This window comes from Podarcis filfolensis (assembly GCF_964270895.1).
Source record: "Podarcis filfolensis genome assembly, chromosome: 2".
Classification (NCBI taxonomy): Eukaryota; Metazoa; Chordata; class Lepidosauria; order Squamata; family Lacertidae; genus Podarcis; species Podarcis filfolensis.
In genome coordinates this window covers 107,565,339-108,100,737 of record NC_139605.1, presented here as the reverse complement: position 1 = coordinate 108,100,737, position 535,399 = coordinate 107,565,339, and the positions used below count along the sequence as shown (strand labels likewise).

Sequence of the window (535,399 nt, the reverse complement as noted above, 5' to 3'; positions counted from 1 at the left end):
GCACAACATGCGCTGCAATATTGAGCATTTCCTGAAGCACTGATACAATGCTTGAATTAAGCTCACAGGCTCTCGCTTCCACTGATCTCAGCGCTCCTGCTTGAATAGCCTGCCGGTGTAGTCCCGTAGTTTTCAAACTTTCTCTACTCTAGGAACAATGTTCTACATTGCCCTGTTTGCTAAAGAAGCCCTGAGCATCCACACTGGGGTCCTTTGCAGACTGCTTAATAATAATAATAATAATAATAATAATAATAATAATAATAATTTTTTTAATTCACACCCTGCCCATCTGACTGGGTTGCCCCAGACACTCTGGGCAGCTTTCAACATATATAAGAAACATAATAAAACATTGAAAAACTTGTCTATGCAGGGCTGCCTTCAGATGCCTTCTAAAGATTGTATAGTTACTTATCTCCTTGGCTCATGGGTCATATAACTCTATGCCCTTCAACTTTTCTGTGAAGAAAATAGGGACGTCCTAAGAAAAAGCAGGACTTTCCAGGGTCAAATCATGGAACAGTTGTTTCTTTCGGTGCTTTGATTTTCCTTCAGGGCAGTAAAATGTGGTCTGGAAGTTAAAAGGACTAATAACTTCTGTTTGGTGAAGAAATATCCCTTTCAATTACAATATTAGTTTCAATTGTGGATGCTTTCTGTTTCTTTGTTTCAAGAAAAGTTGCTCAAAATGACCGCCAGTGTTTGTCCTTTTTCAAGCCTCCTTTTTTCAGCCTTAATGAATTCTGAGTTATTTTCTTTTCTCAAAGGAGTAAATAACTGAAAGTTCTGGAAAGGATTTGAATCAAAGAACTTAATGCTACTGGTTGTGATCTGTTGTTGTTGTAGTAGTAGTCAGGGATTCTAAAGTTCTAAACCAGAAACCTTTACAGCCTAGGGCTGGGATTATAGCTTTGGGAGCTACCTGGGTGAGTGATCTGAACCTACAGTGCATTTCTAACTATGTCTCCTCAGTCCTATTGAATTCACTGGGTTTTACTCTTGGGTAAGTGGGATTAGAATTGCAGCCTTAGATCTCAGATCACTTTTCAAGTACAGATGGGAATAGGACCACCCACAGCTTCTCCTGAAGAGCAGGAAAAAGGATGGACTGCAGGAACAAACCCAGAAAGGCACACCCACCCTACACAAAAAAATGAACCGTGGAGCCGATACGGGATATAATGGCAAAAGCAATGATGCTGAATTATCACAACATCATTAGGAAAAGCAAGCACCTGCAATATTAAAGGAGCACAAAACGCAATAGCGAAAAACACTGAAAATGCAAATGCCTTCAAACACCTGCAGCCGGCACCTAACTAACTGGAGCTAAGTCTACAATCCACAAGGTGGTTAAAGAGAAATTGTTCCAAAATACACCACAGCAGACAAGACATCTCTTAATACTCTGAGTAACTCTCGTCCTGAATAAATACATCCATGGGCCTGTATGCAGAGCCGTCTTTCCCACTGGGCTTAGTGGTGTGTTACGCCAGGGCACCAGCCTCTCAGGGGCACCCCAGTGAGTGGGGGAGCTGCGTGGCTTTGCTGGTGGCCTCCCCTTTCCCTGCGCGCCCACCAGCTGCACCCCATCAACCATATGGCTGGCTGGTGCAGCTTGCCTCCCAAGCCTCTGCGGGAGGAGAAACTCTGGGAAAGGAGGGTGCGCCGTAGGGATCTTTGCACCACGGCGCTGGATATGCTTAAGACAGCCTTACCTGTACGATTTGTGCTTCAGAGCCAATGGCAGCTTTTGGAAAACTGGGATGGCAAATGTGGTATGGGGAGAAAAGGTTAGAAATGCCTCCTTTCCTATTGCCCCAGCTCTGATTAACTCTGAAGCTCCAGCAAACCAAACCAAACCAAGGGTCTTCTATATCATGCCCTTTCTGCCTTTCATAAACTGTGTGAGCTTTCCAGAAGTGTTGGAGGAGAATGAGGATCCCTTCTGTGACTTCACTCACTATTTAGGAGTCGAATTAGGTTGGAACTGATCACTGCAATGTAGTAGTTGCATCTTCAGAGAAATGTGGACCACATGCCCATGGGTTGAGAATCACTTGTGGTCTTAGTTGCTGTAGAATAACCAGCCTTGTATTACTGCTTAACTCTGTTTAATGCACGAAGGGGTTAATACCCTAGAGTAAGCTGTCCCACCTGGCTTCTCTTGCCTTGGGAAGAAGTAATCAAGTCTATTGTTCTCCACCAATCTACTTGAGAAGCTCAGCTGTGTAAAGAGGCCTTCATTGATGGTTCCAGTTCAGCTGCATGACTTTCAGAAGCCTCTCTTTTGTGTTCCTAACCTATACCAATAATTTAGGAACTTTCACCACTTTGTAACTGAACTGCCTGTGCAACTTTTCTGAAGAATGTGAGTCTCACCTTTGAAGAGTTTGTAAGTAACCCATTTTTTAAAAACTTGCCAAACTTGTGGTCTTTTTCCTAAGCTGGGGGAAAAGGGAAATGTTGGAGGTGGGGACTTTTAAGGGGACATTTTACAACTCACTTGGTGGGGACATACTTTAAAGGTCCAATAGCACATATTGCCATGCTTTGCTGCATATTTTGTGACTTTAAATCTCTGCTGGGGTTCTCACCAAAGAGTACTTGCCCCCAAACTTGGATCTTAGCATCCAGAAATTCTCCACATATTGCACCAATAGTTACCAGCAATATTAAAGAGTGAGCACATACAACTCAGTGAAGAAAAGGTATTGCAAAACAAATTGAGCTCTTTATATATAGGTATGCATATTTTTTAAAAGAGCTGAACCGCTCTGTGAACTGCCCTGAGACCTCCAGGTATAGGGCAGTATATAAATTTAATAAATAGTAAAACCTGACTGCCATCATTTATTGATGCTGAAAGGCTCAAGATGGGAAACCAGAAATCCCCCCTGCGTAGCCAGTATTTAAGCAAACGGCACTAAACCATCACTACTGCTACACCAGCTAAGCCATTTCTCTGGCTCTGGATTGTTATATGGTATAAACCTGCCCTTGTAAGAAACTTTTGTTGCTCTGCTTGGTGATCCTATTAATCCTTGAATCGTTTTATCGGCCTCAGAGCCCTGAATAGAACAGTAAGAGGGAAATGGGGAAGAAGTCTCTGTTCTATGCAACTGGCGTAAATACATTGATTTAAATAAAAATAAAAGTATTGTTTAAAACAATGTACTCTGTGGGAACATGACTTTAGCAATATTGCTGAGGCATTGGGCTTTATGCAGGTACTCCTTACATCAGCACCACACCAGAGCTGGGCCGCCCCCTATTGGCTGGGGGTGATGGGAAATGTAGTCCAAAACATCTGGAGGGCCTCAGGCTAGGGTAGGCATAGGCTGTGATGCGGGTGGCACTGTGGTCTAAACCACTGAGCCTCTTGGGCTTGCCGATCAGAAGGTTGGTGGTTCGAATCCCCGTGATGGAGTGAGCTCCTGTTGCTCTGTCCTGGCTTCTGCCAACCTAGCAGGTCGAAAGCACACCAGTGCAAGTAGATAAATAGGTACCGCTGCGGCAGGAAGGTAAACAGCATTTCTGTGCGCTCTGGTTTCTGTCACGGTGTCCTGTTGCACCAGAAGCGATTTAGTCCTGCTGGCCACATGACCCAGAAAGCTGTCTGTGGACAAACGCTGGCTCCCTCGGCCTGAAAGCGAGATGAGCGCCGTATTCCATAGTTGCCGTTGACTGGACTTAACCATCCAGGGGTCCTTTACCTAGGCATAGGCTGCTTTAATATTTCTTCTAGTTAAGGTCAGTTGCAGATGGCATGATGGGGCAGATAAACAGCAGTGTCTGAGAGGACCTCTCCAGGGTACCTCTGCAAACTTTCCGTCTGGCATTGTCATGTGGAAAGCAGCAGCAAGCGACTGAGACACACATTTCAGGGCTGTGAAGAGATAAAATCTCTATAATTAAGCGTGGGAGAACTTTTATTTTTCTCCCCAGGAGCCAAAACACATACTACACCTCAGAGGTACTGCTTCTGGAATGATAAATGGTGGTTAGGATTCTTCACAAATATTGGTTGGCTTAGTAAGTGTATGTCTCTGTGTGTACCAGCGCTCTCTTCCCACCTTGTATCAACGCTTGAGTGGGAGCTATCATTGGTGTATTGATTTCTACACTCCTGTAAGCTGCTTTCACATTTAGCCTGCACTGAAGCATGTTGTTTGGATTCAAGCACGGCTTCTATCGGCACAAACAGCAGCTGATAGGACTTAGGTCTCTCTGTAGATCCCCGTATAAGTGCCACTTAAGCTGTTGGCATAGCCTCACCCTCCAAGTGTCTCTATCTTCCAGGGACAGTCCCAGATTTATAGAAGCTGTCCCAGTTTCTGATTTGATCCCAGAGTGTCCTGCTTTTCCTTAAAGGTAAAGGGACCCCTGAGCATTAGGTCCAGTCGTGACTGACTCTGGGGTTGCGGCGCTCATCTCGCTTTATTGACCGAGGGAGCCGGCGTACAGCTTCTGGGTCATGTGGCCAGCATGACTAAGCTGCTTCTGGCGAACCATCTACTTGCACTTTGACGTGCTTTCGAACTGCTAGGTTGGCAGGAGCAGGGACCGAGCAATGGGAGCTCACCCCGTAGCGGGGATTCGAACCACCGACCTTCTGATCAGCAAGTCCTAGGCTCTGTGGTTTAACCCACGGCGCCACCCGCATCCCAACCCACACGTTAGGACGTGCCTATTTTCACCAGAAGGTATGGGGTTACGCAACTCCCAAGCCAAGGTCTTTCAGGACCCGTGTCGCACGGTCCCAGTGGCTGCTCCCGGTCACCAGTCTGGCAGCCGTATTCTGGATTAGTTGTAGTTTAATCAGGCTGACTCACAGGAAAGCCGACATGTTAAATCACAATAAAATGGGAAGAGGGGAAAACAATGATATCGATAAGAGTTTAAAATGATGGGAACGTAAACTGCAGCAGCATTAAAATTCATTAAAATGTTTTCACCCTCCTTTTCTGCCTCAGCTCAAATGGCTAACGCCTCGTTGTTTTCTGTGACAAAGCTCTCGGGTTTGATCTCGTTGACTCGCTCATGATGTCTTGCTTGCGGCGTGACCACAGCTTGATTTCAAATGACACCCCAGATGGCCGGGAAGCACTGGTACCTGTGAATCGTGGCTGTAACAGACTGCATTTGTCATGTTCAAGCTGTGAGCCTGGGATGTTTCTCAACACAGGCTGACCTCAGTGAACGGGGGACGGGGGGAGCCGCTCTTGACACATTCCCCATATGTCAGGCATGACTGGTTTTTATTTTAAAATATCTATCTATATCATGGCCAGTAGAGGGGTGTTTGTGATATTTAGGACCAGCTTGAGTAGGAGTTTGTGATATTCTCTTGTGGGTGTCAATAATCAAATATTGGAATTGGAGTCCTCAAGAGATGGAGCCGGTTTGTTTTCCTTTTGCAAACTCGGGAACCATGCTCAGTCTTACAGGGCCCTTCAAAGTCAAAGAGGAAGAACACTGCTTGTGCATTCTTCTTGAAGTCAGCAGTGGTTTTCAGGTCCTCTACCGTCCAGATTGAGATTGCATTGATCCTATCTTGCTGACATCCTTACACAGAAGCCATGGGATCTTTGCACACTGCAAAGGATTTGGGGAAGTCTTTGACAGTGCATTCATAGTTGGTCCTGGGCAACAACCAGGCTCATGGGACTTATGTATTTCTGAGAGGCCACCTTAAAATGTTCCCCAAATTCTGCTGAACGTGTACATTGTAAGGAAAGGCGAGTAATGCAGCCGTTGTTCATTATCAGTCTTAATACTGAGAAAGCTCTGATAAGTTTTCAAAGAATGTCAGGGTTCCTAGGAACATGGTTTGAAAATGAGCGTACCTTTGCCTCGCCTACCTTGCGTTGAGAAGAAAATCTAGTGAGGGACCATGGAATGCCTTTGTTGGCTCACTCTTTTTTGAAGCCACCTTATGCCTGCTCTGATGCCATGAATAATACGTGCACAGGTTATGTTGACAGTTCCCTCCATTTTTCCTTACGCTGTCATCCATCTGAACTGTTAGCAAAATTATTCCCCCGCCCCCAAGGGGGACGTTTAAATATCCCAAAGAGCAACCAAATGTTTCTCTCCTTTAGAGGCTGATAAATATTTATCTTCTTGCCGAAGGGCTGAATTACTTTGCCTTTCATTAAATAGGAAGTGCGTGGAGAGGATGCTTTGTAGATCTATGTTCAGGGTGATGAAGGTTGAAAGAGATGTATCCTGCAAATGCAAAACCATCTTGCTGAGGGTGTAATATTCCACTGCTTCATTTCTCCCCCTTAGGAAACTGGTGGAGGTGGTTGTTGCTGGAGATAAATGATACATGGCATAGAGAAAGCGAATAAGGAAGAGGTTTTCTTGCTTCTCTCATCATCATGTAGAACCATGACACTGAACGGTGGGAGATTCAAGATGGACAAAAGGAAGTACAGTGGTACCTCTGGTTGCAGACAGGATATGTTCCGGAGCTCTGGTCGGATCCCGAGGTTTTCACAACCAGAGGTGCCTGTTCTGCGCATGTGCATGGCACAGTAGAGTGCTTCTGAGCATGTGCACAGTGCGGTAGAGCGCGCCTGTGCATGTGTGTGCGGCAAAACCCGGAAAAATACTTCTGGGTTTGCCACGTGCTTAACCCGAAGGATACATATCCAGAGGTTTTCAAACATCTCCTTTGATGAACATTTTGGTTTTTGAACTGAGGTACCACTGTACTTCTTTGCATTGTTGTTGTTGTTTAGTCGTTTAGTCGTGTCCGACTCTACGTGACCCCATGGACCAGAGCATGCCAGGCACTCCTGTCTTCCACTGCCTCCCGCAGTTTGGTCAAACTCATGCTGGTAGCTTCGAGAACACTGTCCAACCATCTCGTCCTCTGTCGTCCCCTTCTCCTTGTGTCCTCCATCTTTCCCAACATCAGGGTCTTTTCCAGGGAGTCTTCTCTTCTCATGAGGTGGCCAAAGTATTGGAGCCTCAGCTTCACGATCTGTCCTTCTTTGCATAGCACTTACTCAAACCCTCCACCATTCATTTGGGTCCCCCCCCCTTTGTGTTCTCTTTTACAATAATGCATACATTATGCAGAGGGTGCCAACACCTTCAGGCCCATGGGCACATGTGGAATTTAGAGAATGCTCTGGGCACCACTTTTGTCTGGTTGCTTTTTCCCTCACCAGGTCTCCCTCTTCTAACAGACTGAAAGAGACATACTTCCCTCCCCCAATGGGTCTGAGTAAAAGTTGGACTCAAGAGAATTAAAATGGACCATCTTGAATTCGGTTTTTCATGGCCCCACCCCACCCTCAAAAACGCCATCAAACGGAAGCTTAAAGTGGTAGACTGCACAGGGAAAAAAATAACATCGCCACAAAGGCATTGATCTGAGGCATAAATTCTCACTGATCTTTGTGAGTTTTATATAAGATGAAAACAAAACCACCAACAAATCAAAGAGTGTACGCAGAGGTGGCTTATGCTTTGATGGTGATTTCTGAGGAGGTCCCTTGGAAAAATTATCAGGATTTGTGCCATAGCCTCTTCCTCTATCACCTCTAGATGCTTTTCAAGACTTGCATCAGCAGCTCAGGACCAGATCTCAACCTTGGAAATCATATAGAGCTGAAATCGAGGATGCCAATAGGATTTCTTGGGTCTGGTACACGGTATGTGGACTGGCCCCTGTCCCCTCCCATTTATTGACAAGAACCACAGCTTATGTACACATATTAACTTAGCTACCTCACAGGGCTGTTGCAGTTATAAAAGGGGGGTGGAGAGTAATATACACAACACTGGGCTCCTGAGAGGAAAAGCAAGATACAGAGATATGTTGCTCACGTAAAGAAAATTGAACATGCACAAAGGCACAAAAGCAGCCCCTTTCCCTTTAACTTTAACGTCTTGGAGTCCCAGTATTTACAGCAAAATACCAAACCCCACAAAAGAGCAGAAGTTTGCCAACCCTAATAAATAAAAGCAAGCAAAAAACACTTCACCACTTGGGTGTTTGAATTACCAGCTCTTAATCGAACTCACCTCGCAGGGCTGGTGTGAAGATTAAAAAAACGGGGAGGGGAAGGAAGCGTCAGTTATGTCAAGGGCATTACATCTGAGTAAAATATACCAAATCCATCCAATTGTATTTTGTAGTGTAAACTTAGCAAGCACACTCGGAGAGTGAATGAAATAATGTTGACACAGAGGAAAGTGCTTAAATAGACATACCCCAGTATCCTCCTCCTGTCCAATTTCAGACTAGCAGCAGCAACAAGGAGCTTCTGTTTTTTTCCTGGTGCTATAGGAAGTCCTCCTGTAGGGTCCCAGCCTAATAAAACTCTAGAATGTTTGAATCTAATTAGTGCATGAAGGGGTTAAAACCATAGAGTAACGTGTCCTGCCAGGCTTAGCCTATGTAATCACTTCCCAACTTGGGGGGAAATGGATCACCAAGCCTTTTTTTCTCCCTCTCCCTGTACGTAAGGAGCTCTGAGCATGGCTTTAACCAGCCTGTTTTGGTTCAGAATATAATGGAGTCTGAAACTAGTCGCCCGCCATAGAAACTTTTGCCTTTCATATCTAAGCAACATTTTGACTCCATTTTTCTGACCGCAGTATGGAAAAGCACAGGAATCTGATCTTTGGAGAGTTTTGTAAGTAAACCATTTTTTGACTTCCAAAACCCGTGGTCTATCTATGCTATAGCTTGGAAGGCGCTTTTAGAAAGGGGTATTTTGGGACTCACTAGGAGGGCACATTTTAAAGGTTTCACAGCCTGCATTTCCACATGTTGCTTTGCTGCGTGTTTTGTGATGTCAAATTTCCGCTGGCGTTCTGTCGCCAAATGATGCCTACCTCAAACTTGGGTCTTGGCTTCCAGAATTCAACACCCCGCTTCTCAGTCCCAAATCCGGGTGGTCGGTATTCCTTCCTCTGATTGCTGAGCAACCACGACTGACTGAAATTAGCAATGTTTCTGCCTTCTGAAGCCTTGGACAGCTGCCTTTATGTTCGATTTTCTAACTTTATTTGTAGTTACCTGTTTGACATACTATTTTAAAAAAATGAAAGCTAAGGGGGTCCTGCTGGTTTAGGGCCCTGTGCACGTGTGACCCCTTGAACCACCTGCCAGTCACCCTTGCGAAATGGCAAAGTGAGAAACAGTATCGTGCCTGGATAGCTCAGCTGGTTAGAGCGTGGTGCTAATTGTTAGTTTCTGTTTTGCCACTGAGCAGCTGCTTTTGGAGTCACAGGACTCTGTTTACATTCCAGGGATTCCAGGCTATTGGAAGTCTCACGGAGACGGGAGACAGGATGTGACGTTAGTGGTTTCCTGTTTCCTTTGTTCCTTTGTTTCAGTTACTCTCTGCTTTCATAGAGAGAGGATGCGTTTTTTGTCTGCGTAGTAAGAAATAAAGCATAGAATGTAGCCCAAACCTCTCGTCTCTTTCCTGTGCTGGAAACTCTGCTGAATGGAACGTGCCTTGGAGCCTTATCAAAGGCTCAGGTCATTAAACACGTTATTCCGAAGGACTCAGGGGAAGAAAATGAGCTTTATCAGCTTGGCCGAGTGGAGATTCCAACACTAATAATGCCAAGGTTACAGGTTCAATTCTCATATGGGACAGCTGCATATTCCTGCATTGCAGCAGACTGGTCTTGATGATCCTTGAGCTCCCTTTCCAGTTGTACAATTGTATGATTCTTTGTTTGCTTTTCAAGCAGGAAATAGATCATCTTCTTCTTTGACGATCACTCGTAGCCAAGTAAGATTGACTTCCATAAACACGGTCTTAACAGTGAGTCCATAAGTGACTGTGGAGGCCAATTCTGGATCCACACATCCTTCCACAGTGGGGACATAGGTTTCCAGGTGGGAGTTGATCACGGTGAGGGTTTGCCAAGTGTGCCTTCCTCTTAGCACGTTTCTCCCTTTCATAACCGACTGCCCTCACCACTCCTGACGAAAGGAGAATGCAGGGCTCAGAGACTTTGTGGGACGTCCTCAAGGGCTTTGCTGTGCACATGGGTGCCACTCTGGGGATCCCAGCATTTGGGCCCCGCTTTTCCTAAACCACAAGTATCTTAAATGGCAACTTTTCTTAGCAGTATACTGCTTTATGGGGTTCGCTTTCCGCTTGTACCTTTGCAGTGTGCTTTATTTCCCCAGAGCAGGCAGCAGTTGCAGAGCATATCATTTCAAGTGATTTCTTTATGGGGTACATTTTGCCCTCTCACATGCTGAAACAGACATGTCACTCTGCGGATGTATTTACTGAACCCCTTCAGAAACCGGCAAATGCTTGGCTGCGTTCTGGCGGCGCTACTAATTTGTGTTTATATGTTTTACTGCATTCCAACCCAGTGGTACCTCACACATAATTTTCATGTATCATGCAGCTGAAGAGACTTATTGTACTAATAAAAATATGCCAAAGTTACGGTATGTGTCACATTCTTTTCCCACTAGAGCTTCCTCCTTCAGATTGCAAGAATAAATACCCAGCGCTCATACCTTATTTATAACCTGCGTGTAGCTTCGGGTTCTTAATAATTAATTTTCACTAATGTAAACACCTTTTGAATTTATTTTGGAGACATGATGTATCCACTCCCTCTTCTATCAGTGTTGTATGTATTAATAAGGGGGGGGGGGAGAGATTTAGAATACACAACATGTCCAGGTCTACTGTCCACATTCATAGTTTGGTAATGAATGGAAGGTGGAACGACTTTCCAGCCTTGCGAGGATCTTCACAATTCCTTCACAATGGCTTTCTAATTAGTCCCCAAAAGATCAGGTTTGGAGGCAGGGTGGTTGTTGCAACAGAATGAGGAGGAGATAGTTTGTATCCCCTACCTGCCCACAGATTGTCCCCTACCTGCCCACAGATTGACCCTAACCTTTGAAGGTGACCCAGAAACTACAACTAATCCAGAATGTGGCAGCTAGACTGGTGACTGGGAGCGGCCGAAGAGACCACATAACACCTACACTGGCTTCCAGTACGTTTCCAAGCACAATTCAAAGTGTTGGTACTGACCTTTAAAGCCTTAAATGGCCTTGGTCCAGTATACCTGAAGGAGCGTCTCCACCCCCATCGTTCTGCCTGGACACTGAGGTCCAGTGCCGAGGGCCTTCTGGTGGCTCCCTCACTGCGAGAAGCCAAGTTACAGGGAACCAGGCAGAGGGCCTTCTCGGTAGTGGCACCCATCCTGTGGAACCAGGGAAAAACAACTACCAGACTTTTAGAAGACATCTGAAGGCAGCCCTGTTTAGGGAAGTTTTTAATGTTTAATAGATTATTGTATTTTAATATACTGTTGGAAGCCGCCCAGAGTGGCTGGGGAAACCCAGCCAGATGAGCGGGGTATAAATAATAAATTATTATAATAAAATTATTATCATCATAGCCAGTCTGGAAGGACAAAACATGTATTTTTTGAAGCAAAACATGAATCAAAGTTGCTGAAACCCCTTCACTTTAAACCGTAATGTGAAAAGGAAGCTAGTTCTTTAGTTGCTAGAAACCTTTATGGAGTGAAGGAGTTAAAATGAATGATGAGTGTTTTCTTTAGCAGGTGCAGGCATGGGTTGAATCCTGTCATTCCTCTGTGCACCAGATGACTTGAAATTTCTGCATGTGAGCAAAATAAATCTCCAGACCCAGAAAAGGGGACCTGGTTCTGACTGTTGTTGACTTAATTAAGCTACCAGTGTCTTTCTCTTCTTTTGGCTAAGTAGGAGGTTGAGTCCCGGTTGAAGAACCAAAGTTGCCATCATTCATTTCCAAATGGAAGCTTTGTTTGGACCGCACTGACTTATCTGTGAAGGCAAATAGTGTGTCCATCCAAATTCATCTGAGCATTATGTTTCCACTTCACTCATTCAGTATTATGTTGTTGGTTGTTGTTGGTTGCTGTGTGTGTGGTTCTCTCCCTCCCCCAAACATCTTGCATTGGGGAGGATGCCATCATCATAAAACATCACCATAGATGCAAAGCCAACACAAAACAAAACAGAAAGCATTGCTATAAATCAGTTACAACCTAAAGAGAACATGGTACTAAATGTGAGCTCAGCTGGTGGGTCTCACTCTTAGCTTCCAGCGGGCCTTTACTTTCACCAGAACTGAAATACTGGTACTTTTTTACTGGCACTGCAAGTAGACGTTACATTTGTTCTTGGCCAATTTCTTGGGCCGAGGCACATAAGTGGCAGGCATGGGGTTGCCAACATTCAGATTTACATTCAGGATAATACATCAACCAAGTCCAATCTAGATGCATGGGTGATTCTCAAAAACATGATTTCAGAAACAGCAAACTGCTTGATGTACCCAGAAAAAAATGGGGACAAGTACCTGTGATCTATATAAAGGTTTGTGGGGGCCTGTTATAGGGGCATGTCCATGCTCAAACTCGGACCCTCAAAGTATTCCTGTTTTTCATGAACTGTCCTGGATTTACAGAAGCCGTCCTGGTTTCTGATTTGATCCCAGAATGTCCCGCTTTTCCTTAGGATGTCCCTATTTTTATTGGAGAAATGTTGGAGGGTATGCATCATCACGGGGCATGGGTGGTGTTGTGGTTTAAACCACTGTGCCACTTGGACTTGCCGATTGGAAGGTCAGCTGTTTGAATCCCTGCAACGGGGTGAGCTCCCGTTGCTCGGTCCCTGCTCCTGCCAACCTAGCAGTTCGAAAGCACGCCAAAGTGCAAGTAGATAAATAGGTACCACTCTGGCGGCAAGGTAAATGGTATTTCCGTGCGCTGCTCTGGTTCGCCAGAAGCGGCTTAGTCATGCTGGCCACATGACCCGGAAAAACTGTCTGTGGAAGCGGACAAACACCGGCTCCCTCGGCCTGTAAAGAGAGGTGAGTGCCGCAACCCCAGAGTCGTTTGCGACTGGACTCAAATGCCAGGGGTCCTTTTACCTTTACCTTTTATGCATCATCACAATACAATTTGTCTGAGCTCCATACCTTTGTACATGAAAATCTTTTCCTCTAATCCCAAATCATTCTTTCTCAGTTGCTTTGTGGTTACACAGGTATCGTAGTAAACAGTGAAACTTGCTCAAATGGACTCTCTTCTTTCCTGCTTTTTCTTCTTGACTTCATTTTTCAGTTTCTAAAAATACATATAGAAAACAAGCTCCGCATATCCTCACCGCCCAAGAAGCATTCCAAACATATGTAATGTAAATAATGCAATCCAATATTAAGTGAGTTTGTAAATAGTTTAGAATCGATCACTTCAGTTAGGTATCTTCTACTCTCTGTCTTAATAGCCTGTCCCAGAATGAGCCGTGGGTGGTGAGGGGACAATCTTGTCCTTTCCAGTTCATCAAATAAACACGTACCATAAAGTTTCAAAATTGTCTTTGTTCTTTGTGTTCCTGAGCACTCAAAGTTGCTATGTTAGTTCTTCATAAGGACTATATTCCATAGGGTATCCTGTCATGACTGTACAGTTAAATTAGTAGCTGTTTTCCAGTGTTTTTATTTCATTTTTAGCTTCAGAAATGAAATAGATTATTAGTGACCTCTATCCACCCAGCTCAGTGTTGTCCATGTTGATTGGCAATGGCCTTCCATATTTTCAGACATGGTCTTTCCAACCAAAACCTGGAGATCTGGGGGTTGACCCTGAGACCTTCTGTATGCAAAGCAGTTGCTCTGTAGATGGGCAGATTCTCCTCATTTTGCCCTACACTGCTGCCGCTTCTAGTCTTGTCAGGATCCAGAATCATACATTTGTACATGCCCTATGCACGCCTAGGCCCCTTCCCAGAAGTTGCAGGACAACTTCCAGAACTTAACCAACTCTCCCATGTTCAAAAAGCAGTTTAGAGATCAGGTGAAACTTACCAAGCACACATTAACTTTGGCCTTGTAGGTCACGATCGGTTTGCAATGCGGCATTTTGAGCTGAGCAACCTGTTCTGTTGGGATGTCAAGGAAGAATGCTCTAGGATTACTTTCATGTGCATGTTTCATGGTTCTTCAGAAATGTGTATAAGGTCCACAGAGTTTGCTGCTTTTAGTGGCTGACCTCTAGTGACCATTTAGAATTATATGGTGATATCCTCTTTTTAACTGTACAGTGGTACCTTGGGTTACAGACGCTTCAGGTTACAGACTCCGCTAACCCAGAAGTAGTACCTTGGGTTAAGAACTTTGCTTCAGGATGAGAATGGAAATTGTGCAGCGGCGACGCAGCGGCAGCAGCAGGAGGGCCCATTAGCTAAAGTGGTGCGTCAGGTTAAGAACAGTTTCAGGTTAAGAACGGACCTCCGGAACGAATTAAGTTCTTAACCCAAGGTACCACTGTATAATATGACACATTGCAGTGGAATTTTGTGCCCTGACTGATATAAGCTGGCAGTCCTCCTACTCCTTAACACTGATGCATCCCCAGGTATTATTACTATTGCTTCTGGCTAGTCTCCTCGCTCCTCCTCCCTATTTCTTAGAGGACTTCGGAAAGGTCTTTCCCTCCATAACAAATCACAGGTTCATCTTCCGAATTTGGCAGTGGGGAGGGCAAAACACAGAGAGACAGAGTTAGTTCCTATTGCAGGGAGACAGCTCCTTTGGCTCTGCAAAGGTGTAGATAGCAAATTTCCTGGGGAAATTGAGGACATGAACTTTTGCCAAAGCGAATATTTCCAGAATCATGGGGAGAATAGAGATAAAGTGGAGGAAGCAGAGAAAAAGATTGAAGGTCAGACCCATCAAGCTTTCAGAGCATGTTGAGGGAAGAGAGATTAGCAACAGCAATATTGAACTTTTCTGGAGACACAAGATTTAGAAGCTTTAATTGAAACATCGGCCTTTGCCTCGACACTCGGAGCATTGAAATCCTTCTTGTTGAAATGTGTGACAACAATGAGAGGAATGATTCAGGGCACAGCAAGTACGGAGGAGACTCTGATCTTCTTTCTTTCTTAACCTGTCTCTCTTTCAGCTACATTTTCCTTTCCTAGGCTGCAATATACCTATTTAATGGAACTAATTCCATGAGACTTACTTCTAAGTAGGGATGGGCAGATCTGGCCAGTTCAGTTTCACTTTCTCATTTTTCCAACCTCTAAAGTTCAGTTCTACACAGTTCAACATCATAAAATGTCCTCATGAAAATTCAGCGGCTTGTTACTGCAGATTTCTCCTAACACACCTAGTTTGTATGCAAGTTTGTCAAATATACATACTTTTGCAAAACAATTTCCCTATCTATAGTATCTACCTTTCAACCCAAGGGGGGGGGGGTCACAACAATTTAAAGTACAATATTAGAAACAGTTCAACCCCAATTACAATCACAATAATAGTTTGGGCCCTAAAAAGAGAAATCTCAGGCAACAACGGTCAGGGCAAAGAGGTGCACCTTCAGCATATGACAAAAGCTTCTGTGCAGAGCCGGCCCAGCCATGAGACAAATGAGGCTGCTGCTTCAGGTGGTAGAAGTTCCTCATACGGCATGCCTGTGAGTGCCCTGCCTTCTCTGTGAACAGCAGTGCTGCAACAATTGGTGCCTATTTTGGGCAAGATCATGGTCATTTGGGGCAAGAAATTGCTTAAGATCTTGTGTAGCGTGCAAGATCTCACACGATTTGGGGTGAGATCTCGCCCCAAATCAGTGCAATCTTGCCCAAGATCGACACCAGTGGCAGTTGAGGCAGGGGTCTCTCCCAGATGCTGGGGATTGAAGGTGGGACCATCTGCATGCAGTACAGAGGTTCTGCCATTGATCTATGAACCTTCCCCTTGGAGATGAGCGTAATCTCTTCCAATCCAAGTTGGGGCTTTGTGTGCGTAAATTCTTTGGTTCAATGCTCAGCATTCCCAGGTAGGGTTGGGAGAGATCGCTACCCGAAATCCTGCATCACTGATGGACAGAAAGAATCTCCCACACTAGTTGTGTGGGTTGGACTCTTAAAGCAATCAAGGGTGTAATCCTATACAGTCATACCTCGGATTGAAGTAGCTTCAGGATAAGTATTTTTGAGTTGCGCACTGCGGCGACCTGGAAGTAACAGAGTGTGTTACTTCCGGGTTTCGCTGCTCGCACATGCGCAGATGGTCAAAATGACATCACACGCGTGTGCAGAACTGGCAAATTGCGACCAGCGCATGCGCAGACGCAGGTTGCGTTCGCTTCTGAATGCGGACGGGGCTCCGGAACGGATCAGGGTTGGCATCCAGAGGTACCACTGTACCTGTTTACTGAGTTAAATCCCTAGTGGACTTTCTGAAGAGCAGGGGCATACGGAGGGGAGTGCGGAGTGTGTGGGCCGCCCCGGGTGTCACCCTGATGGGGGGTGTCAAAATGGTGGGCGGCACTCGTCCCCAAGGGGCCTGCAGCGCACACGAGCCATGAGCCATGCGTCTTGGCGCCCGCAGGCTCCGTGCAGTCTGCCCGCTGCCTCCCCCCCCAACTGTAGGGCGGCTGAGGCCCCGCTGTGCACCCTTCCCTATGGGTGCTGCACATCCCGTGGTATCCATAGGGATTGGGCGCGCAGCACCTACAGGGACGGCATGGGATGGCACGGGGCGTGCAGTGTCCATAGGGATGGGACATGTCATAGCGCCCATAGGGATGCCCCGGGATGCCCCACGCCCCATTCCATCCCTGTGGGCGCCATGCATCCTGCCCATGGGCATGCTGCCCCAGGTGCCTGAGGGCCTTCCTCCGCCGCTGATGAAGGGGCATACATGGGAAAGCACTGCACTACTTTGTTACTTTGAATGGGATGGAGGGAAGAGATACCTTGCCAAGCACATCTTATCCAAAGGGGGAAAAAATCCTTCAACTCCAAGAGAGATTTAATTTGTTAGAAATAAAGAGGGCAAAGAGTTAAATATTTCACCAAAGCTTTAGACATCAAATGCTTTTTTTAAAAAAATGCTTGGAGCTGTTGAGTATGCAGTGGTGCATAAATCACAAAATATATAAATGCTGTAAAATAGTTTTAGTGGGTGGGTGGGTTTCTTTGGTGCCGGGGTTGGGCCAGGGGTTTGGAAGAAAGGTATGATCTGTAAAATGCCAAAGACAAGCATTGAAGTGAGGAGGAATAATGCCCTGCCCAATACCTAAATTAGCCTTTCTGCATTTTTTTAAAAAAGCAGAACTACAGCAGTCATTGAGTGGGCAATCTATGCAAGAGGCCTGTGGGCTTCATGTGAGAAAGTTGACTTACTGCCTTTCGGGTGATTGATTAATAGTTCAATCCTCTAGACGTCTATTCAGAAGAAACCCCCATTGATTTCAGTGTAGCTTACTCCCAGGTAAGCAGCATAGGATTCCAGCCTCGGAGTCCGAACCAATCCTTCAGTCTCTTTTCTTCCTCAGAAAAGAGGCTTCTGTTTTTGTCTCTCATTTTCAGGGCACTCTAGGATTTATTATTATCAATTTGGGTGTGGAGTTGAGCTTACCTTATAATTGTGAGGTGGCCAAGGGTGGTGGTTGTGTTTTTCTTTCTCTTTCTCTTAAGCCTTTCCCCAGGACTTGGCAGCCTCCCTGGCTGCCCACACTTTCTGATCAGAAAAAGACCTAGTAGGTGGGTTGCTGTGACTTACCGGCTGGAAGAGGGTTGAGGCAGCAGGGAGGTTGCCACACTGAAAACCTTCTAAAACAAATAGACAAAGGAGAATGTAGATTTCCACAAAATGTCCATATGCTAATTTGTATGTGCAGAGGCAAATGTAGATATATAATAAAATGAAAAATAAAATGAAAATCCACTTAAGACCGGGGGGGGGGAGGGGCGCTTTCTCAGTGATGGTATCTCCACCATGTGAAATGATCTCTTCCTGGATACTTGACAGGCACAGTACTGATGTTTCAATCACTAGCTATACTGATATTTTGCTTGCTAAAACTTTTGTGAGCCTTTTGTATGGTACGCCAGTTTTTATTGTTCCTTAGATGTGCATGTGTTTTAGTGCATTGCCTGAAGTTTTTATGTTGTACACTGAATTGCTAACTTCTCATCTTTTTTGCCAAATCATATTTATTAGTTTTCAAAAAAATTAATAAATCAGTGCCAAATCATATCAATTTAATACAAGTTTTTCAGAAAAGTTGACTTCCTACTCTTGGTTCCAGATGTGTCCCTACTTTCCCCTGTTGCTGCTTGATATCATATTTATTTCTAATTCACATTTCATTCCTTATATTCAATTTACAATACTTTTTTTTCACCTTCCCATTATCTATCAGCTGTTGATTTATCAATTCCTCTTTGTATATTTACATAAATGATGACATATTCCCTTGCTTCTGGGGTGTCATATATGTGGCTGTGAAGCCCCTTTAACAGCCCCCCAAATGCAACAGACTGGCTTACTGCTTACTTCCTGTGAAGCAGGAAGCTGGTCCATTAGGCACTGCCCCATGAAACACGGTCTTGGTTCCTTCAAGCCCACTTGCCTCCATTATTTCCATCCATTCCAGGACAGTGGTGGCTTGGGCTCTTTGCTTCCTCTTCCTTAGCCTGTTTTTCCTTTGTCGAACTCAGCAGCGAAAGAGAACGGGGGCAAAATGAGAACGAATTGGCTCTGGCTCCATTGACTTTCCTCCCTTCCGCCTTACCATTCCCAATGGGCACCAGCCACCACCAAATGGAAATAGTACACAATAACATCTTAAAAATATGCACCCTCCCTGCTCTGAAGACCATTAAGGCCAGAGTCTAAAATTGCCTAAACTACACCCTTAGGAATATGAAGCAGAGATGAAGATATGTGTCATTATGAGAGTCGCTTGGACCCTTCAGGACCAAGAGATTTGCATACTCTGTAGCTTGATACTTCAACTCCATTTACAAAGCACAGGGCATCACTTAAACTGCTGCAAGGGAAGCTACTGTGTTTGCATTGCTGGGGTGAAAATGGACCCTTAGGACCGGGCTGCCAGAGAATGAGCAGTTATGGCATTCTTGGCGAACTCCAAAGACCATTGACTTTGCTTTGTGATTTCAGGCCGGTCACTTCATCTTCCAAATAGGTCCTTGCTATTTCACCTGCATCGCCTCCGTCCTAGAAATAATTGGAGTTAACCAACTGCAGTCCTCCCACTATATTCTCCAGGGGAGAATTTTAGTTATAATAAAGGAAGAGAAAAAAAGGCTTTCATGGCTCAGGAATGCTAATAGGGGGAAGAAATACATACACATGAAATGTGAGGTCCACAAGGGAGAGAAGAGTCCACTTCAGTATTTTTCCCTTCTCTGCCTCTGTTCAAGAAATATGCCTGCCTATCTTGCTCTCTTGACCATATACTTATTATGAGTGCATATTCATAGCTGCAGGTACAAGAGTTTTTCATGATACTTTATATTAGGCATAGATTGATAGCCCCAGAAATCTCTCAAGTACTTTGCAAACCTTAAAATTAATGCTAGAATATCTTTAAATATTTATGCCTGTCTTGTACCTGAAAGTACAATATGGCAAAGACGGTGAAGATTTAATGGACTGAGTTTGTACTTTTATATACATACATATATATATAAAGACAGCCAGGAGTACAAAACGAATTTGAGTCTCTAACAGTTCCTACATTTCTAATTACATGTATATTTGTTCCACCCCAGAATACACCTTTTGCGTGCCTCAAAAGGAGTAAAGGACTGAAACTAACAGGAATCATTTTAAGTTCCATCTAAACCTCTGTTATGCTTTTCCTCTTTCTCTCAAGGTATTTTTCTTGATAATGAGCAGCTGCATCACATTGAATGTTGGAAGAAAATGGCTTTGGCTGATCAAATGATTCATGAAAGGATGGGCACTAAGTCTACTGGGCTTTGCGAAGTGATTAACAGTTTTCTTTGAGAGCTAACCGCTTCACAATACAAACGGATTGTTTGCAGATTCAACTCTGCCAGCGAAGTTGAAAGCTTTCTGCAGCTTCATAGGAAATTTTTTTCCACAGTGATTAGATTCTGAAGCTGTAGTTTGTTAGGGTAGTGTCCATCAAATATTTCCGGAAGCCCACTGCAAACTGTTCTAGGTCTCGGAAATGTTTGTAGCTAAAACATTACCAATGTGCAGCAAGTTATGAATATGCAAGCAGCTCAAACAAAGGGCACCTGTATCTTTTTTTATATATAATAAAAAAACCCTTCAGTTTATCAGCAAAACCAGGTAGGCAAGTAGGTCCACTATGACAAATTCACAAGCTTGACAAAGTGTTACCTCTGTTTAAGACTACTGACCAACGTTTATAAAGCAGTAAGCAAATTTCTGAAGAAGCAGAACTGTCTGAATGAATGTATGTATGTTGGGGTTTTTGATTGTCTTTGGTCACCTATAAATTTTGTTCGTTCTGTGTGTGCCACACGAGCTTCAGCAAGCTGTTACACTCACCCACAAGAAACAGTTGCTGATTTAAGTGGAGTTGCTTTAGTAGCACACACAATATTTACACATTGTATACAGGTCAGGGGTCAGGAAACTTTTTCAGTGGGGGCCAGTCCACTGTCCCTCAGACCTTGTGGGGGGCCAGACTATAGTTTGGGGGGAAAAATATGAACGAATTCCTATGCCCCACAAATAACCCAGAGGTGCGTTTTAAATAAAAGCACACATTCTACTCATGTAAAAACACGCTGATTCCCGGACCGTCCGCGAGCCGGATTTAGAAGGCAATTGGGCAGATCTGGCCCACGGGCCTTAGTCTGCCTGCCCATGGGTTATTTGAAGGCTTTTCTTCGTTTGGTACCACAGGGGTTTCTGTACTGCAAAGTCCTTGCCGAACAGGGTCCATACACAAGTTCTAAGTCAATTTGCACTGAGTCCTGCGAAAGCTGAGAGTTCTCTGAGACTTGAAGTCTGGCCATTCTCCAATTCCACAGTGACCCACTCCTTCCTGATATTTACTGGAGGCAAATATCCAGAGTCCCACTGAAAGATGCATTGATTGATTCATTGCATTTTTTTTAATCTTGCCTTTATTTACAGCACGTAGGTGGGATTGATGGGAATTGTAGTCCAAAACATCTGAAGGAGGCCAAGTTACCTTTTGCTTCCATTTTCTTTCCATTGAAAAAAAACGGGAAGAATGTTTCTCACGTTTGCTTCATGTTTTGAACGGCTGGGGTGCATATTTGGCCTATCAGTTGTGGAGACCATTTAGAGCATTTCAGAATTTGTTTTCTTTCGTTTGTTATTAAAAGAGTGGATTCTTTTGGCAAGAGTAGCAACAGTGAACCCGGCAGAGGGCCTTCTCAGTAGTGGCACCTGCCCTGTGGAACGCCCTCCCATCAGATGTCAAGGAAATAAACAGCTATCTGACTTTTAGAAGACATCTGAATGAAGGCAGCTCTGCTTAGGGAAGTTTTTAATGTTTGAAGTTTTATCGTATTTCTAATAATAGTAATATAATAATTTATTATTTATACCCCGCCCATCTGGCTGGGTTTCTCCAGCCACTCTGGGCGGCTTCCAACTGAATATTAAAAACAATACAGCGTCAGACGTTAAAAACTTCCCTAAACGGGGCCACCTTCAGTTGTCTTTTAACAGTAAAATAGTTGTTTATTGCCTTGACATCTGCTGGGAGGGCATTCCACAGGGCAGGCGCCACTACCAAGAAGGCCCTCTGCCTGGTTCCATGTCACCTCACGTCTCGCAGTGAGGGAACCACCAGGAGGCCCTCAGAACTGGACCTCAGTGTCTGGGCTGGATGATGGGGGTGGAGACGCTCCTTCAGGTATACAGGACCAAGGCCATTTAGGGCTTTAAAGGTCAGCACCAACACTTTGAATTGTGCTCGGAAACATACTAATATTCTGTTGGAAGCTACCCAGAGTGGCTGGAAACCCAGACAGATGAGCGAGGAATAAGTAAATAGTAAGAAGAAGAAGAAGAACAACAAGAATAATTTTATTTACTGATAAGGACTGTGCAAAAGATGATCATATATAGAGAAAGAGCTTTACTAGCCTTGTCTCTCTACAGCAGGTAATGAACGGCTTTATAACTTTATATCTGTTCTGTCTAGCCCCTACATTTGAAGAATAAGTGATAGAAAATGGAAGGGGTTGTTTTTTTTGGCAAGTTGCTGCCAAACCCTCATGACCACACAACAAAACTGTTTGCACTGGCAATCCCAAAGCTAAACAATGAGACTTCTGGCTCTTTTACAACTTTTAATTAAGCCTTTTACGACCAACTTGGTTTGAAAATGCATCACCAGCATTCAAAAAAGTGATATATGGAGCCGCCCACATCCGGACCCAAAGGTCGAGTATTAGCCGAGTAACAATGGGCCGTAAAAGCATCTCCTTTGCAGACAACCGCTGCTAATTATGCCATTACATGAATGTAAACGCATTCTCAGCAATGAATCAGTGTGCACCTTAATGGATAAATCATCTTTCTCATTATTTGCAAAGCTGTGGGAGAGAAAATAAATGCATGCAAGGCCACTTCCTGACATTCTTGTCAATATGCATGTTTGGAAGTGACAGCATGAAAAATTGCAGCCGCGACCTAAAAAATGAAAATCCTCCGGGCTCAGAGAAAACACAAACGAAAAGACTGGTAGCATCTGCATACAATGGCTGTGATATATGAATTCCTCTGGTGGTTGTGGGAAGAGCTGTGGCTGCCACACACATTTTCCCCTTCAACCATCACCAGTCAGAGTAATTAGCGCATAATGAAAAGTATTAGAATAAATTTGGGAGGGGGTGGAGAGAGGGAAGTGTTAGCTGTCCGCCTCCCGAACACCAGTTTCTTTGCAAGCAAATCATTGGTTACATGAGTATAAGTGATGAGATGGGTTGGAGAGAAATCTGTAGTCAATTTGAGAAGGAAATCTGCATAACACTGTAAAGTGCAATATAATAATTTAATAAGGCTATTACCAGCGCGCTCTCTCTCTCTCTCTCTCTCTCTCTCTCTCTCTCTCTCTGTGTGTGTGTGTGTGTTTTGTTTCAACCACTATATGCAAAGTTATGGAGGAGAATTTTATGAGCCTGCATGTTAATTGGGAAGTGAATTTGAATAAGAAATAAGCCTCTTCTTAGAGATATGCACAAATGCTATGCCCAGCTTACAAAATGAACTTTAATTAAACGTGGTTGCTTGGGGTAGCATCTTATATAAATCCCCGATCATAAAGATATTCTGGTGTTTTTATTAATTTTATGCTTTGCTGATTGCTCTCTGTGGCCACGTCCCAAGGTACAAGGGAATGATTCTCTGTTACCTTTTCATTGTTAATTGTATATTGATCTTCAGATTAATTTTGTTGTTGTTAGCTGCCTTGGCCATGGTTCAGGCATAACGGTGTGTAAATATTTAGAATTGGAAACATTAAGATGATTTCACTTTCCTCTTTACCTATAGTGGCACTTGTGTCACATGGGGCGGTACCTATAAAAAGATGTTATTAAGATTAGACTGCTTAGTTTTCAATAGTATATAAAGTTGTTGTACATTACCTGCTGACTTAACACTTACTTTGCTCACAGCTGTGAGGCTATTTTCCAGTCCAGGTATCTCTAAAGAGCAGGCAAAGGCCTTTATCTCCTGATCTTAGCACTAAATTGCTTTGACTTAATTCAGTGGTGCAAGTTTGATACTGACACCAAATCACCTTCAGTAACAGCCTTTGTCCACCAGGGTGCGGGATAAGATCCAAGAGAGTTTTCACATTTACAACATACCCTCCAACATTTCTCTGAAGAAAATAGGGATGTCCAGGGCTATTTTTCTAGAAAAAGAGGTGCTGGAACTCACCATGGATGCCTCTCTTGTTCTCTTAGAATGGCAATAGCACACACCTGAGAGGTGCCAGAATGGACTTCCAGCTGAAAAAAAGCCCTGGGGGTGTGTGTCCTATTCCATACCCTCCAACATTTCTCTCATGAAAATAGGGACATCCTAAGCAGGGCCATCTTTACCCAGGGGTGCAAGGGGTGCAGGGCACCCGGGCGCTGAATTCTGGGGAGTGCCAGGCGCCTGCTGCTGAAGCCACCTAAGCTCTTAACGATCTACCTGTTATGAAATTATTTTGATCAAGCTAGAAAAAGAAAATACATATATACCTAGATACAGTCATACCTCATGTTACGTTTGCTTCATGTAACGTTCTTTCAGGTTACATCCCGTGGCGACCCGGAAGTACCGGAAAGGGTTACTTCCGGGTTTCACTGCTTGTGCATGCGCAGAAGCGCAAAATGATGTCACACACATGCGCAGAAGCGGCGAATCACAACCTGCGTGCCACTGTGGGTTGTGCCCTTTTCATGTTGCGAACGGGTCTTCGGAATGGATCCCATTTGCAACCAGAGGTACCACTGTAATACCAAAATGTATACCTACTGTTTCACTAAAGGACTTTCAAGTTTGTGCACTCAGTTACCAAAGCCGTGCCGCACTAGCGTTGTCATTCACAACGGCGGCGCTTGACTCAACGACGGTGCTTGTCATTCTCAACGGTGCTATGCACGCGAAATTAACTCTTACATCAAAATATTATGTTACATATTGTATTGAGCTGCGCTGTTATGCAGCAGCGGGGTCAGTGGCATCTTTGACACGACTGATGTTTTTCCTAAGTAGGTGCCTAAACAATACTTGTAAGTTTAAGTGAGGTGGTGTTCTATACTTAAGTATAACTGTGTTGTAAATAAATGAGCAAATAAAAAAGTTTGTTTCTTTTTCCTACCTTCTTTCATAAACAAGAGATAAGGCATAAGTGTGGTGTCTGACATAAGCATAATAAAAGTTAATTTGGGGCCTAAACTAAATTTGGGGGCGCTGGGCGGATCTTTGCACCCCAGTGGCGCATATGCTAAAGACTGCGCTGATCCTAAGGAAAAGTGGGACATTCCAAGATCAAATCAGAAACTAGTATAGCTTCTATAAATCTGGGACTGTCCCTGGAGAATAGGGACACTTGGAGGATCTGTTACAACCTGCACATGTGCAAATAATTTACAGTGGTACCTCGGGTTACAGACGCTTCAGGTTACAGACTCCACTAACCCAGAAATAGTTCCTCGGGTTAAGAACTTTGCTGCAGGATGAGAACAGAAATCATGCAGCAGTGGCGGGAGGCCCCATTAGCTAAAGTGTTACCTCAGGTTAAGAACAGTTTCAGGTTAAGAATGGACCTCCAGAATGAATTAAGTTCTTAACCTGAGGTACCACTGTAATGTAATGCAGCACGGGGGAGGCTCTGGTCTGTGGGGCCAATAAGGCCCAGCAGGGCCCCCAATTTGGCTTGTGAGACCTGCTTTCCAAAACCATATGTGCCTGCCCTATATATGATGACCTGTGGGGGGGAAGCAAAACTGTGTCTGCCTTAAACTGTGCTCCCAATTGTTCCTTAGAAAACGAGGGTTGCTGTAGGCAAGGCCCACTGGGATTGGTTGCTCTATGACAGGAGTGGGGAACCTTTGGCCCTGCAGTTGCTGCTGAACCTACAACTCCCATCAGCCCTAGCAAGCATGGCCAATGGTCAGGAATGATAGGAGTTGTAGTTCAACAACATCGAGAGGACCAAAGGTTCCCAACACCTGCACTATTAAGTTCTCGATCACTCACAAGCCTAACCCACTTCCCCACTCCAGATTACTGTGTTGAGTATATTTTAAAACTCGTCTTGTTTACCTGAACCTCATTTTTTCATCTTCCTTTTGGTCCTCATTGGAAGTAACACTAAACCATGGTTAAGGGTTACAATAATGAACTTCAGGGAGCCTTGAGTTTGTGTGTCCCCGCACCTCATCCTCTTGCACAGCCATGAGGAGGAGTTTGGAAGCGCCAGCTTTCATTTTAAATTGAGGAGCTTGTTGTGTCGTCCGGTTGCAGACCAATGTGTTTTGTTGGAACAAGTCGCCTTCAGACTTCATAGTTCAGATCAACCATAGTTTAGGGTTGAGACGATATGCTAAACCATGGTCAATGGGCAACAGAAGTTGAAAATTCCCATCTCCTCCTTGTGACCATACTGGAGGAGGAAACAGAAGGGGAGAAAGCAGTAGCAGTTGGGTGGGGTGGCGCAGATAGAGTTGGATTGCTCATGAGCCTTCTGAACCTGAGCACCATATCCCGAGAGGGTGAGAGGTAGGGCTGAGGAATAGAGAGCCAGGTGGGTTGACTCCACTGTCACACCCACACTATGGCTCACTCTCCATTCCTTGCCCCTCTCCTCATTAGGAACCAGCAGCAATGCTCAGTGTTCGGAAGGCAGGTGAGGAACCGGCAACAATGCTCAGGGTAGAGAAGGCAGGTGAGTAACTACATCCTACCTGCATTGCACCACCCTGGGGCTTATAAAGGCTCATTCTCATAATGCTAACCATGGTTGCATAGGAATGCAGCACATGTGCTAGAAAGGTAGAAACCAGGAGATGATAACCCAAGATCACTCTTGATTCTACTGTATTTTATATGTCCCCCCACAATTTTAACCATGGGACTCAATGATTAATAAGGATGAACAGAAAGAACAGAACACAGTCAAGGCTCTTACCTATCTGACTTTGCATATCAGTTGTACCAGAGCCGTATATGTCAGTGTATTTTATAATCTCGTAGCAAAGTAATAATGATAACTAATAATAATATTTTTTATTATTTGTACCCTGCCCATCTGACAGGGTACTCCAGCCACCCTGGGTGGCTTCCAGCATATAAAAACATAATAAAACATTAAACATTAAGTAATTAGCAAATAATGTACAACCTTGCCATCCATTAGGTTTCCTCTTAAGTTTTGTTTTTTCTTTCTCTACGACTTTGTGTTGCAAATCATTCTTCACAAAACAGAGTTTTCACTGCTGATTTTCATTAAAAGCTTGCATTTCCCCTCAGCGTTAATGGATGTATTCTCTCGGTTATTTAGTTGTGCAGTTGCTATTGTCTTTTAATATTATCTTTTGGCCTTCACCTTTTTGAGCATTTTCCTATACGGTTGCCTGTTTTCTACATTCTATAGCTTTTAATGACAGTTTTTATATCTCTTTGAAACAGATCACCAGCCAACTATTACAACGCCCCCCCCCCACCTTTTTTTTAATTGCCTAAAGAATCCTGGTGGCAAAGACTGAAACATTAACATTAAAAAATGCCCCCTGAATCTCCATTGAGCAGGCCAATGATGACATTGAAGTTTTTGTGTTGATGTAAGTACCAATTTGGGGCACAACCAACAAGGCTCCTATAGATAATCTCAGTGATTGAGCTAGGTTATAAGGGTTCAGGTTGTCCATAAAAGCTGCCCAGGACCTAAGTTGTTCAGTTTGTAAAATTAATACAAGAATCTTGAACCTTGTGCACAGGCTCATTTCAAATGAAAAGGATGCTGGTGAGCACTGTCTAGATTAGTAGGTGCACCTGCTAAGATCTTCCTTAATTCCATGTGCATGTTATTTTCCCATGTTATTTCTGTGATAGTCCCCTAGACTGAAAACAGGTTCTGGGGAGCTGATTTAGACACGATCTCTTTCCAAACCAGAGGAGAAGACTATTCTGTCCTCCAGATTATTGTTGTTATTGGAGTTCCATCAGCTCCAGCCAGTTTGGCCAACAGTTGCACATTGAGGACACAATCAAAGCTACCTTATTGATCTGATGATAGGTGGTTTTGGCATGTCCAGGAGCTTCCATATTTCCATATCTCTGCAGGGTGGGATCCCTGTGTCACAAAAAATTAGCTGCAAGGAAAAGGTTATGGAGCTAGTCCTTCTGATAAAGGGGGAGAGAGAGCTTTTCCACACAGATGGACCAGAACACGCCAGGCACTCTTGTCTTCCACTGCCTCCCGCAGTTTGGTCAAATTCATGTTAGTAGCTTCGAGAAAACTGTCCAACCATCTTGTCCTCTGTCATCCCCTTCTCCTTGTGCCCTTAATCTTTCTCAACATCAGGGTCTTTTCCAGGACGTCTTCTCTTCTCATGAGATGGCCAGAGTATTGGAGCCTCAACTTCAGGATCTGTCCTTCCAGTGAGCACTCAGGGCTGATTTCCTTCAGAATGGATAGATTTGATCTTCTTGCAGTCCATGAGACTCTCAAGACTCTCCTCCAGCACCATAATTCAAAAGCATCAATTCTTCGGCGATCAGCCTTCTTTTTGGTCCAGCTCTCACTTCCACACCTCAATCTTACTATAGCTTGTAGTGTTTACTGTGTTTTATAATATTGTGACTCTGGAGCGGGTGGCGCGGTGGTCTAAACCACTGAGCCTCTTGGGCTTGCTGATTGGAAGGTCGGCGGTTCGAATCTGCTCAACGGTGGTGTGCTTCCGTTGTTCTGTGCCAGCCCGTGCCAACCTAGCAGTTCGAAAGCACACCAGTGCAACTAGATAAATAGGTAAGGTAAGGTAAACGGCATTTCCATGTGCTCTGGTTTCTGTCACAGTGTCCCGTTGCACCAGAAGTGTTTTAGTCATGCTGGCCCAGAAAGTTGTCTGTGGACAAACGCTGACTCCCTCGTCCTGAAAGCGAGATGAGCGCCACAACCCCATAGTTGCTTTTGACTGGACTTAACCGTCCAGGGGTCCCTTACCTTTATAATATTGTGAGTTACCTGGGTGAGCCATGCCACAAAGCATGCTGTATAACAGATATTATTAATAAATAAATAAATAAGAAAGAAAGAAAGAAAGAAAGAAAGAAAGATGATTATATAGCACTTTTTCCTCAGGTTTTGTTTCTAGAAGAACCAATGTGAGAAACTTCTACTCTACTATAGGAAGTTATTTTTATTTCTTGCTTTCAATTCTTTCTTAAGACCAGTGCTATTTTTCTAGAAACTCACCATGCCAGAACTCACCAGGAACACCTCCTTTGTTCTCTTATAATGGCAATGGCACCCACATGAGAGGTGCTGGAACTGAGTTCTAGTAAGTTCCAGCTGAAAAAAAGCCCTGCTTAAGACTTCTTTTAAATATGCAGTGATGAATATCGATTTCTAAGCCCCCAAGCGCAAACCATATGCGTGTGTGTGTTAGGTGTGTGCATGGAGGGGGTGGAAGGAGAAAGGGAGAATTTTTGTCTTCAGAAGATTGAAAGGGTGAGGCTGAGGGCAACTGAATAAGCCTGTGGAGTCATTGCTTTGCGGTTATATATCAGTGGACAACACAGACAGCTAAAGTATACTTGTAAATAAAGCTAATTGATATTGCTGTTGAGTTCCTTAAAGGAACAGTTTTATGTACTTTGACGCCGTTCATAAAGTCTCGCTGAGCTATCCTGACCTCACTTACTACTAACTTATGTGTTTCCAGAGAAATCCATCTCTGCAAATGCACGGTTTCTGCAGTGGCGGTGCTATATCTGCTTCATTTTCAACCTCTCATTTTGCTCTTTGGCACAGGCTGAATTCCATTTGACACGGCAGAAGAATTCCTTTCCCCTTCCTGGCAGGTCCACAGTTGTGTGGCGGCGCATTCTGCATCTTCCTGCAACCAATGATAAAAACACATATTTTGAGTGTACTGGATCGGGATTATATTAGATAGGTTTGAGGAGTTTTCTGTAAGGAAAGGTTTTATGTTTTGGCTGTGGTGGTGCTTACGGAAGAGCTGGAAAAGGTAGATAAAAAGGGAACCCAAATCATGGTGTGTGTGTGTGTGTGTGTGTGTGTGTGTGTGTGGAACAGAGGGTGTATTTGGCTTAGAGAAAGTGAGTAAGGTGGAGTAGTTATATAAAAGTATGTGACTGCTTTGAAAAAGGCATTTAAAAAAACAAAACCTATATTTTTATTAATTTTCCAATATTCACTCAATATTAATAATATTAATAATAAATTTTATTTATACCCCACCCTCCCCAGCCAAGGCCGGGCTCAGGGTGGCTAGCAAGCAATAATAAAAACAAGTTGAATGAATACAACTTAAAAATAAGATTAAAATACAACATTAAAACATTAAAATTACACTTTTGCCAATTATACAGAATGAAAAAGGCAGATTTTACATTTGAGTTCATTGGGATAGATTGCTCTTCTACAATCAGTTGTGTGGCTGGAGGAGGGGCCGCCCCGTCCCATTTGACCACCTGAGGCAAAAATGGCATGTGCTTTCTCCTGCGTCCCAGGTGGGCCTCCCCCTGCTCTCACTGAAACTTAGTAAGGGGGGGGGGGTCATTCCATAGTGCCCTATGCCAGAAGCCCCCTCTTGTCAAACTCACCAAGAGACATGCACAAAACCCACCAAGTGTCCCTATTCTCCAGGGATAGTCCTGTATTCACAGAAGCTGTCCCGGTTTCTGATTTGATCCAGGAATGCTCCGCTTTTCCTTAGGATGTCCTCATTTTCATCAGAGAAATGTTGGAGGGGGTGGAGTTATGGGACCCCCAAGCCAAAGAGATAAGTAACTATGCAACCTTTAGAACACATCTGGAGGCAGCCCTATATAGGAAAGGTTTTTTTTTAAAAAAAGTTTAATGTTTTATTATGTTTTTATATGTTTTTTTCCCAAAATTTTTTTATTCATTTTATAACACATAAAAAACACAGACAGAAAAGACAAACAATAAGAACAAATTCTTGTCCTATCATTATTTTCTAAACATTGTTAAGTTGACTTCCCCAAGTCCCACCTATCTGATTTTCATTTTACTTCATCTTTAGCAGTTTACATATATCATAATTTCTAACCATCTTTTTTATCATACTTAAAATAACTTTTATCACTTACAAATAATACTATTTTAAAATACCCTATCTTCTACTTCTGACCCTACAGCCTATATCCACTTCCAAAGCTATTCTAAGGTTTAAATATTAACGTATTTTTTCAAATATTCCTTAAACTTCTTCCAGTCTTCTTCCACCGTCTCTTCTCTCTGGTCTCGGAGTCTCCCGGTCAGTTCGGCAAGTTCCATATAGTCCATAATCTTCATCTGCCATTCTCTGATAGTTGGTAAATCTTGTTTCTTCCAATTCTTCGCTAACAATATTCTGGCAGCTGTTGTGGTATACAGAAAAAAAGTAAGATCCTTTTTGGGGATTTCACCCCCCACTATACCAAGTAAAAAGGCTTCTAGTTTTTTAGTAAATGTGTTTTTCAACACTTTTTTTCAATTCATTATAAATCCTTTCCCAGAAGTATTTTACCTTGGGGCACGTCCACCACATGTGGTAAAAGGTTCCTTCTTTTTCTCCACATTTCCAGCATTTATTATGTTTTTATATGTGTTGGCAGCTGCCCAGAGGGGCTGGGGCAACTCGGTCAGATGGGCGAGATATAAATAATATCATCATCATCGTGGCGTTTGCCCATTCGTTTGAAAATGTCTGTACAGGGGGAGAGAAAGAGTTAATAGGTAGAGCAATAGAAAAGCCAGAGGTGGAGCCTACCTGTTTATAAAAGGGCTTAGCCCGAGGTTTAGTTGGTTAGTTGGTTGGGAAAAGGCAGTTGGGAAAGCAGTTGGCAGACAGTTGGAATTAGAGAGACAGTTAGTGCAGTTGGTTCTTGTGTGAGGGGAGGTAGAAGAGTTAGAGACAGAATAAAGTAAGACTAGGAGGGTAAAGGGGAACAGCGTTTCGAATGCATTTAAAGTTTATTTGTGTTTGCAATAAACTACAGTCTTGATTGTTAACTTAAGAACCTGACTGAGACTAAGTGATTTACCGGGGAGGACCTGGTTGGTGGCAGTGGATTAGTGGTGTACGGGTCAATAGTCCGTGAGACGACTGGGAGCTCCGTACGAACGCCACAATCATCATCATCATCATGATTGAATAGGCTGTCCCTATTTTCATCATAAAAACGTTGGAGGGTATACATGTGTGCAGGGCCTTGGTGTCCCTGTTGTGGTGGAGACAAGTGACAACGCCACACACTGGAATGCTTCCCTCTTGCAGCAAGAGAGGGGTGTTCTGGTGGCGCCGGAAGCAGTGTAATGGGCGGTGCGCTGCCTCTTGCGCTTCATCGCACCTAACGATGGACTTGTAATACAATGAGCCGTTGTGGCCTCCTCTCCTCAGACAGGATATTGTGGAGCTGTAAAAGCTTCAGGAGGGCAACCAGAACAATCTTAGGGGAGAGACACCCCTGAGAGCAAATGCTATGGTGTTTGGGTCCTTTTAAGCTTTGAAAAAATGGGGTGAATAAGGGCAGCGCCATGACATCGGTGCGCAAAATTATGAATTAGGTGAGGCAAGTGAAAGAGAAACACCTCTCAAGAAGCTGGAGGTCATTTCAGTGAAGTTGGATGGCGGGAGATGGAGGTGAGACTAATGGAAGAACATCTCTCCAAAGCATAGTTCAACTATGGAGTAGTAGCAGTAGCAGTAGTAGTAGTAGTAGTAATAATAATAATAATAATAATAATAATAATAATAATAATAATAATTTTGTTTGTTTGCTTGTTCATGCATGCAGGCATGGATACATACATACATACGTACATACATACTCTGGGCAGCTCCCAACAGAATATTAAAACACGATAAAACATCAAACATTGAAGACTTTCCTAAACAGGGCTGCCTTCAAATGTCTTCTAAAAGTCAGATAGTTGTTTATTTCCTTGACATCTGACGGGAGGGCATTCCATAGGGTGGGCGCCTACCGAGAAGGCCCTCTGTCTGACTCCCTATAACCTCACTACTCACAGGGATGGAACTGCCAGAAGGCCCTCGGAGCTGGACCTCAGCGTCCGGGCTGAAAGATGGGGGTGGAGACGCTCAGGGCTGTCTTAAGCATATGCAGTGCTGGGGTGCAAAGATCCTCCCCCCCCCCGCAGGTTGCCAGTCCCAGGAGTGCAGGAGGGCAGAGCCAGCCAGCCGCATCCGCGTCTTGCTGACTGGGTCCCCCCCCCCGAACTCGTGGCACAGAGCTGCCCGCAGCAGAAGAGCCTGCTGAGGCACTCCAACCAATGGGTGGGCTCTTCCTCGGACTCAACTCTTGGGTCCTGGACTCTTAGCCTGGCACCCCTGAGAGCCCTGCACCTGGGTGCCCTGCACCCCTAGCACCTATGGGTAAGACGGCCCTGGAGATGCTCCTTCAGCTATAATTTGTCACCACAAATTGTAGTGACGTCTGTTAACTTGGTTGGCTTTGGAGGGAAATTTTACAAGTTTATGGAGGCTACTAGTCCTGATGGCTGTATTTTACAATCAGTTTCAGAGGCAGCATTTTACAGTGGACAGTGGAGGAAAACACCTTGGACGTGTAGTGGCGACTAGGAAGTGTGCTGTTGAATTCCCAGAATAAATAGCCTGTTCCTGTTCCAAATAGTGTTGAGATTTTTAAACTCAAATAACTTTCAGCATTTGAAGCAGAGTTTTTTTTTAAAGATAAAAATAAATAAATAAATAATGCAATCTTTTCACGTTTAATAGAACACTAAAAAAAAGTGTTCCCTTTTATTCAAAGATGTCATAGATAGTCTGCTTCCTATTAGAGCATTATAAAAGTGCTGACACTGTAGCACATTATTTTTGTGGTAAGCTTGCAGACCAAATTCAATTAAAAGGTAAATTGTGAAACTGTAACGCCTTAAAATGTCAATTTTTTAAGCTTCAGAGGAGGTTCCTTTGCTCGGAGAGCTCTGGGTTTGTTTGTTTTATTGAATATGACCCAAGCTCATTTAATGCATTTTTCTTGGTGGAATGCTTGTGTTTTTGCACTACATGAGTTTTATTAAGATGATCTCCACGAGACAGATTCATTCAACACTAAATTTAATCTCTCACGTTCCCTTTTGTTTTTGCAAACAGCTAATGCACAGGCAACTAGCAGCGTCATAAATACATTTCTAGCTATAGTGAAATTAATGCAGATAAATTAAGAATGGAAGCAAAACAACAATACCCCATCTCCGTTATTTGTGAAATTGTGCGCATGAAGGGTGGAATTCAACACTGTAGGCTTCCATTTGTCCCACCTGTACAATTACCTGTACAAGTACTCTAGCTTGCAGATCTCCCACCTCCGTGTGCTGTTCTGGGGGGTTCTCCTGACCCCCTATGGAGCCGATTTTGGGGTGTGTGCAAAGGGAGGAGGGGGTGGGAAGTCACAAGTGGAAATCCTTGAGCAGGGCTTCTGCTGATGGGGGTGGTTAGGTGATTCTCGCCCAGTAAGACCAGGACATCTTCTGTAAATCCATGACTGGAAAACAGGGGCACTTGGGTGGTCTGGGGCTGCTATTCACAGGAGCTGGCAAATTGTATACCCAAACAGCAATATGTGGGCACCTACTCTTACCTCATTTTGACTTGTATGCTGGTTGTTGTTTTTGTTTTGTTTTGTTTTGTTTATTGGCCTTCTCTGAAGACCATCAGTTTGGTTCTTTTGTAGTTCAGTGCTTGACTTGTTCTCTTGATAGTATGATTCCAGATTGGCCAGACACCTTCTGAGCCTTACTTGGATACAGAATATATGAAGGCTGCCAAACATGGTGCTCTCCAATGTTGTACACTAAATTTAATCTTAATAACCTTGGGTTACAGACGCCTCAGGTTGCATTTTTTTGGTTTATGGACGTGCCAAAACCTGGAAGTACCAGAAGGGGTTACTTTTGGGTTTTGGCGGTTGCGTATGCGCAGAAGCACTAAATCACACTTTGCACATGCGTAGAAGTGCCGAATTGTGAGTTTGCATACGCAACGCTGTGGGTTGCGAACATTGTGGGTTGCAAACGTGCTTCCCGCATGGATCACGTTCGCAACCAATCGTCCACTGTACTGTACTTCTGTTTCCAGCAGTCCGAGTGAAAATGGCTAATGGCTGGGTATGGGAGTTGTAATGTAACAACACCTGGAGGGCTTTGGTTTCCTCTGGCCTTTTGTTTACCTGTGTTCTTAGCTTTTTATTGTTGTTTTTTATTGATGTGAATGTATGTTGCTTTGAGTTTCTTGGTAAGGAAAGTGACCATCTCTATCTCTGTCTTTGTCTTAACTCTGGATAACACTTAATACATCTTCTGGTAAATTAAATGCACTACAGCCCATGACAGGCAATGATAATTTTCGGGGGGGCCACTAGGTGGCGCATCGGAAGATGGCTGACAATAACATCTCTCCGACCCACACGAGGTAATTTGGAGGCTATGATGGGGGTAATTAGCCTCCTTAACCCCCCCAGGATTATGGGGGGGACGGCCCTTGCCTGCTGTGCCCTATTTGAACAAGATATGATGTGGAAACACCAAGATAAGACTGGATAGAATTATGAACTTTGTCTGGACTGATTGGGACTGATTTGGACACTAACGCAGTAATAAGAAGATGATTTGAATCCCCCTTTGGATCTTGAAGTATGGGTTCCCCCAACAAAATTTAAAAATTTGGCTTTGTAATTTGGAATTTATGTGATGTGATTTAATTTGATGTGATTGGCCAGTTAATAAAAATTATTAAAAAAAAAAAAGACAGGCAATGATAATTTTCTAGTCCTTAAGGTGCTACAAGGGACGCAGGTGGCACTGTGGGTTAAACCACAGAGCCTAGGACTTGCCGATCAGAAGGTCGACGGTTCGAATCCCTGTGACGGGGTGAGCTCCCGTTGCTCGGTCCCTGCTCCTGCCAACCTAGCAGTTCGAAAGGACGTCAAAGTGCAAGTAGATAAATAGGTACCGCTCCGGTGGGAAGGTAAACGGTGTTTCCGTGCGTTGCTCTGGTTCACCAGAAGCGGCTTAGTCATGCTGGCCACATGACCTGGAAGCTGTACGCCAGCTCCCTCGGCCAATAAAGCGAGATGAGCGCCGCATCCCCAGAGTCGGTCACGACTGGACTTAATGGTCAGGGGTCCTTAAGGTACAAGAACCCTCTGTTGTTTTCCCAGCGTAGCGTGGGTTGCTGGCTCCCGGAGTGGGGCAAGTGTGGCGCCCCCTGTTGGACTAGGCAGCTGGAGTGGTGGTGAACGGAGCCTACTTCCAACAGGCTCCTCACCCGCTTCCTCCATCCACCTACCAATTGTGGAGGCACCTGATTGTGCCCAGGGCCACCCCCCCATGCTACGCCTCTGTTACAGACTAGTACGGTGGGCTACTGTTCTAAAATTTCTTTCATTCTGATAATTTTGGCCTTTCAGCCTTTAAACTATCTCCTTCTTTTTCTGTTCAATTACCCACATTTCTGCTCAGCAGTTCTGTTTTAGTGCTGTATACGTCTTCCATTTAAAGCATATCCACAATGTTTCAAAGTTGGTTTGCGCCAAACCCAAGTTGGTTGTACATCAACTTTAGAACAATGTGCAAAATCCATTGTGGGATCCATAAAGCAGCCCATGGCAATTACCGCTACTTGTGCAATCACCCGGCTGCAATGCACATAGCGTTTGCAATGGCTCTGGCCCTTAGATCTCATGAACTGCACAGTTTCTGGCTAATGAAAAACTCTGTAAGTTTTCTCTGCTCCAACTGAAAAGGAGGGCAAAGAAGTTCTACCCCGGGCTAAAGAATGCTTTTAACACTTAAAATTCCCCATAGGCAGGAAATCAGTAGAACACATTATGTATTCCAGAGGCACAATTTGTAAATTCATAGTAATTGTTTCAGCAATCTTGTCCATCTGGCATTCTTGGCTAATATCCCAGAATGGACTCTGCCTTCCTTATTCAGCTGGGACCATAGAGTTGATTGTTTGCTCTTCAACAATCAGCAGGAGCATCAGATATGTGACATGAAGTAAATGAAACCGCTCAGATACGTGCTGGCCATTCTGGGTGCAAACGGCCATGGAATGAAATGTAGCAAAACAGAGGCGGGTTAAGGACTTCAAAAATTGTAGCGTGGTGATTGCAGAGGAGCTGGGGCCGAGGGGTCTTCAGTGCCTCCAATAAAACATTTGAGGGGGCTGCACCCCCAAAGTTAATGCACATTGCTATTCAAATGGTGCGTATGTACCGCGTCATGTGATCGATTATGCTGGGCGGGGCTTACCTGGGCCCCCCAGTATTTTATTTGAGTTGGCACCCCTGGGTTATTGCATACCCTCCAACACTGCTCCGACGATAATAAATCTGGGACTGTCCCTGGAAAATAGGGACACGATGGATGGGCATGGACTTGTCTGTGGCCACAACAAGGTCTCCAGGATAGAAGTCCATTACAGTGGTACATCTGGTTACGTACTTAATTCGTTCCAGAAGTCCGTTCTTAACCTGAAACTGTTCTTAACCTGAAGCACCACTGTAGCTAATGGGGCCTCCTGCTGCTGCCACACCACCACTGCGCAATTTCTGTTCTCATCCTGAAGCAAAGTTCTTAACCTGAGGTACTATTTCTGGGTTAGCGGAGTCTGTAACCTGAAGCGTATGTAACCTGAAGCGTATGTAACCTGAAGCGTATGTAACCTGAGGTACCACTGTACTTGCAGATGCCATAGGATTGCACTGTTACATCTGAGTAGACATGTGTATGATTGTGCTGTAAGTCCATCAATAGGATGGACAGCCTCTGATAGAGTAATTTTAGATCTCATCATAATATGCATATCAGTCTCGTTTCTTTATCTGCTCTGTGTTGTTATAGAAAAGTAATGAAACCAATTTAAAACATGATAAGGATCTGAAACCCCACAAAGCTTCTTTATGCTGGCCAAGCTTACTTCTGACTTACCCAGAGGATAAAATAAGATAAACAGCATGCATTTGCAGGGCTTCTGGATTATGCTTGCACAAAACATTGCATTTAGTGTAGCAGCTCCACGATTCCCGAGCAGTAAAATCATTCTAGGTCAGGCCAAGTCAGACACAGTTGGCTAGCCGTGGATGCTGTCCTAGCAATGAGGCTGGATCAACCTCCTGCCTTTGCTGCTGGCTTTGAACTGCAAAAACAAGGGGGTATCAAGTCACCATGCGTAACTGTGCCCCCCGTATTGGGTCAGATGTGCCGGTCTGTTCCAGATTTGCCCAGTGTACTGAAACTCAGCTTTTGCCAGGTTTCATTCTTGTGACACGCGGGGAATAGGAACAGCAGCGCATCCATCCATCTTGGCTTGATTCGATGTCGTGTTTCTGCAAACGCTGCGGAGACTCTTGTCTGCGAGAGACTTGGCTTTCGTTTAGAGCGGCAGCCTAAGGCAGTAGATAGGAGGCTTCTGTGAAATGAAGTGCACACACGGCGATAATACTCTTGTTTCTAGCTCCTGCTGGTAGAGTGCCACTTATTGATAACAACAACAACAACAACCCCAAAATCTGTGTGGAATTTGGACTAGACATTGTTAGCCTCAAAGCACACAGAAAAACAGCCTCCTGGACCCCAGTCAGCATTGCCTGATTTCCTTTATACCTTGTTACCCTAACCCAGTGAAATATACTCAGAGTCGCAAAGTGATTTCATGCTCTTTATTCAGCTCATAGTGGTGAGGAGGAATGAATGAAAGTCCCCTCAAGGTATCTGCTTTATATACATTATTTACACAATGGGCTGCACATGATTGGCTAATTCCGGAATTCTACTGTAAGCCAATCAGGTTGTGGATTCACTTCTATCTGGAGCATGATTGGGTGGTTCCTGCCAACCAATCATATTGCTGCATTGTTCTAGGACCAATCTGACTGCTGCATTCTGAATCCTATTGTTCTAGGACCAATCAGACTGCTGCAGTTCGGATCCTATTCAACTCAGTACATAACACCCCTCCCCTCTAAGTTCCAGTCCTGCCCGGGAGGTCGCATTCATAGTCCTCGAGGTACGCCGGTGGCCTACGTGTGCGTTGCGGCCTGGGGTGTTCCCTGGTCCGGGGTTCAGGTTCTGGCTCATGTTCCAAGGATGCTGGCTGTGATGGGCCTGTCTGGTCTGGTGCAACCGGCTCGCTCAGTCGTGGTTCTGGTTCCGGTGTCCTTTTGGCTTCGCGGGTCCTCTCTGTATTTACTGATTCTGCCTCTCCTGCTGGCCCCTCCTGCTCTATGGGCCTCACTGCCCCACTGTTCCCTTGGGACTCCTCTGACCTTTCCTCCTCCTGGTTTTCTCCCGGGAATCGTCGCCGTATCTGGTCGCAGTGGCGGCGCCAGCATTGCCCCCCATCCGTTAGCACCTCGTACGACACGGGACCAGTGACCCTGGTGACTGTGGCGGGTACCCATGCTGGGCCTGCCCCAAAATTCTTTGCGTACACTGGGTCCTGGGCCTCGAAGGTCCGGGGGTTCCTGCCTTCCCCCACCACTACCTCATCCTGAGCTCTATCGGGGTGAAGGCGGTCCAATCTGATTGCAAGGCGCCGACCCATTAGTAGTTCAGCGGGGCTCCGGCCAGTCGTTGAGCTGGGGGTGCTGTGTTGTGCTAGGAGGAATGTGGCAAGGCGGTACTCCCAATCCCCTTGCGTCATGCGGCGAAGGGTGTCCTTGGTGGTCCGCACCATGCGTTCTGCTTGGCCATTGGTGGCAGGGTGGAATGGCGCCGAACGGATGTGGCGGATGGTGTTCTGCGCTGTGAAGGTTTGGAATTCTCCTGACGTAAATGCAGTCCCGTTGTCTGAGACGAGAGTGTCAGGGAGCCCGTGGGTTGCAAACAGCCTGCGTAGTACCCGGATGGCTGCGGACGTAGAAGTGGACGGTACCAGTGCGACTTCCAGCCATTTGGTGTAGGAGTCCACCACTATGAAGAATGTTTTCCCCTGAAAGGGGCCAGCGAAGTCCACATGCAGGCGTGACCATGGTGCTCGGGCGGACTCCCAGGACTGGACTGGGGCCCTTGGGGGATCTGGGCGGGATTCTTGGCAGGCCTGGCAGTGTTTGACCCAGGCCTCTATCTCTCCGTCGATCCCCGGCCACCACACATAACTCCTGGCAAGGGCCTTCATTCTTACTACCCCTGGGTGTGTCTCGTGTAGGGCTGTGAGGACCCTTTTGCGGAGGGGCTGGGGAACAACGACCCTGCTTCCCCATAACAGGCACCCCTTGTGGGCTGACAGTTCATGTTTGCGGGTTGTGTAGCCGGCGAATTCTGGCCCGGGGCTGCTGCTGGGCCATCCCCTCCACACCCAGTCCAGGACGCGGGAGATGACCCTATCTTTCTTGGAATGGTGTGCAACTTCTTGTGCCTGAATGGGGCGGTCGGGAAGCAGCTCCAGGCTCATAACCTCTTGTGCAGGTGCTGGGTCGGGGCCTGTTTCCGGTAGTGGTAGCCTGCTGAGGGCGTCCGCATGGCCCATCGCCTTCCCAGGGCGGTGAATCAGTGCATACTGGTAGCTGGCAAGGAAAATTGACCACCTGAGGACACGAGGAGACAGTACTTGGGGGGTCTGCTTTTCGGAGGCAAACAAGCCAAGCAAGGGCTTGTGGTCAGTCACCACGGTGAAGGGCCGCCCGTACAAGAAGTCATGGAATTTTTTTACTCCCTTCACGATTGCCAGACCCTCCTTGTCGATTTGCGAGTAGTTCCGCTCGGTTGCGTTGAGTGTCTGGGAAAAGTATGCCACCGGTACCTCTCTTCCATCCGGGAGTTGGTGTCCCAGGACAGCGCCAATGCCATAGGGTGAGGCGTCGCATGCTAGCACCACCGGCAGCCTCTCGTCGAAGTGTGCCAAGACCGAGTTTGAGACAAGCAAGTCCTTGACTGCCTGGAATGCGGCCTCCTGGCGCTGGCCCCACACCCAAGGGGCCCGCTTGTCCAGGAGTCTGTGTAGGGGCTCCGCTACCGCTGCCTTGTGGGGAAGGAAGGAATGGTAAAAGTTCAATAGTCCCAAGAAGGCCTGAAGTTCAGTCTTGTTCTTGGGCGCTGGGGCATCACAAATGGCCCGTACCTTGTCCCCAGTCGGGTGGACCCCTTCTGCGTCCACCATAAATCCCAGAAAGTCCACCTGAGGCACTCCTAGTAGACATTTTTCCCGCTTCACCTTGAGACCCGCCGTCTGGAAACGGTGCAGAACGGTGCGGAGGCGGTCCTCAAACTCCTCTGGTGTGGGCCCGGCAATCAACACATCATCGAAGAAGGGGGTGACGCCAGGAATCCCTTTAAGGAGAGAGTCCATTAGATTCTGGAATATGCCTGGTGCCACGCTGACACCGAATTGCAGCCGCTTTACTCTGAACGCTCCTCTGTGCGTCACAATCGTCTGTGCCTCTGCTGTGGCCTCATCTACTGGCAGTTGTTGATATGCTTGGGCCAAGTCCAGCTTGCCAAAAATTTTCGACCCAGCCAGGGTGGCAAGGACATGGCTGACCACTGGCACTGGGTATGCATGGGCCGTGAGGGCCTTGTTTATGGTACATTTGTAGTCTGCGCAGATGCGGACCGAACCATTCGGCTTGACGGGTGTGACGATTGGGGTTTCCCAGGGGGCATTAGGCACCGGCTCCAGCACGCCTTGCTCCACGAGTCGGTCCAATTCCTCGTCTATACGGGGTTTCAGGGCGAACGGGACCCGGCGGGCCTTGAGCCTGACTGGTCGTACTGCGGGGTCAAGCTGTAGAGCAATGGGGGGGCCCGTATACTGTCCCAATTTCCCATCAAAAACCCCCGGAAATTCCTTGCATATGGCGTCCACGTCCACTTGTAAGCTCGTGTGGTTCACCCCGGTGACGGCTAGCCCCAGTGGTCCAAACCATGCCAATCCCAGTAAGCTAATGTAGGGGCCCTTGACCACAAGCAAGTCCAGTTGCCGCGTCCGCCCTCGGTATTGCACCCTGAAGGTCCCCACCCCCATTGTGGGGACCTTACGTTTCTGGAAGTCCCGGAGGGTGAATGGGGCCGGCCTGAGTTTGGGACCCCCAGTAGGACACAGTTTCCTTAAGGTCCTTGCCGAGATTATGGATAGAGTTGAACCCGTGTCCAGCTCCATGCGGCATGGGGCCCCCTCTATCTGTACCTCTACATAAATTTTCTCTACGTTGGGGTGGGGCAACTGGTATACCTGGAAGTCCGTGAGCTCCGTCGAGTTGCCTTGGTGTGTTGGGCCCCGGGACCTGGGGCTCTTGGATTGGTCATCTGATGCCTGGCATCGGGTGGGCCGAGCTCGACACACCCGGGCGATGTGTCCCAATTTTCTGCACTGCCTGCACTCTGCGTTGCGGAAACGGCAGGTCCTCCTCTCGTGACTGTCTCCACAGCTTGCGCAGTTCCCTGCTTCTCGTCGAGGCAGCTGTGGTATGTGGGCTGCTTGAGTGCGCTGCTGTACTCGGTGCACCTCCTCCCTGTTGGATCCTGAGTCGTCGGTGAGGTCTTCGTGGTGGACCCTCGGTTGGGACAGCTGGCTCGGCCGTGCCTCTTGCGTCGACCTCTCGGCAGCTTCCGTTGCCAGGGCCTCCTCCAGAGCGACCTGGAACGTTAGGTCCTTCTTAGCGTAGAGGCGTCGTTGCAGCTTCTCATCCTTCAGGCCACCGACGAGGCGGTCACGAAGCATGTTCTCCAGCTCTGAGAAGTTGCAGAACCGGGCAGCTTGGCGGAGAGAGGTCACAAACCCAGTTATGGTTTCCCCAGGGGCTTGCCGCTTTGCATAGAAGGCATTTCGACGAGCCACCACAGAGGGCTGTGGCGAAAAGTGCCCCTTCAGCTGTTCCATTATTGTTTTGTATGGAACAGTAGCGACGTCTTCGGGTGCAAGGAGAGCCCGGGCGATTTCAAACGTCTCCTCTCCGCAGACGCTGAAGAATATCGCCCTCTTCTTGGCGTCTTCTTCATCGGTGACCCCTTTGGCTTCTAGGAGGAAGGTGAAACGGGAGGCATACGCTTCCCAGTCTCCAGATGCTGGGTTGAACGGCGAGAAGCTGCTGTCGGTTGCCATTCTGAGTTCCTTGTGTCCCGGAGCTGAAGCCTGGATACACGGTGCGAGGCAGCGGTGCTGTGTGTGGCAGTCAGCTCAGCGGGATCCCACCTTCGTCGCCAGTGAAATATACTCAGAGTCGCAAAGTGATTTCATGCTCTTTATTCAGCTCATAGTGGTGAGGAGGAATGAATGAAAGTCCCCTCAAGGTATCTGCTTTATATACATTATTTACACAATGGGCTGCACATGATTGGCTAATTCCGGAATTCTACTGTAAGCCAATCAGGTTGTGGATTCACTTCTATCTGGAGCATGATTGGGTGGTTCCTGCCAACCAATCATATTGCTGCATTGTTCTAGGACCAATCTGACTGCTGCATTCTGAATCCTATTGTTCTAGGACCAATCAGACTGCTGCAGTTCGGATCCTATTCAACTCAGTACATAACACCCAGGCTTTCGGGACAGGTTAAACACAGAGCTGTGGCAAGGGCTCTCTGCTTTCCCTATTTTCTTTGAAATTAGGATACCCAACACAGCCAGACAGTTATAAACATTTGCCTTCTTCCTGAACCCTTTCATTTTCTGACTGTTGCTTCTCTGCACCCGTTCTGTTTCGTTGCCTTCTTTTAATCTTCATTCAATATTGTTTAGTTGGCTGGCCCATACAGTTTCATTTCCTGGGAGATGGAAGTCCTCTTTGCAAGACCCTCCAAGTGCCCCGATTCTCCAGGGACAGTCCCCGATTTACAGAAGCCATCCCGGTTTCTAATTAGATCCCGGAACATCCTTCTTTTCCTTAAGATGTCCCTATTTTCTTTGGAGAAATGTTGGAGGGTTTGGAGTTATGCAACCTCCGAGCCAAAGATATAAGAAAATATGCAACTGTTAGAAGACACTGGAAGGGAGCCCTGTACTTTATGAACTTAATCTGTTCCGGAAGGCTGTTCTTAAACCAAAGCCATTCTTGAACCAAGGCACACTTTCCCTAATGGAGCCTCCCGCCGCCAGTGCCCTTCCACCATTCGGATTCTGTTCTTAGACCGAGGTAAAGTTCACAAACTGGGACACTATTTCTGGTTTTGCAGAGTTTGTAAACCGAATAGTTCTTAAACCGGACTGTTCTTAAACCGAGGTACCACTGTATAGGGCTCTATAATGTTTAATGTTTTAGCATGTTTTTATATATGTTGGAAGCCACCCAGAGTGGCTGGGGCAACCCAGTCAGATTGGTGGTGTAATAATAATAATAATAATAATAATAATAATAATAATAATAATAAGACATTCCTAATCTCATCAGAAAAATGTTGCAGGGCATATTATGTACTTATAGGCAGGATCTCTCAAAAAGGACCTCAAACACTCCTTTTTTTGTGGCCTTCTGAAGCCAATCTACATGATTTCATAATCGGGCAGCCATTTGTGGGACAAAATAGAAGAGATGCATTTCGGAAATAATTTGAATATTGTACTTTGCACAAGAATAGCCACTACTTTGTAGCTCTCCTTTGCACATCACATGATGGGAGAATGAAAATAGAAGAAAACAGGCTGTCTCATTTGAACATTTCCTCCAGTGCAGACAGGAAAATGGCATTTGGATGAAATGTTGTCTACCAAATTTCATTTCTGTAGCTTTATCATAGAGCACAGGCACACAGCATAAATGTTTAATGATTGGGGCCCTCAGCCTGGGAAAACTTTGGCATCCAATATCTGAAAATGTCTCTGATTAGTCATTACTGTCACATTTCAAATTATGCCTGAAAGGAGGCAGAAAGTGGAAATCAACCTTGCTTGTTGCTGTATTATTGCCATCATTAAATACGAAATACTCAGGATATTTTTTCGAGTGGTACAGAGAGGAAGGAAAGAGTCTGAGGCTAACACTCAGCACCCTCCCTTCAGTCTTGCAAATATTTTGTAAACATTTGTCTTTACTCATGCCTTGTCTTTTTTTGGATTATGCTTTCGGATGGTCTATTTCCTAACACACCGTTCCTCTGCTAATGATGGAATATTTTGAGCTAATGATGACAAGGTAATATTAGAAAGCCTTGCTTGCCAACCAGTCTGGGAGCCAGCAGACTTTCAGTTATAATTCAGCTGCCTTGGTGTCTGGATTGTAGACAAATGAGCTGCCTTGTGCAGCTGCAAGACGAGAACTGAAGTCGTAGGGGAGTGAAATCCAAGATCTGGAGAAGCCGGAAGACAAGAGTAATGATGGGCTAACCTGCCTAGCTTCCATTAGTGCTGGGACCAGCAATTATAAGAAAAAGTGAAGAATGTTCAGGAAAAACTTATTTATGTTCACGAAGAAAAAACCCCAAATCCTGGAGTTCTAAATTCACTTGTCACTTTTGCTCCCAAACCCCTGCAATTCCCTCCTTCGTGAGTTTTCCTTGCTAAGTGATGATGGGAGCACTCTCTCTCTCTCTCTCTCTCTCTCTCTCTCTCTCTCTCTCCTTAGTTGCTGTGGCCATAGTTGAGCTCTGTGTGTCTTCTCTCTCATTCTCTTTCCTCTTTCTCATTCTGCTTCTGTTCCCACCCCTCTACCTGAAAAGGGGCAACAACAGTACTCAGGGTGCCAGAATCCATGGGAAATGTAATTTTCCCTAGCACCCGGGATCTATATGAACATATCCCAGGGCGCCCTGTGTCTGGGATGCTTCTGTGGCAGTGTTCCAGGAGCGAGGAACTGGAGTTGGGAGGAATAAGAAGAGGAGTGTGGAGAGATACCTCCGTCCCTCTCTGTTAGTACTACAGAAGCTACTGTAGCTGCAGATAGGAAAATGAAGCGGTGAATTGGGGGACAGAATTCTTCTCAGGCTCAGATTAAAATCTGTGCCGAAAAATAACTCAGACGTTGTAAAGTTCACCTTATATTGAAGGCAAACTTTACAGATCACCAACACTAACATCCCAAGTGAATGAATTCATCCGGATGTGACTTCTCCAGGCAAGATGCAGTGCACAGTCAAACATAGCATTGACCAGACATGATCTAAGGCAGCAACTGATTTATGTGCATCCGATTGATGCATGACTGTGCAAGTGTGCCTTGTGGCAACCAGGAAGTGGCTGGAAAAGGGGGAAGAATGGAGGGGCATAACGGGGGCAGGGTCGTAATGGGGTGTATGCGTGCTCCGATGCAGTGTATGATGACCTGAAACGCAACTGCTGTGCAAATCAGGTGTTGTCTGTGTTAAGAATTAGGAGTCTTTCTACTCCTGCCTTTATTGCACTGTCTGGAAATCAGTTCTCTAACAAGGGACTAGGAACCTTGCATTTGCAAACCAGGAATAGATGATGCCAAGTACTGATAGAGCTAACGATGGGAATATTAGACTTGTCAGAGTTTCATCTTCTTGCTGGGTAGAATGGGTCTTGCAATCATCTACCAATCTGTAAAGGTTTCTAAACTATGTGAAGTCGTATGATTGGGGCTCAGAAGAAGACTCCACCTGTTGATGCTTTCCCCCCCGATGACTCTCACAACATCTTGCCTTGAGCTGGGAAAGATGGGATTTTATGAGGATCTTATGTGCGGTTTTCTTTGTGGTGCTCTCTCATCCCCATTGGTTTACTGAGAGGTTGAAAGGGAAGAACCCAAGACTATGAAGTGCATCTGAAAAAGCACTCTTTGCTGCACAAACCAACAATGTTGCTTTAGTAACCTGCTTTTCCTGCATGGCTATTTGCCACGACACACCTTGGCCCCTTTTAAAGTTCTTTGCAGCAAATGGAAACCAGGGCAATCTATTATATCAGCTTGCAAGCAAAGGGGTAAGGTACCCAGCCACCTGATTAGAGATTTATCCCAGGGTCTCCATATGGTATTTAATATGAAATAAGAGCACACTGTGGAGAAAGGGTCCAGACCTTTACTTGTTATGGTTTCCTCTTTGCAAGGAATATCCAGTAATGTGACCCCACATTTGTATTCTGAAGAGGTGCAGCGCATTCCGCAACCCCATAAATGTTTTACCATCTCATTGTACTGCATGGACTGACCAGGGCATGTGTGGCTTGTAGGGTTTAGATCAATGATCCTATTGCTGGGTGTGGGTGGGGAGCAACTCACTGAAACATTGTCGAGCCTTAACAAAAAAATACCTTGGGAGAGTGATTTGATGCCTTCCATGTGCAACTTTGATAATGGCAGTAGTTCTTACCACAAGAAAGATCCTCTCCTCTCTCTTGATCTACTGTATTTTCCCCATGTACAAGACAATGTTTTTCCACCCCAATTTTTTAGTCAAAAATCGGGGGTTGTCTTGGGTGAGCTGATGGCTCCTGGCAGCTCCTGAGTCACCGAGTGTGATTCAGACATGGAGATCACGGCAATTTGGAGTGCTGCTAGCAATAGCATTGTGCATGTGTGGCGAGCACCGATTAGAGTACAGTCCCAGTGACAGCTCCATGTTATGACCTATTCCCAGTCCATGGGGCCCATCTTGAAACTGAAACTATTAGCATTAAGAAAAACAATGGAGGAGGTTCTTGTTAATGCCACCATCTCCCATGGGAATGGCAACAGAAGTCCCTGTCACTCATTCTCCGTCCCCAGCTGCAATTGCCATCATGTGTGAGAGAGGAAGGTAAGATGCACCCCTTGACCCTCCCACTTCCTGTACACCCCCTCCCTGCAGCCCTCCCTCACATGCTGGGGGCCCAGAGTCTACCAAGGGCAGTGGCGGATAGCGTGCTGGGGCTGTGCCATCCATTCACCTGATCTCGCTCCAGATGAATCGGGTGAAAGGCTTTGTGTAGTGGTGAGGTTAAGGTAAAGGGACCCCTGACCATTAGGTCCAGTCGTGACCGACTCTGGGGTTGCGGCGCTCATCTCGCTTTATTGGCCGAGGGAGCCGGCGTACAGCTTCTGGGTCATGTGGCCAGCATGACTAAGCCACTTCTGGTGAACCAGAGCAGCGCACGGAAACACCATTTACCTTCCCGCCGGAGCGGTACCTATTTATCAACATGCACTTTGATGTGCTTTCGAACTGCTAGGTTGGCAAGAGCTGGGACAGAGCAACGGGAGCTCACCCCGTTGCAGGGATTCGAACTGCCGACCTTCTGATCAGCAAACCCTAGGCTCTGTGCACAGTGCAAATGTGCTAGCTGAGCCAATGTGGCACTCCTGCTTCATCACCCCACCCCCATCCTAGTGTGCAGCAGCTATTCAGCTGGAGGGGAGCAAGGCTGCAGGAGACTGAGTAGGTCTCATTGAGATAAAAAAAAAATTAAATCCCAGGAAAAGCAAAGTTCTTAATTGTTATTGAGTAGAGCAAGGGAGGAGGCTGTGGGGTTTGGCTTACTTTGTAGAACACTTTGCAATTGTCTTTCCTGCTTCTGGTATCTAAATCTTATTCCTTGTGAATCGCATGGCAGAATTAAATGCACACCACTATATTTTAATATATCCCACAGTGCTTTAGCTTAGACAAACTAGCAGTATATTTATAATATATATGTTTAGGGTTTTGTTGCGATTTTTTAAAACGTAAGACAGCATTTCTTTAAAAAATATATATGAGGACAGAGTAAACCAAAGCAAGTGTAGTAAATTAATTTGTTAAACACATTTATTGAATTGTTAACAGTAACCAAACACAACGTATGACCTTTGTAAAACAAGGAACAGAAAAAAATGGATTAATCCCAGTCTTGGCAGTTCCTACTACAGATATGTGATGAGGGGAAAATATTTCAATTTCCTTTATATTTCTTCAGTGATCTATTTACAATACTTATCCCGGTATCTGTCCATTATTAAATAAACAGAAGGATCATGACCCAGAAACAAGTTTCCCTTAACAATCTTCTAGTTCTGCTTTGCCAGTAACCAGTAATGAGAGTGATATTATGAGAGCTTCCCAAGGATTACTTGGCACACAGAACACAAACCCACTTGGATGCCGTAGTGAACCACCATGTATGGTATTTTTTTTCTTTTTAATGGGGGGGGGGTGATGGGAGGGGGAAGAAGGGAGGAGGGGAACAGAGGAGAAATTTCATATGTACAAAGTCTGAAAAGTCTTTGCTTGGTGAGCTACAGTAGTTTCAGGAAAACAGTATCAAAATTGTAATCATGTTATCGGTAAGATCATTGTCTTTTTGCTTTTGTTAGGACCGATCATCTATGAACAAATTTCATCTAGCTGAATTCCCAACTTGGCATCCGTTTATTTTTTCTGTTTTCGTTGCAGCACGTGTGTGCGCGCACGCCATCTATGAAGTACAAAGACTGAATGAGGCTGGGGCATTCTGTATTACGTCAATTCACAGTAGTAGCATTCAACTGAGGTTAGGAGTTCTTCCTGCTTCTGTCGGAATCACTTGAGGAGCCATTCGTTTACTGGAAAAGGAACACAACAAGAACAACATCATGCAGGTTTTCCACAGTGGTACCCACTTTTTTAAGGGTAGGGGAAGCTCCCACTTGACTAAAGAAGATCACAGAAGTGCCCTGGGAATACAGATCTTAGGTGAGTCATTGAGAAAAGAACAAAACTCACCTTGCTCCTGGGAGAAAGAGGTAGCCTGCTTGCCCATGGGAAGGCAGCTAAAGCAGGCAACGTCTTTAAATTGCTTTGCTGGAGGGGCCTGTGGTTCCTGCAACTCGGTAAAAGCAGTTTAACGAAACCATCTCCCTGCGCCGTACCTATGTGGTATAAGGGCCAGAGAGCAATGGCGGCTTCACTCAGTGATCAGTTGCAAGTGAAACTGCCACCTGCGGACCAGTGGCAGAGGGAGTCTGGAGTGGTGGCAGTGGTTTCACTCATGATATACCACTGGGTGAAGCTGCCATCACACTTTGGCCCTCATACCGGTCCTGGGTGATGTATTGATACATCGGCCAGGCCTATTGTTGAGGCTGCTCAGCTGAGGCACGGCTTTCGCATGCATCAACTGAGGAGCCTCAGCAAAGCCCCATTGTGCCTTCGGCTCTAGAGGAGGGGTCTCACCCCCCCCTGCTTCTGAGGGCCCAGGTGAGAAGTGTTGGAATGCCATTCTGATGACTGCTCCCAAGGAAGCATGTATTGGACAGCAGTCTCTTTGTAATGGGTGTTGGAGGGGCCATGGCCTTGTGCATAGAATTTTGAGGGGCACAAAGCATCCCACAATGAGAGGAACACCGGGCTGGGGGTCCCCTCTTCATACCCACCAGGGGCCATCAGCTGCTCGGGCTCCCCCTTCACAGACCCCAGCCTTGCAAGGCTGCTTTGGGGGTGGGATGGCGGCAGCAGCCATGCACTCGTAGATCCCAGCCACGTGTGAGGCTGGAATCAAGTGGTGCATGGCTACTGGGTCCTCACACTGCCCTTCCCGAGCGGCCTTGCAAGGCTCAGATCCAGGGAAGGAGGCATGAACAGCATGCAACAACTGTGGTACAGTGGTACCTCGGGTTAAGAACTTAATTCATTCTGGAGGGCCGTTCTTAACCTGAAACTGTTCTTAACCTGAGGTACCACTGTAGCTAATGGGGCCACGTGGTTTCTGTTCTCATCCTGAAGCAAAGTTCTTAACCCGAGGTACTATTTCTGGGTTAGCGGAGTCTGTAACCTGAAGCGTATGTAACCCGAGGTACCACTGTATTTGGTGATGGTATCGCTCCAGCAGTTGCAGTGAGCCCTCTTTGTCCTCTGCTGGGCACCCCCTCGTGGCATGGAGAAACACTCTGCTGATTAAGAGCACCTTCGTCCATTGCAAAGATCAGGTGCTCCTACTGCCTCCCCTCCCCACTATTTGTAGGGCTGCCACATTTCGAAGGGCAAAAAAGAAGACAACAGAGGGGTAGCACCGGGGCTGGCTCAGCTGGGAATCAGGAGCCCTCCCACTCCCCAGCTGAGCTGTGCAAAGGGCCCCCCGACTGCTCGCCTGCTACCAAACAAAAAAAAAACTGGACCTTTTCCCAAGTTTAAAAATCCCAAGATTTTAACCCCCACCAATAGAGGATGTATGGCAACCATTTGTCACTTTGCCAAAGAGTTAAAGCTCCCCCTCCCTGCAGGCTCAATGCACCTTTGCCCTTCCAGCCCCACTGATGGCAACTGGTGAAAGAAAAAATGAGTCACCAAACTATGTGATGAAGTTTGGCCCGTTGTGTGCTCACGTGAGATTGGTACACAGGAGCCAACTCATGACAAGTAAAAAACGAAGGTAAAACTTTAGCCTTAGAGTAACACATTGAAGGGAGACAGGGCTTCAGAAAAAGGGATAACGTGTTGTTCACAGTCTGGAAATATGAAGCTGTCTCCCACTGCACTGCTCCATCTAGCTATATTCTTTGACAGTGACCTTCCAGGATCTCAAACCCATTTCTATGTCCTACTTGAAGATGCCAGGGAGTGAATCTCAGGTTCTAATTGTGAAGTGACTGCATGATGTGTATATGGGTATAACTGCTACTGTTTAGATCAGACATGAGAACCATAAGTTGTTGGACTACAGGTCCCATCATCCTTGACCATCCACTGTACTCCAATGACATCTAGAAGGCCACAGTACCCCCCTAGCCTGGTCTAAATGAATGGGCAGGATCCATATTCACTATTGGTGTGTCAAAACATATACTGTGATTTCTGAGGTATCACTATAGTGAGGTATTTCCTAGTTGCTGACTGGACTGACACACAGAAGCTCTTCCACGGAAACAACTATTATTTCTCCTACCCTTATCAAATCATTTGAAATTAGGGACATAAAGAGAGGGTTGCCTGTGGAAGTGGCTAATTCTGGACATCTGGAGGCAATGGCATACTTTTCTCTGCTACCTTGCTGTTTCTCCAACCTTTCAGGCCTCTGATATTTGCTGTTTACAGCAGAGGCTTGGCATTTCACTCCAATTTGGAGAATTTCCCACAGTGCGTATTGTGGAGATTCCTCCAGAATAAGTAATTTCCCCTGTGCAGACATTCAGTCGTTCAAGCCCCTTTTGTTTCCAGCTGAAACTCCTTCAGCCCACCACAAGCATCAGACTCCAGCCAGTACTGTCTGGAGTCATTTTACTTTCCTAACATATGCTCGATTTTGCTTAATGTTCAGGAGCTTGCTTGAAACGTTGAGGGTGTTTTGGAGAGCGATTGTTGATCAGTGGCAGAGCCACGAACAGCCCATGTGAAGGGGCGTCGGGGACTGGCTGGCTGAAGAAGAGTAGTGGGAGCCTGCCTCTCCAAGAAGGCTCTGAAGATGACACCTTAGGGCCCGGAGCCTGATTGTGGGACAGTGAGGAACAGAAGGGTTGAACTGGGAGCTGATAGAAGCAGGAGACTTGAGTGATAGAGGGTCAGGAAAAGGTGAGATCCCGAGTGAGATGCTAGAGAAAGGGGCATGCGTAGAGCTTAGTTTCAGCAACACTTTCATTAAGATGAACCAAGGACACTGCTGTATTGTTGCTTTTCTGCTAATAAAAAGCTGATTGCATTCCATGCCTTCTGTGTGTGTGCTTGCCCTGTGGATGACCTAGCTCCTTGACAAGGGGCCATGCAACTGACCACCCACCAGCAGAGCTGATGCTGCTTACTGGGAGGAAGAGGGGTGAGGTGGGAAGGGAGGCTGTCTGTGTGCAGATGCAGAGCTAGGAGCACCAGATTGACTCTGCTGGTGCACATGCACAGTGCTGACCTCTCCACCTTTCTCCCTTCCGGTCAACAGTGGCTACTCTGCTGATGGGAGAGCAGTGCACAGCTATTGCCTTTCTTGCCAGCCGCTACTAGTCTGGCCAGTGTCTTTGCATGTGAAAAGCCCCAGATTCAACCCCAGCATCTCCAAATAAAAGTGGAAAATACCTTTTTTCTCTGTCTGAGAGCTGCTGCTGGTTAAGAGTGTTAAAAATCCCTGCGTTACACTGACAAATCATCTCACCTGGTTAAGGCAAGATCCTGCGCTCCAAAGCCTGGTTGCTGACAAGGGATGCTACAGAATTACGACACTAAGCATTTAAGAAATGAAAATAATATTTGGAGCATACCTCTATACTGTAGTTTCTGTGCTCTATTGTTTGGGCAATCTTTTCCCTGTAAACTAAAGTTGATGTTCGTTCGGATACATCGATTGTTGAGAGGCTGGACTGGTCTGAAGTTGTCGCTCATACTCAGAAAAATCTGTGAAGGCTGATTCTGGCTTAGCAGTCGTAATGAATGCATCTGCACAAACATAAATGGACCCACTTAACACAACAAAATTTACATCCGTTAATATTCAGGAGGAAAAATACGAGCAAACTATATAACCCAGGACAGACAATTAGTGATAAGTACCCAGAAAATTTACTGTCTGTGCTCTGTTCTCCTGTCTTCTGTTTTTTTTATTTCTGTTGATTATCTGGTAGTGTAATGCAATTGCAAATGAAAGCCTACCCAATGTATACAGTTGTACCTTGGATCTCAAATGCCTTGGCTCATGAACAAATGGCTCCTGAATGATCGAAACCTTGAAGTGAGTGTTCCAGTTTCCAAATGATTTTCGGAAGCCAAACTTCTGGCACGGCTTTCGATTGGCTGTAGGACGCTCCACCTTGGTTTTCGAATGGTTCCGGGAGTTGAACAGACTCCGGAATGCATTCTGTTTGAGAACCAAGGTACGACTGTATAGGCAAATTCAGTTTATTTTGCCTTTAACGGAAAGCTTCCCATTATGGCTAGGAAATAATGCTGTAATGCCTCTTAAGGGACCCTCTGTGTAAGCTCCTTTCCCCCCTGAGGAGTTACTGCCCCCTCCCATATTTCTTTTCTGTCTTTCACTGTGAAAAATTGTCATTGCAAAGAAACAATGACAAGAAAGCAATAGTTTAATCCCTCACCCCTAGCAGGTGGGGGTGGGGCAGCTGACTTAAGGGCAAAAGCATCATTAATCATTATGCAGGAAGAAATAAAATGGTCTGAGCCTACAGTGAGGAAATTTCAATTCAGGAGAGGGGAACCCCTGGCCAAAGGTTGGACCCAGCCTGCAGTCAGATGTAACCTGCCTCCCTGTGCCCCCTTCCACTCATCAGTGGTACAGTGGAGAGCTGCACTTTCCCTCTTGCTCAGCTGGAACAGCTCAGCATCTTTTGTTAACCATTGCAACGGAGGGGGAATTGCCATTTGGCAATCTGTTTTTCCAGGTGCGCATTTGTAACTCCTTCCTTTGCAAGGAAATTATGTGAATAATTTCACATAATAAGGTTGCTGGAAACCTGCCCCTTTGAATGAGCCTAATCACCTGCAAGCTAAGGGGCGGGGCCATGGTGGTGGATTGACTGGAGACTTCAGCTGTTAGTCTTCACTCAAGTCCACCCATTTCCTACCTGAAGGAGCGTCTCAACCCCCATCGCTCAGCCTGGACCCTGAGGTCAAGCGCCGAGGGTCTTCTGGCGGTTCCCTCACTGTGAGAAGTGAGGTTACATGGAACCAGGCAGAGGGCCTTCTTGGTAGTGGCGCCGGCCCTGTGGAACACCCTCCCATCAGATGTCAAGGAAATAAACAACTATCTGACTTTTAGAAGACATCTGAAGGCAGCCCTGCTTAGGGAAGTTTTTAATGTTTGATGTTTTATTGTGTTTTTAATACCCAGCCAGATGGGTGGGGTATAAATATATTTATCATCATCATCATCATCAAAATGGGCCACTTGCTCCCACTTAGGTCCTGTCTGTAGGTGAGTGTCCAGGTTATACGTGGCTATGAAAATACTTGGTCACCGTATTTGGGGCCAGAGAGGAATTGTTCTGCAGACAAACTGACCCTGTCTGGAGGTTTTGTCTTACTCATGGCAACCGGCACAACTTGATAAAAGAGCATTTATTCTATCTTTCACATGCACACACACACCCCGAGAACAAAAGAGGCTCCAAAAGCACATCTAAGTGACACATGTGAAGCTGATTCAAGTCCTGCTTGCCTGATGAGACCTTTAGGCAGGAGCCACCGCTAAAAGGTTGCAGTAGGACGTGACAGCCACATCTTACTAGATTATAGTTTTTAAGACATGGGACTGTCTTGTAAGATTGGTGCCATGAATATCAGAGACTGGCGACTGTGCAGTTCTGTTTCCCAGTAAAAAAAGTATGCATTTAAGCAAAACTGCAGAAGCCAGTTCAGATTACTCATGCTCATCTTGGAAAATAGATATGAAGCCTGAGTATTTCTGGGAGTCCCCAAACCAGATAAGACATTTTTTCCCCAAGCTCAGGTCATTTATACAGTGCAAAGAGATCCTGGAGACAGCTGCCCCGGACATCATGGTGATTAAGTCTCTGGCAGTGACTGCTCAGCTCCCTTTTCCTGACACTGAGAATCTGGTTGTTTTCAAGGCCCTCTGGCAGTGCTTGGCTCACCTGCCTGCCTGCCACAGAGAAGCTGAGCAGTGATTGGCTGAGCTGCTCTGATGATAAGGCAGGCCAAGTAGAAAAGCTTAGTGAAGTATGGGAGAAGGAAGCAGGGCTCTATCAATGCAAGTCTGGAGGAGAGGGGTGCTTTGGGTGAATGCAGGGAAGAAGGAAAGGGGGCAGAAATCTGAGAGGGAGAGGAAAACTAAGTGAGTGAATGGGCAGAGAGGCGAGATGTATATAGGGCAGGTTGATTCAGCATCCAAGGAAGCTGTCTACTAGCTCCATCTGGTACGCTGGCTGAGACCCTGCCTGCCTGTGGACTGTCTCACCAGAGTGGTATATGCTCTGGTTCTCTCCCACTTGGACTACTGCAATACACTCTGTGTGGGGCTACCATAGAAGGTGGCTCGGAAACTTCAACTAATTCACAATGCGACAGCTAGAATCGTGACTGGGAGCAGCTGCCAGGACCATCTAACACCGGTTCTAAAGGATCTACACTGGCTCCGAGCACAATTCAAAGTGTTGGTGTTAAACTTTAAAGCCCGAAATGGCCTTGGCTCTGTATACCTCAAGGAGCGCCTCCACCTCCACCATCCAGCCCGGACAGCAAGGTCCATCTCTGAGAGCCTTCTGGCGATTCCCTCACTGCGAGATGTGCAGCTACAGGGAACCAGGTGGAGGGTCTTCTAGGCAATGAAGCCCTCCGTGTGGAACACCCTCCCACCAGATGTCAAACAGATAGAGAACTATTTGACTTTTAGAAGACATCTGAAGGCAGCCCTGTTCAGAGAAGTTTTTAATGGCTGATGTTTTATTGCATTACGTTTCATTTGCTAGAGAGGCAAGGAAGACTGGACTTCACTTTTTTGAACTAACCTACCACATATTTCCCCACACGCTTCGGTTTATTCTCATATTCCTTTACAAAGATATACCTGAAATTCGTTATTCTAACCTGGCCTTGTCAATAGAGATAGCAGTGCATACCTGCATCCTTGTAATGTAGACAGGCTTGTTCATTAGTATCCAACTTGCTGTTTCATAGCAGGGTGGAATTGTCATCGACCCATCATATGTAATGAAACTAGAGGTTTCGGGGTAAAGTTGTTCGATATTAAGTCCCTGCAGTAAGTATGCATCATCTGTGGGATAAATTGGGGCATCGTTATTAACAGGACACAGCTTTCACATTCACATGACGTCTTGAAAGACCTACATTGGCTCTCAGTACGTTTCCAAGCACAATTCAAAGTGTTCGTGTTGACCTTTAAAGCCTTAAATGGCCTCGGCCCAGTATACCTGAAGGAGCGTCTCCACCCCCATCGTTCTGCCCGGACGCTGAGGTCCAGTGCCGAGGGCCTTCTTGCGGTTCCCTCATTGCGAGAAGCAAAGCTACAGGGAAGCAGGCAGAGGGCCTTCTCGGTAGTGGCACCTGCCCTGTGGAACGCCCTCCCAGCAGATGTCAAAGCGATAAACAATGACCTGACATTCAGTAGACATCTTAAGGCAGCCCTGTTCAGGGAAGTTTTTAATGTGTGACATTTTAGTGTATTTTTGGTCTCTGTGGAAGCCGCCAAGAGTGGCTGGGGAAACCCAGCCAGATGGGCGGGGTACAAATAATAAATTATTATTATTATTATTTGCTACGAGTGTTATGGCAAAGGAACCTAACGCAACAGGCGCAGGGAACCTGTGGCCCTCCAGATGTGGTGATGGAAGTTGCATATTACAGCAACATCTGGGTGTGTGCACGAAAGGGTCCCTACCGCTGTAACACAAGGAACTTGAGGCACTTCTAGTCCAACTGCCCTAAACTTAATATTGATTTCTTAACTGCCCTACATGATCAGGAAGAACAACCCAGACAAAACTGCAGTAAACAGTAAGGGAGATTCAGAAGCCTAAATAGGAAAACATTGTCTGCTGTGTGGAGTCCCCAATCGACACATGCACCTGCGTTTTATTACTTTGATGGTTCAGGCACCGGCTCTGCTTTTTAATATACAGTTATAAAGATATTTCTTTTCCAGACAGTGGATGGTTTTGTCATGGGTTTTGGCTAGTACAATAGAGCTTATTTTGATTTGGACTGCCCTACACTGCAAGGTCAGGTTACAACAACGCAAAATTAATTATTAGCAATAGTTGAAAAACAAGCTACAGTTACAGAAATAGGATGTGGCCTATTGCAAATACAATGTGGGTTTGGGGATAATCTACACAACCTGGCTCTTCTGAGTGGAAAACCAAGATGCCAATAAATAATGTCCTTCATAGCAGCCCCCCTTGCTTCAACCACAACATTTCATTGTCCTGATATTTAACAGCACAATACCTCCCCCCCCAAAAAAATTCCCCCTGTCAAATAACAAGCAAAGATATTCTAAATACGTGGCGTTTCACAACTTTGGTGTCAGAAGTGCAAGTTCTCATTCTTAGCCTGCTTCACAAGGCTGTTGAGAAGCTAATGGGTGGAAGGGGAAGACAATAAACACACCCTGAGTTCCTGGGAGGAAAACCAAGATGCAAATATCCAACAACCAGCGGCAAACACGGGGCAGTTCCACAACTCTCAGCAAAACACCCACACAAAATAGTTTGCCAACCTTGATAAACAAAAAAAGCATCCTTGCGTCTATAGGAATTTCGGCTCGCTGCAGCTGCAGGGTGTTTGCAGATTTATTTTGTGTTTTATGTTTTGTTTTGTGGATGCTCCACATCAGTAAGTACCAGCCTGGTGATGGCAAGCAGTCCAGCAGTAACTGGGTGGGGGCTCTGGGTTTCTGCCCCATTACAGCAGCTGCTACTGATTCCAGTGGCGGATTTTGAGGTCCACTGGCTTCATCTCTACATCATCTCTCTCTTTTTTAAGAAATATATTTTTATTGGTTTTAACATGTAAATTATAAGAACATGCCACACTATTTATTACAAATACAATCTTATTGGACTTCCGTCAGCGCCTCTGATGATCTTCCGTCTTAACCACTTCTAATGCATTTCTTTACTTTATATTGTCTTTACCTCCCTTAACATACCATCACCCCTTTTCCATTTTTACAATACTTCAAATTATACTCCTCACAGAACTTCTTGCAAACCTACAAACGTCGTCTGTTCATCACAAATACTTCATCTCTACATCATCTCAGTGCAGCAGCATTAGAAGGTCAGCTGACGTTATTGCTCTCCCCGCCCCCCTGCAGATGAGGGATGGCGAGGCTGCAAGGCAGTCGCCTGTCTAAGCCAACCTACTGAGGTGCTGGCAGAGGTGAGATTTGAACTGGGAACTTCTTAGCTGAAAGCTCCATCTCTGAGTACTGCAGAACAGCCATGCAACTTCAAGCACGAGCAACTCTTCCTCATTACTGTGGCTTCCATAGCTTTGAGTGCACACAGGGGGGCACCCAGCACTTGAGCCAGAACGCGACTTTAAATTTAGTAAAACTGCATTTTATCGAGCAGCATGCACAATGAAAATGCTGACCTCTTCCCCCCCCCTTTTGGTTCGGGAGAGGAGAGAGAGGGAGAGAGAGAGAGAGAAGGGGTTTGATTAACAATTATTATTTTTTTCTGTTCAACATATCCTGGAAAGGCCAAGAGTGTTTAGATTTAATTACCCTTGCACTGCAGAAAAAGATTGTTCTACCTTGTTAAGGTTAACGTATGATAATAAAGCTGCTCAGCGAAGCCTAATGCCCTTTAGTGTGCGCAGTGGGAGTGTGGAAGGCACTGAGAGCTCACTCCAAATGCTCGAGCCAATGAGGAAATATGCTTTTAAGCAAACGGCTGGGCTTCCCACTTTGCTGCTTCTTCATCGCATCCTTCCTTCTTTGCTAATTAATGAGCCGTCCCTTTGTAGAAGATTTCAGAGCATGCATGCTATGTGCTCAGCTTATAATTAGAAAGAGTCCGAGCCTTTAAAAGCCTCCTGAGCAGATTGGCACCTGTCATGCTGTCTGTGCTTGTACAGCAAAGTGGTTAATAAACAACTGCGGCATTTATTTATTTTTGTCTCCCTCACAGCAACCTTGCCAGGCTGGTCTTCTAATTTTGCAAATGGGGGTCTGAGGTTAAGAGAGTTTTGTCCACGGAATTAGTGGCAGAGATCAGACCTGAGTTGGTCTACTGGACAGAGCCGTCTTTCCCATAGGGCTTAGAGGTTCGTTGCGCCAGGGCGCCAGCCTCTTAGGGGCGCCCCAGCAAGTGGGGGAGCTGCACGGCTTTGCCAGCAGCCTCCCCTTTCCCTGCAAGCCCACCAGCTGCGCCCTGTCATCCATATGGCTGGCATGTGTGCAGCTTGCTTCCCAAGCCTCCGCTGGAGGAGAGCGATCCCTGCAGAGGTTTGGATGGAACTATATGGCTGGTGGGCATGCAGTTTCCTTCCCAAGCCTCTGCAGGGATTGCAGTGGTATGGGGGAGAGTTGTGGCCCCCCATGGCTGGCAGTGTGCAGCTTCACCCCCCCCCCCATCCATGGTAATTTTGGGGCACTGGGCAGATATTTGCACCCTGGCGCCGCATCTGCTAAAGACGGCCCTGGATACAAATGAAGCTCTCCTGGAACACATTGGCATTTGTGCTCCACCAGCCATAGACTGCCAAAAAGCATATTTCAGGTTTTGCAGAATACCCGCCGGGCTTTTTGTTTCATTGACAGAAGCCAGAGGTCATGGAAAGAGCTGCATTAGGCGTATGTTTCTCTCTGAACAGCGCTCCTTCCATTTCAAAAGCATTTGCCCATGTGGCCAAAGGCACTTGGGATGTGAAGTACAGATGGTTCTTTGGTGATGGTAGAGGAAGCCTCTCTCTCTCTCTCTCTCTCTCTCTCTCTCTCTCTGTCTTACTTTTTTTAAAAAAATTAAAAAGTCCATTTCCCATTTAGGGGAAAAAAGCACACAGTATTCAGTGAAGTAGAAAGAAAGTACACAGCGGCTGTAGAATTAGAAAGAGAATTATGCAAAGGAAGTTCACACAATGACTCAGAGAGTTTATCCCCAATTTGAACCCAAACAAAAAATCCCAACAGTGTATGATACTGGAGTACCACCTTTTCGTAGTACAAAATAGGGCACTTCAGACAAATGTGTTGTCCCTGCAGCATAAGTGCGACCTTGAGATGGGGTATGAAAGCCACAATATGCAATGAACGTGCAATCAACGGATCACGTAAAAAGCCCAAGGTCTCAAAATCTGCTGCTAGTTCTTTTGTTGAGCATTAATAGGATTCCACTTCCGCAATGACGCTTAAGACTAGTCTAACAAACAAACAAAAAGGTGTGTTTTGAACAGGAGTACGTGTGGGTCGTCCCCTGCCCCCTGCTTTTGGAAACTAACAGTGGAAACTTTTTGGGATATTAATGTTCGAGCCAGGGCCAGACCACGACATTTTGGCTCCTGAGCCGAACCACAAAATGGAGCCCTTATCAGGAACAAGGGGAGGGAGAGGTATAGATCTACATTGGGGAAAAGGGTGAGAGGAGACCTCCTATTTGCCAAGAGGTGACTGCAGAGAGGGCATGGGGGCGGCTGCTGAGGAGATGGCAGGTCCAGCCTCCAAGGAGCAGTGGCAGTAAGCAGCGGGCAATGCATTCCCTGCTGCCCCTGCAAATCCTGCCACCTGAGCCAGTTGCCTCACCTTGCCTCATGTGTGGGCTGGCCCTGGTTTGAGCAAATGCCATAGCAGTCAACCGTCTCTTATTTGGCGGGAAACTCCTTTATCCTAGCGCCGTTTCCCGCTGCTGTTCCGGATTTATGATTTCCCTTAAATTTCCTCTCCCTCCCTCCCTGCCAGCCAGGGAGGAAGGAGGCTCCAATTGTTGCTTGGCTGTGTCGCTCACCCAATAAGGAGTCTAAGAACGACAGGGGTGTGTGTGGAGCTTGCATGCCTTGTGCCCGGCCGCGTTGCCTGGGGACTCGCCTTTGCTCAGCGCTTCCCAGCGGAGAGGTGACGGTGGTTTTCCTTGCTGCATCTTCTTTGCCTGGTTGCTGTGCTGTGGGAACCACCGCTTGAGGCTTCATTTGGCTGCTGGCTGGGCTTTCTCCCTTTGGCTTGGAGGGGCTCAGTAGTTGAACATACCTGTGCTCGGAATCGGATGGATACGTCATTGACGGCCCACTCATTGGGCCGTCATTGATGGGGAAAAGGTCTGTTTGGAGTGGGGGCACATGGTGGGGGGAAAGGGAAGCCAATCTTGTGGGAGGGGGGACTTTTGGATTTGTTTTGGAGGCTCCTTTGATTGACTGTTATGAGAGAAAGGAAAGGAGCTGGTTGACTAAAATGGTGGGTGGCGATCTCGTGGCAAGGGGGGGGGGAGGCTGTGTGTTTCTGGTTAGTTAATGCAAGTTGATCCATTATTTTGGCTGCTGATCCCTTATTTTCGAGGCTGCTGGTCCCTTATTTTCAAATCTGTAAGTTGACAGCTATGGCAAATGCAGATTAAAACCACTGGCCAAGACCTCTCCATGCACAGCACATATAGCCATGTTGGGCAAGCAACACTTAATCAGCACTTCCTGAATTTATCTAACATTCCTATATCCAAGGGCATTGCGACATAGTGAAAGAGCAAGGGCACAGGCCTTTGATACAGATTTGCATATGCTAATATGCAATTAAGATGATGGAGGGCTAGAATCTCGCCAGCAGAGCATCCAGGTGAAAACAAAGCATGAAACGAAGAAGGAAAGGGGTATATGATCCGGGGTGCAGCTCAAGAAAGAGACCTGGAATCTGGGCTCCCCTGGGTCCCCCTTTAACAGCACTCATGCCTGCATCCTCCTAAAAATGTATGGCATTTATGATTCCAGTACAACAACGCGGCAGTAGGAAAAAACACATATAGATTCCTGTAACTTTCAAAAATGTAAAGCAGAGCAAGGTGAAGACAAGAGAGAAAGTGGTGAAACTTGTAACGAGCGATACAGTTGTCCCCCCTCTTAACCGTAGTGAGGTCTGAGCTTTTTCCCAGCTCAGGTGGCTTCAACCTTGGCTGTCAAACTGATGTCAGACGGCTCCTTCATTGGAGCAATGCTTGCACCTTCTCCGCCCTCTCCGCCAGCCTGTAATATTCTGCAGAGTTTGTGGTCATGCTTCACTTTTATATGCGCCACCATTGTAGCCAATTTCATGGGCTTCTGAGAGGGAGGAGCCAGAAGATACGCTTTGGATTGGACGCACCAGGCACCGTGTGTTGGCTGTTGCTCGCGGCGACTTCATGAAGCCCCAAGTACGTGCAAAGTGTGAATTGTTCTCGTCTCAGAGGAAACGGCTCACTCTAGGAAAGACTAGATGAGCTTGCCCAGGCTTTGAGACATAGCTGTCAACCGTCCCTTATTTGGCGGAAAACTCCCTTATCCCAGCACCGTGTCCCGCTGCTGTCTCTTATTGATGATGTCCCTTAAATTTCCCAGGTTTCAAAGGAAGCAGCTCTTCTCCCTCCCTCCCTGCTGGCCAGGGAGGAGGGAGGCTCCAACTGTATTGCTTGGCTGCCCGGCCTGCCCCCCTCCGGCCTCCTCTCCAAGGGCTAACCATAGAGGGGGAAAGTGGAGGAAGGACCGCAAGCGCTTCTCCCATAGATTTGTAGTGGTAGACTAGCATAGATGGTCTGATCTGTGGGTTTACTTTGGGTGCTATTCCCCCCCCTTCCTCCCACCCTGCCTGATGGAACTGAGAGCTGCAGGTGGAGCACGAGAGAAAAGATACAGAACTGCAGCAGCATCTTCGTAGCTTGGACTTCGTTTTGCGCGAAAAGTGGTTGCTGTTTGTAGTTATTTAATTGCAGTGTTTCATTAGCTGGTATCTTGAGCAGCAACCTCTGGAAACAAAGGGCTGAAAACCAGCGCTGCTCTCCAAAATTATCTGGTCCCTTTTAACTTCGTATTTCAGTTGGTTGACTAAAATCCCTTATTTTGGCTGCTGATCCCTTATTTTTGAGGCTGCTGGTCCCTTATTTTCAAATCTGTAAGTTGACAGCTATGCTTTGAGATCTTCTGGGAAGGCCTTTTCTCGGTCCTGCCACATTCGCAGACGTGTTCGATGAGGACACAGGAGATAGAGGAACTTCTAAGCGGCTGCTCCCAGTTTCTGGAACTCCCTTCCACGACCCCCTCTTTCCTTTACTTTCACCAGCAGGCAAAGACTTGTTGTTGTGTTCAGACAGGTGTTTTGGCCACAAGCTGATGTCACACACATGACCCTCTGGGGTGGAGGGCAAGAGTCTTGGCCCCCAGGAGCCGGCATCGATTATTGCCACCGCGACTGCAGCCTACCTTCTCAGGTGCAATAATGTCTAAGGCAGCTCCCTTCAGCAGATGCCCCCATTGTGCAGGGTGAATAAAAATCAATGATTTTTTTTAAAAATAAAAAGTAGGATTTTTTAAAATTTAAATTGGATTTTTTTTATTTAAATTGGATTTTTAAAATAAAATGCTTTTGGAGGAAAAATCTTTCGAAAGATAGTTTCCTGTTTAAGTTACATTATAGTCCAAAGGCTATTGATCCGGAAATAAGGATTTGTTTTAAGTTTTTCATGTGTGCTAAAACTCAGTCTAAAGTGGGTTTTTTTTAAAAAAAAAAATCATTTAACCACATCAGTTAACAAACATGGATACATATGCTATAACGTTATTGTTTTAGTTAAATAAATTGTTTAAATTGTTATTAAGGAAATGATTATTTTTCTCCTTCCACTAAAGTACAGCAGAAAAGTTGTCCAAATATAAAGAGTTAACTTATTAAACCTCACGATAATTTCATAGTTATCTGTCAATGCATTTCTAATAGTATAACCAAATCAGTAATTTTTGATATAACTGTAAAAACTACTCTGAAAATTTATTATTCCAAAAATGAAACCTTGATCTGGTTGTAAATATTAAGATTACACCAGCAAGAATGAGTCTTTCTGTAAAAAAAATATGATTTAAATCAAGTCTTACTGACTAGTGATTTAAATCGTGATTTACCGTATTTTTCGCTCTATAAGACGCACCAGACCACAAGATGCACCTAGTTTTTGGAGGAGGAAAACAAGAAAAAAAATATTCTGAATCCCAGAAGCCAGAACAGCAAGAGGGATCATTGCGCTGTGAAAGCAGCAATCCCTCTTGCTGTTCTGGCTTCTGGGATAGCTGCGCAGCCTGCATTCGCTCCATAAGATGCACACACATTTCCCCTTACTTTTTAGGAGGGAAAAAGTGAGTCTTATAGAGCAAAAAATACGGTAAATTGATTTGATTTAAATCAAATCCACCCTGGTTTTGTGATCCCAAGGGAAGAGGAAGCCCTGACTCCAACTCTTGTTTCCTACTTACTGCAGCTGCTATTTCCATGAACCTCATCACTCTGCTTCCGTGACCCACATTATTACCCTGACTCAAGCGAAGGGCTCGGGACGTGAGGCTGCTTTCGTCTTGCAAGTTTAGCTTCCCAAAGATGGAACTCGTGAGGAGGCATCCGTGCCCACGCATGCATGATGCGCCTGAACTGCGGTGGTGGAATGAGTGGGGAAGACAAGGCAAGGCATCCCTGCCAGATGCGAGATATTTGGCAAGGCTTCGGGGGACCCGCAGTTATTGTGGGTGCCTCCTTTGCTCCCCTCCATCTCTTCTCCCACTTCATGGGCTTCATTTCATTTTATTCACATGCTCTGTCTTCATTGCAGAGAACCCCCAGCAAGGCGGTTTCCCCCCCATGCCAGCTGAAAAGCACAAAGTCACTCCAGTAGCGTTACTGGACTGGAAGACGGTCACAATATACCGTATTTTTTGCTCTATAAGACTCACTTTTTCCCTCCCAAAAAAGTAAGGGGAAATGTGTGTGCGTCTTACGGAGCGAATGCAGGCTGCGCAGCTATCCCAGAAGCCAGAACAGCAAGAGGGAATGCTGCTTTCACTGTGCAGCGATCCCTCTTGCTGTTCTGGCTTCTGAGATTCAGAATATTTTTTTTCTTGTTTTCCTCCTCCAAAAACTAGGTGCGTCTTGTGGTCTGGTGCGTCTTATAGAGCGAAAAATACGGTAACAGCCAGAGATGACCTCAGCCCTATTTGCAATGAAGATTGGAAAGGAAACCATCCTTTTGCGAGAATTACGTGCGGCTCAGGGTGATTTTGGTTTGTTTGTTTTTCAAGCCAGTGACTGGTTTCTGACTCACCCTGGTCTCTCTCTCTCTCTCTCTCTCTCTCTCTCTCTCTCTCTCTCTCTCTCTCTCTCTCTCCCTCACCTATTCATTATTTATAAAGCACGGAGTGTGATGCACAGCATCAAAGAGTTCAGTCGAAATGAGGCATTTCAAATTCTAAAGGCCAAGTTCTCCTAGTTATCACCCTATTATTTTTTCAGCGAGACTGCTTGGGTGAAAAAAGGAGGTAGTTTCTGCTGGAGGGGGGGATGAAAAGCCAGGGACACTGAAACACACACACACAGTTTTATTGTGACAACTTTGGTCCATCTGCTCTGCCATATGCCCATGTTTTATTATAAATAAACACCTGTAAACAACGCGGTAGAGTCATTAAACGAAAGGCGCAGCCTCAAAATGAGAGGGAATGAAACCTCTGTTAAATTTTAATACTAGAGATGTTGCCCCTAAAACGCATCAATCTGCCTTGTGCAGAGTCTGTCCATCTAGCCTAGCGTTGTTCGTGCCCAATGGCAGCAGCTGAGAAACATCTTTCACAAGGGGGTCTTAGCCTGAGACGCTTTTAAAGTGAATTAAACCTGCACGTAAGACATCTGATGACCTCTTCTCCACTGCAATGAAAACATGTTCTCGATTTTGTTCTTCGTCTCCAGTTTTTGGTCTTAGAAGCCACGAAACACAGAATCACTGAATTGTAGAGTTGGAAGGGACCTCTATGGTCAACTATTCCAGCCCCCTGCAATGCAGGAATACAGTGGTACCTGGGGTTACATATGCTTCAGGTTACAGACTCCGCTAACCCAGAAATAGTACCTCGGGTTAAGAACTTTGCTTCAGGATGAGAACAGAAATCGCGCAGCGGCGGCACAGCGGCAGCAGGAGGCCCCATTAGCTAAAGTGGTGCTTCAGGTTAAGAACAGTTTCAGGTTAAGAACGGACCTCCGGAACGAATTAAGTACTTAACCCGAGGTACCACTGTAGTTTGTCCAATGTGGGGCTCGAACCCATGAACCTGAGATTAATACCCTCATGCTTTACCAACTGAGAGGTATATAAATTTAATACTACTGCTGCCAATAAAAAGTACTAGTGAGAAAAGAGTCTTTACATTCGAAACATCCTAGCTTTGGAATGTTCTCCCCAGAGAGGTTTGTCCAGTGCTAACTTTCATGTCATTTTGGTGCCTTTATATTTAATCTATTAATCTATTCTTGCTTTAAAATAATTTTACCTGGCCTATGGTTTTAATGCTATATTTTTTGTATATAATTTACATTTTTTGTTAAAAGCTGCATTTAGAAATTTTACGGTTACAGGAGGGCATATAAATATTTAAAGCAAACAGATTTGTTGCATGATGGTGGTCTTGTTCAGTTGTCTACTAAAGAGATTTACACTCGGGTCTTGAAAGAAACATTACAGTGGTACCTTGGTTCCCGAATGGCTTGGCTCCTGAACAAACCGGCTCTCAAACACCACAACCCTGGAAGTGAGTGTTCCAGTTTGCAACCTTTTTTGGAAGCCAAACATCCAACACAGCTTCCGACTGGGTGCAGGAAGCTCCTGCAGCCAATCAGAAGCCGCACCTTGGTTTTTGAATGGTTCCGGGTGTCAAACGGACTCCCGGAACGGATTAAGTTCGACAACCAGACTGCAGCAAATTGCACAGGAAGTCCAAGTACCATGTTACTTTTGCCTTAGTTTGCTGGCTGAAACCAGTTATCCAAGTTTTGAACATTTGACAGAATGCCCAACATAGATTAGTGCTATGCCACTTGCCACACAGAAAAGAGTGGCCAACTAACAGATGGCCACATGATAACTGGTCAAAAACCATCGGTATAATCTTCCATCACAATATAATTGTACTGTTAGCTTTGCCATGTCGATAATGAATGGACTTGGCACAAAAATCTTAATTGGTCAAGGAATTGCAGGAGTTCTGCGAGCTCTTATGCCATTCTTGATGTTGCATGCACCCAATAAAGACAACAAGCATAATTCAAGCCTAAATCATCCACTATTTATTTCCTGGCACTCTCTCGAACCACCGTCAGATCAATTTACTTCCTGTAGCGTAATAGGTAGTCAGTACTTTTTGGTCTGCCAATAACTCCACAGGTATTTAAGTGCAAAATAACCGTGCTTTGTATCTTTTAATCCAGAAATCAATGGTGTGGCTTCCAAGGGTTGTTGCAATGCAGGTGTTAAACCAAGTTTTAAAACTGATGGAATTCTGGGTTCTGTCTTTCAAAAACAGGAGCCCCAAAATTAGAATGCCCGTAAAAGGTGCAGAAATGTAGAATTTCGAGACAGATGATGAGCACAAGGGAGTAAGAAGTTCTTCTGATCTGGAAGAATCCGCGACCAGAAAGAAAAGGAACATCAAGAAGAGTGGAAGAAATTTAAAGACTATTTGAATAAATATCATAATATTAAAAATTAGAAATTACTTGAAAGTACTAAATAGGCCTAGGATGAAAGTAAGAATTAGTGAAATAATTGAGATTTAGAACTTTAAGAAAAGTTAAGAAATTTGATTCTAATTGGAATATTGTGTTTTAATAATGATATTAGAAAACTGCTACATTTAAATACAAGGAAATTCAGATGGGAGGGCTCAGAGGAAGAGAAAACCATGTTTATGACGTTAGAAGTTTAAGTTGCCAATTAATTTGTATTGTCTGGGTGTTTGTTGATACTTATTTTTTTTCTTATTTTCTTTTTTGTTTATATTGGTGATTTTCTTTCTTTTTTGTTGTAATATGTGTTATATTTGTAAGAAACTTAATAAAAACTATTTTAAAAAAAAGAAAAGAAAAAAAAAGTTCTTCTGATCTGAGAGAGGACCAAGCTCTCTGAGGCTGCCCTTGGATTGCCTTAGAGTATTCTCCTTGAGCAGGCAGGAGACAGAGCATCTGGGTAAAAATCCAAGGCAATCCATGATCGCCAAATCCCACCATCCTGTCACCTCCCACCCAAACAGATCCTCCCCTTTCCCTTAGCGGCAGTAGCAGCAGCGAAGACGCCCTCATTTCTGTTGCTTCATTCATGACGGATAATAGTGTGGCAGGGTGTGGGGGGTTAGGAGAACTATAGTTCTTTCTGGGGCTGTTCACCTCTCATTTTAAGATTAGCTTTATGAGGCCCCAAGTCCTTTTTTGAGTTTGGTAGGACATTTCCGGCCTGCACTTGAAACAGGCAGAGGAGACAAAATGTGATGAAGCTCACGGCGAAGAGGACTCCTCTCAAGGGCACCCAACCTGCTTTGAAACATAAGCTTGATGTAGGAGGGCTATGTAGGCACAAGGAGAAGATGTCCTATCACAAGGACTACATCTGCCAAGGGTGGGAAGCCGAGATGGAGACCAAATGTGCCCATCTTCTTGGGAGATCCATGTGCAAAGGAAGGAGGAAATTGTTCATCACTGTGTGGGTCAGTTTCATAGATCGAGCTGCAATTGTGCAGTATGTGTCATGTTGAGTTTAAATTCAGCGGCACTGGCTTTTGAAAGCCCCCAAATGGTCTTGGTGGGATCAGGGCAGGGGCTGTGAAATATACTCAGAGTCGCAAAGTGATTTCATGCTCTTTATTCAGCTCATAGTGGTGAGGAGGAATGAATGAATGAATGTCCCCTCAAAGTATCTGCTTTATATACATTATTTACACAATGGGCTGCACATGATTGGCTAATTCCGGAATTCTACTGTAAGCCAATCAAGTTGTGGATTCACTTCTATCTGGAGCATGATTGGGTGGTTCCTGCCAACCAATCATACTGCTGCATTGTTCTAGGACCAATCAGACTGCTGCATTCTGAATCCTATTGTTCTAGGACCAATCAGACTGCTGCCTTTTGGATCCTATTGTTCTAGGACCAATCAGACTGCTGCAGTTTGGATCCTATTCAACTCAGTACATAACAGGCTGGGAACCTTTTTACACCAATGGGCCACATTTCATTGTTAGTCACCTTCTGAGAACCATGTGTCAGTCTTGGGTGGGGCCCCGAGGGAAAGAGTGAATAGCGCAGTAAAAAAAAAAAAAAAAAGTAAAGGTAAAGGACCACTGGATGGTTAAGTCAAAGGCGACCATGGGGTTGCAGCGCTCATATCGCTTTCAGGCTGAGGGAGCCAGTGTTTGTCCACAGACAGCTTTCCGAGCCACGCAGCCAGCATGACTAAACCACTTCTGGTGCAATGGAACACTGTGACGGAAACCAGAGCGCACGGAAACGGCGTTTACCTTCCCGCCACAGCAGTACCTATTTATCTACTTGCATTGGCATGCTTTCGAACCGCTAGGTTGGCAGGATCTGGGATAGAGCTCATCCCGTCGTGGGGATTTGAACCGTCAACCTTCTGACTGGCAAGAGCAAGAGGCTCAGTGGTTTAGACCACAATGCCACCTGCATCAGTGGTAACTCAGTGGTACATTCCAGCTACACAAAAGTCTGAGAAGCTTATACCTGCAGCAACAAAACAAAACATCACTCCAGCAAAAATCCAGGCAGTTAGAGCTGACCAGCTAATGAAACAACTTGGGGGGGGGATCTCCTATGAGCAGGAATCTGAGTGAAAGGAGGGTCATTCCTCTACACAGAGCAGCTGGGTAGAGGAATGCTAGAGAACTGGACCTAGTAGATTGATAATGCTAGCAACATATGCTGGATGCACAGCTTCCGAATGTGCTTTGGCCAGCCCTCTTTACTGCAAGCATACATCATCTGCTCATAATCTTCAAAAGTAATTTGGTACCCTGTCTTCTAGAAGCCTTGTATATCTCCTGTTGGTCTCTGAGCTGGGTACATACTGGAAGTATGCGTTCTTTGCCCAACTCTATTCTCCTTTAGGACAATTTGTGAACTTCTCACTTAAGAGCTGTATCCAATGAAGCCATCCCATTCACAAGGATTTCTGCTTGCTCAATGGAACTTCTCCTCTGTCCACTCCCCCCAGCACATCCACCAATTCTGTTTCCTCCAATTCTCCAAAGCAGAATTATTATTATTTGGATAGCACATCAAGGAGGAGAAAAGGGAGGGGAAGTTCCATTGTGTAAAAATGTAAGATTCTATGATATATGTAGGAAAGAACCTAAGACATGAAATGTGTGATGAAGAAGCCCTCAAACACTAGTTTTAGATGTTAGTTCCTGTAAGAACAAATGTGTTTCTTCTGGAAGTGCAGCAAAGAGAGTTTAAACCCAGAACCTTGAGTCCCCCAGTTACTGGCTTTTAAAAAGCTGAAATATTAGAGCAATGATTCTTTAGAACTATCAATATCATTCTTATCACACTTACAGTCATTTCCATGAATTCCCATAACACTGCATGGAAGAGGGGTGGTTGCTAGTAATCATTAGGAAATAAATGAAGCACTCATCTAAAAACCCACTCTGAAAATCCAAGGGGCACTTGGCTCTTAGGATGTTCCTGACCCATCTTCTGTAGAGTATCTTTTGTGATGCTTTGAAAACCACAGCTTCAATTATTGCATTAACTTTTCCTCATCTTGAACCTAATTCCGCACTCTTTAGCCTAACCAAAATTAAGTGAATGACACTTCTTATTTTCTTCAAGCTGAAACTGAACACTGACTGCACAAAAGAAGCTCCTAAGCATGGGTTTTTAAAGAAGCCAGCTGTTTAAAAGCAGCACGGAATTCCTTCTAATATATGAAACAAAATTACATCTCCCCGCCCCGTGCAATGACACTATAATCCATCATCCAAGACATCTGTGAAATTACGTTCAATAACTTGGGGTTTTTTTGCATTTCTTTTTTGTCCTGAAAATGCTTCTAATCAATACTTGTTACTGCAGGAAGTAATTCTTATGTACTGTCTTTGACAACTCTATTCTAACAGCATTCTAATGCTGATGTTCTAATGCTATTAACTGGGCCGCATGCTACCCATCACAGCTCTTGACGCATAATTTTTGCAAATAGGTTTATGGGCTCTCTTCTTGCCTTACTTTCCATGCAGGCTCTCCTCCTTACTACCTAGTTTCATCTAAGCGTAGCTTATCACAATGTCCAAATTTATTTTATTTTATTTATATCTCATGCTTCATCAGTTTTAATGATCCCAGGGTGCTTAGCAATCAGGCATTCACCCAACGTGGCATGTGCCCTGATTGGTTGTGTAGTGCTGAGGGAGTTTTCCTCTGTATGTTTGGATGAATGTCTACTTGTTATGTAGAAAGCCTGACCTAAGAAAGACCACTCTACTTGTTTCTCCTCAAATTATATACCGTTTTTGTTCAATTTGCTCAGTAGAGTGTTATCAAGAGTTTTCTCTCTGGACTCAATTTCCATTATTTTATTGACTTTGCTAACAGTTTTTAGGTGGTGTTGAAATATAATTAGGTCCAGATTTAATTAACCCAGTTGATATTTAAGTTCACAGAAACTTTAATATGATAAAGACATGTTTTTGAGAAAGCTTGAAGCAACCACAAATAACTAGAAGTTATATCTCAAGTTAACACCAGCTAAGCAGATTGCTCATATCTTGTGTGGTAACTCCTTTATTTTTTTTAAACACCCCATGATTACCTTTGACATATTTTTTATTGTGTGCCTTCCGTTACGTTTTGATTCTGGTTTGAATTTTTGTTACCCACTTTAAAGGGCTTAGGCTGAAAAGGACGCTTATAAATGTTGAAATAAAAATTCCTTCCTTGCAGGGGGTTGGACTAGATGACCCTCGGGATCCCTTCCAACTCTACAATTCAACAATTCTATGAAATATAAATTAAATAAATGCTTCGTTGAACTCCGTTCTCTCCCACATCTGGAAATACCTGTACTTATCTTGAAAACGGTCTCCAACCAAATGCCCCTGAGGAAAACTTGAATAAGCTCACAGCCAATTTGGGAAGTACCAAATCTTGGATTAGGTATTCTTCACAGTGTGATTCCCCCAGAACCCTTAATAAATGTTTATTTCAGAAAGAAACTTACTTTTATACGTTATTCTGGTGATGGTGTCTCTGTTAAGCATACGGTTTAGAAATGGATTTGATGATTCAGACACCTGTGAGAGAGATAATCTGTCGTCAAAAACCGGTCACCAAAAACACCTCATTATGGAAAAGTGCATCTGTTTGGATGGTGGGTATTGGTGGAATAAAGCTGCAACTTGGGAACTGGCAGAAAGTTAACTTCTGAGGAGAAGCGCTCAACTCTGCACCCAACATAATTCTAAAGAAATTCTGTATCACCCTGTGAATAAGGCAGAAGAACAGAAGCCTTTCTTCTGCGGAGGAAGGAGACGTTCAAGAAATTGGCAGGATGGGTTTTGACTAAAAGCAAACATACTCAAACCCTTTAATATATGTGCCTTCCTCATTTCTGGCCTTTGAGGTTGTGTGAGACACTGTGACACGAAACATGCTTTCTTCTTTGCCAGATCTATGAATCTGCTTCTCTTTTGTTTCTTCCACTCCTTTTATTCTCCTCAGGCCTCTGCCTCTATTTATTTTGATGCTTGGTTAAATTTTCATGTTGTGGTCATGATTCAAGGCCACACGGTTGTTGAGCGGAGCCTGACTGCAAATTTTATATAGGAGTTAATCAGCACTTGACATTTTGACTTGGGTTTGGATGACACGGGAAAGCAATACGCGGTATCTTCTAGGAATTGTTCAGTACAAAAATCACATTCTCCACTAAGGAAGTCTTCAAAATTCATGAAGCAGCTATTCACACTGCCAACCGCCACCTCCCTCCAGCAGTGCGATTCTCTCTCTTTTCTAGAAACATATTGTTGGTACTGGCAGAAGGATAGGACTGGAACTGAGCAACCAAGAGACCTATTTTATTGGTCAGTCTTCTGTTGTTATGGAAGAAGCTCCAGTTGTGCCATACAGAGCTTTTCTACATAAATATATATTATATATATTTAAAAACAACCTCTCCAAAAGTTAAGAAACAATTTGCCAAGGGCAAACAGATCAAAGCATCACTTGGTCCTGCGGGATGATTTAATGTGATGAGAGAAAAAGGGATTCTACAGAAGAAGAAAAAATATTTGTGGAAAAATCATGCCTAATCATTGGCAGCCTGCAATGTGAGGGCTGAACAATCTGTTTGGCAGCACAATCAGATCTGCAAACCGGAGTGGCTGCGAACCAGCTGAAAAAGCAGTAGGGAGGAGGATTTGCTTAACCCTCCTCCGCCCACTGCTTTTCCTGCTAAACCCCTCTCCAAGTCACTGTTTCCCTTGCCATAGCAAACACAAATCTTAGAACCCATATTCGGGAGAGGAGATGGCTGGAGGGAGGGCAATTCAGGGGGAAGCAGTAGGCGAGGAAGGGTTAAACGCCTCCCCAACCCCCCTCCAGCTGTTTGGACGTGATTCAGAGTCCTACACTTGGTTCTTCTTGCCAAATATCCATGCTCAAATAATGTAACAAGAAGCACCTAGCCAGGTTCATTGGGAGTAGGTACGTTGGCCCTCAATGGTTAGTGGTCATACATTGCCATACATTCTGGTAAATCACTTCAGATACAGTGGCTGAATTTACTTCCAGAACTCTGTCCAGCAGGGAATTACAGCGAAGGTGGCACAGCAGCAAAGAATATTGCATTTAAAGTGGAAAATACTGTTGAATCATTGTATGGGCAGAGATATAAAGATCCTCTGATTTTATTTTTAAAGTGCAGCCTGCAATTGCCCCTTATGATGATTTCCACAATTTTCTTGCCTGTTACTCATCTGTTTGACATCATTCTCCTCCACCTGTTGGACTTATATGCAAAGGATTTAAAATCAGAATGTATATGTTCAGACGAATATATACATAACATATTCAAATATATGTTCAGACGAATATATACATAACATATTCAAATATATATTCATCCACTTTACTACAGAATATCTTTTTAAAGTTGCAAAACTGGGGACTGGGCAGTGGGTTGGTGATATCATGAGTGCTAACCAATAGGTACCTCTGGCTTCTTTTTTTAAAAAAATCAGAATGAAAACAAACAGGACGAGTTTCTCAGAGCTGACCCCAGAACACAAACATGTAGACATACAAATAAATGCTCTTCGAATATTATATCTGCCTTTACCCCAAGTTTCTGTACCCTGCCAAGTGAAGCATTGATTATTTACTGGGGCTTTAAGAACTCGAAGTAGTAATTCTGAATTTAATATGAAATCCCTTTTAGCATATACTGACATCCGGTGTGCATCAAACCAATATGGCCACAGAAACATCCACTCTAATACCTTATGTTAAAAAATGGGAGGGAAAGAGGATCAGATAAGCACAGAGGCAGTAACAGTGCAACCCTATCAATATCTATCTAGAAGTTCTTTTGAGTTCAATGGGGTACAGGACTGCAGCCTGAAAGAGGGCCATAGTGGATGTTCTAAAAGCATATTTGGAATTAAAACATCTCCATATGCTTTTGAAAAAATGGAAATGGTCTGTTGCAATTGAATTTCACACCGAGTACTGAGCCACAGTGATCATTTTTCATCCTAAGGTATGGTGCACAAAGCTACTGAAGTAATCTACCAGCTATTAAAGCAATCCACCAGCAATCTACTTAGGCTGCAACCCTGTAAACACCCGGGCCTTACTTTTGTGTTGATATGTATTGGGAATGCACTGGAAGAAGGTTTAAATACGAGCAGCCACCAATACTCCTAATTTCTTACAACCGTCTGAAAGGAATGTAACTCAACACAGATGAAATGGTAAGATACTTACTTTCATAAATATAGAAACTACCACCAAGCCATTGGGACTTTTTGCAGCTTCTGTAACATTTGTATACAACTCATGGTTATAGTGGATTAGTTGAACCTAAGGATAGAGGGGAAAGCAAATAATAAATACTGGAGAATCAAACCCGCTGCTGTCTTTCAAAACGACAAATATCCTTTTTAGAAATTCAGATTTGTTTGCAATGCGATCTCCTAACAAGCTTGTAAATTCATAATAGCACTCCCCCCCCCTTTCTCCTTTTATCCTGGAGATTTTGCAGCCCGCATAATTTTAATAATTGCAGTGACCATCTGGCTTGTACTGGCGCTGCACCAGTTGTTCCTCCTCTCTATTGTCAATAAGTGAATTTAACACATTAAGATGCAAAATGCACCACAGAGGTCGGCACTGTTCTGCGGCTTGCCGTAGCAATTTGCCGCCGTAGCCCAGGAGTGTGTCTGTTTTTCTGCATCCCAGTCTGCAAAGGATGGAGGGCTGGAGATGGGCCCTTGGCACAAGCATGAGAGGTAGAAGCTGGTGATTAAGGTTTGCAATAGCAACGCAGGATGAACAACTGAAAACAATGCTCAGAACTTGACCCAGACTTCAAAACTGTGCATAACAACCAGAGCTGTGCCACTTGTCACATGCCATGTGGAATACAACCCACCAATTGTCTCGCAGGAACTATGCTCTTTACATGGTTGCTGCCTGAGTCCACACACAATCCACATCCCCCCCCCCGACCCACCCAAAAACAAATACTCAGGGGACAGCTACCCTACAGGCCCCAATATACAGTGGTACCTCGGGTTACATATGCTTCAGGTTACATACGCTTCAGGCTACAGACTCCACTAACCCAGAAATACTACCTCGGGTTAAGAACTTTGCTTCAGGATGAGAACAGAAATCGTGCTCCAGCGGCACGGCAGCAGTAGGAGGCCCCATTAGCTAAAGTGGTGCTTTGGGTTAAGAACAGTTTCAGGTTAAGAACGGACCTCCGGAACGAATTAAGTACTTAACCTGAGGTACCACTGTATATTGAAACATGCAAAAGATCTCTTTGGTTCTCTGGGACGCAAATTATGCAGCAGTGATGTAAACCATGCAATTATTTTTGAATACAGAGATTCTCCACCATCCTCACCTTGGGGCAGTGACTGCCCATTAAACTAGGCTATGTGAAGATATATTGCATATGATAAACAGTACACTTTGGAGTAGGTTGCTGTATTTCGAAAAGTGAAGATCCAGGCAGAAAAGTTACTGAGCTTTTTTTGTTCGTTTTCTGCCAATTTCCAGACCCTGCTTGAGGCTGCAGTATTCTGGATATGTCTGGGAAATTTTGGACATATGGCAACCCAGCTTTAAAATACCTATAGGTTGCTAAAAGTGTGCAGGATTGTGGCAGAGAGACCTGAATCACTGGAATCCTTTAACTAGAAGTTCCTAGCCATCTACCTTTCAAATTGGTATTCTTCCTGTGCATATCTCCTGCCTTCTGCTTTCCCACCAAGATCTTTCATTTAAAACAAACCACTCTTCATTTTGTAAACCAAATTCTTCATTGCAAAGCCTTTTGGGGGAAAGGGGGTTGCCTTGCTTTCAACACAATAAAATCCATCGTGGTGAGTAACTGCTATCAGCACTACCAAGAAGCAAAGCCAGAACATACGAAGCACACGCTGTCAACCATTTGAGTGGGATTAAATATGTAGATTGTTAAATGGTAATTGCCTACAACTTGTGGGCACTACAGCAATGGATTCATCACAAAACATTGAGAAAAATTGAAGCTCTGGACGGAACAAAGAGGCAAACATATTTGTTAGGTTTCGAGCAAATGGGGCGAGAAAACAGACCAGGCGTTTTGAGAGGAGGCCTTGTTGACTGGCATTGTTATATCTTCATATATGGAGAAATAGACTGGAGCAGAACCCCCAACATTAAGATTATATACTTAATCTTATAAATCAGGACACAAATGACGCGACTTATCAATGTGGTTGTGGTCAGTGAAGTGGGGAGGCAGGTTGACGTTGCTCACCAGCCTTCTGGACACAGAGCATTGCTGCCAATTCCTGAGAAAGGCAAGATGAACGGAGTGGGGTGCAGTCCGGGCATGGCGGCACGAGCATCAGATGGGCTCTGCTGCCAGGTCTGCACCACCCCTTCCACTCCCCCTCTCCGGAAACAGCAGCGGCGAGTGGTGTCCACAAGGCAGGGGAGCAATGCTGCTCTGCCTGTGCCGCCCCCACCAACTGTTGTCGCTGGCATCCATCTGGCTTGAGGGACAATGGAGTGCACCTCCAGGGGTGAAGTCAAACTGCTGCATCAGCAGCACCCAAGTGACCTCCCTGGGATGCAAGCCTGGGCAGTGTGTATAATATAATAATAATAATAATAATAATAATAATAATAATAATAATAATAATTTATTTGTACCCCACCCATCTGGCTAGGTTTCCCCAGCCACTCTGGGCAGCTTCCAACAAAGATTAAAAATACATTAAAATGTCACACATTAAAAACTTCACTGAACAGGGCTGCCTTCAGATGTCTTCTAAATGTCAGGTAGCTATTTTTGACATCTGATGGGAGGACATTCCACAGGGCGGGCGCCACTACCGAAAAGGCCTTCTGCCTGGTTCCCTGTAGCTTAGCTTGTCGCAGTGAGGGAACCGCTAGAAGGCCCTCAGAGCTGGACCTCAGCATCCGGGCAGAACGATTGGGGTGGAGACGTTCCTTCAGGTATACTGGGCTGATGCCCTGTGTATGGAGGTCCTGGGTTGCCCAGATGATAAGACCCTCCCCACTTGGCCTCGCTGATGTGGTCCCAAAGGAAAACAGAGCAATACGTTTGGCACCAGCTTGGCTGCAGGAGTTGATGGCAGGAGGAGCGCAAGACGCCATCCAACCGTCTTAGCACTTCCACTCTGGAATTGTGTAGGGGCCCTTTATCTTTGGTTGTCTTGGGAAATCTGCAGCCCACCTTGTCATTCAAGGGCTTTCATTTATGCGTTTTTGGGACAGCTGAAATAACACTTTTGGTTCCAACTGGTCCAAGTTCACAAGCAAGAACCCCAAGCTTGAGGAGGCATCATTTGCAGCGTGCAATAAAACAGTGACAACGGCATGCAGTCCTGAAAGGCATCCGTCACTGTCTCTCGCAGTTCTGAGAGTCGATCCCAGCATCTCTGCCACACTGAACTCCTCTTGGACCATGTGTCCGCGTAGCAAAATCACCCCCTGGATCATGTGACTGGGTGGCGAACTGCTTTGTATCTGCTGCTTTTGGCTAGAGAAGTCTGACTGTGGCTTGAGTAGTGAAGAGAGCTATGTAGAACTTCAATTTAATTGCTAGAGACAGAAAAAGAATGTCTAAAGCAGGCAGATTTTAATAGGAAGGTCAACATGGTTGGTGCACTGTATTAATTTATCTTAGTTTATAACCCATCAGACGAGAAAAAGAATGCTTGACCTTTTTTTTAGCGTTTGACACAGTAGGTTATTTTTTCAAGCAAGCAAACAAACTAAACCGGACAGAAGTAAAAATGTCAAAGGCAATGAAGTCATCTACAGAGTTTTGACAGCCAGCAGAGCTGGAGGAAACATTAGTACAATCCTATTGTGGTCTGTCTTCTAAAGGGCCTTGTAAAGAATTAATGAGATTTCCCACTAAATGGTGACAAGAGGGCAGAGGCTCATTAGCCACGAGTTTATGATTTTATTGTACTTTTTTATTATTATAACATCTTAAGACTTCGGGATTGTGCCCCTGTTGGCATTTTTTTTGGACTCGGTAGCAAAGGGTTTCATCTTTATTTCCTAGCACTCACTCCAGAAGCCAAGGGCAGCCAAGGAGTTCAGGAAGAAAGAGGTGATGACCTTTGGCTTGCTGGATTTTCCCCTCTGCTAACTCTCAGAGATGGAGTTATCCATGTTGCTTCAAGGAAAGGAGCTGCGATTATAAGGCATAATGAGCCCAAAAGGGTTGTGGACAGAGTTCAGCTCCTGATTCTGTAATTGCAAGGTCGTCTGTGTAACAAACAAATGCTGGATGTGCACTCCTGAAAGAAGAGTTTGTGTGATCAACAGAATAAATTAATAATAATAATAATAATAATAATAATAATAATATTTATACCCTGCCCATCTGGCTGGGATTCCCCACGGCTACATTGAAGTCTAACAATGCTCATGAGAGCGGTTTTCACTGAGATGCTACTACAGTGGTACCGCGGGTTAAGAACTTAATTCGTTCTGGAGGTCTGTTCTTAACCTGAAACTGTTCTTAACCTGAGGTACCACTTTAGGTAATGGGGCCTCCCTCTGCTGCCGCACAATTTCTGTTCTCATCCTGAAGCAAAGTTCTTAACCCGAGGAACTATTTCTGGGTTAGCGGAGTCTGTAACCTGAAGCGTCTGTAACCCAAGGTACCACTGTACAGCTAATGGGACTGGGGCACACATTATGAGGGAAGCACGAGTTCCCAGCCCTGTGGTTTACAGCTCCCAAGAAGAGTATGAAGTAGTGGCCTCATGGGAGTCATGAGAACTTGACAGAGAGACATGAAGGACTATATTTGTCCCCTGTGCCTGAGGTTGCCCACCCCTGGTCTAAAGTCTGTACCACCTTTTACTGTTTGATTCAGTGACGATATTGTGCAGCATTTTCTGTGGTTGCTCTGAATCCATTTATTGGGAATCCAGTGTTCTAGGCCCAGCAAATTTGGATATGTGAATAGTTCCCAGGAACTGGGACATTTATATACAATGCAATTTATACAAAATGCTCTACCAATCTTTCAGCCCTTTCAACACCCCTGGGTTTTTCCATGGTCCCCCCATTCCCTCCTCTGAAAAGAGTACAACATAAGAATGCATGTTTGGGGCACAATATAACTGCATGTGAATGTCCAAGAAATTTAGTATGACCCACATGTCCTCTAGCCCTTCCTAGCTTGGAAAAGTTAATATAGTGAATGTAGTATTATGCAATCATATTAATGGAGGTATTTATGAGTAGGCAGTAAGTAATTATCCCCACTCCAGAGATGTTCCAAATAATTTATGTGATCAAGGTTTAACTAAATTGTGATCCACTTTGGCTCCCCAGATTGTAGGCTCCCGACTCTCCTACCCTTCTGTGTACTTAACTTCTTGTTGATTTTTGGCTGAATTAATTAAATACATCAGCCATTTTAATAATAAAATTGACTTAAAATCTCATGGCAAGTAGATTTAAACACCATTTATAATGAAAGGCCAACTACTTTAAATCAACTTAGCAGATGGGGATTGTAACAACTCCTATTTCATTACAGCTGGAGTAATTCATGGCATTAAAATGGATGTTAGTAAAATAAATGGGCCACAAGAGATGGGAGAGAGAGAGAGAGAGAGGAAAGGAAAAATCAGGATGCTGTGGTAATGGGGAAGTATAGGAACAAAGAGAATCATCTGTCTTTGATCTTATTCCTTCCTACTACCTTGGGTCAGAGAGGAAGAGAAAGGCTATTGAAAGAAGACAGACCAGGAACAAGAAGAAATGAAGGTTGTGGGAAGAAGAATCACTCAAAACGAAAGGGTGTGCGTTTTAGTATGTGAGAATGAAGGAATAGGGAGGGGCTGGACTATGTGGTAGGTTGCCTACAGCAGAGGAGGAAATTGTCCATAGAAAGACTCTCCTCCCTGAAAGAGAGGGGAGTGGTTGTGGGCGGGAGCCCGAGCACCGCCCAGCAGGGGGCGTTGCCCCCTGCCTCCAGCTCACCTGGCTGGCGCTCACGCCCCCCCGATGGCCACCCAACCAGGTGCCATGGAGGGGGCGTGTTCAGCAGCCTTGTTGCTGCAGTGTCAGCCTCTCCCTGGCCTCATTCCTCATCTCATCGTCGTGGTAGGTTGCCTACAGCAGAGGAGGAAATTGTCCATAGAACTAGGAGTTTTGGTGCACAGATGATCAATCTGTGTGATGTAATCCATTGGTACAGTCAAATGCAACATTCCTTATTTCCCTAGAGTGGGCACAGGAAGGGGGTCATCCAGTCAGTGTAACTTCCTATTCCACTGGTCTGGAGCTTCTCCCCCTGCATGTGACCTGGGAGATGGGCATGGCTTGGCTGACTCCATAAAAGAGCCGAGTCATGCAGCCATTTTCTCACTTGCAGTCTTGTTGTTTTTCCCCTGCAGCCATTTTGTGTTATCTTAATGTAATTTTGCTGTCTGCTGTCTCTCAGCCAGCAGCACATGGGTTCAGTCTCCATATGAGATGAACTCACAGTTTCTTTATAACAATAATAACATTTTTTTATTTATACCCCACCCTCCCCAGCCAAGATGGCTAACACCAGGTATAAAAACAATTAACTAAAATACAACTTAAAAACAAGATTAAAATACAACATTAAAATGCAGCCTCATTTCAGTAGAAACTCAAATCAAAAACTTTTTGGGGGATGAAAACGTCAAATCTTCACCAAGGCCAACTATCCAGACTGGTCCTACGTGGGCCAGAAAAAAGCCAGGGAAGTCCCCAAACAGGAGTTCCATCACAGAAGGAGAAAGGAAAAAGGAAAGAGGGGGAGGGGATCAAGTTGATTCCAAGCCAAAGGCCAGGCGGAACAACTCTGTCTTACAGGTCCTATGGAAAGAAATCAGATCCTGATTTATGTAATCGCTAAGTAAAGCCTGCCTTTCAGGGATCATATCGTGAACTGAAATGTGAGTAAACTTTTCGTTACTTTACTCAGAAAGACTCTTTATTCTTTTAAGAGGGATCAAAGGGGACACCAGGAAATAATCTTAAGTAAGAGATTCAAAGAAATCTGCAAACTAGCTTCCAGGGAATCTGCTCTGCTGCATCACTTACTAGTGTGAGTGAAGGAAGCATAAAACTTATTCAATATATCCTTGCCTACAATCCTTAACATTCCCACACAAGCTACTGGGAAATTATCTAGGACCAGTTGGTATGTGTGGCAAGCCAACCATTTGGACCCTGAGTTTTTGTTCCATCTCGACATAAACCCAATATATTTCATGCAGTGGGCATTTCACCAGATGAAGGTGGAGAAACAAGTCTAAGAGCTCTGAAACGGCAAACCTTTGAGTTCTCAGCCTAAAATGACTTTTAAGACCCCCAAGGCCTCATAGCAAGAAGGGCCTGTGGTAACTTAAGTGGAATGCATGCTCAGTGCAGGGCAATTCCCTTCTGGAACATCCTGACCACCCTTGGCTGGTCAGTCTTGACTACTGGGTCTCAAACGGACTTAATGAGCTGACGAATGGCGATTCACTGAAATTCAAGAATGGCAGAGCTGCTTCATAAGATCATCCCTGCTGGATCAAGCCAATGACCCATCTCATCCAGCAACCTGTTCTCACAGGGGTCAAGCAGTTGCCTACAGAAAACCCTCAGGCAGCACCTGACCACAACACCACTCTCCCCATCTGTGCTTTCCAGCAACTGGTATTTAAGTGCATTGCTGCCTCTGACCGTGGAGGCAAAGTATAGCCATTGTGTGGCAAGTAGCCAAAGTTGCAAGCCCACAAACTCTAGCGGGTGCAGAATGCTGCAGTGAGGCTCCTCACGGGGTCCCTGCCATGGGAGCATATTCACCCAGTGCTTTACCAGTTGCACTGGCTCCCGGTGGAGTATAGGCTCATGGTTCAAGGTGCTGGTTTTGACCTTCAAAGCCCTTTGTGGCTTAAGGCCCTCATATCTACGGGACCGCCTATCCTTGTATGCCCCGCAGAGGACCTTAAAGTCCATGAACAACCATAGTTTAGAGGTCCCAGGCCCTAAGGAAGTCAGACTATCCTCTACCAGGGCCAGGGCCTTTTCAGTGATGGCTCCGACCTGGTGGAATGCTCTGTCCCATGAGACTAGGGCCCTACAGGATTTAACCTCCTTCCGTCGGGCCTGTAAGACAGAGCTATTCCGCCTGGCCTTTAATCTGAATTCAGCCTGATCTTTTATTTCCCTTCCCTCCCCCGCCCCTTTTATGAAGATCACCTGCTCTGAGACACCACAGCTAATTCTCCCCTGGCCTCCTTGCTGGCCCAAGTAGAACCAATTAAGCCAGCTAGCCCTGGGGATTATCTAATGCTAATTTCCCCTAAATTGATTTTTGAATTTTATTGTTATTCATGTTTTTATACTGTATTTTATGCTGCTTTTATAATTTCAGTGTTTTAAATTTGTTGTTAGCTGCCCTGAGCCCGGTTTTTGAATTGGGAAGGGCGGGGTATAAATAAAAAATTATTATTTTATTATTATTGATAACACTTCACTTCACTGCAAAGTAAAGATAATAAGAAGGTACACAAAAAGAAGGGACATTTTATCATATGTTGTGGAAATGTAAGGTAGTAAAAGAATTTTGGGAAATGATATATGAGCTGAAAAAAATGTTTAAAACAACTTTTTCTAAAAATAACCTGAAGCCTAGGTGCCGAAAATATTATTTATGTATGCAACCACGGCTGCGCGGATGTTATTGGCTCAGAGGTGGAAAGAAGATAAAGTCCCTACCAGAGAAAAATGGCAGATGAAGTTGATGGATTATGCCAAAATGGCAAAAATGACCAGAAGAATCAGAAATCAGGGAGACCAAAATTTTAATAAGGAATGGGGAAAATTTATAATTTACCTTAAAAAAAACATTGCAAACAGTTAAAATCGTTAGTAGAATTGGAATTTGCACTTGTATTTTAATGGTGAATTTTGGACACAATGGAGAGGTAAAAGATTTGGATTATCATAAAAGATGCAGGACGAAATGATTAACAATAGGACCCACAAAGAGAAGGAGGGAAGTACATGGGAATTTATGGAATTCTCTTTTTGTTTTGTTTGACAATTGTTTGTAAATTTGAAAATTAAATTAAAAAATAAAATAAAATAAAAGCTGCTCTGCCACCTTCTGGAGAAACAGTAGAGATATTAATGGACTAGTGAAACTTGTGTTAACTACAGATTGGCTTTTAAGTCTTTAATTTTTTTATTCAGTCTGCCATACTGTAATGGTTATAGGGGTTGCTCGTGCGTAAGTTGCCGCCACTCCTGGCTAGGTTCCCTGGTTAAACCTTTTCTGTCTGGACAGCCCTTCACTTCGTGGCTGTTTCAGTCGCTAGCAGAATCCGTCAGTGGGCGTTTCTTGAACCTCTTCCAGCATAGAAGTTCTTTGATGCCAAGTCTCCGCCTACTCTCCCTGCGCGGAAGTCTGGGTGTGGGCAGCGGAGGACCCGTGCTCTCCCCGCTGGTCTCCGGCGAGGAGTCCTGGAGCCCCCTCGCCGATTCCCCCATCTGCCCCCCTTTATCCCTGGTGTTACGCTGATTTCCTTCCCCAGCCGATGAGCTGCCTCTCTCCCTGCTAGGCCCTTCTCCAGCATTGCTTGGGAGCCTTGCCTCCGCCTCTGGCTCCGAGGGCAGTTCCCTGACACATACATTTTAGCATCGCTCCCTTGCCACTGTGTTTTACCGTCAGGTTCTTGATTTTAAGCACAAAGGCAGAGCATGTGATGGTGAGTAATTTCTCCTACTCATGGGGCACCCTTTCTGTATCTCCTCCTTTTATCTAATTGACATGTAAATTCAGGCCAGGGATACTGCAGCCAGAGTCCTCTGTGGGCCATGAGGAATCTGACATGTGGTCCTAGGAACCTGTCAGACAAGAGACAGTAAGAAATGACCCTTGTTAGTACCTCAGGTGTTTCGGCCTTTGAGTTGTGGATACAGGCGAACTAATGCCAGTGTACTTGAAGAAGCAAAGATCACCAGTGTCAAAGCAATGATTCTTCAACATCAACTTCATTGGACTGGTCATGTTGTATGGATGCCTGATCATCGTCTTCCAAAGCAACTACTCTATTCCAAACTTAAAAATGGAAAGCGTAATGCTGGTGGTCAACGAAAGAGGTTTAAAGACTCCCAAGGAAAATCTAAAAAAAGGTAGTATAAACACCGACAACTGGGAAACACTGGCCTGTGAGTGTTCCAATTGGAGAACAGTCTTTACCAAAGGTGTCACGGGCTTTGAAGACGCTCAAACTCAGGACAAAAGGGAGAAACGTGCTAAGAGAAAGGCACATTTGGCAAATCCACACCGTGATCAACTCCTGCCCAGAATCCTATGTCCCCACTGTGGAAGGACATGTGGATCCAGAATTGGCCTCCACAGTCACTTACGGACTCAATGTTAAGACCGTGTTCATGGAAGACAATCTTACTCGGCTTTGAGTGATCACCAAAGAAGACTGGCTCGAACTCTTCCCACCCCAGTTGGGAGAAAATCCATTTGTATGTGCCCTTGATGGCTGTTCTGTTTCAAAGTATTTTTATAGTGTGTGTGTGTGTGGGGGGGGAATACAGCTCCATGATTGGTTCCTCAGCTTAGCACAAAAAAACAAACAAACCAGCCTTTGTTGGGCAATCAGAAAGCGATTTCTGTGTTTTCCTTCTTTTCGTAAAACAGGTATTAGCATTTGAAATAAATATCTTTAAAAGATCCTGCAAGGCTGCTTTGCTTTGTAGAGTCACCTCAAGAGCTCTGTCTAAATGGCTTGAGACCCAACGCTTGGTTTATCATCAATCTTCCCTGCTGTTCCTAACACAGCTATGATCAGTGGAGACACTCAGCCTGACAAATGCTTGATTTAAAAGAGAAGACGCTGGTGGCAAAGTGTGCTCTGCCTCGAGGTCGCTTGTTTGTCTCAATATAGTTTGTATTAACAGTAAGTGCCTTGACAGGTATGTCTATTATTGGGAGAATGCCTCTGGTTATTAAATTGATGCATTTTAAACTACGTACGGTAGAGTCTGAATCATGCATTTAAACCTGGGTCTCTGCATGTTAACTGCGGGGTGAAGTCTGGGCATTCAAAAATCTTGCACAGGAGTTTGAGGCCTCTGTGCCCCACTCCCTCCCTCTTTTTATTATTATTTATTAAATTTGTATAGCACCCTATACTCGCAGGTCTCAGGGCAGTTACAACATAAAATCACAAAATACATAATAAAAACAAAAAAACAACAACCCCCCTCTCGTTCACCTCTGCGTATTAACTTCTCCTTGTCTCTCTCTGGCTACAAATGGATACACAGTGGTACCTAGGGTTAAGTACTTAATTCATTCCGGAGGTCCATTTTTAACTTGAAACTGTTCTTAACCTGAAGCACCACTTTAGCTAATGGGGCCTGCCGCTGCCGCGCACGATTTCTGTTCTCATCCTGAAGCAAAGTTCTTAACCTGAAGCACTATTTCTGGGTTAGCAGAGTCTGTAACCTGAGGCGTATGTAACCTGAAGCGTATGTAACCCGAGGTACCACTGTACTTCTATAAATTGGTTGCCAACATAAGTGCAAGAGACTATCTAGGTTGCTTTGTCTGATCACACTGTTCTTCAAGACCTAATGCTGGTTATGGGGTCTCCAGAGCTGGAGGTGGCATTATGTCCCCCGATCCTGAGGGTGAGGTCTCAGGGGCTGAATCTACACATACATATTTTAAAAATGCTGTGAAAATGCTTTTTTTAAAAAAAGTTTTGAAATATATATGGAATTTGCCATTAGCTCACTAGCACCATCTTGTGTCACATTGATATAATGCACTTAAAACGTTCTATTTGCAGCTGTGTAGCTGAGCCCAGGCATTCCATCTGGTTGTCCCTTTATTCCCCATGTCTTGCTCATGCTGTGGTCCATGATTTCTCAGGAGGAGTCCTTGTCTACTTCCATCTCTGAAAGCCATGACAGGTCTTGACAGTTTATTGGGGGTATCCAGACCATAAGGAAGTCTCTGAACCATGACAACGGTTGAGACACAATTCTGGCCAGCTGTTTAAATTGCTGAATGAACATTTTATACATTTGTGCCAGTGCATTTAGGAGTATGGAGTGGAGGTGAGAAAAATCACATGGACACTAGTCTGAAATGTGAACCTCATCTCAGAACTTGCACCTTATCCCTTACCTAGCTTGGAGGTTTCTGAGGCGTACAGAACTGAGAACCTGAAAATATGGATACCTGCTGGATAAATAAGTTCCTTCCAGTATGGAATATCTTAGGGAGCGGGAACTAGTCATTTTTACTTAGTAAACTCTGAAACACCATATGCATTAATGGTATATTACTATTATAACTAAAAGGGACGCGGGTGGCGCTGTAGGTTAAACCACAGAGCCTAGGACTTGCCGATCAGAAGGTCGGCGGTTCGAATCCCCGCGACGGGGTGAGCTCCCATTGCTCGGTCCCAGCTCTTGCCAACCTAGCAGTTTGAAAGCACGACAAAGTGCAAGTAGATAAATAGGTACCGCTCTGGCGGGAAGGTAAACGGCGTTTCTGTGCACTGCTCTGGTTCGCCAGAAGCGGCTTAGTCATGCTGGCCACATGACCCGGAAGCTGTACGCCGGCTCCCTCAGCCAATAAAGCGAGATGAGCAACCCCAGAGTTGGTCACGACTGGACCTAATGGTCAAGGGTCCCTTTACCTTTACTATTATAACTACAACCACTGTTAGGGCACCAATCATTTTAGCAAGTCCTTGCGAATATTAGTTTGAACTTCATTTGTATAACAACTACTGCACATTTTCAATGGAGAATTAGAAAGAGCAGATTATAGCTATAGAGAGTTTCAAACCCCCCCCCCCCATAATTTAGCGCCAAGAACATTGTTTACAGTGAAGACTGCAGAGAAAAATCCCCTTTCAGTTCTGGTTTTGAGCTTCCAAGCCCTTGTTATAAGCTATTGATTTTCTTCGGAAGATTCCCTTTGTAAGATTAATTTGCCACAGAACAACTGAGCCTTCTTTGCTTCCCTTGAGGAAGAAAGCCTCTTTTTTGTTCTTTCTTTCAGGGAGAGGGTTAGAATTAAGATTAATTACTCTTATTTTAGCTGACAATCCCCCCCTCCCCCAAATCAGAATGCATCCTGGTTCCATCTCCAAAGACTGCATGTTTGAGACACAGCAGTTTTGAGCAATCCAAATATAGAGGAGTCTTACTAAGAGTAATCTATATTATGGTTTTTCCTATTTCTAAAGCAAGAATTCAGCAGGTCAGTAAGGGGAAACTCTCATTCTGTAGCAAAGCAGCATAGTTCTGGCTAGCAACAGAAACAAAATTTGGAAAATGACAGTGGAAAATGGTGCCTAACGGAAGGTGGAAACTGATAGAGGCTTTAAAAAAAGGGGGGGGTGAAGATGAATACATGATGTCTCTGACGTCCCTATTCATTTCCTTTGCCTCTGGCCAAACAGCTTTGTAGATGTTTGAACAGCTACAAAAAGCCATGATTGGAGATGATATTATGATGAGTCCAGGGCTCCCCCCCCCAGCTGGAACTCACTGGAACTCAGTTCTGGCACCTCTCAGGTTGATGCCATTGCAAGAGAACATGGCGAGTTCCAGCCCCTCTTTTTCTAGAAAAATGCCACTGAATGAATCTAAACACAAAGGGCGATTTTGCTTCCATCTGAAATAACTACATTATCCGTCTCTCACTCTACCAACAAACCAGCTGAACTGAGAGTGATTCGCATAATGGACTGGGACCTGGAAGACCATGGTTCAAAATCCCACTTGGCAATGAAGCTGATTGGTGACCTCAGACTGGCCATTATCCCTCAGCCTAACCTACCTCACAGGGTGGTTGTAGAAACAAACTACAGAGTGAGAAAGAATATAGGCCATCTTGTGTTTCTTGAAGAAAAGGTGGGATATAAATGTATACCTGAAGGAGCATCTCTACCCCCATTGTTCAGCCCGGACACTGAGATCCAGCGCCAAGGGCCTTCTGGCGGTTCCCTCATTAGGAGAAGAGAGGTTACAGGGAACCAAACAGAGGGCCTTCTCGGTAGTGGCACCTGTCCTGTGGAACGCCCTCCCTTCAGATGTGAAGGAAATAAGCAGCTATCTTATCTTTAAAAGACATCTGAAGGCAGCCCTGTTTAGGGAAGTTTTTAATATTTGATGCTGTATTGTTTTTAACACTTGATTGGGAGCCGCCCAGAGTGGCTGGAGAAACTCAGCCAGATGGGTGGGGTATAAATAATAAAATATTGTTGTTATTATTATTATTATTATTATTATTATTATTATTATTATTAGGCCCTTTCTGTTGTAGTCTTGTCTACTGAGCAACAATGTGCAAAGCTCAGAGGAGTGGGAGGCCGGCCAACCAGAAGAGTCTTTGAGGTGTACTTGCCTCGAGGCAGAATCAGGTCCAGTCCTAGGGTTGGGCAAACAGCAATCCACATGGTCAGTCTGTCCAGGGGTCAGGGAATCCAGTGATCATGGGGTCAAGTGTCACGACGAGCCGGAAACAGCGAGGTAGGATCAGGAACTACAAGCATTCTTACCAGTATCTGACTGCTGCTGGAAGCTCTGCTTAAGAAGGCTGAAGCCAGCTGGTTCTCATCAATGCCTCCTCCTCTGTATCATTGAAGGCTGATCAGCTGCAGGTGGAGTCACTTCACCTTCTCCCCCTTCAGGCTGCTGTTCAGCAGGTGAAGCTGACTCCTGGCCCATGACAAAATTTGCCCCTTGCAAATTATCTTCTATCCCAAATTGGTGTTATAAGCAAACCACAGGGCTGGGAACTCATGCTTGCCTCATAACAGAATAAAGTTCCATTGCTGTCAGACAGAGAGCATAGCTATTGCAAAGCACACAAGGGGTCCTGGTTCAATTCCTAGTTTCTCCAGCCAGAAGGACCAGGTGGCAGGGATAGGCTTCAGACCCCAGAAAGCTGCTGTCCAGAAGGTTATATGTAGGCAGAGTCTCCGTCTGCTTGCTTGCAGCTCGGATGGGGGAGATACATAAGCCTCTCTGTTGTGGCAACTGCCTCATTGGGAACTCTCTCATTGCATACCTAGGGGGTAGCTGAGAGACGTAGGACTGATGGACATGTCATCTCCTAACTTGTAAGTGTACTTTTGACAATGAAGAGTAAATTCCTCACTCTGGACATTCTTGCCTGACAGCGATGTGACCAAACAGATGGCCAAATAGTTTGATAAGGCAAAAGACAGCTTTCACTGCTGTATTTCCCATTGGAAATGAACAGCTAAACAAAAGTTTTTCACTGAAAACTGATCATTTCTCTCAGACAGAAAGAAACAAAACCATTGTTTGAAATCTCTCCTTCCCATGCTATTTGGAAAAGTTTACCGATCCTTTCAAAAACTGAAAGAAATACTGTCATTTAATGAGAAGGCTCACCACACAACTGTTTCACAAACATTTTAATTATTATTATTATTATTATTATTATTATTATTATTACTATTACTATTATTATTACTATTATTTTATTGTTGTTGTTTTGTTGTTGTTGTTATTGTTATTATTATTTATTATTATTTTAAAAAGAAATGTGTAATAGGTTGCATTAGGACTTCTTTTTTTAAAGTTCTTCAAGGCTGTTTGCTTTCCCCCTTGAGTGCTGGAGCACACGTGAACCATGTTTTGTTTTGAAGCAATGACATTCTTGCTGCAGCAAGAATTATAATGCAATTCCCAGGAGATGTAAACAGATGAGCCAAGCCAGTGGGAAAAACACAAAACAAAGAGTTTGATTTAGTTGGAAATCCCTCCCTCCCTTCTAAATACAGCGGTTAGTTAATTCTGGTTCAGATATTAATAATTTCTTTACATGATGCATCCTGACTGTGCCCCTATTTTACACCGCCCCCAGTGTCAGTGGGATCCCTCATCAGGACCCAAAGCATTTCATGGATGGAAAGAACCTTTCTGCTGCTAAAAGCCTGGATCCAGCCCAACTTGTTGAAATTGCAAGAGCAAGAATACGATGCTTTTTTTTTTTTAATCATCTTGGAAGTTCAGAGCTGAGATTTGAATCGGGCATTTGTGTGATGCACAAACGTAAGCTATAGGACTTTAGAGGTGTTCAGGTACTAAAGAAACTACCAGCTGGTTGTTGTTTCTCAGTGTTTTAATTTAGTAAACCACTCTGCAACCAAGTGTGGTGAAGGCCAGCACACACCTATCACGGCATTCTGCAGAAGGGGGCAACCTGAAGGCACCATCCTATCATGTTTTCTGTGTCAGTTTGCATTTCTCAGTGCAGAAAGCATTGATCTGATGTGTAGAAATCCTTCCTATTCTAATTATTTCAAAACAAAATTTTTTTTTCCTTCCAGTAGCACCTTAAAGACCAACTAAGTTAGTTCTTGGTATGAGCTTTCGTGTGCATGCACACTTCTTCGTGTATCTGAAGAAGTGTGCATGCACACGAAAGCTCATACCAAGAACTAACTTAGTTGGTCTTTAAGGTGCTACTGGAAGGAAATTTTTTTTTTTTTGTTTTGACTATGGCAGACCAACACGGCTACCTATCTGTAATTATTTCAAGATGGTTCTGGAAGTTTCTGTGTGTGAAAGAAACAAGCAGAAGGTTCATGATGTTTGGGTTATTCAGAGAAGCTGAGCACAGCTGGCTTAAACTGGTTCTGTTATCTCTTCTGTCAAGGTCATGGTGACTATAAAAGTAAGGCCAGAAGGAGCCTGGGTTTCACTTTTCTCTTTCTATCTCTTTTCCTTCTGGTGTGGTGTTCTGTATATCGTGTTAAGGTTTAGTCTTATTATAAGTTATTGTAAGTTTAATTTAAGTCTGCTGCAACTGGATTTCCTGTGGACAGTGCATAGCTGTCAACTTTTTCCTTTTTTAAAGGGAAATTCCCTTATTCCGAATAGGATTCCTCGCAAGAAAAGGGAAAAGTTGACAGCTATGGGACAGTGCCAATCCTGAATGTATTGGATTTGTGACCATTATGCTCATTTGCCTTCAGTAGCAGTAAAACTCTGCTGGATGAAGTATCAATTGCCTCTGGTCTATTTTTTTTGGGGGGGGGGAATCCTGCAACATGTTTAAGTTTTTACTCTGCTAACTATACACTTGAATCTGCTCTGGATCAATATTGAGTAGAATTCCATGACAGTCTGCTCCACATGATGTTGGAATTGAACCTTTGGTGTGGCAGCACCTTCCTTTTGGAACTTCCTCCTACTTGCTTTGTTGTTGTTGTTGTTGTTTAGTCATTTAGTCGTGTCCGACTCTTCGTGACCCCATGGACCAGAGCACGCCACGCCAGAGCACTTCCGTTTTCCACTGCCTCCCGCAGTTTGGTCAAACTCATGCTGGTAGCTTCGAGAACCCTGTCCAACCATCTCGTCCTCTGTCGTCCCCTTCTCCTTGTGCCCTCCATCTTTCCCAACATCAGGGACTTTTCCAGGGAGTCTTCTCTTCTCGTGAGGTGGCCAAAGTATTGGAGCCTCAGCTTCAGGATCTGTCCTTCCAGTGAGCACTCAGGGCTGATTTCCTTAAGAATGGAGAGGTTTGATCTTCTTGCAGTCCATGGGACTCTCAAGAGTCTCCTCCAGCACCATAATTCAAAAGCATCAATTCTTTGACGATCAGCCTTCTTTATGGTCCATCTCTCACTTCCATACATCACTACTGGGAAAACCATAGCTTTTGGTCAAAACTCTCCACTATGACCTGTCCATCTTGGGTGCCCTGCATGGCATAGTTCATAACTTCTCTGAGTTATTCAAACCCCTTCGCCATGGCAAGGCAGTGATCCATGAAGGGGCCTACTTGCTTTATATACCTTTTATTATGTTGTAGGTTGCTTTGGGACACCAAGCTGTAAGCTATTCATAAGTGAAACTAATGCTAACAACAAGAACAATACAGATTGAATGGCAAAAAGCGACACAGATCTCTCTCCACACACTCACATTACAAAGGAGGGTTTAAAAAGTAAATAAAAAATGCGATGGGCAAGGGGGCTTGGCCAGCACTGTGAGAGATGTCTGAAAGTGCTGGGTTCTACTTGTACTTTATTGGCGACAAGTACACTGCACATAATTGGAGCACAGATAGGAAGCCCAAGCAGGTATAAAGCTTATTATCATATTAAAGCCCACTAGGCAGCTTCTGTTTTCTCCATCTGTTCATCAACTACCTCTGCCAAACAGCAGATAAAATGGAGGAGGAGAAACCAGTTGGATCACCGTAACCCCTGTTGCGCACATTGGATGCTAAAGCACATTATCTGTTCTGTAGCTTTTCGGAGATGTGATGGTCACCATTTTGACAGGGATCCTGGCCTTGGTCAGGGTGGGATTAAGTGAATCAGTTCATGGGCTCACAGAGAAACTCCCCCCCCCCCGAATAAGAGAGGAGTTAAAGCTTGCTACAACTCCCCTCCCCAACTGAAAGACTTCTAATGTATGCTCCCCAGTTATATAACTCTTTGTCTCACTACAACTCATTAGTGAGAAGGAAATAAAAAGGCTTTCCTAAATGCCCAGTGGAGTATACTAGAGAAGCATGAAAGCTCAGCTGGTTTGATGGAAGGATTTGGGAGCGATGCACTTGCTTGGAGGAAGGTTGAAAGTAAATCTGGGTCTCTAAAGCTTCAAATGTTTCTATAGGAATTGGCTTCTGGTTATACCGTTAGACTGTTGAACACCCATGGAAAAAAGGGGACTGTTATGTACTGTGAAGTTGTCACCCTGGGCCAGCAGGGGAATACTGTAGATAGTTTTCACTCAGATCCACATATGCAAATAGGGGATTGAAAGTGACGTTCAGTGATTGGATAGTTACAGAAAGTGTTACAGTTGCGTTGTAGTGGAGCTCCATATAAGCAGACTGGCTGAACCCTTCAGTTCAGTTCTGTTCTGGCCTGTGAATAAACAAGAGCTGTTGAAGAATCGCTGTGTCATCTGATATGTTCACCCACAACTTAACAGGGACCTTGTAGGAGAGGGGTGTGCAACCTTCCAAAGCCCAAGGGCCGCATTCCCTTTTCAGAAACCTTCCAAGGGCCATATGGAAGTGGTGGACAGGCCAAAAGTGGGTGGAGCAAAACATGTAAATGTTACTTTTGTACTGTAGCCAAGTTTGCATACACACTTGCACACCCTTCTCCATTCTTCATCCAGGCAAGTAATCAACATTCTCAGAGTTCAAGGACATATTATAGCTAGGGGGAAAATGTCCAAGGAAGGTGCGAAGCAGGACCAGTGAGAGGCATGGCCTGAGGAGAGAGAGATGGGTTGGCTTAGAAATCCTAGTAGGCCTCTGTGGGGATGGAGGAAGGCATTTGAGAATGCCCCCTCGGGACATGACCAAGAGAGCGAGGAAGATCCATATTCCAAAATCTGGTGTGCGTGCGCATGCATGTGTATGTCAATATCATATCATATCATTCATATATATATATGAAATATTTAATGTGATTTGATTGGATTGTTAAAATGGAAAATTTAATTAAAAAAATTATATATATATATATATATATATATATATATATATATATATATAATTTTATAATATATATATATAATTTTATTATATATATATATATATATATATATATATATATATGTAATTTTTTAATTAAATTTTCCATTTTAACAATCCAATCAAATCACATTAAATATTTCAAATTATACAAATACATATCATATAGTCCGAATATTCTGCCAAATTATAAATTTTTATTGGGACTTCCCATGCTTCCAGTTCGGGGGGGGGGGGGAGCTCTGATCATCTTATATCATCTTATATCTCTACTGCCTTGAGTTTCCAATAGTTCTTTTAAATCTTCCTGTTGTTAACCTTCCTTCTTTCATGGCATCTGAGTGAGTCAATATCTTAACTGTGTGCTTCTCTAAGATCTTACTTGTGTTTCTCCCACTCTCCCCAACTCAGCAATGCCAAATCTATCTATCTATCATCTATCATCTATCTGACTGTCTATCTATCTATCTATCTATATCTATCTAATCTATCATCTATCATCTATCATCTATCATCTATCATCTATCATCTATCATCTATCATCTATCATCTATCTATCTATCATCTATCTATCTATCTATCTATCTATCTATCTATCTATATCTATCATCTATCTATCTATATCTATATCTATATCTATATCTATATCTATATCTATATCTATATCTATATCTATATCTATCTATCATCTATCTATCTATCTATCTATCTATCTATCTATCTATCTATCTATCATCTATGTATCTATCTATCATCTCTACCCAAATTCTGATGGCATAATTTATTTCAGCCAGAAGCCAATGCAAGACTTAAGTGCATTTAAGCCCCTTAATTCCACAGGGTGTCAGATTGCAAAACTCTGCCTTGGATGGAGAAAGAAGAGATAAGAAAAGATTTTCAGCAATGTAGAAACGGGAGCCACGTAAAGCCAAGTAGCAGGTGCTTAAGAGTCCGAACTGATTTATTTTCCCACTCGAAGTACCTTCTTACAAAGTTTGTTTGACTTTTGTCATGCAGTTTTGATGGCACACACCTCATGCAGCCACAGGAGTGAGAGGGTTTCTGCAGGCCACTGAAGGGGATGAAAGCGAGGCCACGAAGTTCTGTGAGGCGTCTGACTTTCACCAAGATGAATAACGATAATGAGGTATTAAAACAATTGGAAATGAAAGACATGGGGTGATATTAGCATAGAGTCTATGGCTGTGGGCTCGAGCAAAGGCATGTTTGAAGAAGCACAGCATGGTTAAAAATAGCCAACAGCAATCTGGAATAAATGTTTTATTAAAGTGTTGAAATTCCTCGAGGATATTATTATTCAATTTCTGACAACACAAAGGAAGCACATTTCACCTCATGCTTTCCCCCCTCCCTTTAAGCAGGAGACTTACAGATTAAGATGACCAATAATAACGGTGAGCTGTTTGTGCCAATGGGGCCAAAAGCAACAGGAAGTTGTAGGCAGTAAATCCAAATGTGAGCAGTAATTATAATAATATTGATAAAAAAGCAGCGGAATTTCCAGGTGCAGCTGCCTCTTGTTGTTCTATGTGCATGCCCCAAATATAAAAGAATGATTTTCAGATTGGCAAGATGACAGTAATCTTGGCGAGTTCAATAAATAATGAATGTTGTCGTCAACATTCATTTTGACTTCTGAATTGTTTAAAGCCCAGGGAAATGGAATTGCATACATTATATAAATGTTGACAAAGGCTGGAATGGATATTTGAGCAGTGAAACAAATGGGAAATCAGAGCATAAGAAGAGCATTGCTTTTTGGAGCCAAAGGCCTATCTATCTCAGCATTTTGTTTCACCATGGCCTACCAGATGCCTGTGGGCAGCCCAGAAGCAGGACCTGAGAACAACAGCACTCTCCTCTCCTGCAGTTCACAGCAACTGGTGTTCAAATGCCTACTGTCTTCCAACAGTGGAGGTAGAACATAACCATGGGGGCTGGGAGCCATTGGAAGCCTCCATGAATCTGTTCAATCCTCCTTCAAAGCCATCCAAGTTGGTGGAAAACGAGCGAGGTCCCAACCAAAGAAGAATGGCAACTTAAATTGATGGAATATGCGCAGCTTGCAGACTTAACAAATAGAATAAGAGAACAAGAAGAATGCACATTTAAAGAAGCCTGGAAAATGTTTACTGAATATATGAAAATTGCATTTACAGTGGTACCTTGGGTTACAGATGCTTCAGGTTACAGACTCCGCTAACCCAGAAATAGCACATCGGGTTAAGAACTTGGCTTCAGGATGAGAACAGAAATTGTGCAGCGGCGGCATGGCGGCAGCAGTGGAAGGCCCCATTAGCTAAAGTGGTGCTTCAGGTTAAGAACAGTTAAGAACATCGGTAGAATGTGTGCTTTTATTTAAAATGCATCTCTGGGTTATTTGTGGGGCATAGGAATTTGTTCATTTCCCCCCCTCCAAAATATAGTCCGGCCCCCCACAAGGTCTGAGGGACAGTGGACCGGCCCCCTGCTGAAAAAGTTTGCTGACCCCTGGTTTTGGGCATAGTTAGGGAGAAGCTTGTGCACAGACTGATGGCCGCAGGGCCGTGCAAACTGAGGCTACCTGAGGGAGTCCCTTCACCGTTTCTTAAGGGCTTCCAAGTGGCAGGTTGAGGTACTTGCTTGGTCTGTATATATTGCTTGCTGTTTAGAATAAAATCTTTAATCTTCTCACTCACTTGTGTTTTGTATTACTTCTGAATCTCATTTTAAAAGAACCACCTTGCATTTGTCAAGACACCCTCCCTCTGCAACGACTCGGTCAGGTGGAGCTTAGGTGAGCGGTGAAGCTCCACCATGCTGCTGCCTAACCAGTGGATGAAGCCAAAGTCCCTGGCTTATCACCTCTTGCTCTGTTCAAAACATAGCCCCTGCAAAGTCAGGCAACCAGATTTTGTGGCGACAAGGTAACAAGGAAGGCTGGACTCTAGCTGCCACCCCCAATAAACACGTAAAGGTAAAGGTAAAGGTAAAGGGACCCCTGACCATTAGGTCCAGTCATGACCGACTCTGGGGTTGCGGCGCTCACCTCGCTTTACTGGCCAAGGGAGCCAGCGTACAGCTTCCGGGTCATGTGGCCAGCATGACTATGCCGCTTCTGGCAAACCAGAGCAGCACACGGAAATGCCGTTTACCTTTCCGCCGGAGTGGTTCCTATTTATCTACTTGCACTTTGATGTGCTTTCGAACTGCTAGGTTGGCAGGAGCAGGGACTGAGCAACGGGAGCTCACCCCGTCGCGGGGAATCGAACCACTGACCTTCTGATCAGCAAGTCCTAGGCTCTGTGGTTTAACCCATATCCCTTGAATAAACACGTATCCAGCACTTAATTAACTAAGGGTCAAACCTTGCACCCCACAAGCTCTGAATGCAGAAGAAATTCAGGTGGCTCCACACAGCAGGAATTCGGATGACAACTGCACATCAGTGTTGCAAACTGCTGCTCCGTAAATGCTAGGCTACAGAGAAGGAGAGGTGAGAGGTTTTTTTGTGTGTCTCCATTTGTGCAAGGGCAATGGGTGAAAGGGAGACCGTAGCAGGATTAAAGTGACCCAGAGTGAAGCTGTAAGCCTCCTAGACATTAGTGGATGGGTAAAAGGCTTAGCAATCCAATTAAAGAAGCACTGGAGCCAGCAACAGAGAGTCACTTTCCCTTGGAAAATGCAGTCACCAATTGATTCCGAAGCTGTTCGCTCAAAGGAAATGTTGCATCTTTCACAATGGGGGTTATCAGAAAGCCTTGGGAGCCGTAGATTTTCTCTTAATGGGGCTCAATGCAGGATGCCCCAAGACAGCCAAACTCCCAAGGAATTCACTTAGCGAGTTGGGCACTTAGCCAACGCAGCAAGCAAATGTTAACAGCCACCCCATTTCAAGTCCTCCTCCCCTCCGGGTAGCAAAAAGCCCAGTCTCTGTTAAGGTCATTCACACCAATCCTTATCTTTGCTGGCAAGGACCCCAGCCTTCATCATTCATTGATCTTCAAAGTTCACTTAGATGGCATCAGACCCACAAGGTGTTCATTGTACAGTCATACCTTGGTTTTTGAACAGCTTAGTTCTTGAATGTTTTGGCTCCCTGACGCCGCAAACCCGGAAGTGACTGTGAACTATTTTTAGAAGCCGAAGGTCTGATGGGGCTTCCGTGGCTTCCAGTTGGCTGCAGGAGCTTCCAGCAGCCAATCAGAAGCCACACTTTGGTTTCCAAACATTATGGAAGTCGAATGGATTTCTGGAATGGATTCCGCTCGACTTCCGAGGTACGACTGTATTCCTCAATAGTACCCTGTACTTTCAAGCACCATAGAGTGGGAGGTTTTGCAGCTAGAAGGGACCACATCCAGCAGAGAACTTAGGTATGCCAAGATCCTGATAGTGATTCTATAGCAAAACAAAATGCATGTTTACTTACAACACCCAGTTCCTCCCCTGCTCCTAAACTCGCTGCAAGCGTATTTGAAAACTTGACATTGTAAGCCTATGTACATATTACAATGGTACCTCGGGTTAAGTACTTAAATCGTTCCGGAGGTCCGTTCTTAACCTGAAACGGTTCTTAACCTGAAGCACCACTTTAGCTAATGGGGCCTCCCGCTGCTGCTGTGCCGCCGGAGCACGATTTCTGTTCTCATCCTGAAGCAAAGTTCTTAACCCGAGGTACTATTTCTGGGTTAGCACAGTTTGTAACCTGAAGCATATGTAACCTGAAGCATATGTAACCTGAGGTACCACTGTACTTTGAAGTAAGTAATGAGTTCACTGGAGCTTAGTATACCAAGGCTGTAATACTGCAAATGGGACATGAAGGCCAACAACATTAACCCCAATGTGTGGGAAACCCTAGCAGATGACCGCAGTACTTGGAGACAGACAGTCAGGTTGTGTATCCATAGCAGGGATCAGGGGAGGAATGAGGAGGAGGAACACTGAGAGAAGAAATGTCCATTTTTGCCGTTACAGATGCACAAAGGCATCTTCATTTGCCGCGCCCGCAATAAAACATGTCTGTCCTGTATTGGTCTCTACAGCCACAGCAGGCGCTGTAACTCACCAACTGTTTGACTTTATCCCTGAAGGCACACACTTCCATTGTCTCTTGAGACAGACGGATTATAACAACTACATGCAGCCACACAATGCAAATGCGTAGTTTGACCCAACAGATGGAAGCCAATGGGATTTATAAACTTGTAATGGGCATGAATTAAAGGGCACTTTGTGATAATGTTATAAAAAGAACACGCTTTAGTTCCAAAATTAAGGAATATGCTTTATTCCTTGTTCCGTTGGTAATACTCAGAGGGGGCGGGGAATCCTTCCATTACTGCTGCAGGATCCACTGCCTGGAATCAATCGACATCTCCGGAAAGTCAAAACACTGTCAAGTTAATTAAATGGTTCGATACATTTGCAACTGTAGCTGAAACAAAAATTACCAAATATTTAAGGGATGCTTAGAGCCGTTTAAAAGGTAATTACTGTAGCAGCATTCCACGAACCTTAGAGATGTATTGTAAATTATTCTAAATGCTTCAGTGAAGTTAATATTAACACTTAGAGCAGATACATTAAACATTTTATTTATTTATTTATATATTTATAAATAAGTCATATTTGACTCAGCAAATATACTGAGGCAAATATTCAGAGATTTATTGATGTTGAGATTTGAAGTTTTAGTTACTTACTTCTTTTCTGGACTTGGAAATAAAATTCACAGGGGCTCATAATAACGCTTGTCTCAAATACAAGGCAAACATTATGACGCTGCCACCCTACTTTTTACATAGTCCCCCTTTTCTCCTTTCTGCCAAGCTGACATCCACTGTTGTCCCAGCTGCAGGGCTTTTCTAAAGCAAAATTTAGGACCACTCAGTGTAGGTGTTTATAATTTGAATGTAAAGCAGCAGACCCAATAAGTGTCCCTATTTTCCAGGGATACTCACAGATTTACAGAAGCCATCCTGGTTTCTGATTTGATCCTGGAATGTCCCATTTTCCCTTGGTGTCACCACAAGTTGGGTTCTGAGGTCTCACACGGCCTCAGATAGCATCTCCAAGGTCTCACAAGGCCTCAGATGTGATTTCCAGTGCTTCCTGAGACACAGGAAGCACTTTTGCTCCCCATAGTTGGCACCCCTGAACTTTCACATGACTGAAATTTGTGAGCTTCCCATTTACCCCGTGTAACTGCCTATTTTGGGATGGACTGCATAATCTGGAAGATTTGCCTGATTTGCTGTTAAGGCATCTCAATGGTGATCCAGAGAAAATACCACAGAAGACAGAATTGGGATTCATGACCATAATGGATTGAGGAACTGGGCCAAAGCTAACAAAATGAATTTCAGCAGGGCCAAATGTACGGTTCTACTTCAGTTTAGATTCCTGCATTGCAGGGGGTTGTAACAGATGCCCCTTGAATTCCCTTCCAATTCTACAGTTCTGTGAGTCTACACCTAGGCAAGAAGCAGCAGCTGTACATATATAAGATGGGGGACGCCCTGATTGCCAGTAGTACATGTGAAAAGGATCGAGGGGTCTCAGCAGACCACAAGTTTAACATGAGTCAGCAGTGTGATATAGCAGCAGAAAAATAGCTAATGCTATTCTAAGCTGCATCAACAGAAGTACAGTTTCCAGATCAAGGGAAGTGATAGTCCCACTTTCTTCTGCCTTGGTCAGACCACACCTGGAGTCCTGTGTACAGTTCTGGGTGCTGCAATTTAAGAAGGATATTGACAAGCTGGAATGTGTGCAGAGGAGGGTGACCAAGATGATCACGAGTCTGGAAACCAAGCTTTATGAGGAACACTTGAAGGAGCTGGGTATGTTTAGCCTGGACAAGAAGAAGAAGAGTTTGGATTTGATATCCCGCTTTATCACTACCCGAAGGAGTCTCAAAGCAGCTAACATTCTCCTTCCCCTTCCTCCTCCACAACAAACATGCTGTGAGGTGAGTGGGGCTGAGAGACTTCAAAGAAGTGTGACTAGCCCAAGGTCACCCAGCAGCTGCATGTGGAGGAGAGGAGACGCAAACCTGGTTCACCAGATTACAAGTCCACCGCTCTTAACCACTACACCATGCTGGCTGAGAGGACTGAGAGGAGCTATGATAGCCATCCTCAAATATCACAAGGGCTGTCACATGGAAGATGGAGCAAATTTGTTTCATCTTGCTCTGGAGGGTAGGACTCAAGCCAATGGCCTCCAGTTACAAGAAAGGAAAATCGGACTAAGAACTTTCCGACTCCCTCAGAAAATGGTGGACTTGCCTTGGTGGTTTTGAGGCTGGATGGCACCTGCCATGGAGGTTTTAGCTGAGATTCCTGCATTGCAGGGGTTTGGATGATAACCCTTTGAAAATGCACGCGGGGACAATCTCTGGGTAATTTGGAAGAGGGAATGCTAAGTGTTTCATTCATTAAGAGACATGCGCTAATTTCCACAAAGTTGAGCCTCTTTTATTAATTCAGGTAATTCCGTGCTGACAAGGAACGAATGCCCACAGGCAGTTTATAAACAATCAAAGTCGGCTCTGAGGGATGATGACACAGCCAAGCCTGGTTGATTTTATGGCCCTTGCGCCAACCTCCCTATTTTCTTCAGAGATTCCGTGAGGAGCCATGTTGAAGCAACAGCTCTTTATATGGGCCAAGGCAGTAAGCGGCCTTAGCCACCTGCAGTGAAAAGTTTTATTTGTGCATTGTAAACTCATTATAATTTAAGAAGATAGCCCTCGTTTATCTAGCCGCTGAGTGACTTAATAATCTTTCTGACATTGTGCTTGGATGAATTAAGTCATTAAAAGCAGCTGCGGTATTGTAACTTAGCCAAAGTAAACTCCAATTGCCTTTGGTGCAAACCTTCTGGTATCGCTTGCTTTTTACAGTTGACCTTTATCTATGCTTCCTTAAGGATCAGTTTATTATGAGAGCATCTCAGGGCTCTGTTGTAGTGGCTTTGCTCAGTTCAGCTGAACAGAATGCTTACATACTCTAAATTGCCACTTCTCCCAGATGGAAAGCAAAATGTGCGAAAGCCTCCAAGTGAACAGGATGAGGCTCCTAATGGTCATTTGCACCATCTTGTCTCTCTTTTGCTCTTCTGGCAAGCAATAGAATGGGAAGGAGCCCCAGAGAACGTCTTTGCTGAGCTCATTAAGGAAAGAGATTGTTGATGGTTTCTTCAAAACTTGTTGCAATCCTAGCACACTTTTGCGTGGTTTAGCACACTCATTTCAGTATTGTCTCTGGCCTAGCTCTCATGGTCTTGATAAATGTGTGTTTCAGCAGTACCACATCAGGCTGTTGTGATGGAATGACCATGAGTATGATGGAGTCTTCAGACATTAAAAAAGAAATCCTACATATAGAAATCCAGCATGTCATGGGATAAAGCTAAGCTAGATTTTGTCTCTCTCTGCCAACTTGTTTTCTACATGAAAGAGAAGTGTAGGGAAGTTTTTAATGTTTGATGTTTTATCATGTTTTTAACATTCTGTTGGGAACTTCCCAGTGTGGCTGGAAAAACCCAGCCAGATGGGAAATGTATAAATAAATTATTATTATTATTATTATTATTATTATTATTATTATTATTATTATTATTATCATCATCATCATCATCATCAAGTGGTGTAACTCAGACACAGGTTGATCACCTTAGTGAGAACTAGGCAAAGGTGTTCATTTTTGGGGGGTAACAATGTACTACAAATGAGTAAAATGTAACAGTGCAATGCTAATATTTATGGAAGATAATAATTGTATTTTGTTCAAATAAAAACTACTTTTCCCCAAAAGGGAAAACAAGAACAAGCCTCTCTTCATGGTTTTCTTTAGTCGTTTGTCCTGTCATTTTCCATCTAAATAGATGCATATCAGACTGTGCTAAGGCTGTTTTTCAGTGATTGGAATTTTATCTAAAACTAGACTGGAGATTTGACATCAACTGTTTTCATATTGATAACCCAAATTGTTGAACTTCGCTGTTTGCTGACATTCAGAAAAAATACAAGTATGTATTAGTATCAAGTATATATATTAGTATATTATTATATGTTAGTACAGTATATATTAGTTGAGATAGATTTTCTGCACCCTTTTTTTACTTTTGGGGAGGGGCTGATTTTGAATGAATTATCTCAATCCTTTTTATGGTTTTTAATGTAGTATTTCATAGCAATTGGTGTGCATTAATGCTCACTGCTTTGCTGAAAGGTAAGAGTACGGGATGATAAAAATTGATGGAACATCAGGCGATAAATAGGGGAAAAGATGAGTTCGGAACAAAATTTGGATTTCTTACAGAATTGAAACCTATTTCCTTGGTGTTTAAGGTGATCCTAATGCAATTTTTCACAAGGGACAGCTGCTCTGACTGCAATAATTTTGAAAGAAAAACAAATCTACCTATTAAGTGTTTGCCTATGCTAAATGTTCTTAATTCATAACCCAATTTAATTCTCACAGAGCTTGCCTGGACAGAAATGAATTGCTTTTTAAAACATTAACTTTTTTATATTGCAAAAAGTTATCAAAAATTGGCTATAGAAATAAAAATGTTTTGAAACCAAAGCTTTATTGGTGTGTGTGTGTGTGTGTGTGTGTGTGTGTGTGTGTGTGTGTGTACTATTCACCAGTGAGCTTAATTAAAGAGAAAATAGAGATCTGGACATATCTGGAATAGTGAACAAATGTTACTCCAATGCTTTCTGCCTGGCCCCTTAGGATATTAGCACTGCCTCTGAATGTATTTGCCTGCCTGCAATGTGCTGTTGAGCCCTGATAAGGCATCTTCCTTGTCTGAATAGAGCCTAGAGAGGGTTGTGTGAATGCGGAAAAAGCTAACTTACTGTACAAAGCTGAAATTCACGTTTATTGCTCCATTCACCTGTGCAGCTGGCTTGGCCTGCCATTGGCACGCTACCCCCAGAAAGCTGTCCCCAGAAAGCTGTCCACGTTATTCTTTGAAGGAGAACTACTTGAAAATGATTTACAGATAGTATTTAACTTTGAGTAGGCTTGCTAAGATGCGTAAGACTGAATCTGATAAGTGCTGGAGAGGCAAAGAGGTGGAGGGAATGTTCTTTCATGTGTGGTGGACTTGTAAAAGAATAAAAGGGTATTGGGAAATGATCCATAATGAATTGAAAAAAATGTTTAAAAGTACCCCCCCCCCCAACAGAGTCCTTTCCGTTGGGGATAATTCAGACTGAAATTCCCAACTGTCAAAAAATGTTATTTATGTATGCTACCATTGCGGCCTGTGTTTTTTTGCCCCCAAATGGAAAACGAGTGAGGTCCCAACCAAAGACGAATGGCAACTTAAGTTGACAGAATATGTGCAGCTTGAAGACTTAACACAGAATAAGAGAACAAGAAGAACATACATTTAGAGAAGACTGGAAAACATTTATTGAATATATGGGAAATAATTGGCAAAATTAAGATAAATTCAACAGTGTAAATAAGCTTTGATGGATGCAATAATGGACAACTGAATGGTATAGTTTTTTGTAAAATATGCTACGTAATTTATGATACGAAAGGTGAACCATGGAAAGAGAAGACTGAAAATCATTGATATTTTAAGGATGTAAAAATGAGTATTTTAAATTGTAAAACAGAAAATTTTAAAAAAATTATATGCGAAAGAAAAAAGAAAAAAGGAAGTCCAAAATGGAATGCTGCCCCCAGGCTGAAGAGGGTTCCCCAGCCAGGACATCCATACATCCTCCAAATAGTAAAGAACACTGCGTTCCTTAGACTGTTTGGACACAGAGGAATGGTGGAAGGAACCATCTGGGGAACCCCCAAGGGAAGAAGGCTCAAAGCCAGGGGATTGGTGGTGGGATGGCGATGAGTGGTTAGAGGGAAAAGACTGAGAGGAGGTGTCAGAAGCTGAAGAGGTAACAGGGCTTAGTGAGCGGGGGAAGTCTGTGGCAGAGAGATGTGCTAAATCAAAGGCAGAGGCAGGAGAGGTGGGGGTAGATATGGGCCACAGATTAGCCACCCCAGATTTAATGAGACATACACAGTGATGCTTTGATGCATCAGTGACATTGCCTGACTCTCAAAAATGAGTCACAATACGACAACACCTCAGCCCTAAATATCTGCACCCACATTTATTCTGAAATAACTTGCCCCTAAGAGTCATCCCTACCCTCTCTCCTTGCCTGCTAGGTTTGAGTGTTCAAGGTGTTTCTTAAAATGAGGGGGCATTCTGATCCTTGATTTTCTACCTGCAATCTGAAGCATTAACAGTCGAGCAACAAATTCTTCTTTTCTTCTTCTCTGGCAATCACTCGTAGCCGAGTAAGATTGCCTTCCATGAACATGGTTTTAACAGTGACTGTGGAGGCCAATTCTGGATCCACATGTCCTTCCACAGTGAGGACATAGGTTTCCGGGTGGGAGTTGATCATGGTGAGGGTTTTTGCCAAGCGTGCCTTCGTCTTAGCACGTTTCTCCTCTTAGCAACAAACACAGCAGATGAGTTTGCTGTTCATGCAGTCTGCAACTCTCTGGGTTTCTGCCCTGTAGTATTTGTTTGTTACACTTGTATCCTGACCTTCTTCCAAGGTGCTGAAGGGAGCTCTACTCTTGCCTAATGGTTTTATCTTCACAACAACCCTGTTCAGGCAAAGAGAGATGGTGGCTGAGTTTCATGCCTGAATCAGGAAACGAACCTGGATTCTCCTGGTCCTAGTCTGGGATTCTAACCATTCTACTACACTCCATCCCAGGAGTGCAGAACCCTTTCTGGCCTGAGGGCCACATTTCTTTCTGGGGGCCACATGCCAATGGAAGGCAGAGCTAGAGGCAAAAGTGGGCAGAGCAACACATGCAAATTTCGGCTTTGTATAGCAGGCTGGTTTCTGCACATATTCTCACAGCATTTTCTATCCAGGCAAGCAAGGGACATTATCAGAGTTCAATGACATATTTCAGCCAGGTGGTGCAAAGCTGAGGCAGGTTAAGGGTTTGGCTTGGGAGTGGGTGTGGCCTGAGGAGAGTTCAAAGGTCAAATGGAAAGGGTTGGAGGCCCACATTTGGCCCCTGCACTAACTTCTCCAGCTTACCAGGTATCTTGGGATCCTATCTTTTTGACCTTCCTAGTCCTCAAAAGCGATCACAAACCTAGACAGCATCTTAAAAAGCAGAGACATCACCTTGCCAACAAAGGTCCGTATAGTAGTGATGTATCCCAGTAGTGATGTATCCAAGTGAGAGCTGGACCATAAAGAAGGCCGATCGCCGAAGAATTGATGCTTTTGAATTATGCTGCTGGAGAAGACTCTTGAGAGTCCCATGGACTGCAAGAAGATCAAACCTCTCCATTCTGAAGGAAATCAGCCCTGAGTGCTCACTGGAAGGACAGATCCTGAAGCTGAAGCTCCAATACTTTGGCCACCTCATGAGAAGATAAGACTCCCTGGAAAAGACCCTGATGTTGGGAAGGCACAAGGAGAAGGGGACAAGAGAGGACGAGATGGTTGGACAGTGTTCTTGAAGCTACCAACATGAGTTTGATCAAACTGCGGGAGGCAGTGGAAGACAGGAGTGCCTGGCGTGCTCTGGTCCATGGGGTCACAAAGAGTCAGACACAACCAAACGACTAAAGAACAACAAAGTCCTCATACGGATTCCCTAGTTATGGCACAGAATTTGGATCTGATCGGCACATAGTTTTGAACACAGACAGTCTGATAGTGAGGCCAATCAGATTCAATCAAAGTTCACCATCTTGTACCTGATCCTGCCACGGTTTCTTGTTATCAATGCCTGGCTCGATAACCCTGTGGTGCGTTGCCGGCACAGCAAATATTAGAACAGGCCTTGGAGGACCAATGTTAAAATAAAAATTGAAAAGTTGTAATGGTGAATTCATTAAGTTACCCCTGAATTATTGTAAAACTGAAAGCTTCTGCCTCTGGGAGTAACATCCTCTTTAATTAAAGACACGTCATCCCTTAAGCAAGTAATAGCAATCCTTTAGCAACTGAAAACAATTCAGGGAAAATGCATATTTTATAAGCGACACTGGAAGTTTAGAGTTTTCAGTATCTTAATGGCCCAAAGGGAGAAAATCGGGAAACTTCTTTCTGAACGGGTGGGGGGGTGTGGGAACAGGAGGAGAGAAATATCCCTTTCTGTTTTGTGCTGGCAAAGTTTAAAATTCTGATCCCTAAAGGGAACTAGAATCTGTTATGTGACAGACTGTTCTTGCATCCCTCGAATAAACAGAACAGTTGGTAGCTGAACAAATAAATAAGGGGAACAAAACAGGAAATTACCCAATTGGACTAATTTAATCAACACTTAAAGCAACAATACATTGAGTAGTTATAGTTCTTTCCTTAGGGGCAAACTCTGGATGATACATGCAGATGCATGTAAGAAAATTGACCATCACTTTTGTTTTTTAAGTCAACCCTTAACCCTTTCCACACCAGTTGCATTTCTGCTCTAAATCTCTTCGCCCGTCCAGCTGTCCGTCCCCCCGCCACCTCCTGGGGGTTTCACTTGGTGAGGAAATAATTAAGAACCCCATCCCTTCTCTTTTCTCTATTCAAAAAGAGGCAATTCATTAAAACAAAACAAAAATGCACATGTGACCTGCATTTGGCTCTTTTAAATGCCATTCTAATAGCAACTTATAAAATGTTATGGGCAGAGGTGTAGTTATTTGATGAAATGCTGGAAATCTGACTACTGCCTCTCACTTTATTTTCTTAATTGAACAAGGCTCCCCCCCCCCCAATTTGTCATTTATTTTTCTACTGGAGATGCTGCCGAAGTCTAGGCTTGCAATATGAACTCCCAACAGATCATAGTGCTGGCCTAATGCCCTTGAGTTCTTTTGTGGTTCAGAGTTTAATCTGAGCTGGAGAAGAACTCCTCCCTTCCAACCCTGCCCTCACTTACCTCACTGTGGTGATGGCTCCAGCAGATGAGGTGAAGTGGGAGGTCTTAGTCCAGGGGTCAGCAAACTTTTTCAGGAGGCGGCCGGTCCACTGCCTCTCAGACCTTGCGGGGGGCCAGACCCACCCTCTCCCGAAAGCACCCCCTTCCTGAAAGGACCCCCCCTCCGCCACTCATGCCGCTGCCGCTGCTGCCGCTGCCTCGCCTTCGGCAATGTCGGTGTCATCCTCTGGCCTGGGTGATGGAGGCAGCCTCCATGTCAATGCCGCTTCCTCCTGCTCAGCTCTTCCCACTCGGCCACTTCCTCCCACTTGGCCACCTCTTGGTGCCACCCCTTCCTTCCCGCTGAGGCGGCTGAGCAGGACGAAGCGGATGAGCAGGAAGAGCTCAGCAGGAGGAAGCAGCGGTGGTGGTGTGGAGGCCGCATCAGCGTCACCGTCCACCCAGAGGCGTCCACGGCTTCTGCTTGGCTGCAGGAGATTCCTGCAGCCAATTAGAAGCAGTGTCACATCAGGGAAGTCAGTCCCCGTGTGGCAAGGTCTCCACACCGTGCCGGTTTAGTGTGGGGACTGACTGAGCAGGCAGCAGGGTCCGCAAGGTTCGTGGGCCGGATTGGCGAGCCTGGCGGGCCACATCCGGCCCTCGGGCCTTAGTTTGCCGATCCCTGTCTTGGTCCCTTCCTTCCAGCCTTCCTGGCATATGAAGCATTGCTAGAATGCCTGCATGAAGCCCTGAGAAATGTGGTTTTCCTAAGGCTTTCTGCACATGTTGCTTCACACATTAGGGAAAAGGGGACAAGCAGTGACAGCAAGTGCAAGAGATCAAGGTCTCCTTCACCACTGGAATACCCACAAGCGAAGCATTAGGAGGAAGGAGTGAGAAGACAATATGAAGCTGCAGCCACAGGAAATTGCTCCCATGGGGGCTCATTTAAAGTGAATTTGTAACACTCTGAGGAAAGGGGTCCCTCTATCCACTTTTTAAACTAACTGCTGGGCCCAGTCCTAATTGGGCCTGATGGAGCTTACTCATCTCTTATTTACCCTGTGTATTCTACAACCAGGAGATAAAGAAGCATGGTAATAGCAAATGCTTTGGTGGTAGCCTTCAGTACTGCGTAGAATTCTTTCACACAGAAGCCTCATCCAAGTGACAATCCTGGCCTACATAAGGCAAACTAATCTCACGGCAGGTATCCGTTACTGTAAATTTGCAAAAGGGACATGAATTGCCCCTTGTTCCCTTCATTGCAACTTAAACCAGGAAAGGATTACTAAGATAATGTGTCTGAAACTTTTGGCTAACTTAGGGAAATTCCATCTAAGTATTATGTTCTGCCTTCTTAGAATCTGAATTTCATGGTGTCATGTGGAACTTCCTAGTTCCCTCAGGTTTGGGCTCGAGGGTGGTTAGGCATTGGGTAAGCCTATGTTTAAAGGAGGGTAGGTTGTAGCCTCTGCCTGCCCCTCCTCAAAAAGGGAATCCTGTTAAAGGGATCCAGGGGTGTGGATCCTGTCTGATGCCTGGACATGGGCTAGGGCCATGCCATGACCCCAACGGGGACTCCTTGGGTGCCCCTATTTGATGTAAGTCATAGGGCACCCCTATTGGTGGTTTGCGCTTAGTTGGACTCCCCGCAGATGAGCGGGAGTCGAGATATAGCCTGGTTTCACCCAGCGCCTAAGCCAAACCAATAAAGTTGTGGCCTATTTTATCCCATAAACCTAAATAGGTTTATAAACCTAAATAGGGAGCCAGTGTGGTGTAGTGGTTAAGAGCAGTGGACTCGTACTCTGGTGAACTGGGTTTGATTCCCCGCTCTTCCACATGCAGCTGCTGGGTCACCTTGGGCCAGTCACACTTCTCTGAAGTCTCTCAGCCTCACTCACCTCACAGAGTGGTTGTTGTGGGGGAGGAGGGGAAAGGAGATTGTTGGCCGCTTTGAGACTCCTTAGGGTAGTGGGATATCAAATTCAAACTCTTCTCTTCCAAATATTTGTTTCTGTGTGTTTATTATCAAAGGGAACTGCAGGCCCAGGGCCTTGGCACACCATGTATCTAAAGCTTTTGGCTAACTTAGGGACATCTAAATGCCAAGTATTGTTTTCTGCCTTCTTAGAATCTGAATTTCATGGCGTCATGTGGCACTTCCTGGTCCCCTCATGACACTTGCAATGTCAAGACAGGGGCTCAGAGAAGTTTACTGCTGGTACATCACAGTGAGAAGTGACAGATAAATGTGCTGAGAATGAAAGGCAACTGACCCCACAGGTCACCTATATACAATTCTGGATCTTCTCCAGTCTGAACAATTTATTGTGAGGACTTGTTCTGGAACCACTCTGCTGAACTATACAATGCAATGCCGCACACTCCCTGATCTGGCTTTCCAACACTGTGCCACTGCCTGTTACTGAATGACACAGGGGAAAGACAGTGGAGAGTTTGGTGTGCTGCAGGTGCAATGGCGGAACCAATCTGAAACACCTCAAACTGCACCTGTACCCTGCTAATTACACTGGTATGTTGGGTTACAAACACTTCGGGTTACAGACTCCACTAACCCGGAAGTAGTACCTCGGGTTAAGAACTTTGCCCCAGGATGAGAACAGAAATCACGTGGTGGTGGTGGTGTGGCGGCAACAGCGGGAGGCCCCATTAGCTAAAGTGGTACCTCAGGTTAAGAATGGTTTCAGGTTAAGAACGGACCTCCAGAACGAATTAAGTTCGTAACCAGAGGTACCACTGTATTATTATTATTATATATTATTATTATTATTATTATTATTATTATTATTATTATTATTATTATTATTTTGCCCAATATACATTCTCTTCACAAAGCAATTTCCCCTAACACATTTTTGTATATTATTTCTTAATATATGCACACTTTAACCCAACACATGCATTTGTGTACACATCACTTGGCTGGAGAACTGCATTAAAAAATTAGAGGAAAGTGTGAATTCTGAAGAAGGGCCACGTTTCGGTTTACTTATTATTTCAGAACGTGCAAATTAGGTAGATGCATGTTTAAACATCTTCCTTCATCCCTAGCAGGCTTCGGGATAAATATCTGGCAGGCTAGTGCTCTACTAGATGTTAACAACAGGATGCTCATGCTTGGGAATATTTCCTGAAGCTTGGAAAACCTAATCACGGAAGACATTTGTAGGAAGAATCAAGTGAAACTTGCCTTTTCATTTTGCTACAACTGAAAGTCTGAGCCTTTCCCAGTTTCATCCGCTTTCCCATAAAATGCATGCTTAGCCCCACAATATGAAACATAAATCTTTCCCCGAAAGGCACTCGCTTCGAATTTTTTACTTGCTATTTCAAGTGAGTAGAAATAAGGATGTCTGTGTCATGAATCCTGAATGTACGTGGCACAGAATTGATTCGTGTCCACAGGAGCTTGGATATCCTATAACTCTATTTGCATAATGAAATCTACGTAGGGAATCCAATGTTTTTTATTCTCAACTAGCACTGTGACAGGAGCAATATTACAGGGAAGAGCCTGGGCTCCACGATGACACTCATCACATAACTGTAAAACCAGTGCTAATAAAGAAGATGTACAACTGCAGTCTAAAGGAAAAGGGGAAGGCAGATGAGAACTCAGTCAGTGAGGTGGTGGAGAACTACTTTTGTGCCTGAAGGGGTTCAGGAAACCCTCGATGCCACATGACGGACCCAATGACTTGAATGGGGCCAATTTCTGAAAAGGTAACAGTAAAGGGACCCCTGACCATTAGGTCCAGTCGTGACTGACTCTGGGGTTGCGGTGCTCATCTCGCTTTATTGGCCGAGGGAGCCGGCGTACAGCTTCTGGGTCATGTGGCCAGCATGACTAAGCCACTTCTGGCGAACCAGAGCAGCACTTGGAAACGCCGTTTACCTTCCCGCCAGAGCGGTACCTATTTATCTACTTGCACTGTGACATGCTTTTGAACTACTAAGTTGGCAGGAGCAGGGACTGAGCAATGGGAGCTCACCCCGTTGCGGGGATTCGAACTGCCGACCTTCTGATCAGCAAGTCGTAGGCTCTGTGGTTTAACCCACAGCGCCACCCACGTCCCTTTTAATTTCTGAAAAGGGCACGCCAAAATGTGAGCCCTGCTGCCTCAGATGATCAAAACCCATGTGAGGACCAATCCTCAAAATACCTTGCAAATGCAAGCATACCTCTCTCCATGGGATGCGGGTGGCACTGTGGTTTAAACCACTGAGCCTCTTGGGCTTGCTGATCAGAAGGTCGGAGGTTCGAATCCCCATGACAGAGTGAGCTCCCATTGCTCTGTCCCAGCTCCTGCCAACCTAGCAGTTCGAAAGCATGCCAGCGGAAGTAGATAAATAGGTACCACTGCGGCAGGAAGGTAAATGCTCTGTCCAGGGGTACTTTACCTTTTTTTAAAAAAACTTTTTCTTCTCTCCACTGTTGGTTATCCTGCCCCCACCACCCAACTTTAAAGGGCGAGGGGAAAAAAAAAGAAAAAGCTTACTACAGTGGTACCTCAGGTTAAGAACTTAATTCGTTCTGGAGGTCTGTTCTTAACCTGAAACTGTTCTTAACCTGAAGCACCACTTTGGCTAATGGGGCCTCCTGCTGCCGCCGTGCCGCTGGAGCACGATTTCTGTTCTCACCCTGAAGCAAAGTTCTTAACCCGAGGTAATATTTCTGGGTCAGCGGAGTCTGTAACCTGAAGCATCTGTAACCTGAAGCGTATGTAACCCGAGGTACCACTGTATTGTGAAAGAAGGGAAAGGAGTGGGAAGGAGTCCAGTGGGCAAATGGGGTGATGACAAGGAACCCTAACCACACTGCGGATTACACCATTCAAAATGAGAGTTCTGAGCGTCCTTCAGACCAAAACAGCCCCCTCCCCATGTGCCAATCCCTTTGCTGGTGGCAAATTGGGAGGCAGTTGTTTCAGGGGCTCTGATTCAACACCCTCCCCCATTTTGCAGGGGAGGGGCTTGGGTGCAAGTTTCTAAACAAGGATTATATCAGTAGGTCATGGAGATGTGTAAATAGAGGCGCCTTTGTCTTTTAAGCTGATATTACGAAACTCAGTCCTACAGCTCCGTCTAACAAGAGAAGTACGAAGAGCAACAGTTACAGTGTCCAACAGTCTGCTCTAACCAGTGATATTTTGGTTGGCATTTTGAAACTGCTATCACTTTCCATTCTCCTAGACTTTGGGCTGGTTCATTAACTGCGGTTTGTTCCACCCATTTTTAACCTTCTAAAACTGACGGGTCGTTGTTCTGTCCCTGCACACTTTACATATATATTCGCACTTGCCATAACTGACAATAACTCTTAATGGAAGATAAAAATCAAGTAAATTGAGTTCAACACAGTAATTAGTTCATATTTGCATCTGCAGCCTTTTTTTAATTACCTGTCAACAGATTAACAATTAAAGTTGTATAATATGGAGATTGGCTTTGTTTTAGACAAAGGAGTTTATAGAGATGTCAAGGCAAAGATTCTGCAGAAACTAGTCTGCTGTTGCTTGCACACGCTTCTTCTTCTTCTTCTTCTTCTTCTTCTTCTTCTTCTTCTTCTTCTTCTTCTTCTTCTTCCTCCTCCTCCTCCTCCTCCTCCTCCTCTTCTTCTAAACCTATGTTGCTCCCTACACTGGAAACAGCTGCCCCATCCCATTTCCCCCCCTCCTCTCTTTCAAATTTCATGAGTGGAGTATTTGCAGGAAGAAGCTTCCATTCTTTACCTATTCCCACAGGGATCCAGCTTTCCCTAAGCTTATACACATTCTGCATTTGTCCATTGCTGACTCCAGCTTGTTAATTTGGGCAGATTCAGAGCTGAATGCTCTCTAAAGTCAAGTCCTTCTAAGATGAATGTATACAAAATGGATTCAGGTTTTTCATTTATATAAAAGATTCCCGTAATTGACGACTGCTTTATGAACTGAGATATCCTCTACACAAGTAATTTTCTCAAGCAATCAAATACTTCAGATATCTTTTCCCAAGATCATATTCATTCACCTTTTCTCTCTTTGAATTTTTTCATCTTGTAGATTCAAAAGATGGGTGCACAGGAAGCAGTTTGTTAGCACTGCAATAGAGATGAATGCTCTTATCGCACAGATACATATTCCATTTGGTCACCCAACTACTCTGCTTAAGCAAGGATACTTTTAGGGGCAAAAGAAGAGGCTGATTGACAGGTAAACTAGCATGATTTCAAATGTTCAATTAAGGTTAACTCAGTTCACTGTGCTTATTAATTAATTCACTTGCTAATTTATATAAATGTCTTCAAATGTAGCTATCTACTACATTTATTGTGCAACCCCAGGAGTGTCCATTCAGAAGTAAGTCCCACAGAGCACCATGGGGCTTATTCCATGTGAGTGTGTACAGCATTGCAGTCTTAAATGCATTGTACATGAACAGATGTATGTTGTTGTTGTTTGTTGTTGTTTAGTTGTTTAGTCGTGTCCGACTCTTTGTGACCCCATGGACCAGAGCACGCCAGGCACTACTGTCTTCCACTGCCTCCCGCAGTTTGGTTAAACTCATGTTGGTAGCTTCGAGAACACTGTCCAACCATCTCGTCCTCTGTCGTCCCCTTCATTTTCTGCCCTCCATCTTTCGCAACATCAGGGTCTCTTCTCATGAGGTGGCCAAAGTATTGGAGCCTCAGCTTCAGGATCTGTCCTTCCAGTGAGCACTCAGGGCTGATTTCCTTAAGAATGGATAGGTTTGATCTTCTTGCAGTCCATGGGACTCTCAAGAGTCTCCTCCAGCACCATAATTCAAAAGCATCAATTCTTCGGCGATCAGCCTTCTTTATGGTCCAGCTCTCACTTCCATGCATCACTGCTGGGAAAACCATAGCTTTAACTGTACGGACCTTTGTTGGCAAGGTGATGTCTCTGCTTTTTAAGATGCTGTCTAGGTTTGTCATTGCTTTTCTCCCAAGAAGCAGGCGACTTTTAATTTCGTGGCTGCTGTCACCATCTGCAGTGATCATGGAGCCCAAGAAAGTAAAATCTCTCACTGCCTCCATTTCTTCCCCTTCTATTTGCCAGGAGATGATGGGCCCAGTGGCCATGATCACAGATGTATGTAAATGGATGCTAATTTAAGCTCGCCTATTGCCTGATGCTGAAGTTACAGTCAACATGAAAGCCATGGATGGGAATCAGCTAGCCAAGAAATGGATTTCCTGCACTTCACAATCAATCTATGCTGATGGAGCACAAGAACTTCCACGGTCCACCTTGGTTAGCATGTTGGCTAGGACTCTTAGACTTTGGGTCAGTCCTGATCCTGTGTCAAGGAGCTGTCAAGGAGCCAGGTCATCCACAGGCACACACACAGAAGGCATGGAATACAATTAGTTTTGTTTTGTTTTTTAGCAGAAATAAAAAACACAGCAATGTCCCCTGGTTAGTCTTAACTCAACGGAGGCATTGCTGAAACTAAGCTCTAGGCATGCCCTCTGGACCTGTCTGGTGCACTGCTCAGCAACGTGCAGGGCCCTTCTGGAGCAAGGGGTTAGAGGGGAAGGAGAGTCAGCAGGACTGAGACTGTCTGCATGCATGCTGTGACTCACAGCTTCTAATCCTGTCCTGGATGACCCTCCTTCTCCTGACCCCCCTTGATCATTCAAGTCTCCTGCTTCTTTTGGCTCCCAGCTCTTCCCTTCTGCTGATTACTCCTCAGTGTCCCATCACCAGGCTCCGGGCCCTAAGACGTCATCTTCAGAGCCCTCCCTGGGGGCCTCTTGGGCTGGTGGCTCCCAGTTCTCCTCCTTATCCAACCAGGCCCTGATATCCTCTCCAATGGTTGTGTGTGCATCTTAAACACATGGTGAACATCCTGCCCTGCTACTGCAGAGTTTGAAGACCAGATGCCAGGATGAATGAGAAGGTAGGATAGGGATGCCGGCAAAATGGTTTGGTTGGCCATTGCTTGTATCTGTTATTTGATGCATTTGAGCCATACATTTAATACATACAGCACCATCTTGGAAGCACCACTGCAACCACCAAAGCAGTAGATATAAGAGACAGATTTAAAGGTTAACACATTTTGGACAGCTTTACTGTCCCATAAAGTCATCTTTTTTTTTTTTTTTTTGGCCATCCTTCATTTGCTTCCTAAAATATCACAGCTACCTCTTGATTTGCATTTTATCTCTCTAGCTATTTAATACATTGCCATGTTGACTTACATTGCTGAATTTGAACATTCATTTTTAGTCCACAGAGGTTTTGCTATACTGCCCTTACATTAGGCATATGTTCCCTCTTCTGGCTCTTTCCTCCAAGGCTCAATTTTCTATGTTAATAAGCTTATCTCTGAGCTCAAATACTTAAGACTGACCTGTGTCATTTCCCATTGAAAAGCTCCAGAATGTAATGCAGATAGCCTGTGGCAAATTGCAGTTCTGAAATTCAGCAGGAAGAATGCTGAAATCCATTCAACGCCCCCCTTCCAAATGCAAGGCATCAATTGTAGGATGGGAAAAACAAACTCCAAGAGTTTATGATATAGTTTCCCTCTTGGTTACGGTACTTAGTGTTAACTACAGTGTTGAATTCTGGGTAACTAGAAGCCTATCTCTTAAGCACTTAAAAACAAGCAGGAATTTACCCACACTTAAGAGGGCATTAATTGGGATTTTTTCCCCAGACCAATGTTGTGGTTGAATTAATTTTGACCCCCCCCCTCACCTCCCTGAGAGGATTACTTCTTTTATTCATACTCAGCAATATATTCCTGGCAAAGTACACCAGGCTTTTAACCCAGGAGCGGGTGGTATTTGAATATGCAACACAGACTTAAAGCACGTGAGTCCCCATCTCTCCTTTAAAAAGATGAATGCTAAATTCAGCGAATATGTTCACTGAGTTGTATCCATCAAACACATCCTGTCAAACACATCCTCCCTCTCCCCCTCCATTTGTTCTAGCCCTCCCTCCACCGAGCAGATCAGGGCATGGGGGCGTGTTGGGTGCATGGGGAGAGCAACCCCATTGTGCAACCACAAGTCCTTGCACTAATGGTAGGGATTTGGGGGGTTCAACCATAGCGTGTGAAATCAGCACACGGGTGTCAGAAGTTCGAGTTGTACGTAATTTCATGAAAATACTGTTTCTTGACTTTGTCAGGCAGTCACCTACTTTTGGAAAACAAAGACAATGATTGCCATCCATTTTAATAACACAATTTGACAAGGCTGCAATTAATCTACTGCTCTTTACATATCTGTTGTTCTGCGATGCCAATGAAAACGGCAGGCGTTAATTGACTTATCACTACTTGGTGATAGATGGCATAGGCTGCAGAGCGGCTATTCATCTTCAGCAGAATAAACTCCTGCATTGCTAGAACCTTTTGGTGCATCAGAAAGAATAACAACAGGATATTGAAAGAGCCTTTTGTACATATTTGTAAGAGGATGTACGTCTCTTATTACCATATTTGTTTGTGCTCTCAGGCACATCCTATTGGGAACGGCTCATGATCATATACTGGGGTCCAGCAGACCTTAAACCAGGAACCGACCGCTTTATATTTTTTTGCTGAGGAACATCCTGCTCAACAAAGCATTCCCTGACCACTGATATCGGCTGAGGTATTTTGCTGGTCACTGTGGGGGTTCAGGAAACTGGAATACTGCATTTTTTAATATTGTTTTATGATGTTTATGATCAATTGCATTACCCTGAACCCTTCTTTTAAATTCTTCTAGATCATGGTATATGAATGAATGAGTGAATGAACAAACACATTCCCGGTTTCTCCTGATGCATGAAACCAACATCCTAAAAGCATTAGAAACAGGCTGGGGTCTCTCATCTAAACAATACATTTGACCTCACCCACTGATTTCTCCTAGCCCCTGATGACCCATGGCTGGCTGTAAAATCTCATAAAGATCTCCACCTTCCTGCTTATTGGAACCATCTTGATTGTCTCAGCAGACTTCCCCCTCCAAGGTCATCTGACTCACTGCTTCTTCTCTAGACTCAATCCACTAAAGTCCATATTGAGTCTGGGACTTGACCACTGCCCTGAACTGCCCCATGTAGCAATCACACAGAGTCCCCGGACGTTTCACCGTCTATTGATCCCTGTGCCACCACTTTATTTCTCTCTGCCACCACCCAGGCCCTACCTGGTACAATACTGAGTCCAGTCAGGGTTAAATTGGAACATAAAATTCTGTTTATTTATTGCAGATTAACAAGCATGTCGTTTCATAAATGGTATCAGTCAATTACAATCATGGGGTGCCTATCCAGTCCTATAACTTCCGTTACCTGCTCTCACTCTCTAAACCAGCTCTCAGATATTTACTTGTCTTCCTAGCCCCTAACTGTTCCTGATGCAGCTTATTTCACGACACTAACTCAACCTACCCACTGACTTTATCCCAATTCACTCCCACTCCAACCAACCACCCAACTCCCAAAGAACTCCCCCTTCGCCCCTCCCAGAGCTGGTTTTATAGTCCCTCTGACTCCACCTCTGGGTAACCTGTTTAACTATTTCACCTCCAGCACTCTCATATGTTAACGTCACACCCCACTAAGCAGCAATGCTGCTGTTGTTGGGAGGGCAGCACCACAACACCACATCCCTCTGTTGACTATGCCTGATGCACCCTCCTCCAATCCCTCTGAGTACAAATCTTCCAGCATTATGATAGGCCTGTTTACTTAATGGCTGGCTGGACTTCTGTTCTAGCATGACCTTCCATCTGATGGTTTGCTGGGTCCCATACTAAATATGGGCAGATGCCAGCCTCCTCTCCTGATGCTCTTTGGGTGGACTGGATTCCTGACAAGACTGCCCAGAGCTCTGGTGCAGACTGAAAGCTTCACTGAAACAAGTAAGATAAGCATACAAATCCCACTCATTTCTCTGAGGCAAGAGATTATCTTGATTGATTTCATTACGGGTCCTTCTTTGCTTGTGAAGAACAAACAAACAAAAACCACCCTGAGAGTCTATAGATAGACCTATTAAAATGCATAGAAACTATTGTGTTTCCTGCTGTAAAATGGCAAGACCTCTGAAATTAGAAAGGCACTTGACTCTACAGCAATGACTCTTTGCCTTCCACCCCAGTGTCCTGTCTTTAGTCTTCCACATCAACATGTCTGCTCAGGAATGCTCTGCTGTGTCCTGCAGAGGAATCTTGGGTATATTCAAGGGCACAGCTGAAGCCTATTGGGTGCATTCTCAACTAACACTGGGTGATGGGGAGAACCAGTAGCTGTAGATTGCAGAGAGTTAGGGCAGAGGAAGGGGGATTGGTGGAGGCAGTCCACCCTGGGTGTCATCACTGAGGGGGGTGACATTCAACTCACTGCCTATCCGAGCCATCGGGGGAAGGGGCGGAGCTGCGCCGCTTTGCCAGCGGCCTTCCCCCTTTGTTTTGACAGCTCAGGGAAGGCTTGGGAGTCGTGGGCAGGTGGCTTGCTATTGTCCCCCATTCCCAGGCTGCTTCCTGGGGAGGGGGGAAGAAGAAGAAGAAGAATAGTTTGGATTTGATATCCCGCTTTATCACTACCCGAAGGAGTCTCAAAGCGGCTAACATTCTCCTTTCCCTTCCTCCCCCACAACAAACACTCTGTGAGGTGAGTGGGGCTGAGAGATTTCAGAGAAGTGTGACTAGCCCAAGGTCACCCAGCAGCTGCATGTGGAAGAGCGGGGAAGCGAACCTGGTTCACCAGATTACGAGTCCACCACTCTTAACCACTATACCACACTGGAAGCCTCCCTCGAGCTGTCAAAAGGAAGAGGGAAGGGAGGAAGGCTGCTGGCAAAGCAGCATGGCTCCCTCCTCCCCGCCCAGGAAGCAGCCTGCCATGGGTGGCTCGCTCCACCCCCAATGGGTGGCTTGCTCTACCCCCATGGGCAGCTTGCCCCTGAGACGCTCGCCCCGCCCCATGGCCCATGCCCCCGGGTGCACAGCATATGCACCGCTCCGGGTGCCAGAGCAGGTAGCTCTGCTTCTGCAGAGAGATATTGGTTGTGGTTGGCAAGCTGTCTTGCTGGGGAGTTGGCCCACCACACACCCATTGCTGATCTTCTCTTTGAGGAACCCCTGATAAGCTTCCAGGGAACACAGTTTGAAAGCAACAGGCCCACCTCTGTACACCCTTTAACTATTTCTTTCCATGGTTTTGAGTTGCAATAAGCACATCCTTGTCACCAGGGGCAAAGCGACTGATCCCAGAAAGAAAACCAAGCAAGCTGCATGAAAAATAGAACAATAAGCAAGTGTAGCTAAATGTGCATAGTGTATTCTAGTTACAGAATTTCTATGTTTCCATTACATAACTGATGGTTTCTGTATTTCGCAAAGTGCAGAAATCCTGCACAGAAGTGCAAAGTTCAGAAATTCTGATTCCAGAAAGAAAACCAAGCAAACTGCATGAAAAATAGAACAATAAGCAAGCTTAGTTAAATGTGCATAGTGTATTCTAGTTGCAGAATTTCTGTGTTCCCATTACATAACTGATGGTTTCTGTATTTCGCAAAGTGCAGAAATCCTGTGCTGAGGATAGAAACATGAGCAAGTCAGCTCCCCAGGGATCTTTAAAAATAAATAAAATAAAATTCTCTGCAGAGCTTAAAGCATATTGACATACCTCTCCAGAGAAAGCTTGTCCATTCAGAAGGTGTTCTGATCCCTGACTGTCTTCGCTTCCAAAGTGTAACCGGATCTCTTCCAATCGGTGGCTGTATGTCATGGGTCCTCCAGAGATGTTGACCAAATGTTCTTTGTCCAGTCGCAGAGAAACATGCCTTCCTGTGTTATACATTGTCCCACTGACCTAAACAAAATGGAAGTGGGGAAGAAAAAGCATGAACTTTGCAAGTCTTGGCTTGCTTCGAGGTTGAAATTTATTTAGTTTTGGTTTTTGTTTGTTTTTACTTTTAACTATCTCCTGTTGATCTAAATTTTTTTTAAAAAAGGCTGCGAGGAAATTCACAAACCCATAAGGGCTTCATTTCCCTGCTTTGAGCATTACATTATATATTGAATTATTTTAGTAAGTATACATATTTCATGCAAAATATGTAAGATATATACACACACTTTAGCCGGAAGTGTGTGAGGAACACAATAACTGCGATTAGTGTGCTTCTAAATAAGTAGGAGTTTGAAAGTATCCTTTATACGAGACTTGAATAATGACTTCATTACTGGATTTTGGGCCCGAGAAAAGGGAATATTTCATTGGAAGGATTAATTATTTACATTGCATTTAAACATATCAAAGATTCAACTCATTTATTCTCACTGAAAAATTTATAAAAAAACAATTGGCTAAAAGCAGAGTAGACTAGCTTTGCAAATATACAGATTCAAAAACATGTGGTAACCTTACATCCTCCTTGCCATCGCTGAGGGCAACACTTCTGTCCCTAGAAGTCAGTTGCTAGTGGGCGGGCAAAGTCACTACACTAACTTCCTGGAAGTACACTAGCTTTCCAGGAGTGGGAGGGAGATCACTATGGTGAAAACGCATTGTTTCAGCGGGTGCATTTTCTGCCTTGTCCCTTTTTACCCTCCCAGTAAGCAAGAGTGACCCATCTGACCGGAAGCTACTGTAGTAGCTGGGCTCCTTCTGGCAAGCCACACCTATCTGTTCCACAACAGTTGCTACAACATGGGTGGTTCACATCTCTTCCTCCGACTCATCTAATTCAGAGACAAATCTAACTATTACAATCCTCATCTTGGTTGGAAGTTCTGCATTTAAAGGAAATAGTCAGCAATGTCTAGGCAACACTATGACCATGTACATATGCAATAGACAATTTTTTTATAGAATCCCTTCAAACCATAACAAGTCCAAAATGAAATCTTTAGTCTCAAAGTCTCTGAAAATCTTTAAATGACTACATGAGCACTGTTCCACAGCACTTGATATTTTCATTTACATATATTCATTCGAAATAAGATGGGTTTATGAAGCAATTCTATATCTTCCCACCACACTGACAAAGAATTCTATGAAACAGTAGTCAGTATCCGGAATCACTGTTCAGTGTTGGACAGTATTGGTTGAATACACAAAGCTTCACATCTTGTCTTTCATCATACAAAGTCTGGTACCTCGCTTCATTTAAAGATTTTCAGAGACTTGAGACTAAAGATTTCATTTTGGACACTGAGGTCCAGCCAAGGGCCTTCTGGCGGTTCCCTCACTGCGAGAAGCCAAGTTACAGGGAACCAGGCAGAGGGCCTTCTCGGTAGTGGCTCCTGCCCTGTGGAACGCCCTCCCACTAGATGTCAAAGAGAACAACAACTACCAGACTTTTAGAAGACATCTGAAGGCAGCCCTGTTTAGGGAAGCTTTTAATGTTTAACAGACCACTGTATTTTAATACTTTGTTGGAAGCCACCCAGAGTGGCTGGGGAAACCCAGTCAGATGGATGGTGTATATTATTATTATTATTATTATTATTATTATTATTATTATTATTATTTTCCTTTATGGAAAAATAAAATTTTGCAGAAGACCTTTTATGACCCATCCTGTCCCTGATGATTTCCCAGTCAATAAAACCAGGGTGTTGCCTGTATGTTTGTTTGCTGACAATCAGACCAAAGACTCTGAGACTGAAAGGAAAAAATGAAAAAAATGAAATTGCATCTAAAAAAAATGAAATTGCATCTAAAGAGTATAATAAAAACAGTGCTCCTGTATAGCACCCATTCATGCCACTAAGACGCATGCTGGAGACTTTTCTTCCTAGTGGATTGTACAATTCCTTCTTGCTCGAGTTCAAGGTAATAATCATTTTTCTTCTCAGCAGTTGTTAGGAAAATAAAAATAATAAATCACCAGGCTGGATACAAACCGTACATTTAAATTATGCTAATTTGTATTAAATAGCGGGAACTATAGCATAGTATGCTTTGTTGAGCTTTAATTTGAAAGGAGTGTCTTGACAATTACATATGATACTCTATAGTTAGTACATCACGCACCATAATCATTAACCGTGCCGCTGTGTCATTTTACCCGTAATAGCAATTACTGTGCTCAAAGGTCTTGTTCTGTTGTTGCTCATTCCCTTGTAAGAAAAAAAAGTTGCATTATAGAGATGCTGTGATAGAAGTTAAGGTTGGCCATCCAGAGTTCTGCATCATCATATCGACACAGGTACTTCACATCCTGTTTCTAATTTCAAAGGAAGAGTGTGAAAAGTTTCTATTTGTCACATAAAGTCATTTATTAATGCTTGGAGTTGGGGAGCCCCACAAGTCGCGGAGCTTTGTGCTTGCCCTCTAGTTTATTACCTTGATATTTGTATGTGTAGTAAACAAATATCAGATTTGCTTTAATATTTCAATGAGGGCTTGCTTCACTGAATCCGAGCTCTAAAACGCTGAGCAACTGAGCACCCCTCATTGGTTGAAAAGGCAGTTTGCTATTTTGAAACGGCACATTGCTAAATGTTTAATTCACTTTTGAATGCTCTTGAAATATATTCAAAAACCCATTACTTACTCTGCTGGGTGCAAAACTTAAATTAGGCTACCCTTGCTTTCTTTTTAAAAAAATGGTTCAATCGGAGTACTAACGCAAACCTAATATCTCTCTGTGGATTATAAGGGAGAGCTTGCAACATACACAAAAGAGTACCCTAAGTGTAGCTCTCTTGACCAGCTACACTCTGGGGCAATTTAGGAAGTATTCCTAAGACATCCAGGCAGCGATCTGCATCAGTACTCTTTTCCACTTGCCCCATGGAAACTTGCTTTTGCCTGATCAGTCTGCTTGGCTTGCTAGCCTGTTCTAGAGAGCTACAACTCTGTTCGAGTGACTGCTGATCTCAGTTTGCTTCGCTAGAGTCCCTGGAACATCATACTGCAAGGACTGACAGGTGTGTTCCATAAGTTTCAGTTTACATGGGTTTTCTCTGGACTTTGTTCCTGGGACAAAGTTCTCAGCACCAGCTGTAGGTTCTGGAGGGCCCTTGAGCAAGATGACCTCAGTGGGTTCCACTCCCTGAACTGCCCTTCCTGATGCAGGAGGTATGGAAAGATAGACCTGGGTGTGTCATCCACATGCTGAAGACACCTCACCCCAAAACTCCTGATCACATCTCCCAGTGGCTTCATACAGATGTTAAGCAGCACTGATGGGAGGCAGGAAAGAATGGACTTGTGCAAAATTTAACAGGTTAATTCTCATGGTGCCAGGAAATAGCTGTCCCTATCTGCTACTATCTGAAAGTAGGAATGGAACCATCATGAGACAGTGGTGCCACCCTACGTCTTGGAGTCAGCCCAGGAGACTACTGTGTCAGTGGCATCAAAAGCAATAGAAGTCAAGGAGAATGAGCAGAGTTGGCCTCCTGCTATCTCTTTAACAACAAATGTCATCAATCATGGCAACCAAGGCAGTTTTTGTACCATGAAAGCACAGTGAGATCAGTCCAAATGCTCAGTTTCCTCCAAGCATGCTTAAAAATGGACTGCAACTGCAAGGATAGAGCAGCATTCTCCAACTTGGTGCCCCCCAGATGTTTTCGATTATAGCTCCCATCAGCTTCAGCCAACATGGGCAATAGTCAGGGATGATGGAAAATTTAGCCCACCATCTTCTACTAAGTTGGAAAAAGCTAGTGTACCAGCTTCCATTGTGGTCCAGCCTTGACCAATTTGCTCCCCTTCTTTTGATTGCCAAGGCAGCTGCCACTAACTTGCAGGCTTCAAACAGTACATATGCAGTTGAACTGGAGGGTGAGCCTGGCAATAGCCTCAAAATTATAAGTACCCATGGAAAGTACATATATAAAGTACCATTAACATAGCATTTTCATTGGCCATGGTAAGCCTTCATAAGGTTGACTTAGGCTGCAAAATATATTATGTAACACAATGAAGCAGACACTGATATTACATTGAGGTCTATTTTAGCGTAGGATGATTTCTGGGCAAAGGCCTAGAGTAGCCTTTCCCAGCCTTGGATCCCCAGATGTTGTTGTCCCGTTGTCCCTGACCATTGGCCTTGCTGGCTAGGGATGATGGGAGTTGGAGTCCAGTAATATCTGGGACCATCACCTCCTGGCAAATAGAAGGGGAAGAAATGGAGGCAGTGAGAGATTTTACTTTCTTGGGCTCCATGATCACTGTAGGTGGTGACAGCAGCCATGAAATTAAAAGACACCTGCTTCTTGGGAGAAAAGCAATGACAAACCTAGACAGCATCTTAAAAAGCAGAGACATCACCTTGCTGACAAAGGTCCATATAGTAAAAGCTATGGTTTTCCCAGTAGTGATGTATGGAAGTGAAAGCTGGACCATAAAGAAGGCTGATCGCCGAAGAATTGATGCTTTTGAATTATGGTGCTGCAGGAGACTCTTGAGAGTCCCATGGACTGCAAGAAGATCAAACCTCTCCATTCTTAAGGAAATCAGCTCTGAGTGCTCACTGGAAAGACAGATCGTGAAGCTGAGGCTCCAATACTTTGGCCACCTCATGAGAAGAGAAGACTCCCTAGAAAAGACCCTGATGTTGAGAAATATGGAGGGCACAAGGAGAAGGGGACGACAGAGGACGAGATGGTTGGATAGTGTTCTTGAAGCTACCAGCATGAGTTTGAGCAAACTGCGGGAGGCAGTGGAAGACAGAAGTGCCTGGCGTGCTCTGGTCCATGGGGTCACGAAGAGTCGGACACGACTAAACAACAACAACAATATCTGGGAACTCAAGGTTGCAAAAAGCTGGCCAACAGTAAATCATGTGGGGTTTTAAATCATACAGGGAGTGTCCACAAGTAGAGAAGTTTGCTCTTCTACTCATGGAGGACTGTAAAGACAGGAGAAGTGATGTGCTGGACTTGGCCTACCAGTGTCACCCTGAAATGAACACCTGAATAGAACTTCTAAATATTCTTAAAACATTGGCTCCCAAGCTATATTTTTTAGGTCTTGAGCCTCCAATCACCAGCCATATATGGAAAGCCACCTGATACAACCGTCTGTTTGGATTCTTGTTGAGTTTTATTCAGCATTCCGTGTTGCTCGAATGTGTCTCTAACACAAATGTCAAGGTCTACCATTGCTGTGCATACAATAGAGTTCTTCATTCACAATAACATCCTTTGTCTACAGATAAAAATTGTGCAGGGAACAAACTAGGGTACAAAATAAATCTGCGTCCTTTAGAAGGCTAAGCTCTTTCTGCATTTCAAGACACAGAACATGGCTCTCAAGGCAGTGGCGTGACAAAAGGGAACAAATGCAGGACAAATGTAGGTTGTGCAATCTGCATGGCATGGATTATGCTTTTGGCTCAGGATAAAAAAGGTACTTGCTTTTTTGTGTGTGCCCAACTTGGTGCATTTCCAGTTTCAGCCAACCAGAGAGCACAGGGAGCTGCCAAATGGATGCACCCCAATTTTCATTATGAAGAACCTTTCTCTTCCCCTCCAATGTACACCTGTGTTCTTTCAGAAGATGACACACATACCATCATTGATGTACTGCCACTGTCTCTTATGCAATGGCCAATGCAGTTGGTTGAGTGACTGTTAAGATCACCCTGTGGCATGGGCATGTTGTGTAGCGCTGACTAAAGTTGTTGCCTTTTCATCTGACTGGAGTAAAAAAGGTAAAGGATCCCTGGATGGTTAAGTCTAGTCAAAGGCGACTATGGGCCAAGGGAGCCAGTGTTTGTCTGCAGACAGCTTTCTGGGTCATGTGGTCAGCATGACTAAACTGCTTCTGGTGCAACGGGAAACTGTGACGGAAACCAGACCACACAGAAACGCCGTTTACCTTCCTGCCGCAGTGGTACCTATTTATCTATTTGCATTGGTGTGCTTTCGAACTGCTAGGTTGGCAGGAGCTGGGACAGAGCAATGGGAGCTCACCCCATTGTGCAGATTTGAACTGCCAACCTTCTTATCAGCAAGCCCAGTAGGCTCAGTGGTTTAGACCATAGTGCCACCCATGCCCCATCTGGAGTAGTACGGTATCAGCAGAAGTATAGGTAATCCAGTACACTTATGCTGCTGCTGAGCCACACAATGCTCCCATTGTGACTCTCTTATGCTCTGTTTCTTATTAAAACAAAACAAGAGAGTGGCATTGCCAAACTGGAAAGGTGGAAAAACGCTCAACATCTGAAATCACTTGATGTGCAGAACTGCTTATTCAAGTTGGCACCTGTCGTGACCATGTATGCAGTGCTGAGCTTGTTTTTATTGACATGGCACGAAGTAGCCAAGTTAATCATGACCCAAGCTATGAAATGTTGGATTTCGAATGTAAGTTTAGAGAGGATTTGGAGAACCTAGATCCTCAAATGGCTCTGTCAGCCTTGGTGAAATAATCTGAGGACTAGGCAAAAGTGATAAATATATGTATTACTCTTCATTGGTTAATGTCATAAGCGATTATAATTTTGGAGAGAAAAACCTGAGAAGAGAAAGGCAAGGCCTGAAACGACTGGAGAAAAGTGCACAACATTTTATTTATTTTTTAAAAAAGGATTCCAGGCAAGCAATCTTCCTGCTAATAAAAACTGCATCCTGAAAGCATCTGGTTGGGAACAGAGCAATAGTGTCCACCAGTGCTTTATTTCTACTCTCAGTTTGACTCAAGAAAATCACCATTTTATAGTTCAAAACACGAAAAATAAATACAGTAAATGGACAAAAGTACATGCATTACACTGGGAAAGGAAATAAAACCGCTATCGGAGGTGGTAACAACGAAACTGACCAATCACCGTGCTGGATTCCAACTCCTACTTCACACATTAAATGTTCGCTTCCACCTGAGAATCAGGAAACACCATGACGGGAAATGAGGCCGCCATTAGGGGTGGCAACGGAACTGAGGATTCACCGTGCTAGAGAAGAAACTAATTTTTTAAAATTGCTGGTTTCTTCTCCCGTTAGATTCACAAAATGTTTAGGCATATGCATCCCCCTGCATTCCCCCCCCCCCCAGAAAAAAACACTGTTATCCACACTGGAGCACATGGGGCATGCCTGTTCACTCAGAATGATGCAGTGAGTTCATCAGGCATACATCTGATGTATGTGGAATGTGTTGTGGTGAACAGATGTGGACCTGCAACCTCTCATGTACAGCATTTTCAGTTCTCCGACAGTTATAATTCCTTAGGAAACTGCTCATTTAAGAACACAACACAACACAACACAACGTAACATAAAAACATAAGAGGAGTCTGTTGGATCAGGCAATCTAGACCAGCATCTTGTGCCCACGATGACCAAGCCTGTGGGAGCCCCAAAGAAGGATTACAACAGCACAACAAAATGTTACTAAAGCTCCTTCAGGATCAGTATGTTTTGCTTCTTGGGACAAAGAACTATGTTAACCCATCTTTGAGGAGTTTCCCACTTCTTAAAACACTGCAACCGCATAGAATTTCTCATGCTACCTATATTTATGTAATTCCTCTCTATTTACCACATGCACAGAGTGAGTGCATGTCGTTCATACAACAGTCCTGTCCAGTGAAATGCTATCTGAGAAATGTTCTTGTTTGTAAAAAAAGAAAGAAAGGAAGGAAGGAAGGAAGGAAGGAAGGAAGGAAGGAAGGAAGAAAGAAAGAAAGAAAGAAAGAAAGAAAGAAAGAAAGAAAGAAAGAAAGAAAAGGGGGGTGGAGAGCGAGCTACTGAATGCCATTAACTGCTGCTCTTTGGTTCCTATTAAAAGTCAGACTGTAGATTAAAGGAGGAATTATGCAACAGCAACCATTAGCAAAAATGAGGTATCGTTTTTCACTATTTGGATTTCATACCTGATTTAGTTCAGCGCTACACTGTGTAAATGGATATAGGGATGTTCTTCTGGTGCCAGCCCCAGAGTCTGGGAGCTCTCTTTAGGTTTGCCGGTAATGAACCTCGTAGACAGAAGGAGGATGTTCGGAATTCTTGTTATCCTCTTAGACTTGCCCCTCTAAATATGGAATGGGTTTCCCATAAAAGCTGGGGCACTTTTTTTTGTTAACAATATTGCTTCAGTAGTATGAAACACAAATGACAAAGCCATAGGAAACCACCCTGTGATACTTGGATGAAGGGCAGTATAGAAATATAATAAATAATGATAATAGTAATAGTAGTAGTAGTAGTAATAATAATAATAATAATAATAATAATAATAATAATAATAATAATTGTCCACTGATTAAGCAGTGAGGAAAGTCCAGTACTAAGGGCTGGAACAAATTATCTCCTAAGATCAAGCAAATCCATTGTTTCCACTGTCAACTTGTTCGAGACTCTTACTCAAGACTTGTAAATCCAGCATTTTACTCAACTCTTGTTCTTTCCTCATACTGTTTTTAGTGTATAATGGTTCAGTTTATTTTTCATGCTGCTTTTGCATTTTTTCCAGAGGCCATTCTGTCATTTCTATTTTCACATGTGATTCCCCACCCCCCAAATTAGAAAAAAAGGTCTGCTCATATACAAACTGCCTTGCTGTCCTATGAGACGGACTGAGAGGGCAGAAAACAGAGGATCTGAGCAATAAGGAACCCCAACCGCAAGCACAAATGTTCCAAATGGGACCACAAAAGCTCTTGGGAATGATGGGACATGATGACAATTGCTTCACAGTGGAAGCCATCTTTCTCCCCCTACATTGCAAAGGCAAAAATGAGGGTCACTTTTGGTCTGGGAGTCAGATCTTTCTCTGTCCCCACCCCTGTAGGCCAACTGTGACAGATGAACATTGCAATCCACCATTATGATGTCGGATGATTTTCCTGGAAAAGACGTTAAGCTAACCCACCCATAAGTCCCGCAATTCCCTTTGCATCACTTCCTTAAAACTGCTTCTTCCAGTCCACAGGGACAAATATTGATCTTAGGGATAAGTTATGCGGGTGGCGTGAGGGTTAAACCACAGAGCCTAGGACTTGCCGATCAGAAGGTCAGTGGTTCGTAGACAAGAAAATTGGCTTCCAGGTGGAAAAATCAAAATTGGAAACAGAACTGTTAGATCCCAAAACTAAGATACTATCAAGAATGTATAACTTGCTGTTGAAATGGAATACTCAGGATGAAACGGTGAAATCTGCTATGATAAAATGGGCACAAGATGTAGGACATAATATTATGTTGGCTGACTGGGAACAGTTATGGACCACAGGTATGAAATTTACGGCATGCAATGCCTTAAGAGAGAATATTATGAAAATGATATACAGGTGGTACATGACACCAGTCAAGCTTGCAAAAATATACCATTTGCCCGATAACAAATGTTGGAAATGTAAAGAAAATGAAGGTACATTCTTTCACCTTTGGTGGACGTGCCCAAAGATTAAGGCTTTCTGGGAGATGATATATAATGAAATGAAAAAGGTATTTAAATATACCTTCTTGAAGAAACCAGAGGCCTTTCTCCTGGGCATGGTCGGCCAATTGGTGTTAAAGAAGGATAGAACTTTTTTTATGTATGCAACAACAGCAGCAAGAATACTCATCGCAAAGTATTGGAAGACACAAGATTTACCCACCCTGGAAGAATGGCAGATGAAGGTTATGGACTATATGGAACTGGCAGAAATGACTGGCAGAATCCGAGACCAGGGAAAAGAGTTGGTGGAAGAAGATTGGAAGAAATTTAAAGACTACTTAGACAAATACTGCAAAATTAAGGAATGTTAGATTGATGTCGGAGTGAAATTAAGTGGTTTTGGCAGCAATGTTATAAAGGAGTATGTAAAAATGGATTGTTATTAGGTGAGAATGTAAAGTTATAACACATTAAGGTAAAGGGTTAAGATAAAAACAAGGAGGGAAAGGGTTTGCTGAACTAACTAATTGAACTGGAATACAAAAAAGGGAGGTGTGAGGAGGTCAGGGAAACAAGCAAATGAAATATATGACATGAAAAGATTGATTTGTTTTTAACTGTTTTTTATTTATTTTTCTGTACTTTGTATTTCTCTGTATTTTTGTATTTTTTCCTTTTTTCCTTTTTTTTCCTTTTCCATTTTGTAACTTTTTCTTTGTAACCTTTTTTGAAACTTTAATAAATATCTTTAAAAAAAAACACAGAAGGTCAGTGGTTCGAATCCCCGCGACGGGGTGAGCTTCTGTTGTTTGGTCCCTGCTCCTGCCAACCTAGCAGTTCGAAAGCACGTCAAAGTGCAAGTAGATAAATACTGGTAGGTACCGCTCCAGCGGGAAGGTAAACAGTGTTTCCATGTGCTGCTCTGGTTTGCCAGAAGCGGTTTAGTCATGCTGGCCACATGACCCGGAAGCTGTACGCTGGCTCCCTCGGCCAATAAAGCGAGATGAGCACCGCAACCCCAGAGTCGGTCATGACTGGACCTAATGGTCAGGGGTCCCTTTACCTTTACTATGCATTCTTGTTAGAATATCGGAAAGGTCCCATTTGACTTCTTTAAGAACTCCCAGGTGGATCTGTTTATTTTAGATATGTGAACTCCATCTCTTGTCATCACTGCTTGCCCTAGTTCCTCAGACTCCTTTCCTGAGATAGTTAGTTCAGGTACTGACATTTTCCCAACAAATACATTTAGAATATTGCCAAATAACAGTCTGGTTGCCCAGAATCTGCTTCATGGTTACATATGGGCACAGAGCTCATACACTACAGCGCGTCAAGATTTCTTTAAAAATTACAAATAGGATCTTGCCAACGGCACCTAAATGCCAACACAACAGCCTGTAAAACTGTTTTTCAGGTATGTTCCCTGCAGTGTTTCATCACACCCAGCAGAGAGCACTGTGAGCCCATTGCATACTAGTTATTAAATGCATACTATGTTTACTTCCCTGTGCTGAGAAGGAAAGAAAGAAACATAATCTTTTTGGGTAAGTGATACCACTATAATCTGTGACTTACAGTTGCAAAGGCACTGGTATCAGCCATCTGAAACAATTGTGAATATGGTCCCCAGACTCCAGTATACTTCCAGCCTACAGCTTTGAGTTTTCAGGGTGCAGTCTCAGCAGATTGCTTGAAGGTCATGAGATAAATTATATTTCTAGTAGATATGCTTTCCTGGCAAAAATCCAATGATTTGCCCCGAGTTTCACAGAAAAAAAAGAGGACTTAAAGCTAAGCAACGGAGTTATCGATAATGTGTCACTTACTGAGTGAGAGACGCCATGTAAGTGCTTAGCTTTGAAGAACAACAGAGAATGGATCCAATGTTTGATTGGGGTGGGGGGGGAGTTTGCGTGAAAACGATCAAATATGAAAGATGAATGGAATGATTTAAATAATGTTTTCATCTCATGGAGAATGAAGGATTTGAAAGGGGAACCATGCTAATTAGTCGAAAGAAAGCTCCACCTAAGGTGCCCTAGTTTCATAAACATCATGGATTTTAAAAGGAGGGGAGGGGAAAATTCAGATTGAAATGGGCGGGGGAGGTTTCAGTTAAAGTCCTATTTGTTGCTGTTCATCATTACCTCTGCAATAAGAGTTTGGGTGTTTACTTTGCTAAATTGCTCATCTCCGAGATACCTGGAGAAAACCACAGAAACGATGAAGTCCAATTTTAGTGGCTAATGAGCACAATATGTCAATTCCCTGTGATCAAGACAATGGGCTTCAATAATGGATGTGCCATTCTGTATGGAAGAGAGGAAGCGAGAAAGAGAATTCTAATACAAGCACCACAGGGTCATGCCAGTCATAAGATAATTATGTACCATGAGCAATTAAAGGCATGGAACGTGTCCTGATGCAGTGTAACACCCCATGGGGTTTATATGCCACATGCTGTCTTTCAGGGACAATAAAGTTCCTTATTATGGTCACATTACCATATTAATTCAGCAGTCTGGGCATGTTAGTTACTATGAAGACTACTGCAGATCTAGTGGAGCTTAAAGTGTTTAGTGCTAACGGCTGGACGATAGAATGGCCCCTTATTTTCTCCAGCCAGATGACATTAAGATTTTACACTACAAGCGGCTATGGTTCCATGAACAGGTGATTTATAATAGTTTTTTCCCCTGGATACAGTCCTGAGATTTCACAACTGCAACAAACATGGAGTAACAAAGAAGATGGGGCATTCTGACCATTGTTGAGGCATCACAAAGCTAGTACATGATGCTTTGCAACTGCTGCAAGAATATCCCTCTGGGATTCTTGGCAGATGTGCTGATGCAAATGTTAGAATCTGGGTCCTCTTGTATTTCCAGCTCTTATTCCCATGTTACGTCCTGTTCTTGCAAACCTTTCCTGAATACTAAATACAGATGAATAGCATCGTATTTAGAGATTGCGGGGTTTGCCAGCAAAATACACACAAGTAGCATTCTGGTCCATACCAGCTCTTAGAATCCACAACCTCAAGCCAATGCTATTGATTCTCAGGTCTCACGTAAATGCGGAAAACTGTGCCTTTAAAAAATGAACATATAACAAAAGCATTTTGGTTACAATACCACAATATCTAAAAGCATTTTATTTTTGATAAACACAAGGGCAGCACTCGAGTCTTGGACAGATTTTGCCTATAAAATATGGACAGACTTCTCAAGATGAATCAGGTGTGAGTTCATTTTGAGGAGCACGGACTTTCAGACAAAAAAATATATCAGCCTGGAATCTGCTTGCCAGCTTTGAATTTGGCACGCTATTTAACAACCTGGTCCTTCACTACTTCAGCAGAGCAAAACAAGAACACAAGGACTTTCTGTGGCTGGGGAATTGTAAGTACTTAGTCACAGTGGGTCAAGAGAAGTGTGACCAAAACTCCATTTGTGCAATGGGGTTTTTCTTAATGTAACCTCCTGCCCCCACCGCCCAGCTGTCTCTGATGGTCAAGGTACAAGGCATGGGGAAATATGGTGGGATGCAAGCATGGGGGCTGCCTCAAAATACCATGAGAATTGAAGAGAAGAGCTGGTCTGGTCTTGTCGCAGATGAGGCAGAAATTGGCAGGTGGTGAGGCTGCAGGCAAATTAAGTGCCAACTCCACTAGTGTATTTCTCTCCCCTGCCAGATTGACATAATGGGAGGGCTTTGCATCCACCTTCTTTTCATGTCTCCTTTCTCCTTCTCTACTACTGGAGGAGGAAGGGAAGCTGTGCAGATTTCCACAGTTGGATTCAAAAGTTGACCTCAATAAAATTCATTTTGCCTTGAGGCAGACTCTTTGTGGAATGCAAGGATGGCAAGGGGTGAGAGGCTGCAGTAAAAATGTGCTCATTTCAGGACCTACCCCTATTAACAGCCAGTGTGGCATAATGGTTAGAGTGTTGGACTAGGACCTGGGAGAACAGGGTTTGAATCCCCACTCAGCCATGAGGCTCACTGGGTAACCTTGGGCCAGTCACTGTCTCTTAGCCTAAATTACCTTACCTTGTGAGGATGAATGGGGGGGGGGAGAACCATGTACACCACCTTGAGGTCCTCAGAAGATAAAGGTAGCATATAAATAATAATAATAATAATAATAATAATAATAATAATAATAATAATAATGGTGTGCTTGTGGGTGTGGGTGTGCAGACTGAGCTTAATAATTCCGGCCCTTACGGAACAGCATCTCTTCCCATATCTGTCTAATCAATGAAAGTCAAGCTCAACTACCCTCCCAGTTTTTGCAGTGAGACTATGAGAGGAATGTCGACATTTCTAACTTTAAAGAATGAAAGTATTTTTTCTCCCCATTCTGAAACTACCAGAGCCAGCAGAAACAGAACCTTGGAGAGCTCCCTCATGCTTTGCTTGCTGCAAGTCAAGCTTTAAACTGTTGTAAAACACTACTTTGAAAAGATGCAAATCAATTTTCTAAAAGGTTTTCTTCCCTTCTTAAATAATAAAAAAATCAATTGCAAATAATATAATGTGGTCTGATCTTATGCACAATCCCTCGGAGAGAGGGATGCCTAACAAGAGTACACATTTGACCGATACGGAAAATATGTCTGTGTCCTTCCTTTTTCACTTCTTGCTCCCTCTTCTCCTTTACATCTGCACCATGAATTCAGTCCCTTTCTGCTGCTGTTGCCAAAAAAATAATTAAAAGGTGCTGCATTGCCTTGGACACAAATGTCTCACCTGAACATTTTGCCCAGAAGAGAGTAGAAGGCATTTTATAGGCAAGTACAAGGTCTTCTGGGACGCGGGTGGCGCTGTGGGTTAAACCACAGAGCCTAGGACTTACCGATCAGAAGGTTGGCAGTTCGAATCCCTGCGACGGGGTGAGCTCCCGTTGCTCGGTCCCTGCTCCTGCCAACCTAGCAGTTTGAAAGCACATCAAAGTGCAAGTAGATAAATAGATACCGCTCCGGCGGGAAGGTAAACGGTGTTTCCGTGCGCTGCTCTGGTTCACCAGAAGCGGCTTAGTCATGCTGGCCACATGACCCGGAAGCTAAGTGCCGCAACCCCAGAGTCGTCCATGACTGGACATGATTCTCAGGGGTCCCTTTACCTTTACCTGACAAGGTCTTCTGAGCCTAGTCAAAGGCTGGTTAAAACTGATCTCATGCACTGTTCTGCCAAAATGCAGTAAGTTTGCCTCAACCTCGAGGCAAGAAGTTTTCTGAGAGATTTACTAAGTGAAATAGTTGATTTATTATGCTATATGTCTTAAGGCCTCTTTGAAACTCACTGGGACTATTTTCAATACTGATGGAACAACCGACAAGTTTTATTTTGTTAAATTTGTTTCTTGATTTCTCAAAAATTAATAAAAACATTTATCTATCTATCTATCAATCATCTATCTATCTATCTCTATATCTATCTATCTATCATCTATCTATCTCTATCTCTATCTCTATCTCTATCTCTATCTCTATCTCTATCTCTCTATCTATCTCTCTCTCTCTATCTATCTATCTATCTATCTATCTATCTATCTATCTAACCTGGGAATAAGGGGCTGGTTTGCAGAAGCAGCTGACTACCAGTAGCAGCTGGTGCTCATTGGGACTGGTGAGGTGGAAGCCAGGAGGACCAACAGTAGATGGCGCTACAGCTAATTATAGTTTTGTCCTCCTCCTCCTCCCTGCTGAGTTGTACAAGCACAAGACTGGGACTAAGGCGGAGGGAGCTGACAGACAGAGCCACCCTGTCGATCACTTGTAGCCACAAACAATACCAGGTCAGCTGCCAAAGAGATATGCCTCTGTTGAGTTTATTAAAAGGCTTGTTTCTTTGGCAGTGGGTACTGTGAATGGTAACATCTAGCACACTTCCCATTGTGTGCAGAGGTCCCTGCCACATGAACAACTCCTTTCCTTGGATCCTGGCCACAATCTCTAGGACTCTTTACTTCTGCCGAAATGGTGTCATTAGCAAGGACAGAACTCTGTGTAGCAGAAAAAATAATATTTCAGAACATGGCACTGTATTCCCCTGATTCCCCCAGAAACAAATATCAACAGCTACGAAAAACAATGGATTACACAGTGGTATAAATTAACTGCATGAAGTCAGCTGCTTGCTGCAGCAGTTTGTGCCCTACTTTCCAAGACTTTCATAGCAAGCAATTCTGTATCGTCTCTGCTTATTAAAAACAGAGTGGCAAGATCAATACAGCAATATTTTGTAGAAGAAAATTGAATTTATTAAACTGGTTTGGCATTTTAAAGACGATTAAATCCTTTGTTTATTGGAAATCAGAGGGACTGCAGGAATATTTGGCATGGAAAAGAAAGAACATAGACTATAATAAACTCCTAAGACTTTTAAGTAAAATTATCAAATTGATTTTCCACCTTCTGAAATTACAAAAATTGAAAACATATAGCAGATCTTTATTATTGAACTATTTTATGAAAGACTTGATATTGAGGCGCCGTTCTGCAAATGGCAGTCCGGGGCAAGTTTAGGTTTGAACCACTGGAGAAATCAGTCTGAACATAGGAAGGAATGAGGAGGATGAACTCGGGCCAAGATGAGCAAAGATGAGATGCAAGGAAAAAGCAGGAAAAAGCAGACTCAGTATGTTTTATTATGGGGATGTAGGAATGAGAGTCACTCTTCACTAGCCCTTAACACAGCCTTGCTGACCTGGTGCCTTCTAGAATCATTGGCCTACAACTTCCATCATTCCTGACCAGTGGCGTAGCGTGGGGGTGCAGGGGGGGCCGGCTGCACCGGGCGCAACATCGGGGGGGGGGCGCACTCGCACTCGCAGCTCTCTGCCCCTACCTGGCTCATGGGTTAGGGGGCGCAAATTACTTGCCTTGCCCCGGGTGCTGACAACCCACGCTACGCCACTGTTCCTGACCACCAGCTATGTTGGCTGGGACTAATGGATGTTGTAGCCCAAAACACAGAGGGCACACAAAAGCATTTTCCACATCATTCGGGACCTGCTATGGCATGTTAAACTACAAAAAAATGTACAAAATTATTTTTGTGATGTAGCCTTGAGAAAAACCAATGTCTGTCATCTTCCGTTCCCAGAATAAAAATGTAAATAAGTTCACACGGTTGTTTAGGAACAAACAAATTAAGGGGCTTTTAAAGTACGTTGCACACTGAAAGAGCTATATTCATGATGATGATTTCTCTTTCTCTCTCTCTCTCCAAATATAGAAGAGATTTATGTGTTTTTGTTATAAATGCTAAAGCATCTTCATACACCATCTGCTGTAGATGTGACTCGAAAGGAAACAGAGAGCTTGAAAGTCACACTTCAGATCACTGTGTGCCTAATTAAAGAGGGAGGAATTCGTTTTAATTTTTTGCAATGATAAACATGTGTGTGCTTTCCAAACAGTCAACAAAGCTGTGGACAATAACATACATGATCATATACAAATAACAGCATTCACATAGAAGACTGGTGATTTGCCTGTCTCTCATCATGGCCATTAAAGGGGAAGAAGAGATGTTCTAGGAAATGGGGTTGAAACCTAAAATGAGATTGGAGAGTCATAGCTCAGTAGCAGAGCATGTGCTTTGCATGCAGAAGGTCTAAAGGAGGAATGCTTCTGGAACTTAAATCCATCCAAGTTTCTCATCCGATTCTGAAGCTCCCAGTGACCTAGCCATGGACACAGAACAGAATCAGTATGTGAGTTATCCTTCATTCTTTCAGCTAGGATTCCTGGACTTTGTAAAGACAGCTGTGCATGGACTTTCCACATCTTTGACTTGGCTACGTGATTCATGAATAGCTGTCAACTTTCCCCTTTTCTTGCGAGGAATCCTATTCGGAATAAGGGAATTTCCCTTAAAAAAAGGGAAACGTTAACAGCTATGGATTCATGTAAGCCATGCACCTCAACAATCATGCACGCTTCTTTAAAATAAAAAAGCAGTCGTCGTCCCATCCCTCCCCAGCATGTGATTGTGCACACGGTCACATCAATATCCCTCTAGGCTAACGGAAAATGCAAATGTGCATGAGTGCAGAAGTCAAATTTAAAGCTCCTATGCCATCTCGAAATGTCAAACACAGACTTTTGTGATATTTTCATGCACACCAATAAGAAATGGTAAAGGAGCTTTCAGTAACTGGGGCATTTGATCAGAAACTGTACAAGTTTATGCAAACGACTGAAGGACAAACAGGGACGAGCAACTTGGGCTTCACTCATCTATGCAAGACATGGAGCAAGGCAGGAGGACGGTGGATCGAACGGGGCGGCAGCCCCTAGCAAAAATGTAAGAATGTCATTATACTGCAGTTGAAAGGATCAGCACAGGGCAGCTTAGACCTTCCCCTTTCCAGGCAACTTGCCCTCTCGCTTGCCTCCATCCACCTGCGGTTCCTGCCTCCTTGTCCATCGGCTCCCTCTCCTGCCTCCCCACCAGCGTCAGCCACCCGCCTGCCTGCCTCTGTCCCCATCTCCTTCCTCATCACGACACCTCCTGTTCGCAGCTTCCAATGTCCGAGGCTAAAAGGATCACGGTGGGGCAGGCTTTCCTGAGCTCCCTCTGTGGTCACTGCCCTAGAAAGGAGGGTGGGGAGAAAAAGCTTCACCCCCTACTGCTGTCACAGGTGTAAAAGAAAGAGTAGTTTGGGTGAGGGGTGAGGGATGGGAAATTTGGGTGAGTTGTAAGGGAAGAGGGGTTGGGAAGGTTCAGGGAATGTGTTGGTTTGGGGGAAGGGGCTTGTCTAGGTAGAGGGGGCAGAGAAGGGATTTGGGGCAATAGTCAGAAGTTGGGTAAGTGCAGTTGGCTAGCAAATCAAGAAGCAGAGGCAGCCCCTATTATATTTATATTTGTCTTAGGAATCTTTTTTTTACATCATTGTTACAGTACAGTGGTACCTCGGGTTAAGAACTTAATTCATTCTGGAGGTCTGTTCCTAACCTGAAACTGTTCTTGACCTGAAGCACCACTTTAGCTAATGGGGCCTCCTGCTGCCGCTGTGCCGCCACAGCATGATTTCTGTTCTCATCCTGAAGCAAAGTTCTTAACCTGAGGTACTATTTCAGGGTTAGCGGAGTCTGTAACCTGAAGCGTATGTAACCTGAAGCATATGTAACCAGAGGTACCACTGTACTGTGTCTTTCTCAATTCTTGTTTAGATAGTCTAACCTATTAGTTAACTCAACAAATCCTTTCCATCTTTTGACATATTCTGTTATTCAATTTACCTTGATTTATTTAACCTTGTCTTACCATAAAAAGAAAACCTTAATGTTCAAAATTTAAAACATATTTATACATAACTCCTTATATCCTTTCTACTAAAGCCAGATAATTCCATTCCAACATTTTCCCTAATATTTCATTAGTTTTACACTAATTCCAAAAATAAAAAGAAAATTTTCCTTTTATAGGCTTTTTTTTTTAAAAAAAAATTTTTTATCCAACGTCCCTTCTTCCTGGTCTCGGGTTATGTCAGTCCTTACTGTCTGAAATATATATATTTCAAACTCACTAAAATACTGCTGCTGCTACTTTCTGCCAGATTTTTCGTTTAAAAATAAACATAACGCCAAACAATGTTATCAAATGCTGCAGAATGAATTCTGTCCATCGCAAAGGCTGCAGGCAAATAAAAATATTTCTACGTGCGCTTTACCGACACAGTTGATTAAATAAGTAAATAAATAAATAAGCCATATGTATTTATTTATTTTTTAAAAAATAAATCACAGATGAAATAAAAACAACCACACACAGAATTGAATGGCCCACATCGAAATTTACATCCCTCCCCTCTCAAATTTCTTTTTTTTGGGGGGGGGGGGCATGTTTGCGATTAACATGTAGGTTTGACATTTCATCTTGCACTCTGCCTAAAATACTTCAGCATGAGCCCGGGATAAACAGCTGACCCACTGACACATTGCTTCAAACAAATCACAAATCTAAGAACGCAGCACACACACCGCCTACAAAAACATGTGCGCAAGGAATATATAAGGCCAGATCTTCCTGTGAGAACAGAGATTAAGGCTGGGGAAGGATTAGAAATTAATTAAGAAGCTCCGTCATGTTTCTCAATATCCTCTTTGATCTGCTACAAGACTCTCCCCAGGGGCTTTGCTGCTGCTGTGTCAGGGACCTTTTGAGCTGCAAGTCCAGGCAGGCTTATTGGTCTTTGCGCTTCTCCCCATCGCTCGTCCCAAACTTTGAGCCAGGATAAAAAACAACAACGACAGGCAGCTCCTGGGAAGGAGGAATGAAGTGGGTGACTGGAAGCACAGACTGACCTACTGTCCAGGTCTCTCTTAGATCAGTGGTTTTCAAGCTGTATTCCCCATGGCTTCCCGCAGATGCTTATCAGGCGTTCCTCAAGGAGAAGATCAGTTGTGGCACACAACTTAAAAGAGAGCCTGCACACAATTGCCAATCTCTCCCAGCAACCCACAACTGGAGTGTTGAGTGTGTTTGGGTTTTCACTGTCAGTTCATGCAAGGGCAAGGGCAAGGGCAAGGGCAAGGGCAAGGGCAAAGGCAAAAGCAAAGGCATAATGCTTTAATTCAGGCATCTCCAACTTCCAAGAGACTGTGATCTACTCCCACTATAAAAAAACTGGCAGTGATCTACCCATTGGATTGACCAAAGTGGTTGAGCTTTTTTGGGGGGGTGGGGGGAGATCGATCAAGGTCATGCGATCGACAAGGATCGACCAGAAACGTCCCGCGATTAACTGGTAGATCGCGATCGACCTGTTGGACATGCCTAATGGGTCCAAGAACCCTCCCACCACCTTCCCAAAGCCCGCCTGGTTTTGGGAAGGAGACAGGAGGATTTCAGCATCCTGTAAGAGCCCTGGCACCCTCTTCCCAAAGCCCAGGATGTTGCTGCCCAACTTAGAAAGGGAGGCGCGATGCTGAAGAGGGTGATGTCTCGCATGCAACATCGGCCCCAATCGCCCTTGCAAACTGGTGCCTCTGGCCCTAACTGTTCCCCTACAAAAAATAAATAAATCACCGTATACCACTGGGCAATGGGTATAATAATAATAATAATAATTTATTATTTATACCCCGCCCATCTGGCTGGGTTTCCCCAGCCACTCTGGGCGGCTTCCAACTGAATATTAAAAATAGTACAGCATCAGACATTAAAAACTTCCCTAAAGAGGGCTGCCTTCAGTTGTCTTTTAAAAGTAAAATAGTTGTTTATTGCTTTGACATCTGCTGGAAGGGCGTTCCACAGGGCAGGCGCCACTACCGAGAAGGCCCTCTGCCTGGTTCCCTGTAACCTTACTTCTCGCAATGAGGGAACCGCCAGAAGGCCCTCGGTGCTGGATCTCAGTGTCCGGGCTGAACGATGGGGGTGGAGACGCTCCTTCAGGTATACAGGACCGAGGCCGTTTAGGGCTTTAAAGGTCAGCACCAACACTTTGAATTGTGCTCGGAAACGTACTGGGAGCCAACATGCATGGTGAGGGTCCCCCAGGAACTGAGTATGCACCCCAGAACCCACCCCAGAGTCCTTTGCAATTAAATGGGCATCTATGGCAATTGTTCACAAATTTATTGGCCAGATAAACTGATTGCGGGAAGCATTTTCCTGGAAACGCCCATGCCAACTATTACAATGGCACGAGAGGCACTTCTGTGTGCTGAGAGCTACGCTGGCAATTTTGTAATGACTCAGATGTGCCTTCGCACACTGATGATACTGCCATTGGAGATAGTACTGCCATTCATTGACTCACTGTGGTTGTTCTTTACAGATACATGAAGAACTGTATCCAGTGCTGCCAATTCTGCTCTCGCAACAGATTTCCACTGTTGAAATGGAACTGTTGTACCCTCCAACATTTCCCTGATAACAATAGGGAAGCCTAGTGCTATTTTTCTAGAAAAAGAGATGCTAGAACTCCCCACAAACACCTCCCTCGTTCTCTTAGAACCCACCTGAGAGGGGCCAGAATTGAATTACGGTGAGTTCCGGCTGAAAAAAAGCCCTGAGGACCCTCCAACATTTATCCAATGAAAACAGGGATGTCCTAAGGAAAAGCGGGCCATTCCAGGGTCAATCAAAACTGGGATGGCTTCTGTAAATTAAGGACAGTCCCTGGGAAATAGAGACACTTTGAGGGGCTGCCCTCTGGAGAAGGTTTTTGTTTTTGGGAGGGGGAAGGGGGTACAACTAGAGGAAGTCCTGTTGCACTTGAGGAATGACAGCATTCCATATAACCCTTCATGTCTTGGTAAGAAGGGGCCAACTCACTTCGCTACCCAACTTTAAGCCTCCCACGAAACCTTGCTTTGCTCACACAAGTCCTCTGAAACTAAATGAGTGGAATCCTGAGTGTACTGCTGCTGCCATTCTGGTATTTTATTTTTAATTGCTTTCCCCAAACTCTTCTTTCGTAAAACGCCAGTAGGCTCTATTCGTAAACCTTCTTCTAATGGGTGACCTAGGGTGGGGGTGGTGAGAAGGGTAGCTGGGTTACGTGTCCTCCTCTATTGCTATTTGATTGTGCCTGGTTTGAAAAAAGCCGATAAAAATCTTAATAAGAAATAAAACAAAGGTGGCCAATCAATGTTTGCTGAATCAATAGACTATTTTCTGAAGCTGATTTCACAGCTATCATTCTACTTTATTATATGTACTAGCAGGGCTAGAGTATTTGACCCAGATCTTTCAAGGGATGGGATGAAAATAACTTCCCTCCCTGGAGTGGGGAGCACAGAAGAATTGTCATGTGTGCATGAGCTGACTAGATCAGATGGCGGAGGGCCTCTTCTTTCTAAACAAAAAAAGTGATGTCACCACTTCAGACAGTAGCTTTACTGCCCCCAACAGGCTGGTGGTGTTCCTTAAACTAGTGATGCTTCATGGGAATAATGCAGGTATTCCCCTGCCCCATTTTCTCAGGGGCAGAATGGTCTCCTGAAAAGGTGGAGGGAGATAATTGGTCCAACCATAATTACCATAATCCTGCTTTGTGCAAGGTGTGTCTGGCATTTGCAGGATAACCTGCGAACAAAGAGAATTCATGCTGCCTCACTGTGAAAGGATATTTACAAACAAGGCCCTCAGGTGCTTTGCAGGGAAAAATAAATGCGGTTTAGCCTCTTCACAGGCTTACAGCTGTGAGAAGACTTTGAGAATGCCGAGGGTACAGCAACGCAGTGGTGGTAAACAGCAAGAAATCAGCAATACAGATGCTTTGAGAGAAAGTCAAAGCAAAGAATTACATAAACATAAGACCCATCTCTACTGGCTTCCAATGCAAACAAGGATGGTTTGCGTTCCAGGTGGACATGTAAGAATTTCTGGAAGCCCAATAGCTCTACTGCAGGTGTAGGGAACTACAGTCATACCTCATGTTGCGTCTGCTTGAGGTTACGTCTTTTCAAGTTGCATCCTGCAGCAACCTGGAAGTACCGGAATGGTTACTTCCGGGTTTCACCGCTCGCATATGCGTAGAAGCGCTAAATTGCGCCGCGCACAGACGTGGTGCTTCTGGATGCAAACACTTCGAGTTGCAGACTTGCCTCTGGGACAGATTATGTCCGCAACTCGTGGTTCCACTGTACAACTCCCATCAGCCTCAGCAATATAGTCAGTGGTCTGGAATGATGGGAGTGGTAGTTCAGCAACAGGGCCAAAGATTCCCCAAACCTGCTTTATTGGGAAGAACTATAGGACGCGGGTGGCGCTGTGGGTTAAACCACAGAGCCTAGAACTTGCCGATCAGAAGGTCGGCGGTTCGAATCCCCACAACGGGGTGAGCTCCCGTTGCTTGGTCCCTGCTCCTGCCAACCTAGCAGTTCGAAAGCACGTCAAAGTGCAAGTAGATAAATAGGTACCGCTCCGGCGGGAAGGTAAACGGCGTTTCCGTGCGCTGCTCTGGTTCGCCAGAAGCAGCTTAGTCATGCTGGCCACATGACCTGGAAGCTGTACGCCGGCTCCCTCGGCCAATAAAGTGAGATGAGCGCCGCAACCCCAGAGTTGGTCACGACTGGACCGAATGGTCAGGGGTCCCTTTACCTTTTTACAGGAACTTAGTAGTGCTGCAATGCTTTGTGAATTTTACAATATGACTTTTCTTGTGGTTGTGCTGCTTATAGCCTTTTTTAAAAGTTGTTTTGTTAACAGTGTTTTGTAGAAGGTGTTTGCTTTCCTGGTGATTTGTGAATTATTTTATATGATTTATGTTGTGGTTGTGATGTTCTGCTATTTATGGTATGTAAGCCGCTTTGTGACTCAAGAGAGTGAAAAGCAGAATAACAACAACAACATCAACAACAACCATTTAGTGTGTTGAAGAGCAAAATTAAGGGTTCATACAGTGGCGAAGGAAAGTATGGCACAAGGAAAAGGGGAGAAACTCCCTCGAATGAACAACAACAAAAGGAGAGCAGGCTCCTGTGCTCAGTGATGGAAAACTATTGTAGCTCAATAAAGCTACAATAAAGACTTTCCCAGCAGTAAGCATTGGAATTGCTCTCTTTTTGTTTTCTTCTGATAAAGGATGGATAAGGCTACCCTCAGTGGGTAAAATCTAGCAGCATTCCTTATGGTTTGAGACATGATCCACTCCCATTTCCATGCTGGAGAAAAAATGTTTAGCGACATAAAGGGACATGTTATATAATAACGAAGTATCTCAGAAAATAATATGGATTAAGAATGGCATAAGAAGAGCGTAGATAAGCGGTTTCACGGTGTTATTTGCTTAAAGGTAAATGCTTGGCATAGACGACCCAACATGGGGTCATTCACCAGAGAAGGATGGCTGCTTCTACAAAACATGTTTGAGAATATCCATTGGATTTTACGCTTCTCTGAAAAGTGCAACACAGTTTTCATAGCAGAATGCATGGAAGGATGCATATTTTGGGATTTAACACATTTAGAAACGTGTGTTTTGATTGAAATTGCACTCAGAGTTTAAATTTAAAGCAATCTTTTGTGCGAATTATAATAATAATAATAATAATAATAATAATAATAATAATAATAATAATAATGCAGAAGTCCCATGGACCATCTGCTTTGGATGCAGAAAGTTCCAAGTTCAATCCCTGGTATCTCCAGTTACAGCGGGGAGAAACTCCACAGCACAGCAACCCGGCAAAGGGGATGCAGCAAGGAAAACCACCGTCACCTCTCCGCTGGGAAGCACTGAGCAAAGGCGAGTCCCCAGGCAACACGGCCGATTTGATCGGCACAAGGCATGGAAGCTTCATCCCCTAGTCGTTCTTAGACTCCTTATTGGGTGAGCAACACAGCCAAGCAACACAGTTGGAGCCTCCCTCCTCCCTGGCCAGCAGGGAGGGAGGGAGAGGAGCTGCTTCCTTTGAAACCTGGGAAATTTAAGGGACATCATCAATAAGGGACAGCAGTGGGAAACGGCGCTGGGCTAAGGGAGCTTCCCGCCAAATAAGGGACGGTTGACAGCTATGTGTTCGCTATTCAGTCTGTTGGAGCAAATAGTTCCTTGCTCTAGCTCGAGAACTAGTTAGGTTTGTGAAATTGCTTCCAACAACGGGGGTTGGTGGGTGTTGAGTAGCACGCCACTGAGGTACACACAACTAAACTCATGGTATATTTAAGCTCACCTGTGAAAATCTCCAACTGTGCTCCCCACTCCCTGTACAACTCACCTTCTGTTTTATTGACGTCTGCAGTTCATGTTTCTTGAACTAAACCAGTTTCCAGTAATTGCCTCATAAACATAAGGTGAAAAATTACACATCTGGAAAAAGGCTCATTATATAGTCATTTGTCAAGTAACTTCTGCCAAATGGAGCAAACACTGAAGAGATTTGTGCCATTTATTTGTACACAGGCTGGAAGCGAGGGAAATGGGAATCTTAATTCACCAGCTGGGAGTGGCAGAACGTATGCCAACAGAGCACCTCTGGTGCTTGTCTGTTACAACAATACTGGTTGCATAAGAATAATGTAAGACAAGACTGTAAGATATTTAAGACATGTAAGGAAATGACCAAGTAACAACAAAGTTTGGTGTGGTTTAAGCTGAAGTGCACAAGTGCCTTAAGGACACTGGCCTACAGGAAGCTGCAGTAGGCTACTAATTGGGTTTCCTGACACATTTCAAAATGGAAGCGTTATCCTAAATAGCTATCTATGGAATTCACTTTCACTCAAATTGGTAGCGACCAACTTGGATGGCTTTAAGAAGCGATGAGACAAACTCACGGAGAGCAAGGCTATCAATGGTCACGAGCCACAATGTCTATGTTCTACCTCCATGGTCTGCCAAGGATTAGATGAGGAAGAGTGGTGGAGACTGCCTGGCCAAGAGGCCTCCTGGGAAAATGCAGGAGAGGACAATTTGGACCTGGGTTCGTGGTGGTGGGAGACAGGATACACCCCAGAGAGCTGGGAATTACTGGAAGCTGGGAATCTGGAGGGTGAGGAACAAGGGCAAAGAAGCAGAAGCCATAGCCCTGGGCAAGGGCAGGAGTCAGACTTAATAGAGGCAACACCAGCACCAGCTGACAGAGTGTCTGTTGAAAGTCTGCCAGCTCCACTTCCCACCCCTAAAACAAGATGATTGCTCCATGTAACAGAACAGAAAGCCAGGCAGAAACAGAGAGCGTCCCTTGGGACTCGCCTCAGGCAGAAGGAGGGATCTGAGACATAGAAAATAGACTCGATGGGAGGAGCAAGACACTCTGGGAAAGAGTTCATGATGAGGGAGTATACTTCATGAATCTTGCTGTCAGCTGTTGACCTCAGATCCTGCATGTGGGCTTCTCCTAAGCATTTGCATGGAGTAATAATAATAATAATAATAATAATAATAATAATAATAATATAATATCTTTATTGTCATTGCCCCCTCTCAGGGACAACGAAATTACTTGACTGCTCCATAAAAACACTAATTAAAACAATACAGTATAGTACAGCAAGGAAGATTAGATGACTTTCAAAGTCCAGGCTTCCCATTCAGGGCTGAGATCGCTCTGGAGAAGAAGCTGTTCTTAAGACGGCTCGTTCTTGTCTTCATCGTCCTGTATCTCCGTCCCGATGGCAGGAGCTCGAAGAGACAGTGGCCAGGATGCGATGGATCTTTTACTATGTCCAGTGCCTTCCTATGGCACCTTGTGGCATAAATCTGCTCTAAGGTGGAAAGTGGGCAGCCAACAATGCTCTCTGCTGCCTTAACAACTCTGCACAACCCCATCCTGTCCTGGGTAGTACAGCTTCCGTACCACACACATAAGCCATAAGTGAGCACGCTCTCAATGGGACAGTGATAGAAGGCAAGCAGCAGTTTCTGCGGAAGATGGTTTTTCCTTAGAATTCTCAAAAAGTACAGTCTCTGCTGCGCCTTCTTCACAAGCCCCCTTGTGTTGACACTCCAGGACAGATCCTCTTGTAATTCAATGCCCAAAAATCTGAACGGGACATGTACTCATCTGAATTCAATGCCCAAAAATCCATCAGTAAACTTCTTAAGTTCCCATGAGAGTCTTCTCTCATGTGCACCCAGATCCTTAGAAGAAGATCACTACCTGATGTCCAGCAGATGGCAATCCCTTTTGTTGGAAGCCGTCAAAGGCTTTAAAAACTCCTAGGTCTGGCCCATAAAACTCAGGAGCCGGGAGGATAAGAGTCCATTGATTTATTACTTTCCAAGCAATAGGTTACAGTGGGATAGCTCCGCAGAAGCCTGCAACCGCGACTTCGCAGCCTGGGAGAGTGGTGATATTTATAAGTTTTTACACAAAGCATTTGAATTTTCTCCAATCATATGCATAGAAACATTTCCCCATTACCTCATCCTGGTTGTAGGGTACATTTCATGTCAGTTGCGCAAGCTTAGCATAAGCACCAGCTGTTTTGCTGTCGTCTATATGGTCTCCATGGGACGCGGGTGGCGCTGTGGGTTAAACCGCAGAGCCTAGGACTTGCCGATCGGAAGGTTGGCGGTTCGAATCCCCGCGACGGGGTGAGTTCCCGTTGCTCAGTCCCTGCTCCTGCCCACCTAGCAGTTCGAAAGCACGTCAAAGTGCAAGTAGATAAATAGGTACTGCTCCGGTGGGAAGGTAAACGGCCTTTACGTGCGCTGCTCTGGTTCGCCAGAAGTGGCTTAGTCATGCTGGCCACATGACCCGGAAGCTGTACGCTGGCTCCCTCGGCCAATAAAGCGAGATGAGTGCCGCAACCCCAGAGTCGGCCATGACTGGACCTAATGGTCAGGGGTCCCTTTACCTTTACCTGCATGGCCTCCATACAGAAATATTGTGTTACATTTTTATAGCAAAATCTATTGAACTTTGTTGAACCTACGTGTATAGCTGCGTATGTTCTGCGATAAAACACATTAGCTCTTCTCTTCCCATTGGAAAGGGTGTTTGCATAACAAAAGCTTTCTCGGCAGTTTCAAAGCTTTTCTTAAAGGGATAGGTTATCAATCCCACAGTTTCACATACTCCACAACTGTTATCCTGTCCCCGTCCCCCGCCAGAGCACAGTAGCTCCCCACTTCTTAAGGACATGTAGGTTTGGTGTTGGACAAGTCTAAATCTCACTCACCTTGCATTCCCCATGATTTTACTGATTACAGGGTTGTTTTAAAAACCTGCAAAACATTGTCTAAATTTGGGCAAATCTTCTTTCCTCTCCTACAAATCAGGGTGGATAAAAAAATCAACGATTTAAAAAAATAATAATTAAAAAATGGATTTTTTTATTTTAATCAGATTTTTAAAATTTACATCGGATTTTTAAAATAAAATGCTTTTGTAGGGAAAATATTTCTAAAGATAGTTTTCTGTTTAAGTTACATTATAGTCCAAAGGCTATTCATCAGGAAATAAGGATTTGTTTTAAGTTTTCCATGTGTGCTAAAACTCAGACTAAGTTTTTTTTTAAAAAAACTGTTTAACCACATCAGGTAACAAACATGGATACATATGTCATAATGTTACTATTTTAGTTAAATAAATTGTTTAAATTGTTATTAAGGAAATGATTATTTTTCTCCTTCCAATAAAGTACAGCAGAAAAGTTGTCCAAATATAAAGTTAACTTATTAAACCTCACAATAATTTCATAATTATCTGTCAATGTATTTCTAATAGTATAACCAAATCAGTAATTTTTGATATAACTGTAAAAACTACTCTGAAATTTTACTATTCCAAAAACGAAGCCTTCATCTGGTTGTAAATATTAAGATTATACCAGGAAGAATGAGTCTTTCTGTAAAAAATGATTTAAGTCTTACTGACTAGTGATTTAAATCATGTTTTAAATCGATTTGATTTAAATCATGTTTTAAATCGATTTGATTTAAATCAAATCCACCCTGCTACAAATGAGTAGTCTTTTTAAATTTTTAATAAGCAATCTTTACTGAAATCTTCAGCAGGAAGATGACCGTTGAAGTAGCAAAACAATAATTCAACACTTACTGAAAAGTTTTAATAGCTAAAGTTGTGTGTGTGTGCATGGGCGCCACACTCTGTGCCCCAGAGTTCCTTGGAAGTGAAGTGACTGATCCCATCACAAGTCAGAAATCCCAGCAAAATGTGCACACACGGTGTGCGATTAAAGGATTATTCCCAAAAGAGTGAGCTCTGTAGTTCTGTATGGTGTTTGCATACCAGCAGCAAGCTAATTAATGTGTAGTTCATCCTTTGGCAACCATTGCTGGGCTCTGAAACTGAGCGAGATTAGCTGGCATCCAGCCATTTCAATCACTGCTGCTAAAACAGGCTCTAAAAATGTAGAGGGGGAGGGGGAGAGGCAGAACACAACCCTTGGAACTGGTCGTTGTCTAGAAATGGCTTTAACAAAGGCCTGGGTCGGATGGTTCAGCAAGCTACATGTACTCAGGCTGTGCTGGGCTTCTAGCAGTCTCACGTCCTGCCAACTGCATCAACCGGCACCTCCACATGAGACCAATTGGCATGGCCACTGTGGTTTAGATTATTGTGGTAGTCCTTCTGATGTAATGAACATCGCCACACATATTAAACAACAAAGTATCTAGTGATACCAGGAGGACTGTCGGCTTGTCTTCAGGGGGGCTGCAAGAGGCCTTGCTGTTTCTGCTGCAACAGATTAATAATGTGGCTGTCATTCGCATCACTGCCAGCACCACGGACAGTTCCTTGCTTCTCTGCCTGTTGAGAAACAACTTTTTCTTCTTGTAGGCATTGGCCATAAGGCACTGACCACAGCTGCACTGCACAGAATGCATATATTCAAGCATAAACACAACCACACGCCATAAACATTAGCTATTTGTGATTAAAAAATCTGCCTTACACAAATAGTTGGAAATAAATCTTTTTACTTCTCAGGCTGGCAACACCAAGTATTATTTAGGAACTCCTCCAGACGACGTCAAGATAGAACTAACGGGATAACCAGCCCACTTCGAACTCCCAACTGCCAATTGCTGACGGCCACCTCCTGTCCCGAACCCCATCTATTCTTTGTGAAATGCATTCCCAATGAAATTACACTGCAAAGGCCAACAATAAAGCTCAAAGGAACAAGGTCACAGGACACCTTGTTAATTCAGAAAGCTGTAAGCCACCCAGAGTGGGTGGGGTATATTATCATCATCATCATCATCATCATCATCATCATCATCATCACACCTCTCTCTCTCTCTCTCACTCTCACACACACTTTTAAAAATAATGTATATTATAACGGGGGGGGGGGGCAACCAGGGATGGTGGCAGCACCTGCCCAGCGGACTCCCAAGGAGAGAGGAGATGAGAGGAGGCTGAGGGAACACTCCACAAGGGAGGGTGTTTGAAAAAGAGTGAGAGACTGTCAGCTCTGAAAGCAAGGGATGACATAACTGGACTCCCAAGCCCCACAGGGGTGCCGCAGAAAGAATGTAGTTGGTCAAGGGAGCCGTGGACTCTAAAAGGTTGAAAACCTCTGCCATAGACCCATCATGAGGTTGGGGGGAAAGAGAGGGGAGAGAGATGTGCAGAATGATCTTTCATTCTCAGCTTGCTGCAGAGGCTGCACCTCCATAGGCACATAACTCCATATGTGGTGGGGTGGGAATGCTCCAGTGCTCTATCCTTTTGGATATCAGTGCTGCAGGAAATCTCCAAAATAACAAAACAGGTAATAGAAGCAACTCCAGAACTAGCCCTATTAAATATCTGCCAGAGTTGAAGTAAGATTCAGCTGCCAGTACAGCCAGCTTCTGCATGTGGAAAAGTAGAGGCATCATCTTGTCATTTGCTTCAGGCAGCAAAGCATAGTGACCCTGCTCAGTGCTTGGAGGGTAGATCACCCGAGAACCTGTATACATGCAGCTTTCAATTTCATGAAAGGATGTTGGGCTACAAATGTAATAAATAAGTGCACCTCCAACAACAACAACAACAACAACAACATCACTAAATGAAATGGTGTGGCTTTGTTTTCGACAAAGTGGATTTCCCCTGACATATTTAATGGGTGCTTCTGCACACACTCTCCATGACAGATTAGCATTATTATCGTAAGGTAACACAATTCTAGCTATATTCTAGTTATTTTGTTTATTATCCTTCACAAAATAGTCCATGGTCACTGAAACACCACTGCTTGCTGCCACTTTACCTATATCAATATACTGATTCCTTCTACCTGCTATTTCTGGGCCTTATTTTGGTCTTCTCTTCCCAGCCCTTCTCCTTTAGCAACCTTCTTGCACCTGGTTTCCTCCTACAGCATATGCTTGCTTTGTCTCTTTGCCCCTTTGTTCTGCTTCCCTTTCTGTTAGAAATTCAAGAGTCACTTGCGGTGCTGAACAAATCAAAGGGATCCCTGTGATAAGTGCAAAGGTATCTATCCTTTTGCCTGCCTTTACAGCCTAGGGATATTTTAGACAGCAGCTCAGGGAATACATGACATGACTTGGTCATAGCTGAAATAACCTTGAAACGTCAGAGCAGTCTCTTTCTCTTAAGGCAACCTTCCTTTCTCTTTACAGAGATCATTCATTTCAGGTCAGATTAACATCGTGGCAATCCCTGCTCAAGATATCCTACTTTTCCTTTTCTCAAATGGGTAGGTTCTTTGCGTGAAAATCTTTAAGGCTGGGAGGTGAACCAGTGTACTGATTCTACTGTTCGCTGATCTTGGGAAAGTATCAAAAAAGGCTTTGCACCATTCCCCACACTTATCCTCGTGAATACAAACTGCAAGCTTGAGGATTAGAGGAAATCAGCCAAGGCGGCACTGGGAGATTTCTGGGGGACTGTTGAGCAAACCGCAGGTTAGTTCTGTATCTCTTCTGTAAAGGTAAAGGGACCCCTGACCATTAGGTCCAGTCGCGGTCAACTCTGGGGTTGCAGCACTCATCTCGCTTTATTGGCTGAGGGAGCCGGTGTACAGCTTCCAGGTCAAAATAAAATTTTATTATTTGGGCACAGCCTGACCCCCTCCTTTGGTAATCCTCACAGAACTCTAGCCCAATGGTTGCCATTAATTTGAGTTGAACTGATTTTATAATGAATTGATTTTAGAATGTTGTATTATTTTACTGTTGTTAGCCGCTCTGAGCCCGGCTTCGGCTGGGGAGGGCAGGATATAAATAAAATTTTATTATTATTTATTATATTATCATGTGGCCAGCATGACTAAGCCGCTTCTGGTGAACCAGAGCAGCGCACGGAAACGCCGTTTACCTTCCCGCCGCAACAGTACCTATTTATCTACTTGCACTTTGACGTGCTTTCAAACTGCTAGGTTGGCAGGAGCAGGGACCGAGCAACAGGAGCTCACCCCATCGTGGGGATTCGAACCGCCGACCTTCTGATCGGCAAGTCCTAGGCTCTGTGGTTCAACCCACAGTGCCACCCGTGTCTCTTCTGCTGTTGTTGTTTAGTCGTTTAGTCATGTCCAACTCTTCATTACCCAATGGACCAGAGCACGCCAGGCACTCCTGTTTTCCACTGCCTCCCGCAGTTTAGTCAAACTCATGCTGGTAGCTTCGAGAACACTGTCCAACCATCTCATCCTCTGTCGTCCCCTTCTCCTTGTGCCCTCAATCTTTCCCAACATCAGGGTCTGTCTCTTCTGTAGAGGGCACCAATTCCTGAAGTTCCAGTTATAGCAATTAGGAGGGGGGGGGCAGCTGCTATCTGATTGTCCTTTAGGACTTTCATATTTAATATTCTGCTACAGTCTTCACCAACCTGGTGCTCTACTCCTGACAGTGCTGGCTGTTATAGCAATGGGAGTTATAGACCAAAACATCTGGAGAGTAATCAGTCTGGTGAATTCTGCCCTACGCTGCAGGTCCCATGGAGATGTCTTGGGCTGGTTGGAGGGGGAAGGAAGACTGAGACAAGAGTGGAGAATTGGGTCCTGGGGAGGGGCCCAGTAGCCTGGCAGTGTTGCTCCAGATGTAGGTGAGGAGATGAGTGGGTTGTCAGGGAAGAGGCCCTCCTCAGTGGCATTGGATGCCCTGACCACAACAGAAGAGTGGCCTGAAGACTCCAGGACTGCTTGCTGTGAATCAAGTACTCCTTGTCCCTGGTAGGTGCCTGAGATTAGACAGGACAGTGAGCTGGTCATGTCAACTCTGCCTCTGTGTTAGGGACTGGACTGAAGAGGAGGGCTGGGAATCACCCCCTCTTTCTCCTCTGCTTCCCATGGAGGAGGAGGGGGAGTGGGGGGATTGCCTCCCCTTCTCCAGTAGTTTCAAAGGAAGAGGGAGACAGGATTGAATTGCAAGTTATGAGGCGATAGGAGAACGAGGGGAAGAATTGCCAGCAGAGACATCCTTGGAAAGCATAGAAGCACCACCATCCCTACGTACTCACCACTCACTTAGAATTCAAGAAAAAAGGGCTCAAAGACATTTGACTCCTGAGGCCACCTGGAGGGCCACAGACTGTTGCTGGGGAAAGAAGGCGAGGAGCTTAGAGTGAGCAATGTCACTATGGAGTTAAGGACTGGATTCTTTGTCTTGTGTTGGTGCTGACCTTTAAAGCCCTAAACAGCCTCGGTCCTGTATACCTGAAGGAGTGTCTCTACCCCATTGTGCAGTCCGGACACTGAGATCCAGTCCCGAGGGCCTTCTGGCGGTTCCCTCATTGCGAGAAGTGAGGTTACAGGGAACCAGACAGAGGGCCTTCTCGGTAGTGGCACCCGCCCTGTGGAACGCCCTCCCATCAGATGTGAAGGAAATAAGCAGCTATCTTATCTTTAAAAGACATCTGAAGGCAGCCCTGTTTAGGGAAGTTTTTAATATTTAATGCTGTATTGTGTTTTTAATATTCAATTGGGAGCCGCCCAGAGTGGCTGGGGAAACTCAGTCAGATGGGTGGGGTATAAATAATAATAATAATAAATTATTATTATTATTATTATTATTATTATTATTATTATTATTATTACACCACAAGAACTGAATAAAACCATAAATACAAACTTTCTTGCTTCTTCCTTGATGCTACCGGGGGTGGAGAGAATCCCCAAGCCTGACACTACATTATTCCTGTACTTAAACGTTTTACCTTAAAACTATCGTATTTACACGTTGTGTTTAAATCTACTATCAGCTTCAAACTGTTATTCTTAGCAGAATATATACGTTTTTCTGTTCAACTCTTGAGTAGGAATTATTCCTTATATTGAAACTTGTGGCCTGAGTTCTTGGTTTATCCTTTTTAGTGTAGCCAGACCTAGCAGACGAAGCCTGCTCAGAGCACTGCCTGATTATTTACCTAATCCCATTGCTTGGAAAGACAACAACACAACCATTATTATTATTATTTTCTGGATATATTATTGATTGATTGATTGATTGATTGATTGATTGATTGATTATTACAAAGTGTAAACTCAAAGTGACTTACAACATAATATTATATTATAATATATTAAACAAATATTAAAATCAATCTAAAGCTAAAACAAAATAAAAGCTAAAAGCACTTATGCACATTTAAAGCAGTCTAACAAATCCTACCTGCTAAGAGAGGCCACAATGTCCAGAACTCTCCAAGTTAAAGGCTAAAAAGAAATGTTTTTGCCTGGTGCCTAAAAGTTGCCAGTGATGACATCACACATCCCTCCCTGGGGACAGGATTCCATAAATGGGGAGCCACCACTAAAATGACCCGTTCTTGTGCTGGCACCTTCTGGACCTCCCTTGGTGTCAGACAGCACACAGAGAACCTCAGTTGATGAGCACAGGGTCTGCGTTGGCTCATGTGCCTAGGAATGCTCCACTCTTCAAAAGGGGAGCTCAGGGTGTGTGTCAAGTGTTGGACAATGTCTTAGCTTATGCCTAGTCATGTATACAGTGGTACCTTGGGTTACAGACGCTTCAGGTTACAGACACTTCAGGTTGCAGACTCCACTAACCCAGAAATAGTACTTCGGGTTAAGAACTTTGCTTCAGAATGATAACAGAAATCATGCTCCGGCGGCACGGTGGCAGCGGGAGGCCCCATTAGCTAAAGTGGTGCTTCAGGTTAAGAACAGTTTCAGGTTAACAATGGACCTCTGGAACGAATTAAGTTCTTAACCCGAGGTACCACTGTACTAGGAGCTGCATTGTGACTTCTGAACAACGTAGCCTGAAACCTGATCTATGGTGGGAGCACTGTAGTGAATTCTGGAATAAAGCATTTAATAAGAATCTAACCAAGAGTCCACATACTGAGCCACAGGTCAGAGCTGGGACAACATATTCCCACTGCTCAGTTTCTGCAGTGCCACATGCTGCCTTCCTCTCGCAACTGTTTTGGGACAGTTTCCATGTGCCCCGAGCAGACTTTTCAATTGCAGGTTTGGCTGCAGTTCTCACAGGGCTGCGTCAGCCTTCCTGATTTATTTATTATATATCTCCAAAAACACGTCTCTGCTGCCTTTTGGCTCCAGAGAATTATTGATATTCGCTCTGGGGTGTTTGGTGGGAAGTGATTCATAAATGAATTGAATAAATAAATAGAAAAAAGATTCCCCCGAAGCGGTTTGCAACAATAAAACTTCAAAAAAAAAAGCATTCAAGCCGCAATAAAACAGATAAAAGGAAAGTATAATGAGATCAAATCAAAGCACATGAAAAGCCTGACATAAAAGAAAAATGTCTTAACTACTTGCCTAAAGGACAATAGAGAAGGGACCTGTCTAATCTTCCCTTGGGAAGAAATGCCACCATTTGGGTTCTGTGACTGCAAAGATCTTATTCTACATCCCTACCCATTGCTCCTGCCACGGTAGAACTCAGGATCGTATCCAACACTGCTGTTCCCGTCACAAAACAGTCATCTGCTTGTGCAATGGAGCTTCCCTCTCTACTTTCCTACAGCTCCTTGCACACCCTCAAAATCTGCTCAAGAGGGTTGGGGGACCCTCTGGAAGCATATTTGGTGAGGTGCATAAGGAGAGGAGAGGAAGCTGAAGTCCCACTGCATGAATACAACGTCGCTCACACAGCACTGGATATGAGCCACCCGACAGAGCCTCCAGAAATTATCTCTTTTTTTTTTTTATAATATATTTATTGAAGTTTTCAAATAAAGCATATATTAGATAAGCACAACTTATCATTGTCCATTTAACATCTCTCAATTGTTACATGGGACTCCCCCACACCTCCCGCATACACTTACATCATTATTAAATTAATTTCAAACAAATTATCATTTAACTCATCTTAATTAATAATCTTAATTTGGTTTGACATATAATTCAGCCTTAAATCTAATTTAATGGTAGACAATTGTCTGCACTGGCATCCAATTCAACACTCAGCCAAATTACAATATTTTTGTAAATAAATCTTAAATTTCCTCCAGTCTTCTTCCATCCTTTCTTCTCCCTGGTCTCGAATTCTGCCGGTCATCTCGGCTAATTGCATGTAGTCCATCAGTTGCATCTGCCATTCTTCCACAGTGGGTAGCTCCTGAGTTTTCCAATTCTTGGCAATTAATATTCTTGCTGCTGTTGTTGCGTACAAAAAGAATGTTCTGTCCTTTTTTAACACACTCTGGCCGACAATACCCAGGAGAAAGGCCTCTGGTTTCTTAGTAAAGGTGTATTTAAACACCTTTTTTAATTCATTATATATCTTCTCCCAAAAGGCCTTCACTCTAGGGCAGGTCCACCAGAGGTGAAAAAATGTTCCTTCATTTTCCTTACATTTCCAACATTTGCTATCAGACGAATGGTATATTTTAGCCAGTTTAACAGGGGTCATGTACCATCTATACATCATTTTCATCACATTTTCCTTCAACGCATTACATGCAGTGAAGTTCAGCCCAGAGGTCCACAACCTTTCCCAATCTTCAAACATAATATTATACCCAATATCCTGCGCCCATTTTATCATTGTTGATTTTACCATTTCGTCATGTGTGTTCCATTTCAGCAGCAAGTTATACATTCTTGAAAGTACCTTAGTCTTAGGTTCTAACAGTTCAGTTTCTAATTTTGACTTTTCCACTTGGAATCCTAACTTTTTGTCATTTTTAAACACTTCTTTAATCTGAGCATAGTGTAACCAGTCTCGCACTTTGTCTCTCATCTTTTCTAAACTCTGCAATTTCCAGTTGTCACCATCCTTTTCTATTATCTCCCAATATTTTGGCCAGTTGGCCTCCATATTGGCTCTTTTCCGAGCCTTAGCCTCCAGGGGTGACAGCCACCTCGGAGTTTTATTCTCCAGTAAGTCTTTATATTTTGTCCAGACATTAAAAACTGATTTTCTGACAATATGGTTCTTGAAGGCCTTATTTATCTTAGCTTTATCATACCATAAATATGCATGCCATCCAAACGCATTATTAAAACCTTCCAAATCCAAGACATCCGTATCTTCAAGAAGTAACCAATCTTTTAACCAGCAGAAAGCTGCAGCTTCATAATACAACTTTAAATCTGGCAGGGCAAAGCCCCCTCTTTCTTTCGCATCTGTTAATATTTTAAATTTGATTCTGGGCTTTTTGCCCTGCCAGACAAATTTAGAAATATCTTTCTGCCACTTCCGGAAACACTCTGTCTTGTCTACAATCTGCAGTGTCTGAAACAAAAATAACATTTTTGGCAATACATTCATCTTGATGGCAGCTATTCGGCCTAACAAAGAAAGTTTTAGTCTTGACCAACTATCCAAGTCTCTCTTAATCTCTGACCAACATTTTTCATAATTATCTTTAAATAAACTCAGATTTTTTGCTGTTATGTTTACCCCTAGGTATTTAACTTTTTTAACCACATTTAGTTCTGTCTCTTTCTGAAGCTGTTCCAACTCAATATCTGTCACGTTTTTCCCCAAAACTTTAGTTTTTTGCTTATTTAACTTAAATCCTGCCACTCGACCAAAGTTTTGAATCAGTTGTAGTACTCTTTTCAAACTAGACTCCGGCTCCTGTAATGTCAGAACTAGGTCATCTGCAAAAGCTTTAAGTTTATATTGTTTCGCTCCGACCTGAATCCCTTCCACCAACCGGTCCCCCCTAATCATATTCAGGAGCACTTCCAGAACCGAAATAAACAGTAATGGGGAAATCGGGCAGCCTTGTCGTGTACCTTTTTCAATTTTAAACTCTTCTGTAACCACATTGTTAACTATCAGTTTAGCCTTTTGTTCTGAATATATTGCCTCAATCCCGTTCTCAAACCCCCGTCCCACTCCCATTTCTTTTAAATTCCCCTTCATAAATTTCCAAGATATGTTGTCAAAGGCTTTCTCCGCGTCTATAAAAATTAAAACTGCTTTAGTGTTTATGTTTGTTTGTAAAAGTTCCAATATGTCTATGATGTTCCTTGTGTTAGTAAACATATGTCTGCCCGGGAGAAAGCCTGCCTGGTCTTTATGGATTATCTCACTTAAAACTTTCTTAAATCTTTGTGCCAAAACATCTGCAAATATTTTGTAATCCACATTTAAAAGGGAGATGGGACGGTAATTCTTGAGTTGTGTCTTTTCAGTTTCTGACTTTGGAATCAATGTGATAAATGCTTCTTTCCACGATTCAGGCGCCTTCTTCCCCTCCATTATTTCATTACTGACCTCCAACAAAGGTTGTATCAAATAATCCTTCAATGTCTTATAGTAGTTAGAGGTCAGTCCATCTGGCCCTGGTGATTTGCCCTGTTTCAGACTCAGGATGGCCTGTTCAATCTCTTGTCGTGTTATTTTGCCATTTAAAATTGTTCTATTTTCTTCTGACAGCTTTGCTAATCCATTTCTCTCCAAAAATTGTGTAATCTCTATTTCATCTTGTGGCCCTTGAGTATATAACTTTTTAAAATACCTCTGGAAGCACTTTCTAATCTCTCCCGGGTTCTGAATGTTCCTTCCTTCAACCTCTAAGTTTGTTACTGTATTTAATCTTTGTCTCCTTTTCAACTGCCAAGCTAGCAGTTTCCCACATTTATTTGCCGATTCAAAAGTTTTTTGTTTCATTGTTTTAATCTTCCATTCTATTTCCTGATTTATCAGCTTGGAATATTGCGCCTGATAAAGTTTAATTTCTCTCAGAATCGGTTGGGACTTCGGGTTAGATCTTAACTTCTTCTCCAACTCTTTGATACTTTCCAGAATTTTATCTTTCTTTTCATTTTGCAGTCTTTTCTTTAAGGAATTCTGTTGAATCAAGAACCCTCTCATCACAGCTTTACTTGCATCCCAGATAGTTCTTTTTTCCACCGTAGTGTTCAAATTAATCTCAAAATAATCCTTTAAGGTTTTTTGGGCCTTCTTTACAATTCTTTGGTCTCTAAACAGGCCATCATTCATCTTCCATCTAAAGGAGCCGATTGGGATCAATGTCATATCCATTCTCAAGGCGTTATGGTCGGAGCATGTTTTGGGGCAGATTTCCACCTTCCTCACCTTAGGTGCCAGACTTCTAGTTATCCATATTTGGTCGATTCGTGTCCAAGTCAGTTGAGCTTCAGAAAAGAATGTTCCTTCTCTTCCCAGGGGGTTTCTAACTCTCCAGATGTCAACCCAGTCCATATTGTCAGTCATTTCAAAAAAGGTCTTAGGTAGTCTTCCCTCTTTAGTAATGTTCTGGTTCTGTGACTTATCCATATTTGTTGATACGACCCCGTTCATGTCCCCCATCATGATGACGTTGTTGTAATCCAGATAATCCAGCATGGTCTCGTGCAACTTCTTATAAAAATCCGATTTTCCTTCATTTGGAGCATAAATTCCTAATATCAAAATTTTTTCTCCTTGATACTGTACTTCTATTGCGAGGATTCTTCCACTTTCATCTTTAAAGAGAAATTTTGGTGAAAGGCTCTCTTTTGCATAGATCACTACACCTCTCTTTTTAACTGTATCCGATGATATAAATTCTTGACCAAGCCTTTTATTTATTAACACCTTTCTATGGAGCCTAATCACATGTGTTTCTTGTAAGCATATAATGTCCAATTGTTCCTTTTTTAAAATATGAAAAATTTTAGACCTTTTTTCGGGACTGTTACAGCCATTTATGTTCCAGCTCAAAAGCTGCAGAGACATCCTGGATAGGTCTGGTTATTCTTTCTGGGGTGGTACCTTGTTCTCCGGTCCTTGAGGATCCGAGGGGGCGGGCTCCCCTGGAAGTTCTGGCGCTGGCAATCCAAGTCCTTTGTGGAGGTCTTCTCCGTGTGCTCCCAAAAACTTGTCTCTATCTTCCACTGTTTTGATTTTGATCTTTCTCCCTCTGTAGGTAAAGGATAATCCTTGTGGAAACTCCCACCTGAAGATAATTGCGTTGCTTCTCAACAGTCTTGCCAATTCCGTGTAGTTAGATCTAAGGTCCAGCAACTGCTTAGGAATGTCCTTGTAGATTTCAGTTCTCTTGCCCAAAATATCTAGTGACTTTTCGTAGTGCAGGCCCAAAATCTTGTCCCTTTCCTCCTTTGATCTCAGTGTTATCAAACAATCTCTGGGCTTCTCTGTCCTTCTGACTCTGCCAAGCCTGAAAGCAGATACAATTTTAAAGTCTTTTTCCTCTAACTTCCAAAACTTGGCAAATTCCTTAGTTAGAAATTCAATAAAATTATCTTCTTCCACCTCTGGTATTGACCGTATCCTCAAGTTGGTCTCCCTGTTTCGCAGTTCTGTCATCAAAAAGTAAATCTGATGTTCTCCAACTTGTTTGCTGAGTGGTCTTACTTCTTTCTCAAGTTCTTCCAATCTTTGACTAGTATCTTCAGCCAGTTTACGATTATCACCTACAGCCTCCTTTAATTCTCCAATAGACTGGGCATTCTGTGCAACTTGTCCAGTCAGCTTATTCAAGCTTTCTGTGTTCTGTTCAATTTTAGCTGTATGCAAATCAGCCTTCTTGTCCAGAGCCTCCAGTTTCTCCAAAATTTTCTCCAAGACAGAGCTACTTGTCCCTGAAGCCATATCTCCCAGGTGCAGCTCCTCTGTCTCACCCTCCCCTGCCTGTATTAGGGAGGCCGCCTCTATGTCTGGAGGCAAAGTGGAGGGCAAGGCCGGCACAGAAGATCTACGCTGTGAGGCTGCAGATAAAGTTAGAGTTGTTTGTTTAGTCCTTCCTCTTCTCCTTGCGCCACTCATTCCAAAGTTATCTGTAATCCAAGGTCAATCCAAGTTGTTCCCATGAGAAAGCAGAGTCCCAGATACAATAGTCAAACAGAGGCCGGGAAAGGGAAAGTAAAACAAAGTCACTGCTGTAAGTCCAAAATCCTCTAGAGGGAGCTTAATACGTCTTCAGGGAAAAGATCAAATCCAAGTTAAACTTATAAATTTAAATCCATGTCCATCGCCTCCACAATGTATTATTTTTAGCAGAGTAAAACTTAAAGCAAAACAGTGTTTCTTACAGTGCCTTGACTGCAACAGTTTCAAAGTATCCAATTCCAACTCAGAATGTTTCAAAACCTGAATTCAATGTATCCAAAGTTGCAAACTGGTGCTCATCCAGGCAGCTCCAGCACCAGAGATTCTTATTTATTTTATAATCCACTGGTGCCACAGAAGAAGGATATCAATGCACCCCGAATATGACCAGCAAAAGTCAATAGCTCAAAGTCTTTCACTCAGAAAACTGCTTTAACAGGGTGCCAGCATTTAGTTAACGCATAACTTTTTGTCTCCACTCCTCCTGCTCTTTGCTTAAAGTTCAGTATAGCGGGAGATGGGCTTCCTGCTTATCCTCACTCCGTTTTCAGCCAGATTTCAACTTTTTAAAAAAGTTTTAAAAGTTTCATAAAGTTCTCAAAAAGTTTCAGAAAGTTGACAAAAGTTTCAGAAAGTTTTCAATGTCCAAATTTACTCACGGGTTGTAGTTTCCAAAGTTCAGAAAAGTTGCAGGAAGAAAGGACAGCGCTGACCGGCAACAGCAACGCGGCTTCACTTCGCTGTTTGCGCAACGACCCACAGCGCCGCTACCCCCTCCGCGATCCGGAGCCCCTTACGGGGTCCCTTCAGCGTTTTGGGGGCTGCTTCTGGCGCCCGCCGGGTCCCGAGACCACAGGCTTCTGCCACCTGTGGTTTTCCTGAATGGGTCTCCGCTTCGCCGTAGCGGACGACCCGTTTACAGCGGAGCTCCCTTCTCCTTACTCGGAGAAGGCAGCCATTACCGGTCGAGCCTCCAGAAATTATCTCAGCCGATGTCAGGGACTGGACTGAGAAGGAAGGGTGGAGGCCACCCCCCTTCTCCTGAACCTTCCCAAGAAGAGGAGGACAGTACAGTATAGATTTAGAACAGTGGTTTGCAGAAGGGCATAGTTCAGAGGCTGCAGAAGGGAGAAGCTGGGAAATATTGGGAGAGGAACAGCAGGAAGAATAAGAAGCACCAGGGGAGAGACAGATGACAGACTGTGTGTCTTTGGAAAGCATTCCTGACCCCCCCTCCCAGGACCAGGCAAGCATTGAGGGTATTAGAACAGCGAGCTCAGAAGCAGAAAGCTCAGATTAGCTGAAACAGGAGAGACGTCTAATAGGAGAGACGTAGTGGGATGGGACTTGACTTGGAGCAATGCCATTATACTGGTACCTCGGGTTAAGAACTTAATTCGTTCGGGAGGTCCATTCTTAACCTGAAACTGTTCTTAACCTGAGGTACCACTTTAGCTAATGGGGCCTCCCGCTGCTGCCGCACGATTTCTGTTCTCATGCTGAAGCAAAGTTCTTAACCCGAGGTACTATTACTGGGTTAGCAGAATCTGTAACCTGAAGCGTCTGTAACCCAAGGTACCACTGTAGTTGCTCTCTGTGAATTATTGAATAAATTGCTTGGTAAGAACTTTGATGGTTTTCTGATTCTTGACTGCCACTGTGAGAGGGATCAGATTCCCCAAAGCCTGACAGCCGATGTGGAGGTTCATGCACCCTTCAAAAAACCCCAAGTTGCAGGAATGTGTTTGTAGGGGGGGTAGCGGGCAAAAGTTACTCTATGCCCACAGAAAGGCACCCTGCTTTTGCACAGAGACATTCCTACTCAACCAGCTGGAATGGGTGCAGGAGAACAGTCGTTCACGTGAGTGATTATAGTGGGTGTTATCCAGCCAACTTGTTCCATCAGTGCAAGGATTTCTGCTTGTGCAGTGAAACTTCCTCACTCTCTTCTTGTGCAACCCCTCCCCCCGCCCCCCGTTCTGGGTTTATGAGTTAGCTGGATACCACCCTACATTTCCCTTTATTGCCACTACAATGTTTCAGAAGGACAAAGTTTCGTGCAATAAAACTATTTAAACATTGCTATTATTGTTTGCTCCCCCCCAACAAACTCCAAAGTGTGGGGGTCTGTTGGTGAAACGATGTTATACAAATGATAATTAAAGTGGGAATTGTGCATCGGTTACACACTCCCTAGGCAACAAATTACTGTAGCGTGCAACAAATCCCACTAAGCAGAAATGTTCAGGTGCCAGAAGGGGAGGGGGGGGGAACAGCAGCAGCATATGTCTACAGAACTAACTAAATTAGAGGAATATAATTTTCTTAAATAAAGAGGAAACACGGAATTAATGGAAGCAATAGTTTGACAATTTTGGCTGCAGTTATTAGTGATGCGCAAGATTGTTATTATAAAGCAAACTGCTAATTACGATCTGATTCAGAACAAATCGACTGATAGCTGTTAATTATGCCTGAGTGTATAGGAGTAAAAGAAAGGAAAGAGAATTATTACTGCTTACAAATATGCAAGTGCTTGTGCATTTCTGCTGGATACATCACAGTGAGATGCAATGGGGGAACAAGTAGGAATGAGGTGTGTCCGCACTCTGAAATTGTGTTGCATGTAGAACCAAGACCAGTGCTATTTTTTCTAGAAAAGGAGGTGCTGGAACTCACTGCTCTCTTGTTCCCTTGTAATGGCAATGGCGCCCAGCTGAGAGGTGCCAGAACTGAGTTCCAGTGATTTCTAGCTGAAAAAAAGCCCTGACTAAGATTCTCAGCAAAGCGTTCTGATTTTGTCTGGGAACTATTTTAATGCTAACATGTTTACAATTTCAATTCTACTTCGAATTCTAACGTGGCTGTTTTGGGGGGAGAGGGGGCAAAGGAAAGTCAACTTTAAGTTTCAAGTAGGACACAGCTAAGTTACAGCTTGTGGTTGGTCTGGAGAGAGCTAAACCATGAGCCCAGATTTTGGAGATGCTAAGCCAAACCATGACTTAGCTTGAGCACAGCACAGAGACAGAACCATCAGGAGGAGCAAAGGGGCTGCCACCTCGTCCCTGGAAGCCTGCAGTCTTGCACTAAGCCATTGTTTGGCTTAGAATGATGTGTGAAGCAGGGAGATGTGGGTGCCTTTCAGCATTCCAAGTCTTTGATGATGTGTATCCTTTTCCCATGGAACAACTGATTGGTTCAAAATTGGGAAAGGAGTACGACAAGGTTGTATATTGTCTCCCTGCTTATTTAACTTATATGCAGAATTCATCATGCGAAAGGCTGGGCTGGATGAATCCCTAGCCAGAATTAAGATTGCCAGAAGAAATATCAACAAACTCAGATATGCAGATGACACAACATTGATGGCAGAAAGTGAGGGTGAAAGAGGAGAGCGCAAAATATGGTCTGAAGCTCAACATCAAAAAAACAAAGATCATGGCCACTGGTCCCATCACCTCCTGACAAATAGAAGGGGAAGAAATGGAGGCAGTGAGAGATTTTACTTTCTTGGTCTCCATGATCACTGCAGATGGTGACAGCAGCCACAAAATTAAAATTGCCTGCTTCTTGGGAGAAAAGCAATGACAAACCTAGACAGCATCTTAAAAAGCAGAGACATCACCTTGCCAACAAAGGTCCGTACAGTTAAAGCTATGGTTTTCCCAGTCGTGATGTATGGAAGTGAGAGCTGGACCATAAAGAAGGCTGATCGCCAAAGAATTGATGCTTTTGAATTATGGTGCTGGAGGAGACTCTTGAGAGTCCCATGGACTGCAAGAAGATCAAACCTATCCATTCTTAAGGAAATCAGCCCTGAGTGCTCACTGGAAGGACATATCCTGAAGTTGAGGCTCCAATACTTTGGCCACCTCATGAGAAGAGAAGACTCCCTGGAAAAGGAGTCAATGTTGGGAAAGGGAGTCAATGTTGGGAAAGGGAGTCAATGTTGGGAAAGATTGAGGGCACAAGGAGAAGGGGACGACAGAGGACGAGATGGTTGGATAGTGTTCTTGAAGCTACCAGCATGAGTTTGACCAAACTGCGGGAGGCAGTGGAAGACAGGAGTGCCTGGCATGCTCTGCTCCATGGGGACACGAAGAGTCGGACACGACTAAATGACTAAACAACAACAACAACATCCTTTTCCCATGCATGTTGCTGATTACTGGGAATGCCTTGTTGTGTGCCGGCTTCTATGTTATCAAGCACACAGCCAGACAGAGTTGGGAGAAAACAGCAGCATAAGGCAGTAGCTCAGAAGGTCACATGAAAGGCAAGGCCCTGGCCTGTCCCAATTGTGCTCAGAAAGAATACATTATAATTCCTTTCTTGATGATGTGTGTGTGTGTCCGCACACATACATTCCCTGTTCTCTATTAGGCTTTCACTGTATTGGGCGAACTGATTAACAGATTGATTTTATTAACGAGGCTGAAATATATGTTGTGAGATGTGCAGACACGGACATTTCCATTCAGCACTTTCATTAAATGGATGGCAATGCACATGCAAGCTCATTAAGATGCAAGTACAATGAGCAATTACAGCATCGTCAGCACAATCAGTCAGACATCAGGCGACCCGGATCTGTAATGTAGCATTACTGTGTTTACAGCAGAAAGAATAGGACAGCTTGTACTCTTTTTTAAGAAAGTGTGAGCACACACACCAGGTTTAACAAGGTCCTGCCTTTAATGTTAAAATGCAGACAAAGGTTGCATTCACCTGGCAGTTTATTCCATTTCTTCAGCCTTTCCTAAATTGTTAATTTCCATGTTATATTTGAGCTTTCACATGACATCAAAGCTAATTCTAGAAAACTAATGGAATATAGCATATGTTTCTGTGTTATTTGATCCCTTATGCCAGGAAATCACCAGAGTAAAGGGACAAAATTTGGGGCAGTATACTGGCATACAGCTTCCCCCTGATGTTTTCATGGCAGAGTGATGTTGCAACAGAAGCACACCTGTGTGGAAAGGGTGGGAGGGGGCAGTGAGGTTGCTCAAAGATGTTGGTTGTTGTGTCACACCATGCCCAGTTGGTACGAATAAAATTTAGTGTGAAATGCCGGTATGTACACAGCAGGTACTACAGTGTGAAAGGAACATCAGAAAATGGGACAGAAATGTTAGCTCTATAATCAGGAAAACTAACCTATCCATTCTGAAGGAAATCAGCCCTGAGTGCTCACTGGAAGGACAGATCCTGAAGCTGAGGCTCCAATACTCTGGCCACCTCATGAGAAGAGAAGACTCTCTGGAAAAGACTCCGATGCTGGGAAAGATTGAGGGCACTAGGAGAAGGGGATGACAGAGGACGAGATGGCTGGACAGTGTTCTCGAAGCTACCAGCATGAGTCTGAGCAAACTGCAGGAGGCAGTGGAAGACAGGAGTGCCTGGCGTGCTCTGGTCCATGGGGTCACAAAGAGTCGGACACGACTACATGACTGAACAACAACAAACACAATATTCCATGCATCATCTTCATCATTATTAAATGTCTATATCACCCTTCATCAGAAGATCACAGAACGGTTTACAATATGAAGGCACCCCAAAGTCTGTAATAAAATATAGTTCCAACAAACTGATAGAGGATTCAGAACATAACACATTGGTCCGAACAATTGTCAAATGCTTGCCTAATCACATTCACACATCTCCCCCAAATTTGGAAAGATGAATGGGGCCGAGGACTACATTAAAAAAGCTAAAACTCTGGTAAAACCAGACACTGACTTAAATGGCATCTAAATTTTGCAGCTTTCAATTTACTTGCTCAGAGTCTGAGACATGCCTCAAATGTTCAGCACTGTGTAGTCACACCCCCAAGTGGCTTGCAGTTTGGAAATGTGAGTTATATTTGTGGCACCAACTATGCTGCACACTAAATTCAGGACTGAGAGCTGACCTAGCTTTCATAGAATCATTGAGTTGGAAGAGACCACAAGGGCCATCGAGTCCAACCCCCTGCCAAGCAGGAAACACCATCAGAGCACTCCTGACATATGGTTGTCAAGCCTCTGCTTAAAGACCTCCAAAGAAGGAGACTCCACCACACTCCTTGGCAGCAAATTCCACTGTCGAACAGCTCTTACTGTCAGGAAGTTCTTCCTAATGTTTAGGTGGAATCTTCTTTCTTGTAGTTTGGATCCATTGCTCCGTGTCCGCTTCTCTGGAGCAGCAGAAAACAACCTTTCTCCCTCCTCTATGTGACATCCTTTTATATATTTGAACATGGCTATCATATCATCCCTTAACCTCCTCTTCTCCAGGCTAAACATGCCCAGCTCCCTTAGCCGTTCCTCATAAGGCATCGTTTCCAGGCCTTTGACCATTTTGGTTGCCCTCCTCTGGACACGTTCCAGTTTGTCAGTGTCCTTCTTGAACTGTGGTGCCCAGAACTGGACACAGTACTCCAGGTGAGTTCTGACCTTTAGTCAGGCCAATTCAGACATTGCTTTAAATGCAGGAATAACAGAAGTGAAAAATTAGTTGTGCTTCTGAATCTGCATTTGAAGCATTGCATGATAATAATAATAATAATAATAATAATAATAATAATAATAATAATAATGTTATTTATATCCTGCCCTCCCCAGCCAAAGCTGGGCTCAGAGCAGCTAACAACAGTAGAAATAGCACAGTTTACATAAAATCACAGTCAATTAATTGAAATACATTCTAAAATCAATTCAGAATCAAATTAATGGCAACCATTGGGCTAGAGTTCTATGAGGATTACAGAAGGAGAGAGGGGGGGTCAGACTGTGCCTTGGCCAAAGGCCTGGTGGAACAGCTCTGTCTTGAAGGCCCTGCAGAAAGATGTCAAGTCCCGCAGGGCCCAAGCCTCTTGTGACAGAGCGTTCCACCAGATTGGGGCCACAGCCAAAAAAGCCCTGGCTCTGATTGAGGCCAGCCTAACCTCCCCATGGCCCGAAATCTCCAATATGTTTTTATTTGAAGACCGTAAGGTCCTCCGTGGGACATACCAGGAGCAGAGACTCTCACTGCGAGATGGATGAAATGGAAGATACAAGAACACACCAGAGCTCAAAAATACCATGTTGCTCAAGGAAAGCTCAGCTGGGAAAGAAAACCTTTTATACTCTTTGCTCCCTAGAAGAATTGAATGGTCAGCCTGGGTGGGTGTTAATCTGTCTGGTAGGCTCTGCGCTGAGAGTGGCCACCATTTAGATGGCACTCTAGCCATCCTTTGAGGTTTATAGGGTCTGGTCAACCAGTGACACCATCAGTACGGCAGTAGCTATTCTTAACTACTCTGGATGTCAATCAGAGCTAAAGTGAATTAAGGACTGGAAAGATAGTTATAAATATAGTTTAAATGAATTAACTCTGGAGCAAAACCAGAGCAAAACCATCCTTAATATGTGCACACACAGCTCAGTCGAAAGGGTGAGCTGCTCCTTTCATTGAATGTCAAAGCTTAAGACTTTTAGATTAAAATACTTCCATGATAAATAGAATGATACTGAAAAAAGAAGTCAGATATATGATGTTGCTACATTATTGTTTAGAAACACATGCTATCTGTGAAAGACAACCCCCCCTCCAAGGCATTGCCCATCATCATAATAAAATCTTGAGATATTTTCAGTTTCCTGACAGTCCCATCCCTCACCTTCCCTTGTCAAGAGGTGATACAAAGCATTTATCTTCCTGCTGTGCAACCATCTGCTTGAAAAATACACAAATATTCTGCGCTGATAGACTTTTCAGCCATTACGAAAGTGGATGAAACATGGAATGTTGCTTTATATCGACAAGGTGGGTGCAACGTTCGCCAGCATGGGCACTATTATGACAATAGGGGACTGCAACAAAATATTATGGTGTGGGGTGCTCCTGTCCAGTGTTCTAAATAGCCAGAAATTTCTGGTTCTGTTTCATTCCCTCCGTGCCAATCCTTCAGACACACAGAAGTCTGTGGCTACTGAGCTACTCAGATCACATTGACTTGATGGAGGTGGTTCTCCTTTTATTCCCATCTACAAACCTTGAGGCTTCCCCAAGCCTACTGGTACCTCCCCATCTTCTGCACGGGTGGCACAATTTTGGCTACACATGGATTTAAGCTCAACAAATGAGTTCGACGTTAGTAGGTAGCATTCTTTATTACTGGCCATGTTCAGCACATTAGAAAAGCAACATTCACCATCTAGGCCAGCTCAGGAACTATGGATGTCTTAAAATTTACATTGGTGTGTTGCCATTTTTCCGTCTTACTGTTTGTTGTTTGTTTGCTAGCTTTGTATAAGGTATGACGCAATACCCTGCTACTGTATCTTTGGGGTGCTGGCAATGGTCATTATGCTGTAACTGGGGGAAAAACTGACAAAAGAAAAGCAACAACAACAACAACAACAACAACAACAACAACAATAATAATAATTTATTTGTACCCCGCCCATCTGGCAACAAATACAGGGATTCTTCATACATAACCTTCTGTTAGCGTTAGTAATTTTTATGGTAATAAAGCAGAACTTTATTATTTCAACCATCTTTATAAGGAGGGGTCAACCGCTGTGGGCAGGAATGCCCAAGTGCAGCCGCTGAGTTTATTCTCAGCACCAATGAGCTGATGGGTGCTGAAAGAAAGCCCGTTTGCAGTCATGGTATGGATTCAAGCCACACACACAAATGGGTATTTCCCCTCTGAATGGCTGCTTCGAAGTGCAGCTTAAGTTCAAACCGTGCATCCGCAGGCCGTTTACCCTCTGCAAACTGGGAGAGGAAAAATGTCTGGTTGCAAGCGTAGCTTGGATCCCTACCATGCCTGCAAACAGACTTAAGGGGCTCCCACTCAGTGCTCACCAGCTGATTGCCAGTGAGAGCAAACACCTTTGAAGTAGGTGATTGGCACTCACAGTGCACCTTCAAAGGGACTTGTTCTCCTTTGATCAGTTAATCAGTGCTGCAAGACCCTTTGAGGTCACCACTTGATGTCTTGTGTTTGGCTGGTTGGCAGTGGCACCCACTAATAATAATAATAATAATAATAATAATAATAATAATAATAATAATTTATTTATACCCCGCCCATCTGGCTGTGTTTCCGCAGCTACTCTGGGTGGCTCCCAACAGAATAATAAAAACACAATAAAACATCAACCATTAAAAACTTCCCTAAACAGGGTTGCCTTCAGATGTCTTCTAAAAGTCAGATAGTTGTTTATTTCCTTGACATCTGATGGGATGGCGTTCCACAGGGTGTGCACCATGACCGAGAAGGCCCTCTGCCTGGTTCCTGTAATCTCACTTCTTGCAGTGAGGGAACTGCCAGAAGGCCCTCAGAGCCGGACCTAAGTGTCCAGGCTGAATGATGGGGGTGGAGACGCTCCTTCAGGTATACTGGGCCGAGGCTGTTTAGGGCATTAAAGGTCAGCACCAACACTTTGAATTGTGACTGGAAACGTACTGGGAGTCAATGTGTAGGTCTTTCAAGACCAGTGTTATATGGTCTTGGCGACCACTCTCAGTCACCAGTCTAGCTGCCGCATTCTGGATTAATTGTAGTTTCCGGGTCACTTTCGCAGGTAGCCCCACGTAGAGCGCATTGCAGCAGTCCAAGAGGGAGATAACCAGAGCATGCACCACTCTTGCGAGACAGTCTGTGGGCAGGTAGGTTCTCAGCCTGCGTACCAGATGGAGCTGGTAGACAGCTGCCCTGGGCATAGAATTGACCTGCGCCTCCATGGACAGCTGTGAGTCCAAAATGACTCACCTACCAGAGTTGGGGTTCAAGGTGGGGGATATAAGGATCTGGCCTTCCAGTTGGATTCACTTCTGCAACCTTGCACTAAGCCAAGAGTGTTGCCTTACCCAAGACGTGGGTTCGCTCTCTTGAACAAACCACACACCATAAACCATGAATAAACTCGTGGTTAGTCTGGAGAGAGCTGAACTGTGAGCCTACTCAGTGCAGCACAGTGGCAGAATGACCAGTGAGCATCAAAGAGGCCCCGATCCAGGCAACCATAAAAGCCAGACAAGATTTCTGTGGAAAACTGGACTCCAATTCCGGATGGACTAAAAACAGATTCGTACAATGGATGCTGTAACCTTCTTGCTCTTGGGTTGGAGAATTGCTTAGGAGTTTTTGTTGGGAGAGGGGTTGTTGCTGTTACTGAAACTATTTTTTGTAACCATCCCTGGATGGCTAAGTCCAGTCAAAGGCAAATATGGGGTTGCAGCACTCATCTCACTTCAGGCTGAGGGAGCCGGCATTTGTCCACAGACAGCTTTCTGGGTCATGTGGCCAGCATGACTAAACTGCTTCTGGTGCAATGGAACTCCGTGATGGAAACCAGAGCACATGGAAATGCCGTTTACCTTCCCGCCGCAGTGGTACCTATTTATCTGCTTGCACTGTTGTGCTTTCAAACTGCTAGGTTGGCAGAAGCTGGGACAGAGAATGGGAGCTCACTCTGTCATGGGGATTTGAACCGCCGACCTTCTGATCAGCAAGCCCAAGAGGCTCAGTGGTTTAGACCACAGTGCCACCCGTATGAATATATGTATGTGGGTGTGCTGCTAATGCAGGTGTTGAGTAAGTCAGCAGTCTGGATGGGAGACCACTGAGAAGTCCATTTGAAGGTAGAACATGTATTAACAGAGCACTCTTAAAGCTGATCAAAGTCCAGCTGTGAGGCCATTGGAAATGGTGTCAAGTGCCACTCTGCGGGTGACTACCACTGGCAGACTGGCAGTTAGGCCCTTGGAGGAGTCCACCATATGCTCCAGCAGTTTCACTGATGGTGGTGGGGCCTAGTATGTTTTTGTGTGTGGGCATGTTGGGAGATAGACAGAGGTGACCTTGGATACAAAGCCACTCTTCTTTAATGTCACATCCACAGATCAGGTCTGAAACTACATCAGCTGGTAAAGCTGATTTTCCTTCCAATGTGGACAAAAAGAGGGGATTGTTATTATTTTTTAAGAGAGCAAGTAGCAAAGCTTCCTGTAGCTCCTGTCTTAGCTGAAGTGAACTAGCAGGGCTTGGATGTGGTGAAGCGACTGCTGCAGAATGGACCTACCAGCTCCATAGGATTGCAACCTGGGAATGTCCCAGCGTAGAAATAATACTGAACTAAACAGACTAATCGTCTGGCTTGCCACAAAGCAGCTTGCTGTATTTCCTGATACATTTACTGTGGGAGATACGCAGTCAAATCTAACTGCATATTCTTGCTAGTTAGCATGTGAAGGGGTTAAGACCATAGAGCTGTATTGCTGATAGGTCAACTCAAACCATGCAAATGTAACTGGTAGAGAAGGTTTTGTGTGATGTCATTTCCCCTCCTCTCCTGGGAAGGAAGTATTTCCTGATCCTTCTCTTTTCCTCTTCCTCTTCAACCAGTCAAGGAAGCAGATGCCTGCCTGCTTGCTCCAGCATCAGACACATACCTGAAACTGTTTTCGCTGTAAATGAAAGTATCTTACCTACATTACTTTTTGCTGCTGTCACTGTGAAGCATGAATAAGAACTGTGAGTAAACTATGTTTTAAAATTACTTTTCAGTCTGTAGCCTGTTTCTTTGATAAACAGGGAAACAAAAGAGATCAGTCTAATGGCTAATTCCTACACTTTCATTTAAATTGCTTAAGATGGGATTTAAACTCTGCTGAGAGGGCTTTTTTTGTGGGAGCGTCTGCAAAAGCCCTGCACTTTGAAAAAGGCTTGCAACCACATTTTTTTTTCTTTGCATCAACCCACACACATTGGCCTGTAGAGGGACAGAATCTAGTTAATCTATTCCTCACCTACCTAATAAAGCCCATCATTTACTACCCAATGAGACGATATGAAATCTGTGGACTTGAGGGTTTGGCATGGGTATAAGCAGCCTGATATTTATTTTTCTCTGCAACCACAATTGCCCAGTTAATCATGTTCTGAGCCACAGGAGCAACTCCTACAAGCAATCTTCAAAACTCCGGTTTCAATGTGCTCTTCTCACTCTCTCTCTCTATGTATATGGATGCAGGGGGCAGTTCTGGCAGCTGTAAAATCTGTCAGATCGCTCTGGCTTTGTTCCTCCCACGTAGAGGGCCATTGATTTTGTACCTAACTATGCTGCTGATGGCAGGCAACACATGGTGCACAAGGTCATCCATGTAGGACGTGTTTGGGAGCTCACTTCTCTGTTTGTCTCGCAGCTTTGTTTCAGCAAACTGTCACTACTCCGTGAAGAGCGGAGAAAACATCTGCTAGCTTTAGCACCACTGGGGAAGGCCTTTCCACCCGCAACAGCTGCCTGCGCTGTCTGAGTGGGGATGTTAAGAGAGCTCACACAGCAGTTGGCGCAAGAGGAGATTCCAGGAGCACCAAAACAAGGCTTCCATTGGCTGCTGGTGAGGGTTGATGCAGCCTTTCTTGCAGAAAAGAGAGCTGCTGAGGAGGGAACGGGCAGAGCTGAATTTTGCATGAGCCTGTCAACAGAGCACGTGGAGCAACACGGTTTCTCAGCACACCTTGGAGGCTAAGGCAGGGCACTCATCACATCTGGATTTATTGCAAAGAAGCCCTTTTTCTCGTATTGGGTTTTTCTTACAGCATTCAAAAGCACTTTGTACGAAACTCAGAGCGGCGTATGACTTGGCAGCAATGTGTGAACTCATAACACTGATTTAAGTGGCATTTGCTTTGTGGATATGACAGCTCCCAAATCTCATATGCACATTGATTTTTTTATAAAAGGCATCATATCAAGCTCACTAGCTGAAGGAGGCTCTTGTCTATGAAAGTTAATTACACGATGCAGGCTGCCATGAGATATTTCAATTGTTATAGTTCTGCCAAGAGACAAACCAGACAGAGGGTCTTCTCGGTAGTGGCGCCCGCCCTGTGGAATGCCATCCCATCAGATGCGAAGGAAATAAGGAGCTATCTTATCTTTAAAAGACATCTGAAGGCAGCCCCGTTTAGGGAAGTTTTTAATATTTAATGCTGTATTGTTTTTAACACTCGATTGGGAGCCACCCAGAGTGGCTGGGGAAACTCAGCCAGATGGGCGGGGTATAAATAATAAATTATTATTATTATTATTATTCCCGAGGAGTGGATGGAGGGGGAAGCTTCTTTGAGGATGATAAGGAGCCATGCCTCCCTGTAAGGTGCTCATTTCAGAGATCTTCCTATTTCACTGTTTTCTATCCCATCTTGTCAGCGTCCCAGTTCCCTCTTAGGATTGCCAGCCTCCCCTGGCAGAGTTTGTGTTCCTTTCACAACCGACCAACGCAGGAAATTCAGTAGGTGGTGATTTGTTATTTCTTAAAATGCATATCCTGTTTCTCTTCAAAGAATCCAGAGCTGCTTTCAACAAACCAAAAAACTCAGAAACAGTATAGCAGCAACAAATGCTTTTTAAAAAATTGACAAAAAAGAGCTGCACCCTCAAACACAGCAGAAGGAAAAAGGAGGGCCTGTGGGTTTGAACCAGAGTTCCTGTGAGCAGAAGCCTGTTCAGAGGACATTCCTGATGGAGGAATTGTGGAGTTGCTTGTGCTTTGGAGGGTGGAGAGACCCTATGGAAAAATATGGCTGGCTGGCACAACTGGGTTGATTACTCTATAGTGTCCTCCAAAACCACCCTGAAGAACCACGTAATAAAAGTACAAGGTAAAGGTAAAGGACCCCTGGATGGTTAAGTCCAATCAGACTTGGTTGCAGTGCTCATCTTGCCTTCAGGCCTAGGGAGCCGGTGTTTGTCCACAAACAGCTTTCCATGTCATGTGACCAGCATGACTAAACCGCTTCTGGCGCAACGGGACACCATGACGGAAGCCAGAGCGCGTGGAAACACTGTTTACCTTCCCGCATGCTTTCGAACTGCTACGTTGACAGGAGCTGGGACAGAGCAACGGGAGCTCACCCCGTCGCGGGGATTCGAACTGCCGACCTTCTTGGGCAAGCCCAAGAGGCTCAGTGGTTTAGACCACAGCACCACCCACATCCCTTACCACATCTTAAGCAGGTGATGAAACAAATAAAAAAATGGCTTGCAGGAAATAGTTTCAATGGAAAATTATAGTGGAATTAATTAGAATTGACAAAAAAGAAAGAAAATCAGGCATGTGTGTGGAGCAGTAGGGGGAAACCCTTGTTCTACAAGCGAAGTCCTTGTGCAGGGCTTCTATTGATGGGACTCAGAATGTGAATCCTGCGCTATATCTGGATGCCATTACAGGCATAGGAGAAGGGTCAGGGGGAATTGGGGTGGGTGAGCAGCAATCCTCCTTTAAAATGTGTGCAAAATTGGTAGCAATATTAAGAATGAGATTGTCTGCTAACCTAATGTTAAGATTTCAACAAAGCTGATCTAGGAATGAGTTGACTCTCAGATGCTTAAGGTAAAGGTAAAGGGACCCCTGACCGTTAGGTCCAGTCGCGGTCGACTCTGGGGTTGTGGTGCTCATCTTGCTTTATTGGCTGAGGGAGCCGGCATACAGCTTCCGGGTCATGTGGCCAGAATGACTAAGCTGCTTCTGGTGAACCAGAGCAGCGGCACAGAAACACCTTTTACCTTCCCGCCGGAGCGGTACTATTTATCTACTTGCACTTGGACGTGCCTTTGAACTGCTAGGTTGGCAGGAGCTGGGACCAAGTAACGGAAGCTTACCCCTTCGTGGGGATTCAAACTGCCAGATGCTTCCTAGTTCCTAATTTCTTTCTTTCTTTTTTTTTAACAAAGGAATACCAATATGTTTTCATTCAGATGAGTAACGACGAAAGTCCCAGAGAACCCTATGCAAATCAATATGCCAAACTACTGTAAATTAGCAAGCAGAGAGCATTTCATTGACAGTGAACGCTATCTGTCAATCTAAAGTGGCCTTTATAACCAGGAGGGACGGCACGGTTCTTTGCTAGTCAACCAAAATACAGTGACAGTGGGAAGCCTGATCTGAAGCAAGCACCCTCTGCGGTGAGGCCAGATCACTTATTTTCTCTCTCTCCGATGGGTATCATTAGCCCTCTCTCTGGGGAGAAACGCTGCACATCCAAGCTCTGCTTCTTCCCTACCAAACTTTCCTTTCATAGCCCTTTTGCATGTGTAGAGTGCTTTAACCTTTTTAAAACTAAAAATGAATAGAAATACATGTGCGTGCAACTTATAGGCCAGCTTCCAACATCATGACACTCTCTAAGTCCAAGCTGCCTTAGAGTTGCTACTCGTGTGAAGAGGGGAAGGGGCTATGAAGCTGTGCTTTCAGGTTTTCCCCTGTCCTCTTGCTGAGGTGTTGGCTGCTCATGAGTTCAGCTGTAAGTTCGGCAGTGGGAAGCAGAGGAGGCTGCTCGCTTAAGGCAAATGGGGCACAGCCCCAGCACCCTCAAGTCTGCTCTTGGACAGCCCCCCAGCTGGCTGCCTTCTTGTTACAGCCATTGCTGTCTGTCAGCTTGCTCTTCCATAAGTAAGTCTCAGTGTTAGCTAGGAGGAGGGTGGGGAGAAAACCAAAATGTCAGGGACGGGACTGAAGAGGAGGAGGAATGATGGAGGTCGCACCCTCCCTTTCTCCTGTAGCTCTCAGAGAAGAAGAAGGCCGTCTCAAATTACAGCAGGGCTTTGAGGAAGATAACAGCTCAGAGACAGGTGAACAGCAGAGTTATGAGGTGGAGGCAGAGCAGCTATCTGACATGTCACTGGAATCCCCTTCTCCCAAAATGTGGCATTTGTTACGTGTGCAAGAATAAAGAGCACAGAGGCAGTAGACCACAGAGAGACGCCATAGAGGGAGAGGGAAGGAGCTCAGTGCGAGCAACGTCATCATTGAGGAATGACTGGATTCTTTCACTGTGATGACTGAAATAAATCATAAGAACTTTCTTGTTTCTTCCCTGCTTCTTGGTGCCATCGGGGGAGGGAGAGCATTCCTCATGCTGGCACAGAATAAGTTGGTTTTGCTGGCAGCACTGGATCTAATGAATTATTTGGCAGCATGTAGAACTGATCTGGGATTGCTCAGCTGGTAGAGCACGCGACTCTTAATCTCAGGGTAGTGGGTTTGAGCCCCACATTGGGCAAAAGATTCCTGCATTGCAGGGAGTTGGACTAGATGACCCTAGTGACCCCTTCCAACTCTACAATTCTATGATTCTAACTAGCCACCCCACAGATATAATGATTTGGGTCCTAAGGAACATGGACAGAGTTCCTCTTGTGCAACAGAACTTTCCCATTTTCTTCTCCCCATTGTTGTTCCTTGCAACTTCTGAAAATCTGGTGGTTGGAGACTCATTGGAATGGCGTGGAATGGGATGACTGCAGTTGGGTGTGGGTGTGTGGGAGAAATCAGTAACTGCTCCCATGTGAGTAGACATGCCTTCACCTTCGGCAAAAAGCTGCTTGGATCTGAGCCATGAGTACTGCATAGAAATCACTCAATGTGATCACAGCAACACAGTTCCCACCCACCCAGTTCCTAGCCCTATCTAAATGACATTGCTTTTGATGAAAAAATGTCAAATGAGAAGTGGCTCTCTCTTCTGACCCCTCGACTCTGCCAATCTGAATCGGCCTTCATCGTGAAGCTGTAGTTAAAACAGCCTCAAAACACAACATTTGTGTAAGGCGGCGGGGGTGGGGGGGGGAGATAAAACGTTGTAAGGTTTTATATAGTGGGGATGAGCCAGCTCTGTTTATAGGGGCTATTCAACAAATTTTAACATACCCTTATATGTTGTATGTGAAGAGCCATGAAACACAAGCATGCATTATACCCTAAAGCTCTCTGGATAGTGTACTGATGGCTATCTGCCCAGTTCCTACGATTAAAAAATGGCATGGCAGTAAATCACAGAGAGTTTAAATCTCTTGGATTATCATTATTAAATGTGGTTTTAATACTTTCTGTTCAGTACAGCACTGGCCTCCCTCTATGCAGAAATATCTAATCACAAACCATTTAAAACTCTACGAGAGAACCTCGTTGCTAAATTAAATGTTTGTCAGCTGCAGAGAGAACAGCAGTTCCAGGTTTCGCCCCACTAGGCTGGAGCTTGGCCACAACGTAATCATCCGAAACGATTTCCGAGAACCGTGTATCCATCAGATTGTCACTGATGATAACAACGGTCTTACCCTTAATGCGATGACACACCTGGGAGCAAAATTACTGACCTGAGCAGTGCTATAGAGGGGTGGTGAACTATGGTGTTGCTGACCCTGTTAGAGGCACACGGGGATGATCTGGGATTAATACGTTGGGAGTGCCTGTAGTTTGGAAGTAATGCACATGCTTTGCATGCAAAAAGTTTCACGTTTAATTCTTGGTGTCTCCAGGTATTGTTGGGAGAGATTCCTATCTGAAACCCCGGAGAGCTGATGATAGTTTGTGTAGGAACTGAATTAGACCCACCAATGGTCTGACTTGGTCAAATGCAGTTTGACTCTTAACCATCGTACTTAGTATACAAATACAGTGGTACCTCGGGTTAAGTACTTAATTCGTTCCGGAGGTCCGTTCTTAACCTGAAACTGTTCTTAACCTGAAGCACCACTTTAGCTAATGGGGCCTCCTGCTGCCGCCGCACTGCCAGAGCATGATTTCTGTTCTCATCCTGAAGCAAAGTTCTTAACCTGAAGCACTATTTCTGGGTTAGCGGAGTCTGTAACCTGAAGCGTATGTAACCTGAAGCGCATGTAACCCAAGGTACCACTGTACAAATACTGTATTCCCAGACTGAACCTCTTCATATAGATTTGGCCATCAAATTACCTGCTTCCTATCATAGGTGCCAACTCCCTGGGGCCATGGGTGATCAAACACCCACAAAATTCCCCATGAAGGGGGCGGGCACCCACAAATTTCAGTGCCAGGTCCATGCATGCTGCATGGCACCCACAGCCCTGGACACTCATGGTTGCAAGGCCAAGCTGGCACTCCTGCTTCCTAAGTTAACTTCTGCCCATTGACAATGCCATTCATACCATTTATGGGGGAGGGACAAATTTGCCACACTCCTCCTACCCTGTAAGAAGAAGTGGAATCTCCCTACTGTAGGCTGTTCTGAATTATCATTTCTAGGGCTACAAAATAGTGTCCCGCCTAACTGTTTAAAAAGCCAAATGGTGGTGGTTTGGCCGTCCTCTTCGCTTGTGACTTACAAATGGATATAGAGGATCTGACATTAACAAATAATGGTTATATCCAGGCGGTATTAGTACACCACCCCAAAATGAATTCATTTATTTGTCTAAATGTATAAAGTTAAAGGAGTTTTCTTGGCAGGGATACTGGAGTGGCTTGCCAGTTCCTGCTCCAGGTGGATCATGTTTGGTCAAAACTCTCCACTATGACCTGTCCATCTTGGATGCCCTGCTCGGCATAGTTCATAGCTTCTCTGAGTTATTCAAGCCCCTTTGCCACGGCAAGGCAGTGATGTTGGGAAAGATGGACAGCACAAGGAGAAGGGGACGACAGAGGACGAGATGGTTGGATAGTGTTCTTGAAGCTACCAGCATGAGTTTGACCAAACTGCGGGAAGCAGTGGAAGACAGGAGTGCCTGGCGTGCTCTGGCCCATGGGGTCATGAAGAGTTGGACACGACTAAATGACTAAACAACAACAACATAAAGGTAAAGGTAAAGATACCCCTGACCGTTAGGTCCAGTTGCGGGGTTGCAGCGCTCATCTTCCTCTATAGGCCAAGGGAGCCGGCGTTTGTCCGCAGACAGCTTCCGGGTCACGTGGCCAGCATGACTATGCCACTTCTGGCGGACCATGGAAACGCCATTTACCTTTCCACCGAAGCGGTACCTATTTATCTACTTGCACTTTGACATGCCTTCAAACTGCTAGGTGGGCAGGAGCTGGGACCGAGCAATAGGAGGTCACCCCATTGCAGGGATTCGAACCACTGACCATCTGACTGGCAAGCCCTAGGCTCTGTGGTTTAGACCGCAGCGCCACCCGCATCCCTCCTAAACATACAAACCACGGGGACTTCCGGGTTGGCGCCATCGCCGAATGGCGGACTCCCTCCGAGCTCCGGAGGGAGTCTGCTCGGCAGGGGCTGGGTTCTACCGCACCGGCGATGCGGGGACCCTTAGAAACCACGGCCACGGAGGCCGTGGACATGGAGACTCGGCTTGCACCGTTAGCGCCCTCCCGACTCGTGAAGGAGCCTTTTTAAAGGCTACGGATCGGGTGCCGGGGAGAAGCGTGGTGCCTTGAGTTCTCTGCTTCCCCTGCTGAGCGAAGCCGCATGCCATTCGGCGGAGAGCGCTGACTTCTTCCATTGAAAATTCGGACTTTTCAACAACAACCCGTGAGTAAATTTGGAAATCGGGTTCAAAAGGAGGAAAAAAAAAAAAATTTTTTTTTTCGAATTGGATACGAGCGGGGGGGATCCAAAAAGGAAGTCAGTCCCCTCCCTATTGTAAACTTTCCAAAACAAGGACGGGGAAACCAAGACCCAAAAAGGCCTGCATTGCTGATAAAAATCCAAAATTTCACGATGGGGAACTACAAGAACTGTGCTGGAGGAGGAACTGGAGAAGGGAAACGCAACCCCCCCCCCTGGGAACCGGGGTGACTGAAGAGAGAGCCTGGTGAAAGGAGTCGGAGATCTTGACAGCTGTCAAAATAGCTGTCAAAGTCGAAAAGCGGAGTGGATTTTATTATGAGAACTTGGCTGGTTAAATTTGATACAATTTGCTACAACTTGTTAAAATTTGGATACAAAATGGCGAATATGGATAACAAATTGACTTTTGGATTAGAGGAAACAAAGATACAACAATCCCCCTTGAGGAGTTTCGGGACATTACAAGGATTGGGAAAGTGGAAAAACACCAATGGAACTTTACAGGACTGGTTATCTTCTGGGAAAGCTGCAAAACGGAAATAACATCTCGTCTTCAGGGTGTTTTCTTTTTTGTTTTTTTAAAGGAGACAATAGATTTTTCTATTGAAGAAAGGAAGGGACTGAACGTAAGGTTTTGCCCCTGAATAACAACCATCCCTGCAGACTTACCAAACTTTCGAACTACAACGTTTTAGCAGCGGAACAAAGGGAAATCAGACTACAACCTGGAAAGAACAATGGAGGGAGTTTTATTACAGTTTTATTAAAGACTGAAGTTAAAGTTTTGAAAAATAATGATAATAATAATAATTTTGATTTTCAAAAAAATTTATTTTTAATTTTAAAAAAAGAAAAAGCCAGCAAGGAGCTGGGGAAAAGTTGTGATTTATGGTCTTAAGAATTCCAGGCAGACACCAGGGGTTGATGGTCAGGGGGAAATTAAACCGGGGACAGGGGGGGGAGAACTAAAACTCCAAAGGCTTGCCAACTTGGTTATTTTTTGCTGAATTGGTCTATTATTCATTATATTTTTTTATTCTCTACCTTTTCTGTTTCTATTATCTGGGGTGCTTCTTTTATTAAAAAATGGAAATTGTGGAATGACATGGGGTGGGTCTTGGGGAAAGAACACTGGGTTTTTTTGTTTTTTTTTTTTTCTTTTTTTTACTGTAAAACAAATTAAGTTTCAATTTGAATGGGGAACTTGTTTGGCCAACAATATGAAAGGGGAATATGGTAGGGGTGGGGGAAGGGGGGAGTCCCGTAAAGTGATATTTTTTGTATTTTTGAAAAATTTTAATAAATATTATTTAAAAAAAAAAAAAATAAACATACAAACCACGATGCAAAACAAGCTCGGTAGTATCTAGAACAAGTGCTGCAATGTACTGAAGAAACATTCCTAATGACAGAGATTCTACTATGTGGGGATTTCAATGCGAAAACTAGGGGGGGGGGGAATGACGAAATAAGCAAATCTACTGCCCTGGATGAGGACAACATCAACACTGCAGATAGAGCCTCACAAGATAAGACTATTAATAAATATGGGTTAAAACTATATTCCCTTGTATATAAGCACTGCTTGCAATGTCTAAATGGTAGGCCCATCAATAAGACAATAAGTCACTACACATATATCCCAGCATGGGGTCAGTGTAGTGGATTACATTTTTGTGTCACATGCTATTTATTAAAAAAAAAAAAATGGAAGGCAGAGCAGATAGTGATGATCTTTCACTGGTGGCCCAGGTAGGCCACCCAAAGAACAACAAAGACCTCATTACCACACAATCAGTGCAGGGAGAGCACATTAGGGATAGGCACATAAGATGGACATATCAGACAGATATTGTCAAACTTAACAGGACAATCCACCTTCCTGGAACATACTCATTACAAGTGATGGGCAGAGAGAGTTTCACGCATCCACAGTGAACACTCTTCCCTGTTAATGCAACCATTGGAAGAGGTCCACCAGTCCCTAGGTGGAACATAGCTACTTTATGCATCTGAAACACAAGCAGGACCAGTCGAAGCACCTGGGCGTCTGCCAATCAAGCCTGGCTGTCATCAACGGAATTGAGCTGCATGACATCTAAGTGCTCTGGATGAATGGGTTTGCGGAGCTGGCTTCCATATTCAATACATGGCAACTCCCTCGCAGCATTGGAAAACAAGAGACTGTGGTGTGGATATGTTTATATCTCCCATGTGTGGCATCTATCTTATGGCAGCAGGCCAGATTACACTTTTAGCTGTTTGGGAATTCACCTGAAGTACAGAGCAGCTTCCGTCCAAAGCACAGCTTTTATCTTTAGATTTTATGTCGGCAATATTTCGTTCCGAGAGGTAGGCTTGCAAAATAAATAAATAATGCTGACAACCTTTCCATGAGAGGAAAGCAGGGCTATTCAGAGTGGAGAGCAGCGCATTTTCCAGCTGAATTTCTTTCCCTCCCATCTAACCTATAGTTTTCTACGGGCATGAAGTTACAGAAAATATGTGTGCACGCTTTCAGGGATATGATGTTCTTTCTATACCGGCTCTAATTCCAATAGAGATTCAACACACACCCACAAGCTGGTTTGAGCATACAGTACAGTCGTACCTTGCTTCTTGAACGACTTCATAGAATCATAGAATCATAGAGTTGGAAGAGACCACAAGGGCCATTGAGTCCAACCCCCTGCCAAGCAGCAAACACCATCAGAGCACTCCTGACATATGGTTGTCAAGCCTCTGCTTAAAGACCTCCAAAGAAGGAGACTCCACCACACTCCTTGGCAGCAAATTCCACTGTCGAACAGCTCTTACTGTCAGGAAGTTCTTCCTAATGTTTAGGTGGAATCTTCTTTCTTGTCGTTTGGATCCATTGCTCCGTGTCCACTTCTCTGGAGCAGCAGAAAACAACCTTTCTCCCTCCTCTATGTGACATCCTTTTATATATTTGAACATGGCTATCATATCACCCCTTAACTTAGCTAGCCGAACAAATCGGCTCCCAAACACTGCAAACCCGGAAGTGAGTGTTCTGGTTTGCAAATGTTTTTCGGAAGTCGAAAGTCCGATGCGGCTTCCACTTGAGTGAAGGAAGCTCCTGCAGCCAATCGGAAGCCATGCCTTGGTTTTGGAACTGTTTCGGGAGTCGAATAGACTCCCGGAATGGATTACGTTTGAGAACCAAGGTACCACTGTAGTCAAATTATTCACAAAATAAAACACAAAACAAAACCCTGATCTCCTCAGAGCAGTTTTGTGGAATGCCTTCAGTACCTTTCCTGCAGCAGTGACTTGCTCAGATTCGATCACACTAGTCTACACACTCATTTCAGATACACGAGCACTCATACAAGTTGTTTCTCTAGTGTGGACTCTCTAGAAATCAACTTGAATGCTCCCCTGAGTAATCATGCCTCCATTGCAAGTGGTGATGCAGGTTGTCATATACGGACAGAAAGTATCAGTATTTGAGCAGTAGCAGCAGCAGCGTCCATGAAATGAGGACATCCTGAGAGCATTCAAGTTTCTCCCTAGAGAGTCCATTTGGTGGGTACTGTCTTCCCGAATGCTCTGTAGTTGTTGGCTTTCATATGTTGACAGAAATAATGCAAGATGGAAGAACTCATGGTGTTAACCTGATTGTTCCCTGGAAATTGTGGTATTCTACCATGGATGAAATAGACAAAAAGGGATGGGGGGGTGGGAATCAGGCCGTTTTTTTTGTTTTTGTTTTTTTTTTGCAATCCAAGTTAAAATGATACTGGGGGGAAAGGGTAAAATTTTTGGGATGTGTTTTAAATTCTACACTACAAAGAGAACCTTTCTCTTTCCAAAATTTGGAGTAGGAAAACAGATGTTTCTCTCACACCCCATGCCCTGTCAATTTTTGTAACTGCTGTAGAACTTAAATCCTTGAGGAACTAACAGAACAGTCAAAACAAAATAAAAGAATTCCTTCCAGTAGCACCTTAGAGACACGAAATGCATGCACACGAAAGCTCATACCAATAACAAACTTAGTTGGTCTCTAAGGTGCTACTGGAAAGAAGTCTTTTATTTTGTTTCAACTACGGCAGACCAACAAGACCAACACGGCTACCCACCTGTAACAGAACAGTGTCACTCAAATGCATTCAGTAATGTTAATGGAACACTTTTAGTGTTAAGGAAGTCCTTAGTTTGCAGGAAGACCTATGCAGGTTTTATTACCAGCTTCGTCTTTCACCTGTATTTTGACAAAATCTGAATACTATTGAAAAATGCCACCCCAAAGCAAATTGTACTGCTTTACAGCACAAATCTGTAGTGCCTTGTGGTATTCCCAATCATTAACAATATATATATATTTCAACTATTTGCCTGATTTAAGAAAGCTTTGTTGATTAATAGTAAGTTTTAATCACTTCATCAAATCTGCATAAATCTGCATATGAATAAAACAAAGGGTCTGAAAGGGAACATATGTTAATTACTTTTATATAATGCATGGGTATACTTGCAACAAACATAATCTTAGAAAATAGAAAGGGGGAAAAACACTTTTCTAAAATGGAGCCTGCTGTTTTAGATGTACTTTTACTAAAGAAAGAAACTCTTAAAAATGTGTTGCTCGGTTAATTTGCAGGGTTTTTTTAGTCAACCACAAGCCTTTTAATGAATTTAGCAATTTAATTCATTAAATACTGCAGCCATTATTTCTTTGCACAACTATCATAGTTACAAGATTTGGGGCTTTTTCAGTTTTGAGTAAGAGACGATGTGAAATAAATGTATAGAATTATGTGTGGTGTGAAGGAAGTCAATAAAGGGAAGGTATTCTCCCTCCCTCACAATAATATAACTCGGGGGCATCCAATGAAATGGAACGTTGACAGATTCAGGAGCTTGTTCACCCAGACCATTGCTAAGATACTGAATTTGCTCTCACAAATAGGTACCGCTGTGGAGGGAAGGTAAGCAGCGTTTCTGCGCGGTGCTCTGGTTTCGGTGTTCCGTTGCACCAGAAGTGGCTTAGTCATGCTGGCCACATGACCTGGAAAAACTGTCTGTGGACAAACGTCGGCTCCCTCGGCCAGTAAAGCGAGATGAGCACCGCAACCCCAGAGTCGTTCGCGACTGGACTTAACTGTCAGGGGTCCTTTACCTTTTATTTTTTAAAAAATGTGGTATGTACTGTGTTTTACATACAGTGAAGATCAACCTTCTATAAATATATTCATTCATTTAAAAATCAGTAAATTTTATTTCAGTTGGCTAGGGGAGGCAAAAAATCCCACACACAACGAAAGCGAAGTGTACAACCACAGCTCCTGCAGATTTCTGACTGATTCTTTATGATAAATATCTCCCGACTATTATCATTACAGCATTGTCAATGCTACATCTATTTTAACAGTTTATAAAATATTACACTTTCTTGACATTAATTTATCATGATTATTTTGGTAATGATTTTAAATGCTTATTGATGCGCTGGATTGCAGAAAGTGTAGTATAATTTAATTTTCGCCGCCATGCATGTAGAAATTACTGTAGGCATTCTAATGATGAAAGAGGAGCTATGCTAATACAACAGAAAAAAGGATGCAAAAAATGATTTATGCTACTTTCTTCTTCTATTTGCAGTTCATTAAGTCACTGTCTTCTTGTAATGACCAAGTGAAAATTAAAGTACTTCAGAGGAGAACTTTAGGTTCAGCATCATTAGAAGAAGAGAAATGTGTTCTTTGATGAACTTGACTGGAGAAATCTATAGAGCACAATTTAATCAGACGACACATTGATCTCTGATGCTGGAAGGCAGGCTTAAGATTGAACAAATCTTTTAAATGCATATTTCTGCCTTTTAAAAGTAGCATATGATCCATGAGTGATTTATTTTTAATATGCTTCAGTTTCATAAGGTACAAGCAGTACACACGGCTTCACTTTGTACACCACATAAATGGAAGAAAAATATTTCAGCCTGGGGAATCATAATTCACTGCCTTTGTGCGGTTCTGCTTTTTTAAAGACAGGCACTCCAATCCAAAGAATTCAATCTGGGCTGTGGAAATAGGTTTTTCACACATGCCACTAAAAGATTCTTTGAGCCTCTCTGGCACTATTTGGAGGCATGCGTTGATGCTCTGGGTGTTGTACAAAGGAACGAAGGGAGCCATCATGAATGTATGTTTTAGTTCAATGGTTATCCTATAAGGGATATACGCCGATTGGTCAGTTGAGCCCATCCACTTTGTGGAGAGGTCTGGGACATTCTATTCAGCATTATTACAGTGGTACCTTGGTTCTCAAACACCTTGGTACTCAAATAACTTGGAACCCAAATACTGCAAACCCAGAAGCAAGTTTTATCGGAAGCTGAACGTGCTCCATTTTGAGTGTTATGCTTCATTTTGAGTGTACGCTGAGGTCTGTCTGTTTTTGCTGTTTATTTTGCGCTTTTGTGGCTGTTTTGTTTTGTTTTGTTTTTGTGACTGTGTGGAACCCAGTTCAGCTACTGCTTGTTTGATTGTGTGACTGCAGTACATTGTTTATTAATTCCATTTTATGGATCAATCTTCTCGTTAGATAGTAAAATTCATGTTAAATTGCTGTTTTAGGGGTTGCTTTTAAAAGTCTGGAACGGATTAATCCATTTTGCATTACTTTCTATGGGAACGCGTGCCTTGGTTTTGGAACGGACTTCCGGAACGGATTAAGTTTGAGAACCAAGGTACCACTGTACTCAGTGCGCACAGGGCACTGAGAGGGAAATGGAAATGGAAAATGGTCTGTCTTTCAGGAAAGTGTGTTTCCCATTGCAGGTTCTCTAATTGATGATCTCCTGGTAACCTTCTGGGGAATCCCAAAGTTGTTAGGATCAGAACACTATTCTGGCCAACACAGAATAATTTCTGCTTCAATTATGTACTAATTTAAGCATCCCTTGCGGAATTTAGTGAGATTGCTACATGGCACTTAATCCCAGCAAACTAGGTTGCTCAGTCAGGAAGGTCTCATAGGGCTTTTTAATTATTGGCCCTTTGTGAGAATCCAGAGAAAAGGTGCTTCTCATGGGGCAGCTACCACAAATGTCTTCCCCCCACCCCTGGGGGCTGTAAAGTTTAATCGCTTTCAATGGCAGATGAATCAACTAAAGTGCTCATTGATTAGGCCAACTTCAATCAGTAAGGGCAAATTTTTAATCGCCGAGACAGAGAATTAAGGAGACGCTCATTCATATTTAAAGCTATTATGCAGGAATGAAAGACAATGTTACAGGCAGCCATTCTGAGCAGTGGCTCATAAATTGCACGTTAAGGCACTGACTCTGAGGTTTTGGTACTTTGCTAATTAATTTCATTTAATTAATTGGTCAATCACTTAAAGAAAGTTGTGAGCAGGGCAAGAGAGGGCACAAAGATGCATTCATTGACAAATGCAATAACAGTATACTTGTGATTGGTTTAAAAAAACTATCTGAACGTTTTTCTCGTCATCAAGCTTATGTTGAAAGTTGTTGGGTCTAATTTTGACTCTGCTTCAGTCTAGGATGGTTTAAAACAGAAAACTGAAGGCTTGGGGTGACAATAGTGCCACACGTCGATAACCCAGGTAAAATTTTACATTAACTTCACGTGCAAATAAGAATAACACATGTCAAGACGGCAGTGCACAGAACTTTTCCTTCATTTGCACAAAGAATGGGTCAATGGAAAAGAAAATCAAGGTCTTCCATACTACATAGGTATATCTCAGACAAACACACAAAATATATTTGCTATGTAAATTGCTTATAAAGTCAACAAACAGCAGGTACTGACAAAAAGGTTTTGCTAATGACAACACAGGCTTGAGAAAATGGTGACCTACTCATTTCCATTGCACCCGGCTTGCTTTCAGCATCACCTGATTTCATTTGTCACCACACAGCCAAATTTGATTACCTACAGAGTTTGATTAAAACATCATGTCCACTACATGATTTCTTACTGGCTGGGGGTGGGGGTGGTCATGTGATTAACCCAGGAAGGAGTGAGGGGCAACAGCAGCCATTGGGGTGGGGTGGGATGAGAAATAGCGCCAAAGCAGATAGAGGAAATAATTGCACCTAACAGGCTAACATATTCACACAATCAAAAAAGCTTTAAGGAAGTGTTTCCGTTTCACCAAAACAGTTATTTTTGACCCAGAAATTAAAAGTGGCAATCATTTGGTGCAGGTTCATCTGAAAGGGACTTTCCTCTACTCCTGAGTTGACTTCTTTTGGAGCCAGTGGACACACTGGGAATTTTGAGAAAGTGCTGGGCTTCCATGGGGGCATGTAAACGGCCTTGGCCCAGTATACCTGAAGGAGCGTCTCCACCCTCATCATTCAGCCTGGACACTGAGGTCCAGTGCTGAGGGCCTTCTGGCAGTTCCCTCACCACAAGAAGTGAGGTTACAGGGAACCAGGCAGAGGGCCGTCTCGGTATTGGCGTCCACCCTGTGGAACGCCCTTCCATCAGATGTCAAGGAAATAAACAACTATCTGACTTTTAGAAGACATCTGAAGGCAGTCCTGTTCAAGGAAGCTTTTTATGTCTGATGTTTTATTGCATCATCATCATCATCATCATCATCATTATTATTATTATTATTATTTCTGTTAGGAGCCGCCCAGAGTGGCTGGGGAAACCCAGCCAAATGGGGTAAAAATAAATAAATAAATAAATAAATAAATAAATAAATAAATAAATAAATAGATAGGAGGGGCCAATTTCAGGCACTGTGGATTTTTGAGGGGATGTCTTCCAATATCTTTTGTAGATCATAAGAAATATTGGCAGGCACAGTGACGTCCAGGGGTACCACTCCTGCATTACATGACAGCTTGTGAGGATGGCCTTCTGTGTAGGCTTGGATAGTCCCTTGCACCCAATGATACACTAATGCAATGCTTCTCAAACTTGGGTCTCCAGCTGTTATTGGACTACAACTCCCATAATCCCTGGCTAGCAGGACCAGTGATCAGGGATGATGGGAGTTGTAGTCCAACAGCAACTGGAGACCCAAGTTTGAGAAACACTGCATTAATGGGATGGTGGCTTTGGGGGATATGCAGGTATACAACAACCCAACGCAAAGGTTGTTTTTAAGTGTCTAGGCCAGGTTCATATGAAAAATTTCAACTCCCACAGCAGAAAGATGAGGGAGAGGGAGCATTTGCTCTACTCAATGGAAGAGAACAGTACAAATCCAAATGTTAAATACCAGGGACAGAGAATTCATGCAACAAAAGCCAGCTCGAACCATTTTTGCTACACTTTAATGCCAATATGCTCATAATCAGCTGAAAAGGTTTCATATCTAGATAATACCAAATCTTTATTTGTCAGGAGCTAGACTGCTCCAGCTAAAGCAAATGTAAGCCTGGGTTTATGTTTTATGCCTTATTTTGTATTGCAAATAAAAACCACAGATAAAGGGCCCTGAAACTATATTGACAGAGAATGTGTCAGCAGTCTTCTACACTAGCTAGCATTTTTTACTGTGTTTTTTAAAAAGGGGGATATTGGAAAAGGGTTAGAAAGTGTAGGATTTACAATCAACCACATGTTTCTTTGAGGTAAGCAGAATACAGTACGTTTCATATTATCCAAACATCTGTTATTCAGCACTCATAATTGTCCAAACCACATGTTGATTCCGGTTCTAATTTTATCTGACTCACAGGGAGCAGAACGAGCTGTTGGGTGGAAAATGCCATATTCCCAACCCCATGTGTTGCTTCTGAAATTAAAAGCAATGGGGATATTTAAAAGAAGCAGTGTCAAGAGTGCATAACTCTTTCTCATCCACTGTTTTTCCATGGCAACCTCTCATCCTGGCCACCTCACTCTGAGAACAGGTACCCTGGCATTAGCAGCCAGTGCAGTGGCGTAATAATAATAATAATAACAACAATAATAATAATAATGTATTATTTGTACCCCACCCATCTGGCTGGGTTTCCCCAGCCACTCGGGGCGGCTTCCAACAAAGATTAAGAATATATTAAAATGTCACACATTAAAAACTTCCCTGAACAGGGCTGCCTTCAGATGTCTTCTAAATGTCAGATAGTTGTTTATTTCCTTGACATCTGATGGGAGGGCATTCCACAGGGTGGGCGCCACTACTGAGAAGGCCCTCTGCCTCGTTCCCTGTAGCTTTGCTTCTTGCAGTGAGGGAACCACCAGAAGGTCCTTGGTGCTGGACCTCAGCATCCGGGCTGAACGATGGGGGTGGAGACGCTCCTTCAGGTATACTGGACCAAAGCCGTTTAGGGCCATTTAGAGCTTTAAAGGTCAGCACCAACACTTTTAATTGTGCTCAGAAATATACTGGGAGCCAATGTAGGTCTTTCAAGACCGGCGTTATGTGGTCTCGGCGGCTGCCCCCAGTCATCAGTCTAGCTGCCGCATTCTGGATTAGTTGTAGTTTCCAGGTCACCTTCAATGGTAGCCCCACTCAGAGCGCATTGCAGTAGTCTAAGCGGGAGATAACTAGAGCATGCGCCACTCTGGTGAGACAGTCCGTGGGCAGGTAGGGTCTCAGCCTGCGTACCAGGTGGAGCTGGTAGATAGCTGCCCTGGATACAGAATTGACCTGCGCCTCCATGGACAGCTGTGAGTCCAAAATGACTCCCAGGCTGCGCACCTGGTCCTTCAGGGGCACAGTTACCCCATTCAGGACCAGGGAGTCCTCCACACCAGCCCGCCCCTGTCCCCCAAGAACAGTACTTCTGTCTTGTCAGGATTCAACCTCAATCCATTAGCTTCCATCCATCCTCCAACCGCCTCCAGGCACTCAAAATGCTATGAAGCCATCACCCCACCACTGGTTTTGATGCTGCTTACATGGCCACAGTGGCCAAGTCTCAGGAGTAGGAAAATATGGCTTTGCAGCACCTTCCACTTGCTTCGTTTTCCTCCTCTCGTCATATTTTGCTCCTCAGAAATTCAGATAAAACAGAGGAGTTGAATGTTGCCTTGAGAGATGGCATTGAAGCATCGCAGCTGTGATTACAAAGACCAAATAATGAGCAAGTGTGTTTGTGTGAGAGAGTAATTTATGTGACTATTTAGAATAATAAAACAGGTAGCACCCCCCCCCATCATTCAGCCGACACATTGAGGTCCAGCTCCAAAGGCCTTCTGGCGGTTCCCTCGCTGCGAGGTTAAAGGGAACCAGGCAGAGGGCCTTCTCAGTGGTGGTGCCCACCCTGTGGAACACCCTCCTATCAGATATCAAGGAAATAAACAACTATCTGACTTTTAGAAGACATCTGAAGGGAAGTTTTTAATGTTCGACGTTTTATTGTACTTTTAATTCTGCTGGGAGCCGCCCAGAGTGGCTGGGGAAACCCAGCCAGATGGGCGGGGTATAACAAACAAACAAACAAGCAAACAATATGTAGCATGTAGATTGTAGGCACCTCACCTTACCTGATTGCAACGAGAAGCTAAGCCATGGTTTGGCTTAGTGTTATATCCAAACTTGGGATCATGGTTTGTCTCCAATAACAATAACAAACCTGGGTTACAGCTCGTGGTTTGCTTGGAGTGAGACAAGCCATAAACCCAGGATTAATAATAATCCTAAAACAAATCATTGCTCAGGTTTTGGTAGCACTGCAGCACCAGGAGTGGGGGAGGAATAAAGCAGCCATGACTTTTCTACTGTGTACCAGTATGCTAGCTTGTTCATGCTAAGCCATAGTTTGCCTCAATGTCGTATTTAAACGAGAACAATGAGTCACGAGCCTCGATGAGGTAAATTAAGGATGTCCCTCTTCGTACATAGCCCTGCCTTAAATGTCCTGAAGCTATGATTAATACATTCAACGCAGTACATTGTTGTCAAACAACCGCAGATACTTTTAATTGAATTTTTCAATAGCCGTTTGAAGTTCTACGCAGTTTGGAAATTTCTGCCTTGCATCTTTTATGCCTTACCAGATTGCATCTGCTCCCCCTTCCCTAGAGAGGCTGATCTCTACAAGCAAGTACTGAGACGTAACTAAGCTCCACACCCTTTGTCACAGACTTCCCTGCTTTGTGAGCCGGAGGAAGAAGGAGGGGGAGGGGGAAAGTACCAAACACAACCCATCAATTTTTCATAAGCAAACTCCGTCTTTGATTATAAATCTCTTGTCAAAATGAATTCTTGACATGAATCCCTGCCAGGATATTAAGAGGACATGTGAAATGACAATCTTAAGACTCAATTCAGTAACAGCGGTTTATTCGAAGAATGACGGCTTCTCTCCCATCTTCACAATCCCTTTGGCTGATTTGTTTTTTTATACTCAGGAGGAAGAATGTATAATGTGTAAGTAAACAATACAAAAAGCAAAACTAGAGGCTTGAGATGAAATCCAGCTCAATTAAAATCAACGGGAATTTTGTCACCGACACGATGCAGATCACACCCAGCCAGGTGCATATGGAGACAGTGGCGGAGGGAGGGGTGTGTGGTTGGGGTGGCTTGCGCCGGGTGTCATCCCTGGGGGGGGTGATATTTGGCATGCTACCTCAGGCTCCCTCCTTTGGGAGTCACGGGCAGGCGATGCGCCTTTGCCCCACACTCCTGGCTGGAGGAGGTAGGCAGGCAGGCCGGGGAGAGGATGAGGGGAGAGGACGATGGCTCAGGGTACGCTTGGAGTTGCAGGTGGGCAGTGTGCCGAATGTAAGCCATCAGTGGCTCGCTCCTGCCCCATGGGCGGCTCGCTCCACCCCTGGCTGCAAGGCATGCGCCACTCTGTGCACCCGAGCAGCTATCCCACACTGAGGAGGGCACCCTCCGTCCCCCGTCCCCTCTCGGGAGCACGCCCGTCCTGGACAGCCCTCGCATATGCTCCGCCACTGTATGGAGAGCAGCATGCCCCTCTTAAGTTTTAACTTCTGCTATTTCTCTCATTCAGGCAGTGAGAGATTTTACTTTCTTGGGCTCCATGATCACGGCAGATGGTGACAGCAGCCATGAAATTAAAAGACGCCTGCTTCTTGGGAGAAAAGCAATGACAAACCTAGACAGCATCTTAAAAAGCAGAGACATCACCTTGCTGACGAAGGTCCATTTGGTTAAAGCTATGGTTTTCCCAGTAGTGATGTATGGAAATGAGAGCTGGACCATAAAGAAGGCTGATCGCCAAAGAATTGATGCTTTTGAACTATGGTGCTGGAGGAGACTCTTGAGAGTCCCATGGACTGCAAGAAGATCAAACCTATCCATTCTTAAGGAAATCAGCCCTGAGTGCTCACTGGAAGGACAGATTGTGAAGCTGAGGCTCTAATACTTTGGCCACCTCATGAGAAGAGAAGACTCCCTGGAAAAGACCCTTATGTTGAGAAAGATTGAGGGCACCAGGAGAAGGGGAAACAGAAGACGAGATGGTTGGATAGTGTTCTCGAAGCTACCAGCATGAGTTTGACCAAACTGCCGGAGGCAGTGGAAGACAGAAGTGCCTGGCGTGCTCTGGTCTATGGGGTCACGAAGAGTCGGACACGACTAAACAACAACAACAACAACATTTCTCCTGCATTCAGGAGCAGAGGGTGAGCCTGTGCTGTTGGCCTGGCCTCCTGGCTTTGTTGCTGCTTACCAGAATGGTGTGCAACGGGGTGGTGGTGAGGTCAGTGCAGTTGCAACGGCTCAGACAATCTGGCACTCCAGAAGAAACAACATAATTTAATGGTTCTTCCCAGCTCCTTAATGCCAGCGTTCAGGGAATAACTTGCAAGCTCTCGCTCTACCGTTCAAAAATGTTCTGCCTGGAAACTCAAGGGCACCTTTTGCTTAGGATTTCTACAGGTGAGATTTCTTGGAGCAAATATTATGGCTAATGGGCAACCCTGGAGAATACAGGAAATTGAGTGCTTTTAGACCCCCTTCTGTACAGGACCAGGATGCAATATATTTAGAACTTTCAGTACTGGAAGAGGCAAATCCTGAGATATGATCTGCTGCTGACCACTTACCAACACATGCTGAATAGGGCTGGTGACTGATTCAAGGAAACTTGAGTTGTGTTTGAAGTAGTGCTAAGGAGATGGATTCAAGTTAGAAGAAAGGAGATTCCAACTAAACATCAGGAAAAACTTTCTGACAGGAACAGCTGTTTGATGGTGGAACGGGGGATCCCTTGAGAGGTTGTGGACTCTCCTTCCTTGGAGGTTTTTAAGCAGAGATTTGATGCCCATCTGTCATAGATGCATGAGATGATTCCTACATTGCAGGGGGTTGGGCTAGATGACCCTTGCGGTCCCTTCCAACTCTACAATTCTCTTATTCTCCTTTCTTCCCCACTAAATATTTTCTGCCATTTCCCTAACCCTCCAATCAGATTTGGGGATGGCATGCAGGGAGGAGACAGGGGAAGTCCTGTTGTCCAAGCGGCACTCATTCTGCTTGTGCAATTTGTAGCTGAACAAATTTCAACCGGTTAAATCTGCATAGATTTACATATGGAAAACAACAGTTCTGAAAAAAAAAGTTTTTAGATGATACATGCATGAACCACAGCAAGCACTGTTGCAGAAGAGTTTCCTACTATGAATTAAAGCAGAAATATCTCTTCTGCAATGGTGTTCATCACTGGGAGAGCTTTTAAAAAGTGTTTATAGAATTAAAAACAGCTGACAATTCTTTTCAATTATCGGCTTAATGAATCTGTTCTTCACCCAAGTGATATGTACCAAAATGCATGAAATGGGGTAAAGTGCACATTAAAGAAACTGTGTATTAATGAAAATAACATAGGAAAATGCATTATATGTGTTAGGAGAAAATGTGTACAAACATGTCTGTAACAGATGAAATGTGCACAAAAATGCTGGTGAATTTTCACGACTTTTTAAAAAATGAAGAAAATGAAAATAAATCATATTTTGATGCGGAAACACAGAGGACTGAAGACAGGGAAAATGAGAAAATGAAACTGGTGCATTTGCTCAATTTTAGGTGAGACCCATGTTGAAACAGAAAGACTGAAATCCTATACACACTTGTTTAGGGGAGTAAGGCCCACTGAAATAAATGGGGCCTCACCTCTTGAGTAGATATACTCAGTGGGGAGTGTCTGGCACTGCCTTGGAATTCGAAGAAAATATGTGTGTGTGTGTGTGTGTGTGTGTAGTGTATAGTGTAACTATTGAGTTTGGATCCATTACACCAAAAATCAGGTGAAGTCATGCTGAAGTTACATTTTGCTCTGCCATCTTGTTTTGAAACAAGATGGCAGCTGAACATCAACAAAGATGGGCCACCCCACCTCAGGAAACATTTGTGTCACCTTTGGCAACAATATCTGAAGAGGTGGCCAAACCAAAAAAATGGGCAAAGGAACACCAAAGTCATGTTTTGGCCAACCATCTTGAATCACAATGAAGCTTGGCACACAAATGTTGGCATAGACCCCCCCCTTCAGGAAACTTCATGCTGAGAGGCAGCTGAACCCAATAGACAGCAAACAAATTGACAGACAGGCAAACCACCTTCCAAAATATTTAGTAGATTGTTCCGTTAATCTGGCTGACAGAAAGTTCAGTCATTTCCTTGACACATGTCTGTGGCAGGTATATTTCTTTCATGTCAAAGAATTAATAAAGCCTGCCTTTAACAGTAATGCTGCTAAATTGGTTATTTTTCAAAAGGAAGAGGAAAACGCAGCCGACGTGTTTTGTTCCGTGGGGGGATATAAAGTTGTTCTGAGTTGTGGAATAAGGCACATATTTTATGTGCTAGGGAGCAGCGATATCCTAGAATAATGATACTCCTGCGAAAGAAGAGATAGCAAAAGGCATGCAGTGGACTGTGAAGCAATTCAGAGCTTTTAAAGTGCAGAGTGAAAAATCGCCAGCACATGCTGTGTCAGACATCTTTAAATAGCAAGCCTTTGGGCCAAGATCAAATATTTCATTTGATACATCCTCTGCTGGGTGGAATGCATCTCATACTTGCAAAGGGAGGGGCCCAGCCATTCTCTCGGTTGCCTTCCATCTTTGACTTCAAGGCACCATTATCCTATTTCATTGCTCAGGAAAGTGATGATGAAACACTGCAGCCAACTCATTGTCCCTCCCTCCCCCTCTCTTCCTTTAGTTCAGGGGTGGACTCTTTTTGGAGATAAGAGAAATCACCTTGCTCTGTCCGCAGATTCAACACACGTCCTGGTGCGATCAATCAGATGTAGCTAACAAAAAAAAAAAAAATTATTCCCTGTTGCATAATAAGAGAGAAGCCCATTTTCATAGGTTTTATATGTTAGGTAATCAGCTTCACAGATGATCAAAGATTAACTTTTAAATGGATGCTGCTAAGGAAGATTCTCAGTCTTAAATCAGCTTTCCTGCATTAAACCTTCCTCTTTAATCCTCAGCTCCAAGTAATTTTATAAATAGATAAAATTGGAAAATCTCTTAAACCACACAAGTATAATATAATCAGATGGAACCTGCCACAATCCCTGCTTTTGCTTGGGGGATTCCCTTGGGGAAAAAACAAACAAATGATTGGGAGTCTTCTTTGTGTTTGATTGTTCTTCAAGGCATGACATGAAATGAATGTTAAAGAAGAAACGCCAGTTGTTGGCTGAACAAATAATTAATAACTGATAGCAAGACACAGAAGCCCCCCCCCCAACTCCCAGTTACGTAATGCCATTGTAGTTGTTCTTTTCAGGATTTAAAAATAGATGCATAGTAATGGAAGCAGCTATCTAGCATGTAGACACAGCTCTGAAAAGCACCATGCCCTGTGCAACATTTCAGCTAAATTGACCATATGTTGCGGCAGTCAGCCCTCCGCTGCACTGAACTGCATTACCCCCATGCCTGGCAGATTGGGATTATATATTCAAATGACAGAATAATGTAACACAGATGTTAAATACATGATATGATCGAACAGCAAGAACTGATGCTCGCTTGGAAAAAACTAAAGTTTAAGCAGAACCAGCACAAGTGCTCCTTGTTCTCTGCATTTGGTTATATCTATACCTATAGATAAACAGGGAAGAAATGGAGGCAGTGAGAGATTTTACTTTCTTGGGCTCCATGATCACTGCAGATGGTGACAGCAGCCACGAAATAAAAAGATGCCTGCTTCTTGGGAGAAAAGCGATGACAAACCTAGACAGCATCTTAAAAAGCAGAGACATCACCTTGCCAGCAAAGGTCCGTATAGTTAAAGCTATGGTTTTCCCAGTAGTGATGTATGGAAGTGAAAGCTGGACCATAAAGAAGGCTGATCACTGGGACTTCCAGGTTAGCGCCATCGGCAATGGCGGAATTCCTCTGACTCAGAGGAACCCGCTCCGTGAAAATCGGGTCTTGCCGCCGCGGCGAAGGCGGAGACCCCTTAAAAATCCCAGGTGGAGGAAGCCTGGGAACGTGGGATTCGGCTGACACCAGGAGCGCCTCCCCTACTCGCAGGGAAACCCCTTTTTCGGGGATCCGAAGCGACGTGGGGTGAGCAGCGCGGTGTCTTGAATCAACCGCTATTCTTACGGAGTGAAGCCGCACAGCCGTTGCCGGAGAGCGCTGACTTTTTCCTGTGGACAATTGGACTCTAAACAAGTACCCGTGAGTAGAACGGAAAATTGGATTAAGAAACACTTTAATTTGGCATTGAAGCGGGAAGGTCTGAACAGGAAATCCGCCTTCCGCTTTTTGTATATAGACTGAAGCAAAAATTGTGCAAGCCAAAGTCTGGAGAGTTGTATATAAAGACCTAAATTTCCTTCATTTTTAACCATCAAAACCCCTCTTGGAAGCAGGGGAAAAGAGGGGGAATTTTGATTGTCTAAGCCTGCGGAGAGAGAGTAAAGAAAGATAAATTTCCACCGTCTCAAACCTGGGAACGGGGTGTCAGAGACAGAAACTTTTGGGGAAGCCCATCAACTGTGAATGGAATGTTTTTTGACAGATAGTTAAAGAAGAGAAACAAATTGATTCCAAAGTTACCTTTTGCACTTAAAAGAAACAAAATTTGAAAAATGAAAGTAACTTTCTTTTGCTGGACTTGCCTTCAAAAGATGGATACAAATGGAAATTGTTCCCTCTAGAGGGAGCTTGTTAAATTGTTGCTGGAGTTGATCTGGGGATTTCACAGCTGTGGAGATTAGGATCGTGAGACCAGACTCTGACCTTGAACAAAAATGGATATAGAAAAAGTTTTGGTGCTTGCTTTTTGCAAGACAAACGCTTTGCTGGAGCAGATGCATGAGAAGATGAATCCGATGACTGTTGCAGTTCAAAATTTTGGACAAACAGTGAATACTTATATAGAAACCACTCAGGACCCAACCCAGGAACCTGTTTTGACAGGGCAAGTGCAAATGCAGAAGACAATGGAGGAGGTTGCTGCTGAACCTCAAGCAACACAAATGGATAGAACCGAGGCACTGCAGGAGCATAAACCGCTGTTTTTGAAGATTGAATCTGGAGTGGGCCGGGGGGGTCTGGAGTTGTGGGGTTCCTTAATTTTGGAGGGACTTTGAAACATGCATTTAAATATTTTCTGGACTACCCGGTTGACTGTGGGGAATGGGACTGTGGGGAATGGGCTGATCTGTTGAGGGGAGATGGAGATATTTTTGGGTTGGAGTTTCCCCAAGACCTACTCCTCAATGAGAAAGGAAAGAAATTAAGAAAGAGACCAACAAAAGACAAGGCAAAGTGCTGGTATAAACAAGAAGAAGAACTGCAGAAGGGACATGGAAAAGACTTAAGAGCCCCGGACATAAGACTACCAGGTTGATGGACTAGATGGAAAGGACAGTAAGGCCTGACATAACCCGAGACCAGGAAGAAGGGATGTTGGTTGAAGATTGGAAGAAAGTTTTAAAAATTTATTTTGGGAATTAGGAAAAATGGTGGAATGAAATTATTTGGCTTTAGTAGAAATGATATTAGGAGATATGTATAAATAAGTATTAAGTTCTAGGATTTAAGGTATTTTATGGTAAGATAAGGTTAAAATAAATTAAGGTAAATTGAATGACAGAATATTCTGAAAGATGAAAAGGATTTGCTGAGTTAATTGATAGGTTAGACTGTTAAGACAAATTATCCAATAAAAATTGAGAAAGATGGAAAGAATTTGCTGAAACAAATAATTAAATTAGAATACAAAAAGGGAGGTGTGAGGAGGTCGATGAAACAAGTAAATGAAAGACAAAGAGATGGAATATTGGATGTGTGTTTTATTTTTATTTTTTTTTATTGTTATTGCTGTATTTTTCTTTCTATTTTTTCTATTTTTTCTTTTTTCTATCTATTTTTTATATATTGTAATGTATATGTTGTTATTTTTTTTGCTGTTTGCTTTCTGTTTCTTTTTTTTTGTAATCTCTAAATCCTTAATAAATATCATTAAAAATAAATAAATAAAGAAGGCTGATCACCGAAGAATTGATGCTTTTGAGTTATGGTGCTGGAGGAGACTCTTGAGAGTCCCATGGACTGCAAGAAGATCAAACCTATCCATTAAGGAAATCAGCCCTGAGTGCTCACTGGAAGGACAGATCCTGAAGCTGAGGCTCCAATACTTTGGCCACCTCATGAGAAGAGAAGATTCACTGGAAAAGACCCTGATATTGGGAAAGATGGAGGGCACAAGGAGAAGGGGACGACAGAGGACGAGATGGTTGGACAGTGTTCTTGAAGCTACCAGCATGAGTTTGACCAAACTGTGGGAGGCAGTGGAAGACAGGAGTGCCTGGCGTGCTCTGGTCCATGGGGTCACGAAGAGTTGGACACGACTAAACAACTAAACAACAACAAATAGATAAACAGGAAAAATGACAGGAAATTATTGTCTTTGATAAGGCCATATTCCCCATTTTAGATACCATTTTCTTCTGGATAATGTGATATGTTGCCCATCCTTTCCATTTTCTTAACAGTGTCAATGCTTCGTCTCAAGTGTTAGAGCTTCTGCTTTTTTCCTTTCATGGAATTACAGATTTTGATGTTGGAGATTTCCCCCAGATAACCCTTTTCTTCTTCTTCAAATTCCAGGTTTGATTACAGCAAACAGAATGCAATATTTCAGGAACTGGCCTCTCCCTACCATAATCTTACTCCAGTGCCATGCAATCTGTAGCTTCTTTTCAAGAGCTTATTGCCTTCCCCATGACACAATCCTATTTACTGCGATGGCCCAATCTTCTTTCTCTCACTTATTGTGTGACGATAAATGACAGAGGTTGCAACCCTCTGCCATTGCACCTCTTTAGTTCTGCCTTGGGTAGCATGCCACTTCCTCTAAACTTGTTAAGTTAGTGCAAATTTCTCCTTTGTTTAATGAAAAAAATCTATATTGAAATTCATTAATGTCATTACAGATTTAACTTCACACATACACTATCTATCTATCTATCTATCTATCATCTATCTATCTATATTCTTAAATTAGTTTAACTTAGAATGTTAATTTGACCTCTAATTCCACTTAGATATCAGCTAAGCTAAAATCATATAATGGTACATAAAACAAAACAAAACAAAACAACAACAACAAACTAAAGTAAAATAAATATAGACTTCCCATCATTTCCTGATATGGTTGACATTTGTGACTTTGAATGTACTTATAATTATTACCTTACATTTAATATACTTTCTAATACTTTCTTACAACCTAGCATACCAATTTTCCTTTATTTCTTAATATTTAGTTAGTGCAAGTTTCTCAGTTCAACTCAAATAATCTTTCTGAGATCAACTACCAAAAAAACTCAGTTGATTGTAAATTTGAAGGTGACCATTTAGATTTTCCAAGTGTGTGGCAGTCATCCAAAACAGCTGCCCTGTGTCTCCTCCTCCTTTCTCCCTAGCACCATGTAGTGTGATATCAGTGAATTGCTCCACCCCCTCTAATTTATTGGCCATTGCTTGTAGGAGTTTGATGATGTCACATCACATCACAACTTGTACAGCGGCACCTTGGTTCTCAAACTTAATTCGTTCCGGAAGTCTGTTCCAAAACCAAAGCGTTCCAAAACCAAGCTGCACTTTCCCATAGAAAGCAATGCATAATGGATTAATCCGTTGCAGACTTTTAAAAACCACCCCTAAAACAGCAGTTTAACATGAATTTTACTATCTACCGAGACCATTGATCCACAAAATGAAAGCAATAAACAATGTACTGCAGTCACACAATCAATCAATTAGTGGCTGAACTGGGTTCTACACAGTCACAAAAAAGAGCCTCAAAAACAAAAATGCAAAAGAAGTAGCAAAAACAGACAGACCTCAGTGTAACACTCAAATCGGAAGTGTGGCACTCAAACTGGAAGCATAACACTCAAAACGGAGCATGTTCGGCTTCTGAAAAAAGTTCACAAACCGAAACACTTAACTTCCGGGTTTGCAGTGTTTGGGTTCCAAGTTGTTTGAGTACCAAGGCGCTTGAGAACCAAGGTACCACTGTACTACTAAAGAAGGAGGTGATGTGAGGTCCCCTCTGTCTCTCTCTCCTTGGCAAGAATCGCGTGTCTCTTGTGAGATCTCCTTTCAGCCCAAGGATCAACTATAGCATATAACAGAATTGTAAACTTTTGTTGTTGCTGCTGCTGTTAAATTCTTGTGTGACTTAGCTTCTCAATTTATAAAGCATCAGGGAGAAATATCGCATAATTTATTTGGAAGTAATTCATTTATATTTACCCTCCACTAACAGCACAATTATTGATTTTGTTCTCAAGTGAAAACAAAGCTAAGGGCTGCTGAAAGCTGTGCTGCAGCTTATATTAAAGATCCTGGAAAGGTATTTAATTTATGTCAACTTACCCTTGTGCATATTGGAGCAAAAAGAGGCAGTTCAGAGAGTGTACAACAGTGCGTCAGGGCCTTGCTGAATACATAGCTGCATTTTCTACACATTCTTTACATACTCTTCAGGCTCACATCCTGCTTTTTCTACCTACAGACACCAGAAATGATGCAAACAGCTATGGAGAGCATTCTGTTCACTTCAGATTAACTTTGGATCCTATGTTGATTGCAAGCAATTAGTACAGCACTCTCAGGTGACACCAGTATCTTTGCCACAACTTCCTTAACAAAAAAATTATTTATACTTTTCAGATTTATACATTTCACTGATTTTACAATCATTTTGACATTTCAAAACTTGACTTCCTTCCCCCTCTTTCTGCGTTTCCTTAAATTTATTTTTGATATCTTCTGCATATCCAAATTAACTTAATTTGCTCATTTATTCATTTTCTTTAAATATACACTTATGAAACTGCAGGTTATTACAATAATCCCATCAATGGTCTTATCTGTTTGCAATTTATCTGTAAGTATTCAATAAACCTGTTGTCTTTGTCCATGGAGTTTTCTTGGCAGGGATACTGGAGTGGCTTGCTGGTTCCTGCTCCAGGTGGATCAAGTTTAGTCAAAACTCTCCACTATGAGCTGTCCGTCTTGGGTGGCCCTGCACGGCATAGCTCATAGTTTCTCTGAGTTCAAGCCCCTTCGCCATGACAAGGCAGTGATCCATGAAATGCAAGAAGATCAAACCTATCCAATCTTAAGGAAATCAGCCCTGAGTACTCACTGGAAGGACAGATCCTGAAGCTGATGCTCCAATACTTTGGCCAGCTCATTAGAAGAGAAGACTCCCTGGAACAGACCCTGATGTTGGGAAAGATTGAGGGCACAAGGAGAAGGGGACAACAGAGGATGAGATGGTTGGACAGTGTTCTCGAAGCTACCAGCATGAGTTTGACCAAGCTGCGGGAGGCAGTGGAAGACAGGAGTGCCTGGCGTGCTCTGGTCCATGGGGTCACAAAGAGTCGGACATGACTAAATGCCTAAACAACAACAAAATTGAGTATTTGAAATTGTAAAACAGAAAATGAGTCCCCATGGACTGCAAGAAGATCAAACCTATTCATTCTGAAGGAAATAAGCCCTGAACGTTCATTGGAAGGACAGATCCTGAAGCTGAGGCTCCAATACTTTGTCCACCTCATGAGAAGAGAAGACTCCCCATAAAAGAATGTTGGGAAAGATTGAGGGCACAAGGAGAAGGAGACAACAGAGGATGAGATGGTTGGATAGTGTTCTTGAAGCTACCAACATGAGTTTGAACAAACTGCAGGAAGCAGTGGAAGACAGGAGTGCCTGGTGCATGGGGTCACGAAGAGTTGGACAAGGCTAAACGACTAAACAAATTCAATAAACCATTTCCATTCTTCTACAAAATTCTCATCATCTTGATTTCTTATTCTTCTGGTAAGTTTTGCCATTTCTGCATATTCCATAAGTTTTTGTATCCATTCTTCCTTTTCTGGGACTCTTTCTTTCCTTTTTTGGACAAGCAACATTCTTGTCACATCTTTGCCACAATATCACTCGGCACAGAGCGCAACCCAGGTTAAGGTACAGAGGCCATGTAGGTTCCAAAGTGACATGAATGCGCTTCTGACATATTTCCTGCGCATGCACCATGAACCCCCAACCCTGCCTAAGATTGTAATGGCCAATGGTAAGTATGGCTGAATCTGATCAGAGTTAGATTGCCTCACTCCCAGGGCTTCTTCACCCTGAACGAGGAATTCTGTCAGAAATCCCAAGGCATTGAAAAATGAGAATCCTGTGAAAGAAGGTTCTTTCATATGTGGTTGACCTGAAAAAGTGTAAAAAGGTATTGGGAAATAATTTATAATGAATTGAAAAAAATGTTTAAAAGTACCTTTCCCAAAAAAAACCCAGAGTCCTTTTTATTGGGGATAATTCAGATGGAAATTTTCAGGTACCAATAAAGGTTGTTTATGTATGCCACAACTGCGACCCGTGTTTTGTTAGCCCCAAAATGGAAAACAAGCGAGGTCCCAACCAAAGAAGAATGGCAATTTAAACTGATGGAACATGCACAGCTTGCGAATCTAACTTATACAATAAGACAACAAGAAGAACATACATTTAAAGAATATTGGAAAATGTTTATTGACTACATGGGGGGAAACTGTGCACACTTGAAAACGCTGGCAGCGTTAAGATAAATTCAACAGTGTAAATAAGTTTCGATGGAAGTAATAATGGAATACTGAATGGTTTAGTTTATATAAAATATGCAGGGATTTATGCTATGCAAAATGAATCATGGAAAGAGAAGGGAAGTCATTGATATTTTAAGGTTGTCTGAATGAATATTCTAAATTGTAAAACAGAATATATGTGTGTGTGTGTGTGTGTGTGTGTGTGTGTATGAAAAGAAAAATGAGAATCCTGTAGAAATCCAGAAGCATGATGCACAACAAGTACTGCTGTCTAGCTAGTTTGAGATGAATAAAATTATACATAAATGTAAAATAGATAGTAAATACAAAGACAAAACCTCCCTTATGCAGCACACTACTAACTACTTCAAAGTCACCCTCAGTTTGAACAATGAATTAGTCCAGAATTTGAATGAAAAGAAATAATTTTCTACTGCTCTTCAATGGAACTTTAATTCTTCTGAAAGTGTTTTAATGAGCTTCATAAACAACCTTCTTGGCAGAAAGTTATGTGGTTTGTTTTTTTTTTAAAAAAAGCCCAATCTTCATAAAAATAATTAACTCTATGCAAATAATGTATCAAATGCACGTACAAACTATACTTCAAAAGTTCTTTTCTGTTACTATGGAAACTTCTGAAGTCATTAGTTTTACAACTGTGCAGCAGTTCCTTTGTCCACTCAAGACTAACAGATAGCTGGGCTTGGTATCTTGTACAGAAGGCTCATAGGAACTCCAGGAAAGCCTCCATTTGCTCAGGCACTTTAAAGTTTTAGCACCTAGTTTAATCTGTTGTTGTCTAACTGCCTTTATTGCTCTCATTTATGATGACGCTGTTTTATTATTAATTGTCTTATATTTTGATTTGGCTGTTTCTTATCTACGCTCTTATGCCACCCTGATATCTTTGATGATGGATGGTTTACTATTAATTTATGAAAGCCATCTTTAATAAACCAAGTATCTTGATGTATGGTTTTTGTAGGAAGCCGTAAGGTTTTTCTTTTCTTTTCCTGCATATGTTACCTGTGTAATGTTGCTCTCCCGGAACTGTTTTGTAATCCTTGAGAAATGAGGCCTCAACACAACCAATAACCAATCACGACCCTTTAGGAATTTCTGTCCCTTCTAAGAAGTCCTCAAATTCCACTAAAAGGGGGAAAGAAAAATATTTTCTAGACTAGGGAAAGGATAGCGCTGAAGAGAGGCTTTCTGCGGAAATGCCCTATCTAACCTCTCTCTCTTTCCCTTCACAACAAGAGCAATGACATCATCTGACAGAGCAGTATTTGCCTGTGATGCAAACTTGGAGGATAGGTCTGGTCTTGCACACGTCCCCTTTGTTAGGCAAGCTAGGCTCCAACAGTGACTGGTAGGCTTGGACGATATAGCGATATATAGTCCAAAACCGGTTTGAAGTTCATATTGTGATATCGTTTTCATAATTTCTGACCTGGCAATATGTGTTGAATCATGGTCCGTGTGTGTGTTAGGCATAAATCACAATGTGGGGAAAACCGTGAAGCCAACCAATGAATCTCTCGATTCCTGCAGCCTCTGTTAATTCTTTGTTAAAAAATAATAATAATTTTTATTAGTTTTACATAAGGTTGTACACAATGAACATAACCATTCCAAAAATAAAAAAGAGTTTCTTTCGAACCTTCAGACCTCCTTTGCTCCCTCCATGGGTTCCATTTATAAATATTATTCCTGCATCTTTTACTGCAGGGATGTCCAACCGGTAGATCCCAGCTGATCGTGTGATCCTGTGGGACTGCACCCCCCCCCCAAAAAGCTCTGTCTTCCCAAAAGAAGCTCAACAACTTTGGTCAATCCAATGGGTGGATCACTGCCAGTGTTTTTATAGTGTGGGAGTAGATAACAGTTTGTTGGAAGTTGGACATTCCTGTACTGTAATCCATTATATAATAACGGTAACCAAAGTTCATGTTACTTACAAGTGTTGTTGTATGACAACAACTACAACAGCCTCTGCTAATTCAGCCAGCTCAGCTCTCCCTGCTTCATGCAGTGGCCAGTGAATCCCTAGAGCAGAGGCCGGCAAAAATCTTGATGCAGGGAAAACCGTGAAGCCAGCCAACGCCTCTACATAGCTCCATCCTTATTTCAGACATTGTGATATATCGGTATATCACAATGTTTAGCTGGTGATATATCATTATGTTGGAAACCAGATATCGCCCAGCCCTACTGACTGACTGTGAACTTCCTGGCTGAGCAGGGATGTCAAATAAGGCCTCCCTAGCCAAAGTCTAACATGTTAATCACTACACAACGCTCTCAAAGTTCATTATTCAGAAACTGCGAGGGATAGCTATATAACAGGGGGAGTGGGCTCCTGTGCTTCAGATTTCACCACTGGACCAGATTGAGGAGCAATGTGGACTGAGTTTCCTTTTACACTTTGATGGCTATTGAATAATTGGTGTCTATTGAACACAAGGGATTGTAGAACAGGTAAAATAAAAGACATGATGAAGCCATGAAGTCTGTCCTACCCAGTGATGAGGAACAAGATGCTCTGAGAGGAGGAAATATATATCCACAGAATAGAAAAAAAATGGAGAAAAGATTTGGGACAGTAAGGGCTGAGTATAAAGTTTGTGAAAGGAGAGAAAAGTGGTTGGTTCAGACACAGCTGAGTAGCAGTGATATGCTTAATTCCTGCTGCCTTCTATTGTTTAGTTGATTAATATCATGCCTATACCTCAAGCCTCCTTCAATAATAGTTGGTATTATTAGCTAGATGTAAAGGTGCCCCATGTGATGGCTTGGAGACCACAGTGGTTCTTATTTCTTGTCGTAAGCAACTGAGATGTGAAAAAGCAGCAAGAATATCAAGCCACATAGCGGAAAAAGAACTGACCCTCAAATTAAGATTGATTTTTTTCACCTCCACATTTATAGTTTTGTTTTGAATTCTTTCAAGAAGAACAATTTCTAATTATTAAGGTGAGAGTCGGGGAGGGGGAAGGAACAAAAGAAAAGCTCAGCGGAGAGAAGATCATAACAGCACGAATGTCTGATTTCAGTATATAGATGACTTTCACGTGCTTAAGAAGAAAATAGCTATCTGCAATGAGGTTGCATTGCACAATCTATAATAAGGGGCCTCTCTTTAATTAAATTTAACTTGGGATTACTGGGTTGTAGTCAATATTGTACTGCAGGCTTTTGCTTGAGCAATGGAACTTCCACCTCCTCTCCCTAGAGCAGGCAAAGGCAAACTCGGCCCTCCAGATGTTTTGGGACTACAACTCCCATCATCCCTAGCTAACAGGACCAGTGGTCAGGGAATTGAAGTTCCCAAACACCTGGAGCACCAGGTTTCCCTATGCCTGCCCTAGAGTATCTCTCACCAGGTATAACCTCAGAATCTGTTCCAGTGGGTTGGAGAGATGGCTTCAGCTGATTTTCAGGGTGTGCAGGGAGAGAAAATTAAAGTTGCTTGAGTGGAACTCAGCACATGCAGTGCTGGATGCAACCCAGGGGCTGTTTTGTTTTTCCCCCAGCCCAAATTCCATTCCGGCACCTCTCAGGTGGTCACCATTGCCATTCTAAGAGAACGAGGGAGGTGTTCCTGGTGAGTTCTAGCACCTCTTTTTCTAGAAAAACAGCAGTGATGCAACCCATTATTCCAGATACAAGCATATGCATTAAGGTGAACTGGGAAAAGGGCAGACATAGGGAATGGCCCACATTCCACTAACTGCAAAGGGAGTCAGAAACAACCCTCCAATGATTATAGGCTTGGAGGATGGTGGTGGGCTTTTTCAACATTGTGGAGGACATTCCTGGCTGAAATATGAGGGGCCCCATTGGTATTCTAATGGCTTTTGAAGAAAAGCCTCTTTAGACTAGATGTTCTCATCTCCTGTCTGGTTTTTATCACAGTTTTAATGTTTCAAAATGGCTGTGCTGCTTTAATGGTCCTGTTTTATTATATACTCTGTGGATATTTATTGTGATGTTTATGCAGAATTGCTTATTGTGTATTTTAATGTGTTTGCTTGTTCTTTGCTGCTGGTTTTATACGTGTGAAACACGTGGAAGTCAGCCTGGCACTTAAGTGATATATAAATTAATGTAACAACAGGAGTAATAGAAGTAGAAGTAGCAGAATACTGTCTCTGGGTATTTCTTGCTTTTAGGCCTAGCATACAGAATTGCTCCATCTATGTGTGGAAGTGGGACGTGGGTGGTGTTGTAGGTTAAACCACAGAGCCTAGGACTTGCCGATCAGAAGGTTGGCGGTTCGAATCCCTGTGACGGGGTGAGCTCCCGTTGCTCGGTCCCTGCTTCTGCCAACCTAGCGGTTCGAAAGCACGTCAAAGTGCAAGTAGATAAATAGGTACCGCTCTGGTGGGAAGGTAAACGGCGTTTCCGTGCACTGCTCTGGTTTGCCAGAAGTGGCTTAGTCATGCTGGCCACATGACCTGGAAGCTGTACGCCAGCTCCCTCAGCCAATAAAGCGAGATGAGCGCTGCAACCCCAGAGTCGGTCACGACTGGACCTCATGGTCATTGGTCCATTTACTTTTTACCTGTGTGTGGAAGTAGGATTCTAAGCACAGCTCGCTCTGCTGAATGCAAACCTGTGTGAAGTAACAGACCCTCCAAGCGCTCCTACTTTCCAGGAATAGTCCCCAATTGACAGAAGCTGTCCCAGTTTCTGATCCGATCCTGGAATGTCCCATTTGTCCTTATGATGTCCTGTTTTCATCAGATAAATGTATGGTATGTGACCCCTCAGCCAAGGAGATAAATAACTGTACAGCTGAAAACCACCCAGTATAGGGAAGGTTTTTTAAAAATGTTTAATGCTTTGTTATGTTTTTATATTTGTTGGAAGCAGCCCAGCATGGTTGGGGCAACCCAGTCAGATGGGTGGGGTAATGGTAATAATAATAATAAGAAGAAGAAGAAGAATTGGATGTTCTTATTTTCATTGGAGAAATGTTGGAGGGTATGGAATAAACATCACTATATCCAAAGTGACAGAGTGGCCTTGGTTGCTGACTTTCAGGTACGCATAGGTATGCAGACAAAGGAAGTGTTCTGTTAAGTACCAAGGTCACAAACCACATAGGGCTTGATAAATCAAAAATACCAGAAACAAATCGGAAGCCAGTGCCGGTGATAAAAGACTGACATCATGTGTTCATAGTAACAGGGTTAACAAGAGTTAAGAATAGGATGGAAACAAGAGTCTTAGAAGCAGCAGAAATACAGATGAGGCTCAAATGCTGTCTGGGACCAAGTAGTTTGTAAATCAAAGCTATTTACCGTATTTGTCCGTGTATAAGACCAGTCCCCCCCCAAAAAATAATGTCAAAAATTTAGGGGCGTCTTATACAAGGATACATCTCCCCTCCATTTTCTTAAATTAGAGTCTCCCAAAATAGGGGCGTCTTATACATGGGGCATCTTATAGACGCAAAAATACGGTATTTGTTTATTTTTACTTCAACATTCCTCTAATGTTTCATCCAAGCAGGAACTTCCAAATTTGCCTAAAAAACATCTTTAGGCAAAATTTGGTGGCAATTCTAGTTTTGTGTGTGTATTTTCTGATAGTCCTCTAAAATAGTGTAAGACTGTGTTGCTCAGCCTCGAGGTGTGTTAAACTGCAGTGTAAATTATTTTTCTTGTAGTTTGCTGCTGCTTCTTTTTAACTCACTACTGTCACAGTGTAACAGACAAATAATAATATTGAACAACATGAGGGTTCATGAGTGGAAACAGAACCAAAGCAAGCCAGAAAGACTGGAAGATACCCGCTCATATACTGAATAGGGGTGGAGGGAAACTGCTGTGAATTTTTTTGCAATAATCTTTGGAACTGCACATCCATTGCCATGCAAATGGAAGACAAGGGCAAACGTGCACAAACGACTTTTTAAAAATCTAGGATAAAGTGCTGCTGCTTGCTTTTTTATGTTAGGCCCATGAATTTCAGTATGTCTGCTCTGAATAAAACTTAAAGCTGACTACCACCCGAGCTAAATATAACACAACAATCATAAATGGAGTTTACAGGCTTCAGATGTAAGAAGCCATGAATTTAATTTAATTTACTGACCCCCATCAGTCACTTGGTGCGGCCAGTTAGTAAAATCCGGCCCTGTGATATTATACAGTCATACCTTGGTTCTCAAACAGAAAACCAAGGTGCGGTTTCTGATTGGCTGCAGGAGCAACCTGCAGCCAATCAAAAGCCACGGAAGCTGTGCTGGACATTCGGCTTCTGAAAATGGCTCAGATACTGGAACACTCATTTCCGGGTTTCGTTCGCTCGGGTGCTGATTTTTTCGGGAGTCAAGGCGTTTGAGATCCAAGGTACGACTGTATGTTATATAGCCCATGCTTTCAAAAACTTCATTTTAAACTGACAAACTGCAAATTTGTAAGTTGCACATAGGTAAAGGTAAAGGGACCCCTGACTATTAGGTCCAGTTGTGGCCGACTCTGGGGTTGTGGCGCTCATCTCGCTTTATTGGCCGAGGGAGCCGGCGTACAGCTTCCGAATCATGTGGCCAGCATGACTAAGCCGCTTCTTGCGAAACCAGAGCAGCCCATGGAAACGCCATTTACCTTCCTGCCAGAGTGGTACCTATTTATCTACTTGAACTTTGACGTTGCTTTCGAACTGCTAGGTTGGCAGGAGCAGGGACCGAGCAACAGGAGCTCACCCCGTCGCGGGGATTTGAACCGCCGACCTTCTGATCGACAAGTCCTAGGCTCTGTGGTTTAACCTACAGCGCCACAGTTGTGCATACTGGTACACAAAAATGAGAATCCCGTTTCGTTCAAAAAATACCCAATGCCTACGCTGACCTTAGTGCAGCAAACTCTTCTGTGCGGTTCTCATAAAGTGAAACCCTAGGAAAATCAACACCTTCTATGGGAGATCTAGCTAATAATTTAAAGTTGTAAATTGATACATTTTGAAAATAACACCGTTTTTTATTTATAGCTTTAAAAGCACTATCTTGCTTTAATCGTTACAGCAATTATGTTGTAGGTCAGTATTATAACCCCCACAAATTACAAGAGAGTGCCCTTTCTAAGGCAATATTCAAACCATGGATTTGCTGATTTATATGTCACTCCACTTCACCAACTCTCTACAACACCTCCGCTTTGGTGAAAGAGGAACCTGTTGAATTTCTGCCTGTCTAGATGTTCTTAAAGACACACACACAGTTTCAGAAATGGTGATGGCAGCCCTGTGCTAATTATGCTTTACTTGCAAGTACCCTTCAAAGACAGGACGCGGGTGACGCTGTGGGTTAAACCACAGAGCCTAGGACTTGCTGATCAGAAGGTCGGCGGTTCAAATCCCCTCGACGGGGTGAGCTCCCGTTGCTCGGTCCCTGCTCCTGCCAACCTAGCAGTTCGAAAGCACGTCAAAGTACAAGTAGATAAATAGGTACTGCTCCAGTGGGAAGGTAAACAGCGTTTCCGTGCGCTGCTCTGGTTCGCCAGAAGCGGCTTAGTCATGCTGGCCACATGACCCGGAAGTTGTACGCCGGCTCCCTCGGCCAATAAAGCGAGATGAGTGCCGTGACCCCAGAGTCGGCCACGACCGGACCTAATGGTCAGGGGTCTCTTTACCCTTTATCTTTATCCTTAAAAGACAAAGGCTCTTTCCCCTGAGTCCTCCTCTTCTAATTGGGTGGCACTGGCAATGTTTCCAAGGATGCCATGGGAATATCTGCTGTTTTCATGCCATTGTTTTTTCTTTTTGCATTTTCTGACTCACCATCAATCCTGAGCTGAGCATGCATAGGATTTAGGGGCAGTCTTGCTTGCATAGTGACAGTGTACAGTGGTACCCTGGTTTACAACCATAATCCGTTCCAGAGGTCTGTTTGTAAACCAAAACAGGTTGCAACCCAAGGCACGCTTTCACCAATGGGGCCTCCCCCCAAAAATTGTTCATAATGCAAAAAAAGAAGGTTGTAATCCAAAACAAGGCTGCAAATCGGGACACACACTTCGAAGTTTGATGTGTTTGTAATCCAAAACGTATGCAAACCAAGATGTATGCAAACCAAGGTACCACTGTATCTCCCCATACCCCACAACTGGAGTAAAGGATTGCTCGGCCCAGCCTTCATCTGCACTGAAAAGTGGCACAGAGTCACACCAGTGTGGTGTAGTGGTTAAGAGCGGTAGACTCGTAATCTGGTGAACCGGGTTCGTGTCTCCGCTCCTCCACATGCAGCTGCTGGGTGACCTTGGGCCAGTCACACTTCTCTGAAGTCTCTCAGCCCCACTCACCTCACAGAGTGTTTGTTGTGGGGGAGGAAGGGAAAGGAGAATGTTAGCCGCTTTCAGACTCATTCGGGTAGTGATAAAGCGGGATATCAAATTCAAATCCAAACTGATACTTCACATGTGTTGATGACTATGTGCAATCTAACTCTGAGACTAAACAGCAACATAATCCCAAGGCTCAAGGTCACTCTAGACACGACCTTCTTGTTTTTTAGTGGCCCCCCAATAAACAATCAAAATTATGATCGCATTTCCTGGCAGGCTTGGAAAAACCTATTAATTCTAGTGCTGAATCCCAGCCACAGCAGTCACTGCCAACAATTTGCTTCTTTTTTTGGCTGTGTGTGTGTTTCGTGCCCAGAATGCCACGCCGTATTCCCTTTGTTCCCTGCCGCACACGAGCCTAATGTAATTTGATAATTGCGACACGGTAGGACATTGCGGAGACATGGGTTTGATTAAAAAATTAATTTCAATACACAAGGATGCTGCCTCCCTTGGAATGGTTATGAAAGGCTAATCAAGGAGAAGCGAACCAGAAGACTGGCATTTCCTGGTATGTGGTTACACCTTCCACTCTCTCCTCCCAGTATCGCAGATCGATAGCATGATGGAGCGAAGAAACTTTGACAGGAGAGGCACGCACAGCCCATCGGAAACCGAAAGTAAGTTTAGCCGCCTCGCAAACAGAACCCCCGTTGTTAATTCTGTCGCAAGCCACAAAGACTGATGGGCTGGAAAGATCTTTTAAATGTAATAATATGTATCTGGATGAAGCCTGTGCCGTAAACAATAACAACACGCACACTGATGTGATGAAACGGAACAGGTGTAAGATGCAGAAGGCAGGGTAAGATATTTTGTGTTTTGGATGTGTTTCTATCCTGCCCCCCCCCCAAAAAAATCTCAAAAGCTAGCTCTCATCTGTTGCACTCACTCTCTTTTAGTCAACATTAATCTGCACAGATGGTAAAACATCCTAATCTCTGCTACCAGCTGCAGAGGGGGAATTTTTTTAATGAAATGGGAATCTGAAGGTTTATATAGAAAGCACTAGAATCTCTATTAATTCACCCCTCCTCCTGATGCCCAAATTACGTTATTTGGCAGGTACCGTGGTGTGTGGACAATTAGTAGCGTCTACAAAACCCAGCGTCAGTTACCATATGGCTTTGCTGCCATTAAACTTTGGCCTTGGTCACAAGGAGAATTCAAAGGTCCAAGCTGCCCGATAAAAATACATCCCACCGTGATTGTGAACAGTTTCAGCCACCCATAAATAATCCCTTACGTCCAAGTAGTCTGATCCTGTGGTTAGGCTTTGTGGCACGTTAGAGCAATGACCACTGGGCAGAATGTAAAAATAAATAAATCTTTCTTCAGCATGAGCCTGAACTGAAACCAGGTTTCCTCTGGTCTCCATCCAGGGTTTTTTTTTCTTCCAGCAGGAACTCACTGGAACTCAGTTCTGGCATGTCTCAGGTGGGCGCCATTGCCATTACAGTAGTAAGGTAAAGGTAAAGAGACCCCTGACCATTAGGTCCAGTAGTGACCAACTCTGGGGTTGCAGCGCTCATCTCACTTTATTGGCCGAGGGAGCCTGCGTTCAGCTTCCGGGTCATGTGGCCAGCATGACCAAGCTGCTTCTGGCGAACCAGAGCAGCGCACGGAAACACCATTTACCTTCCCGCTGGAGCGGTACCTATTTATCTACTTGCACTTGATGTGCTTTCGAACTGCTAGGTTGGCAGGAGCAGGGACCGAGCAACGGGAGCTCACCCCATTACAGGAATTTGAACCGCCAACCTTCTGATCAGCAAGTCCTAGGCTCTGTGGTTTAACCCACAGCACCACCCGCGTCCCTCCACAGTGCCACCCGCGTCCCTATTTCAGTGGTACCTCAGGTTAAGTACTTAATTCGTTCCAGAGGTCCGTACTTAACCTGAAACTGTTCTTAACCTGAAGCACCACTTTAGCTAATGGGGCCTCCTGCTGCTGCCGCGCCGCCGGAGCACGATTTCTGTTCTCATCCTGAAGCAAAGTTCTTAACCTTAAGCACTATTTCTGGGTTAGCAGAGTCTGTAACCTGAAGCGTATGTAACCTGAAGCGTAAGTAACCTGAGGTACCACTGTATAAGAGAACAAGGGAGGTTCATGGTGAGTTCTGGCACCTCTTTTCTGGGAAAATAGCACTGTCTCTAACCAAAGGTTCTGGATCCCAAATCAGCAATGATAAGCAAGAGTGCATTAGAATTAGGGACATGGAGAAATTTGATTCAGTTTGCATTTAACTGACATTTTCCAGAACAATATGCAAACAGAAACACAGCCATCCTTTGAAATTCACACCGCACTTCTCCCAATTTTGCAATGTAGTTCTCCAGTATAAAAATGCATATAATAGGGTAAAAAAGAACATACCTGTGAAGGTAACATACAGAAATGCACTGCATTAGGAAAAAGAGCTTCGTAAAAATGTGTGTTTTAGGCAAAACTGCATAGAAAAATGTGTGTACTGGGATAAATTTGCATTAAAATGCGAATGAATTTTCACGAGGACCGTTCTTTTTTTAAAAAATATATAAATCACAATTTCTTTTTTATCACAAATTGAACTGGAAATACAGATAACTGAATTTAAGATGGGAAAACTAGAAAACTGAACCTGGCAGATTCACCCATTCTTATTTGGAACATATGGAGAATGTTTTCCCCTCACTAATGAAAGCTGGTTAATGCATCAGCTGGACTCAACAGTCTTACCACAACAGAGAATGGAGCCACCAGCAGGCTAGGTTCATTGTGTGAATTGGGCCCTCCATGTAGGACATCAATATGGAGTCACCCTAATTCCCATAATCCTGATGGAAAAATAAAATAAAATAAATCACCACTATCATGGGGAAGGAGGTAAAAGGTAAAGGTAAAGGACCCCTGACAGTTAAGTGGAGTCGCGAACAAGTCTGGGGTTGCGGTGCTCATCTCGCTTTACTGGCCGAGGGAGCCGACATTTGTCCACAGTTAGTTTTTCCAGGTCACGTGGCCAGCATGACTAAGCCGCTTCTGGCGAAACCAGAGAAGCGCACAGAAATGCAGTTTACCTTCCCGCCGGAGTGGTACCTATTTATCTACTTGCACTTTGATGTGCTTTCTAACTGCTAGGTTGGCAGGAGCTGGGACCGAGCAACGGGAGATTCGAACCTCCGACCTTCCAATTGGCAAGCCCTAGGCTCCGTGGTTTAGATGCATATAAATCTATATAATCTATCTATCTATCTGTCATATCTCTCTCTCTCTCTCTCTCTCTCTCTCTCTCTCTCTCTCTCTCTCTCTCTCTCTCTCTATCATCCACCTACGTACCCACCCACCCTATGAAACAGTTTCACATTACTGGCACCTCCATGTAAAACTTTCTCAAGCCTGCTGGTGGCCCTATAGTTTTTGAAGAGACCCTAAGGGGGGGGGGTTGTCTTATTCATGAACCATCCTTGAGTAACCACAGACATCTGGGATTAGAACATGAGGCTTTCAGGTCAGTGTGACAACACTCCTTGTTTAGAAATTAACCGCTTCTGCTACCTTTTAAAAGCCAAGGAACCCTGCTTTCCAGGAGCCTATGAAAAAGCAACCTGTTTGCCAACTGCACTAAGAAGCTGATGCCTCAACCTCTTTCAGCAAAGTGTTTTTTCAAAACTATTACAGCCACCGTGCGGGATAACGCAGAAAAACAGCTCCAAATGGATGCTATTGTCCTCCAACAAGAGAAAAGTGAGGCAGGAGATCCTCAGACATTGGGATGGTTACACCACAAGTACTCTTACTACCAATATTGCAGTTGTAAAGTTAACACACTTTCTTTCCTTTTACTATGACTGGATCACTCTTGGGATTGTCAATGGATGGATTTGCCTAGAACAGAAGAGAAGGGCTGGCACAGTTTTACATGTTGTATATACTTGCTATGAAATATTTTGAGCTGGATTCCTTGGCTGGTCTGGGAATTTGTTCTCCTGTGTTTATGGCATAACATATGTTCCACGTTCTGTAATGATAGTGAGCCATTATGCAAAGGCTGGCGACTGTTTCCATGACTGAAGAAATGATGGCTGAACTCCAGAAGGTGCTCAGAAAAAGGGGACTTCCTTTACATTTCGCACTGCCCCATTAGGCATAATGCATTTTAGCCGTGTTGCCATTATTTCCCTTCTGGCTGATCATCAGTATCCTTTTGCACTGCTCCACCACTAACAACTGATTTCGGCGCCTAATCGGCTAGTGGTTGGGTGCATAATGGCACAGCTATTCACAACCATCCATTAAGACTAAGCTGCAAGAAGCTCAGCAACAATTTTGCATGAACGGGGATAGGACTGCTTGGCACCATTGCTGTGGCACTTCGCAATCACATCACCCTGTTTTTCGGATATATAAAAGCTCCAGCTGTTGCTAGGCCAATGAAGTTCTTGTATAATAATAATAATAATAATAATAATAATATTTTTTTTTTATACCCCGCCCATCTGGCTGAGTTTCCCCAGCCACTCTGGGCAGCTCCCAATCGAGTGTTAAAAACACTACATCATTAAATATTAAAAACTTCCCTTGTGGACATCTAAGGGCCAACCCAAACCACTGGAACAGCATGACGGTATGTGTACAACACTTCTTGGATTGCATCACTTCAGACAGCAGGTGAGGCATCATCTTTCTGGACTCCCGGAGGTGCAGCAATAAGACTGTTAGCACATTCACAAAACTAAGCAGGGTCTAGTTTCAAATTGGATGGGGGAACCACAGGTTGAGATTTCCTACATTGATGCTATGATTCCATGAGCAGGAAGAAAAGAAATAGACCACCACCACCAGCAGCAGTCTTAAAGCAGCCCAGTCCGGTTGTTCCATGTACATTTTCTACACATTTTATTTGGCACTAAGGAACTTGTGGTTGGTGGCGTTTGAATTCTTCCCTTGCTTTCCCCCCTCCTATCCTTTGCTATGCTCTTTACTTGACCCACTGGGTGATTGTCCCCGTGATGATAATATTAGGATGTAGGTGTAGCTGATTAAAGCTGTTAACTTTCAAATTTATTTATGAATTCATTTATACCTACATTGGCTCTCCTGAATAAGTATTAATGGGGAGCTGTTTATTAGCATAGCTGATTGCTGGAACATTTACCTAATGATTAAAGAGAGTTCTGAAAAATTATGTTTCCACTGTGTTGCCTTGTGACAGCAAGCACAGTTTCCCTACCAAATTGCTCACCAGTACAAAGCGGCGGCGGTGGCGGGGAGAGACAGAATAATACAAGAACCTCATTTTCATTTAAATTCGGGGAAAACAAATCTAAGGTAAGCCAACGGGGATAGCCTACAAGAGTAAAATAAAGCAGTAATTACAGTTTTAATATCACTCCCGCTCATTATAATCAACGGGAACTTTGCCATTTCCTGTCAGGTACAGAATCAGCAAAGACCCACAGGAGTGATTTTCTGTGGCAAGTGAGCTACTGACTCAAGTACTCTAGCCATTAAAAACCCAACATCTGAAGAAGAGAGAACACACACACAATAACTTTTAAAACCTTTTAACACTCCATAAGGAGCAAGAGGCAACTTTAATCAGATAAATTCTACCGCAAAACAAATGTAAAAATATCGTTTGTGTTTAAAAGGTGCTTTGTTATGTGTATGCAAACTACTTTGTATGTAATAGCTCAATAAACAATCTTGAAGGGTACGGTTGTCCCCTCCTATTGCTACGGATGAAAGACAGTTTTCCAAAGACCAGCTAGTGGCCAAGGTGACATTTGAACTATAGTGCAGCACAATTCTTTGCCTCCCAAATTCAGTGGGGTTTATTCCCAAATAAATGTGCACAGTTTACAATGCACACCCAGGATTACAATACACACCCTGACCAGTAATAATCATTGCAACAGATTTATAGTACTTTGCCCCTCCTATTAGTTAACATTAAACTTATGAGAGGTTCATTTTATTCAAGCGTTCCTCTCTCTAGTGGATTATGGGAACCACCCAGTGGCATAACATTTATCCTGCCACAACCATTTAGTTTTAATAATATGGCAGCATCAGGCAGACCTAGATGATTCGCTAGACTCTATAACCTTTCCCAAAAGGAATTATAGATCACATTAATCTTGCTCACGCACGCACACAAACACACACATACAAACCATTGCAAGAAACCCTCCACATATTCAATGAATACTGACTGGCCACACCCCAATACGAAAGGTACAGTGGTACCTCGGGTTAAGTACATAATTCGTTCCGGAGGTCTGTTCTTAACCTGAAACTGTTCTTAACCTGAAGCACCACTTTAGCTAATGGGGCCTCCTGCTGCTGCCGCGCCGCCGGAGCACGATTTCTGTTCTCATCCTGAAGCAAAGTTCTTAACCTGAAGCACTATTTCTGGGTTAGCGGAGTCTGTAACCTGAAGCGTATGTAACCCGAGGTACCACTGTATTGCTAACTGACACAGTTCTGCTTCCTGCCACAAGTCTGATAAAAGTACGAAAGGTTTCTGACAGTTTCCCCTCCCTTGCTCTAGTTGCGCAGGAATGAAATCTATCTTCCTATAGCAAAATTCATTGTTGTCCACTCAGCTGAGGAACCCCTCTGTCTGTTTGACCAAAAGTGTCTTGGCACAACTCTGTGCAGGTTCTGTGCAGACAGTAAGTTCAAGAAACAGAACCACAAGGAGCTAAAGAGGGAGAACAAACCGCCCGAAAGGCTACCGGAATAAATGGTGCATCAGCAAATCTGTCAGGAGTGGTAATATCCTTTGAACGGCATCAACAATTAAAGACACCTTCTCGGTGCATGCCGTACTCCCAGAGCAGCCGTTAGTGGTGCCAAGAATAGCAACAAAGACAAGCACCTCAGCAGTGTCACAGCTATTTAACATCAACTAAAAAAAAAAAACAAAGCCAAGCCAAAATCACTTCACCGTCTTGTTGGGTTCTCTACAAGTGTCAATCAAAGCCGGGGAAAAGAAGGGAGGGAAATGCACCCAAAGGCACATAATGCCAGCATTGCGTACTAAAGTGTTGGCAATATATGGTCTACACACTTTTCAAGGCTGCAATTCCTCCCTTCAAATTTCCAACGGGAGGGGTAGCAAAAGGTGGGATGAGCACGAGGGCCTCACTGACACTGGGGGAGGTCAATGCAGGTGCCATTATTCTGGGATAGCTGGGTAGGTGGAGCATGACATCATCACAAAGCCGTGGGCTCAAGCCCCACATTAGGCAAAACATTCCTGCATTGCAAGCAGTTGGACTAATTTACCCCTGTGGTCCCTTCCAACGCTACAGTTCTATGATTCTAACCTGCAGGCCCCATTTTTTGTGATACTAGCCCTACATACAGGAGGAGACGACAACACTCCTACAACTATGAAACACTGGTGCTTTAGTGCTGTGACCAGTGCTATTTTTCAAGAAAAAGAGGGGCCGGAATTCCCTATGAATGCCTCCCTTGTTCTCTTAATAACGGCAATGGCGCCCACCTGAGAGGTGCCAGAACTGAGCTCTGGCGAGTTCCAGCTGGAAAAAAGCTCTGGCTGTGACCAACTTTATTCTGTTGTGCATGCAGAACATCACAAGCTGTGCATACCTGGCAAAGTTTCTATACAGGAAACAGAGAGATGAACTATGACCTCCAGTGATCATGGAACCTCTGTATACTCTATCCCTTCCCTGCATGCAACTATTAGGAGAAACTTTATGTTTAGAAGGAATTATATTTTTTACCCATTTTTGGGGGGAATATTCAGTCATACCTCATGTTACGTTTGCTTCAGGTTGCGCGTTTTCAGGTTGCGTCCCACGGCGACCCGGAAGTACCAGAAAGGGTTACTTCCGGGTTTCACTGCTCACACATGTGTAGACGCGCAAAATGACGTCACGCGCATGCGCAGAAGCGGCAACTTATGACCCGCGTGTGCACAGACGCGGGTTGCATTCCTTTCAGGTTGTGAACGGGGCTCTGGAACGGATCCCATTTGCAACCAGAGGTACCACTGAGTGTCACTGCTTGTAGTTGAGAAATGCAATAAGCTATGATTGGGGGGAAATGCCTGAGACCTATATCCTGGCAACATCCAGCATGTATCCTGTTAACTATTTTCATGGGGTGAGCCAGATAACAGGATTCACAACTGCACATTTTTTTTGGGGGGGGGTTTAGAGGTGCAGAAGAACCCAACAGTAGAAAATAGCCAAAATAAAAGCACTTTTAAGTTCTGTTGATTCCAGGTGTTTGCGTGTGTCGTGAATTTAGGACGGTTGTATAAATGATGACAGCCCCTACATAAGAGGTTTGGATGCATATGCCGAAGTGTAAGTTCTGTGTTATTGTGTACGCTGTTGCATTTATGGAGCATACATATGAACATCCAGATTAGCAAATTCATCTCTATTTCAATTTTCGTAGACGGCCAATTAAAAATGGAAGCATCAGAAAAGTAACATCTGAAGCAGCTCTTATCCTCTCCAAAAGCAGATGGTCATACAAGATGGATAGTTCTTCTCTTACGGTAACAGCTACCCATACTGATAGCTATCTATCTGTGGGGAGGAATCAAATAAGAAACACCATGGCGAGTCAAAGCTTCTCTTTGGCACTCACAACAACTTCAGACCCTCCAAGTGTCCCTCTTTTCCATGGACAGTCCTGGATTTACAGAAGCCGTCCTGGTTTCTGATCCAATCCCGGAATGTCCTGCTTTTCTTCGGACATTCCCTATTTAGGGAAGCTTTTAATGTTTGATGCATTACTGTATTTTAATATTTTGTTGGAAGCCGCCCAGAGTGGCTGGGGTATATTATTATTATTATTATTATTATTATTATTATTATTATTATTTTCATCAGCTCCAACACCTCCAGATTATTCGTCTTACATTCTGATTCTCCTTCAAGCCCCAGTATCCTCCTTTAGACAGACCCTTTGAAGTGGAATAGAAAAGGAGATGCTATAAGGAATAGCACACTCTTCATAGGAGAAGAACTGCAAGCGTGAGACAAAGGAAATAACGGCTGAAACAACAGCTGCAAGGAGCCTCTGCATCAATTTGAACAAGGGATTCCTATCCCTTTCATCCAGAGCAATTACACTGGAAAGTTTCTTTGATATATGAGACACCCGCTCCATTAAAAACAACAAAAAACAACAACACTTGATTCCATGAAGTCTGTGGGCCGGACTACACATTATATCAAATGTGTAGTATGAAGCACTGGCCTTCAAAACTGAGAGTGAGTAGGGGTTATCATTAGGACTGCAGCAAGTGAGGAAGGATGGCAAAATTTCTTTTTTCTCTAAGGGTAATTGTCAGGCTTCAGGGAATCGGCTTCCTCCCCTCTTTGGCAGTAGATAAGCAGAACAAAGGAAAAGCAGTCTTACCAGTTAGAAACTTTAATGATCACAGTGAGAGAACAAAGAATCCATTTCTAGGAATGAAGGTGCTCCCAATTAAGGGTTCCACCCACTTCATCCCTAGTCACCTATGTCACTAGGTAACCTGATCTCACAACCACTGTGCTTTGTCTGCTGCCACCATATCTGCTCTTCTTGACCTTAGGCTGAGCAGATGAACACTTTCAAGCGACAGTGAGTCTGTTAACACACTCTCTCCTAGTTCTCCTCCTCCTAGCTGTTCTCCATCCAGGACTTCCCAGCTTCTGCCTTCTGAACTATGTTCCTCTGCAAACCACTGTCCCAAATCTATACTGTCCTCTTGCTCCTGGGAAGATTCAGGGGGAGGGGGAGGCTCCCACCATTCCTCCTCAGTGCAGCTCTCCTCAGCACAGTCCCTGACAGGAATTGCCACATTGGGGAATGGTTTTTTGGGGGGGTCACATCTGGAGACAGAAAGGTTAAACCTCCCAACCCTGTGTATTGTGGTCCTGATGAAAACCTCTCTTCCCCTGTCCTCAGCATTGACGTTAAAAGATCAGGGGCCAGTGTTTTGCTCCATGTTCTCCACACCAACAGTACTGATCAAAGTAAACGGATTATCAATTTTCCTTACCTCCTTCAAGGACAAAGGTAGGAAAGGGCGGCCTCTCATTGAAGGTGTGGGATGGAGCATGGCTATTGTATCTGTATTTATTTAAAAAGCAATAAAGATTTGTTTAAAAGAAAAGGAAAAAAATCAGCAGGTGCTCACTGCAAATTTGACATTACCTGTTGTTTTGGCCAAACAACTGCGTCCCTTTCTGGGCAACCTTCTGTGGGTCATGCGCCAGTGGTGAGCAGCATCAGAGGAAACAGTTTGTGAGGCAATGAATGTGAATGTTACCTTAAATGCTAGGTTAATTTCTACGTAAGCTTGCACACCCCTCTCTATTTTTGTTCTGTGAACAGCTCTGAGACCTTTGGGTATAGGGTGGTATGTAAATTCTAATAATAATAATAATAATAATAATAATAATAATATCCTCTATGCAGGCAAGCGAGAGGCACTATCAGAATTCAAGGACACATTCTAGCTAGGCCAGAAGTCTCAAGAAGGGTATGAAGAACATGACCTGAGGAGAATTCTGAGGGCCTGATAGAGGCCTGCATTTGGCCCCCAGGCCTGAGGTTCTTCCCACTTCTGTTGAGAATATCGTAAAGCTTTTTGAAAGTCCAACTGCACAATGTCAACTGGATCATCCCATTGAATCTGACAGGAATGGATTATATAGGTGGAGAAGGTAGGGATAGCAGGATGAGTGGGACCTGAATAGGAATGGGGGGAGAAATTACAATTCAGTTCACATTTATTTTGCACTTTCCAGAACAATATGCAAACCGAAATACAGACATTTTCACAATTTACGCTTCTCTGAATTTCGCAGCGGCCATGCAATGTGTGCAAAAATGTATATTATAAGGTAAAGTGTGCATACAAATGCATATATTTGGGGGAAATGACATACGGAAAAGGCAGTACATTGTGGAAAATCTGCTTTGAAAAAGTGTGCCTGTCATGGCCATAGCTGTCAACCTTCCCCTTTTTTTGCGGGAAATTCCCTTATTCCAGCGCCGTTTCCCACTGCTATCCCAGATTGTTAGATATCCCGTAGGCTGTCCCCGGGACAGGTGAGGCTGCTGATCCCTTATTTTCGAGGCTGCTGATCCCTTATTTTCAAATCTGAAAGTTGACAGCTATGGTCAAGGCACCCCAGGGCACATACCATGATGAAGAAGTGAGCCAATGCAGTCTCTCTCTCTGCCACCTGGTAAAAGTATTATTTACTCCTGGCTGTTTTCCATCAGCCTAAAACTTCTTCTGTGTGTCCTTCACAGCCCTCAAGGTAGTATAGAACTTGGCACTTTAGACCTGGGGTGGTACGTTAAAGGAGACCACAAAAGTTTTATAAAACAAGATTAAAAGTTTACTAAAAGGATGAAGAAAAAGCTCTTAGGGGAAAACAACAGCAGCATCGGAATGGTTACATGCACATAAAGCATTCTTCCCAACTGGAGCAAAAACACAGCCAAATAAATGTAGGTTAAATGCAATCCAGTTTCCCCTAGCTAGACACAGTCCCGAGAGCTAAGACACATGCCTGATTTGCCATATCTTGCACCCTTCAGCTGGCATGTGTTCCTTTATCTGTATCCTGAGACCCGCCTTGATCTGTTCATCCTTTTACCTGGTTCCCCAATTTACCCTCTGGCTGCATGACTCCCAAACACAGGGAAGCTAAATAGTCTCCCCCACCCCCTTCTCTCAAAAGCAAACACAGCCTATGTGCAATCGGCATCTTTCTCAACGATTTAACCAGCTTCCAAGTTGATCTCCGGACCCAGCAAGTTTTAATAAGTTAACCCCATAGCATCCAAACTAGACCTAAATATATATATTTTTTTAAAGATATTTATTGGAGTTTTACAAAGACATGAATTTAAAAGATCATATAAAAAGAAAGAAATACAATAAAAGAAACATAGAAAAATACATAAAATAGGAAAAGGAAAATAAAAACAAATCCATTTTTGTAACCCTAACTCGTTATCTTATTTCCTTGGCCTCCTCACACCTCCCCTTTTTGTATTCCCATTTAAATAATCAAATCAGCAAATCCTTACCCTCTTTCGTTTATCTTAACTCTATATCTTAACATATTATAACTCTATATTTTCATCCATTTATCAATTCATTTTTGCATATTCTTATTAACTTTGTTGCTAATGCCACTTATTTTCAATCCAACATCATTTTAACATTCATTAATTTTACAGTGTTTCTGAAGATAGTCTTTAAATTTCTTCCAGTCTTCTTCCACCAACTCTTCTCCCAGGTCACGGATTCTGCCAGTCATTTCCGCCAATTCCGTATAATCCATCACCTTCATCTGCCACTCTTCCAGGGTGGGTAGCTCTTGTGTCTTCCAATACTTTGCAATAAGTATTCTTGCTGCTGTTGTTGCATACATAAAGAAAGTTCTATCCTTCTTTGGCGAAACTAGACCTAAATATAACCCATTTCCTGCACAGCACTTATTCGGCAAAACTCCACACACAAATGTGTGTGCTCAGATAAATTCACACTGATGCGCTGATGGATCATGGCAGCTTTTAAAAAAAGATATTTGCAAACTGATGTGGAAATGCAGAGAATTGACCTTAAGACGGGAAAGAGGAGGAATGGAAATGGACAGATTTGCCCATCGCTAGACTTGAAGGACCTTCACGTTTTTGGAGACACCAGCCACTCTGCCTCCTTTATTTAAGCTTAATCTTGTGATTTGGCAAGCAAGACTTCTTGGATAATGCTGAGATGTATTTAACAGTAAACAGCTTTTGTGTTTCTCAGCTTTGCTTCGCTGGCTTTAATCACTGGCAAAAGCTCTTTATTGCCATGTATACTCCCCCACTATGAACAATCTCCCTTAAGCACACCAGCCTTATGCCATGTACAGGAAAGCAGAACACTCCAAACAGCGTGCAAGACACAGTCATATTGCCAGCACCCGTGCAACAAAGGCCATTCTTCCAGTGCAGACCACAACATTCAATACCCTTTTCTCATGGAACTAGAAGCACAAGCAATCCTAATGCAACGGGGTGCCATTCCAGAGACGGAGCTTTTGCATTCTCCAGCCCATTAAAACAAACAACATCCACTCACAAACGTGCACTGCCAAGCTCTATCGATGCAGAATCAAGAGAGGAACGGCATCTTTGAATAATAAAGGAATCTGAAAGAAGCGGGGGAGATTATCAGACAAGCAGAATCTTTTTGCAAATTTTAGCTATGCATGTAGTTGAAAACAGCCAGAGAGAAATTGTGACAACCTGTCTTCTGATGCTGGTGGGTTGCCAGGAACACGTCAGCAAGAGCGTTCCTGGATTTGCAAATGATTCCTTTTTGGTTTCGGGCAATTACTCCAGATGTTGCGTTTTAACCTCCAGTGCCGAAGACTGGAATCCCATGTAAACTTCCATGGGAACAAGCGCCACTGAACTTGGTGGGATTTGTGTCCCAGAAGTAGCAAATGCAACAGCTGGGATGGCCTACGGAGCAAGTGGACCATTTGTTCCACCTTGGCCCCATTCTGCACTTGCTGCCATGCTGTTCCCTTTGCTGTGCCCAGGACTTTGCTGTTGACATCACTAGCCAGAGGCTGCCTCCAGGCTGGCTGACAACATGAGCCAACCGAGCCCTAATTCTGAGAGTAGGCTTTTATCTGCCAGTCTCAACACAAGTGCCTCAGCAGCAGTGACACCAAAGAAAGGGGGGTGATGTAAGGGCATGGGTCCCCCTTCTAACATTGTTGCTGGGGTTGAATATTTATGGTGTAGTGTTCTGGTGACAATTACTGGAGGTGAGCTTCAGTGGGTCTCTTCTTCCACTGGTTTTGAAGGGGCTTTGTCTTATGCCTGGAAGGAGGATATGGGACTCAATTGCGGGGGCCCCAAACCATGTAGTCACTGGTAGTGAGAGGATGGTAGGCCAGGTAAGGGGATCAAGGAACAAACAGTGGTCTGATCTTCATCTCACCAAGAAGTCTGGTGGCTGTCCTATTAGTCAGTCCTCAAGTCTCTTGGTTGTTGTTTATGAATGCTTCATTGGTATACAATGAGATCCACTTTAACCAAAATTAAATAGTGGATGTGGGCTGACCGAGACCTAGGTGGGTGAGTAAGGCTGAGCTAGTCTCTTCCTGCTCAATCCACCTGGCTATTTGGTTCAGAACCAAGAGACTTGAGAGCCAGGCTTTTTGAGGGTTTTGCTGAGATCTATGGGAGTACCATCTCTCTCCCTTTCCAGGCTCCCTGTCTGTTGATAATCCAGAATGTCTACATCTAGTTCAGGGCCAACAGGAAAGATGGGGGATTCTGCTGGTGTACCAACCCCACCCTCCCGCTGCTCAGCTTTTTCCCTATGTGAGCTGATGGAGGTGTTCTCAAACATAGTGTTGAAGAGCTCCCAGCTACTAGCTGTTTTTCTTTGGGGGTGTCAACATTCACATCAAGGCTGCCTTGCCTGGGGTAGCCTCCATGACTTCATGGGTACCATGAAAACCATGAGCTTGTCCCAAAATGACTTCAAACCAGAGTACAGCAGTGCATATTCTGGATGTGGTTTTCTCAGCAAACAGAGGACAACCTGAAAGACTTTGCACTGCTTCCTTTGTTATGGTGAGATCATTTCCTGGATGAGCGGTGTCCAACCTGCTCTTAATGGGTTCAGTCTGAAGGAGAAGGTTTGTATCTTGTATGTTTTAAATACCTTTAAGTTGCCTTGAGACTGATTATCATTTGAATGGTAATAATAATGATGGTGCTAATAGGCAAAAAATATATGGGACCAGGCTGTGAAAGCTTCTAGATACCTTACAGATTTTTTGCTATCTCTAAGCCCGACAGGAATAATCCCTTTTGTCGATACTATCCATGTAACATACAGAGAAACCTTCTTGGTGGCAACTCTTCAACTGTGGGAATCAGACTATACATTACTCTTACAGCATGAGAAACAGTCTGGCTCTAGCTTTGAAGGTTCCCTCTTGAGACACAGAAAACTAAAGGAGGTTGACACACCGATAGGTAAAGGGGAACTGCCAGCTAAAGCTCTATCCTTCAGTTGTTTATCTCCTGTTATCACTATTCGTGGCAGCTAATCTTCTCTCCTCCCTCCCTCCTAACAGTAAGGGAAGATTAGACAAATGGTGGAAAGAGGGCTGGAGATAAATTGTGAAAGGGAAGAACGCAGGGCTCTTTTTTTCCCACTGACACCACTTAAAAGTTCTGAACTGGCAGAGCTGTAGTGCTTTTCACGTGGCAAACATAAAGCTTAACCTGTTGAGTGAATATGTGCTGATCAGGTGGGAAATAATAATAATAATAATTTCCCCAGCCACTCTGGGTGGCTTCCAACAAAAGATTAAAAATACATTAAAAACTGCAAACGTAATGGCAACCCATGGAGTGGGTTCACACAAAATCCACACTGATGCAGAAAAGCAGCTCCCACAATGCCATGTCTGTACGAAGTGAGCCTATGACGTTGTTTAAGACTGCCTGCTCCTCTAAGTATAAAGCATTGTAGCAAAATGCACTGGAGCAAAGTGTTTTCAATGTGAGGGGTAATACTACTACTACTACTACTACACTGGCTCCTAGATGGGGAGGGCTGTCACTAAATATTAGACCCAAAAGTAACATATGGGGCACTCCTGATAAGGGTCCAATTGCAAATGAATGGACCTGATATCTGAGAGCTGTTTTTCAGAAAGAGGGAAAAAACTTAGGGAGGAAATAATTTGGAGGAGTGGCATGGAAAGGGGTGTGCCAAACCTTTCCTTACATCATCAGTCATCATCATCATCATCACCACCATCATCATCACCATCACCATCTTTTATTATTTATACCCCACCTATCTGGCTGGGTTTCCCCAGCCACATGCCATTTAACCACTCCAGATCATTCATCCCCAAGTAGCTTCCCTCTGCAACTTTCCAAATGCTTGTTGTGTTTTTAGGGGGATGTGGGTGGTGCTGTGGTCTAAGCCACTTGAGCCTCTTGGGCTTGCCGATCAGAAGGTCAGCAATTCGAATCCCGGTGACGGGGTGAGCTCCCGTTGCTCTGTCCCAGCTCCTGCCAACCTAGCAGTTCGAAAGCACGCCAGTGCAAGTAGATATATAGGTACCACTGTGGTGGGAAGGTAAAGGGCGTTTCTGTGCACTCTGGCTTCCGTCATGGTGTCCCATTGTGCCAGAAGCAGTTTAGCTGTGCTGGCCACATGACTCGGAAAGCTGTCTGTGGACAAATGCCGGCTTCCTTGGCCTGAAAGCGATATGAGTGCCACAACCTCATTTCACTGGAATTAACCATCCAGGGGTCTTTTACCTTTGAGTTTTTAGGACATGTATTTCTGGGTAATGGGGCTTAGAAAGCTGAGATTTCCATAGGATATTATTGTGCACTAGTTCTTCATTCCCACCCCCACCCCTTAATCGAGCTCTGAGATGTTCCAGCAGCAGCATTACCTAGGCTTGATTTACTTTGGGTGAGAAAGCATTGGAAGCTTAAAGTATCTGTAGCATTTCAGGAAGCTCCACAGCTCAATGGCATAAGGTCTCAAGTTCAATCCCATGCATCTCCAGCTAGGAGACACTCTGTGTCTGAAACTCTGGGGACCTGCTGTGAATCAGTATAGACAATGCTGAGCTGGATGCACCGGAGTTCTGATTTGGTATAAGGCAGCTTTCTAGGCATAGCTGTCAACTTACAGATTTGAAAATAAGGGACCAGCAGCCTAGAAAATAAGGGATCAGCAGCCAAGGGATTTTAGTCAACCAGCAGCCAAATGAAGCCTCAAGCGGTGGTTCCCACAGCGCAGCAACCCGGCAAAGGGGATGCAGCAAGGAAAACCACCGTCACCTCTCCGCTGGGAAGCGCTGAGCAAAGGTGAGTCCCCAGGCAACGCGGCTGATTTGATCGGCACAAAGCATGCAAGCTTCACCCCGCAGTCGTTCTTAGACTTCTTATTGGGTGAGCAACGCAGCCAAGCAACACTGTTGGAGCTTCCCTCCTCCCTGGCCGGCAGGGAGGGAGGGAGAGGAGCTGCTTCCTTTGAAACCCGAGAAATTTAAGGGACATCATCAATAAGGGAAAGCAGCGGGACACGGTGCTGGGATAAGGGACTTTCCCGCCAAATAAGGGACGGTTGACAACTATGTTTCTAAGTTCCTATGTTTTTGCTTCATTTGCAAATATAGTAGTAAGAGGCAAAGAGAACATACCCTATGAGGACAGCTGGTTTGCTAGCCCACATCAGATCCCAAGAGAAATGCCATAGAGGCCCATAAACTTTAGCCAACTCTCAGCATTCTCTCTCTGTCAATTTGCTGTTCCTGCACACCCATACGGACTACATTTACCCAGTTTCCTCATCAAGCGCTGATGGGTATCTTATTCAAAAACTCAAGGTTTCCCGCTATCAGCCTACCACTCTGGGCTCTTAAGCAGCAACATGTCTAGCAAAGAAATGATCAGATATTAGCTGGAACAGTGTGCACTTAAAATTCAATTCAGCAGCTTTTTGAAAAAAAAAATGTCTAGACTTATTTATTGGATTATTCAAAAGGTAAGCAGGGAAGCAGAATGGAATCCCCTGATGTAATGTATTGTGCATCATTGTTAGCATCTTCGATTTGAGCTCTTAATGGCATAATCTCGAGCCAGAGGATATAGGCATCCTGCTGCAAATCGGAAATAGAAGCCTATAGCCTTCCAGAAATAAGGGGGTGGAGATTCCAAAAGCTTTTTCATTAACAGCTTCAAAGATCTGGGACAAGTACAGATGTAAATTGACCCCAAGCATTTCACTATTTGCGTGTCGAGGTCCCCAAGCCACCCCCAAATAAAACACAATTGAGACATAATTTTTGCTTAAGGTTTTTGGCAGAATTTTGGCCACAACTTTATTAAAATACAAGCAATGTGAGTGGTTGCTTAGGCATTGGTTGCGACTATCTGACCCCGCACGGGGACAGACTGACATTCGCATGCCCGCGAAGTCAGAAGGGGAAAACATTTTGGCGAGAGATGGAGCTGGGTACCATGCCCTCGCCTCTCCCCAAATGCTCACAGGGGCTCTTGTGTGGCCCTAGCCCCTTGACAGGGGTTTGGACAAAAGCATGGCGAGCACCCGGATTCCTTTAATGGAATACCCTTGCAGCAGCAGCATTTGGAGGGGCAGGCACAGCCAATCCATACCCCTCCACCAACCAAATCATAAAACCAATGCCTAACTGCAACCTTACAAGTTGTGATGATTTGCTACACAGTAGGCAAAACCCAAATGGCACTAGACCATCAGCCATATGGACAAAATTCCTACCGGGCCCCTGCCCCAAAAGCAGACGACCCCATGACAGGCATAGCAAGGTCAAGCGAACGACCCTGAATATAGGGAGGGAGGGCGGGTGATCCGATACACGCAGTGAAAAGAGGAAGCTTAACGCTGTGCGCAGGACATATATAGGCTATGGCTGTCAATCCCAAAATGACAACATATAAATCTCCCCAGCAACAGGTAGAACCCAATTGTAATGGTGGCCAACATTCTTTCCCGCCCAGCAACAGTGGGGTGTCATGTTAGCCCCCACCGCAACACATGCTCTTCAAGAAGGAGAACACGCTTTACCTGAGTTTAGACAACAGACCAGGGCTGTTTTGCTGTTTAAGGCAAAACACAAAATGGCAACCCCTGGCTCCAGCTCCTCCTCTGCCACTGAAGTCCCCTCCCTGTGTCCCCAATTGTCCCCCAGCCTGCTGTCTGAGCTGGCTGCCCCACCGAGCCCTGTAACAGACATTTTAACTGCAATGGGGAAGGGGAACTAGGCAATTTTCAAATAGGACTTGTCAATGGGACTAAGGTAGTTCCTCAAAAGTGGGACACGGGTGGCGCTGTGGGTTAAACCACAGAGCCTAGGACTTGCCGATCAGAAGGTCGGCGGTTTGAATCCCCGTGATGGGGTGAGCTCCCTTTGACGAAAACACGTCAAAGTGCAAGTAGATAAATAGGTACCGCTCTGGTGGGAAGGTAAACGGCGTTTCCATGTGCTGCTCTGGTTCGCCAGAAGTGGCTTAGTCATGCTGGTCACATGACCTGGAAGCTGTACGCCGGCTCCCTCGGCCAATAAAGCGAGATGAGCGCTGCAACCCCAGAGTCGGTCACGACTGGACCTAATGGTCAGGGGTCCCTTTACCTTTTTAGTTCCTAAAAACATGCCACTTTATCAGCCCAAATAATCTTTTATGAGGCTGTGGTTCAGGTGCAAAGTATGTTTCTATTTTTTCTTTCATTTTTTAAAGTCAGGGCATTTATTATTATTATTACTACAGGCAGGGATAAATTGTGACTTTTTAAAACATTAAGCTAGAGACTGAGAAAGGATCCTGGCCTTTTTTTAAAAAAAGCTTATAAAATAATCTATAACCTTCCTCTGATACCTTGTAAGGGGAATAATTTAAAAGAGCTAGGGAATAAGATTTGAGGAATCTCCACTGCAGGAGGAGTGTATAACTTCCAACTTTAAGAATAATCATTAAAACATTATGTGTAAGTGGCATCTGATACCTACGAAACCTTATTATGTTTCACACTGTTGCATGAAGTGTGGTCAGCAGCGGAAGTTTTCATTTTTTTGCCATTGAGTGTGACGTGCACATGTTCTGGAATTAAGTTATACAAATGAGACCAAAGAACTGCGTGCTTTCAATTGCCTGTGGGTCCATTGTTAATACTTCTTGGATATTATAAATAAGATGTTAGAAAATGAAAGGCGGAAATGGTTTCTAATCTAATTATCGCTGCAAAGACTAAAATAACTAAGATACAGAAAACCCAGAATATGGTGTCTTTAGAGGACTGGACTTTAAGAGTTGGGAATCAGTTAATTAAACTACAAACCCAGGATGAAGCTGGGAAGATTTACAATATGTTTCAATACAGATGGAACAACTTTATACAGTTTCTACATTCCTCCGGCTGCCTTGAATACTATGTGATTTATATGAAATGAACTTTAGTTGTACACAATGTCACTTTACTGGTACTGTATGTTTCACCGTTTCAACAATAAAGGTCATGATCCAGCAAATGGAAATCACTTCTAAGATCTGTTGTTTTAGTGGGAGAAATAAGAATATCCTTAACTGTCTCCCATGGGAATCAAGGGTTATGCAACCTACTCAGGTTTGGCTGGATCATTACCAAAGTGTATCATTAAACAAATAACAATTGCAGCATTATCTCAAACATGACAAGTGAAAGGTCAGATTTGTAGCAAAATAAAAACAGACTAATTTACCTTTGATTGTTAGCTGTTCTTGCTTTTTTTGTTGCCTTACAATTAACACTGTTAAAGTCAGATTTGTTACTTTGTCTCACTAGCAAATGAATTGGATTTACCACTTAACCAAGCATGAAATGATCTTTTCAATACTAATTCAATAAGCGCTGAATAAGCTGGAAGCAATTACGCCACACATAGGAAGGACGGGCTTTCAAACGATTTTATGTTTTCAGTCACTAAATACGGCATAATTGCCCAAGCGTAGCGTGCAAAGACAAGAGAGTTGATGGCTAAGTCATCTGCAGCCGACCACCAGAAAATTGGGAGTCATAAAACTTATTGATTAAGGGTAAAATTAATACTCTCAGAAGTTAATGAAATGGATATGCATCTTGGAATGCTCAACTACTAAATACAATAACTTATGCCACTCCCTTCATACCCTTGTTAGAATGACAAAACATGATTGAAAGGTCATTAAAACCCCATGAGTCTCTTGTATAGAGAAGTATGTTTGTTCAAGGAGAAACAATGTCCTTCAGAGAATCTTGCACAATTGCATGATTGGAGTGGGACACAATGGCTTAATTGGCTTGAAGTGGTGTAGCGTGTGGTTGCCACAGGGGCAGTTGCCCCGGGCGCAAAATTGTTAGGGGGAGCAAACTTTCAGCACCCAGAGCTGCTCCATGCAAACCAGGAAGACAACAGAACGACTCTTCTTATCTCTGTGGCTGTGGTCTCCTGGGTGACACAAACACTGTTAGGCAGTTGAATGTGCATGTGTACTCTGTCCATTTCCATTCCTCCCACTCACCCCTCTGCACAGCCCTGGACACTGGCAACCCACGCTACACCACTGCTGGCTTGCCTCTCTGCACTTGCACTAGCAGAGAGGAGCATGGAAGCAACCACTCTATTCTGAACTTTAAAATGGAAAGCGTAATGCTGGTGGTCAACAGAAGAGGTCTAAAGACTCTCTCAAGGCAAATCTAAAAAAAATGTAGTATAAACACCAACAACTGGGAAACACTGGCCTGCGAGCGCTCCAGTTGCAGAACAGCCTTTACCAAAGTGTCATGGAATTTGAAGATGCTCGAACTCAGGACGAAAGGGAGAAACATGCCGAAAGAAAGGCACACTTGGCAAACCCTCACCGTGATCAACTCCCATCTGGCAACCTATGTTCCCACTGTGGAAGGACGTGTGGATCCAGAATTGGCTTCCACTATCACTTACGAACTCACGGTTAAGACCGTGTTCATGGAAGGCAATCTTACTAGGCTATGAGTGATCGCCAGAGGAGGAGGAGGTTCAGATCTTGGTATCTTTCAATGATGGTTGGCCACAATGCTGAATGTTATTGACATATTATTTGCATGCACAAGCATTTCTCTCTTAAGATCATCACCTATCTCCCCACCTTCTCTTTGAAGAACATAAAAGAGCCTGCTGGATCAAGCCAGGGGCCCATTTAGTCCACCATCCTGTTCTCAAAGTGGGAATCTCTCAGGTAGGACCATAGCCCAAGAGCGGTCTCCCTTCCTGTGGTACCCAGCAACTTGTTTTTCAAAAGCACTGCTGCCTCCAACCTGCCCCACCACTGGCAGTTCACACTGCTTCTGCACTGGGAGGGTAGAAAGAGAAGCATGGAAGCCCAGTGATCTGGCAGTGAGCTTCAGCTCCAGCAGGAAAAGGAAGAGGGTGGGATCAGGAAGGAGAGGAAGGGGACAAAAGGAGAGGGCCCAGGCTGGCATTTCCCTAGTTTAGCACCACATGCAAACTCAGCCACAATACACAAACATATAAACAGATTCCTTCTTTCTATAGCACCTACATGTGATGCCAAATATTCTCTGACAAGTGGCAGGAAGGACATCAATTATACCTCATGAAGCTAAGTGGCTCTTTTTGTCTAATGAAGGACCCATGTACTGTAAACATTTTCCCCATTATCAAGCCCTTGAGCGTAATTGAAAAAGAATCAGACAGAACAAGCAACTGATTTTTGCTGATGCCAAAAAGACAAAGGCATGGACTTCTAATGAGATCCCCCCTGCCTGCCACATCCCCCTGGGGCAGGACAGAATTGCAATGGGCGAGATTTGCAGAAGAGTGGGCTGTTTCATTTCTCTCATTTAAATAATGTGATAGTATACCTCCATGCAACCTTTTTTTATTGTGTTTTTCTATTGCATCTTTAGCATGCCTTAGATCAATGCCGCTAATGTCAATGCAGCTAACAAGTAAAATCAAATATAAGAGTCCACCTAAATGAATAATAAAATGTATTAAAAATTAAAATATCATTGCCAGTCCCATAAGAGCCAGTGCACTGCAATGGATATATGGCTGTGTTTAGAACAGAGAGAAGTGGTTTCAAAACAATGAAGGTCATTTGGTCACCTTGGGCCAGTCACTATCTCCCAGATGAATCTACCTTTGACAATGCTCTAGGACTCTGTCCCTCAATGTTGAACTCTGTCCCTCAGCTAGTCACAGACGCCATGAAAAAAATCCCAAACAAGGTAACGTGAAATTCAGTGAGAAAACTATCTCAACACCACAAAATGGTACACTGAGAGATAAGAGCATCAAGTAGTAAACCGTTGGTTAACCAGACATCTGACTAGTAACTCTTAAGACAAACGACAGAATTGACCCAGGGGCTTTACAACAGGTATTGATTTTCCGACAATGTTATCTGTGATCCTGGATAAAGTTTCATCTTAGCTTCTGGACAGACCGCTTTACTTTTGTCATCTTAGGAGTCGGAAACCATTATGCCTACAGATTTTGCAGTGTGAAATATTGTTTGTTTCTCTCCCCACCCCCCTCTGCCCTGGTATGTAAACTGATATTAAAGACTAGTCTATTTGTCATTCTGACAGCTCCTGGCTGCTAGAAGAGATTTCGTTATGAAATTTCTGGTCTCCTCCGAGGCTGTTAAACTTCAGAGGTCTTTATCCTTGATTTGTATTTCAGGCATTTTTCAATATTCTCCACTACATGGAACTGGCTCCTACTCACCCAACTGCTCTATTCCTATTCCATATTTACAGCTCAAATATGCACAGGGAAGGCAAAGAAAGTGGCATGCCACAGGAACTCATGAGGAGAAAGAATTAGAACTGGGAAAGGTTCAAAAATAAGCAGAACAGCAAGTATTAGACATCACCCCAGAATTGGCCCTACTAAACATCTTCCAAGACAACAATGCCCATTTACACCACAAAGAACTCATAACCCACCTACTTTCAGCAGCCAGAAACACCATAACCAGACACTGGAGAGACCTGTCAGGAGTAAGCATGGACCAATGGTACCAAATAGTATGGGAAACAGACCTGCTAGAAAAAATTAACCAATAAACTGAAACTGACATGGGGACAAACAGAAGAAGACGCCTTTACCCCGGTATGGCTCCCCTTTATCACATACACAACCCAACAAGACAACGACAATAATCCAGCAACTGCATACAAATCAATATGGCTAACCTGATCCAAAACACCCACCCACCCCACTCACACAAGAAAACAAAGATCACCACAGCCAATCACAAACAAACAACCACACCCTAGGCCAACCCTAACCTCTTTCACCACCAAAGGAACACAAGTGAACAGCACAAGCAACGCTGACACCAAACCCTACAACACCAAACCCTACATACATTAAGCATAACAGAAACATCGCCACCCGACCCCACCCTCACCCATCTTCCCTCCCTCCACCCCCTTTTTTTTTCCTTCTCCCCCTAATGTCTCAACAAATGAAACGGATTTGTAAAAATGTTGCATGGAAAAAATATGAGAGACATTACACTTACTTCTGTAAAACAAGAAAATCTTTAATTTAAAAAAATAGAAGCAAAAAAAAAAAAAAGCAGAACATCTGTGGTTGCATGCTGCAGTCCCACATGAAGAGGACTTTCTGACCATCTCTGGACATTCTGTTTGTTGTTGTTGTTGTTATCTGTGAAGGCTTCTCTGTTAGGGCAAATGGGGCACTTTCCCACCAACCTCATCCAGCCCCCACCTTCCTGCCTTCTTACAATCAGCCTGTTCCTCTTCCTTAAATCCCAGTGTTGCCCATTGTAGAACTCAGCAAGAAGCAGTAAGATGGGTAATGGGTGGGTGGAATAGAATGAGTTGGCCCTGCCTTACATTAGCTTGGGTTTCACATACTGGTGGTCTACTTAACCTTCTGCCCAGCCGGTTGTTAAGTGCCAGTTTTGCTGCAGAAAGAAATATTGCCATGGTAACTTGAGATATGGATGAAGGCCTCCTGACTGACTGGAAGCAAGCTTTGAGGGTCTTGCTTCAAATCAGAGACCATCAAGTTAAAACTGCAACGACAGATTGTTGTTCAAGACCCTGGTTAATAAGCCAACATTAAGCCATAGAGACTTTCTGGCCAACTGAATTCTTTATGGACAAAGATATGTAGGGAAGATTGTTATAACGAAGCCACGTGATAGGCAGGAGGACTGACAAGTTTCTTTTTAACCCTATCTTTATCAGAAGCTTCTTTTCCCCAAAAGTAACAGGGGAGCTGGGAAGTCTTCCACACAAAAATTCAGCACTGTGTATAGTATTAAGTATTAATTAGACACTGGAAGGAATCAAATGTTAATTTCACAGAACCACAGCTTTCCAGCGGAATAGAACATTTTAAATTGGATACTATTCCACAGCTTCCCAAAAGCACACACACATCTTGGCGTCCCTTCCAAAGTTTATGTTCTGTGACAGCTTTGGCTTCGTTTCATGTAGCGTTGCTGGCAGAACATGATGCTTTTACATAGCCAACACCACACAATACAGACATCAATATGCACTATGGGTAAGCAGTGTTAACGTTCAGCTAGGTTATCTTGTGGGTATACATAAGATGTAGCTATGCCCAAGCTACGTCAAATCTTGGATTGCTAGCTCACTCGACACGGGGCTAAGTCTGACGATGATCTGCAAGCTTCAGCTAATGCAGAATCCAACAGCTCAACTCTAGCTCATTTGCCCTGGTTTCCTGTGAGCTTCAGTAATCAAATTATTGTAATTATTATGAGGAGAGGTTGAAGGAGCTAGGTATGTTGAGCTTGGAAAAGGGGAGATTGAAAGGAAGTATGACAACCGTCTTCAAAAATCTCAAGGGCTGTCACATGGGAGCAAGCTTGTTTTCTCCTGCTCTGGAGGACCTGAACCAATGGCTTCAAATTTCAAGAAAGGAGATTCTGATTAAACATCAGGGAGGACTTTCTGACAGTAAGAGCTGTTCAACAGTGCAATGGTTTCCCTCGGGAGATTGCGGACTCTCCATCAGAGGTTTTAAGCAGAGGTTGGATGGCTGTCTATCATGGGTGCTTTAGTTGAGATTCCTGCATTGCAGGGGGTTGACCTAGATGACTCCATCATTCTATGACTCTATGACTGTCCTAGAGTCTGTGCTGATGTGCTCTCCTGAAGCTATGCTTTGATATAACCTGGTGAAGTAACCAAGATGAATTAAACTGATTTAAAAAGAGAACTTGATTTAAGAAAGATTTAGACTATTGGAATGGCATGCTGAAGATGAAGAGGTAAAATCGGTAATGAGACACTGGGCTAAAGACGTTGGTTATAATATATGGTTAGACGAATGGGAGAGGTTATGGAAGGAAGGTATCAATTTTACTGCATGCAGTCTGCTTAAAGAAAATGTCATGAAAATGATGTATAGGCAGTATTTAACACCATTTAAACTGGCCAAAATGTATAGAAGAAAAAATGACTGTTGGAAATGTAAGGAAAAGGAGTGTACTTTTTGCCACATGTGGTGGATATGTAAAGAGGTAAAAGCTTTCTGGGAGATGATATATAACGAGTTAAAGAAAATGTTTAGAAACACTTTTGTTAAAAAAACCAGAAGCTTTTCTTACTGGATATACTGTAGTGGGGAAAGAGATACTGAGACAAGATAAAAAATTGTTCTTATATGCAACGTCTGCAGCAAGAATTTTATTAGCTCAGAAATGGAAACAGCATGAAGTACCAACAAAAGAAGACTGGCAGATGAAAAGGATGGACTTTGCAGAACTGGCGAAACTGACAGGGAGAATCTGGAACCAGCGAGATCAAGTACTGTCTTCCCAAAAGACTGGAAAAAATTATATTATATTTGAAAGACAACTGTAAGCAATTAACACCATTAGCAGCGTTATCTGAAGATTTGTAAGATGAATTAGTTACCTATTCTGTTTGAGTAATTTAATATTTTAAGTAATGATACAACAAGAATAGGAAAGGAAGTGAAATGCAAAAATGGAAAATTTAATTTTGTAAACCATAAGGCGGGAAGGAGGGAAGTTGTTTAGGCTCGGTTTAGCCAAGAGATTTAATAAGAGGATATGATGTTACGTATTGTGATTATATGTAAAATGAATAAAAATCATTTAAAAAGAAGATTTAGACCACACGATGAAAAAGATCTGTCTGTTGTTTATATCTGTCCTCATTGTAAACCATTACAAACAAGAGGGGTTTTACAAAATCTACAGTATCGCTGTTTGTTAAACAAAGTGACAAAGAAAACAAAGCAGCAAAACAGACAGTGATACACATACAGGGATGAATAAATGATAGGCACTCATGCACTTGACACACCATGGGCAAATTTCAGATTGCAAAGGATGCCGTCTAGATTATGCACCCATCCCACTGGAAGCAAAGGGGCCTGAGTGCTTTTCTGTACGCTCCTCCCATTGATATCAATAGAATTTAAGCAGGCGTGACTTTCTCTGGATTATGTCAAAGATAGGAGGAAGCCTTATTAGGGAACATCTGTTCTCTCCCTGCAGTTATTCACATCTTGTTAGGCCTACCAAGAAGCTACCATGGTTTGACAGGAAAATCCTCTAACATCACACTGCTATGCAGGACCTGCTCAGAATGTTTACTCCAAAGTTAGACCCATTGCACTAAGTGATGCTTATGTCCAAATAGGATTGCAGCACAATATTATTTAAGCATCGATTGAAAGTCACTTGAGTGATAAGCAATCATTATTGCACATACCACTTTGGTGTTCCCCAAAGACTGGATTAGGAGTATAAGACTTAAGTTTTAAAAAGTACTGTATTTTTCCGTGTATAAGACTATATTCCCCCCCCCCCATATTTTTAAAGTTTAAAATTGGGGGTTGTCTTATACATGGAATGTTGCCATTATTTATTTCTTAATTTTGGGCTCAAAAAAGAGGGGCCATCTTATACATGGGGGCATCTTATACATGGAAAAATGTGGTAATTATTAAAACATGGTCACTTCCTGTGTCTGTAGATGGAATATTTGGAGAAAGAGGAGTCACAGTACTGTATAGAATTGTACTGACCTGTTGGGTGCCGAGTTATAGTTATTAGTGATGTTCTAGCTCAGGGTTTCCTAAACTTGGATCTCCAGGTGTTTTTGCACTACAACTCCCATCATCCCTAGCAGGCAGGACCAATGGTCAAGGATGATAAGAATTGTAGTCCAAAACCAGCTATAGATCAAAGTTTGGTTTGGGAAATGCTGTTTTAGCTGAAGGTATAGAAGAAGAAGAAGAAGAAGAAGAAGAAGAAGAAGAAGAAGAAGAAGAAGAAGAGTAGTAGTAGGAGTTTGGATTTGATATCCCGCTTTATCACTACCCAAAAGAGTCTCAAAGCAACTAACAATCTCCTTTCCCTTCCTCCCCCACAACAAACACTCTGTGAGGTGGGGCTGAGAGACTTCAGAGAAGTGTGACTAGCCCAAGGTTACCCAGCAGCTGCATGTGGAGGAGCAGGGAATTGAACCCGGTTCCCCAGATTACGAGACTACCACTCTTAACCACTACACCGTACTGGCTCTCAACCAGCTTTCCCCAGCCTCTAACCAACTGAGCTGGTACCTTCCAGATGTTCTGGATTACAACTGCCATCATTCCTAGCTGGGGTTGATGGGAACGGTAGTCCAAAACATCTGGAAGGCATCAGGTTGGAGAAGACAGACTTAAAAATAATAATTTAAACAAAACTTCATTTTCCAATAGACATGCTATTAGCAAAAGGTTGATTGCCTGGAGCCCCTATGAATAATAGTTAAGTTACAGCATGAATTCATTATTTGCATCTTTATTTGTTAAACTTTCAGATGTTTGTATCAAACTTAATAACTTTCCAAACACCATACATCAAAGCTTCAGATTATTAAGCCCTCTGAAAATCAATCACAAATCAGTTTTCAGATGACACTGATGTCTTATTGCTATTCATTCCTCCTGGACCATTTCTAGCAGTTCATTTTATATTCCCGCAGTGTTGAAATATGGCTCGTGCCAGTATCTGTCCTTTTAGTAATCACCAAAGCATAGCTTGGCAGTTGTCATAAATTACACTCTCGAAGAAAAAAAAAATGCCAGTAATACTCTGAATTGATTGAACAGCATGGAATCAAAACTAGCTGTCAGAGAATCCATTTGACCGATCTCTCCCTCTATCCTTATCCCTTCTTTTAAGTCAGAAGACTTCTAGTATTGCAATTATTTTGTGCCAACATATGCTGGATGAACCAATTATTTATAAAAGCATTATTTTAAATGACTCTGCAATTGCAATTTTTTGAATGTGCTCTTTCAAAAGAAAGCTATAAAGGATACAATTGAATAATTTTCATTTACCCACACAGCATTACGGAGTTTAAATAATAGCCTGTGGCCAGTGCAAACTGATTTATTCAGCCTCAAAACATCCACATCAGGTGGAATGGCTCTTTGTGATGGCAGAAAAAGAAGACACCATTTCAATCAAACTGCAGGTGCCTTCCAAACATACGTGAAGCCAAAGGCTGGATTATTCATTATGCTAAGAAAGGCTCACAGCAATGGCTGGGAGCTTAGGCCCATTTGGCTCCTTGGGCCTCATTAAAATAGTCTCTACTCAAGACTGTTCTCTTGTCCCACGAATGGGAAGCAGTGGTCATTTTCCCAGCTGGAGGGGAAAATAATGGTATGGTTAGTAGAATGGGCAGCAGAACTAGTAAAGGCTGTTCTGTAGAGCAGAAGGTTTCGGAAACAGGGCAGACTGTGGCAAGAAGAGTGAGAATAAAAGCAACAAGCAGGTGCAGCCAAGCCCACTCTCATATAAGGACACTAGCGAATGAGACAGCAATCCTTGAGGGACAGAAACATGGGGTCCAAAGGTGAAGATGGGGACCTAAAGCGCTAGTGGGTGACGTTGGCATGGGCATCCTAGAATAAGCTCAGACTCCTCTGCTGTAAACTCATGGCCATGAAATGCCCAAGTTCCACGACAGACAGGCTGATGGATAAATAATTCCCTGAACAGGGATGAGGAAATGTGACTGGACTGCACCATCATTGCTTATTGGCTGTGATAACTGGGGCTATTAAGAGAAAGTACTCCTTATATTAAGTACTCCTTATAATAGGGATGGGGGTGGCGCTGTGGGTTAAACCACAGATCCTAGGACTTGCTGATCAGAAGGTCAGCGGTTCGAATCCCCGCAACGGGGTGAGCTCCCGTTGCTTGGTCCCTGCTCCTGCCAACCTAGCAGTTCAAAAGCATGTCAAAGTGCAAGTAGATAAATAGGTACTGCTCCAGCGGGAAGGTAAACGGCGTTTCCGTGCGCTGCTCTGGTTTGCCAGAAGCGGCTTAGTCATGCTGGCCACATTACCCAGAAGCTGTACGCCGGCTCCCTTGGCCAGTAAAGCGAGATGAGTGCCGCAAGCCCAGAGTCGGCCACCACTGGACCTGATGGTCAGGGGTCCCTTTACCTTTACCCTTTACTCCTTATAATGAAATGGGGGGTAATGTTTAAAATAACTTTTGTAAAAGAACCAGAAGCCTTTTCTATTAGGAATTATAGGTACTGACATTCCAAAGGAACGGAAAAGACTTTTTATGTATGCAACAACAGCAGCAAGGATGCTACTAGCCCAGGGATGGAAAGAAGAAAAAGTCCCTACCAGAGAGGAATGGCAAACTAAGCTGTTAAACTATGCTGAAATGGCAAAACTGACTGGAAAATCTAAAACATTAAATGCGTTAATTGACTTTTATTCCCATTGCCACACTGTGCTATCACTTCCACTGGAAGTGTACCGGTGCAGTTCCAACTCCAGGAAAACTTATAGTTTAAATATTATGTGATATAAGGCATTTTGAAAAAGTGGATAATGCTAAATTACCCAGAAATATGACTTCGGGAATCAGTTAGGAACATTGATCCATCTAGTTCGATATTATCTGTGCTGACTAGCCAAGGCTCTCCAGGGTTTCAGGAAGTCTTTCTCAATTATACCTGGAGTTGTCGGGGTCTGAATTGGAGATATTTTGCATGCAATGTGCTCAGACCAATGATCTGACTTGCTATACAGCATGTTTCTAAGCCTAATGCACAATTAGAGCATATAATAAACACACCTAATGCTATAGTAAAGTAGAGACACCACCTTGCCAACAAAGGTCCATATAGTAAAAGCTATGGTTTTCCCAGTAATGACGTATGGAAGTGAGAGCTGGACCATAAAGAAGGCTGATCGCTGAAGAATTGATGCCTTTGAATTATGGTGCTGGAGGAGACTCTTGTGAATCCCATGGACTGCAAGAAGATCAAACCTATCCATTCTGAAGGAAATCAGCCCTGAGTGATCATTGGAAGGACAGATTCTGAAGCTGAGGCTTCAATACTTGGCCACCTCATGAGAAGAGAAGACTCCCTGAAAAAGACCCTGATGTTGGGAAAGATGGAGGACACAAGGAGAAGGGGACGACAGAGGACGAGATGGTTGGATAGTGTTCTGGAAGCTACCAGCATGAGTTTGACCAAACTGCGGGAGGCAGTGGAAGACAGAAGTGCCTGCCGTGCTCTGGTCCAGGGGGTCACGAAGAGTCGGACACAACTAAACAACTAAACAACAACAAACAACAATGCTATAGATACTGTCCCTGAGCAATGACCCAGCAATATGAGCAATAGGATTCATATTGCAAAGGGCATATCTAGTAATCCAGGTGTAGGCTTTGTGTCTTCTATAGGACACCAGGTTGACAACTTTTCCTTAATGCAATTTTCACTCCCTATGAGCAAATTGGCAGCAATTTTAGTGTTTTTAAAAGAAAGTGCTATCTCAGGCACTTAAGTCATTTTGGGCATAAGGAGCTGTGGTGTTCGTTGTCTGATTGACATGGGCCTGTACTCGCCTCTTAATAAATTCTTTTGTTTTGCTCCAGTGGTGCTTGTGTGTTGTGAGCATCAAGGGAAAAATGCAAAAAGCAGGATTATTTTTCTTTTGCTTGTTTGTGAAGAACAAGAGGATGCACTGCGTAAATTAATGAGAGCCTGAATTTTCGATTAGAAGGGAGAGTTTATCTGCAAATGGGCTTCTTGTTGATTTCTTTTTAAACACATATAATCAAAAGACAAAGGCAGCCTTATTATGAGAAAATTGCAGCATGTGGGGTTTCTTCCGATACTTGCATTCCTTCTGGGGCAATTCATCTGCATGTAAACTCATTAAGTATCTCAAGCTGATATTTCAGGTCTTGGAATCCAATTAGGTGTTCTAGTGACACACTGTCTCGAGGAGCTGAAGAGGCTCTTTGTAATAAAAAGGAAGCTATAGAGTAAATAATGGAGGGATGATTCCATGACATCATCTGAAATGCTTGCAGGTTGATGGCACAAGGGGGAAAATCCCAAACGCTGCACCTGTTTTCTCATTCCCCACTCCCTATTGTTGTGTATTGAAGCATTCCACCAGCTCAGAGACTGGGGATCTTGCCCAGGGACACCGTGGTGCCTGTGGGCACTGGGTGGTGATCCCTACTATAAGTTAGATCAGTGGTTTTCAACTAGTGCACCACGGCAGCCTGTGGCACCTTGAATGACAATCAAGTAAGCTGCAGGCAGCACTAGCTGCCCTCCCTCCCTCCCTCCCTCCCTCCCTCCCTCCCTCCTTCCTTCCTTCCTTCCTTCCTTCCTTCCTTCCTTCCCTCCCTCCCCTCTTGCCCTCTTGCATCTCGGCCTATTGGAGGCTCGCAAGCCTATTTGTTGCAGCGGCCCTGGCTACAAGCTCCCCAGGTGAACGGTGCCTCTGCGGTTGGCCTGGGGCATAAGAGCCAACTCCTTGGTGCCAAGGGGTCTTTGCCCCCCAATAAAGTATTTGAGGGGGGCACCCCCAAGTTGATAGGCATTGCCATTCCAATGATGTGTGTGCACCTCATCATGCGATCAATTATGTGGGTGGGGCTTACCTGCTCCCCCTATTTTATTCAGGTTGGCACCCCTGGCCAGGGGGCTCTGATTGCCAGGAGCTAAGGTGGCCTCAGAGAAAGCAAGCAAGCAAGCAAGCGGTTGAGGGAGCCCAGCCCTTGCTGTTGGGAACAGGCAGACAAGTGGGAGGCCGGGCAGTGAGATGTCTTGTGCTCACTGCATACAAGGCCTGCCTGGGAGCTGAGTGCCTGGCACCAAAGGGGAGTTTCTCTACCATGCAGGCCCAGCAGCAACCTCTGCTGCTGCCTCCTGAGGCGAGTAAGCTGACGGCCTCACGTCCAGCCCACTTTGTCCAGTTTCTGTTGGGCCACTAAGACCGGAGGCATCATCTTCCTAGGCCCCCGTGGGACAGCATGACGAGGCAACTCTCTTTGGGGCAGAGGGTGGCGGCTCAGAGACTAGCAGATGCTGCAGCGTCCACCTCGATGAGAGGGGAGAAGAGGCTGGGGGATCCCTCCACAAGGGAGGTTATCCAAAAATGGGGTGAGGAGATGCTGGCTTGGGCAGGCAAGGAGCAACATAACTGGGCTCCTGAGACACTGTAGCCTTTCAGACCTTTCCCATTGGTTGGGTGCGTGTTGCTCCCGGGAGGGAGGGAGGAGTCAATAGACACCGAGGGTTGGTTCAGAGAAAGAGTTTATTTCTGCTTTCCGGATAGCAGAAAGGCACTGTGTGATCAGTCACAGCAAGCACACTTAAAGAGCAGTTACATACAGCTTATATCCCCTTCAGGTCCCCTTTCCCCCTCCCCAGGAATCCAGCCTCATGAGTTTGTACACGTAAGTTTACATCCTTGAGCATGAACAGAAATTCCTGTTTCTGTACTCTTATCTTGGGGTAAAAAGGTCACCCAACTATAGGAGTACTCCTGGCACCATCCCCGGGCTCGGGGGCTGACAGGCCTGTCTTGCAAGGTCTGTGCGTCAGCGTAGTCAGGATAGTTACAACTGATAAGATAAGACCCAGATCCGCCATCCCGTCTCCACTTGGAACTGACAAGGCCATCCATTAAGCCTTCATGGACTGATAAAGGAGAAGGCTTTGTTTATACAGCTGGGTTTGTGTTATACAGCTCAAGCTAATGGATTTTAGCCAATGGATCCTTGAAGAAAGAATTTGGGAATTTTGGGGCCTGGTTCGGGTGACTGCACAGTCAGGTTTGGGTAACCTGTTCCTTCAACACAAAGCACATTTCCCATAGGGGAGCTGCAGAAACAATGAAGTTGGTCAAGAGAGCCATGGACTCAAAAATGTTGAAAACCTCCAGGCTATAGCTTTTGCTAAGACACTGCATTAAGCCTCTCTTGATGTTAAACAGAAAAGCCATTTCTTCTAATCAGCAAGTTGTAAATGGGCACATGATCCATTCACCTGGAGGTATGAAATGGGGTAGTTGATGATGCAGAATAAAGCAGAGGTGTGTCCTACCCATAGAGTTCGGACAACGCTTAAAGAGGCACATCAGCTTGGCCATTGACTTTCCTACAATATGCAAAAGACGTGCTCGACTTGCTTCTAAGAGTGCAAGAAGTGACCTTCCAAGCGACCTTAGCTACCTCATCTTAAGCATGCAGCAGCAGCAAAGTGAAAACCCCTTCCACAACATGAGGAATTCAAGTCTCCTTTGGGTGCCCCATTATAGGACGCAACAAAGCCAATGCTTAAAAACTGATCCACGCAGAGACATTCATTGCTCTGGGTCTAACCACTCAATGACTTGCCACCAAACGGAATACATGAAGTGCTTTAATTGAAAAGCATGGGGCAAAAGGTGTTGTCAGGCGATGTGAGAGTGACTCACGGTGCTGTTTGTTGGATCTGTGGTGATCGTTGCACACGTAGAAGTTATTACCGGTACTTGATGATACAGCAATGATGTGTTGAACGCGCATGTAAAAGCTTCCCTTAAGTCAGTGATGGCCAAACTTGGCCCTCCAGCTGTTCTGGGACTACAATTCCCACCATCCCTGACCACTGGTCCTGTTAGCTAGGGATGGTGGGAGTTGTAGTCCCAAAACAGCTGGAGGGCTAAGTTTGGCCATCACTGACTTAAGTTGTTCTTAAATGGGATCAACTGAATTTTCGAAGCAGAAATGGGGAACTTCCCTCAGTCCTCCCAAACATACTGGTGTGTTTTTGCTTTTTTAAGGCTATCCATAGGCACAATGAGATACTAGCTAATCAGGGATCATATAACGAACAAAATCAGGCCACACCACTATAAAGGCAGTCAGACTGGCTGCACACTTGTGGGGGAGAGGGAATGTTGCCTGTTGCCAAGTGAATGCAGGGGTTCCTTCCCCTCTGAGAGTAAGCAATGAAACCAACATAGTATGATTCAGAGAGGGAGAGGATGCACCCCCAAGGTAACTGAGCACATACCAACTATCTTTCTGCAATTGCTGCAAAGCCCACCCTTTTAGCTCAGCAAATGAAAAGAGAGAGCATCACCTGGTGGCCTAGGCAATACGGGAAGTGCTTCCTCTCATGCCACACACACACACACACACACACACACACACACACACACACACACAATGTCTATTGCACTTTGCTCTTCTTTGCTGTCCCTGTGTGCAACCATCACTGGTAGTGGAGCTCCTTTGGCCACAAAGAGGCAACAAACTCCGCGAGGGGACTTCACTTCAGAGCTATCCCCAATTCATTAAAGATTTTAGAGCGTGGAGAAAAATGCAAGGGTCAGAATTCTCTGCTAGTAGCCTACACTGTTAAAACTTTATGAAGCATACCAACAAGACCAGGCACCTCTGAGTACAACACTTAAACAACATTAATAAGACTAAAGTTAGAACTCATCTTATGCAGAAGTCTCCAAATATTAAGAACAATTTTCCTGTATTAAGAATAGTACACAAGGCACATTAAAGCACGTCATCAGAAAGATATATGCAGCACAACATAAGTGTGCATCGTTTTGAAAATGGGAAGGATAAAATGTACAGTAGCTACAAGAGTGTTTTTCCAGGCTTGCCATTGCTCTGCTACTTCCCTCTGGGAAAACCCAATATTAACCGCTGAATCAGCGCAAATGTCAACCGGGTTTTCTCTGGAATGACGTTTGCTCCAATTTATCACTAAAGAGCAGGATTTCTTGGGGAAAGCAGCGGGGCAAAGGCAAACTGCTTGGTCCCATGCTTTCTAGGTATGGGACAAGCACAGGTCTGGCTGAGCCCCGAGTTCGAGATCCCATCTGATGCTGAAAGCATTGTCATACATATGGAAAGATGCCAATGTGAAACAGCTGTTGCAATTTTTTTCAAGCGCGGAAGCCATGGCTAGAATCTTACCTTTCTGCCCCCTGTGTTTATGCGAAGAGGGGTGAGGAAGGGGTCGAATATCATATGGCTGGTTTCTATGTTGACCGGTGATTGCCTTTTCCCAACAGAACAAAGATTCCAGGCGGAATTCACCAGGCCCCAAAATGAAGGAACTGTAACGAAAGAAAAGGGAAGGAAGTTTAAAGAAATGGTTCTGGGAACAGGGCAGAGGAAGTCAATGCAAGCACTACTGATATTGTGCATCCCATACGAACAATCACTGTGAAAAGTTAAAATAAGGAAGGACCAAAAATTAATACAGTGGTACCTCGGGTTACAGATGCTTCAGGTTACAGATGCTTCAGGTTACAGACTCTGCTAACCCAGAAATAGTACCTCAGGTTAAGAACTTTGCTTCAGGATGAGAACAGAAATTGTGTGGTGGTGGCGCAGCAGCAGCGGGAGGCCCCATTACCTAAAGTGGTGCTTCAAGTTAAGCATACTTTCAGGTTAAGAACGGACCTCCAGAACGAATTAAGTTCTTAACCCGAGGTACCACTGTAGAATCTTTTAAAGAAGCCCAGAGGTGCAATCTGAATCTCCAATCCTCCACACTAGAGGGTGCTTGGATAGGGTGGGCCTCTGCCACTCTCCACTGTCAGCGGAAAAGTCCGGCCTGTGAGGAGCCCACCAATGTACCCAAGCAAATGGTGGGCAGGCAGAAGTTATCACTGGTGCCATCATCACAGGGGGTAGCTTGAACTAGATGTTTCAGGGGAAGGGATAGGGGTTGTTCAGCACAGAATCTGCTAGAGCGGCAATGGCTACAATGCTCCATCAAATCCCTCTGCCGCCAGCCAAGGGTTTGGCTGGCTCCCAATACTCAAGATCCTTCATTGTTTTTCTCGAGTGGTGGTTGTTTCTCTCGCTTTCCTTTCCCAGGGTGCCTGTAACTACTACAGACACTGTGGTTATTTGCACTTTAGAAAGCAGGGAACTGCAGAGACCTCTTAGATAATCCCATGCGATTTTGCAGAATGTATCCCCCCCCCCCTAAAGAAAAAGAAACCAGTCCTTTTTGAAGGCAGCTCTGTTTAGGGAAGTTTTTAATGTTTGATCTTTTATTGTGTTTTTAATATCCTATTGGAACCTGCCCAGAGTGGCTGGGGAGACCCGGCCTGATGGGCAGGGTATAAATATATTATTATTATTATTATTATTATTATTATTATTATTATTATTATTATTCCGGTGCAGACAGTACAGAAGGCACACCCTGAAATAATAAAAAAATACTTAATGCTGTTTTGTTAGCTACTAAGTAACAGGTTGCCTTGTACACTTTGCACACCAGCCAGTGAAACAGCCATTACATGAAGCCTGGATAGCTTAGCTGGTTAGAGTGCGGTGCTAATAACACCAAGGTCGCAGGTTCGATCCCCATATGGGACAAGCTGCATATTCCTGCATTGCAGGGGGTTGGACTAGATGATCCTAAGGGTCCCTTCCAACCCTACAATTCTATGATTCTGTGTTCAGAAAGAGGTCTCCTAATGACTGTGGCTGTAGCAATCAGCCCTGACAGGTAACATGCGCACGTATTCATCATTGTCAATGTTGCCATGATGTCACTGAGGGGGCTGGAAGGGTGCTGGTCGCTATTATTTATTTCATAGATTTCTCTCTCTTTTCCAACTATAGTCCTCGTAGGGCAGGCTTCCTCAGCCTCGGCCCTCCCAATGTGTTGAGACTACAACTCCCAGCATCCCTGACCACTGGTCCTGCTAGCTAGGGATCATGGGAGTTGTAGGCCAAAAATATCTGGAGGGCCGAGGCTGAGGAAGCCTGTAATAGGGGCTCACATTGATAAGCATTCAATGATACACCTTTAAAAACACAAAAATGGGGGAAAGCTGGGGCAGGGAGATCAGTAGGACTTGTGTAAGAACTTGCAGTTGATGCTTACTTCTACTGGACAATTGGTCTTACAAGGTCCTTGTAGGAGAGGGAACTATGTGGCTGAAATATTCATTTATTAGATTTGACAGCTGCCATGACAGTCACCCTGGAGCTCTGTATAAGGTGGTTCCTGGTTTACCGGACCTATTATGCCCAGTCTCTGCAATAACCTCTTGAGGCTGCCGTGCTGATTATTTGTATCTCCTCCTCAACTGTCATCTATGTGATCAGTGCCTGTGGTTGTAGAAGGGGCCTGAAGCTAACATTTCAGCTACAGAAGGCTACTTTCAAGCCAGAGCTTTGGCATAGTAGGCACAAACAACTTAGGACACGTTATGTCAAGCTAACCTTTGACACAGTCAAACGATAAATCCAACAGGGGGATTTTCAAAGGACAAGGGGCGGGAGGAAGGGTATTCTGCTGAGCCTTCAGTTTGCTGTGTGCATCTCCCCCACAGATAAATTCATCTGCTCCGTTCTTCCACTTGCACTCATAATGCCTGAGAATTTAATTTCCAGCTTCACTTCCTTTCCCTTGTGTTGCTGCGCTGAGCCTTCTGTCTCTCTCTCTTCCCTCCCGATGACAGAAGCAGCAGGTGAGCAGAGGGATTGTCGCGGTGTTTGCTGAAGCAGCAGAGATCCAACAAAGGTGGCTGTGTCACTAGCGCTGAACATCAGTCTGTGGCTTAAAGGATATCATTGATCTCATGGAAAAAGCTGGAGGTGTTAAAAATGACCGCGCAGATTTGCCACTCCCATGTCCTCAGACACGCTTCAAAGTGTTCATAAACTAATCCGAAAACATGTCTGATTATCATAGCTCAGGTCCAGTCCCCATCATCTTCAGTTAAAACGATTTCAAGCTGGCTTCTTAGATTTATGGGTTACCATAGTTTTCTAATTATGTGTTGGAAGCTGCCCTAATTTTCCAAATGGAGGCAGAATATGCATTTTTAGACAAAGAGGTGGGTTGCTCTACCAGGTGCTTTATTTATATTCACACACTTAAACTTTTGCAATCCTAAGCAGGTAAGCAAAACAGGAGGTTGAATGGTGGCTGGGGATAGAGAAATCTGTCAGAGTTTCTATTTTTTCCAAGCTCAAGTTGAGTTCTCCACATTTCCACATCGGGTTTGCAACTTATTTTTTTATTTTTTTTAAGAAGTCTGCATAAAAAATGCATTTTAGTGTGAAGTTCTCCTAATACAGTATAGGCATTTTTGCATAGTGATTTCCCCCAATATAATGCATTCTCAGTAACATGCACATTTCCCCCCCCCCACACTTTAGGCCAGCATATGCATTTTTTGGTACACTTTGCTTGGTTGGAAAACGGCCCTGCAATATTTGGGGAGTTTGGCAGGTGTGGTGGCAGCCCCAATCTGAGCTTTGCCCCTCCCACACTACCCATTACTGGTTGGATTCCCCCCCCCCCTTCCTCCCTGAGCAGGAAGTAGAGTGGGCAAGAAACTGGAAGATTGCTTATTTAGTTTATCATGCTAATGTTCAACACAGGAAATGGTAGCCCAGCAAATAATGTGACTGGATAGCAGATCATACATTATTACAATGGTGCCTTGGTTCTCAAATGCCTTGGTACTCAAAGAACTTGGAACCCAAACACTGCAAACCCGGAAGTAAGTGTTCCAGTTTGCGAACTTTTTCAGAAGCCGAATGTCCTCCATTTTGAGTGATACGCTTCTGATTTGATTGCCAAACTTCCGTTTTGAGTGTTATGCTGAGGTCTGTTTTTGCTATTTATGTTGTGTTTTTGTTTTCGCGGCTCTTTTTGTTTTGTTTTTGTGATTGTGTGGAACCCAGTTCAGCTACTGCTCAGTGGTCTTGTCAGATAGTAAAAGTCATGTCAGATTGCAGTTCTGGAGGTTGTTTTTAAAAGTCTGAAATGGATTAATCCATTTTGTATTACTTTCTATGGGAAAGCGTGCCTTGGTTTTGGAACACTGGTTTTGGAACAGACTTCTGGAACGGATTAAGTTTGAGAACCAAGGCACCATGGTAAAGGCAAAAGGTAAAGGACCCCTGGACGGTTATGTCCAGTCAAAGGTGATTATGGGGTGCGATGCTCATCTCGCTTTCAGGCCAAGGGAGCTGGCGTTTGTCCACAGACAGTTTTCGGGTCACGTGGTCAGCATGACTGAACTGCTTTTGGCACAACAGAACACCGTGATGTAAGACAGAGCACACGGAAACACCGTTTATCTTCCTGTCGCATTGGTACCTATTTATCTACTTGTACTGGCGTGCTTTCGAACTGCTAGGTTGGCAGGAGATGGGACAGAGCAACAGGAGCTCACCCCAGCGCGGGGATTCGAACCGCCAACCTTCTGATCGGCAAGCCCAAGAGGCTCAGTGGTTTAGACCACAGCGCCACAGATACAGACAAGTTTTCTTCCACATGAATGTGAATCTCCCACACAAAATACCAGCTGCATGCCATCAGGCTAGATATTACTTATTCTACATGGCTTAAATCCCAGGCCCACTCAATGCTTCTCATGCACTAACAAGCCTATTCAGTCTAGACAGGGGCCCTCTGTAGACTATGAGTGGTTGGGATGCATGATGGATGCTTAGTATGATCTAGGCAGTCCGATTAAAAGCAATGTGACTTACGTTAGATGCAATGAACTTGTTTCATCAGCTCCAATGGGCTGTGAAGTTCTTGTTTACTCATTAATAACTCTTACTGATATCGTTGGGTTTTCCTCCCAAGTAGCTGTTCAGAGACTTGCAGCTGAGGCCACAACTAGCCTTCAGCTGCATTTCAGTCAGCAAATTCTACCCAACGCTTTCAACACGCAGGTGACAGAGACAGGACCTTTCCCACTATATAGCACTAATGCAAAACACATTAGCCTGAACAGCTGGCAAATGGGATGTGTAACATCAAAGAGGTGAGTGAAGCATTCACATTTGAAAGGCCTTCACTGTTTCCATCTCTCTACAAACACCGGAGAAATGCGTATGGTAGTAAGATTAAAGAACAGGAAATTTGACATTTTGTACAGTCCCCCCGCCAACAGAAGATATTCAGTTCTGATCACTATTAATACAAGAAAGAGGTGAAGGAGGAAAAGAAAACCTTTCAAGAATGCTGGGATTGGCACGGAATAATCAAACCACACACCTCAGCTCATTACAAACTTGCACCAATCATGTGGTGGTTCTTCACTGGGCATTCAAACTGTAATCCTCCAGACCTCCTGGATAAAATTCAGAATGGGTCTTGATAACATCAGAGGGAGTATGGCAAAGATCAAGTCATCTCCGACCCTGCACTTAGCAGAGGACAGTACAGTGTAGAAAGTTCACTCATGCCCTAAAGAGCCAGGCCTCACAGAAACTGTTGTGCAAGTCTCATTATGCCTTAGTATCTTGGGTGCATCATGAACTTTGAGCAGCGTATATGGCCTCCAAACAACAGACCCTCACCACTCCCCTACTCCCGCCCCGATCAGCTGGAGGTAGTGGCAATGGCGGGAGCATCCTTTTTCCATGTCTAAGGTCTCAGGCTCTACAGAATTCGAGACCTGGGAGAAGAGTTGATGGAAGAGGACTGGAAAAAGTTCAAGGATTATCTACAGAAATATAGTAAATTGTTTGAATGTTAAAATGATGTGGGATCTAAAGGTAACACGGCATTTGGGATATGGTTAAAAGAGGTATGAAAAAAAGGATTTAAAAAAGAGGGGAAATTAGAGATATAACAAGTGGGAGTACACAATTATAAATGAGATGTGAAAGAGGGTTAGAATTTGCTGAATTTGACGGAATAAAGAGGAACACAAAAAAGGGAGATGTGAGGAGGTCAGGAAAGAGGGTTATAGAACCTTGAAATTTAAAAGTGGATTCTTTTTCTTTTTCTTTTTTATTAAGTGTGTATTTTTTGTTTTTTGTGTTGATTTGTCTGATTTTTATGTGTTGTAAAATTCTAATAAACATTTATTAAAAAAATAATAATAATAAGGTCTCAGGCTCTACAGTTGCTATGGCAAAATGTATGGTACGTCTAAAGGACCTGGGCATTACAGCAGCTATATTCTCTATGTTCTTGAAGAAGCGCACAGTGTTTTTTTTCTAAAAAAATGTTTAGGGCTATTGTCATCTTGAGTCAAGAAAACCACCATTTTATAGTTCAAATCGGGAAAAATAAATACAGTAAATGGACAAAAGTACAAAGATTCACAAAATGTTTAGGGGTATGCGTACCCCTACGTACCCCCAGAAGAAAGCAACAACTGAAAAATTCTGAGTTTAGCCACCTCTGGTAATCCATTTTCTCTCTGTCGATTTATAAAGGCAAATTATTGCTTTAAGACTTTATATTCCCCCCCCCCTGCTCTTAAATACAACGAGGGGGTGTTTTGTTTGAAGTGCCATCTTCTGCCGTTATTCCTATGTTTTTAAAACATATTTATTTTCTTTCTATATTTCCCTCCTGTTCCAAATGGCAAGCAGACAATCTGAAAGCAGAGTTCCACATTTACAAAATAAACTTTTACCAGAACCCATTTTGTTGTCCTTCCTCATTATTGCATTCTGAGGAATTAATGATTTCTTAGAAAGATCGGAACAGCATATATCCAATTTGGATTTAGCACACACGCACACACACACACACACACACACACACACACACTCATTTACCAATAACAGACAGGAGTGGGGGCATTGCAAGCCAATTAAACAATGAATGCCATTAAAGAAAACAATTTGTTCACAGTGCATAACAATGTGAAAGAAAAGAAGAAAACTTTAGTTAAACCAAGAAGGTTTATCCCTTTTTCCTCTAAGAAATTAAAAGCTGAAATCTTATACACGTACGAGCTTGGGTGTGACTGAATGCAGTGGGGCTCACTTCTGAGTAGGAAGGTATAGAATTGTGCTATAATAGTATTTTAGGAATATTTTAAGCCTATTCATCATTTTACTTACGTGTGTATAGTACAAGAAGCATTTAACTACTCTGTAGAGAATAGTATACATATAACTTTCAGATATGTATTTGAATCTTAAAAGAAATAATAATAAAAAATAGGCAGGGATGTCAGCAGTATTTCCTGGAACCATATGCAAATTGTATCCTTTTTGAGGGTGGGGTGGAAGGCTCAGCAATAAATCGGGTACCACACGAAAGTAATAAAACTGCCTGGCAGACAGAATGTCAACTGGTGAAGCTTTCCCATATCTGTATTTCCATAGTAGGAAAGGCTTGGCCTATTGACTTCTCCTGCACGTTCCCGCCCTGGCAGGCCTGATGCCAGGCAGTGCCATCACTGAGCACCTTCTGGGATCCACACTGGTGATTCAAACAGCCTCCTGGTCCTGCTATCTTCTTGTAAAGGTAAAGGTAAAGGGACCCCTGGCCATTAGGTTCAGTCACGGATGACTCTGGGGTTGCGGCGCTCATCTCACTTTACTGGCCGAGGGAGCCGGCGTACAGCTTCCGGGTCATGTGGCCAGCATGACTAAGCCGCTTCTGGCGAAACCAGAGCAGCGCACGGAAACGCCGTTTACATTCCTGCCGGAGTGGTACCTATTTACCTACTTGCACTCGATGTGCTTTTGAACTGCTAGGTTGGCAGGAGTAGGGACCGAGCAATGGGAGCTCACCCCATCGTGGGGATTCGAACTGCTGACCTTCTGATCGGCAAGCCCTAGGCTCAGTGGTTTAGACCACAGCGCCACCCGGGTCCCTAGTTGCTGCTTATTCATGGCCCCTCTCCAAGTGTGCAAACATGACTATGGCAGGAGATAGTTGTGTTGACTGATCTCAGAGGAAGAGAGGGAGTACACAGGCAGAGATGAGTCCATTTATGCAAGGAAGAGCTTCCTGAGACAATTATGACTCAGAGCCCCCTCAAAATGTAGAGTTGGCACCGCTTCCCATCCCTGTCATTCATCTTCCCCTCTGGCTTGCTGCCTGGCATATCTGGGCCCTGATCGGTTGCCCACAGTTGCTGGCTAGAGCAGAACTGGCACAAGAACAGCCGTGCAGCCGGAAGGAAATCTGAATGCTACAGGGAGACCACAAAACCTGCTGGCTGCTGATCACGGCTGGCGAGCCTTCTTTTAAAACATTCAAAAACAAAATGAGGGGGGCAGGCAACCTGACCCCGACCACCTCACCTGCAAGTAAGGTAAGCCCAACCTCACCACCTTGAAACCCTCGAGAAATTTCTACTGGCCTATCTTCAGCATGTTTTCTTTTAACGAAAAGAAACAATTGGTAAAATTGAGCATCCAGTGAAATTTTGGCCCGGTATATTGTCTCCCTGCTTATCTAACTTATATGCAGAACTCATCATGAGAAAGGCTGGGCTGGATGAATCCCTAGCTGGAATTAAGATTGCCAGAAGAAATATCAACAAACTCAGATATGCAGATGACACAACATTGATGGCAGAAAGCGAGGGTGAAAGAGGAGAGCGCAAAATATGGTCTGAAGCTTAACATCAAAAAAACAAAGATCATGGCCACTGGTCCCATCACCTCCTGGCAAATAGAAGGGGAAGAAATGGAGGCAGTGAGAGATTTTACTTTCTTGGTCTCCATGATCACTGCAGATGGTGACAGCAGCTACAAAATTAAAATTGCCTGCTTCTTGGGAGAAAAGCAATGACAAACCTAGACAGCATCTTAAAAAGCAGAGACATCACCTTGCCAACAAAGGTCCATATAGTTAAAGCTATGGTTTTCCCAGTAGTGATGTATGGAAGTGAGAGCTGGACCATAAAGAAGGCTGATCGCCGAATATTTGATGCATTTGAATTATGGTGCTGGAGGAGACTCTTGAGAGTCCCATGAACTGCAAGAAGATCAAACCTATCCATTCTGAAGGAAATCAGCCCTGAGTGCTCACTGGAAGGACAGAGGCTCCAATACTTTGGCCACCTCATGAGAAGAAAAGACTCCCTGGAAAAGACCCTGATGTTGGGAAAGATGGAGGGCACAAGGAGAAGGGGATGACAGAGGACGAGATGGTTGGACAGTGTTCTTGAAGCTACCAGCATGAGTTTGACCAAACTGCGGGAGGCAGTGGAAGACAGGAGTGCGTGGCGTGCTCTGGTCCATGGGGTCATGAAGAGTCGGACACGACTAAACAAGTAAACAACAACAACATTGCTTCAGAATAGCCCACAGAAAGATACATGGGCAAATGCATCCAATCTCTTGTTTAAAGAGATGGTTTAATATATTTGTTTGCTTATTATTAGCTACCACAATAGACTGCTGGTATGATATTGAGGGGGGTGGGATCGGGGTGCCATCTAGTTCTCAGGATTGTGGGTGCCCACCGCCACAATGCAGATGTGCAACGTCACACCCACACACCTGTACATAGTGTGTTGATATCACATGCACTAGGTGCAGGTGTGTGTGTGATGGCCTGGGACTCGGGCTCAGACTCGGAACCAGAGCAGTCTCAGTCTGCACCGGATCCTTTGCCTCAGGCATCATCTGAACCAAGTCTGGGGCCTGATCCTGAAGAGTTCCAGTCTGCACAGGTTCCCCTGCAACAAACACCAGCTGTGCCGAGTCAGGGGCCTGAGCCTGCCCTGGCTCTAGATGCAGGGATTACCTCGTTGCGTTCAGCTGGGCCATCACTCACAGCTGCTCCACTACCGGTTGGGTCAGGGGAGGCTGAGGCGGCCCCTGGGTCTAGTAACCCACCGACTTCTTCCGAGCTGCAGAGACTAAGGTCTGAGAGAAGGAGAGACCTGAGTACTCGCAGGAGGAGTGCTTGCCTTCGGGCGAAACAGGGTGGTGAGTCGCTGGGGGATCAGGACCGGCTGCTACCTCGACAAAGACAAAAGGCTGTCGGACCCCGCCCCAGGTTGCTGGAGCAACATTGCTGTATGCTAGATCCTGCCTGAGATCCTCTATCTGTCCTTGCCTGGTTTCCTGCCTTGTGTTCTGCCTTGACCCTGTTGGACTGACTCCTAGTGGAACCTTCAGATTCTGGACTGGTCCTGGACCGTGTTTCACGGGTTACCCCCAGGCCCAGCATAGTGTGCTTGTGATGTCACACGTCTGTGTTGTGGTGGCCGGCGGTGGAGACTCCTCTTCCTCCTAGCTAGAGCCAGAGAGGCACCCTTTTCTGTGGGGATGGTCTCGCACCAGGAGGCAGAGAGACTGCCTCCGCATCCAAGCCACAATCCCGGAAAAGAATGGCTCGCTGGCTGGCTATGGAGGATGAAGCTTTTTTCATTGACTTTGTGGGTGCCTGGCTCCCACAATTTTATTATTGATGGTGCCCAAGCACCTACGGCCTCCTGGAATTGGCTCCTAAAGGTAAAGGGACCCCTGACCATTAGGTCCATTCGTGACCGACTCTGGGGTTGCGGCGCTCATCTCGCTTTATTGGCCGAGGGAGCCGGCGTACAGCTTCCGGGTCATGTGGCCAGCATGACTAAGCTGCTTCTGGCGAACCAAAGCAGTGCACGGAAACACTGTTTACCTTCCCGCCAGAGCGGTACCTATTTATCTACTTGCACTTTGACATGCTTTCGAACTGCTAGGTGGGCAGGAGCAGGGACCGAGCAACGGAAGCTCACCCTGTTGTGGGGATTCGAACCACCGACCTTCTGATCGGCAAGTCCTAGGCTCTGTGGTTTAACCCACGGCGCCACCCGCATCCCACCGATGGGGGGAGGGGGATATAAATAATATTGATAAGGAACATAGAACTAAAAGGGACTGGGCTAATAGAAATCCTCCTCCTCCTCCTCCTCCTTTTAAAAGAATCCTTTATGAAGAGTTTCACCATGAGTAAACAAACCTCTCTATCTCACTTCAAAATCTCTCTGGTGGTCAGATGAGATCTGCAATACATTCTCCTTCATTCCACACGATGTTATTATGGTATTTATCCTCTTTTTTTTTAAGAAGAAGAAGACAGTTTTTCGCCGTGTCTACTGATAATAGCAGAAGAAGCAATATTGCAGTATGGCAGATGTAGATTTAAGTACTTAGAGGGGAGGGGGACTTCTTAAATATGAGAGCTGCTCAACAATGGAATTGCCAGGGGAAGCTGCTGAATATTTTCTTGGAGATTTTGAAGAAAAGGTTAAGATCGCGATAACCCCGCCTTATGATGGGGATTTAAGTCTGTGCGGTCTGCTGGGCTTGATTTGATTTTATGATTCATGGGAAGGCACAATGAATGCAAAGGAAACTAGTAACATTTTGCTGTGATAAGCCCATGGGTCTCAGCTGTAAACGCAACACAATGTTCAGCTTGCTGGAAAGAAACTTTAGCATGCTACCCTAATACACAAGCTCCGCCAGTTGAGGGGCTATCAGTGTTTCCCAAACACGGGTCTGCTGCATAACCATAGTTGGTTGCACAGTCCTGACTGGTGGGTTTTGGTTGTGCTTCTATGGATACTGGACACATGCATGCCATTTCTCCTTTGAGTTTTCCTGATCACACTGAGAAGGTATAGGATACAATGGCCATTTTGCCAGTCTACTAGCAGTGCATCAAACTTCTCATTTTTTAATTCCTGTGATGCTGGCTCATATCCACCCCAGATCAGGAGTGTTCCTTGCCCTGTGGCCAGTTGCACAGCTGAACGCCATTCTGTCATGTCTTTTGGTGTCCAAGATTTATGCCTCTCAAGCATTTATGGCATTACATTTAGCTTTTATGTAGAAGTCGAGAAGGTCATGTGGTTATCTGGAGGCATTAGCATCATGGTTTCCTTCAAGCAGAGTAGGTGGAAGTAATGAATGGACTGCTTTTAATGATGTACACTGAGCTCTTTTCTCTCTCTGTGGTTTCAATTCCCAATTTCAATAAACTAGCTTGAGATTTTATCTTTGGCACCGGTAATTATATAAGCCAAGAATAATTGCTGGGTAAATACAACCTGATTGGCTTTTATTTTACGACTGGGCTTCATTTCAAGCTTAAATTATGAAAATAATGAACTCAATGAATAAACTGAAGTTGAGATCTTATCAACTCTTACCTCCAACTTTAGAACTTGGACTGATTTTTAGAACTAATTTACATAATCCTTTTAGCCTGGAAAAAATGTGGGGCATTTTGAACTACCATGCATTTTGTGGCAGAGTACAGGCTACTTGGTCCCTGTGCCACCATGACAGTTTGAAAGCCATGGGATCCTGGGACTGGATTATTCAGTGCTTTTTTTCTTAAAAAAAAATGTTTAGGGGTACTCTCATTTTTCTACTCATATTGAAATACAGTCATACCTCATGTTACGTTTGCTTCAGGTTGCGTGTTTTTGTCTTGCGTCCCGCGGCAACCCGGAAGTACTGGAATGGGTTACTTCCAGGTTTCGCTGCTTGCGCATGCGTGCCAAATTGCGCCGTGCGCCTGCGCAGATGTGGCGCTTCGAGTTGCGGGCTTTTCACGTTACAAGCGGGCCTCCAGAATGGATCCCGTCCGTAACACGAGATACCACTGTACTGCCCCTCAATGAGGCCAAACTTAGACTCACAAAATGTTTAGGGGTATGCGTGCCCCTGCGTCCCCCCAGAAAAAAAGCACTGGGATTATTGCAGGTGGCCAAAGGGTATACTGCACCCAATCCATTTGTGACCATATGATACAAGAGGCCCCTGGCCCAATAAACTGATCTAGTTCCTCAAAAGCAGTTTTGCTCAGGTGCTGCCTATGCTGTTCACAGGCTACCTTTCTATGCTAGAGTATGTCTCTCCCCCACATAGCACCTGCCCTTCAACTAGGTGAATCGCATGCTGCTGGGGAGTCTGTGAATCCATAAATCTTAGAGGCAGGGCCAATTGTGCAAGGATTTCCCCACCCAACTCATCACCCTACCAGGAAGAAGGGTAGCAAATAGATAGATATGGCTCACTCCAGTGGCCATACCCAAACTGTGCATTAGCATGGGGCCATACCACACACACGTGTGTGTGTGTGTGTGCATGCATGTGAGGGAAGGAGGGGAATGAAAGAATGAAAGAATGGGAGTAGTAAAATATTGTGTATTCACAATAAGTGCCTTGTTGAATAAGAACAGATGCCCATCTATTCAAGCATCCTGCTCTTATAACGGCCAATCAGTTGCCAAAGCTGATCCAGTTCCGGGTGGGAAGGTGTTATCGTCAGGCCACATGGCCTCCACACACAGCAGGGGCTGGGGAAGCCCTGCGTCATGGCCCCTGGCCAGCCAATCCAGTCAGCTGGGATCGTGGCCTATCCCTTTAAAACAGCCGCACAGCCAAGGGGATTTCCCTTGTTCTGGCTTCCATGGAAAGTTGCCAATAGGAAATCTGCAAACAAGACCTGAGCGCAAGAGCACTCTCCTCATTTGTGATACCCAGCAATTGATATCCATAGGCATAATTCCTCCGGGAGTGGAAATAGAACATACCCATCTTAAGTAGCACTCAGTGATAGCCTTATCTTCTTCCATAAGTTATGAATTTCTCTAATTCTTTAGAGCCAAGTTAGTGGCCATCGCTACATCTTGTGTGTGTAGATTCCATAATTCAACTATGCACTGTGTGAAGTCATAACTTCTTTTGCCTGCCCAGAATCTTCCATTATTCAGCTTCAATGGATGGCCCCAGGTACCAGCATTATGAGACGCAAAGAAAACAAAAACTCTACATCTCCTGTCACCACACCATGCATAGACATCCTACCCTAAACAAACCTTGCCATCAAACACCAGTGCTCCTACATGCTGAGCAATGAGTAGCTTAGTGAGATGGATGCTAGAGTAGGATTACCAGACGTCCCTGTTTCCCGGAGACAGTCCCCGGATTTGCAAATCTGTCCCTGGACAAATTCGATCCCCGGAATGTCCTCAGATTTCATTAAATGTCCCCGGGAAATGTGACACCCTGCTCTCCAGGAGTAATATGCAGCTAGAGGGGTAGGAAGATAGTTTTTGCGCATGTAGAGGCATAGTTGGGTGAGGGGATCGAAGAGTGTGAAAGAACGGCTTTGCACCTTGCCCGGCAGAGAAACTGTGTGCCTTGTGCCCCTCCTGGGCAACGGAACACTGCCTGCCTATGACTGCTGAGCCTCCCTCAATCTCCTCCCCCCTTCCCCCTTCATTTTGAGAGATTGCAGGTTGTCCAGGAGGGGTGCAAGGTGCACGGTTTCTCTGCTCGGCAAGGCACAGAGGGGTGAGATGACTTTGATCCCCTCGGCCAACTGGAGCAGTGGCAGAGCTGGCGCACAGCTGGGCAGCTGAGCGTGAGAGAGAGCTTGAACAAGAACGTGTCCCCGATGGCTGGGAACTGCAAACTGGAGTCAAACTGGAGTAGGGAAGCCTTATGTTCTATGAAGTTGAGGCTGCTTGAGTTGAGGTACCTCCATTGCAGGGGGTTGGCCTAGATGCTCTTCAGAGTTCCTTTCCAAATCTGTGATTCTGTGATCATCCCACAGTTGTATTCTCAAACTCTGCTTCCAACCCCACCCCCCAGGTTTCTCTTCTCCTCCTCAAGACAGCAAAACAGCTGATGTATAGAAGTAATTAGGGATAATAAAGCATGTATTTTTTTAAAAAAAGTGTTCCCAGGTTCATTGAAAAAAATCTGGTAACCATATGCTAGAGCCCTCAAAAGTTGACCCAACCATTCAGCCTGATGACTCTATCCACTTCTACCCAACCACTAGACAGAGAACAGACTGAGAGATGCCAAGGGCAGCAAACTTTCAGGGGCTTCTAAAATACCTCCAAAGAGATGCATTTACACCTCTCACCTGTACTATATACAGTGTTTTAATTCCTGAAATAGTATTTATTATATTTGGAATTTCAGGTTGCTTGTAGGCAACCTGAAAAGATGTAGTGATATGTAGACTAGAATACACAAAAGGGTATATTATTAATGAAGGAATACAATGGAAAAGTACAAGATAGCCTCATAGCTGGTCTGGGATGCTAAACCCAGTTGAGACATTTGACAAGAAGCATTTTTTAAAAAAAAAAACCAACCACAAATACTAACCAACTGCTGCAACAACAGAAAAAAATGCAATAAATACAAATGAAAGAAAAATAATGTTTGAAGAAGAAATCTACTCATAATCTCTGCTAAAATCCTGAGTGGGTAAGGATCTTGTTTTTTGTTACACGCTCTTTGGTTTTTAAACAGCTACAGACAAAAAAGATAGACAAAGGTCTATCTAGTCTAGCATCCCTGGTGAGATTCCCCTAGCCATTTTCCAGCAGTCTATCGTCATACTCTCTTCTTCATCGCTGGCATCTGATATCAGAGGTATGAAACCTTTGCACCCAAGGGGGTTCCATTTAGACAGCTTTAAAAATGCTTTTATAGTCCCACACGCATCCACACATCAATCACTTACCTCTCATATACCATACTGAGGTTTCAGTCATGTATATATAATATGCTATGACAACCCACTTGCCTGAAGTCCATATACAACTCTTACATACTGATTCAGCAAGGAAACGTGTGCACAGGAGATTCCCACATAGACATCCCTAGCTGGATGGGGACTTGGATATGTGAACCCCCTGCCTATGCTGTGTGTTTGTAGTCCTGTTGTTGTTTAGTCATTTAGTCATATCCGACTCTTTGTGACCCCATGGACCAGAGCACGCCAGGCTCTCCTGTCTTCCACTGCCTCCCGCAGTTTGGTCAAACTCATGTTGGTAGCTTCGAGAACACTATCCAACCATCTCGTCCTCTGTCATCCCCTTCTCCTTGTGCCCTCAATCTTTCTCAACTTCAGGGTCTTTTCCAGGGAGTCTTCTCTTCTCATGAAGTGGCCAAAGTATTGGAGCCTCAGCTTCAGGATCTGTCCTTCCAGTGAGCACTCAGGGCTGATTTCCTTCAGAATGGATAGGTTTGATCTTCTTGCAGTCCATGGGACTTTCAAGAGTCTCCTCCAGCACCATAACTCAAAAGCATCAATTCTTCGGTGATCAGCCTTCTTTATGGTCCAGTTCTCACTTCCATACATCACTACTGGGAAAATCATAGCTTTAACTATATGGACCTTTGTTGGCAAGGTGATGTCCCTGCTTTTTAAGATGCTGTCTAGGTTTGTCATCACTCTTCTCCCAAGAAGCAGGTGTCTTTTAATTTTGTGACTGCTGTCACCATCTGCAGTGATTATTGAACCCAAGAAAGTAAAATCTCTCACTGCCTCCATTTCTTCTCCTTCTATTTGTCCTAGTTAGCTACTTTGAATATGACCCCAAAGCATCTCAGGATGAGGAGGACAGAGGGTGGGGGTATGTGGCTTTTCCCTGTTTTCCTCTTCTCAGCAAACTGCCGCCAAAACATCCAAACAGGTCACACATGCGTTGGATTAGGGCCTTACCCTATTATTTTTCTATGCCATCTGCTTCTGGTAACCCCTCTGCTCTCTGTCTTTTGTAGTTCTGAACTAGGTAATAGTTAATGTAATAACTGTCACATCAACAGCTGCAGATCAGCCTCCATCATGTTCCTGCACTAAAATTATTTTGCATGCCGCTGAGCTTGAACTGTAATTAATTGCTGCCAAATAGAGACTATTTGCACCTCCTCCATAGTGATTTTTTGGGGGTTATTTACTACTTTTCTATTTACTTGCAAGTGTTAGGAAGAAAGCAGGTAAGAAAGTAATATTAGCAAAGCAAATCAGTCAAATGATGGTAGCCTCAGGACAAGACATTCTTCAGTTATAAGCTGGGTAATTACAGCTATCCATTTAATTACAAGTATCCAAATACTGGGGCAGTGATATGCAAGAGGAAAGAAATTTTCTGCTCATGGATCTCCTTGGTTGCCAGTTCCTGCACTTCATGTACTTACCAGCCTGATCTCTGACATGTCAGTTCATGACAGCAGGATTGTTCCCAGCACACAAACAGCTGTAGTTGTTTAGTGGTTAGAGTACTGGACTAGCACTCAGCTATACAACTGCAAATATAACATTTTAAATGTGTTTTAAGTGCAACATACAATGTGACACTAGATGGCAATGGTGAGCTCTATGGAAAATTCAATGTATTTTTTTTAAAAAGAAAGCATTTTCAGAGAGGTTTTTATGTGTGTCTAGATTCCATCTGGGACTGGTAAGATTCCAGATCCCACTTCACATTCCTGCTTAGCCCTGAAGCTTACTGAGTGACCTTGGGTGATTTACACTCTTTCAGCCTTTACTACCTCACTGGGTTGTTGTGAAGAAAAAGGGGATAGGGGAAACCAGTTATCTCATCTTTGGTAGGATAGGAATTCAATAATATTAATAATCTGCCACTGCTGTTGAGGCAGATGATGTTTATGAGATGACAATAATGAGTTTGTGACGCAGAAGGAGCATATTCAATTTTAAGTGGCACCTCAGTCAACCTAGAGACTGATGGAGAATGTGAACAGGTATTTTTTTAACCTTGCCATTTCTTAAGTTGGCTGCTACGAATTCTCAAGTTGTGCGAAAGTGGAGTTTATGCAGATGTGTAGATAACTCCAGGCAAAGAGGAGATTTCTGAGTCAGCCCCTCATGCTGGCATCAAGCAAGGCAGAGAACGAGTGAAGAAGCAGATGGCTCTGCAATTAATTTTCTCCTCAGTTGTACTTTAAATTTTTCAAAGTGAAAACCGGCCATTTTTGTACATTCTCGACTGAGTGGAGAATAAGCTTCCTGGGACGTTGTTGGCCACTGTGTCAAGCATATGGATTTTCCTACAACCTTATGGTTTCAGCGACTTCATTCTCTTCATTTTTCTCACTGGAAGGCTTCCACAGCAAATGCTTTGTTTGTGAACGGATGAAAAAAGGCCCCTTCCTACCTTCTAAGATGCTGTAACCCAACTGCATGGATGTTTTCTCAGAAGCCAAGAGAGTGAGCTCAGTGGTGTTTACTCTCAAGTAAGCTGCCTTTAATATCCTAGATTTTATGGACATGGCAACAGATGGGAATATTTCATCAGGAGCTCATAGGTTATTAGGAAAACAGCAGAGAGCAAAAGTATACTTTATCTTAATAGAATTGCCTCTCGATATTTGTGGTGACGCTCTTACTGCAGTATGGCCTAGTGTTATCTCCCATCACAAAAGATCAACAGGAAAGAGGTTACAACAGCCAATATTGATTTTTTGGCTTGTATATTTGCTTGGTTTTGGTGTTTTTTTTTTAAACAGGCTGAATCTCGGTCTTTGTGTAGAGAGTGCAACATTGATATAGCAGCCTAGCATGTTTTAGATTTCCGTTCCCAACTTTGTCCAATATTAGATTTATTAAAACACAAACACAACAACAGCCAATCTCTCATCATGTCACAAACTTCTGTATCTTTTAAGCTCCCTTTTACCATCTCTTTGAATACAGGTAACTAGCCTCTTATAAGAGGGTTTGATACCTGTATCTATTTTAGAGATTATTGCAATCGGTTGGTTTTACTGATTTTACATCCTATACCCAGAGTGGAGCAGGTGGTTCTGTGGTCTAAACCACTGAGCCTCTTGGGCTTGCCGATCAGAAGGTTGGCGGTTCAAATCCCTGCAACGGGGTGAACTCCCATTGCTCTGTCCCAGCTCCTGCCAACCTAGCAGTTTGAAAGCACACCAGCATAAGTAGATAAATAGACATCGTTGCAGCAGGAAGGTAAACAGCGTTTCCGTGCGCTCTGGTTTCCGTCATGGTGTCCCATTGTGGCAGAAGTGGTATAGTCATACTGGCCACATGACCCAGAAAGCTGTCTGTGGACAAACACCGGCTCCCTTGGCCTGAAGCGAGATGAGCACTACAACCCCATAGTCACCTTTGACTGGACTTAACCGTCCAGGGGTCCTTTACCTTTACCTTTTTTTACTCTATACCCAGGGCCGGTGCAAGTCATTTTGGCACCTGAAGCAAACCACAAAATGATGCTCTCCCCCACAAAGGAAGAAGGGGTGAGTGAAGATCTACACTGAGAATAAGGTGAGAAATAACTACACTGGAAACAAGGTGGGGGGGGGGGACACATATCAACCTTACCTAACATAGTTACACAAGATGGTTCTGCATTGTGCATCCTCTGTATGTCTGCACTATTTATTGTGCTTGACATCAATATCTTTACTGCAAGGCTACCTGCTGCTGCTTCTTTAGCTACTATTATTCTTCCCCTCTATGGCTATTTCCCTTACACATTCTTTCTTTCTTTTTTCCCCCCTTCCAGAATATGAGGAAGCAGCCCTGTGTGGCAAACACGATTTTTATAGAAAATACAATTGCCAATTTTCTGGAAGCAATTTTAGCTGCAGCTGCATAATTGTGTTGTGTTTGGTAATAATAGCCGCAGTAATTATAACCTTCATTACTATGCATTGCTGCATCACTTTTTTGCCGACCAAAGTGGTAAAGATGGCTGTCGGCTTAGTATATGCAGTGTCTAGATGTTTCATTACATTTGAGATATGCTGATAAAATGGACAGCCTCATAAATCGTAACTGCACTTAATTACAGTTGTTTCAAAGTGGCGTACAAGTAACTCAACACAATAAAGAGAGAGAGAAATAAGATGAAACGATAAAATCAGAATGAACCTTGTTTTATTCACACAACAATCCTGTAACTTAGGTCAGTGTTCCCGTTTTACAGGTAAGAAAACAGAGGTTCTGATAAAAAAAATCAAATCAAATCTATTCCCTCCCTGCAACACATTTGCATTTCTAAGAGCAGCTTACATCAACAATTACAGTGTAAAAAATAGCATTATGTCTCCTACAATATAAGGTTTCCTAGGGCTGGTGGAGGTCTTACACATCCGTACTGTGTGAAATGTCCCCCTCTAGAGGCAATGTTCAATGCTGGAACATGGTTATTAAAAGGAGGAATGCACAAGTGTTTTTCAGCCTTGAAGCTATTAAGATTTCAGTGATGAAATTAAGCAGCCTTCTCTAAACAATGGAGCTGTAGATCAGCAGCTGAAAAGGGTACACAAAGATAGATGGGGTTTTTATTTTGAATAAATATGGTTTATGGCTCCATACATTAAGAGCCTAGAGCAAGGATTGTGCTGCTAGCATCTTACAAGAAAAAGCACACTCCTGACTTTGTGGTTTCTCAATTTGCCAGCCTCAGGGAACCCTTTGCACACCAACTTGTTTGCCAATGAACAAGAATTCTGGACCTGCAACAGCCTAATGTTGCCCACTGCCAGATTTATTGGCATTTAGTGGCCCAAGCAAACGGGCTCTGTCTGTCCTATACATTCAAAGCAGCATTATATAATTTTAAACCGTTGCAGCTTTCTCCAAAGAATCCTGGGAACTGTAGTTAGTTAAGGGTGCTGAGAGTTGTTCGGTAAAGGGACCCCTGACCGTTAGGTCCAGTTGAGGACGACTGGGGTTGCGGCGCTCATCTCGCTTTATTGGCCGAGGGAGCGGATGTACAGCTTCCGGGTCATGTGGCCAGCATGACTAAGCCGCTTCTGGTGAACCAGAGCAGTGCACAGAAATGCCATTTACTTTCCCGCCAGTGTGGTACCTATTTATCTACTTGCACTTTGACGTGTATTCGAACTTCTAGGTTGGCAAGAGCTGGGGCAGAGCAACGGGAGCTCACCCCGTCGCAGGGATTTGAACCGCCGACCTTCCAATCTGCAAGCACTAGGCTCTGTGGTTTAGACCACAGCGCCACCCGTGTCCTTGCTGAGAGTTGTTAGGAGACTCCTATTCCCCTCAAACTGCCACAATTCCCAAAGTTCCCAGAGAAGAGAAGCTGTTTGTTTGTTAAAAGAAAAACCTGCTCCTTTTCCTTTATGGGGTATCCAAGAGCCCATATAGAGTCCTTAAGTGGGTTCCCTATCGGTAGGAGAAAATAACAGAGACCAACCAGAGTATATTGAGAAGCAAAGAGGATAGTAAGCCTGATCTTTATTAACTGTTGCCACAGGGTCCCCACTCACCATACGCAGGAGGGAGGAGAACCCTGAACAATGGTGCACAAGCCCTTATATAGACTTTTGAAATTGCCCACCCTGTAGCCCAAGACCACCCCCCAAAAAACATCATACAGAAGGACATACATCAAGCATCACAGAAGGAGGCATTCTACAGCAGAGGAGGCAGTCTACAGCAGAAATCCTGTTTGCCAGGATACCTGAAATGACTATGCTACAAGATCTGGACTCCCTCCATGCAGACTGAAGGTGTAAATAGGTGAATAAACCATATTTTTTAAAGCTACAGCAGTCTCTGCCATCTCTCAATTCTCCAAAGGAACACGGAGCCTGGTGAGTGTCCGAAACACCCTAGAATCTTGCAGAGAGTGGGGGTGGGACCCAACATTTCTAACAGTATTTTCAAGCCAATTTCTAACAGTTCTGCAGCATGTGGTGTCCTGGCTCTTTTTATCCAAACACCCAGAGATACTTGTTCCACAAGTGCCTTTACACTGGTAGCATAATGTGGTCTGGATTAAGTTATGGAGCAATGGAGGAGAAATCCAATTCAGTTCACATTTAAAATAAAATACTACTACTACTACTACTACTACTACTAATAATAATAATAATAATAATAATAATTTATTATTTATACCCCACCCGTCTGGCTGGGTTTCCCCACATCTGGTGGGAGGGTGTTCCACAGGGCGGGTGTCACTACCGAGAAGGCCCTCTGCCTAGTTCACTGTAACTTGGCTTCTTGCAGCGAGGGAACTGACAGAAGGCCCTCGGTACTGGACCTCAGTGTCCGGGCAGAATGATGGGGCTGGAGACGCTCCTTCAGGTGTTACTTAATATGGTATTGCTTAATTTGCACTTTCCAAGATAATACACAAACTGAAATACAAGTCATCCTTCAAAATGTGAACATCTCCAGATTTTGCAAAGCAGCTGCAAGCCTGGTGATGTTTGCGAAAATTAATGTATTAGAGTGAAGTGTGTATAAGAATGTATACAATACTGAAAATAACATGCAAGAATGCATGTTGGGGAAAACTGCTTTGCAAAAATATTAACCAAAATTGCATACAAAAATGTGCATAATAAGATAAATTTGCACTAAAAGGCTAATAAACTTTCTTGAGTACTTGAGAAAAGATTGCAGTCTGATGCGGAAAGGTGGAAAACTGAACTAAAGACTGGAAAAATGAGAACTGAAAGAAACTGAAATTGCATATTCTACCATCTCTCAGCATATGTTAACCTGGTGGAAGAGGAGTAGCAGATGGTCCCATATTTCATGAGATGGTTATACTGTGTGGCTTTTCAGTACCTTCCAATTATGATCTTGTGCATGGAAAACAAAATGCTGCAAAACGAGACTATTCAGCATGTACAAAGTCTCTCCACCCCCTACCTCACCAATTCTGCTGTGTTTGGCAAACAAGAAGCCCTTCAGAATGCCATTTCGTCATTAACATTTAATTATCCAAAAACTGGTAGCTATAATTTTAAAGCATTTTCCCCCCAATTAAGATTATTACCTGGGGAAAATGTGAGGAGCAATCACAATTAGCAACCTTTGGCCCTTTGCTGATCATTTGGTTATTTTCATCTAGACTACAGATATGGCGGTAGGTAACAAAAGGAAGCATATTCTTCCATTACGCTGATTGGAGCCCTCTTAATTCCACTTTGTAAATTGTGCTACCCATAGGGAGGGGGTAAGGATTTTGAGGAAGAAGCATGTGTATAGTTTTATGTAATTAGATTGTCCTTGTCTCGGTGCAATTAGAATTAGTGTGAAATTAAACGAAGCACTAAGAATGATTTACAACAACTTTGTGAGATTGACTACAAACTATTTCTGTTTAACTTTCATGATGATATCTTGGACCACACATATATCACATCTGTCTTCTATGCATTGTAGAATTTCTTCAGCTGATTATGGTGTTTACAGTTAGAAGAGATTTCTTGTACAGTTACATGCAGCAGAGGGGCAAGGAACAGAAAACAACACAAGTGTTTATGCATTTTATCTTTTCTGTAGATCCAACCGGACAAAGTCAAAACAATTTTATTGCAAACTGCAGTCCTTTTGGGGGATTCTGTCAAAAGAACTCAGACCTGCCTAAGATACAGAGTGGCTTTGTGTTTTAAAAAAGTTTTTTTTAAAAAAAATAGTAATACTGAATTGTTTGTTTTTTCTTAGCTCTTTCTGCTCTTATTGTTCATTCTTTTATTAACTGTCACAAAGCATTGTGATACAATCAAGAAATTTGAGGTATTGTGATTTTGGGTTTTGTTTATAAAACTTTACCTTCTTGGTTATATTCTTTAGGGTATGTCTATATGTAATTTTATGTGTATATGTCTGTATGTGTATGTATATATATATGTGTGTGTGTGTGTGGTTTTAATCTGTTTTGGTATTTTAACTTTATGTTTTAAAGTATGGTTGCAAATGTTATTGTTTTATCTTCCAGTAAATCACTTTCAAGATTATTGTTTTATCTTCCAGTAAACCACTTTGATGTGTTTTTTTTAATCAATGAGTATATAAAATTTATGAAACAAATAAAGATCTATAAGCTTACGTTCAATTTTAAAAAAGCTATAAGGATGTGGGGATGCACACAGCACTGACAATAATTACAGTACTGGCAATAAAAAATCTTCAGTTAAGTTTTGCTTCTCACATTACAAATTTGGTAGAGAGAGCTAAGTTTATATGCACAACATCCTCTTGTGGTTTGTATGTAAAGTTCACTTAAGTTCATTTTTACAGCAGACCGAAGTTCAACATTTGGAGCTATTGTTTGTGGTAGAAAGAGAAACTGCTCAATTTGAAATACTTCCAATATGTGGTTTAGTGGCTAAGAGTCCTTATGATTCCAAAGGTTATCTAGCCCAAAATGTGAGGTGCAATGTGTGAGATGGTTCATACTAGGAGTAAAACATTTCTGTCTTGATGGTAATAATAATAATAATAATAATAATAATAATAATAATAATAATAATAATAATTTATTTTTTATACTGTGCCCATCTGGCTGGGTTTCCCCAGCCACTCCGGGTGGCTCCCAACAGAATATGAAAAACCCAATAAAACATCAAACTTTAAAAACTACCCTAAACAGGGTTGCCTTCAGTTGTCTTCAAAAAGTCAGATAGTTGTTTATTTCCTTGACATCTGAAGGGAGGACGTTCCACAGGGAGGGCGCCACTACCGAGAAGGCCCTCTGCCTGGTTCCCTGCAACCTCACATCTCACAGTGAGGGAACCACCAGAAGACTCTCAGAGCTGGACCTCAGTGCCCGGGCTGAACTTTGGGGGTGGAGACACTCCTTCAGGTTTACTGGGCTGAGGTCATGGGCTTTGAAGGTCAGCACCAATACTTTGAATTATGTTCAGAAACGTACTGGGAGCCAATAAAGGTCTGTCAGGACTGGTGTTATATGGTCTCAGCTGCCACTCCCAGTCACCAGTCTAGCTGCTGCATTCTGGATTAATTCTAGTTTCCGAGTCACCTTCAAAGGTAGCCCCATGTAGAGTGCATTGCAGTAGTCCAAGCAGGAGATAACCAGAGCATGCAGCACTCTGGTGAGACAGTCTGTGTGCAGGGAGGATCTTAGCCTGCGTTCCAGATGGAGCTGGTAGACAGCTGCCCTGGACACATTGACCTGCACCTCCATGGACAGCTGTGCAAAAAGACTCACAGGCTGCGCACCTGGTCCTTCAGGGACACAGTTACCCCATTCAGAACCAGGGAGTCCTCCACACCTGCCCACCCCCTGTGCCCCCAAAACAGTACTTCTGTCTGACCAGCCTTCCATAACCTGGTCTCGAGCAGAAAGGGACAATCATATATTGGCTTGACAAGCTGAAAGATGCACCAGCCTTCTGCTTGTGCATGCACTTCCTTCTATGTCTTTCTGAAGAACATAAGAACACATGGAGAGCTGGCTGGATCAGGCCAGTGGCTCATTGAGTCCAACATCCTCTTTTCACTGAGGCCTACCAGATTCCCATAAGAAATCAGCAAGTAGGACCTGAGGTCAAGTACACTCACCCATCCTGTGGTTTACATCAACTGGTATCTTCACACGAGTCAAGATTAAACCAGGAAGTCTCTGATTAATCACAGTTTCCCGTTGAAGAAGAGTCTGGATTTGATATCCTGCTTTATCACTACCCGAAGGAGTCTCAAAGTGGCTAACATTCTCCTTTTCCTTCCTCCCCCACAACAAACACTCTGTGAGGTGAGTGAGGCTGAGAGACTTCAAGAAGTGTGACCAGCCCAGGTCACCCAGCAGCTGCGTGTTGAGGAGCGGGGAAGCTAACCCGGTTCACCAGATTATGAGACTACTGCTCTTAGCCACTACACCACACTGGCTCTCCCAACTGCAACTGAAGCATGGTCCAAAGTGTGACTTTAAGACTCTGGTTTGTTCTGAAGTAAGATTTCCAAGTTAAACAGATAGGATTCCACTGTGCAGCTGGGGTTTTATGTAGCCATGGTAGTGTGGTAGCCACCACAACATTGGTGAGATAATGTGAGAAGTTCAGACTGCATGGGTTCCCCATGTCAATCCCAGGCTTCTCATGTCACCTTGTCAGTGTGGGCAGGAGTAACACTGCTGTAACTCCCATACAATTGAGGTAATAATAACCTGTGCCACATGTCTCCACTGAAATCTTCAACTGAGGTTCTTCTTTGGGTGCCATATGAAGTGTGATGGGCTGGGACTCGGGCTCGGACTTGGAACCAGAGCAGTCTCAGTCTGCACCGGATCCTTTGCCTCAGGCATCATCTGAACCAAGTCTGGGACCTGATCCTGAAGAGTCCCAGTCTGCACAGATTCCCCTGCAACATACACCAGCTGGGCTGAGTCAGGTGCCTAAGCCTGCCCTGGCTCCAGAAGCGAGGATTACCTCGTTGCCTTCAGCTGGGCCATCACTTACAGCTGCTCCACTACCAGTTGGGTCAGGGAAAGCTGAGGCGGCCCCTGGGTCCAGTAACCCACCGACTTCTCCCGAGATGCAGAGACTAAGGTCTGAGAGAAGGAGAGAACTGAGTACTCACAGGAGGAGTGCTTGCCTTCGGACGAAACAGGGAGGTGAGTCACTGGGAGATCAGGACCGGCCGTTACCCCGACAAAGATAAAAGGCTGTTGGACCCCGCCCCAGGTTGCGGGAGCAACATTGCTGTATACCAGATCCTGCCTGAGATCCTGCACCTGTCCTTGCCTGGTTTCCTGCCTTGACCCTGTTGGACTGACTCCTAGCGGAACCTTCAGATTCTGGACCAGACCTGGACCGTGGTTCTCAGGTTACCCCCGGGCCCAGCACAGCTATGAATAAAGAAGTGTATATATTTAAGAGCTAGAAAAGGGTATCATATTGGCAGCTCCCATCCCTTTGCTGTTATTTTTGGTCAAATAACATTTTGCTGATGCACTGTTTAGAGTTTCTTGGCCTGATGTGTAGTTTCATCATAATTTTAATGCATTTAACATACTGCTGGCCTTTAGCTGACAGATGTTAATGAAAGCATGAACATATAATCAATGAAAGAATGAGCATATAAAACCAAAAACAATGCTGGGCTTAATTCAGGTAAAATGTTGATAAATGAAATAGGCTTTCTGGGAATTTCTCAGCAGTAGGATGCTTGACAGGCAGATATGATTCCACTCCATTGGTTTTTGGAACATATTGGGCTTTTAAAAGTATGTTGAATTAGCCTCCATAAAGCAAGGCCACCTAGCAAGTTTCTAGCAGAGGCAAGATTAAAACACCGGAGTCTCCCGATTCATAGCTCACTCTCCTCAGCCTAGTGCTATTTGCTGCATACATATGCAGTTGGTGAGATTATTAAGATGAGTGCAAACCTGGACCAGGTTAATTTAAGATGTTAATTAGTGTGACCAATTTATGCAACAGGTATTTGGGTGCCAAATGTGAGTGAAGATGCTAACTGGCCACCCAAAGTGGTCTTTTGTTGGAATTATTCAGCTGTGCCATATCTGTGGGGTGTGTGAGGTCACAGTCCTGTGAGACAACGGAGTATGTAAATTGCCTATTTGCCATGAAACATCAATACATACTATGTTGAAGCAAGAATAGTGAAATTGCAGCTAAGTAGCTCAAATCATATATATGCCTGACACCCTTCTTTGGAAATTAAACCAATGTCTAGACTTGAACATTCCAAAGCTTTACTTGCAGAAACTTATAGTTGTAGATGAATTAAAACATAATATTTACAGTCACATGCTTATCCAAGCATGGGTTTACAGTCTCTTCTAACTTCCAAACAACTGTATTTTACTCTCTTTCCAGAGCTCAGCACTTTCAGCCTTTAGTATCTCACTGAGGCCATGCCTTGCAGCTCCTATGAAAGATTTCCACTTTCACCTTCTTCTGCAGCTTTGCTATTTCTTTAAAGCGCAGAAGAAGCACCCCAACACTCGATTCAACTCGCAGTGTTCACAGTGGATTCCAAAACACAGTCCTCTTGCTTCACATAAAATGGAGTCTCTCCTTCACTAGATACCTCCCATGTGACCAACGTTAGCCAAGCACATGAGAACTACTAGAGAACTCTCTAGAATTCAGTTCCCAACCAATTAAATTTAAATACATAGTAATGAATACAAACATTTACAATTTCAGTGAATTAAATTACTACACTTAACATACTACTACATACAGGAAACTGCCCTACACTGAATCAGACTGTATAGTCTACTGCAACTGGCAATGGCTCTGAAGCTTTCGGACATGAGCCTTTCCCAAGCCCCACCTGGACATGCCAGGGATTCAACTGGGAGCCTTTGCATGCATAGTTCATGTTCTACCACTAAGCCATGTTCATTTTCTATTATAAAGGGACTATATCATTTTCTGTGACGTGTTAACATTAACAGTGCTGATGAAGGCTTAGGAATCACAAAGAGGAGGAAGCTGTTGGGAGGAGTCACGGTATGCTGGCTGTTACTGGATTATGGAAGAGGGAACAACTTGGTTTGAACCTCTGTGCTCAAGCCGGGAGGAAGCTGATTATAAACCTGGCTTTTCACATGCAGTATCAGAGAAAGATGGCCCAGTGGAACTCCACTGAGCATTCAGTAATATTGTTATCTTCTGAGTCGCTTCTCCAGGTGACCTTCCCAAGTGAGGTGGATGAGCAAAGGAACATTTTCAGTGGTGGTACCCTAGTTATGGAATGCCCTCCCCACAGAGGCTCAACTGGTCCTTTCTTGGTGCTCATTTCAGTTCCACATGCAGGCCTTTTTATTTCACCAGACTTCTTAAAAAAGTTTTGTTGTAATGGGCCAAGAGAACATTGTATGCCAAGTGGAATACAAGTACTATAATTAAATAAATACCTAACTATTCTATTGGCATGTTATCATGCCTAAGCCAATTAAACTGAACTGAACAACTCCACTAGCTGCAACCAAGAAATTGTGGCTGGAACTCCATGGCTTTACTGTTTTAAAAAGGAGACGGGTAAGATTAATTAAACGAACAGATGTAAGGAGTTGTAAGACATTGTCTCTGAAAGAGATTGGCTTGGGAGATAAAAGATGTCACTCACAAAGACCTCAATTGGTCTGTCTGCATAGCATGCGGTCAGAATGACACTATAAGAGTTAACACAACCTGAATAAAACTCTCCTCCCAGCAAAATTTATAAGCAGGCAAAAGAAAAATGAATTTGTCTATTCCACCATATGTCAAGAGATTTTTGCATTACACATCCATCCATCAAACTATTTATGTAGGCTTTGACTTTGTACAATAACAAAAATTAATGTGCACTCTCTAATGAACGTAACACTCTTACACACCATGGATAGAATGACAATATGATGTGATAGGTTCAAAGATGAACCTATAGGTTCAAATTGATGAACTCAATTACATTTTGATTAAAATGTAAAAGGTATCAATGATTATGAAAACAGCATCTCACACTTAAGTGACAACTGTCATGACAGTGATGCTATACTGCAGTGCAAAAGGTAAACAACCTAGTGTGTGCACACTCAGAGGATGACCTCCAAACCATCCTAAATATCTTTGCAGAAGCTTACAAAAAGCTTGGCCTATCGCTCAACATCCAAAAACTAAATTGCTGCACAACAAGCACAAAACAATAGCTCTGCAGCGCTACTAATCTAACTCAATGGTGTATTGTTGGAAAGTGTTGATTGCTTCTCCTACCTGGGCAGTTATTTTCACAAGGGCCAACATTGGTGCCAAAATCCAGTATTGCCTGATCTCTGCAAGTACAGCTTTCTCTCGATTGAAGTGCAAAGTGTTTAAGGACCGGGACATTCACAGGGAAACCAAAATTCTTGTTTACAAAGCTATTGTACTACCACTCTTACTGCATGCTTTTGAAATATGGACATCTTATAAATGCCATCTCCAACTCCTTGAAAGATTCCATCAACTGTGTCTCCGAAAAATTCTACATATCACTTGGGAAGACAGGTGAACCAATGCCAGTGTACTGGAAGAATCAAAGATCATCACTGTCAGACCAATGATTCTTCAACATCAGCTTCGTTGGACTGGTCATGTTTGGATGCCAGATTATTGTCTTCCAAAGCAACTACTCTATTCCAAACTTAAAAATGGAAAGCGTAATGCTGGTGGTCAACAAAAGAGGTTTGAAGACTCTCTCAAGGCAAATCAGTGGCCTGCGAGTGCTCCAACTGGAGAACAGCCTTTACCAAAGGTTTCATGAACCTTGAAGACGTTCACACTCAGGACAAAAGGGAGAAACATGCTAAGAGGAAGGCACATTTGGCAAACCCTCACCGTGAAACCTATGTCCCCACTGTGGAAGGACGTGTGGATCCAGAATTGGCTCCCACAGTCACTTACGGACTCAGTGTTAAGATGGTATTCATGGAAGACAATGTCACTTAGCTACAAGTGATCGCCAAAGAAAGAAGAAGACTGGAGTGCGATTATAGTGAAGTAATCATGGTAAAACACATAGCTCATCACAGAAAGATGGTTGAGACAGGGTAGGGTAGAACCTAATAGCACTTGATGCCATCATAAGTACTGGATGCTGCATGCATTCTTAACATGCTTAACTTGCTGGAAGGGATCTCCAGGGTCATATAGTCCAACACCCTGCAATGCAGGAAACTTGCCCACAACCATCCCTGGGTGGGCTCGAACCACCAACCTTCTGATTATGTCTGTCCATCTAACTTAGTACTATGTCCACTGACTGGCAGCAGCACTCTAGGGTTTCAAGCAGAATTCTCTCCTATCCCTATATTTGGAGATATGGGGGATTAAACATTCTGCAGGCAAGGCATATATTTTCCCACTGAGCTATGGACCTTCCCATACAGGATGGAGCGATCTCTACAATACCACCTGTCAGCAACAAAAGACATTTGTGGATGAGCAGTTAACACTGAAATGATTCAGCACCCTCACATCTACCACAGCATCTGAGAACCTCCAGCCCACAGGCATAAATAGGCCCATCAGGGGTCCTAGTTTGGTCCACAAGGCCCGTTTCCCCAAGTGATGCCCAAGTACATGGCATATCTGACATCAGGTGTGACGCAGGAAAAAATATGTGCCTCCCTGCTGAAAGCAGGGTTTGCAGGGGCCACCAATCAACAGGCTGGTGGTGCTTGCAATACCCTGTGCCTTGGCCCACATCAGAATACTGTTGAGAATTGTTGCATGTCACATGTCTGTTTACATTCCAGCACAGCTTGCTGGGAACTTCCGTTTTGTGTATAGCTTTTGCTTTTGCTGTTTTGCTTTGGACACGAAGGAGATCAGACATGTTTCCTTTTGTCCTGATCTACACTGAATTGTAAATATGCTCACACAACCTCTCATGCCACTTCTGTTTGGCAGTGTTTTCTCTGCTGAATAGCGAGCACAGTCTTCTAAAGCCAGTGTCGCAGATTTATGCTGCACCAAGGACCGGAGTTCACCCCGCACAACGGCCGGTGGCCTGCAAATTGCCCCCGTTTCCTTGGGCGCATGCCAACAAATACATGGGGGAAAGGAAAATGCTTCACCTGATATCATCAGGTGATTGGCAAGTAGGTGGCCCTGCCAAACTGTCAAAATGGTCCATGGGGATTGGGGGAGGTTATCATTATCATCATCACCATCACCATCATCATTTTATTGGTATGATGCCTTTCCATTGTTAAAACAATTCTCAAGGCAGGTTACAACATGGCAAGATTTACATAATTAATTTACATAATTATCAACATAACAAAAGTCATAAACAATAAACAAAACACATCCAAAGGTGCATAACCAAATGGAAAACAATTTCCACATAAATCATAAAATCTAAAACTAAAAAAATACAACATTAATATCAGTAACAATTTAAAATGACATAGGTAAAAAATAAAAACAGTATCAAAAAAGAGCCCTCTCTGTCAAGCAGCAGCAGCAGTGGCGTAGCCTGGGGGGTGCAGGGGGGGGCCGGCCGCACCGGGCGCAACATCTGGGGGGGGCACGCTCGCACTCGCAGCTCTCTGCCCCTACCTGGCTCACTCACTCTCTCTCACTGCAGTGCTAGCTGTGCGAATCCGATCCGAGCCGCCGGGTCGCCGCCCACTGTGGAGGGGGTGGGTGCCAGGCGTGCGGTGTGGAGAGAGAGCGAGGGACTATCTGGGGGAGGGACAGTGCAGCGGCTGCCCAGCGCAGCGCTGAGCGCGGGAGAGAACCACACCAGACCAGACCAGGCAGCAGCAAGAAGAAGCTGGCAGCGGCGGCGGGTTAGGGGGCGCAAATTACTTGCCTTGCCCCGGGTTAGGGGGCGCAAATTACTTGCCTTGCCCCGGGTGCTGACAACCCACGCTACGCCACTGAGCAGCACCAGTCCTTTATGGAGCCTGTCAGGCCCTGCCCCAAGCCAGGGCAAGGCCCTTCAGGCTCCCAGCGGGTCAGTCAGGTTAGGATCTGCCCTGTCACCTGGATCCAGTTTGGGTCTCACAGTTCTCATCCTGGATGACACCTTTCTAATAATTCTCCCTAACTTACAAAAGCTATAGAAAACTTCATAACAAAGAGAAGATGAGCATTTTTTTTTTAAAGCTGGATATAGGAACACTGCATATGGTGCCTTTCCAAAAATGCGGAGGAGATGTACACACCCTCGAGTTTTGTTCTCAATGATAATTTGTAGGCAAAGTTAGTGGAGTTCTCCTGAGAGTGCATGCTGTTTCAATTTCCCCATCAGAGCTCTAAAAAACCTGACAGCAAGCCATGCATCAATTGCCTGACTCTGCAGACCTGCCATTTGCCTCTCAGGGGGAATTGGCGGCAATAATATAGAAATGTTAGTTCATCACTTCATCCTGTATGAAGTTAACTTTTCAACTGTCGGAAGAGAAAAGTTCAGGCAAATAGGACAAAAGGTTCCGCACGAAAATTCAGATTTCCTTGGCTCTTTTCTGCTCAGTTTTAGACTTGGGTAAAAACAAACAAAACAAAAACGGCCGTGGCGTTGCCTGCTCTCGTTTGTCCACATATCAAACTTGCAACATTAGAAGGGAAAACAGAGCACCCTAATGTCTTGATCCCACTTGCTATGTTACAAGCAACACTGTTATTTATTACACGAGTGCCTCCCTCTACTCTCAAGCCTCTAGATGACAAAATGAGTAATACAATTCAAAATCCATAAATCCAGTTACAGGAGGAGATCAGCAACCCTTTATACAAAGCTATATTCATTAGATGTCTTACCCATCCTTCGCTATAAGGTCACGGGGTGGGCTACCTCGTGTAAAATAACAAAAAGCACAATCTCAATAGACAAAATGAAAAGCAGGAGGAGGATTTTAACTGTAAACCTCCTAAAAACTGGGCCATGGTTAAAACAACACGGTTAATTGCCTCCCCCTTCTTCCATTAGCAAGGGCATTCATGAAATCAAAAGCCATTTCCATAAGCGCAAGGGCAGCAATTAGATTCTATCGTATGCTTTCAATAAGATTACAGATGTGGTTCTTGTTGAGAATTGGCTGCTATACGTAACAAGATGGAAAGATACAATCCTACCCACTATAGAAGAATGGCTGATAAAATTATCGGATCTGGCTGAGATGGCCATAGTCAACCAACCAATCAATCAATCTTTATTGCGGTCAAAGACCAGAGAGATGAGATGGCAAAGTTAACATGTTTAATTAGAGAAAAATCATTACTGACATTTGTTAAGGGTTGGAAATTTCTTATGGGCAGTCGGCATGAAAGAGAAAAAGAACGGGTAATATTGGGATATGAAGATTGATATAATACTGGCTTATAGAAGATAGAATGGTTGGATTTTAAGGAATGAATATTTTATGTAGCTGCAGAACAGAGAGCTGGAAGTCCTTTTACACTTCAAATTTTCTTTAGCTTTTCCTTTCTTTTCTCTCCCTTTCTCTCTTTTCATTTGGCCTATCTTCTTCTTGCCTTTTATTCTTTCTAACTTTTTTTTAGATTAAATAGTTATGTTATCTTAGTATATTATAAAAATATATACACTTTGTAATGGGTTTGTGTTTTTGTATAGCTATGAATAAGTTTTTTTTTTTAAAAAAGAGAATTGTCAATATTGGGGTGAGGGCTCAGTAAAGTACTGCAGAATAAGGAAGTTTCCCAAGAAAATAATTTTGTTCAACCGTAACATCTCAGATAGAGTAAGACTTGGTTTACAGTGTTGGCCCACTGATGCCTGGAGCAAACACACATCCTGGTGTTCTCTTATGCAAGAAATATGGGCCCATGTTGAGAATGGTGCTGTTGAAGGCAGGAGAAACTCCACCATATGCACTTTTCTGTACACGACCCTCAGGCAGAACACTAAATTAACCCAGAAGCACAACATGTGCTCTAATCTGCTGGCTTGCTCTGCTGTTGCACTGCTGCTTTGCAGCTCCCAAACTCTTAAGCTGTCTCTTTTTCTTTTCTCCAAGACTGCTGTAGCTCATACAGAATAAGCACTAACACTTTGCAGGGGGGACTTGTAAAATATAATGCATATTTTCTTTTTGGCAGCCAAGATTCGCCAGGAGATAGTACCTCGGAGGCTTTATTACGCGTGACCTTCAAACAAAACAGAATACGTCTTATTTTTTGAATTATTCTACCCCATTGCTACACCGTTTGATGGCCTCCCTCTTGTCACCAAAAATAAAATTGTTCCCTCTTGGGTTAAAAAGGATTAGGAAGAGAGGGGGGGGGAATGGAATGATCTGGTTCAAATTGAGCAGGGAATGTATTGCAGCACATAGGGAAATAAAGTTCCACAATGTACCTATTGTGAGAAGAGTCAATAAAGCTCTGTCAACAATCTGCATACATGTCATCAAAATGACAAGAATCTGGGCTTAGCCAATGCAAAGACCTATCAGTGATTGTAATATTCATGAGCTTTTTCTCATGAAACCTGCTTTAAGAGCATCCATACTGAATGGCCCATAGTAAACCTGAAGGAGCATGTCCACCTCTATCATTCATCCTGGACACTGAAGTCCAGCTCCAAAGGCCTTTTGGCAATTCCCACACTGTGAGAAGTGAGGCTACAGGGAACCAGGCTAAGGGCCTTCTCGTTAGTGGCGCCCGCCCTGTGGAACGCCCTCCCGTCAGATGTCAGGGAAATAAGCAACTATCTGAATTTTAGAAGACATCTGAAGGCAGCCCTGTTTAGGGAAATTTTGAATGTTTGATGTTTTATTGTGTTTCTAATATTCTGTTGGGAGCCGCCAAGAGTGTCTGGGGAAACCAGGACAGACAGGCAGGGTATAAATAATAAATAATAATAAATAATTATTGTAGTTGCCGTAAACTGATACCGTTATTAAGCAAACTAAGATATAACCCATGGACTGCAAGAAGATCAAACCTATCAGCCCTGAGTGCTCACTGGAAGGACAGATCGTGAAGCTGAGGCTCCAATACTTTGGCCACCTCATGAGAAGAAAAGACTCCCTGGAAAAGACCCTGATGCTGGGAAAGATTGAGGGCACAAGGAGAAGGGAACGACAGAGGGCAAGATGGTTGGACAGTGTTCTCGAAGCTACCAGCATGAGTTTGACCAAACTGCGGGAGGCAGTGGAAGACAGGAGTGCCTGGCATGCTCTGGTCCATGGGGTCCACTATGGTAGTGCTGAGGAAAAAAGGAGACTGGTCCTTCACATGTGAATTCACTGGCATCAGAACCCACATCTCGTTCCTGAACCCCAAGGTGACACCTCTGCCACCTGACTGTGATGACTGGATCACAGACTCCTCAGCGGCTCATGAAAGACCCCCGAGAAGCTTTCCTGAAAGAAGTCCACTCACCCCTCTTGGTGTGGTGTGGCAGTCCCTGTGGGGGTCACCCTATTTGATGTAAGTCTTAGGAAACCCCACCTGGATTAACCGCACATCACTTCCGGCGGGCGGGCTGGAAGTATTTTGATTGCCCCATGCCCAAGCCAAACCTCTTACATCTGTTTTCAATAAAGTTGTGGCCTGTTTTGACCCCAAACTAGTCTTGTTGGTCTCTTATTTATATGGGTTGGGGTATGGAGAGCCCGACGCCTGGTCCTGCAAGTCTCTGCAAATTGAGAAGAAGCCAATGACTGAGAAGAAGGCAGAAACTGGCAAGATGAAGAACTTAGGGATAGGGCTTCCATCCTGACTACCTAAGCCCAGTGTATCAGGGTCTGCCAGTTAATCCAAAGTGGGATGTTAAAGTGAAAAAGCAGGCGGCAGTCCAAGAAAAACTGCAAAATGTGATTCTAAGCAACCCGCTGTACAGACTTGTACCTTGAACAATTACAGACTATTAGGTTTACTACAACTAACAGGTCTCCCAGAAAAGCCTCCAATTGATCTCAATTACAAAATTGATCTCTATTATATAAAAGAAACACACACTATCAACAGAGCATTTTATAGAAATGCTGATAGCTGCGTGGTGCCAGAATCAAGCTGGAGTCTAATAAATAATAACGCTCTGGTGCTTTTACAGCATTATTTCATGTGCAAAGCTCTTTGCACACATTAGAGTAATTAGTTTAATTGAACTTAATCCTGGCCTATTCAGAGCTGAACAAGTTTTGTTCCCATTTGATAAGGATTCTGCAGAGGTGGCTAGTAAACATGGGATGTTATCAAGTATAGTGTTACAAAACTGTGGCTCGAGTGCTGTTGTTTCTCATTGTCCCAGCATCCCCTACAAGCCACAGACCTGCAGAGACTATCAACCTTCCTTTAATTAAGTGAACAAAATTGATTGGAGCAAACAAAGGATTTGAATGAGAGTTGAATTATTATGGATCTGGAGCTGTTTTTTTCCAGGCTCAGGGCCACATTACCCCCATATAAAAGTGCACCCCCTTCAAGTGTCCCTATTTTCCAGGAACAGTCACAGATTTACATCCCTGTTTCTAATTTGATCTCCGAATGTCCCACTTTTCCTTAGGACATCCCTATTTTCATTGGAGAAATGTTGGAGGGTACGGAGTTATGTGATTCCTGAGCCAAGGAGATACAACCTTTAGAAGACATCTGAAGGAAGCCTTGTATATGGAAGCTTTTTTTTTAATTTTTAAAAATGTTTTTTAATGGGGCCACCCAGTCAGATGGGTGGAGTATAAAGAATAAAATGATTGTGGAATAGGACATCCCTATTTTCATCAGAGAAATGTTGGGTGGTATGAAAGTGTTGGTGGGCGCATTTCAAGAGTGGGCAGGGCCAGACCCACACACAACCACAGAGCCATTTCCTATGGAAACAGAGGCATGTGTTTCATAGAATGGTAGGGTTCCTGGAAGAGACCCCAAGAGCCATCTAATTAAGTCTACTCAAGTTTCATCTTGCAGTTTCTTCATTGGACGTTTTAAAATATATATTTTTTATTACAAAGCTCTCCTTTATCTTTCCTGACTGTGCAAAAGGCAACTAGACCCAAGTTATCCCCACAGTAGAGGCAAAATGAGGCCAATTCTCTGCTACACTACAAGCTCAATTTCCCCCCAATATTTAAACTTCAAAATGGCATTGCATTCCCAAAATTGCATGCATGAAATTTAAAAATCTATTGACACCCCCACCCACCCCCACTTATACACACATACAGTGGTACCTTGGGTTACAGACGCTTCAGGTTACAGACGCTTCAGGTTACACACCCCGCTAACCCAGAAATAGTACTTCGGGTTAAGAACTTTGCTTCAGGATGAGAACAGAAATTGTGCTGCGGCGGCAGCAGGAGGCCCCATTAGCTAAAGCGGTACCTCAGGTTAAGAACAGTTTCAGGTTAAGAACGGACCTCCAGAACGAATTAAGTTCTTAACCTGAGGTACCACTGTAAATATGAATTAAATGTTAGGGGAAGAGAGAAAAATATGATAGCTGTGTATATTGAACCTGGGTTTTGTCATGGATATGAAAAGCTGGAAGCCAGTGCGGTCCCTATGTTTGCAGAGTGGTAATGTCACAATGCTGAACAGCTCTAAGATAGGTGGGGGCTGAGAGCTTGAATGGTCACAGGCCAGTGCTGACCACCCCAGTAACTGAATGGTTAAATGTGCTCCCTCAAACATCAAGAAGCACCAGTCCTGTCCTGACAGAAACCCCGAGTGAGTGAGGATTCCATACCACAGGTCCACCCCACACGAGCATTGCCTCCATGGGGCAGAGCTGTTGCGTGGCTATTCCCTCCCCCTCCCACAGATGGAGTAAATAAAGACACAGGACACCAGAATTTAGGTTAATGGGCGAAAAATGGCCACAACTTTATTGATTACAGGAAAGAGCGGTATTGGCTTAGGCATTGGCCCTAACAGACTATCTGGTTCTAACCGGGAAGGGTTAAACACCAGCAGGGGGAGCCCCCGAGATGCACATCCCTAGGCACTCCCCGAGGGGTTACCGCTCGGGAGCGCGCTTTAGGCCCTAGCCTCCGTAGGTTTCGGACGAGGCGACGCCCCTCAGAGTCCTTTAACGAACTACCCTTCAAGAAGTGGGGGAGGTGATGGCATTCCTCCCCCCCGATCTCATTTGCATAACAATACCCCGGCCAATGCCTAACCGCCAAGACCAAGAAGTTGTGACGTTTGCTACGAGGTAGGCGAAAAAACCAAGTGGCTTCAAAATTCCAGCCAATTAGCCAAATGGAAAAACTCCTACCAGGCCCCTTGCGGTGACCAGCCAAAGCCCATAGCAAAGTCTGAATGCTAAATCTAAAGGGCGGGTGGGTGGGAAAACACAGCTGCTGCGAAGGAGGAAAAGGGGCGAGCCAAGGGCTGCCCCGACCTTAAGTGCCCCTTGGTCGGCCCGCCCCTGCTGCCAGCCGATTGGCTGAGGCTGCAGGAGATGAATAATAAAAAGGGGAATCCCTGGTTCCCGCGGGGCTGGCACCAGCCCCGCGAGAGTGCGTGTGGGCGGGGTCATGAGCCCGCAACACCCCCCCCCTCCTAAATTCGGGAGTGGCTATGTGGGGATACTCTCAGATCCCTCAGGGCTTCTAACATCACATTTGCTTCATTTTCTGCAGTAGCCGCTCACATACCTCCAAACTAGTGTTATAAGCTCATATCCTCCAACATTTCTCCAATGAAAATAGGGACACTTTATTCCATGGGCAGGCAAACTAAGGCCCAGGGGCCGGATCCGGCCCAATCGCCTTCTCAATCCGGCCCACAGACGGTCCAGGAATCAGCGTGTTTTTACATGAGTAGAATGTGTCTTTTTATTTAAAATGCATCTCTGGGTTATTTGTGGGGCTTGCCTGGTGTTTTTGCATGAGTAGAATGTGTCCTTTTATTTAAAATGCATCTCTGGGTTATTTGTGGGGCTTGCCTGGTGTTATTTGCATGAGTAGAATGTGTCCTTTTATTTAAAATGTATCTCTGGGTTATTTGTGGGCATAGGAATTTGTTCATTCCCCCCCCCCCAAAAAAAATATAGTCCGTCCCCCCACAAGGTCTGAGTGACAGTGACGGCCCCCTGCTGAAAAAGTCTGCTGACCCCTGCTATTCCATCACCATCACCATCATTTTATTACAGTACTTATAGCCTACCTATCTGACTGGATTGCCCCAGCCACTTTGGGCAGCTTCCAACATATATAAAATCATAATAAAACATTAAACAACTTCCCTAAACAGGGCTGATTTCAGATGTCTTCTATAGGTTGCATAGTTACTTAGCTTCTCAGCTTGGGGGGGGGGGGGCACAGAACTCCATACCCTCCAACATTTCTCTGATGAAAATAAGGATGTCCTAACGAAAAGTGGTACATTCAGGGATGAAATCAGAAACCGGGACGGCTTCTGTAAATCTGGAACTGTTGCTGGAAAACAGGGACACTTGAAGGGTCTGTAAGCTGCCTCAAATCCTTCTGATTAAATGTGGGGGGGGGGAAGAATTTTAAAAACCCAAAGGTGTCTGAGCATGTATGCTTAGTATCCTGAAACACAGCCAAACAAACAAAACAAAACACCAGATGTGTACATCACCTGCATATATGAATATCTTTATTCAATATGAGTGTGAAATGCTTTTATCTGGTACCCGATAGCTTATACTCCTACTATCAAATTCTCATTCTATATTCAGTATGCCTTTAAGCTTGATTAAAAAGAATGGTGTAATTATCATTGGCTTTAATGGTGCAATTTTATTGTCCTTTGAGTTTGTGGACTCTGTTCTACAGACCTATCTGTGACACCCAGAATTAGCCCATCAATGCACATTTGATTCTTCCACTTACAGACACATATACCCATTACCCATTTTCATTCAGCGGTGAAAACACACTTAAAAATAATGGTCACGTCAATGCCAAGAGCAACGGTCTAGATTTTATTTCTTTTCCCACCATCGTTTAGATCAGGATTGGGTGTGTTATAAGCTGTGTGCAGCAGCAGTTGAAAGAACATATTCCAAATACATAGTGATTTGCCTCAATTATGGAGTGTTTTGTAAGGGTAGTTTGAAGAAGATTTATTCAGTAAAGATTAACTATCTTTAGTGCTCTTTTCTCTGTTTAAACGTCCTCTAATGCAAAGCTACCAAAAGCCAAGTCAGCAATCATATTAAGGCCACAAATTCCTCTTCAACATATCTAGAGTGTTTCCCCACCCCCAACCCCAACTGGATTTGACAGTATTCGAGAGGACTAAATATGGAAAAGGCAATGCCAGTTTTACAATCATTTTTATTCCTCCCTACTTTTCTCTACAGAAAGAGGATTGACCGCCCCACCCCCCCGCACTCCAATACACACCAAATGGAATGAACTTTTATGACTCAGCAGGGAAAATACAAAGCTTTTTAGGTGGGGTGGGGTGGAGAGAATAAAAAGTTTTCTCTTGAGTTATCACAATACACCCAATGACTTTGTATCTGGCTTTAAGAAAGGCAATTCAGCAATCAAAACAATTCAGTCTTTTAGGCTGGCCTGTGAAAGCACTGTGGAAAATTGTTTGTACTTAAGCTGTGTGCTGTGAATGGAAAACCCCACTTGTTTCTTAAAATCACTTTTTCATTTAACTTCAGAGAAAGTGCCAGGAATAGCTTAGTAATATAAGCCGTGGGCAAAAGGCTACATTCACCTTAAGTATGTATGGCTTTAAAAAGAAAAAAAGAAAAAGAATAAAGTATTAAAAAGGAAAGCAATATCTCATTTTTAAACCACTTAAATGTAAAAAAAATAAAAATTCATTGGCACAGGGTAGCATGGGCATCTTTTGGCTACTTCCACAAGCTATGGGTATCACCCTCGTTTTTAAATTATACTCTCTAGGGTCATAAGACCCAATACTCTAAGTCCACAGCTATTGATTAGACCATTGGATTGTGTTCCAAAAGAGAAAGCCCTGTCTCTGCGTTCCCAAGGCATTTTGACAAGTAATGGCATTGAAATTTGTAATTATGTAGTTCAATATACCAACCTCTCCAGCTCACAATGCTTAGCTATATTATGAATTGAGCAACAATACTCCCCAGAAGTTATTTCCCTGCTCTCAGCTATGGAGGTAGGCCGACAATGTCTCCTGAGGAGATTCCTCTATTTGAAGAGGACAGTTTCCTATATGAAGGAGTTTTCTATTCCAAGAGTCATGTGATCTATGGCTGACCCCTGCAAGATCCAGAACCATAAGAAAGTAGGAAGGGGCCTTGAAGTGGGGCTACCTTTGAAGGTGACCCAGAAACTACAACTAATCCAGAATGCTGCAGCTAGACTGGTGACTGCGAGTGGCCACCGAGACCATATATGTTTCTGAGCACAATTCAAAGTGTTGGTGCTGACCTTTAAAGCCCTAAGTTGCCTCGGCCCAGTATACCTGAAGGAACATCTCCACCCCCATCATTCAGCCCGGACACTGAGGTCCAGCTCTGAGGGGGTTCTGGTGGTTCCCTCATTGCGAGAAGTGAGATTACAGGGAACCAGGCAGAGGGCCTTCTCGGTAGTGGCACTCGCCCTGTGGAATGCCCTCTCATCAGATGTCAAGGAAATAAACCACTATCTGACTTTTAGAAGACATCTGAAGGCAGCCCTGTTTAGGGAAGTTTTTAATGCTGGATGTTTTATTGTGTTTTTAATATTCTGTTGGGAGCCACCCAGAGTGGCTGGGGAGGCCTGGCCAGATGGGTGGGGTATAAGTTATTTATTTTTATTATTATTACCCAGCCACAATCAGCAGGTCACCTGCTCACACTCATGCCCACTGTGGTGAAATGTATTGCATTTACATTTAAACTGCAGCAAGTATTTCTAATTTTGCATCTATACATATAAATTAGCAAATAATGTGAAAATGGCCACCCCAAACAAGGGAGGATGCTTGTGCAATCGTTGCACATCAGCCTCGCTTTTCCAAGTCTTCATGAGACTGGTGGTAAAGTTGGTGAGTCAATGTCCAGGAGACTGTACAAAACAACCCAAAAAGTGCCTTAGGTTTTCCGAGCTGGGATGAGAGGCAGGCGGCCTTGAGGGGGAGATTTTTTTCATGTCACTGGCCCCTATAAGCTGCTAGTTTGTGGGGGAAAGAGGAAGGGTAGGCAGCAGACCTTGTAAGGAGTGATGGTCATTCAATGTCAAAGGAGCTTCTCCCTCAAAATCTTCTTTTGGTACATGCTCCCAACCCGAAGGCCTTTCCCAGGCTACAGTGAATGAAAATATAGCAAGTAAAACAAAAAAAGATCTACTGAAAATAAGACTTCGGAAGAAACCTATTTTCTGCCCAAACGAGAGGGAGGAAAGCTCAAAAGATTGATCCTGCCTTCCAATCCAGGAGGTCACACTTATCCCTGATATGAAGGTTAAGGCCCTCTTGTGCAGCTGAGCTATGTTCAGTGAAAACACTATTATTGCCTTTTATGCATTGTTAAGTTGTGGGTGAACATATCACACGACACAGCGATTCTTCAAACAGCTCTTGCTTATTCACAGGCCAGAACAGAACTGAACTGAAGGGTTCAGCCAGCCTGCTTATATAGAGCTCCACTACAACGCATCTGTAACACTTTCTGTAACTATCCAATCACTGAACGCCACTTTCAATCCCTTATTTGCATATGTGGACCTGAGTGAAAACTATCTACAGTATCCCCCTGCTGGCCCAGGGTGAGAACTTCAGTACATAACATGCATCAACAACCAAAGCACCCCAGAATATTCTCTGGGGACAAAGTGCAGGAAGAGCCCTAAAGTTTTCTAAAGTACAGTGGGCGCTCGGGTTGCGAACGTGATCCATGCAGGATGCATGTTCGCAACCCGCAGCGTTCACAACCTGTGTCTGCGCACGCGCGGGTTGCAATTCGGCGCTTCTGAACATGTGTGACTGCCAAAACCCGGAAGTAACCCATTCCGGTATAGCGTGTTCTCCTTCATGGAGAGCACGTGTTGCGGTGGGGTCTGCTGAGCCACCCCTCTGTTACCAGGCAGGGTCTCTAAAGATGGCCTGGGGCAGTGATTGGTTCACTGGGTTGCTGGGGTAAAAGTTATGTTGCAATTTTGGTGGGAGGGGTAAAATGTTTAAATACTCTGCACGCAGCCTGGAGCTTTCTCTTTGCTGTGTGCAACGGATCACCCGCCCACCCGCCCTAAAGTAAGGGGTTGTTGCATTGACCTTGCTATGCCTGTCATGGGGTCGTCTGCCGTTGGGGCAGGGGCCTGGTAGGAATTTTGTCCATCTGGCTGATTGGCTGGGCCATTTGGTTTTTGCCTACTGCGTAGCAAATCGTCACAACTTGTAAGGTTGTGGTTAGGCATTGGTTATAAATTGGTGGAGGAGGGGTTAGGATAGGCTGGGCCTGCCCCTCCATGGTTGCTGCGGAAAGGGAATTCCGTTAAAGGAATCCTGGGGCTTGCCATCTTTTCGTCCAATCCCTGGAATGGGACTAGGGCCGGCAAGCCTTCGGGGAGCATGCGGATGAGAATTGAGGGTCTGTGACTCAGCTCCATTTCTCCCCGACTTGCTTTCCCCCGCACTGTCTTTCGGTGGTGCCCAGAAGTCAGTTCTGTCCCCAGGCGGGGGGACAGATAGTCTTAACCAATGCCTAAACAACCACTCACGGTTTTGTATTTAAATAAAGTTGTGGCCAAAATTATGCCAAAAACCTTAAACAAAAATTAAGTGTGCGTTGTGAGTTATTTGGGGGGTGGCTTGGGGACCTCGACACACAAATAATTTGACTGTATAATTTCCCCCTTATAAGAGAAGGACTCCTGGAAGCTCTTCAGTGAGTGAAAATGAAAATGGCAATGCAGAATGTAACACCAGTTCATGTTCAAGATTCACCAACAACACTGCATTCTGCTTTCTAAAAAAATAAAAGGGGGGGGGTGGTTTCAGCTCATTTGCCGCCATATTAGAACATAATTTTGACAGCGCATCAGTTCAGCCATTTTGTGGTGTTAGGTTCCAGGAAACTAACGCCAATAAACAGCTTATAAACTTCATGACTATTCTTGGTGGTTCGATGCCCATCTCTGACCTTTCCCAGAGCAGTTTTGTATAAGGCGTCTCAGAATAAATAAACCAAACCGTTATGTTTCCACTGAAAGATGTGCAGCTTTTCTTCTGGTAAGGTTTAATTCATGAAACATATAAAAAAAACCGAGAGGGAAGTCATCATTCGTTAATGCATTTTCTTTTGCCTTTTTCTCAGTCCTTGTTCTATTTCACTGAACAGTCCCTTTTCACCAGTAACACAAATGCCATGAGGGATAGGAATCAGACAGATGCTCACCCAGGCACACAACTGATGGGAGCAGGTGGCAATGGGTATAATAACTGGGACCAGAATTTTGCAGTCTCCATTTAATATGTGTGTTATATGAGAATATTAACACTTCTGTTTTAGATTGGAAATTTTACTCAACAGAATGCAAGATACCTTCTGTTTGACTGCTAAACTGCATTATTTCAATTGTAGCAAAATATTTTGTTGGCTAAAAGTGGCTACCTAGACTTCGTTTTGGTTTCAGATATTAACATATTTTGACATCCCTAGTTCAGAAGGAAAGTTCTCTGAGGTCTTATCACAAAATATGTATTTGTATATTTATTCTACCTCAATGCACACATTTCTAAATGTATTTTACCTGAAGATATACAGCTGTATCTATTTTGGATCTTTTTTTCAGATGGGAATTTAAAAACCCCCACACCAAAGTAGGAAAACTGTGAAATCCAAAGGAAATATAAATTCCAATCCATGTATGAATCCAGGTGGTGTGAGTTAGATCAGCTCACTTCCAAATGCACCAGACAAGATTATGGTTTAATGTTATGTCTTTACCAGGTCACCGAGCCACTGATTGCTTTCCTATGTAAAATACAAACATACCAGATGCAAAATATATCTGGCGTTTGAGGTCTGGAGTTGTTAAATATGACACATCAGATGCACTTTGTTAATAATCATGCAAATTATGAATATTTAGACGATTGTATTGCTTTTTTCTAGTAACTACAGTCCTTGCAAGTTGAAAATTCTGGCCAATTAAACTTTAGGTAAGTGAATTTGCTCTGTGTCCTTGCATGTGTTCAGAGACAGTCAACAGAAATAATTAATTTCACAAATGCCCTTTGTTGCTAAGCAGATATGACTTTTGCAGTAGAAAAGCCCATGAACTTCATGTCCAGACATTTTGGATTATGTTCCCAGATAGCTGCGAGTCAAATTTAGTTGCAGACCTAATTGCAACTGCAACTAAACATGCATGCTTCCTTATATATTGGGAATTTGATTCAAATCCACTTGGTTTAAATCAATCCAACAAGCTGTGAGTGTACTAACAATCTGATTTACAAAATCAAAGAACAGCGAGTTTTGGCCTCTCCAAGGAGCAATGGATCGAGCATAATTCCCAAGCAAATCCCAATATGGGCTTCCTACCTTCCAATCTGATCGCTTCAGATGGTGACAGCAGTCATGAAATTAAAAGACACCTGCTTCTTGGGAGAAAAGTAATGACAAACCTAGACAGCATCTTAAAAAGTAGAGACATCACCTTGCCAACAAAGGTCCGTATAGTTAAAGCTATGGTTTTCCCAGTAGTGATGTATGGAAGTGAGAGCTGGACCGTAAAGAAGGCTGATCGCCGAATATTTGATGCATTTGAATTATGGTGCTGGAGGAGACTCTTGAGAGTCCCATGAACTGCAAGAAGATCAAACCTATCCATTCTGAAGGAAATCAGCCCTGAGTGTTCACTGGAAGGACAGATCCTGAAGCTGAGGCTCCAATACTTTGGCCACCTCATGAGAAGAGAAGACTCCCTGGTAAAGACCCTGATGTTGGGAAAGATTGAGGGCCCAAGGAGAAGGGGACAACAGAGGACGAGATGGTTGGACAGTGTCCTCGAAGCTACCAGCATGAGTTTGACCACTCTGGTCCATGGGGTCACGAAGAGTCGGCTAAATGACTAAACAAGAACACCACCACCTTCCAACTGAAAGAGCAGCCATTAATAGGATGCTGTACATTTCACATGAAGATGTGCATCCCAACAAACCCCATTCCATTTTTAGGCAAGATGTGATCCTTGCACATCATTTGCTTCTTCAACCTTTACCTTATTGGTTAGAAAGCATCCAATCTGAAGTATAAATATTATGTGCCTTATCAGAACGCATTGCACAAAATTAAAAAAGCAACTGACTCTTTGGCATGCTTGCTCCATTTCCCAGATTCCCAAGTGTCCCTGTTTTCCAGGGACAGTCTCGAATTTACAGAAGCTGTTTGAGTTTCCGATTTGATCCCAGAATGTCCCGCTTTTCCTTACTATGCCTCTATTTTCACCAGAGAAATGTTGGAGGATATGGAGTTATGCATCCCCTGAGCCAAGGAGATGAGTAACCACACAACCTTTAGAAGACATCTGAAGGCAACCCTGTGTAGGGAAGTTCTTTGAATGTTTAATTACCGTATTTTTCCATGTATAAGACTAGGTTTTTCCCCTAAAAAATAATGTCAAAAATTAGGGGGCGGCTTATATACAGATACATCTCTCCCCATTTTCTTAAATCTGAGTCCCCAAAAATAGGGAGCGTCTTATACATGGGGGCGTCTTATAGACGGAAAAATACGATATGTTTTTATATATGTCGGAAGCCGCCCAGAGTGGGTGGGGCAACCCAGTCAGATGGGCAGGCTATAAATAAACAAATTCTTATTATTATGGAATAGGAGGCCCCTATTTTCATTTGAGAAAATGTTGGAGGGTAAGCATTTGCTACCAACCAGACCTTTAAAGCCCCAAACGGCCTCGGTCCTGTATACCTGAAAGAGCGTCTCCACCACCATCGTTCAGCCCAGACACTGAGATCCAGCTCGGAGGGCCTTCTGGCGGTTCCCTCATTGCGAGAAGTGAGGTTACAAGGAACCACACAGAGGGCCTTCTCGGTAGTGACGCCCTCCCATCAGATGTGAAGTAAATAAGCAGCTGTCTTATCTTTAAAAGACATCTGAAGGCAGCCCTGTTTAGGGAAGTTTTTAATATTTGATGCTGTATTGTTTTTAACACTCGATTGGGAGCCGCCCAGAGCGTCTGGGGAAACTCAGCCAGATAGACGGGGTATAAATAATAAATTATTATTATTATAACTACAATTAAAGCTCTCCCTGAGTAGCATGGATGGGCAGCCCATGCGGTTCTCCAAACTTCAGAGGCGCTTCCAAGCACAACAGTTGACATCGATTCCACCATTGTATACATTTCCTCCCTTTTGCTATTTCTCAAAATAAATATCTTTTGGGGGGGAGAGGGGGGCATAGCTGAGTGGTAGACCTTGCATGCAGAAGGTCCCCAGCTTCAGTCCCTGGCATTTCCTGGTAGAGCTGGGAGAAAATCCTACCACAAATCCTAGGGGAGCTGCTGCCAGTCTGTGTAAATATCATTGATCTAGATCAGGCATAGGCAAACTCCGGCCCTCCAGATGTCATGGGACTACAATTCCCATCATCCCTGACCACTGTTCCTGTTAGCTAGGGATGATGGGAATTGTAGTCCCAAACATCTGGAGGGCCGGAGTTTGCCTATGCCTGAGCTGGATGGATTAATGGGGTGACTCAGTAGAAGGCAGCTTCCAGTATTCCTATGTTTGCTCCTGCTCTCATCCATTCCTAGATTGACAGAATCCTACTACATATGTTCTCCAATATTTTTGGTGCTCAATTTCTTTGCAAGCACCGCTTTCCATTCTGTTACTCAGTTGGAAGATCCTTTTTATCAACTGCCCATAACTAAATATATCTCAATTGTTTGTAACTTGAGCTAAATTGATCTTGAGCTTCCTGTGTTGCCAGCACATTTTAAAAATGTGCCAGTGAGCAGTGTAGTCAAAAAACATCTTCTTGTTCTACTCCTTCCTCACTCTCATCTTACACCACATTGCAGTGACAGCTTCACTTTTGCCTTTTACAGAAATTTTGAATTAAACATGCCATGCTCATATTTCCGGACTATACTTTTAGATAATGGTGATTGATCTTTTACAGAATTGCATCGTTACATCATTTCCGAAGCTCAACCAACTTAGAATGACTGGGAAGCATTGCTGCGTATTGAATTTGTAAATGCATGCACACCTTAAATAACTCAAAAATGAATTTGAAAGGTGCTTTTGCACAGAACGGCAGCCCTGCAGATTAGTATACCATACATTTTCTTCCATCTATTTACATTCAATCTATTTTAAACCACAAGGCAAAATATTCAAAGATAGGATTAATCATCCAGTTATAAATCACAACGGAGAAATGAGGGTCTGGGTTTCTGAGCAAGAGTGCTGAACAGCAAAACTTTGCCTATGTATGTTGACTAATTCAAAGGCAGTTATCACCCAAGTGCAACAGAAAGAATATAAGTGACTTATTCCCCAACATATTCATCATGATCCAAAGCTTCATGGATGAACTAACACACATAAATAGCTCCTGAAAAGTCTATTCACTACAGTAGGGATGGGGAGACACGAGCTTTATTCATTTACGCAAGGGACAGGAAACTTTTCCTCCAATACTGTGGGACTACAATTCCCATCATTCCTGACCATTGGCCATGTTGGCTGGGGCCGCTAGAAGACAGAGTCCAACAACATATGCATGGTCAAAGGTTATGCCAGATTTAAGTAGTATCATTTAGGGTGGCTGGTAGGGGTGAGGAGTCATTTTGTCGCTGCTACTGTGAAACGTTTAAACCAGCTCCAAGTGCTCTTGGAGGAAACTGATTTTCTAGACCCATTTCAATCAGGGCTTAGGCCTGGTTTTGGCACAGAAACTGCTTTGGTTGCCCTGGATGAAGACGTCTGTTGGGAGAGAAACAGGGGGAAATGTGTCTGTGTTAATTCTTCTTGACTATTCAGTGGCTTTCGATACCATCAACCATGATATCCTTCTGGAGCGTCTGTCGAAGTTGTGGGTGGTACTGCTTTGCAGTGGTTCTGATCCTACCCGGATAGTCATTTCCAGAGGGTGATGTTTGGTGAGTGCTCGTTTGACCCCTGGCTGCTGTTCTAGGGAAGGAGCATGGGGCAGCTTTGGACTTGTTGGAAACATGGCTCCTTCAGAGGCTCCAGAACGGTGGCCTTCTTCTATTCTAGCCTGACACTGCAATAACCGACCCCTCCCCACTGCAATCAAAGGGAAGGGGATTTACGTAAAAAAGAATATACCAATGTCAGATTACTGTGATGCCTTCTACACAGGGCTGCCTCTGAAGACAGTTCGGAAACTCCAGCTAGTGTAGGATTCTGAGGCCAGGTTGCTCACCGGAGCAAGGCGGTTTGAGCCTATTACACTGATCCTGGTCTGACTGCACTGGCTACCAGTGAGTTTCCAGGCCCAATTCAAAGTGCTGGTTTTGACCTATAAAGCCTTAAAGGGCTCAGGACCGCAATACCTCAAGGACCGCCTCTTTCCATATGAACCTACTCAGACCCTGAGATCACCTTCTGAGGCCCTCCTTCATGTGCCTCCTCCTTGAGAGGTCCAGAGGGTGGCAACATGAGAACGGGCCTTCTCTGCAGTGGCTCCCCATCTGTGGAATGCTCTCCCCAGGGAAGTTCGCCTGGCACCTTCATTATACACCTTTAGGCACCCGGCAAAAATGTTCCTTTTTAACCAGGCCTTTGGTTGACCTGATGGACATCCTATACCCTTTTAAAATGTGACTCCTTTTGGAGGGGGATGTTACTGGGTTATTGTTCTTATTTTGATTTTATATATTGTGATTTTTTTCTATACCTGAGACCTCCATGAATGAATGAATAAATAAAATATCCATGCATTAAAAAATAAGGAGATAAATTTGACCACACAGACACACACACACCTCTCACCCTAGCAGGCAGGACCCTGCAAGGGCTTTAGGAGTTCTTGTGAATCCACAACTTTGCATCTCCCCCATGCACTGCTTAGAACGTACTCTAAATACTGCCCTGAGTGAAGTGCTGGAAGATAGCTAAGATATAAAGCAATAAAATAAAAATAAAAAGCTCTTATTTTGCCACAGAACTCCTATTCAACATTAAAACAGTTTCAGCATTAAGTTTCATCAAGCTTCTCTGTCCTCTTTTAATGGGGGGCAGGGAGTAACACTCATGTTTTTATTGGTTTTCATTATTACAACAATAAACAACAGAAAGTGGGAGGGAAAGGAACAAACTCTTCTTTCGCAGAAACAAATTAAACAATAATCCCAGCCAAGTCCCCCTGCCTCTGTGCTACAGCACTCTGCAGCAACAGATTAATAAACAAATGACAAAGCGGAAAGTCTCCGGAAATAGTTAAAAAAACAGAGAGGGAGGCAGAAGAAAGAGTGAGCAGCAAGCGACAGAATTGGCGGCAGAGAAGATCCATCATGCAGAATTATAGATTAGTGTGTGCCTTTTCTTTGAGTAAATGCCAAATGCCTTGCCAAGTGGATGCAAAGGTCTCTGGAGTGCCATGTCTGTTAACAGGCACAGTTCTGGGTCGTTTTTACACCCTTTGGTTTCCCGTTTGTGCTGAAGTTCAGCATATCCACTGTTCTGCTGAGCGATGGCAAGGTCTTCCAGTGCTTCATAACAACCCCTTTAACCAAGGGAGCAGCTGCTCTATATATCCAAAGGGATTGCCCAAAGATCAGGCTCCATTTATTTGATTATTTGCGTGATATTTTTAGGCTGCCCTACAATGAACATCCCCTGAAATGCAAAAGCAAATGGAATGCATAGTACAAATAATAACAGATTACAACCAACCCAAAATCAATCAGAAGTAAAAAGGATACCAGCTCCTAAAAAGGAACATGAAAGCAATAAGCAGGATGAAATTTTTTTTGGACTAGAAGCCTAGGAACAGGCACACACAGAGAGGGAGCGTGGACCTGAGCCTCAGGAAGCAAGACGTGGGGCAGGAAGTAGTCTGTGCTGGATGGCAAACTTCTGGGAAAATCCTAGAGAGAACTGTACGCCATGTTCTCCTCGATGAATATTCTCTAATAGGGGCAGACGGATCTATCAATTTTGATTCTCTCCGTCTTTCTATTTTCTAGCCTTAAGTTCAGTTCTCCATGTTTCTGCTGCAATTTGCGAATTTTCATTTAGAAAATCCTCCTGAGAATTCTTCAGCATTTTAGTATGCTTTTTTTCTGGTAGCAAACACATTTTTGTATGCAGCTTTGATGAACATACACTTTTTCACAAGCATTTCCTACATTTTGCATGTCACTTTCAATAAGGTGTTCATTTGGGGGCACACTTTCACCTAATATATGCATTTTTTGTAACCATTCCTTGGTTGGGGGAACAGCATGGGAAATTTCAGATAAGTGTGAATTTCAAGGGATGGTTGCTTGTCACTTCTCATATTGTTTCAGAAAGTGCAAACACAATCAGATTTATCCCCGTTTCCTATTCATCAATGCCCTTGGCTCTCGTTTCACTTCATGCTTGCTCACAGTTATTACATTCCCACCCTCTTATCACTTTAAGATAAGATAAGGTTCTCAACCTGTGGGTCCCCAGATGTCATTGGACTACAACTCCCATCATCCCTGAGCTCTGGCCTTGCTAGCTAGGGGTGATGGGAGTTGTAGTTCAACAACATCTGGGGACCCACAGGTTGAGAAAGGCTGCTTTAAGAGATCATCCTTACCAAGTAAATAGGAGATGCCCACTCACGAATTCCCAGTCCCAGAGACACACTAAGTGCAACGAGAGAAAAGGAGTTTTGCCCCTTGAGCTGAATAGATAAGTGGATAAGCCAGTGGGTACCATTTAACTTGACATGATGATTCTAGTCTGGGGTAGGCAACCTAAGGCCCAGGGGCCGGATGCAGCCCAATCGCCTTCTCAATCCAGCCTGCGGACGGTATGGGAACCAGCGTGATTTTACATGAGTAGAATGTGTGCTTTTATTTAAAATGCATCTCTGGGTTATTTGTGGGACCTGCCTGGTGTTTTTACATGAGTAGAATGTGTGCTTTTATTTAAAATCATCCCTGGGTTATTTGTGGGGCATAGGAATTCGTTCATCCCCCCCCCCCCAAAAAAAATATATAGTCTGGCCTACCACATGGTCTGAGGGACAGTGGACCGGTCCATGGCTGAAAAAGGTTGCTGACCCCTGTTCTAGTCCCTGATGAGTAAGGTCTACAACCAGCTGTGTGTACTGATTTGAAGAGTGGGTGCCATGTGCAATCAACGTGTGCCAGAGAACCAATAGCATTCTCTCTGGCAGAAGCCTAGCAGTGGATGATTTTTGCTCGTCTCCTCTTTGAAAGTCAAGCCAGTACTCCTTTGGGCAAGCAAAAACAAAAACAAAAAACACCAAAGGAGGTGTTTGTCTATTGCCCTATCCCTGGTTCTCTTGCTTGAAGCATCTGGAGTCTTCTGCTCTGGAGAAAGTTGACCACTATGCACTAATTAGTTTTTACTGCGGAGAGTGGCATAATTAGAGAATTAGCAAACAATGATGAGAGCATAGGATGATTTGTGGTATCGGGGTGTAAAAGCATCGGATGCAGACTGGAATTTGATTGGCACTACTTTATTAAGTTTTGGCAGAATTTAGGGAGGCTGGGAGCCCTTTTATGAAGCTCTTGCACATTAATCCAAGCTCCAGATCTCGTTAATACTGATGAGTGAAAGCAGTTAATTGAATTATGTATGAAGTACTGCTGATTAAATAATATTTCATTCCCTGCTGTAGAATTAGCTCTGGTATATTAATGGCTACTGTTGTCTCTAACTCTGAATGTCAGAGGGACCTTTTTCTTCAACCATGTCCTTTAATTTTTTAACCATTTGTTCTACCTTGCTGGTTGCACTCAAACCACTGGCAGTGCTTTTATAGCATACTGGTCCTCTCAGGTCCTCATTAGCTGTCTCATGTTAGGCAATTAAAAACACTCTCCACAAAATACACTGCGACACACGTTCTCAAACTTTCAACCTCCAGGGCCCACTTGAGATGTCTGAAAGTTGTTGACAAAATGCAATTTCAGGGGCACAGACAGTGGCAAAATGGTGGTATATAGAGACATAATCTGCTGGAAGCAGATTTTTTTAACCCAGATGGAAGTTCACTCAGATTCAAGACCAGCGATTCATACTACCCATATAGGCCATGATCTCATAATTGTCCCAATGATTGTTGTCAGTTTTCGTATTTCAATTTCATCCTTCAATATTTTGCAGTTATTATTTTTGTAGCACTATTCTGAAGTAGAAGGTAATAGGTTGAAAGGAGGTAAACTAGACTTGGATGTGTATGATTTTTTCCATGATCACTGCAGATGGTGACAGCAGTCACGAAATTAAAAGACGCCTGCTTCTTGGGAGAAAAGTAATGACAAACCTAGACAGCATCTTAAAAAGTAGAGACATCACCTTGCCAGCAAAGGTCCGTATAGTTAAAGCTATGGTTTTCCCAGTAGTGATGTATGGAAGTGAGAGCTGGACCATAAAGAAGGCTGATCGCCGAAGAATTGATGCTTTTGAATTAAGGTGCTGGAGGAGACTCTTGAGAGTCCCATGGACTGCAAGAAGATCAAACCTATCCATTCTGAAGGAAATCAGCCCTGAGTGCTCACTGGAAGGACAGAGGCTCCAATACTTTGGCCACCTCATGAGAAGAGAAGACTCCCTGGAAAAGATCCTGATGTTGGAAAGGATTGAGGGCACAAGGAGAAGGGGACGACAGAGGACGAGATGGTTGGACAGTGCTCTCGAAGCTACTAACGTGAGTTTGACCAAACTGCAGGAGGCCGTGGAAGACAGGAGTGCCTGGCGTGCTCTGGTCCATGGGGTCACGAAGAGTCGGACATGACTAAATGACTAAACAACAACAAAAAGACTTAAAGTAAACACCTAGGGTGGAAGAACACATTTGGGATTCAGCCTGCAACCTCCATAGGGCTGTGATCCCATCTGGAAGAAAGTCCAACTGAATAAAGAAGAGCTTACTTCTGAGTATACCTGAATAGGATTGCACTGTAGGTCATGTAGTGACTTGTCGGTGGTTTCCATCAAACGTATCATGTCCATAACAAGATCATTCATTCCAACTGATCAATAGGTGCAGGGTATAAGAGGGAATTTAATTCTGTGCCCTCAAGAATTACCGAATTCGACTAAACATCAAGATGGTCAGCATTACGTGGAACCGGGCTGCAATTAACACATACTCTAAAAATATATCATACTTTGTTTCCACTGGCAGGTTGTCTACTTGACCTCATGATCCTATTTCCCACAGATTTATCTAGAATCCATGTAGCATCCTTATAATTAGTTTTAAACTCTTTTATTGGCATGCTTAATGAAGAAAAGGGCACAGGTTCCTCTCCTCCAAAGCAGCTCATAAAAAAAAAAATCATAACATTTGGGCAAATGATTCCAATGTTCCTCACTAATGAGAAAAGTCAGAATATGGATAGCAAATGTACAGCAAAATGAAAACAAGCAGAAAATGTCTCACCATCCCCACATTTTGTTGAGGAAAAGGAATCGCCCTGGAATTAAAAGGGGGGCAGTGAAAATGGGGTGCTTCATCTAGTGCAAAACCATACCCTCCAACATTTCTGCAATGAAAATATACCCAATTATGCCCATACAGTGTGTGGGGGTGGGATGGGTGGAGGGAGGCAGGCAGGAAGGAAGAGAGAAAAGAAGCAATACACACATAAAGGTAAATGTAAAGGACCCCTGACAGTTAAGTTCAGTCACGAACAGCTCTGGGGTTGCAGCGCTCATCTCGCTTTACTGGCCGAGAAAGCCGACATTTGTCCGCAAACTGCTTTTCTGGGTCATGTGGCCAGCATGATTAAGCCGCTTCTGGCAAAACCAGAGCAGCACACGGAAATGCTGTTTACCTTCCCACCAGAGTGGTACCTATTTATCTACTTGTGCTTAGACATGCTTTCAAACTGATAGGTAGGCAGCAACTGAGACCGAGCAACGAGAGCTCACTCCGTTGCAGGGATTCGAACCACCAACCTTCCGATCAGCAAGCCCTAGGCTCTGTGTTTTACACCACAGCGCCACATATATACCTGTAAAAAGGTGGGTGGAGGGGAAGTAATGCCAAAATCTGTGCAAAAATGCAAACAACTGGAAGATCCTGCAGTTGCAAAATAAAAAATAAAAAATGTGCACCTCGTTTTGTGGACAAACGACCTGACCACCAAGAGCCATTTTTTCAACAAAGTGGAAGCATTTGCGCTGTCAATACAGAATCAATTGGACATCTCGGCTTAAAATACTGGCACAGCTTTTATCTGCAGCAAACACTTTACCGTAAAAAGTGATCCATGTCGTGTAATAACTTCACAGTTCGGCCATGACTTTATATAGAAAACAGAAATCAATTTCCACAACCACATACATTCATAACAATGTAACAAAGCAAATGTCTATTATTGTCGGCATGCTACTTTAGAAACCTTGCAACTCTAGCTAAACTAATGCTAGCGATTCCCCCCCCCCCATGCTGTATGCGTCCAGGAAGAAGATGCACCAATGGCATGCGTTTTTTCCAGCCTCCTTTGACTTAATGAAGTGCATTTTCAGAAGCTCTGACAAAGGATATCGATGCAAATGCCAAATTATGCTAGCAACACAGAAGGAACAGGAGGTGTGCATTCTCTGGTTTCTGCCCCAAGGACTACAAAATGTCTCTTATGGCATCTAGAACAGATTGCAAACAAAATGCAGGCACCCTCTGAATGTTCTGATAGATTGGCTGTGGTTTCAGTCCGGCAGAACATGCAGAGGTCCTACAGTAAAGCAATAGACTGGGGTGATGGGGTCCAAATTCCTGGCTGCACAGCTCGGCTGGCTTTCTGTGATCTCAACACTACGCTTCCAGGCCATCCAAGAGTCCCTATTTTCCATGGATATTTCCTGACTTAGAGAAGCCATCCCGGTTTCTGATTTGATCCTGGAATGTCAAGCTTTTCCTTAGGACGTGCCTATTTGATTTCCATTCTTAAGGAAATCAGCCCTGAGTGCTCACTGGATGGACAGATCCTGAAGCTGAGGCACCAATATTTTGGCCACCTCATGAGAAGAGAAGACTCCCTGGAAAAGACCCTGATGTTGGGAAAGATGGAGGGCACAAGGAGAAGGGGACAACAGAGGACAAGATGGTTGGACAGTGTTCTCAAAGATACCAATATGAGTTTGACCAAACTGCGGGAGGCAGTGGAAGACAGGAGGGCCTGGCGTGCCCATGGGTCCATGGGGTCACGAAGAGTTGGACACGATTAAACGACTAAACAACAACAACAAAATTTGCATCAGAGAAATATTGGAGGGTATGGAGTTATGCGACCCCCAAACCAATGAGATAAGTAACTTTCCAGCTTTTAGAAGACATCCGAAGGCAGCCCTGTATACATGGAAGCCATTGGGAAGAAGAATTGAGTAGTAGTTCTGTAAAGAGAGACCTGGAGTGCTGGGTAGACTTTATTTTTCAAATTAGCTATGGCTAAGAAGATGTCCTCTTGGGGATAATTGGGGATCCACGGCCAAAAAGAAATGTATTTATGGCAAGAATAGGCTTTGCTTTGGGTGAAATAAATGGATAATTCATTCATTTCATCATCATCATCATCATCATTTTTTAAAAAAAACACACATCAAGAAGCAGAAGATATTTTGAACGGCCAGGAATCCTGGCAGAGGAATCTGCAAGCCATATGCCAGATATGCGTGGGCACGACATTTCCACACACTTCTAATAATATCTCTGCTTTGTGTATGTTTGCAGAAGGTGGATGCAGCCTTCTGGAGAGGTCCAAACAGTTGGAGAGAGCACCCTGAAACAGGAAGCCAGATGGTTCCAGGGTCCTATAAGGAGTCTGCCAGTAAAATTTGGCCTATATGAACTTGTTTTGCTAGGAAGATTGGATTCGTTTCCTTAGTTTTGCAGAGGACCCTGCAATGAAGCTTCAGAAGAGAAAGCAGTTTTTGTAGAGAAATTCTTGGGGCAGGGCGTGGGCAGGTGTGGGGGACTCCCTGGTCCTGAATGGAGTAACTTTGCTCTTGGAGGACCAGGTGCGCAGCCTGGGAGTCATTTTGGGCTCACAGCTGTCCATGGAGGCACAGGAAAGAGGATGGAGACAAACTCTGAATACAAAAAACCCATTTTACAGATGGGGAGCTAAAGCATGAAGAGTATAACCTCCAACATTTTTCTGATGAAAATAGGGACCTCCTATATGTTGAAGATGATGATGATGATGATGATGACCCACCCACCCTCTAGGCAGCTTCCAACAAATATAAAAACATAATAAAACATTAAACATTTAAAATCTTCCCTATACAGGGCTGCCTTCAGATGTCTTCTAAAGGTTGAAAAGTTACTAAACACCTTGGTTTGGGGATCACATAACTCTGTGCTCTCCAATATTTCTCTGATATTTCTCTGATATCCTACCATAGCCTCCAAGATTTATCTAATGGAAATAGGGACATCCTAAGGAAAAGCGGGTCATTCTGGGATCAAGTCAGAAACCGGGATGGCTTCTGTAAATCTGGGACTGTCATTGGAAAATAAGAACACTTGGAGGGTCTGCAAAATGCAAATGAAGGGGACATTTTGCCTCACTTTCTTCCCTGAAATATGGGTCAAAGGGTCAAAGGTTCAGCTCACACTTAAAGACAACACCCTAGCAAGATCTGGGCCTCCTGATTCACCTTTCTTTAATATGTAAGCAGTTGAAGGGTTATCACTGATGGAAGAGGTGCACCATTCTATAGAATGACCCAAGCTTTTGGGTGAAACATGCCCTCTATCCTAGATGAAGGATTAAGTTTGCACATAGCTTCAGGGTGCTCCTGAATCTGGCATTGTCCCTGGATGTTCAAATGACCCCAATAGCTGGAAGCATCTTTTAGCATCTTTTGCAGGTTTGCCACTTATGGTCTTTCTGGTCTGGAGAAATGCTTTCTATGTGAAAGATGCCATTAAAGACAGTTTGTAAATTGTTGTTGTTGTTTAGTCGTTTAGTCGTGTCCGACTCTTTGTGACCCCATGGACCAGAACACGCCAGGCACTTCTGTCTTCCACTGCCTCCCGCAGTTTAGTCAAACTCATGCTGGTAGCTTTGAGAACACAATCCAACCACCTCGTCCTCTGTCATTGTTGGGATACTGCCAGGGAGTTAAAGCCCATCATGGCCCCCACGTCGTCTCCGGACGTCCACTGATCTCCCGTAGACACGCAGTATCAGCAATTAGCGACACGAGCTCCAGAAAATAGCTTGCCACATTCTAGAACTGATGCACGCTCTATCAGCAGATAATGCACAGCGAAAGATGCACGCAGGAGAGCATTTTCCAAGTTTATTCAGCATTGGTCAGAACAAAGAAAAAACATGACTGCCTGCTTCGGTCTGCTCAGGCAGAGAGAGAAAAACGAAAGCAATGAAAACATAAACTTCCTGTGAACAGGAAATACGCAGACTCTGTGACTCACAAAGCCTGCTCCCTTTTAAGGTGGAACAGAAATATCCTAACAGTCGTCCCCTTCTCCTTGTGCCCTCCATCTTTCCCAACATCAGGGTCTTTTCCAGGGAGTCTTCTCTTCTCATGAGGTGGCCAAAGTATTGGAGTCTCAGCTTCAGGATCTGTCCTTCCAGTGAACACTCAGGGCTGATTTCCTTAAGAATGGATAGGTTTGATCTTCTTGCAGTCCATGGGACTCTCAAGAGTCTCCTCCAGCACCATAATTCAAAAGCATCAATTCTTCGGTGATCAGCCTTCTTTATGGTCCAGCTCTCACTTCCATACATCACTACTGGGAAAACCATAGCTTTAACTATACGGACCTTTGTTGGCAAGGTGATGTCTCTGCTTTTTAAGATGCTGTCTAGTTTTGTAAATTACAATCCGTATAAAATATGGCTGCCAAAAAGCTAGTAGGACCACAGTGATCAGAGAGCATGCCATCAACAGGGACATGAATCAACTTCTCATGTTATAAACATGACTATTCACGCATGAAAAGGTTGGCTTCTGCATTCTGAAACGCAGGCCAGATGTTACATATTGCCTCTGTTCTTTCCAAGTCTTTTCTTCTCTGCTGTGTGCTCTGCCTCCACTTTGATGCTGTGGAGTGCCAGCTTGGTTAAAAGTGAAATATGTGAACAGCTTTTGATCCTAAGATTCTTCCTCCCCACCCCCACCGCCACCCCTGAATTATCCTTTGTAAAGTGAACACCAAGTTGATTATTTGAACAGCTCCTCTGAGAATTCCTCCCACCACAAAGCCCCAAATAAACTAACTTTCAAAATTTAAAGGATCCCCCCAGTTCTTCCCTTCCTACTGCCCAATCTTCCTCCTCAACATTTATTTCTAGAAATTGTAAAGGCAAGGCAAGACGTCTTTTCTCTGGCATTTTCCTCTCTCCTTGGAAACCCAGTCAGATGGGCAGGGTACACATAAAATATTATTATTATTATTATTATTATTATTATTATTATTATTATTATTCCTTCGATAGCATCTCTCCCATCCTTTTCACAACAAATGCTATGAAATTGTGCCCTTTGGTTTTGACACAATCCTGCAAAGGTTAGTCCCACTAAAATCCTCTTCAATATTCTCAAATGGCCTTCACTGCAGCTAACATTTACTGATTTCTGTCCTCTATATTTACTTACAAAAATAATTCCCAGCTGTTTCTTATTTAAAGCATTCCCCACTTCCCATGATCAGAAACATGGCACTTTCATTTCAGAATGATATTTTGAGCAACTTTCTTCAATTAGTGAAAGGAATTATTAAGTTTTATTATTCATGACTTGTGAGCCAGTCTAGCAATAGATAGCAACAGTGAATCGTGCTCTTTGATCTCTCCCCTCTTGGCAGAAACTTATAAAATATTTCTTCAGACTACAGACATCAAGACTTGCAAGCGTCGGATTCCTAAGGGAGCTTGCATGAACATTTCCTTTGGTTCTGATCCAAAGGGATTCAAGCTTTGCTTTGGATTTCTATTTCAAATGTGCCCCAAACTTCCATTTTTTATTTTTTTTTATTTTTTTGCTTTACTCCAAAGGTCTTACTTATACAGTTTCAGATTATGCTCCGAGCAAGAACATTTCGGTGCACAGCTCTATTTTGCACTAAGGTTGCCTCCCTGAACTGTGGTTTTGGTTTATTAGATTATACCTGCAAATTGTTTCTGCATCTAAAAACAACATAAAGGAGCAGTTTTGAAAACTGCCTGCCTGGCTTGTCAAACTGTTATGAGTGGATATGCCAAGAAGTGAAGAACATGCATTTCTTCAGCTTACTGGAGTTTAACAACAATCTAAAATTGACATATAAACAGATCCCTACTGTGATATTAAGTCATAAAACCATTATCTCCAAATACCGTTAAATGCTCTAGTTACCACAGTTGCAAACCTGTATTCAGAGTCGTACTCTGAAGCCCAAACTCTTCTGTTTCCCTGACAGCTCTTCCAAATTCAGAAAAGACACCCCTGACATGACGCAGTTGCGTGTGTTCATCCTGTTGCTTCCCTCACTCCAATTCACCCTACCCATGAAATGCACTTGAAAACCCGGGTAAAGGTGATCACTTGTACAGTGGTACCTCGGGTTACAAACACTTCGGGTTACAGATTCCGCTAACCCGGAAGCAGTACCTTGGGTTAAGAACTTAAACTCAGGATGAGAACAGAAATTGTGCGCCGGTGGTGCGGCGGTAGCAGGAGGCCCCATTAGCTAAAGTGGTGTTTCAGGTTAAGAACGGTTTCAGGTTAAAAACGGACCTCCAGAACGAATTAAGTTCGCAACCAGAGGTACCACTGTATATGAATTAGAATGAGAGAATGGCGGTTAGAGAACAGGTTTAACACCACCTATGCTGTCACCCTACTGCTTCTGTTAAGACCACGTAAGCACAGCTTTCCTATTTTAAAATGGCCATTGGACTACTATCATTACATGTTCCTGCGTAAAGAATGTAGTTTGAACCCTATATAGACTCTCCAAGTGTCCCCATTTCCCAGGGACAGTCCCAGATTTACAGAAGCCACCCTGGTTTCTGATTTAATTCTGGAATATCCCACTTTTCCTTAGGGAGAAATGTTAGAGGGTATGGAGTTCTCCTGTGTGTGTGTGTGTGTGTGTGTGTGTGTGTGTGTGAAAGAGAGAGAGAGAGAGAGAGAGAGAGAGAGGAGGAGGAGGAGGACAAGAAGAAGAAGAAGAGAGAGAACCTTAAAAAGATTGATTTTAAATTCAGTACATATCAATTACAGGGAAGGCAACTAATTCATTTAAATTAATGTTCAAATGTGGCGTAATAATAACTAAAGATCATTATAACTAAGCACTAGTAAATCATTTAAATTCATTGTTTGTCTTGTAGAAATCATTAATCTATTAACGTTTTAAAAATTAATTTGAGTTATTCACATGCATTCATAAGATTCTCTATGTGAGTCTGGCTTCAGTCATGCTCACATTGGCACCTCCCCAAGGGTTTGCAAAAGTCCAATCCTTTGGTCCAAAAAATCAGCCACCTTTAAAGTAGAGGAACCGAGTGCAGCTCTGCAAGAGAGTCCCTGTGACTTTTCAAAAGCCCCATTTAGACAACCAGTTTTGTATGGCTCCTGCTGTGTACTAAATGCCTAAGTCTCAGGACAGGATTAGGTAGCACATGCAAGAAAATGACCCAATCTGCCAAGGACCTGGCATCTGCCCAACTGCAAGCTATGAGATGACCTGAAGTGTGTTTTGAAAAATTAAGTCCCCATGCGCCCACTTTATGCCCATTTGAGTGGGAAGAACTGGCATAAACCCATCCCAATTGCTAAAATATGTGCGGTCACCTCGTCCCAAGGGAGTAAGGTAGGCTGCACCTTCAGGAAGTATGGTTCCGTCTCAGAATGACTGAGAAAAATGGAACAGAACATCCACTGCCCTGCCCTGCAATTTTCAAGGAAAATAACCTCTGCAAGTTAGTATAAGACTGAAGAGTCAGAGGCACATGTTGTGCACTCAGGGGTGGGGTTGGCCACCTGTGGGGGTGGGGCTAGCCACCTGCTAGGGTAGGGCGAGTGTCCCAGGCGGCAGGACAAGCATCCCAGGGGGGTGCTGCCTGCGGCAAGCAATGAGCGTTCCAGGGGGTGGGGCGGCGATGTCACCCCCCCTCAGGGATCACACCTGGGGTGGACCGCACTCACCGCACACCCCCTTCCTCTGCCAGTGTGAAGAGTGCCTCTAATAATCCCTAAAGGTGTGGCGGCGAAGAGAGAGGATGTGGTTGGGCACCATGTAGCGTTTATCACAAAGCTTGGGAGATGCTTCTATACGGACAGCATGAAGAGTGTTCTGTGGGAACAGAAAAGCACTTCTGAGCATGTGACTTCCCAGGATTACCCTTCCCACTGTGGTCCCCTGGTATACATCTCATAGGTAGACTGGTGATTGGGAAAGGCCACTGGGACCATATAACACGGGTCATGAAAGACCTACATTGGCTCCCAGTGCATCGGCTCCGAGGTTGTTTATGTGGGAATGTTCAGGGAGGCAGGAGAGGATATATTGTTTAATAATATCCTTCCTAACTTGAGCTAGCAAGTTCTATAACTTAGCAGAGTTTTAACATTCCCCGTTTAAATTCACAGTGGTTAGCTTGTTGCAGGCTAATTTTAGCCTCTCAATATAAGATTCCTGGTAATCCCCTTTACTCCCCCTTAAAAAGAATAGACACGACACTGTCTTGTGCAAAAAGCATAAAAGAAGTTTACTCACATTCAGTCAGTTCACAAATAGATCCCTGAAGGCAGACTTAGGTTACAAAAGTATATACACGTGGAATATATCCCATAAGGAGATAGTTCTTTTGTCCTCTGTTGGCTGAAAGCAAACAGGGCATCTCTAACTAAAAAGATACTGCTTCTTCAAGGAATGGAGTCTGGGGTGTGTGTGTGTTTCTGGTCCTTTTGTCACCTGTACAGGTAAGGTCACACCCATTTCTAATCACATGCAGAGGAAGTTTGTCCCAGCCCTGGAAGAAAGAGGAAGTTTTCTACTGGCTGGATCAAGCATCCTCTTGCATGTCCACTCTAGGAATGTTGAACTTGACTGCTATGTGTTTCACATCCCACAGTTTAGGTCTTTAAAGGTTAACACCAACACTTTGAATTGTGCCCGGAAACATGCTGGGAGCCAATGTAGGTCTTTTCATTTGGAAAGTCATAAGTTTCCTTTCTCTCTTCTCCTAGGTTAATTCCATTATTTTAAAATACACTTCACCAGACAGGACACTTCAAAAGAGTTCTGGAAGAGGAATGAAAGTACACATGCTGAACTCCACCCTCAAAATAGCACAGGATTCTGGCCGTTTTGCAGCTACTCTTTTGTTTTACAGTACATGCCTTGCTGCTTAAGTTCTTTGACTTCAATCCACAAGACTCCAATGCACACATGGAGCTCCAGTGTCTTGCTCCATTCTCTCCAGGGCTAGGGAATATTCCTCACACGCGTTCTAAGTTTCGTGACACTTTTTCCTACATGAAAGAGGACCTGGCCACCCTGCCTACAAAGAGCTCCCCATGTGCGTTAGTTCTACCCAAGAGTGTGTCGTTTTCCTGTGTCTTTCTTCTGTAGTAACCGCACTGCTATAAATCTACATCCTTTCAAGGGTACAAAAAGGAAAAAAGGAAAAAACAACATTCACAATAGTTGCTCATGGAAAAAAAAACATTTAAAAAAATTCCGAACATAAATAAGGAAGCTGCCTCCTGCCAGAACAACAAGATGCATATCTTGAGGGTTCTTCTTCTGTCACATAAATAAATCATAACTCCTCGTGTTGATTTATTTCCACATCTTCACGGAGAAACCACCTTTATCATTCACAATGCAGGTTCCCGATCTTCTTGCATCATAAAAAGTAACTGAGTTATGCTTTCACATAAAGTGTAATTTATCTGTCTTACTTCCTCCTCCAAAAACAACAACAACAGAGCAACTACGGTACCATGGGTACCTGATGTCCCTTGCATTTTCATTGCACCGCACGGCTCAGATAATTAACATTACTGATGAATACATTTTTTATGTATTTAGGAAGCCTGAGCGAGTAAGCTGCAGAATAGCACTGGCAACATCCTTTAAGGAAAAAGTGTAGTGTACTGGATGAAAGTTGTGGACCAGCACCAGGGAGATCTGGGTTAAAATCCTTACTCAGTCAAGTCCCACTCGCTGAGTAACCCTCTCTAACCTAAGGGTTGGGGTGAAGGATAAAAGGGGCAGGACTCATTATGTTACTCTAAGTCAGGCATGGCCAAACTTGGCCCTCCAGCTGTTTTGGGACTACAACTCCCATCATCCTTAGCTAACAGGACCAGTGGTCAGGGATGATGGGAATTGTAGTCCCAAAACAAGTTTGGCCATGCCTGCTCTAAGTTCTTTGAAGAAAATGCAGGTCGGAAATATAACTTGTTATCATAATCGCTGTGGTCAACTTTCAACAAAAGTTGTCAGGGCAGTGAACAATTGACAATCAAATACAAAAAAATAAGCAATAAAACAACAACAACAAAGGCTTAAAGGCACTTTGTCTTAATATTACAAACCTCTCAGCCTTTTCATTTTAAAAAAATCAACAAAAGAAGGTGGACTATTTGCTCCAGTGTGTAAGACTTAATAGCTGTATCTGAACTTTCATACACAAAGCACGATTGTATTGTATACAACTATTGGCCTGGTCTTAGAAATAATAATCTAGATACAGTGTAGATACAACTAATTAGATCTAGGTATTGCTGTTTCCCACAAGCACAGAGGTTTTTTTAAAAAAAGAAAGAAATGCAAGATGCTAGGGGTTTTGAGACGTGTGTATGTGTATGTGTATAAATAAAAAATATTATTATTATTATTATTATTATTATTATTATTATTATTATTATTATCTATACAAGTATAAAAAGGTAAAGGACCCCTGGATGGTTAAGTCCAGTCAAAGGCGACCATGGGGTTGCAGCGCTCATCTTGCTTTCAAGCCGAGGGAGCCGTCGTTTGTCCACAGACAGCTTTCTGGGTCATATGGTCACCATGACTAAACCGCTTCTGGCACAACGGAACACCGTGACGGAAGCCAGAGTGCATGGAAACGCCATTTACCTTCCCACCACAGTGGTACCTATTTATCTACTTGCACTGGTATGCTTTCAAACTGCTAAGTTGGCAGGAGCTGGGACAGAGCAACGAGAGCTCACCCCGCTGCAGGGATTCGAACCGCCAAACTTCCAATCGGCAAGCCCAAGAGGCTCAGTGGTTTAGACCACAGCGCCACCCACATATGGATACATGTGTACACACACACAGAGTAATGCTCAGCAAATTGCCCAGCGATGTGCTTATGACACACACATATAGAGAGGGTTTCTATCTCCCTGGAAACGAAAAGCTCAGCAGGCTAGATTTTTTAATTTTTTTTAATGTGCACTATGCATTAAGGTCTGTGAAAATTCACAAATGTGGTTATTTTTATTTGCAACCCCTTCTCTACACCAATTCCTTATCAGTCTCACACAGCCATCCATGCTCTTCACACATCCCATTCATGTACACTCTTACACTGACACACATATTCACACTAAAACTAAACCAAAAACATCAACCCACCCTACATGTACAGGGTCTTTGTCCCCTCCCCCCCATAAATGTGGAGGGAGAATTTCTGTAGTGGGTGGGGGGTGATTTAGAGCAATTTCAGTTGTCAGGGATTGCTTTTCAGAAGGCAGCAACACATTTTAATTTTTTATTTCTCACTTAAATGAAAGCCCAATCACCACTGCATATGACAGCTTGGCACGGAGACCTCTGTAGCTGGAGTTCCATCCTTCTAAAAGTGAGCCAGAATGTTTCATGGAAAGAACGCTAATCACTATTTTATGTTACTGGTTTTCTAAACTCTGTTGCAGAACTCTTTCCATATGTCAGGGACTGAAACCATGCAAAACACCACCATCCAACAAATTTGCTGCCTCCGCCATCTTCATTTAGAAATAGTCCCTGTATTTTCCATATTGTGCAACATCTCAGTGCCGTAAGAGAAAACCAGGTGGGGAAATGTCTGGCCTGGGGTTAAGCCTTGCAAATGATACAATAGGTCATAGGAGCCAACTCCTAGGGGCCAAGGTCCCTTCGCCCCCCCCCCCAAAATATTTGAGGGGGCCATCCCCCCCAAAAAAAGTTCATGGGCATTGCCATTCAAATGTTGTGTGTGCATCACATCATGTGATTGATTATGTGGGGCAGGGTTTACCTGCCCCACCCACCCAATATTTTATTTAAGTAGGCACCCCTGCAATAAGTCAAGTATTACAATTAATCCAGGAACTGGCAAGTGATCGGTCATGAGAAATTAGGATAGGCCATTCTGCATCAGACCAGGATCATTCACTGAGCCTACATACCTGAACTTTCACAATCACTTTATGTCCTCTGACGACTTGCGTCAAAATGCAACTAAGTTAAGTGATATTGCCCTGCATCTTTCAATATGTACACCATCTTTCCATAAGCTCGTCAAGTTGTTTTCTAAAGAGCATGTCTGGGCTATGGATGATGCAGTGTTGGGGAGGAATTCCTTAATTTGGGAAAGAAACAGAGTGGTAGGGGGCACATACGTGTGTGTGTGTGTGTGTGTGTGTGTGTACGCGTGTGTGCACGTACGGCTAGCATGCAGCCCACAGAGGGGTGATGGATTAAAAAATGTTAGTCCCCCCTGCTCTACATAGATATAGGTGACTCTTACACTGGGGTTGTGTTCCGGGATAGCGCATAAAGCCAAAATTGGATATAGTCAAAGCACAATGGGTTCAATGGCAGGTAGGGTTGCCAAAGTCTTCCCTTCCTGGACACCTGCCCCTTTTCCACACCCTTTTTAGAAAAATTCAAGCAGGTAAAGCTAAATACGCACAAATTAAATGCACGTAAATTGTGAGATACCTGTATAGTTGTACAATGCAAAATGCATGTGTGCTGCCTGGCCAAGGGTTTTAAATTACATTCTTAGGCTGCATAAAGGCAGCCTATTTTGTTGTCAACCAATAGGTTTTATTTCTTATACCAATCAATTGGCCAGCACACCTGTTTCAAAAAAATACATCTATGATTTGCTAAACAGGAGAATTAAATCACAGATTTACATCAAATGAGCCCTTTGGTTAGTAATTAAAATGGTTTTAATCAAAGATTTAAATCATATTGATTTAAACCAATTCATCCTGATTTAAGATATCTGCCAAATCCACTTGGTATCTGTGGACAAAAGTCCATTTGATTGCAGCCATCCTTTGATTAAGTCCTTTATCCCAACCAAACTTTCCAGATTTACTGGTTTCAGCTTCCTCTGCCCACCAAAGCCATCATAAAACAGGAAAGTTAGAAGCAAAAATTCTCTGCAAAAACTCTCTCCAGGGAGCCCATTTTCTCTATTACTTTATTTTAATGTATGTCCCAGTTAACCAACTTGAAGAGCAAATTAAAACTCTTGGAAGCTTGACTTTCCCTGAATTCTTAACCCTAGATACTTCCATTGCAGCCTGCCTGAAAGCAGACATGCTGAAGTCTTACTGGGTTTGTTTTGGGTTCGGCCCAACTGAATTAAAAATTAAAGAGCAAAATGATAAGTACAATGCTATTTTTTTTTTTTAAAAAAGGCTCAGAGTGGTATCTGAGTCTTCTATTTCTCACAGCCGATATTTGCAAATCAGACTTTTTTCTCCCCCTCCTCAACAGCTGATGGGGGGGAGGAGAAGGAAGGCTTCACTCATCCTATGTTGGGAATTTTGGGAACCAGTAGCAATAGGGCTATCCCTGTGCTGTGTTTCATAAGCACCCAACAGCCAGATGGCTGTCAAGCACTTGGGAAACCTGCGCAAGGGATTTTGACAGGTGGGAACTCACCTGTCATCCATGTGATGGCATAGTCCTATCATGTGATTGACAGATGGGTTTGCCCTGCCTACCTGTCAAAGTTGATTCGTGGGTTCCCCACCCCTGACCTAGAGTGTGAGGTACATGATGGATCACTTTGGAAATTTCCAGTAATTTGTGCTGATCAGCACTTGGGCTCTCTAAAGGCATGGCTCTGTGAATCTATAATGAACTCCTATAGGGAAGCATTGTATCAGGAAGAGATTTTTTATTATTATTAAAAAAAAGAGGATTGCAGTTGAATTCTGCCTTGTCTTCATCCCATAAAATGAGCAACAGCATGCAATAACAATTCACTAAATCTTACATCTGATAAAACATAATTAAGGAAACACAGAGCTTTGGGCAAACAATAAACACTATATGCCATAAGAATCCTATTATTCTGTATTTAAGTAATGAAACCGTAACAGCTTCTCAAAAGTGCCTTAGCATATAGCGACTAACATTTATTTGGAGTGCACAGTGATGTGTGGGTCTCTTCATGCTATTGTCAACACACTATTCATTCCTCCACCCAAGAGAGGTACTATGCAACAACCAGTTAAGTGGGGTGCTTATAATTAGTTCCCTTTGCTAGGTTGGCATTTGTGAAAACATCCCTAAAAAGAAATAAATTACATAGTGCAAAAGAAAAAATTGTGTGGCTGTGCTGAAAAATAAGAAGAAAATGCATCAATGAATTAACTCCCCCTCCCCCACTATACCTGGGTGAAAGAATTGGAAACCGGAAGAATTTCAATGCATGGTAGTTACACCCAGGGGTCTTTAAGAGCAGCCTTGTGACTATCTCCTTTAAGGATGCCCACACACAAAAATACATTAAAATGCAACTTCAACAGAGCTGGCCGACCCCCTTGTCATGATGGACAAGGGTCAAGTTAGCAAGTGGAAGGCTACACCTTCCAATCAACATTCAGTTATTCTAATTTATTACCTGTCCTTCATCCTAATGTCCCAGGGAGAGTTATAATATTGGAACTCAATATTAAAAAGAGTTCAAAACAATTTACAAGCACAGAAACAAGGTGGATCCTAAAAATATACACCTTAATCTGTCTTGCATATGAGGAAATAGGCTGTTGCCCAAGATAACCAGTTCATTGTGGAATCTGCTAGGCTCCTGAACAGGGTCTTGTCTTTCTTAGAAGTGGGGATGGAGGGATGGAGGGAAGGAAAGCAAAATGAACCAGTTACTGACCTATCCTAGGCACTGATATCATATGTATGAGCCTTGCAGGAGGCTGTTAGAACGTCAATTAACATTCTAACTGAAAATACTGGTTTGCATTTTCTCAGAGTCCCTTTCGTTGGGTGGTGTTCATGCCCTGTGGCTCTGACTTTTGCAAGTAATGCAAAATTCACTATGCAAAACGGTAGATCACAGCACTGAAGGAGCAATTACTGCTACCACTGTCCATCTTGTGCAAACCTCCAAATTGTAAGGCGAGATGTCACAGCAGCCAAGCACTGATCTGAGATAATTAATTCCAATAAAATTCCCATCCCACATGCTGAATGATGGCAGATGCCCTGATTGAAGTTCATTTTTGGGATATTAGCATAGAAAAGCTTGCTGGGGCCTCTGAGACAAGACAGCTGAATCAAAGCAAGGAGTGCTGATCCATATAGCAACCCCCTGTGAGCAGCCTGTCTACACAAGAATGCAAGCAACAGAAGGCAAAGCCGCATGTCTCACTCAACAGCCTCCAAATTCCAGTGAAGAATGACTTCAGACAAGTTTTAAAACCGCACTCTCCATTTGCGTTTTTGGAAGAAAACACTTTATGCACAGTGGTGCTATAAATTATGCTTATCAGTTCATAGTATGGGACTGTTATAATGATACTAATATATCTGTGGCTTGCACTTGATTTTTATGCACCCTTTGTAATTGAGATCAGGGTGCAAGAAGTGGCCTTAATGTTGTGTAATGTTTTGGCTGCATTTCTAAAACCACTTTATAGCAAATCTATCTAATTGGGGTGAACTGCTACAAGTACTGACTTCTGGGCAGCAACCTTTGTTTTCAAGCAAATATATCTTTAAAGTACTCAATTCCTCTTGAATATTCCTCCCTTTTTATATGTAGGATGACCATTTGAAACACAAAGCTGCTAGCAGTCTTTTGTACTGCAACCCTTGCAGAACCATATGCTTTCAGAACCTTGGACAGCTCTAAAGCAGCAAAGAATGGGTTTAACATACCGTACTTTTCACCCCATAGGACGCACCTAGTTTTTTGGGGGGGGAAATAAAGAAAAAAAAATTATTTTCCCCCCAGGCACGGGGCTGGCATGGGGGAAGCCCGAGCTTACCCCAACTCCAGCCCTGAGAACAGTCTGCTATCCGCAAGCCTAGGGAGCCCGGCGGGAAGTCGCGCCGGTCTCCCCAGGCTTGCAGAGAGCTGTCGGGCTCCCTAGAGCTGTGCAGAGCTGCGCGAAGCCCGGAGCTGCAGGCAGCTCTGCGCAACCCTCGGGAGACCGGCGCGAAGTTGCGCCAGTCTCCCGAGGGTTGCGCAGAGCTCCCTGAAGCCTGGAGAGCGAGAGCGGTCAGTGCGCACCGACCCCTCTCGCTCTCCAGGCTTCCGCAAAAGCCTGCATTTGCCCCATAGGACGCACACACATTTCCCCTTCATTTTTGGAGGGGAAAAGTGTGTCCTATAGGGCAAAAATACGGTAGATTATTGCAGCCTTCCCCCACCGGATGAAGCCCGGATCTTAGGGGTGGCAACTCCCTTAATCTCTTAACACCACCTATGTCAGCTGTAGATATAGCTGATGGGAAATGCAATCCAACAACATTTGGTTTGGGAAGGGTCAATTATTGTAATATAATATTTATTTGTTTCGGTCAATAACCAGTTAAGAAGTGAATAAAGCAAAATACATAAAACACAGTATGATACATTAAGTACAGTATTAAATATAGAATTTAAATACAATGTAAAATATAAAAATATGAGGAAACGGAACTGAAGGAGAAGCACAAGTGATACAGGAATCATAGGTATCCCCTCAGAAAGTTAGGAGAGGTGAATACCCACACTAACTTTTCTCCATATGCAAAGCTGCTACCCTAATAACTTGGTTATAACACATTCACCCAGCACAGCCTTGTAGAATTCTGCAAAACACCTGATTCCTGAATGTCCACATGACTAACAGTGATTAGCATGAGCTGCCCATGAGCTACACACACACAACCTCTCCATTCTCTAGCCAGGCAACCATGTTCAATGACACATTCCATCCATGCAACTGAAGAATGCGTGGGTCAAGGGTTGTGCAATGTGTAACTGGGGAGAGGGGTACGATATATGGAGGATCCCAAAAGCCAGGTAGAGATGCCAAGAGGACCACATCCAGCCTGCTTGCCAGAGTTTTACCATCCCTGCCTCAGCTTTTAATATTTAGGTTCCTTAAAAATATGTGCATTTCAAAAATGCTCTCAAACTATTATTCACCTTACTAATTAACAATAAACATAAATACAACAATCATGCCTAAAAGAAAAGTACAGCCAGCAAGGCTCCAAATACTTTGGTCATTAACATGCTTACGTATATTTTCCCTGGGCATGGTCTAAGGCAGCGGTTCTCAACCTGTGGGTCCCCAGATGTTGTTGGACTACAACTCCCATCATCCCTGAGCTCTGGCCTTGCTAGCCAGGGGTGATGGCAGTTGTAGTCCAACAACATCTGGGGACCCACAGGTTGAGAAAGGCTGGTCTAAGGCATGGTATGAAGTGAAGGCCCAGGACAGGTGTTGATCATGATGTGAGCTGCGCACAGGTGGTCTGAAGCGAGCGAGTGAGCTACCACCATTCCTGTGGAGCCTCTTTTTATTGAGACAAATATGCAAGCCAGACAGATACATTTTGGGGCTGTGACCTTTACACATCTTCCGTCTCGAGATTGTGGGGTGGTACGAAGCTATTTTGGCACCTGTTCCACAGCGTCATTTTCCCCTTGCACAGTGTATGACGTAGGAGACAAAAGGTCTCTAAGGAAAATGTTACAGACAGGACACTGCTGACTTCTGAGACCGCAAAAGGTCAGACATGGATGGAACGATGTACAGACAGTTGTGGCTTGTCTGGGGGGAAGTTTTCCCTGCACCCCAGGGTCACGCGTGCAGGCAGATTGTGGCTGCCTGCTGGTGGGGAAGTGTGCTCCCTCTAGACCCCACTCCCCACTCCGTGATATCCCTACAATGGTAGGCAAACTAAGGCCCAGGGCCAGATCCAGCCCAATCGCCTTCTAAATCCAGCCTGCGGACGTTCCGGGAATCAGCGTGTTTTTACATGCGTAGAATGTGTCCTTTTATTTAAAATACCTCTCTGGGTTATTTGTGGGGCATAGGAATTCGTTCATTTCCCCCCCTTCAAAATATATTCCGGCCCCCCACAAGGTCTGAGGGACAGTGGACTGGCCCCTGCTGAAAAAGTTTGCTGACCCTTGGAAGGGACCACATTGCTGAAGCTAAGCAGTTCTGGCTCCCTGGGTCTGGGCAGTGCCTGGATGGGCGACTGCTTGGGAACCTAAAATATGCCACCTTGGGTACCATGAGGGAGGAAAATGTTTCAAAGCATCCTTGGGATGTCCCCTCTTGTTTCTTGCAATCCCCTCAACAGCAATATTGGCTAGAGCCGACGGAACTGGCATGAAGAATTGTCATAGACTCCAGACATGTGGCTTGCACATGTCAAATGCTACCAGACTAGTGTGGGACCTGATCATGTAAAAACCATGCCACTTGTGAAATGTACAAATTGGCCATATATCAATGGCTCAGAGACAGTGGTGAACTCAGATCAGGTAAACCTGGATTTGAAACCCTGCTTGGGCATGAAGCTCACTAGGTGGTTTTAGGGCCAATGGCTATCACTCACAGGGTGGCTGTTGGGATATCCCATATAAGCTACCCTGAGATCCTATGGAAAAAGAGAGGAAGCAAATGTGATAAATAAGAAAACTCAATGATTTGCAAATTATCTTTCTCTCTATTCCAGCAGTTATCAGAGAAGGCAGAACTGATTACAAGGATTTCAAAAATACGGTGAGACTGGTTCATGATCTCCAAAGAATTATCATGCAGGGGGTCACATTCTGGTATGTTTGCTTTCTGCTCAAGACTGCCAAAAATTCACTCTGCTACCTGGGTTCCATTGCAAATGCAGAATCTTTTCTCCCAAACTGTCAATGAGTGGCATTTACTTCTAGAAGGCATTTTGATACACTTCACAAAAGCGCTTTTCAGGTCAGCTACAAGCTTTTCACAAAGAAAAGGCCAGAAGGCCAGACTTTGTGAGGCAGTGTCTTGAACAATCTCAAAACTGACTATCAGGCAAGTTACAAATAATGGGCCTCCTACGACTTCTTTTGGCCCGGGGTTATATAAACAACCTGTGTGAGGACATGCAGTACAGGGAAAAGAAAGCAATACGACACTGTACTTGCACAGGGTTCAGTATCTGCATTTCCCCCACACACTTGGAAGAAAAAAGCAATTCTTGCTTCCATATTGGAGTCTCTTGGGTGAATGCTATTCCTTAAAGCACAGCCATGCTTTGCCAACACGTATTATCGTGCAGGATATAAAAACGCAACTGTGGAGGTATACGTCTGAACCAACGATATGGAAGGTATAACAAAACAATGAACAGGGACTGAAATCCATCCAATGTACAAAATGGCTGTGGCCCTTCATTTTTAATAATAAATGCACTGTATATAACAAGTAAGGGATGTGGGTGGCGCTGTGGGTAAAACCTCAGCGCCTAGGGCTTGCCGATCGCATGGTCGGCGGTTCGAATCCCCGCGGCGGGGTGAGCTCCTGTCATTCGGTCCCAGCTCCTGCCCACCTAGCAGTTCGAAAGCACTCTTAAGTGCAAGTAGATAAATAGGTACCGCTCCGGTGGGAAGGTAAACGGCGTTTCCGTGTGCTGCGCTGGTGCTGGCTCGCCAGAGCAGCTTCGTCATGCTGGCCACGTGCCCCGGAAGTGTCCTCGGACAGCGCTGGCCCCCAGCCTCTTAAGTGAGATGGGTGCACAACCCTAGAGTCGGACACGACTGGCCCGTACGGGCAGGGGTACCTTTACCTTTATATAACAAGTATGGAGAATCTGTGGCCTTCCAAATGCTGTTTGATTACAGTTTTCATTCCCTAGACATTGGCCATCTTGGCTGGGGCTGAGGCTCCAAAGTCCCAACCCCATGGACTGGCCTGAATTGAAAACTTGGACTGGCAGAAACTCCTGACCTCCTTAGTGGCCAACACAGAGATTTCCCAACTGTCGGTCGTCCAACCCAGCATTGCTCCCAGGGGTCAGGACCAGTTGCGATGGGCCACAACCACCACACACCCCAGGACTGGGTAAGCGGCCATTCTCATCATCCCAGACACTGGCCATGCTGATTGGCGCTGATGTGAGTTAGGGGTCAAACAACATCTGGAAGGTCCTAGGTTCCCCACCCCTAGCACTGATGCTTTTTAGATGCCTTTTTAATTGAATCAAATACAAATGTTGTTGTTGTTGTTGTTTAGTCGTTTAGTCGTGTCCGACTCTTCGTGACCCCATGGACCAGAGCACGCCAGGCACTCCTGTCTTCCACTGCCTCCCGCAGTTTGGTCAAACTCATGTTCGTAGCTTCAAGAACACTGTCCAACCATCTCGTCCTCTGTCGTCCCCTTCTCCTTGTGCCCTCAATCTTTCCCAACATCAAGGTCTTTTCCAGGGAGTCTTCTCTTCTCATGAGGTGGCCAAAGTACTGGAGTCTCAGCTTCATGATCCGTCCTTCCAGTGAGCACTCAGGGCTGATTTCCTTAAGAATGGATAAGTTTGATCTTCTTGCAGTCCATGGGACTCTCAAGAGTCTCCTCCAGCACCGTAATTCAAAAGCATCAATTCTTCGGCGATCAGCCTTCTTTATGGTCCAGCTCTCACTTCCAAATACAAATACCTAAATATATATCAACTGATTATTAATTCCTTAATGGAAGCATGCTCACTCTCAATTGTTTCAAAGCTGCCCAAATCCAGACTTCCGGAGGCGGCGCGAAACTGTAATGGCGGTCCTCTTCTAGTCTGAAGAGGGGCTCCGCAGGAAAGGGTCGTTTCGCTGCGGCACAGCGACGACCCATCAAGAAAAACCACGAGCAGAGTGAGCTCGTGGCCGTGGGACTCGGCGGGCACCTGGAGCGACCCCGAAATCGCGAAAGGAACCCCGTAAGGAGCTCCGGAGTGAAAGAGGGGTAGCGGTGCTGTGAGTTCATCGCTCTTTCTGCGGGAGTGAAGCCGCGCAGCTGTTGCAGATGAGCGCCGACCTTTCTTCCTTTAAAGATTCGACTGAAACAACAAACCCGTGAGTAAGGACGTTAAATTCGGCAGTAAATTCTTGAAAAAAATTTTGGCTGTAACCGGGAGACGTTAAAAAGGAAGTCCGCCTCCCGGAGCTGCTTACAAGATCAAAGCAAGGGATCAGAGAAGCGAAAAGCGGCTGAAAAGGGATGTTTTAAAGAGGGACTTTCATGCACTTTCAGAAGTGACTGTTAACGAGAAAAGATAGACTTATTTGTGAGCAATTTTTTAAAAGGAAAATTGGAGCGATCCTCCCCAGTAAGATCATTCAAAGCTAAATTCCAAATCGTCGGGCTGCTGGAGGGGAAACTGTTTAACTGCGGAACTGTTACAAATTGTTACAAACTTTTACAGACGTATGGAGGCAGACGCAGTTGATGGACTATATGGAACTAGCTGAAATGACCGGCAGAATCCGAGATTTGGATGAAGAATCAGTCGAGGCGGATTGGAAAAAATTTAAAGACTATTTGCAAAAATACTATAAGCTGTATGAACTTTAAGACAGTGCATGTTCTTGGAAAGGTTACGCTTTAGCAAATATGATTAAGCAAATGGTAAAATTAATGACAAATGAGAAAAGAAGTCAATGTGAATCAAACATTTTATGTTTATTTTAAAAGGTAACAAAGTTAAGATACAATATACTGAATATGGGTACATAATAATGGAAAGTTCCAACAAGGTTTGAAATAAGGTAACAAATTGCTGATATTGCTACTACAAAGAACGCAGATCTGGAAGGTGTGGGGAAGTCCAATGGTTTTCTTTTTTGTTAAAAAAATCAAAAATTGTTTCTTGTATTTGGGTTTTTCTGTATTGTATTGAATTGTCAAAATTATGAAAAGAAACGTAATAAAAATTATTTAAAAAAAAAAACAAAGCTGCCCAAATCAATTGATATTAGACCAAGAGAAACATCTCCTTTGGATACATTACTGCAAATCTCTACATGTTCTTGGGATTTAGGAAAAGGATAAACAAAAACTAAAAGGCAGTCGCTGAACACATCGCTAACATGGCCTGTCAGCCTCTGGAGCAAATAACGAAAACAGAATGGAACATATGATTGCATTTTATGAAGTGCTCACCAAAGACAAATTTCTGCAGGACCTGGAGAATGAATCTGGAATTGCTTAGCATGTTCTACTTAATATTCTAGTCATACACTTGGACATTTAGGGAGTAGCTTTGAGTTTGCTGGGCATTCCAGGCAGAGGCTGACAAAACGGATTTGCAGTTGCTTTGCACTCCTGAGAAACAGTTGCGGTTCTTTTTTATTGTTTGTTAATTCAAGTGTTTCTACGATGCATTCAGAAAGCCAATATTATGCACTGACATTTGAAAATGTGAACTAGTTAATACCATGCACACATTCTGTATAATGCAGGGAAGAAGCCATAGCTCAGTGATAGAACATATGCTTTGTTTGCATGAGGTCCCACATTTAATCCCTGTAACTCTGTAGTTGAAAGAAGAATGAGATAGCAGGGAGGAATATACATTTTTCCAGGGTGTTCAAACATATGCCCTCAGTGAGAATAGTAGGCTACTTCTACTACTAATGAGTATCGAAGGCCATTCACAAATCACTTTGTTTTTCTACAAAATTCATATACCAGAGATATGCAGTCTGCTACTATTTACATGATCACCAATTCCAGGATGAAAGAGCCTTTAATCTTGCTAGTCATAGTGGGCTCTCTTGCAACCCACTTCTATCTTGTTTAGATGTTCAGGGACTGAAGCAAAATCAGAGGATTATGTCAAGTTGTGAGTTGTTATCCTAGAATAGTTGGGTACACAAGCCCTTAGTCACTGTGGGAAGAAGACATTTTTGTTTGGCATTTTTAATAATATGTGGCAAAGGTATGTGCTGTGTAATAAGCTCTCTGATCTAACGGTCAGCATGCAATTTACGTAAATGTGTCATATGTAAACTGGTGTGGCAGCACTGAAGACTGAGTATGTCCAAATCAGTTGGGGACTCATAATGGACATGCATAAAGAAATACTGGGCTTATCACAACTCTCTGACATGTGCCCACATATCCCAGACAGAAGGGAAAACTGCATCTTCCCTCTAGGTTTTATAGTACTTAGCATATACCAGTATCCATATTTCCAATTATCTCATTCCAAAATATCTAAATATCCTGAGAAATTCCTCTTGCCTGCAGAATCCTTACTGAATATATTCACCTTTCTGGGAAATTTTATTCATTTGGGTCTGAATAGAGACAATGGTTTCCTATCCCACTCAACACTGCCAAGATGACTGTGTTATCACTGTGCACTGTTTCAGTGAAAGTTCATTTTGCACGCTTTCAAATACTAATAGAATTGTCAGACTGTACTTTTGTGTTCCATTTTCACTTAATGCCAACCTTTACATCTTTCCCCCTTTGCACCCATGTATATATGTGCACACACACACACAACCTGGCAACTGAGGATCACATTCCATGCATCCAACAAGGAGCTCTAGTTCACAAAAGCATATGCCCAAAGAAAATCTCCTAGTCTTGGAAGGTGCCTGTTGTTTGAGCCAAAGAAAACACTCCTAGACTTTGAATCATCAACATAGCCAAGTGGAAGATAGACCAGCATTCCATTCTTTGCGGAATCACTCTCTCCCTACAATTACAATGCAGTCTCCCCTATTGTTTCATTATTTAGGATCATTTCTTTCTACACTTGCGGCTGTCGTTCTCTGGAAAATGCTCAGAAAAAAATTAAAAGAGTCTGCCTTTCTAAGATCTCTTGAAACGAAGGGCCCCACAGATTTCAGTGAGGACTGAATGCACACAACGGCAGCCGAAGGCAGCGGCAAGCTTTGTTGTTCCTCCCCTGACTTCACATAAAAGAAGCTTAAGATGTACGGTTTGGGGGGAGGGAATCAAGGAAGTTAGAAAGCCACAAGGCCTTCCAAATATGTAACAATGCATCTTTGGCTGAAGTGAAAAATATAGTGCTGATCTGATGTGTTCTTCAGATTTTTGTTACAATGCACAGGTGTACAGGTATCAGTACTTCTCAATCTGTTAAATATGATATCAAACAGTACATGTTGGTAAATATGCCAGAAAAGAGCAGCAACCCACACAACCACTAGATTGGAAACTTAGCACCTACCTGGAACAAAACTTCCCTGGACCACCTCTTTATAAGCCCACCAGCCTTCATGGATTTTTGGTGAATTCTGCTGAGCTGTAGGGGGAAAAAATGAAAACAATAAAAATAGGGCAAAATGTTTTCAAAATTTTGACAACTACAGTCGTCCATATTACTTTCACAACATCCTGAAAATACAAAAACAATCACGACTGTCTTGTGCAGAACCAACAAGAGTTGGTAGTGGAGACCGTGCATCAATTCTCAAATTGGATAGCAGGTCCTATTTGTGTCAATGAGGCTTACATGCAAGCATAAGCTGAGAATTGGTCTAAAAGGATGTCTTGCACAGTTTGCTTGCATGTGAAAGGCCCTCCAAGTACCTTGCAATGCATTTGCAAAAGCACAGCAAACCCCCAACCCCCCAAAAAAACACTGAGTTGCCAAACATAGAAAAATGTGTAGCTTATCTAGGAACAAGTACTGAGGAAGCCAATCAAATATTGAGATTACATGTGTTATGTGTAGATGGCAAGCATGGTGAAAGGGTCTGTAGGGTGATGAGTTCTGAGCTGCCACCACCAAAGGTGCACTGCTGCCCATGCCTTTGCCATCACCATTGTCACATTAAGCATAATAAAGTATAATAGGACGCTGGTGGCACTGTGGTCTAAACCACTGAGCCTCTTGAGATTGCTGATCAGAAGGTTGGCTGTTCGAATCCCCACAACGGGGTGAGCTCCTGTTGCTCTGTCCCAGCTCCTGCCAACCTAGCAGTTCAAAAGCACTGCAGTGCAAGTAGATAAATAGGTACCGGCAGTGCTTTTTTCCTAAAGCAGTGGGTACCGCTGTGGCGGGAAGGTAAACAGCGTTTCCGTGTGTTCTGGTTTCCATCACGGTGTTCCATTGCGCCAGTTGTGGTTTAGTCATGCTGGCCACAGGACCTGGAAAGCTGCCTGTGGACAAAAACCAGCTCCTTCAGCCTGAAAACTGAGATGAGCGCTTCCCCCCATAGTCGTCTTTGACTGGACTTAACCGTCCAGTGGTCCTTTACCTTAATTCCTGCAGCAGGAAATGAATAGGTTTCTGAACTGCATAGAGAACCTCCATGTACAGAGAAGGCTGGGCACTGCATAAGCCATGCTTATTGTGCAGGGAAAGTTGAGGGGAAAATTGAAAATACTTCCCCCCCATTGGCAGAAATGACTGGCAGAATCCGAGACCAGGGAGAAGAGTCGGTGGAAGAAGATTGGAAGAAATTTAAAGACTATCTACAGAAATATTGTAAAATTATTGAATGTTAGAATGATGTTGGATAGAAATTAAGTGGTTTCCAGCTGTAATGCTTTAAGAGAATATGAAAAAAGGGTTATAAATAGATAAAAACATAATTAAAATGATGTTGGATTGGAAATAAGTGGTATTAGCAACAAAGTTAATAAGAATATGCAAAAATGAATTGATAATGGATGAAAATACAGAGTTATAAAATGTTAAGATATAGAGTTAAGATAAATGAAAGAGGGTAAGGATTTGCTGATTTGATTATTTAAATGGGAATACAAGAAGGGGAGGTGTGAGGAGGTCAAAGAAACAAGCAAATGAGTTTTAAGTTATGAAAAATGGAATTGTTTTTAATTTTTCTTATTTTTTCTGTGTTTTTACATGTTGTATTTTTATTTTTATTTTTTCTTTTATTATGTGTTCTTGCATATTTGTTTTTGTAAAACTTCAATAAATATTTCTTTAAAAAAAGAGAAAATACTTTCCCCCCCCTTGCTCACGCTTTCCAGATGAACAAGAAAGCCAGATTATTGTGGTTTTGTGCCAAATGTCTGGTTGACAATGCAACTGCATCAGAAGGGAGCCAACGACCTAGCAAACACTGTGCCAGTACTCTATATTTATAAAATCCTTATCAGGTCAAGAAGCATCAAGTTAAACATACTAAACAGAAAGTCCCAGAGAAAAATACTAACATCCCAACCCTAAATCATGCCGTGCCAGCAACTACGTGTTACAGAAAGGCTCGTGATGACTGCTAATATTCTGTTGGGCTGCAAGGAGGTGAGATGTGTTAGAGAAAATGCCCAGGATTAGGGAGCCAGTGATACCATCTGAAGGTCACTTAAAATAATGGAGGGAGGATAGAAAGCACTGTCAGAACCAATCCTGAATTACAGGGACTGACAGGAAAACTAAGGCAACATCTATGCTATCAAGCAGGCAAATTGGGGAGTTCATTCCCAAAGGGATGTTCTTCTTTGAACCACGACATCTCTACATTTGACACGAGTCCAGGAAAAACACACTGGAGAAAATTGCGCATGAAGCAAATGGCTGACATGAATTTGCACTCTGCCATTCCATGCACTGAAGCAGATTCTGATGCCACCAAAGCAGGACTCGACATTCTCCATGGAATGAAAGAAGGCTTGATTTTGCAGGCATGCATTGAAAGGAAAGAGGGGGTGGGTGGGAGAGGCATGCGGTTTCCCTCATTCCTCCAATCAGTCTGATGCAAAAGGCCATGAGGCCTCGAAAGATGAGTAAGGAAGGCGGGTATTTGCTTCAAACCTTAATCCACACCAAAGCTGGATTAGTAAGAAAAGTCGCCAAAACACAGGGCTGAGAAATCAAAATGAGATAGCCACATGAATACCCCTTGTTGAGCATCCTGCCTGGTGTACACATTTCACAGTGGGCCTCTGCTATTTAATCTCATACCCATCTGACAGGATGGCAGGATGCCTGCCTCTTTCCAAAGCAAGGCTGACCTTGCAATTGGGCTACTGGTGCCAACTACAAAGTAGAGCTTTAAAAATAGAAAACCGAAACAACACTGCCCATATCTTAATTCCCTTACGTGCCTGTCTTACAGATTTATTTGGCTCTGACAAAGCCACAAAGAATCATCTGTTTCGACAGAGAAAGCAAGCCCATCCTATGTTGTGCTATATTAGCTACAATCCCATTATAACTCCTTGGAGAAATGTATCAATCAAGTGGGGTTACACCAAGCTGATGACTCCATGACTCTAGACAAATTAATGTCAGTTGTGCTACCTGTTACAGTATGGCTTTGCCTACAAGTAGTGCTATGAATCTGGCTATTGCCAAAGCAGTAGCATTGGGCTGCCATCAGTATGGTGATGACACCCAACTCTATCTGTTGATGGATGGCCATCCTGACTCGGCCCCAGACACACTGATCGGATGTTTGGAAGCTGTGGCTGGATGGTTACGTGGGAGCTGGTTGAAGTTAAATCCTTCGAAGACAGAGGTCCTTTGGCTGGGACGGGACGATATGGGATTGGGGTGGCAACCCCCATCTCTTGTGGGGGCACAATTAGTGCCAGCACCGTCCGTTAAGAGTTTGGGTGTAATCTTCGACACCTCCCTTTCCATGGAGGTGCAGATTGCAGCTATAACAAAGGCGGCATTTTTTCATCTCCACCAAGTTAAGCAGTTGGCTCCTTACCTCTCTCGCCCTGACCTAGCCACTGTGATCCACGCGACGGTCACCTCCAGACTGGATTATTGTAACTCACTCTATGTGGGGCTGCCCTTGAGACTGACCCAGAAACTCCAGCGGGTGCAGAATGCTGTGGCGAGACTCCTTACGGGGTCCTCGCTGCGAGATCACATTCACCCGGTGCTATACCAGCTGCACTGGCTCCCGGTGGAGTACAGGGTCAGGTTTAAGGTGCTGGTTTTAACCTTTAAAGCCCTATACGGCCTAGGACCCTCGTACCTACGGGACCGCCTCTCCTCGTATGTCCCACAGAGGAATTTACGGTCTTCAAACAAAAACATCTTGAAGGTCCCAGGCCACAGAGAGGTTAGGCTGGCCTCAACTAGAGCCAGGGCTTTTTCGGCTGTGGCTCCGATCTGGTGGAACGCTCTGTCACAAGAGACTAGGGCCCTGTGGGACTTGACATCTTTCCGCAGGGCCTGCAAGACAGAGCTGTTCCACCAGGCCTTTGGTCGGGGTTCAGCCTGACTTCCTCCTTTGGCAATCTTCACAGAACTCTAGCCCAATGGTTGCCATCAATTTGATTTGAATTAATTTTATAATGAAATGATTTTAGAATGTTGTATTATTTTATTGTTGTTAGCCACCCTGAGTATGGCTTCGGCTGGGGAGGGTGGGATATAAATAAAATTTATTATTATTATTTATCATTGATGCCTGCTAACCCAACCAACATCTTGAGTTTTCTTGCATTGCAATTGTTATGCTACAGGTTATGATAACTGACAACACAGTAGTTTTATAGCTCCTGTGCCTGATCATACACAGTTGTTTACTGGCATACCATCTCAGCAGACTTGAGTCATTCCTAGTATTCTCGTTTAAATGTTATCACTGCGGAAATTGGAACAAAACAATGTCTGGCCCCAGCTCCAGTAACTGTGTCCAACTACCTTCCTGTCATTACATTTAAATCAATGCCATGTTGATGGTCTTAAGCAGTGCTTTTTTTCTGGAAAAAACTGGCGGAACTCACCACGTTTATTTCTTTGTTTGTTGCAAGGTCCAGTTGCAGTGCTGCCACTCCCTCCCCCTGGGCAGTGGCTAAATGTAAGATTTGATTAATAAACTCAATAAGTCAATGATCTGGATTAGAAATGGCCACAACTTTGTTGATTACAGATATAGGTGGATTTTTGGCTCAAACATTGGGTGTATATCCGTTCCAGCCCCTGCCCCCCAACAACTCCCCCCCAATTATTTAATTTTTTAAAGGTAAGGGAACTCACGTGTTTCCAAGTTCCCACTAAAAAACACCCCTGGTCTTAAGAATGGAGCAAACAGCACATCAAATTCTTAAAAATAATTGTAAGGCTGGTGATTTACGACACAAAATCTTCCACAAAAATAGTCATGAACTTGTTGTGTTCATAAATACAGTGGTACCTCGGGTTAAGTACTTAATTCATTCCGGAGGTCCGTTCTTAACCTGAAACTGTTCTTAACATGAAGCACCACTTTAGCTAATGGGGCCTCCTGCTGTTGCCACGCCGCCGGAGCATGATTTCTGTTCTTATCCTGAAGCAAAGTTCTTAACCTGAAGCATTATTTCTGGGTTAGCGGAGTCTGTAACCTGAAGCGTATGTAACCTGAAGCATATGTAACCCAAGGTACCACTGTAGTCAGAAATCCTGTGGCATTTCACTACCCACTGAAGATGAAGTCGTACAGTTAACTATAGTCAGCTCAGACTACTTAGGTGCCCCAGATGAAATGTCATTTTCATCAATCCATTTGTTGTATGGCTAGGATCTCCAATGTGGCACCTGTGAGGGCAATTGTCCCCCTGGCACTCTCAAAGGCTCTGAGTCCCTGGAGAAGGTGGTTACCTTTCTCCCCACTCCTGAAAGTACATAGAGATTAAGAGGAAATGGGAAGAGTGACACCTTTAGCTCTATGCTTTTTTAAGGCTAAGAGCTATGCCCAAGCAGTGGAGCAGAAATTGTGAGTGAGAGAGGGTAGGGGGAACAGGGGAGCAATCTGGGAGACTGGGGGCAGGTGCCACAGGAGTAGGGAGAAAGGGGGAGGTAACAGAGACAAGAAAGAAAATATGCTTGCTTGCCATAAGACAAAAAAGTAAGCTTCTCTTTCCAAACTCTGAATCTTCCAAGATGATGGTGGTGCATTCACAGTTTTTATGACCATTCAAATGTGTTTCAATAAGTAATCAGAGTGGAATGAGGCAAAATATATGACATAAAAATAGTCCTGCAAAACAAGAAGCCCTTTCTCTGACTTTTGCAAACTTTGAATCAGACCTATTTCATGAAGTTCGATAAAATAATTACTTCTGCTTAAGAAGCTGTTCCAACTCTTATGGCATTTTCTACACCTGCAAGGTTATTTATTTGCTATGTCAGGCTTTCCTCTCTCCTCCTGCTCTTTGGCTGTCAGTGGAAGATGGAGTATGTTATTGATCTGAGGGACCATCAGTCAAGCAGCTCTTTTATATATGCAAATCAGCAAATAAAAGTGAAACAGCTCCTCCAGTGATGGATTTTGCAATAGTCCTATATTACTTTCTTAAAGTGAAGACAGGCTCCTGTGCATGGCAATGTAGCCTTTGACGGGCGCCACCCTATGAGAAGTTTATTCTTTAGTATACAGAAATGTGATATGAGGCAATCTGCCTAATAATAATAATAATAATAATAATAATAATAATAATAATTTAATATTTATATCCCGCCCATCTGGCTGGGCTTCCCCAGCCACTCTGGGCAGCTTCCAAAAAAATATTAAAATACTGTAATACATCAAACATTAAAAGCTTCCCTAAACAGGGCTGCCTTCAGATGTCTTCTGAAAGTCTGGTAGTTGTTGTTCTCTTTGACATCTGGTGGGAGAGCGTTTCACAGGGCGGGTGCCACTACCGAGAAGGCCCTCTGCCTGGTTCCCTGTAACTTGGCTTCTCGCAGTGAGGGAACTGCCAGAAGGCCCTCAGTGCTGGACCTCAGTGTCCAGGTAGAACGATGGGGTGGAGACGCTCCTTCAGATATACTGAACCAAGGCCATTCAGGGCTTTAAAGGTCAGCACCAACACTTTGAATTGTGCTCGGAAACGTACTGGGAGCCAATGTAGGTCTTTCAAGACCAGTGTTATGTTGTCTCAGCGGCTGCTCCCAGTCACCAGTCTAGCTGCCGCATTCTGGATTAGTTGTAGTTTCCAGGTCACCTTCAAAGGTAGCCCCACGTAGAGCGCATTGCAGTAGTCCAAGCAGGAGATAACCAGAGCATGCACCACGCTGGCGAGGCAGTCCGCAGGCAGATAGAGTCTCAGTCTGTGTACCAGATGGAGCTGGTAAGCAGCTGCCCTGGAACAGATGCCCAAATTATGGAATCTGATTACTGTGATAATGACAATTTATATACCACCCTTTATCCAAAGATCCTGGGGCAGTGTGCAACATGAAGAACATAATTTAGATATCATCATAAAAAACATAATACAAAGCCGAATAATAAAATAATCATAGCAACAGTCCCCTCTCCCATTTAACAGCCCATAGATTATATAATGGCCAAAGGCCTGGGTAAAGAGGAATATTTTCACCTGCTGCCTAAAGATATGTAATGGTAGCACCAGGCAAGCATCTTTGGGGAAAGTATTCCATAGATGGGAAGCCACCACAGAAAAGGCCCATGCTCGTGTTGAACTGGATGTTCCTTTTGGATATCCGGTCTAAGAAAAGTTATTTACTACTTCTGCAGCAGAGCACTACTTATACAGTGGTACCTCCAGTTGCGGACGGGATCCGTTCCGGAGCTCCGCTCAGATTCTGAGGATTCCGCAACTGGAGGTGCCTGTTCTGCGCATGCGTGCAGCACGATAGAGCGCTTCTGCACATGCGCAAGTGGCGAAAGCCAGAAAAATACTTCCGGGTTTGCCGCTTTCGCAACCCGAACTTTACATTACCCGAGGTTCTACTGTACTGAGATATACAGAGTTTAAACTTATTTAACCTGCCACTCTTCATTTAAAATCACAGAGTGGTTTGCAGAATAAAAGAATAATAAAAATAAAAACAACTAAACAATATACTAAAACCCAATAAACCTGCCAATAATCTCCAAAACAGCAGCGAGCATCGTAACTTCCACAATCACTTTAGAACAAGTGGATTGGGCGTGATATAAGTAATAAATTATTATTATTATCATCATTATAATTATTATTACTTAGAGAGAAAATTGCCACGGTTTAAACAGGTGGATGAACTGTTCCTCTAAATACAATAAAATAAATTAAAATGTATATTGTTCCATGCTTATCTATAGTCACTGGTGGGGAAACAGGAATAGATAATTGGCTTGGTATTTAGATAAAAGGTTGTGACTTGGAAAGGGTTGAATAAATATGTAGAAGGTTGTAGCCTATAAGGAAAACAAAACAAAAGCATTCTTTTTTTTATTGCTATTATTTTTACCAATGGCATTTTAAACTGTGATATTGATGCTGCATTTAGTTTTAGATTTTGATTTATGTGGAAATTGTTTTCCATTTGGTTGTGTATTTTTTTGATGTGGTTTATTGTTTATGACTTTTGTAATTATGTAAATCTTGTCATGTTGTGAGCTGCCTTCAGCAATGTTTTTAACTGTGGAAAGGCGCATACAAATAAAATGATGATGATGATGATGAAGGTTGCAGTAGGGATAGTAGCTCTCTTTATCGGCCTAACCAACCCATGCTGAGAAGGACTGATTTTCAAGTTCTCACATTACCTGAAGAAAAATGTGTCTTCGCAGCTCAATGAAGCACAAGAGAACAGAGGCTGGATCAGAGGTAAAGTAAGGTAAAGGGACCCCTGACCATTAGGTCCAGTCATGGCTGACTCTGGGGTTGCGGCGCTCATCTCGCTTTATTGGCCGAGGGAGCCGGCATACAGCTTCCGGGTCATGTGGCTGGCATGACTAAGCCGCTTCTGGCGAACCAGAGCAACGTACGGAAACGCCGTTTACCTTCCCGCAGGAGCAGTACCTATTTATCTACTTGCACTTTGACGTGCTTTCGAACTGCTAGGTTGGCAGGAGCAGGGACCGAGCAATGGGAGCTCACCCCATTGCGGGGATTCGAACCGCCGACCTTCTGATCGGCAAGCCCTAGGCTCTGTGGTTTAACCCACGTGCCTGCTGCCAATCCAGGCTTCTGGGCTCAAATGCAACAATTGAAACTCTTTACATTATTTAGCATCTTAAATCAGAAAACAACTTGATGAACATGATCTCTTATTCACTTGCCTTTCCCTTGAACATTCAAATGTGAATGACAGATCAACAGTTTTACAACAAATGTAATCATGTACACCCTATTTGGCATGTTGAAAGAAATAAGATGTTCTACTCCAGAAATTAAAAACATAATGCCACTCTGCCAGGCAGAAACTCTTGCTCTCACAAGAGAAGGAAAATATTCTGACCACTTTGATCTACAAGGAGCTAGAACGTTTGCACACCAGCGCAGCCAAACAGTGCCAGAGACTTCATAGATGCTACTACAAGACAATGCAAGCTAGCACTGACTCCAACTGAACACAAGGCCATCTAAATACAGTGGTACCTCGGGTTACATAGGTTTCAGGTTACAGACGCTTCAAGTTACAGACTCTGCTAACCCAGAAATAGTACCTCGGGTTAAGAACTTTGCTTCAGGATGAGAACAGAAATTGTGCTCCTGTGGCTTGGCGGTAGCAGGAGGCCCCATTAGCTAAAGTGGTGCTTCAGGTTAAGAACGGACCTCCGGAATGAATTAAGTACTTAACCCGAGGTACCACTGTAGTCATCTGTCCCACAAAAAAAGCAGGGGCACATCATGTCCCCTCAGCTATGGACCTTTCAGATGGGAACCAGAAGTGTTAACTGTGTTTCTTTCATGTGTTTGTTTAGCCCCACAGATCACACAGTGAGAATGAGCTACAAATCACCCCATCCTGTACTGCCTACTCCCTACCAGAACTGCACTTTGAAGTCTCACTTTATGGTTCCATTGAATATGGACCTAGCCACAGGCACACAACCATAACTATGATGCTGTGAAAAAGCTAGCTTCTTCAGATTCCTCTGTTGTGCCTCCAAACCTTCCACCACCAACCATTAGGCTTTCAGCCATTTGCACTTCAGGAAACCAAGTTACTGTTTTGAAAATAGAAAACCAGTTGTGCAGCATCCTAAATAAGACTGTCAAGTGCTGTGTGCTCATAATGCCAAGGTTTGCATCCAATATTAGCTCTACTGAAGAGTAGACCATTGAAATTAATGGAAAATACTGTCTTGGATCCAATAATTTAAATGCCTCTACTTTGAGTAAAACTTAGCTGGAGACAACCCCAAGCCTCTGCCAGATTGAGATTCCCTAGGCAAAGTCAGATAATGCTTTTTCCTGACACAGAATTTATATCTTGTCTTTGTAAACAAAACACCCAGTCTTTATCTCTTTAATAAAAACCCAATGTATTATTTAGAATAAAGCCGAATCTGATACACAGAAAGAAGCAGGGGATAGGAAAAGATAAGAATCATCTGCCTTCAGTAAGTGTGATTCATCTGGTTATTTCCTTTGAGATTCTAAAGTGGTGCCATACATCAAAACTATATAATTAGTTTTGCTCCTTTAAAATGTCTTCAAACAAAAATGTATTATTTTGTTAAGCAATATATTTCAGGCTTTCCTGATAGTAAAAAAAAAGGGGGGGGCCCACCTAGAGCCCAGCAAATAAAGGCCTGGTTCTCAGTGAAGAGCTACATTTAATAACTAAGAGGCAACAATTAAGGCTTCGGGTGAGAGTTGGAACATCTTATGACTTGGGGTGCAGAGAAGCATCTGCTAATCCCTTTGGTCCCACAGGGTTTCCTGTATCTCTCACCAGAAACAGAAGCTGTCAGCAGCAGCAGCAGCCTAGTGAGAAAGCCTGAGGCTTTGAGAGACTACTATCTGGTTGCTTTAAAAGCCAGTTACAGGTCAGCAGAGTCAACTGGGCCACAGGAGGGAAGACTTACACATATTAGTGCTGCCCTAGTAACCGTTATCTATTTTATTGTATTTTCAATGCATTATAAGCTGCCTAAAGAACTCTGGTTAGTAAGCAGAGTGACACTCCCAAACATAAACCAAGCAAGCATCTGAAAAATCGGAAAGCAAGATAAACGGAACAGTGTTGTTAAGTGAAGGCGGAACCATACACAGAGGGCCTACTGCATGTTGGTGCAGACACATCTACCACAGAATAATAGAATTGTAGAGATGGAAGGGACCACGAGGGTCATCTAGTCCAACCCCCTGCAATGCAGGAATCTTTTGCCTAACATGAGGCTCAAATCCACAACCCCGAGATTAAGAGTCTCATGCTCTACCGACGGACAGTTTCATTTGTGGATCTGTCCCTCGTATGTTTCAAAAGCTACCGCAATCAACATTGGACTTGTCCATAAGGTATCTTGAGTTACTGTGGAACTGTTTTCCATTGCTATGGCACAATATAAATGTATATTGCCTCCAAGGTTATGCTGCCATGAAACCTTATTAAATTTTGCATTATCCACAGGGGAATGTATAGTGGCAATAGGAGAGGGAAGAGAAGAGAAGAGAAGAATAAAAAACAGCAAGGCATTATCAAGGGTTCAATAAATAAAATGCTTCGATAGACAGACCAGGTTTCTTCTTGTTCTTTTGCTCAAAATACATTCAACTACCATTTCATCACCATGCCCAGTTTCATAAATCCCATACTTTCTCCATCTCAGAATGCAAATGACTAAATTCCTGCAGGCTTACTAATTTTTAAAGTGCTGTGTTGAACCCCACCCCCTATCTTGCAAAAGTCTTTGCTCCCCATGAAAGAGGCATCATTTTTTTTGTCTGTCTAGCAAAGTGGCAGAAAATTATGTGGAGGTTTTCCATTGTGGGGTCAGGGTGTTGTGCTTACTTAAAATATATATATATATTTATTAGAGTTTGGAAAAAGGCTAAGGAGTCTTTTCTTTCCTTCTTCTCAAAGTTCTCCCCTACCTACTCTCTTTAGAGCAAAGCAAAGAAAGAGATTCCCCATAATGAATTTTTGAAATAATTATATATATGGCAAGATGGAATCACTGATAATGAAGCCAAGGGCATAAAGGGAGTCAAGCAAGAGAAAGGAATAAACTGTATCCACACAGATGGATCAAGAAGAACAAGGGCTGAATAAAGACCTTTAGATCAGGCAGAAATTAAATGATTGGTGATTTTGTGAGGGGACTCCTGGGGGCAGAAGCCAGATTGCAGTGGGTCAAGAGAAGACTAAGTTAGAGAAGACTAAGTCAAGACAAATCTCAAAACACCAGGTTGTTAATAGGCAAAAAGACAGAAATCCCCTTTCACAAATTCCCTTCTTGTGTTAATGAATGGAAGAAGGACCACGTCCAATGGTCCTGACCCAAGCTTCCCACATTTAGCAGTTCTGGAAAGGATGTCTATGCACATCAGTACCACATTATGCTGATATGCAGAGGTTGGGTATAAAGCCAGAGAGGCATGATGACATCAGTGGGACCCAGTGACTGCGACCGCTGCCCTCCTCCATGTGAAGGAACTTGTGCAAGGAGAAAATTGGGGGAGGGTATTCAAGGTTATACAGTGGTACCTTGGTTCTCAAACGTCTTGGTTCTCAAATGCCGAAAACCCGGAAGTAAGCGTTCTGTTTTTCAAACGTTTTTCGAAAGCCGAACATCTGATGCTGTTGTCAGCTATTGTTTCCAGGGCACCTGCACCAATCAGAAGCTACGCCTTGGTTTTCAAACATTTCGGAGGTCAAAAGGACTTCCGGAATGGATTAAGTTTGGCACTTCTGTTTTTGCTATTTATTTTGCGTTTTTGTTTTTGAGGCTTTTTAAGTTAATTTGTTTTTGTGACTGTGTGGAATCCAATTCAGCTACTGATTTATTGATTGTGTGACTGCGGAAATGGATAAAAGCCCCCCATCCAAACAATGACTATCATCAGTGCAGGTAAGAATTTTATTTTTTTATTTTTTTTATCATCTACAATACTGTCTTATTTATTTTACAGTGCAGTACAGTACATTGATTATTGTTTTCATTTTATGAATCAATGGTCTTGTTAGATATAATAATAATAATAATAATAATAATAATAATAATAATAATAATAATAATTTATTATTTACCAGCATGAGTTTGACCAAACTGCGGGAGGCAGTGGAAGACAGGAGTGCCTGGCGTGCTCTGGTCCATGGGGTCACGAAGAGTCGGACACGACTAAACGACTAAACAACAACAACAACAACATCTGGCAGAGTTTCCCCAGCCACTCTGGGCAGCTCCCAATCAAGTGTTAAAAACAGTACAGTGTTAAATATTAAAAACTTCCCTGAATAGGGCTGCCTTCAGATGTCTTTTAAAGATAGGATAGCTGCTTATTTCCTTCACATCTGAAGGGAGGGTGTTCCACAGGGTGGGCGCCACTACTGAGAAGGCCCTCTGTCTGGTTCCCTGTAACCTCACTTCTCGCAATGAAGGAACCGCCAGAAGGCCCTCGGCGCTGGATCTCAGTGTCTGGGCTGAACGATGGGGGTGGAGACGCTCCTTCAGGTATACAGGACCGAGGCCGTTTAGGGCTTTAAAGGGCAGCACCAACACTTTGAATTGTGCTTAGAAACGTACTGGGAGCCAATGCAGATCTCTCAGGACCGGTGTTATGTGGTCCTGGCGGCTGCTCCCAGTCACCAGTCTAGCTGCCGCATTCTGGATTAATTGCAGTTTCCGGGTCCCTTCAAAGGTAGCCCCACGTAGAGTGCGTTGCAGTAGTCCAAGCGGGAGATAACTAGAGCATGCACTACTCTGGCGAGACAGTCCATGGGCAGGTAGGGTTTTAGCCTGCCCTGGACACAGAATTAACCTGCGCCTCCATGGACAGCTGTGAGTCCAAAATGACTCCCAGGCTGCTCACCTGGTCCTTCAGGGGCACAGTTACCCCATTCAGGACCAGGGAATCCCCCACACCCGCCCGCCCCCTGTCCCCCCAAAACAGTACTTCTGTCTTGTCAGGATTCAACCTCAAACTATTAGCCGCCATCCATCCTCCAACTGCCTCCAGGTAAAATAGTAAAATTCATGTTTTAGTGGTTGTTTTTAAAAGTCTGGAATGGATTAATCCATTTTGCATTACTTTCTATGGGAAAGTGTGCCTTGGTTTTGAAACGCTTTGGTTTTGGTACGGACTTCCGGAACAGATTAAATTTGAGAACCAAGGTACCACTGTACTTCTAAAAAGTGAGAGTGTCTGCAATCCTAACCCCACTAACTTGGGAGCGAGCCGCACTGAACTGAGTGGCACTTACTTTCAAGAAGTCATTGTTAGGGCTGCAATGCAACTTACTTAAATGGGCACTGGAGGAACAAAAACTGGACCAGGAGAAATCTTTCCAATATTTGGAAACTGGGAGTTCTCTCCTCTAGTTCTCTTTTAGCCAAGCATAGGCAGCACAAGGAGTAAAAAGCAGCGGGCAACACAAGTTACACTGCAATTTCTCTACAAAGTTTTCCAGCTCTGCCTGTCTTTGAGAATTAAAAGTTCTTTCCCATAGTCTACGAAACCAAATGCTGGGTATGGAATATGGCACAGAAGCTTGAGTCTATACAAAAGAATCTCAAGAACTCTGTATCTCTTGCCTTTCATCTACTCCTGAAAACAGAAGTTAGAAAACCTCCTCTGTGCCTTTGAAGGTACAGAAACAGGCCACTGTATAATGGCTTTTTAAAAAAAGTACAGGTACCAAGACAGACTGTTATCCTTCTGTTGCGGTGATCAATATAAGTAACCCTGACTTCCCAAGAAAATCCAGGGTCTCAAAGGCTGATACTCTAATCTCGCTGTGTGGCTTTTCACAAGTTGAAATGAAAACCAAAAGACCTATCACAGGCAAGAACACTAATTAACTTAAACTCAATGAAATTGTTGCACAGCAAGTATGCAGTTCTGAATCTTTGTTCTACCCTCCTCCCATGGACATGTTAAAAAGGAACAGTTACATTATAAAGTTACTTTTGTGATCTATTTTATGCCTTTCTTTGAAGTCCTCAAAACAATTCCATCTAAGATGCTAGAAAGATGCTATGCAAACTAACTGTGGGCTGCATCTATGTAGATGAGGAAAAACTTGAAAAACCTACCCACTGATGTTTGTTCCACTGCATTCTAAGTGTTGCATCCAGCTATTTCCCACTCAGAGTAGACCCACTGAAATTAATGGGCCTAAGTTAGACATGTCCATTAATTTAAATGAGACTTCTCCTAATATGACTAATGTTAGATACAACCCTAAATATTCTAAAATCAGGCCCAAGCTGTTAAAAGTCTACTCTGGAAAAGCTAGCCTTCATATTATCAATAATTCTTTTTTTGTTATTCTTCAACAGATAAGGGTAAAAAAGGTAAAGGTAAAGGATGCCTGGACAGTTAAGTCCAGTCAAAGACGACTCTGGGGTTGCGGTGCTCATCTTGCTTTCAGGACGAGGGAGCTGGTGTTTGTCCACAGACAGGTTTCCGGGTCATGTGGCCAGCAGGACTAAACTTCTTCTGACACAACGGAACACCAGAGCACACGGAAACATTCTATCTATGTAGAAAATCAGTATGTAGACCATACATTTTAACAAACCAAATACAAGCCCTCTATCACGATATGTATGCTGTAACTCACTGTGTACATGCTGCAAAATGCCCAGCTAAAATGGCAACCAGGGAAACCAGATGGAAAAGGGGGAAGTATCCTGCACACTTAAACATTTCTATAATATACAGTGGTACCTTGGGTTACAGACGCTTCAGGTTACAGATGCTTCAGGTTACAGACTCTGCTAACCCAGAAATAGTACCTTGGGTTAAGAACTTTACTTCAGGATGAGAACAGAAATCGCATGCCGGCAGCACAGCGGCAGCAGGAGGCCCCATTAGCTAAAGTGGTGCTTCAGGTTAAGAACAGTTTCAGGTTAAGAACAGACCTCTGGAACGAATTAAGTTCTTAACCCGAGGCACCACTGTAGTATCAATAGTTATGGCTCCCTGAAGCAAAACTGATTCACCAAAATAGATATTGTAGAGAAAAGCAAAGAACCACACATCAGGCGTCATGATAAAAACCACAATGATATTGTCCCAGGAATAATCCACAAGACTTGGGCCTTTTCTTCTTCCAGCAAAGCCACAAGGAGAAAAGAAGCTTCCTGCTTCCAATTTTGATTAAACACAACAAATCACTTTGAAAACCCCCAGAAAATGTGGTAGAGTTCAGACCATGGGCGATGAAGCTGGTTTGTTTCAAGCAAACCATAGTTGATATTAACTATTGTTAAGAGTTTGGACATTACTGAGATTAATCAAAAGAAGAACCAGAAGGCTCACAGCTACTTGTTCTGATTGCAATAAACCGTGGAGGGCTAGTTAACTATTGTGGACTTTTTGCAAGGCTGGGGAGAGAAAGTGAGCAATGAATACCCTCCCCATCACCCTGCACCTCCTTATTCCATTCAGACTCGACGGGCCTTTACCTAGGATTAAAATCACAACCACCATCTAGTGCACAGCTACACATTATCAAATACTGCAGAAATAGAGACTCCTGATTTCATTGATACTAACCAAAAACATTTTAAGTTCCTCATAAAATGATATAGCATCTTAGTGGAAGCTTTGTTAAAGATCCTATTTCAGAACATCCTATTTTCAGCGTATACTCTAAGCTAGGGGTGGAGTTCAGACACAAATATAAAAGCAGAAAAGTAGGCCATAAAAAAGTGGCAAAGCTGATGGAGCTATTTCTCCTTCCAGCTGTACAGTTTCTTAACGCCAGTCAGTTTCTTACGGCAAAGCCTCACAGACATACCTTTAATGGAGCAGAAAAGATAGCTTGCTGCTAAGATCTCTTTTCTTAAGACCAGACTGCAATATCCACAATTGTACTGAGTAGCAGATTATACCATGAGCAGTTTTCCTGAAATCACAGAAATTCTTTGCAGAGTAAGGAGGTGGTCCACACCAGGTCATTTTAACTCCCCTTTAAGAGCACCCATCTAGCATTTCCCTCAACTAACGTAGTTTTTTAAAAAGCAAAAAGGGGAAAAATGAATTACTCGCTCTGTTGACCCTGTTTCCATAAAAAGATTAGATTCAGGTCTTTAAGAACGTATTGGTAGATGCAGGATGTATTCTGGTGGTATACACCAACCACAAGATTTGGTTCAGATACCAGTTTGGTGTTTGGAAAACAGTCCATTTCGGTCCAAAGCATTTCATAACTTTGTAGACTGGGGGTCAATTTAGCTTGGGGTCCAAAAGAGTCTGTTTCGTCTGTCCAAAGCAGTTTGGGCCCATAAGGGTCCCTTTAGTTTCCAACCATCACCCTGTCACTATTGGGAAATCATAAAATGGTTATAACCTTTCTCTCCTTTTGACAGAAGTGAATGAAATTTCTAGGCACTTTAGATCCACTGGAGCTGATAAAGCCTGACAAATTACAGGCAAGGGGTTTTTGTGTACACATCTCATATTTTCAGATCAGACACCCACAAAACCCTAGGGAAGATAAAGTCATTTCTTTCTAACTGTTGTTAACTGACGAGGGGGGGGGGAGGGACCGGGGACCAGGAACCACTACAACTATCCTGAAATTTGGCAGGATGAATTCCCTCTGAAATGAAGAACTTGCCTGTAAATCTACTGCAGTTCTGGCCAAAAATGGGGGTGAGGGAATCACCTTTAAAGGTGTCCAGCTGCCATTTAGCATGCACACGCGCACACGCGCACACGCACGCACACACACACACACACGGCCCTGGGGAATGGTCCATGAGTAATAATAATAATAATAATAATAATAATAATAATAATAATAATATATTATTTATAGCCCACCCATCTGGCTAGGTTTCCCCAGCCATTCTGGGCGGCTTCCAACAAAATATTAAAATACAGTGGTACCTTGGGTTAAGTACTTAATTCATTCCGGAGGTCCGTTCTTAACCTGAAACTGTTCTTAACCTGAAGCACCACTTTAGCTAATGGGGCCTCCTGCTGCCGCCGCACCGCCAGAGCACGATTTCTGTTCTCATCCTGAAGCAAAGTTCTTAATCCGAGGTAATATTTCTGGGTTAGCGGAGTCTGTAACCTGAAGCGTATGTAACCTGAAGCGTATGTAACCCGAGGTACCACAGTACAATAATTCATCAAATATTAAAAGCTTCCCTAAACAGGGCTTCCTTCAGATTGTTACGATAATGAAGCAATGCTGCTGCAAAGTCCTAGCTTGGAATGTAAACATGATGGGAATGTTGGGACTGTTCGTGGGAACAGAGGGGCAGTCTTTCCACAGTGCGAAGCACCGGAATTACCTCAGAGTGTAATATGAGCTGTACAGGAAGTACAGGAAGTGTTCGTCACAACACTGCTGGAGTTTGAGGAGAGCAGTCATGTTTTTTGTAACGCTGCAGAGACAGAAATAAAAGCATGTAAATACGTTTCTGTCTATCTCTTTCCCCTGCCTGGGGGGGCAGGAAAGAGGGGTGTGTTCTTCTCACATTTGAGAAGAATCGCCGATAGAGACCTTGCCTGCGCTCGCTGGGGAATGCAGCCAGGGAGGTCAACCGGGATTCAAGCCAGATGCCTGGGACAGCTGCCAGCTTCTTATGAGAAGGGCTTGAATTTCCCAACACAGATATCTTCTAAAAGTCAGATAGTTTATTTCCTTAACATCTGATGGGAGGGATTCCACAGGGTGGGTGCCACTACTGACAAGGCTCTCTGCCTGGTTTCCTGGCTTTGCTTCTCGCAGTGAGGGAACTGCTAGAAGGCCCTCGGTGCTGGACCTCAGTGTCCAGGTTGAATAATGGAAGTGGAGTCTCTCCTTCAGTATACAGGGCTGAGGCCGTTTAAGGCTTTAAAGGCCAGCACCAACACTTTGAATTGTGCTCGGAAACGTACTGGGAGCCAATGTAGGTCTTTCAGGAGTGGTGTTATATGATCTCGGCGGCCACTCCCAGTCACCAGTCTGGCTGCCGCATTCTGGATTAGGCATCAGGCAGAACACAAAATGGTGGCCAGGCTGTATGTACATATGTTGCTGCAGCCACTTGCAGCAAGTGGCAAGGGAGGGGGGCTGTGCTAACGAGGAAGTGTCAAATAATTTCTTCTCCCCCAGGACAAATTGAGTGAAATGGTCCTCCTAATTTCTCAACAAACAAAAAAACCGTGGAGAATTTTGAAAGGCCATTTGCACACAGCTCTTGGTGATGTCCCAAAGCAGGGAGGTAGGATGACTTGGAGTGGAGTAACTCTCCACTTAAATCAAAATTTAACACACCAAGGGTTGGAGGGCCAATTTAAATCACTGATTTAAAGGAAACTTCTCCCTGGTAATTTGTAATTCCTAGACAGTGAAGCATAAAAATTTGCTACAGTAAAACATGCACATTTACAAACAAATACATTTTTTTACCCTACCTACAAGGAGATACTTTGGATAATTTTACGCATTATGTAACTTGATATGTTTACTAACTCCAGGAAATGTTACATGGCACACAGCTTGCTTAGTAGATAACTTTGCTCATTATGTTTTTCCTGAGTTACTTAACTTTGCTCATTATGCGTGCAAAGCATTAGGAATGTTGGCTAAAAGGAAATTGCACACAAAATGGCAAATGTGTTTATTAAACTGAACAAACCAAACAGTTAAATAATCTTTTCACTCACCCCCAAGTCCCCATGTCTGTTCTTAAAATGTCCAAAAGGCGACGGTCATAATCTCATGAGCAAATTGCAAATAACAGCACCCATCAACAGTCACCCATGTGAACAGTTAAATCTCCTCCAGTTGCTATGCACTGGGGTGGACAGAAGGTAGATCTCAATCTACTGATAGATTTCTGGGTGATATGCAATAGATCAGCAAGGATTTCTGACCCACAGTTGTCTCTAGCAACAGCAGCAGAAAGGAGGTTTTCTCCCTCTTCCTACTTTCCAAACCTAAATTCTACGACTGAAATGAAAAATGCTTGGAGGATCAAGAAGTGGATTTTGTGTGGAAAGACCCTGGGCTCCATTCAGTTTTGGGACCAAAAGCAAATTCCTGGGCTCAGAATTATATGTTGTAAAGCTCTACTCAGGCATTATTTTTTACTTGTCTGTAAGTAAAGTTACTTGTGTGTAAGTAAAGGATGCGGGTGGCGCTGTGGGTTAAACCACTGAGCCTAGGGAAGATTGGAATAAATTTAAAGTTTATTTACAGAAACATTGTAAAATTAAGGAATGTTAGAAGGATGTTGGAATGAAGTTATGTGGCTTTAGCAGAAATGTTATAAAGGATTAAGTAAAAATAGACTGTTAATTGGTGAAAAGAGGGAAAGTAAAGTTACAATATATTAAGATAAATTATAGGACAAAAACTGGGAAAGATGGAAAGGATTTGCTGAAATAGCTAACTGAACTAGAATACAAAAAAGGGAGGTGCGAGGAGGTCAAGGAAACAAGCAAATGAAAAATAAGTTATGGGAAGGTTCGTTGTGTTTTTTAATTGTTTCTATTTTTCTGTTTTTTCTTTCTTTCTCTTTTTTTTCTTTTTCCTTATTGTGATGTGTTGTATTGTTTTTGTTTAATTTGGTGTTTTCTCTTTTTTCTTTTTGTAACCTTTAAAACTTTAATAAATATTACTTTTAAAAAAAACAAAACACTGAGCCTAGGACTTGCCGATCAGAAGATTGGTGGTTCGAATCCCCACGACGGGGTGAGCTCCCCTTGCTCGGTCCCTGCTCCTGCCAACCTAGCAGTTCGAAAGCACATCAAGGTGCAAGTAGATAAATAGGTACCGCTCCGGCGGGAAGGTAAATGGTGTTTCCGTTTGCTGCTCTGGTTCCCCAGAAGTGGCTTAGTCATGCTGGCCACATGACCCGGAAGCTGTACGCCGGCTCCCTCAGCCAATAAAGCGAGACGAGCGCCACAACCCCAGAGTCAGTCACGAATGGACCTAATGGTCAGGGGTCCCTTTACCTTTACCTAAGTAAAGTTAACATGTGAGAGTGAGCTGTCCAAGCCTGCCAACCCCAGCATGGTCAGCTTCATCCCAGTTTGCCACCCCTTCCACAAGTTTGGGGGCAAAAAACCTAAAACAGGGAGCCTACTCTACTCAGTGGCGCACGCCCTTCTGACTTTCACTCTTTATAAAGACTTGAGGAATGAGATTATCACTCCTCTTTTATTGCCCAATCCAGGTCATCCAACCACTACCACAGTGTCCTTTCTCTTGGCAGATCAAGATGAGCAGGTGACAGCAAAGGTTGCAAGGTTTTTAGCTGGGGCAATCAGAATAAGATCCACTATTTGACTATTGATTCAAACCCCTAAAATGTATTTTATATAATTGACTTTTTATTTCTATTCTTTGTATATCACACCGTTGTTTTATTGCTATGGCCAATGGCTGATGCAAATATTCTTTCATTCATTCATGAAGGCTCTCTCCGTGGCTTCAAATTCATGGAGGACTCTAAACTAAAACCCTCCAACATTTCTCCCATGAAAATGGAGACGCCCTATTTAATTAATTAATAATAATAATAATAATAATAATAATAATAATAATAAATTCATTAATTATACCTTGACCATCTGGCTGGGTTTCCCCAGCCACTCTGGGCAGCTTACAGCATATATAAAAACACAACAAACATCAAACATAAAGAAACAGAATATAACTTATACAAGCAACAAACAAACCAATAAATCAATAGAAACCAATAATAACAATAAACAGTTTTCCGTTATACCCAAATTAAAATAACCTCCAACCCCAACTAAACATTTAACCAACATCAACCTGACAAAAACAACACAGAGGAACCAAAATTAGCATCGTTTAAAACATTTTAGCCGGTTGCCCCAACCCAGGAGTTGTTCCAGCTTAATAAAACATTAAACATTAAGAAACTTCCCAATACAGGGCTGCCTTCAGATGTCTTCTAAAGGCTGTATAGGTACTTATCTCCTTCACTTGGAAATCGCATAACTCCATACTCTCCAACAATTCTCGATGAAAATAGGGATGTCCTAAGGAAAAGCGGGACATTCTAGGATCAAATCAGAAACTGGAGTGGCTTCAGTAAATCCAGGACTGTCCCTGGAAAATAGGGACACTTGGAGGGTCAGAACAAAGTAGAGCTGGAAAGCTGGAGGAAGCAGGGCTTGGCAGAGTGTCCCTGCTCACCATCATGGGACACAAGAAGCTGAAGGGCAGCGACTTTCCAGGGTTTCAGACCAAACCCTACCTAGAGATGCCAGGAATCAAACCTGGGACTTTCTGCATGCAAAGTAGTCAACCACTGAGCCCTTCCTCCAGAGAAGGGTGTTTACTTAACCATGGAGTAAAGAAGTACAGTGGTACCTCAGGTTAAAGACACTTCAGGTTACATATGCTTCAGGTTACAGACTCCGCTAACCCGGAAATAGTGCTTCAGGTTAAGAACTTTGCTTCAGGATGAGAACAGAAATTGGGCTCCGGCGGCGCGGCAGCAGCAGGAGGCCCCATTAGTGAAGTGGTGCTTCAGGTTAAGAACAGACCTCCGGAACGAATTAAGTACTTAACCTGAGGTACCACTGTACACCCTAGCAGGGCTTAACTGCATGTCTTTCTGTAGCTGATGCTGACTGACAGATGTTAGGGTTCAAGAATTAAAACAGATTCTACTCAGCCTGAAGTCTGCTCATCTCACCTGCCAGTTCATGTCTCTCTATATCAATCCCATGACAGCAAATGTAATATATGACCTTGTGATATATGTCTCTCTCTCCCTCCCTCCCTCTCTCTCCCTCTGTGTGTGTGTGTGTTTGTCCAACCCCATAGATTTTATTAACATATCACAGAGGCCTTTAATTTAATGTGTTTGAAAGAGGGCCACTGATCCAGTTTTAAATGATCTTTAAGTGTAGGTTTAACATGCTTGCATTCAGATTCATTCAAAACAAACAAACAAACACACACCATGATGTTCAAAATGCATTTTTTTAAAAAATAAAAGCCATCCATCTTTATCCACCCTGGATAGAGGTCATAGAGAGAGAAGCCAAGAGATCATTCTGTTGCCTCGTATTCTCCCTCAATTTCTGCCTGGCAATTTTGTTAACTCTTCCTTAGAGATTATTTCTCGCACCCATCTGTCCATAGTGGTGTTTATCCACTGAGCTTGGAAAATACTCATTCCTCCTCACCCACCCCCCACCGCCCCAGTCTGTATTTGCTGCTTGAAACAGTAATGTTCCTCTGTCACTGTGATGCTATACTGTTATTTGAGGAGAATGCATTTTCCATGACAAAACAATCCCATTTCTGACTGACAATGTCCCTGGCTAAGAGACTCGCTTTGTCTGCTTTGAAAAGAGAGCGCAGTGAGGAAGGAAATTCATTCAAAGTTGGCTCATTTTCCAAACAGTTTCCCATACATGTGAATAAGTGCTCCGCATTTCTGAGACCATTACAAAAATAAGTGTGATGAGCAGGGCCGGATTTAGGTTTGATGAGGCCCTAAGCTACTGAAGGTAATGGGGCCCTTTATATGTCCAGCTGTCCTTTGTTAACAACAAATTGTCACTGTTTTTGTGTGTTGAATATATGCTATATGGCAACTTGTGGACCTAATAGGTATCTAAAGCCATTTGCACATGTTGCCATGCAACTAGACCATGCAGAATGTAGGAACCCTATATATAGAAATGAGCAAACCAGTCATATTTTAGGGAGCAGGCTAGCAGACAGTGTCCATTCTTTACATCATAGGAACATACACAACACAAAACACTGTTGCTGCATGTAGGTTTTATTTTATTTGTTTTTTATCTCATATTTTGGAAATGTACATCCAATTTTTTTCCTTTAAATTTTTTTTGGGCCCCCAAGAGAGTAGGGCCCTAAGCTATAGCTTGTTTAGCTTATACGTAAATCCTGCACTGGTGATGAGCCCCACCTCCCCAACTCAAACACAGCTGGCTTGGACTGTACTAGGAAGCACTTGAGACATGGGTGGCACTGTGGTCTAAACCACAGAGCCTAGGACTTGCCAATCAGAAGGTTGGCGGTTCGAATCCCCCTGACGGGGTGAGTTCCCGTTGCTCGGTCCCTGCTCCTGCCAACCTAGCAGTTCAAAAGCACGTCGAAGTGCAAGTAGATAAATAGGTACCGCTCCAGCGGGAAGGTAAATGGCATTTCCATGCGCTGCTCTGGTTCGCCAGAAGCGGCTTAGTCATGCTGGCCACATGAGCCGGAAAAACTGTCTGCAGACAAATGTCAGCTCCCTCAGCCAGTAAAGCAAGATGAGTGCCACAACCCCAGAGTCGTTCATGACTGCACTTAACTGTCAGGGGTCATTTACCTTTTTAGGAAGCACTTATTAAATTGTACCTCAGTTTCTTGATAATTGATTAAAAGATATGGAAGAAACTTATCCTGTACCAAAGAAGATACAGTGGTACCTCGGGTTACATATGCTTCAGGTTACATACGCTTCAGGTTACAGACTCCGCTAACCCTCGGGTTAAGAACTTTGCTTCAGGATAAGAACAGAAATCGTGCTCTGGCGGCGCGTCGGCAACAGGAGGCCCCATTAGCTAAAGTGGTGCTTCAGGTTAAGAACAGTTTCAGGTTAAGAACAGATCTCTGGAACGAATTAAGTACTTAACCCGAGGTACCACTTTAATTAGAAGGCATCTTCTTTGGTACAGGATAAGTTTCTTCCAAGTCTTTGAATGGATTATCATAAAACTGAGGCTCCAGCTGGCTCAGTACTTTGTACAATGTCTAGTAGCAGCTCCCCAGATTTTCTATCGGCTCCACCTAGAGATACAGGGGGTTGAACCTGGAAGCCTTTGCAGGCAAAGCATATGAACTGCTAGGGAGCCACGTGCTTCTGCTCATCAGTAAAGAGATGTGCTTACAGTAGCTTTTCAGCATTGTGGCAGTAGCAGATGGTGACATGGGGCATCACTGCTGCATATTGAGATCAGTGTTCGAAATTAGCCAGGTACCGGGTGCATTTTGCACCTGGATTTCAACCCCTTGCGATCAAGTGAAGATGCCCTTGTGCCTGACATCTCCACCATCTGTAGGTGTGTGCTTGGGGATCACTGGATCTGGAGTGTTTTCACACGCTAATACCCCATCCTGTAGAATTCTATCAGTTCTATCTTATCTGCACAACTGGAATGAATTTCTGAGACCAAAATGCTTTTTTTCTGTGAAGCCTGAGCAAAGAACAGTCACTGTTAAGAAAAAGAGGTCGGAATAGGTCAATATATGTCGATCTTGTTTAGGTTCTCTGAGCTCTTAACCTATAGCTCAAGGTTGTCATCTGAACTAATGTGATGTTTAACTGAGAATCAATCAGAGTCAATCCATCCTTTGAAAAATGAGACTTTGTAGAGCCATCTTGCCCCCCAAAGGCAACTGGACATTCCATTTTGATGACTGTAACCTTGGCTTAAGGAGCCATTTGGCACGAGAGGGACGGGGGTTTCCTTAAACTGCTCAGCTGGGGGGCAGGAAGCCTCACGTCTCCCGGCTGAGTGAGCCCCCATACTGCTCTGGTTCACACAAGCCAGAGGAGCGAGGCGGGGGCCTTCCTCAAAGGCTCACTCAGGCAGGCAGATGGAACTCTGCTGGAACCTTCTCAAACTCCATTTGCCTACCTGCCAGCGCCTTTGCCATCTGCAGGTAATTTGAGCCAGGAATATACATTGTGGCTCCCCAGCCACCACAATGTATTGCCAGCTCAAAATGTCTGAAACTGGTATCATGATCTACATGCCATACTGGTTTCAGACAATTTACCAATATATCGCCCAGCTCTGATCATTACCACAACATCATTAGGAGTGCAATATATTTTCCAAATTTAAAATTAAATTCAGAAAACCCAAGCTATTGCTGCCCAAACTTTTGCTGCCACAGAATGCCCCTGTGTGCTGCACAAAGAATACAGTTCAGCACAGCAAAAGAAAAGAAAATTGGGGGGGGGGGACTGCATGCAAAGCAATACATTCAGATGAGTCAGGTAAGTTAGTCAAACCATAGTCTTCGGAGGGACACAGAACTTGAACAGATTTGCTTATCAGGGTTGCATTCAGACTGCCACTAAATTTTATATATATACACACACACACACACACACAGTGGTACCTTGGGTTACAGATTCTTCAGGTTACAGAAATAGTACCTCGGGTTAAGAACTTTGCTTCAGGATGAGAACAGAAATCATGTGGTGGTGGTGTGGTGGCAGCAGCAGGAGGCCCCGTTAGCTAAAGTGGTACCTCAGGTTAAGAACAGTTTCAGATTAAGAACGGACCTCCAGAACGAATGAAGTTCTTAACCCGAGGTACCACTGTAACTGTGTCATGAAAACTTGAGTTTCATGTTCAAGAAAAAGAATTTAGAAGCCCAATTGACTTCAGTGGAACATATTTCTGAGTAGACATGGTTAGGAATGGGCTGTTAAGTCCTTTGGAAAAACCCTCCATCAATCATTTCTGCATAAAATTACATCAATACAAAATATTCAAATGAATATAAAATATTCAAATCAAAACAAAGTTTTGAGGATGGACACAATTAGTTCTATACTTCCAATTCTAGAATTCCACAGATCATTGCAATTTCCCTCAGAAACATTTCAATGGCCTTTTTTCTCTCCCCAAATGTACATTGTATAATAGCAGTAATTTTTGACAAAGCACTACAATATCAAGATTTCTAGAGCCAATCCTCTATTGATGACTCATTCATTCTTTTCCAGCTATAATCATTTCTGCAGCTGTTAACAAATTGCCAACTACATCTCCATTATTTCCTTCCACACAGCATTTAGTGTCATTAAAGAGGACCACTTTGGGTGTTAAATTAAATTTGTCGCTTAGTTAAAATTACCAGAAAGGGGATTTCGACTAAGAGGAAGAACTTCTTGACAGTACGAGCTATTGCAGTTGAACAGACATCCTTGGAAGGTGGTAGAAGTTTTTAAGCAGTGGCTAGATGTCTACCTCCCCTTCATGGATCACTGCCTTGCCATGGCGAAGGGGCTTGAATAACTCAGAGAAGCTATGAGCTAGGGGACGATAGAGGACAAGATGGTTGGACAGTGTTCTCGAAGCTACCAGCATGAGTTTGACCAAACTGCAGGAGGCAGTGGAAGACAGGAGTGCCTGGAGTGCTCTGGTCCATGGGGTCACGAAGAGTTGGACACAATTAAAGGACTAAACAACAACAACAAGATGTCTACCTGTCAAAGATACAGATTGCCTGTATTTGCAAGACATTGGAATAAATAACCCTCAAGGTCCCCCCTCCAACACTAGGATTCTGTAATTCTATCTTTATCTAATAAGACTCTGAAATCCTGTCACATGTATAAGAAATACAGTGGTACCTCGGGTTACATACGCTTCAAGTTACATACGCTTCAGGTTACAGACTCCGCTAACCCAGAAATAGTGCTTCAGGTTAAGAACTTTGCTTTAGGATGAGAACAGAAATCGTGCTCCGGCGGCAGCAGGAGGCCCCATTAGCTAAAGTGGTGATTCGGGTTAAGAACAGTTTCAGGTTAAGAACGGACCTCCGGAATGAATTAAGTACTTAACCTGAGGTACCACTGTATGTGTAAGAAGCTGGTCTCCTTTGCCACTTAGCTCCAACATTTACCTAAACCTGACTCTGCTACTTTATCGAACACTAACTATGCGGGACTGACACTCAGAAAAAATAGATGTCTTGGAAGAGCATTCATTTGTGTGTTCAGACCCAGAAACCTCCCTCCTAAATAAATTCACACATGACTCAAATTTTGGTTTGGTTTTTGGCAGAATTTAGACCACAACTTTATTGATTACAGAAAGTGACTGGTTGCATAGGCTCTGGTTTGACTAGCTCCCTCCCATGCAGGTAGCCCTGACCCACGGCTCCAGCATAGGCCAGCCAAGGGTGAACACCTGGATAAGCGGAAAGCCGGGAACAGGCTATCTCCGCTACCCAAATGTCCCCCTGGACTCAGGCACGGCCACAACCCCCTCTCAGGGGTTGACCAAACCATTGAGTCCCTGGATTCCTTTAACGGAATACCCTTCACATAGGGATGGCGAGAGCGTTCCCATCCCTTTCGCCTGAACCAGAGCCTATCCGCAACCTTACAAGTTGTGACGATTTGCTACGCGGCAGGCGAAATCCAAATGGCAACAGCCAATCAGCCAAGTGGGGAAAATTTGTGCCATGCCCCTGTCCCAACGACAGACGACACACGACGGCATAGCAAGGTCAAGTGCAAGCCCTAAAAGTATGGAGAGGTGGGCAGGTGTTCTGATTGCACACGCCGAAAGAGGAAGCTCTGGGTCACGTGCATGGGCATAAATAGGTCCCTCAAACTGTTTGCACTGTGTCCCATTGGTCAGATTGCACCCAGCTTCAAGGGACCTACCAAGTGGGTGTTGTGGCTGACCAATCGTACCCACCCACAACACAGGGTGTTGGTTTTCCAGGCCTCACCACAATACTCTTTAAGGGAGGACCCAATTTTTGTAACAGGGTTTCAAAAGATGCTTTCCTTTTTGACTTCCAGTTCAGCTCCTGCCCTAATTTGAATAGCAATGCTTCTAGAGCTAACTAATAAGTTCTTTACATAATTAACTAATTTCACACCAGGATACTAATGCCCTTATCTTTCCATTTAGCCTTGCAAACCTTTGAAAATTACATCCTTATCCACGATATCAATATTAATTCCAAGTAATTTGGATTTAGACTGATTTAAAAGTCCTAGCAATTTCAACGGGAGAGCTGAGTATTTGCTTAAACGCTCTTACTGCAGTCAATGGGACATTTGAAGTGCTTACTTTGCCGTTCTAGATTACCCTGGTAAAACAATTCATTATCTGAAAACTCGCGGAATTCAGCAGAGCCTGATCCCATGAAGAAAAATAGCTCTGGGTTCAATGGGACTTATTCCAATGTAAAACATGTGCTGGCCTGCTGTTGCGGCGAGAAAATTCCCCCAACAAATTAGAGCTAACTTCTTGAATATAAAAGAAAAAAACACTTTAGAAGAAATACACAGGCTTCTTCAAGTAATCAAGATGATAAGTCTTGGAACCGCAGCACATTAAAAACCGAAGGGGAGAAAACAAACTAAGAAACATCTCTTTTTGAAGTCAAGATGGCAAACACTAGAAACTGATTAAATGCTGCTCTCTTTTTTGTGCCTCCCCCAGCTTGCTTTCATGAAGATCCATCTGTTTCTCTCTCGAGAACTTCTACGCCACAATATGAGCGAAGCACGGAAAATGTTCCTGAATAACAAGTAAGAATCTAAGTTCATTATCTCTGCCTGGGTGTCATTACAATTATACCATCAGCAATGGCCACTCGCTCCATAAACTTAATTTTGATCACTGATCCTATTACAGTGTTCAGGGTCAAAACGGAACACAGAGAAAGCCTGTGAAAGTGACCAGGGGAAGGGTAGACTTCAGATTCTGATTTCAAATGAGAACATGGACACACACACACACTGGTTGAACGCCATCTTGATGCAGAAAAAGACACCGTTAGAGGGGAAATTTAAGGCAATAATAATAATAATAATAATAATAATAATAATAATAATAATAGTAATAATTTATTTATACCCAGGGCTGCCTTCAGATGTCTTTTAAAGATAGGACAGCTACTTATTTCCTTCACATCTGAAGGGAGGGTGTTCCACAGGGTGGGTGCCACTACCGAGAAGGCCCTCTGTCTGGTTCCCTGTAACCTTACTTCTCGCAATGAGGGAACCGCCAGAAGGCCCTCGGCGCTGGATCTCAGTGTCTGGACTGAACGATGGGGGTGGAGACGCTCCTTCAGGTATACAGGACCAAGGCCGTTTAGGGCTTTAAAGGTCAGCACCAACACTTTGAATTGTGCTTGGAAACGTACCGGGAGCCAATGCAGATCTCTCAGAACCGGTGTTATGTGGTCCTGGCGGCCACACCACTCTGTTATCTGAAGGGGACTGCTAGCTACGGATGATGGGAGTTGTAGTCCAACAATAGCTCAGAGACCCAAGTTTGGGAAACTCTGATTTAGATTAACATGTGGAGCCATGACCAGTTTTGCCACTGCCTGATGATTATCAGCTTTTGATAACATGGAGGTGGGCTTTTATCACGGGTGGCCCTAGTGTTTTGAACATCTGAAGAAGACATCTGATGTCTGTTTAGGGAAGTTTTTAATGTTTGGTGTTTTATTGCTTTGTTATTAATGATAATATTCTGTTGGGAGCTGCCCAGAGTGGCTGGGGTATAAATAAATTATTATTATTATTATTATTGGATGCTCTTCCTGCTGAAACAATAGAGGTCCCCCTCAATCCCTCGGCCTTTGAAGACACGCTTGTTTAGTTTTAATTGTTGTTTTGACTGTGTTCATTGTGGCGCTGTTGATTTCACATTTCAATGGCTTGTTTTAATGTTTTGATTGAATTCTTTTTGTCATCTGAGAAGAAAACAGCAATTTCCATTGTCTTCTGACATTTTCGCTTTCAGCGAAAGTGAAATTTTACAGTCATCCTTGCTTGTATATTTATTGCAATAAACAGTTAGAATAAAAAAAAATGAAGCTCAGCAAAGAACATAGCAAAATCACACTTGAGAACATTTTTCTTTTAAAATGTGGAGAAAGTCTTTCCCCCAGCTCCACATAAAGGCCAAATAGTATCCATCCAAATTTAGGCACAAATTATGAAAATGAATGATGAAAGACGGGGGGGGGGGGAGCGTATGCGCAATCCAGCTTGGACTCTGGAAAAGTTTGTCTTGCACCATTTCCAAATTCATCATGTCCTTGATATAAAATGGATTTGACTTCTCAGCCATAAGACCTTCAGAACGGACAGAACCGTGAAAGGGAAAGCCAGATTGACTTTTTGGCAGGTAAGCACAGTGTAAACACTAATGGAATAATCTTGTAAAACAGCAAGAATTTCCCCAGAGGCCAACCAGTGTGTGGTTAGATACTTCTGAGCAATTTAGACCTTAAAATATTTGTCTCATAAGCTTCGCAAGAAAGCTATTTCAATCAGAATCTTCTTGCAAAGGATGAGAGACTTGGCGCTGGTAGCCATACCGTCATTAAGGGAAATTCACGGCGGCAAAACTGATTCAAAGGCAATTGGTTATCGCTCAAGAGATTGCCATCCGTATATGCTTAATCCAAAAATATGAATGCCCGGATCTGCCTACTTGTGAGTAAGGGGTTGCTCTGAGCTCCTGCAAAGGCACTTGTAGAAAGGGGAAGTTGTTCTCTACACTTTAAGCTATATTATGGCTGTCTCAGCAGAGCCTCATTACATGCAGGAGAGGGACCAGCTAACAATGGGAGAAGAATTATGATGGCAAGTATACTTCTGTTATTTGATTTAAAGACTGAAGCCCATATATATGATGGAACTGGTTTCTGGTACACAACTGAACTACCAAAGCCCAATCTCCAATTTAGGTCTCGTGCAGCATTTAAAAGCTTAGAATCATAGAATTGTAGAGTTGGTCCCTCAATGCAGGTCCCTCAAGGTTCCTCAATGCAGGAATCTCAACTAAAGCATACATGACAGATGACCGCCTAACTTCTGCTTAAAAACCTCCAAGGAAGGAGAGTCCACCACCTTCCAAGGAAGACCGTTCCACTGTCAAACAGCTCTTACTGTCAGAAAGTTCTTCCTGATGGTTAGTCGGAATATCCTTTCTTTTGAGAGCCAGTGTGGTGTAGTGGTTAAGAGCGATAGACTCGTAATCTGGGGAACCGGGTTCGTGTCTCTGCTCCTCCACATGCAGCTGCTGGGTGACCTTGGGCCAGTCACACTTCTTTGAAGTCTCTCAGCCCCACTCACCTCACAGTGTGTTTGTTGTGGGGGAGGAAGGGAAAGGAGAATGTTAGCCGCTTTGAGACTCCTTCGGGTAGTGATAAAGCGGGATATCAAATCCAAACTCCTCCTCCTCCTCCTCCTCCTCCTCCTTCTTCTTCTTCTTCTTCTTCTAACTTGAAGCCACTGCCCTCTGGAGCAGGAGACAACAATCTTGCTCCATCTTTCATCATCATCATCATCATCATTTATTATTTGTACCCCACCCATCCAGCTGGGTTTCCCCAGCCACTCTGGGCGGCTTCCAACAAAGATTAAAAATACATTAAAATGTCACACATTAAAAACTTCCCTGAACAGGGCTGCCTTCAGATGTCTTCTAAATGTCAGGTAGTTGTTTATGTCTTTGACATCTGATGGGAGGGCGTTCCACAGGGTGGGTGTCACTACCGAGAAGGCCCTCTGCCTGGTTCCCTGTAGCTTCTCGCAATGAGGGAACTGCCAGAAGGTCCTTGGTGCTGGACCTCTGCGTCCGGGCAGAATGATGGGGGTGGAGACGCTTCTTCAAGTATACTAGGCCAACGCAGTGACAGCTTTTTCAATATGTGATGATGGCTATCATATCTCTCTTCTGTCTCCTCTTCACAAGGCTAAACATACTCAACACCTTCAAATGTTCCTCATAAGGCTTGGTTTCCAAGCCCTTGATATTCTTGGTCACCCAGCTCTGCACACACTCTAGCTTGTCAATATCCTTCTTAAACTGTGGCACCCAGAACTGGACGCAGGACTTCTGGTGTAGTTTGACCAAGGCAGAATAGAATGGATCTATTACTTCCCTTGATCTGGACACTATACTTCTGTCGATTAGGGCTGGATGATATCTGGCTTTCAACACGGCGATATATCACCAGATAAACATCTTGATATACTGCTATATCACGATGTCTGAAACAAGGATTGAACTATGTAAAGGCAAACAATAGGGCTGCGTGATATCTGGTTTTCAACTTCGTGATGTATCACCAGCTAAACATTGAAATATGTAGAGGCATTGTCTGGCTTCATGGTTTTCCCCACATTGTGATTTTTGCATAGTACACATACACACACACCATGATTCACAATATATTGCCAGGTCAAAAACTATGATACTGATACTATGATATGGACTTGAAACTGGAACATCATTCGTGATATATTGCTATGTCAAAAACTGTGAAACCAATATTTTGCTGCTGCATCACACTGTTAACTCCTCTTAAGCCTGTTGTCTACTAAGACTCCTAGATCCCTTTCACATGTACTATTAGCAAGCCAGGTGTCCCCAATCTTATTTTTGTGCAGCTGGTTCTTCTTGCCTAAGCGAAGAACCTTACATTTATCCCAACTGAAATTCATTTTGTTAGTTCTGAACTGGTTCTCCAATCTGTTGAAGTCATCTAGAATCCTGATTCTGTCCTCTAAGGCGTTAGCTACCCCTCCCAGTTTGGTGCCATCTGCAAATTTGAAGAGCATCCCCTCAATTCCTTCATCCAAGTCATTTAGAAAGACATTGAACAACAACGGGCTCAGGACAGAATCCTGCGGCACCCCACTTGTCACTTTTTCCAGGATGATGAGGAACCATTCACTTGTGTCAATTTTTTGCATACAAAGCTTCTCTAAGCAGCTACCAACTCTTTCCATTCATTATTTCTATTAGTCAGGGGTCAGCAAACTTTTTCAGCAGGGGGCCAGTCCACTGTCCCTCAGACCTTGTGGGGGGCAGCACTATATTTTGAAGAAGAAAAAATATGAATGAATTCCTGTGCCCCACAAATAACCCAGAGAGGCATTTTAAATAAGAGCACACATTCTACTCATGTAAAAATGCTGATTCCCGGACCGTCCGTGGGCCGGATTTAGAAGGCGATTGGGCCGGATCCGGCCACTGGGCCTTAGTTTGCCTACCCATGCTATTAGTTCATCACAAGGGTGGTCAAATCAGAACCCAAGAGTCACATGCAATTTTCAAGCCATGTGAGCTGAAACGAATGAGGAAATCTGCTAAAGTGTCCTCATCATCCTGATCTCAGGGCAGGTAACAGTTCATAAAAAGAAAAGTGCAATTTATAAAATGATAATTACTCAGCAATCAACAAATTTCAGTTGACCTGGAGCCTGAGTAAAGTCTCAGCTTGGCACGAGAATGAAGTCACCATTAGTGCCACCTCAGTCTCTGATAGGATGGCATTCCATATATGACACAGGGATACAGCAGGGAAAAACATCTGCCATATCCCAATATAATCACTAGCTCCCAGAAAGGGAATGCAGAGGAGACTCTCCCTAGCAGATCTTAATACTCAGGTCAGGAAATATATCAAGAGACACTCCACTCAAGTAATTAGGTTACAGGCCATTTAGAGCTTTGTTAAGCCATTGCTTTTTAAATATGGAAGCCAATATCTGCATTTCTAAATTGGTAGTAATTTAGCACAGTAACCACTATGGTGCTTTATTGTCTCAAGATTAAAGACCCCCAAAGTGACATAGTGGTACCTGGTTTCTCAAACTTACCGTAATCCATTCCAGAAGTCGGTTCAATAACCAAGGTGCACTTTCCCATAGAAAGTAATGCAAAATGGATTAATCCCTTCCAGACTTTAAAAAACAACCCCTAAAACAGCAATTTAACATGAATTTTACTATCTAACAAGAGCACTGATCCATAAAATGAAAGCAATAAACAATGCACTGCAGTCATGCAATTGATCAACCAGTAGGTGAACTGGGTTCCACACAGTCACAAAAACGAAACAAAAAAGCCACGAAAATGCAAAATAAATAAAAAACAGACAGACCTCAGTGTAACACTCAAAACGGAAGTGTGGCACTCAAAACGGAAGCGTAACACTCAAAACGGAGCATGTTTGGCTTCCGAAAAAAGTTCGCAAACCGGAAAACTTACTCCTGGGTTTGCAGTGTTTGGGTTCCAAGTTGTTTGAGTACTAAGGTGTGTGAGAACCAAGGTACCACTGTACATTCATGAACACACGTGTAAGATTATGCTTTTCATGTATAGGTGTGCTGTTAACACTCCCCAAAATAACTTAATCCTATGAAACTTTACAATGACCGCTCCCCGCTTAAAACGGGGGGCGCCCTTTGCGTGGACGCGTGCAGCCCCTAGATCTGGAGCCAGTGGCGTAGCGTGGGGGGTGCAGGGGGGGCGGGCCGCACCGGGCGCAACATCTGGGGTTAGGGCAAATCCATGGGTTAGGGGGCGCAAATCCATGGGTTAGGGGGCGCAAATCCACGGGTTTGGGGGCGCAAATTACTTGCCTTGCCCCGGGTGCTGACAACCCACGCTACGCCACTGTCTGGAGCGGCTCCATCAGCATAGGCTTGGCTTTGCCTTCCCTCAGGTGGGATACCTGGAGGTCTCCGCCTACCTCAGTCAGTTGTCCAATCCCACCTGGGGGAAGCGTTGCCAAGGAGACCAGGCCAGGTAGGGGAGGGATTACCTGCCCACACAATAGAGGGAGGATCTTACCTGGGAATCCTCACTTGGCTCCAGAGCTTCTCCCACCCTACCCACCCTCAGTTAATGTCTTATTTTGCAGGTTAACTTTTCTTCACAGGTTTTGCAGGTTAACTTTTCTTCACAGGTATGCGGGCGCTGCTACGTTAAGGTCGCTGTTAAAGGGCCGGAAAGGAATATCCCTGCATTGGCAGGTTTCGCCTTTCCCGTAGCAAAACGTCACAACTTTGGCGGTATCAGGCCTTGGGCAGAATCCTTTTGTCCATCTTCCTCTTTGCGGCGGCGATACCAGGGTTCCCCGTTAAAGGGGTTTTCTGAAGGGAGGCTTTGACCGTACGCCGAAAGGTCATCATTGCTCTCCCCTGCGGCGGCGGCGTTACAGGGGCGGCTATCTCTGCTTGAACATATGTTCTCCAGAGCCGGCCCATCCCCCCCACACACACACTGGATAACCCTGATGCTCCCTAGGTTAATAAAGTTGTGGCCAATTTAATCCCATAGCACGTTGTCTTGAGTCATTATTCCACATGACGGGGGGACCGCGCGGGATCTGGGGACTCCGCCTGTCCACGCAATGCAGGAAATGTTAAAACAACTCCATGATTCATCTTTAAATGTGAGATCTTGACTTTGGCCAAAACTGCTTGTTACTCACTCTTAAGTGCAAACAGACAATAGCTACTCTCAGAGTCGTTGGAGAGGATGTATTTTCTGGAATAGTTATTGCTGCCTTTCTGTATGTGAACTCTCTGAAACATGCTGGTGACTTAAACTGCTTTTCAAACCCTAATCTGAAATATTTAGATATGAAACATAATGGGACCTGCTTATGGCTCCATTTGTTTCAAAAGAGCATTTTAGCAAATGCTATATGTGATTGCTACTCTGGCTGTCCTAGTCTAAAGAAAGAAGTTACTTACTGTATACTCAACATGGGAGATGTAATTTCCTTAGCAAGTGCTAGTACATAATATCACTAATCTGTGCTTGATTCAGCTCTTAAATATCCTTGAACTCTGGGCAATGCAATAAATTCCTCAAAATACCTAGTAATTCACAGGAAAAGACATTATTTCACTTACCTGCTACTTAAACCTAAGCACATGCAGAAACAGGAACAGTGACAGAGTCCACACAGTTGACAAACTCATGCAATTTGACTGGGTTGCCAGGAATCCTCTTTTACTAGCCTTAACTCAAACGTTCAGCCTCCTATGATCCCCTTGTTATCTGGAACAAGGTAAGTTACCCCTCTGCTCTGAGGGGCTGCAGCTAATTCCATGCAGAAAGTCACAGGTTCAGTCACTGGCATCCCAAGTCTGTGGTGCTTACCTTGAAAATGAAGCATGTTTTCCTTTCTTATTTTTTGTGCTTACAATGAATGGCAACTGTGTTTGCTGAGCTGCTAACTAAGGCACCCTTATACCCAAACCCATATGTGGGCAATAGGGCTTGGCAATGTATCAATATATCATTGAAAACTGGTTCAAAGTCCATATTGCGATATCAGTTTCATAATTTTTGACCTGGCAATATATTGCAAATATGATGTGTGTGTGCGCGCGCGCATGTGCTGTGAAAAAAATCACAATGTGGGAAAAACCATGAAGCCAGCCAAAGCCTCTACATAGCTCCATCCTTATTCCAGACATTGCAATTTATCAGTATATCATGAAGTTTAGCTGGTGATATATCGCAATGTCGAAAACCAGGTGTCGTCAACGGGATGCACTTGCACATTTTTTCTTGTTTGCTTACTTCATTGAAAACTCTCATCTTTAAATCTTGAGCTTTTCTTCTGTGCCTTTTTCAATGTCTGAATTATGTTTGCAATTCACTGTGCTGATCACATAGCAAATGCAGCCTATAATCCTGTTGTACAGTGGTACCTCGGGCTACAGATGCTTCAGGTTACAGACTCCACTAACCCAGAAATAGTACCTCGGGTTAAGAACTTTGCTTCAGGATGAGAACAGAAATTGCGCTGCGGCAGCAGCAGGAGGCCCCATTAGCTAAAGTGGTACCTCAGGTTAAGAACACTTTCAGGTTAAGAACGGACCTCCAGAACGAATTAAGTTCTTAACCTGAGGTACCACTGTACTAAGATCATCATCAAATCGACCAATTTACTAACCTTGCTTTCATCTCTACACGTTTCACTCTTTTAACTCCCAAGCAGGTGATGTGATGGTGCAAGAGAACCATATTGGAAATATATTCCAGCTCAGCTCCCACATCTGCAACCACCATACCTTCAAGTTTATTGTCAGGCACATGGACCCCACGCCCAAGAAGGGTAACAGGATTGCCTCCCCCCCAAATTCCTCTGCTTCTGTGAACTTCTGTGACCTTGCAGAAATTTAATATGACATTTCCCCCCCCCCCCCAGCGAAAAGTGGAAATTGCCAGGTGAGCAAACACTTTTGCCACGGGTAGAAATGTCAATGGAGTGATCCGCAAGGTAACGTTATTCTAAAACACAGAAGTTCCAGGATGAACAAACGCAGACATGTTATTAACCGCAAGTCAGCAAAGCTACGTAGAACCTGCGTATAAACTGATCAGCCCCACTTTGGATTATAGAACATTAAAGTTCCTTAAGGTCTGTAGTGGGCGATTTGCCATTTCACAGAGTAGCAACAAGGACATTGTACAGTATATCCCTTTTAACATCATGTTCAGATTAGTCGTGCTGCTAAATAAATTAATACTCCCGGCACCTGATGTCAGCATAAATTCAGCTGACATATTTATGTCTAGCACAATCCCCTTAAACTGAACCCAAGTGACAGAAGGAAAAAAGAAGGAAAAAAATCATAAAATTGCGGCCCTCTTCACACTTACCCAAGCGTAAGCCCCTGTGAAAACATTCAGACTTTCTTCTCCACAGACACTTAGGAATTCATTGTAAAACTATTCAATGTGCTCCTTATATTATTATTATTAGTAGTAGTCATAGTAGTAGTACCCCGCCCATCTGACTGGGTTGCCCAAGCCACTCTGGGCAGCTTCTAAAACATATAAAATATATAATGAAGCATTAAACATTAAAAAAAAAACTTCCCTATACAGGGCTACCTTCAGGTGTCTTCTAAAGGTTGTATAGTTACTGATCTCCTTGACATCTGATGGGAGGGCGTTCCACAGGGTGGGTGCCACTACTGAGAAGGCCCTTAGCACTGGCTGCAAGGACTTGATTCAGAAGTTAGAGAAATTGCCTGTTCTCTTCTACATACACCTGACTCTGAAGTCTTTGATTCTACAAACACACTTTTTATCCTAGCCTAGGTAATGCACTCTTTTCCATGTGTGTTCTTTTAAATCACCCCTTCATAAAAATTCCCCATAATGCATGGACAAAAAAACCCAAATACTACCCTTGGGGAGGAAACAGAAAGTGTCACCGATTTTTTTAGAGAAAGAGAGAGAAAGAAAGAAAAAAACAGCAGCACATCACTGAATAATCTTGAAATCAATATATAGGCAGAGAAGATAAGTGGCAGCAAAAGAAGAAAGATTTTACTGTTTAAAAAACAAACAAACCCTGAAGATGGAAAAGCAGGATACAAGAGTCAGGTAAGAGAAGATTTGAGATATAACTTGTTTGATTTGAGTCATCTGGTTGTACTAAATTACTATCTCTCTGAAACTGCAAGGGCTTTAAATGTGAGGGCACCTTGTTCCCTTGCATTCTCTGCCTGCAGGAAACTTTAGAGCGATGCTATCACTTTCAGCTATTTTCTTTAGTCTCTCCTGTTTTGAGTGGAGGTTTATTACAACTGGGGGAGGCAGGGGGACATTGTGAGAGAAGTTTTAAATGAAGCGGCCCTTGATTTGGAAATGCAATCTGCAGGCTGTAGCCAGCAGTGCCAGAGGTGGAGTTAGCTGCTCTGGCACTTGGAGTGGCACACATGCTTTGCACCCAGGGACGCGTCCATGGGGGCGGGGCTGAGACACACATGGGGGTGGAGTGAGCCACCCCCTATGGGGGGGGAGATGGAGCGAGCCGCCCATGGCAGGCTGCTTCCTGGGGGGGGGAGGGAGCCGCGCCGCTTTGCCAGCAACCTTCCTCCCTTCCCTCTTCCTTTTGACAGCTCGGGGGAGGCTCCCCCCCCCAGGAAGCAGCCCAGGAGTGGGGGGCAATTGCATGCTGCTCGCCCACGACTTCCAAGCCTCCCCCGAGCTATCAAAATGAAGGGGGAAGGCCGCTGGCAAAGTGGTGCAGCTCTGCCCCATCCCCCAACAGCTCGGGGTAGGCTTGGGAGTCGTGGGCGGGTGGCACGCCGAATGTCACCCCCCTCAGTGATGACACCCGGGGCAGACCGCCCCCCTGCCCCCCTTCATCCACCCCTGAGCGGTGCTGTTCCAGTCATGCTGCAGCATAGCTGTCAACTTACAGATTTGAAAATAAGGGACCAGCAGGCTTGGAAATAAGGGATCAGCAGCCAAAATAAGGGATTTTCAGAGCACAGGTATGTTCGACTTCTGAGCGCTTCCGAGCCAAAGGCAGAAAGCCCAGCCAGCAGCCAAAAGAAGCCTCAAGCGGTGGTTCCCACAGCGCAGCAACCCGGCAAAGGGGATGCAGCAAGGAAAACCACCGTCACCTCTCTGCTGGGAAGCGCTGAGCAAAGGCGAGTCCCCAGGCAACGCGGCCAATTTGATCGGCACAAGGCATGCAAGCTCCACTCCCCCAGTTGTTCTTAGACTCCTTATTGGGTGAGCAATGCAGCCAAGCAACATAGCTGGAGCCTCCCTCCTCCCTGGCCGGCAGGGAGGGAGGGAGAGGAGCTGCTTCCTTTGAAACCCGGGAAATTTAAGGGACATCATCAATAAGGGACAGCGGCGGGACATGGCGCTGGGATAAGGGACTTTCCCTCCAAACAAGGGACGGTTGACAGCTATGTGCTGCAGACTTGCCCTTGTGGAAGAGAACTTCTTTCTCCTCTCCCGTTCAACTCCCTAGGCACTCTGGTTCAGATTTTGGGGGTACACAGGGAGAAGAGATAAAGGGAAAGCCACGTTGTGCAAGCAGAACAACTCTCACACGGAACAAGATACAGCAGGGAAACTGGGGACAGCATTCACCTGACCTCCCTGCTGCATAATAGGATGAGGAGGGGACAAGGCAACGGGATGGCTGTTGCGGTGCAAATGCACTGGCGAGAGCAGTGAATTGGTTCTGCTGGTGCATTTGCACCATACTGACTTTGCCGTTGCGTCACCCCTCCCCATCCCAATCAGTAGTAGAAGCTGATTAAGGTGCCAAATGGCTACTTAAACAAAAGTTGAAGTCACCAAAATGGAATGCCGAGTTGCCATTTGGGGGGCAAGACGGCTCTCAAAGTCTTATTTTTCAAACGAAGGACTGCGATTGATTCTCAGTTAAACATCTGGCTAGTTCAGATGACAACCCTGAGCTAGGTTACGAGCTTTGAGAACTTAAAGGAGAAAAGTCACTTGGTCCAGGGAAAGTCGACATACATAATTGGCCTATTCTGACCTCTTTTTCTTAATGGTGACTACTCCTGCAGAGGCTGCACAGAAAAAGCATTTTGGTCTCGGAAATTCATTCCAATTGTGAAGATAAAGTATAACTGATAGAATTCTACAGGGTGGGATATTAGTGTGTGAAAACAGTCCAGAACTAATGACATGAAGATGGCGGAGATGCTGTGTTTCCAGGCGAAGGCTGCAACAGGCCTGGCGGCTGCTGAAAACAATCAAAACCCGGACCTTTATAAAGCATTGGAAATCTGCCTGGATGGGGATTTCTCCTTTGGAAAAGAGGACATGTCTACGAAAACCCAAATGTACAACAACCCTGCTCAAACCTGCAACTTTGTCAGCACCACACTTTTTTTTTTTTTTTTTACTTTTCACGGTTATTCATTTCACTAATTTTACAATTAATTTTATACTTTTACAATTAATTTTACACTGCGGGAGGCAGTGGAAGACAAAAGTGCCTGGCGTGCTCTGGTCCATGGGGTCACGAAGAGTCGGACACGACTAAACAACAACAACAACTTTACAATCATTCTGCCATTTCAAAACTTGACTTGCCCCTCTTTCTGGGGTTCCTTTAATTTATTTTTCATATCTTCTGCATATATCAACACCACACTCTAACCCACTGAGCTCCGTACCATCTATTCAATTTTTGCAACTTTTCCAGCAGCCCGCCTTCAGAACCACACGTTTCAAAAACAGTTATAGCAAAAACATTAGCTGATTGTTAGCAAGCCATCTAGGAGCAACTTAGCAGTGGGCTGTCTGCTCCGGAAATAGCTATGTTTTATATTTTAAACCTACCTGAGAGAAAAATAGACAAGTGCATGAGTGTAACGCTAGGAGCTGAAGACACTTGTTACAGGTGGTAGTTTACCAAGTCTTGTTTCCCTAACATTTCTGCAGTCTTCGAAGAGCACAGGTATAATGAGCAAAGCACACCATCTGTTATTAATGCACTTAAGAATAGCTGAACACAACACACCTGATCTGCATGGGCCTTTTAAAAACAACCCCTCTGGAGGAAGTGTTTGCAGACAGCAGAATGTGCAATGAAGATTGAGGTGAAAAGGAACCTAAGGGATTGCAGAGTCTTAAAATTTTCAGAGATATCAAAGCTTTCTCAACTCTAAGGCCAGAAGTCAAACTGCTGCACCTATTTAACAGTGATTTGTAGACAAGCAGAGGCACAACTGAAAGCGTTTACTAATCTGTTGCCTAGCCTTCCAAGGTAGCACCTCACATTTCTACAGAAAGTAAATTAACTGAACTCTCCAGAAAAAATAGTGAATCTAATTAGTATTATTTTTCTTTAATGGGCAACACCTTGAAATGGGCAGTATCTGAGTCAATTCACATGTGTGAATCACTCAATAAGCATCACAGCAAAATATAACACGCATGTATGAATTAGACCCCCATCAGGAGGTATCCTGACCCCAAAGGAACCTTTTTGAAGGACGAAGATTTATTATGGTTAACAAAATGTTTTTGCTAAACTACTTGATAAAGTTTATGTTGAAAGACAGTATATAAATATCAGGGAGGGGGTTGTGTGTGTGTGTGTTCATAAATTTAATAAATTTAAATTATGAGGTAATGATGATAAATAAAGTCAGGCTCCCATCACCAACAGCTCATTGGAGGCAATCCTGCAATCACTAACCCAGAATAAAAACTCTGGCACTTCCATCATTGTACCTAGGAGTTCCAAAAGCCTGCCTCAAAAGGTTTCTGTTCCCATAATGCAATGGGAATCACATCTGACAAATAAGGGCTAAAGCTGTTCACAGAAGGAGCAGCTTTAACTGGGTGCTGTGGTGTCTCACAATGCAGTGTTCCAGCAGAACTGACACTGACACACCCACACACCCACACCCACACACACCTGCTGGATTCAAGAGTTGCAGACAGTGTTTGAAATTAGCCAGGCGCCAGGCGCATTTTTACACCTGACTATAGGTCACTTTTGACCAAGTGAAGATGCCTGGGTACCAGCATGGCGCCTGATGTATCCACCATCTGAAGTTGCATGCCTGGGGATCCTTGGATCGGGACTGTTTTCACACACTAATACCACATCCTGTAGAATTCTATCAGTTATATTGTTGTGACGTGGGGTTTGTGATTTCAGCTCTCTTGACATAATATGCTGGAGACAGTTCTGTAGTAACACTTCTTTATTAAAGCAAACAAGACTGAGAACTGGGGAGGGGAGAGCTACATTTATAGGGACAGGGAACTAGCTAGAAAGGATACATTTTGGAGGGAACAATATCAGGCAATCACAGTCCTGCCTTTTGGAGGAAACCAATAAGACAGAGGATCCAAATACAGCAGCTTAAATGAACCAATAGTAGCTGTTGTTGGGATACTGCCAGGGAGATAATATCCATCTGAGGCCCCAAGCTCGGTGCCGGACGATCCATCGACCTCCCGTAGTCACGCAGTATCAGCAATTTAGCGACACTAAGCCTCTGGCTTAGTGCACACTCTTAACAGCAGAATTCACACAGCAAAAGTTGCACAGCAGGAGAGCATATTTACAGTTTATTTTGCGTAGGTCAGAACAAAAGAAGACATGACCGTCTGCTCCGACTGCTCAGGCAAAACAGAAAACGAAAGGAACATATAGCATAAACATCCTGTGAGACAGGAACTTACGCAGGCTGTTATACAAACATCCTGCTCCCTTTTAAGGTGGAACGGAAATATCCTAACAGCTGTACCCTCTGGAACCAAAAGGCAGTTACTTTACCCTAATGCAAATACAGACAATAATAATACAGATATAAAATCCTTTGACTCAATACACAACAATATTTTATCTGCACAACCAAAATGCTTTTTCTGTGCAGCCTGAGCAGTGAACAATGTTATAGTTAATTGTTGTAGCTTGTCTTCATTTACCCCACCCCACTGCCCTGCTCCCAGGTGTGAAGAATATTTTTAGGTTATGAGTGGTCGGTGTCATCATTTTAAAAATAAGACTTTAGAGCTGTCTTGACATTCTGTTTTGGAGACTGTAATAATAATAATAATAATAATTTTATTATTTATACCCCGCCCATCTGGCTGGGTTTCCCCAGCCACTCTGGGCGGCTCCCAATTGAATATTAAAAACACAATACAGCATTAAACATTAAAAACTTCCCTAAACAGGGCTGCCTTCAGATGTCTTTTAAAAGTAGGATAGCTGCTTATTTCCTTGACATCTGATGGGAGGGTGTTCCACAGGGCAGGTGCCACTACCGAGAAGGCCCTCTGCCTGGTTCCGTGTAACCCCACTTCTTGCAATGAGGTAACTGCAATGAGGGTAACCTTGTTTTAAGGAGCCACTGGGTGCCTAGTTTATATATCTGAGTTTCTAACACTGGACTGGCAGAGTTTCTAAATGCAGAGTGCAGGTGGCAGCTGCTGGTGAAACTGACTCAGCATCCTAGGAACCCAAAAAGCTGATAAATGTAGGCCTTCATTTCAGCTTGTTCAGAGTTTTGCATGCTCTACCATCAACCTACGGCCCTTTCTCATTTTAACTCTTACTGGGTTTCTTTTCAGATCTCTTGATCCAGGCGACTTCCACTGAAAACGCCTCAGGAGGGACTCTTCACACACCTCCTCCCATTATTCAACCAAGGTTTCTTTGTCAGTTGATTAAACCAATGAAAGTTCACAGCCATAGCAAGTAGCAATGCATGGACGCTGAATAACAAGAACACCTACTGGTGAATTGTCGAAGAGGAATGGTATTAGAATAAAATGCCTTCTGGCTGTTCCATGGTACAGTGCTCCCCACTTGGTCAATTACAGTTATAATCACATTTCTGGTTTCCTCGACCAGCCGAAGTTTCCTTTATCCGTCTTCAAAAATGACTCCAGGGCCATACAGCAACATTAATTTCACCCCAGCCCAAATGTAGTATTTCTGAAAAACTGGCAGGAGAAACTGACAGGAAAACCTCTTGCATATTTATGCCACAGTGGTCAATGGACTGAGTGCTCTTAATAACTCTCCTTTCCCTTGCCCTCGCTTGGAAAAGCTGCCAAAGCTTTGCTCTCAATTCTGACTTTACCTCAAAGGGATATTGCTGGAAACCCACGTATTGCTAGAATGCACCATTAAATCCCTTGATGAGTCTGTAATTGGACGCCACAGCATGTGCAGGAGATCCAAGTTTAAATTTATTAGGCAACAGTCAATCCCAGATGTCTCACAAGGAGAGCTCTCCTTGGGCTATTTGGATTGTTTCTCAGAGGCACGCTTATTGAAAGAATGAGTGGAAAATGTAGCCACCCAGTTTACTCTTCCAAGACGCAGAAAGCTACATGAAAGGCATGCGAGCTCTGGTAGTGTATGTCACTGGAACAGATTGAAACATTACCGTATGTCACCATGTTCTAGTCTAGGCAGAAGCACAAACGTTCATGAAAGCCGGTTTGCAGAAATCACACTTAAATTCCAAGCCAGATTTGGGCATACTTTCAAATCTTCCATTCGCCATTTAGAAATATATATACAGTGGTACCTCGGGTTACATACGCTTCAGGTTACAGACTCTGCTAACCCAGAAATAGTGTTTCAGGTTAAGAACTTTGCTTCAGGATGAGAACAGAAATCGTGCTCCGGCGGCATGGCAGCAGTAGGAGGCCCCATTAGCAAAAGTGGTGCTTCAGGTTAAGAACAGTTTCAGGTTAAGAACGGACCTCCAGAACAAAGGTACTTAACCCGAGGTACCACTGTATATATTTCACACAGGCAATGACTTCCAGATTGCCAAACAGTTGAAAGCAAAAAAAAAAAAGGACTTCTAAGACTCAAGTCCACCAGCTTTGTTTACACAGAGGGCCTGTTGATCAATGTATCAGTGGGTGATTTGGAAAGAAACAGTTACCTGGGTCAGGGACCTGGTTTTGGGGGTGTTTATGCTGTTATTTTGTAAATTTTTTGGCTTCTTTATTTACACAAATTGGATTTTTTTGCTGTGCTGCATTTTCTCTCTGTCTCGTTCTAAGTCCTTCTGATTTTCCAGGTACCACCACATTTGGTACTCCTGCTCTTTGGTAAAGATAAGTGCCTGATGCACACCTCTCTTGATATTCTTATTTCTATTCAGGCATTACAGAGAGCCATTGGCATAGAGAGAAGAAAATAGTTTTTACTCTGATCTGCAAGGGGGCAACTTGCCACACTCAGTGAGTCCTCCATCATCCTTTACCAAGAGCAAAAAGATGTTGGTGGTCACCAAAGCATGCAAGATGGCGCTTCATTCCATTAAGACCTGATACTCATAATATCAATAAGTTGTTCTGCAGCTTTTCCTCACGTGCTGCTACCGCCTTGCCATAAAAGTGCCCTGCTGTCCACTTCATTGCAAACTTTTCCTCCAGGAAAGACAAATCAAATTAGCTCTGCATGCCACGAAGAGATGTGCCTGCTCTCGGGTGTGCCAGCTTTGCAAATGCAAGGGGGCTTGATGCTGCTGGAGAAAAATGTGGAGGCACATCTTGCCTCTCCAAATGTACCTCCATGCCCTCTCCAATATGTACAATGAAGTGACAGAACAAGCCCACTTCCTGGATGTTAAGTTTGTTCCTTAACCAACAACCAATAGTTTGGCCACATCCAGAGAATCTCAGTTCTAATACAGATTACTCTGCTTCCTTCTTTGCCACTCTCTTCCCTCCTCTCCCCACAGATTCTCATCACCCTATACCCTATTTTTTTTATTGTAAGTTGCTTTTGCATTGCTGTGACGCACTACTGGAAATTAATAAAACTCTCAACTCTCAACTCTCCCACTCTCCCCTCCAGTATGGATCAATCTAGTTAAGTTTGCCAAAAACCAATCTGTGATTTTGGTGGTTACCATTCTTCAGGTCTATCAGTAAAGTATTTTATAAAAGCAGTGCTTTTTTTTCTGGAAGGACTCAGGGGTATGCATACCCCTAAACATTTTGTGAATCTTTGTACTTTTGTCCATTTACTGTATTTATTTCCCCCGATTTGAACTATAAAATGGTGATTTTTCCTTGAGTCAAAATGAGAGTACCCCTAATTTTTTTATTTTTATTTTTTTGGAAAAAGCACTGTATAAAAGTATGCCATATTTCAACAAAATTGTGTACATCAGGGCTGTCCAACAGGTTGATGGTGATCTACCCCAGTCGATCGTGGGGTGCCCCTGGTCAATCCTGATCGATCACATGATCCTGATCGATTGCCCCTCCCCCCAAAAAAAGCTCAACAACTTCGGTCAATGCATGGGTAGATCACTTCGTTTTTTTATATAGTGGGAGTAGATCGCAGTTTCTTGAAAGTTGGACATCCCTGGTCTACATCATTTGTATTATTCAATGCATGTAACCTCTTTGTTATTTTTTCTGATACAGCAACAGACCATACATTCTGTTTCCAACAAGAGACACACAGATGTTGCAATCCTGTCCAATTCTGTGCCATTCCTCTGCTCCAGTTGCAACAAAACATGCCTCGCCTGCATTAGTCTCTACAGCCACAGCGGGCGCTGCAACCTTCCAATAGCTGGACTTCACCCCCAAAGGTGTACTCTTCCATTGTCTCCTGAGACAGATGGATGCCAGCAATGAATAAGAAATGCTGCTGTTATGAGAACTGCTCTGTTGCAGAACCAAGCCTCCCTCCCATAGGCTGGAACTACAGAAAAACCCTGTGTCTGTGTTTTAGCCTTCCCACAATCCATGTTTACTTTCTACATTGCAGCTGCCATTTCTAACACCGGACTATTACATACCATGCTGTAAGAAGCTACAAAGCGCTTAAGCAAGCGGAATCAGCAAATCTGTTGAATTATGGAATTGTGACATCAACTTGCCTGGTGTTTCTTAGCCATCTCAAGGCTCTGTCAATCTAAAGGAGGACTGGGAAAGAAGACTTAGTGGATTAGTCACAACAGGCCATTAATCTCTGCATCCCCTATTTTAATCCTGCCATGACCAATGCGATTGAAAAAAAGAAATTCATTGTGAGCACATGACCACAAAAGCTCCTACGCCGGGGTTCAAAGATACCTCGAAACCAGCTGAGGTCACAGTTTCTTTATTCAGTAATACTATTTCATAGGAATCCAGTAATCCCCCCAACTCTTCCTGCCTGTTATTTTAGAAGGGAGCCCCATTTCTGTGCTGCAGCAAATCTTCCATTACAGCCAAAGCACTTTATGCTAGTTTCACTTGATACTTCCATTGTAATTGACACATCACAGAAGTTTCATTTGGGGAAAGTGAATCCAATTTATTCTTCTTTTTAGGTACCATGTTGTGAGTACAGCAACATATAAACAGTTTTTTACACTAGACAAAAAACAAAGGTGGGCAATTGTTTTCTGTACAAGGCAGTGACTAAGTTGTGATTCACACACCTTCTGTTTATCACAAGACTGCTGTTAAGTATTGATTGTTGGGTGGGTGAAAATTTTCTTTCTCCCAAATGAATATGTTAAAAAGAATATAAGTTGTAGAACTTATTGTGAATATCGACTTCCGGAGGCGGCGCGACCGGTAATGGCTGCCTTCTCCGAGTAAGGAGAAGGGAGCTCCGCTGTAAACGGGTCGTCCGCTACGGCGAAGCGGAGACCCATTCAGGAAAACCACAGGTGGCAGAAGCCTGTGGTCTCGGGACCCGGCGGGCGCCAGAAGCAGCCCCCAAAACGTTGAAGGGACCCCGTAAGGGGCTCCGGATCGCGGAGGGGGTAGCGGCGCTGTGGGTCGTTGCGCAAACAGCGAAGTGAAGCCGCATTGCTGTTGCCGGTCAGCGCTGTCCTTTCTTCCTGCAACTTTTCTGAACTTTGGAAACTACAACCCGTGAGTAAATTCGGACATTGAAAACTTTCTGAAACTTTTGTCAACTTTCTGAAACTTTTTGAGAACTTTATGAAACTTTTAAAACTTTTTTAAAAAGTTGAAATCTGGCTGAAAACGGAGTGAGGATAAGCAGGAAGCCCATCTCCCGCTATACTGAACTTTAAGCAAAGAGCAGGAGGAGTGGAGACAAAAAGTTATGCGTTAACTAAATGCTGGCACCCTGTTAAAGCAGTTTTCTGAGTGAAAGACTTTGAGCTATTGACTTTTGCTGGTCATATTCGGGGTGCACTGATATCCTTCTTCTGTGGCACCAGTGGATTATAAAATAAATAAGAATCTCTGGTGCTGGACCTGCCTGGATGAGCACCAGTTTGCAACTTAGGATACATTGAATTCAGGTTTTGAAACATTCTGAGTTGGAACTGGATACTTTGAAACTGTTGCAGTCAAGGCACTGTAAGAAACACTGTTTTGCTTTAAGTTTTACTCTGCTAAAAATAATACATTGTGGAGGCGATAGACATGGATTTAAATTTATAAGTTTAACTTGGATTTGATCTTTTCCCTGAAGACGTATTAAGCTCCCTCTAGAGGATTTTGGACTTACAGCAGTGACTTTGTTTTACTTTCCCTTTCCCGGCCTCTGTTTGACTATTGCATCTGGGACTCTGCTTTCTCATGGGAACAACTTGGATTGACCTTGGATTACAGATAACTTTGGAATGAGTGGCGCAAGGAGAAGAGGAAGGACTAAACAAACAACTCTAACTTTATCTGCAGCCTCACAGCGTAGATCTTCTGTGCCGGCCTTGCCTTCCACTTTGCCTCCAGACATAGAGGCGGCCTCCCTAATACAGGCAGGGGAGGGTGAGACAGAGGAGCTGCACCTGGGAGATATGGCTTCAGGGACAAGTAGCTCTGTCTTGGAGAAAATTTTGGAGAAACTGGAGGCTCTGGACAAGAAGGCTGATTTGCATACAGCTAAAATTGAACAGAACACAGAAAGCTTGAATAAGCTGACTGGACAAGTTGCACAGAATGCCCAGTCTATTGGAGAATTAAAGGAGGCTGTAGGTGAAAATCGTAAACTGGCTGAAGATACTAGTCAAAGATTGGAAGAACTTGAGAAAGAAGTAAGACCACTCAGCAAACAAGTTGGAGAACATCAGATTTACTTTTTGATGACAGAACTGCGAAACAGGGAGACCAACCTGAGGATACGGTCAATACCAGAGGTGGAAGAAGATAATTTTATTGAATTTCTAACTAAGGAATTTGCCAAGTTTTGGAAGTTAGAGGAAAAAGACTTTAAAATTGTATCTGCTTTCAGGCTTGGCAGAGTCAGAAGGACAGAGAAGCCCAGAGATTGTTTGATAACACTGAGATCAAAGGAGGAAAGGGACAAGATTTTGGGCCTGCACTACGAAAAGTCACTAGACATTTTGGGCAAGAGAATTGAAATCTACAAGGACATTCCTAAGCAGTTGCTGGACCTTAGATCTAACTACACGGAATTGGCAAGACTGTTGAGAAGCAACGCAATTATCTTCAGGTGGGAGTTTCCACAAGGATTATCCTTTACCTACAGAGGGAGAAAGATCAAAATCAAAACAGTGGAAGATAGAGACAAGTTTTTGGGAGCACACGGAGAAGACCTCCACAAAGGACTTGGATTGCCAGCGCCAGAACTTCCAGGAGAGCCCGCCCCCTCGGATCCTCAAGGACCGGAGAACAAGGTACCACCCCAGAAAGAATAACCAGACCTATCCAGGATGTCTCTGCAGCTTTTGAGTTGGAACATAAATGGCTGTAACAGTCCCGAAAAAAGGTCTAAAATTTTTCATATTTTAAAAAAGGAACAATTGGACATTATATGCTTACAAGAAACACATGTGATTAGGCTCCATAGAAAGGTGTTAATAAATAAAAGGCTTGGTCAAGAATTTATATCATCGGATACAGTTAAAAAGAGAGGTGTAGTGATCTATGCAAAAGAGAGCCTTTCACCAAAATTTCTCTTTAAAGATGAAAGTGGAAGAATCCTCGCAATAGAAGTACAGTATCAAGGAGAAAAAATTTTGATATTAGGAATTTATGCTCCAAATGAAGGAAAATCGGATTTTTATAAGAAGTTGCACGAGATCATGCTGGATTATCTGGATTACAACAACGTCATCATGATGGGGGACATGAACGGGGTCGTATCAACAAATATGGATAAGTCACAGAACCAGAACATTACTAAAGAGGGAAGACTACCTAAGACCTTTTTTGAAATGACTGACAATATGGACTGGGTTGACATCTGGAGAGTTAGAAACCCCCTGGGAAGAGAAGGAACATTCTTTTCTGAAGCTCAACTGACTTGGACACGAATCGACCAAATATGGATAACTAGAAGTCTGGCACCTAAGGTGAGGAAGGTGGAAATCTGCCCCAAAACATGCTCCGACCATAACGCCTTGAGAATGGATATGACATTGATCCCAATCGGCTCCTTTAGATGGAAGATGAATGATGGCCTGTTTAGAGATCAAAGAATTGTAAAGAAGGCCCAAAAAACCTTAAAGGACTATTTTGAGATTAATTTGAACACTACGGTGGAAAAAAGAACTATCTGGGATGCAAGTAAAGCTGTGATGAGAGGGTTCTTGATTCAACAGAATTCCTTAAAGAAAAGACTGCAAAATGAAAAGAAAGATAAAATTCTGGAAGGTATCAAAGAGTTGGAGAAGAAGTTAAGATCTAACCCGAAGTCCCAACCGATTCTGAGAGAAATCAAACTTTATCAGGCGCAATATTCCAAGCTGATAAATCAGGAAATAGAATGGAAGATTAAAACAATGAAACAAAAAACTTTTGAATCGGCAAATAAATGTGGGAAACTGCTAGCTTGGCAGTTGAAAAGGAGACAAAGATTAAATACAGTAACAAACTTAGAGGTTGAAGGAAGGAACATTCAGAACCCGGGAGAGATTAGAAAGTGCTTCCAGAGGTATTTTAAAAAGTTATATACTCAAGGGCCACAAGATGAAATAGAGATTACACAATTTTTGGAGAGAAATGGATTAGCAAAGCTGTCAGAAGAAAATAGAACAATTTTAAATGGCAAAATAACACGACAAGAGATTGAACAGGCCATCCTGAGTCTGAAACAGGGCAAATCACCAGGGCCAGATGGACTGACCTCTAACTACTATAAGACATTGAAGGATTATTTGATACAACCTTTGTTGGAGGTCAGTAATGAAATAATGGAGGGGAAGAAGGCGCCTGAATCGTGGAAAGAAGCATTTATCACATTGATTCCAAAGTCAGAAACTGAAAAGACACAACTCAAGAATTACCGTCCCATCTCCCTTTTAAATGTGGATTACAAAATATTTGCAGATGTTTTGGCACGAAGATTTAAGAAAGTTTTAAGTGAGATAATCCATAAAGACCAGGCAGGCTTTCTCCCGGGCAGACATATGTTTACTAACACAAGGAACATCATAGACATATTGGAACTTTTACAAACAAACATAAACACTAAAGCAGTTTTAATTTTTATAGACGCGGAGAAAGCCTTTGACAACATTTCTTGGAAATTTATGAAGGGGAATTTAAAAGAAATGGGAGTGGGACGGGGGTTTGAGAACGGGATTGAGGCAATATATTCAGAACAAAAGGCTAAATTGATAGTTAACAATGTGGTTACAGAAGAGTTTAAAATTGAAAAAGGTACACGACAAGGCTGCCCGATTTCCCCATTACTGTTTATTTCGGTTCTGGAAGTGCTCCTGAATATGATTAGGGGGGACCGGTTGGTGGAAGGGATTCAGGTCGGAGCGAAACAATATAAACTTAAAGCTTTTGCAGATGACCTAGTGCTGACATTACAGGAGCCGGAGTCTAGTTTGAAAAGAGTACTACAACTGATTCAAAACTTTGGTCGAGTGGCAGGATTTAAGTTAAATAAGCAAAAAACTAAAATTTTGGGGAAAAACATGACAGATATTGAGTTGGAACAGCTTCAGAAAGAGACAGAACTAAATGTGGTTAAAAAAGTTAAATACCTAGGGGTAAACATAACAGCAAAAAATCTGAGTTTATTTAAAGATAATTATGAAAAATGTTGGTCAGAGATTAAGAGAGACTTGGATAGTTGGTCAAGACTAAAACTTTCTTTGTTAGGCCGAATAGCTGCCATCAAGATGAATGTATTGCCAAAAATGTTATTTTTGTTTCAGACACTGCAGATTGTAGACAAGACAGAGTGCTTCCGGAAGTGGCAGAAAGATATTTCTAAATTTGTCTGGCAGGGCAAAAAGCCCAGAATCAAATTTAAAATATTAACAGATGCGAAAGAAAGAGGGGGCTTTGCCCTGCCAGATTTAAAGTTGTATTATGAAGCTGCAGCTTTCTGCTGGTTAAAAGATTGGTTACTTCTTGAAGATACGGATGTCTTGGATTTGGAAGGTTTTAATAATGCGTTCGGATGGCATGCATATTTATGGTATGATAAAGCTAAGATAAATAAGGCCTTCAAGAACCATATTGTCAGAAAATCAGTTTTTAATGTCTGGACAAAATATAAAGACTTACTGGAGAATAAAACTCCGAGGTGGCTGTCACCCCTGGAGGCTAAGGCTCGGAAAAGAGCCAATATGGAGGCCAATTGGCCAAAATATTGGGAGATAATAGAAAAGGATGGTGACAACTGGAAATTGCAGAGTTTAGAAAAGATGAGAGACAAAGTGCGAGACTGGTTACACTATGCTCAGATTAAAGAAGTGTTTAAAAATGACAAAAAGCTAGGATTCCAAGTGGAAAAGTCAAAGTTAGAAACTGAACTGTTAGAACCTAAGACTAAGGTACTTTCAAGAATGTATAACTTGCTGCTGAAATGGAACACACATGACGAAATGGTAAAATCAACAATGATAAAATGGGCGCAGGATATTGGGTATAATATTATGTTTGAAGATTGGGAAAGGTTGTGGACCTCTGGGCTGAACTTCACTGCATGTAATGCGTTGAAGGAAAATGTGATGAAAATGATGTATAGATGGTACATGACCCCTGTTAAACTGGCTAAAATATACCATTCGTCTGATAGCAAATGTTGGAAATGTAAGGAAAATGAAGGAACATTTTTTCACCTCTGGTGGACCTGCCCTAGAGTGAAGGCCTTTTGGGAGAAGATATATAATGAATTAAAAAAGGTGTTTAAATACACCTTTACTAAGAAATCAGAGGCCTTTCTCCTGGGTATTGTCGGCCAGAGTGTGTTAAAAGAGGACAGAACATTCTTTTTGTACGCAACAACAGCAGCAAGAATATTAATTGCCAAGAATTGGAAAACTCAGGAGCTACCCACTGTGGAAGAATGGCAGATGCAACTGATGGACTATATGCAATTAGCCGAGATGACCGGCAGAATTCGAGACCAGGGAGAAGAAAGGATGGAAGAAGACTGGAGGAAATTTAAGATTTATTTACAAAAATATTGTAATTTGGCTGAGTGCTGAATTGGATGCCAGTGCAGACAATTGTCTACCATTAAATTAGATTTAAGGTTGAATTATATGTCAAACCAAATTAAGATTATTAATTAAGATGAGTTAAATGATAATTTGTTTGAAATTAATTTAATAATGATGTAAGTGTATGCGGGAGGTGTGGGGGAGTCCCATGTAACAATTGAGAGATGTTAAATGGACAATGATAAGTGCTTATCTAATATATGCTTTATTTGAAAACTTTAATAAATATATTATAAAAAAAAAAAAAAAAAAAAAAAGAACTTATTGTGAATATCTTTTCTGAGACTGGTTTCTAAAAGGGGATGTTAGCAAATGATTACCAACTTTTGTCATACAGGTGTTATTATTATTATTAATAATAATAATAATAATAATAATAATAATAATAAATTTTATTTATATCCCACCCTCCCCAGCCGAAGCCGGGCTCAGGGCGGCTAACAACAATAAAATAATACAACATTCTAAAATCATTTCATTAAAATTAATTCAACTCAAATTGATGGCAACCATTAGGCTAAAGTTCTGTGAAGATTGCCAGAGAAGGGGGTCAGGCTGTGCCCTGACCAAAGGCCTGGTGGAACAGCTCTGTCTTGCAGGCCCTGTGGAAAGATGTCAAGTCCCGCAGGGCCCTAGTCTTTTGTGACAGAGCATTCCACCAGATTGGAGCCACAGCGGAAAAAGCCCTGGCTCTAGTTGAGGCCAGCCTAACCTCTCTGTGGCCTGGGACCTTCAGGATGTTTTTGTTTCAAGACTGTAAGTTCCTCTGTGGGACATACCAGGAGAGGCGGCCCTCTAGGTACGAGGGTCCTAGGCCATATAGGGCTTTAAAGGTTAAAACCAGCACCTTAAACCTGATCCTGTACCCCACCGGGAGCCAGTGCAGCCGGTATATTTTATTTTATTATTTTAAAATGTCTATACCGCCCTTCATGCAAAGATCACAGGGTGGCTTACAATATAAAAACACAAAAATGTGTAAAATAGTAACAAACCTGAGAGGTGCCAAAACTGAGTTCCAGTGAGTTCGGGTTGAAAAATTGCCCTGACTGAAGCCATCACAAAGCAATGCCACCCACCCGTAACTCAGACAGCAGCTCCAGAAGGATACCATGCTTGCTGGTATTGAAAGTGGCTGATAGCCTGAGGAGAATTAACAAGGACACATTCTTCTGGTCATCTTTCAGGGTGACCAAAGCAGTTTCTGTTCCACAACTGGGTCTAAACACCCGATGGAAAAGGATCTAGAAAATCCATTTCTTTCAACAGTGCCTGGATCTGGTCTGCGACCACCTGCTCAAGAACCTTGCCCAAGAAGGGGAGATTGGCAACTGGCTGGTAATTACCGTATTTTTTGCTCTATAAGACTCGCTTTTTCCCTCCTAAAAAGTAAGGGGAAATGTGTGTGCGTCTTATGGAGCGAATGTAGGCTGCGCAGCTATCCCAGAAGCCAGAACAGCAAGAGGTATTGCTGCTTTCATTGTGCAGCGATCCCTCTTGCTGTTCTGGCTTCTGAGATTCAGAATATTTTTTTTCTTGTTTTCCTCCTCCAAAAACTAGGTGCATCTTGTGGTCTGGTGCGTCTTATAGAGCAAAAAATACGGTACTTGGATTTTCTGAACCCAGGGAAGGTTTCTTGAGGAGTGGTTTTACCATTGCCTCCTCCAAGTTGGCAGGGAATCACTCCTTCTCACAGGAAAGCATTCATCACCTCCCTGGACCAGCCAGCTGTCCCCTGCCTACTAGTTTTTATTAGCCAAGAACACAAGGGGCTGAAGAGCAAGCGGTTTTGCCAACGGATCCAAGCACATTGTCCACATAAGTAAAAAAAACACACACACAACTTTCAAAAATTAAAATACCCCCATCTTCAACCTTTATATGATCGTTTTGTTCAGCTGAATGTAAGGATTAACTAGCAGAAACAATGCTTTTCATTTCTCTTACGAACCTCGTATCACAGTGTCTTACATTTGGCTCCATCGCTTCATGGGCTGCAAGAAATTGTGGCCATATTATGAATGCTCTCTCACACAATACAGTGGTACCTCGGGTTACAAACGCTTCGGGTTACAAACTCCGCTAACCCGGAAGCAGTAGCTCGGGTTGAGAACTTTGCCTCAGGATGAGAATGGAAATTGCACACTGGCAGCATGGCGGCAGCAGCAGGAGGACCCATTAGCAAAAGCGTGCCTCAGGTTAAGAACGGTTTCGGGTTAAGAATGGACCTCTTAAGTTCGTAACCCGAGGCACCACTATACCACTAACAATAAATACATTTCTATCCGAGAATTTTCTACTAGTTCTTACTCATGTTGTCTCACTTTCATTGTCACACCTTAATGTGGGTGTTGTTGTTTTTTTACGGGGTTTGTGTGTGTTTTTAACAAAAACTGCAACTGACAATTTATGACTACTGCGCTTTTGACATTGAGAAGGTTCTGCAAGGAGGCACAGTGGCGCAGAAACAAAAGAAGGAGTTCCATTCAGATGAATGTACAGCTGAATACACCTGAAAATGCAGCCTGTGAATAAGATACAGAGTGAAGCATTTTAGCAGACACAATGGACTCTGTTCTAATCCATGAATCAGACCTCTCAATACTTTTCAGTCATAGTTTTATGTTCCATCTCAATCTCCCAACCTTCCATCACAGTCTAGCTCAATTATTCTTAACTAGAGCCATGGGCTGCCATACACCCCCCAGGGAAAAATCAGGAGGGGATTCAGAACTTTTTTGGGGGGCGATCTGAATTTCAGGAAGCCCTTTCTCCTCTGTTGCGGTGGCTTGTGATAGCTTGAAGGGAGGAGTTGTCGTTCATTTCTACCCCAGCAATTAAATTACTAGAACAAACAGGGATGCCTCCTTCTCCTCCTCACTTGGGGTGGGGGGTGGGGGGAAGCATCGCAAACTAATACTCTACCTATTTACAATGAGACTAAGTATGTTGTGATGAGCTTGGCTTGAGCAGCTTGAGTTTCATGGCCCAAGCTGTCTGCAAATATCAAACCTAACATTAGGGAGTTGGCAAATGGCCATCAGCTGCAAAGGTTTCCTTGAATGCGTGCCTGAGATTTGTGTGTTCTATGCATATATGATGGGATGCAAGTGGCACTGTGGGTTAAACCACAGAGCCTAGGGCTTGCCGATCAGAAGGTCGGCAGTTCGAATCCCCGCAATGGGATCCCGTTGCTCGGTCCCTGCTCCTGCCAACCTAGCAGTTCAAAAGCATGTCAAAGTGTAAGCAGATAAATAGGTATCGCTCCGGTGGGAAGGTAAACGGTGTTTCCGTGTGCTGCTCTGGTTCGCCAGAAGCGGCTTAGTCATGCTGGCCACATGACCCGGAAGCTGTACGCTGGCTCCCTTGGCCAGTAAAGTGAGATGAGCGAGGCAACCCCCGAGTCATCCATGACTGGACCTAACGGTCAGGGGTCCCTTTACCTTTATGCATATATTATAAATATAGCCACATATCACAGACCATCCAAGTGTCCCAATTTTCCAGGCACGGTCCCAGATTCAAAGAAGCCATTCTGGTTTCTGATTTGATCCTGGGGTGTCCCACTTTACCTTAGGACATCCCTATTTTCATCAGAGAAATGTTGGAGGGTGTGCATATCAGAATAAAGTTTCCTTGCCCAAAATGCTATTTTTATGTTCTGTTTGTTGTTGTTGTTGTTCTTTTTTGTTTACTAAACAAATGAGGCTGGCTTGGCTCTAGAGTGGTTTTCATAGGGCTTCATGGGATGAAGTGTGGGACAAATTAAAGGGGAGGCTATTGAAGACGGTGCAGAGTGCTGTTGGGAAAAGGACTGGCATTCTCCACCCCCATCAAACCTGACCGGCCTTTACCCAATAGCAGCATCAATTACCATTGTCCAAAATGTAAAATTACTGGCTCGAACATCACAGTAGCTGTTAAGGTCATTTCTAATAAAACTATTAGCATGTGATCCCCTGGGCCTAGCAGAGTACAGCTCTGATTACTGAGCAAAAGTACCAAGGCGACTTAGTGTGCAATAGCCAGAGCAGAGAATTTAGCCTCTAATGATCCTGCTGATCCCTATCAACAGAAGGATACACAGCAGATTTATTTTTTCCTCTCTGAGAAGCACTTAAAACTCTCGGGCCCACTATCTCCTTCTGAGCCATGCAAAAGACAGATCAAGGCCCAAGTCAGAGGCTGTCAAGAACTGCTCCCCACCCAAAGGTATGAAAAGGTAACCATCAGTATGATACGTTTTCAGACCCGCCAAGTGTCCCTGTTTTCCATAGACAGTCCTGGATTTACAGAATCTGCCCCAGTTTCTGATTTGATCACAAAATGTCCCACTTTTTCTTTGAGTGTCCCTATTTTCATCAGAGAAATGTTGGAGGGTATGGAGTTATGTGACCCCTGAGCCAAGGAGATAAGTAACTTTCCAAGCTTTGGAAGACATCTGAAGGCAGCCCTGTATAAGGAAGTTTTTACAATGTTTAATGTTTTATTACATTTTGATATACTGTATGTTGGAAGCCTCCAATGTGACTTAGAAATAAGTCATACCATCTAGCTTTGGTAGCAACCGGGCACCCAGCATATTCTACAGGACGAGCACAAGCTCATCTGCTGCTAACCTTCCAAACATGGACAAGGAAGAATAACGATGGACTTTTCCCAGTAGTGATGTATGGAAGTGAGAGCTGGACCTTAAAGAAGGCTGATCACCGAATAATTGGTGCTTTTGAATTATGGTGCTGGAGGAGACTCTTGAGAGTCCCATGGACTGCAAGAAGATCAAACCTCTCCATTCTGAAGGAAATCAGCCCTGAGTGCTCACTGGAAGGACAGATCCTGAAGCTGAGGCTCCAATACTTTGGCCACCTCATGAGAAGAGAAGACTCCCTGGAAAAGACCCTGATGTTGAGAAAGATTGAGGGCCCAAGGAGAAGGGGACGACAGAGGACGAGATGGTTGGACAGTGTTCTCAAAGCTACCAGCGTGAGTTTGACCAAACTGCGGGAGGCAGTGGAAGACAGGAGTGCCTGGCATGCTCTGGTCCATGGGGTCACGAAGAGTTGGACATGACTAAACGACTAAACGACAACAACAAAGGGACTAGCAGTAAGCACAGAGGAAATACATTAGGACAGCAATAAAAAGCCTTACATGTAAGAATCAGGAGCAAGACACTGATGCAAAAAGCAAGGGTGTTTTGTTTTTCTTTGCACATACAGTCATGGTATTTCTTTTATGCATCTGTTACATTTGTACTGGGCATCCCATCCACACAGTTCACACATGCAAAAGGTTTCTGCTTCCACTGGTCTCTCAGATGTTCACAGTGCTGGTGGAAATGGATAGGGGCCCAGCAGCCTGCATGAATATCAGAATCCCCACTACTGATATGGGGAATGTCTAAGGAACTGTCAGGCAGCGGAAGAACCAATCCCCTCAGCAGGTCGCCAGGAACGGACGAGACAAGGAAAAGTCCCATCTGCTTTTATTCAATATTCACAGAGAGAGGCTGGGGAATGCAGCCTGTCGGAATAATGGTGTTGTCCTGAGTGACTCTCCATCCCCTTTTTCTCCCTCTTCCTCATTCATCATCTCTTTTATGGGTGGTGCTGAGGGCCCTTTGCTTCTCAGCCCTTTGCTCTCCTACTTTCAAGGTCCGCCATGTTCAGGGAGAGAAGGGTGGTGGTGGTCTGGAATGCTTTCTAAAGACATTGTGTCCATCAGCTGTTGCCCTCCTGGTGGTTCCTCTTCTTCCTCCTCCTCTCCCATTATTTCCCAGCTTTCCCCCTCATCTGCCTCTGAGCTGTGACCTCCCTCAAACCCCTGTTGTAATTCTGAACTGTCTTCTTCTCTGGAAGGGTCAGGCTGGGGAGGCGGTCTCCACCATTCTTCCTCTGCCCAGTCCCTGACAGGAACACATGAACTTGCCAGTTTCAGGAAAACCACTACCCTTCCAAATAACAACTGCCAAATTCACTGTGGACATGCCCTGTGGGAGGGCAGAAAAGCTTTTAGCAATTTTTTTTAAAAAATGTTGAAGGATGGAAATCCTGCAAGCCGAAATCCTGTGCAAGAAAAAAACGTCCACTTGCCCAATGGGGCTTGATCCCCTCTCTTCCCTCCATCCCACAAGCACCCCCAAATTCGCTTGTGGGGGGGGGGGCGAAAGAATCCCCAGAACAGTGCACAGAGGGAGGGGAGGGGAGTGGGGATAATTCCATCTGGCAAGCTGATATGTTTGTGCAGGCAAAACATTTGCAATAGTGTGACATTGAATTCCACCTGTAAAGGGAATTGGGGTTGCTCGTGCGTAAGTGGGCTGCTGCTCTAGGCAATGTTGTCTGGCTAAACCTTTCCCTGGCCGGACAGCCCTTTGTCCGTGGCTGTGTCAGTCACTGGCAGAATCCGTCAGTGGGTGTTTCCTGAACTTCTTCCAACATAAAAGCTGCTTGACGCCAAGTCTCCGCCTAGCTTCCCTGCGTGGAAGTCTTCTGCGCAGAGTGGGCGTGGCCAGCGGAGGTCCTGGGCTCTCCCCGCTGGTCTCTGCGGAAGAGTCTTGGAGCCATCTCTCCGAAGTCCTTCCCTGCTCCCCTTTCTTCCTGGTGTCACGCCGATTTCCTTCCCCAAAGGAAGTGTTCTCTCTCTCCCTGCTGGTCCCTTCTCCTGCATCGTTGGGGAGCCTTACCTCCACTCTTGGCTCCGATGGCAGTTCCCTGACACCACCCTAAGAGTTATTTATTATCAGCAGCTTGCAGAAAGCCACATCTGACCATGTGTGGTAAGCATTGCATTCAGACAGCTAGGCAAAGAAGTGTTCAAAATTCTTCTTTGGGTTCATGGTTGACACAGGCAGACAGGCAAGCTCAGACAGACAGACAGACAGACAGACAGAACTAGCTAGTAATTCCTGAAGACCCTAATGGCTCTGAGCTGTACTGTAGAATATTGAGAACCTGTTGCCCTCCCCAAGGTTGCTGGACTCCAACCCCCATAAGTCCCAGCCAACATGAACACTATCCAGGGATGATGGGAGTTACAGTCCAACAATATCCAGAGGACCATGGGTTAGCCATCCCTAATCTGGGGCAAAACTAGGAATAAATCATTTTCATTTTATTTTACTGAAAATACATGTATTCTTCTCATTAGCTGACTAAGAGAACTCTGCCACCAAGTAGTCGTCAAACCCGACTGAGACTCTTGTAAGATAGTGTTCTTAAAATAAATTTGTCTTTAAGGTCTGAAGTGGTAATTTAATTAAGAGTATGATTATAAGACGAAACTCAAAATAGTTAACAAGAGAAAGATCTTGTCGTCTTGCGAGACACCAGCTGAGATAGCCTTTAGCCTCTGGTTTAGCCATCTGATAAAAATAATTCCAATAGAGAATGCACACCATAATTAAACTATCCTTCTGTGACATATCCCCAACAGCTAAAAATATGGAGATTTCGGCAATTAAAGGGCTCGTTCCGCAGATGCTGTCCAGACAATGTGATACATGGATGCCCAGGTGACGTGGGCGGTGCAGCTCTGAGAAACTCCCAAGCATACTTATAAGAAGCAGGATTTTGTCCGGTTACAACCCACTTTAAATACTTAGAACCCTAAAGTGCAGCAGTCTTCTTCAGCCCCACTTCCCCCTAGCCTTGCTGTGTTGAGTATGCTTGCCTAAATGTACCTTCATGCTTCCCCACAATGCAGAATCTTAACCACACAGGTTCCCAGTCATGGGAAGAACTGCCAGAAGAAAGAAGGTAAAGGCAGTGTTTTTTTCTAAATAAAAAATAAAAAATGCTGAGGGGTACCTCTCATTTCCCTGCTCATACTGAAATACCGCAATGAGGCCAAACTTAGATTTACAATATGTTTAGGAGAATGTGTACCCCTGCATCCCCCCTGAAAAAAAGCACTGGGTAAAGGACCCCTAGACAGTTAAGTCCAGTCAAAGGCGACTATGGGGTTGTGGCGCTCATCTGGCTTTCAGGCTGTGGGAGCCAGTGTTTGCCCACAGACAGGTTTCCAGGTCATGTGGCCAGCATGACCAAACCGCTTCTGGCACAACGGGACACTGTGACGGAAACCAGAGCGCACGGAAACACCGTTTCCTTTCCGCCGCAGCAGTACTTATTTATCTACTTGCACTGGTGTGCTTTCCATCTGGTAGGTTGGCAGTAGCTGGGACAGAGCAATGGGAGCTTACCCCATCACAGGGATTCGTACCGCTGACCTTCTGATCGGCAAGCCCAAGAGGTTCAGTGGTTTAGACCACAGCGCCACCCATGTCCTGGTTCCCAGTCATGGGAAGAACTGCGAGTATGTTGAGGCAAACACACCCGCAATACCCTTTTTGATTTCACGACTCAATGTGGTGAGGTCAAAGGAGCAACGCGGCAAACAGGGTCCTGCACCCCCTACTTGCTTAGAACTTTAACACCCTTAGACAACTGGTGAGACGGAGCCCTTCAGCACAGGCAACAAGTATTTTAAGCACATCCAATTGACCTGCAACCAGGCGCATTATGTTGCCCCCAGAATTGGCTGGGAAAGGGGGCGAGGCAGGGGGCAGGGCCGGGATGAAGCAGGCTTAAACATGCTTGGGCCAGGAATGCAAGCCCCATACAAAATGGTCGTTGCTTGTTATCTGGTTTTGGTAGAATGTCCCTCTCTATCTGCTCTACTGAAAGCAATGGAAGATGCAATAATTAAAGGGACACCTCCCCCCCCCAAGGAATGGGTTTAGAGCAGGCATCCCCAAACTGCGCCCCTCCAGATGTTTTGGCCTACAACTCCCATGATCCCTAGTTAACAGGACCAGTGGTCAGGGGTGGTGGGAATTGTAGTCCAAAACATCTGGAGGGCCAAAGGTTGGGGGTGCCTGGTTTAGAGTTGGAGTACTAGGGCACATCAAGTTGATGGATTATGCCAAAATGGCCATAATGACCAGAAGAATCAGAAATCAGGAAGACCAAAATTTTAATATGGAATGGGGAAATTTTATAACTTATTTTAAAAACCATTGTAAAATTGTTAGTAGGATTGGAATAACAATTGCAGTTTAATGGTGGATTTTGGACACAATGGAGAGGTAAAAGATTTGGATTATCATAAAAGATGCAGGAGGAAATGATTAACAATAGGACCCACAAAGGGAAGGAGGGAAGTCCAAAAAATTCCTTGGAATCTTGTTTTTATGTTTGGATATGTGATTGTAAAATTTTAATGTGAAAAACCAAATAATTTTTTTTAAGAGCTGGAGTACTATGCACTTTCTGAGATGTTATCATTATGAAGAACACTTGATTTGCAGCTTTTTATTATTATTGCACAAAGATGAAGTGAAAATTACTATAATTTTAAAATGAAGTGAATGAATAGAGGTAGTCAAACAAAACCTATTCATTTTGTTGTTGTCTTTTTGCTATCGTCATCGCAATTATCAATCTCATTTTTATCCTGCCCTTCCTCTAACCAGTGATCCCAGGGTAGGTTATGTAACACAGAGAAACAAAACAATATGGCCCATCAATAAAACATTAAAAAATGTAAGATTCATAAATATTTCATCCATCCCATCTCTGTAAATCCCAGTGACCTAGATATATTGAACTCCTACACCATTAAAAAGCCTGGAAGAAGAGATTCTGCAATCATAGATGCTTTCTTGATTGCCACTATAAATGCCTTATTCCCCATCCAAGGGGAATCCAAGGATTGCTGGAATGTGTAACGTGAAAACTTTGCCAAGTGTGTGAAGAGGAAAGTTCCGTATGTTTGGCTTGTAGTGTGTGCATGGAAGAAATAAACATGGGTTGGCCACACACTGCACATATTGAAAAGCAGAATGTGGTATATACTATACCTGTCAACTGTCCCAATTTGACACCCAGGAATTACAGAAGCCATCCCAGAATCTGAATGGATCCTGGAATGCCCCATTTTTGGTAACACAGGAGTTTTGTGCTGTATTTTCCTAGCTGTTTTCATGGTATGCTCAGGGGACATAATCTGGGACGGTGTTCTAGCCTCATGTAGGAACAGAAGCCTGAATGTGCATAAAAGGTGTCCCCTGTTGTGTCACACCACACCCACTGGTGTGAATGAAATTTAGTGCGACATGGAAGTATATCGATCAAAAAGCCACAATTCTATGACACAAGAGGTAACAGAGCAAAAGGAATATTTAAGTCTTCAACAGGATAGCCAATACAATAGACCCCATGTCTGAATACACCCTAGGCCTCTACTGCAACCACACCATATTTCCAACACCTCTCCTCACTTATGATATGACCAGTGCTTTTTTTCCTGGGAGTACGCAGGGGTACACATACCCATAAACATTTTGTGAATCTACGGGAGAAAAAACTATTTTATTTTATTTTTTTAAAAAAATAGTTTCTTCTCTAGCACGGTGAATCGTCAGTTCCATTGCTACTCCTGATGGCAGCCTCATTTCCTGTCACACTGTTTCCTGAGTCTCAGACGGAAGCAAGCGTTTAATGTGTGAAGCAGTGTGGAATGTGGATGTGTGGTGTTTTACTGATGGATCCAAATGGTTTCCAGAGAGTGGTAGGGGATGCTTTATCCCATGTTGATGGCCTTTCAGCTGATTCCCTGGTGGCCCGCTGGAATGCGGAGTTAACCAGGGCTATCGACTGCCTGGCTCCGAAGCGCCCTCTCCGATTGCATGGAGCCCGGACAGCCCCGTGGTTTTCTTCGGAGCTGAGGGCGATGAAACAATCGCTGAGACGGCTAGAGCGTCGGTGGCAAAAAACTCACTCCGAATCTGACCGGACACAGGTTAGAGCTCAACTTCGAGCCTACCAAGTGGTGATAGCGATGGCGAAGAAGACTTTCTTCACTGCCTCTATTGCATCTGCAGAAAATAGTAGCAGGAGACTCTTTCAGGTGGTTCGCAATTTAACGGAACCACCTTTACCACCGGGGCCTTGTAAAGACCCCAAGATCTCCTGCAACGATTTTGCAAAGTTTTTTGCAGATAAAATCACTCATATTCGGAAGGAGCTAGACACCACCGTGGGAGCAGGGCTGGGGCGGGAGAGTGCTAGAGCTCTGTCTGGTCAAGTTGCATGGAATCAATTTCAATCCGTTACCCCCGAGGATGTGGACAGGCTGCTTGGACGCGTGAAACCAACCACCTGTCTCCTTGATCCTTGCCCATCCTGGCTAATAAAAGCAAGCCGGGAAGGGCTGGGCGATGGGCTCTGCGGGGTGGTGAATGCTTCCCTCTGTGAGGGAACATTTCCAGATCCGCTGAAAGAGGCGGTCATTAAACCGCTTCTTAAAAAACCATCTTTAGACCCGGCCAGTATGGCCAACTATCGCCCAGTCTCAAATCTTCCATTCTTGGGCAAGGTGATTGAGCACGTGGTTGCTGAACAACTCCAGGCACGCCTGGAGGATGCGGACCATTTGGATCCCTTCCAATCAGGATTCAGGCCTCATCATGGGACTGAAACTGCCTTGGTCGCGCTGGTTGATGATCTCCGGCGAGCTAGGGACAAAGGTGAGAGTTGTTTCCTAGTTCTGCTGGATCTCTCAGCGGCCTTTGATACAATCGACCATAACATCCTTCTGGACCGTCTAGAGGGGCTGGGAGCTGGGGGCACTGTTATGCAGTGGTTTCGCTCCTTCCTCCTGGGCCGTGTTCAGAAAGTGGTGGTGGGGGATGAGTGCTCAGACCCCTGGGCCCTCACTTGTGGGGTGCCTCAGGGTTCTGTCCTCTCCCCCATGCTTTTTAACATCTATATGAAGCCACTGGGAGAGATCATCAGGGGGTTTGGACTGGGTGTCCATCAATATGCAGATGATACCCAGCTCTACCTCTCTTTCAAATCAGAACCAGTGAAGGCGGTGAAGGTCCTGTGTGAGTGCCTGGAGGCAGTTGGAGGATGGATGGCGGCTAATGGATTGAGGTTGAATCCTGACAAGACAGAAGTACTGTTTTTGGGGGACAGGGGGCGGGCTGGTGTGGAGGACTCCCTGGTCCTGAATAGGGTAACTGTGCCCCTGAAGGACCAGGTGCGCAGCCTGGGAGTCATTTTGGACTCACAGCTGTCCATGGAGGCGCAGGTCAATTCTGTGTCCAGGGCAGCTGTCTACCAACTCCACCTGGTACGCAGGCTGAGACCCTACCTGCCTGCGGACTGTCTCGCCAGAGTGGTGCATGCTCTGGTTATCTCCCGCTTGGACTACTGCAATGCGCTCTACGTGGGGCTACCTTTGAAGGTGACTCGGAAACTACAACTAATCCAGAATGCGGCAGCTAGACTGGTGACTGGGGGCGGCCGCCGAGACCACATAACACCGGTCTTGAAAGACCTACATTGGCTCCCAGTACGTTTCCGAGCACAATTCAAAGTGCTGGTGTTGACCTTTAAAGCCCTAAACGGCCTCGGCCCAGTATACCTGAAGGAGCGTCTCCACCCCCATCGTTCTGCCCGGATGCTGAGGTCCAGCGCCGAGGGCCTTCTGGTGGTTCCCTCATTGCGAGAAGCAAAGCTACAGGGAACCAGGCAGAGGGCCTTCTCGGTAGTGGCGCCTGCCCTGTGGAACGCCCTCCCATCGGATGTCAAAGCGATAAATAACTACCTGACATTCAGAAGACATCTTAAGGCAGCCCTGTTCAGGGAAGTTTTTAATCTGTGATATTTTAGTGTATTTTTGGTTTTCTATGGAAGCCGCCCAGAGTGGCTGGGGAAACCCAGCCAGATGGGTGGGGTACAAATAATAAATTATTATTATTATTATTATTATTATTATTATTATTATTATTATTATTAAGTTTGGCCTCATTGAGAGGCAGTATTTCAATATGAGTAATGCATGTTCTTTGTACCTTTTTCTATTTACTGTATTTATTTTTCTCAATTTGAACTATAAAATGGTGGTTTTATTGAGTGAAAATGAGAGTACCCCTAAACATTTTTTAAGGGGGAAAAAGCACTGGATATGACAACAATTAAAAATCTGCTTTGGTCGTCCACAAAGACCTTCCAGTGACTAGTCTTGTTTTGTTTGTTTTTCTTTGGTATGTCTAGTGTTGTTGTATTATGATAAAATAGTGTTGCTGTTCTTTCTACATTTTAACAATAAAAGGTATTAATCAAAACAAACAAACAAACAAACAAACAAACAGAACATACGAGTTCTAATTAGAAAGGAAAGAATCCCTACCTCCATCTTTCTCTATTGTAGTACGAAACCAAGTATAACATGAGTTTGAGTAGGTTGTGCATATTTTTGCTCCAAGAATTATTTTGCCATTGTGTAAACAAACTCTGCATTTTGGTACTACAATCCACAAAGCCCTTTTACTCTATGACCACCATTTTGACTCAGCACATAAAAATGTATCATTTTGCTTCTAATCCAAGAATTCTTAATAACTACCCTGAACAAGGGAGCAGTAGAGATCCAGTATTATTTTCCTTCTGGAGTGCAATGACCTCCAGACCAAAGATCCCAAATACCACACACCTGTGGATACAGGTGTAACATGAACATTAACATAAAGCATGATTAGGGACACATCCACGCTTAATAACAGAGCACTACCCATGTGTCAACAATTTCTGATTTTACTTTAATGGTCAAAAATAAATTTACCACTAGGAAGGTGACCAGGCTTCAGATGCTGCCACAGTGTTTCTCAAACTTGGGCTTGCAGCTGTTGTTGGACTACAGTTCCCATCATCCCTGACCACTCATCCTGTTAGCTGGGGATGATGGGAGTTGTTGTAGTCCAACAACAGCTAGAGACCCAACACTAAATCACCATTTAGTGCAGCATGAATGAGCCAGGATGGGCTTCAGGCATGCATTCCATTCCATTCCCTAATATAATTAGGAGGAGGAGACTTGAAGCATCTGCTTCTGGATTTAAACTAACCAACAAGGATAAACTGAAATTAACAATTATGGAAGCAAGCCATGGTGATAAGTTCATGGTTTCCAATCCTGTATTCAACTGCACATCACTTTGAATTCCACTTTGGTAGACTTAATTGGTAGAATTAATGAATGTGATTAATGGATGTGGTAAGTCAATCATGAAGCATCAGTTCATTTCTGAAATTGAGGTACTTCTGACCTGGAAGCTTCCATTTCTGAATCTCAGATACGAGTAACATCACTGTGGTTATTCAGTGGTGATAAAATACTCTGCACATGGCCAGAGCCACTCTCTCCTATATTCACAACAGGCTTGAAGGAAGCACTCTAGCAAGGCATGGCTTTGCGACTGAGGGCCCCAAAGAATGGCTTATGGTCAGACAGAAGTTTTTTTAGATGTGCAGAGACACAAACATGACCGCACTGAAGTAACACCTTAATGTTCTGGAGCATTGCTGAGATGTATTTCATTCTTGTATGCTTCCATCTCATGAATTTATCAACACCTCATCAACAATTTAGTGCACTGCTAATGATCCTTAAGACCAACTGATTTTCACACTTAATGGTGTTAGGCACATAACAGTGTACCTAATTGTAACAGCAAGCTATGTGGCAAATATTAGGTACTCTAGCCAGGAACTGCTTTTTACTGAGACACCATTGTCCAAAACAAAACATCTCACCAGAATGTCTGCCGCTCTGGTATGTTCGTAGTGCCTATCGCCAATGTTTAAAGCAGAGACTCTGTTGTTTTCCATCGCACCTGGCTGACTCCTTCCTAACGTTATGCAAACATTACCCAAGGCTTGTGCAAAATAAATGACAGCGCAGAGAAATGTGTCAGCCATTATGTGATCGGGAGCATCCCACCTACAGCTGCAAATGTTGCTGCTAATTAATCTGTCGTGGCATTACACGGAAAAAGGGATTCGGGCCAAAGGAGCACAGAACACGTAATCCATATGCCTTTTACTCAGTGTCACGATTATCTGAAGGTCCCTGAGAGCTACAGCTGGGTGGGATCCCATTTTAGCATCCTTGTTTTGACATCGTTTCCTTGGCACAACACTCAATTAATAATGCTTTACTGTAGCATCATTAGGGGGGCTGGAGACCGTGACAGCATCCGACTTCCTGGGAGGATCGGGTTTTCCACAGCACTCAGATGCCACATTTCAGATTATGGTGTTTTTTTAAAATTGCCTATTCTGATAATCACTCAGGTCTTAGAAAATGACAGCTACGAGATGCAAAAAACCAGCCACCACCCCTCCTGCCTTTTACCAGAAATAGAAAACATCCAGTTTCCACATAGATGAAAAGTACACGTTATTTCATGAGCAAAAAATAAACACTGCCAAGCTTCCGATATAGTGCAGAGATGAAGAACACCACAATTTATTCACTTCTCTCTATCAAAACCACTTCTGCCTAATGTAAACCGTGCCAACACTTCAGTAGCTAAAACCCTGGCGTTAACTGAATTACCTGTGTGACTCGATGAGGAATGTTAAGCAGCCAGGGATTGGCAAAATGATAATGAACACATTTTGTTCCCCCATATGGAGCACCCTTAACACACCTTCTGAATTTAAGTGGTCTGCCACAACGCTTCGGGTACCACTAATTTCCGTTGCAGAGCCCCCCGCCCTTTGCCAGGAAGGCTGTTAGCAGAAAACTGCTACAATGCTAATTTCAATTATGTAAAGGAAAAAGGAATGTTTACCCAGATTACTTGCAGTGTAATGGTCATGATTAAATGGCTATTACATTGTAGCCAAAGGTTCTCCAAGCCTATTCCTAGGCTCTTAAAACATATTTTTACAACAAACATGGTCAAAAAGCCCAGACTGCTATGTTTAGCTGATTTGCCACAATATTATTCCAATGGGACCTTCCCCATGCATGGAAACATGCCTACATGCCTATGAAGGTAAAAGCACAAATCCTGTCACTAATGCTGAATCCTATCCACCAACAGAACAAGCAAGCAGCCAAAACAAGCAGCAGCCTCTACCTTCCTAACCTACCAAAGGAGGGGGGAAATTGATTTCAATGTTTCAGCTGGCAAATGTACATTTCCCCTCATTTTAGACATTGCTACAGATATGTAAACCTTTAGAAATATTTTCCTTTCCTTCCAGTTACCTATACTGCACACCTGATATATATATATATATAGAGAGAGAGAGAGAGAGGGAAAGAGAGAGGGTTTCATTCATTAAGTTGTCAATGGTGAAAAAAATCATAGCAGGATTCATTCTATTCTCTAACACTTCTTCCTTTACCCAGCCGTGTCAATAAAGCTACCAACACACACACAATTTGAGTCAAGTAGAAAAGACGGCTATCAAAGGATGCTCTCATACCCTGGACCATATGACAAAACAGATAAGTGCATCCCATGCACAAAATATCAGCTTGCTATTTGGACTTAGTGTGGTGGTGTTTTTACTTTTTCTTTCCTTCTTTGCCACGCTGACATTTGGGGTTTTTTCATTTCCACCAGGCCTATCCAGACTTCTTCTTCTTAATTTATTTTTTAATGCAAGCCCCTATTTGAAAAAGAAGCATAGGATGAACCAGTTGTTCACCCCTCCCACCCTAGTCACCACCACCAAATCCATGGGGTCGAAACCTTCAGGATAAGATTTATGTTGGCTTTGATGCAACTTAATAAAGCCCTCCAGATGGAAGACTTGGGCACAGGTGGCGTGAGCCACAAGCGGGAGACAGCAGCATTGGCAGACCTACGAGAATGCTCTTGAATAGACAGGGCTCCCAGTGGGTATGCAACTCCTTGCCCTCTCACGTGTGGGAAAGGAGGAGAAAAATCAAGCTTGCTCACTGCAGCATTCGTTTTTGCACCAACTATTACATCAGGTAGCTTTTGAAAAATAGTGAGAGTGTGGATGGTTGCAGAGCTTTTCCTCCCTATAGCAGTTCTTGGCCCAGCCAGTAGGGGGTGGTATTGCAGTGTGCCCCCCCACCTCCCCTTGCAACAGCACCTTGGCTTAGAGCAACAACAGCAGAAGATGGTGGAGAGGGTTTCTGACCTGATGTCGCACAAAATGAAAAGGGCTGGGGGTCTTCGACAGAAAAGCAACTGAGAAGTGAAAGCCCTGCACCTCTCCGAACGAGGCTGGGGGGAAAAGGGGACAGCACTGGTGCATGAGGTGAGAAATTGCCAAGGAGCACAGAGCAGCTGCTGTGGCAAGGCGATTTCCTGAGGGGGCTTTGGACGCTTCTGCCAAATAAAGAGGAGGGGAAAGCAAGAGCAAGCGAGGGCTGGGAATTTATCTTCCTACCTCCTCCACCATGCAAAAGTTATTAGAACTGAGAATTCTGAGAGGCTCTGAACACAAGCATTCCAAACCGAGAACATGGCAACTCTGCAAGGTTGGCCAGCGAGGCAATGGATCAGTGTGTGAGATCAGCCTCAGATGACACCACTCTGGAGGAGGGCTGCCAGGGCAAGGCAAGAGCCAAGCGTAGCTGATCAGATTATAAAGGGGGGGGGGGAGGTGGAGGAGAGGAGGAAAACCAAATAAGATGGAAGTTGAAAGGCTCGCAGTTTCCAGAGCACAGCGGGTGGCTAACTTCAAAAAAATGGGGGCTGCCAAATCCTAGCCCTGCCAAACAGCAAGGAGAAGCAGAGATCTGGTTCAAGCCAACAAGCCTGAGACAGCGGGGAGGGCTATGTTTTCACTGGCTTGGCAGAAGAGGGCCTCCCCCAGGGGCTGTCATGCTTGCTCCAGTGGCTGCTTCACCTCTGCTTTCAAGCCGGAGGGCAAAGGCATCTGCCTTCAGGGAAGGGAATCAGCAGCCAAGGTCCCCCTCAGGGGAGCAGGGGGGTGTTTGAAGTGCCCCAAACACCAGATCCGAGGGTCCCATCCTCCTCCCCTATTGCTCTCTCTGGCTGGGGCGTTAATTATTCCAGCGCGAGTGACGTGACAAATTAAACGAGGCGGCCAAGGCTTCTGAAGTAGAAAGAGCACGTCTTCTACCAAGAATAAATTGCTGTAATCCTAAACGCCAGGCGCCAGGCCGTGGCTGGTCATTAATTGGGCAGGAAGGATCTTTTTGACAACTGGAATTACCTGCAAAAACAGAACAAAACAAAACAAAAAACAGAGGAGGGGAGAATGACGGAAGGCCATGGAGCACAGTGTTAGATGCCCAGCCAAAAGGAGGCGAGGTGTCAGGAACAGATACCCCCACCCCTGGAGGAATAATTTGGGCTGCGGGGGGGGGGGGGAGAGGGGTGTACAACATCTCCAATCAGAAACCAATGCTATAGAAACCCTGAAATGTCCCAGAAAACAGAGCTGCCCTCCCACAGCAAGAAGTTGAGCAACTTTCAAAAGCCACAACGCATTCAAGATTAATGAAGCAGAGCAGTGCATTTATTTCAGCCAACACACAAGCCTAGTAGATAAGAGGGATTGGGGGTGGGAGCTCAAACACCACTGCGTTTCTTTATTACAACCCATGCACAGAGACCCAAATAAAACAACAGGGACAGACGCTCTTGGGAGGGGGGGGTGCGCGATTCCGCACACTTTTAACATCAATGCAACGCTGTTAATTTCAAAACGTATACTGCTTTGCACGTAATTGGGAGGGGAGGGGAAAGGGAACCCGCTAGTTCTGTTTTGCTGCGTACCTGAAATGCAGATGATGAAATTGGCTTGCAGAAGAAAGAGCACCTCCCAAACAATTTCCATCCTCCGATTCTCATGCCAAGTGCATCCCTCGGCGAAGAAAAACAAGGATCAATATCGCAGTTTGGACGGACCCAGAAAACCCCCTTTCGGACTCGCAGCCTGTATTCCCCAGATGTGCTGACACATGTCCGAGCTCTCCCTCCACACAGCTCAAGCGAGATCCCTTCTCTTCCTTCGCCCTCCAGCAAAGACCAAGGAGCCAACCGCCGGCACCAGCTTCTTCTTCTCCTTCCTCCAGGAGAGCGAGAAAAATCCACCAGATCTCCCAACAAGACATAGACGGGGGAAAAAGCCCGACCGCTGCTCCCCGCTCCGGAAAGTCTCTCTCAATTCCAGGGGACCCGAACTGCCAAGTTGTCCCCGAACTCTGCACGCCTCACTGGGGCATCACCACAGCAATCACACCATCCCGGCGCCTTCCTCTCCAGCTCTCTCACTACAAAATGATCACATGGAGATTAATATACACATTGCAACGGATTTTAAGCTTTTCGCATGGTTATTTCACCTACATCTAAACCAAGGAGAGAGGGCGAGGGAGAGAGGGAGGGAGGGAGGACAAAATACCAAGCGCAGGTTTCCTTGCCAAAAGAAAAAAAAACCCAAAAAACCCCCACAGCTCAAGCTCCCGTTAATTCTCCAGCAAAGCAACGGAGATTTTCCGCAATGCAACTGCAGGGGTCGTTCTTCCCTCGCCTACAGATATTTCTCCCTCCCTTCTCTCCATTTCTCCCCCTTCCTTTCTTGCAAAGCTATTGGGGAGAATTCATAGTGGAAAGCAAGCAAATAAATAAATAAATAAATAACTGCGGAGCCAAGCCTCTCTTCTCTTCCTCTCCCCCCCCCCCCCGCGCAAACACACACACACACATTCATTCCCAGTCTTTACTTGGCACTTTTAACCACTTGATTAGTTTATTGGGGTTAATGAAATCAGCAAAGCGTCCAAAAATTAAGGCGGGGGAGAGGGGGCGCGCGCGCGGAGGAATGGCTGTTTTTCTTATATTTAATTTAAACATCAACTGTACACACAAGAGAGGCTCCCCGCTTCTTTAACTGGCTTAAGTGCACACTGGTTTGCCTCCTCCCGGACCCAAGCCCCCTGTTTACAAGAGCGAACCTCGATAACCCAGAAAATATGCAACGCCCTTTTTCTCTCTCTCGCTCCCCTTCCGAAATCTGCATGCAGATAAATAAATAAATAAAACGATTACCCATTGCGCGAAAACCGAAGAGAAACTGCTAAGAGAGTTCGCAAAAGTAGCAGTTGCCTGAGCGGACCCCCGCGGTAACACAGTGCAATCCCAATGCGTGTCTTACTCGGGAGTAAGCCCCATCGAGTTCAGTGTGGGACTCAATACTCCAAGGTAAGGGAGTACAAAGCTTGCAGCCCTTTAAGGCTTAAACGCACTTACCTCGGAGTAAGTCCCACTGAACTCAACGGGGCTTGCTCCTGAGTAGACCTGTGTCGCGTTACGCCGCCATTCATTTAATATCTCCGCGGCACGCGGTTGCATACTTACCCCTCCCCAAAGCTCCTGTTTTCCCTTCACCTCATATGGGACGCGGGCATCATTCCTCTTTCAGTTTTTCTGCAGTGTCCCCACCACACATACGAAAAATAGCGAGGACCCAGCGGCTGCCAGACAGCCCCTTCGCTTTGGGTACAAAAATAAAATGAAACCACACTTTCACGGCGATTTTCTCATGGGGATTCTCGCTGCCTTTCCCCTCCGAGTCCAGGGAACCGCGCGCTCCGGTCTCCAAAGCGCCCGAGCCAGCCTCCGACGCTCCGCCAGCTCAATGCGCAGCCAAGGCAGGGACCGAGGCGCAAGGCAGAGGCGCGCGGGGACGCGAGCGCTCCGCTACGGGAGGCGGCGCGTGTGGCTCAAAAACCAAGCGGCAGCAGCGGCGGCGGCGGCTGCCGCGGCCATCCCAGGTAGCCTTGGCTCTTGACTGCAGCCCAAGCTGCAATCCCGGCTCTTTCTGGGGACCTGGGATTGAGGGCGAGCCGGGGAAAGCGCAGCGGAGGAGCAAGCAATCCCTAGCTGCAAAGGAAGGAGGCGGCTCGTTCCGTGCGCAAAGCACCCAGGCGTTGTTCTCGGGGCACGCTTTCTTTCTCAATTCTTTGGGCCATTGCAGGTTTGGTTTTTTGTTTTGTTTTTACACACTACATTAAAGGGGAGGCAGGTTAATGGCGGAGGGGCGTCAGAGCCCCAGGAGGAAGTTGGAGGGGACCAGAAAAGCAGGGCAAATTTCAAAGCGCACAGACGGCCCCAGGAGGTTTAAGGGCGCATCCAGGCGATGCTCTCCCTCTCCTGGGTAGGTAACCGAAAGTAGCGGAAGTGCTGCTGGCTACCGAAAAGTAGGGTTGGGTGTGTGGAAGATCACCAGCGCTCAAAGGCTGCCTGCGTTTAATTCAAATGCTTAAAGGGGGGGGGGGGGGAGGAACGGAACGCCCAGTTCCAGGTAACAGTTATGCGCACGGATGCTTGGCACGTAGCCGCTCAGGAGCGAGCTTCACTGAGTTGCATCATCAGGTAAAACACTAGGTAAGTCTGCATAAGGCTGCAGCCTTACAGCGCAATCCTGAGCATGTTTACTTGGGAACAAGCCCCTCAATGGGACTTAAAGGTAAAGGTAAAGGAACCCCTGACCATTAGGTCCAGTCCTGGCTGACTCTGGGGTTGCGGCGCTCATCTCGCTTTATTGGCTGAGGGAGCCGGCGTACAGCTTCCAGGTCATGTGGCCAGCATGACTAAGCCACTTCTGGCGAACCAGAGCAGTGCACGGAAACGCCGTTTACCTTCCCGCCGGAGTGGTACCTATTTATCTACTTGCACTTTGATGTGCTTTCAAACTGCTAGGTTGGCAGGAGCAGGGACCGAGCAACGGGAGCTCACCCCGTCACGGGGATTCGAACCGCGACCTTCTGATCGGCAAGCCCTAGGCTCTGTGGTTTAACCCACAGTGCCTCTTGCCCCTGGGTATATTTACAGGTGCTGGTGGCACCCATAGCTACAGGGAGGGGGTGGGGCTAGCCAGGTTTTTTTGCCCTGGGTGAAGCCTCCAGAAGGGTGCCATTGAGGCTCCCAGCAAATGCATGTTTGTGTGTGCCAAACTGGGTCTTTGACCCAGGTGAAATTAAGCCTAGTTTCGCCCCTGCCTTAGGCATGCCCCAATGGATGTGCAGATGCCAAAGGCAATTAAAACTGCTAGCACATTTGCAAAGCTAAGCTAAGCGGGGTCCAGTTGGATGGGGAGTTCAGGTTGAGATTACTGAATGGAAGGGGGTTGGACCATGGGCGTGGCCTGGGAGACAGTGGGGACAGCTGCCCCCCCCTAAGTAAATAAATAAGAATACTTAAAGTAGAAATAATCAGAATATTTGAAATTGAAATGCTCGCTGAGGTAACTTGGATGATGACTCATCTATCGCGTGGAAGGTATTCCCCGATGTTAATTTTCTATTTAACTTCCGAGTTTTCAAACGACTGAAGATTTTGACAGATTTTTCTGAGCTCTTGGGTTTGAAAGAAATTTAAAACAACTGTTGTTGAGGCATTTCATTCCCGATCTGCTAGACAGAGCCAGACAGAGAGGATGGTGTCAGGAGGGTGTCATCCCCCCCCCCCGATAAATCTTGCCTATGCCCACCGGTTGAACTACATGACCCTTGGGGTATCTTTCAACCCTAAAACTCTATGATTCTATGACTAATACCCTGAGTCCAGACTTGTGTCTTTAAACACACCTTTGCCAGCTGCAGGGCCAGTATGCTATTTAAAGAGGGGAAATTTCAAGACGTATTCTGTCTTAACAATTGGGTTTTGGATTTCTTTGTTACACCAGGGATAAGGGTTGAGTTTTGGAAAGTGCCTGGAATGTCCTTATCTTTAAACCAGATGCACCAGTAATTGAGTCTGGGGTTTCTGTGTGTGAAATCGGTGTGTTCCACTAGGTTGTCTCCTGCCCTTTCAGAAATAACTTCCCTTGTGAGGTTTCCGAAATGACTTTCATTCATTTTCTGCCATCGGGGAACTTCTGTGACAGAGGTCTCCTAGTTAAAGATAGGGGCCTTGTACACAGTATGTCATGATGTGCATTCAGTGCTGGGTGCAGGATGGTGCCATTTGGGGGTGCTGTGCACAGGATGTCATCCGGGAATGGTTTTAATCCAATTTGTGCCAAGAGTGCACTTCTCAAGTGGTTGCTGGGTTCATTTATTATTATTAATAATAATAATAATAATAATAATAATAATAATAATAATACTACTACTACTACTACTATTCTGCTCAAGGTAGCTTACAAATAAAAGGTAAAAGGTAAAGGAACGTCTGTATGTTCTGTGCTGTGGTCTAAGCCACTGAGCCTCTTGGGCTTACCGATCAGAAGGTTGGCGGTTCGAATCTCCGCTCCCATTGCTGTGTCCCAGCCCCTGCCAACCTAGCAGTCTGAAAGCATGCCAGTACAAATAGATAAATAGGTACTGCTGTGGCGGAAAGGTAAACAGCATTTCTGTGCACTCTGGCTTCTGTCACGGTGTCCCGTTGCACCAGAAGTGGTTTCGTCATGCTGGCCACATAACCGGGAAAGCTGTCTGTGGACAAACGCCGGCTCCCTTGGCCTGAAAGCGAGTTGAGTGCCACAACCCTATAATCACCTTTGTCTGGACTTAACCGTCCAGGGGTCCTTTACCTTTACCTTTTACCTTATAAATAAAAATAAGAACCATTCAAAATCTAGGGGGGGCATAACCCCCTCAATTAATCATTGATAAAATTAAAACTACCGTATTTTTTGCTCTATAAGACTCACGTTTTCTCTCCTAAAAAGTAAGGGGAAATGTGTGTGCATCTTATGGAGCGAATGCAGGCTGCGCAGCTATCCCAGAAGCCAGAACAGCAAGAGGTATTGCTGCTTTCATTGTGCAGCGATCCCTCTTGCTGTTCTGGCTTCTGAGATTCAGAATATTTTTTTTCTTGTTTTCCTCCTCCAAAAACTAGGTGCGTCTTGTGTTCTGGTGCGTCTTATAGAGTGAAAAATACGACACACACACACACACACACACACAAAATCTATTGAAACCATACAAGTAATTACAATAAAACAGCACAGCACCAGTACATATGTACCCAGAGAGCAGTTTCTCAGGTCAACTATTCATGCAGACCTACTGATGTTGCAGATCTTTGCCACATCCTCTCACCATGTTTAACTTGCCAGTGAATGAAATAGGCAAAATAGGAAGCAGCACAGTAACTTAGCTGTCTCTCTGTACCGATAACAGACATATATATGCTCTGTTTAGCAACACACCAGTTTCCAGCCCCTCTCTTTTGGATGACTGAATTTTTTTTAAAAGGACATGGAAACACTAATTGTGGGGAGGGGAATAGAGAACACCTTTGCACACTAGTTTGAAAACATGCACACCTATCTGTATGAACAGCACAGACAGCAGATGCCTCCTAAGATGATTTGTGCCATGTGCACAATTGCAAACTGCTGTGTACAAAAAAAGCATGCTGAAAAATTCTAACCCCTGTGCAAGGGTCTCATGGCTGTTAACTGCACTGGCTCCAGAAAGCCTCTATGGCTTCTGAATGATTTACCATAGATCAGCTGCCTGTGCAGGAGGATCTCAGTAAAAATTGTAGCAACATCTTCCTACCTTCACATTTTATATGAAGATTATAAAACATCAGCATCAGATCACACCCTTGTCGACTGATTGACTCGCTTTGGGAGTGCTGCAGGCTCTCCAAATTCCATGGCCTTCTGCCCCTCTTATCCTGCCTCCTTCTCCCTTGTCTTTGGCTGCCTAGTTTCCTCTTCCTGATTCCCTCTTCCACCAACACCAGCAGCTGCTTCACAGGTGACATGAAGCCCACAAATCACTGGATCCTTCCCCCTCTCCACTTGCCTCCTCTGCCCACATCCCCCTCTGGGCTCTTCCCATCCCTGACAACAACTGGGGCAATTGGAGAAACATCTGTTGCTAATTCTTTTTACCTATACCATGCTGATAAACATATGTTTATTATACTCTTAAGCCCCAGACAATATTTTACCTGGTTACGCTTGCATAGTCACAATATTTTCTGTTAAGAATCTGTATTTAAAGTAGGTCTTTTTTGTGTTTATTTATTTATTGGTTTTCACATATTACTTTACAATACAGATGTACCAAAGCCAACACCATTTCCTCCCCATCCCCCCATACATTTACATTTCTATTTACTCAGTCCATCATATTATTCTTTTCTCCTTCCTCCCCCTTCCCTCTGCCCCCACTTGATTTCCTCCACATTATACAATTTACAATAATCTTTGCATTCTACAACCTTCTCAAATCATCTATATATTCTTATTATTTTTCCTTACTAATTTTTCTTCCATCCAGTACGTCACATTTTAATCTAGGCATATTAGCATATCTTTTTTGAGCAGTATTTTGCCATATATTCATCAAAACATTTCCACTCCTTTTTAAATTTTTTATTCAACTGATTTCTTATTATAGCAGTTAATTTTGCCAAAATTAAATATTCATTTGGTTTACAAATCCATTCCTCCTTTGTGGGTATAGTTTGTGACTTCCACCTAGCAGCAATCACTGTTCTAGCAGCTGTGCTTGCATATAGAAGAATTCTCCCCCTCTCCCCCATGGTATCTCATCATCTATCAATCCAAGGAGATATGTCTCTGGTTTCTTTGTTAATGATATTTTCAACATCTTCTTTAGTTCTTTGTGTACTACTATCCAAAATTTCTTAATTTCCTCACACCTCCACCACATATGTATTGTTGTTCCTATTTCTCCACCACATCTCCAACAGAGGTTGGATTTCAATTTGTTTATCTTTGCCAACTTAACTGGTGTTAACATCTTTACAAAATTTTCTTTAATTTAAAGTAGGTATTAACATGATTCCTTCACTGGTCTGAAATACCCCCCCCCCCAAATCTCTGAACCATAATATTCAGAGGGGGGTTGAGCGCCGCCGTCAAACTGGAGGCCTTCAGACTATCACAGGCATCCCGGCTGCATCTTTGACTGCCTCAAGTTTGGCAGACACAACAAGGAGGCCTTGGAACGCCACGAGAGGAGCTTCATCTCCATCTTTCAGGAGACCCTCCATTCCCATCAGCCGAGACTTGGACGATTAGGATTGTCTGAGTAATCTTGCGGGCAAGCTGCCGAAGAACCATCCTCTCAACAATGGTGGACTGTTGAGTTTAGATCCTGTTCAAGACAGTCAACTGCTTCTGGCCTATAAATGATCAAATAAGGTCTGCAAGGAAAAAAAATGTGGTCCATGAGGATGCACTAGAGGCTCTGAGAAGAAAACGCTGGTTGTTGGTTTGTCTACAGGCGAGAAGTCCGAAATATGGTTGTGTTGTGCCATGTTCAGTATCTAAGACAGAGGTGCTGTGAAGGATCAGTTGCCAAGTCCAGGAATTAATAAGCTGCTTGTTGTAGATGAGATTCCATTCCCTTGAAGATCAGTCATGTGATCTGGGGGTACTCCTGGATTTGATCTTGTCAGGTGGCTTCACTGGCATGGAGTGTCTTGTTTACAGCTCCTACCTGTGTGCCAGCTGCAATGGTTCCTTAACAGGGATAGCCTGTTTCTAACCTCTTTCCAAGCCAGCCTGATTTTTTGCCCCTTTGGTTTTGCAACATAAGGAAATGCTGACACCTTCTGTCCATTTTAGCCAAGGGCTTCTACACACATACTTTTGTCTAATGCATAGTTGTTTAAATATTCCTCAAGCGGCATAGAGATCATTATGTTTTTAGCTTGGAGAGGTGATATACTAATACTTTGTGCAGAGATCCACACATCTAATATTTCCCAGTTTTCAACAGAAGGAAGCAAAGACCTGAGAGTACCCTGAAATGAAGAAGAGCAAGGAAACAGCCATATATAAGAACCAGGCAGAGGGCCTTCTTGGTAGTGGCGCCCGCCCTGTGGAATGCCCTCCCATCAGATGTCAAGGAAATAAACAACTATCTGACTTTTAGAAGACACCTCAAAGCAGCCCTGTTTAGGGAAGTTTTTAATGTTTGATGTTTTATTGTATTTTTAAATATCTGTTGGAAGCCGCCCAGAGTGGCTGGGAAAACCCAGCCAGATGGGCGGGGTATAAATAATTTATTATTATTATTATTATTATTATTATTATTATTATTATTATTAAATTAATTAAAGCTTCCACTTCTCCCCCACTCCCATTAGCAGGACAGCAACTTAGAGCAACCATGATGGAAGGGAAATATTTAAATACGCCCCATCTTCATGGTTTAAATATGCGATCCTATGTACAATTCATGTACATTTATTTAGTATTCCATATTCAGACTTACAACTCTATGGCTGTTGATTCAAGAGTATACTGTGTAGAGTCTTGGCTGTTGAATCTGGTTCTCTACTTGGATCAAGGGGTAGCTAAAGCAATGCCCCAGCAAGCATGGCCATTGGTCAAGAGTAAGAAAACTGGCAGCAGCTTTAGATTCTTATGAACATGTATCAGTTTTATACCTAATTAACCTGTGGCTTCCCACAAAGCATTCTGAGAATCATAGAACGGGTAAGCTGCTAAGGATTCTCCATTGGAGAACCCAAGCCCCTGCACAAAACTACAGTTCTTAAGGATCTTGGGAGAAAATGGATGGAAGTTAAACCAGTTTGGAGATGCACTTGAGAGTCTGTGGTACCCTCTGTTTGGTTGTTTAGCTACAGCTCCCATCCTTTGTTGCCGTAAGTTCAGCAGCATCTCTAAGAGGTTCACAGCACAAGAAGCAAGATGAGGAAAAGATGGAAATAATGCCTAATAGCTAGAAATCAACAGTTCAAAAATGAAACCGTCATTTCATAGCTACCAGTATGAGTTTGTTTCAGAATCAAAATGACCAAACCTTAAAGGCCACATCTAACACTGCCGTTCTGCTGATGCAATGGTTCCATGCACACAATTTGTCAGGGACTGGGCAGAGGAGGAATGGTGGAGACTGCCTCCCTAGCCTGACCCTTCCAGAGAAGAAGAAGACAGTACAGAATTACATCAGGGGTTTGAGGGAGGTCACAGCTCAGAGGAAGATGAGGGGAAAAGTTGGGAAATAATGGGAGAGGAGGAGCAGGCAGAGCTGGAGCAGCTGGCTGACATGTTATCACTAGAAAGCATTCCAGACCTACCATCTCCCAGAACATGGTGAGCCTTAAAAGTAGGAGAGCAAAGAGCTCTAAGACAGAGGGCACATAGCAACACCCATAGAGAAGATCATGACAATGAGGAATGAGGAAAATGCAGAAAATACTTCACAAAACAGTGCCCTAAAATACATACCTGGACTTGTTTCGATTAATGTCTGCAGGAACTTTGTGGATATTTAAGTTATAATTAGAAAAATCTTAATAATTATTCATAAAGGAAACAGCTTATAAGGAGTAAATAAGGAGGCCAGATATAGGGTAAAGGAAGTCTTTTATTTGGTTGTTTGTATTGTTGTATGTTATGCTTATTGTATTTCTGTATTGGGGGGTGGGGGGTTATGTTTTGTTATAAATAATTTTTTCAATAGAAATATATATATATATATATATATATATATATATGTGTGTGTGTGTGTGTGTGTGTGTGTTTTTTTAAAAAGAGAATGAGGAATGAGGAAGTAGGAGAGATGGGGGGATGGAGATTCACTCAGGACAACACCATTATCCAAGAGGCTGTGTTCCAAAGCTTCTCTCTGTAAATACTGAATAAAAAACGAATGGTAAGAAACTTTTCCTTGTCTTTGTACATTCTTGGCAATTGGCTGTGGGAGTATCTTGCAGCTGCCTGATAGCAATGGAACTTCCTTGGCTGTTCCAGCTCCCTGCATACCCTCCAGAAAAAGAAACCCAAGTTATGGAGTGTTGGAGACCCTCTGGAACAGACTTTGTAGAACCCCGAAGCATTGGAAACCAACCTCTGGAATGAGTGCATGAGGCTAAAGTTATCCAAAATCAACAACCGCAACATGCAACCATATTTTTGGCTATAATTTCCATCCATGGTGACATTTCATTCAGTTATTTATTTTATTTACTATTCTGGATTTATGTGAATATGGTTGTTGTTGTTGCCGCTGCTGCTGCTGTTTCTATACCACTTTATATTTTTAAGAAAAAATCTCAGAGCAGTTTACAACACATTCAAACATCAAATTAAACAATCCAGAATAAAACATTGTTGAAGAAAGTCAAATATAAAGTACTGTATACATTCAAAGAAAAATGCTTGACAGGAAACTAAAATATTATCTTAAACAATTCAAAAGAAAACTTCACAAAGGAGATCAGCTACAGAATACAGAGCGAACACAGCAAAGTTAACAAAAAAACCCATAAACATTGAAAAGAAAACATTACTGAAGGAAGTGAAACATAAAATGCACATTTAAAACAACATAATTAATAAGAGAATAAAATATTATCATCAGCATAGAACATATCTACTGCTGTTGCTGCCAATCCTGCCCATAGCAGTTCATGGCGGGCAGCAGCTGTGGCGGTTTGGGCCACAGCCAAGAGAAAGCCAAGATGGCCTCTGGCCTCTTCAGCAGTCTCAGCTTTTTGTAGCTGGAGTCAATCAGGGCCCCATCCTCCCAGGCTGGGCAGAAAAAGGCCTGCAAAGCTGGGATCAGGTTTTCCAGGACTCACAACCAAGACTGCCTGGAACATTCCAGTACAATAGCCTACGGCATATTTAGCCTTTCTCATTCCTCCAGATGTTTGGTTCCAAATCTCATCCACCCCAGCCAGCATGGCCAATAGCAATGGATTATGGTAGTTGTAATCCAACAACATTTGGAGGGAACTAGGTTGCAGAAAGCTGTTCTAGAGCATGCATGACTTGTCTGTGGTGTGGGTAGTATTATTTAGTTCCTGGAACTCCCTGGACAAGAAGAGAAGAGTCTACAGACTTGGCATTGATTTTCCTATGTATTGAGTATTTGTTTTATTGGGTCGGTGAACACTCTTTGCTTGGTTGAAGCATTGTGTAGATGGCCTCCATTGGAGGCAAAATATTCTCATTCTCTAGGCCAGTGGTTTTTCAACCAGTGTGCCATGGCACCCTGAGGTGCCTTGGATGATGGTCAAGGGTGCCATGGGCAACACCAGCCTCTGTCCCTCTTTCCTTCTCCCCCTCCTCCAATGCCCTCTCGCATCTCTGCCTCCCAAAGGCTTGCACAGCTGTTTGTTGCAGTAGTTCTGGCTGCAAGCTCCCCAGGTGAATGGTGCCTCTAGGGCTGGCCAGGGGGTGCTTCCCAGGGCCCTGTAGGGCAGTGTGAAGAGAAGAGGGGAGAAGAGAGGAAGCTGAAGGAACTCCACAAGGGAGGGTGTTCGAAAAGGGGTGAGGGGCTGCCAGCTGTGCGGGTGAGGGGCCACGGGGTGCCACAGAAAGAATGTAGTTGGTCAAGGGAGCCGTGGACCCCAAAAGGGTGAAAACCTATGCTCTAGGCAGTTCATGCTTCGCCCATCTGCTACTAGCAATGTGCTTCTTGGAGACCTGATTTCACATATTGTGGTAACGGCTTCCTCACTCCAAATGTCAGCTTGGGAGAAGGCACTAATGGTTCTGATAGGGGAGAAGTGATGTCCCTTCCCCTACTTCTTCCCCACCTGGCGTGACCTCCAGCTACTTTAAGGAACGGAAACACTTTCTTCCCCTGGCTCCACACTGGATCTCAGCGGCCCAGAGAACAAAAGAACCTGTGACTCGCGCACATAATTCCCTACAATTTAGTCCTTTCAACGAGACATATTACGATGGGCCTAGGGAAAGATGGTTTCACTTCTTAGAAAAGTACACAAAATTGTCCTCAGAAAGCATTCGTCATCATTCCACTTAATCAAAACGTAAGGATTAAATTCCACTCTGGCTTAGACCAGCAGAATCCCACTGACTTCAACAAGTATCCAAGATTGCCCTTGAGCTAATCTGAGTCAAATTCAGTGTTGGTCTAAGCAATTCTGTTCCACTGGCCTGAGGTTAATTTTACCTTTGCATTGGCATACCATTTCACATAATGCTAGCAGTGGAAGGCATCTGATACAATTAACGTTAATCAAACTTAAACTCAGAATGAAGTCACTTTTCTTCACACATTTCCAAATTGATCATTAAAACTTGCCGTCTCAAGATCCGGTAATGAGCAACTGCGTAGCTCACTTTGGTTCCCTTTTTAAACAGAGAGATTCCCAATCATTCAAAGTTGAGATGCTGGGGGCATGCATAATCTTCCTCAGTTTGTCCCAAGATAAAACAACTTGGAAGTGATTTACTATGTGGGAGGTAGAATTCTTTATTATTTTGCTCTTACAGCTGCATCAAATGTTTGCTGTCCAAAATTGCTTTTAAATCATGGTCCTGCCAAAAAAAAAGCTTACAAGGTGATGTGTAACACAATATAACAACAAGAGAATAAAAGGGAAATAGAAAACAAATTGGGAAAGAGACAGACTGACAGTGGAAAAAATCTAGAAGTATACATTTGCTAACTAATCCATCCTGATTTGTAGGGGCGATGGATATTCCAGCTCACCAGGATTGTAGACGAGTCTAAACAGATAAAAACATTGGCAGGATTATTGTAATAACCTGCAGTTTCATTTGTTGTTGTTGTTGTTTAGTCGTTTAGTCGTGTCTGACTCTTCGTAACCCCATGGACCAGAGCACGCCAGGCACTCCTGTCCTCCACTGCCCCCCGCCGTCCGGTCAAACTCATGCTGGTAGCCTCGAGAACACTGTATTCTTGCCATCTCATTTTTGACCACATCCAAGGTTCATGGTTCTTATATTCCAGGTTCCTATGCAATATTTTTCTTTACAGCATTGGACTTTCCTTTCACTTCCAGGCATATCCACAACTGAGCGACTTTTCGGCTTTGGCCCAGCCGCTTCATCAGCTCTGAATCAACTTGTACTTGTCCTCCGCTCCTCAGTAGCATGTTGGACGCCTTCCGACCTGCGGGTCTCATCTTCCAGCGTCATAACTTTTATATGCCTGTTGTCTTTGTCCATGGAGTTTCATAAGAGTATATATTTAAAGAAGAGGAATAAATGAACAAATTAAGTTAATTTGGATATGCAGAAGATATTAAAAATAAATTTTAGGAACTGCAGCAAGCGGGGGAAGGAAGTCAAGTTTTGAAATGTCAAAATGATTGTAAAATCAGTGAAATGTATAAATTTGAAAAGTAGAAATAATTTCAAAAAAATAAAAAGATTGTAGATGAGTCTTGCCCATCCCTACTAACCAGGTATTCTTTCTAAACTGGAAATGCTGGCTATTAGACTTAAGGCCTGTTACATATTAAGTATCCATGATAGCCATGTTCAAATATATAAAAGGATGTCACATAGAGGAGGGAGAAAGGTTGTTTTCTGCTGCTCCAGAGAAGCGGACACAGAGCAATGGATCCAAACTACAAGAAAGAAGATTCCACCTAAACATTAGGAAGAACTTCCTGACAGTAAGAGCTGTTCGACAGTGGAATTTGCTGCCAAGGAGTGTGGTGGAGTCTCCTTCTTTGGAGGTCTTTAAGCAGAGGCTTGACAACCATATGTCAGGAGTGCTCTGATGGTGTTTCCTGCTTGGTAGGGGGTTGGACTCGATGGCCCTTGTGGTCTCTTCCAACTCTATGATTCTATGATTCTATGATTCTATCCATGTTTCCAGTTTCTCCTAAGCATAGGAAATTCTCAGAGAAGATGCAGTTCCTCCCCATGTCCAGTATAGTGGTACCTCTGGTTAAGTACTTAATTCGTTCTGGAGATCCGTTCTTAACCTGAAACTGTTCTTAACCTGAAGCACCACTTTAGATAATGGGGCCTCCTGCTGCTGCCGCCCTGCCGGAGCCTGATTGCTGTTCTCATCCTGAAGCAAAGTTCTTAACCTGAAGCACTATTTCTGGGTTAGCAGAGTCTGTAACCTTAAGCGTCTGTAACCTGAAGCGTATGTAACCCGAGGTACCACTGTATTGCTCTTTCCTTGCCAGCCTCTTCACATTGCATGGTGTTCAACTAAATAAATGTACAAGTGGAATGACTTCTGCTTTTGCAGCTAAATTCCACTTTCCTCTCCCCTCTGAACACATCTCACCAGTCCCAAATCTACTCTGGAAGTTTGTGGGGGAGGGAACCCAGAACAGATTTAGGGGGCATGCAAGGGGAGCAGAGGGGTTGAAAGTCCTGATGTGCTAACAGAAGTCGTTCTGCTCCTGCAAAGTGATTTTTAGCGCTATGTTGAGTGCAACTCATTGTCTTAAAGAGCTGATGTGATGATGTTCAAGGCCGGGCACGGGTAGAAAAGAAGGCAGATGTAACTTCTGTTGGATCTCTGGGTGAGAGTGAAGCTAAATACAGTTTTGCAAGCCTTTCTGCCTAGGCCTCAACTCTATCCCCATGTCACACCCCCTTTTCACAGGCTACAGCCTTCACAGATCCTGCTTCTCTCTTTCCTTGAGTGTTTTTGCCTGGAAAGAGTGTGCATTTGAACTCTGGTAATGCCTCTTCTTTGCCTGGGTGGAGGGTCAAGAGTGGTCTGTGAGTGTGCAAAATCTAGTCTACTATACAAAGATAAAAGTTGTATGATTGCTCCCTCTTCCATTTTTGCCTTGCCTTGCCCACCTATTTGTGACTCCCCTGCCCCAGAAGTTTCCACTAAAAGGGAAAACATCCCTTGGTCTGAAAAAGGTCCCACCATCACAAGCAGTAGTTCATCAGCAAGTTTTTCCAACTCCCAATTGTTTACCAGTAGCAATTTTGGGTCTCGACCGGTGTTTCTCAAACCTGGGTCTCCAGCTGTTTTTAGACTACCATTCCCATCATCCATGACCATTGATCCTGCTAGCTAGGGATGATGGGAGTTGTAGTCCAAAAGCAGCTGGAGACCCAAGTTTGGGAACCCCTGGTAAACAGTTGGAATCTCTGATCTATAGTATTTGTTTATGCAGCTCATCCCAGTGTATGGCTCCTAGAGAGCAGGAGATCCTTGGCACCATTTTGATAAATCAGGAAGTGGAATAGAAAATTAAGCAGATGAGACAAAAGTCCTTTGAATCGGCTAATAAATGTGGGAAACTGCTAGCATGGCAGATGAAGAAAAGACAGAAATTAAATACTATTACAAATTTGGAGGTAAATGGAAAGATCATACAGAATCCATTGGAAATTAGAAACTGCTTCCAGAGATACTTTAAACAACTCTATACACAAGGGCCACAGAAAGAGGCCGAGTTAGACCAATTCCTGAGGAAAAATGGATTACAAAAAATTTCTCAAGAAAAAAAGACATTGTTGAGTGACAAAATTACAGAACAGGAAGTGGCGGGTGCCATTCAAAATATGCAGTTGGGCAAATCTCCAGGACCAGACGGTTTAACCTCCAAATATTATAGAGTTTTGAAAGATTGGTTAATTCAGCCATTTTGAATCTGACCTTAGTGGGTGGACCTCAGGATTCTAGTGGAAACAAGAGAAATCCTGTGAGTCTTCCCTCACCTGTACAAGGCTGACAATTTGGGCATTCATTTATCTTAGCAAAGTTATCTGTGACTATTTTATAATTGCAACAAGTGGGATCTTTCAACTATGGCAGCCTTCTCTAACATGGAGCCCTCCAGATATTTTGGAATACAACTCCCATTGACCCTGCCCATTAGCCATACTGCTGGGAGTTTTCTGGAGCATACCAAATAGGGGACAGTTAACCGATAGCTAACACCTGGGTCCAATGGCATGCCTGTTGTTAGATTCCAAGCAAGGTACTTGACCAGTAGAATGGATGTAGTATCAGATGTGGTATTGTATGTGCTAAGTACTGCTGTCTGAAGATAAGAAGCACTCTGTAAGTACTAGTAATTACAACCATTGCTGTTTCATCTCTGGCACTGTAATTTTATATACCATTACAGGCATAAATTGTTAAGTTTTCTGAGAATAAAGTCAATGTTTGTATAAATAGTTCTATCCTTCCACAAAGGGAATTGATAAAAATTTAACATAATCACCGTAGAGAGCTTCTAAGGATCCGTCAATACAATGGATGTTAAGGTAATTATTTTTCTTTATTGATTGCGACATCAAAATCTTGCTAGTATTTGCATTTTTTTCTTCCTGGTAAATATATTAGAAACGTATACTGATACCTTTTTGGTTAGTGTTTTTTCTTTTTTCTTTTTTAAAAGCAACAACAACGCCTAGAAATATGAGAACAAATATGATGATTAATTGTCTTAGTAGTTGGTTGTCTGTCAGTGTTTGTTTGTGCAAGCTAATATCACAAAGCCTTATTGTCACTCTAGTTTGTTCCTGTATGTCTAAAGACTAAAAAACAGTGTGAATATATCAAGTGTGTGTTGCTTATGAAGTAGGATTAAGTAATAATATTTGAATATTTTACCATTTCATTTCTCACCTAGAGGGAGTCTAAGGCTCTGTCCTAATTTCTTAACAGAATTTGAAAGAAATTAGGACAGAGCCTTAGATTCTCTCTAGGTGAGAAATTAAATAGTAAAATATTCAAATATTATTACTTAATCCTACTTCATAAGCAACACTGGCACTTGGGTTCAACTGAGGTCAGAATTCAAGTCATCACTCATCCATAAAACTCACTGAGGTGACCCTGGGGCTGCCACTTACAAGCCTATCCTACATCATGGGGCCACTGTGAGGATAAAATGGGGTAACACTCCTCATGCTACAGTGAGATATTTGGAAGAGCAGTTCTGCTAATTCCTTTACTTTTATCCTCTCCCTTCAGTTGCTTCTTTCAATGGCTTCTTGGTCCATCTAGCACAGTATTATCTATGCTGACTGACAGGGGCTCTCCTGGGTTTCAGGTAGGAGACATTCCTAGCCCAATCTCAATATACCAAGGATTGAGCCTGGGGCATTTTTCATGCAGAGTATGTTCCCTCCTAATGAGCGACACCCCTGTGCTGTATTCAATGACAAGGTAACAGGAAAAGGTTAAACAAAACTACAAAAAACAGAAGTACTGTTCTTGGGAGACAGGGGTTGGGCTGGTGTGGAGGACTCCCTGGTTCTGAATGGGGCAACTGTGCCCCTGAAGGAGCAGGTGCGCAGCCTGGGAGTCATTTTGGACTCACAGTTGTCCGTGGAGTCACAGGTTAATTCTGTGCCCAGGGCAGCTGTCTATCAGCTCCATCTGGTGTGCAGGATGAGACCCTACCTGCCCGCGGACTGTCTCACCAGAGTGGTGCACGCTCTAGTTATCTCCTGCTTGGACTACTGTAATGCGCTCTAAGTGGGGCTACCTTTGAAGGTGACCCAGAAACTACAACTAATCCAGAATGCGGCAGCCAGACTGGTGACTGGGAGTGGCCACTGAGACCACATAGCTGTTACGATATGGATGCAATGCAGCTGCAAACTGCTAGCTTGAAAACATCACATGATGGGAATGTTGGAGCTGACTGTGGGAAACAGCCTTCCAGCCAGCTCACAGGGCAGTTCACCGGAAATTGCACAGAGTGTAATTTGAGACCTTCCTCATGTGATTGTACAGGAAGTCTTTGTCACTTGTTTGCCGCAGTCTGAAGTGAGCAGACACGTTTTATGTTATGCTGAAGAGTCAGAAATAAAGCCATGTAAAACCGTTTTTGACTATCTCTTTCCCCTACCGGGGGAGCAGGAAAGAGTGGGTGTGTTCTTCCCACGCTGGGAAGAATAGCCTATTGAGACCTAGCCTGAGTTGCTGGGGAATGCAGCCAGGGAGGTCATCGGCACTCAAGCCGGGTGCCTGGGAGGGTTGCCAGCTTCTCCCGACAGAGGCTTGAATTCCAACAATAACGCCGGTCTTGAAAGACCTACATTGGCTCCCAGCACGTTTTGGAGCGCATTTCAAAGTGTTGGTGTTGACCTTTAAAGCCCTAAACGGCCTCGGCCCAGTATACCTGAAGGAGTGTCTCCACCCCCCATCGTTCAGCCCAGACACTGAGGTCCAGCACTGAGGACCTTCTGGCGGTTCCCTCACTGTGAGAAGTGAGGTTACAGGGAACCAGGCAGAGACCTTCTCAGTAGTGGCGCCCGCCCTGTGGAACGCCCTCCCATCAGATGTCAAGGAAATAAACAACTATCTGAGTTTTAGAAGACATCTGAAGGCAGCCCTGTATTGGGACGTTTTTATTGTTTGACGTTTTATTATGTTTTTTATATATGCTGGGAGCCACCCAAAGTGGCTGGGGAAACTCATATGGGAGGGGTACTAATAATTATAACTATAATAAATTTATTTGAGAGAAACATGTATGCTAACAAATCTCAGCACTCTTAACGAACTGCACAAATGTTTGGTGTGGATGTGACATCTCTGTTTTTTACTGGGGTAGTGTTGCAGCATCCCCAAGTAGGAGTGGTCACGTCATCATATTCCAGTGCCACCCATGCTTCTCTGACCCCGGTAAGCAGGAAATTTGGCTCCCTACAGATGGTGTATAGATGTGAGAAATAAACACAATGGCAGCAGCAGCAGCAGCAACAACCAAACAATTTACAGAGTGTAGAAAACTTGCAAAAGGTTTGTGTATCTTATGGCAAATGCCTAGAATTTGACAAATATGGACATTCCAGTGTCAAAGCTGACAGCAACAAATATCAGCATTCACTGGTATAAGCCTTTCATGTCAGACGTATGCATTGAATGTCAACAATTTCACTTCAATTCCTGCCATTGTTCACTGGATGGAACTCTTTGAGTTTCTGGATATTCACATTTGCTTGCATACACAAATTGTGTATTTAAAAAACTTGCATGTGATGCACTGGGCATTTAATCTTTTCTACTCAGAATAAACTTCTCCAGTTGCCAATCCTGATGTTGTCAGAGCAGCAAAATCCACAACAGGATTGGTGGGTGGGCATGCTAACCCATTGGGATGTCTTCATTGCTTCCATGTAGTTCTGAATTCCTTGCCCTGATCTTGGACTCCGTGAACTTGAAGCACTGCTTCCAGCCTGAATAGCCTCACCTTTCCTGTCACCTACAGTGAGTATAAAGGCTGCTGTGACTCCACCTGTTGCTAAGCCTGTACCTCTACTAGAGTAGAGTTCAGTAAATATATCTACCTTACTTATGAGTAAGAGCCTGAGTTGTTGTGGTCTGAGTGGGAGTCAGGACAGCTTCCTAAATTTACCATGGTTTTCCAGTGTATTTCATATTCACATGTCTTTTGTATTTGTATTAATACTTCTCCCCTGACATCTTTGGCTACTATAATTGTAACTGTTGTTTTTCCCCTGATTGTTACTGTTTTTATTGTTGTGTTTTGTTGTATGTTGTGTTTTTATTGTCCTGCAAACCTCACGGTATTTCTCTGAAACGAAAGGCAGTGCACAAGGAATTTAAATAAACAAGTCTACAGTAAGAGCTATAGCACAAGACTTGCAGACTTTGTATGTTTAGTTTTGAGTTCATTGCAATATTGGCGTGCCCCGTTATCGATAGACCCTTAAATCAAATTTATGTTTTAAAAGAAGTAGCAAGTTGGGTCACACAGAGTAAGGCACAGTGAATTAATAAACAGACTAACCTCTTCTAAATGTCAGTGGTAAGGAAACCACAACTGTGAATTTTTTGGAACAGCAATGACCATTTCTTCAATACTGGAATAGGGCAATGCCATAGGAAAAGAGGTGGCAAAAAGATATATCTAGATTTGTCTGGCAGGGCAAAAAGCCCAGAATAAAATTTAAGATATTAACTGATGCGAAAGAAAGAGGGGGGTTTGCCCTGCCGGACTTAAAGTTGTATTATGAATCAGCGGCCTTTTGCTGGCTGAAAAACTGGCTGCTTCTTGAGAACACAGACATTTTGGATCTGGAAGGGTTCAATAACAGATTTGGCTGGCATGCATATTTATGGTACGACAAGGTAAAAATCCATCAAGGTTTCAAAAACCATATTGTCAGGAAAGCATTATATAATGTCTGGATTCGGTATAAAGATTTGTTAGAAAACAAAACCCCTAGGTGGTTGTCACCAATGGAGGCTAAGGAAGTGAAAAAACTTAATATGGAATCCAAATGGCCGAAGTATTGGGAAATTATAGAACATGAGGAGGGAAAAGTAAAATTGCAGAGTTATGAGAAGTTGAAATTTAAAGTAAGAGACTGGCTGCATTACTACCAGATAAATGAAGTTTTTAAACAGGACAGGAAAATTGGCTTCCAGGTGGAGAGGTCAAAATTAGAAACAGAGCTTTTGGAACCCAGCACTAAAAATCTGTCAAGAATGTATAACTTGTTGCTGAAATGGAATACACAGGATGAGACGGTTAAATCAGCTATGATTAAATGGGCACAAGATATTGGTCATGACATTATGTTTGCTGACTGGGAACAGTTGTGGACCACCGGTATAAAGTTTACGGCATGTAATGCCTTAAGAGAAAACATTATGAAAATGATCTATAGGTGGTACATGACTCCAGTCAAAGCTTGCAAAAATTTACCACACGCCCAATAATAAATGCTGGAAATGTAAGGAAACTGAAGGTACCTTTTACCACCTTTGGTGGACGTGCCCAAGGATTAAGGTCTTCTGGGAAATGATTTATAATGAAATGAAGAAGGTGCTTAAATGCACATTTGTGAAGAAACCAGAGGCCTTTCTCCTGGGCATGGTGGGCCAATTGGTCTCAAAGAAAGATAGGACGTTTTTCATGTATGCTACAACAGCAGCAAGAGTACTTCTGGCAAAGTACTGGAAGACACAAGAACTACCCACACTGGAAGAATGGCAGACCAAGGTGATTGACTACATGGGACTGGCGGAGATGACTGGCAGAATCCGTGACCAAGAGAGAGAGACGGTGGAAGAAGATTGGAAGAAATTTAAAGTTTATCTTAAGAACTGTTGCAAAATTAATGAGTGTTAAAATGTTTTGGGTCAGGTAAAACAGAATTGCGGGGACAAACAATTGGATATGAGAAAAAGGATTTAAAGAAAAAAAAAGTGTTATAAGTTGACATTGGGGCTTGCTGGAAAACTTCAAAATAGGGATGCAGAAAAGGGAGGTATGAGGAAGTCGATGAAAGAAGGTTTAAGAAAAAATGTGAAGAAATTATACGTGTTTATATGTTTGTTTGTTTTTGTATTGTTTTGTATTGTCTATTATTATGTGTTAAAAAACCAATAAAAATTTTATAAAAAAAAAGAAAATAAATAAATAAATAAACAAGGACATTTGTGATGCTGTTTGTTTCTTATTTCATGTATTGTTCAAATACATTATTTTATACTCATTACATAAAAACAAAAACTGGCCTGCTTGTTCTTGATGATTGGTGGACATATTGCTTCTTCAGAGGAAACAGGTTAAGTCTCGTGCTTTTTTCTTACATTCTTTTTCACTAAAGTGAGGAAATAAAATAGATGGGAGAAATTTCTCGAACGGATGCAAGGCTAAGTCCCTTGGTGTTTGCAAACTGTTCTGAAAGTACAAAGAGCTGTTTTGTTGCTGAAAATTGCTGCTATTTAAAATTTTCCCCATGTATCAAAGTGTCAGTAGCACCTGCGGAAACATAGATGTGCTGTGTTCAATCCCCCACCTGTGCTGAAAAAAAGAAAATGAGAGAGTTAGTGTGACTTGAAAAGTAAGGAGAAAGCCCTCAGACTGAAAGCAAGGCTCTATTATTACTTTTTGAAATCTTTTCTATACGTCATTTAGTGGGTATAGTTTTGAAATGCCTAGAAGGGAACATAAAACCTTACTCTTCTCTCATCATTGTACCACTTAGAAAGTGGAAGGTACGAATGGCCGTAACCCTGGAACATTGTTAACAGAGCTTGGGACCAAAGGGGCATGTAAGATGGAAGCTTTGATAACTGAAACATAAAGATGTCACTGTCAACTTTCTCCAAATATACAAGTTTGTTGTAAATGTCACATAAACCTGCAGCTAAGTGATGGATCACAATTGTCTGCATTTTCCAAGGATGGCTCTGGATAGAACTTTTAACTCCTTCGTGAATGGTGCCTCTCTTACAGTGACCATGAAGCCATTACAAAAGGAATTTTGTTCCAGTTTGACAGGCATGATTCTGGTTTGTTCTGGTTCAGAAAAAGTTCAGAGTTTTGCACACATTTGTATAGCCATTGGTAGAGTCCTGGCAGGGGGAGATATGGTGGTGGAAGTTGAGTGGGCCAAGTGAGGAGAAGACATCTTTGTGCTATCTCACCTGAGCCTTTGCCCAGTTGAATGTCAGGACAAGTGAATAGCAAAATCAGTGTCATCCCGGATTTAATCATGGATGAGGATGGTGACCTGGAAGAGAGAGGGATAAGCCTTTCCCAAATTTGTTTACCAGGTTTCCTGGTGAAGCATCAGCATCAGCTTGGTGGATGGATAGAGGATATTGCTTCGATTCATAGATATTGCAGCTCACTGAGCAAGAGCCCTTTCAAGTAGTTCTTTAGAAATGAGTCCCTGAAATATTGTTGGGTTATTGAGACAGGGTGCTGCCTGACGGCCTTCATTCTTCAGAAGATGGAAGTGGGTGTTGGAGATGCTGTTGAAAAGCCCACATGTAATACTGAGCAGCTTTAATATCAAAGCTAAGGCCTCCTTGTTGGAAGGACTCAGAAGTTCACAACTCCTATGGCAACCACAAGAATGTTTTACATTATATATCTGTCCGGTATATAGCTGAGCTTATACTTGATTTGGTGTTCTGTTCAGAATGATGATGATCTGTGATGTCCTGGGCATATCATTACCTGCTCAGGTTTGGGCTGCTGTTGACATCTGATACCTTCTACAGGGGTAGGAAGCCAGTTACAGGTGAGCACCCCTGAAGGTTTATGGATTCAAATAAATTCCTCTTGGGGATCTTCCTACTGGCAATTCTATTATAGCCCCGGTTGATCTTTGGAGGAGAGAAACTACACAGACTATTAGCACAATTGCTTCAAAATGCCCTCTCCCACCACACAAAGTTCAGCTGCCTCCTTGGTTTTGTGAGGAACGATCAAATGGCAAGGAAGGTGACTACAGGGGAAAGCACATGGAAAATGGATTCAGTTTGCATCTACAGATGAAACTACCCAATTCACACTTCCCAAAACAAGATGAGAACTGAAACACTCTTTCAAAATTCACATTTCTTCAAATTTTGCAACACAGTTGCAAAACCCTTGATCCCCTGCAGAAAATCACAGAAATGGCAGACACTCCTTTTCCAGAAGAGTCGCCATTTCATCTCAGCACTAATACTGTACCAATGTGCTCAGTAAGCCGACACTGTACATGGCTTCTATTTATATGCTAACTTCATTTTATAAAATACTGCAAGCTGCTCTGCTTGTAAATCTCTCAATAATTATCTGTTTCAGTTCCTTCTTCTTGGAAGCGAGTCCTTTGATCAACAAAATAAGCTTGGGGGCATGATAAATATACAGCATTCTCCTTCCAGTCTTCATGGCCTAGAGGGCCTGAAGAACAAACATTTGTGTGTTTGTGTGTGTGTTAAGAAAGAGAAGGTAACATTCTGACCTAAGGTGAACCAAATTCACATCCAGGAAAGTCTGTTCCCGCAATGTGTTGCCATATCATGTAAATATGAATATTTTTGCTTATTTTGCATCATTGTGTTTCTATGTCAGGTTTAGCACTTCTCTCACATAAGACACAACACGCTGCCAGTTTAACTAGTTGAGGTTTATTAGCAATAACAGGCTTCCAGCAATCCAAGCTTCCCACAACTCATTTATCACTATCGGAGTCAGTTGACTTGACTGGCTTCCTGCTCATCCCAAGGCTAGATATACCAAAGCCCACCCCCACTTCCTGCTGCCCCTCCTTTGTTCTAATCGCTTGCTCTGCCTCCTACTTCTTGGAGACTCAGGTGCAGCCAATTCCTCCTCCTCAGGAGTTGAATCCAACTCCCTCCTACCACCTGCATCCTGCTCCTTCATCTCTGTGCTGCTGCGAAAACTTACAGGCAGCATCCCAGAGCGAAGGGCTTCTCTCACTTTTGTTGTGTGAAAGAATCAAGTTTCTATTTTCCTCTGCCCACTGGTGGAGGAAGAGGAGTGAGGGGTAGGGTGCCATTGCGGCTGCCCCCTCGCCCGCGCTGGGCGCCACGCCCCTGCAGGCAGTGCGCCATGCCCCCTGGATGCGCGTCAGCCCCACCCCCACCTGCTCTCTGCCCCCTGGTGCCGGAGCAGGAAGCTCCGCCATTGCCTCTGCCTCTTCCTCTGCAGATTCCTCTCTGCTGGCCATGTCTCTGACATTCCACAAGTCAAGAAGGAGTGTGCAGCCATAGATGGCACAGAGCCCCTACCGAACAGGTAGGGAACTTTTAGCCTTCCAGATATTGCTGGACTACAACTCCCATCATCTCTGAACATTGGTCATCCTCATGGGGGATGTAGTCCACATCTGTAGGAACACAGCTTCCCCACCCCTGTCCTGTCTACTAATCACTGACCTCCTCTATCGCACTCTCCAACTTTTGGGATTCTACTAGTTATTGCATTCAATTTCAAGTGACCTATAGCAACAGAAAGTGGAAAGAACAGAGATAGCGATGAGGAAGAGGATGATGAAGACCCCCCCCCCAAAATGTTGCTCTTACGGGATCTACACACACATTCCTAAAGATAACACATTTCTTTCATTAAGACTCCAGAGTCCTCATCTTTTCTTCCTCATTCAGCAGCCCTGTCTTCATTCTTCACTCTTTGCATGAAGTGCTGGGCAGATGCAGTTGCCACGAAATCCTATGAGTTATCCTTATAGATTATCCTCAGGTTTGATGAAAGGAGATAGCCAGAGGCACATTTCCACTGATAAATTGTTTTTAAAGCACTGGCTCACTTAGAAGGACTCTTACACACTATGATTTATGCACACTTTTAAAATGATATTCTTCCCTTCTCTCTCTCCCCCCCCCCCAAAAAAAAGAAAATATCTGGGAAGCACAGTTCATGATTTCATGATTCACAGGAAATATAACTAGAAGGGAATCCAAATTGGAGGGGTTAATTTTCTGTACGCTTCCTCGCTATGCACTCTCTTTTGTCATTCCACCCCAAGGTGGTGGGAAGGAGCAATGATATTCCTGTAGGGGGAGATAGAAGGCTGACATCACGGCTCCACATAGCCAATCTGATTTGTCTGCATTGCCAAGGGCAAGCAAAGCCCTCCCATTGCCCTCACTCTCAAAAGAGGTAGGAGGTGCTGGAGACAGAGAACATATCAACCTACAAATGAAATTTACCCCATAGTTCCTGATTGGCAGGACGTGGGTGGCGCTGTGAGTTAAACCACAGAGCCTAGGACTTGCCGATCAGAAGGTCGGCAGTTTGAATCCCCACGACGGGGTGAGCTCCTGTTGCTCAGTCCCTGCTCCTGCCAACCTAGCAGTTCGAAAGCACATCAAAGTGCAAGTAGATAAATAGGTACTGCTCCGGTGGGAAGGTAAACGGTGTTTCTGTGTGCTGCTCTGGTTCGCCAGAAGCGGCTTAGTCATGCTGGCCACATGACCTGGAAGCTGTACGCTGGCTTCCTCGGCCAGTAAAGTGAGATGAGCGCCACAACCCCAGAGTCGATCACAACTGGACCTAATGGTCAGGGGTCCCTTTACCTTTACCTCCTGATTGGCAGGGATGGGTGTAGTGGCAAACTCAGAAGTGCAGGGGCCATTCATGATATCCACATCCCACTCCCTCACAACCACACACCCTTCTGAGATTACACAACCTTCTAAGATTATACAATGAAGTTATATAATAACACTTAGGGATCCATATGTTGCCTTACAGGTAGATCTACTGTCTACATGGGCGAATGCTTTGGCGTGCTCCACTATGCTCTTTCACAGTGACTTAAATACTGTTTTCCTTGAAGTTAACATGGTAATAATAATAATAATAATATATTATTATTTATACCCCACCCATCTGGCTGGGTTTTCCCAGCCACTCTGGGCAGCTTCTAACCGAATATTTAAAACGATACAGCGTCAGACATTAAAAACTTCCCTAAACAGGGCTGCCTTCAGTTGTCTTTTAAAAGTAAAATAGTTGTTCGTTCTGAAAATGGTTCAGAACAGAATGCGCACACCACTCTCTTGAAACTAAAGCTGGGTGCATCTTCAGCGTTCCAAAATGCTTAGCTCTAAAGCGTACAGAAAACTCATCTTTGGTGCTCTTCCTGTGAGCCTTCTGCAGAGGGACTTTACGAGTCAATCCTTAGTGGCTGGCTTACCTCCTTTCCTTCTGATTGACTCCAATAGGCACAAAGGCTGAAAAACTTCTCAATGGCAAAAAAGGGCTCCCCTTTCATGCTGGTTGGGTGGCTGTAGGACACTGGAGACAATGATCCTGCTGCAGAAATAGTAATGACTCTCCAATGACCCTGGACCACTACATTTCCGTCTGAGATCATATAATAGTGATTCAGGGAGCAATCCTAGCCTCACCTGTAAAACAGCGGAGTAGCCTTAGGATGTTTCCCAAGTGCTGCTCTACCAGCAGAGATGGAGGTATGCTGGCAGGTGTATCTCTGTTACACACTTTCCCAGTCTTCCAACCCATTCATGGAAATATCTGCAAAGTGTCCCACCAGCAAAGTTCTGCCAATATTCTGGGACTTCTTCTTCTTCTTCTTCTTCTTCTTCTTCTTCTTCTTCTTCTTCTTCTTCTTCTTCTTCTTGTAAGTTGTGTGCCTTTGTTTCCCAGTCTGACCCTTTTACATAGCTTTGTATGTGTTGCGGTATTTTATGCAATGTGACTTGCTGTTGTTTTTTTTTATTGCTAATAGTTCAGTAATTAGTTATTGTAATTGTGAATTTCTGTTTAACTGTTGTTCACTGATATTTAATTTCATTGTATAACATTATATTCTAATGGATTATTGAACGTTACTTTATTTGAAATAAGCTGTTTGTTTCAAAGTTATTTTTTATCATTCTACATATTGGATCAGACTGTTACAAGGTGTGCTCTTTGGCAGGCTTTAAATAACTCTTGCAATGATACAGAGACTTTGGATATAATGGAGGATGGTAAATTAGATGGACTTACAATATGCGGTTTAAAAAGTTATTTAAAGAACCCACGGAGGGGAGGAGGGAAGTTTTGAGATTCAGAAGAATCTTCTGCAAATTTTAATATTTGTAATAATATTATTAGTGTGGATCAATTTGTAAAATCAAATAAATATAAGGTGTGTTATAAGGTGTGTGTGATCTTTGTTGTTTCCTGAAGTTGTAAAGCCAATGGCATATAGTAATATAGAAAGGCAGTATACAAATTAAAAGTGAAGTGAAATAATTTAAGTGGGGGAAATGGGGTGCAAGACCTCCCACATCCTAAGCCCCTTTGTTTCTCTGACATGTCTAAGGAAATAATCAAGCCCTGGGACTGGCATAGTTAATCCCCTCTTATTATGGTCTGGGGGAGGATGCAATCTCTCTCTCTCTCTCTCTCTCTCTCTCTCACACACACACACACAAAACAGCAGGCCCCGGTTGTGGTGGTTTCTCTACTCTTTCCTTCTGCTGTCAGTGCAAGCAAGGATTGCTTTGTCCAGGGGAAACCTGAACCCAAAGGAGTGTGTTTTGCCTTGCAAGGATGTGTCTTTGAACTCTGATGATGCTTCTTCCTTGCCTGGATGGAGACTAGAGAGGGATGTGTGAGTGTGAAGAAATAGCCTAATGTGCAAAAGCAAAGTCCATGTTAGTTGTTCTCCCTGCTTTTGCCTCTGAGGATGCCCATGCTTGGCTCTGCCAAGGGTCTCAATCTGATAAACGAGGGTATTGCTCACAAACCACACCCACTTGCCCAACACCTGACGCCATACGTGAAGCAGGCACAAATGTAGTTACAAAGGAACCATCAGAAGCTTAAAGCCGATTGGTTCTGACAGCGAGCCCCAAAGGGATTGGCTGTACTAGGGAGTTTCCAACAGGGAACTCCTTTGGTGCAGTGTTTCCCAAACTTGGGTTTCCAGATGTTTTTGGACTACAACTCCCATCATCCCTAGCTAGCAAGATCAGTGGTCAGGGACGATGGGAACTGTAGTCCGAAAACAGCTGGGGACCCAAGTTTGGGAAACACTGTCCTCGTGCATCCGGGAGGGCTCTGTTTTGAAGTGCTTTGCACTGAAACAGTTACATCAATACCCTTTTCTAATTTTATACTGAATATGTGTACATTTCCTCAAAGGTAAAGGTAAAGGACCCCTGACAGTTAAATCCAGTCACAAACGACTCTGTGGTTGCAGCACTCATCTCACTTTACTGGCCGAGGGAGCCGACGTTTGTCCACAGACAGTTTTTTCTGGGTCATGTGGCCAGCATGACTAAGCCGCTTCTGGCAAAACCAGAGCAGCACATGGAAATGCCATTTGCCTTCCCTCCGGAGCGGTAACTATTTATCTACTTGCACTTTCGAACTGCTAGGTTGGCAGGAGCTGGGACCGAGCAACAGGAGCTCACCCGGTAGCAGAGATTTGAACTGCCGGCCTTCTGATTGGCAAGCCCTAGGCTCAGTGGTTTAGACCACAGCACCACCCGCGTCCCTAATCCCCAATACAGTGGTACCTTGGGTTACATACACTTCAAGTTACATACGCTTCAGGTTACAGACTCCGCTAACCCAGAAATAGTGCTTCAGGTTAAGAACTTTGCTTCAGGATAAGAACAGAAATCAGGCTCCTGTGGCACGGCGGCAGCAGGAGGCCCCATTAGCTAAAGTGGTGCTTCAGGTTAATAACAGTTTCAGGTTAAGAATGGACCTCCAGAACGAATTAAGTACTTAACCCGAGGTACCACTGTACTACCTTTTCTCTTTGCAAAGGAGTGTCCAGGAATCCTTGCTGGAAGCATACCTGTTGAAGCGAGGGTGCAGCAGGATGAGGAAGTCCACCTTCTGCTTGCCCTCAGCTAACCTCTCCTTTCTTGGCCTTCATCATACCCTTGCTTCTTTGCATGTGTGCAGCAGTGCTTGGAGATCCTCAGCCACATGCACCCTCACCCTGAGATGAGTGATAAATGCCTCCTTTTCTCTCTGTGAAACAACCCCTAATTCGCACCTTTAGGCTAGGGCAAATGGAACCCAATCAGGAAAAGGTTAATTCTGCCCAGAATTTGACATCACTGCCTCATTTATTTTCCCTCTCACTGCTTTGCAAGCAGAACATGCTTCTCGGAGGGTGTAATGGAGTCACGCAGGCATCGTTGAAAATGCACAGCGTGTCACAAGACCGATTAGGAGAGACACCATAGACACCTGAGAAATGGAGATAGATCTATAATCCTGCATACCCAGAGGCCTGGGTGTTGTTTTTCTCCTAGGCATGAAATGGCATGAATAGTTCATCATCATCATCTCTCTATCTTATTAGTTTCTGGGTAATCTCCTTGCGAAGAGCACTGTCTTTTTACTTACAGTTATTTCACAGATTGAAATAAATAAAAAAAGGTAATAAAAATCTGAAGAGTTGAGACCTTTCCTAGCCATTGAAAATGTATGCATTAGGGGAAAGCACACACACACACACACACACACACACACACACACACACACACTTCAGTATGCTCCTCTACGGCAAGGGAATTTGCTTTCTGTCTGTCTTTAGGAGCAAGACTACATATTCCCAAAGTAAATTACTTATTTCAAGGTTTTAATACATGAATGCAAAATGTGCCTAATTATTTCTCCAGCTGGGAGTTTCAACAGGAACAGATCTATTATGCAACAACACTTGGCAGATTTTTGTGGGCATTGGATAATGTTGGGAGCCGTGAAAAGAAATATAAGCCATAAACTTTCCCTTGAAAGTTCATCCTCTCCTGAAGACTTGTGGAATCCCGAATGCTGGTGAGATGGAGGAACCATTTCACTGTTCCCACTCTTTTAATTTAAACATTCAAACATCATTGTTATCGGAGAAAGAAATTTCGTAATGCTAAATCCCACCTAAAGGCAGCTCCTTGATTTGAAAAAGGGAAGAACCGTTTGGATTTCTTAAAAATTCCCAGAATGAAAAAGAAGCTTATATCATCCTTCTTCAGAGTGGTCAGATATTAGCCCTTGAGTGCCACACAGAAGGTTAGTTTCATTGCTCCAAGTTACAGAGATCTTGTTAATGTGGCTCTCTTTTCCTCCTTTTAATTCTGGCATCTCATTATCTATATACATTTTCCTCACCTTGCTCTGGACACCCTCTACTAGGGACATATTTCATGCTTCCTTAAGGTATCTGTATACGCTGCATGTGGTGCTGAATGCAAATGGGCACAGCCAGGGACAGAGCACCAGAATAAGGTTTAGTGATGCTACAATAGTACTGCCACAGGCTATAAGCTTGAAAAGGCTTCTAATATTTTTTTGCCTGTATAATTTATTATAGGAATCGCCATTTCCCCCATTTAGCTGACACCATCTTGGAATCCCTCCCTTCTTACTTCTCAATGTTTGGGCACAGCCTGCAGTTGCTATGGGATGAAGTGAAGGCATTCTGCACATGCTCAGAGGCACTGATATTATGCATATTAAAAACACATTCCAGGCCTGAACCTTGGTAGTGATGTCCTGTAGGATACCACAGGACAACTCCCATGGTGCACAACACTAGCCTCCAATGACTACCGTATATACTCGAGTATAAGCCGACTTTTTCAGCTCACCTTTTTACGCTGAAAATCCCCCTTGGCTTATACTTGAGTGAGGGTCTTTTTGGGCTGCTCCTTTCTCCTCATCCACCTTTGCTGCTGTCGGCGGAGGAGAAAGGAGCAGCCCGAAAACAGCCCTTTTGGGCTGCTTGTTCTTCCTCCGCTGCTGCCGCCACCAGCCTCTGCCTCTTGGCAGCACCCTAGGTAGGCAGGGAGATGGGAGGGGAGAGAGAAGTCCCATCTGCCGTGTGCGCACGCGCGTGCACACACACGCATTCCGGCCCACCAGGAGGTTTGTGGTGTGGTGAAACCACAGCACAATAAGTTTCCCCAGTTTTTTGTGGTAAAATTAGGTGCCTCAGCTTCTATTCGGGTCGGCTTATACTCGAGTATATACGGTACTTTCTGGAAATGGCCCTGGAAGTAGGAGCAGAAACACTAAAGTACAGTGCCCCCCAACCCCTACCTTCCTGTGATTCTGTCAACTGGCAGAGGAACCAACACCCCCGGCAGGTTGCTAGGAATGGATAAGACAAGGAAAAGTCCTTTACATCTGCTTCTATTCAATATTTACAGAGAGAGGCTTGGGAATGCAGCCTATTGGAATAATGGCATCTTGAGTAAATCTCCACCCCCCCCTTCTCTCCCACTTCCTCATTCGTCAACAGCAGCATCACCCATACGGTGGCCGCTTAGGGCCATCTGTCTCCAAGCTCTTTGCTCTCCTACTTTTACGGCTCGCCGGGTTCTGGGAGATGGTGGGTCTGGAATGCTTTCTAGAGATAACATGTCAGCCAGCTGCTCCGGCTCTGCCTCCTCCTCCTCTCCCACCGTTTCCCAACTTTCCCCCTCATCTTCCTCTGAGCTGTGACCTCCCTCAAACCCCTGTTGTAATTCTGAACTGTCCTCTTCTTCTCTGGAAGTGTCAGGCTGGGGAGATGGTCTCCACCATTCCTCTTCTGCCCAGTCCCTGACAGGTGCCTCTGAAGGATACTGTGGTCAACTGTATCGAAAGCCACCGAGAGATTGAAGAGAATGAGCAGGGTTGTACTTGCCGACATCTCTCTCCTGATAACTGGGTGGCCAATGCATTTTCAGTGCCATGACCATGGGCATAGCCAGGATTTATATTGGGGGTGGGTGCAGGGCACTCACCTGCCATCATCCTCTGTCTGGCTCTGCCTAGCAGAGTTGGAATGAAATAACTCTTTTAACCTAAAGTGCTCAGAAAAATCTCCAGTCATTTGAAAATGAGGCAGTCAAATAAAAAATTAACATCGGGGAGTACCTTTCGCATGGTTAATGAGTATATTTTGGAAAATTACAAACTGAAGGAATGGGTTTCTGTGCAGTCAGTTTAAAACTGACTCGAACCCCCCCTTTTTTCTTCTTAGCATTTCTAAAATGCGTAAACTTGAGTTCTTGAGCCAAAAGGCTCAGCTGTATAAACAAATGCTCAGAGCCCTCTCCTTTATCAGTTTGTGACAGCAAGCAAAGCCTTGACTGTACCAGTAGAACAGAGAAGACACGTCTGTGCCTTATCTTACGTCCTGACCACAAAAAACGCACAAACCCAGTCTGGGAACAGCGCCACAGTGTGTTCTCGGAGATGGTGACCTCTTGCTCCAAGATAAGAGTAGGAACAGGAAGATCCTTTTATGGTCAGAAGTACAGGAAGGAATACCCTTTTATGGTTAAGAATACCAGAGCAGGAACATATGTGATGTCAAACTGCGTACATAGGCTGACGTGGTTGAATTCCTAGGGAAGGAGGGAGAGGGTGTCTGGAGGATATATATACTGCATGAAATTTCTTATTTCTTTGGACTTGGGGTGGACTGACCACACAAGTGCCTTTTGCTATCCGGAGAGCAGAATAAACTCTTTCTTTGAACCAACCTCGGTGTCATTGGACTTCCTTCCTCCTGTCCAGGAGCAACGCAGACCCAATCGGTGAACTCCAATAAGGCTACAAACAACACGCCTTCTTTCATCTTATTTCTTAAAAAACTAAAACAGGTTTTCTTGGATTTGCTGGAAACCTTTTCAGAACTTCCTTCTCCATTTCCTCCCCCCCCCCATGCAGTTTTTCTGTGCACACTCAATAAGCATAGCCCATCGAGACGCCCTCCTGTCATCAACCTGAGCCAGGTCTATTCTCCGCAAGGTGCTGAATGACTGCTCTATGATACAAGTGGTGCATAGCTGAGCAAAACAGATGAGCAGAGCTTTTGTTGTGGCTGAGCATTTCAATTTCAAATATTCTGATTATTTCTGCTTTAAATTAAGTATTTTTATTTACTTGAATTTATTTCTTTTACTTGACTGGGGAGGTAGCTGTCTCTCTGCCCCCTGCTTGGCTACACCCATGGCCATGAACAGGCCTACAACTCCCCATCATCCTTGAACGTTGGGCGATCTGACTGGGGTTGACGACAGCTGGCATCTAACAGCATTTGGTCCCCCATCTCTGGTGTAAGCAAACACTTCTGTGTTTCATAATCAGTTCCAACAAAAGATGTTTCCCACCTTGCTTGTGTATTTCAAGGCTGAGCATGACTCAAGGCCACTCCTGCTGCTTTGTGTAGATGAATTCCAGCACCATCACATTTGAAACGCCTTTGCTGTTCCTAAGAAAAACTTCCAATAGATTTATAAACCCTTAAAACAAAACAAAACAAAACAAAACGCCAGCATCAGGTTGGCTAGTGCACAGCTGTGAATAGAGTGTTCTTAGTTTGGTGATCTAGGGGAAAATTCAATGTTTTCCTTGCATTTTCAAACACATAAAGAGCTGCACTCTCCCAACAGCTCTTAGCCATTTCTACCCGCAGCCTTCTCCTGCCTCTTCTCCTTTTGCTACTTTCTCAACCAGTAGTTGTTTCCTTCACTAATTCCACGGGCAAGTTCAGGATCCCTTTCAGATTCAAAGGATTCCTTGGCCTGGTTCAAACATCATGATTTCAGTCTACTAAATCATTGCTAAGAACAAGCCTTGAGCCTGTATATTCCCTCCCACAGGTGCTGCGTTGCCCCCAAGATTGGGGGGCGGGGCAGCATGCATCGCACACATGTGACGTCATGTGCACATCATGCAACGTCACACACATCTCTTGGTGCTGTGTGTCAGGAGTGCATGCAGGAGCCAGGCCCTGTGACTGGTAGGGCCCCGCAGGACTGGGGCCTTCCTGAATTTGGCCTGGAAGGGCAAGGCGCGGCCGCACAGGTGAGGCTTGACAGAAGACTCGTAGCACCTGGTGGCAAGGGCTGGGAGGGGTATATAAGACCAGCATTTCCCTCTGGCTGTTTGCCACAGCAACACACTACCCACCTAGCTGTACTTCAGCTTCCTGACTCCTGGTTTCCTGACTTGTGGACTCTTGGCTTCCTGACCCCTGGACTGCTGATTCCTGCTTCCCAACCTCTACTCCGGTCCTGACGTACCAAGCTGGGACTCTGACTGCCTGTAACCTGGACTGTGACACTGTGCAGACCGGAGCAACCTTAATTATTATTTTTTTTAAATGATTTTCAGGTTTATAAAGGTAAAGGTACCCCTGACCTTAAGGTCCAGTTGCAGATGACTCTGGGATTGTGCGATCATCTCGCTTTACTGGCCAAGGGAGCTGATGTTTGTCTGCAGACAGTTCTTCCAGGTCATGTGGCCAGCATGACTAAGCCGCTTCTGGCGAACCAGAGCAGCGCTCGGAAACGCCGTTTACCTTCCCACCGCAGCGGTACCTATTTATCTACTTGCACTTTGATGTGCTTTCAAACTGCTAGGTTGGCAGAAGCAGGGACCAAACAACGGGAGCTCACCCCGTTGCAGGATTCGAACTGCCGACCTTCTGATCAGCAAGCCCTAGGCTCAGTGGTTTAGACCACAGCGCCACCTGCGTCCCATTTTCAGGTTTATACATTTCAATAATTTTTCTGACTAGTCATTGGGACAGGCTGCTGGAACTGTATCTGCAGCCATCACCAAGAGAGTTCATTAAGTGTACCAGCCTTTACCAGCACTGCTCCTGGTTTACTTTACTTTCTCCTACTTTCCATCCCTCCTTTCTTCTTTACGCCTGCTGTACAGAAGTATTAGCCCTACTGATCCTAGCCTGCTTCCCCATTCCACACCCCCACTGCCTATTCATCACAAGCTGTATGGCTTTCAACACGATGGTTTCAGCACCATCATTCTTTTCTCTGACTTTGCCTTTTTGCTTTCGGCTTCTGCTGCACACACGGTCTTTCCCCCTTGGAAGCCACCAGTGATTGCTTGCCCTTATGAAAAATGTGTTGGTGCCTAAAAGGGGAGCAGCGAGTTCCTTGGGGTCCCCCTTATCTGTTCTCTACATCCTTTGAAACACCAGTCCTGATATTGCATCGTAGGGTCCTGAAAGAACAGACCAAACTCTGCATTGCTAGTTTGCTAGCAAAATGCTTCTCATTATTATGATGAGAATGCATGCAAGGATTGAGCACTGCAAAGTTGCAAGGACCATTGGGAGTGAGTGTGTGCACTTTTTGTTTTTGTTTTTTAAATAATTTTTATTAACTGGCCAATCACATCAAATTAAATCACATCACATAAATTCCAAATTACAAAGCCAAATTTTTAAATTTTGTTGGGGGAACCCATACTTCAAGATCCAAAGGGGGATTCAGATCATCTTCTTATTACTGTGTTAATGTCCAAATCAGTCCCAATCAATCCAGACAAAATTCATAATTCTATCCAGTCTTATCTTGGTGTTTCCACATCATATCTTGTTCATATAATTTCTATTTTTCCTTTACGATCTCTTCTGTTAGTCTCCTTAAGCCGATAAGCAAAATAATAATCCTGTGTGGATTTCCCGTTCCTCCACTAAGTCCAGATGGTTTTCATATATCTCCTTCGTAGATAGCATCGCTCTTTCCGTCATAAATTTGGCATTTGTCGCTCTTAAGTCCCACCGAGAAGTTGATCTACGATATGTAAACAACTCTATTTCTCTCTTTCTCCTCCCAGACCCAAGAGCTCCAACAATGCCTCCCAAAATGGCGACAGCATTTTTAACTGCGTCATTCCAAAACTCTTAGCTTTCCAGCTTCATCTTGAAACATTGCTTTGGTTCGAAAGTTTATCTCCACACAGCCTTAAACCCACAGCTTAAGTCCTTAGTTTCTGACTCATTAGGGGAGGGGATTCTTGTTAAATCACATAAGAAAAAGGAAGGCAGGTTTCCCCCCCCCTCCTCCCTCAGTCATTTGTAGTACCGTATCTTGACGTATCTTCTCATATTTTATTCTTGTCTTGTTATCAGAGATCTCTTCTGTCAGCAGTCTTTACTCCCCCTTTTCCTTGAAGCATGTGCAATTTATCTCGTCCAAATTGTTTCTTTTGAAGATGCTTGCAACTCGCGGCGCGAATCAGGGACAGCGTCCAAGAGTGCCGGAATCCCACAGGAGGGCTTTGTGCCTAGTGCCCCCACCCCCACAAATTCGGGGGTGGTATAGGGCACAGCAGGCAAGGGCCGTCCCCCCCACAATCCTGGGGGGGTTAAGGAGGCCAATTACCCCCACCATAGCCTCCAAATTACCTCGTGTGGGTCGGAGAGATGTTATTGTCAGCCATCTTCCGATGCGCCACCTAGTGGCCCCGAGTGTGTGCACTTTTTGCACACACAAACCCTCCCAACTCAATGTCAAATCCTGGACGGGGGGCGGGGGGCAGCAAAGCCAGCCATTGTCAAGCTCAGAAGGAAGGAGACAGGTTTCACTTCCTCTGCAATAGTGTCCGCAAGAATATATTGTTTTCTGCATAGGAACTAATTACTGCTGCTCATTTGTTTAGGAGACAATAAAGACTTATACTATCAGAGATATTGTTAGAATGAGGGCTAAAATGGCACCTGGACTGAGAGAAGCCAGTTTTATCCTTTCTCAACTGTATGTTAAATTGCAGCCTGTATATTTTGTTTCAAAGAAGGTACGAAAAACCAAAATAGCCTCCATCTGCAGAGGCTTGCCCTGGATTCTTTGGTCATGCCAGAGCAGACTTTGCCAACAGATATTCTGAAGTGTAACTCCCATCAGCTGGTTGGGGAAATGGGATAGGATGATGGGAACTGCATTCTCTCTTTCTCTCTCTCTCATTGCCCAATCTACCAAAATACAGCTTTCTTCCTCTTAGAGTAAGCTATTCTGCAGTTTTCTTGTTAGGTACTTCACTTCTAACAGCATTTTCCACTTGTTCCTTGGTGAATTTGCCTTGCTTCTACTCTTAAGGGACTAGGCTCCTTCATTCCCCCACAACCAAGCACATCTTTTTCAGCTGCACTCTGGTCTCTAGCTCCTGATACTTTTAAATAACTGAAATGAAATTGGGCTGAGCCCAAACTTCAGAGTTCTCCAAAATCTATGCCTTTCTCCAGATCCTGGCTTTGTATTTCGAGTACAAAAGAGAACCTGGATTTGAACTTCAGGATTCAGATTGAATGTTAAGACAGGCTTTAAATCCAGTACTCTTCACAAATGTCCCAGCCTGTCAAATTCCTTGTCCCTACTGTACAGCTGACTGAAAGATTCGGAAAGTGATTGTCACCAAGCATCAGAGTTGTTGCTCTGCTGTGAAATCATCACAATTCACAGATCATGTGACTCCCACACTGCGTTTAAGGAAGTTTTAAATATCTAAGCCATGACTGTCTGAAGGCATTTGCATTCTGGGTGAATCAGAGAGATTTTGCAGCACCTGGTACCATATCCCATGGATATGGGTTACTTACAATGGGGCTCAGAGAGAGTAATTGCAGGTTATATCCTGGGGCCAAGTCCTAATGTGATCTTTCTATTCACAGTAATCACTGTGAATTGGGAGCCATGAACTCTCACAACTTCTCACCATCCTTTCTGCAAATAGAAAAATGGCAAGTTCAGTTGTTGCTTTTTTGTGGAAAGCAGAAATCAGCCAGGAAGAGTGGTCTGCAGTACGTATATGCTTTGGAACTGATTACAGTAGTACCTCGGGTTACATACGCTTCAGGTTACAGACTCCACTAACCCAGAAATAGTACCTCAGGTTAAGAACTTTGCTTCAGGATGAGAACAGAAATCGTGCTCCGGCGGCGCGGCGGCAGGAGGAGGCACCATTAGTTAAAGTGGTGCTTCAGGTTAAGAACAGTTTCAGGTTAAGAATGGACCTCCGGAACGAATTAAGTACTTAACCCAAGGTACCACTGTATCTTAGAAAGGAAATTGCTATCAAAGTCCTCATTAGTTAGAGCAAAGCGAGAAGAAAGGATTTCTCTGTCTTGCTGTTGCTTTGACCACAGTCTCCATTCTAATTCGCCACTGGGGTGCGAAACATTTGCCATATTTCTTGTTGATTTCTTTAACATATATATTTGCAGCAGGATGGACGTCAGCCGTGTTTTAGATGGAAGACAAAACAAAACAAAAACCCGAACAATTTCAATGTTCCAATATTTCCAGGAACTCCTCTGATCCTTCATTTATCTTGCCTTCGCCTGTGAATGTGTGCTGCAGCTGGTAGGAAGATCGATGAGAGCAATACAGGAAAAATAAATGCACAACTTGGAGATTAAACTGTGGCTAAGAGTATAGATCCCTGAGCAAATGGCTATATTGAAAGATATACATCGCTTTTAGAAGTCTATAGATGCAGTAGGAAATGTAATAGTGCCTAGTATTAGGTAATGTTCTTCTCCATCAACCTAAACTGAATCTGAATGGCCTAAGTGATTGCCTTCTCTTTAAAATGAAAGGTTTTGAACAACAACAACAAAAAAATAGTATCTCCATAGCAGTGTTTGTGCATGTGTGAGAATTAGATTAAAAGTCCTTATTGTACACCCCTTCTTATCTGCTCCATAAGCAACACTTACTTTTATGGTGGCACCAGAAACCCCTTATTTGTCTCTCCAGACAGCTGTCCTGACCCACAACCTGAGGACCTTGCAGTGTGTGGCAAAGGACCCCACACTCCATATCTTGTCGGCTGACATTAAGATTTCAATTGGCTCCAGCTTCCTGCAGATACAATATCTCCCTGTTGTTGACTTCGGAGGGGAATGCTTCAGCCAGCAGGACTCCCACTTGAAGTTCTCTGAGATCCTGTTCTTGTCTGATCTGATTTGCTTTGACCTACCTACATTAGACACTGCCTGTGGGCCATAGACCAGGACATCAGTTGATGCTTCTGCAGTATAGACAATATGATTCTTTGCTTCTAGGCATCTAATAGAAGCTGCCTTCTCTCTGGGGGTGTAGTGTTTACTTCTCTCACTCTGTTTAATCATTGTATGCTGTGGAGTCACCACGGCCCTTGGAACACAATGTACTTTCAGAGTAGGTACTCAGTTCTGATGCAGAAAGAACAACAGCTAATAGCTGTCCCTGTTGAGAGTACATTTCAGGAACAACAACCGGTCCACCACTCTGTGTAATGGCCTCACCCTGCATAGATATGCACTCTTAAAGGTGTGTCTATGCATACTAAAAGGAATGCAGGTGGTGCTGTGGTCTAAACCACTGAGCCTCTTGGGCTTGCCGATCAGAAGGTCGGCGGTTCAAATCCCCGTGATGGGGTGAGCTCCCGTTGCTTCGTCCCAGCTCCTGCCAATGTAGCAGTTCAAAAACATGCCCCCCCCCCAGTTTTTAAAAAGTGCAAGTAGATAAATAGGTACCACTCTGGAGGGAAGGTAAACAGCATTTCCATGCACTGCTCTGGTTTTGGTGTTCCATTGTGTCAGAAGCGGCCTAGTCATGCTGGCCACATGACCTGGAAAAACTGTCTGCGGACAAACACCAGCTCCCTCAGCCTGTAAAGTGAGATGAGCACCGCAAGCCCAGAGTCGTCTGCGACTGGATTTAACTGTCAGGGGTCCTTTACCTTTACCTTTTTTTATGCACACTGGATATAGGCAGCAGTGCAAGGCTGGATAGATCTGCAAGTTCTGGACAGAGCATTCTTTCTGTTCACTTTAGCATCCTATTAGTAATTTGAGCCATGCAAATTCTTCACACAGGGTCTGGGTTCCCCTTTGTCAATTTAATAGCTAAGTGCTCCGTCCTGGGCAACACTATGCCCAGGGCTTCTTCTGCCTTCACCAACGGGGAGGGTGCAGAAATCAATGTGAAGCAAAGAGGCCAAACCTTAAGGCAAATTCATCACCCGAGAGAAGGCTATCCATGCCCCTGTTGCTTCCATGCTGATGTTATCGATCCTTTCAAATGGCTTTTAAAACCCTTAATATGATTCTCATAATTTTAAACGTTGCTTTCAAGATCTCCTTCCACTAGCCAAAGGAGGTCTTGGCAGGGAAGTACGGTATGATGAAGAGAATAGCCAGTCGAGCCTAAAAGATAAACTAATAATATAAAGAAAATGTATGCGGTAAAGAAGGCTCAGAAATTGATTCAGCAGTGGGTTGGAATGCTTCTGGGGTCAATGTGAAATGTACAGTGCAGTGGTGGGTAGGGACAGGGGTGGGGAACCTGTGGACTTCTAGATATTGCTTGACTCCAACTCCCCCCCCACCCCAAAGAACCTTGTTGGCTCAAAGGGACTGGCCCAAGGTCACTCAGTGAGTTTTATGACTGAGCAGTGATTTGAAATTGGGCCTGTCCTAGTCTGATGTATAACCACTTTGACACACTGTTGCACCCATCTTCCTCCACACTGATACCACTGTAACACTGTAAAGTTAAAAACTAAATGTATGAACAAAAGTGGGGGTCGTCAGATGTATTCAGACCACCTATCCAGTGCTGCACGTTCGCTGCAGACCTGATAGAGAAGCTCATTGTCATCTGAAGGCTACATCTGAGAAAGGAATGCCTCCAATGAAACTGGCAGCAGTCTTCTTCAAGCTTTTGGGAAGTGGTATTTGTCACTTCTTAGTGCACTGGCACAACACACAATGCGGTGCCTTGACGATGTGGTCAATGGACTGCCACGTTCTAGACACTGCTTTAAATCACTAGCTTCCGTTGATGGATCTACCAGTTAAACTGATTGACAGTGCAATTCTCTGCAAGTTTACTTGGAAGCACATGCCACTGTATTCAGTGAGGCTGTAGAGAGGATTGCATCCCTGCAACAAACCCTTTATGCTTTCCCAGACCCGCTGAAAGAGGCGGTTATTAAACCGCTTCTTAAAAAACCATCTTTAGATGCGGCCACGATGGCCAACTATCGCCCAGTCTCAAATCTTCCATTCTTGGGCAAGGTGATTGAGCGAGCGGTTGCCGAACAACTCCAGGCACGCCTGGAAGAAGCGGACCATTTGGATCCCTTCCAGTCGGGATTCAGGCCTCATCATGGGACTGAAACTGCCTTGGTCGCACTGGTTGATGATCTCCGGCGGGCTAGGGACAAAGGTGAGAGCTGTTTCCTAGTCCTGCTAGATCTCTCAGCGGCGTTTGATACCATCGACCATAACATCCTTCTGGACCGTCTTCAGGGGCTGGGAGCTGGAGGCACTGTCATACAGTGGTTCCGCTCCTTCCTCCTGGGCCGTGTTCAGAAAGTGGTGGTGGGGGATGAGTGTTCAGACCCCTGGGCTCTCACTTGTGGGGTGCCTCAGGGTTCTGTCCTCTCCCCCATGCTTTTCAACATTTACATGCAGCCGCTGGGAGAGATCATCAGGAGGTTTGGGCTGGGTGTTCATCAGTATGCGGATGATACCCAGCTCTACCTCTCTTTTAAATCAGAACCAGTGAGGGCGGTGAAGGTCCTGTGTGAGTGTCTGGAAGCGGTTGGATGATGGATGGCAGCTAACAGATTGAGGTTGAATCCTGACAAGACAGAAGTACTGTTTTGGGGGGACAGGAGGCGGGCAGGTGTGGAGGATTCCCTGGTCCTGAATGGGGTAACTGTGCCCCTGAAGGACCAGGTGCGCAGCCTGGGAGTCATTTTGGACTCACAGCTGTCCATGGAGGCACAGGTCAAATCTGTGTCCAGGGCAGCTGTTTACCAGCTCCATCTGGTACGTAGGCTGAGACCCTATCTGCCTGCGGACTGTCTCGCCAGAGTGGTGCATGCTCTGGTTATCTCCCGCTTGGACTACTGCAATGCACTCTACGTGGGGCTACCTTTGAAGGTGACTCGGAAACTACAACTAATCCAGAATGCGGCAGCTAGACTGGTGACTGGGGGCAGCTGCCGAGACCATATAACACCGGTCTTGAAAGACCTACATTGGCTCCCAGTACGTTTCCAAGCACAATTCAAAGTGTTGGTGCTGACCTTTAAAGCCCTAAACGGCCTCGGTCCAGTATACCTGAAGGAGCGTCTCCTCCCCCATCGTTCTGCCCGGATGCTGAGGTCCAGCGCCGAGGGCCTTCTGGCGGTTCCCTCATTGCGAGAAGCAAAGCTACAGGGAACCAGGCAGAGGGCCTTCTCGGTAGTGGCGCCCACCCTGTGGAACGCCCTTCCAGCAGATGTCAAAGCGATAAACAACTACCTGACATTCAGAAGACATCTTAAGGCAGCCATGTTCAGGGAAGTTTTTAATGTGTGATATTTTACTGTATTTTTGGTTTTTATGGAAGCCGCCCAGAGTGGCTGGGGAGGCCCAGCCAGATGGGCGGGGTATAAATAATAAATTATTATTATTATATTATTATTTATACAGCGCAAGGGATGCATGATGTCCCCTGGAAGGAGGAGAGAAATGCATATCACTGCTGGCAGCTTTGGTGAGTCGAGGGTAGTTAGCATAATTCCTTTCTTCCTTCTTTTCCACCTCTGTGCGTCTACATTGGTCTTCAACTGATAGGTAGCTGAAGACCCCCTCTTGGGTCATGGCTTGATCTCACATGGGTCACAGTAACAGCACTATTGGCATTCAAACATACGGGGGGGGGGGTTACTTGGCCACCTGGACCACATAACACCAGTCCTAAAGGCAGCTGCAGAGGACACCGCTTGGGCATCTGGGGTGGCGCGCCCAGGGGCAGGGCAAGCAGCCCATAGGGGTGGGGTGGGGCAAGCTGCCCATAGGGGTGCGGTGCACCACAATGCCTCTGGAGTCTGCTTGCCTCCTCCCAAGCAGCCGCCCTACAGCTGGGGGGGGAGGGGAGGCAGCAGGCAGACCACTTGGGCAGCGCAGAGCCTGCACATGCCCAAGCCACCGCGTCACTCCCAGGAGAGAAGCGTGGCTTGGGCGCACTGCAGGCCCCGCAGTGAGTGCCGCCCAGCATTTTGTCACCCCCCCTCAGTGGTGACACCCAGGGCGACCCTCACCCACTGCACCCCCCTTCCTCCGCCCCTGCCTAAAGGATCTGCACTGGCTCCCAGTACATTTCCAAGCACAAGTCAAAGTGTTGGTGCTGACATTTAAAGCCCTAAATGGCCTTGGTCCTGGATATCTGAAGGAGCATCTCCACCTTCACTGTCCAGCTCAGACACTGAGGTCCAGCTCCGAGGACTTTCTGGCGGTTCCCTCACTGCAAGAAGGGAAGCTACAGGGAACCAGGCAGAGGGCCTTCTTGGTAGTGGCACCTGCCCTGCAGAATGCCCTCCATCAGATGTCAAACAGATAAACAACTATCTGACTTTTAGAAGACATCTGAAGGCAGCCCTGTTTGGGGAAGTCTTTAATGGTTCATGCTTTGTTGTGTTTTTAATATTTTGTTCGGAGCTACCCAGAGTGGTTGGGGCAACCCAGTCAGGAGGGCAGCATATAAATAATAAAAATATTATTAATAATATTAATACAAGAAAGAAAAGGAAATGGGTTCCCAATTGCATGTTTGGTTTAGCAGGTTGGAAAGACTGCTGCTCCACAGAATCCTCTGCAGGAAACATGCATAAGGCATAGACCCATCTCTCCAATCCTTTAGCTCATATTTTATTGAAAAGGCAATCTTATTAGGAGGCAAGATCTGCTCCAGCATCGTCAAGCAGCAGAAATAATACACAGCTGCACCAGGGATGATCTGAGACACGTCAACTTTGAATGGGAGATGAAATAAAAACCAGAGCAAAGTTGCTGTCACAGAAATGAAATCAGTGTGTCTGATGTCCTCGTTTACACAAAAGCTTTCTTGGGGATTTAAGGGGCTGCCTGAGTCAGGCCAATGATCCATGCAACCCGGTACTGTCTGTTTTTGATTGGCAGGAGTTCTCTTGGGTCTTGTCCAGAGAGGTATTTCCAAATCCTACTACCTGAGAGCTTTTAATTGGACATGGTTGGGATGGAAGCTTGGACTTTGTGCTTTCAAAGTATCTGTTTCAGCAGAGGCTCTAGGATCAGGGGTGAGCTTTTTGTTTTGTTTTAGGTGGTGGTGGGGACCGTGAATGAGAACCACAAGCTTTCCTGTTTGATGCATATATCTTCAATCCCTTGGGTGGGGGAAGGAAGTTACCACCTTACAATTGTCATGGCTCAAGTGTCTTAACAGCACCCTCCCACCCTCAGTGTTCTGATTTAATGCTTCCAGGCCCTGGCTGTAATCTACCAGGCTCTAGTTCAAGAAGACTTCTCAAATGTTATCATAGTGAGCTTCTTTAACTGAAAGTTAAAACTCTCTGAAGCTTCCCAAGTATATAAAAAAGGGCTTATCTGCACGTACACTGTAAAAGGGAAAGTTGAATGTGATTTTTCCCCCTCCCCAAAGGAAAATAGGCCCAGAAAGTAAGCTATGTTTGGAGTGGATGTGAAACTATCTGTGCTAGTCAGAGAGCAGTAGGGCTGCCCCAGTTCTGAGCCTCCTTCCCTTCATAGAAGCATAGAATTGTAGAGTTGGAAAAGACCCCAAAGGTCCTCTAGTCCAACCCCCTGCAATGCAGGAATCTCAGGTAAAGCATCAATAACAACAACAACAACAACAACAACAACAACAACAACAACAACAATAATATTTTTTATTTATACCCCACCCTCCCCGGCCAAAGCTGGGCTCAGGGCAGCTAACACCAATAAAATCGCAGTAAAAACATAATGGGGGGGGGCAATTTAAAATACAGGTTAAAATGCAATTTAAAATGCAGCCTCAATTTTAAAAGTAGCTGATAGATCAAGACCATAAGGGGAGGGAAACATAAGGGTCAGACTGAGTCCAAACCAAAGGCCAGGCAGAACAGCTCTGTCTTGCAGGCCCTGTGGAAAGATGTCAAGTCCTGCAGGGCCCTAGTCACTTGTGCTGGTCACCCAACCTCTGCTTAAAAACCACAAGGGAAGAAGAGTCTACAGCCTCCCTGGTTTGCTTCCTGGCTGCATGGAATGGCAAGTTGCTGCTCTCTCCTTTGAGTGGATCTGTTCAAGAGGATTGACTCTGTTTCAGGCCTTCTCTTGTCTTAAGACAAGCTGGAGATCTGCCCATCAGTGGATGTCTGACATGGAAGGCATGGGTGTTTACTCACAAGGAGTTCAACTCTATGGCTGCTTGGTTATTGACTTGCTTTGGTTATTGCTTCTAACCCCATTAGACTCCGGAGGAGTTTTAGCTGATTGAGTCTGAAGCATAGTTAACACTTCATTGTGTCAAGAAGTGGTCCCTGTTGCCTTGAAAGAGGTGGTGATATGACCACTCTTAAAGAAGCTGGCATTGGACCTGTTGGTCTGGACTAACCACCAAGTGGTTGCAAATAGCCCCTTTTTAGGGAAGGTGGCAGAAAAGGTTGTGTGACAAGACAACTGCAGGCCTTTGTGAATGCTAACAATAATCTAGATGTATTCCATTCTAGGTTCAGGGCTGGCCATGGGGCTGAATTGGTCATGATCACCCTGACGGATGACCATAATAATAATAATAATAATAATAATAATAATAATAATAATTTATCATTTATACCCTGCCCATCTGGCTGGGTTTCCCCAGCCACTCTGGGTGGCTTCCAACTGAATATTAAAAACAATAGAGCATCAAACATTAAAAACTTCCCTAAACAGGGCTGCCTTCATATGTCTTCAAAAAGTCAGATAGTTGTTTATTTCCTTGATATCTGAAGGGAGGGTGTTCCACAGGATGGGTGCCACTACTGAGAAGGCCCTCTGTCTGGTTCCCTGCAACCTCACTTCTCGCAGTGAGGGAACCGCCAGAAGGCCCTCGGCGCTGGACCTCAGTGTCCAGGCTGGACGATGGGGTGGAGACACTCCTTCAGGTATACAGGGCTGAGGTCATTTAGGGCTTGAAAGGTCAGCACCAACGCTTTGAATTGTGCTCGGAAACTTATTTATTAATAACAGGACAAAGTGTGACCTTGCTCTTTCTTCTCAATCTCCCTCCAGCTTTTGAAACCATAGACCAAGTATGGGGAAACTTTGATCCTCCAGATGTTGTTGAATTGCAACTCCCATCGGGTACAGCAAGCATGGACAACGGCCAGGGGTGATGTATGCAAAAGGTTATTAGAGAAATAGGACTCTTACAATTTTTTGCAAATCATGGGGTCCTGTAGTTCTTGTATGCCTGATGTGACCCCAGCCTGAAGGTATTTTGCCACCCGCCTCAAGTTTTATCCAGGAAGTTGTGGGATGAACGGGGGAGACATGGAGAACAAAGGCTAATTCAGTGGTGACCTCTAAGTAAGATACGGCAGAGAAACAAAAGAGAAGAGGAGACTCTTCAGAGTTCAAGTCTTGCACCAGGAACAAGGGAAGAAGACAGAATCAGATGTGGTTTCTATCTCTATTGGAGAAACAGTGTGATAGTCTGACCTCTGACTTCTTTTTAAACAACTTAGTCATATCCTAAGGACAGTGATTCATTGCAGCCAACATTATCAGCATTTGAACAGACTCTCCCACAAGGCATGCCTGCGTTGCACACTGTTAAGTACAGATGCAATACATCTGTTCCTCCCTATACTTTTCAGAAATAGGTTTACAAAATTGAAGTGCTATTTTCTCCAGTGGAAAATATTATAAAGCATGCAACCGATAATGAGATTTAGACAACTGGAGCCAAGTTGGCATTGGCTATTGCAACTGAGATCACGTACTCTTCCAGCTGGCTAATTCCTGTCGTTGAAAGGAATGTCTCAAATAGATTAAGTCTGCACTCCTGTATAAACATATCTAGGAGCAAACTGCATTGAACACAGAAAACCTGTGGCTTTCCAGATATTATTGGATTATTATCCTTGACTACTGGCCAGGCTGGCTAGGACTGACAGAAGTTGACAAGTTCCTCATGCCAGTAGTAGGACTTGGGGGAGACATGCATTGTAGTGAAGATGGGTGTAAGAATGCAGTCTTAATCCTGCCAAATTATATGGGAAGTCTTAAGGTGCAGAGCTTGTTTTGTTCTCTAAGTTGGTTATTGTCCTACTGATTTAATTATGGTTACGACGGCCATGGGACCAGCTCTTTAGGAAATGCGTCTATGATTGTGTCCTTAGACATTAACGCTTTTATGTTAGAATATTTTTTTAAAAAAATCCTGTTCATATCAACACTCTTTTGGGAAGAATACATTTTTTCTTCATCTGTTCACTATAAATTGCTGGTTCTGTGAAATGACCTTTTTTGCATTAACAATTTGATATGATGATCAGTGGTTATGAATTTTGAGGTTTCCTTTTTATTATAAAGCATTTCATTGTTAGTTGTTGATACTGTGGTTTTGATTTTTAAAACAAATATGTAAGCCCCCTTGTAGGTGTATCACCAGAAGGCAGCACAGAACTATTTTAAAATAAATAGATATCACTGAAAACAGTCTGTCATTTATTTATTTATAAATTTAATAAAATATACATACCACTTGGTGGTTAAAAAAACAAACAACACCAAACCTCAAAGTGGTTTACAAAAAAAGAAACCAGTTAAATTATCAGCAAAAAGAATGAATGAAAAGCAGCTGTTTAAAAATCTGAGAAAATAATTAGAATTAGTGATAAGCTAAAAAGATATGAAAAGACATGTCAACATGGGGTTTACAAGGAACACTATCTTGAGCTCCTCATAGGAAAGGTGGGATAAAAATGTAATCTGTATGGGCTGCCTGATTTAGGTTGCAGTCTCTCCTAATTTGCAGTAGTGTTTAAAGTTCTGGAAATGTCTAACTTTGGGGTTAAATTTTTATGTGATGCATACAGGATACAGAGGGATGCGGGTGGTGCTGTGGGTTAAACCACAGAGCCTAGGACTTGCTGATCAGAATGTTGACGGTTCGAATCCCCGCGACGGGGTGAGCTCCTGTTGCTCGGTCCCTGCTCCTGCCAACCTAGCAGTTCGAAAGCACGTCAAAGTGCAAGTAGATAAATAGGTACCGCTCCGGCGGGAAGGTAAATGGCGTTTCCATGCACTGCTCTGGTTCACCAGAAGCGGCTTAGTCATGTTGGCCACATGACCTGGAAGCTGTACGCCGGCTCCCTCAGCCAATAAAGCGAGGTGAGCGCCGCAACCCCAGAGTCGGTCACGACTGGACCTAATGGTCAGGGGTCTCTTTACCTTTACCTTTACCTTTACCTTTACAGGATACAGAAGTATGGAGTCTCCATTGAAAACAACACTTTCCGGTTAATAATGAAATGCTTATTGCAAAGCCCACTATTTCAAAACATTTCTAGACTACTGAAGGTGATGGAAACAATGAATTTACTTTGCTTACTGACTACTTTCATCTGAGGCCTTGACTTAGCATAAGCCATTGCCTTAGTTTTTGTGTGTCAAATGGTGGAAGCCACACTGTTATGGGCAGAGTACCAGTAAAGAACAAGACTCAAAGACCCTGAGTTATGTGAAGATTGTCTTTACTATCCTTAACTCTGGTGTCTATGGCAACTTGAAGTGACATGATAAATGCAGGAACTGTTACTGTTAGCAGCCTATGGCTTTTCACTTACATGGGAAAAAACAGAGGAACTGATTCTCAGTTCTTGATGATGAGAGCCTGGACACTTCTTCTCTATAGCTAATACAGAGATGGGGAATCTCAGGTGCTGGGAGCCAAATGTCTTATTCTCTCATATATATGAGAATATGAAGCTTTGTTTGTGCTGCCAGGATGACCAGCTGCCTGTAGTTTCCATGTGCTGTTCAAATGGTATAGTCAACAAGTGTAAAAACTTTTTATTCAAGCCCGTAAGCGCTTGAGTTGTACACCGAGTTATTCACATGTAACAATCTGTGAGTGCAGTTACCTGTATGTGCAGACAGTTGAGACGTATGGCTCAACAAGTATACATTCTTTCACACAAACACTTGTACGTATGTGAAGAGTGAGACAGCTCATACCTGGGTTCAGTGTAATGTGTGAACAAGCCGATAGGGTCAGCTTGTGGTGGTTAGCTGATAACCATGGACTGAGCCTATAGTTCAAACTGAAGGACAAACCTTGAGGCTGGATGGAGGAGCATGAGATATTTCAGGACTGAAGGACAACCAAAGGCATTATGAAAACTGTAGAGCTCAGGAGAGCCTTGCTGATCAAGCAAAGCATGGACAGGAAACCTGATTTTAGTGCTTCCTGTCTAGAAGGATCCAATAGCCAGCTTGCGTAGGTGGGGTCAGTGCCGGGACTTGAGATACTAAACTGCCCATGCAGATACAATGGCAGATACTTTTGGACGGTTCACCACCCAACTCTGTGACTCCCAAATTGAGCCCCAGCAGCTCCTGAAACATAGCTTGCTCCTTCCCTAAGGGCAGTTGAAAAAACCACAAACCAAGTTGTGTCTAGACGGATACCAAAAGCAGAATATACAGAAAGATGATGACGTATGGACCAAAGGCTGTCATTCTTATTTCTGGATTTGCTGTCGCTGCTCCTTTTAATTTGCAAGATAGCACCCTTCTCTGTTTGAAATGGGCTGCCACCGAAAAGTTTGTTGGTGTTTCTTTGCTTTCTGTGTGTGTTTTGTTCCTGGATTATTGTCTTTGCCATGGTGCTCTCTCATTTTGGACTATGCTCCAGGTAAGTGGAAGTGATAAATAGTTGTGTGTGTGTGTGAATAGAAGCACCAAAGTTGTTAAGGGAGATACTTCTTCTGTATCTGCCATGGCTGGAACTGAGGCATGGGCTCTTCTTGCAGTATGTTTTTAACTTCTGAGAATTCCCTTCTCCACTTTTTTAAAAGAACAAAACACCAAAGGGCGGCACTGGTAATGATGTAGAAGTTGGTGCCTTACGCTGTTTGTAATGCCCAGAACAGATAATGATCCATTGCTAAAAGTAAAATAATTTGATTGGACATATCTACAATAACATATACAAATGAGAAGTTGTCCTCTCCTCCTTCTCCTTCTCCAATGCCATTCATAATCCTTAGGGTTGCAAAAAGGTACAGAATCCATAAGCATCTGGGTATTCAAGTTTTTTGATTAAAAAGCCCTCATTATCATTTATGTTCAGGGGAGCCAAATGATCTAAAACAGGGATTGGCGAACCTGTGGCCCTCATAATGTCATTGGACTTCAACTCCCGTCATTCAGTAGCAAGCAGATTGAGATGCTTACCTGAGCTCCTAGCAGGTGAGCCATTGCTGTTTACTGGAAGTGGCAAAGTCAGTATGGTGCGAACGCATCAGCAGACTCATTCCTGGTGGCACATTCACACTATGCTTCTCTCTCTTCCCACACCTCCATTCTCTCCCGCCCAGTAAGCAGTAGTGACTGACCTACCAGGAGATCAGGTAAGTGTCTGAGGACCACCACATTGTCCGATGCTGTCACCGTTCCTAAATATTGGCCATGTTGGAGTCCAACAGCCCTTGGAGAGCTACAGGTTCCTCATGTCTGGTCTGAAGGCATGTGGTGCAGCAAAACCTAAAGCAGGTTTGTGAGCAGTCAGTACATGGGCAGTCGACTAGACTAGAAGCCTCATGTATGCTGTCTTGTACCCTACCATGAATGAAAGTGGATATAAACAGAGTAGCTGCAGGGAGGGAATGTCATGTTTCAGTGCTCACTTGCAAGGAAAAATAAACACTGCATGTAAAAATCTATCATCTCAGGGATAAGGGTTCAGCCTCACTTTTTCCTATGGCATGCTATTTTTCTTTATTTAGATTTGAAGTATTCAAAATAATAATAATAATAATAATAATAATAATAATAATAATAATAATAATAATACTGCCCTTCATCAAAAGATCTCAGGGCAGTTCGTACGTAGAATAAAATACAAGATAAAATGAAAGTAAATAATTAAACCAAAACAACAAAACAATATACACCACCCAATTGTGCCTGAGAAGATACAGTTCAGAAGAAGCTTCAGCACTCATTTCTGTTGAGTGTAAACTAGGCCTCCGGGTGGGGGAATAGAATTAATCAATTAATTCACTTCAGCTTATATGTTCTTTCCTTCTCTATAACAATGGCCAATGATGGGAGTTAGAGTCCATCAACAGGTTCCTGCATCCCAGCATAAGACATTTCTTTATATATCCCACCAGCTTAATTTGACAGAGACATATATAAATATACCACTGCCTTGCACAGAAATCAACTGTGCCTGTTAAGGCATAGCAGTTCTTTTGCAGGTGAGCGGTGCGATTCCCCTGCCGTATCGCGTTTCCTGGAGCTAGAGGTGCAGCCTCTAAATGCGCAGGGAATTCTAGTTGCAAAATGTAATTACCCGAGCTGGAGCTTGGCCAGGACACCAGGGTTAGCAACACCTCCGTAATATTAATAACACAAGGCACACCATTAGTTTATTTACTCTGTGCTGCGCATAATAATGGACACCTGCAGCAGTTTTCCTCTGATTATTTTTCATTCTTTTCCTTAAAATAATTAGCAGCATGCTTGGTATTAGCTGAAGTGGGTCAGATAGTAAGGAGGGGGAAAACATACCTCCTGTTTCTCAGTCTAAAGCAAGCATCCCTTAATTATTATGAAAAATGGGTGATCTGCAGGGATTTTTTAAAAATAAATTAATTGCTAACAGTATATTAATCGGGGTGGATGTACACCATGGGCTGGAGTCAACAAAACAGTTGCACTAGTGAGAGCTGGTGCAAGGAGTTCTACTAGTGTGAAAGGGAGTATTCTCCTCTCTTCCACCCAGCATGCCTGTGAACCCCTCAAATGGCTCAGGGTGTGTGTCAAGAAAACCCCCAGAATAGCTCTCAGGGAGAGGAGAGGGGAGATGGTTCTATTGGGCAAGCATAAGTGCTTGTGCTGGTGAACGGTGAGACTAGTGTGGTGTTGAATGCCACACAATATGTTTAGCTGGTGCCAAGTTATATGCAGCTTGTGTAACAGGACTGAGTCACAGTTTTTGCTGTATTATATTGGAGTATCTTACTGTGCCAGGAACTGGTGCCCTAATTTAATAATGCTAATGGCAGTAATGGCTCTGTGTTACTAAAAAGTCATGAAGAGCGGACCTGTGAACTGGCGCTCGGGTTTCTATAATAAATGGCAAACGTGCACCTTTCACAGTCTGAAGTACTTTGCCGGTAATATGGCTAGCAAGATGGTTCAAGCTGTTATAGTGCAGCCCAGGCTCCAGGCTTCTAGGATTTTCTTTCTTTTACTTGAACCTTGAGGTCCACCAGTGGGTAGAGCCAGTTGCCTAGCGTATCAGGGTTTTCCCAAACTTGGGTCTCCAGCTGTTTTTGGACTGCAATTCCCATCCCTTTGAAGGTGACCCAGAAACTGCAATTAATCCAGAATGCGGCAGCTAGACTGGTGACTGGGACTGGCCACCGGGACCACATAACACTGGTCCTGAGAGATCTGCATTGGCTCCCAGTACATTTCCGAGCACAGTTCAAAGTGTTGGTGCTGACCTTTAAAGCCCTAAACAGCCTCTGTCCTGTATACCTGAAGAAATGTCTCCACCCCTATTGTTCAGTCTGGACACCGAGATCCAGCGCCAAGGGCCTTCTGGCGGTTCCCTCATTGCGAGAAGTGAGGTTACAGGGAACCAGACAGAGGGCCTTCTTGGTAGTGCACCTACCCTGTGGAACATCCTTTCTTCAGATGTGAAGGAAATAAGCAGCTATCCTATCTTTAAAAGACATCTGAAATCAGCCCTGTTCAGGGAAGTTTTTAATATTTAATGCTGTACTGTTTTTAACATTTGATTGGGAGCTGCCCAGAGTGGATGGGAAAACTCAGCCAGATGGGCGGGGTATAAATAATAAATTATTATTATTATTATTATTATCATCATCATCATCATCGTCATCATCCCTGACCACTGGTCCTGATAGCTAGGGATGATGGGAGTTGCAGTCCAAAAACAGCTAGAGACCCAAGTTTGGGAAACCCTGGTGACCTGCATCATAAAGTACAAAATCTACATCCAAAACCAGACCCTTCAATGTTTTTTTTTATGCAACGAGTATGCAGTTGCAACTCATGTCATGTGCAGTTGAGATGCCTTTCTCAGAAGCTGTGCTTCTGTTCCAAGCTGTTTCATTGCTGTTCTTGTTAAATAATTGGACTGCACAACAACTGGGCTACAAAAAACCCCCTGGGTAATCTGCTATGGCAAGTTCTTAAAGAAATGGGAGTGCCTGATCACCTCATCTGTCTCCTGAGAAATCTCTATGTGGGACAAGAAGCTACAGTTAGAACTGAATATGGAACAACTGATTGGTTCAAAATTGGGAAAGGAGTACGACAAGGCTGTATATTGTCTCCTTGCTTATTTGACTTATATGCAGAATTCATCATGCGAAAGACTGGGCTGGATGAATCCTAGCTGGAATTAAGATTGCCGGAAGAAATATCAACAACCTCAGATATGCAGATGACACAACCTTGATGGCAGAAAGTGAGGAGGAATTAAAGAACCTTTTATTGAGGGTGAAAGAGGAGAGCGCAAAATATGGTCTAAAGCTCAACATAAAAAAAACGAAGATCATGGCCACTGGTCCCATCACCTCCTGGCAAATAGAAGGGGAAGAAATGGAGGCAGTGAGAGATTTTACTTTCTTGGGCTCCATGATCACTGCAGATGGTGACAGCAGTCACAAAATTAAAAGACGCCTGCTTCTTGGGAGAAAAGCAATGGCAAACCTAGACAGCATCTTAAAAAGCAGAGACATCACCTTGCCAACAAAGGTCCGTATAGTAAAAGCTATGGTTTTCCCAGTAGTGATGTATGGAAGTGAAAGCTGGACCATAAAGAAGGCTGATCACTGAAGAATTGATGCTTTTGAATTATGGTGCTGGAGGAGACGCTTGAGAGTCCCATGGACTGCAAGAAGATCAAACCTATCCATTCTGAAGGAAATCAGCCCTGAGTGCTCACTGGAAGGACAGATCGTGAAGCTGAGGCTCCAATACTTTGGCCACCTCATGAGAAGAGAAGACTCCCTGGAAATGACCCTGATGATGGGAAAGATTGAGGGCACAAGGAGAAGGGGACGACAGAGGACGAGATGGTTGGACAGTGTTATTGAAGCTACCAGCATGAGTTTGACCAAACTGCGGGAGGCAGTGGAAGGCAGGAGTGCCTGGCGTGCTCCGGTCCATGGGGTCACAAAGAGTCGGACACGACTAAACAACAACAACAAGGCTAGTTTTATTAGCCTAATGGTTAATCCATCCCTGCTTGACTATAGGCAACTGCTGTGTGATGGCTGCAACATATAATTTAATTCAACCCTTATTATCTCCCTCTTGCTTCTAACCTAGGGGGAAGGCAAATTGAGTGTTATAGTTCATTGTAGCTATGTTGCCTGTTTCACTCTCTCTCCAGAGTGCCAATATGGCCGAGCTGAGACCTCCAGAAGCAGGGAGCAGAGATACGATTTGTTTACAAAATGTTTAGACCAACCTTCAGTCACACAGCGAACCACAGGGTGGTTCAAGCAACATATTAAACACAACAACAAGAAGGATGCAATGGCAATTAAAGCCAGTTATAAGTCTTCGCTACGGAGCATGTCCTTTCTCACTTTGACACATAGCAAGCTACGCTCTTGCTGGTGGGACAGCAAGAAGAAATCTCCAGCAATCTCATGGTCTAGGCTGGCTGGTCTGGAGAGAGGCACTCCAACAGATAACTGTGTCCCAGGTCATTCAGGGCTTTGCATGTAAACATACAAAACTACAATTAATCCAGAATGCGGCAGCTAGACTGGTGACTGGGAGTGGCCGCTGAGACCATATAACACTGGTACCGAAAGACCTACACTGGCTCCCAGTACGTTTCTGAGTACAATTCAAAGTGTTGGTGCTGACCTTTAAAGCCCTAAACAACCTCAGCCCAGTATATCTGAAGGAGCATCTCCATCCCCCATCGTTCAGCCTGGACACTGAGGTCCAGCGCCGAGGGCCTTCTGGCCGTTCCCTCACTGCAAAAAGCAAGGTTACAGGGAACTAGGCAGTGGCGCCTGCCCATCAGATGTCAAGGAAATAAACCACTGACTTTTAGAAGACATCTGAAGGCAGTCATGTTTAGGGAAGATTTTAATGTTTGATGTTTTATTGTGTTTTTAGTATTCTGTTGGGAGCCGGCCAGAGTGGCTGGGGAAACCCAGCCAGATGGGTGGGGTATGTATGTATGTATGTATGTATGTATGTATGTATGTATAAATAAATAAATAAAATTATTAACTCCAAAACCATAAATCAGGTCTGGTGACATATAGGTATCTAGTGCGGATTCCACAAGATGGGCGTTATGTGACTTAATGCACCTGTCAACACTCTAATAGCTGCATTTTGCACTAGCTGAAGTTTCTGCACCATCTTCAAGGGAAGCACAATGTAAAGCACATCACAGTAATCCAGACACAAGCATACTAGAGCATGTACTATTGTGTCAAGATGTCCTGGTCCAGCAATGACTGTAGTGGGCCTCCAGTCATCCAACAGTATTCCCAGTTTATGAATTCCTTCAGGTGGAGTATGACTCCATGAAAACCCAGTTTCTGGACATGAGAATGCCCACCAACAGTGCCACCATCTTGTTGGGATTCAGCTTCAGTTTATTGACCTGCATCCAACCCATTACTACTCCAAGCACTTGTTCAACATCAACTCAGCTTCATCTGGACCAGCTGCTATGGAGAAACAGAGCTGGGTATCATCTACATATTGGTGACGGTGATGAGGTAGGATGGGAGAAAGAGAGCTATCCTGGTTTACAGGATTTCTGGGTCAGCCTCATTCATTTTTGACAGCGTGTGGTTTTGCTACAGCTTTTTTTTTAATGTTCACTGTTACTGTCCCCCTGTGATTACTGACCCTTTTAGGTTGGGGGCATGCATGCATACATCAAGAGATGTGGGTCACATTTCTGCACACGGCCTGTGATTCTTAAATCCCTATGTGAGCCCTCCTTCTGCTGAGTCACCAGCTGCATTTTTCAAGATGAATTCTTAGCAGTATTGTTTGACCCAGAATGACACTGCATTCCCTTCACACATATACCATGGATCAAACTATTGCACTGAGCAGGGAAACCTAGGAGTGGAGCAGAGACTTCTGCCCAACTAGAATCCAGACTGGAAGCATGGCATTGCCAGAGTGGAATCAACACCCATGTCTTTCTGGTAGCTTCAGAGCTATTTCTGTGAATACATGAAACATGGAATAACATGGCCTGGGATATTCTAGGGGTGTCCTACACCTATATCCTATATCTGAAGGTCTCCAGTTTGGCAAGGGATAGCACTGTTTTTGCTCTATCTGCATACTAGGGCCCTTAGAGTGAGTCCTTGTGGAAATTAGGGGATATCTGTGTGTCTATCGGGGCTGGATTTCAGAATCCTTTCTGAATTTGAAATTCAAATTTTGGTCTCCACCAAAATGTTTTGGAGCAGGATATAACAGAGTTCTGAGTAATCTGTGGTTATTGGATATTTTTGGACAACAGTTGCCATCACCCTGGACCATTGACCTTGCTGACCAGAGAAGATGGGAGTTGGAGACCAACAGCATCTTGAAGACCACAGCTTTCTTGTTCTGTTGACTAATCACACCAGCCAAGGGTGCCTTGGGGACCTACATAAGCAAAAGGAACCAATATAGAATATGCTGGATATTTTTCCAAAGCCAACTTCTACCATGACAAATATGTAAGAGTTTAAGTCATGGAAAATATATTTCCCCTCACATGTATTGGACTGCTTTTTTGCATTAGTACCTGTGTAACCCCATTTGAATTTTTTAAGGCATATATTTGTGCTGCCAAGCACTCCATCTGTCCCCAGGAGGGAAGCAGCACTTTCTTGCTGCTGTCAGCAATAGCATTTGTGTGAGCTGCCGGGATGCTGGTAATTCACCAAATTTGCCTGCTAGAGATGGTTTTAGAAACCTGTTTCACCGGAGACAACTGGAGATGGTACACCGCTCTCTCCCACCCCCAGTTAATTGTTGGCAGGCTTGTGACATCCTTTCCGTATCCATTGTGAATGAGATTAGAAAGAATACGGGAGTTAAGCATTTAATCAGTCACAACTGTCAGGAACAGTTAGGGTGACCTTGGCTATTCAGCTTGCGTGCTCTGCCACTACACATTTCGCCATTGCAGGTCTTGTTGATGCACATATAACTTGCTCTTCTGACTGGTGCTTTTCTTATTGATGGAAGGATTCTTTAGCGGTGGTAGCCATCATTATTTCTCTCTATAACAAGCCAGTTCATGGGATTCCATCACACGTTAGTGGAATGTAAACAAACAAACAAACAAACAAAAAAACAAAAAAAACCCAAAAAAACCACAGAACCCAGGGTGGGTATAAGCCAATGAAGGAGTTGGCCTATGCAGATAGCAACCTCAGTCTCAACTCCCATTAAATTCTATGGGACAAAGAAAACAAGCTGTAATCTGAGAAACAGCTGAGGACAAAAACCTGACCCACAACATTGTTGTTGTTGTTGTTGTTGTTATTTAGTCATGTCCGAGTCTTCGTGACCCCATGGACCCGAGCACGCCAGGCACTCCTGCCTTCCACTGCCTCCCGCAGTTTGGTCAAACTCATGTTAGTAGCTTTGAGAACACTGTCCAACCATCTCGTCCTCCGTCGTCCCCTTCTCCTTGTGCCCTCAATCATTCCAAACATCAGGGTCTTTTCCAGGGAGTCTTCTCTTCTCATGAGGTGGCCAAAGTATTGGAGTCTCTGCTTCAGGATCTGTCCTTCCAGTGAGCTCTCAGGGCTGATTTCCTTCAGAATGGAGAGGTTTGATCTTCTTGCAGTCCATGGGACTCTCAAGAGTCTCCTCCAGCACCATAATTCAAAAGCATCAATTCTTCGGTGATCAGCCTTCTTTATGGTCCAGCTCTCACTTCCATGCATCACTACTGGGAAAACCATAGTTTTGACTACACGGACCTTTGTTGGCAAGGTGATGTCTCTGCTTTTTAAGATGCTGTCTAGGTTTGACCCTCAACATAGACACCAGGAAAAGGAGGCAGGTTGAGGCCCCCACCTGGATGGGATTTCAAAAGGCAGCCTTTATTTTCCTCCCACTTCAATGAATGGTTGCCACTAACTGTCAATATACTGTGGCTGTTGCTGGTGTATTACATAACCACATGGCTGGAGGCTGCAGTAAAGTGGAAATGGAGACTTTGTGATGCTTCATGTATTGTTGGACTCCACCTCCCATCATCCTTGACAATTGGCCATGCAGGCTGGGACTGATAGGAGCAGGAGTCCAATAAACATGTTGATGGCTGCTGGTTCCCCAACCCTGCTGTAAAGTGAACACATTTTGCAACTAAAGTGAGTGGAATGAGTAGGCAAATAAACAAGTCCATGAGCTACTGAATAAGCCAGCAAAGTGAGTCACTAAGATGCCTCTTTATTCACTTGCTCACTTTTCTTTATTCACTTGCTCATTACTCAGTTATATTCCACACATCATAAAGACAGGCATTTTGTTACTCCAGTAATAATTGCAAAATCCCTGGGGAAGAAATAATGGGAACCAGCAACTGTGTTTTCCATGTTTGCTTGCTGCAAAGAGGGGAGACCATGTATTACAGTGTGTGCATTGCACCTGAAAAATAAAGCCTTATTTGATCTCAAGGATAGCAGCAGAAAAGTCTATGCAATCCCGGTTCTTCTGCACTGACCTTTGGGGATTTGCTGGTAGATTGCAAAGGGCAAACATAAGACAATGTTCATCTTATAGCGTTTAGCCTTATTTGTCCAGGCTGATGATGTACAAACAGTGTTTGCACCACTGGGAATATGCTGTGAGTGCTCCCCGCTCCCATTTTCATATTTATATATTTGGAATTAGGGAGTGAGCAGGTCTCTCATGATAAGACAGGGGATTAAACAGGTTGACATGGAATTAAACAGGCACCTGATGGGCCACTGTGAGATCAAGAAGCTGGCCAAGATAGACCACTGGCCTGATCCATCAGAGCTCCTTTTATGTTCTTAAGTAGTACCATGTTGGGCTGGATGGGGGGGACCACACCAATATCCAAAACTCAAGTAAGGTAAGGGCAGTTAGGAGGAGAAGAACCATAAAAAGCCATCAGTGTTGACTTAAGCAAGTGTGTCCTAGAATTCAATGACCATTCACTTTCTTCTTCTTCTTCTTTGGCAATCACTTGTAGCTGAGTAAGATTGTCTTCCATAAACACTGTTTTAACAGTGAGTCCTTAAGTGATTGTGGAGGGCAGTTCTGGATCCACACGTGCTTCCACAGTGGGGACATAGGTTTCCAGGTGGGAGTTGATCGCAGTGAGGGTTTGCCTTCCTCTTAGTACATTTCTCCCTTTCATCCTGAGTTTGAGCGCCTTCAAAGCCCATGACATCTTTGGTAAAGGCTGTTTTGCAATAAAGATTATTGTATTGTATCGTATCGTATTGATGCTTTGGAAGACAATAATCAGGCATCCACACAACATGACCAGTCCAAAGAAGCTGATGTTGAAGAATCGTCGCTTTGACACTGGTGAACTTTGCTTCTTCCAGTACACTGACATTAGTTCACCTGTCTTCTCAAGTGATGGGTAATTTTTTTTGGAGACACTGTTGATGGAAACTTTTGAGAAGTTGGAGATGGCGTTTATAAGTGGTCCACATTTCGCAAGCATACAGTAAGGCTGGTAGCACAATAGCTTTGTAAACAAGCATTTTGGTTTCTCTGCGAATGTCCTAAGGGGATCAGGGAAGGTGTGAAAGGTTTCTCAGAACTGCCCCTCCAGATTATATAGAGATAGATAGCTTTTTTTTGCTACCACTGCCATTTATTTCCAGATCCTGGCAGCAAACAGCATTTCCTAAAATTGTGGTAGTGAGTTTTTCTAGAGTGAATCATAGAGGAATAGAACTGTAGAGTTGGATGGGACCCCAAAGATGGGGGAGCTTTACTCTTATTTTGGATAGGCTTGATGTCAGCGCTATCTGATGACATAGCATCATGTTGCAGCAATACTATTTGCTATTGTAAAACCAAACATAATTAGGGGAATATTTCCTGCCAATGGGATCATGGGAAGGAAAGAGATGGCAATTGCCAGCCCATGAGACTTTGGGAAGCACCATAATCCCAAAGTTGCTCAAAGTTGCCTACTTTGCGGTCAGGATATATACAAGGATTTAATTATTATTTTTTTAAATGTTAATTTTAAACCACACAAATCAACAAAGTCCCAGTAAAATCTTCCCTTAATTTTACCTCTCGGAAGACAGAGAAACAGATTAACATTTAATAAAGAGACATTAACTTAAACTGCACTGGAAGCAAAATTAACTTCAAGAGGCTGTATAATAGCAAATCACTTAACATGTCTAAACATACTTCTTATTTTCAGCAAATTTATTTGTAGTTCATTAGGTGGTAAATGCCCTCTCATTCTTTGAAGGCACTAATAGGACAAAATCTCATAAAACTAATATTAGAAACTTAATCCTTTTGCTTGTTCTAAACAGATTCCTGACTACTGAGCTAAATGAACACGGTCTGAATACTTAACACAGATCTTCTTTTAAAGAAGGGGGCTGTATTTCCCTTCTAACAACAGGATGTTGTTGAATAAATTTGCATGCTATTATGCTTCAAATTATGTATTTGCAGATTTTGTGTGCAATCAACTAGTTGGGGTGAAGATATTTATTTTAGTAACATTTCAAAACTAGGGATGGGAGAGAATTTTGTCCAGCCTGCATTTTTTAGTGAACCAACCTAATTCTCACTCTTTGGAATAATACAAGGATTGGATTAAAGTTATCCTTTGCATTTTCCCTGAATTTTGGGATACAGTTCTTGGCTCAATAACCACACCAACATGTGCAAAAATGCACATTCTATAATAAAAGGAATTTATAATGTGCACATTGAGATAATATATCTGTTTAAATCCACATTGTCACACTTATTAAAACCACACACAGATTCATGCAGAAACAGGATCGAACAGATTTATGAATGAACACATGTGAATCTGATGTGGATTGAGAAATGTCTGATTCATCCATCCATATGCAAAGTATTTTTTTCTTATGGTAAGAATGTAGACATTTGACTAGGTATGCTGGAGGAATCCATTGAAAATTGACGATCAAGTGGTTTTTCTTCTGTCCATCTGTTCATTCTCTGTTGCAGCACAGACTCTTGCTATGAATACTTTTTGCCTTAATTCTCTACAATGAAAGTTTGCTTTCTTTTAAAAATGCACACATCTCTCAGAAATGAATTCATAAATTGCTTTGCAGTGAAAGTTATTTACATATTTACTGTCCAGTAATTGCCACTACCACTGTTGTTTGTTTCCAGGGGAAGCCTAAATGCACTAAGATTGCTCTCCTCACCTAGGGTTGCCATATTCCAAGCAGTGAAAACCCAGACAGAAAAAAAATATTGACCCATATGTCTGGGACATTCCGGATGTATGGCAATCCTAACCATGCCTTCTCAGAAAGAAATTCCCACTTAATTCAATGAGACTGACTCTCAGCTAACTTGTTTCCTTTTATGAAACTTAAAACTACATGGGATGCATTGCTCATTATTGTTCTTTTCACATAGAAATAAGTTACCGTATTTTTTGCACCATAACACTCACTTTTTTCCTCCTAGAAAGTAAGGGGAAATGTCTGTGCGTGTTATGGAGGGAATGCCTACGGGTGGCGGAGGGGATCTGCTGCAGTCGTGAGCAGAGGATCCATGGTTCCCCTTCCTTCCCTCCTCCGTGGCTCGCTTTGAAACAGCAAAGCGGGAGAATTGCCGCTGAGTGGGGAGGAGAGAGGGACAGAGAGCCTGCTTCTTTAAAGGAGCAAAGCGGGAGAGGAGAGGAGCCTTCTCCCCTTATACCCCTCTTCTGCATTATTAGCAGCATCCTTCTCCACACACCCCACACGTGCTCCTTGTCCCTTGAGTGCTTTTCCTTCCCTCCCCACTTAAAACGTGGTTACAAAGCATGGATCCACATGGATCCTCAGGATTTTTGCATTGGGCTACTCTAAATTCACTGTCAGATCACATGTCTGTGGCCACAGCATGAACCACAAAAATCATACATCCACTGTTTCGTTTAGAATATTTTTTTCCTTGTTTTCCTCCTCTAAAAACTACGTGCGTGTTATGGTCAGGTGCGTGTTATAGAGCAAAAAATACGGTATCTCTTTTATCTCTACTCCTGAGTTAAAATTCGAGCTTCTTTGCCAAAGTGGGGAGAACCATTGGGATTTGACTGTTCATTTTTTAACCCATATAACAATACTGTAGCAAACTTATTCTCCAAGTGCTGATCTTTGGGAAGGTTTGAGCAGGCTTTGGAGTTCACAGTTTGTGAGCTATTTATGTATTAGGCAATGCTGTGTTGACATATGAGTGAAGTCATGCTTTTAGTCCCACTCCGTATGTAACCTCTGCTTCCTAGAACAACCACATGTTCTGCACTACTGCTGGTAAGGAAAGTTCAGAAAGTGCAAACTCTTGATAGCACAGGGGTTCAATTTGATTGGGATTCCTAGTTGTGCTGATCAGAGCTTGACTTCAACATCAGGAAATCTAAAAAATAAACAGAAAAAAAATGTAATACAATATTGTTTATATTCGCATATTGTTTCCTTTCTACACATTTTTGTGCCTTTTTCTTTTCTTTTTTCTCTTTTTCTTTGCATCACTTTAATTCTTTATAATTAAAACCTTTTCAATAGAAATATTAATACCTAATGAAAAGAAAAGGTCAGAAAAGGTCAAAACAAAACAAAACCATCAGGAAATCTCCAAGCTCCCCAACTTTGATAGAAATGATAATGTCACAATAATTTGATAAAAGGATAGTTTTAGAGGGTCATTTTCAACATTGTCAACTTTGTGTCATGAACTGGCAGGGCAATGGGGAGGAGGAAGAGGATCCTGGCAAGGGGTGTGGTCGGGACTGGGACACACTGGAGTGAGCTGGGCATGGAGAAGGAGAGGTTAGTGTAGGAAGTACTCACGGAGTGACGGAGGATGGCAAGAGGGTGGGGGTCAGCGCACAGGAACCAGAGCAGCAAGACCCATCACTGCAGCCAAAGGGGCCCCTGTCTCCACCAACACGGCGGATTCTGAGATGTAGGAAGCAGTGTGTGGGTTGCTCCAGGAGGCTGATGCAGGCAAGGGACCACAGCCCAGCTCACTAGCTAGCCAGGTGGGGCTTGCTAGCTCTGGGAGGAAGTGTGATTCCTCAGCTGGAGTAGAAATGGAACAGTTGAGGGTCACCTGCCTCATCAAGTCCAGATGCTGCAATCCGCAGGCACAGTATAAAAGGACAGCAAGCTGAGGCGCTGCGTCTGCTCAGCTGCCCATGTTGAAGGACCTCAGCTTGGATGTTCCAGGATCTCAACGGGACTGTGCTTCACTGTGGACTTGTGCATTGACCCTGGACTGGGGACTTGACATACTGACTTGCCGCCAGGTAGTACAGGGATTTAGGACATTGAGAAAAATGGCATCCGTTACAGATATTGGAGAACATTCTGCCATCCCATTTTCCCCCAGAAGCTTTCTTTCTTTTTCTTTTTTAAAAAGGCTTCTAAAATAAATGAACTTGGGCTTGGCTCCAGTCTCAGGAGAGCTGACCTGACTATGAGCTTTTTGGCCATTGGCAACCTGGTTGTAATACAGCCTTACAGTCTTCTGTTGATTCCCCTTGAGGCTTGAAAGACAAGATCTGCTTTCCACTACATAATTTTGACTCCCTCCAGCTCTCCCTCAGAGCATTTTCTATACATTAAAATATATTACATGCTTTCTGTAAACAGTATGTGAGCACTATCCTTTCCCCCTTGTATTCCCCCCTCCCCATTCATACATAATGCACAGATCCTTTGATTTGGGCACAATCCCAAATGTGCAATATTTCACTTGTCAGGAGCCTCTTTACACTGCCTATCTATGGCAGGTAATTCTTTCCTCGCGGCGCATGTCCTCCATCTCTTTGGCCGTGATGTGCAGAGTGGCGTTAAAACAGTGTTCATAACTCATTCATCATTGCTTCAAGGAAGCAGATACCATCAGAGCGGAATCAAAAATGAACATTAAAATGGAGGCGAGGAGGGAAAATATATATAACTCTGGTGACATGTACAGCATCGCAGCGGAGGTACAGAGAAGCGCAAAAATGAGGTCTTGCGTTTTTCCTTAGGATTTTAGTAAGCCATTCTTCTTCACTTTGGTGCCTGCAATGAACATTGATCAGCTTGATTTTAAAAGGTGGTAGAATGCTAAAATTATACAGTATTGCTGGCAATGTCAGTGTTATTCATGCTCTCAATGGCCCATTACCTATATATTGTTCTTCAGAGGGTAAGTAATACATTAATGGCTTTCTTCCTTGCCTAAAGCTTGTCAACAATTGGTCTTTAAAGACTAGAGCAATTACCATTTGCATAGGAAACACCCCCCTCCTCCCAATTTAAACCTAGCAGAAGTGGGAATATTTTTTTGCCAGAGGCCTGCCTGACTTTTGAGCAATGAGCAAAATGCTTGTTTCTGACATGTTGCCTGCTGTTGCCCGATTATAAGAATTGTAGGGAAACGTACATAAGAAATTATCAACATTTAGCGAAGGGGTGTGTGTTTATCCAGCAGTTAATCCCATTAGGTGCTAGTGCTTTGGGGCTTATTCCTAAATCTGTGTGCGTAGAGCAGAAATCAAAATAGGCTGTCTCTGCTTCAGGAAAGCGTGAATAAGCGGTATATTAAGTGGGATAGGTAGGGCCTGATGGCTTCCAGGCTGGCATGGACTGGTGATCAATGCAGGGGCAGAGAAAGAGGGAGAGCTGCTCGGGTGTCACCACTGAGGGTGTGTGTGTGTGACAAAATAGTGGGTGGCTCTCACCGTGGGGCCTGCAGTGTGCCCGAGCCATGTTTCTCTCCTGGGAGTGATGTGGTGGCTTGGGCACCCGCAGGCTCTGTTCTGCTCCAAACAGTCCACCCGCAACCTCCCGCTCAGCTGTAGGGCGGCTGAGTGGGAGGAGGCAGGCAGACTCCTCGGAGGCCCCGTGGAGCGTCCTGCCCCATGGGCGGCTGGCCCCACCCCTGGGCACAGGGGATGTGCGCTGCCCCAGGCGCCTGATCGACTTGCTCCGCCGCTGGAGCATTGCACCATGTTTCTTGTGGGGAACATGACCAAAATTTGCTTAGCTGGCTTTTAGAGGGATGGACAGTGGCTCCGCCACCCAGCAGCACCCGTGCAGCCCAGCAACCCCTGTGCCACCCTGCAGCTCCTCTGCCACCCTGCAGTCACCCAGGACACCAAGCAATCCATGGGCTGACCTGCAGACCCCACTGATGCCCAGCAGTCCCTGTGCTGCCCTACAGACCCCCCTGCCACTCTGCGGTCCCACACAATGCCCAGTGAACCCTGTCCCCCCACTCCTTCCTTCCTACGCTACTGGGAAATGTTACATTTTTTTGGGGGGGGGAACCTGTTGTCCTCCAGATATTGCTCAGCTTCCACCACCCCTGGTAATTCATTGCAGGGGATGATGGGAGTTGTAGTTCAGCAACAACTGGAGGGCCAAAAGTTCTCCACATCTGTGTTACATAGTTCATTGCAATGATCTATTTCATCATGTCAAGAGCTATATGGTAGAAAAGAAGGGGCAAATTTAATGGATTCTTCTTAATTCCTGTAATTCACTAGTAATCATAAGACTAAGGGTTGAATCCAATGAAGTCTTCCCATTAGTGCTTGTGTATCAGAACTTCTTCCTCTGCTCACACCATGTGCCCCCCAAATCTCTTCTGGGTTTCCCCCCAAACCTCCCTAGTATATTGGGTGTGGGGTGGAGAAGGAGTGGAAGTTCTGTTGTTCCAGTGGGACTTTTTGCATTAATGGGACAATTCCATTTGCTATCACGTTGAGGGTCAAAGTCAGTGTTCATTTAAATGCATGAAAGCGATCAATGTGCTTATTTAATTATGGATGTTTATTTTAATGTTTTAATGAATTCGTTTTCTTGGGTATTTCTGAATGGCCATATTTTTCAAATGGGCTTTATACCTGTAAATGGCTTAGAAACCGTTTTGGCAACGTATATAAATTACAAAATTCTAATCAAATTTCCCTTAGCAAATCAACTTCCCAATGACCGTTGGGGCTCATGAGGCAGGTAGGGTGACACGCCACGACTTGAAGATTCACAAAACTAAGAACTGGGAGACTGCATGGTTTATCTCCTGACATCCCAGTCAAGGGCTTTGTGTGGGGGTGGGAGGTGGGGTGGGCTGCGAGACATTTGTAAGTCACGCTCACTTCCCATGTGTTTCCTACAGGCTCGTGGTTCTAATCATGCTTAGGACATTACCTGCTCCCTGGAAATTGTTTTTCTCCCGGTCTTTTCAGCATTTTCATCTCACCAACAGTGCCGTTGGTTTCCCCCTCCTGCTTCGTGTCAGATAAGGTTTCAATTCCACACATCTCAGGTGGCCTAATAGCTGTTTCGTAGGTGGCAGTTTTTTGATTTAGGAGACAACAAAGTTCACCTGGGTACCCTGGTCTGCACTTCAATTTGAGTTTCTGCGGTTTGCCCAAGTTGTTTCCCCCCTCCCCTTATTGACTATTATTTTTATACAGATCACTCTATTCTTAGAGTTACATTGCAGTTTCAACTGGGCTTCAGTTGGTTGGAGGGGAAAAAACAGATTACTCTTCTGAACCAAACTAAACTCAGCAACACAAAGTGGAATTCTTTAATGTCATCAGCCTAATCTAAGGGGGGTTGCAATGGAGAGGAAAGCAGGGGGTTGGGTCAGTAATAATAATAATAATAATAATAATAATAATAATAATATATTACTTATACCCCGCCCATCTGGCAGGGCCTCCCCAGCCACTCAGGGCAGCTTCCAACTGAATAAATATCCCTTCTCTCCAGACATAATCCATAACCATTGGCTATGCTGGGAGTTAAATAGCTCAATGTTCCCCAGCCCTGCATTTGTGCAACCCTGAGAGTGTAGGGAATGGTTTAGGAAGAAACTGACCCTGTAGAATTATTTAACCGAAAGTGAGTGTGTGGACCTGCTCATTCCCCTGGAGAGGAAACCACTGGGATATTCCCTTTATTATTATTATTATTTATTAAATTTGTTTACCGTCCTATACCCACAGGTTACAACGTAAAATCACAATATAAAAACACAAAATGCATGGTAAAAATAAAACAAGCCAATAGCCCACACACTCCCAACACATTTTAAAAGGGCATTGGATGTCAATCAGCCAAAGGCCTGGTTGAAAAGGAATGTTTTTGCCTGGAACCTCAAGGTGTATAATGAAGGCACCAGGTGGAACTCCCTGGGGAGACTATCCCACAAATGGGGAGCCTTAACCAGATATGTGAAGGAAGATCAGGGCATAAGTGTCATATGGTCCAACATCCACCATTTCAGAACTTTGAGCACAGTCCAGAGAAAGGAACAGGATTCATGAGATTTAATTTCTTAACTATGCAAGGTATGGCTAGCTGGATTGCATCCCATAAGTTTGGTGCAGCAGGGGCTAAACATTGATGGCATCTCTTACTTCCTTTCCCCAAGTGCCCACATGGCTGAACACACATTAACCCAGAGTAAAATGAGCAGGGACTAGCGCTGTTAACCGCTTTGCAGTAGATAACATTTTGGACCTGCTTCTAGAGAACCAGAGATTAGGAAGGGATTAGGAGGCCACCTCATCAAGGTAGATCATTCATCCAATAGCCCTTCCATTGACCTGCCAAGACAATCTGGACCACAACAAGAGACAAGCTTAAACAAAACCTGTAGAAGAAATTGTATTGCTTCTCCCGAAGAGTGCTTCAGCCATCCTGAAGAGTGTTACAGCTACAGGCATTTTGTTCCTCCTGAACACGAGTAATATCAATCGCTCGTCTTCATCTATGCTTAGAGACCATCTCAGCTGTGAGTTCTGGAAGACCTTTGCCAGGCAAAGACACTCAAGGAACCTGCAAAGTGGGGCTTTTAAGGGCTGTGGGTCAGGAGTGTTTGTGGCTTGTGGTGAGTTGCATAGGAAGGCCTGTGCTTGAGGTTTCCCATTCATGCTCTATATTAAGTAGCAATCATTTTATGCAAATTTTATTCAAATCTCTGTCTAAGCAGTATGTGGACTGAGAGCTCCCAGAAGCGCAAACTGGATTTCAAAGGGGCAGAGGAACCAGAGACCAAATTGCAAACATGCACTGGATTATGGAGAAATCTAGAGAGTTCCAGAAAAACATCTACTTCTGCTTCATTGCTATGCAAAAGCCTTTGACTGTGTCTACCATGGCAAACTATGGCAAGTTCTTAAAGAAATGGGAGTGCCTGATCACCTCATCTGCCTCCTGAGAAATCTCCATGTGGGATAAGAAGCTACAGTTAGAACTGGATATGGAACAACGGAGTGGTTCAAAATTGGGAAAGGAGTATGACAAGGCAGTTTATTGTCTCCCTGCTTATTTAACATATGCAGAATTCGTCATGCGAAAGGCTGGACTGGATGAATCCCAAGCTGGAATTAAGATTGCCGGAAGAAATATCAACAACCTCAGATATGCAGATGACACAACTTTGATGGCAGAAAGTAAAGAGGAATTAAAGAACCTCTTAATTAGGATGAAAGAGGAGAGCGTGAAATATGGTCTGAAGCTCAGCATCTAAAAAAACTAAGATCATGGCCACTGGTCCCATCACCTCCTGGAAAATAGAAGGGGAAGAAATGGAGGCAGTGAGAGATTTTACCTTATTGGTCTCCATGATCGCTGCAGATAGTGACAGCAGTCACAAAATTAAAAGACGCCTGCTTCTTGGGAGAAAAGTGATGACAAATGTAGACAGCAGCTTACAAAGTAGAGACATCACCTTGCCGACAAAGGTCCGTATAGTTAAAGCTATGGTTTTCCCAGTAGTGATGTACGGAAGTGAGAGCTGGACCATAAAGAAGGCTGATCGCCAAAGAATTGATGCTTTTGGATTATGGTGCTGGAGGAGACTCTTGAGAGTCCCATGGGCTGCAAGAAGATCAAACCTCTCCATTCTTAAGGAAATCAGCCCTGAGTGCTCACTGGAAGGACAGATCCTGAAGCTGAGTCTCCAATACTTTGGCCACCTCATGAGAAGAGAAGACTCCCTGGAAAAGACCCTGATGCTGGTAAAGATGGAGGGTACAAGGAGAAGGGGACGACAGAGGATGAGGTGGTTGGACAGTGTTCTCAAAGCTACCAGCATGAGTTTGACCAAACTGCGGGAGGCAGGAGTGCTCTGGTCCTTGGGGTCACGAAGTGTCCGACACAACTAAATGAACAAACAACAACAAAAAGACTTAAAGTAAACACCTAGGGTGGAAGAACACATTTGGGATTCAGCCTGCAACCTCGAAGAGGACACAACTAAACAACTAAACAACAACAATGTGGCTGACCATAGTGGCAACTCAGGCTGCCATGGCCTTGACAGCTGTCTATGTTCATTCTGAAGCTGCAAAAATGTAACTTATTGGTGTTTCTTCCCATAATTTTTAAAAGAAATCGTAGCATTAATTCCAACATCATTTAGGGATACTGAACTTACTCCTAACTTTTCAACTAACGTTTTATGTGCTTTTTTTTGACACTGGAAACTCTTTCATTATGAGTTAATGATTTCCAAAGAAATGTACCAAACTGACAAAGAAATAAGATTTATACTGAGCGGTTAATTATTGCGGGTAAAGGATCCCAGCGCTCTCATATCACAAAGCAGACTAGTGAGCCATCTTTATTTTTAACCATAAATGTCCTAATGCAGCAGTAGATTTATAGCTTTACAGTTGTAAATTCATCACTCTAACTTGCCCCAGTTGGATACCACCAACTTATGATAGGGGCCAGGCAGTCTTCTTGAACCTAATGCACATTAAGTATCGTTTGTAGTCTCTTGGTGCTTAGAAGAGGATAAAAAGGGTGGACTTTTCCTGCTCTTTTGAGGCATATGCACAAATGTTTGGGGGAAAAGATTTTGATTGTGGACAGCATTCACAGATATTAAAATAATAATCAAATGATAGCATGAAATCCTTTGTTTAAAAATAAAGGTCCTTAGAACAAGTTTACAAGGTGGTCAGCCTTTTAATTTCTTTTAAACAGTTTTTTTTTTAGCACCATGAAGCAATAGGGGAGTGGCCATTGCTGTGATTATCATATATTACGCCTCAGAGGGATTTCCAATCCCATTTGTTCTTGTTTTTTATTATGTATTTTGTGTTTTTATCTTGTATTTTTATGTTGTGATCTGTTGTTGTTGTTGTTGTTGTTGTTGTTGTTGTTGTTGTTGTTGTTGTTGTTGTTGTATTTCAGCCTGTGTAGGCAAAAGCTGTGGTTTCCAGGAGCCCGAAGCTGACAGAAATTGCTGAAGAAAGAACGAAATAACAAAATAAAGCAAGAGTAACACAGTGGTACCTCAGGTTACATACGCTTCAGGTTACAGACTCCACTAACCCAGAAATACTGCTTCAGGTTAAGAACTTTGCTTCAGGATGAGAACAGAAATCGTGCTCCGGCGGCGCGGTGGCAGCAGGAGGCCCCATTGGCTAAAGTGGTGCTTCAGGTTAAGAACAGTTTCAGGTTAAGAACGGACCTCCGGAACGAATTAAGTACTTAACCCGAGGTACCACTGTAATTACAAAACTTAAAAGGCAACTGTGGGAACACCTTATAGAATTTGGCATAGGTGTGGACCACATTCCAATTCCCAAATTAGTTCAGTGGCTGTGGATCAGACGAGTTGTTCTACAATACGAACTCTCCATTTCACCAACACCCCTAGTTCTCTAATATTATCTGTTTGCCACTCACCCTATAGCTCCAAATAATAGTTTATGGGATCAGGAATCAGCATACTGTCTGCTCACCACCTTTTCCTTTTTTCCTTGCCTTGTGGTCGTGTCTTCATGGGAGACTCCCTGGTTTGTCAAACCACAGTTTGCTGTGACATCCAACTCATCTAACTGTGAAACTGAGCATATGGCTTATTCTTGGTTTTCTCGTGTGCTATGATCCACTGAATTTTTATTCGCTGAACCTCCAAACCAATGGGGAATATGACACCTGAATGCAACATGTGAATTCAAATCTATGACATAACTTCTGTTTTCTTAATACAGTTGCAACTCCTTAGAGGGCCACTAGGTGGTGCATGAGATGTAAGGAAGTTAAGTTGGGTAAATATTTGTTAGAAACCATTTACTGGTGGCATTTCTGAATATAGATAGATGCTGAAGTTTATGCTCCCATTGAACGAGGTTGTCTTGTAGTTTCTGTGGTCGTTCATTCTTTAGTGGCCATTCTATTAAACAGTGTTTTTGAAATCCGCCCCCCCCCCCACACAAACATCAGAAGTCAATTTCTGAAATAATCTGTTTGCTGTAATGACCCAAGTCACATTAATGTTATAGTTACATTAATCAATGTGCCTAGTTTCTATGCTAAGAAATTGAATCATTTGCAAGTAAAGGAATTTGGCTGTCTATCTGACCTTCAAATGCTATAGTGTGAGTAGCAAACAGATAATATTCAAGGAAGGAACTAGGGGTGGGGGATAAATTCATTTTGTATTTTGATGTGAACCTACCTAATTCACACTTCTGCAAACAAAATGTTGCTGCCCTTCAAAATCCACAGTTCTCCAAATTCTGCATTGCAGACCTCAAAAGAAAGGGCTACAACATGTGTGGGAAAATGTGTATATTAGGAAAAAGTGCCCCTAAAAAGGTATAAAAAGGTAAAGGGACCCCTGACCATTAGGTCCAGTGGTGGCCGACTCTGGGGTTGCGGCACTCATCTTGCTTTACTGGCTGAGGGAGCTGGCGTACAGCTTCCAGGTCATGCGGCCAGCATGACTAAGCCACTTCTGGCGAACCAGAGCAATGCACGGAAACGCCGTTTACCTTCCCGCCGGAGTGGTACCTATTTATCTACTTGCACTTTGATGTGCTTTCAAATTGCTAGGTTGGCAGGAGCAGGAACCGAGCAACGGGAGCTCACCCCATCGCAGGGATTCGAATCACCGACCTTCCGATCGGCAAGTCCTAGTCTCTGTGGTTTAATCCGCAGTGCCACCCGCGTCCCATAAAAAGGTATATATTAGTGAAAATTTCAAATAAGTATGCATTTTGTTCCGGGGAACTGCTTGCAATAAATGTGTATATGGGGGGGGGGGAGACTGCATGGGGATGTACCTATTGGAAGAAATGCACATTAAAACTGTGACTTTTTAATTTAAAAAAACACAGAATGATGTGGAAATGCGGCAAATGGAAAAATGAGAAACCGGGTTCTTCAAGAAACATGGTGGGGTGTTTTTTTTTGGGGGGGGGGGAGCCTGAAAGGCTTTCGGAAATGGGAACTTGGGAACCAGTCAGATCACTGGTCCTTCTCCCTACAGTACCTTGTTTTCCATGAATTTGGACGAAGATCGTTCCCGGCTCTATCTGCAGATGCCTGCATGGAATGACTTTCTGCATTCAAATATAGGATCTTTTTATTACTTTTAGGCTTTAAAACCTGCAATCTTGCATCCATGCATGCATTTATATGTGTATCCTATTTAAGTTCATAGACTTTGTCTACAAATTGCTGGTGGCAAGATTGAACCCAGTAGTGATGGCATGGTGAGGCAGAGCCACCCTAGAAAAATCAGCCCTGCTGTGGTTTAGCTGGGATGGAGTCCAGGGTGCACAGCCCCAGTCTTGCTGCCCCCCTGCTCCATTGCCGCAACATCCAAGCAAGCTGCAGCTATGCTGGTCTTAGGGATGGAGGAATCTCTCAATTCTGGTTTCTCATTTTCCTAATATTAAATTCAGGTTTTCCACACTTTATCAGCAATTTTCTCTCTTTTTTCCCTCTTAAGAAAAAAAAAATCCTCATGAAAATTCATCAGCACTGTAGTGTGATTTTCTCTGAATAAACAGATTTTTGTATTCAGTTTAGGCTAATATTCACCTTTTTTTTTGCAAAGCCATTTCCCCTAATGCAACGTGTTCTTGTATCTTGTTTCCACTAAGACGTGCATTTTCATTTACACATCCCACTGATATATATGTCTTTGTTTGGCTGGAGATCTGCATCGCAAAATTCAGAAAAGGGCAGACAGACTTCAAAGGAGAGCTGTGTTTCGGTTGCAGGCTGGTTTGAGAATGCAAATCAGGTAGTTTCCTCTTAAAAGGCAAAGGAAACTGAATTCCTCCACCCATACACTGCTGTCTGGAGGGCTGCTCTGTGGCTCTGTCCCAATACATTGGTCTCTATGGATTGCACCATCAGCCTTTTTACCAGTAAACCAAAAGTGCTAAGAAGAAGAAGAAGAAGAGTTTGGATTTGATATCTTGCCTTTCACTCCCCTTAAGGAGTCTCAAAGCGGCTAACATTCTCCTTTCCCTTCCTTCCCCACAACAAACACTCTGTGAGGTGAGTGGGGCTGAGAGACTTCAGATAAGTGTGACTGGCCCAAGGTCACCCAGCAGCTGCATGTGGAGGAGCGGAGACGCGAACCTGGTTCCCAGATTACGAGACTACCGCTCTTAACCACTACACCACCCTGGCTAAGAATTATAGTCCTAAATAAACAAGCCTTACAAGGTGTGAGGGACATACTTGGAATCTAAATTCAAAATATGTTTCAGTCCTGTGCCCCATGATATAGTTTTACATTTTAGGAAGGTTACCTTGGGTATGAAGATGAGTGAGGGAAAACACACACGAAACGCTTAGGTGAGTACTTTTCATAATCCAGTTGTTCATCATGCAATTCCCCCTCCTAGCTGCTTAGAAAGGATTTGAGAGCGTAATTGTGCCATGGGATTCCTTACTGGTTGACTCTGGAAAGCGGAATGATTTTATAGGGAAATTCTACTTTCCTTTTTTTTTTATTGCTCAATTTCCACATAACAAATCATCAAACCATATAATCACTAACATAATTTCCCCCCTTATTTCCTCCCTTCCCCCAAGACTCCCCTCAGCTCCTCTCCCTGATTTTGCTGCACATATTTTCTCTGCATATTATAAAATTGTATATATCCTTACATATCTGTCCATCATGTTATCATCAATAAATTTGTGTATGTTTATTCAAAACCTGCCAAGGAGTCCAGTTCATTTTGTTGCATTTTTAAATAATTTGTGAAAAGTTCCCATTCCGCCTTGAAGTCACAGTTGTCCTTGTCTCGCAATTTTTATGTCAATTTAGCCATTTCTGCATAGTTCATCAATTTCTCTTGTCCCTGTTCTTTTGTCGGGGTTTCCTCATTCTTCCATCCTTGTGCAATCAAGACTCTTGCCGCTGTTGTAGCATACATAAATAGGTTCTTTATTTTCCTTGGCAGGTCTTGTCCTACAATCCCTAACAAAAATGCTTCTGGTTTTTTTTGCAAATGTCATTTTAAACATTTTCTTCAATTCATTATATATCATTTCCCTTTTTTTTTTTAATTTCTCTACATTCCCACCACATAATGTATGATAAAAAGTCCCTTCTTTTTCTTTACATTTCCAACAAATGTTAGAGCCAGTTTTATACATTTTTGCTATCTTTACTGGTGTTATATACCATCTATACATCATTTTCATATAATTTTCTTTCAGAAGGGAACAATCTGTGAATTTTAAATCTGTTTTCCACAATTTTCCCCAGTCCTCAAATTGTATAGGGAAATTCTATTTTCCTAGGAGAGACTTGTGAGGCAACTTTCTCCCAGTGGAATGGAAGGATCTGGAAGGAAACCTTGCATACAATTCTGAGAGAGGTGTGGTGTTCTGTGGTGAAACCAAACCACTCCAGAAAGATGGGTCGTCATTTCACACCAGTGGTAGTTTTGTTACTGACTTACGCTGCTTCCAGATGACTTCTTTCTGGAGTGTATTCAAGCTGTTCCATTTGCAGGGAGGTTAAACAATGCTGGCCATTCAATAAGCTTTCATTGTGATTTGTTTGTGGAGAGGTCAGATGACGTTGATAGGGTTACCATATTTCCAGAAGTAAAATTCAGGACACAAAAGTTGTTGAACTTTTTGGGGAAATGGAACTCAAAGCTGTTGAGCTTTTTAGGCCATCAACTTATAAATCCCAGAAATTCCCCCTGGACTCTATTATGGTCAGTTAAATCCTGGACATGTCTGGGAAATTCCAGACGTATGGCAACCCTAGTTGTTGCATTGAAGCAACATTTATACCACACTTCCCAGTGCATTTTCCTGTCACTTTCCTCATTGCAAAAAAAGGTCCAGTCTTTTGGAGAAGTGGATTTTTGCACAAGGCCTTTCTATCAATAGCAATTGCACAACCTGAATTTGCCACTATGTGATAAAATCCCGTCCGAAAACAGCAACAGTCTATGGCACAAGCAGTAGTATATTTTTCCTTTTTAGAAAGATAGTTGTGTTTGCATTTCATCTATATAGGCAGTCAAGGAGAACAATAATTCAGTTAATCCATGCAGTATTTATCAAAGGAGAATGAATTATATAATCAATTCAACTCAGTGTTAAAAAAACTTGGCATGCCTATAAGTTACCATTCCTTCTTCATAGTTCCTTAGATTAATCCTAAATTAGTACATATTGAAAATAATAATAATAATAATAATAATAATAATAATAATAATAATAATTTATTATTTCTAACCCACCCATCTGGCTGGGTTTCCCCAGCCACTCTGGGCGGCTTCCAACAAAATATTTAAAATACATTAAAACATCTGTCATTAAAAACTTCCCAGAACAGGGCTGCCTTCAGATGTCTTCAAAATGTCAAACACAGTGGTACCTCAGGTTACGAACTTAATTTGTTCCAGAGGTCTGTTCTTAACCTGAAACTGTTCTTAACCTGAGGTACCACTTTAGCTAATGGGGCCTCCCACTAATGGGGCAAAGTTCGCAACTGGGAGCAACTACTTCCAGGTTAGTGGAATTTGTAACCCGAAGTGTTTGTAACCAGAAGTACCACTGTAGTTGTCTATTTCTTTGACATCTGATGGGAGGACATCTGATGGGAAGTACATTTGCAGAACAAGCCTAATTGTCTACTCAGAAGTAAGGAGAAGTTGAATTCTCCCAGGTAAGTAGGGTTAGGATTACAGAAAAAAATGGCAGTATAATAAAGTACAACACCCTATAAGATTATAAAATACAAGCAATTAACCATAATAAAAAAAATCATTCAACAATGTTATTTTAAATTGGTTTGAATTACTTAGAGCAGTTAATGCCTAACTCATATTGATTTCTCAAAGTTTATAAATATAACCCCTGGTTGTTATAAAATCTTTCTTTCCTTTCATCATACCATAGGTACCTTTGACATTTTCATGGTATTCCAGAGTTTAACAAGCCACATTGTCAATGGGCTGACCCTCCATTTTGTGTCAATCGCTTATTTTCCAGCTCACAATAGGTTCCATGCTTGCTTATAATGTTCTTACTCTATTGAGTCTTTCAAATAACTCAGTAATGTTGCGGGCAATGGTGGTTTAATATATATAACTTAATGTGAGATATAATGATTGATAGATTCTTTCCCAAAATATATTCATTTTCGGTTTCCCCCTCTGATGTGATACAAATTAGCCATATTTTGAGTGCGACTCCAACACTGACCTGTTCTTTTTTTACATATTATAAACAGACTGTCTGGAGTCAAAGTCCACTAATACAGAAGCTTATAATTATTCTCTTTTATGTTTTGACAGATTGTTTGAACTGGGCCTTTTATAAATATAAAATGCTGCATCTGATGTGAGATGTTTGAACTAGTCATTTTCCCCACATGCTTCTTAAAAACAAACAAACAGTGGCCTGTTCTCCCCCTCCCCTCCAGGAGCAGGGGAAATCCCTGCACAACCCTGTAGAATAGGCTGATTTTTTTATTATGATGCCCATCCTGTGTGGGGCAGGTGGAGGCAGAGACCAAGCTTGCTAAAGGCTGTGAAACCTTTAAAATGTACCCTTCCAGTGAGTCCCCAAAATGCCCCCCTTTGAAAGCTCTTTCTAAGCTATCCCACTTCCCTGGCATAGAGACAGACAACACATTTGGTAAGTCATAAAATTGGTTTACTTACAACGTTTTCCAAAGGTCAGATTCATGTGATTTTCCATTCAGAAGTCAGAAAAATGCAAAGGCAATTTAAAAAGTTGCCTAGTTCTTCTTCTTCTTAAAGATTTTCTTGTTTTACAGAAGTATGTGTAATGTCTCTTGTATTTTTTTCCGTGTAACATTTTTACAAATCAGTTTCATTTGTTGAGACATTGGGGGGGGGAGGGGGGAGGGGGGAAGATGGGTGAGGGTGGGGTCGGGTGGTGATGTTTCTGTTATGCTTAATGTATGTAGGGTTTGGTGTTGTAGGGTTTGGTGTCAGTGTTGCTTGTGCTGTTCATTTGTGTTTCTTTGGTGGTGAGAGAGGTTGGGGTTGGCCTAGGGTGTGGTTGTTTGTTTGTGATTGGCTGTGGTGATCTTTCAAGACAACAATGCCCATTTACACCACAAAGCACTCATAACCTACCTACTTTCAGCAGCCAGAAACACCATAACCAGACACTGGAGAGACCTGTCAGGATTAAGCATGGACCAATGGTACCAAATAGTATGGGAAACAGCCTTCCTAGAAAAATTAACCAATAAACTGAAACGGGGACAAACAGAAGAAGATGCCTGTGCTGGTCCCGGGGTGGTTACCGTGCGACGTGATCTGAGTCTGGTCCTGGGTTGAGGGTCTGGAGGCTGTCCGTCAGGGGCGAAGCAGGGTCCGAGGGAAGGAGCTGGGCGTGGTCAGGAACTCCGGAAGAGCAGGTCAGGGTGCTGGCAGGAACAGGTTTCCAGCGATGTTGCTCCCGCAACCTGGGACTGGGCTGACTGGCCTTTATCTCCTCTGAGGCCTAGGGCGGTCCTGGCCCACAGGTGACTCGTCTCTCCTGGCCTTAAGGTGAGCACTCCTCCTGAGAGAACTTAGTTCCCTCCACCTCTCTGCCCTGAGCCTCTGCAGCTCAGGAGAGGCTGGAGGGTTACTGGACCCAGAGGCAACCTCACCTTCCCCTGACAGGGCTGGGAGAGGAGCACCTGCAGGCAATGGGTCTTCAATCACCTCCGGAGCCAGAGTGGAGCCCTTCAGGCAATTGGTCCTCAATCACCTCCGGAGCACAGGTGTGGGCCTTTCAGATTCAAGCCCCTGCCCCGGCTCAGCCGGCCCTGGAGGCGGGGACTCCTGTGCAAGCTGGGATTCCTCAGGTTCAGCCTCTGAATCCGATTCCCAGGCCATCACAATGCCTTTACCCCAGTATGGCTCCCCTTTATCACATACACAACTCAACAAAATGTTGCCTAGTTATAAAAGAACTTCCGATCAGCCCTATGGGCTTGGCAACCCTATCCCTATGTTCTTCTTAGAAGCAACGTCATTCATTTATTCAAGGAAGACAGGGAAGTGGATGCCCCCGCCTATGGCTTCTTTGTTAATGACCCCAGCTATCTGGCCGCCGATTGCCCATTGAGAAATTTCTTCCTTTTGGTGCTATTCTTTTATTTAATTAGATTGCATTACTGCATTGAAGATAGAGGATGGCCATTTCTGTGTTTCTTTTTATCTCCCTTCTCCTGTGAGTGATGCATGTGTTTCAGCTGAGCAGATAGCTGTAAAGCTTATGTTCTCTTTGTTGCAAGGATTTTTAAGCAGTGGTATGGCTATCAGACTCCAAATAGTGGACAGAAAGAGAGTCAAGATGATGCCGGGATCTACTATGGGCCAGGGCCAAATTTGACCCTACTATGGGAGGTGTTTTACACTCTCCACTTGCCCATTTGGTGGTGGTGAGAGTTGGGCAGAGGAGTAATAATAATAATAATAATAATAATAATAATAATAATATATTATTATTTGTACCCCGCCCATCTGTGCGGCTTCCAACTCTGGGCGGCTTCCAACAAAACACTAAAATACAATAACCTATTAAACATTAAAAGCTTCCCTAAACATGGCTGCCTTTAGATGTCTTCTAAAAGTTTGGTAGTTATTTTTCTCTTTGACATCTGGTGGGAGGGCGTTCTACAGGGCGGGCGCCACTACTGAGAAGGCCCTCTGCCTGGTTCCCTGTAACTTTGCTTCTCGCAGTGAGGGAACCGCCAGAAGGCCCTCGGCGCTGGACCTCAGTGTCCGGGCAGAACGATGGAGGTGGGGATGCTCCTTCAAGTATACTGGATGGAGGCCGTTTAGGGCTTTAAAGGTCAGCACCAATACTTTGAATTGTGCTCAGAAACGTACTGGGAGCCAGTGTAGGTCTTTCAAGACCGGTGTTATAGCATTGGCGGCAATAATTCTGGGCATTTGGGGAAGAGGACTTTTTTTACATGTGACCCAACACATTCTGAAAGTGGCTGTCTGACAACTATAGCTGCTGACCGTGGTAGCAAAGTTATCAGGCCAGAATGGTAACCACTTTGGTCCTCAGGATTTCTCCCTCTCCATTTCATTCTCTCTCCTACCAGTCTTAGGACTAATTCTCACTGAAATGGTAAAGAAGAAGAAGAAGAGGACAAGTTTGGATTTGATATCCCACTTTAAACCTCTCTCTGGGCTGTACCACTTCACTGCAGATGGGTGTCTGTGTGTATGACCTGGTTAAATGTCTCCAAATTTGGTTGGGGTGGGGTGGGATGAAAGCAAGTCAGGAAAAAAACTAAGCTACAGCCCTCCCCCCATCTAGTTTTCTCTGTGAATGTGTTGTTGTTTTTTGGATGAGGGCATGTTGAGTCTGTAAATTAGGCAGAAAGTGATGCTGGGGGGCTGGATGGGGAGGCACAAAGTCTCTCAAAGAGAGTTCATATAAGCAGCCCCCAAGATGTTTGTGTATTCTGGATTACTCCTAGTGGGAGAATAACAGAACAAGCCTAAGCAAGAACCATAAGTGTCTTTCCTCACAAGTAAGATGTGATAATGAAGCTCTCTAGGAGAACACAGCTTCAGGCTGGAATGGAGAATGGAATGGGGGGACAGACAGAGTTTTTACTTCAATCCTGTTTAAAGTTATTTCCAAGAAGTTCAGCCCCTGCTGGACAGGCACAAGATATTGTATGGAATTATTTGGATGTCTCTTTGATCGTTTTTGTTCTGTTTTGAAGAAAGTTCTGCAAGTAAAGTTTTGAATCATGATTATGGGTCTGGACAACGTTTTATTCCAGAAGGAACCAGTTTTTATGCATCCAGCTGCCTCAAGCTGCGCAATATTAATATCTGAAATAGGAACAATCCAAGTCATTAGCCAGGTAAGTCACTCTGCGTTCAACAGAACTGACTCTAGAGAAGTGCTCTTCAACTTTGGGTCTCCAGATGTTGGACTACAACACCTTGACCATTGGCTAAGCAGGCCAGGCAGGATGTCAACTGCAGCCCAACAACATCTGGGGAGCCAAGGTTGACAGCACATTGCTCTACAGACCTGGCACAGGCAAGCCACATCCTCAGGCATGAGGAACCACTGCTGCTTGGCCAGGGTCCTATTTTCCAGCATTCCCCTGAAGAACGTCAGGCAGCTACCAACGTCATTGCCCACAAGGTCCTATATCACTTTAGGGAAGAGTGATAAGTTTAATGACAGCTTCTGGGCATGCACTGAAGCACCACTGCCTCTGCTGCTCTCTCCTCCTCCTCTGCTAAGCCTGTCCTCCTCCCCACATGCATGGAGGAAATAATAGCAACAGAAGGAGAAGGGCTGAACTATCATGCCACGAGCCTCCTCAAACCTTAAGTAGGCCCTATATTTTTAGGACTGTAATTTAGAAGAGCATATGGATCAACAAAACAATATAATGCTTGGTTAGTTTCACATTTATCACCCAATATTCCAATTAAGACTAAATTTAGGGTTATCGTAGTGCTCCTAGTTGTCATTTTTTTTATAAAAAAAAATTGATGGTGTGACTGTGATATAATTAAGTCCTGTTAGCTGGAATGAATGTGTCACACTGCTATTTACGGGCTCTGATCACATGGCAATACGATGTGTTGACTAATAGACTGATGCCGGAGTCTGAAACCGATGCGTGATTTTATTAAAATGAGTTGTTTTTGCCTGTTAACAAAATGTAGATGATAGCAAAACAATCTCCCGCTAATCACTATTAATGCCTCTGGCATTCATGGTACAGTATTAATCATGAATGGGCTCATTTGGAATACACTTAATATGATCTAAAATTGTCTAGCAATTTGCAAGTCGTCAATGAAATCCTTCTACAAAAATGATCTGGGGCTTGATATGGGGGGGGGGGTATTTCATGCATAGAGCTTATATCAAGCTAGTCTTTTAAAGAGAAAAACCAGAGCAAACAGCTTGGTGTGTTGATGGAGCGATGGCCCTTGTGCTTTCTGTTTCAGACTCTATTACTACGAATTGTCAATAGTGCCGCACCAACAGTTTCACAGGCACTGTGTAGAAATTGGCAGTGTGCTGACTTTACCCACCTGTGATTTGCATCCACGGATGTCACTGGCAGGGGAGGAGAAACTTGTGATGCAGTGATTCCAACTCACACAGTGCATGGTCCTGAACTACTTGAATGGTGAGTAGGAAACTCACCATAGAGATATCACTTTCTATGCTGATTGTAAAGTCTTACCCCATAACAGTCACCGTTTATATCAGATGGGTATGGCAAGGCTTTGGCGGGGAATGTCAGGCTGTGGGCAGCACTCTGGGAAGACCCAGGAGCTGGGGAACAGTTGTCAGGACCAGAAGGCAAGTCACAGCCAAAGACATCCCAGAAGCAAGGCAGCAGTCAGGACTGAAGGCTAAACCAGGAGGCAAATATGTCAGGACCAAAGACTAGTCAATGATGCAGGAACATGCCAGAATGCAGGAAAACCTTGAACTAGAACAAGAAGTCCTCTTCTTTGTTTCCTGTCCAGGAGAATAGCCATCTGGAGTCAATTTGTTGTTGTTGTTTAGTCGTTTAGTCGTGTCCAACTCTTTGTGACCCCATGGACCAGAGCATGCCAGGCACGCCTGTCCTCCACTGCCTCGCGCAGTTTGGTCAAACTCATGCTGGTAGCTTCGAGAATACTATCCAACCATCTCGTCTTGCCATCTCATTTTTGACCACATCCAACTTACCCAGGTTCATGGTTCTTACATTCCAGGTTCCTATGCAATATTTTTCTTTACAGCATTGGACTTTCCTTTCGCTTCCAGGCATATCCACAACTGAGTGACCTTTCGGTTTTGGCCTAGCCGCTTCATCAGCTCTGAATCTACTTGTACTTGTCCTCCGCTCTTCCTCAGTAGCATGTTAGACGCCTTCCGACCTGAGGGGCTCATCTTCCAGCGTCATAACTTTTATATGCCTGTTGTCTTTGTCCATAAAGCTTTCTTGGCCAGGGATACTGGAGTGGCTTGCCGGTTCCTGCTCCAGGTGGATCACGTTTGGTCAAAACTCTCCACTATGACCTGTCCATCTTGGGTGCCCAGCTCGGCATAGTTCATAGCTTCTCTGAGTTATTCAAGCCGCTTTGCCATGGCAAGGCAGTGATCCATGAAGGGGTCTGGAGTCAATAGAGTTGCAAATGGAACAGGAAGTCCTTTTATATGCCTTCCTGCCCAGGAGGAACCAGTGGACAGCCTGGGTTGGTGGATTCATTCTCCAAGCCACTTGGTTCCCTCTTTGCCTTTTATGTGGCAGAGGGGAGATGGTCCTCCATCAGAAATGCAAAATCAAGGTAGCCAAATTTCCCATGTCTCCTGCACCCTGTTTCCTGTCTTGACTCCCATGAGTCACATCCTAAAGAAACAAGCAAGCAAGCAAGCAAGCAAACAAACACACAAACAAACAAGTAAGTGTCAGTTTAATCACAACTGGGTTTAGCGGATTTTATGAAAGGCAGTTTTGACATTTTCCACACTGTAATGTTTAATTAAAACATTCTTCAAAACAAATAAAGAATTGGGCTGACATTTCCCATGCAAGCCTACCTGAGCTCCAAGAACGAATCGGGAAGGTAGACTTTATGAAGCAGTCGTGTTAGGCGTGGATGAAGTGTTAGACTGTGTTATGACTGAAGGACACCTGTGGGAATAAGTCATAGCCAGGCTTGACTAAATAAATCAATATTTGAAGTGGGGGCAGAGGGAGGGGGAGGGAACGTGGACGGCCTGATGTAAATTTTTAGAAGTGACAGGTATTGCTAAAACATTTTGAAAAGGATTTCATTTAATCTTCTACAGCCTGACAGTCTGCCCAATTGACACTATTAAATTAATATGCAAAAATCATGCCAGGAGCAAAGAGAAGTAATTCTAAAAGCTGACCACTCAAAGGAAAAGAAAGCAGACACTCTAAGGCAGGGGAATAAAGGCTACTTTTTGCAAGTCCCAGGCAGGGTCTTGGGGACCAGGAGATACCAGTTCCATAATGAACTCTTATTACATCACTTAGCAGTAAAAAGCTCACAGCTTTGCAGCACATAGGCTCAGGTATTGCATCACACACAAATACTGCATACACAATCCTTAAAAAAAGACCTTTGCATTTATTTAAGCAAGGACATACACTTTAATAACATACAATAAAAAAGAAAAACAATACAACTGGTTAAAAATGAAAATGAAACATGCACATGCACATGCACATGAAGTATAAATTTAGGCCACTTCATTCATTTTTCCTAGGAAAAATAATAACTGGCACTTGCAGACCAGCGTTCCCTAGTTGTCATTGTTTATACTACATTTTTTAAGATTTGCCTTGAGAAAGTCTATTGGCCTCAAGGTCTTATGATATTCTCACTTAAAGCTGAAAAGTTACTAAGAATTCCACTTGGTAGCATATTTCATAGGAGGCTTTGGAACACTGTTATCTTGGGTATAAAAATGTATATATTTACCACAAAAGGGACGCGGGTGGCGCTGTGGGTTAAACCACAGAGCCTAGGACTTGCTGATCAGAAGGTCGGCGGTTTGAATCCCCATGACGCGATGAGCTCCTGTTGCTTGGTCCCTGCTCCTGCCAACCTAGCAGTTTGAAAGCACATCAAAGTGCAAGTAGAAAAATAGGTACCGCTCCGGCGGGAAGGTAAACGGCGTTTCTGTGTGCTGCTCTGTTTCACCAGAAGGGCTTAGTCATGCTGGCCACATGACCCGGAAGCTGTACGCCGGCTCCCTTGGCCAATAAAGCGAGATGAGCGTCGCAACCCCAGAGTCGGTCACGACTGGACCACGACTGGACCTAATGGTCAGGGGTCCCTTTACCCTTTACCTTTACCACAAAGTTGAAAATGAATCTTTTTGTTTGTTTGTCCACCAGTATACCTTAAATTTTGACTATAGCATGGATCCTGCATGCAAAAACCAGAAGGGAGATGCAACATGAAAGTGTGGAACTTCTGCTCCTTATGATGTGAAATCATGCTTGACAGGCCAAGAGAAGCAATATGAATTTTTGTGTGTGTGACAGAGAGGGAGCACATTCTCATCTAGTTGGCCATCCCTAACCTAGAGAATACACCATAAAGAGCTGGACCATAAAGAAGGCTGATCACTGAAGAATTGATGCTTTTGAATTATGGTGCTGGAGGAGACTCTTGAGAGTCCCATGGATTGCAAGAAGATCAAGACTATCCATTCTGAAGGAAATCAGCCCTGAGTGCTCACTGGAAGGACAGATCCTGAAGCTGAGGCTGCAATACTTTGGCCACCTCATGAGAAGAGAAGACTCCCTGGAAAAGACCCTGATGTTGGGAAAGATTGAGGGCCCAAGGAGAAGGGGAAGACAGAGGACGAGATGGTTGGACAGTATTCTCAAAGCTACCAACATGAGTTTGACCAAACTGCGCGAGGCAGTGGAAGACAGGAGTGCCCGCTTTGGTCCATGGGGTCATGAAGAGTCGGACATGACTAAACAGCAAATCTAGAGAAAATAGTTCTTCCAAAAAGGAAGGACCCAGTTTTACTGCAGCAGAAATCTGGGTTTTGTAACTCAGGAGAAATGCTGTTGCACTCGGGTCTTGTGGGATTCTGGTTGGTCACTGTGAGACTGGGATGCTGGACTAGATGGACCACTGACCGGATCCAGCAAGCTTTACTTTTGGGGACACGGGTGGCACTGTAGTTTAAAACAATGAGCCTCTTGGGCTTGCCTATCAAAAGGTCAGCAGTTCGAATCCCCACGACGGGGTGAGCTCCCATTGCTCTGTCCCAGCTCCTCCCAACCTAGCAGTTCGAAAGCACGCCAGTGCAAGTAGATAAATAGATACCACTACAGCGAGAAGGTAAACAGCATTTCCATGCACTCTGGTTTCCATCACAGTGTCCTGTTGTGCCAGAAGCACTTTAGTCATGCTGGCCACATAACCCAGAAAGCTGTCTGCAGACAAATGCCGACTCCCTCAGCCTGAAACCGTAGTCGCCTTTGACTGGACTTAACTGTCCAGGGGTCCTTTAGCTTTTTAGCTTTTAGTGTTGAAATGTGGGAATGGCAAATTGGGGAGGGGTCATGGAATAGACCAGTGGTTCCCAAACTTGAGTCTTTAGCTGTTTTTGAACTACAACTCCCATCATCCGTAGCTAGCAGGACCAGTGACCCAAGTTTGGGAAACCTTGGAATGGACTGTGCTGGAAGAACAGACTGTTCCAAAGTGGAGCATGCAGTTGTGTAGTATTTTGTTTCAATTCCAACTTTTAGTCACATTGCTGCTGCTGTTGATGACAACGATCAGTAAAGTCCCATTGACCAACACTATGATATGAGAAGCTGTAACAGCTCTGAAGCAGGCATCACTTACAGTATTTCCCCCCTCGTTCCTCCTTCTCTTGTCCCCATTTACTCTTTGCTTTCATAAAGAGCCTGTCACTTTCAGTCGTTTGTCAACAGCTATGGCGTCTGACAATGGCACTATATAGGTAACAATGTTATGAGCTGCCACCAGTTATCTTCTGTTACCATAGGGAGTTTTCTGTCTCATTCAGCTTGTTCTAAAATAGCTTGCTGGGCTGGATCACCCTTTGGAGCATCATCTGTTTTAGATTTATTACTGAAAGGAACTTCTCATTTTCCGTAGATCCTTTGTAGCTCACAGAAGGGGATGCTAGAAATTCCGTGCATATTTTTTTAATATTATGAAAAAAAATCCACACTTTAAAACTGTCCTTCTGTCTACTTCACAAGGTTTAAAAATTGCCACACTGCAGTCAATCACATTGAAAGGCAGCCTGGCTCTGTGGTGGATCAGTTGTCATAGAAACAGGTAAGGAAACCATATATGGTTAGGAAAGTCTCCTTTCCATTCTTGTTAAAAGCAAAAACTTCTCCTTTCTGAGAGCTCCTTCAGAACCAAGGGGGTATTTCTGGACCCACAGCTCTCAGGACAACACATTTTAAAGATGAGTGTGGTCGTGTAAAGGTAAAAGGACCCCTGTCTGTTAGGTCCAGTCGTGGATGACTCTGGGGTTGCTGCGTTCATCTCGCTTTATTGGCCGAGGGAGCCGGTGTACAGCTTCTGGGTTATGTGGCCAGCATGACTAAGCCTCTTTTGGCAAACCAGAGCAGTGTACGGAAACTCCATTTACCTTCCCGTCGGAGCAGTACCTATTTGTTTACTTGCACTTTGACATGCTTTCGAACTACTAGGTTGGCAGGAGCAAGGACCAAGCAATGGGAGCTCACTCCGTTGTGGGGATTTGAACCGTCAACGTTCTGATCGGCATCAAATGGGGAGGAAAGAGACAGATTTGCATAAATTGTGCATACATGCTAATTTGTTTTCATAGACACAAATCTAGAAATGATTATATATATATATATATATATATATATATATATATATATATATATATATGAGAGAATGATTTTCAGGTTTATACATTTCAATAATTTTACAGTCATTGTAACATTTCAAATCTTGACTTCCTTCCTCCTCTTTCTGCGGTTCCTGAAATTTATTTTTAATATTTTCTGCATATCCAAATTAACATAATTTGTTCATTTATTCATCTACTTTAAATATATACTCATATGAAGCTGCAAGTTATTACAATAATCCTGCCAATGTTCTTATCTGTTTATTCAATAAACCATTTCCATTCTTTTATAAAAAGTTGGTCATCTTGATTTCTTACTTTTCTGAGAAGTTTTGCCATTTCTGCATTTCCCGTATGTTTTCCTATCCATTCTTCTTTTGCTGGGACTTCTGCTTCTTTCCATTTTGGGGCAAGTAACATTCTTGCCGCTATAGTCACATACATGAATAAATTTCTGTACAGTTTGGGTAGTTCTGTCCCTATAATTCCCAAAAGTAAAGCTTTTGGTTTCTTTCTTTTTACAAACATTATTTTAAACATATTTTCCCATTCATTATATATCATTCCCTAGCAAGCTTTAACCTTACTAGAGGACAACATGATTCCTATAATTTCGACAGAAGTACAATATAGCTCATCATAGTGGAGAAGAGGATGACAAGGGTGTGTCTTCTCCACTTGCAGTCCAGGCGCTACTAAGTGTTGATGGCAACTTCAAACTTGTCCCCTTCTTGGAGCCAGCGTGGTGTAGTGGTTAAGAGTGGTGGACTCGTAATCTGGCGAACCGGGTTCGCTTCCCCGCTCCTCCACATGCAGCTGCTGGGTGACCTTGGGCCAGTCACACTTCTCTGAAGTCTCTCAGCCTCACTCACCTCACAGCATGTTTGTCGTGGGGGAGGAAGGGAAAGGAGATTGTTAGCTGCTTTGAGACTCCTTTGGGTAGTGATAAAGCGGGATATCAAATCCAAACTCCTCTTCTTCTTTGGGATCACCATCTTTGAACTGAACGTGGGCTGGCCAGCCTGTCAAATAGAGGACTGTCAAGTAGGAGGGCATGGGCAGCCTAGTGGTAGCTGTTCTCTCACATCTGTTTCAAGTTTTCCAAGAAACATTGATGTGGCATATGGAGCTGGTTGGTAATAGCAAGTGATGTTGGTGGCATTCGGGATGAGGTGTGGCTCTACCAGCATTCTGAGTGCCAGAAGGGAGATGAAATTCCGTATCTGCCTTTGCTCATGTCCCATGAGGCTCAAAGTGCTCTCCTTCACTACTTCATGCAAGATCCTTAGGTAGTCATATTTGCTTCTGTCCTCTTCAGGAAAGTGGTTCAGGAGGTATGTCTCCAACTCTATGAAGAACCTAGAACACATGTAATGTTCTAGGTTTTTTTTTAAAAAAAATCTCCTCTTTGTCCATGGGCTTGAAGTCCCTCCCAAGCAGATTGCTGTACTTCAGGAGGCCTGTGACCATAATAAATCATTCATTCATTCATTCATTGATGTAGAAGCATGCACTTTTTAAAGGAAGATTGTTAAGCAAGTGCAAGATGTGTGACAATGTGTCCCCCCTACCCTTCAGACCTCCCTTCACTGTGTTGAGTTAGGCTATCAAAGTCACAGGTGGGAGCCATTTGTCTCTCTAGATCAGGGGTCAGCAACCTTTTTCAGCCGTGGGCCGGTCCACCGTCCCTCAGACCATGTGGTGGGCCAGACTATATTTTGAGGGGGGAAATTGAATGAATTCCTATGCCCCACAAATAACCCAGAGATGCATTTTAAATAAAAGGACACATTCTACTCATGTAAAAACATGCTGATTCCTGGACTGTCTGTGGGCCGGATTGAGAAGAAGATTGAGCCCCATCTGGCCCATGGGCCTTAGGTTGCCTACCCGCTCTAGATGTTCTTGGACTCCAACTCCCATCAGCCTCAATCAACATGTGCAGCTGTCACAGACAATGGGAATTGTAGTTCGACAACATCTGGAAGGCCACAAGTTCCCCACCCTTATTCTTCAGTGTTTGTGTCCAATTCCTGTAGAATGTCATTCGAACAGCCCAAAGGCTGAATTTCTGTTGGAACTTCTGTGTCTTGCACCAGTTGAGCAGAGAATCTTTAGATGGGCTTCACTGTATGTGATAGGAATACGGATGTCTAATTACAGCTGTAATTAAGCTGTCATTAGCTGCTATTTGGTAGACCCTCCGGCAAACTTCATTTAAAGCTTGAATTACTAGGACAGCTCAAACTAGACATCAAGTGTAATTTTTATCATAAAAATTAAATGAAACAACAAGCCAAAGGCATGACAGATGTTGCCCATGCATAATAGTGCGTGAGGTGTTGATAATGGCTGAACAAAGCTATATTTGTAGCCCTTTGTCCTTGAAAGTTACATTATTGTTATTATTGCTCATTTTGTTTACTCGTTTCTCCTCCGCTTTTGCCCTGGCTGCTCTTTTCGCTATTGCCCAAAAGGCTGACTGAAAGACTCAAAGGAAATCTCAAGAAACAAACTCATCAAAAATAAAGAAAGAATAAAGATTTGGCGGTGTTTAATCATTGACATGTTACTAATGCAAGTGATCTTTAGCCCTATTCAGTAATTTTTCGTTCCTTATGAGCAACGTTACCTTGGAAAAGTGCTAGTTCCCCTTTGCTAAGACACCCCCTGCCAACTCTGCCTCCATATTGTCCACTTGTTGAGAGAAGGTGTGAAGAGGAGAAGCCTGCTGAATGCTTGTAGGCCAGGGGTTGCCCATGTTCCTTGGTCCAGGGGGCACATTTAGAATTTTGAGGAAGTGTCATGGGCACCAGTCACAAAATGGATGCTATGGGCACTTGACAAAACACAAAATGGACCATAGGCAGTTCTGGCACATGGGTGCCATATTTGGGTCCCGTTGTGTAGGCTGCACCCATGAGCTTGTACAAGGTGGAAGCTCATGGGGGCTGCCTATGCATATTCAGGAGGCTTCCTCACTTCAGACTTTGCCACACCCCAGTAATGCCTGAATAGGCCATCAGTTCCTTTAATGGGCTCCATCCTTTCGCTCTTGTTGCCACTTATGCCTCAGACACATTCACACAACACATATATTTGTTGTTGTTGCTGTTTAGTCGTTTAGTTGTGTTCGAATCTTCATGACCCCATGGACCAGAGCACACCAGGTACTCCTGTCTTCCACTGCCTCCCGCAGTTTGGTCAAACTCATGCTGGTAGCTTTGAGAACACTATCCAACCATCTCATCCTCTGTCGTCCCCTTCTCCTTGTGCCCTCCATCTTTCCCAACATCAGAATCTTTTCCAGGGAGTCTTCTCTTCTCATGAGGTGGCCAATGTATTGGAGCCTTAGCTTCATGATTTGTCCTTCCAGTGAGCACTCAGGGCTGATTTCCTTAAGAATGGAGAGGTTTGATCTTCTTGCAGCCCATGGGACTCTCAAGAGTCTCCTCCAGCACCATAATTCAAAAGCATCAATTCTTTGGCGATCAGCCTTCTTTATGGTCCAGCTCTCACTTCCATACATCACTACTGGGAAAACCATAGCTTTAACTATATGGACCTTTGTTGGCAAGGTGATGTCTCTGCTTTTTAAAATGCTGTCTAGGTTTGTCATTGCTTTTCTCCCAAGAAGCAGGCGTCTTTTAATTTTGTGACTGCTGTCACCATGTGCAGTGATCATGGAGCCCAAGAAAGTAAAACCTCTCACTGCCTCCATTTCTTCCCCTTCTATTTGCCAGGAGGTCATGGGGCCAGTAGCCATGATCTTCATTTTTTTGATGTTGAGCTTCAGACCATATTTTGCGCTCTCCTTCTCACATCGCTTCACAAGACCACAACTCCTTTCACACAACTCCCGAGTCTTTACCCTGAACTAAAACCAAACATTTGTGCATATTATTTTCCTTTAACAATGCCTCACCTTTTCTATTTTCTGTTGGTTGCCTCCTCTTCAGTTGAAATTTAGGGCGTAAGCTGCTTCCAGGCAGGATTTTATATTACACTATTGTCATTCTACCTTTTTATAGCAGCTTGATCAAATTGTGCTATACATAAATAGCGAAAATTTTGTGAAAGGATAGGGGGTTGGCTTGGATGATGCCCATGCATACTAGCTAAGCCTGTGATTTCACATCTGCAAGATTGTAGTCCGTGGTAGACAGTGTCTCATGAACGGGTCAAACCAGTTTCTTTAGTTATGCACCCTTCATTTATATGTCAGAGGAAGGTGATGGAGAACGGATGTGTTGCCATAGAGACAACTGACTAGTGATGCTCTTTCAGGAGGGGTAGGCCTTCCCCACTCCCTTTCCTGGCTAGAGGCCATGTCAATCTGCAGGTAGGAGAACAATAGGAAGAGCTAGTTTTTGTTTTGAGTCTGAGCTGCAGTTGGAAGCTGGAAGACACAGAGGCCTGACTTCCTCTGTGTTCTGAATCCAAAATGATGGCTTTGAGTTCTCTGCCTCCAACAAACAAAACCTAGTGTTGAAACAAGATCTATTGGAATGATAATGGTATGAAACCTTCCATTCTGTGCTCAGGTTGTTTATACTGTATGTGTTAATAAAACCATATAACCTACAGACACCACAGTTTCATTCCAAGGAAACCAAACTCTGGGCGAGTCCTGGAATCCCTGGATTCTCCTGCTGCTCGGAAATCAGAACGAATGCAACACTATGCTTATTTATTTCTTAAAACACACCCACACTAATTTTCAGAGAAGCTTGAGTCATCTTACAACACAAAACACAAAACAAGGATGAAACGATATATAGAATTGCATTCTTAGTCACACTGAGCAACTCTTTTGCACAGAACACATCAATTGATTCAGCCCATGGGACAATTAGCACAAGGACTGAAGTTTGCGAGGATTTAAGATTGTACAATAGAATTGCCCCCTTTTTTCTCCTCCTGTGGCACGTCGGGGAATGCGTTGGGAGGAATTCTTCCCAACAGTAACAAATAGAATTTCAGTTGAAGGCCCACCCGAGGCGCTGGTCATCCAACTGGGCGAGAACGACCTGGCTTACAGAAAAGGGGTGGACTTAATGTGGAATATTCTCAATGACCTGGAGGAGTTGCGGGCCTCCTACCCAAATTTAGCATTCATATGGTCATCATTGCTCGAGAGGCGCTGTTGGCGGGAAGCCGCAAATCCGGTGGCTGTGAACAAAGCCAGGAGGATCCTGGAACACTCGGTGGTGCGAAGAGTCGCCGCGATGGGCGAGTGGGTCATTGAACACCCAGGCATCCGGTTTAGCAATGAAGCACTCTACCGTGGGGATGGCGTGCATCTATCCGATGCCGGTAACGATATCTGGCTGGCTGACATTTTTCAAGGGATCAGGGATTGGTTACAGGTCTGAGGGTATTGGCGGTGAGCCTGGCTCGTGTGGCGGTTAGGCATTGGCAGGGGAATTATTATTATGCAAATGAGTTGGGGGGGAGGAACGCCATCACCTCCCCCGAATGTTGAAGGGTAGTTCGTTAAAGGACTCCGGGGGGCGTCGCCTCGTCCGAAACCTACGGGGGCTAGGGCCTAAAGCGCGCTCCCGAGCGATAACCCCTCGGGGAGCGCCTAGGGATGTGCATCTCGGGGGCTCCCCCTGTTGGTGCTTAACCCTTCACAGTTTATACCGATAGTCTGATAGGGCCAATGCCTAAAGCCAATACCGCTCTTTCCTGTAATCAATAAAGTTGTGGCCATTTTTCGCCCATTAACCTTAATTCTGGTGTTCGTTGTCTTTATTTACTCTATCTGTGGGAAGGGGTGGGTATTGCCACGCAACACATCAATTGATTCAGCCCATGGGACAATTAGCACAAGGACTGAAGCTTGCGAGGATTAAAGATTGTACAATAGAATTGCCCCCTTTTTTCTCCTCCTGTGCACCCCCTAAATCTGTGCTTTCTCCTGACCCTCTGCAGCAGATTTTATGAGGGTGTGTTGTTGTTTCTTTTGGGGGGGGGCACAGGGAAGGGGAAAAGCTCCATTGCACAAATTTAAATCCTTGTGCTGATAGAATGTAAAGGAGTTGTCAACAAGTCAGGTCACCCACCGGGCAGGCACACACATGGCTGGCACAGAATGCAACCAGCTCTTTATTAACAGAAAACAACATCACAGCAGAGTCCTCTGGTTCACCTTAATCCAGCTAAGACATTGCTGAAACTGACCACTAGCTCCACCATTCCCCCTCTAACCATTCACTCTGGATCCCTCCCGAGCAGATGAAGGTTGCATCGAGGGGATGGGCTCCTCTGGGCCTGTCTGGCCCATTGCTCAGCAACATGCAGGGACTCTCCTCAATCAGGTTGTCAAAGGGGAAGGCGAGCCAGCAGGACTGGGACTGTCCTGCTGCGGTGTAGCAGAGCCAACCTCTAAATATCTGAGCCTGCACTCATACTGTGACTCTCAGCCTCTAACCCCGTCTTGGAAAGCCCTCCTCCTTCAGTCCCTTCTTGATTGCTCAACAGCCCCTGCTTCTGGCACCTCCCAGATCATCCCTTCTGCAGACTGCACTTAGATCCCACCACCAGGATCCGGGATCTAAGTTGTCATCTTCTGTGCCCTTCCTGGGTGTGAAGCTCTTGGGCAGGTGGTTTCCACCACTCTTCCTCATCCAGCCAGTCCCTGACATGGAATGTGTTAGGACAATAAGCATGTCCTACACAGTGCTTGGTTTTGCATGGCAAGGCCCTGAGCCCTCCATCATTTCTTGGATAATAAAACACAGAGACACCAATATTTTGGGTGAATGGGATAATTATGTCAGGATACGCTGCGGGGCCCACACAGCCCCTGGGATGAGATAAACCTCTCTGGGAGTTTTCCTGGTGTTGCACAGCTGCGGGACATTCAGAAATTACCAGTCCCAGCATGCTCCAGTGACATGGAGCAGATACCTACATGCACACTCATTTAGCAGAGGTTTAGCAGAAACGAAGTGGAAAATTGTGGGCTCACTCTAAGCTTTTGTCCAGCAATATTTACAGGACAAACGATCATGGCGTTCTCTCACTTCCGCTCCGAGAGAGAACCGAAAGTAAAAAGTACAAAAACACAGAAAGCAGAAGAGATAAGGCTAACTTCTGTTCTCAGGCTTTTCCAAGCCTAGAAAATAAACACAGGCATGTGATGTAACAATCACACACCCAGCAACGGAGGACTGGTATACTAACAAATCCAGGCCACAACTTTATTGGTTACAGATGTGAGTGGTATTGGCATAGGCATTGGAACTGAGCCAACTATATCTGACTCCTGCCCACCATGCAGGTAGTCTCATAAGGGTCAACCACCAGTAAGGGGAGCCCTGTTGATGTACATCAACTGCGAGCTCCCCCAGGGTTCCCAGTGGGGTCGTGGCATGGCCCTAGTCCATACCCGGGCTTCGGACAGGATCCTCACTGCCGGGTCCCTCTAATGGAATATGCTTAAAGAGGAGGAGCAGGTGAAGGTGAAGGTGAAGACCACACCTCCCCTCCAATCAACCAGGTTTTACCAATGCCTAACCGAAATCAGCCCTGAATGCTCACTGGAAGGACAGATTGTGAAGCTGAGGCTCCAATACTTTGGCCACCTCATGAGAAGAGAAGACTCCCTGGAAAAGACCCTGATGTTGGGAAAGATTGAGGACACAAGGAGAAGGGGACGACAGAGGACGAGATGGTTGGATGGTTCTCGAAGCTACCAGCATGAGTTTGACCAAACTGCGGGAGGCAGTGGAAGACAGGAGTGCCTGGTGTGCTCTGGTCCATGGGGTCACGAAGAGTCGGACATGACTAAACGACTAAACAACAACCACCACTCAAGCCAAACGTCTCGCCGCCAACACCCTCAAACCTGTAACCAACACCTAATGCTCTCAATGACATTGGCCCCCTGGCCGCATGGTGGTTTAAATAGGGCAAGCCATGCCCACGGTCGACCGGATAGGTTGGCTTGGGGGCATGATGCGGTCAGGACTCCCAGTGACGCAGGCGGCTTTGCCACGCCCCCCGCTGTTTGCGGGGAGTGCACGAAGGCTGCCTGAAACCCTGCCCCCTTGGGAAGGGGAGCAGCTTTAGCAGACCACTTGTTTACGGACATAGTATTGTACAGAGTGTGATCAACATGCCACCTGGGTTGGAATCTGCTTTTGACTGACGGCAAAAGGGAAGAAGGGAGGGGAAGAAATGTGAGAAGAGAATTTGGGAAGATATTAGCTATTAAATTTCATGTGCAGTTTAACACAGCACACAGCATTGCTTGCAGGGGAAGTCTTTTTGACCCCTTTTGTCCTTTGACCATTCCGCATTGCCGAAAAAGCCCACAACTCCTCAGAGGGATGAGTGACAATAGTAGCAAAGGCCTGCGTTCATTCATAATATAATCCCATAACCCTAAATAGAACTCTCCTAAAGCTGTCACGAAGAAGAAAGAGGGAGGCGAGAAGACAACATAGAAGGGAACAGCAGACTTTAGGGCTAGCATAATTTATCATATCAGATAGCTCGCAACTATCATTTCAAAGAGGCCTCTTGCATTCCTGCACATCTTTTTTCATCTTTACGTACTTGGAGATTCTCGCTAAGAGAACTTGCATATTTATGAGCCACTTGGATTTAAAATATTGCATTGCTTTCAAAGATAACTGCACTGTGGTATTTTCTTTCAAGCGAGTTCTGTCAGAAGCCTGCTATTGCGGGTTGCGTGTGTATGTGTGTGTAAACTAAAATGATTCTGCTCTAAATTTAATACACGGCCTATCATTTGCTACTGCTGCCTGCATTCAAAAGATGAATAATATTTAAGGGACACTTTCACGCATGTCCTTAAATTGCACCCATAAACCGATTTACAGGAAATATAGGGTGGGATTTTGTTTGTGCGTGGAACTAGATCTGTTCATTCAACAGCACTCCCCCCCTCTGCCCCCAGGGCTGTTAAATCCACTATGAATGGTTGGGGGAACCCATAAACCAGGTTTATAGAGGGGGGGAGGAGGGGGGACCTTGTTGTGTGAGTGAAACAACAACAACAACTTTATTATTTTTACCCTGCCCATCTGACTGGGTTGCCCCAGTCACTCTGGGCAGCTTCCAACATACAGTGGTACCTCAGGTTAAGAACTTAATTCGTTCTGGAGGTCCGTTCTTAACCTGAAACTGTTCTTAATCTGAGGTACCACTTTAGCTAATGGGGCTTCCCGCTGCCGCCGCGCCGCCGCACGATTTCTGTTCTCGTCCTGAAGCAAAGTTCTTAACCCGAGGTACTACTTCCAAGTTAGCGGAGTCTGTAACCTGAAGTGTCTGTAACCTGAAACGTCTGTAACCTGAGGTACCACTTCTATTTGAAAACATAATAAAACATTATACATTAAAAATTCTCCCTATATAGGATTGGCTTCAGATGTCTTCTAAAGGTTATATAGTTACTCATCTCCTTGACATCTGATGGGAGGGCGTTCCACAGGGTGGGCACCACTACTGAGGAGACCCTTTGTCTGGTTCTCCATAGCGTCACTTCTCACAATGAGGGAACTTCCAGAAGGCCCTCAGAGCTGGGTCTCACTGTCCATGCACTCACTGCATGCACACATATGTACATACCAAACACATGTTCACCAACATATGTATTATTTATATACACTAGCCAGCAAATTGGGATTGTTTGCACCTCCCTTACTTTTGTACATTTGGGTGCAAAAAATGGGTTTGTCACAACTTAAACATCTCTAAAATGCACACCGAGGGGCAGAAATAAGGGGAAAGTAAATGTATCTCTCTATCCACATGGAAAGATGGCATATGATAGGTGTACATAGCCCACCAGTCCCATGTTGTAGACAGCTCAATCTTTGAGAAGCTCTTGTTTTTACAGATGGGAATGGGGGGGGGGAACCCAGGAGCTTTATGGAACCCCTGGTGGGCTGCCATACATGTCTAGTGGGTCCCTGTAACAGGTAAGAAACCTATGGACAGAATGAATAAAATGGTAAATTATTTTAAGGATTGATTGGATAGATTTAGATCCCACCCTCCAAAATGGAACACTGAGTAGCCTACAACAACAATAAAAAATGCCACAATCCTAATAAAATCATATTAAAAATGCCATAATCCTAATAAAACCATATTTAAAGCCAGCAAATGGAATGAAATACAATGAACAGACACGATAGAACTATCTGTAGAGGAGCTCTGCTTAATATGCGACTTCATTCTGTACCATGTATATGCTGTCCACTTGCTTGAAAAATCAAAAGTTTTGTTCTAGAGTAATTAATTATGGTTACTATATGTCCAGAATTTCCCTGACATGTTCAGGATTTAAGCAGTGGAAATAGCGTCCGGGGGATATTTCGGAAAATCTGCAAAATGTCTGTGATTCTGCCAACAGAACCAGGAAGTGCCTTTTGCGGGGCAATTTCCAAAAAAAATCAACAACTTTTGTTTGTGTTTGGAATTTTACTCCTAGAAATATGGCAAACCTAAATTAATCTAAGTAATTAACACCTCTGAATGGGGCACAGCACGGCCTGAATTTCATAGGTCAATCTAGGAGAAGCTGATAGGTGGGTGACTTTTTTGGGAGGTAAGCTGCTTTCTTAAGTAGCTTCCAATTATAAACCTATGAAGTGTCTCTTTCATTGTCACAAATATCCTAGAGTCCTCTTCATCTGTGACTGTTCCTCAGCCATTTCATCAACTCCCCTTTAATCACCAATGGTGGCTTGATGACTGCATTTTGGCCTGCTTGCTTAGCCAACACAGAATGGCTTCTTTGATTCTTGTAAGACCCTGTTCAGTCTGTTTTTGTTTGGCTGATCAGGAAGTCAGGCATGTTTCTAACACAGCTTGTAATTATTCTCTCCAAACTCTCCAAGCATCTCCTGGTGTTGTGGGTTTCCTTGAGGTATCTGGCCTCCTGCTACTGCAGACAGAATGCTGACCCAACAAGACATTCCTTATGTCCCGTTTTCCATATACTGGGCAGCTTTGAACTCCTTCCTTATTTAGTTGGTTTCTTGTATCAGCCATGGGGAACCTGCCGACTCCCAACTCTCATCAGCCCCAGTCAGCATGGCCAGTGGTTGTCAAGGATGGAAGCTGAAGTCCAGCAAAATCTGAAAAGTCACAGATTTCCCATCCTTGCTTTGTAATTTGAGCCTAAACAGGTTGAGAAATAAATCCCACTGAAATCATGGGGATTAATTTATAGATAGGTAAGCTTTTTTTGGACCGAAGTCTCAACTATAGTTGGGGAGATAAATGGGGAGATGTTCCTTTGGGTGGAATCATTCTTTCTTCTGGATGTTAGTTTCACTGCAGAACCTAGTTGTGTCCTTGTCTTATCAGCTGTTCCTACTGCACAGGAATGCTCTTACAGCAGGTTTTCTTGCCATGTAGATATGCATGCCCTCCATTTGTCCTTTCCTGTATCTATTCTAATAGTACAAACCCCCCCCCCTAAACTAAAGTAAAAAGACGGCCAGATGGGCTTTGGAGGAAGAGATCTGGAGCTACCCCAGATATACAGGTGCTTGCTAAGCGATTTCCCTCTAAGCTCTCCTGAAGGGGTTGTGTTAATTCAATAAGTGCAAATTATAAAATACCTGGAAAGAGAGGGGGGTCCATCGGAGGATAAAGGGATCTGAAGCAACCCAAAGACAAACAGTCACTCTTGATAAATACCAGGTGGAATGTAATTGATTGCAGTGCTGAAGCATTACATAGCCATTAGCCACGAGGGTCTCTCACTAATTTGGCCTCGCGTCTAGCCAAAAATAAAACCAGATCTTTCTTAATAAGATCAATCAAGGCTGTTTAAAGATAATTAAGTCATTTTTCAACTATTGCTTTGTGAAATGGCTTATTCCATACATGACCTGGATAGTAAAAACAGTGGCTGGAGACAAATGCTCCCTCTTCACTGCAACCCCACCATGTAGAAAAACAGAAAAAGAAAGAGCAGCTTGGCTCTTTTGCTGGTCCAGCAAGGGATCTGCTTACCAGTTCTGAGTTGGTTGGGTATGAAGGCTGCCCGAACTGTGGCTCTCTGGATATCTTTGGGAGAATTGCTATCTCAGTGATTCAGTTTAAAATAAGACGTGTCCATTTTCCTAGTACCGTATTTTTCCGTGTATAAGACTAGGGTTTTTTCTTTAAAATTAGCTTTAAAATTTGCCCTCGTCTTATACATGGGTAGTGCAGAGGGCGGTTGCAGCTGCGAGCAGGAGATTTTCTGTGGCAACAGGGCAGATGATTGATGGCTGTGTGAAGGGCTGTTTGCGATTGGCTACCTCTGTGGCAGTAGCGTGGTTGATTGGCGGCTGCTGGTCTTCGGCAACACGCAATAGTCAGCGGCCGGTGAGCGATTTTTGGCAATTCCCCCCTCCAAAAAGCTCAACCACTGTTGCCATACTCCCCCCAAAAGCTCAAAATGGGCAATTTCCTCCAAAGAAAGCTCAACAACTCTGCCGACGGTGGGACAGATGGGAGGCAGATCTAGCGACGCATGTGGGCGAGCAATTTTCAGCCATCCCCCCCTAAGAAGAGCTTATTTTTTTTTTAAATGAATATTTATTAGATTTTCCAATTTTATATAAACACAAAAAAAAAGAAAAAAAGAAAAATATTAAAAACAATTCAGTTTCAATAACAGTTTTTCAATCACATATTTCTTTGACTTCCTCATACCTCCCCTTCTTGTTCTCTAGTTCACCTTATTAATTCAGCAAATCCTAATCTCTTAACATTCCTTTTAAAATAAAACCTTGTTTTCCATTCAGCTTTTTTTTTTAAATTTAATAACATAAACCATTATAATCCCCATTATCTTTATCATAACAGCTAGTCCCCACCAAAGTTCAAACCAACATCTTTTCAAAGTTCATTAATTTTATAATATTTCTGTAGATAATCCTTAAATTTCTTCCAATCTTCTTCTGCTGACTTTTCTCCCTGGTCGCGGATTCTGCTGGTCATTTCTGCCAGTCCCATACAGTCGATCAACTTCATCTGCCATTCTTCCAGAGTGGGTAGATCCTGAGTCTTCCAGTGCTTTGCTATAAGTATTCTTGCTGCCGTTGTAGCGTACATAAAGAAAATTCTGTCTTTCTTTGGCACCAGATGGCCGACTATGCCCAAGAGAAAGGCCTCTGGTTTTTTCAGGAAGGTATACTTAAGTATCTTTTTCATTTCATTATAAATCATTTCCCAGAAGGCCTTAATCTTTGGGCACGTCCACCATAGGTGAAAAAATGTACCTTCAACTTCCTTACATTTCCAGCATTTATTCTCGGGCAAGTGATATATTTTTGCAAGCTTGACTGGGGTTATGTACCACCTGTATATCATTTTCATAATATTCTCTCTTAAGGCATTACATGCTGTGAATTTCATACCTGTGGTCCATAACTGTTCCCAATCAGCAAACATGATGTTATGTCCAAGATCTTGTGCCCACCCCTAAGAAGAGCTTAGCAACCCTGGCCAATCCTCCACAAAAAAAGCTCAACAACTCTGCCATCTGCCCCCATTTTCTGAAATTGGAGTCCCCAAAAAGGGGTCGTCCTATACATGGGGGCGCCCTATAGACAGAAAACTACGGTAGTTACAGCATCATAAAGAGATAGAGATTGGCGATATTTATGCACTGATAGCTAAAAATACCTTTGTGCATGAACAGAACACATTATCCATTATTATTACACCACATGTTTCAGGTAGGGATGTAAGAACAAAAACATAAAAATGGCCTGGCTCATTCTGGTACATATCATCATCATCATTAATCAATTTTCACATTATGTGTCAAGGAAAGGAAATTTACATGTTAGCAGCAACTTGATGGACAGAAGAAGAAGAAGAAGAAGAAGAAGAAGAAGAAGAAGAAGAAGAAGAAGAAGAAGAGTAGTAGTAGTAGTAGTAGTAGTAGTTTGGATTTGATATCCCACTTTAGCACTACCTGAAGGAGTCTCAAAGCGACTAACATTCTCCTTTCCCTTCCTCCCCCACAACAAACACTCTGTGAGGTGAGTGGGGCTGAGAGACTTCAGAGAAGTGTGACTAGCCCAAGATCAGCCAGCAGCTGCATGTGGAGGAGCGGAGACGTGAACATGGTTCACCAGATTGCGAGTCCACTGCTCTTAACCACTACACCACACTGGCTCAGAAATCTGCATCATCCTGACCATGCTGGATGGGGAAGATGGGAGTCTGAGTCTGACAACATCTGAAGGGTTACAGGTTCCCAGTCTCTAATTTGCAACAAACAGCATCATGCGTTAATAGATTAATTGTGTCACCTAGGCTGCAACACAATGTGCCAGAAACCTGTGTTTACATAAGGCTTGATGGCATCTGCATCTGGTTGATGCAAAATGGACTTTGGTCGACTGCTGTCACTGGGCTACACTGCATATCACTTTCTCCTTCCCTTTTTCATTTGATTTTTCGGCACATGCTGATTGGCAGCTCAGTGAGCATTATCGGAAAGAACTAGGTTTGAGATTGGATATGAGCCTATAATTTTACAGAGGAAATATTCAGGAAAATAAACTTTATGGGAGGCGGGAACCCCTCTTCCCCAGACAACACAGTGAGGATTGAACTACTTCTTCTTCTTCTTCTTCTTCTTCTTCTTCTTCTTCTTCTTCTTCTTCTTCTTCTTCTTCTTCTTCTTCTTCTTCTTCCCTGCTTCCAGCACATACAAAAACACCATAAAAAGTCAAACATTAAAAACTTCCCTAAACAGGGCTGCCTTCAGAATTCTTCTAAATGTTTCGTAGTTCTTTATCTTTTTGAATCTGATGGGAGGGCATTCCACAGGGAGGACACCACTGCTGAGAAGGCCCTCTGCCTGGTTCCTGTAACTTCACATCTTGCAGTGAGGGAACCGCCAGAAGGCCCTCGGAGCTGGACCTCAGGGTTCTGGCTGAACAATGGAGGTGGAGATGTTCCTTCAAGTATACTGGGCTGAGGCCGTTTAGTGGGTATGGGATGCTCACTGACGATTGAGGGGACAGGGCACTGGGGTGGCATAATGGAACAGAATACAGTGGTACCTCTGTTTAAGAACAACCTTGTTTACGAACTATTCGGTTTATGAACTCCGCAAAACCGGAAGTAGTGTTCTGGTTAGCAAACTTTACCTCAGTCTACAAATGGAAGCCGAATGGTGGAAGGGCACTGGCGGCGGGAGGCCTCATTAGAGAAAGCGTGCCTCAGTTTAAGAATGGCTTTGGTTTAAGAACAGACTTCCGGAACGGATTAAGTTCATAAACCAAGGTACCACTGTATCCTGAAAGCAAGCATGCCTGTAGGTTTGCTATCATTTGTTGCTGTACCTCCTAGGGATTTCTCTCCCCCCCTTACATAAAAGGCACAGACATTTGAGGCCTTTATCCTAGAGAAAGTGCCCCAAGCCCTTTGATCCTTGAACCCACTGCTAGAACAGGGGGTTTAGGAAGGAGAACAGCTAGTTCTGCCACTTGGGTTGCAGATCAGCTGGTCAAGAAAAAAAAATCACCCCTCAGGCATCACAATGTCTGTTTCTGGTGTCCACATTCTGGGTGTCAAAGCAATTACAGTTAATGTGGGATTTGACACCCAGTGGATGATCTTCTAACTGCTTTCCCCTGGGTGAGATGTGTGTTTCTCCTGTTTGCACTGTTTCCACAGTCCCGTTGCCGTTTCCAGTGGGTGCAGCTCTCTGAAATCCTTCTTACCATTTATTGCTATTATCCATCAATACGGCAGAGCACAGTTCTACTGATTTTAATATAATTGAAGCAGATTAATTTTAATAACTAAAATGCGAACATAACCATTAGATGAAATGGGAATAAAATTGCTGCCATTGCAAGATAGATTACGGCTTCTTCTTTTTTTAATAAATTTTAAAACAGCTGATTCTGAATTCCTACCTTTGTTAAAAAATAAAAAGTAAAAAGGGCAAGAGGAGGCAGACTTGCTGTTTCAATTACCCTAAAAGTGGATTTTATGCAGAACTCAACAAAGTAGTATAAAGATAAAAATGCAGCACAAAGGCAGGGAGAAACATCCAACACATTCGCTTTCTGATCACCCCCCCTCCCTCCGCCCTGGTTTTGCATGGAGGGAAACAATCTGAGCTTTAAATTCCCAAATCCAAAGGTGGAAATGTGGTAGTGCTGCTCCATAAACTCTTGTGAAAGTGTTAGTGGAAGTCTTCTAACAGCACCACGCTCTGTTACGAGGTGCATTAAAGCAGAGATTGGGGACCTGTGACTCCCAGATGTTATTAGACTCCAACTCCAACCATCACTTATCACTGACCATGGTTGCTGGGCTGATGGGAGTTCAACAACACCTGGAGGGTCATGGTTCCCCCATCTCCGCCTTATAGTATGAGGAACACAATGAATTATAAAGTAGTGGCAGTACAGTGGTACCTCGGGTTACAGATGCTTCAGGTTACATACACTTCAGGTTACAGACTCCACTAACCCAGAAATAGTACCTCGGGTTAAGAACTTTGCTTCAGGATGAGAACAGAAATTGTGCAGTGGCGATGCAGTGGCAGCAGGAGGCCCCATTAGCTAAAGTGGTGCTTCAGGTTAAGAACAGTTTCAGGTTAGGAGCAGACCTCCAGAACGAATTAAGTTCTTAACCCGAGGTACCACTGTAGTAGGGAAGAATTGTGGACTGCCCCTTTAGATTTCACACACTGACCTGTAGAGGTACCGAAGGAAACTGATTGATTGTGTGTGACATATTTATTGGTAAAACCTATTTGGTGTTTCGCAACTTTCTGACTAGTTGCAGGACCTTGCAGAGTAAACGCAGAATCCACGGCAGCAATTGGCAACTTGGCTGCAGACAGGATAGACGAAGCAGGAACTAGGAACTTGTAGTTAGGTGTTTATTATATACAGTGGACTATTTACAGGAAAAGAACACGGATCCTTTGCTAGCTCTCTCTGACACGACTCACAACTCCTACACTGACACAGAACTCTGAACCTCTGAACTAAGACATTCCAGTTAGTAGGCCATTAATTATCACTCCCTTGAGAGAGCTTGACCAATCAGGGAGCGGTCTCCATGTCTCTGTTATCACCAGGCAGACTTACTCCTTCAGATTGCCTTCTGGCTGTCTGCCAAACCTTAATTGACTCTGTGTCAGTAGCTGCATGTACACAGTTTCCCAACAATATTCACATACCTTTTAGTCCTTTCCTTCTTCTTTACCCTTTGCCAGAAGGATAATCATTCATCCCACCTTGGTACGGGCCATACGGGAAATGAAGGTTGGCAACAGCAACGCTGCCATGTGGGAATCCCTTGCAGACGGCCACAGTGCCTGAAGACAACCAGCCAGTTCGTGTATCCACAGCAGTGACTAGAGTGGGAATGACCACTGGGAGGAGTGCAGAAAGAAAAACATCAACAACCATGGTGCACCTGCAGCAGCACGACTAGACACCGTCATCTGCCCCAGCTGCAACAAAACATGTCTCCTGTATCAGTCTCTACAGCCACAGCAGGCACCGCAACTCTCCAACAGTTGGACTCCATCTCCAAAGGTGCACTCTTCCATTGTCTCATGAGACAGACCAGTGCCAGCAGTATACAGAAGGTCCCAGGCTCAATCCCACAGCATCTTCTGGTAGGGCTGAGGCTGGGGGTGGGAACTTAGCCTACGAGAACCCTAGAGAACTGGTGCTAGTCAATGCAAGTTATAGTGTTCTGGATGGATCAATGTACTCAGGCTATGCTCCTGTCTTTGCTATCCAGCCCGTATCCTTGTATATTTCATTTAGAGGGGGAAGGGATTGCCTTCAAGGTACCCAGTTTACATTGTGTCAGTCCACGAGTTCCTGGAAGGGTGTTCATACCTGTTGCTCCCACTGTTAGCAGGAGTTTAATAAGAACACACACACACACACACACACACACACAACCCCTACAGATTCAGACTTTCCATTAGCCATGAAATCTTTAAGGACAACATCTGAGCCAACTGGTAAAACAGCCGAAGCTTGTCATCTCGTCTCCGGATAGTTGGACAGCTTCTGCAAATTGCCCAGATGCTGCCTAATTCTGCCGCTAAATCAGATTCTTCCTTTAGGCATGGAGATTTGTGACAAAGCTACTGCAGGTGCTACAGGAAATGTCTCTGTCTTGGAAACGCTGACCCTCCATTTGATGGCATCATGAGGTCCAGGCTATTCACATATTCTATTGCTTTCATAAATTGAGGACTAAGCACTTTTATTATTTCTGTCACTGTTGCTATTTCCTTGGACCTTTTGGGTAATTGATTTCTTTTTCCATTTACTGGGCTGAACATGTGCACAGCCCAAATATATTTCTCTTTAGGCTCAAGCTGCATCTCTCTTTTTAAAGTCTGAGTATATTGGCATGCCTATAGTGTGTGTGTATCTATATATCTATATCTATCTATATCTATCAGCTAATGGAAGAAAATATGCTTTGGCATGTATGTGTTTCTTAAATGAGCATCCAGCAAAATGCATTATATATTATTTTTTTCTTTCTAATTTTTAAAGAAATTATAATATCCATCATAACATCTTAGAGCTTTCTTCATACAAAGGGAGCTACAGTGGTACCTCAGGTTACATACGCTTCAGGTTACATACACTTCAGGTTACAGACTCCCCTAACCCAGAAATATTACCTTGGGTTAAGAACTTTGCTTCAGGATGAGAACAGAAATTGTGAAGCGGCAGCACAGTGGCAGCAGTAAGCCCCATTAGCTAAAGTGGTGCTTCAGGTTAAGAACTGAGATTGTGTATAGTTCCACCCTAATTGCCCCTTCCAGAAGAACCAGCCCTTCCAATATGTACCAATCCATACTGATGGCTCAAGTAAATGATTGAGATTTGCAAGAATCCAGAAGATAACAAGGATCCCTAAAGGCATCCTATTCCATATGACCTTTTATGTTTCAAAAAATGTAAACAATAATGTGCAGTATGAGTATAAGAATCCAGCTGCAGATGACTGTGGTTGATGTTTGCCAATCCATCTAAAGGCCACGTTTTTCTCTAATTGCTGGAGAATTCTTCCTTTTCTTCACATTCCCTGCATGCTATATAGGAAAAAGTCACAGAACCAGTTCAATATAATCCCCATTATTAGCAATGCTATCAGGCTACTTTATCTAAAATCCAATTAATTATTCTATCCTCTCTTTTACTCAACCTTGTGGGAACATCTACTACTTGATAAAGATTAATAACCCTAAGAAAAGTACCGTAATTCAGCTTTTCCAGTTAATATGTGAAGCTCCCAGAATTACTAATGACATTCCGGCACCTGATATCCTACCAGGAAGCTTAATAATAATTTTAAAAAGTCTTTTGACCTGCTCAAGCACTTTTTATACTATTTCTATTATTTATGATAATTTTTTAAGATGCCGGCTGCAAATAAATGTTGGTATTGATTCCCTTTGTTTTTTAAAAGACGGCAAATGGAAATAATTGAAATAGTCATTTGCATCTAAATCCGGTGAGCTCTTCTCGAAAGTATGTGCCTGAAATTTCTGAACGCTGATGTCACTATTAATTCTTTAGGCTACGTTGCCATCAACTCCTCTTGTAGGATTTCTTTGGCTCATTACAGACATAGCATTCCACCAAACCAGGGTCAGGAAGTCAAGAGAATGCTTAAGACTTGCACAGTGCTTCCACTTCCCCCTTCCTTTCCCTTTCAGAACTACCCATAGTATGACATGGTGCCTGGACTGATGTTAGCGCCCCTCGTTCGCTCTAACTATGATTTGCAAGCCATTTTCTAACCCTGATTTCAAACTCTCATCTAGCCATGGTGAGGGCTTGGGATGAATGAGTTTGGTGAATTAGTTCAGAAATCTCTGAAGCACCCCAGAAAACAGTTCCCATAATGGCCAGGTGAACGGAACGGGAATTATGTCAGGAGTGCTCTGATGGTGTTTCCTGCTTGGCAGGGGGTTGGACTCGATGGCCCTTGTGGTCTCTTCCAACTCTATGATTCTATGATTCTAAATTTGCTTAAGGGTAGAACTTTGAATCCAACAAAGTCATTGTGCGAGCGCAACAACTTCTACTTGTGCAACAACTTCCACTATTTGTATTTGTGGGACGGGGGAGGTTACTGTTTTGTTGTTTTGGTTTAATTATTTACTTGTGTTTTATCTTGTATTTTATTCTGTGAAACGTCCTGGGGTACCTTGATGAAGGGCGGTATAATAATAATAATAATAATAATGCGGGGCCCATGCAATATCCTGACATATCACATGCAATGTCACAAGGAGGCAGGGGAGAGAACTGAGCGCGCTCTGAACATTGGGAAGGGGGCTGGCCCCCTCAAAAACGAGCCCCCACAGTGCTTTGGTCCCCAGGAGGTGGGGCCTATGATGTTTAATAAGGGTATTTGGCAGTAAATCTCATTTAGATTGCTTTCCTATGCACACTAACTTCAGAGTACCAGTAAGTCTGGACAGAATTTTGCTGTTTACTAAGCAGGATGCAGAGGGTCTTACTGTTAATTACATAGGATGGGCTAGTAAGTACATTAACCACACTTTAAGGAGCACAAGTACAAAGTAACAACACAATCCTATACACGTCTACTCAGAAGTAAGTTCCTCTGAGTTAAAAGGGACTAACTCAGGTAGGTTTATATAAGGATTGTAGGATCTCCACTCAAGCCTACTTTTAAAGCTCTACATGGCTGTACACGAGCAGGAGAGAATCCTGGATAATATTTGTACACGTCTCCTTTTCACTCCTCTTGTTAAATTAGTATTATTAGTCCTGTCACATTTGTCCTTTTGAGATCTGCGGAGGAGACTTGCCTCCCCATTCTGCTGGAATTACAACATAATCAACCACAGAAAGTCTGAGGTCTTGGAACAAGCCTGCCTTTCCTGACAACACTTTATATCTCATCACAACGAGGCGCACAGATGGCAAAGCGTTTTAGAGGGCAAAAGACTATAGATCTTTTGGGGTGTCAGTGACATAATGAAGGCAACACCTGTGGTTAAATAAGATAGATAACAGATCAGAAGATCTCTCCCCTTGGCATTGAGTTAGTGCTTAACTATCCTGCAAAGCCAGAGTTGTTTATTAATATGAACTTCTTGGCTGGAAATCTTGTGAAGCTGGTGAGAGTCAGCAAAACTTTGCAGGACTGAGATGCTGAGAATTACCCCAGGCGGTAACAAGGAAGTCTTGTATAGCAGCAATGATGCCCCAAAGCAATTTGTTGCTCGAAGCAGAACATCCGAATGGTGCCCCACCAAAGTGATAAAAATCTAAAAATAAATGAAAGAATAGGCAGCATACTGTCTTTTAATGGCACCCTGAAATCCTTCACCTACACCTAATGTTAGGCACAAGACAGGAGGAAGTTAAGAAGCTGTGCTGGCTGGGACTCATGGAAGGTGGAGTCCAAAACATTTGGAGGGCATCACATTATATCTGCCAACATTTCTCCGATGAAAATAAAAAGTAAAGGTACCCCTGACTGTTAGGTCCAGTTGTGGACGACTCTGGGGTTGCGGCGCTCATCTCGCTCTATAGGCCAAGGGAGCCGGTGTTTGTCCACAGACAGCTTCCGGGTCATGTGGCCAGAATGACTAAGCTGCTTCTGGTGAACCAGAGCAGTGCATGGAAGCACCATTTACCTTCCCACCGGAGCAGTACCTATTTATCTACTTGCATTTTGACGTGCTTTTCGAACTGCTAGGTTGGCAGGAGCAGGGACTGAACAATGGGAGCTCACCCCGACATGGGGATTCGAACCACCGACCTTCTGATCAGCAAGCCCTAGGCTCTGTGGTTTAGACCACAGCGCCGCCCGCGTGAAAATAGGGATGTCCTAGTCAATCATCATCATTATTTTATTATTTATACCCCACTCATCTGACTAGGTTGCCCCAGTCACTCTGGGCAGCTTCCAACATCTATAAAAACATAATAAAACATTGTAAACCTTCTCTATGCAGGGCTGCCTCCAGATGTCTTCTAAAGGTTGCATAGTTATGTATCTCCTTAGGGGTCATATAACTCTATACCCTCCAACATTTCTCCAATGAAAATAGGGACATCCTAAGGAAAAGCGGGACATTCTGGGATCAAATCAGAAACCAGGACAGCTTCTGTAAGTCCGGCACTGTCCCTGGAAAATAGGGACACTTGGAGGGTCTGCCAGACTGGTGAAGGCTGATCTAATGTAATAGGCTGGTTTTTCTTTGTCTGTTAATACGGCTGGGATTTTGGGCTGTGCGCAGATGATAATGAACAATGTGTTTGTATGCAGTCTCACCCAACTACTGGGTGCCACAATCAGAGTTCAATCAGAGTTCCTGTTCCCTTTATTGGAAACCCTATATAGTCTGTCTCCTTTAGAGTAACACCAATCATGCATTGGTCAAAGAGTGTGCCTAGCATGCACAGTGTTAATGAAGAAGCGATGCTTCCCTTGCATGTTCTCACTTGCCCATTTGTGCATTGAAACTGAATACCAGAAGAAGGCTATTGTTTATATTTTCATGGTACAGATTCCCACTCTTCCATTGTACATTTATTAGGGGTGCACACTGCCCAAAAGTTTCAGTTCAGAAGTATATTTGGGGCTGGGGGAAATGCATGAATTCAGTCTCAAGCACACTGTAGGCTATCTAATTCAGTTTGGATCCAAATCCTGATCTGGAAAAATGAAGCTTTGTCTGCACCCTCTCCCCTGATTCATTATTAGAGGGAAAAAAACAATAACAGCCATAGCTCCCTACTTAACAGAATTGGATGAAATTTGCAGGCACAGTAGCCTCTTCTGGGTGGACACAGCACACCAGATTACAGGCAGATAACTCTAAGGGGGTTTATTCTGGACACCTTTAATTTTATTTTTTAAAGGAATCATATAAATTTTAAACTGTCAACTTTCAGAAGACTATCTACAGAGATTTTCCTACAAGGGCAATCCTTACAGATTTATGGCAGTTGGAAAGGATTCATTTAACCACCCCTATAATTTTGTGGGAAATTTGTTAAGAAACAGCATGTATTTTGAAATTGTGAAAGCAAGCCTGCCCTTAACATTCGTCAACTTTTTTGCCTGGGGTGGAGCCCCCTCCCCCCAAAAAACTGCCTGAAGCACATTGGCTGTTCTGGTGCTTTCCATCATAACCCCTGACAAGAAAACTTTGCTGAGGGTTTTGCGGGTGTAAATGTAGCTAGCGGTTTTTTTGTTTTAAAGCATACAACTCTCAGGCCCTTTATGAGTTTACTGACCCCCCCCCCTTCTTTGGAGGAGAAAAATACCATATTGGCCTTGTCAAACCTAGAGTGCAGATGGATGACTAATCATCTCAAGAGCTATGGCAGTAACATCGCGAAGGCTGTCTTCTCCACAGTGGCAGCTCCACAGATTCCTTATTTATTTAGTAGCCAGAAGCTTTTGAGTTTGATCAGAGAGCACACAATGCACAATATTGTCTGTTCTATATACTTGCTTGGTCTCCTGTCAAAGATGTGCTCCTCTTATTGAGCTAGTCAGTAGCTGAATCATACTTCTTGTTGCTGGAACTTTGCCTCTAGGTGTGTTTTGTTACCTGTGAGACCAGAGGAAACTTTGTTAAGCCCATAACTTTTGAATTGCTCAAGCTGCCAGCTGCCCAGTTGTCATACTATTTATTGTAACCTACTTTCCTGCTTTCTGGTACATGATGGCACTCCTGGTACTTCATACAGTATCTGTATGAAAGTATGAAAACAAGTCCCCTTGATGTGTGAAACTTGCAGGGCTCTGTTGATTCTGGTGGGTTTAAGCATGCTTAATTCTGTATTGGATTGTGACCATTGATAGTGACTTCAGCAGCTACCATTTTCCATTACAGTATCTGGAATTCTTGGACAGTAATAAGCTTGATAGATGAAAACTGCTTATGGAATCTCATCTAGATCAGGGATGGGTGACCTCCAGATGTTACTCACTACAAGTCTCATCATCCCCAACCACTGATCTAGATGGAGCTAGCTAGCTAGTACCCTAGTCTCCACTAAAATGAGTGAAAATTGGAATTGATAACTCCTTTGGTACTTGGTCTTCTCTGATAGGAGTGGAGGCTCTCAGCAGTAGAACATATGTTTTGGAGGCAGGTTCATTGGCTAGTGCAGACATGGGGAACTTGTGACCTTCCAGATGTTGGAGTATAATTTCCATCATCCAGGACCATTGTCCCCTCTGTCTGCAGCTGATGGGAGTTCAATAATACCTGTAGAGCTTCTAATTGGTTGGGAGTGTGAACCTCTTTGGATTGGTGTAAATACTAGGGGCCTGGCTTTCTGCCCTTGCCTGTCTGATCAGTAGGGCAATACCTTTTACATGCTTCACTTCTGACTTTGATATCCATCTAAGGGACCCTGGCATAAAGAACACATACCCCAAGTTTAGATTTGGATATGGTCACATTGGTGCAAGCTGCTTGATGTGACTTCCCACACCTGCAGCAACTTAAACATGCAGCTCTTATTTTAGTTCATCAAATCAGATATTTTCTGGGCTCTGACACTCATAATGAATGCCGATGCAGCCTATTTTTTTTATATTTAATGAAACATTAGCACACCACAGTGGTTCCTTATTGTTCACTGGTGAGAAAAAAGTGTCTTCCCTTTACGCCAGTACAAGAGAGGAGTCATTTAAAGCATCATTGTGTCACTCCTAAGACAATTAATTATCAATGAGGGGAATTCAATAATTTGATGGAACCCAGCAAACAGTACTTGGAACTACTAATACAATAATTAATGATGATCAATTGGATCATTATTTGAATTCTTCTTGAAAAATGGATCAAGTCTACAGTAATCGTTGGCGTGGTAAATTGCATGTTTTATTTTAATGGATGGTACATGAATGGAAATCTGGAAAAAAACAGACTAGATGGCAAAGTGAGTTGAAATTTCAGTGTGTGCTAGAGGACTTCTCTTAAGTGGCTGGTGGTTCCATTACAGCAAGTGGGGAGGGGGAGGGAGAGAACAAAAAACACCCAGCCTGAATGGTAATAAGAAGATAATATTGCTAAGTGGTTCCTAAAATGTTGCAAGCAACCCTAATGAAATTTTTTTAAGGAAGCGCTAAATTAAGGGTTTGAACTGATTTTCCAAATAAGTCCACAAAAATGATTAGTGCTGACTTCCTCACCTGGCCATACATATACAGTATGTTTGTGGTCTACACAACAGGGGTGGGGAACTAACTAGATTTCCTAAAATCTCTCTGTCTTCTTGCCCCAAGCTGGTTCCTATTTCACACAAGTGCCCCAGGAGAGTAGCTGCTTACTATGTTGGTTATATGTTAGAAAACGGCACACTACTTTTGTCATTAAAAAATTCAAAGAGGGATCTGAACAAGACCATTTGTGAACACCTTCATCTGCTATAATTAAGGGATGGGGAACCTTTGGTCTTCCAGGTCCAACATTCATGACCATTCAGAGTAAGTGCCCACAACATCTGGAGAGACTATGGCTTCGTACACACTGTACATTTAAAGCACATTCCGTACCACTACCAAATAATGATGGGAACTGTAGCTTACCCCTTAAAGGTAAAGGTACCCCTGCCCGTACGGGCCAGTCTTGCCAGACTCTAGGGTTGTGTGCTCATCTCACTCTAGAGGCCGGGAGCCAGCGCTGTCCGAAGACACTTCCGGGTCACGTGGCCAGCGTGACAAGCTGCATCTGGCGAGCCAGCGCAGCACACGGAACGCCGTTTACCTTCCCGCTGGTAAGCGGTCCCTATTTATCTACTTGCACCCGGGGGTGCTTTCGAACTGCTAGGTTGGCAGGCGCTGGGACCGAGCGACAGGAGCGCACCCCGCCGTGGGGATTCGAACCGCCGACCTTTCGATCGGCAAGTCCTGGGCGCTGAGGCTTTAACCCACAGCGCCACCCGCGTCCCAGCTTACCCCTTACAAACTTACAATTCCAAACACTCTTAACCAACTACAGTTCCCATGATTCTTTGCAAGGGGAGTTGCAATGTGCTTTAAATGTGTTTAAAACATATTAATGTGTATAGTGGTACCTCTGGTTAAGTACTTAATCCATTCCGGAGGTCTGTTCTTAACCTGAAACTGTTCTTAACCTGAAGCACCACTTTAGCTAATGGGGCCTCCTGCTGCCACCGCGCCGTGGGAGCCTGATTTCTGTTCTTATCCTGAAGCAAAGTTCTTAACCTGAAGCACTATTTCTGGGTTAGTGGAGTGTGTAACCTGAAGTGCATGTAACCTGAAACGTATGTAACCCGAGGTACCACTGTACACAGCCACAGGTCAGCCACCTCGTGTAGTGATTCAATATCTTTAGAACCTCATGGCATTAGAACACACATTATTATTCTAATTTTTATGTCACCTGCTCTGGGATCACTATTTGTGATGAATAAGTGAGTGATACAAATTTTAAATAAAATTTAAAATGTATGTGCCCAATACTCCACCTGTATTCATTCACCTGGAACATGGGCTTTAAGGAGTAACTGCTTGGCACACATGCACTGCCTAATCAACACTGGCCCTCCAGATGTTTTTGGCCTACAACTCCCACGATCCCTAGCTAGCAGGACCAGTGGTCAGGGATGATGGGAACTGTAGTCTCAAAACATCTGGAGGGCTGAGGTTGAGGAAGCTCGGTCTAATCTTTTCTTCCTTGGCTCTGGCCTTGGATGGCACTGATGGGATACTTCCTCCTTGGCTTTTGTTCTGCCATTCCTCCCTTGTCAAAGATAAGGCTCTTCTGTTCTCCATCCCCTTGGTTCATCTGTTGAAGTGGTCACTGCTGAAATAACAAAGGCTGACATAGTCATACTGATGCCACTCCAGTGGGTTCCAGTGGGATGACACCTTTGAATCTATTTCAGAGAAACAGACCAGACAAGAAAGGAGGAGGAGTGGCATTATATGTCAGGGATGTGTATACCTGTGAAGAGATCCAAGATTTAGAACCTCAAAGCCAAAGTGAGAGCATTTGGGTCAAAAATAAGGGAGAGAAGAATAACAGTGACCTCATTGTGGGAGTTTACTATAGATCCCCAAGCCAAACGGAGGACATAGATGATGCCTTCCTGGAACAGATGGCCAAGCATGCAAAAGGAAGGGAGATAATAGTAATGGGGGACTTCAATTACCCGGATATTTGTTGGATGTCAAACTCAGCCAAGAGCATAAGGTCAAACAGATTCCTCACTGGCCTTGCAGACAACTTCATTGTCCAGAAAGTGGGAGAAGCAACAAGAGGAACAGCCATTTTAGATCTGGTCCTAACCAATGTTGATGACCTGGTTAGTGGGGTAGAAGTGGAAGGATCATTAGGCGCGAGTGATCATGCTCTTCTGAAGTTTACTATACAGCGGAAAGGAGCAGCCAAGCATACTAGGACTCAATTTCTTGACTTTAAGAAAGCCGACTTCATAAAACTTAGGGAAGTGCTGGGTGAGATGAATTTTAACATGGGTGAGATCCCATGGACAGTAATACTAAAAGGAAAGGGAGTTCATGATGGCTGGGAGTTTGTTAAGAGGGAGATAGTAAAAGCACAACTTCAGGCAATACCAATGAGACGGAAACATGGAAGGTACCTAAAGAAGCCAGGATGGCTATCTAAAGAACTTTTAACTGAGTTAAGATTAAAAAAGGATGTGTACAAAAAATGGAAAAGGGGGGAACCACCAAAGAGGAATTCAAACAAATAGCCAGCACGTGTAGACACAAAGTCAGAAAAGCTAAAGCACAGAATGAACTTAGGCTTGCTAGAGAGGTTAAAAGCAACAAAAAAGGTTTTTATGGGTATGTTCGTAGCAAAAGGAAGAACAAAGAAACAGTGGGGTCACTCAGAGGAGAAGATGGTGAAATGCAAACAGGGGACACAGAAAGGGCTGAACTCCTCAATGCCTTCTTTGCCTTAGTCTTCTCCGATAAAGAAAACAATGCCCGACCTGAAGAATTTGGAACAAATGATTCAGCAGAGGAAACACAGCCCAGAATAACTAAGGAGATAGTACAAGAATACTTGGCTAGTTTAGATGTATTCAAGTCTCCAGGGCCAGATGAACTGCATCCAAGAGTATTAAAAGAACTGGCAGATGTGATCTCAGAACCACTGGCAGTCATCTTTGAGAATTCCTGGAGAACAGGCGAAGTCCGGCAGACTGGAGGAGGGCAAATGTTGTCCCTATTTTCAAAAAGGGGAAAAGAGAGGACCCAAATAATTACCGCCCAGTCAGTCTGACATCAATACCAGGGAAGATTCTGGAGCAGATCATTAAGCAAACAGTCTGTGAGCACCTTGAAAGGAATGCTGTGATCACCAATAGTCAGCATGGATTTCTGAAAAATAAGTCATGTCAGACTAACCTGATCTCGTTTTTTGACAGAATTACAAGCCTGGTAGATGAAGGGAACGCAGTGGATGTAGCCTACCTCGATTTCAGCAAGGCATTTGACAAGGTGCCCCATGATATTCTTGTAAAGAAGCTGGTAGAATGCGGTCTTGACTATGCTACCACTCAGTGGATTTGTAACTGGCTGACTGACCGAACCCAAAGGGTGCTCATCAAGGGTTCCTCTTCATCCTGGAGAAGAGTGACTAGTGGGGTGCCACAGGGTTCTGTCTTGGGCCCGGTCTTATTCAACATCTTTATCAACGACTTGGATGATGGACTCAAGGGCATCCTGATCAAATTTGCAGATGACACCAAACTGGGAGGGGTGGCTAACACCCCAGAGGACAGGATCACACTTCAAAACGACCTTGGCAGATTAGAGAACTGGGCCAAAACAAACAAGATGAATTTTAACAAGGAGAAATGTAAAGTATTGCACTTGGGCAAAAAAAATGAGAGGCACAAATACAAGATCGGTGACACCTGGCTTGAGAGCAGTACATGTGAAAAGGATCTAGGAGTCTTGGTTGACCACAAACTTGACATGAGCCAACAGTGTGACGTGGCAGCTAAAAAAGCCAATGCAATTCTGGGCTGCATCAATAGGAGTATAGCATCTAGATCAAGGGAAGTAATAGTGCCACTGTATTCTGCTCTGGTCAGACCTCACCTGGAGTATTGTGTCCAGTTCTGGGCACCACAGTTCAAGAAGGACACTGACAAACTGGAACGTGTCCAGAGGAGGGCAACCAAAATGGTCAAAGGCCTGGAAACGATGCCTTATGAGGAACGGCTAAGGGAGCTGGGCATGTTTAGCCTGGAGAAGAGGAGGTTAAGGGTTGATATGATAGCCATGTTCAAATATATAAAAGGATGTCACATAGAGGAGGGAGAAAGGTTGTTTTCTGCTGCTCCAGAGAAGCGGACACGGAGCAATGGTTCCAAACTACAAGAAAGAAGATTCCACCTAAACATTAGGAAGAACTTCCTGACAGTAAGAGCTGTTCGACAGTGGAATTTGCTGCCAAGGAGTGTGGTGGAGTCTCCTTCTTTGGAGGTCTTTAAGCAGAGGCTTGACAACCATATGTCAAGAGTGCTCTGATGGTGTTTTCTGCTTGGCAGGGGGTTGGACTCGATGGCCCTTGTGGTCTCTTCCAACTCTATGATTCTATGATTCTATGATTCTATGAATCTTCAGATGAAGCTGCCTGCTTCTTTGGCTTGCTTGTGTTTAAAAGGGAGCGGAGTTTGCTTGCTCTTGGGAGAAGACCTTCATGCTTCATCAGGCAGAGGGTTCAGCTTGAGTTTGTGACCTGGGATGCCCATTTTCTTCTGCACTCCAGCTCAAGCGTAGCATCAGGTACATGCATTTTAAAATCCCCCGTGCTCCATTTTCTCAGGTTCACTTACAATGTTGGGTAATGCAAGACACACTCTGGAATGTTCTTTCCACGTTGGAAGCCATTTAAGTAAAAGTTAAATTTGATTTTGGTGCATTCTGCTATGAACTGAACTGGTCCAACTCTGCATTGTCCAAATGAACATTTGGATTGGAATTTTAGTTATCCGCTGTCTCTTGCATTTCCTGCATGTTCAGATGCAGTCCTTGGCTCAGATAATGTGTCTTTTGAGAGAAAATGCTTTCAGGGCTAGTATCAAGGGTTGGCTTGGTGATGCATCTGTTTGGGCTGTCGAGAGAGAGGTGGGTGGGTGAACAAGCAAGCAGATTGTCAGAGTTGTTGCTCATTTATGCACATGAACTGTACCTTGTGCAACCTGGTCACTTTAAATCTAATGTACCTCACAGGGTTGTTGTGAAGGCAAAAGTTAGGTGCATTCATTTCAGTGGGTTTACGCTTAGGAAATTTCAGCTGAACACCACACCTCATGGTGCATGCAGGTAGAACCACACACATCACCTTAAAGTCCTTGAAGGAAAAGTGGGATATAAAAAGAATAAATAACGAAACAAAGGCTTTTGCATCGTCCGAATTTAAGACCCTTATTTTGGCCATCTCACCTGGCTTGATGCCACAACATCCTAGGATGGAGAACAATAGGCCAACGAGCTGTGTATGTTTGAGAGAGTTTTGGCTGGTGCTGGCAGCTGGAGACATAGAGGCCTGTCATGCTCAATGCCCGACTCAAAGCTATGTATTGGGGTTCTCCCTTGGAACCTAATGCGGAGGCAAGATCTGTGGAGTGTTAATGCTCCATCATATGCTCAGGTTGCATATATTTGTAAACAAAACCATACAAGAGGTGCCAGTCTCCATGGCCTTCTTTCCAAGGAAACTGAACCCTGAGCAAGCACTGCACTTCCTGAAGTCTCTTGGTGCCTGGAGGTTGGGTTGCACACAATAGTATGTAAAATATACAAGGTTGGTATTCACACCCTAGGGTGGCCCCTGAGGCATGCAAGAGAACATGATTATTATTTTTAAAGCAACATTTTAAAAGGTGGCAGTTCAGCAACCAGTGGCTTGCCCTGAATTTTTTTGTAGGAAAACAGCGCCAGAGGCTTTAGCTTGTGAGGGGATGTAGTGTGTGAGATGTTGTGACTTCCTGATGCAGAAGCTTCCCAGGCTTTGGGAGGGAGGCGCCAGGACTTTGTCAGGATGTGGGAGCCCTCCTGCCTCCTTCCCAAAGCTGGGCAGGCTATGTGTCAGAGATCGGACTCAAGAGGGTGAGATGAAGGAGGAGGAATGGTGGAGAAGAGGGAGACAGCCTTGACAGGGCTTTGGGAGGTTTGAGGAAAGTCACAGCTCAGAGAGAAATGAACAGAAAAGTTGGGAAGTGTTAGAAAAAGGGGACTGCGGTAGGGCAGCCAAATGACACATTGTCACTGGAGAGTATTTCTGATTCCCCTTCTCCCAGAACGTGGCATTCGTTAAGAGTGGAGGAACAAAGGACTCCAAGACATTTGACCATGAGTGGCCACTGTAAGGGAAGATGCTGTTGCTAGGGAGGAGGGAGGAGGGAGGAGGGAGGAGGGAGGAGGGAGGAGGGAGGAGGGAGGAGGGAGGAGGGAGGAGGAGCCCACTGTGGAGCAACACCATTGTTAAGGCTTGTTGCGTTCTTCTCTCTCTCACTATTAGGATTGAATAAAACTCATTAAAGAGGACTCTGCCTTGTTTTCCCTGTTCTTGCTGCAATCAGGGGAGGAATAGATTTCCTGAAGTCTTGTCACTATAGGAAGGTGGAAGAAAGGCTCTTGGACCCATTGAAGCATCACACCTCCCTCTCTAAGCCAGGTAGAAGTTTCCCAAAGAATAACAAGAAAAACAAGCAGTTCTTCTTGTGTGGTACTTTTTATTCAGTTATTTAGTTGCAAGACAAGAATCCATGTCTCCACACAAAGAGAGATGTTGGCTACTCTGAGTCGTGACTCTCTCACCCCAACGAGTCCTACGGTTTGGTGCCTTTTTTGAGTGAATTGGACAGCGTCAGGGCCCCGAGGGCTGATTTTTTGGGGGTTACATGGAAACACGGCATTTGCACTGCCCAACACTGCATAGGGTGTTTTGCAGGTATTTGGTGCCCTTTTCAAGTGAATGTAATGACGTCAGCTTTTTGGCAAAAACTGTGACCCGTGGGTCAGGGCGTCGAGGGCTCATTTTTTGCCTATCTGGAAACAGCGTTTGCACCGCCAAACTCTTCAGGGGGCAATTTGCATGTGTTTGGCACTGTTTTTGATTGCATCGGACGACATCAGAATTTTGGTGGAAACCGTGGGTTAGGGTCACTAAACACCTGCAAAATGTCCCCTGCAATGTTTGGCGGTGAAAGTACCGCGTTTCCAGGTAAGGCAAAAATGAGCCCTCAGTGCCCTGACTAGTCCCCCTTGTCCACTGACCGCACACCACTGTCAGCAACCCTTGAATGGTGCTGCCTTTTCCCTTTGACGACGTTGTTTTTACACTGCAGTTGTCTTCCCTGCACAATTCTATTCTATCCTGTTCTCTTTTTTTAACTTTCATTCTCACCTAGCTAATCCAATGCCTCCCCCTGTCCTGTGCCAATGCTGCTACTGCTGCTGCTAATATTTACTCTAATCCTAACAAGCCTGTTCTTGGAGCTGGCGCTGAGGAGAACCTGGACTCCTTGGGACTGATTGTTGATGCGGCTCATAAGTCAGCAGTCAATATTATCGATTTTGCTGGGTGAATTGTGCACTCCTTGCAAGGCAGTGGCACAGGCTGCAAACTAATAGGCCAATGAAGTTGCTTGACAGCCGGCGGTGTTCCTGCGAAATACTCCAGCAAAATGTGTCTACTGCTTGGAAAGAAGGGAGGTGATTAGCTCCTGCCACAGTTGGGAGATACTTACGAGAAAACAAAGGGAAGTGCAGAGATGTTCCTCCCCTTCACCCTCACATGCAGGGAGAGTGCTGTGTGCTGTGGTGTGCCACTAGGAGTGTGCAAAAACATCCCAGGGGATGGAAGGTGCTTTCACCCAATGATATCCTCATGGCTTCACTATGTTGGGATTTGGACAATCTAGGAAAATTTCAGCTTACTTACCTCATTTCACCTACCTTCTTTCTCAAGTTTAATGTTTTGTTGTAGGTTTGGGGTATGTTAAGTATAGATGACATCTTTGGGCCCCTTCAAGGCCTGTGGTCCTCTATCTGTGAGCTTAGAATCTATGAGAGGAAACACGCTGAACCAGTCAAACCAGTTCCTTTGTTGGTGTATTGGCTTTAGTTGCTCAGCTAAGTACCTGCCACCGGCATCTAAAAGAATGAGCCCTGTTGCCACACCAGCAAACGGGTGGGCCTTTTCCCATTCCACCTGGCTAGATGCCACACCATCCTAGGATGGAGAACAATAGGCCAACAATGGTTATGCATGTTTGAGAGAGTTTTGGCTGGAAACTATGCATGTAACCTGCACAATTTGTGGCCCGTCAAACCAAAGGCAGCCATTGGCTATGCAAGGCAGGGGCTCAAGAAGACGACTGGTGCTTCCTACTGCAGAAAGATGGATTGGCAACAAAGCCCCAATAGACAGCTTATGTAGGCCCACAAGCTGGGTGCCATTTAAATTGCAGTCTGCCCTGAAAGCATTCATGAGCTAAAGGGCAGGGGCAGGCAGAAATTTGATTTAAATGGCCTGATTTCATGCAGCGTTTGGGTCATGCAGGTGGCAAGGAGGGTGAGGGATGTGGAGAAAGAGAAAGAGAGGAAAGGGAGGGCGCTCACACACCTTTTACTCCAGCCCCACCCACTATTGGCATGGAAGATTATGCTCCAGAGCCATCCAGGGCTGCCAGGGGGTGGGGCATCAGACAGAAAAGCGGGGCAAGTTTGAGTAGGAAGGAGGAGAAATGACAAAAATGATGGACCTACTAGGTAAGGCTGGGTGCGGGTGGATGTCTTTGCCATATTTCAGTTGGCGGTATCATTCCACACAAATGTCTGATGTGTGCTGTAATCTTGTCATTCATCACCTGTGTTTTAACCCATCAGGATAATCGGTTTGGTCTCATCAATGAAACTCTTCCACACTGAAAACGGAAACATAATGGCACCTCCCCTCCTTGTGACAGCATCATTCTGACCATCCCCTCACTGCTAAATGCAGAGGGATGTCGACATCACATAGCATTTACTTTTCCCATTGAGATTCATATAATTTATTTCACTTTGTCCTAAATCACTTGTGACAGTTGGTGGTAGTGCATAAAAAAAATTACAGGGTCCAGCGACACTTGCCATGGCTTTCCCTCAGCAACTGATTTTTTGACAGATTTATCTTAATTAGGGGCATCAGGAGGAAGAGCACAGGGGAAATGGAGACAGAGAAATTTAACTGAGTTTGAGCGAGATCTTAGTTAAGAGCTTTCGGTTCACAATTCATATTTGACAGGAAAAAGAGTGATGCAGTTCCAGTTCATAAGTTCAGCAGATTCCAATGGCATTTCCCTCCTAGACTCTAATGCAGTCTTCTCCAATTTGGTGCTGCCAGATGTTGCCCAAGCACATCATCCCTGACCATTGGGAGTGTTGGCTGTGGCTTATGTGTATTGTAGTCTAAAATATCTGGAGGCAGGCCCCCACAACAGAGGGTGCCCAGGGCTTGCTGACATCACTCATGCATGTCGTGGGGGTGTGCATGTCCCACAATGTATATGTGGAACCGCATAGCCTGGGGAGCCAGCCTCCTCATTGAAAATTTGTGGGTGCCTGGGCCCCTGTGGCCTGCATAAATGGCACCTACGTATGTCTGGAGGCCACCAAGTGGGGAAAGCAGCAGTAATAATTGAGGTTACAGGAGTGGGGTTCCATGAAATTCCTCCAAAAACAAACAAGCCCACACATGGAAAGTCAGACCATTGAACTTCTGAACTGGTGTCTAGTGATAGTACTGGAGTAGATGAGGGTGAAACAGTTTTACATGCATTTCCCCTAAAATACATGTTTTTACTTGTTTGCTTGCTTTGAGATAAGACTGCACTGAAAAATTCAGAGAAGTGTACCATCCTAACTGTAGTCTGATCCCTGTATTAGCCCAGAAAACACAAGTTAGGTACAGTGGCGTAGCGTGGGGGGTGCAGGGGGGGCGGGCCGCACCGGGCGCAACATCTGGGGTTAGGGCAAATCCATGGGTTAGGGGGCGCAAATCCACGGGTTAGGGGGCGCAAATTCACGGGTTAGGGGGCGCAAATTACTTGCCTTGCCCCGGGTGCTGACAACCCACGCTACGCCACTGGTTAGGTTGACTCCCTTAGAAACTTGGACTGAACAAAAATCTCGGTTCTTCCATTTCTCTCATACACTGAGCTTTGCTACGCTCCATAATAAATAGCCTTCTCCCTTTCTGCAAGACATTCTTGTCTTTGAAATTCCAATTAAAAAGAGAAAAGGGAAGATGCTTTCTCCACATGAACTGCACCGAGTGGCCGTAAGCATCAGATATCTCAAGTGGGGTGGGAGTGTAGCCAACGGCATTAATACCCTTCTTTTTTATGATGCCTCATGCAGTTATGCAACTTCTTTTTGAATTTATTCACCTTCATTAAACATCTCATAATCTCAAACCTTTTCTTGTAGTGCCACGAAAATCAAAGAGGGCAAGTCATAACAGGGCCAGCTGGTTAGATCAGGGGTGACGTCAAGCCAAGCCAAGAGCCAAGAGGCTCAAAATGGACAGTATTGAGCCAACAATTAAATATCTTGACACTCTGAAGATGAGTTGTAAACTTTTTGTTAGTTATGCAAAGTCTTGGGATCAAAAACGTTTGTGTTCCTCTTTGGACAGCCCTTAAATCAAATTATATAGTGGCCTGAGTACTGGAGTGTTTTTAGATTTCTGCAAACATCTGCAAATGTTCTAACGAGGCCTGAGAACATCACTTTGCTGCTGTTTACCACAATGCACCTTCTACTTTTGGTTTAGGAACTTGGGATTTGAATCGTGCTCTTTCTTGTTTTGGCTAATGGCCACCAGCTGCTTTTCAGGAGGTAGAATGATTAATGCTACAGTTTGCAGTGAGGCTCCTAGACTCCATCATCTGGACCGCAGAGAAGTGTTGAAAATCAGCTGAAACTGCTGGGTCCTCCTAGTTGCTAAACTCCATCTTAAATCACTCTGTAGATTTTTATACCCTTGGGGTTGACCAAGTAGAGCAAACAGCAACTTTGATATGTTATGGGGTGATTTGGACTAGGATAATAGCATGGAGATAATGGTTAAGGGACTTCCTGCCTCTCCTACCCCATATGCCCTCAATATCTGTTCTAGAGGTTCATATAACCCTCCAGGGCAGATTTAAGGATGACATGGATGACCACTGAAACAGGTGACAGCAGTCACGAAATTAAAAGACACCTGCTTCTTGGGAGAAAAGCGATGACAAACCTAGACATCATCTTAAAAAGCAGAGACATCACCTTGCCGACAAAGGTCCGTATAGTTAAAGCAATGGTTTTCCCAGTAGTGATGTTTGGAAGTGAGAGCTGGACCATAAAAAAGGCTGATTACTGAAGAATTGATGCTTTTGAATTATGCTGCTGGAAGAGACTCTTGAGAGTCCCATGGACTGCAAGAAGATCAAACCTCTCCATTCTGAAGGAAATCAGCCCTGAGTGCTGACTGGAAGGACGGATTGTGAAGCTGCGACTCCAGTACTTTGGCCACCTCATGAGAAGAGAAGACTCCCTGGAAAAGACCCTGATGTTGGGAAAGATTGAGGGCACAAGGAGAAGGGGACAGCAGAGGACGAGATGGTTGGACAGTGTTCCGGAAGCTACCAACATGAGTTTGACCAAACTGCGGGAGGCAGTGGAAGGCAGGAGTGCCTGGCGTGCTCTGGTCCATGGGGTCATGAAGAATGAGACATGACTAAATGACTAAACAACAACAATAACAACAACAACAGCATGGATGACACAAGGAGGAGGGGTACAAGTGTTTATCCTTCTGTTGACAGGGCAAGTGAATAGAATACCACCCTTTGTTTCTCAGACTCTGTAGAGTTTACCCCAGAACCACTCAGAGCCCATGAGGGATCTCCCCCACCCCACTCAACTGGGAGTCTTTCAGTCTATATAATACAGACATTAAATTCCCACTCATATTTCCTCTGTGGAGGCAGAGCTTCGTGGCATGTCTGCATAAACCATCAGTTGGCTCCAAATCAATCCTGGAGCAACATTTCAGGTACTCTGTTGGTCAGTGGTGAAATAGATTGCTCACCCCTTCTTCCCTTTGGCAAATGACTGTACTGCTGAAATGGCGACGAGATCGCATTGGCCTATTTATTCTGAATGTTTGTAAGTGATGCCAATAAAGGTTTGATGATGATTTACATGTTCAGCTGAAAACATGAGAGATGAATTATGTAGCGGGTTCAGGACCATAAATATAAATGTCTCCCTGCCCCTTCCTACTCAACTTTTGAGCATTCAGCATGGAAGGGAGCTGTCTGTGGTGCTGATCTGCATCTTGCCACAGCTGGCCAAAATATCTCCCTGGGGTCCAGCCTAGAAGAGTAGAAATATTTTACTCACAAGGCATAAAATAGATTCTCAAGAATATAGTTTCAAGAACAACAATCAAATCCCTCTAAAGAGCCCTCTTAGCTACAGAAAACCATCCCACCGAAAAGAATAATAATACTGTTTCTCCCACAATTTTTTTAAAAGAGGTTAGAGAATATCTGTTGCTAAATTGGAATTTAAAACCAGGTTGAAAGAGATCTTTGTTCAGAATGATTTAGCCTTAATGGCTAATCATAAAACAGCACCCTCCCATTCAATGATAAAATTTCATCATAGCCTGGAACATTATTTAACTGATTTATCCAGGTTTGAAACTCTCACGCCGCTGATATTTCAGCAATTGCCTTTTGCAGCATTAGACATTCACCAGTGTGGAGTACCATCGCCTCATTTTGCTGACCACAGCAGCCATTGTGTGGAACCCATGACAATTGTATAAAGATATGAGTAGTGGCACCTCAATTGTCTTTTAAGGTGGGGGGAACACTCACCCCTCAAAAAGGACTAATTAGACATGTGTTCATATAATGTACCTTTTAAATGGTGGTGAAGAAGGTCCATAAGCTATTGTTGTTGTTATTTAGTCGTTTAGTCGTGTCCGACTCATCGTGACCCCATGGACCAGAGCACACCAGGCACTCCTGTTTTCCACTGCCTCCCGTAGTTTAGTCAAACTCATGCTGGTAGCTTAGAGAACACTGTCCAACCATCTCGTCCTCTGTCGCCCCCTTCTCCTTGTGCCCTCAATCTTTCCCAACATCAGGGTCTTTTCCAGGGAGTCTTCTCTTCTCATGAGGTGGCCAAAGTACTGGAGTCGCAGCTTCACAGTCCGTCCTTCCAGTGAGCACTCAGGGCTGATTTCCTTCAGAATGGAGAGGTTTGATCTTCTTGCAGTCCATGGGACTTTCAAGCGTCTCCTCCAGCACCATAATTCAAAAGCATCAATTCTTCGGTGATCAGCCTTCTTTATGGTCCAGCTCTCACTTCCATACATCACTACTGGGGAAACCATAGCTTTAACTATACGGACCATTGTTGGCAAGGTGATGTCTCTGCTTTTTAAGATGCTGTCTAGGTTTGTCATTGCTTTCCTCCATAAGCTATGGTCTGTCCCAAAGGAGCAGAACAAGCTCCTTTGTTTTCGATTAAAGAAGTACAACAATTGTTCATATCAATAAAAGGTGGAGTTTCTGTTTGCTTACCTCTGTGACTTTAGCATAATATCAGTCTGTACAGGGACATATGCAAAATTCTTCTCCCTCTATTGTGACAAATATCTAAATAGTTATTTTTTAAAAAAATCACCTGAATGGTGGATATAGAAATGTTGGAATCTGCCTTATGCTATGTCAGATTATTTCTCCATCTAGAGATGACAATGAATTTAATTTAAGGAATTTAAGGAAGATTGGAAGGACTTTCTTGTATATATACAGGAGCAATGTACACTGGTTAATACATTAGCAGGATTCTAGAACTACTTGTAATGATATTATGAATGGACAATAAGTAATTTCAATGATTTTTCAATTTAAAATGGACATGCGGTATGATGATAAACAATGGAACCAGGGAAGGGACTAGGGGGAATTCATTTTTTTCCCCTTTTACTATGTTTGATTATGAATATGTATTTTTGTTGTTTTGTTTTTGTTATTTTTTGAAAATTAATAAAATATTATTTAAAAAACATATTATTTCTCCATCTAGCCCTGACAGGCAGTGGCTCTGCAGGGTCTCATGCAGAAGTCTTTCATATCACCTGCTCCCTCATCATTTTAACTGGACATGGTGATACTTTCTGCAACATATTTTTAACTGGCTTAGTTAAAGTATTTAAAAAATAATAATCTGCTTTTTAGTAAAAATAAATGGGTTGGTGGGGGCAGCCTCTCTCAGAGCCAAGGAAAATAAATAAGTGAATAGAAAGAGAACCTACCCAAGTAAAGCTAAAACAAAAGCCCCACACATACGCTAAATAAAATAATGTTAGCTTTACCACTCCATCCCCCCTCTCCCTTTCTCTTCTCCCCCAACCTTATATATAAAAGGTAAATGACCCCTGCTTAAGTCCAGGTCATGTGGTCAGCATGACTAAAATGCTTCTGCTGCAACGGAACACCGTGATGGAAACCAGAGTGCACGGAAACACCGTTTACCTTCCCGCCACAGCGGTACCTATTTATCTACTTGCACTGGCGTGCTTTCGAACTGCTAGGTTGGCAGGAGCTGGGACATGGGGATTTGAATCCATCATGGGGATTTGAACCCCTGACCTTCTGATCAGCAAGCCCAAGAGGCTAAGTGGTTTAGACCACAGCGCTACCTGCATCCCTTTTTACCTTTACCCCAACCTTATACTGCATTAATGTCTCACACTGAATGCAACCGATCAGTAGAACTGATTCTATGTCCTGGTAAAAAGAGACAATGCACACACTTTTCTAACCCAAGTCCCGTATTTTTCGCTCTATAAGACACACATTTTCCCCTCCAAAAATTAAGGGGAAATGTGTGTGTGTCTTCTGGAGTGAATGCAGACTCCTTGGTTTCAGCAATAGCAACACGAAGCCTCTGAAGCACAGCTCCCACCGCGCTCCGGAGGCTTCGGGTTGCCTTCACTGAAGCCTGGGGAGCGAGAGGGGTTGGTGCACACCAGCCCCTCTCGCTCTCCAAATAGCCGTCTGAAGCCTCCGGAGTGCGGCGGGAGGCTTTGCGTTGCTTTCGCTGGGTAGCTGCCCCTTCAGCTAAGGCGTAGGTGCCCCTTCAGGGTAGGTGCCCCTTCAACTAAGTCACAGCGTCCCTTCAGCTAAGTGGGAGGAGAAATGGAAGGGGCTCCGTTTCTCCTGCCACTTCGCTGAAGGGGCGCTGCGCAGAGAGGGGAAGAATTTTTTTTCTTGTTCTCCCCCTCTAAAACAAGGTGCGTCCTATGGTCGGGTGCGTCCTATAGGGTGAAAAATATGGTAGATCTTTAATAAAATTATTAAAATAAAATTGCTGTCAGAGAAGCTTGAAAAGATTCACAATACCTACATTCCTCTCCTCTCCCTCTACTCTGCATGCTCTTTGCCACTGGTCTATGGCCCAACCTTTGTTTTGAAGACTGGAAAAAAGGCTACTGTAAATGTAGTTCATGACAAGTTGGATATGTGATTAGGGTGAAGCCTTTGCATTTCTGTAGGGTGGGATTTTTCCTTTGCCTGGATATTCTGCTTCTAAGTGGGTTTGGATATTGTTGCGGCTTTCCCCCTGTAATTATACCGGTGATTCCTGTGGCCCATGGCTGAAACCTAAGAAGCCTAAATAAATAAGAAAAGCACGACATTCTGCAAAACATATGGTGGAACACCATAGAGATATGCCGAGTCAAAAGAGAATGAGAAAACTATTGAAATGGAACACAGAGTGAAGGAATTAATATGTGTGTGGCTGCCTGCAAAGAAGCTATGCATGAAATAGAGGGGCAAGCTACATGTCTGTCACTCCTGAAATGCAAATGAAGGGAGTTAATCCAAGCTGAGAAGGAATCCCCAGGGATGCACCATTGCTGCTAAAATGCAGTGTGTAGTTAATGTGAAATCTGGCGCACTTCCTAGCACACACCTGCCTAGATCACAGGAAGCTCGCCTTATTAACCTCTAAATAAATTTTAGGTATTTTCAGATGATGTATTTAAACCTGCATCAAAAAGATAGGGTGGGCAAAGCCATCATGCTGACAGGATATTTTGTTGTTTAGTCGTGTCTGACTCTTCGTGACCCCATGGACCAGAGCATGCCAGGCACTCCTGCCTTCCACTGCCTCCCACAGTTTGGTCAAACTCATGTTAGTTGCTTCAAGAACACTATCCAACCATCTTGTCCTCTGTCGTTCCTTTCTCGTTGTGCCCTCAATCTTTCCCAGCATCAGGGTCTTTTTAGGGAGTCTTCTCTTCTCATGAGGTGGCCAAAGTATTGGAGCCTCAGCTTCAGGATCTGTCCTTCCAGTGAGCACTCAGGGCTGATTTCCTTCAGAATGGATAGGTTTGATCTTCTTGCAGTCCATGGGACTCTCAAGAGTCTCCTCCAGCAGCATAATTCAAAAGCATCAATTCTTCGACGATCAGCCTTCTTTATGGTCCAGTTCTCACTTCTATGCATCACTACTGGGGAAACCATAGCTTTAACTATATGGACCTTTGTCAGCAAGGTGATGTCTCTACTTTTTAAACTGCTGTCTAGGTTTGTCATTGCTTTTCTCCCAAGAAGCAGGCGTCTTTTAATTTTGTGACTGCTGTCACCATCTGCAGTGATCATGGAGCCCAAGAAAGTAAAATCTCTCACTGCCTCCATTTCTTCCCCTTCTATTTTCCAGGAGGTCATGGGACCAGTGGCCATGATCCAAGTTTTTTTGATGTTTTTGGAGCTGATATCTCAAAGTCTCATGAAGAGCTTTTGATGCACCCACCCACAGGAACATAGGAACCTGCCTTATACTGAGCCAGACCAACTGGTCCATCTGTCTCAGTACTGCTCAAATGGACAGCAACAGCTCTCTGGGGTTTCAGACTCAGTCTTGTATACCTGAAGGAGTGTCTCCACCACCACTGTTCAGCTCAGACACTGAAATTCAGCTCTGAGAGCCTTCTAGTGCTTCTTCCTTGAGAGAAGTCAGGTTACAGGGAACCAGGCAGAGGAACTTCTTGATAGTTGTGCCCATTCTGTGGAATGCCCTCCTGTCATACATCAACTATGCAACTTTTAGAAGACATCTGAAGGCAGGCCAGTATTGGGAAGTTTTTTATGTTTGATGCTTTACTGTGTTCAGTGTTTTAATTTGCTGGAAGCCACCCAAAGTGGTTGAGGCAACCCAGTCAGATGGGCGGAATAATAATAATAATAATAATAATAATAATAATAATAATGCATTCCCAGTTCCACCTGGAGAGTCTGTGAAGCCTTGGCCCGTCCTCTTTCCACCCATGCTTTCAAGAGACTCTGGAAGTGGCTTATCTGAAATGCCATGATGAAATCCATTTGAACCATCCAGTTGAAGACTAAACCCACTCTTGATGCATCAATGACATGTTGCTGCACACACCCACATTAAAACAGCAGTCCAGATGGACTTTATGTGTCCATCCTACCATGTTCTCTCTGCCATGCCAGTAGGAATGATACAGCTGCTGTGGCTGGTACCATTCAAAGCTCAGTGCATGGTGACTATAACCCAGGCTTCCTCAAACTCAGCCCTCCAGATGTTTTGAGACTACAATTCCCATCATCCCTGACCACTGGTCCTGCTAGCTAAGGATCATGGGAGTTGTAGGCCAAAAACATCTGGAGGGCTGAGTTTGAGGAAGCCTGCTATAACCCCTCCGGGGGTGCCATTTTGCGACCCCAGTTGTTTTATTTTTAATCCCCATACTTACTTGATGCTGACTTATTAGTCACTCACTACAAAAGAGCATCTGATAGTTGGCTTACAAATAATTAAAAGGCCAAAGCACTAAATCAATCCTTTAATTGTTGGTCTCAGAAAAGACAGAGGAAAGCAAATAAACACAGGATGGAAATGACTGAACGGCCGCGTTGTGATGGTGCTGATAAAAAGTGAGTGAGCAAAGCATGACAATTCCACATTTGATGCCTAATGCGAAAGTGTCCTCTGTGTCCACCAGGTCTATTTCTGTTCCTTCTGTTTTTCATTGCAGATCTTGGTGTGCTGTGTCAGACATTTCACGAAAGTCTCCACATTTTGCTGTGTTGTGTGGAGAGCAGCAGATGGAAAGTGGGGAGCTCTGGATGCCACCCACAGACTGCGGTCCTGTGTTCAATTAGCTGGCTCAGATAACTAGCTAGAGCCCATGCAGCCATATTTTTCACTGAACCGCTCCCATCCATCAGCTTTTGCTGAAACTGCTAAATTCTTAGATTGGAACAAAGCAATGCAACCTATTGCATTGAAATTCCCTGCAAAACAGGCGAGGGCCAATAACTATCTTGCAATGTAAAATTAAAAGATAGTCGAAGAGAATCCAGTGCAGTGAATAATGTGATTGTTCACTCTGATACTTCTGTTCCCCGGCTAACTGGATTGTTTTCAGGAAGCAAGCAATATTAAAGCCATCTTTTCCCCCTCCTGTCAGCTGCATCAGGTGCATCCCTCCCTTATTGACATGTACTTAATAAGCTCAGATCTTCTCACTTTCATCTTCCTGAGGTACTGCAGTTAAACTGAAGGCCTTTTGGTTTTGCAGGGAGATTTCCCTCTGCTGTCACCTACCCAGGAAAGATAATGCTCAGACCGTTCCCCCCACCTTCTGGGGCTGAGTCGGGGTGGGTAGGAGGGAGAGAGATTCATTATTACCACTCATCTGACATAAAGGCAGATGCTCACAGCAGAAACCTGTCTCCAACTGATATGTGTGCAATAATAAGCCGTATGACAAGCAGGCTTCCCACAGGAGGAAATGAGCACATGTGAGAATTAAACACATAACAATGTAAATTAACAGTGATGGAAAGAGAATGGAAGGAAGCCTTTGGATAAATAACCTCATATTGATAATGATTAAGTTTGTGTGCATGGACTAGTTCAGGATACCGTGACTATCAACACAACACAAGTTATATACCAATACAATTTACTGAACCATATCATTATATCGCCACCACTGCTTATTAGCAACTTATCTGGATATCATTCTTATTTTGACCTAATGGATGTCATAAAAGGTAAAGGTAAAGGGATCCCTGACCATTAGGTCCAGTCGTGACTGACTCTGGGGTTGCGGCGCTCATCTCACTTTATTGGCCAAGGGAGCCGGCATACAGCTTCCGGGCCATGTGGCCAGCATGACTAAGCTGCTTCTGGTGAACCAGATCAGCACATGGAAACGCCTATTTATCTACTTGCACTTCGTGCTTTCAAATTGCTAGGTACCCTCCAACATTTCCCTGATGAAAATAGGGACGTGTCAGGGACTGGGCAGAGGAGGAATGGTGGCGACCACCTCCCCAGGCTGACCCTTCCAGTTAAGAAGAAGAAGACAGTTCAGAATTACAACTGGGGTTTGAGGGAGGTCACAGCTCAGAGGAAGATGAGGGGGAAAGTTGGGAAATAATGGGAGAGGAGGAGGAGGCAGAGACGGAGCAGCTGGCTGATACAATATCACTAGAAAGCATTCCAGACCCACCCAGGGGCGTAGGAAGGGGGTGGGGGTGGTTCGCCCTGGGTGTCACCCTGAGGGGGGGTGACAAAATGGCAGCCGGCCGAGGGCTACACTCATAGACGGCACTCGAGCGGCACCTTCGGTATCGGCGGCGTACGTAGTGGGGCTGCACATGCACCGCCGGGCACTTTGCCCCACTCCTCGACACCCCATACCGGGTGTTGGAGAGCCTTCCTTCACCCCTGGACCCACCATCTCCCAGAACCCAGAGAGCCTTAAAAGTAGGAGACCAATGGGCTCAGAAGTGAAGGGCCCTCAGTTAATTGCTTGACAGAATACCTGAGATGATGCATTTGATTTGTTGGCCTGTAGCTAAAGCCAGTGCTGCTGGTAGCAAAAATACCCTGTGTGCATGCACAAAATTATTTCTGCAAAACTGACCTTCTCTCTGCTTTAGTAATCCAATCTCACCATTGTAAATAAGGAGCCTTGGACTTATGCTAACTGACAATTCTATTCTTTGTATATTGTGCAGCGGTACCTAGGTTTACGAACTTAATCCACTCCAGAAGTCCGTTCTTAAACTGCAATTTCACTAATGGTGCCACACGTCTGGTGTGAGCTGTCAGACCACATGCTGCTTGCTCCCTGGACCACTGCAGGAGCTAGACGTTTGGGAGGGGAGCAGAAAGAGTCAGGACTATTCTCCTTTGAGTTGTAGGCTGAGATCATCCTGCTAGTGATCTCTTCGCAAAACAGATTGGTTTGATTTCCTACCATATGCAATGTTCAGAAAGAGTTATGAAAAGTTTGTGTCTCCAAACATTTTAATGCTAGTGATGGACCACAGATTTTCACAGAACTGAAAGGGGCTTGGGAGAGTCTTTGGTTCCCAAGGGGCAAATACACCCATCTCATCACCATCATATAATATTATTTACACCCCGCCCATCTGGATGGGTTTCCCCCAGCCACTCTGGGCAGCTCCCAACAGAATATTAAAAACATGATAAAACATCAAACATTAAAAACTTCCCTAAACCGGGCTGCCTTAAGATGTCTTCTAGAAGTCAGATACAGTGGTTCCTTGGTTTACAAACGCAATCCATTCCGGAAGTCTGTTATTAAACCAAAACCGCTCTTAAACCAAGGGACACTTTCCCTAATGAGACCTCCCACCACCAGTGCCCTTCCAACGTTCAGATTCTGTTCTTAGACCAAGGTAAAGATTTCAAACCGGGACACTATTTCTGGTTTTGCGGAGTTCGTAAACCGAATCGTTCTTAAACAGGACTGTTCTTAAACCGAGGTACGTGTGAGAGAGGGAGGGAGGGATAGAACCACCACTCTGGGCAACTTCTAACATATATATAAAAACATAATAAAACATTAAAAAACTTCCCTATACAGGGCTGCCTTCAGATGGCTCCATACTCTCCAACATTTCTCTGATGAAGTTAGGGACATCCTAAGAAAAAGTGGGACATTCTGGGATCAAATCAGAAACTGGGATGTCTTCTGTAAATTAAGGGACTGTCCCTGGAAAATAGGGACACTTGGAGGGTCTGTGTTTGTGTTGTTTGGGGGCAAGGTACAGTGCACCATCCTTCCACGAGCATCCATGAAGCTCTCAGTATTCTTGGAGGGTGCCTTTGCTCACTCCCCCCCCCTGTGTTAATCACTGTTGTTTACATTGCATCTTTCATCCAATGATGTGGCAGCAGTTTACAAACAATCGCTTATTAATGGGGCTGGCATCTCACCACCACTTTGCAGCACACATCTCATTAATCAAGGGCCGACAGGTAAATGGAAGAGCCGAGACAAGACAGAGAGGGAAATGGTTTTCAGACGCAGAACTTTGACCAGCTTGCCTTTTTGCTTCGCTAGCGTGTCGGTGGTATCCCCTCTGCTCATCTGGTATTCAGGAGTGCTCTTCCCTTTCCCTTTCTCCTACCAAATAGGAAGGTGGTATTCATAAAAGATTAAGGTAACCATAGAGGACCAGTTTAAAGAAGTAAATGGAACGCAGAATGAGGGGTAGGTGCAACTAGATGCAGAACTGGGTGAGAGCCAGAAATATACCTAAAAATCTGTTAAAATAACAATGGTACAGCTCTCTTCTGCATTAAGCGGATGTCAACATAGCTGACATCTAAGAAAAATATGAGATATTGAGAATACTCTAAAATTTATATTATATTTATAGATGATTGATAGATAGATGATAGATAGATAGATGATAGATAGATAGATATAAATGATAGATAGATATAGACAGTATATATATAATTACACAGTAACCATATGGATGTGATTGGTCAGCTTATCTCATCTATATGGATCAGCAATGTGGCTAATGTTTGGTGACAAAATGTCTGTTACAAACTCCTTCGCCACTGAGGAAGACCTCTAAGGGTCAAAATTAGGGCCAATTTGCCCTGTTGCTACCCTGGTGGCACCTGCCCCAGATCCAATCCTGCATGGTGCTTTGTCTATTAAAAATGAGTGCATCCCTTTAGCCCTTATGACCGATAACTTGTCATAACAGGAAGTAGTAAGATATTGGTTTATTACACGGAAATGAAAGGGAGAATAGATCGAGTGGTCTGACAGCAGGCTGTTTGCTTTCAATACTGGAACTGGAAGCTGATATATAACAAGAGAATTATTTATTTTAAGCTGTTTTCGTACAATCCTCTTGCTCAGCAATATCTGCAATTTTCTGCTTGGTTTTCATAATTAAATTTAGAAGCAGATAAAACTGCTTCTATAAAACCCAATAGAAAGATAGGCCTATTACACCAAGTCAGACCTATTCCATTTAGCTCTGTATTGTCTACACTGAGGGCTGATTCACACTTCCACTTGTCCCCTAGAAAGCACAGGTCCAAGCAGTTTTCTGCTTGACCCATGCTAGGCATGGGTCTGAGTGGTTTTGCCCTTTGCCCTGCTTCTTTCCCAGGGAAAGCCTCTCTTTAGTGCTAAATCGGAACAAACGTCAACCTGGAGATAACCTAATTGCTGTTTGCTCCGATTGAGCACTAAAGAGTGGTTTTCCCCAGGGGAAAGTAGGGGGAAAACAGAAAGTGTGGATAAGCCCTGATTGGCATCAACTCTGCAGGCTTTCAGATAAGGAAGCTCTCCCAGCCCTACCGGGAGATTCTGGGGATTAAATTTGCAAAGCAGATACTCAATCACTGAGCTGCAACACTTCAAAATTATGTAATTGAATAATACACAGATAAAGTCTAAGTTGAAGCAAAAGTAAGAATAGAGACAGGGCTTATCCCTTGGCGACAATAGAAAGAGCCTTGTCCTGTAAACATTGCTACCATGAGAAAAAGGACAGGCAGAAAACATCCCTGGAGGAAACTTTTTTAAATACTTTACTCAACACGAAGAGGCAGAACTGCATTCTGTTGTGTATCAACAATATGTTTGCCAGCAGACTTTATTAACCTATTAAATCAGCAAGATCGAATAACCACTTTGCTCTATTTAATTTAAAACAATAAAACTAAATAATAAAAATTGCAGCTTC

The 535,399-nt window shown here is 43.9% G+C and overlaps 1 protein-coding gene and 3 long non-coding RNA genes across 7 annotated transcripts; 1 reads left to right on the top strand and 3 right to left on the bottom strand.

The window, feature by feature from the left end:
- Positions 1 to 29,160: 29,160 nt before the first annotated feature.
- LOC310754024 lies at positions 29,161 to 31,780 on the bottom strand. The gene is made up of 2 exons (XR_014543544.1): positions 31,094 to 31,780; positions 29,161 to 29,434 (listed from the first exon to the last, which is right to left on the bottom strand). It is a non-coding gene; the product is annotated as an uncharacterized lncRNA (long non-coding RNA).
- Positions 31,781 to 48,206: 16,426 nt separating this feature from the next.
- CA10 (carbonic anhydrase 10) lies at positions 48,207 to 402,527 on the bottom strand. 4 transcript variants are annotated; one of them, XM_083598944.1, is made up of 10 exons: positions 401,991 to 402,527; positions 400,377 to 400,873; positions 327,967 to 328,041; positions 249,687 to 249,829; positions 120,775 to 120,960; positions 74,834 to 74,929; positions 72,069 to 72,141; positions 55,947 to 56,101; positions 52,617 to 52,791; positions 48,207 to 49,001 (listed from the first exon to the last, which is right to left on the bottom strand). In XM_083598944.1, the coding sequence occupies exons 2-10, from the start codon at positions 400,435 to 400,437 to the stop codon at positions 48,979 to 48,981; spliced, it is 987 nt and encodes a 328-aa protein (XP_083455070.1). In that variant the 5' UTR covers positions 400,438 to 400,873; positions 401,991 to 402,527; the 3' UTR covers positions 48,207 to 48,978. The 4 variants fall into 4 exon arrangements, with proteins under 4 accessions (XP_083455070.1, XP_083455071.1, XP_083455072.1 ...); XM_083598945.1 differs by lacking the exon at positions 401,991 to 402,527 and adding an exon at positions 401,853 to 401,929; XM_083598946.1 differs by lacking the exon at positions 401,991 to 402,527 and adding an exon at positions 401,652 to 401,670.
- On the top strand, positions 49,010 to 52,069 carry LOC310755776. Its single transcript, XR_014544535.1, has 2 exons — positions 49,010 to 49,131; positions 51,692 to 52,069. It is a non-coding gene; the product is annotated as an uncharacterized lncRNA (long non-coding RNA).
- LOC310755791 lies at positions 146,747 to 184,268 on the bottom strand. Its single transcript, XR_014544550.1, has 2 exons — positions 184,047 to 184,268; positions 146,747 to 146,793 (listed from the first exon to the last, which is right to left on the bottom strand). It is a non-coding gene; the product is annotated as an uncharacterized lncRNA (long non-coding RNA).
- Positions 402,528 to 535,399: the final 132,872 nt, after the last annotated feature.

Coding starts and splice junctions, on each gene's coding strand:
- CA10 (XM_083598944.1), bottom strand. CDS start 400,437: ATGGAAATTGTTTGGGAGGTGCTCTTTCTTCTGCAAGCCAATTTCATC. Junction 72,142..74,833: donor TAGTTTCTATATTTATGAAA/GTAAGTATCTTA, acceptor TCTCTCTCACAG/GTGTCTGAATCATCAAATCC. Junction 56,102..72,068: donor CACCAGAATAACGTATAAAA/GTAAGTTTCTTT, acceptor TTTATCCCACAG/ATGATGCATACTTACTGCAG.